The 576052-nt window shown below is 42.5% G+C and overlaps 1 protein-coding gene, 1 non-coding gene and 1 pseudogene across 4 annotated transcripts; 1 reads left to right on the forward strand and 2 right to left on the reverse strand.

Moving 5' to 3' along the window:
• Positions 1-39103: 39103 nt before the first annotated feature.
• On the reverse strand, positions 39104-461557 carry LOC126174778 (zinc transporter ZIP11). Of its 3 annotated transcripts, XM_049921122.1 has the most exons (8): positions 461363-461557; positions 428551-428785; positions 428325-428426; positions 391386-391574; positions 374681-374750; positions 160135-160233; positions 131571-131729; positions 39104-40313 (listed from the first exon to the last, which is right to left on the reverse strand). In XM_049921122.1, the coding sequence occupies exons 1-8, from the start codon at positions 461468-461470 to the stop codon at positions 40235-40237; spliced, it is 1041 nt and encodes a 346-aa protein (XP_049777079.1). In that variant the 5' UTR covers positions 461471-461557; the 3' UTR covers positions 39104-40234. The 3 variants fall into 3 exon arrangements, with proteins under 3 accessions (XP_049777079.1, XP_049777080.1, XP_049777081.1); XM_049921123.1 differs by lacking the exon at positions 428325-428426; XM_049921124.1 differs by lacking the exons at positions 428325-428426; positions 428551-428785 and having other exon boundaries at positions 461363-461492.
• On the reverse strand, positions 55450-55567 carry LOC126177634 (5S ribosomal RNA; annotated as a pseudogene).
• On the forward strand, positions 176194-176268 carry Trnat-ugu (transfer RNA threonine (anticodon UGU)). The gene has a single exon. It is a non-coding gene; the product is annotated as a tRNA-Thr (tRNA).
• Positions 461558-576052: the final 114495 nt, after the last annotated feature.

Here is a 576052-nt window from a genome sequence, read left to right on the forward strand (position 1 = left end):
TATATACATTTTATCTTTCAACATGTTGCTGGAACAAAGTTAATAGAACTTTTTCAATTTTACTCTTGCAGTTACTTAACTGTCATAAAATCGATAAACAAATGGCTCAAAACGCTGTTAGTCATGTACTAGAGAAAATTTTTGATCAAGGCATACAATCGTGAATCCTATTTAATCTCAATTTATTATTTCTGGGCCGGAACACTGAACCAATGCTCGATACATTCCTGACAAATCTGTATTTTATTTGCTTAACTGACTCATCTTCGATTCCCTTATTCTTAGAGATAGTATGAGTATATTTGATTAGTGGTTCTCTTCTCAGTTTCTTTGCACATGTGAGTAACTTGTGGTAATAGTACAGTTCTGAGTGTTCAAAACACACTACATTTAGTTGACTACTAAATCCACTTATTGGTCCTCTGCTGCTGTGTCAGTTCCACATCTGCAATTATGTACTTACATCATCGAAATGTATTTATGCTCAGCTATAAATAATGTTTCATGTCTGCCATTATGTTACTCAATTATGTTGCTAGTGTATGTACTTATTTAACATTCACTCTATTAACATTTAATGCATAGGATAGCACATTTATTTCATATCTATAGTGTATTGCAGCTGATCAGTTTGCTCACGTGGCAATCCATTTCCACTTGATTGGATGCTGAAACCACAGGTAGTCTCTCTCGACCTACCACTAAAGTGCATTAAGTAATTATGGACGAGCGTAATGCTAAATTCCTTAAACCTATAGGACACCATGAGCTTCTCTGTTTCATCTAACATAAGGGTAACTATGGTCGCATTCACGCCTCCAACTGATAACCTCAATACGTGTAGGTGTGTCCTGGCACACACTACACCAAATAACGGCCAGCTCCAACCTTATAAATATTTCAAGGACGTGTCCTTCACGTCTCAACCACAAACACTGTTCAATTCTATTACACTGTCATTCCTTGCTACACAAGGTGAGTTCATTTTTACAACTTATCTGCATATTTTTCATTACACTAAGCAATCTCTTTTACTATTAATTAGTTAGCTCTACAACATACAATAGGTTTCACTGCCACTTCAGATCCTGCTTGTACACGAATTTGTATATCTTTTTAAATTACTGTTGGTGGGCCATTTCCAATAAAACAACAACTTTGTACTTATAATATACCTGTTACTCAAATACCTTTGTATCTTAATAACATCATACTTCTCTATTGTTTATGTCACTGTTAGGTTTGTCACATTTGGTATTTTCTTCACTAATCGGTGGATAGAATGGTTACAGAACTCATGGCTTGATAGCCATGACGGAAAATTTTTGTATTGCAAAGAAGGAGTCGAAACTTTGGTGGATAGGAAAGATGAAGAATGAGTGAGACCTGAAAAGGAAAGAAGATCTCACACAGCTGGGACTGCACAGCTGCCACACTGTGTAGAGGTTACAGAACAACCTCCTCCCTACAGAATTCATTCATTATCTATGAACTTCTTTAGGTCGATCACGTTCCTGAGACCGAATAGCTTTTTACTCTTAGCGTACTCTAGCCTATATGCATTGGCATGTGGTTTTCCTATGATCCTGAAAGGTCCTTGGTATTTACTAAGATTAACACCTTCGTCCCAATATCTCCTATTTTTCAGAACTCGTATAGGCAGCTCCCAAATTTCATCACTAGTTACTACATGTTTATCAATAAAAGGTACCATAATTACTCCGGTTATCGGCAAGACCATTTTTAACTGGCTTCTTTCAAAGTCCACAACACTCTGATATTTTGACAAGAAATCTATGCCAATTAAAACCTCAATACTGAGATTGTTTACAATTAAGCATGGATGATCAATTAAATTACCATTAATATCAAAGGGCAGCAAAGCTTCTTGCTTTACCGTTTTTGACACCTTGCCAGTAGCACCACTTATTCTTAGTCCTGATACCCTCGTTACTGTAAGCTTGTCTTTACCAGGTAATGCATCAAAGAAGGGCTGAGACGCACTCACCTCACTTCCACTGTCTAAGAGACAACGTACATTGATACCCAACATATTCACTATTATTATAGGATGGCTTATTATAGTTTGTACAGGTGGTTCCTCAAACTCATCCAATAGTTCCTTTTGGATTTGTCTCAAACTAAAGTGATCGACATCTGTCTTCATTACATTTAGGTCAAAGTGTGTAGGGGTTTCCTGAATTACATTTTCAGCTGCCTTTTCAAGTCGGCCTATTAATTTTAAATCGAAACACCGCACGATTCCATTACATTTAGTTTGCTGAACATGACCCAAATTACTGTAGTCTGAGCGATTCTGCACCTCCAGACCGGGCATAACACTAGTTACAGCTAAACCACTTTCACTATTATCGTCGGGTTCCTTGTCAAGTGACAACTGGTCACAGCTACTGGGTTCATCGACCCCCAACAGGCTATCCTCTACATTCTCACTTACCTCCTTTCTTAAATCTATTAGTACAGTATCAATATCCTGCACAGGCACTTTAGATAAGAGCACATCATCCTCATCGTAAATATAAACATGATTTTCTTCTGCTTCTTCACCTGACAATTCAGTATTTTGTAGCTCTTCCCAGCATTACACTGCTGCGCCTTCTCTTCCTCTTCCCACTTAGAAAGCGTCTCTAACACGGTATCTATCAAATACTGTGAGTGATCTAATATTTCTACTGTATCCTTAGATGCTACCGACCCCTCATCCACATGTTCAGTCTGAGTATTCTGATCTGTCTTACCAATTACTGTAATTACTGGCTTAGGAAAAGTAACCGCCTGGTGAGCGCCAGTGTCCTCATAGACGGGAACTAGTTTTCCTGCCTCGGCCTACTATTGTTTCCTTTATTTCCATTATAGTTAACTGGCATAGCATTGCTTTCTACACTGTTGTTTACCAATTTTGTTCTGAACGAAATTACTATTATTTCGATGCCATTGTTGAATTATTTCTCCAATTCCTACCTCTCTTAGGATGGCGAACACCTACTGTTCTGATGTTTACATTGCCATTCTGCTCGTTCTTAAAATTACTACTAGTGTTATTACCATTTCTGTTATTACGTGCTTGCTCCTCATTGGCAGCAACACGCTCTACACGTTCCAAATACTCAATGAAACGATCAAGATTGTCTCTGGGGGCAGATATAATTCTAGTTTGCCAGTACCATGGGAGTTTGGCTTCAAGACCTAGTATTATCATTTCAGGTTTTAGCTTTTCGGCCAAATGTGACAAACGTGAGATCCATGACCTGGGAAACTCTTTACTAGATTCCTTGCCTACATTGAAGCGTTTTCCACTCCAAAATTCTCTCAACACTTCATTTTGCTTATTGCTAGACCAATACTCATTAATGAAAGCTGTTTTAAATTCCGCTAATGTTTTACACTTCAACATAACATCAGCTGACCAACGCATGGCGTCATCTGCGAAATGGCTTCTAATATATGAGATTTTCTCTCGTTCAGAAGAAGTTGGTGGAATCACATCTTCAAAATCGTTCCAGAAATCTAGCGGGTGGATATTTTTATCTGGATCGAACCGCAAGAACTGCCGACACCCGATAAAAGCGGCTTTTGCAGCTACAATTTGTTGCATACTACCATTACCAGAAGTTACTGAAGCTACTGTACTCTCAATGTTAGCAATGTTAGTACTAACATTTTCTATTCTCATTTCAACATTATCTACTCTTTGCACAATATGAGTAGTATCAGTTTTGATTGCGTCTACTTCTGCTTGACATATGTTTACTTTTATATTAACATCTTTAAACCTATCTGAGCACAGTTCAGATTCCGCCTCGATCTTTTCTGTTAACTTGTGCTCTAGCTTCGCATCTTCCATTTGGGAGTCTCTGCGAACCTCAGCAACTTCGGATTTTACTGTTTTATACATTTCAGAAAATTGTTGAGCAACCTTTTTCTTAATATCCTCATGGTTGTAATCAATTTTATAATTCAAACTGTCCAGATCCTCCTTCAACTTATTGCAACCAGCCTTGAAGGTATTGTCCATTACCTCCAATCGTTTATTAAAATTAGTTTGGCTGGCCACAGTGTCATACTTCAATTCAGCATTACTGGTAGCTATTGCTTGTAATATAACATTTAAATCAATAGCCCCAGTGTCTTTGGGTTGCTCACTAGCTGGTTTTTTTATCACACTCAGGTGACGAAAAACTAGCTCCAATACCAGAATCATCAGAACGAAATGAAACATGTGATTGATCAGTCATATCTAACTTATCCTTGTTAAACTCTACCACCTCTGATGACTGTTTCGTTTTTAACTCATCAGATAAACTATCATCCAATAAATTAAGAATTTATATTTTCTGCTTTTCTACAGGGGTCTCTATTATTGAATCATTGCCCCTTTTCACACTACTGTCAGGAGACAATACTTCATATTTCACTTTAACATTACTATTTTCATGCATATTTACACTTGAACCATTGTCTGGATTTACAGTTCCCTCAACAGACATAGGTTCTGATTTAAGTTTAACCTCAGTTTCTTCTGGCGGTTCCAAGGGCCGACAGTCTTTTAGTGCAGGTTAGTAAAAATTTTAACAGCTTTTCACTTAACTTAGTTCCTTCTGCACGACGTATGGCGTTTCCGGCGCGGCGTACCAGGATTACTGATGTGACGCGGCGCATTGAACTGCAGACTGCTGTGTGGCCCGCAACTGCAGGCGCGGCTCCGGTTGCTCCGGCCGACGACTGTGGTGAGGCGAAACGTGAACATTACTGTCGACAACCGCCAACCCTCACGCATGATGTTTTCCCCGACAGCGATGGCATCTTCCGTCGGGATAACTGTGTATCTCACAAGGACAAAATTAAGTTACAATTGTTTGAGCAACGTGATATGAACTGACGGTGATGTCTTGGCCACGAAATTCCTCTGGTCTGCAGCCAATTGTCCAAGTCCGGCACGCTATATGGCGCTAGCTCGGCGGCCACAAACCACCCGTGACCTGTGCTAAGGAAACTGGTGCCACGTAAGTCTCGAGACCTACTGAGGAATTGTCGAATCAATGCCAAACAGATTGACCGACGTGCTGCGTTCCGAAGGTGTACCAATACGCCCTTAAACGGTTATTGGTATTGTTCTGACTCTTCAGTGTTTTTTAAGGTGCTGCTCGAATGTTTGGCCTCCAACATCCTGTCAGTCTGAAAAAAGTAGCTCAGAACACTTTACTAGTATCGTAACAAATCTGACCCGTGTGGTGCTTCGATACGAAAACAAAAGCGTGATATCATTTGTTTGCCTGTGTTGCTAAGAAAAAGCCTCCTTCCCCTCCCCCAGGTGGCATGCGCGCTCTCTACCGGACCGACGTAACGACAGCGCGCATGAGCGCACACATCCTCGGTCATTTTGCACCGGTAACTGCACGATGGCCGTCCTCGAACAAGTGTTACGAGTCATGTGGCACATAAGGCTGTGAGCATCTGTCGAAGGGGAATATCACTTGGAACGGCCGTGTGAATCTCTATTCTACCAAATTACGTGCTCGGATTTGAAGAGACGGCCTTCTTGTGTTTACAGAATTCATGGGGGAAGTGGAATTACTGTTCAACTCGTTTGGTGAGCACTGTAGTGCGTAGACTGTACGAACAGTTAGTCGGAGTTCTTCGCCGTACTGCAGAATACTTTATACTATGTGTGTTATATTGTTTTAGGTTTGAGTAACGCCGATTTTATTTTAAGAGTTACCAATACGAATTTGGTTAAACTACACTGCAAAAACTGTTTATGCCACAGTTATTCCTTTTATTAGGTTGGAATGCTGATGATAACATATTTGTGCTGGTTTAGGGAACTTAATTTTGTATTCGGGATTAATACGCAACTACATCACACGCCGTAAGCCACCTAACGGTGTGTGACAGAAGGTAATTCCGGTACCACTGACTGATCCCTCCTTCCCTGTTCCACTCATGAATGGCGCGTGGGAAGAATGATTGTCGGTAAGCCTCTGTATTAGCTCTAATTTCTCGAATTTTCTTTTAGTGACTATTTCGCGAGATGTATATCGCGGGAAGTAATATGTTCTCTGACTCTACCCGTAAAGTGTTCTCTTGAAATTTCAGTAGCAACCCTCTCCACGATGCACAACGTTCCTCTTGTAACTTGTTTCGCTGGAGTTTGTTGAACATCTCTGAAGCGCTCTAGTCCCGACTAAACGATCACTGATGAAACGAGCCGCTCTTCGGTGGACCTTCTCTGTCTATTCTATCAATTCTACTTGGTGACAACCTAGAATAGATAGGAGACGAGGCGCTGGCAGAATTGAAGCTGTGAGGACGGGTCGTGAGTCGTGCTAGGATATCTCAGATGGTAGAGCACTTGCCCGCGAAAGGCAAAGGTCCCGAGTTTGAGTCTTGGTCTGACACTCAGCTTTAATCTGCCAGGAAGTTTCATATCAGACTACACTCCGCTGCAGAGTGAAAATTTCATTGTGGAACCCAGATAGATGAACAATACTCAAAATCGGCCGAACAAGCGCCTTGTAAGCCATGTCATTCAGGGATGGGTTAAATTCCCTTAAGATTCTTCCTGTGACTCTCAGTCTGACATATGGTTTTCCCATTATTTCCTTTATCTGGTCATTGCAATTAAGGTCGACACCGGTTCCAACAATTTGTCATCAACAGAGTAGTTGTACAGTGATGGATTTCTTTTCGTATGTATGTGCAATTTTTTTACATTTCTTTCAGGGTCAACTGTCAGAGCTTACATCATTCATCAATCCTCTGCGAATCGATACTGTTTTCTGCCGTTGTTAATTTCTTACGGGAAGCTGCATCATATGCGAAGAGTCTTGAGGAGCTTCCGACGCTTTCTACTAGATCATTATACACACTGTAAACAGTGAAGGTCCTGTTGCTTTAGAATTTCCCAACGGGCTTGTTGTAAATATGGTTCTCAGGAGAGATGTTGTATGTCAAAATTCCACTATATTTCGCTGGCGCAACTGATCGATATCTTCGGGTGCGGTGAACTCACTGCCCAGGCGGTGACGGAAGCCTCCTGTTTATGGAAATCAGCGCAGAAACGCACCAAATTTCAGTGATAAATAGCGCAGATACACCGATCGGCAGCGAGAGAGACAGCTACTCCACTTGTCGGACGATGAATACACGCGCAGAGGCTTTTCACTCATACTGCCCCCTGCCGTATGCCGCCCCAGCGCCCTCTGCGGAAGCTTCCTGCCGAAATACGTGTCCGCGTTGGCGCGTACTCGTCATCGCCGTTGTCAACCAAATATGCATGTCACACCAAATCGTCATCCCACGTATTACCAACGGTTCTCCTTTCTGTTCGCTGGAACATGGCAGCGCTGAATCCCATGGTGTGCTGAGTTGGCATCCTGTGTCCCTGTTAAGCAAATTAGTCGAGCTGTGAATTTCCACTGCTTCTTTAATAGTTCTGTCCCAGTACGAAGACTTCGACGACAGAATTTCTGTGTTTTTGTTTTCCACGCAAAGTTCTGTACTGAGGCAACGCTATGCCACTGCAGATTTCTCTACCTGGTCCAGACGTGTGTGTCGTCAATGTTCGACAAATCTGCCCTCCAAGATGCTACAAATTTATCCATTGTATGAATCCTGCAGCTACGGGGACTCTTAGACGCCTGACCTTCTTAAACCAAGTTTATCTTTCACTGAGCCTAAAAGAGCTCTGAGTTTCGTCGGCCGACAAAATACGACTTTAACTTTTTGTTTCTCCAATAATCTTCCAATTTTCGAAAAAACATCGCCGACGTATGGCAAAACGACCATTCCTCTTTGTTCATCTCTTTCTTCCAGCATCTCACTTTCTCTAGCTCAAGACGGCCATAAGGCACGTCGAATCTCCCGTTCACAATATCCTCATCCCCCTTCCCCCACCTTCTTTTTTTCCTGGAACACATCCACACCCTGTACATCACCCACCGACCCGACCCCCCTCCCCCCGAACACCCTTTCTCACCACCCCCAGCCAATTGCTACACCTTTACCGTTGTCCCGGCCTCTTTCCATCTCCACACCCTCCACCTCCTTTCCCAACACAACTTGCAGCACCTACCCCTCTGGATGATGAGCTTCGGCCTTACATCTACCACTCCCACCAACTCTAACCCTACCTTCCTCCCTCCCACCCCGCCTTACCCCTTTCCCTGAGCGTTTTTCCTCCCTTCTCCATTCCTCTCCCTTTCCAGTGCATCCCTTCTGTGTCTCTGCACTCCATCCTGACTTGCTTTCCCTCTCCATCTCCCACCCTCCCCATTTTCTGCCCCTTTGTGCAAACCCTGCCCCATTTTCTTTTCATCCCGCCCCCTCCCCCGCTGCACCTTGCTCACCCCTCTTTCTCCCTCCTCTAAGGCCTCTCTCTCGGCAGGTCCCTCCCGGAAGTTTTTATTCTTTATTGTGTGTGCTTCATCTCTTACAGTGGTTTTATAGTGACTTTGTTCTGAAGTGTTTTAATACTGTGGCCAACTTTTAACCTGTGCATTTGACTTCAGTGTATTTTATGTGCTCTACAAATCGCCAACTGTGTCTTTTAACCTCATGTCAACTTTTAAAACTGTCCCACAACGAACGTGTCAGTGTATATTTTAACTCCCATTATTTCCAATTATACTGTTTTTATGTCCCCCTTTTTATCGCCTTTATAAGTATAGTTTTTCCCTTGTATTGACTGTGATGTCTCTCGGCTGAAGAGCGACGGATTGTCCCACTACCAGCCCTCCCCTGCCCGTATGGGGCAGGGGAATGAAATAATAATTAAAAAAAGAGCTTGAGTATCATCGAGGCCCCCCGATGACTGGATCCAACAAAAACCAATACCTTTCGCAGGGCCACGGGCTACAAGCTCTCAAGGTAGTACTTCGGCTCACTTCAAACATACATAAACACACACACACACACAAAATACACACGCACGCACACAGGCACACAGTCTAAGCGGAGCCCTCGTCGCACCTGAAGATGGTCAGTTGCGCTGACGAAATATTGTGGAATTTTGACGGCGACATCCTACGTCCCGCTCAAGAACCATATTTACAGTAACGGTCCTATCACATTTTCCTAGAGGGTGCTCCGGAAATTACTCTTCCACCTGCCGATTTTGTTCCGTTAAGGCCTATGTGTCGAGTTTTGTTTGCGAGAAGTCTTGGCTCCAGCCGCAAATTTGGTCCGATATTCGGTAAGTCCGTATTTGTTTCATTAAACGGCGGTGCAGAAGTCAAAGAACAAGGCATCAACCGCAGCGACTTTGTCTATAGTGCTCCGAATCTCATGGAGGAAAAGAGCTAGTTGAATTTCGCAAAATCTCTGTTTTGCGGAATCGATGTTGATTTTCACAGAGGAGATTTTCGTTCTCCAAAAACGTCACGATTCTTTGACATAAAACATGTTCCATAATTCTGCAACAGGTTGACGTTAACGGCATAGTCCTATAATTATGGGAATCGATCCCGTGACCCTTCTTGGAAACGGGACTGACCTGCGCATTTTTCTAGTCGCTACGTACCATCCTAGAAGAGGAGAAAGTTCTTTTGCATAATCTTTGTCGAATCTTGTAACCATCTCATCTGGTCCTGATGCCTTTCCACCAATAGACAGTTGCAGTTGGTTTTCTATTCTGCGATCGGCTGTCTCAATATCTGCCATTTCGGTGTTCGTACGATGAAAGGTGGGACCGATACAATTTAAGAACTCCGAATTGAGTATTTCGACCTTCTCTCTATTATCTTCTGTTTCGGTGCCAGCTCAATTTTAGTACCCACATGGGTGTTGTTGTTTAAATTTCGTTTATAGATGTAGCCTGAGTTATCGCAACGTAACATCCTCTCTTGGCTGATATTTACATTCATCTTAATAACCTATTTGGCTATTTTAATGAAACAACCACTGTCTATTTTTGGGAGTTCAGATATTTCTCCTCTTACAAAATAGTTCAAATGGGTCTCAGCACTACAGGACTTAACATCTGAGGTCATTAGTCCCCTAGACTTAGAACTATTTAAACCTAACTAACCTAAGGACATCACACACATCCATGCCTGAGGCAGGATTTGAACCTGCAACCGTAGCAGCAGCGCGGTTCCGGACGGAAGCGCCTAGAACCGCTCGGCCACCGCAGCCGGCTTTTTCCGCTTTAACTAAAGTTATATTTCATATTGCCAATGGTTAGTCATTTCCTCTTCTGGTGTGCTGTGCTTACACCTGTTAATTGATGTGTTAACTAAACTTTCAGGTGATTGATGTAGTTGTCTTTTGAGCATGTGTTAACTGAACTGGACTAGTGGTAACTGAATCCACACTGCGCTTTATCCAATTTTTTCTGAGATGGAAGGTCTCTGGTCTGTTACGGTTTCAAATCTCAGCTGTAAATTGCTCAAATTTCAAATACTAAATCTTTATTGCTGAGTTTCTTGTATTCATCTGAGTCTGTCAGATTTCATTTGTTTAAAAAAATTACCTGCTAAATAAACTAATAAAGTCTTTCTGGGGAACGTGTTATGTTATAGTGCCGTTGCAACTTACCATTCCCACCTCCTCGGTTGCTTAAGTATTCAAAAATCGTTATTCGAAAAATTAACTAAGATACTAAGAAATTAAATGAGAAGCATTTAAAGAAAGGAACGTTCATCTCGCGAAATCCTGTTGAATAAATCCAGGAAACTGATATTAGAGCTACAACATTCTACTGCGTCGAACGTAGATTTCAGGTTGGGATGGTGGAAACAAGAGAGACTAGAGCGAGAACTTGGTAGTATAGTTAGTCACTTCTGTCTCGCTCCATCTACACCTACATCTACATTTATACTCCGCAAGCCACCCAACGGTGTGTGGCGGAGGGCACTTCACGTGCCACTGTCATTACCTCCCTTTCCTGTGCCATTCGCGTATGGTTCGCGGGAAGAACGACTGCCGGAAAGCCTCCGTGCGCGCTCGAATCTCTCTAATTTTACATTCGTGATCTCCTCGGGAGGTATAAGCAGGGGGAAGCGATATATTCGATACCTCATCCAGATACGCACCCTCTCGAAACCTGGACAGCAAGCTACACCGCGATTCAGAGCGCCTCTCTTGCAGAGTCTGCCACTTGAGTTTGCTATACATCTCCGTAACGCTATCACGCTTACCAAATAACCCTGTGACGAAACGCGCCGCTCTTCTTTGGATCCTCTCTATCTCCTGTCAACCCACCTGGTACGGATCCCACACTGTTGAGCAATACTTAAGTACAGGCCGAACGAGTGTTTTGTAAGTCACCTCGCTTGTTGATGGACTACATTTTCTAAGGACTCTCCCAATGAATCTCAACCTGGCACCCGCCTTACCAACAATTAATTTTATATGATCATTCCACTTCAGATCGTTCCGTACGCATACTCCCAGATATTTTACAGAAGTAACTGCTACCAGTGTTTGTTCCGATATCATATAATCATACAATAAAGGATCCTTCTTTCTATGTATTCGCAATACATTACATTTGTCTATGTTAAGGGTCAGTTGCCACTCCCTGCACCAAGTGTCTATCCGATGCAGATCTTCCTGCATTTCACTGCAATTTTCTAATGCTGCAACTTCTCTGTCTACTACCACATCATCCGAGAAAAGCCGCATGGAACTTCCGACACTATCTAGTAGGTCATTTATATGTATTGTGAAAAGCAATGGTCCCATAACACTCCCCTGTGGCACGCCAGAGGTTACTTTAACGTCTGTAGACGTCTCTCCATTGAGAACAAGATGCTGTGTTCTGTTTGCTAAAAACTCTTCAATCCAGCCACACAGCTGGTCTGATATTCCGTAGGCTCTTACTTTGTTTATCAGGCGACAGTGCGGAACTGTATCGAACGCCTTCCGGAAGTCAAGGAAAATGGCATCTACCTGGGAGCCTGTATCTAATATTTTCTGGGTCTCATGAACAAATAAAGCGAGTTGGGTCTCACACGATCGCTGTTTCCGGAATCCATGTTGATTCCCCCAGAGTAGATTCTGGGTTTCCAGAAATGACTGGACACGCGAGCAAAAAACATGTTCTAAAATTCTACAACAGCGAATGCGAGTGCAGAAGTATAGTACTTAGTATAGTACTTAGCCAATATCAGCCCGAAGTACGTTTCTCACGTAAGGTAATGTAGATGTATAGTTGGTTACCTGTGGAGTATACAAGCGGATCTATATCGGCAACCACCAGCGTTCACTCGCTGCTTTTCTAGATTGTTTTCGTTACATAGGGCAGTTTGGATAATCAGGGATGGAGCACGGAAAGGTCAGAAGACTTGGCGTAGGAAATTAGCAGATCTGAGACAAGATTGAGCGCCTAAGCAAACAGCTCGCTGCTTGTTTGGTTTTGTGCACGGCGTGCAGCGGTGCGTTGCGTAACGAGACTAGTCTGCGGTGTGCAGTTCCCAGGGCGCTGCAGCCCGCCGCGGGCGGTTCCTGCTCGCCGACTGCATTTCGCGTGCGATTTGCGCCACGCAGGTACACTCCTGGAAATGGAAAAAAGAACACATTGACACCGGTGTGTCAGACCCACCATACTTGCTCCGGACACTGCGAGAGGGCTGTACAAGCAATGATCACACGCACGGCACAGCGGACACACCAGGAACCGCGGTGTTGGCCGTCGAATGGCGCTAGCTGCGCAGCATTTGTGCACCGCCGCCGTCAGTGTCAGCCAGTTTGCCGTGGCATACGGAGCTCCATCGCAGTCTTTAACACTGGTAGCATGCCGCGACAGCGTGGACGTGAACCGTATGTGCAGTTGACGGACTTTGAGCGAAGGCGTATAGTGGGCATGCGGGAGGCCGGGTGGACGTACCGCCGAATTGCTCAACACGTGGGGCGTGAGGTCTCCACAGTACATCGATGTTGTCGCCAGTGGTCGGCGGAAGGTGCACGTGCCCGTCGACCTGGGACCGGACTGCAGCGACGCACGGATGCACGCCAAGACCGTAGGATCCTACGCAGTGCCGTAGGGGACCGCACCGCCACTTCCCAGCAAATTAGGGACACTGTTGCTCCTGGGGTATCGGCGAGGACCATTCGCAACCGTCTCCATGAAGCTGGGCTACGGTCCCGCACACCGTTAGGCCGTCTTCCGCTCACGCCCCAACATCGTGCAGCCCGCCTCCAGTGGTGTCGCGACAGGCGTGAATGGAGGGACGAATGGAGACGTGTCGTCTTCAGCGATGAGAGTCGCTTCTGTCTTGGTGCCAATGATGGTCGTATGCGTGTTTGGCGCCGTGCAGGTGAGCGCCACAATCAGGACTGCATACGACCGAGGCACACAGGGCCAACACCCGGCATCATGGTGTGGGGAGCGATCTCCTACACTGGCCGTACACCACTGGTGATCGTCGAGGGGACACTGAATAGTGCACGGTACATCCAAACCGTCATCGAACCCATTCCTAGACCGGCAAGGGAACTTGCTGTTCCAACAGGACAATGCACGTCCGCATGTATCCCGTGCCACCCAACGTGCTCTAGAAGGTGTAAGTCAACTACCCTGGCCAGCAAGATCTCCGGATCTGTCCCCCATTGAGCATGTTTGGGACTGGATGAAGCGTCGTCTCACGCGGTCTGCACGTCCAGCACGAACGCTGGTCCATGAGGCGCCAGGTGGAAATGGCATGGCAAGCCGTTCCACAGGACTACATCGAGCATCTCTACGATCGTCTCCATGGGATTACATTGCTGCAAAAGGTGGATATACACTGTACTAGTGCCGACATTGTGCATGCTCTGTTGCCTGTGTCTATGTGCCTGTGGTTCTGTCAGTGTGATCATGTAATGTATCTGACCCCAGGAATGTGTCAATAAAGTTTCCCCTTCCTGGGACAATGAATTCACGGTGTTCTTATTTCAATTTCCAGGAGTGTATTTCGATCGCACAGAGACGACGAAGATGAAGGTAGTCACACTGCGTAGAAACTAACTAAACTTTTGAGCTGGCCGAGTTTAAAAATCACTTGTGTGAGAACGTGTATTTTGCTTTTCGTGGCAGTAAAAAAGCACCTGAGATACATTCCCAAAAAAGGAACACTCTTCAGGACAGTGCGATGAAATCTGGCGTTAATGGACTGTAGCAGCAGACGACGGAAGCGAATGCCCTTTGCTAACTGCACGACAGCGCCTGCAGCGCTTCGCCTGGGCGCGTGACCATATCGCTTGAACCCTGGACGACTGGAAAACCGTGTCCTGGTCAATGAGTCCCGATTTCAGTTGGTAAGAGCTGATGTTACGGTTCGAGTATGGCGCAGACCCCACGAACCCATGGACCAAAGTCGTCAGCAAAGTACCGTGCAAGCTGGAGGTGACTCAATAATGGCGTCGGCTGTGTTTACATGGAATGGACTGGGTTCTCTGATCCAGCTGAACCGATCAGTGACTGGAAATGGTTATGTTCGGCTACTGGCATACCATATGTAGCCATTCATGGACTTCATGTTCGCAAGCACGAGGGTGAGTCAAATGAAAACCTTAAACATTTTTCTAAATATTATTTATTGTGCAGAAGTGCTACCAGGCTGTATCACTTTTCAACATAATCTCCACCACGCTCAATGCAAGTCCTCCAGCGTTTACAAAGTGCATAAATGCCTTTAGAAAAAATTCTTTTGGTAGTCCGCGCAACCACTCATGCACCACGTGGCGTACCTCTTCATCAGAATGGAACTTCTTTCCCCCCATTGCGTCTTTGAGTGGTCCAAACATATAGAAACCACTTGGGGCAAGGTCTGGTGAGTATGGTGGATAAGGAAGCCACTCAAAATGCAGGTCTGTGTTTGTTGCAACTGTTGTACGGGCAGTGTGAAGCCTTGCATTGTCATGTTGCAAAAGTACACCTGCTGACAGCAATCCACGATACTTTGATTTAATTGCAAGCCGCAGATGATTTTTTAGGAGATCTGTGTATGATGCACTGGTGACAGTGGTCCTTCTAGGCATGTAATGCTCCAAAATGACGCCTTTTTCGTCCCAAAAGAGAGTCAGCATAACCTTCCCTGCTGATGGTTCAAATGGCTCTGAGCACTATGGGACTTAACATCTGTGGTCATCAGTCCCCTAGAACTTAGAACTACTTAAACCTAACTAACCTAAGGACATCACACACATCCATGCCCGAGGCAGGATTCGAACCTGCGACTGTAGCAGTCCCGCGGTTCCGGACTGCAGCGCCAGAACCGCACGGCCACCGCGGCCGGCTAATTTCAATTGGTTTCACACCTTCACTACCCAAAAACCGAATAACAGACGCTGCTCTTCCCTGGTGCAAGTCGCAAGTGGGGCGGCCGTCTTCATAGTGGTACTGCAACGGGATGTGTGCATCTGCACTATGCTGCCACCTACAGGCCATTCTGCACGCTGTTTGTAGCACGCTTACCAACTTACAGGATAAAGGCGTGAAATTTCGATTTTTATTAGAAATTTAATGTTTTCATTTGACTCACCCTCGTATGTCACCGGACCACAGTTCTTCACCATTGGTTTGAAATGCTTTCTGGTCAATTCAAGCGAATGATTTGGCCACACAGATCGCCCGGCATGAAGTCAATCGAACACTTATGGAACTTAATGGACAGGTGAGTTCGTGCACAAAATGCTGCACCGGGAACACTTTCGCAATTATGGGCGGCTATAGAGACAGCATGACTCAAAATTCCTGCAGGGGACTTCCAACGATTTGTTGAGTCCATGCCACGCCTACTTTCTGCACGACACCGGGCAAAAGGAGGTCCGACACGACGTTATGAGGTATCCGACGAGTTTTGCCACCTTAGTCTACAAGCTGACTGGTCCTTGCGTGAACAACAAATCCGACACAGTCAGCGAGCGCAAAGGTACAGCAGCTAAACGACAAGAAGCTGAATAAGGCAAGACAGAAAGGAAAATACACTCCACCATGAAAAAAATGTAACAGAAATACTGAGTTCCCGCACTCAGGCAGAAACGACTGAAATAAACAACACTTTTTCATTGAAAAAGTACTACATATAGCTCAAACGTACTTTTTCACGACTGCATCTCGCTGAAGGGCAACCAAGTAACGTCGCAAGCAAATCGCACCTGAAAGTGGACCCACAGAGTAGGAAATAGTGTATGACAACAAAATGCAAATGTTTATGACCGACGACTGTCTTTCTAGAACGACTTTTCATTCTGTAGTGGAGTGTACTCTAGTCTAAAAGCTCTTGACAGATTATAACTGTTCTCCAGACAGGGACTCGAACGCCAGTCCTTACCTTTCGTGGACATGATCTTAGCAATAGAGCCATCCAAATACAACTTATAACCTGTCCTCAAAACTGCGCATCTGCCAATAACTTTCTCCTACCATTCATTTCGCCGCGATATCCTTTCTCCCAGAAATGCAGGTCCCGTAAGGCATGAAGAACTACAGTGAAGTTTGGAAGGTGGGAATGTAGGATAGAGGTGGGAACAGAAGTATAGCAGTGAGGTTGGGTCGTGATGACTATGTTTATTGTACCGGCCGTATACCTATACCGCTGTATGAAGATAAGTCGTTGTTTAACGTTGTTAACATACAAAAGGGAAACATTGTTACCAAAAATCTTGAAAAGTTCTTGATCGATTTCCTTCAAACTTTTGTACGATACTCGAATGAACAATCGTACGGACACATATTTTTTGTCGTATTTAGTACATAAATATTTATTTACCATAGAAAGAGGAGACGTTTTTAGGAACAAATCTCGGAAAGTTCTTTACTGATTTACTTCAGATTTTTACACGGTACTCTAATGAACATTCGGATGGACATACACTATGTATTTTTTTTAACTACAGTGACACATTTTCTATTACAACAGAGTGCGAGACGAAAAATGCTGTGAAAATTTGCGCTTTTGATTGATTTATCGCAGCCAGTTTCAACTACAATAGGAGGGCATGTAAATCATTAGATAAATTGTTTCTCCTGTATATGTTCTTTTTCCATCTATACATTTTCAAACTAGAATTGCATATACAACAATGTTCTGTTTTGTTTTTTTCCTCTCGGTTTTACAGACAACAGAAAAGTTGTATTTGTGGCTTATCGACTTACAAGTAGAATACTACTTCGGAACCTGAATCATCCGAAACTTTGTAGTCCTACCCATTCACAGATTAAAACTGTGCGAAATACCGTCATTGAAGCTGTTATCCTCACATATGCAGCAGGTGGAGAGATATTTCTCATACCCTGTGTACCAATGATCCCAACCAATTTACTCATTCATTTTAGCGACTCCTAATCCCAATCAAGTTTTCGTTTGCAATAAACAAAAAATAAGTCGCAAGGTCAGAGACAGTCTTAATAGTTCAAAGGAGGAGAGGGGGGAATAGCGTAAAGAGAGGGGGGAGGAGAAGGACATGGACAAAGAGAGGGAGGAGGAAGAGATATGCTGACAAAAGGTGGTAAGGAGTTTACGATGTATATCCTGTTACCATAGAAAATCGCAAGACCAAAAAATAGTTAATGTAGAGTAATGAAATTTTGGGAGTATATTTCTCTGCGTGACATATTTAAGTGATTAACATTACAAGAGCGGAGGTTAATGTAAGTCATTGCCAATGTGAAATGGTCCTACATTAATAATCGGTATAACCGTCAGAATGTTGAATGCAAACATATATGCATCGTGTTATTCAGGAGCCGAATGTCAGTTTGTGGGGTTAACGACCATGGCTCTTACAATTGGTCGGTCAATACACGAACGGTTAATGCTGTATGTGGATGACGCTTGAGGTGTCGTCCGATGATGTCCCACATGTGCGGCGACTGGTGACTGAGCAGGCTAAGGCAACATGTTGACACTCTGTAGAGCATATTGGGTTGCAACAGCGCTATGTAGACGAGAGATACCCTGTTGGAAAACGCCCTCTGTAATGCTGTTCATGAATGGCAGCACGAGTCGAATCACCAGACTGACGTATGAATTTCCAGTCAAGTTGAGCGGGATAACCAGGAGAGTGTTGCTGCTGCCATACGTAGTCGCATCCCAGACCATAACCCCAGGTGTAGGTCCAATGTATCTAGCACACAGACAGGTTGGTTGCAGGTCCTAAACTGCCCTCCTTCTAACCAACACACGGACATCACTGGGACCGAGGCAGAGCCAGATTTCATCACAAAACACAACAGACCTCCGTCCTGTCCTCCAATAAGCTCTCGCTCGACACCACTGAAATCACAAATGACGGTGGTTTGGGCTCAGTGGAGTGCACGCTACAGAGCGTCTGCATCGGAACTGTCTCTGAGGTAATCTACACTCCTGGAAATGGAAAAAAGAACACATTGACACCGGTGTGTCAGACCCACCATACTTGCTCCGGACACTGCGAGAGGGCTGTACAAGCAATGATCACACGCACGGCACAGCGGACACACCAGGAACCGCGGTGTTGGCCGTCGAATGGCGCTAGCTGCGCAGCATTTGTGCACCGCCGCCGTCAGTGTCAGCCAGTTTGCCGTGGCATACGGAGCTCCATCGCAGTCTTTAACACTGGTAGCATGCCGCGACAGCGTGGACGTGAACCGTATGTGCAGTTGACGGACTTTGAGCGAGGGCGTATAGTGGGCATGCGGGAGGCCGGGTGGACGTACCGCCGAATTGCTCAACACGTGGGGCGTGAGGTCTCCACAGTACATCGATGTTGTCGCCAGTGGTCGGCGGAAGGTGCACGTGCCCGTCGACCTGGGACCGGACCGCAGCGACGCACGGATGCACGCCAAGACCGTAGGATCCTACGCAGTGCCGTAGGGGGCTGCACCGCCACTTCCCAGCAAATTAGGGACACTGTTGCTCCTGGGGTATCGGCGAGGACCATTCGCAACCGTCTCCATGAAGCTGGGCTACGGTCCCGCACACCGTTAGGCCGTCTTCCGCTCACGCCCCAACATCGCGCAGCCCGCCTCCAGTGGTGTCGCGACAGGCGTGAATGGAGGGACGAATGGAGACGTGTCGTCTTCAGCGATGAGAGTCGCTTCTGCCTTGGTGCCAATGATGTTCGTATGCGTGTTTGGCGCCGTGCAGGTGAGCGCCACAATCAGGACTGCATACGACCGAGGCACACAGGGCCAACACCCGGCATCATGGTGTGGGGAGCGATCTCCTACACTGGCCGTACACCACTGGTGATCGTCGAGGGGACACTGAATAGTGCACGGTACATCCAAACCGTCATCGAACCCATCGCTCTGCCATTCCTAGACCGGCAAGGGAACTTGCTGTTCCAACAGGACAATGCACGTCCGCATGTATCCCGTGCCACCCAACGTGCTCTAGAAGGTGTAAGTCAACTACCCTGGCCAGCAAGATCTCCGGATCTGTCCCCCATTGAGCATGTTTGGGACTGGATGAAGCGTCGTCTCACGCGGTCTGCACGTCCAGCACGAACGCTGGTCCAACTGAGGCGCCAGGTGGAAATGGCATGGCAAGCCGTTCCACAGGACTACACCCAGCATCTCTACGATCGTCTCCATGGGAGAATAGCAGCCTGCATTGCTGCGAAAGGTGGATATACACTGTACTAGTGCCGACATTGTGCATGCTCTGTTGCCTGTGTCTATGTGCCTGTGGTTCTGTCAGTGTGATCATGTGATGTATCTGACCGCAGGAATGTGTCAATAAAGTTTCCCCTTCCTGGGACAATGAATTCACGGTGTTCTTATTTCAATTTCCAGGAGTGTATTTGTAACAGTTCGTCGTATCACTGTGGTGCCAAATGCAGCTCGAATTGCTGCTGCATATGCAGTACGATGCGCCAGAGCCGCATGCCAAACACGTTGGTCTTACCTCTCGGTAGTGCCACGTGGCCGTCCACAGCCCGGTCTTCTTGCGAACGTACATTCTCGTGACCGCCGCTGCCAGCGATCATGTACAGTGGGTACATTCCTGCCAAGTGTTTCCCAGGATCGCAGTAGGAACATCCAGCTTCTCGTAGCCCTATTACACGACCTAATTCATACTCAATGATGTGTTAACAACTGTGTCTTTGTCGTCTTAAAGATATTTTTGACTAACATCAACTAACCACATCCAATATCAAAGGTAACTAACGCTCACGACCGTTACAGAGTGTATTTAAAGCAAATGCGATTAGCATTCTCATAGAGGCGCCGCTAGTGCCACTCTTATGCGATTGGTGCGAAGTCTGAACAGAAATCATCTTTCACATGTAGAAACACGCCAACCATATTTTGTTTATGTCCCACAACTCCAGATTTTTTTCCGTCAGTGTACATCCAATCCCAATACATTTTTAGCAACTGAGAAGCACTGTTGTTAGTATTTAAGGGTCCATTCAAAAATGGTTCAAATGGCTCTGAGCGCTATGGGACTCAACTGCTGTGGTCATAAGTCCCCTAGAACTTAGAACTACTTAAACCTAACTAACCTAAGGACAGCACACAACACCCAGCCATCACGAGGCAGAGAAAATCCCTGACCCCGCCGGGAATCGAACCCGGGAATCCGGGCGTGGGAAGCGAGAACGCTACCGCACGACTACGAGATGCGAGCAAGGGTCCATTCCCCTCAGTCAGCTTCAAGAAATCGATTTTTCGTTCTATTACTTTTTTAAGCTTCAAATGAGTAGTATACAGGGACAAAGTTACGCATCATTGAGTTGCGGCGCGCAGGGGCTCTCTGCGGCGCCCCAGAGACCAGATGCGAATGTGAGGAACGGTCGGCACACTCGGCGAAATGTTTGACGGTGCACACGAATGCTAGTTGGTACGGGCTATCTGGCAGTTTGCTCGAAAACACATCAATTGTGGCTCGAGAACCATTGAAATATAGTGCTCTATGGCATTTTGAAAATGCTAGAAATCGTGGGTGTCGATATTGGACAGCACGCAGAAACATTTGTCCTCGATCACTACGGGATCGCCAACAGGAGACTCACCGTCGCGCGCTGCACAGCTCCCGCGGAACACTGGGCTCAGGAAACACGCAGGAACTGTGGATGGTTTCGAGTTCGTGGAAGGACTTGTGCGCGCTGCCGGGATAGAAGTTGGCTGTCAGTATGAAAATTTATACATAAATTCATTTTCAGTATCATGGAAATTACACTTTTATCTTCAAACGCATATTTCTCGATGTAGTGTTTCTCGAGCTAACGGCTTGGATTGCAAGCACACTACTTTAATGTTTCTGAAATTTGGCTGAATTAGTCCTCTGGCCTGTCCGCAAGGAGAAGTAAGCTATTTTTACGTATTTCAATTTATTCGTTAGTTACTGCAATACAAATGACCAAACACGACAAAAGTACATTTTTCTTTCAAATTTCCGCCATTTTATTATTTTTTTTTTCAACTTTCAAAAAAACTATACTATTACTTCGTGAGAAATATCCTATAGATTAAGAATATTGGTTGTCTTTTTAATTTCAGATAATATTTACAGACTGCAGAACATCCGTCACGAACACACACGTCATTTTGACACAGGAACTATAACTCCCCGATTGGGGGGGGGGGGGGGGGCTTAGTGATGATTGAATCTCTTATAAAAAATCAGGAAATTATGTCCAAGAATCAATAAAATAAAAGCAAAACGTAAAACTAGCTTATTGCATAAATTGACTGAGGAGAATGAACTGCATGGGGCTTGATATTGTACTCCTAGCCAACAATGTTCAAGAAACCTGGCAACAACTTAAATCACTACAAGAAATAACACAGAAAATTAGCCTCACAATGTCATTTGAAAAAAACAAAGATTATGCTAAAAGACCCTTCACTTGCAAAAAAAAATTACAATGCAAGAATAAGAAATCAAAATTCTTGATAAATTTATTTATTTAGATGAAACCATAACATACAATCTACATGAGAAACCATCATGGCAAAATAAAATAAAAAATTTAGCAAAGCAAATTACTTTTCCAAAAACACATAAAACAAAAAAGCCTAGCCATAGACGCAAATTTATGATAAAAGAGTTACACAAACAGAAATAACTTACGCAGCTGAAACCATCTTCAAAACAACTAAAGCAGCAGAAATTTGCAAAATGGTAAAGGTAGAAGCAAAAATAATTAGAATATGCATAAATAAACAATATCAAGTAAATGGCCATTGGAGAATAGCTTCAAATGAAACAGTTTACAAGAAAATAGAACCAGTAATGAGCACGATCAGGAAGAAATGTATCTCATTCTTTGGACATCTGATGAGAACACTAGAAAACAGAATTAATAAAGGAGTAACTGAAAAATTGTGGAACAGTAAGAGCGTCATTAAATGGATCACATACGTTCAGGAAGATATAAGAGAACTCCAAATTACAGCAGATGACCCAAAAAACCAAAACAGACGAAACAAATACACTGCAAAGACACACAATTGAGACTACAAAAGATAAAAAGAAAGACTGCAGGAAGAGTGATCTCAGACGAAAAAAGAAGGAAAACATCTGACAGAATGAAGAAGTATTGGGCACACAGAAGAACAAAACACCTTTCATATAATGATAAATTATAATAATCCTCGTATAACCACTGTAATATTGAATTGTCTTACTGAATTATTATTGAACTGTATTGCATTATTGAATAACAACAACTTGTGTAACTGACTAGAGTGGTACAATAATGTCCATGAAATAAAAAAATTGAATAAATAACATAACAGTTAAATTAGCAGCTATGAATTGTGGCCGAAATTAAATGAAGCTCTTGGCGTTTCTGTAACGGTATTGCTAATTTCGCGAACAGTACAGTGCAAGACTAGGATGATGCCAAGATGAGTCGGATTCTCTGTCTCGGAATATCCTCGGTTGTCCTCCGTGCGCAAGGTGAAACGCCTGATTTAGAAATGATGTGTGCGCCCTGCTGGGAACCGCGGAAACGCACGCAGGCGGCAGCAGCAGTGCGGCCTTTGCCGGCGGGCGCGCGTGAGTCTCACACGACACGCACAAGGCCCCGCTCATATCGGAGAGGCTCGCCATATCGGAATGCCGGGGAAAGCCCAAGGCGGCCGGCCGAATATCTTCCTGGTACGGGAAACCCGCGGCGAGCGAGCTGCAGCCGCGCGGCCTTGCAGCTGTTGCCGCGGTTCCTACTCCGCACGCCCAAAACACGCTCTCTCTCTCTACAGACGCCGAGGGGATCCACTAGTCAGCCCTCTAGGTATTCACATTTCAGTGTATTATCACGCGCGCGCGCGCCTCATTTTTCCGTCCGTTGAGTCCAAATGGAGCATACAGTAGCTTCGTCACGGTTGTAAAAATTGACTCGCTATCGTTTGGCATTTTTCCCGACGTTTCGCAACCTAAGTGGATCAGGTGACTTCATTCTGTACGGCCTTGTGTCAGGTCGGGTTGATGTTCCGGTCTCGTGGTCGTGCGGTAGCGTTCTCGCTTCCCACGCCCGGGTTCCCGGGTTCGATTCCCGGCGGGGTCAGGGATTTTCTCTGCCTCGTGATGGCTGGGTGTTGTGTGATGTCCTTAGGTTAGTTAGGTTCAAGTAGTTCTAAGTTCTAGGGGACTGATGACCTAAGATGTTAAGTCCCATAGTGCTCAGAGCCATCTGAACCATCTTGATGTTCCGGTTACAGTGTACTGCGTCTACCCAGCACTTGCCTTGCTCGACCCCTAGACGCCCCACCGACCTCTATCGTGCAACATCTTCTTGGGCTGTTTTGGTCAATAACATACTTCCCAAACTTGCACACTTTACGTAATAATCACCGTGTTTTTCATTATCAGATGTCAAACCACCAAAGAATAGAGGCTGCACCTTCCTTTATTGTCAGTACTGGACAAAACAGGTAACAAAACTGATTTTGTTCTATCAGGAACAAAAATAAAGAAGAGAAACACATTTCTGCTTGACAATAACACAAACAACAAAGAAAACCAAAACCTTACAAAAGAGTCCTCTGCAAACACTACAGTTGCTTCTCACTTTCACCTTGCACAACACGTTGTTTATGAAGCAATTGGCTCTCCTCGTAATTGGAGGCACTTTTGAACGCGATTACGCGTACTCCTTAGCAAAGCGTACAGACAGTCGTGTGGGTTATTGTCCCATTTGCCTACAACGACCTCTAAGACGCCCAGTAAAGTCTCTGGTGGATGCGGACGATTGCAAACTGCTCGTTTTAGCATGGCCCATGCATTCTCAATGCAGCTGAGATATGGAGAAAATGGCGACCAATCCATCCGACTGATTCTACGGTCCACCCTTTTTTCTTTTTTCAAAACCTTATTTGAAGGCGTTCACGAGATTGTGACGACGTGAGACGTGAATCCCGCTCCAATATGTTAGTCAAATAGAGCCACAATGTGTGCAAGTATGTCGCCCCGATGCTTCACACTAGTGTATTGGCACAAGGACTGTCCTCCGGTCGTACATGATTCCACCCCAAAACATGACTGAACCGCCTTGATAACGGCGGCGGTTTGCAGCAGAGTCAGGGTGTAAGCATTGTCCTCCTTGTCTCCACATACGAGTATTAGTATTGTCAGGGCGGAGACTGATATTGGTCTCATCAGAATAGAGCATACTAGTGGTTTCGTGCCAAAGCGACACGATCCCCTCCCAAACCAGCTGTAGAGGAGGCGTCTTGAGAGATCTTCTGGCGTGTAATCCCTGCTCATGGCGCCTATTTCGTATCGTCTGTGTTGACACTTGCACTTCTGTAGCTGTTTGGAATTGTCGCCGCAGCATGGCATTAAGGGTTTGTGCTTGCTGTTATACACAGATATCGCTCCTTCACACCTACAGCTTTTCTTCCGCAGTCACTACTGTGTCGATCCTGAACTAATCCTGTCTCTAGAAACTTATTTCATATTCTACAGACATCACTTTGACTCACAGAGATATAAGCTGCTAGGATCGTACATTACTGTTGTCCGAACCTTTCTGAAGCAACAGAACTGTCGTAATGTTTCAGGTGACACTATTGTCATAGACTGCACATACCGCCCCCTCACGGTAGCAACATTCACTGTTTCCTCTAGAATTACATTACAAAAACATATGTATTGTTACCATAACATATTTCTCGATCAGCCGGCCGAAGTGGCCGCGCGGTTCTGGCGCTGCAGTCCGGAACCGCGAGACCGCTACGGTCGCAGGTTCGAATCCTGCCTCGGGCATGGATGTGTGTGATGTCCTTAGGTTAGTTAGGTTTAACTAGTTCTAAGTTCTAGGGGACTAATGACCTCAGCAGTTGAGTCCCATAGTGCTCAGAGCCATTTGAACCATTTTTATTTCTCGATCACAAAAGTCAGTAGTAGATTTTCGGCAATATACTACATTTATTTTGACCATTGTATAAAAACTGTTTATTTGTGAAATTCGCATCACAACTCTTTTCTACACGACGGCAAGATAATACTATTTCGGGATGACAGTGACGGACTTTCATGGTTTAAGTAAAAAAAAATTTTTTTTGGCCTATAGACGTTACATACTTATAGATCTTTCTTGAAGACAAAACATTTCCATAGCCACAAATTTTTTTAGACTTCGGAACATGTGGACGTCAGAACGTTCACGTCCCTCAATTTTCTAATGCCAAAGTATCTTCGTTGTCTTGGTGCAACATAAAAATTCTTTCGTAACAAAGACTCTTTATGTATTTTCACCGATCTGGTTCGAAAAACTTGCGTAACATTTGATACAATTGTTGTATCCTTTGCATGGTAATCAGTAAGAATCGGTCCTAGCATTTCTAAAAAAATTGTTTTGACATTTCTTTCTGGTTATCGTTCGTCAAATAAGGTACCCATCTTCAACAGAGCATTGTCACAGCTAACAGTTCATGTAAAATCTAACGCAGTCTTTCTTCTTAAATGATCATCCACCATCATAACGCGCACCTTGTTCTTGTCTTAATCTGTGATACTCTCGAGACTTCATTAATAAGAATCATTTTTAACAATAGTACGGCAAGTTGAATTCAGCCATCCACTTCTTAATTGTTGAAGTAGCAGTCTCTTTGTAAACCATAGTCCGCAGCTCGTGGTCGTGCGGTAGCGTTCTCGCTTCCCGCACCCGGGTTCGATTCCCGGCGGGGTCAGGGATTTTCTCTGTCTCGTGATGACTGGGTGTTGTGTGATGTCCTTAGGTTAGTTATGTTTAAGTAGTTCTAAGTTCTAGGGGACTGATGACCATAGATGTTAAGTCCCATAGTGCTCAGAGCCATTTTTGTAAACCATAATTAATTTTGGACTAATTTCCTTTGAGGATCAAAGCAAGGAATTTTATGCCTGTCTGTTGCATCAAAGTACTTACGTGAACGAAGGATACACAACACGACTGCTTTAATAACACGTGTAAAAAAAGAAAAGAAGTTATTCCATTGACCACGTTGACACAAGGTGACAAGAGCTACATTGCTGCATAATGCGTAAGTCTGAGGCACCTCAGTGCAAGAACAAAAACTACGAGGGGTGTTCAATAAGTAAGGCAGCATTTATTTTCTAGGCCAATTAAAGTTGAAAAAAATTGGGAATTTGTTGTGGAACATTGTGGAATATTCTCGATCCAGCCCCTATAATTTCATAAAGTTTCGACAGGTGGGGGCGCAATACGTAGCCTGCGTAAAGGACATGCGTTCCAAGCAGAGCGCTGTCATTGAGTTCCAACCAGAGCATCACAAATATTCATTGGCGCTAGCACACCGTCTAGCAACAAGGTAGCGCTAACCTATACTGCCTCCCGCGTGCCGGCCGGCCGGCAGCACACCGCTGAGACCCCTGCAACACTGGAACGTGCAGACACTCTCATTCGAACTGATCGACGGGTCACAGCCAAAAAACTTGCTGCACAACATAACGTCTCTATTGGTAGTGCAATCACACTCGACCACCATATGCAATAAAGGGCCGTCAGTGCGGAGTTGCTTGCACGATACGAGGCTGCTCGTGACAGTTTTTTTGTCGAACATCGTCACAGGCGATTTAACATAACGGTAATCCATGGAGTGGCGCCAAACCATCTGTCGTTCGAAGGAAGTAGTTCGAAGAAGCACCCTCATCTGGCAAAGCCATGGCGGAGGTCTTCTGGAACGCTGGCGGGGTTGTTCTGTTTGTTGTTCTTCCACATGGCCCAATGATCACCTCTGTAATTTACTGTGCTACCCTTGGGAGATTGAGGAAACGATTTCAGAATGTTCGTCGTTACAAAAATGCAAACGAACTTCTCCATGACAACGCAAGGCCTCACTCAAGTCTGCACACCCGAGGGCAGCTCACAAAATTTCATTAGACAGTTCTTGGCTCAAATGGCTCTGAGCGCTATGAGACTTAACTTCTGCGGTCATCAGTCCCCTAGAACTTAGAACGGCTTAAACCTAACTAACCTAAGGACATCACACACATCCATGCCCGAGGCAGGATTCGAACCTGCGATTGTAGTGGTCGCGCGGTTCCAGACTGTAGCGCCTAGAACCGCTCGGCCACCCCAGCCGGCGTCAATGGTTCCTTCTGTCTCATGGTATTACAGTCTAGCCTTAGTTCTATTACCACTATTATTTATAAGGTTCCAGATCACCGTCATTCGATTTGATATATGTATATACACCCTCAGGTATGTATTAATTTAATTACGTATTGTTATCAGCAATAATTATTTAATACCTTCAGGTTTTTAATAAACGTTTACTAAGAGCTCTGAAATTCTTGGTGATTTACATGTTCTATGCATAATCTAAAGTTGCCTGTTTTTCAATTTCTATCATTGTGTATCCTTTATTGACTGCTACGTTTAATGAGAACTGCTTTCATTGTTGTATCTACCATGTATGGCCAGTTTACTGATTGAAACTGTCAAGTGCACAAGGCGGAGTGCATGTGCAGTCTTGGTGATAGACGCCAGCTCCTGATTGTAAATTGTCTGCACTAACATGCATTGTTATAAATTCTTAAGTGTCGCTTTGGTATGTGATTAATTCCTTGTATTTATCGTTAAGCCTCACACTAATAAGGCTGTGCATTTTTATTGTTCTAGTGCAGTACTGACTGCAAAAAATAGAAAATAAAATAAAATAATTTGTATGTTTAGAATGAATATTTTCTTGGCCTGACAATATTCACTTCCACCTCCTGATTAGCAGTTTTTCAGTGGTAACAGTGCACGATTGTCTGGATGTTGCCAGAAAGAGTTTTTAATAATTTGGATTTTGTGTATATTGTAAGATTTCTCTTTCTTTCGAGGGGGATGGTACTTTTATATTTGGGTTTTTGTTACGAGTAACGTTTGTCACTAGCTATAGAGACAAGGGCATACCCAGGACCTCGTGTCTTAAAGTAAAAGATTCATAATCAACCAACCGAGGGTAGTGCCCGCGATTTGTGAACACAACTCAGTGGTGCATTGGGATGCCCAGCGGAAGTAACAGCTGCGTACATTGGTAAAGTAGGTGCTGCCGTGTGTGCTCGTTCTGGCTTACTTGCTAGTGTGCAGGGAAACACTGAGTTCTTAGAATCGATGTGTTGGAGTGACAAGACATGTCACTTGATACTAGGGCGAATCTTTCCCAAGTGAGGTCAAAAGCAAAGCGTCAGTTGATGGCTTGATGAATGGTGATTGAACACAATTTAAGAAATTACATAATTCCATTTGGCCCATGATTCATCGCATTGGTAATTTATCTATTGAAACGGGACAAGAAATTGTGAAATTCTAGTGGTTCTCTGTTTGATTAGAGCAACATGCCGATATACACTGAAGAACTAAAGAAACTGGTATAGGCACGCGTATTCAAGTACAGAGATATGTAAGAAGGCCAAATACGACGCTGCGGTCGGGAACACCTATATAAGAAAACAAGTGTCTGGAGCAGTTGTTAGACCTGTTAATGCTGCTACAATAGCAGGTTACAAGGAGTTAAGTGTGTTACAGTCGGTGCACGATGGGACACAGCATCCCCGGGGTAGTGATGAAGTGAGGATTTTCCCGTACCACCATTTCACGAGTGTACCGTAAATATCAGGAAACCGGTAAAACTTCAAATCTCCGACATCCTACAAGAACAGGTCCAACGACGACTGAAGAGAATCGTTCAAAGTGACAGAAATGCAACCCTTCCGCAAATTGCTGTTGATTTCTATGCTGGGCTACCAACAAGTGTCAGAGTGCGAACCATTCAACGAAAAATCATCAACATGGGCTTTCGGAGCCGCAGGCCCATTCGTGTACTCTTGACTGCATGGCACAAAGCTTTACGCCTCGCCTGGGCCCGTCAGAACCGACATTGGACTGTTGATGACTGGAAACATGTCACCTGATCGGATGAGTCTCGTTTCAAATTGTATCGAGCGGATGGACGTGTACGGGTATGGACACAACATCATGAATCCATGGACCCTGAATATCAGCAGCAGTATGTTCAACCTAGTGGAGGCTCTGTAATGGTGAGGGGCGTATGCAGTTGGGAGTGACATGGGACTCCTGATAAGTCTCGATACAGGTGACACGTACGTAAACATCCTGTCTGATCACCTGCATCCACTCATGTCCATTGTGTGTTTCGACGGACTTGGGCAATTCCAGCAGGAGAATGCGACACCCCAGACGTCCAGAATTGCTACAGAGTGGCGCCAGGAACAGTCTTCTCAGTTTAAACACTTCCGCTGGCCACCAAAATCCCCTGACGTGAATATTATTGAGCATATCTGGGATGGCTTGCAACATGCTGTTCAGAAGAGATCTCCAACCCCTGATACTCTTACGGATTTGTGGATAACGCTGCAGGATTAACGGTGTCAGTTCCCTCCAGCACTACTTCAGACATTAGTCGAGTCCGTGCCACGTCGTGTAGCGGCTTTTCTGTGTGCTCGCGGAGGCCCTAAACGATATTACGCAGGTGCACCAGCTTCTTTGGCTCTTCAGTGTACTTTAAATTTCTCATTCAGTCATTTTTCAAGAAATACACTCCTGGAAATGGAAAAAAGAACACATTGACACCGGTGTGTCAGACCCACCATACTTGCTCCGGACACTGCGAGAGGGCTTACAAGCAATGATCACACGCACGGCACAGCGGACACACCAGGAACCGCGGTGTTGGCCGTCGAATGGCGCTAGCTGCGCAGCATTTGTGCACCGCCGCCGTCAGTATCAGCCAGTTTGCCGTGGCATACGGAGCTCCATCGCAGTCTTTAACACTGGTAGCATGCCGCGACAGCGTGGACGTGAACCGTGTGTGCAGTTGACGGACTTTGAGCGAGGGCGTATAGTGGGCATGCGGGAGGCCGGGTGGACGTACCGCCGAATTGCTCAACACGTGGGGCGTGAGGTCTCCACAGTACATCGATGTTGTCGCCAGTGGTCGGCGGAAGGTGCACGTGCCCGTCGACCTGGGACCGGACCGCAGCGACTCACGGATGCACGCCAAGACCGTAGGATCCTACGCAGTGCCGTAGGGGACCACACCGCCACTTCCCAGCAAATTAGGGACACTGTTGCTCCTGGGGTATCGGCGAGGACCATTCGCAACCGTCTCCATGAAGCTGGGCTACGGTCCCGCACACTGTTAGGCCGTCTTCCGCTCACGCCCCAACATCGTGCAGCCCGCCTCCAGTGGTGTCGCGACAGGCGTGAATGGAGGGACGAATGGAGACGTGTCGTCTTCAGCGATGAGAGTCGCTTCTGCCTTGGTGCCAATGATGGTCGTATGCGTGTTTGGCGCCGTGCAGGTGAGCGCCATAATCAGGACTGCATACGACCGAGGCACATAGGGCCAACACCCGGCATCATGGTGTGGGGAGCGATCTCCTACACTGGCCGTACACCACTGGTGATCGTCGAGGGGACACTGAATAGTGCACGGTACATCCAAACCGTCATCGAACCCATCGTTCTACCATTCCTAGACCGGCAAGGGAACCTGCTGTTCCAACAGGACAATGCACGTCCGCATGTATCCCGTGCCACCTAACGTGCTCTAGAAGGTGTAAGTCAACTACCCTGGCCAGCAAGATCTCCGGATCTGTCCCCCATTGAGCATGTTTGGGACTGGATGAAGCGTCGTCTCACACGGTCTGCACGTCCAGCACGAACGCTGGTCCAACTGAGGCGCCAGGTGGAAATGGCATGGCAAGCCGTTCCACAGGACTACATCCAGCATCTCTACGATCGTCTCCATGGGAGAATAGCAGCCTGCATTGCTGCGAAAGGTGGATATACACCGTACTAGTGCCGACATTGTGCATGCTCTATTGCCTGTGTCTATGTGCCTGTGGTTCTGTCAGTGTGATCATGTGATGTATCTGACCCCAGGAATGTGTCAATAAAGTTTCCCCTTCCTGCGACAATGAATTCACGGTGTTCTTATTTCAATTTCCAGGAGTGTATATCGGTTATCTACAGGTAGTTTTAGTAGAGCTGTTCCCGAGGATTCGCATAATGGTGGCACATTAAAAAAGACCTATGTGGAAATATTATTCAAGAGAGATTGTCCAGCAGGGTTAGGAACGAGCCGGCTAACCAGCCTTCTTTCCAGGTGCAGACTTGCAATGAGACACATAGAACAAATGAGAACAGCTACCTTTGCACTGTGTTTAAATGTCACTGAAGCACGTAGAACCTTGGCTGGACATACCTCTGAAGACGAGATCCTTCAGCGTTATGCAAAACTATGTACCAGTGTAATGGGTGATGATTTCATCCCACAAAGTGATTGAGCTCAATTACACACGAGGTACTACGGTATCATTAGCGCTCTCATACACCACTGTAGTTACATTAGTGATCAAAAGTATCCGGACACCTGGCTGAAAATTACTTACAAGATCGTGGCGCCCTCCATCGATAATGCTAGAATTCAGTATGGTGTTGGCCCACCCTTAGCCTTGATGACAGCTTCCACTCTCGCAGGCATACGTTCAATCAGGTGCTGGACAGTTTCTTGCAGCCCATTGTTCACGAAGTGCTGCACTGAGGGGAGGTATTGATGTCGGTCGTTGAGGACTGGCACGAAGGTCAGGATTCTTTGCAGGCCAGTCCATTACAGGGATGTTATTGTCGTGTAACCACTCCGCCACAGGCCGTGCATTGTAAACAGGTGCTCGATCGTGTTGAAAGATGCAATTGTCATCCCCGAATTGCTCTTCAACAGTGGGAAGTAAGAAGGTGCTTCAGACATCAATGTAGGCCTGTGCTGTGATAGAGCCACGCAAAAAAAACAAGGGGTGCAAGCACCCTCCTTGAGAAACATGAACACACCATAACACCACCGCCTCCGAATTTTACTGTTGGCGCTACACACGGTGGCAGATAATGTTCACTGGGCATTCGCCATACCTACGCGCTGCCACGGGATCACCACATTGTGTACCGTTATTCGTCACTCCATACAACGTTTTTCCACTGTTCAGTCGTCCAATGTTTACACTCCTTACAAAAAGTGAGGCGTCGTTTAGCATTTACCGTCGTGATATGTGGCTTATGAGCAGCTGCTCGAGCATGAAAGCCAAGTTTTCTCGCTTCCCGCCTGGCTGTCATAGTACTTGTAGTGGATCCTGATGCATTTTGGAATTCCTGTGTGATGGTCTGGATACATGTCTGCCTAGTACGCATTACTAGGCACAAGCTTTTACCGTACCGCCGTTGTTATCGACCCTCGGATCGTACAGGCTTTTGTTTGTTTGGTTAGTATAGCTCAGTGTCGGATAGACCGTCAGCGATAGAGCACCTCGTTTTCCTGCTCCTAAGAAGGCGAGTACGCCATTCGTTTGTTGTATATTTTTACGAGCTTCAAACGGGAGAGACTGCAGTAATGGATAGGAACTGTGATTGCTGTGTACAGATGCGAGCTGAGTTGGCGACTCTTCACTCACAGTTCCAGGCTGCATTGGCTTCCATCACACAGCTTGAGGCTGCTGCCAAGGGGCATCATTGAGGAGGACTGGACACAGGGATGCAAAAGACGTCGAGCACGACCCACGTGTCCCCCGATCGACCCACTGCTGTGGCCATCCCAGGTATTGCCTGCAGTGTGGTTGACCCCTCACCCATGGTCGAGTGGGAGATCATTACAAAGTCTGGCAGGCAGCGAAAAACTTTCCGAGGGGCCAATCGTAGGGCCACTCCAGTTCGTTTAACGAACAGGTTTCGGGCGTTATTTGTGGCTGTCGATGTCTCTGAGCCGCATGCAGTCGTCCACCCTGTTCCAGAGGAAGCTTCTCGGCCCGCAGGGTCTGGGCTTTCACAGAGGGTGGGTTTGCTGGTAGTTGGGCGCTCCATTGTTGGGCGTTTAATGGGACCCCTTAGGAACATAGATGCCAAGGAGGGAAGGTAGTGTGCACTCCGTGTGCATGCCGGGGGGGGGGGGGGGGGGGAAAGAGTCATTCCGGATGTGGAAAGGATGCTTCCAGATGCCATGAAGAGTACATGCTGCAGCCAACTGCAGGTGGTGGCTCATGTCGGTACCAATGACGTATGTCGCTTTGGATCGGAGGAGACTCACTCTGGTTTTGGGCAGCTAGCGGAAATGGTAAAGACTGCCAGTCTTGCTTGTGAGATTAAGGTGGAGCTCACCATCTGCAGCATCGTCGATAGAACCGACCCGACTGTGGCTCTGAGCACTATGGGACTCAACTGCTGTGGTCATAAGTCCCCTAGAACTTAGAACTACTTAAACCTAACTAACCTAAGGACAGCACACAACACCCAGCCATCACGAGGCAGAGAAAATCCCTGACCCCGCCGGGAATCGAACCCGGGAACCCGGGCGTGGGAAGCGAGAACGCTACCGCACGACCACGAGATGCGGGCAAACCCGACTGTGGTCCTTTGGTGCAGAGCCAAGTGGAGGCTCTGAATCAGAGGCTCAGGCGGTTCTGTGGCCATGTAGGCTGCAGATTACTTGAGTTGCGCCATCGGGTGGTGGGTTTCCGGGTTCTGCTTAATAGGTCAGGAGTCCACTACACATAGGAAGCGGCTACATGGGTAGCGGGGGATGTGTGAAAGGGACTGGACGGTTTTTTAGGTTAGAGGGTCTCAGGAAACCACAAAAAGAGCGTCTGTCTAAAATGGGGCAGGCAAAACACAGTAAGTTAGTTGTCGAAACGATCGTTATTGTAGTTGTATATAATCGTAGCTGTGTTGGGAAAGAACCAGAGCTCCAAACCCTAATACAAAGCACTAAATCTCAAATAGTTATAGGTGCAGAAAGCTGGAAATAAGTTCAGCAAAAATTTCTTCTAACGATCTAACAGTGCTCAGAAAGGATAGATTAAATAAAATTGGTGGTGGAGTGTTTATTGCTGTCTGAAGTAGTTGGCCTTGTAGTGAAATTGAAGTAGATAGTTCCTACGAAATAGTATGGGTAGAGGTTATACTTGACAATCGGACTAAACTATTAATTGAATAGTCTTACTGACGACCCCCCCCCCCCCCCCCCCCCGACTCAGAAGATATAGTTGCTGAACAGTTCAAAGAAAACTTGAGTCTCATTTCAAATAGGTACCCCACTCATACAATAATAGTCAGTGGTGACTTCAACCTACCCTCGATATGCTGGAAAAATTATACGTTTAAAGCCGGCAGTAGGCATAAAACGTCATCCGAAATTGTACTGAATGCTTTCTCAGAAAATTATTTTGAACAATTAGTTCATGAGCCCACTCGAAGCGTAAATGTTTGCGAAAGCATACTTGACCTCTTAGCAACAAATAATCCTGGACAAATAGTGAGTATCGTGACGAATACAGGGATTAGCGACCACAAGGCAGTAGCTGCTAGGCTGAATACAGTAACTCCTAGAACCATCAAAAAGAAACGCAAAGTATATCTATTTAAAAAAGATGATAAAAATGCTCTTAACGACTTTTTAAGAGACAGTCTTCACTCCTTCCGGTCTGACCATGTAAGTGTAGAAAAGTTGTGGAATGTTTTCAGAGAGATAGTATCAACGGCAATTGAGAGATATATACCACATAAATTAATAAGTGATGGGCTGATCCCCCATGGTACACAAAACGGGTCAAATTGCTGTTGCAGAAGCAACGAAAAAAAGCATGCTAAGTTTAAAAGAACACAAAATCCCGAAGATTGGCAAAGTTTTGCAGAAGTTCGAAATATAGCGCGTGCTTCAATGCGAGATGCTTTTAATAATTTCCACAACGAAAATCTGTCTCGGAATGTGGCAGAAAACCGAAAGAGATTCTGGTCATCATCAAGCACACCAGTGGCAACACGCAATCAATACCTTCACTGCGTGATAACAACGGTGAAGTCACTGATGACAGTGCCATTAAAGCAGAGTTAATAAACACGATTTTCCGAAACTCCTTCACCAAAGAAGACGAAGTAAATATTCCTGAATTCCAATCAAGAACAACTGTCAAGATGAGAAACATAGAAATAGATATCCCTGGTGTCGCAAAGCAGCTGAATTCACTTAATAAAGGTAAGACCTCCGGTCCAGACTGTATACCAGTCAGGTTCCTTTCAGAGTATGCTGATGCGATAGCTCCATATTTAGTAATTAATACAACTACTCGCTCACAGTAAGATCCGTGCCTAAAAACTGGAAAATTGCTCAAATCACACCAATAGCCAAAAAGTTGGAGTAATCCGTTGAATTACAGGCCCATATCACTAACGTCGATTTGCAGTAGGGTTTTGGAACATATACTGTATCCGAACATTATGAAGTACCTCGAAGAAAACGATTTATTGACACGTAGTCAGTACGGATTCAGAAAACGTCGTTCTTGGTTAACACAACTAGCTCTTTACATTCATGAAGTAATGAGCGCTATCGGCAGGGGATGTCAAATTGATTCCATATTTTTAGATTTCCAGAAGGCTTTCCACACCGTTCCTCACAAGCGTCTTCTAACCAAACTGCGTGCCTATGGAATATCGCCTCAGTTGAGCGACTGGATTCGTGATTTCCTATCAGAAAGGTCACAGTTCGAAGTAATAGACGGAAAGTCATCCGAGTAAAATAGAAATAATATCCGGCGTTCCACAAGGAAGTGTTATAGGCCCTATATTGTTCCTGATCTACACTCCTGGAAATGGAAATAAGAACACCGTGAATTCATTGTCCCAGGAAGGGGAAACTTTATTGACACATTCCTGGGGTCAGATACATCACATGATCACACTGACTGAACCACAGGCACATAGACACAGGCAACAGAGCATGCACAATGTCGGCACTAGTACAGTGTATATCCACCTTTCGCAGCAATGCAGGCTGCTATTATCCCATGGAGACGATCGTAGAGATGCTGGATGTAGTCCTGTGGAACGGCTTGCCATGCCATTTCCACCTGGCGCCTCAGTTGGACCAACGTTCGTGCTGGACGTACAGACCGCGTGAGACGACGCTTCATCCAGTCCCAAACATGCTCAATGGGGGACAGATCCGGAGATCTTGCTGGCCAGGGTAGTTGACTTACACCTTCTAGAGCACGTTGGGTGGCACGGGATACATGCGGACGTGCATTGTCCTGTTGGAACAGCAAGTTCCCTTGCCGGTCTAGGAATGGTAGAACGATGGGTTCGATGACGGTTTGGATGTACCGTGCACTATTCAGTGTCCCCTCGACGATCACCAGTGGTGTACGGCCAGTGTAGGAGATCGCTCCCCACACCATGATGCCGGGTGTTGGCCCTGTGTGCCTCGGTCGTATGCAGTCCTGATTGTGGCGCTCACCTGCACGGCGCCAAACACGCATACGACCATCATTGGCACCAAGGCAGAAGCGACTCTCATCGCTGAAGACGACACGTCTCCATTCGTCCCTCCATTCACGCCTGTCGCGTCACCACTGGAGGCGGGCTGCACGATGTTGGGGCGTGAGCGGAAGACGGCCTAACGGTGTGCGGGACCGTAGCCCAGCTTCATGGAGACGGTTGCGAATGGTCCTCGCCGATACCCCAGGAGCAACAGTGTCCCTAATTTGCTGGGAAGTGGCGGAGCGGTCTCCTACGGCACTGCGTAGGATCCTACGGTCTTGGCGTGCATCCGTGCGTCGCTGCGGTCCGGTCCCAGGTCGACGGGCACGTGCACCTTCCGCCGACCGCTGGCGACAACATCGATATACTGTGGAGACCTCACGCCCCACGTGTTGAGCAATTCGGCGGTACGTCCACCCGGCCTCCCGCATGCCCACTATACGCCCTCGCTCAAAGTCCGTCAACTGCACATACGGTTCACGTCCACGCTGTCGCGGCATGCTACCAGTGTTAAAGACTGCGATGGAGCTCCGTATGCCACGGCAAACTGGCTGACACTGACGGCGGCGGTGCACAAATGCTGCGCAGCTAGCGCCATTCGACGGCCAACACTGCGGTTCCTGGTGTGTCCGCTGTGCCGTGCGTGTGATCATTGCTTGTACAGCCCTCTCGCAGTGTCCGGAGCAAGTATGGTGGGTCTGACACACCGGTGTCAATGTGTTCTTTTTTCCATTTCCAGGAGTGTATATTAACGACATAGGAGACAATCTCAGTAGCCGTCTTAGATTGTTTGCAGATGATGCTGTCATTTATCGTCTTGTAAAGCCATCAGATGACCAAAACGAATTGCAAAATGATATAGCTATCTGTATGGTGTTAAAAGTGGCAACTGACCCTGAATAAAGAAAAGTGTGAAGTTATTCACATGAGTACTAAAAGAAATCCGCTAATTTCGATTACGCGATAAGTCACACAAATCTGAAGGATGTAAATTCAACTACATACTTAGGGATTACAGTTACAACTAACCTAAATCAGAATGATCACATAGGAAATGTTGTGGGTAGAGCCAACCAAGGACTGCGATTCATTGGCAGAACACTTAGAAGGTGCAACAAGTCTACTAAAGAGACTGCTTACACCACGCTTGTCCGCCCTATTCTGGAGCATTGCTGTGCGTTGTGGGATCCGCATCAGATGGGACTGACGGATGACATCGAAAAAGTACAAAGAAGGGCAGCTCGTTTTGTATTATCGCGAAGTAGGAGAGATAGTGCCACAGCCATGATACGTGAATTCGAGTGGCAATCATTAAAACAAAGGCGTTTTTCGTTGCGACGGGATGTTCTCATTAAATTTCAATCACCAGCTTTCTCCTCCGATTGCAAAAACATTCTGTTGGCACCCGCCTACACAGGGAGAAACGATCATCACGATAAAATAAGAGAAATCAGTAATCGCACAGAAAAATTTAAGTGCTCGTCATTTCCGCGCGCCGTTCGAGAGTGAAACGGTAGAGAGACAGCTTGAAGGTGGTTCATTGAACACTCTGACAGGCATTTTATTGTCAATAGCAGAGTAATCATGTAGATGTACGACTCTCTTCAGCTGTCGGCGGTCTCTGTCAGTCAATAGACGACGTCGGCCTGTACGCTTCACTTTCCCACTTCACTATCACATCGGAAACAGTGTACCTAGGAATGTTTAGGAGTGTGGAAATCTCAAGTACAGACGTATGACCCAGGTGACACGCAATCCCCTGACCACGTTCGAAATCCGTGAGTTCCGCGGAGCGCCCCATTCTGTTCTCTCACAGTGTCTAATGACTACTGAGGTTGCTGATGTGGAGTACCTGGCAACACAATGCACCTAATATGAAAAACGTATGTTTTTGGCTGTGTCCGGATACTTTTGACCACATAGTGTATGTGCTGCTATTGTTGCTTAGGACTATCATGTTCTGCCTTGAAGTGGGTTCTGCTATGATAAACTATTAAGACCATTACGTACATCTGAAACATGTTTTATGTTAGAACTTCTTTTTGTCTTTGGCTCTGTTTCTCCACTTTCGTATACATCGTGTCATGTTTTCTATATTTTGGCAACGTAATGTTTTCAGGTATCTTTCCTTGTGACGCGTGTCGCTTAATCTGAAGGTTACTTAAAAGTAAAGTGTATTTCACCCCCTCGTACTTACCACAATATTAAACTGGGCATAATTTCCTACAACGTAAGGACATTGCCCATTCTTTCATATCATTCGCTTTGCTGTCTGTAACTTTAGTGCTTTCTCAACCTTTTCTCATGCTTACTACTAAGAGCGTTCACAACAATAACTGTCATGTTTATAAAACTGCGAATATTTACGAGAGGAACAGGAAGAATTTGTGGCACAAAAAGAAAAATTCAGACATCAAACATGCACATACTTTTATTTCTAAAGTAACAATATTGCTCTCATATGATAAACCTGTGGGCACAGCTGCAAAAAATTTGTACCTTAACATTTAAGTTCTTACAAAAAAAACTGCCCACTCTACTTTTCATGCCAAGATATTTGGTTCGAATGCAGTAGGATATTTGTGCTGTTCCACAGTTTGCTACTGCACTGTGGTGTCCAGCTTACACGATTAAATGAAAAATATGTATTTTTGACGGAGATATAATCGAACATAATTTTTGAATTAATTACAGACTAAAATTCTTAGCTTTCTTACAGTTGGCAAACTTCACTTATTTCGCTCCTCCTTTCAATGGAGATTAAAAGTTACATTTTGAGTAAGTTGTCAAATCTTCTAGTAAAATTTGTTTGAAAAGTGAGCACAATATGAAATAAACTGGAGGAATTAAAAAAAACAGTTTCTATACGCTGCATACGTACCAAAACAGTAAGGCAGTTAATACGAGTTATATGAGCGTCAATAATAGACGCTGGTAAATGCTGCAGAGGGGCAGTGTAATATTACACTCGTGTATCACAGTTTCGACACAGTTAAAAAACAACTAATACTGACACTTAGATACAAAAATGAAATAGTTAGCACACCGAACTGACAACAACGAGGTGGATTTAATTACATGCTAACTGATTTGAGGAATATACGGAGTCAGAGATCTACTCATATTAACAAAATAACAGTAGGAACTAATTGTGTGTAGATCTTAGAACACGATACAAAATTCCAGTCATGGTAAGATAAAGGCATCAAACGCGGACAATGAGAAATACTTTTTGTATCAATAAAAACATCATAAGCGCACATATAATTATCAACTGACAAAATACTGTGAAACACCCACAGAAAAGTACAATACCACTGAAAAATAAGTACACGTGAAAGTTTAGAAGCAGCTATCGTTGGCCCAATTTTAAATCGCACTCTTTTTGTATTTTATTACTAAAAGTATTGGTAACGTTAGATATAAAAATAAATGCCACCCTGTGGGGTGACGTCAGCAGCACCCTTGGAGAACTTGGAACTGAGCATCGGCGGGCCGGCGTACGCCGGCACCTGGTCGGCAGAAGCGGCGGCGGCGGCGGCGACTAGCCGAGGCCCACGTCCAGCGACATCATCACCAGGAAGCCCGCCATGGCGCCCCACGACGCTAGCTTGCCGTTGCCACTGCAACACGGATCACCATTTCTGCTTACTCCAAAGGCTGCGTCCACTGTTATCTCAGATCAACATATTAAAAGCCGAACATAATAAATTTCCTTTGGAGAGACAGGCTTCCATCTACAAAACAATAAGGATTTAGAAATCATGACTCGTGCGAAATTCAACTTGTCCTTTTCTCGCATGTTATCCCGCGAATCCTGGACGAAAGGGAAGAAGCACACTCCATATTCTTAGGTTGCCAGAAAGTTGTGGACACAGTGCATCACTGTAGACTGTTAAAAAAGGTCCGAGTATACGACACAGGATCTCAGGTATACTGAGGTGATAAAAGTCATGTGATACCTCCTAATATCTTGTCTGCCCTCCTTTCGCCCAGCGTATTGCAGCAACTCGACGTAGCAGGTACTCAACAGCTCGTTGGAGCTGCAGAAATATTGAGCCATGCTGCCTGTAGAGCCTTCATAATTGCGAAATTGTTAACAGTGCAGGATTTTGTGCACGAACTGATCTCTCGATTATGTCCTATAAATCGGGATTCATGAAGGGCTATATGGGTGGCCAAACTATTCGCTCGAACTGTCCAGAATGTACTTAAAGCCAATCGTGATAGGTTCATTAAGTTCATGAATGGCTGCAAATGGTCTTCAACTAGCCGAAAACAACCATTTAGTCAATGGGTGTCACTGGACCAAAGAACATAGCCCACATCAGTATGGAGCCACCAACAGCATGCACAGTAACTTGTTGACAGTTTGCGTCAACGGCTTCGTGCGGTCTGCGCCACTTTCGTAGCCTACTATCAGTTGTTACCAACTGGAATCGGGGCTCACCTGACCAGACCACAGTTTTCCAGTCGTCTAGCGCCCAATCCATATGGTCACGAGCCCAGGACAGGCGTTGCAGGCGATGTCGTGCTGTTAGCAAAGGAACTAGCGTCGGTCGTCTGCTGCCGTAGCCTATTAACGCCAAATTTTGCCGCACTGTCCTCACGGGAACGTTCGTACTACGTCCCACACTCATTTTTAGGGTTATTTCACGCAGTGTTGCTTGTCGTTTAGCACTGACAACTCTACGCAACTGCCGCTGCCACTGCGTTGTCCGCGATGAGAGGTAATGTCTGTAATTTGGTATTTTCGGCACAATTTTGATACTGTGGATCTCGCAGTTCCCAAATATAATGTCCCGTGCGTCTAGCTCCACTTACTATTCCGCGTTCGAAGTCTGAATTCCCGTTTTGCGGCCATAATCACATCAGAAACCTTTTCACATAAATCACCTGAGTAAAAATGACAGCTTCGCCAATACTTGGCCCTTTTATAGCTTTTGTACGCGACACTACAGCCGTAAGTATACGCGCATTTCGCCATCCCATGACTTTTGTTACCTCACTGTATGTGAATGGGTTTAAGACTTCTTCAGCGATAGAACCCAACACGTTGCTCTGGACGGCGAGTGTTCAAAAATGTCTCAAATGGCTCTGAGCACCATGGGACTTAACATCTGAGGTCATCAGTCCCCTAGAACTTAGAGCTACTTAAACCTAACTAAACTAAGGACATCACACACATCCACGTCCGAGGCAGTATTCGAACCTGCGACCGCTCGGCCACTTCGGCCGGCGGCGAGTGTTCATCGGAGACACAGGTATTGTCAAGAATGTCCCAAGGAAGTGTGATACGACCGCTCTTGTTCTCTCTACACAAAACAATCTGACGGATAGCGTGAACAGAGACTGTTCGTTGACGTCTTTGTGTGCCTGAAGGAGATAACAGGATGCTGGACAGAAATTCTACTTGGTGTGATGAAAGGAGGTTTCCTCTAAATGTGGAAAAATTATAGTTAATTCAGGTGAATAGGAATAACAACACTGTAATTTTCGAACTCAATTTAGTGGTGTGCTGCGAAAACTGAGTTTCCACCAGCATACAGAATGTTCAAATAACTTAGGGGAATGCAGCTGGGCGACGTCTTCAAATGCACAAATGCAGCAAGAAGATTAATAAGCAACGGGAGACGTCGCATTACTTTTTTTTTGACAAGGGAGGGACCAAGATTCTATGTAGAATTTCAGCAAAAACCTCCATCTCTATTCACATTATCACTTGCTAATTTCAAATTTCAACAGCTTCCTTAGTAACACTATCGTAATAGCTCAAGTGCATACCACGAGCTCCATAGGACGACCGATGCTAAGGCAATGTTCTGCAGTAGCAGATCTGCTGAGCTGTTGCAAGCGCGTGTGACACTCCATACAGCGGTCCCCTTAGTTATAAATGGTCTGACTAATACATGACTTGCCAAAAATGCAAGGAAAGCGATAACACCCACCTTACGGAAACCAAGACCATTCTTTACGGATCCTAAATGGCCCTAACCTCAGATACTGGCTGAAAAACATAGTTTACATCATATTTACGCAAAATGTGACCAGTCCTGTTGGAAATGCTTCCTGCGTAAGACAAAAACGTACCAGACTTTGATGTCACCTCGCTATTATCATCACTCACCCGGTGTACGGTTGGTCGATGGAGCAACGCACAACACATGTCTGATCTATCTTTCGCTATATCCATTCTAACGAAGGGTGAGGGTAACTCATCTGACAAGTTTTCAGGACCTGAAATGACGTGTGATCCGTGAACCAAGGTACAAAGTACCCGGCTGAGCCGGATGGTGACAACTATCAGCCTACAGATATCAGTCAGTGTTTGCTGGCTTCGTATCACCGGCATGTCGTAAGGTGCTATGAAACTTCTTCCTGATCAACACATCAAGCAAGAGAAGGCAGCCATCCTTTTGCATCCCCATCGTGAAACGATTATTCGGATGGACTGAAATCAATTTAACCGTTTAAATACTTTCTACAATGAGGCCAAACAACAAAATTATCTTTAATGCCGACGACTCAAAGGCACGTTCCTCGTAGTCTTTCATAAACAAATTAGCAATAATAGGTGAAACCGGGCTTCCCATTGCAACCCTATCTGTCTGTCCAGAGTACTGGCCACTGAATTAAAAGTAAGTGGAAATCAACGATACGACGTCGTCCGGGTGTTTTTCCGTAAGTTACTTTAACACTTTATTCGCCATAAAAATTAGGTCTTCACACTGTTTACCTCTACGGGAAAGACATACATCGTTACTTTCGGAGACTGGATAAACACCGCAATGGTAGTGTAAGATTTCAATGTGAATTCGCGTTTTTGTTGAGTTGTCGTAATCAAAATGTACTTCAAAAGCTGTGCATCACTTTAATCTCCTGTCGCGAGTAGCATTAATCAACGCACTCGTTCAGCTCTTGTTCGAGGAAGGATCCGTTACACTCGCCGAGATTGTTTGAGTGCGTGTGCGCGCACGCGTGTGAGAAAGACAACGTAAAAGGTTCAGCAGTCTTCAACGCGAAGATACTGCAGTGCTGCACTACATACGGCTCTACTGCAAACGATTGCCCTTGTCTTCCTCTGACCCGGATCCACAATGCAACATTACTTTTTCACACTGATAAATGACTGTTCGGGATGAAAGAATCTGTAAGTGACAGACAATTCTAGTAGTAGTAGTAGCAGTAGTAGTATGACACTCATTTAGTAATCGTATGCTTGGTGTCTTCATTCTTTATCCTGTTACTACCACTGTTTTCCAACCTGTTCTTCAATACATTATTACCATTGTACGCAACGATTTTTCTTTTTTTTCTATTGTCTTCTGCATTCTCGTCTGCAATTTACTTGGTCGTCTGCAAACACTATGCTTCCTACTCCTACTTTGTCATTTCTTCCCATAACGTGAAAATAGGCGTCACCATAGCCCACTAACAAGAAATCAACACCGAATGTTCAACGTGCATGTCGGCGTGCTAACGACAGGGACGTAGAAATTATGTCACCGGCTGGTATGACACGTAACTCACTCCCTCTTGCTAATTCGCACCCATCACCTACATTCTAGTATCCGTAGGAAATAGAACCACGAAAGTGAAACTATACCCACTGAGGTATTATTCTATAAATAGAGGCAATGGAATGGAGAGCGGCGCTCACTGCACATTCCCTAGAGTCGCGTTGACATCTGAATTTAATTACTTTCTTTTGGAGTGTCCGTACTGTAATTTGGAATTCCGCATTCTGCGTGTCTCTACTTCACCAATTAACACTGCTGATTAATACCAGTCCTACGAAAAGTGATTACCCCCTCGCAGTTTTAATATGCCTCAATGTAAGGGTCTCGCGTTATTTTCAAAAATAAGTAAAATTATAATGAAGTAGTGGGATCCTTTGACGTCTACAGTGCTTTACTAGGCATAGGCATCTTGTAGGCGGTATGCTCTTAGCTTTCCTTGATTAGACAGTCACAGAACACAAGGGTTTGCGTGAAGTTCTGAACCATATTAAACTTAATTTTTTATATTGGTATTCACAAATTTATACGGGTGAACGTCACAAGTGCCAATAAAAAAATTTAGAACTAACGGGAGATCGAATCCCAGACGTTTTATTTTGTTATCTTACGCTTAAAATGCATAATCATCAAGACACGAAAGAAAAAGTTTTAAGGCGGAAATTTAACTTTTCAGAATTGATTGTCGATTTGAAAATCTTTAGAACTTATAATAAAAAAGTTTTACTACGAACTGCCTCGGTGGCTGAGTGGATGTACCCGAAAAAACGAACACCTATATCTTTCCGAGCCAGCTCTGACTTCCTTTATTTTATTATGGTGATCGTTTCTCCCAATTTTGGTCGGCGTCAATAAAATATTTTCGCTTTCGGAAGAGGAAGGTGGTGATTGAAATTTCGTGATAAAATTCCGCAGCAACGAAAACCGCCTTTGTTTAAAAATCCTGTATCATTTCAGTGACTCTCTCCTCTATTTCGCAACAATACAAAACTTTTTCGATGTACTCCGTCAATCCTATCTAGTAAGATTCCCACACCGTGCAGCAGTATTCTATAAGAGGACGGACAAGTGTAGTGTACGCAGTCTCTTTAGTAGATCTGTTACATTTTCCAAGTGTCCTGCGAATAAAATCAGTGTATTCTTTCCAATTTAAGATAATCGTAATTGTAATTCCTAGGTATTTAGTTGGACTTACGGCCTTTACATTTGACTGATTTATCGTGTAATCGAAGTTTAACGGATTCCTTTTAGCACTCATGAGGATGACCTCACACTTTTCGTTATTTAGGGTCAACTGCCAATTTTCACACCATTCAGATATATTTTCTAAAATGTTTTGATATTTCTTTTGATCTTCTCATGAGTTTACTAGACGATAAAAGACAGCATCATCTGCAAACACGCTAAGACGGCTGCTTAGATTGTCTCCCAAATCGCTTATATAGATAAGGAACTGCTTCTGTGTCTAGGTCTGGGTCAGAACCACAAGGATAAACACTTTAGTCAAAACAACTACTCATGAATCAAGAGCAATGTTGGCAAAGTTAATGAAAGTTTCCTTTCTTCTGGTTTGTGTTGACCACCTGCTTACCTTCTTTTCTACTAGAGTACTATCGTCAGCTGCTTAAAGACGAGAACTACCGCAAGTGTAATTCAGCGTGAGTAGCTTGATCAACATGATCCTTCGGTTTTGTTGAAATTTAGGTTGCAATCGGAATACCTTACCACCCAATTTGGGGAGCTTTTTTCATAAGCCATTTTCTCTAATTGCCCATACCTATGAGCAATTATAAATTGGTGGTGATCTTGGAATGGGTCACAAAATGGAATTAGACCGCGTAAAAGAAGCTCAAATAAAACAATTTTAGTGTGTTTATTAATAAACTAAATATAAATTATTCTTTTACGAAACCATGTGTAATATTCAAAAGCCAGTCTCCTGCCTAATAATGTTCGTTTTACCAGAGGCTCTTGATTAACATACAACACTTTTTCAATATTCTCAAAGGATTCATCATATCTTAGTCCAAATCTGTTACTCGAGAAATCGCAGCATGCATCTCTGTTACATACAGCATAAACAGATTAATTATCCTGATACGTTCTCACTGTACTCGCCTATCACTGTTATGCTTGAGCTCGTCTTCAGACTGGCACTCTTGACTGCCGCAGTCACCAGAGTGCGTAACCTCATGTAATGCTTCCACACTGCTGCTGGTTTTAGATTTCCACAGTCTTTTGACATTTTTAAACAAGGCTCTTTAGTTTCAATTCCAAGTACAAAATTAATTCAATAAACTAATAATTCAGGTAACCCAAGTTTTATACAACACGGGGTGCAGAGGGTATCTGTGTACAAGTTTGTCACAACACCCCATACACACACACACACACACACACACACACACACACACACACACACACACACCAGGAAAGTATGTGGATGTTGGAAATTTTTCATTACCGGTAATATAAGTAGAAAGAGTTACACAGATTCTGCAGAACTGACACGTCTTCGAAAAAAACTTATTTTAATCCGTCGTGGTGAGTGCTTTGTTTGCAGATGGGAATTCCAGACACACTTAAGGAACACTGTGGACGTGGACTCACGCCTCCCTCCCTCCCACCCACCTGCCCCCCCCCCCCCCCACACACACACACACACCTTCTGGCACAGATGGTCTAATCTGAAACGTGCCCGTGCCGCCTTGGTGATTTCTACGGGAAACATGGAACCCATAGATCTGCAACCAAGGCACCAGGCTTTGGCACCACAAAGCAAACTGAGTGTTCACATTAGGTGGCGAGTAGTTAGTTCTCCAAGGGGTAACATTACGTGTTTTCTTTATTAACTTTTAGTTACAGATAGACAGCAGTAAAGAAAACGAAGAAAAAAGGACTAGTGTAGTCCAAGTGTCTGAAGAAGCACCCCATAGGGCTTAGCCTCCTCAGGTGGACGGGATACAAGCATTCCGCAGGAGATAGCACATCTCGTGCCCGCTACGTGGGGAATGTGAGTCCTAATGCTGCGGAGAATCATAGGAACTGTCTGGTCTGCAGCCAACGAGAGAGAAATTTCCGAAGTGCTGAAGGCTACAGCGAAGAAGCGAATGTTTGATTCGCAGGCTTGCATGAGAAGTTCGTCGATAAACAACATGGTTTTATATTTTCTCTAGCTCGAGAAAGTCTGCTAAAAGTTGTGGAATGTAGGAGGAATGAGGGCTTCCCTGGTCTAAACTTGAAGGAAAAGGACACCCTAGGGCGAGAAGGGAGCCATCAACTACGAGAAATGTGTTAACGCAGTAGACCCTCGCAAGCGACTACCTATACCACCCAACAATCTACTTCCCAAGTAGCAACAGTTGACATGAGACCTGAAACCCAACCAGCGTGCCACTATAATTTCATCTCACCCTAGTAAGTCTCAGTTTTATATAGGTAATAAATCGCACAATTATAGCAATTCAGAAAGTTATGTTCGCTTTATACCTTTTTCCAAATTACAGCGATTCAAAAAGGTGTGTTTGCCTTTATAACTATTTAAAACTACGGTGTGTACCTCAAGCGCCTCCCAACCTTCATCTAGACTACATAATCGCAAATTAAGACTTGAACAAACTGGGTCGGTAGTCGAGCATCCTCGTTCAGGAAGACGAAAGTCTGGTATTACAGGAGAGAATATTAATGTTGTAGCGCAATGTTTTGTGCAATTATATACTGCATATCAAAGGAATGCGTCAAGGAACATGCCCACAAACGATTCAGAAAATGCTAAAACTGAGCTTATACAAGCCTACTTTACTTCAAGTGCTACATGAAAATGACCCAGACAGGCTTATGGAATACTGAGAGTTGTACACAATCCGACACGAAGCCTATCCCAAGTTTTACAAGAGCATTCTTCGAAGCAACTTCTAAGGCGAAGCGCAGAGTGTATTCTAGGATTGCCGGCCGGAGTGCCCGAGCGGTTCTAGGCGCTACAGTCTGGAAGCGCGCGACCGCAACGCTCGCAGGTTCGAATCCTGCCTCGGGCATGGATGTGTGTGATGTCCTCAGGTTAGTTAGGTTTAGGTAGTTCTAAGTTCTAAGGGACTGATGACATCAGAAGTTAAGTCCCATAGTGCTCAGTGCCATTTGAACCACCTTCTAGGATTCTACAATAGAGACAGAGTTTAACTCTGCTGGCGTGAGCGTATGGGCAGGTATTCTCAGCGGTGAGCTGACTGCGCTTTATTTTTTGAACGGTACTGTCCATTCCGTAAATTACTAAATATATCTGACGAAGTGTTGTTAGAACTAGAAAATAGTCCAATATTTGAACATCTGCAGCCAGCTAAGGAGAAACTGATATGGCAACAAGATGGAGTACCCTCACCTTGTGGAGTTATTATGGGAGAATTTCTAAATAAAAATTTTGATGAATGGAATGGCAGACGGAGTACTAATTAAACACGTCCACGGTTTCGATATATCACACCCAGTCTGGAGTTTAAAAAAAAAGGAGGTTTGTGTTAAGACTAAAAAAACTGAGCATATTTAGGGCAAATCCAATAGAAATTTGAAATCTACTGATCCGGAAGACTTGCGAATAATTTGTAAATCACTGTTCAAAATACGCAGTGCTTGCTTAGAACAGCATCCAAATCACCTTCTTCAGTATCTTCTGTATTTTCAATGAAAGTTATGTTGTTGTTGTTGTTGTTGTTGTTGTTGTCGTGGTCTTCCGTCCAGAGACTGGTTTGATGCAGCTCTCCATGCTACGCTATCCTGTGCAAGCTTCTTCATCTCCCAGTACCTACTGCAACTTACATCCTTCTGAATCTGTTTAGTGTATTCATCTCTTGGTCTCCCTCTACGATTTTTCCCTACACGCTGCCCTCCAATACTAAATTGGCGATCCTTTGATGTCTCAGAATATGCCCTACCAACTGATCCCTTCTTCTAGTCACGTTGTGCCACAAATTTCTCTTCTCCCCAATTCTATTCAGTACTTCCTCATTAGTTATGTGATCTACCCATCTAATCTTCAGCATTCTTCTGTAGCACCACTATTCGAAAGCTTCTATTCTCTTTTTGTCTAAACTATTTATCGTCCACGTTTCACTTCCATACATGGCTACACTCCATACAAATACTTTCAGAAACGACTTCCTGACATTTAAATCTATACTCGATGTTAACAAATTTTTCTTCTTCAGAAACACTTTCCTTGCCATTGCCAGTCTACATTTTATGTCCTCTCTACTTCGACCATCATCAGTTATTTTGCTCCCCAAATAGCAAAACTCCTTTACTACTTTCAGTGTCCCATTTGCTAATCTAATTCCCTCAGTACAACCGACTTAATTCGACTACATTCCATTATCCTGCTTTTGCTTTTGTTGATGTACATCTTATATCTTCCTTTCAAGTCACTGTCCATTCCGTTCAGCTGCTCTTCCAGGTCCTTTGCTGTCTCTGACAGAATTACAATTTCATCGGCTAACCTCAAAGTTTTTATTTCTTCTCCGTGGATTTTAATTCCTACTCCGAATTTTTCTTTTGTTTCTTTTACTGCTTGCTCAATATACAGACTGAATAACATCGGGGAAAGGCTACAACCCTGTCTCACTCCCTTCCCAACCACTGCTTCCCTTACAAGCCCGCATGCCATCTGGTTTCTGTACAATTTGTAAATAGCCTTTCGCTCCCTGTATTTTACCCCTGCCACCTTCAGAATTTGAAAGACAGTATTCCAATCCACATCGTCAAAAGCTTTCTCTAAGTCTACAAATGCTAGAAACGTAGGTTTGCCTTTCCTTAATCTATTTTCTAAGATAAGTCGTAGGGTCAGTATTGCCTCGCGTGTTCCATCATTTTTAAGGAATCCAAACTGATCTTACTCGAGGTCGGCTTCTACCAGTTTTTCCATTCGTCTGTAAAGAATTCATGTTAGTATTTTGCAGCCGTGGCTTATTAAACTGATAATTAGGTACTTTTCACATCTGATGAACGTTCTATGTTGAAAACAAATTTGCATTTTCATTTGTTTAGTACTATTTCAACAAAGGCATTTTTGACATCTGACTTACGGCCCACACTCTACACCTGCGCAATTTCATAAATAAATCATTAGTTTTTTCAAAAAAAAAAAAAAATAAAATGGTTCAAATGGCTCTGAGCACTATGGGACTTAACATCTATGGTCATCAGTCCCCTAGAACTTAGAACTACTTAAACCTAACTAACCTAAGGACAGCACACAACACCCAGCCATCATGAGGCAGAGAAAATCCCTGACCCCGCCGGGAATCGAACCCGGGAACCCGGGAGTTTTTTCCAAATCCGGGTTGGTAGTTTACGTGTTATTAAAGCCCACTGAATGATAAGTAAGAGTTTTGGTTTGTTACATTTGGATAGGCGCATCCCCTCGCTTGAAGACTGTCGCGAACAGTGGCTTCGCTCTCGAACCGCCAGCGACAAGTGGCCTACGGCAGAGCACAGTGCCAGATGAGCGGCTGCTGCGTGGGTCCCGTTAAAGCTGCGAGCATTACCGCGAATGGGAGCAGCCGGTGCGACGGTGCGTCGCGCACGCCTAACAAGTTGCGTGAGGCCGCCTCGGCACGCGGGCCGCCTCGCAACAACTGCATTAACCTGCGCGTACAGCGACCGCCGGCTTCTGGGAATCATCTGGGTGCGGCGCAGAGCGGGCACGCACTTTGGTGCGCGGGCATAGCCAGCGCAGCGCACTCACTTCCCGTTTCCTCGGCGCTCTGACGTACCGCCTACAGCGACGTCAATACAGATTCGGCACTGGTTCAGTGGCAGCAGCACATGGAAGCAGTTGACAACACAATGTGTTCCCTGATGAATGGTAAATACAGTCGGTTACAAAGTAACACACGTGGCACTGTAACTCCGCAATGGTAAGAAAGCGTTCTATGGAAATGAAACTGTCGAAGTAGAAACATAAATGTTTTGCCTTATAATGTAAACGTTATTTTTGCTCCTTGCTGTTTCAGGTACACCACCACGGATAATCACCGTGATACCCCATTACGAAAACAAAAATGGCTCTGAGCACTATGGGACTTAACATCTATGGTCATCAGTCCCCTAGAACTTAGAACTACTTAAACCTAACTAACCTAAGGACATCACACACATCCATGCCCGAGGAAGGATTCGAACCTGCGACCGTAGCAGTCGCGCGGTTCCGGACTGAGCGCCTAGAACCGCTAGACCACCGCGGCCGGCTTACGAAAACATATAGGACGCGAATTCACGTACAAATTAGGAGATAATTGACCAAATGTTGCTAATCTACGTCCACCACAATGAATGTAAATAATGTACTCCGATGCTCCGGAGACTTCGGCATGGGGCCTGCAGCATCGAAGATCACTGACGTTCACGGAGATGGTGCTGCCACCACAACAGAAGGGAACAGACATCTCACTGAGGAAATCACCCAGGTTGACATGTACAATTACATGCACAAAAATATCTGTGTGGTTCGAAACTAGTCAACTGACCCTAAATAATGGAAACTGTGAGATCATCCACATGAGTGCTAAAAGGACTCCATTAAACTTCGGTTACACTATAAATCAATCAAATACGAGGGCCGTAAAAATTCAACTATATAGCTAGCATTAAACTGGAACGAAAGCGCAGAAAATGTTGTGGAGAAGGCGAACCAAAGACTGCGTTTTATTGGCACAACACTTAGAAGATGCAACAGATCGACTGAAGAGACTGCCTACACTACATCTGTCTGTCCTCTTTAGGAGTACTCTTGTTCTCTTTTGGAGTTCAATCCAGGAAATTCAAAGAAGAGCAGCGCGCTTTGTACAATCGAGAAATGGGGAGATAGTGTAATGGACACTGTACAGGATTTGGGGGGTGGGGTGGGGGGGAATCATTAAAGCAAAGGCGTTTTTCGTCACGACGCTATCTTCTCACGAAATTTCAATCTTAATTTTCTGCTCCGAATGCGATAATATTTTGTTGACTACGGCCTGGATAGGGAGACACGATCATCATAATCAAAGATGGTAAATCAGAGCTCGCACGGAACGACATCGGTCTTCGTTTTTTCCACGCGCTGTTCAAGAGTGGAAGAACAGAGAATTATTGTGGTTCGACGAACCCTCTGCTTGGTACTTAAGTGTGACTTGCAGAGTAGTAATATAGTTGTCGATGTATAAGAATCCGTATTAACGATGATGCAATAATTAGGATAAAGACAAGAAAGCGCCACACGGTTCTTGATAAGGGAAGTAGTACAAGTCGGGAAAAGCCTATGCGATGAAACTTTGCTGTTTCATTTTGATTCGGTGAGCAAAAGATTATAGATTGATTGGATACATTCGCAGTCTCCATGTTGTAAGGACGACGATTTCCTAGGTGACGCCACAAATACAAAGCGACAGTTTTTTCTTTTCACTATTACAAAAAAATGACTTCCACGAATGTGGAACTATTATAATCCGAGAACATTGTTCGTGTGGTATCCGTAACGACACAAACCATCGCCTCACAGATGCTGCATTATGGCAGGGTGCACTGACATGTTGATACACATGAACATTGTTTCCAAACTGTTCCTTTACTGCACCCAGCACACAACGCTGTAAAATGCGTTCATACCCTTTTGTATTTAGCTTTTTCATAATGATAATAGTAACGAATCACGCCACACCCTTTGGCAATCGCACTCAGAAATTTAGAGAGAATGTTACTTATCACTACTATCTTACCTGATCGCAAGTATTCGAAAGCTATATTAAACTCTGAATCTAGTACTGGATCCCCTATGGCTTCAATATCGACTGATGTTTCTTCCTCAATCATTGGACAAATCCTCCCCATCGTCAAGGCCTTTAACGTACTCTTTTCACCTATCCGCTCTCTCCTCTGCGTTTAACAGAGAACAGTGCACTCTTAATGTTGACGCCCTTGCTTTTAATTTTACCGAAGGCTGTTTTAACTTTTTTATATATTGAATACGTACTTCCAGCAACGTTTTTTTCGGTTTCTAAACATTTATCCTGGAGACGTTTATCCTTGTCTTCCCCACACACTAACTATTTCCTTCATTAGTAAGTAACCTACATTTCTGTATTCTGGAATTTCCCTCAACATTTCTGCACTTTTGTCCATCAACTTAAACAGTATTTTCCTTACATGAGGTTTCTTCGCAGCTACCTTGCTTGTACCAATGTCTGTCCGTTCAATTTCTGTGATTGCCCTTTGGGAGTTGTCCAGTCCTCTTCAACTCAACAGCCTACTGTGTAATTCATTATCTTAGCATATCTCTCAGAAAATTTCAAACACATCTCATCATTCCTCACAAGGGAACATCCCCATTGCACCCCCCTCAGATTTAGTTATAAGTTGGCACAATGGATAGGCCTTGAAAAACTGAACACAGATCAATCGAGAAAACAGGAAGAAGTTGTGTGGAACTATGAAAAAATAAGCAAAATATACAAACTGGGTCGTCCATGCGTAAGATAGGCAATATTAAGGGCAATGTGAGGCGAGGAGCGCCCTGGTCCCGTGGTTAGCGTGAACAGCTGCGGAACGAGAGGTCGTTGGTTCAAATCTGCCCTCCACTGAAAATTTTGCTTTCTTTATTTCCGCAAAGTTATGATCTGTCCGTTCGTTCATTGACGTCTCTGTTCACTGTAATAAGTTTAGTGTCTGTGTTTTGCGACCGCACCGCAAAACCGTGTGATTAGTTGACGAAAGGACGTGCCTCTCCAATGGGAACCGAAAACATTTAATCGCAAGGTCATAGGTCAACCGATTCCTCCACAGGAAAACACGTCTGATATTTTGTATACGACACTGGTGACAGCATGTGCGTCACGTGACAGGAATATGTTGTCGACCCACCTAACTAGTACACTTGGCGAATGGGTGAAAAGTTTCTTCTACCTTGCCCGATTTAGGTTTTCTTGTGGATGTAATAATCACTCCAAAAAACGTGATGAAAACATAAGAGTTTTTCACATAAACTGAAAATAAAAAGTTAAAATTTTCGGTCGAGGGAAGATTTGAACCAAGGGCCTCTCGTTCCGCAGCTGTTCACGCTAACCACGGGACCACGGAGCTCCTCGCCTCACATGGCCCTTAATATTGCCTATCTTACGCATGGACGACCCAGTTTGTATATTTTGCTTATTTTTTCATAGTTCCACACAACTTCTTCCTGTTTTCTCGATTGATCTGTGTTCAGTTTTTCAAGGCCTATCCACTGTGCCAACTTATAACTAAATCTGAGGGGGGTGCGATGGGGATGTTCCCTTGTCAGTACTTCTGTATCCCACTTCCTTCCACACTGATTCTTCCGCACGATTCTCAAACATCATTCTACTTTTCATCGTCACCAAATAGTGATCTGCTCCTGTGTATGCCTTACAATCCGATATCTGACTTTCATACCTCTATCTGATCATGATGTACTCCAGCTGGACTCTTTCCATACATACAGACCTTTTCCAAGCATACGTCCTCCTCAGCTTACTCGGTATTACTAGATGAAATTTATGGGAGAACTTTCTACTCTCACACACGGAGCGAGATGGTGGAATGATCAGCACACTGGACTCGCATTCGGCAGGACGGCGGTTCAAATTTGCGTTCGGCCGTCCAAATTTTCGTTTTCCGTGAGTTCGCTAAAGCGCTCCTGGCAAATTCCGGAATGGTTGCTTTGAAAGGGAAAACCGGTTCCTTTCCCCAACGTTGAAACAAAAATCTGCAACTGCTATACGAAAGGATGCGTTGTTAAAAAGAAGTCTACGGATACTAGTCACCGTATGCTGTCTCGATTGTACAAGGGGTGGGATTCTTCCTACAAGTGGGTCATGGGACATGAAGAATGTGTAGTGTAGGGGAGAAAATGGCAGCAAAATGAAAATAAAATTGGAAATGTAGACAGCTCAAGGTGTTTTTGATTTGACTTTTATATTGAGCAGCCGAGGTCCCGCAACCATACTGTACAAAAATGGACTTACAGAAGACGCAAGATTTCGAGTTAAAAATTAAACTCCGCCCAAACAGGTTATGAAGGCCCAACGGTACCGACCGGCCGCCTTGTCTTCCTCCGCCCACAGGCGTCACTGGATGCGGATAGGGAGGGGCATGTGGTCGGGACACCGCTCTCCCGACGTGTGTCAGTTTACGACACTGGAGCCGCTGCTTCTCAATGAAGTACCTCCTCAGTTTGCCTCGCAAGGGCTGATTGCACCTAGCTTGCCAACAGCGCTCGGCAGACCGGATCGTCACCCATCCAAGTGCTAGCCCAGCCCGACAGCACTTAACTTCGGTGATCTGAAGGGAACCGGTGTTACCACTGCGGCAAGGCCGTTGGCAAAACTTCGTTTTCACGGCTTTAACCACACATAAAAACCACCTCCAGGTGGCAAACAGCTACGTTATTTCATTCGAGATCTTCTCCTCCCAGATACGTGAGCACGCATTACACCGTAATCCTCCCCCATAAAATCGGGAACACACTTGAGACTTCTTTTCAGTTTTCCATACTGGTAACGAACTGTACCCAACGCTGAGGATCGCTCATAGTAATTCCGTGTGGCTCAACGCTCTGGACATGACTTCGCAGAGTTGCATGTCCCTGACCTACCCTTCCCAGAAAAATGCTCGTGTCGGAGCACAAAAAAGGCGAAGGTGCTCCTCTTTAAAAGACTCTTGACAGAAAAGTGGGAATCAGATGCCTCTGTCCTCAATCCACCTTCCTCGCCAAACATTTTGGCATGCGAATATATTCGCACTCTTTTGACACATCCTTTTACACCGTGTCTCTTTGTAGCGAAGCCTTTATAAAAATCAGCATCTCCCTCTCACGTCACTGTCTATATATAAGTCTATCCCACTGTCTCGTTTTTCACCCACTGGTATTTTCTCCTGTCTGTCTCTCGCAGTGCCACTGTCTCCCCCTCTGCCACTTTCAATGTGTGTCTCTCCCACCAAGCGGGATAGCGCATTGGTTAGCACACATGATTTATATTCGTGAGGATGACGGTTCAAACCCACATTCGGCCATAATGATTTAGGTTTTCCGTCACTTCCCTACATCATTATGGCAAATGCCTCGATGGTTCCTTCGAAGGGCACGACCGCTTTCCTTCACCATCCGTCCGTAACCAAAGATTGTGCTCCGACCCTAATGTTCTCGTTGTCGACGGGACGTTAAACACTAATCTCCATCTCCTTCTTCTTCAATGTCCCACTGCCGTTGTCTTTGTCTCATTCTTCTTCTCTCCCATTACCACTGTTTCTTTCTTTCTCGCTTACAGTTGGCCGTCTTTTTCTTCAACCAAAACTGACTCCTCCCCACACATGTCCTTGGGGATAGTTTGCTCAGGGTTTTCCTCCAATCACAGAAAAAATTTAACACTTGGGTATAGGGGAATAAACAAATTGGGAAAATTTTTCCGTGTTTAAGATTCGCTGCTTTTGGGGCAGGGAGGGAGGGGTGGGGCGTCCAGATCCTCTACCCCAATGTATTGTCTTCACTCATCTCTCCTTTTTTATCTCTCTGTCTGTGTCCATTTGCTCCCACTGGCGTTTTCTCCTGACTCTCCCGTTGCCACCGTCTTCTTCTCTGAATGTTTCTCTGTCCCACTGCTATTTTCTATGTCCCATTCTTAATCTCTCCCATTACCAATGTCTCTTTCTTTTTCGCATAAAGTCTGCTATCTTTCTCTTCAACCACCATTGTCTGCCCTCCACACATGTCCCTGGGAATGGTTTGCTTAGAGTTTTCACCCACAGACCGAGAAACTTTAACATGTGGGTATAGGGGATGGGGGAAAGAGGGTAAATTTTCCCCCTTGGGAGGGAGTCCAGATCCTCTAAGCCTATAAATGGTCTCCACTCATCTCTCGTTTTTGTTTCGACTGTCTCCTCTCTCCTTTGCTCCCACTGTTACTACTTCCATCCATTTCTTTTTCTCTTTTACTGCCTCTATCTTTCACTGACCATCACTATCTCCTCTCTCTTTCGCTCCAATTGCTAAGTCTACGTCCATTTCCCCCTCTCTCAGCTCTCTCTCCAACTGTCACTTTCAATCTCCCACCATCACTGTCTCCTCTCCTATTCTCCCAATGGCACTGTCTCCTCTCTCTTCCACCATCACCGTGCTTCTGCTACTCTCTTTCAGTAGAAAAAGCGTGAATGTGTTCGCTAGCCAAATTTTTGGTGAGGAGGAAGGCGGAATGAGTTTTGAGGCCGCTGGTTCCCCACATTTCTGTCAGTGTCTTTTGAAGAGGAGCACATTGGCCTTTTTTGTTCTTCGACAAGAGCATTTTCAGCTGATTCCCTTCATTTCCCTCTTACAGCAGTGTGTGCTGCTTCCACACACATCAAGAAAAGTTTTGCATCACCTCAGTTCCGAGAGTTCCGGAACTTGTACAGAAAATTGGAATAGAGATCAACATAAACATTATTTCCAGCCTTTTTATTGCTCATGAAAGCCACACATTGCATGTTGTACCACCATTCGTCCTGGCATATTATCCACAAGTTAATCAAGGCACTGTTGGTTCATATTGTCCCACTCCTCAACAGCGATTCGACGTAGATCCCTCAGAGTGATTGGTGGGTCATGTCGACCATACACAGCCCTTTTCGATCTATCCCTGGCATGTTCGATAGGGTTCATGTCTGGAGAACATGCTGTCCACTTTAGTCGAGCGATGTCGTTATCCCGAAGGAATTCATTCACAAGATGTGCACGATGGGGGCGCGAATTTTCGTCCATGAAGACGAACGCCTCATCAATATGCTGCCGATATGGTTGCACTATCGGTCGGAGGATGGCATTCAAGTATCGTACATCCGTTACGGCGTCTGCCATGACCGCCAGCGGCGTACGTCGACCCCACATAATGCCACCCCAAAACAGCAGGGAACCTCCACCTTGCTGCACTCACTGGACAGTGTGTCTAAGGCGTTCAGCCTGACCGGGTTTCCTCCAAACACGACTCCGACGATTGTCTGGTTGAAGGCATATTCGATACTCATCGGTGAAGAGAACGTGATGCCAATCCTGAGCGGTCCATTCGGCATGTTGTTGGGCTCATCTGTACCGCGCTGCATGATGTCGTGGTTGCAAAGATGGACCTCGTCATGGATGTCGGGAGTGAAGTTGCGCATCATGCAGCCTATTGTGCACAGTTTGAGTCGTAATACAACGTCCTGTGGCTGCACGAAAAGCATTATTCAACATGGTGGCGATGCTGTCAGGGTTCCTCCGAGACCTAATCCGTAGGTAGCGATCATCCACTGCAGTAGTAGCCCTTTGGCGGCCTGAGCGAGGCATGTCATCGACAGTTCCTGTCTCTCTGTATCTCCTCCTTGTCCGAACAACATCGCTTTGGTTCACTCCGAGACGCCTGGACACTTACCTTGTTGAGAGCCCTTCCTGGCACAAAGTAACAATGCGGACGGAATCGAATCGTGGTATTGACCGTCTAGGCATGGTTGAACTACAGACCACACGAGTCATGGACCTCCTCCCTGGTGGAATGACTGGAACTGATCGGCTATGACCCCCTCAGTCTAATAGGCGCTGTTCATGCATGGTTGTTTACATCTTTGGGCGAGTTTAGTGACATCTCTGAACAATCAAAGGGACTGTGTCTGTGATACACTAACTCAATCTTCACGAGTTCTGGGAACCGGGTTGATGCAAAATTTGTTTTATAAATGTATAAGACGAATTCTGTACGTCAGTAAAGGTTTGACAGTTTATTTCTATACTTTGGCACATTTATGTACGTTGACGCTTATGAACAACCAGTAAGTAACCATAATATGAAGTAAAAAAAAAAAAAAAAAAAAATCACCTCCAATCCAATGCAAGTTTAATTTATACTTCTTGACATAAAAATGCACTTTTCTGAGCTACACCTACAGTGCATCTAATAAAGCTGTGTCTGATTTGCAAATAAGAAAAAATGTCATATGACAAAATAAATTATTTTGTAAGGCGCTTTTGCCGCCAAGTGGCAGCATCGATTAATTTCCAGGTCAAGACAGCCTGTATAGCAGTGAGGTGTACATTATACTGAGACGCTACTTTCATTAGCTCTGTAAGAAGAACTATCTATTGAAATGAAATTACATTACAGCGCGTCATGAAGTTTTATTGGTGAAAAAATAGCGACTAAAAACACAGTTTTGGTGACCTCAGAACCCTTGCCATGTACTCACTACGTCAGTTAAAACTGACCGCATATTACTGCGTAAGTACAGTAACTCTGAACCTCTAGATCCCAGTAACGATTAGGAAAAACTTTCGAAGTTTCCCGAGAACATCAACCTAAGAACATGCGATAATAATTTCGACGTAAATAGAAATTATAGAAGTGGCCACCCCAATAATGGTACTTTCGGTACCCAAAAACCATGTTTTGTTCGCGATTTTCTAAGGAACTGCTAATGAACTAATCATGCTTTGAGAAGCCGTATAAGGCTCAACCTAGACCACACCTAATGCAAAAGAACCATCCGGGTTGCTCAATTTGCCTGTGCTCTAGGAAGAGTGTAATGTTTAAATACGCCGGCCGGTGTGGCCGCGCGGTTCTAGGCGCTTCAGTCCGGAACCGCGCAGCTGCTACGGTCGCAGGTTCGAATCCTGCCTCGGACATGGCTGTGTGTGATGTCCTTAGGTTAGTTAGGTTGATGTAGTTCTAAGTCTAGTGGACTGATGACCTTTAAATTTTGACTGTGTACTATACGATAGCTACAGTATGAGGTGTGGATATAAAATAATGGAAGAATTGACGAAAAAATTTTTATTTTAAAAACACACATATTCATTGTCACACTCAATATACGAACCCCCCCACCGTCACAACAACGCTCCACGGGAATTCTTAGTGATGGAAACAGTGCTGGAAATGTTCCTCTGTGAGCTTCTTGAAGGCGCGTGTCGCTATTTCTTTCATTTCTTCAGCGAACTGAAATCCTTTTCCCTTTAATACAGATAGGGACCTTGGGCAATAGATGAAAGTCAGATGGTGCTAGGTCAGGTGAATAAGGTGGGTGGTGTAACACTAGGATACTGTAGTTCGCTAGAAACGTCTTAACATACAATTCGATATGGGCTGGTGTGTTGTCTTGATGCAGAACCCATGAGTTGCTATTCCACAATTCGGGTAGGTCTTTTTATTGCGTGGATAATTTTCAACACGTACTCGTACATCCCTTTATCAAAGAATGAGAATATCTCCTAGAAATGTGGCGAATGCCTGTGTTACATCTATACATATCGCAAGTCATTGTAGAGTGCCTGGCCAAGAGTAACTAGAACTCAAGTACACGATTTTTCTGTCCTCTTCCACTCGCACTCTCAGCGAGGAGAAAATGACAATACATATGTCTCTATATCTTTTATCTTCTTCTCATACTCCCTACAAGAAATATACGACGGAGCAAGTACAATTGTTGCGGTCCTCCTTTACAGGTTCTGCGGAGTTACCGAACACAGTATTGCGAGAAGAACGTCAGCTTTCTTCCAAAGATTCCCATTACGTCTCCCGAACGTCTACAGCTAATGGGCTAGCAGTAAGTCTCTGAATTTGCTCCACTTCTGCTATCGCACCTATTTCGAAGATTTTCAACCGCTCGAGAAGTACTCCAGAATTGTGTCTTGCGTCCGGCTTCCTTAACAGACATGATGCATCATTGAAAAAAAAAATTCCCAATACGTTCCACTTCACGATTTTATAACTTCGTTCCGTTTCATATAACTTCGTATAATTACCTCTAGATATTTAAACGATATAACGAGCTCTCAAAGTCCTCCGATAACCTTGTAATCGGGCTCTTTTTTCTTTGTTAGGGCAATGTTGATTCGTTGAAGGACTGGCGGAAAGGAACAGCCTCAACTACAGATTAATTCTGTGACTGAACTGAAAATGTGGAACTTTCCTCCCCATTTATATTCCCAGGTCGAAAACTATTTCCACCATCAGCATCGAGCGTCAGGATATCACCGGGGCAATTCTGTAACTTTGGCGATACACATTCTTCGACGAAGAACTTTTCGTACATTATAGTTCGAGTTCACTCATTCTACACTCGCAGCGCGAATAGTTTAAGTCAGACACATTCTTATTTTTAAATGGGAATTCTTCAAAAATATTCAACTAATAGGATAATTTCTCCGCTAATACAACCGTCTGTATGATCTTCCCTCAAATATTAACGCTGGAAGTGTCTGAACTGTTCCGAACCGCGGTATTGCTGTCACGAATTGCTCACTGACCTGCATTCATCCTCTGACGTCAAGCTCGGCACTTTTACTATAAACAACCGAATTTCAGAGGCGACAGAGACATTGAAAATCCTTAAAGTCAGCCGGCCGTTGGTGGCCGAGCGGTTCTAGGCGCTTCAGTCTGGAACCGCGCGACCGCTACAGTCGCAGGTTCGAATCCTTCCTCGGGCATGGATGTGTGTGATGCCCTTAGGTTAGTTAGGTTTAAGTAGTTCTAAGTTCTAGGGGACTGATGACCTTAGATGTTAAGTCCCATAGTTCTCAGAGCCTTAAAGTCAGTTGCGCCACAGTGTGACATTCTTTCCACAAGCCACGCTTTGGCTGCGTGAACTGCATTCCTTGAGTAAGTTCCACCTTCACCTTGGGCTGGTCGGATTTGACTTTATATTCGATAAGTTCTTTTCCTGACCAGTTCAACACTCGCGTCATACAACTTGCACGCTACGTGTAACAGCTGCACAAGTTTCATGTTTAGCTAAATGCTCGGAATTTCAGACCGCTAGGTATTACGCTTGAATTCTTAGTTTTGGTGAAGGCTTATAATCGTTGATATCTTATTGTACATTTATACAGCCAACGACTGTACGAGTGTTCCATCATCGGTTGTGTTGCTGCAGTCCTCCTTTATTTACTGATTCTGATCTTGATTCTACAATACTAAACCACTGCAAAATGATCTAGAGGATAATCAACAGGGAAGTTGTTATCATATTTAGAAATCTTTCCTACAGTAGCAGCTCTGTCTCAGTCTCAGTTCCCCCCCCCCCCCTCTCTCTCTCTCTCTTTTCCAGGCAAAATCACTGTGCGATTTGCATTCCTTTCTCGAAACTGTTACTTTTTAATGTCTTAAGTGCACAACAAATTCAAAAGTGGATATTGTTTTTTATCCTTGTTTATATATCGTAAACATTAGTGTGTGGAGTCAATTTGCACTGCACTTTGGCACACTAAGATCACATATCCGATAGACTTTAATTCCTTTTGTTCAATATTTAATACGAGCCTCTTATGTATTCTGAGAGTAACATTACGCTTCCTCTATAAGAGGAAGTGTGTAGCAGGAATCCAACTGAGTACGCTTGTGCACAGCGTTTCCCAAATCTGAGCCTTTGAGAAGGCCACTATATTTGCCGGCAATGTAAAATTAGTTTGCATCGGTCACCGTCGCCTCTTCTTTGTATACTGATTTTCTAAGTGACCAAACTACAAAAAATTCTTCGTGATTTGAACGGCTGCATAGGTAACGGACGAACCAAAAAAGATCGGCTCTGTGAGTTTATGTGACACAATAGGGTGTAAATACTGGAATGAGTTTATCAATTTTTTAAAGCAACGAGCATTAAATATTTCAGCAAGACGATTTCTGATAACTTTGAAGATTTCAAAATGACCTTGAGTCGCAAGACTCTTTAACGAGAGTTGGTTTTTGAGGTTCTACAGGCACTTACGAGAGAAACCTTGCTCTCTTTCAATTTTTTACAGTAGAAGTTGTTCGTTGTAGGTCGCTGGAACAACGAAGTGCAATTAGAAAAAAGTGGATGTCATTCCTGTTTTCAGAACGGGTCGGAGAGATTCACATAATTATAGGCCAATATCGCTGACGTAAGTCTCTTGTGAAATTATGAATCCTGTCTTCAGGTCACGCTTTATGACTTTTTGGAGAATGGAAATGTCCTATGCAAAACTCGGACCAAAGATACTGCGAAATTCATCTTCCTCCGCTCACATACGATATCAGCGCTAAAGACAAAGCCGCCCATGTTGATGCCGTATGGCTGGACTCCCAGAAGGCAGTCGATACAGTTCCGTACTATTGTTTAGTGAAAAAATACACGAGCTTATCGCGTCTCGGGCCAGATTTGTTATTGGACTTCCCTGCAGACAAAACTATTCTCGTCGTTCTTAAATGGGACAAAACTGGCATAAGTAAAGGGAGTACCCCAAGGAAGTGTGATAACAGCGCTATTGTTTAGATTTAATACTAATGATCTAGTGGATACCTTGGGAGGCTCCGTGAGTTACTCCGGGAAGACATTTTTGTCTATAGAATAGTTGCAACGCCAGAAGGCTGAAGCAGAGGTTAGACCACTGTTGCAGTGACTGGCAGTTGGCTTTGAACGCAGATACATGTAACGCACAGCGCATAAATAGGCGAAAATATCCATTGTTGTTTTATTGCACTATATTGCACTACTGACGACAAATCACTGGAACCATTAACTACCGTAAAATAACTAGGATTAGCCATTCAGGGTACACATAAAACTAACTGTGGGAAAAGCAGATGCCAAGCAGAGATTAATTGAAAGAATCTTAAGGAAATGTTATTAATGTCCGAAAGAAGTGACTTACAAACTATCTGCAAGCTCGAATCTTGCGAATTTCTCATAATAAAAGAGAGAAGATCCAACAAAGAGCGGTACGCTTTGTTACGGGATCGTTTGGTAAACGATGGACCGTTACGGCGATCCTCAACAAATTCCACTGGCAAACACTAAGATGGTGGGGTCATGTTACACGCATGGGAGAAGCAAGGTTACCCAAGAGACTCATGGGTTCAGCAGTAGAGGGTAGGAGGAGTCGGGGCAGACCAAGAAGAAGGTACCTGGATTCGATTAAGAATTATTTTGAAGTAATAGGTTTAACATCAGAAGAGGCACCAATGTTAGCATTGAATAGGGGATCACGGAGGAATTTTATAAGGGGGGCTATGCTCCAGACTGAAAGCTACAAGGCAAAATCAGTCTTAAATGATGATGATGATGAACACTAAGGGATGCGTTATGCATCACGTAGATGCCTACTGTTGGACGCTGAAGAGCACACCATCCAAGAAGAGTCGGACACCATATTACTATTTCGTGAAACGACTAGCACGAGACAAGAGAAATTAGAGCTGAGACGCAGGTTTATTGACAGTCGTTCTTCCCACGTAAAATTTGTGAATGGAACAAGAAAAAGACAGTGGTACCAGAAGTACCCTCGGCCATATGCCTAGAGGTGACTCACTGACTATACGTGTACGAGTAGTGTGGGAGTGCGGGCAGATATGAGGAGACGTTGACGTGATGAAGTGCCAGAACCATTGGTCCACATGCCGAAAGTCGGGCAGTGTGCGCTTCTCTGTCGCCGGAACTGTTCTACGCACTTTCATGGAGGCAGGAACATGAAGACCGAACCAGGAATGAATTAATGCATGTGTTCCTCAAAGATTAGTCCTAGCTCAGTTTACAGCATGAGTATCGTCCGAGGTACAGTGATAATTAGCACAACAGAGCTACAATGTGCAAAGAAATCAGGGCGCACGTACTTTCACATCGTCATTGGCGGTCAGAATAACGTTGTCAACGCACAGAGAAAGAAAAATGAGACGTTCAGTTGGTCCACACGTCCTGTTCAGGGATGTCATACCTGCCTTTCATAAAAATTGCTCTGAGGAATGAACTTCGGATCTCCATGTCAAATACAGCCCACGTAGTGTACATCCAGACCTTCCTGGTCTTTCGCAGAAATGGGATCGATTGCCAATAGACCTCTTGAACCATACCACTCAGAGACTTCCACGTCGCTGTATAACATATCAAAATAATATCACGATATAAGATAACTGAAGTATTTATGTAGTAGGAAGTTGCGGTAAGGTAAGTTTTCGCGCGAATTGTTATCGCTGTCGCCAATCTTTAGTCCTCCAACTTCTTAAGAAAAATGCGCGTACGTATAATATCTTTCCCGCTTTCCCGCTTTGATCTGTGAAGCAAAATAAAAGACTATCTGACTTTCACTGCTAAATCCAGGCATACTGAACACGAAAGTATTGAATTTAACTGCACGAATTCAATTAACGTGCTCTACTGAATGTTAACTGGACGTAGAAATCTCAATATACCACCACTGACGAGACCCACGCGCTTTATTGAATTACGGTTAGAATATAGAAATTTTTAATGTCCTCTGTTTTTGTTCCATGTAATTGCATCGCTGATCAGTACGGAATTTTTGCCGGCTCATGTTAAAGCATTGAGAGCTTGCGACTGTGGAATTTGTTTCTAATTTTCTACTATATTTTCAAAATTAAATAATACGCATTAACCATTAACTGGGCAACATTATCAAGCACTGCACAACTGTTCGATATTCAGCCAGACACGTCTATAAGGCAAGTTTAAAGGTAATCTAAGAAGTAGTAAACGAAACAGTATACAAAATCACTCTTCAATTCTTGTTGGGCACATTTATGTATACAACACAGTAAAATCGGATTTCTAGTATTTTCCAATTGGTAAATGTTAAAAATACTTGAATAAAAGACAGTGTAATTAGCATTCAGTTGTAGGTAGCAGGAATAATACTAGAACTGCCATTAACATCGAGCAGCTACGGAGTTAGGAGTCACCATTTGCCCTAATTCTCTTCCGATGGCCCTTTTTTTTCCTGGACGCGCCTTTGTGCTGTTTCTATTGTTACTGTCTTAACAGGGTCAGCTTCTGACGGAAGATAGCCTTCTTTTTGATGGTTGTGGCCTTTCCTTGATCCTTCGAAATGAATAGTGATTTAGGCATAAGAGGCGACTCAAGCTCGAGTGATTTCCTCAGAACAGCCGGAGCTTACATCACCCATTGCAGAGAGACTTGTACAAGTCTTCGCAGGAAACAGCATCTTGCAGAAGAAAATCAGTAAATGGCAGTAGGAAACGGCCAAAGAAAACGCCTACACTCTACTCTGGATCCTAATAGGGTTGAAAGGCCTAAATGTTAAATAATTTTTTAATATCTTTTTGTGTGGGATCTAAAATTTAAAAACCTCTCTCACACCGGCCTGATTTAGCTTCACTGATCAGGATAGTAAAAACATGTGTATATTAAGGGAATTTTCATTGACAAAGCAGGCTTATCACATTCACACAGTTCAATACTGTTCTATCCTGATTAAATTGAGCTTAACTTAAATTCCGTAAGGCAGTGAAGCAATTTCGAAGTCTCGGTGCGACGAAAATTGTCAGTCGATCTCCTGGAAACATTTGTAATAGTTATTAACTTTCGGTGACCACATGGGGAAGACCGGAGATCTGCTGGTAAGACCGTGTTAGCCTATTTATTTGAAGTGACTGGATATCTTGAGCATACAAAACGGCAGGTTCGTCCAGTGTAAATCAGACGTTCCCCACTGATCCCGTGCAACACAGCGCAGTAAGCAGACACAGTCAATAATAATCAGTTAAATAATACGCGAACACACTTACTTTAGTTTAGTTCATGTATTAAATTCCTTCTCATCCAGAATCTCATCAAGATGGCGACTAGCTCAACAATACATAAATATACATCCTTCTTTCACGACTAATCGGCAAGAAGTCCTCTATTCTTTTCATAAGAGAAAACATAGATAGCAGAGAAGCTATTCCATGGAGTAAATGGACGCTCCAAGCAATAATTGGGCTTGAAACTACTTTGCATTGATAATCGGTAAGATATTTCGAGATATGTACTGAGTTATATTATTTATAAAATTTCTGAAAATATCGCGGAGACCGCTGCAAGAGACATTACATTGCCCCTCGCAGCGAGGAAAGTTGATATGTATCCACTTTGCGAGCTAACTATTGGCTTAGCTAACTCGTTAGAATTTGTGGAACATACGTTCCTATAAACTTTAAGAAGTTAGTAAGATTTTTTTATTACAAGAATTGAAAGAGATTTTGTATCTTCGTTACTAGATACCTAGTTGTTGCTTTCACGTGTACTGGGGCATACCCGCATCCCACGTACACCACCACGGAAGATTGACTTATATAGTTGTTAATCAGGTCTACCTATTCAGAAACTGGCCTTCACAGGGAAACCCCGGAAAACCTGGAGGCTTAGACCCCAACTAGGTATCACAGATGATAGGAAAGACAGAATAATTTAGAAATATGAGAGATATTCTAGAATTCATAGGAAAGATAAAATCTGCCTCATAGCCAAAAAAAAAAAAAAATCTTTACACATGCAAATTTTTTACAATCTTCTGAAAAATTTTCTTCATCGATGTCTTCCTGAACTGCGGTGAAACTGATCGAACAGGAACATGGGACACTTGCTTTCTCCGTAATATTAATGAGAGCACTGCGAATTTTTTCTTCCCATGACATTTTGGTGTCCTCGAGTTTAGGCAAGTTATCTACCCAAAAGTTTCTTTCGTTATCTCTGAACATCAGTTCATTCGGGGTAAAGTTTGAAGGACTATGAGGTAAATTATTATAAATCTGCTCAAACTCTGTCAAATAGTTTATCCAGGTAGTTCGTTTATCATGACAGTACGTTCTCATGAATCTGTTTAGTTCTCGAAAAACCCGTTCAATTAAATTCCCTTGTGGATGATAGCAAGATGTAAGTATCTGTTTTATTCCTAGTTGTGATACTAATTTTCTCCATAAATATCCAGTAAATATCTTCGCATTGTCGGAGATTATAGATTTTGGAATCCCTCATGAGGAATGTAGTCATTTACAAACTTTACTGCGGCAGCTCTTGCAGTTGCTGATTTTATAGGATATAGTTTAACATATTTTGTAAACACATCACAGAATCCAATAATGTACTTAACACCACCTCTGGCTCTAGGAAGTTGTCCACAGATATCACATGATATAAGTGATCTTGGTGCTTCAGGTATTATTGAGTGAAGCGCAATTTTATTTCCCTTGTTGTCCGGCTTAGCCTTTTGACAGAGAATACATTTCTGTATGACTTGTGCACTTTTCGCCTTATATTTGGGAAGTAACAATAATATCTAATCTTATTAGCACACTTTACAACACCAACATGACCCCATGTCAAATGTGTAAACCAAATTAATCGTTCTTCATATTCTTCGGGTATGCAGACACACCACTTTGGATTCTCAGCCTTCCCAGATTTAAAAAATAAAATATTATTCACAAGCTGGTAGTATTCCAAATTGACCATAGGATTTTGATGATTGAATTGTCGTATTATAGCATTCCATCGTCGATCCTTCTTCTGAAGCTGAGCCATTGTCTTACATAAATGAATATTATATAACTTGTAATTATTTTCTTGAAGAAGAAGCACTGGAGGTGTTATTCCTTCTGGAGATCTTGACAACGCGTCAGCTATAATATTTTCTTTTCTGGCTACATGAATAATTTGAAACTGATATTCTTGCAGCGCCAGCGTCCACCTTGACAAGCGAGGATGCAGCAACTTACAAGTTTGTAAAAAGGGCTAGTGACTGGTGGTCACAATAAACGGCTATCCTTGAGCCATATACATAATAATTAAACCTTTTCAAAGACCAAATAACTGCTAAAGCTTCCAATTCCGTAGTGGTATATGCTCTTTCACAGGTGGATAAAACTCTGCTAGCAAATGCAATTGGACAAAAGGTTTTTACACCATCGATGTACCTAATTTGAAATAAACAAGATCCTAATCCCACATCTGATGAATCAGTGGCTAAACAGAATCCGACATTCATATCAGGGTGGTATAATAACATTCATATCAGGGTGGTATAATTACAATTTCTTGGAGAGGTTTGGAGCCCACTAAATCGTGGAGTCGGCCGGCAGCCCTCGTAGAGCGTAGAAGCCGTGTGCTCTCTGGGACGGAGTCCGGGTTTGTCTTACTGTACCTCACAAGTCGGGAGAAGGTGATCCTCCGTTGTCAGCCGTGTTATTTCTTGCAGTAAAAAGAACTGAGAGATTTCAAAGGTGCGTTCCTGTGCGCGGCTGAGAATTTCTGGTTTGTTCATACCGGTTTTGTAGGCGAGTGCTGCCGTTTACACGTGTTCTTCCGCTCAATAGGCAGAGACCTCAAACTAGGTTGTGGAACCCGGTGGTTAGCCCGGTGAACTGGAGTGACTTGGCCATATTTTCATTGAAGCCAATAAACTACATGCGATTCCATGAAAATCTGTGTTTGGTACCTTTAGTGGCAATCTTTCCCTTTTAAATCCGAACTTATTTCGGTGATGTGATGACTATCGGCGGGAAATGCTAGCAGCCACTAGAACTGTTGGCGGTGAACATATTCCAGTTGTGTGGTTGGACCTCTGAGTCATTCTGAAAGTAGTTAGATAGTTACATACTGTAGCTCTACATTATTGACTTTGGAGTTGTGAGAAGTTAAATCCAACCTTGCACATCAAAGTGAGGCTGGCGCCCATTATTTGAACTGATTTTAATTTCGCAGCAGAGCAGAGAATTAATCTGGGTCCGCCAATAAATGTTTCCGATTACATCTGCGGAGCAGTGCGTCGCTTAATTTATGTCGCGCGCCGCACATCAACAGTGCGAAGTTGAATGATTTCGCTCAACGTTACGGAACTTCCGACGTACGGAACAAAGCAGCATGATTTAGGCACTGCTGTATGCAGATTTCTTGTCATTAAGCTTTACCTAGTTTTGAATTTCCCCAGCTTCCTGTTGAGGAAACAACCTCTGATGCACCATAATTGACTTTGGGACACAGGTGTAGTAAGTAGTTTTTCCAGTCTAGTGGAAGCTTACGGAAGATGCGCGAGTGGCTGCTGCGAATTCAGAAATCGAGACACACACTCTCACTCTCTCTCTCTCTCTCTCTCTCTCTCTCTCTCTCTCTCTCTCTCTCTCTCTGTGTGTGTGTGTGTGTGTGTGTGTGTGTGTGTGTGTGTGGCCTGGTGCTTCTATTATATACGGATGACGCGATGTATCAGGAATTGCGAGATTTTGCGCATAGTAACGGCGCGGCGCTTGTCCAGAGGGTGGGTCCCGCGTGCTGCTCTCTGTGGCTGTGCAGGGAGCAGGCAGGCCAGTCTCTCTGGCGCTTCGCCACGACTGCGGCACGATGTCTTTATTTCTGGACAACTGCGGGTAGATTTGCCCACACAACACTCACTACCTACCCTCAACACCATTTCTCTGCAGAGCAAGCGAGGGGAAGCTCTCGGCATTCCTTGCACGAAAGCCGATAACCGACCATGTGCCAGTGAGTCTATGTGGTATGTTTTCTAGATTCATCGACACTGAATACGCGTACTGTTCCAAATTTCAGTTAACTGACTGCATTCGTCCGCATATGAGAGTCATATGTAGTCGATGTACCAGGGTATTCAGAAACGAATTTCCACTTGGCTACTAAGAAAAAGCTAACAATTTACTGGCACAATTATCGTAACAGTGGACGAGCTTCCGAAAGGCTCGTCGTCGAAATATGTCATTAGTTGGTCGGTACTCTAACCATGATTCCAAAGCCTCTTGAAGTAAGCACATCATCTGCGGAAATACGAACGGTACATTTTTTTATATATTGGGTGAGAGGTAGTCACGAATAGCACAATGAAATTTTTTTATTTTTCCTACGAAACTTTCAATTTTGGCCTTTTGCAACTCGAACAATACCAGTCATGCTAGTCATCTGCATTTTCTGTTTATTACAACGAAAGTCCTCACTTCAAAAAGGTCGTGATTTTACTGCTAGTCATCTGACTCTGGCTCAGCTGCATGTACACTAGATTTTCACGATCTAAAGCCCGCAATATTTCCAATGTAGATCTTATTGTTCTAAGAAAAACATCTACATGTACTAGATCTCATCATCAGTCAACCATGGACCTTAAGAGGGAACGGCTGGTGCACACATTTTAATTTGTTTGATTTTAAATGGGGGCGCTCGGTGCGGGTGAAGCTAATGTCCAGAAGAAGCATGTTTTGTGACAAGTGTCTACCCTTAATGTGAACAGGTCGTTTCCTTTCCTCAGAAGGAGTTGTAGGTAGCACTTGCGATGAACCGCTTCCTCATCCTGATGATATAATGATATAAATAAGCAATACCAATTGCCTCACTAATACACTAGTTCGTAGTTTGATAAAACATCTGTCGTCACTTTACAAATGAAACTGTTCAAAGAAGACTCTTTTTCATTCTAAAATTTTGTTAGGCGCCAATGTTGATGATGGTGATTGGAGAGAGTGCGCGGGGGGGGGGGGGGGGGGGGGGGGAGTACTAGCTACTCGTAATACTTGATTGCGCTCAGGGGTAATGGCCTCCGAAGGCTTGAGAACCGCTGCTCTACGGGCTACGTATGTTCACTTTCGTCTCAGACTTCCCGATGACGTCGGGAGGTGAGTTCACGGGGGAAAACACTGTCACAAGGGAGAACTTTCCACACGAGTACTATCAATGGGAGAAATGGAATAATCAATTAGGGAGTCCGTGTCTGAGACAAAAGCTAATCATTCTGTGCCTCAGAGCTGACTTGCTGAAAGGACTTCATGCTTATCGATTTCCAGAGTTGCTTCGAGATCGAGTGACAAGAGTCGATCGGGTAGCTCCTGGGCGTAGGAGGCGAATCAGGAACCCTTTTGACGCAGAGATGCCGTTTTGCAGTGTTACCTGTATTTGAAATCGGATGTTAGTCACCTATAGCGAAAGACTACGCTACTCGTCATGTGTGCAACGCTTAGAAGAATTTCTAAGTGCGTTGCTATGTGCAGGCGGTGAAATCTGCCGAGGCTCACTTTTTTCAAATTTTTGTTGGAGAATATTGACGCTTAGTGTGTGCCACGTGGTCCGTCAAGCGGCTTTTGCCTTGCGTTGTGAAGCTATTAGCTAGCTGTAGGATGACAGAAGCAACTGAGTTCCTACTGCCTGGTGTCATAATTTATCTTTACTCTATTCAGTTCATTTCATACATGTAGAATTAACTATTAATATTCCTTATGTACGTTTGCTATGTTGCAGATGACCAGTCTGTTTATTGCTCAATGTCCAGGATATTGTAGGATACATTAATAATTAATTATTGGTTATTTCCTACAATCAGCCTTTGTGTTGTGTTTATAAGTCATTTGATCAGACGCCCTTACCTCACACTTGAAGTTGAAACAGAAATTAGCAGTTTCAGGTACCTTCTTTACTTACAGCAGCTTCAACTAGCACGTATTTCCAAGTCAGGTGCAAGATTTGCTGTCGAACATTGCTTACTGCTCCCACAGACAGTATTTCCTTCTTTTGGAGCTCCCTGGTATATTGTAGGCATGTAAAGAAGTTGACTGATGCCGCAGTGTGCCCTTGATTTCTGAGTAGCACTTGAGATGAAGGACAATATACCAGTACGGCACGAATTATGTGATTCAGAATATAGTTTCTGATTGTAAGTAACTGCTCATCGACGGTTATATTTTTTCTCTGGCACTAACAATTATGATAATTTCGTATGAGTTTCATCTAATACGACGTAGGAATGAATTTATCATTTCTTTGGCCAGCCTGTTCGACAGGATTATTCATCAAAATGGGGTAATTTGGTAAGTTATTGTAAGCTGTCCTCACTATAGCGCTCTTCATTCATGTAGTATCCCAAATGGGCGACCCAAGACCTTCCAGAGAGGTACATTAGTACAAAGTGGAGAACGCAGTCCTAAATCTACATGGATACTTTGAAAATCACACTTAAGTGCTTGGCACAGGGTTCATCGAACCACCTTCACAATAATTCTGTATTATTCTAATCTCGAACAGCGCGCGGAAAAAACGAACACCAATATCATTCCGCACGAGCTCTGATTTCCCTTATTTTGATATGATTATCGTTTCTCCCTATGTACGTCGGCGTCAGTAAAATCTTTTCGCATTCGGAAGAGAAAGTTGGTGATTAAAATTTCGTGAGAAGATTTCGCCGCAACGAAAAACACATTTGTTTTAATAGCGTCCATCCCAAAACCTGCATTATGTCCGTGAAACACTCTCCCCTATTTCGCGATAATACAAAACAAGCTGCTCTTCTTTGAACTTTCAGTGTGTACTCTGGTAACCCTATCTGCTAAAGATCAGACACCGTGCAGCAGTACTCCAAAAGGGTTCGGACAAACGTAGTGTAGGCAGTCTCATTAGTAGATCTGTTACATTTTCTACGTTTTCTGCCAATACAAGAGAATCTTCGGTTTGCCTTCCCCACAACATTTTTATGTGCTCTTTCGAATTTAAATTGTACGTAATTGTAAGTCCTAGGTATTTAGTTGAATTTAGGGCATTTAATATGACAGATTTATCGTGTAACCGAAGTTTTTCGGATTACTTTTAGCACTCACGTGGATATCCTCACACTTCTCATTATTTAGGTTCAACTGCAAATTTACGCACAATTCAGATATATTTCTAAATCGTTTCGTAATTTGTTTTCATCTTCTGATGAGTTTACTGGACGATAAACGACAGCATCATCTGCTAACAACCCAAGCCGCTCTCCCCCTTTACTATTCCAGTCGTGAATAGTTCGCGGGAAGAACGATTGCCGGTAAGCCTGCGTGCGGGCTCGAATCTAATTTTGTCCTTCTGCCTTTACGCAAGACATTCGTAGAAGACTCATCTAGGAACGCACGCTCTCGGAAATAACAATAATCAACTACATGATAAACAACGCCTCTCTTGCAGCATCTGACGCTGGAACTGGTGGATCATCTCAGTGACACTTTCATGCTTACTAAATGAATCTGTAACGAAACACACTACTCTTCTCTGCATGCTCTCTATTTCCTCGATCAGTCAGATCTAGTTCGGATCTCATACTGCCGAGAAGTATTCAAGTACTGGTCGAACGAATGTTTTGTAATCTACTTCCTTTCTTGAGTGATTAAATTTTCTGAGGATTCTTGCAATGAATCTACCTAGCATCTTCCTTACTCGAGATTAATTTAATCTTGTCACTCCATTTCAAATCGCTCTGTACGTATACTCCTAGGTATTTCCTGAAAGTAACTGCTTCCAGTAATTGTTCTGAAATTGTGTGATCACCCAATAAAGGGTCTTTCTGTCTACGTATTCGTAATACTCTATATTTGCTTATGTTGAGGGACAATTGCCTCTCCTTGCACCCAAAGCGTGTTTGACTGTCAAGTAGGAGGTACATGGAACAAAAAAAAATATTGATTGGCTGTTTCGTGTTTAATGGTCGAGAAAATACAAACATCAAAAAAAGTTTTGTATCACCTCGGTTCCGAGAGTTCCCGGACCTGTACAGAAAATTGGAATAGAGATCAATATAAACATTAATTCAGCACTTTTTATTGCACATGGAAACCACACATTGCATGTTGTACAACCATACAGCGAGACCTTCAGACGTGATGGTCCAGATTGCTGTAGCCACCGGTACCTCTAATACCCAGTAGCACGTCCTCTTGCACTGATGCACGCCTGTATTCATCGTGGCATACTATCTACAAGTTCATCAAGGCACTGTTGGTCCAGACTGTCCCATTCCTCAACGTCAATCCGGCGTAGATCCCTCAGAGTGGTAGGTGGGTCCTGTCGTCCATAAACAGCCCTTTTCGATCAATCCCAGGCATGTTCGATAGGGTTCATGTCTGGAGAACATGCTGGCCACTGTACTCGAGCGATGTCGTTATTCTGAAGGAAGTCATTCACATAATGTGCACGATGGGGGAGGGGGGGGGCAAATTGTCGTCCATGAAGACGAATGCCTCGCCAATATGCTGCCGATATGGTTGCACTATAGGTCAGAGGTTGGCACTCACGCATCGTACAGCCGTCACGGCGCCTTCCATGAGCGCCAGCGGCGTACGTCGGCCCCACATAATGCCACCCCAAAACAGCAGGAAACCTTCACCTTGTTGCACTTGCTGGACAGTGGGTCTAAGGCGTTCAGCCTGATCGGGTTGCCTCCAAACACGTCTCCGACGATTGTCTGGTTGAAGGCATATGCGACACTCATCGGTGAAGAGAACGTGATATCAATCTTGAGCGGTCCATTCGGCATGTTGTTGGACCCATCTGTACCGCGCTGCTTGGTGTCGTGGTTGAAAGAAATGGACCTCGCCATGGACGTCGGGAGTGAAGTTGCGCATCATGCAGCCTACTGCGCACAGTTTTAGTCGAAACACGAAGTCCTGTGGCTGCACGAAAACTATTATTCAACATGATTGCGTTGCTGTCTGAGTTCCTCCGAGTCATAATCAGAGGGTAGTGGTCATCCACTGCAGTAGTAGCCCTGGGGCGGCCTGAGCGAGGCATGTCATCGACAGTTCCTGTCTCTCTGTGTCTCCTCCATGTCCGAACAATATCGCTTTAGTTCATTCCGAGACGGCTGGACACTTACCTTGTTGAGAGCCCTTCCTGGCACAAAGGAACAATGCGGACGTGATCGAACCGCGGTATTGACCGTCTAGGCATGGTTGAACTACAGACAACACCAACCGTGTACCTTCTTCCTGGTGGAATGACTGGAAATGATCAGCTGTCGGACCCCCTCCGTCTAACAGGCGCTGCTCATGTATGGTTGTTTACACCTTTGGGCGGGTTTAGTGACATCTCTGAACAAAGGGACTGTGTTTGTGATTCAATATCCACAGTCAACGCCTATCTTCAGGAGTTCTGGGAACCGGGGTGATGTAAAACTTTTTTTGACGTTTGTACAAGGTCATCATGACTGGGAGAGCATGCATATATATACTGCTCTCCAATGACCCTATATACATATGTGTGTGTATTTTGTAACGATGCAAGACTAAACATTATCTTTATTAACAGAATTACTAAACTTCGATCAGGTAATTTTTTCTGAAGCAGCGGTCCGCTGACATTTAAAACGGCGCTGTATGAGGAACGCCCTTATATAGACGCTCATGCCATTTACCGGTGCAATAACGCAATCTGGTTGTAAAAACCGGTTGGTTACGAATCACCGTAACATGCTGCCACCTCTTGGCGGAAATGGCAAATAACCTACGTTATACATTTAGTAAACTGTATTCAGCAACAATTAAACATATTATGTTCTGTTTATTTTGTTAAAAAGTTTAGTGTATTAAAACGACTTTAAAAGTACGTGTTGTGTATTACCAAGTAACGGCTTCAGAAATAAGTAATAAATATTAGGGGAATTCCCGCATATTAATCTGAGTGGCGGTAACCCGCCCTTTTTGAGAAGAGAGAGCTCTTGAACAAAGATTGTCGAAGTAGTCTGTAGTAATGTGACACAGTGCATGTGTGCGGTGTTAGCATGGTGAAAATAGAGCACTGATACGGTTAGCCTCGGATGACTGCTTAGTGACAATAGTGTTTAATAAAAAGTGCAACTAAACTGTGATACGGAAGAAGAGGTTTGCTCTGACTTATTGTGGAGTAAATAGCCAGTAATATTATAGATCAAGGGGCTCTCCACGCTGCAAGAGACGTATTGCTGGCTATACGAGGGTTGGAACTTAAATAGTGACAACTATTTATTCATAACCGATACGAAAGAGTTACATGTTTGTACCTTTTACTCTACCGCACCATCGCCGGCCGCAGTGGCCGTGCGGTTAAAGGCGCTGCGGTCTGGAACCGCAAGACCGCTACGGTCGCAGGTTCGAATCCTGCCTCGGGCATGGATGTTTATGATGTCCTTAGGTTAGTTAGGTTTAACTAGTTCTAAGTTCTAGGGGACTAATGACCTCAGAAGTTGAGTCCCATAGTGCTCAGAGCCATTTGAACCATTTTCTACCGCACCATCAACAGAACAGGCTCTGCTAACGGTATACTACGTCTTCCACATCGCTAGCAGCGGGTACTACACACCGCTGGTGACTACTTTGAAGGACAGTAACAGGTGCAAACATAGAACTCTTTTGTATCGGTTGTGAATAAATAGTTACCACTATTTAAGTTCCAACCCTGTGTAACTGAAGATCCTGTAGCATTCAGAGCCGCAAATACTCAGTTGTCACTTCAAATTTCAGTAGCATTTGTTAAAGAGGCCTGGACATAGCTAGTCATCAACTAAAATGCAACAGTTTCATTTGGTCTTTACTACAACATGTAAAGTCGTATTTTGTCTGAGCTACAAGTAAAAATTAGACTTGGAGTAGGAAAGCCATATTAGCAAAACGTGTAAAAGCCATGACTAAATGGAATTGCAAGTTGAGTAATACTTTTTAAAGCAATGCCTATCTAGTGTGTTTATTTATGTATTTAAAAATCAGCTTCCTTATAGTTCCAATGCATTAAACCAAAGATTTTTACAGTGATAGAAGCTGGTAATTATTTAAACATAAAATCTTTCGCCGACTTACACTGAGCTTTCATATAAAGATTATAAATCAGCCAAATTTCGTAATGGACGCTGTGTATCGCTGTTACTGTTGAGAAGAAGGCACCAGAAGTTAAACTGAAACTAATACTCCTTTTCGTCAGAAAACGGTGGTGGCTTTGGTACTTTGCAAGTCGAAACCAGTGGCGTCTGACGAAATCTGAGCTTGTGATAATAAAAGTGAGGTACAGTTAATAACTGAGCCTGACCGCATAATTTATGATTGCATTTTGCTAAGTGACTTAAGCTTTTTCATACCTTGTCTGAAATATTTTTATAATATGAACGTTAAATATTTTACAACCACAGTAGGTAAGTGTCTTCAAAGCGTGTCAGGCTACTCATAAACGTTTATTATGTTAATTTCAATGGCACGTGCTGTGCTGTTTAAAGTAATTGCATATGTGCGAATATAGGCACATTCATATTAGGTATTCCTGCGAATTTAAGTGCTCCACGTTGAGTTAACATCCTGTCCGATCGTCACCTCAAAGGCGTTAACATTATAATTACCAAGTTTCCTTTAAGATCCTTTACTGTTACCGTCGTTTTACTATCATTTAAACTAATTGGTGTGGTAGACTGCAAACTCTCACAGACAAATGAGAGTAATCAGCCATCACATGGCTGAGTATCTAATGCACGTGACTGTCTCCCGTAATTTACGAGTCCAACTGCCACACTCTGGTAAAAAAGCAATTGTTACACCCTACTTAGAATAAAATAAATTGAACCGAACGGGGACGTCGCAGAGTGTTGGATCTCCTTTCATATGTACAAGTTGACCCAGATAAACATATTCTGTAACCCTTCCCACTGATATACTACTGAGAATGCACACAACAGGCCTTCTTTCAAATAATTACTAGGGCCAGCTCTTGATCTCCCACTCCGTTCTGTCTCTACCCGTGGAACGTTGACCGGAGCTGCTGAGACAATTTCAGGAACTGCAGCAGCAACTGCATTTTCCTACCATCTACTGTACATCTTCATCATCATGTTTATCCATACTTGTCTCTGCCACAAAACTATTATTTTAATTACGTTAACTGCCGAATCAGTGTGGGTAATGAACTAAGATACGCACGATCCCTTTACAAGCAATCACACTGGCGGAACACAAAGGACGAGCGTACCTCATACAAAGAAAATAATAAGGATACGTAGTGCTGAAACGTAGCAAGTGGAAATATGCACTCGTCGTGATTACTACTTGCAAACACACCACTGTTCGATTATTCGGCACAACTTCCAATTCAGTATTTCGTTATTTACCGAAAAGCAATACTCTTTACTGATAATTCGCAGCACAAATTACAGAAGTGTTAATCTGACGCTTCATACTGGTCTTATGAGATTTTTCAGAACACGAAATATTTTATTAATTTCAATTATAATGACGAATATAATTATGTTTCATGTAAATTGGTTTAACTGTGCGAACGTGGACTAAAATGTCACATAAAAGCGTAGGCTAAGTGCAACTTTGGAACAGTCCACCATGGTAGCGTTAGAAGCAGCCTCGCTCACCTCCTCGACAGTGACCTGCATAAGCGGGACTCGAGACAAAGTGTGTCTGCAAGCAGCGCGTGGGAAAACGCGAAGCGCAGGCCAGCCAGCCGCGCGTGCCTCGGAAGTTTGGCAACCTTCCACGCCGGCATTTAAACTTTAAATGCCCGACCGAGGCTTTAAACAGCGCATTACTCATATGCAAACTGTGTCTGCTGTCCGTATCGTGACAGAGCATCGCGGCCCGTTGCCCAGGGGCTGTACAGGCGTGTCGCTCCCCCGTCTTCAGACCTCGCCTAAGCGGGTCTGAATCTGCAAGCTCTCGCATACTGTACTTTCTTCACTACACTAGTTCGTTCATCATATGAGAAAGAGATTTCTTCAGTTGACGAAAAACGTTTGCAGGTGCCCTTACGGTATTCAAGAGCAAACTTAAAAACTTCTACGACTGAAAGCCTTTAATGAGAAAAACGCCTAATGATAGGAAGCTTTTTTAAGCAATTTCACATTACGAAGCAACTATAAAGAAAATTTACACAAGAAAGGCGAGAATTTTGAACCTATGAGCCAACTGTTCAAACTGTGGACGATTTATAACAAAATAGTACAAAAATCATGTAATTCCCAAACGAATCGAGGCGAGGGTTCTGAAGAGCAGTTATAAAATTCGGATTTAAAATGAGACAGGGATTTTACGCTTTTCTTGAACCTGACTCGACAGACGGTAGAGTTATGGGTATTTGAACCTGCGTGTTAAATTTCTAGAGGTGGAATTTCTGTGAGTCTCTATAGCTGGACTTTATGGGTTGATTTTCCCCAAAAAGCTTATCCTGAATAGCTCAAGTGACCAACAAGCCGTCTTAACTGGTTTGAGTCTGCGAAGCTAGATAGCTTACGTGTTAGAGATTTCCCAATGAAGTCGAATATTCTCCTAGTATCATTACGTTAGAAAAGGTATTGTGAGACGTCCTGGCAATGGCTAGCAGTTGCCCAGTAAGTACAGTTACCGGGAAAGGATGCCCATGATAATCGACGCATTTGAGCGTAAGGTCAATCCTCCTGTACATCAACACTGGCTGGCTGAGAGGCCGCAACGTTAGAACAGTTTAGTCGGCTGTTGGGAGCTAGGGAAATAAGCAAGTCCACTGGTTGCCCTTCTGGCTGTAGAATATTGAATTGTGGGCCACATGAGACGGGGCGTCCTCTGTTAACGTTTATAACTCCTAATTTCATAAGTCTGTTACACACAGGTATTCTTCTAGTATAAAATGTTAGACGATATCTCAACTGAGTCCCCGTAAGCGGGCGTGGACTTATGAGCACCTTTTGTACCTTTCTTTACGCCACCGAGTCTCAACCTGTGGGGCGCGCATCCCCCTATGGTGCGGGGCGTGACACCATTAAATGGGGGGCGAGACATTATCGAAAAGAAAAAAAATATGAATTCAAAAAATGAACACTTTACAGAAAGAAATGCGGAGCAAAATATATTCTGACAAAATAAAAAATTAAAATTTACAAAAAAAAACCAACTTTATTAGTACTGCGCAATCCATTTAATAAGCGTACTGGCTTGCAGAGCAAAGTTTCTCGAAGAAGGGTTTACTATTGGAAATAGTCACTCTGGAGTACTTTGTACAAAATGTTCAAATGTGTGTGAAATCTTATGGGACTTAACTGTTAAGGTCATCAGCCCTAAGCTTACACACTACTTAACCTAAATTATCCTAAGGACAAACACACACACCCATGCCCGAGGGAGGACTCGAACCTCCGCCGGGACCAGCCGCACAGTCCATGACTGCAGCGCCTGAGACCGCTCGGCTAATCCCGCGCGGCTACTGCTCGCTCTCTCACAGTTAGCGCGCAAAAATACTCCTGAAGGTCATTCCATATCCAAAGTAGTAGTCTTCATGACTCCACGGCGAAGGGCGAAATAAAAAGACAGTTTAGTAACAAATCGCTCTTTGGATTCTGGTCAGGTTGGAATGATGAGTTTTCTACACTGGAAACAAGGGCATTTCGTATACTACTGCCATTTTCAACATCCTACCTTTGCGAAAAGTCTTCACAGACTTCATGGCAAGTGGATATATGTATCAGTGCACATATTTTTGTTAGTGACTGAGGACAGCGTACTGAACAACATTACAGCAGTATTTACTTCATTTGCAAACTACTGCTACAATAGTATCTCTTTAGGTTGGTTAATACTCCACTTACATGTTGGAAGAGCAAGTCACTGATGCGTATTTTCCCCTGGCCGGCAGGTCAGCTGCTTAAGTATGGAAAAGTGAAATAGTTAATCTACACTGACTGGCATAGTCCTTTCAGTGCTGCTGTTACGACCGTGCGCAAAAACATATGGTAATGACGTGTTTGCTAGAAGACTGTTAGACGCAGAAGAAAAAAAAAACACACACACACACACACACACACACACACACTGAACTTATACCCCTAAACTCTGTATATACAGGACGGTCAGAAACAGCCTGAAATGCTTGTAAGGGTGTTGCAGGGGAGGTTGCGCTGAGAAATAGTTGTTAGTAAAAAAAACTGATACGCTGCGACTTTTCCGAGTTATCTAGGATTGAAGTTAGTCTATCAGGTCACTATGCCCCAAATTTAAACACTTGCTCGCCATAAGAAATGCGGTAATGCACAGACATCTGTGGGTCCACGAATTACCTCTTATTCAAATGCTCATTACTAGTTAAAACGTGCCTTTTTCGGATTGGCTAGCCAGTGAATACGTTTAATCAAAAGTATCTAATAGACGACGTTTAATTGAAGTCAACAAATTGCACTGTTTCCATGGAATTTGTAAGTGTTTTGGTGTGGATCTCCACATATGCAGCTTTGATATGTTACCTTGTTGTGTCGGCGAGAAGATTTCTTCGCAAGGTACAAGGAACCAGATGAACGTGGTGTATTAACTTATCAGTTTACTTTCGCCTGTTTAGTAGTCCAATGTATGGGCATGAACCGCATCCACAACGATTGAAGCCAAGGAAGAGCTTCCTTAGGACATCAATGGAACTTAGAATCACTGTTGAAAAGGGTAGGTTACAACTGTGGAGGGCTGCGACCTACATTCTCCCTTCTTGGAAAAAGAGTTCAAAAAAAATGTGTGAATTCCTAAGGAACCAAACTGCTTAGGGTATCGGTCCCTAGACTTACGCACTACTTAAACAAACTTAAACTAACTTATACCAAGAGCAAACACACACCCATGCTCGAGGGAGGACTCGAACCTCCAGCGGGAGGGGCCGCGCAGTCCGTGACATGACGCCTCAAACCGTATGGCCACACCGCGCGGTGGAAAAGAGAATTGTTGAAGCTTTACCCCCAGACCATGACGGGGAATGGGCAACTTGAAAGTCCCTGAATAGACTGAGATCCGGAGTTGGAAGATCGAAAGTTAACTAGGCTAGATGGGGATACACTAATCCAAATGATATTCGGTGTGACTGTGAAGAACAGACAGTTCGGCATATGCTTCGGTGTCGATTGTGCCCAGTCTCCTGTACAGAAGATAATCTTCAACAAGCAACATGTTAATAATCAAAGAGTAGCAACTATACGATGCCCTGTAGTTCAACTACTTCAAGATCTTTGACCAGTGTTGCACGTGTGAAGTCCGTAGCGGTAGAGCTTTGGTGTCGCCGTAAATTATTTGTCTTGATACTAATTCCCTGTCTTAAGATAAAACAGCACAAATATAATTCTCAAAACACGTCTTATTTTTTGTGTGGTTTGTAAGTTTGTAATGTATGTCCACATGATAGCTGAGAAAGTCTGTCAGTGTCGGAGTTTTGTTCCATATTAGTAGTGCACCTACAGTCCAGCTATCGAAGTGTAGCTGTTATTTTTCGCGTTTAGGCATAGTTTCCAGTCTGACTGTAGCCCACCTGTAATGTTTATGGTTTACTTTGAGGTTCTATTTATGAGGCTAGTTCTCCTAGTATAATTCCAAACATGTGTGTGGTCTGTACATATGACAGGGTAAGGTAGTGGTCTGCACTAACTTATTCTGTTGGCAATATGGAGCCGTTCTTTGCTTTATTTTGTACAGCCTCTCTCCGTTGTGATCACTTCATTCACCACGCTTGATATTTAATCTAGACGAGGTTTTTCATGTGGTTTTTCATTATTGTTTTGTATATGTCTTTTTCTCAGCTTTGTTTCTATGTAACTCAGTTCGGTATAGTATTTGCAAACATCATGCAGCTCAGGATTAACACAGCCCACGTTAACTGGAGGAGACAACCCGTGGGGACTCAAGTTACAAAAAGTTCTGTCATGATTCCACTCTGATTACTCCGCAGTATAAGGGGCGTTCAAAAAGAAAGGCACAAGTAATAAAAATAGCTAAACACTGCGATTGAACTTCTTGGATTTCTAATCCCCTATCTATACGACATAGGGTAGCAGTTTTAAAACAAATTGTAAAAATGCTCTGTTTCCACAAACGCCAGATAGACAGGACTTCAATTTTATGTGTAGCATCTTTAGTTAGGGGTAAAACTGCTCCAACATGGTACAATTTTCTGAGCACATACTGTTATCAAATTCATTTCTTTAGATCCTATCAAAGACCCTTATATTATGGTCTTTCAGAGTCCCTCATAAGACGTATAGTATTATTTGCGGACTTATAACTATTAGTTCTACTTGATATGGCGTCAGGTGCATTCCACGATACTCAGCCTGAATCGTCTCCTCTAATCAGAGTATGTCCATGTAGTCACTATGGGGACCTAAGAACATTAGTTTAAATCTCTTCTTGATAATACTTGCTCCACTAGAGTATCGAATATTTTCAGTTCTTAAGCTTGTCTAAAATTTCAGGAGCAGTTTTTCCGTCGCAACTGCGAACAAGATTACTGACAGAGGGAAGCCTTGTCGCACACTTTGTTTTACTGGCATGGGTGTAATAGAAGTTGTCCACTTAGTTTTATTTTTGAAAGCGTTCCGTAGGTGCATTTACATGCTATAGCAATCTCGCGTTAAAATCCATCTTCTTCAATATTCTTAGTAAAAAGCCATGACTGGTCCTATTAAAATTTTCCCCAAGTCTAAAAACGCCACAAGTAATTTAAATTTACGTAACCAGGTTAAAAATATCCAGCCTCTGCAATTACATAAATATTCGTCATTTTTGTATGGTCTACTAGGTGGCTTGATACAGGACTACGATTTTCTTTAACAGTTTTTCAATCATTTATTTACTACCCTTGTCAGTAATTTAAAATCTTCGTTAAAGTACAATAATTAAACGGAAATCTACCATTTGGTTCTTTTGCGACAACTTCGAACGGCAAATTAAATATTCTGACACTTCTGAGGCCTACAACGACATAGATGATGAACACCTTGTTAATCTCACTATTAGAATGAACGAAATCACAGTCGCTTCTGTTTTTGTCATAATGTGAACACATATTCCTTCTCTCCTCTCTCCTTTTTTTACTAACTGGTTTGATGCGGCCCGCCACGAATTACTCATCTCAGAGTAGCACTTGCAACCTACGTTCTCAATTATTTGCTGGATGTATTCCAATTTCTGTCTTCCTCTACAGTTCTTGCCATTTAAGCTCCCTTTAGTACCATGGAAGTCATTCCCAGATGTCTTAACAGATGTCCGATCATCCTGTACCTCCTCCTCGTCAGTGTTTTCCATATATTTCTTCCCTCTCCGATTCTGCGCTGGACTTCCTCATTCCTTACCTTATCAGTCCCCCTAACTTTCAGCATTCGTCTGTTGCACCACATCTCCAATGCTTCGATTCTTTTCGGTTCCGATTTTCCCACAGTTCATGTTTCACTACCATACAATGCTGTACTCCAAACCTACATTCTCAAAAATTTCTTCCTCAAATTAAGGCCAATGTTTGATACCGGAAGACTTCTCTTGGTTAGGAGTGCTCTTTTTGCCAATGCTAGTCTGCTTTTGATGTCCTCCGTCTGTCGCTGCGTATTTTGCTGCCTAGCCAGTAGAATTCCGTAACTTCTCTCCTTACTTTCGTCTTTCTTCGAGTTACTCTCAATTCATAACCTGTATTGATTAGACCGTTCATTTCATTCAGCATTTCCTGCAATTCTTCCTTACTTTCACTCAGGATAGCAATGTCATCAGCGAATGGTATCATTGATATCCTTTCAGCTTGAATTTTAATTCCACTCCTGAACCTTACTTTTATTTCCGTCATTGTTTCTTCGATACACCGATTGAACAGTAGGGGCGAAAGACTACATTCCTGTCTTACACCCTTTTGAATCCGAGCACTTCGTTTTTGGTCGTCCGCTCTTATTATTCCCTTTTGACTCCTGTGCATATTTTATATTACCCTTGTCTCCCTATTGCTTACCCCTATTTTTCTCAGAATTTCGAACGTCTTGCACCATTTTAATCTGTAGAATGCTTTTTCCAGGTCGACAAATTCTATGAACGGGTCATGATTTTTCCTTAGCCTTGCTTCCATTATCAATCGCAACGTCACAATCGCTTCTCTGGTGCCTCTACGTTTCCTAAAGCCAAACTGACCGTCATCTAACACATCCTCAATTTTCTTTTCCATTCTTCCCTGTCAGCTCCTGCAGTCTTCGGAATTGTGTGAATGGTATTTTTCCGAAAGTCAGATGGTATGTCGCCAGAGTCATACATTCTAGATACCAACGCGAACAGTCGTTATGTTGCCACTTCCCCAATGATTTCAGGAATTCTGATAGAATGTTGTCTATCCATTCTGGCTGATTTGATTATAAGTCCTCCAAAGCTCTCTTAAATTCTGATTCTATTACTGGTTCCCAGAACTCTTCTATATCGACTCCCGTTTTTTCTTCTATCGATCAGACAAACCTTCCCCCACAAAGAACCCTTCAATGCACCCTTTCCATTTGTCTGTTCTCTCCTCTGCACTTAAAAGTGAAATTCCCGTTGTACTTTTAATGTTACCATCCTTGCTTTTAATATCACCGAAGGCTGTTTTGACTTTGCTGTATGCTGAATCAGTCCTTCCAACAATGATTTATTTTTCGATTTCTTCACATTTTTCATGCAGTCATTTCGTCTTAGCTTCCCGGCACTTCCTATTCATTTTAATCCTCAGCAACTTGTATTTCTGTATTCCTGAATTTCTCTGAACATTTTTGTACTTTCTTTTTTCATTGATCAATTGAAGTATTTCTTCTGTTATCTATGGTATCTTCGCAGTTACCTTCTTTGTACCTATGTTTTCCTTTCCTATTTCTGTGAGGGCCCCTTTTTGAGATGTCCATTGCTTGTCAACTGTACTGCCTACTGAGCTATTCCTTATTGCTGTATATAGCCTTAGAGAACTTCAAGCGTATCTCGTCATCCCTCAGTACTTCTGTATCCCATTTCTTCACGTACTTATTTTTCCTGACTAATTTCTTTAACTTCAGTCTACTCTTCATCACTACTACATTGTGACCTGAGTCTATATCTGCTCCTGGGTACACCTTACAATCCAATATCTGATTTCGGAATCTCTGCCTGACCATGATGTAATCTAACTGGAATCTTCCCTATCACCCAGCCTTTTCCAAGTATACCTCCTCCTCTTGTGATTCTTGAACAGTATATTCGATATTACTGGTTGAAATTTATTACAGAACTCAATAAGTTTTTCTCCTCTCACATTTCTTATCCCAAAACCGTATTCTCCTGTAACCTTTTTTTCCTTTTTTCTACTCCTTCGCCTACAATTGCATTCCAGCGCCCCATGACTATTAGATTTTCATCTCCCTTTACGTACTGTATTTTTACTCTTTGATATCTTCATATACTTTCTCTATCTTTTCATCTTCAGCTTGTAACATCGGCATGTATACGTGAACTATCGATGTCGGTGTTGGTTTGATGTCGATTGTGATAAGAACAACCTGTCACTAAACTGTTCACAGTAACTCACTCTCTGCCCTACCTTCCTTTTCATAACGCAACCTACTCCCTTTATACCATTTTCCCCTGCTGTTGATATTACCCTATATTCATGTGGCCAGAAATCCTTGTCTTCTTTCCATTTCACTTCACTGACCCCTACTATATCCAAACTGAGCCTTTGTATTTCCCTTTTCAGATTTTCTCCACGCTCCACGCGCCGACTTGTAGAGCGTTATCCTTTCGTTGGTTATTCAATCTTTTTCTCATTGGCACCTCCCCCTTGGCAGACCCCTTCTGGAGATGCGAATGGGGGCTATTCTCGATGCTTTTGCCAATGGAGAGATCATCATGACACCTTTTCAGTTACAGGCCACATGTCCTGTGGATACACGTTATGTGTCTTTAATGCAGCGGTTTCCATTGCCTTCTCCATCCTCATGCCGTTGATCATTGCTGATTCTTCCACTTTTAGGGCAGTTTCCCACCCACAGGGCGAGAGAGTACCCTAAACCTCTGTCCGCTCCTCCACCCCCTTTGGCAAGGCCGTTGGCGCAATGAGGGTGACTTCTTCTGCCGGAAGTCTTCGGTCGCCAATGCTCATTATTAATCAAAATTTAAGTCCAAACAACCAATCAAGCACTTCAGTAAGTTCAGGCCATTCAAATTCATAAATCCATAGGAGATAGTTATACAAGTCGGCGATCATTCAGAACACTTACAGACAGGATTTGTATAAGTCGCAAAGTGTTTATTATTCTTTATGGCGCGTTTAAGCCATAGCCTTCATCAGACGAAAATAAAAAAAAAGTTCAAATGTGTGTGAAATCTTATGGAACTTAACTGCTAAGGTCATCAGTCCCTAAGCTTACACACTACTTAACCTAAATTATCCTAAGGACAAACACACACACATCCATACCCGAGGGAGGACTCGAACCTCCGCCGGGACGAGCCGCACAGTCCATGACTGCAGCGCCTGAGACCGCTCGGCTAATCCCGCGCGGCACGAAAATAAAATCTGAACTTCAGGTACAATGTATCCCGGCAAGAACTATACATCACAGCACAATGACTGTGGTGCTTGTCACTGTAATTAGCAACACAGCTGCTGATGTGTTGGATTGCACCTATGCTTCAGGTTTTATTTTCATCTGATGATGGTTATGGCTGAAACGGGTTGCAAGGAATATTAAACAGATTGCAGACAAATTTTGCTTGTAAACGCCTTCAAATATTTTTGTGTAAATCAGCAGAGCAGTAAGTCGCGTACATTGTCTCGTGCAACAGACATCTCTTAAAGCCGTCCTCAGACGGGAGGAGGCAGCTAATGCTGACGTGCACGCAAACAAGACATCCAACCTCACGAGCTGGTTAAAGTGACGTTTGCGCTCTCAGAGCTCTCCAGCGGCCTTTGCCGGCTTTATTTGGCAAACCACATAGTTTCTTTATGTAAATGGACGCACGGAAAATAGCTTCGTTAACTGTTGGCGTTTTTCGAAGCAGAGCGGAGAAAATCACGAAGAAGATTCTGACTCATCGACAGCGAATTGCTGACAGAGGAACACTACATAATGCCGAACGACGATCTGCGATACATACTAGCAGAAGTTATTCGTTAAGTCAATTGACTTTTAACCCCATTTTCGGTTTTAAGTTGAATATAGTTCTAATGTCAGTTTATGAATGCATAATATCCATATTTTCGATGTCGCATTGACTACCATCACTCTGAAGTAACGTGCTTCACGACATAGATTCCAAGATCGAGATTCGTTTCGTAATTTAATTTTTTCGAAGCTGCTTACGATAACTGAAAAAGATATTTACCGGCAACATATCAACATGAGCCAGTTTAGAAACCCAAAGATTTATATTTTACAAATCCTTTCACCCCCCCCCCCCCCCCCCAATGAACCATGGACCTTGCCGTTGGTGGGGAGGCTTGCGTGCCTCAGCGATACAGATAGCCGTACCGTAGGTACAACCACAACGGAGGGGTATCTGTTGAGAGGCCAGACAAACGTGTGGTTCCTGAAGAGGGGCAGCAGCCTTTTCAGTAGTTGCAAGGGCAACAGTCTGGATGATTAACTGATCTGGCCTTGTAACAATAACCAAAACGGCCTTGCTGTGCTGGTACTGCGAACGGCTGAAAGCGATACCGATAGCCGTACCGTAGGTACAACCACAACGGAGGGGTATCTGTTGAGAGGCCAGACAAACGTGTGGTTCCTGAAGAGGGGCAGCAGCCTTTTCAGTAGTTGCAAGGGCAACAGTCTGGATGATTGACTGATCTGGCCTTGTAACAATAACCAAAACGGCCTTGCTGTGCTGGTACTGCGAACGGCTGAAAGCAAGGGGAAACTACGGCCATAATTTTTCCCGAGGGCATGCAGCTTTACTGTATGATTAAATGATGATGGCGTCCTCTTGGGTAAAATATTCCGGAGGTAAAATAGTCCCCCATTCGGTTCTCCGGGCGGGGACTACTCAAGAGGATGTCGATATCAGGAGAAAGAAAACTGGCGTTCTACAGATCGGAGCGTGGAATGTCAGATCCCTTAATCGCCCATTTAAAAAGGGAAATGGATAGGTTAAAGTTAGATATAGTGGGAATTAGTGAAGTTCGGTGGCAGGGGGAACAAGACTTCTGGTCAGGTGACTACAGGGTTATAAACACAAAGTCAAATAGGGGTAATGCAGGAGTAGGTTTAATAATGAATAGGAAAATAGGAATGCGGGTAAGCTACTACAAACAGTATAGTGAACGCATTACTGTGGCCAAGACAGATACGAAGCCCACGCCTACTACAGTAGTACAAGTTTATATGCCTACCAGCTCTGCAGATTACGAAGAAATTCATGAAATGTATGATGATATAAAAGAAATTATCCAGATAGTGAAGGGAGACGAAAATTTAATAGTCATGGGTGACTGGAATTCGAGTGTAGGAAAAGGGAGAGAAGGAAACGCAGTAGGTGAATATGGATTGGGGCTAAGAAATGAAAGAGGAAGCCACCTGGTAGAATTTTGCACAGAGCACAACTTAATCATAGCTAACACTTGGTCTAAGAACCATGATAGAAGGTTGTATACATGGAAGAACCCTGGAGATACTAAAAGGTATCAGATAGATTATGTAATGGTAAGACAGAGATTTAGGAACCAGTTTTTAAATTGTAAGACATTTCCAGGGGCAAATGTGGACTCTGACGACAATCTATTGGTTATGACCTGTAGATTAAAACTGAAGAAACTGCAAAAAGGTGGGAATTTAAGGAGATGGGACCTGGATAAACTGAAAGAACCAGGGGTTGTACAGAATTTCAGGGAGAGCATAAGGGAACAATTGACAGGAATGGGGGAAAGAAATACGGTAGAAGAAGAATGGGTAGCTTTGAGGGATGAAGTAGTGAAGGCAGCAGAGGATCAAGTAGGTAAAAACACGAGGGCTAGTAGAAATCCTTGGGTAACAGAAGAAATATTGAATTTAATTGATGAAAGGAGAAAATATAAAAATGCAGTAAATGAAGCAGGCAAAAAGCAATACAAACGTCTCAAAAATGAGATCAACAGGAAGTGCAAAATGGCTAAGAAGGGATGGCTAGAGGACAAATGTAAGGATGTAGAGGCTTATCTCACTAGGGGTAAGATAGATACTGCCTACAGGAAAATTAAAGAGACCTTTGGAGATAAGAGTACCACTTGTATGAACACCAAGAGCTCAGATGGAAACCCAGTTCTAAGCAAAGAAGGGAAAGCAGAAAGGTGGAAGGAGTATATAGAGGTTCTATACAAGGGCGATGTACTTGAGGACAATATTATGGAAATGGGAGAGGATGTAGATGAAGATGAAATGGGAGATACGATACTGCGTGAAGAGTTTGACAGAGCACTGAAAGACCTGAGTCGAAACAAGGCCACCGGAGTAGACAACATTCCATGGGAACTACTGACGGCCTTGGGAGAGCCAGTCCTGACAAAACTCTACCATGTGGTGAGCAAGATGTTTGAAACAGGCGAAATACCCTCAGACTTCAATAAGAATATAATAATTCCAATCCCAAAGAAAGCAGGTGTTGACAGATGTGAAAATTACCGAACAATCAGTTTAATAAGTCCCAGCTGCAAAATACACTCCTGGAAATGGAAAAAAGAACACATTGACACCGGTGTGTCAGACCCACCATACTTGCTCCGGACACTGCGAGACGGCTGTACAAGCAATGATCACACGCACGGCACAGCGGACACACCAGGAACCGCGGTGTTGGCCGTCGAATGGCGCTAGCTGCGCAGCATTTGTGCACCGCCGCCGTCAGTGTCAGCCAGTTTGCCGTGGCATACGGAGCTCCATCGCAGTCTTTAACACTGGTAGCATGCCGCGACAGCGTGGACGTGAACCGTATGTGCAGTTGACGGACTTTGAGCGAGGGCGTATAGTGGGCATGCGGGAGGCCGGGTGGACGTACCGCCGAATTGCTCAACACGTGGGGCGTGAGGTCTCCACAGTACATCGATGTTGTCGCCAGTGGTCAGCGGAAGGTGCACGTGCCCGTCGACCTGGGACCGGACCGCAGCGACGCACGGATGCACGCCAAGACTGTAGGATCTTACGCAGTGCCGTAGGGGACCGCACCGCCACTTCCCAGCAAATTAGGGACACTGTTGCTCCTGGGGTATCGGCGAGGACCATTCGCAACCGTCTCCATGAAGCTGGGCTACGGTCCCGCACACCGTTAGGCCGTCTTCCGTTCACGCCCCAACATCGTGCAGCCCGCCTCCAGTGGTGTCGCGACAGGCGTGAATGGAGGGACGAATGGAGACGTGTCGTCTTCAGCGATGAGAGTCGCTTCTGCCTTGGTGCCAATGATGGTCGTATGCGTGTTTGGCGCCGTGCAGGTGAGCGCCACAATCAGGACTGCATACGACCGAGGCACACAGGGCCAACACCCGGCATCATGGTGTGGGGAGCGATCTCCTACACTGGCCGTACACCACTGGTGATCGTCGAGGGGACACTGAATAGTGCACGGTACATCCAAACCGTCATCGAACACATCGTTCTACCATTCCTAGACCGGCAAGGGAACTTGCTGTTCCAACAGGACAACGCACGTCCGCATGTATCCCGTGCCACCCAACGTGCTCTAGAAGGTGTAAGTCAACTACCCTGGCCAGCAAGATCTCCGGATCTGTCCCCCATTGAGCATGTTTGGGACTGGATGAAGCGTCGTCTCACGCGGTCTGCACGTACAGCACGAACGCTGGTCCAACTGAGGCGCCAGGTGGAAATGGCATGGCAAGCCGTTCCACAGGACTACATCCAGCATCTCTACGATCGTCTCCATGGGAGAATAGCAGCCTGCATTGCTGCGAAAGGTGGATATACACTGTACTAGTGCCGACATTGAGCATGCTCTGTTGCCTGTGTCTATGTGCCTGTGGTTCTGTCAGTGTGATCATGTGATGTATCTGACCCCAGGAATGTGTCAATAAAGTTTCCCCTTCCTGGGACAATGAATTCACGGTGTTCTTATTTCAATTTCCAGGAGTGTACTAACACGAATTCTTTACAGACGAATGGAAAAACTAGTAGAAGCCGACCTCGGGGAAGATCAGTTTGGATTCCGTAGAAATACTGGAACACGTGAGGCAATATTGACCTTACGACTTATCTTAGAAGAAAGATTAAGGAAAGGCAAACTTACGTTTCTAGCATTTGTAGACTTAGAGAAAGCTTTTGACAATGTTGACTGGAATACTCTCTTTCAAATCCTAAAGGTGGCAGGGGTAAAATACAGGGAGCGAAAGGCTATTTACAATTTGTACAGAAACCAGATGGCAGTTATAAGAGTCGAGGGACATGAAAGGGAAGCAGTGGTTGGGAAGGGAGTAAGACAGGGTTGTAGCCTCTCCCCGATGTTATTTAATCTGTATATTGAGCAAGCAGTAAAGGAAACAAAAGAAAAATTCGGAGTAGGTATTAAAATCCATGGAGAAGAAATAAAAACTTTGAGGTTCGCCGATGACATTGTAAGGACTTGGAAGAGCAGTTGAACGGAATGGATGGTGTCTTGAAGGGAGGATATAAGATGAACATCAACAAAAGCAAAACGAGGATAATGGAATGTAGCCGAATTAAGTCGGGTGATGTTGAGGGTATTAGATTAGGAAATGAGACACTTAAAGTAGTAAAGGAGTTTTGCTATTTGGGGAGCAAAATAACTGATGATGGTCGAAGTAGAGAGGATATAAAATGTAGACTGGCAATGGCAAGGAAAGCGTTTCTGAAGAAGAGAAATTTGTTAACATCGAGTATAGATTTAAGCGTCAGGAAGTCATTTCTGAAAGTATTTGTATGGAGTGTAGCCATGTATGGAAGTGAAACATGGACGGTAAATAGTTTGGACAAGAAGAGAATAGAAGTTTTCGAAATGTGGTGCTACAGAAGAATGCTGAAGATTAGATGGGTAGATCACATAACTAATGAGGAAGTACTGAATAGGATTGGGGAGAAGAGAAGTTTGTGGCACAACTTGACCAGAAGAAGGGATTGGTTGGTAGGACATGTTCTGAGGCATCAAGGGATCACGAATTTAGTATTGGAGGGCAGCGTGGAGGGTAAAAATCGTAGAGGGAGACCAAGAGATGAATACACTAAGCAGATTCAGAAGGATGTAGGTTGCAGTAGGTACTGGGAGATGAAGAAGCCTGCACAGGATAGAGTAGCATGGAGAGCTGCATCAAACCAGTCTCAGGACTGAAGACCACAACAACAACAACAACAACAACAACAACAAATCCTTTCAGTGTATAACTTGTGTTTATGTTCAGACACAGACCGGCAACCACGTTAAGATTTCTGGCCACTTGGGAAACATTCCAGTGGAGTCGTTGGCCTTTGCAATAAGAATTGCAGCAAATACATTATTTATGATAAATAATATTGACTTTTGAGATAATACTTCTATTAAAAGAATATGAAAGACATAGACTCTTTCAGAAGACAAAAGGTGAAAAAGGAAAATAACTGGAAAGACGTGGACGCGTGCCCGCTACCTTTCTCTTCACAACCCACGTGCTCACAACGCTCCAACTGTGCTACAGTTTCGACATTGCAGCTGGATCTCCGTATATGGAGGAGGAGAGGAGGCGGAGGAGATTAGTGTTTATCGTCCTGTTGACAACCACAACGTGGTCATTAGAGACGGACAGAAGCTCGGATTAGGGAAGGATGGAGAAGGAAATCGGCCGTGCCCTTCTGAAGAAACCAACCTTGCATTTGCCTTAAGCGATTTAGGGAAATCTCGGAAGACCTAAATCAGGATGGCTGGACGCGGGATTGAACCGTCGTCCTCCCGAATCCGTATATGGCATACATTATCAAAAGTCTGTATCTACAAATGTCATTATTTTATATTTAATATGCAAACTGTACCAAAAGGACGGGTTTTTAGAGACCGTTATATTGCCGCAGCATTGAAACAGTACACTTTTGTAGCACAAAATGTATAACACTAAAAACATCAACTACAGGCAGCCTTTACGTGCGAATATGTAATTTCCTGTCATTTCATAATAACAAATCGTAGCTAAAATGACGCGTTTTCGGGCGATCCTTAATTTTCTGATGCTCTGAAACAGCTTATATTCATATAACGTTCTCTATGACAAAAAAGACGCACTAAATATGATGTTTAATGCCATACGATATGGCGGCTCGTATGTTCTGCTTGTGACGTAAAACTATGTCGCATCTCAGGGCCAAGTTTCTCTCCAAGAGGCAAAAATCTGACAAGCCAGATTCTTTATTTCACGCTCCGCAATGTAATAGAACATGGGAGTCGACGTTGATACTTCACCTTCTCCTCGTCCACGTGTTCTCACGCCTCGTGAGAGGACGGCTTAATGCCGTTCTTAGTGAAACGTTTCTGAACGAGAGCTGGTCGAGTCTTGTGCGATCTCAATGTGGAATTCAACGTTCGACAGCATTCCGAAGCGTGCAAGACTGAATAAGAAGTGTCAGGTTGTGATTTGTGAAGGGAACAGTCGGCAGTGGGATGCAAGATTGCCTTCTCCGTCACAAGCAGAACTTAAGACGCCTTATTGGATTATGTAGTTTGCAGCTGAAGCACATATTTTGTAGGTTTTATATTATAACTTACAACCTACGAATTTTACAAATGGTTCAAATGGCTCTGAGCACTATGGGACTTAACATCTGAGGTCATCAGTCCCCTAGAACTTAGAACTACTTAAACCTAACTAAACTAAGGACATCACACACATCCATGCTCGAGGCAGGATTCGAACCTGCGACCGTAGCAGTCCCACGGTTCCGGACTGCAGCGCCTAGAACCGCACGGCCACCGCGGCCGGCACGAATTTTACAGCTCGGGGCGAAAGACACCTTTGGTGGTAGTGGAGCTGAGCTGCTAGTGGTCAGGATGGCCTGCAGTTCACCAGCCTTGGTGCGGTTGCAGAACGTGCTAGGCTGGTATCGGTGGATAGTCGACGTCCCGTCGTGAAAACAGCATGTACAGATAACACTTTATTCCACATCAGAATACATCAGCTGCCGACAACGCCCCCAAGCCACAGCCGGACTCCGGCCAGCAAGCGGCCTCTCGTCACAGCCAGCGGCGGCGTGGCCCTAGGCAGGGGGCGGCGGCCGGGCGAGGCGACACAGCCGTCACTCCAGCAGTCTTTATGGGGTACTGAATCTGGCCCCACAGCATGCCGGTGCAGGCAGCCGAGCCGGCTGGTGCGAATACACAGCTCAGTGCGAGGAGCACCGTGGCCCGCAGAATCAGACTGTGGAAACCAGCACGGACAGAGGCGGCTGACTGCGGACAGCAAAAGAGTTGGCCTGCACAGGCGACGAACAGCAGCAGTTAGCCCATACAGGCGACAGCGGCTGGGCACCTAGGTGGTATCTCAAAGTGCGCGGCCAGTAATAGATGGAAGTTAGACAGAAGGTGGCCCGCCGGTTGTAGCGCACATCTGGACTTAGGGCGGGGTGCCACTGTTGGGCAACCACAAAATCAGTGCTTCAGTTTTTCAATTGTGTCAGCCACTTCACAGCCCTGGTTCTGTTGTTACGGAGTAGTAGTTGCTCCTTTCAGGACTGATGGTACTTCTGCAATGTCACTATAACCTGAATACGGCTTTTTTCGAATGAACAGCTTTTCACTCCTTGGCGCTGAGGTTCCTCGCATCACCCTTGGTATGACATCTCCTGTAAGTCGATCACAGAAGTCTGCTGCGAAAACATTTCGTTTTCGGAACGATGTGCTGTAACAAAAACATGGAAAACGTCGCACTGCTGGTTAAAGAATTTTCGTATTCGGCTGGTTTCATATTACAAATTCGCGTGAAACGAAAGGCAATGACGCATTGAAGATTTATCAAAAACGCTTCTTTCTGGTGCGATTTATTATAATTAAAATCACATATCAGCAGTTAGAGCCTTTAGGATTACGTAACGTCAACGATATAGACAAATCTGTGAACACGAGTACACTGCAGCGCAGTGGATAGAGGCGCGAATTTTTGATGTCGAATGTAGTTGGTTCGCATCCTTCTATTTCCAAAGGCCTTTTTATTCAGCTTCATGTTTTCTGAAATATTCCACGGCTTTCTTATTAATTTAATAGAAGTATAGTATGTAATACTCGGTGTTATTTGTACATAAGACCGCTCTCTCTCAGGAGTGAGTCTGCCCGATTGCATAAACATCCTAGTGAACACAGACCAACGAATTGCAAGTTGCTTCCTGCGCCACTGCCTTATGGATCGCAATTCAATATTCAATTTTTCATGGAAAAACTTTCCACATCATGGGATATGTAATTCATTTACAAATACTGTGTATGACTGTACATCGCGCTACTTGCAGCAGGAAATTTTGCACTTTCTCATTTAAACTCTTTTATTTCCAAAGTTCCTAAAATTCTGGTACTGAATAGAAGCAGTGATCTAATAAGAATACACTTAGTTTTACTAAAACGTGATAGTGATTAAATAATTTTTTCTTCTGGGCAAGATTGTTGTAAATTTGTATTGCACTATTTGTAGGGGAAGTTTTTAAATTTGATGTGCTTGCTGACTGGACGTGGAACCTCCCCTTTTACTTTGTAGCCTATGTAGGGACGTAACGTGCGTTTTAATAGAGTTTCAGTACCAATTTTACGCCTTCTATTTTCGTAAACAAACTGTATGATTTCCGAGTCCCAATTACTACGAGGGTAATCCCAAAAGTAAGGTATCCTATTTTTTTATAAGCACATAGACCTGTTTATTTCTACAATGATTTACATCAGCTTACAGCTCGAACATTTACCTATTTTTCGACATAATCATCATTTCTGTCGATGCACTTTTGTAGACATTGTGGCAATTTTTGTATGCCCATGTCATACCAGTTCGCCTCCATGCTGTTCAGAAAGTTATGAACCTCTTCTTTCGGAGCTGAATCGCTTTCCAGCCAAACGTTCTTTTAACCTAGGGAACAGGTGGTAGTCACTGGGCGCCAAGTCCGGGCTATAGGATGGGTGGGTGATTGTGTTCCACTGAAACTGTTGCAGAAGAGCAACGGTTTGCCGAGCGATGTGTGGGCGAGCGTCACGGAGAATGGGTACGCCGTTGCTCACCATTCCTCTTCTCCGGTTCCGAATTGCCCGTTTGAGTTTTTCAGAGTCTCACAGTACCTGTCAGTGTTAACTGTGGTCCCAGCGATTCAGCTACGACGAGGAGGTGAAAGAAGAGGTTCATAACTTTCTGAACGGCATGGCGGCGAGCTGGTATAACATGGGCATACAAAAACTGCCACAGCGTCTACAAAAATGCATTTACAGAAATGGCGATTATGTCAAAAAATATCTAAATGTTCAATCTGTAAACTGATGTAAACCATTGTAGAAATAAACAGGTCTATGTACTTATAAAAAAATAGGAGACCTTACTTTTGGGATTACCCTCGTATATACAGATCTTAAAAGAGATCTGCTTCCACTTCAATCATTTTATGATGTATATGTCAGAAAATAAGTTAGCTATCGGTACATACATATTTGTGAAAAATTAATCAAGAATAATTCTTGAGACTATGACCTGAAAACAGTATATCCTGGCGGCACTGGTAGAAGAGATTCAAGGCAATAATTTGAAGTACCGAGCTGTGCATGGAATAGCAACTACGTACACACATAAGAATGCTAACCTAATAAGATATTGTATACAGGTAAAGGAATGTGTGACCTGTTGTTTCGGGAGTAGTGGATCAATAACAATGTGACACGACCGCACTGCGTCCACAAGCACGTTTTGTGCAATTCACTGAACTTCAGTGAGGTCCTATTGTCGGCCTGCAGAAGACTGTACTGTCCTTGCGAAGAATTGTCAAACATTTTGAACGTAAAATCTATTAAAGACACTGCCTACATTACACTTGTCCGCCCTCTTTTGGAGTACAGCTGGGCGGTGTGGGATCCTTACCAGAAAGGATTAACGGAGTACATACAGAAAGTCCACAGAAGAGCAGCACGTTGTTTACTGTCGAGAAATAAGGGATAGAGTGTCACGGACATGGTACAGGATTTGGGATAGACATCATTAAAACAAAGGCGTTCCTCGTTGCGGCTGGATCTTCTCACGAAATTTCAGTCACCAACATTCTCCTCCGAATGCTAAAATATTTTGTAGACGCCGACTTACATTGGGAAAAACGATCATCACAATAACATAAGGGAAATCAGAGTTCGTACAAAAAGATACAGGTGTTCGTTTTTTCCGTGCGCTGTTCGAGAGTGGAATTATTGTGAAAGTGGTTCGATGAACCCTCTGCCAGGCACTTACGTGTGGTTTGCAGAGTATCGATGTAGATGAAGATGTCAGCTATGTATCCGAGTCGATAATGAACGTCCAAGCTCTAATAGCACATGTTCATCGACCTGGTGCCATTAATAAACATTCTTGGCTGCAGCCATGTGTTAAAATCGAGGGCATTCAAATTTTCAAAACATCAAAAGAGTTAAAATCAACCTCACGCATAACAGCTCACTTCAGTTGCCCATCAGGACTCGCTTACGTGTGTTCTGTTCTGAAAACTGCTGTGTAAACTAATGTACACTACTGGCCATTAAAAATTGCTACACCAAGAAAAAACGCAGATGATAAACGGGTATTCACAGGACAAATATATTATACTAGAACTGACACGTGGTTACATTTTCACACAATTTCGGTGCATAGATCCTGAGAAATCAGTACCCAGAACAACCACCTCTGACCGTAATAACGGCCTTGATACGCCTGGGCATTGAGTCAAACAGAGCTTGGATGGCGTATACAGGTACAGTTGGCCATGCAGCTTCAACACGATACCACAGTTCATCAAGAGTAGTGACAGGCGTATTGTGACGAGCCAGTTCCTCGGCCACCATTGACCAGACGTTTTCAATTGGTGAAAGATCTGGAGAATGTGCTGGCCAGGGCAGCAATCGAACGTTTTCTGTATCCAGAAAGGCCCGTACAGGACCTGCAACAAGCGGTCGTGCATTATCCTGCTAAAATGTAGCGTTTCGCAGGGATCGAATGAAGGGTAGAGCCACGGGTCGTAACACATCTGAAATGTAACGTCCACTGTCCAAAGTGCCATCAATGCGAACAAGAGGTGACCGAGACGTGTAACCAATGGCACCCCATACCGTCACGCCGGGTGATACGCCAGTATGGCGTGACGAATACACGCTTCCAATGTGCGTTCACCGCGATGTCGTCAAACACGGATGCGACCATCATGATGCTGTAAATAGAACCTGGATTCATCCGAAAACATGACGTTTTACCATTCGTGCACCCAGGTTCGTCGTTGAGCAGACCATCGCAGGCGCTCCTGTCTGTGATGCAGCGTCAAGGGTAACAGCAGACATGGTCTCCGAGCTGATAGTCCATGCTGTTGCAAACGTCGTCGTCGAACTGTTCGTGCAGATGGTTGTTGTCTTGCAAACGTCCCCATCTGTAGACTCACGGATCGAGACGTGGCTGCACGATCCGTTACAGCCATGTGGATAAGATGCCTGTCATCTCGACTGCTAGTCATACGAGGCCGTTGGGATCCAGCACGGCGTTCCGTATTACCCTCCTGAACCCACCGAGTCCATATTCTGCTAACAGTCATTGGATCTCGACCAACGTGAGCAGCAATGTTGCTATACGATAAACTGCAATCGCGATAGGCTACGATCCGACCGTTATCAAAGTCGGAAACGTGATGGTACGCATTTCTCCTCCTTACACGAGGCATCACAACAACGTTTCACCAGGCAAAGGCGGTCAACTGCTGTTTGTGTATGAGAAATCGGCTGGAAACTTTCCTCATGTCAGCACGTTGTAGGTGTCGCCACCTACGCCAACCTTGTGTGAATGCTCTGAAAAGGTAATCATTTGCATATCACAGCATCTTCTTCCTGTCGGTTAAATTTCGCGTCTGCAGCACGTCATCTTCGTGGTGTAGCAATTTTAATGGCCAGTAGTGTAGATTAAGAGAGGACCCAGGCAAGATACACATGCAATGGAAGAGACAGTGGCTTTCATTACAGATCAAAATTTCGTATCTAATAATTCAAGATGCACCTTCTGCAAGGCACAAGGACTACACACTGGCTGGTTCCCTCGCCCGAGCAGGAAGTTATGCATCAAGAGACGGTGCACTATTCGTAGGCACGCGAGAAGTACATCGTCTAGCACAACAGGCCGAAAGTAGGTACGCCTTGATCAAGTAGTTGGCTTCACCAACCGTCCCTCGTCGCCCGTACGTTGCAGTCAAACTTACTCCAATCAATAATTCAGTCTGCATCTCAACATGTACAATAACAGTGAGCTGAGCGACAAATGTTTTATATTAATCTTGCTACCTGTGCTACTTTGTTCTCTCAATTACCGTGTGTCCTGGTAGACAGCAGGGTGATAGCTACTTCCTCAACCTTTTAACACTGCTATGTTAATGCGACGTAGGACCCGAAGAGCACTCAGAGAGCTGGGACAGGTGAGAAATTTTAGTGAATGAATACGTGCTATGTGCTCCCCCCCCCCCCCCCATAACGAATACATGTTTTATTTTAAAAAATGAATCTCGATGACACCCTCATAAAAAGTCACAGAGCAACCAAAAGTATTTCATCCGTAAAAATTACTATGCAGTTCCATTGTTCATTTAAAATATCATAATACATCGAGTTAAATCATACCTAACTGTACATTCGTCTTGTAGTTCAGTAATTTACAAAAGCTGCGCGCTTCTTCTGTAGCCAAAGCGCTAATCGGTTTCAGTCCTCGGTTAGGTTGCAATTTCTTCAAGATCAAGTTACACTCATGGGCTCCACGCATAGCACAAATACCCTAATTGGTTGTGACGGAAAAAAGCAGACGTACTTGTATGTACTGAAGTTACCAGCGTGCACTCAACATTAAAACAAAACTGAATATGGTTCGTATAAATGCTAACCAAGGCATTATTCACTTTATAACCACCCTCGCAAGTATTTAAATATAACTGGTAAGCCACGTACAACAAGCCATAGTTGCGGGCGTTAAGAAATAAATATGTAGACACAAAGAATAAAGATGTAGCATGTTAAAAACGTCTGCTGTTAGGACGAAATATATTATGAAAACATGGAGTGGGGGGAAAGAAATGAAAGAGGAAGCCGCCTGGCAGAATTCTGCGCAGAGCATAGTTTAATCATCGCTAACATTCGGTTTAAGAATCATAAATGAAGATTACATGTGTGGAAGAGACCTGGATACAGTAGAAGGTTTCAGGCTGATTGATAATAGTAAGATAGAGATTTCGAAACCAGATTTTAAGCTGTAAGACATTTCCAGGAGCAGATGAGGACCATTACCATGATTTACTGATTATGAACTGCAGATTAAAACTTAATAAATTCCAAAACAATAGGAAATTCAGGAAATCATACCTGTATAAATTGGAAGAATTGAAGGCTGTCAAGTACCAAAGGGAGCATTTGGCAACGTTGGATTCAAATAGGGGTAGCTTTAGGAGATGAACTAATCTGTAGGAGATCAACTAGGGAAGCCAGCAGAGGATTACATAGGTAATAAAACAAGCCATAGTAGAAATGCCTGTAGCACACAAGACATATTGCATTTCATTAACGAAAGGAGAAAACATTAAAATGCAGAAAATGAAGAAGGCGAATTGGAATATAGGCAACTAAAAAATGAAACTGCCATACTGTGCAAAATAGTTAAGCAACAATGGCTAGATGATAAATGTAATGCTGTAGAAGCACGTATAACTAGCGGAAAAATAGATGTCGCCTACAGGAAACTTAAAGAGACCTTTGGAGAAAACAGAAGCAGTTGCATGATTATCAAGAGCTATGACAATAGGCCAGTGTTGAGCAAAAAAGGGAAAGCTGATACGAGGGTGGAATTTGTACTGAGTTTATATACGTGAAAAAAACTTGAAAGTACACTCCTGGAAATTGAAATAAGAACACCGTGAATTCATTGTCCCAGGAAGGGGAAACTTTATTGACACATTCCTGGGGTCAGATACATCACATGATCACACTGACAGAACCACAGGCACATAGACACAGGCAACAGAGCATGCACAATGTCGGCACTAGTACAGTGTATATCCACCTTTCGCAGCAATGCAGGCTGCTATTCTCCCATGGAGACGATCGTAGAGATGCTGGATGTAGTCCTGTGGAACGGCTTGCCATGCCATTTCCACCTGGCGCCTCAGTTGGACCAGCGTTCGTGCTGGACGTGCAGACCGCGTGAGACGACGCTTCATCCAGTCCCAAACATGCTCAATGGGGGACAGATCCGGAGATCTTGCTGGCCAGGGTAGTTGACTTACACCTTCTAGAGCACGTTGGGTGGCACGGGATACAGGCGGACGTGCATTGTCCTGTTGGAACAGCAAGTTCCCTTGCCGGTCTAGGAATGGTAGAACGATGGGTTCGATGACGGTTTGGATGTACCGTGCACTATTCAGTGTCCCCTCGACGATCACCAGTGGTGTACGGCCAGTGTAGGAGATCGCTCCCCACACCATGATGCCGGGTGTTGGCCCTGTGTGCCTCGGTCGTATGCAGTCCTGATTGTGGCGCTCACCTGCACGGCGCCAAACACGCATACGACCATCATTGGCACCAAGGCAGAAGCGACTCTCATCGCTGAAGACGACACGTCTCCATTCGTCCCTCCATTCACGCCTGTCGCGACACCACTGGAGGCGGGCTGCACGATGTTGGGGCGTGAGCGGAAGACGGCCTAACGGTGTGCGGGACCGTAGCCCAGCTTCATGGAGACGGTTGCGAATGGTCCTCGCCGATACCCCAGGAGCAACAGTGTCCCTAATTTGCTGGGAAGTGGCGGTGCGGTCCCCTACGGCACTGCGTAGGATCCTACGGTCTTGGCGTGCATCCGTGCGTCGCTGCGGTCCGGTCCCAGGTCGACGGGCACGTGCACCTTCCGCCGACCACTGGCGACAACATCGATGTACTGTGGAGACCTCACGCCCCACGTGTTGAGCAATTCGGCGGTACGTCCACCCGGCCTCCCGCATGCCCACTATACGCCCTCGCTCAAAGTCCGTCAACGGCACATACGGTTCACGTCCACGCTGTCGCGGTATGCTACCAGTGTTCAAGACTGCGATGGAGCTCCGTATGCCACGGCAAACTGGCTGACACTGACGGCGGCGGTGCACAAATGCTGCGCAGCTAGCGCCATTCGACGGCCAACACCGCGGTTCCTGGTGTGTCCGCTGTGCCGTGCGTGTGATCATTGCTTGTACAGCCCTCTCGCAGTGTCCGGAGCAAGTATGGTGGGTCTGACACACCGGTGTCAATGTGTTCTTTTTTCCATTTCCAGGAGTGTATTATAGAAAGAAGACATAAAGTGGAAGATGGTGAGACGACAGAAATGATACTGCCAAAAGCACTTGACAGAGCACTGGAAGACCGAAGTGAAAAAAGATCAGCTTGGGTTCCGGAGAAATGTAGGGAAACACACGCAAGGCAATACTGGCTTTACAACTCATATTAGGTGATAAGTTAAGGAAAAGCATCTGTAGACAGAGAAGGCTTTTAACAGTGTTGACTGGATTACACTCTTTAACATTCTGAAGATAACAAGGATAAACTAAAGGGAGCGAAAAGTTTCTTACAGCTTGTACTGGAACGAGACCGCAGTTACAGGCGTGGAAGGACATGAAAGAGAAGCAGTGGTTAAGATGGGCAGTGAGACTGGGTTGCATCCCATCCCAGATACTCGATGTGTACATTGAGCAAGCAGTAAAAGAAATCAAGGAGAAATTTGGAAAAGGAATTAAATATCTGGGAGAAGAAATCAAAAAAAATGATGTTTGCCAACAGCATTGTAATTCAGTACGAGAAGGCAGAGGTCATGGAAGAAAAGTTGAACGGAATAGATATTGTCTTGATAAGATGTTATACGATGAACATCATGAAAAGTAAAACAACGATACCGGAATATAGTTGAATTAAATCAGGCGATGCTGAGGGAATTAGATTAGTAAACGAGACACTAAAAGCGGTAGAAGAGATTTGTTATTTGGACAGAAAAATAACTGATGATGATCGAGGTAGAGGGGATATAAAATGCAAACTAGCAATGGCAAAAAATGCGTTCTGAAGAAGAGAAATTCGTTAACATTTAATACGAATTTAAGTCTTAGGAACTCTTCTCTGAAGTCATTTGCCTGGAGTGTCGTTCTGTAGCGAAGTTAAACGTGGACGATAAGCAGTTCAGGCAACAAGAAAATAGAAACTTTTAAAAAGTGGTGCTACAGAAGAATGCTGAAGATCAGATGGATAGATTGAGTAACTAAGGAGGGGTAAAGAATCAAATTTGGGGCAAAAGAAATTTATAGCACAACTTCACTAAAAGAGCTGTTCGATTGAGAGGACTCATTATGAGGCGTCAAGGAATCATCGACTTAGTAATGGAGGGAAATATGAAGGGTAAAAATTATGGAGGGAGATCAAAGCTTGAACGCAATTAGAAACTGATGTTGGTTGCACAAGTTAAGTACAGGTGCAGAGCCTCAGACGGGATTTACTAGCATGGAGGGTTGAATCCAACCAGTCTTCGGACTGAAGACGATGTCGACAAGAACAACATCATCATCCCGTTTTTGGGTTCAGTGAATGTAACGGAAGAGCGGCACAACGACAATACGCTAAACTGATGCCGCAACGATGGCAGCCACATCACAGTACGTTTGCATCTCAGGGTTGTTTCCTTTTTCTGTGTTTTCTCCTTTTTGGCGATTGCACATTACTTGCTTTTTCAGTCTTGTGAAGGTATTTTCACACAGATGAATGCGATTGCACATTACACACTTTTTCAGTCTTGTGAAGGTATTTCAGACACATGAATGTAATTGGAGTATCAAACCGTGAATATACAGGAATATACAGGAATAGTCATCGGTCATAATTTTAAAATGTTCTTCAGATCCCATATGTACCGCTCTTGTAGGGATTGCGAAGATTAAGTAAGAATAATTACAACGCACAGGGAGGCATTTAAGTAACCAATCTTCCCGCGCGCTCCATACGCTATTGGTACAGTAAGAAACTCTTAACGCGGATGTATGTGAATGTCAACGTGGTGCAAACTGCGCAAAATTCTACAATGGTCATCAACCACGCAAAATCTTTCCCATTAAATGTTTGCTTGTCTATATCCTGTCACTGAAGTCTCAGTTTTATAAACATTATATGGTGACATTTACAAGAGATTATGTCTGAAACAACGTGCGCGCTGTAGTGGACTTTGTAGAGTTTGTGAAACAACAGGGCGGAGCCGAATTCTGTGAGAAAGTCTTTCAGATTTCATGTTTGATACGGTTGGTATGCTGTCAGTTTCGACTCAAAGAACATCGGTCTTCAGCAGTTGCTTCTTTTGATTTGTTATCCCAATTACCTTTGTAACTAAACAGCACTGACTGTACTCGCATACTACTACAAATGCATTAAGTACGGACTCTATTCCATGCTTATGAAGAAAAATTTTTTCTTTGTTTCATGAGTGTCGATGTTGACAACGCAGTTAACAGTCCTGTAATGCCATATCATTCGTTTCGTTTATATGACTGTCCGTCCCCCACTGAGGGCGACATTCTAAAACTACAAGTTATCACCAGTCAAATTTATCACACACAATCTGATCAGCGTAGGAACAGTCATGCAAACACGCCATTTGATACTGTATATTTAACGTGATCAACGGCTAGCAACTGATTCTTAGTTTGTTCACTAAACATTCATACGAGGGTTAGGCGAAAAGTTTTTACCAGAACTTCAGAAAAAAATTATTTACAATATAACTGTAACAACTTTTTAAAATATTCTCCATTAGCACTTAAACATTTTTCCGTCCTTTGAAAATACGTCAAAAATGTCTCAGTCAAATTTTCTTTAGGAAACTCTCTTAGGGTACTGTCTTATGCTGCGACAGCCTCTTCATCGGATAAAAAATTCTGTCCAGGGAATAAGAAGAAGTTACGCGGGGCGAGGACAGGTGAATAAGGTGAGTGCGATAATACTGGCACTTTTTACTTTCTCCAAGAACCCCTTTGTTCTGGCAGGTGTGTATGCTGAGGCATCGTCATGATGCAGAAGAAGGCGCCCACTCATCGACAATGAGTGCTGTGACCTCCATGTGAAGATGGCTTTCGACAGACATTCAGTCACATGAGTATGCTACATGTGGCCGAGATCACAGATGTGAGATGAACCATCTTGGTGAAGAAAGTGAACATCTTCTTCCCAGAACTCCTACTTCTCCGAAATTTCGTGCGTACTTCCTCACCTGGGAAGCACCATACTAAAGACTATCTCTTCATTTCGGTGTGATCATGAACCATTATTTCGTCACCTGCGACTATTTTGTCTGTGTCCTTTGACGCCTTTCGTTGAGTTTCTCGAGCCTAAAATGAAACCAATCGCCTCTTGTGTGGTTTGGGCCTTCTGTCATGCGGCACCCAACAGGAAAAATGTTGGTTAGGCCTAAATTATCGTCAACGATGGTCTACACTACAGTCGACCCAACATTTACAATCTCTTCAGTTCTGAAAAAGTGAGAAGAGGATCATCTTCCATAATCTTCTGTAGAGGATCAATGATTTCTTGGATAACTGCCGTTGCTGGGCGACTGGGACGAAGTTCATCTCCAAGAGATTCCTGACCCTTTGGAATTTCACGAAACCAATTTCCAGTGGTGGTCCTAGAAGGGAGCAAACTCACCAAAACCGGAAGAATGGCAGAGAAGTCTGGCATTTCTCTGCATTGAACTTCTTTTTGTAGTCATAATATTTCACTGCATGAAAATCACGTATCTACCGTGCACTGTGTCTGACGAAGCGTCTTCATTCACCGTTCGCAGCAAAGTTGGAAATCTAGTGGTGGGGGAACCGCCATGCGCACGACCCAAAGTCGAAAAACAACGCTCTTTGAAACTGAATTAGTCCCATTGTCGTCAGACTTCCGGTAGAAGATTTGTTAAAAATCTTCGGCTTAGCCTTCGTATAATGAAACGCTATTTCCGGAAGAAACTTCCCGTATGGGATCGAATCTCACTTAGTGAATATCAAGCCTCCAAACAAATTTTTTGTCTAATTTTCTGCCTTTTCCTTCGTCAGTTTTCTGCAAAATCTACGCTGCACAACCGTAGGTGATCGTGGGGCGAAATAGAAATAGACAGCGTATATAATTCTACATTTAGTTAACTAATGACGTCAACTCTTAGTATCCTTTCCGAACCGATCACAGGTTTTCTATGCAGGGACCTAGTAAGCAGTAGTCCGTAATTTCAATATACTGAAGTGACAGAAGGCATGGGATAGCGATATGCACATACACAGATGACGGTAAAATCGCTTACACAAGGTATGAAAGGCCGGTGGATTGGCGGAGCTGTCGTTTGTACTCAGGTGATTACGGCCGCAAAACGAGAATTAACAGTCTCTGAATGCGGGTGGTAGTTGGGAGTTAGACGCATGGGACATTCTATTTCGAAAATAGTTAGGGAAGTCTATATTCCGAGATCCACAATGTCAAGAGTGTACAGAGAACACCAAATTTCAGGCATTACCTCTCACCACCGACAACGGAGTAGCAGACGACCTCCACTTAACGACCGAGAGCAGCGAAGTTTGCGCCAAGTTGTTAGCACTAACAGACAAGCCTGAAATAACCTAGGAAATCAATGCAGAACGTACGACGAATGTATCCGTTAGGACAGTGAAGTGAAATTTGACGTTAATAGGTCATGGCAGCAGACGAGCGGTGCGAGTGCCTTCGCTAACAACACGACATCGTCTGCAGCGCCTCTCCGGGGATCGTGACCATATCCGTTGGACGCTAGATGACTGGAAAACCGTGGCGTGGTGAGATGACAACCAAGTTTCAATTGGTAAGAGCTGATGGTAGGGTTTGAGTGTTGCGTAGACTCCACAAAGTCATGGACCCAAGTTGTCAAGCTGGCGGTGGCTCCATAATGGTGTGTGCTGTGTTCAAATGGGGCGGACTGGATCCTGTGGTCCAACTGAGCCGATCGTTGACTGGAAGTCGTTATGATCAGCTACTTGGAGACCATTTGCAGCCATTTATGGACTTCAAGTTCCCAAACAACAATGACCAATGCCACGGGGCCATAATTGTTCGCGACTGGTTTGGATGACATTCTCGACAATTCGAGTGAATAATGTGCCACTGAAATCGCCAGCTGCTGGCATCGAGCTCTTATGGTGCAATCGTGAGGTCAGCTCGCGCACAAAATCATGCACGTAACACTTATGCAGTTACGGAAGGCTACAGTGGCAGTATGGCAGTATGTCTCAATATTTCTGCAGGGGACTTCCAACGACCTGTTGAGTCCGTGCCACGTCCAGTTGCTGCACTACGCCGGGCAAAAGGTGATCGGACATGATATGGGAGGTATGCCATGACTTTTGTCACCTCAGTGTATTTTCTCTTTGCTTTCTAGAGTAAGTATGCAGATGTATCTGTTATGCTGTAAGAAGCGACGGAAGACGACGGGTCGCTTACGACAAAATGACAAAATAACAAAATAATCAGAAAAAACGACATCGAAAATTTCGTCGCTGCAGTTGGCGTCGAGCCTGTATGTGTGTGGCAGATGACAGGGCCTTGCACTTTTGCCGCCCCGAGGCGCGGCCGGCCCGCATGCAGCCGGGCGCGGGTGCGGGCAGAGCGCGGGCCGTGTCCTTGAGGACGGCCGCGCGTGGAGGCTGGGGCACGGCTCGCTGCCGGGACCCGGGAGGAGGCAAACAAACAGCGGCGAGCCGGGAGCGGAGCGCGCGGCGGCGGCGGCAGCGGGAGCGGGACGGGAGCGACATTCCAGGCTGGCCCGCGTTGCCAAGCCGGCCGCGGCGGCTAGGGCTGCCGGATTCCTGGCGGCTGCCTTCCTTATAGGGCGCACGCCCGCGTGCCTCGCCGCCGCCGCCGCTCTTCTACCTGCGATTCCGCCGCCGCCACCGCCGCAGGCGCGGCCCGTCCGTTCGCACCCGCACACGCGCTTCCCGAGGGGCGTGCGCGCTCTTCTCAAAGCGAGCGCGCGCCGCGCCTTGCCGTGTCGCCTAATTAACTGTGACGGCTGGCAGAGGCGTCGCGCAGCGTGCGATCTCGTGCGGCTGCCGTGCACCACCTACGGAGATTCCTTACTGTCGCCTCTTTTATTTCGTCCCTGTAAGCGCTGCAGGACGCCGCTTCCGTAATACACTTAACATATACCATTATCGACAAAAATACCATCATATGAAGTACCAAACAACATCTGAAACTGAATTCAGGATTTCTTCTTACGGAGGACGCAGATATTCTCTACAATGGAGATTCAGCAACAGGTGTACTAGTGGGTTATAATCAAAGTGCAGCTACTCACGGAGGTCCTGTGTGGGCTGTAATTATCGTTTGGCAGTGAAACTGCTTAGATATGCCATGCTTTATGCCGAGCCGATTTACGCTGGAAAACACATTAGTTCCAATAGTGCTCACGAGGTCCAAATCTGGTTCTATACACTGGTTGTATTACGGAATGGCATCCACGGTGTCATTTGATAAGCCATAAAGACAGTGAACAGTATGGCTATCGAGAAGAGAGAATGACCGCTGTCAGTGAAACCGTTTTACGTTCAAATGGGTCAAATGGCTCTGAGAACTATGGGACTTCACTTCTGAGGTCATCAGTCCCCTAGAACTTAGAACTACTTAAACCTAACTAACCTAAGGACATCACACACATCCATGCCCGACGCAGGATTCGAACCTGCGACCGTAGCGGTCGCTCGGTTACAGACTGAAGCGCCTAGAACCGCTCGGCCACACTGGCCGGCCAGTTCATGCAGTAAGACGTTTCACAAAGATCGGTGTGACACGGCAACGTGTCAGCAAGACAACGTGTCTGGTTCCAGACTGTAGCGCCTAGCCATTTTACGTGAACGGCAATAATTTCAGTGCTGCATTGAGAGAGTATCGTCGGCTGAGACGTCTGAGGAGAGGCCCGAAGTTATTAAATATAATGAAATTCCAAAACACGGCTGAGCTTGGTGTGGCACCTGGAAGAGGAAGGCGTCCTATCCCGGTGGAAGTTATTGACGAGGTTGCTGTCACTGTAACTGACCACGCAGCACGTGCACTGGGTAGTACTAGTGCTCGAGCAGTGTCATCCCATGGTCGAGACCACGGTACGCTTTGCGGTCTATTTTACACTGGCATCTGTACAAGAGCGGACGATGCAGCAACTGAAATCTCATTATCCTCAGCAACCTACTGATTTGTCTTTGGATTCTGGTACGGATCGAAGTTGATGACACGTGGCCTGTCAATATTCTGTGGAGTGACGAGGCATATTTCACACTACAGGATGCAGTGAATACAAAGAACTGCCGAATATGAATTGTGCACCAAGAGTCATTGCACTCGCCTTATGCGATTGTGTGGTATCGATTCACACCCACTTTTGCTCTCGGTCCGTTCTTCTTTGAGAGGGCTTGCGTCTGCACGTTATCGAGACCACCTTGTACAGCATGTGATTCCTGCTTTGAAAGAGCGCAACTGTGCGCAAACCATTGTTTTCATACACGACGAGGCAATACCTCGTGTCGCTCGCCAAATGAAAGATCTGCTTAATGAAACCTTCCAAGAACACGTTATCTCCAGAGGTTTTCCAGCTGCATAGCTGGCAATATTACCTAATCTAAATCCATGTGACTTTTGGCTCTGGGGACATCTACAACAACGAGTACACGTTCACTCTCTACCTGATCTGAACGCCAGTATACGGGAACTCGTCGCTCACATTCCACCCGAGCTGCTGCAACCAATTGCTGATCAAGTCGTATAACGAGTGCAGCATCTCGTCGGCGTCTCCAGTGCTCATACTGAACACAAACTTTATAACCGGCGATGTACAATAAAATCAACATTATATCTTTCTCAATTGTCTGATCTTTCCTGGCCACGTCCCGTTTCTAGCCCATTAAACATGGAAATATTTCTATACGTCCTTCTTCCATTCACAGCGCCAGATTTGCATGTAATGGCCAAAATTGTAACTAATTTTTTCCAGCGTATATCGGTTCCGCATCAACACATCATAATGGTTCAAATGGCTCTAAGCACTATGGGACTTAACATCTGAGGCCATCAGTCCCCTAGACTTACAACTACTTAAACCTAACTACCTAAGGCCATCACACACATCCATGCCCGAGGCAGGATTCGAACCTGCGACCGTAGCAGCAGCGCGGTTCCGGACTGAAGCGCCTAGAACCGCTCTACAACAGTGGCCGGCGGTAATTGCAGGCGCAAGAGTCTGGATGACTGACTGTTCTGACAATGTAACATTAGCAGACATTTCTTAAAACTGTATTGGATTGCGAACGGCTGGAAGCATGCAGCTCTACTTTATGGCTAAATGACTTTGATGGCATCAACAATATTCTGTTAGTAACACAATCTCGTATTTGGATCTCCGGGTGTGACTATTCTGGAGCTTGTCGTCGTCAGGGAAAAACAAAACTGGCCTCCTGTGGGTCGGAGCATGGAATGTTAGATACCTTAGACGGATATGTCGGTTAATGAATTTCAAATTGAGGTTAGATATACAGGCAATTAGTGGAGTGTGGTCGCTGGAAGAACAAGACTTTTAATACGGTCAGTATGAAGTAATCAACACAGAATCAGATAAGCGTAATAAAGGAATGTCCGTAATGATGCATAAGTAAACAGAAATGTAGTAAGAGGCTATGAATAGCAGAGGGAATGCATTATCATAGCAAGATAGCCACCATGCGAAAACCTGCAGCATTAGTACAAATGGTTCAAATGGCTCTGAGCACTATGCGACTTAACATCTGTAGTCATCAGTCCCCTAGAACTACTTAAACCTAACTAACCTAAGGACATCACACACATCCATGCCTGAGGCAAGATTCGAACCTGCGACAGTAGCGGTCACGCGGTTCCAGACTGAAGCGCCTAGAACCGCACGGCCACACCGGCCGACAGCATTAGTACAAGCTCATATGCATTCTGCCTCTGCAGATCATGAAGAGATTCAAAGAATGTATGATGACCTAAAAGAAATTATTCAGGTCGTTAAAGGAGACGAAAATTTGTGATGGATGACTGGAATTCGGTAGTACGAAATGAAAAATAACGAAAAATAGTACCAATTGGACTCGGGTATAAGAATGAAAGGGGGAGTCGCCTGATACGAGGACTGCACTGCGAATAATTTAGCAATTGCTAGTATCCGGGTTAAGAACCACGAAGAAAGATTGTATACATGGAAGTGCCTGTAGAAGCCGGAATGTTTCAGAGAGAATATGTATTGGCAACACAAAGATTCCGAAACCATTGACAGATGTGGAGTGTGACCGGAACTTAACGCTTACTAGCTGCCGAGTAAAAATGAAGAAATTGCAGAGAAGTAAGAAATTAAGAAGATGAGTCTTGTATAAACTGAAAGAACCAGAAGTTGTCAAGAGTTTCAAAATGAGCATTAGGCAACGTTGGACTGAAACACGGGAAAGAACTACATCAGCCGGCCGCGGTGGTCTAGCGGTTCTGGCGCTGCAGTCCGGAACCGCGGGACTGCTACGGTCGCAGGTTCGAATCCTGCCTCGGGCATGGGTGTGTGTGATGTCCTTCGGTTAGTTAGGTTTAAGTAGTTCTAAGTTCTAGGGGACTTATGACCTAAGATGTTGAGTCCCATAGTGCTCAGAGCCAGCCAACTACATCAGAAGACGAATAGGAAGATTAGAGATGTGAAAAAGTGAAGACAGAAAAGGTTCAACTAAGCAAAAACCCAAAACTCATTAGAACTCCGTGGATAACGCAAGAGACGACAGGAGAAAATATAAAAATGTAGCAAATGAAGCAAGCAACAGGAAATACAGATGCCTAAAAATGGCATCGGCAGTAAGCGCAAAATATCTCAGCACGTATGTCTAGACGACATACGCAAGGCATTGTAACATGCTTGTCTAGGAAACATAAAGGAGACTTTTCAAGGAAAAGAGAAACAGAAAATAAAACGAATGTATGGAAGGGCTATGCAAGGGAAATGAACTTGCAGACAATATTGTGGAAAGAAGTAGAGGAATTAGATGAGATTGGAGAGAACCTGCGAGAAGAATTTGACAGATCACTGAAGCACTTGAGTCGAAATAAGGCTCTTACAGCAGACTGCTTATTCCCAGAATTATTGAAATCCTTGGGTGAGCTAGCCACGACAAAATTGTTCCACGTGATATAGAAGATATCGAGGCAGCCGAAATACCCTCAGACTTCGAGATGAATGTAATAATTCAAATTCTGAAAAATTCAGGTACTGACTGGTGTGAATATTACAGAACTGTCAGTTTAATAGAAGTAAGTCATGGTTATAAAATACTAACACAAATAATTTACAAAAGAATGGAAAAACAAGTATTGCCAATCTCGGAGAAGTCACCCGGCAAGGTGGCGCAGCGGTTAGCATACTGGACTCGCATTCGGAAGGACGACGGTTCAAATCCGCGTCCAGCTATCTAGATTTACGTTTTCCGTGATTTGCAGAGATGATACCTTTCAAAGGGCACGGACAATTTCCTTTCCCATCCTTGAAACAATCCGAGCATCTGCTCCAATGACCTAATTGCCGACGGAACGATAAATACTAATTTTCCGTTCTTCCTTCCTTCGGAGAAGATCAGCTTCGGTTCCACAGAAATGTAAGAAAATACTAACTCTATGACTTATGTTGGGAGACAGGTTTAGAAAACCAAGTTCTAAGCTTAAAGTATATCCTTTGACAAAAAAAAAAGACGCATTACGAAGGAATTATGCGAATGGGACGGAAATCTGCAAATGTGACGTAGATGTACAATCGATTACAATTCCAGAAAAAATTATGTATTCACGAGAAAGAGCCTCACAAATTGAGCAAGTCAATAATGCGTTGGTGCACCTATGGCCCTTATGCAAGCGATTATTCGGCTTAGCATTGACCGGTAGGGTCTTTCTATGTCCTCTTGAGGCATATCGTGCCAAATTCTATCCAACTGACGCGTAAGATCCAGAGTTGATTGGAGGGCTCGGCCCAAAATGCTCCAAACAGATCTGCCGACCCAGCTGGCCAAGGTAGGTTTCGGCAAGCATCAAAACACGCAGCAGAAACTCTCATCGTGTGCAAGCGGGCATTATCTTGATTAAATGTAAGCCCAGGATGGCATGCCACGAAGGGCAACGAAACGGGACATAGAATATCGTCGACTTTCCTCTGAGCTGTAAGGTTGCTGCGGATGAAAACCAAAGCGATCTTTGGGACCTGGCATCTAACTGACTGGAGAAGAATTATCGTCAGTTGATGAGTCCCGCTTCAAACTGAGCCCCGCGGAAGGACGAAGGCGTATCTGGAGACGCCCCAGAGAGCGGTAGGGCATCTTGGTCAGCATGGTCACCGGACCTCTCTCCAACTGAGAACGTTTGGAGCATTATGGGCAGTGCCCTCCAACCAGCCCGGGGTTTTTAAGATCTAATGCGCCAGCTGGAGAGAATTTGGCACGATATCTCTCAGGAGGACATCCAACAACTCTGTCAATCAATGGCACGTCGAATAACTGCCTGCGTTAGGGCCAGAGTCGAACCAACACGTTATTGAATTGCTCAAATTGTGAAGCTCTTCGTCTTGAATAAATTCTCAATTTTTCTGAAACAGTAATCATTTGTTTGTCTGTATATGTATGTCACATCTACCGACTTCGTCACATTCGTATAATTCCTTCGTGTTGCGACTTTTCCTTCTCTTTTTTTTCTTTCTTTCTTAGAGTGTATTTACCGGTTGGTTCGTTTGTCGATTTAGAAAAAGCTTTTGGCAGTGCTGACTGAACTACCGATTTGAATTTCTCAAGGAAGTAGGGATAAAACATAGAATTTGAAGGAGTTCTTGTACTAAAACCTGACTGCAGCTATAAGAGTAAAGAACATGAAAGGGAACCAGTGGCTGAGAACAAAGTACGACGGGGTTATAGCTCATCCTCGATGTTATTCCATCAGTCCACTGACTAAGTAGTGAAGCGTGCGGTAGCGTTCTCGCTTCCCACGCCCGGGTTCCCGGGTTCGATTCCCGGCGGGGTCAGGGATTTTCTCTGCCTCGTGATGGCTGGGTGTTGTGTGCTGTCCTTAGGTTAGTTAGGTTTAAGTAGTTCTAAGTTCTAGGGGACTGATGACCGTAGCAGTTAAGTCCCATAGTGCTCAGAGCCATTTTGAACTAAGTAGTGAAGGAAACAAAGGAAAATTTTGCAATGGGATTTGTGGTTCAGTGATAATAAATTAATATTTTGTCGATGATAATGTAACTAGCAGAGACGGCACAGTACTTGGAAGGGCAGTTTGATGGATTGGGTACTGACGTAAAAAGAGGTGATGGGGTGAACATCAACCAAAATAAAACAAGGGTAATTGGAATGTAGTCCAATAAAATCAGGCGATTCTGAGAGTAAAAATTGTAGATGAGTTTTGTTACTTGGACAGCAAAATAGGTGATGATAGTCGAAGTAAGGAGGGCATAAAATGCGGACTGGCAACAGCAAGATGCACCCTTTCCGAAAAAAAGAGTATGAAAATTTAAGTGTTACAAGTCTCTTCGGGAGGTATTTATGTGGAATGTACCATTAAACGACAGTGAAACATGGATGATAAACAGTGGAAGAAAGAAGAGAATAGAAGCTTTTGCAACGTGGTGCTATCTAAGAATGTTGAAAATTAGACAATAGATCGAATAACTAATGAGGAGGCAATAAACCTAACTGAAGAGAAACGTATAGCATAACTTGACTAAAAGAAGGAATCTTTTGATAGAGCACATACTGAGGCATCAAGGATCCGTCAGTTTCGTAACGGAGGGAAGTTGGGTGAAGCGTACAAATTTTACAGGGAGACCAAGACTCGAATACAGCTACCTGGTTCAAATGGTTGGAAGTTGTAGCAGTTATTCGGAAACTAAGAAAGTTGCATAGCATAGACTACCATGGAGAGCTGCATGGAATCAGTGTTCGGACTGAACACCACAACAACCTGAAAAGAGCTGCACAAGCATCCAATCAGTTCTTGATAAAGATTCAACGCGCTAAGAAGACGGGACGGACAATTTGGCAAATTGCTTTAAACGTTGAGCAATGTAAAACTATGCACTTCACAAAACGCAGAACATGAGTATCCTATGACTACAACATCAAGGAGTCACCAATGGAATCAGTACCAACATAGAAATACTTGGATGTACACATTTGTAAAGATATGAAATGGAATGTTCACGCAGGCTCAGTCGTAGGTAAGGCAGATGGTAGACTTCGCTTTATTGACAGGATACTGGGAAAATACAGCCATTTTACAAAGGAGACTGTTTTCAGATCACTTGTGCTTCCCATCTTAGAATACTGCTTACATGTGCGGGACCTGTACCAAACAGGACTGTAGCAGGGGTATTACACATATATCAAGAAGGATGGCTCGAATGGCCACAGGCTTATTTGGCTCACGAGACAGCGTCATGAAAATACTGAAGAATCTGAATTGGCAGATTAGTTAATATGTGCACCGTGAATTTCAATTATTTGATCACGTAGCGGGACGATGTTTTTTGTAGGCGACGTGGCATATTCTTCATCTATTCCCGTAATACGTCGTTTACACACTCCTGCTTTTCTGGGCGATCTTGCAGGAGCTCCTCCAATGAAGCTGTTTGGATGTTGCCGCCCTGTCTCGAGGTATCGTCAAACCTTCTTTTATGCGGAGGTCAATGGATCGAGTGCGACGTGGGGGCAAGAGATCGGGCTTTAAATGTGGTCTTCATACCTATGTACACAACATAATGAAATTCGTAGAAAAAAGTATACTATAGTTTAATTTTATACGTATCCTCTTAAATATTTATAAAATATGACCAAGACTTCCCAAAACAATACAGTAGCGAGATCGCTGTGCCACAGAATTGGTTCAAATGGCTCTGAGCACTATGGGACTTAACATCTGAGGTCATCATTCCCCTAGAACTTAGAACTACTTAAACCTAACTAACCTAAAGACATCACACACATCCATACCCGAGGCAGGATTCGAACCTGCGGCAGTAGCAGCCGCTCGGTTCCGGACTGAAGCTCCTACAACCGCTCGGTCACGGCGGCCGGCGACAGAATTAGTAAACCTCAAAACTATACAAATGAAATGATATTCGGTTTCGATTTCTACTGCAAATTCTAAAAGGTCGACGTATTTGGACCAAATTTACTTTTCTTTTGGAACTATTGTTGACAGATCTTTATTAATTATAGTTCCGAAAGTGGCCATCAAATAATCGCTAAAATAAAGGGCACGGCTCACAAAGTTCCCTATTAGTCACGCCTCCGTGGTACTTTAGAACATGGCACTCTGTTTCGATCTGATGGTAAATAAGTGGGCGACTTCTTGTGACATAGACTCTAGAAGGGTTACTAATACACGATAGCTCAATGGTCGCCTATGGTACGTTGGGTTTGGGCACAACGGAATCCATTGTCTACAACTCCTTCTAGACAGCATTCCAAACAATAAGAAACGAGAGGCAGAATTCCACCTTCACGTCCCTATACTTTTCAATGAGCAACTTAAAATTTAGAAGCGATGAGATGGCGCAATGTTCTGCTGGAAACACACGTCACCAGCGCAGACAAACACGCCGGGGTTCAGATCCGCTGGTGTGTGGCTGCACAGTCCGCTGATGGAGAACAGCTGACATAGCATGGGTCCCATTTGATGTCACACAAGGTGCCCCTACGAGGACACTACTACCAGTCTGAGCTGCACCATTGCTCTTTATTCGATTGCGGCCTGCCGTCGGCATGTCTAAAAGCGTACTTTTGGTCATTACACCTCATCTGACGTATGCTGACAGCGTTCCTGATTTCCATGCTATGTCGCGTGGTGGTACAGTGATCTCTGTATTTCTTAGTAATGGCATGATTATGGTAGGTAAGGATGTTGTTTAGCAATGTCGTCTGCTGACCTGTAGCCCGTCTTCGTCTAAACGTTTTTGCAGTCTGCACTTTCCGATACGGCTCCAGTCATGCGAACGGTTTGGCCATAGCATCTCATACTGGTGGAGGTACTGTGGCCTGAACCGGAGTAATCACAGCGAATTCTTAATATTTAAGATGGCAAATGGTGAAAAACTTGGTATCTATACTACTTTGATGATGAAAGCCGAATAACTGTTGTTCTTGTGTTGCCGCTACCAAGTAATACGTGACAATATATACTTCTGTATTCCAATGAGGTACACGTAGTTGGCGCTTTCTGAATAATCTAGTGTTAATGTTGTGTGTTCTTTAAACTGCGTCTCGCAAGGTTTCAGAATCTGGCCTAAAAGGTTAGCTGGGAAACTATTACAGTCCAGTTTGTACATGCCACTATTTTCTAGTTTAATACATGGTATGAAATAATGGCGTGTGACGAGGGCTTCCAGTCGGGGAGACCGCTCGTCTTTCGATTTGACGCCACTTCGGCGACTTGCGCGTCGATGGGGATGAAATGATGATGATTAGGACAACACAACACCCAGTCCCCGAGCGGAGAAAATCTCCGACCCAGCCGGGAATCGAATCCGGGCCCTTAGGATTGACAGTCCGTCGCACTGACCAATCGGCTTCCGTGGGCGGACATGGTATGAAATGAGATACATGTAAACAACAGTATCAGAAGTTGCCTGTTGTATTTAAGGAAATTTTAAGGAAAGTAGATCTATATGAGTTATATACCTCAATACCGTCATTTGCGACAGTAATAAAAGTGTCATAAGACCAAAGGCGTTTCACTTTTTTTTAAAGCATTATTTGACCACTGAAGATGCTTTAAAATACGAAATAAGTCTGGTTTTATTGAGGATTTTTGGAATTTTAAGAGGGTAAATTTTTTTCAGCTTCCAATCGGTCGCGAAACGGAAACTACAGTGAAAATCAAAATTTTTTATTCGCAACGATTAGCTACACAGTGCACCTATTTCTCAACACAGTCGCGGCTTCGACTTAGACATTTGTCGCAGTGTGGTAGCAACTTCTCAATGGCCTCGTCACAGAAGCACGCCGTCTGTGATTTTTGCCGATTCCCTAAGCTGGTCTGCAGCTCGTTGTTCGTGGAAATGCTGTCCTCATAGCCAACGGCTCACGTGGGCGAAGAGATGAAAATCAGAGGAAGCGAAGTCCGGACTCTACGGTGGATGATCAAACATTTCCCATAGGAAACGCTGCAGGAGCGCCTTCGTTGGACCTGCGGTACGCGGCCAAGATTTGTTGTGGGGTAGGAAACGCATGACTGTTATCTTATGTGGGCTGCATGAGATCAGGTGAAACTTCTCAGCATGACTTAACACTTGGCGGAAAACTTCATTTTCTAGGTATCTTTACGTGCTCACTGTGCACTTAGAACTGAAAAGTGGCGTGTGACGCGACAGACCAGCATAACAGAGACACTTCGCAACAAATCTGCACAAAGCTTCCCTGGATTTTCACAGTGTTTTTAATTTCGCGAGCGATCAGAGGCTTTGAAGAAAAGAGTTCTCGTACAAAACATGATTCGCTGGCACAGATCTGTAACGTTTTTTTCGTTATTTTCCTGAACTGTTTACCTATCAATTCGCTATCACAAATAACCGTGTTTCCAACTACTGTTGCAATACATCACTTCCTGGCCACCCACGTGCGTTAACCTTGTTTCACTTTGTAGCCGCCTCGGCCATTTTCCCCTCGCAGGGGGGGGGAGGGGGTTTCTGTTCGCCTAAAGTTTCCCTAGTCCTGGTAAATGTGATGGCTGGAGTCTACATGACGCCTGCTGCAGAAAGAGTTCCAAATCTCCTGTCAGAGGGCAGACCTTTCAGGAACGCTGTAAGCAGGAGTAGGGAAATAGCCAATTACGTAGCTGAATGGAACGGGTTTAGTGAACAAGATTAGAGTTAATTCGGGTAAATAAATTTCACTGCTTTCTGTGGAAATCTGAGAGAGATGGTCTTTTGAGTGACCTTTTTCCTGTTGGCACTGCCGGCCGGAGTGGCCGAGCGGTTCTAGGCGCTTCAGTCTGGAACCGCGCGGCCGGTACGGTCGCAGGCTCGAATCCTGCCTCGGGCTTGGATGTGTGTGATGTCCATAAGTTAGTTAGGTTTAAGTAGTTCTAAGTTCTAGGGGACTGATGACCTCAGATGTTAAGTCCCATAGTGTTCAGAGCCTGTTGCCACTGAACTGTGTTCCCATCTGATTGTAATGGTAATTATCAACTGCAATTGCTATTAGCCAGTTGGTGATTTACCCAACTGTTAGCGGTGAAGCTTTCCAATCTAATGGTCGGATCTTATCCATTATGGATGAGGAACACTGCGACTGCCATAAAAAAGGTTTCTTGAAATAACTTCAACCAGTCGCCTTTTGCTTCGTTTGTCACTTTTTTGTTATACCATTACCGGTTTCGAACCGCCATGGGATTATCGTCAGATGGTATATATTTATTAATTGTCTGCAGCTGTGTGGGAGTCGCATAGGTGTGGCAAGTTGTATAAACGAAACATTTAAGAACAGAGTGTGGCAAGAATTACTCGCATTATAAGATAGATTCTGTTACTTTACTTAAAGTGATTAGTATCCGTTGGTTCGATGTTGGTGTACACAGTATTCTGGAAAGCATAATGAATGTTTTCCAGTGACGTTAACTGTACTGCACTTTACACACATAGCCACAGGTAACACGTTCCACATCAGACTGCTGCAGACAATTAATAAATATGTACCATCTGATGACGAATCGGTAGGCGGCCCGAGCCGGTAATGGAATAAAAGCTTTGAAGAACAAAACAAAAGGCGACTGGCTGCGGTAATTTCAAGAAACCTTTACCTGAAAGTACTTAGCAAGCAAGGAGTTTTTTAAATTATTGGCTCTGGAGATGTGGGTATTTAAGACTCTGGCGACCAAGCCCGAGCATCGCTAGGGCTACAATGCTGTGTTCGAAAGACTGTACCCGAGTATGGCTCGGGTCAGTTTTTCTCGGTGTGCGAGCCACCTATCGCTTGAAAACTAGACTAACAGTATACGGACGTCTCGCTACTTGTCCTTTGATAGGCGCTGCCTTCTGTTGTTGATTTCGAGAATTATTTCGAGAAAGATACTGCGAACGTAACAGCTGCTGTCGCGAATGACTGAGCCAATATGAAATAGCGTTGACATAATGTCGTGCGTGTACTCGTTGGATTTCGCAGTTTGCTGGAATTCTGCTGCAAATGCATCATGTTTGTTGAGTGAGCACGAAAGCCCAAGAAAACAAATTACTCAGTAATCACCTTGCAATTTTTAAGGATAATTATTATACTTTTTGTTATTATTTTAAAATCTGTGATCTATCAAAGAACTAAAGTAAACAAGAAATATAAATCTTGAAGTTTGATTTTGTTTTTAGTTTGTATTACTGTCGCAAGTTTATGAATTACATAACTGCCAATAACTCTGTGAATAATGGCATAAATGGCCATTTTCTAGGCCCGACATTCTTCTGAATGGCAGGTCTTCAAAGTGTTAACCCTGTCTCGCGGGCCAAAGTGAGGCTGGCGACCCTTATTTAATCTGACTGGGTAGTGTGGCGCGTAGATGATTAACCCGGATCCGCGAACGTTTCCTGTGAAATCCACAGAGCAGTACGTCGCGCCATTGGTCTTGCGCGCCGCACATTGCCAAGACGGCGAGGATTAAGGCCGCCACAACGAGCGCGACTTCGCGCGGTATCCCGAAAGCTTCGAGTACGGAGTAAAGGAACGTTTCGTGTTATTTCCTATTCGTGATTCACCTAAAAGTTGCAGGTTTCTGCTTGCAAGGAGACGACTTTACAATTACACATGAACCTTTTCTGTGTAAGTGAACAATCCATTCCGTTGCTAAATGGTGACGGTTTCTGGCGCATTGTGGTATGTCTAAGACCCATCACCGGTTTCAATAACAACGAAGATTTCGGCGAAGAAGAAACATATTCGTCTAGGGCACAAAATAAATGCAGATAATGAAATTTTGGGATAAACACTGTGGGGCAAATGGTCCACATTTTACATACGGTTACAGTTTTGATCTTTGACCATAGGACTTTCTTTTTGACACCATAAACAAATTCCAGGTTCGCCAACGCTTCAATTACGTCGAATGAGTGGCATTCTTTGTGCGCAGGTCTTTATTTAATTATTTATTAAATTTAAAAAGGAATTTGTTGAATAATGTATACAGAAGGAAAAATCAAGAATTCAGTGGTATTATCTCACACATTTTCTTGATACTTGGTGTCACAGGTTATTGATACTACCTCTGCAGTCCACATCTGGGCAAACCGACTTTAAAGAACGATTATGTAGGCGCCTCACGCTGAATTTCACACGAACGGTAAGTTACCCTGGAGCGTCCATTATTGCGGTGCAGGAAAAATGAACTGTGTGTGGTTCTGTATTAAAAGAGCCTATCCGCTGTCCTCAACCAGTAGACAAATTGGAACATTATAACACTATACTTGCACTAGTCTCCTACAGTTAAGCGTTACAGAGAAAAGAGGAAAATATAAGAATGAGCGGTGCTCAATCATCTAAAAGACTCTCGAGGTACTCTTACTAACAGAAACTGTGCTATTTGTATAGGAAAGAAGTCCTCCCTAGCGTACAACCACAGGATTCAAAGATAAGACACAGCCTCTAAAGAATCATTTCTGGACCGCGACGATCGGAGAGCCCGGTCGCTACTGTGAGTGATACTGCCAGTTTCCGTGTGTCCTTGGGATTGCGTCATTCACTCCGGCTAATGGATGTTTGTCTTGACCGATTAGGTGGTCTGCCAACACGAAGGTGTCTCTCACAGAATGGCTGGTGTTTCCTGGTACGCTTTGGGCACAAACTCCGGAAAGTGTCGGGAGGGAGCAGCACTTGACAGATGTACTTTGGGCGTTGGCAGAAAACGACCAATCGCAGTGACACCTTTCTGCTCTGGAGGCTGTTGGTCGAAATATTGGCATGTGAAAATAAATTTGTGGAGCTGTTGGGCAGCTCGCGAAATCGAGGGGTCGGTTGGTGGCACCAGGAGGTGACTTGAGCTCTCTGAGGCGGAGATAACCTGGAAGCGTATTTCGGAAGTGAGTTGTCAGGGAGCAGTAAGACTGTTCTCTAGATGTGGAAAGTTCCGAAGGTGCGCCCGAAGTGTGTTCCCTTTCGCTCGCGTCGGAAATGTCTTAATGCTGTGCTGGTTCTCGAGGTGTGTGTTGATGTTAGAGAGCGTACACGGACACTTAAGTAAGATACCGCCTAACAGAATGGGGCGCAACAGGCTAGCTGGATGCATTGTGTCACTAACGAAGCGTACTTGGCTAGGATTATTAGAAGAAGAATAAATTGCGTTTTGGTCCAACAGAAATTGGAAGCGTGGAGTATTCGTATAAGTGTTTACCGTCTTTGACATACACTGTGTGGTCTACAGAAGAAATGGGAGAAACTGTTTGGTGACGGTGTAGTCACTATTTGCGGTGTTTGTTGTACAAACCAGTGGTCGGGCTTGGAGGCTTTTGAAGGCAGTCAGATGGCTTCAGGACATTAAATAACGGTATATCGTAAGTAACTGTTTTAACCCTGACTCGCGGGTCTAAGCGAGGCTGCCACCCTTATCTGGCTTTACAGCGTAGGTGTAGCAGGGCCTAGGAATTATCCAGAACCGCCTACAAACGGCTGCGAGGAAGTCTACGGAGCAAAAAGTCGCGCGATTCGTGTCGCGCACCGCACTCTGCTAAGAGTGCGTGGACTCTGGCCGCGGCCGCGACAGGACTTCATTTACCAGAAGCTGCAGAAGCACCGAGACGACGGACGAGGAGGAAAGTTTCAAGTTGACCTTAGATAAATAATTTCTATGTCAAACTGTTGTGAATAGACAATATTCTCTTTGGTACAAACACGCCATTTAAACCATGTTTTCTAGGGCAGAATTCGTGGACGCCTTGAAGCAGTCGGGACATAGACCCGAGCTTCAGCAGTGTCACATGTGCCATAGTTACTTCAAGATTTCGCCAGAAGCTCAAAGAAAAAGAAAAATGGCGAAATTTAATAGATTCTAAAGACCTATTCTCTGAGAAGCGTGCATCTACTTAGGAGTCGCAGTTTCCTGACACATTATGTATAATAATATCAACGCATTTGGTATATTTATTAGATGTCTTGCAGTGTGTGTGTGTGTGTGTGTGTGTGTGTGTGTGTGTGTGTAAGAGAGAGAGAGAGAGAGAGAGAGAGAGAGAGAGAGAGAGAGAGAACCTTTCACAGCAGTACAGAGAACAGCCTGTTTATGGCGCAGTCGGAATTGTCCAAGCAGGACTACGAATGAACGAAGGAGTGATCTCTTTACAAACGAAAGAAGTTTCAGTTTCCAGAATAATTCTTGTCATAATATTTCTGGAGAGGGTGTGATTGCTGATAAAAATCTAGTGTGGTGGTGACTGCGCCAATAGGTGGGTGTTGGAGGTTTATCGTCTACTGGTCGCATGGAGCTCCATATCTTTGTTGATGGTTGGGGCAATAGTGTTGACGTTAAGAGATACAGCATCAGAAAACGTCTCGGTTGCATTCGGAATTTCGACACGCTAACCAATCACCTACAGATCTCCGTATACCGGTTACTTAGAAATAGCGTCGACTGCCAACAGAGTTCTTGAAGCACCTCATACAGAGCATGCCACGACGCTGGTGAACTTTTTAATCATAAATGAGTAACTTCGTTTTTGGAAATATGCTTACATGGTCTGGAGATTGTCGCGTCAGATGTCTTTGGTGGTTAAGCTTTAACTTGTTATGAAATAATAGCGCTGCACTGTTTAGGGAATCAACTTTTACTTCTTACGTATGCTTAGTTTTTAGAAACTTGTGGACATGATTATTGAAGCTGGTATGTGCTTGACTCCCTCTGACATCAGAAGCCGTTTACCCATCACTTACAAGAGGACAACAGGTTTATTTCTAATTCGAAACATATACCTCACAAATAGACAAATTTCCTCCACTCTCCATGTGTAGATTGCCAAATGGGAAGCACTTTAGGCATCTGCCACTTACGTACATGACGCAGGGAACTCACACACCTACGAAGACCACTCGAACTAATGACAAAAGCGGTCCATTTCAGGGTTTCTTTCCTTTCTACATTAGCTTCGGCAAAACTTGATCTCGTATCGTATTCCTATCTAGACAAACGCCAAAGATGTGAAGCAATGAGAAGCACGGAAAACGCCGGTTACATTGTAAATGCATGCTTTCCCAACAGCGAATCAAGGTGTATCGTATTCCTATCTAGACAAACGCCAAAGATGTGAAGCAATGAGAAGCACGGAAAACGCCGGTTACATTGTAAATGCATGCTTTCCCAACAGCGAATCAAGGTAGCCAAAGTTATGTTTGGGGCACAACAGATCGTACTGAAGTGCGAGTGGGCCACTGTTGCACGACTAATTCACAAGCGCACAAAGAAAGATGAATGCGACTTGTCGGACAGTAGAAAGAATGGTATCGTAGCACCTATTTAAATCTTCCTCTCTATCAGTCAATACGAGCATGATCTGGCAACTAGCTTAAGACCATTCCCAGAACTCGTAATGGCGATGTCTAGACGTCCAGACGGGATCGACCTCGATTTTGACTTGCATTAGGAACAATGAATTTCGGAAGTGCCTCACGTTTTACGTAGTGACGCCCAAGTTAACCAATTTTATATTAAAAATTAATAAAGTCTGCATCTTGTCGTCTTACTCTTCATATTACTCGTCATCTTCCCCATTAGCACCGCAGTTTTATTTACAGCATTTTAAAGGCAGGATAGCATTTAAACAGAAGTGCCCCTAGACATTCGCAAGGGAGTGGCCAGGGGAGGGAGGGGCAAGAGGCGGCAGTTGCCCCCTCCTGGAATCAGGATACAGGCTTTTTAGTCATTACAGAATTCTCACAAGTTTCTAGCAGTGATTATCAGCGACTCTACTGAACTGCAAGTTTAACACTGCTGAGCCCAACGGGAAATATACTCTGACTTCAGCACTCATTATACATCTTTGTTTTTTTGGTTGTCTCGCCGTTGACAGAAAATTACGCATATTCCTAGAGGTCTTCACCAGGGTCTGGGACCATCTTAAACTCTATGTGGTGCAACACAGAGCCAAGTGCAATCACAGTTCATTTGGTTCATCACGGTTCATTTGGCCTGAAAGCACAATAATATGACAAACTGAAGGAACGAGGATTTCCTTGGTTCAGTCCTAAGCTGTTAAAGTCGCCCGCATCTCGTGGTCGTGCGGTAGCGTTCTCGCTTCCCACGCCCGGGTTCCCGGGTTCGATTCCCGGCGGGGTCAGAGATTTTCTCTGCCTCGTGATGGCTGGGTGTTGTGTGCTGTCCTTAGGTTAGTTAGGTTTAAGTAGTTCTAAGTTCTAGGGGACTGATGACCATAGATGTTAAGTCCCATAGTGCTCAGAGCCATTTGAACCATTTTTTTTTGTTAAAGTCGGTTATACCAGCCAGTTTGAGAGTGGCTTTGTGAGACTTCCTACATTAATCCATTCGAATCCCGCTCCTTGGAAAAAAAGTAACTTTGAAAACACATTCTATACAACTTTAGTTATGGCAGTCAATACTAAAAATAACAAGCATGAAAGTAATGCAATTAATCCATTAAGATAATCAGATGTCAAGTTTCGTAAGCAAACAAACTGCTTGTGATGTTATCAAAGTTGAAGAAGTGTTTTTTTGTTTTTTATTTTTTTAAAGTTTATTTCCAGCTTCTTCACCTCACTTTAACTTTTGCTGATATCCAACACGGTTTTCTCAGTCATTCTGTATTTTTTATATTTCCGAATTTGGAATTTCAGTGCCAATCTAACACCGTTAGAATATAACAAATTTTTTTGAATATTTTCTACCACTATTTCGTATGTGATTAGCTACCGTGGATGTAATCATACGAGACATAATTTCAGACTACTGAATGTCAGAAGATATCACTTCTGCAAGCTGTAACATGTCACTCGTGGCTGCGACGTGAACATCTGAAGAAAAGTATCCATTTTTGTAGAACACAGAAGTTCAAAAGGCACTGCGCCCTGTTTCCCCACAAACGGTTCTTGAAGAGCTACAAGAAGAAACGCAAAAGGTTGCACATTTGCCGTATGTTGGTCCGATATCTGCCAAAATCAGCAGAATTCTCATCAAACATAACATTAAAAGCATGTTCCACGCACCCAACCAAGATTAAGGCTCTGCTAGGGAGTGTGCAGGATGACCTGCGTTTACGGAAACCGGGCGTTTACCACGTACCGTGTGAATGTGGTATGGCATACATCGGCCAGACGACCAGGACCGTTGACATCAGGCGCAAATAGCACCAAAGGCACACCAGACCGAGACAGGCTACCAAGTCAGCGATTGCCGACCATTGTTTAGAACTCGGTCATTCTATGAAGTATAATGATACCAAGATTTTAACACAAACACCGAGATACTGTGACAGCGTCATCAAAGAATGTATTGAGATTAAGGTCGCAGAGAATCTCATTAGCCGGGACACCGGTTTCCAGCTGAGCACGGCTTGGAACCCAGCATTCGATCTTCTGAAGACGCAACGTACGCAGCATCCAGACGACAAGAGAGACAAGTATAAAGATGAAATTAGAGATAACAGCCCAGTACATGTAACAAAGGACGTACGTGAAATGGTACCTCAGACAACAGACACAGTACCTGCAATAACATTGCAGCCACTCCTGGGGGGCAAGAACTTCGGACGGGACGCCTAACACGGCACACCACGTTAACAGAACGTCCTAACTGACAGAAGGACTCAAATGACGACAATCGGAAGATAAAACGTCTAGCACAGCTTGGACGCCATTCAGAACTTAATTCAGCTACACTGACAACGGATAATAACCACAAAGTATGCGCACAGCGTTCGGAACAGCCGCGACTAGAAGAAAACGCGACAGCCGTTGCTACTGGTCGGCACACACCGCGGACTGAGCGCCAGGCGCGGCGCAGACCGCAAAAGGGAACGCCTAGCACAACGTAGGCATAAATACCGGACTCCTTCCATACTGGAATGAGGACGCACGCACTTCGTTACCGTCGCTCGCCTACGCCACTAGCCGATCGCAATGTCCGGACGTAGGAAAGGAGGAAGAGGCAAGATTGCTGCCGCTGTCAAGCTCCTGCTAAAGGCAGTCGGGAGCAACGGTTGCGGCAACAAGAATAAGAAGCGGAAGCCCCTGGCACAATTACAATGTTATAAGTGTCAGAAGAGGGGACGGCGCGGTAGCGTGTGTGAAGTGCGGGAAGCCGCACGATACACGCAACTGCGACAAAGCGATGGGCACCGCCGCCGCGTGTGTGAATTGCGGCGGAAGTCATGGAAGCGGCAGAAAGGGGTCACCACACATGAAGAGGTGGCCCAAGAAGACAAAGTGGACACCCCGTCCTCCTATTCAAGCAGGGGAAGCGGGCCGCGGCCGGCGGAACTCGACGAGATGCGTCGCGAGGTGTCTCGCACGACACCTGAAGAGTCGCCGACCCCCGCCAGTATGGGGGTAGACGCGGAAACGCAAACGACCGTCTCCCTGGCCGACGCGGAAACGCAGTCTGCTAGGGAGGTGGACATGGAGTCGGGAACACCCGCCGACAGCAAGAAGACAGCCCCCGTTCGAAACGGAAGACGACGGAAGAGACGCCCATGGACACCGAGGGAGAAGAAGACGAGCCTTCGAGTGCCTGCCCCTTCCCAACAAGAATTGTTGGAGGAAGGTACTCACCAAGATTGCAGACTCCCTTCGAGATGGCAGCTATCCCCACCATGGAAATCCGTATCCCTTCACGGAAACCGATATCCCTCCCCTCCCACACAAGCCCTATTCATTCCACTGGGGTTGTGAACCCCTAAACCAGAAGATCAAAGGGAGGGAACTCGTCCGGCGTGCGGATCTGGAGCTAATAAACTGCTACCCTACCTTCACCGACGCGGATAGAGGTACATGACGGAACGAGCCGTCCTGTACATCAAACAGAGCTCGCCGCCAGTGGACCACTCCCGTATGACCAAAATAAGAGATCGGACAGCCAGAAAACAAGAAGAAGAAAAAGAACAAGAAGCCACAGACGTCTGGCCGTTAATTCTTTGTTCCACATAACCTAGAGGTCCAACCAGAACCAGAGGAAGAACAACCCAACCACTCAGGAATAGAGGAGGAACAGCTTCTCACAGCTTAAACTCATACGACTTGGGCCAGGGATAAGGTCCATCATTTTAGCGTCAGCATCACACTGGAATCAGTATCGGACAGCACCTGAAGAAGACTGCGAGTCAAGCATTTGAAATATCGTGCAAGAAAGACGCGAATTACAGGCAGAAACAACATGACAACCATGAATTTGTTTAAATTTCAAGAAGTCCACGAATTATGTTTTTCCTTTTCGGCCGGGCCTGGAGCATAGCATACGTCATAATATGACTATTAAATACATTGGTGTCGCTGTTACTTAGTGTGAGCACACATATCCATATGTCATAAAACAACATAGTCTGTAGACACTCATGTTCATTAGCCAGCACTAGTCACACATGCACTAAACTGCAGCGGCAGATTACTGTTTACAGGCTACTGATATCCGTTTTGGCGCGTAAACGGATTACATATATTGTAATGGTACTCCAAACAGAGCAAAACAATGCTCATCAATGTATTTAATAGTAATGACAACGACATATGAATGTGTCAGCTCATTTTAGGTTGTCATGGCCTAATGGCCATATCATGTAAGTAACATGCTTATGCAATTGCATTTTTCATTCTGTGTAATCGGCCGAATATCAAGATACACAACGATTTTGTTAAATAATTTAAGAACATTCTGTATATTTCAGCTTCACTTGATAATGGCCTAAGGGCGATATTGCAATCGTGAAATAAAGAAAGTGTTACAGTCACTGGCGTAAATATGTCTTTTATAAAGTTAATTCACTGATGCAGCGGGGGTGGGTGTCTATTGCGACTAGACGTTAGTATATATGTAAACCGACCTTTACGAACAACTTTTATAAACGTAGGAGGACTCACCAACTTTAATATCTACAGGTTTACTTGAGAATAGCGCTATAGCCGAAACAAGCTTGTAGAAAGGAAGAAGGATTACTAATTAAACTATATGCAGCTTGACTAGAATAATTCATTGCAAAATGTCATTAATTTTCTTCTTTTTTTCTAAGTCCACTCAGCAATTCTAGGCAGAAAACGCGGTTAAATTTCTAAATAGCTGAAATAAATTCGTACTGCGCATCGGCTTGGAAACAGAAACCGATGAACAACATCGATTTGAGTCTTGAGGCGGACAGCGACAGTCTGAGCATATTAATAAGCTTATTTGCTACGCGCTTACTTCATGATTAGCCACAAAACTGGCCTACAACTCTCTCTTGTCTCTCAATTATTTCGGCGCAATTGACTTATGATGTACCCAGGATATGAGCTAATGAGATTTCTCACATTAGTTTTGCAGTGAATAATGAAAGAGTTTTTAAGTTTCACGACAAATAGCTCTGGGCATACTTGTTACTATCAAATATGCATTGTGTGTTCCGGCATTCTTCAAACTGACATTTAACCGATTCGTATGTCTGTTTCGAGGGACAGATACACTCTTGAGTCCGTTCTCTATTATTTTTGTTTACTGCGAGCCATATGCATTTCTTAAGCCAGTCATTTTAAGTAAGTATTCGGCTATCGGCGAAAACCAGTTCTCCTTTTGCCATAAGTCGCTTTACTCATTGCGTCACTCATGCAAGATGAGTTTTTTTTGCCTCCGTTTGTCACTGGCAGTACGGAACAGCTGGCAAGAACTCGTGTAAGGTAGAAGCGGGGACGGCATAGAACAAGCGAGCCAGGGCAGGGCATACCTGGAGTGTGCCTCGGGCACTATGTCGTCCAGCACAACGTAGACCATGGCGCCGGCGGCGAAGGAGAGCGCGTACGGCAGCAGCGGCCGCGCGATGCCCACCGTGGCGGCGCCGACCACGCCGAAGATGGGCTCCACCACGCCGCTCAGCTGGCCGTACCTGCAGACACACACGGTCGCGGCCTGCGTGTACTCGCCGATCAGGCACCCCCAAACAGCAGCTCCCAAAAGCGGATCTTAATCACTGAGTGTCGAGAGAACGGTAATAAGTAATGACAACTACCAGTCCACACCCTACAGGCAAGCTACCTAATCCGATATACTGCACTGCAAAACGACTTGTCTCTAAAATATAATTAATGTGTCCACTGGTTTTATGTCAGCAGGTAGGCAGCACCATTTCAGGAGTGCTCTGCGCTTTTGCCATATTTCTACCTCCCATGACATCACGCACTGTTACCAGAGCTCCACCCCCTACGACATAGGACAATTGCCCAACGTATAAAATGGCGAAAAATTCAAAATAGCACAATTGTAGGGTCCTCTCCCCCTTCTACCTATGACGTTACTGTGAATGTAGGACTGTTGTCCGACATACAAATTGGTGGGAAATTAAAAGATCCGAGATGATGCTTTGTCCTGCTGAAATTCGAGGTGGCAACATAGTTGACACATTTTTTGGGTTTTTCCCTGGCGTCACTCACCTGACACAAAGGATGTTCATTACCTCTGAAGGTCCAAGCCTCTCTGTTAGACAAAGGATACTGCCCGTTAGACAAATCATACCAGCCTGGCACTGGATATGTAAAACTGTTTTTCATCTTACAGGTAGCAACTATTCTGCACTCCTACAATCAGTGACATGAAAAACCGCTTATCCTCAAGCTACTTTTCACTCAGACATCATGGATCTGCCACTCATTGTTGCAAGTCACTTATTCTAAGTAAAGAAATAAAGATGACCACCAGGTTTTCCCCTGACATCACATATCGCCTACCACAAGTTGAAGTCCAGCTGTATTAAGTTTAAGCAACTTCCGACCACCCAAATGATATCACAGCCTAAGCAACTGTCACCCTAAGTTTGTATATATATGGCTTGTCCTAATTTTAAATCCAAATTAGCTACGCTTAAGCAACTGCTGGGAACTGGGTAGTAGTAGCAATTGCATCTTCCTTTAAATGACAACCATGACAGGGAGAGGCCTCTTTCCACAATCGCAAAGTTCACAATCGCCGGACAGACCAAGAAATCCGCGCCGCCGCCTTGCCACTGTCCGTCGCCGCGGGATTAGCCGAGCGGTCTCCGGCGCTGCAGTCATGGACTGTGCGGCTGGTCCCGGCGGAGGTTCGAGTCCTCCCTCGGGCATGGGTGTGTGTGTTTGTCCTTAGGATAATTTAGGTTAAGTAGTGTGTAAGCTTAGGTACTGATGACCTTAGCAGTTAAGTCCCATAAGATTTCACACACGTTTGAACACTCCGTCAGCAGTAACAGGCTGATTGTAAGAACCAACGGGGACGCACCACTGTTAGCAGTCAGAGAGGGCCACCCGGCCATCAGACACCAAAGTATGCCCCTGTCCAGCGACTATGTGTCGACTGACGTAAGCCGTGTAACCACAGCACCTCGCCCGTCGCCCGCTGCTCGAACGATACCGGAGCTGGGCAACCTTGCGGAGACCATAGACTCAGGTGCCCCCACAGACACTGACTCTTTATTTAGATTCCGATACCGCAGGACTGTAAATGGCAGGGTATTCAAAATTCTATGAAGTAGTTCCAATCCCCACCACTACTAGCTTATTTTCGACAGCATTGCACACAAACCCATATTAAAATAGTGGGGAAATATAAAATGACCATCTGTTTACGAAATTACGTTACATTCCGGCTCAGTGATTGTGGGTTTTTCAATCATTCAGACAGAATTCATAACAGGCCTGAAAAAAAAAACAGAGAATAGACGTCAGTTAAATGTATTTCTTGGAGAGCAACATAGGTGGTAGAACAGTTACCATTTAAAATGTGTAGTTCGACATGTGACAGTACTATCCATTGAATTATTACGCTGAGTGTTCCCATTTCTGCTACAGACTCATAACCACAACAACTAGGAAACAAAGATCCACACTTAACAGTATTTCTAACGGATATTCGTGTCAGTATACACATCAGATGTTTCCACAGGATTTCTAAAAAAATTCAGGCGAATGCAGATGTGACTCCCTCAACAACAGCATGTGTGGAGTGAATAATCCCTGTAAAATCTGAAAGGAGTACTGTGATATATCACATACTCCTGTTTCCTAGCAATGCGGAATATACACACTGCATAGTGCATACATACAGCGGAAGAGTACAGTCCGTCTCCTCCTATGCTGTCCCGACAACACTGACTTTTGGGCCGAAACCAGCTAATATAGTACCGAAATCAATGAAATGAGTATCAACCATTAAGGAAAACACGCTATTTGCAAGGAACTCTTCAGTCCAATCATAAACCTTACATGATATTCCATATTTTGCTGCTGTGGTGACATATTGGAATTGCATTCTACCCTCACCAGAGATCGGGGAACATAACCATTACGTTCCAACACATACTTGACAACATCATCGAAGAACAGTTTAAAATATGTCTGCCAAAGATAGAGTCCCATCACAACACATACTGCACAGTACAAGACGTAGAGGTCAACGCCACTTGGATGCTTTAGAGTTACCTGGCAGAGAAGACCTAATGCATGAAGGGACATAATTGTTCTCCCACTGCTTCATTTGCGAGTGGAATAGGAAAGGGAACAACTAGCAGCGATATAAGATATACTTCACAATGTGTAGTGTGAAGGCTTGCAGAGTACATTTATTCATAGTCACTTCCCTATGATTTGTAGGTTAGCTGAAGCAGCTTGAAAGTTTTCACTTCGTGATATTCTTCAGCTTAGAATAATACGATAATTTTAGATTAGCTGTCCTTTAAATTCCAGTCATGTGTCCTACAAATAGAAAGCGATCTAGTATCAGGCGATCCTAAACTATTTCACATATAAATTATCATTGTTTTGCGTTGTACATTGGACATCGAACATATCCAGCGAATTTCTTATGGTACTGACTTCTGTGGCTTAACATCAAGTGAATCTATAACCTCAATGTTATCGCAAGGAAGATGAACATAGGTATGTCTCACAAAATATATCACTGAGTGATATATTTTGTTTTCGAAGAGAATCACCAAGAAAGTTACGCTGCAGTTCCTCTAGAAATGCTGCAAATAGTATGAGAATCTTTGATGATGTATCTTTCAAATTTCTGTAAGTCTCGAGGGTGGTACTTCATCTCAACTACATAGGTTTTTCAAACAGGCTTGTTAGCAGTTATATTTTTAAAAAAGGCTTATTTTGCTCGTTAAGTGTGTTTTTAGTTCAAATACCCAAATTTCGTGTGTGTTTGCATAACTGTCAGGCACAATCCTACATTTTAATAATTAACTAGTGTGTGTGTGTGTCCGCCGTCTTTAGTATGAATAGGGACTGTAACAGCTGCATTCAGATGCGAGCCGAGTTCGTGACCCTTCGCTCAAAGCTCCAGGTAATACAGGTTTTGGTCACACAGCTAGAAGCCTCTTGCCTGTTGCCAATGCGCATCACTTATGGGGACTGGATATGCGGATCCAAGGGACGTACATCACGTCATTTGTATCCCAGTACTGTGGCCGCCCTGATTACTGCCTGCACTGAAGTTAACCTGTCACGTGGTGGAGTGGGATCATTCCAAGCAGTGGCAGGGATCAAAATATATTCTGGTTGGACGATCGAAGGGCCCCGCCGGTTCGTCTGACAAACAGGTTTCAAGCGCTATCTGTACCTGACAAAGATCCTGAACCAAATGCAATCGCTTGCTCTGTTTCAGGGGAAGCCTCTTGGCCTGCAAGATCTGGGCAGAGAGTAGGATTACTGGTAGTTGCGAGATAAAAAGTTAGACATGAAACGGGGCGCCTTAGGGATATGGCTGCCAAGGAGGGGAAGCAGTCCAGTGCGTACTCTGTGTGCATACTTCACAGAGTCACCCCAGAGGCGGAACGCATGCTTCCGGATGTCATGAAGGGCACAGGGTGCAGCCAACCGCAGGGGGTGGCTCATTTCGTTACAACGATGTGTTTCTCTTTGGATTGGAAAAGATACTCTCTAGTTTCAGGTATCTCAAGAGGTAAAAACTGCAAGTCCTGCTTGCAAGATGAAGGCAGAGCTTACCAACAGTAGCACTGTCATCAGGACCAAATGTGGACCTTTGGTACAAAGCCGAGTGGAGGATCTGAAGCATAGGATCAGACAGTTCTGCGAGCACGAGGCTGTAGACTTCTCAATTTGCGCCACAGTGTCGTGGGTTTTCGGGTTCCGCTAAACAGGTCACGGACTCGTTAAACACAGAAAGTGGCCACGCTGGTAGCGGGAGCTGTGTAGAGAAAAAGGCAGTTTTTTTAGGTTAGAGGATCTCGGAAAATAACACAAAGGGCATCAGCCTAAAAGGGGTGTATGGCAACCACAGGACGAGGGTAGATCTCTAGCAAAAATCGGTACTGCAGTTGTAAATTGTCGAAGCTGTGTTGAGAAAAGCCATAGCTCCAAGTGTTATAGGCACTGAAAGCTGGCTAAAGTCGGCGATAAGCAGAGCCGAATTTTTGAAGGACCTAACGGCGTTCAAAAAGGCCAGAATAAATATAGTTGGTGGTCCAGTGTTTATTGCTGTTAGAAGTAGTTTACCTTGTAGTAAAATCGAAATTGATAGTTCCTTTGAGTTACTATAACATTTCTATTCACAAAAGCAGATAAAAATTCGCTTTACGTTTCGTAAGAGACAGTATAGGAGAGAGATATACCAAATAAATTAATAAGCAATGATTCTGGAAACCTATGGTACACAAAATAGTTCGGAACACTAATGCAGAAGCCACGAAAAAAGCATGTGAAATTTAAAAGAACGGAGGATCTCCAGCACTGACAATGCTTTACTGAAGCTCGAAATTTAGCGCGAAATTGAAAGTGAGAGGCTTTTAATAATTTGCACAATTAAAATCTTTCTCGACATCTGCATAAAATCCAATGAGATTCTGTTCTTATGTAAATTATACCAGCGACAAGACACACTCGGTAACTTCATGATAGCAACGGTAATGTTACTGATGACAATACCACTAAAGCAAAGTTACTACACACGGGTTACCGCAATGCGTTCACCACAGAACACCAAGCCACTGTTCCAGAAATCGAACCAAGAACAGCTGCAAACATGAGTTACTTACAAGTAGATATCCTCGGAGTTGTGAAGCAACTACAATCATAGAGTAAAGGCAAATCCTACGATCTTGACTGTATACCAATTAGCTTCCTTGCTCAGTATGCTGATATAATAGTTCCATCCTTAACAGTCACAAACAACCGCTCGGTCGACGAAAGATCCATACTTACAGACTGGAAAGTTGCACAGGTCACACCAAACTGAATACAGGACACAGGAGTAATTCGTTGAATTACAGAACCATACCACGAACGATTTGAAGTAGGATTTTGGAGCATATGCTGTGTTCGAACACTGTGAATTACCTCGAAGAAAACTATCTGTTGATAAATAGTAAGCACGGATCCAGAAAATATCGTTCTTATGAAACACAACTATCTCTTTATCAACATGAAGTAATGAGTACTATCGACAAGGGATCTCAAATTGGTTCCGCATCTCTAGATTTCCAAAATTCTTTTGAAACCGTGCCTCACAAGCAACTTCTAATAAAATTGTGTGCCTCTGGAGCAGCTGTACGACAGGATTTGTAATTTCCTGTCATAAATGTCTCAGTTCACAGAACTGACGGAAAATCACTGTGTAAAACAGAAGTGGTATCTGGTGTTCGAAGGAAGTGTTATTGGCCATCTGCTGTACACGATCTTTATAAAATGTTTAGGTGATAATTTTAGTAGCCCGCTTACATTGTTCGCAGATTTGCTGTTGAAGAGCAATTTGGGGATGGCGATTGCATTTTTCAATATTATCAAGCACCTGTTCGCAATGCACGGCCCGTGGCGGAGTTGTTACACAAAAATAACATCCCTGTAAAGGACTGGCCTGCACAGAGTCCTGACCTGAAACCTATAGAACATCTTTGGGATGTTTTGGAACGCCGACTTCGTGCCAGGCCTCACCGACCGACATCAATACCTCTCCTCAGTGCAGCACTCCGTGGAGAATAGGCTGTCATTCCCCTAGAAAACTTCCAGCGCCTGATTGAACGTATGACGTATGCCTGCGAGAGTGGGAGCTGTCATCAAGGATAAGAGTGGGCCAAGACCATACTGAATTCCAGCATTACCGATGAAGGGCACAACGAACTTGTACGCCTTTTTCAGCTAGGTATCCGGATACTTTTGATCACATAGTGTATGCCATCATTTGTTTTCTTGCGCGTAGTACCACAGTGTCTTAGGAAGAGAGACGTAATCGTCTTATAAGCGACCAGCTATTAAAAACAGGATCGTAACGATCATGTTACTGTCACCCTGCATAAAAATGTTCAAATGTGTATGAAATCTTATGGGACTTAACTGCTAAGGTCATCAGTTCCTAAGCTTACACACTACTTAACCTAAATTATCCTAAGGACAAACACACACACCCATGCCCGAGGGAGGACTCGAACCTCCGCCGGGACCAGCCGCACAGTCCATCACTGCAGCGCCATAGACCGCTCGGCTAATCCCGCGCGGCACCCTGCATAAAAAAGCGGTCTTGGTTCTACAGGAGCACACATACAATTATCGTTAATGATATCCATGTTAAGAACTAAACATCTTCTATAAAGAGGCGTATGGTATTGCTTCTGAATTAAGTGGTCTTCCACATAAATACTGCGATATTTAATGTAGACGGTGATCGCGGCTGACAGACTGGAAGTCTGCGTCGCCAGCGGTGTAAGGTCGGAATAAAATCATCCTCCTCAGCAAATTTAGAAAGTTATTCGGCTAAGGAATGTAGTATTAAGCCTATATTTGCATTTCTCTCATGCTGCTGCTAGATATTTCCCACGCTAACTAACAGTATTTGTAAAGCATTCTATCTTAATATCATGTAGACAGTGTAACAGAGGTTCTGCGATATATCCATGGGGTTACAAGCGTGTGAGGATGATGGCTGCTTCAGAATGATCACATACAACAGATGACGTGCTATGTGAGGAATTACTCAAAAAGTGCAGCGCTAGATTGAAGCCATAAGAATTGCACACAATCCTATGAGCAATAAACCAACTTTTCAAATTTATAGTGTTACGTTTTCTGGTAGAAATGCTGTCTGCGATTTGGAATCAAGGCTGTCCAATCAACCACATACTTGCGTTGGATGCTATGGAGATATCCTTTAACGAGGAATGCGAATCATATAATCGTAATGAGTCACCTTCTTCGACTCTATGTGCTAAGGACTGCATACAGCAAAACAACAATATTGTTTTAGAGAGTCCCTTCTTCTGTATCCCACCTGGACAGGCGGCGCGTGGGTCTGCTCCTGGGAACTGCTTCTGTAACATACGCCGAGAGTGAAGGAAGTGAGTAGGAGCAGGAGAGGTGAAGCACTTCGGAACTGCATGTTACTTCAACATTTTTAATAGAGTCAAGAACACAAGTAAATATCAAATGCATACGTAACTTTGGCTAGGATCGGCAAATAGGTGTGAAGCCGTAGTCAACGTCTAATCCTGTGAAGTTAGGATGACTGTTCTGTATAATCTCAAAGCTAACAAATACTCGTTGCTGTCCAAACTTTAACTGAACGTAACTAATACAAAAGTCTCAATAGGAAGCAAGCCCACTCGGTAGTAGAAGAGATATTTTCAGGCCGTCTGCTCTTGATGAAAATGGGCCAGAAATCAAGACGGCACTTGCTGAGCTCCACAATGTCGGCCAGAGGGCGCGGTGCTCGGCCTAGTTAGTCTTCTCTCGTAGTGCCAACTTACGAAAGCGTGCACCTACTTTGTGGCATCGTAACTATCGACGCCACACCTTCTGCATCTTGTAATTGTCCCTCAGTCTCTGTCGCGCTCTGCCTGTAGCTTTGTGCTTGTGATCATTCCAATCTAAGTCGGAAATGAGTGGAAATTGGAGAATGCTGTATGTACCACTTCCTGCATCCAGTGAAGAAACAAGGGGAGCTGAGTTAATGCGATAGCATAATGTTTTTACCACTTGTTGAAAATGGGAACATGTTGTTGCAGCTCTGCCAACTTTGTACAATATGTAAGGCCAGTGCCAAACGAATCTTTCTCCTGCACCACAAAGTAGTACAAAAGACAATACGAGCAGTTATAGTGGTGTTTCTCTTTGGGAAAATTAGTAAGACTCCACATCACAGAGGAACTGGAAGAAGGACGACTATTCTGCTACTGCATTGCGGTGTGTTTCCTAACTACATACAGGTACTGCTTGCTGTCTGAAGGAGATCTGCCTCCGCAGGGTGCATTCATGTCTGTCATCCAAACATTTTCTCTATCCTCATTATTATGTACCACCCTACAAAGAGCAGCTGCGAACTATAACATCTTCGCTAACGTTCCCCAGAAGAAAACTCAATAAGATATTCAAGTATCCCTCTTTTCAAGTATTTTGAAAACAAATACCATGTGTTTGCTGACGCTGAGCATATGTGGCGATGCTATTAAATATGCAGGTACTTGTCCACTGGATCAAGTGGGCAGCGATCCAAGTCGCTTGTGCAGACCGTTGTAAAGTTTTGTCGCCTGTACTGTAGAAGGAGCATATCCTACAGACTATCACAAGGAGAAGGTTCTTGTGTTGTTGTTTCATAAGCAGTTGGGTACATTGGTTTTTTACTGTAACACATCCAAGTTGTGTATTAATACAGCTTTGTACACCATCCGGATATTATTGCATGGTGTAAACTATAGTGCTTGCACAACACACTGGATGGTTGAAATAAAAGACAGAGGTGGTGTTTCTTATTGACTGGAAGGTGGATGACATCGCAACATATGTTAAGTAAAAGAGTTTGCAGCATTGTGGAGCATTTCCAAATACCTGTCCAAAGGTGATGACCTCTATATTTAATCTCATCTTTTACAATTAGAGGGTAGCAGATGAATCAATATGGCGAGTGCTCGCGCTGGCAGTACTGATAACATACAAATTCCAACAATTCCAGTAATCCTCGACACCCTCCACCACTGGGCGGTCCTCTCCATTGTGCAAAGTCCAGCTGCAGACCTGGTGCAATCGCTAAGACTCGTGTTACATGGCGGCAACTAGCAGTGTGTGACATTGGCCTGGGGCGCTGCTTGTGGACATTAGAACATACGCAAATGGGACATGCAAGCGTTTCAACGATTTCCGATATCTAGCCATGACTACTACTACTACTACTACTACTACTACTACAACTGTACTACTACTACCAACTTGATCGTGGTTTAAGTGTCATTTTAATTGCTTCTCAATACATCCCAGGCAACTCTGTCTTGCAGTGGTTCTGTCTTGCAGTGGTATTTGTTGTGGTTGTCTCTATACTGTCAAGCAGTAGGCCCTTCCTCCTCGTTCCAAATACAGTGTACAGAACAAATTTAGTGCTTTAAAAACCCAATCACAACGTCAAATTCCCGACTGATCACATTATTGTTTCCAATAGTGGTATTGCAAGCAGGCATTTGTCCAGCCCCTCCCAAAAATTGTTTGAGGACACAGCATGCAACTGAGCTGAAATTTGAAATTTTCAGCTACTTCCAATGTAATAGACTTCCTACCAAATAACATAACTATGCTAGTATCCACCAATAGGAGGTACGGGAAAAAAATTCCGGAAGGAGGAAGAGTAGGGTCTGGAAACCAGGCTGTTGTGGGACCGAATCCCACCAAATATACCAGTCGTATGGCTCAAATGGCTCTGAGCACTATGGGACTTAACATCTGAGGTCATCAGTCCCCTAGAACTTAGAACTACTTAAACCTGACTAACCGAAGGACATCACACAAATCCATGCCTGAGGCAGGATTCGAACCTGCGACCGTAGCAGCCGCGCGGTTCCGGACTGAAGCGTCTAGAACCGCTCGGCCACCGCGGCCGGCTCCATGTACTCTTCACGATGTGAATAGTGCGAGATAAATTACGCTACTTACTAACCCGCAGATTTAATCGGAAACATTTACTGGCGGACCCAGGTTAATTCTCTGCTCTGCTACGCCGTCAAAACGGTTTAAATAAAGGTTGCCAGGATGTGAGACTGGGGTAAACTTCTCACCCAGTCTCACAGCCTGGCAACACAATAAACTACAAAGCAATCCAACTGTTTTCAGTAACTTTCCGAGTTTCGACGTTAACACCTTACTCCATGTTTCCAAGCAAAGAAATTAATTTATTGGCTTACATTAATCTTTGACAAGTCTATCTCGTTCACTAAAACATGCCCGTCTATTTAGCTACTTGGCTGCACAACCTGATACGTCTTTCCCTATCGAGCATTTGATGCTCATTAAAAGGCAACAGCAGCCTTGAAAAACGGGAAATGGAATTCACGCCCACTCACGGGAACGCATTTTCGAATGTCTTCGGTACCGGAAAAGTAACATCGTGATCACGAAGGTTCACTAACTCTCAACTTCCGAGATGAAAACCGCTTCAGAGGAGAAGTCGACCCCCCCCCTCCCCCCGCCAGGGTCCACACCCATTAACTTGCCACGTCAGTCCTGCAAGGCGTTAGCGATTTAGAGAGCCGCTAATCCGCTCCTGAACATCCTTGTCTTTCAGTCTATGAGACTCAGAAGACAAATACAGGGAATTTTATCGGTCATTTTCTGCCAGCGCTAATAACTACAAATACATGCTCCTTGGTAAAATCACTCGCCTTTTTACCAGCCTGTTATAGTTTCCTCTAAATCCATTTAGTAAGACTAGGGAAACACTAGCCCTTTATCTACAGGATCCATCTCCAGAACACCGACGTGGCTTTGACAACAGGAAGAGCACACAGGTGCGGCTGGGAAATGATACTTTACAAGGTCAGGCGTTAGGGAAAGGTCCGGTAGTATCAGACAGTGGACTGTATCGGACAACAGTTATTTCTTAAGTGCTACTTCACTCTGAAACATGGAGGAACAAAGCCATTTATGTGATTACTAATCACACACCAATGCGTTTCGGAGTGTCAACAAATTATTTTGTTTCTAGAGAGTTTTTCGGTGGGTTTTGTTTGCAAGTAAATAATGTTAATTTTTTTCCAGGCGACTGCCAACAGCATCGATATACTTGGAGAAATGTATGTTAAACATTGTGCTACCTTACAATTACATTTATTCGCAATCGGTTTCGATCACTGGTCGTCATCACAGTGGAAACATACTGTGACAAAAAATGGTTCAAATGGCGCTGAGCACTATGGGACTTAACAGCTATGGTCATCAGTCCCCTAGAAGTTAGAACTACTTAAACCTAACTAACCTAAGGACAGCACACAACACCCAGCCATCACGAGGCAGAGAAAATCCCTGACCCCGCCGGGAATCGAACCCGGGAACCCGGGCGTGGGAAGCGAGAACGCTACCGCACGACCACGAGATGCGGGCATACTGTGAGAACTTCACATGTCATACATGCCGCTTAACAAGAAAAGATGCCATAGCTGACTTGCAAACGTCAGAAAAAGATACTTCGCGCAATAATACCGGCTTAAGAAAGCAGAAAACATGGTATATGGTTACAAGGCCAGAAGAGGCGATGCGTGCGATGTTGTACTGTTAGCAAAGGCACTCGCGTCGGCCATCTGCTGCCATAGCCCATTACCGTCACATTTTGCCGCACTGTCCTAGCGGTTACGTTCGTCGTACGTCCCACACTGATTTCTGCGGTTATTTTGCGCAATTTTGCTTGTCTGTTAGCACTGACAACTTTACGCAAACTTCGCTGCTCTCCGCGCGCGTTAAGTGAAGGCCGTCGTGACTGCGTTGGCCGTGGTGAGATGTAATGCCTAAAATTTAGTATTCTCGGCACACTCTTGACAAAGTGGATCTCGGAATATTGAATTCCCCAAGGATTTTGGAAATGGTGTGTCTCATGCGTCTAGCTCCAAGTGTCATTTCGCTTTCAAAGCCTCTTAATTCCCGTCGTGCGCCAATAATCACGTCGGAAACCTTCTGACACGAATTATCTAACAAGGGAACCTCCCCATCCATCACCCCCCCCCCCCCCCCTCAGATTTAGTTATAAGTTGGCACAGTGGATAGGCCTTGAAAAACTGAACACAGATCAATCGAGAAAACAGGAAGAAATTGTGTGGAACTATGAAAAAATAAGCAAAATATACAAACTTAGTAGTCCATGCACAAGATAGGCAACATCAAGGATAATGTGAGCTCAGGAGCGCCGTGGTCCCGCGGTTAGCGTGAGCAGCTGCGGAACTAGAGATCCTTGGTTCAAGTTTTCCCTCGAGTGAAAAGTTTAATTTTTTATTTTCAGACAATTATTATCTATCCGTCCGTCCGTCCGATGCGAGGTAACTGCGCCGTAGTATGGGGACGCTACACCTAAACAAACATCGAAACTGTTGCATTCATTTGTTGCAGTTTATGTGACAAACTCTTATGTTTTCATCACTATTTTGGGAGTGATTATCACATCCACAAGAAAACCTAAATCGGGCAAGGTAGAAGAATCTTTTTACCCATTCGCCAAGTGTACAAGTTAGGTTGGTCGACAACATATTCCTGTCATGTGACGCACGTGCCGTCACCAATGTCGTATAGAATATATAAGAAGTGTTTTCCTGTGAAGGAATCGGTTGACCTATGACCTTGCGATCAAATGTTTTCGGTTCCCATTGGAGAGGCACGTACTTTTGCCTACTAATCGCGCGGTTTTGCGGTGCGGTCGCAAAACACAGACACTAAACTTATTACAGTGAACAGAGACGTCAATGGGCGAACGGACAGATCATAACTTTGCGAAAATAAAGAAAGTAAACTTTTCATTCAAGGGAAGACTTGAACCATGGACCTCTCGTTCCACAGCTGCTCACGCTAACCACGGGACCACGGCGCTCCTGAGCCCACACTCTTCTTGATGTTGCATATCTTGCACATGGACTACTCATTTTGTATAGCCGGCCGGTGTGGCCGTGCGGTTCTAAGCGCTTCAGTTTGGAACCGCGTGACCGCTACGGTTGCAGGTTCGAATCCTGTCTCGGGCATGGATGTGTGTCATGTCCTTAGGTTAGTTAGGTTTAAGTAGTTCTAAGTTCTAGGGGACTGATGACCTTAGAAGTTAAGTCCCATAGTGCTCAGAGCCATTTGAACCATTTTGTATATTTTGCTTTTTTTTTTCATAGTTCCACACAACTTCTTCCTGTTTTCTCGATTGATCTGTGTTCAGTTTTTCAAGGCCTATCCACTGTGCCAACTTATAACTGAATCTGAGGGGGGTTGCGATGGGGAGGTTCCCTTGCAAGTACAAATGAAAGGTCCGCCATTTCACCGCCCTTACATACGTTGGGCGACACTAATGCCATTTGTATACGTGCATATAGCTGTCACCTCAGTTAATACAGGAACAATTTTAAATCTCCACGAGTTGGTAGATGGCGGAAGGCTGTTCCGGCGCGATACGGTAGAAATTAAGCCCGCATAAACTGTTCAGTGTACGGGATGTTGGAATACAACCTAACGATAAAATCCCGTTCCCGAGCAAAAGTGGCGGCGAACTGGCATGTCGAGGGGAGGGACGGACTGAGACGATAGTAAGTGAGAGGGCGCAGAGGCGAGTAAAAATAGCGAGCAGTGAGCGGGGAGCGGTAGGAAGCGGAAGAGGCGCCGGCCGCGCGGGAGGATGTGGCGATGCGTGGTATTTATAGCGAGCGGCCGGCTCATTCAGCGCTCGCCGGGCCGCTCCATTCATAGGCGGCCGCTTCCGCCACGGCGTGGCGCGCCGCTGTCACGCACCACACCGCACCGCACCGCACCAGCCGGCTGCGGGTAAAGTGTGATGGCACAGCTTCTGTTCACGATATAGGGTGTCTCCGTAAGAGTCGTCAGGCACATTTTCTCTGGTGTTTCGGCAGACATTTGCAGTTTGGTTTTTGCGTTGTGTAGCTGATCTCAGCCCGAACAAATAGTGCGACGCCCACTCTCGACGAAGAGCGTCGGTTTGTTTCCTGAAACTGACAAAATGAGTGTTAAAGCGGAATTTTATGTGCCCATCCGATAGCGGTCCCACATTAGTCTAGTGCGACATTCGTTTTGTCGATGTGTATTAACATGGACAGTAAAACACGAAGAGTAACAAGTACTCCATCAGCGACAGCACTGCCCTGGCCCGCGCTGTCTGCTACCGCCAAGCATACAGCGCTACTCAGTCGCTGCTGGATTGCTTTTTATTCTTCGTGCTTTATTGTCCCGGTTTATACCTAACGATAAAAGAAATATCGGACTAATTTGGGAGCGCTCTATCCAATGGACACGTAAAATTCCGATTCAACAATATTTTTTTCTGTAATGGAAAACAAACCTACGCTTTACTCTTGACAATGGCCGTCGCATAAAGGCCGTGAAGAGCACTAATTTTTGTGCTGAATCCAGCTACACAATGCAAAAATGAAACTGCAAATACACTATGTGATCAAAAGTATCCAGACACAGCCAAAACATACGTTTTTCATATTAAGTGCATTGTGCTTTCACCTACTGCCAGGTACTCCATATCAGCGACCTCAGTAGTCATTAGACATCGTGAAAGAACATAATGGGGCGCTCAGCGGAACTCACGGACTTCGAATGTGGTCAGGTGATTGGTGTCACTTGCGTCATAAGTCTGTATGCGAGATTTCCACACTCCAGAACATCCCTAGCTCCACTGTTTCCGATGTGATAGTGAAGTGCAAACGCGAAGGAACACGTACAGCACAAAAGCGTACAGGCTGACCTCGTCTATTGACTGACAGAGACCCCCGACTGTTTAAGAGGGTCGTAATGTGCAGTAGGCAGACATATATCCATACCATCACACAGGAATTCCAAACTGCATCAGGATCCACTGCAAGTACTATGACAGTTAGGCGGGAGCTGAGAAAACTTGGATTTCATGGTCGAGCGGCTGCTCATACGCCACATATCACATCGGTATACGCCAAACGACGCCTCGCTTGGTGTAAGGAGCATAAACATTTGACGATTGAACAGTGGAAAAATGTTGTGTGGAGTGACGAAACGCGGCACACAATGATGTGATACGATGGCAGGGTGTGGGTAAGGCGAATGCCCGGTGAACGTCATCTGCCAGCGTGTGTAGTGCCAACAGTAAAATTGGGGAGCGGTGATGTTATGGTGTGGTCGTGTTTCTCATGGAGGGTCCTTGCACCCCTTGTTGTTTTGCGTGGCACTATCACAGCACAGGCCTACATAGACGTTTTAAGTACCTTCTTGATTCCCACTGTTGAAGAGCAATTTTGGGATGCCGATTGCATCTTTCGACACGATCGAGCACCTGTTCGTAATGTACGGCCTGTGGCGGAGTGATTACACAACAATAACATGCCCGTAATGGATTGGCCTGCATAGAGTGCTGACCTGAATCCTACAGAACACCTTTCGGATGTTTTGGAACGCCGACTTCGTGCTAGGCCTCACCGACTGACATCGCTACCTCTCCTCAGTGTAGCACTCCGTGAGTAATGGGCTGCCATTCCCCAAGAAACCTTCCAGCCTCTGATTGAACGTATGCCTGCAAGAGTGGAAGTTGTCATCAAGGCTAAGGGTGGGCCAACACCATATTGAATTCCAGCATACTGATGGGGGGCGCCACGAACTTTTAAGTCATTTTCAGCCAGGTGTCCGGATACTTTTGATCACATAGTGTATCTGCCGAAACACCAGAGAAATGCACCTGATGAATCTTAGGGGAGGCAGCCGGTAAACGTAAACGACCTCGCAGATGCTGTGAGCTGCAATCTGCGACTGCTGGAGGTGCTGTAGTGACGCGAAAGTGATCTTTTTGAACCACTGTAGGAGCATAATGGACGACTTGGATACAATGTCTATTTGGTGTGAAGAAATGCAGCTTGCTCCAAATGTAGAAAAATGTAACTTAATGTAGATGAGTAGGAGAAACAATCCTGTAATTTTGGAATATAGCATTACCACTGCGCAGCTTAACACAGTGACGTCGATTAAATATCTACTCGTAACGTTGCAGAGAGAAAAATGGTATGAAACGAGCACGTCAGGTCTGCTGTAGAGAAGACGAATGGTTTACTTCGGTTTACTGGTAAAGTCCTAGAAAGCTGTAGCTCATCTACAAGGTGGTCAGAAACAGCCTGAAAAGCTTGCAAGGGTGCTGCTGGATAGGCTGTGCTGAGAAATAATTCTTATGAAAATTCGATACGAAGCGCCGTTTGCGAGTTGATTAGCTCTGAAGTTAGCGAATCAGGTCGTTACACGCGCTAATTTAAACGGCTCGCCAGGCACAAATAAGGGAATAGCAGACATTGGCTGCATGGGGTATTGATTTAAATCAGTGTGTAAAGTTCAAACTTTGTGGTGGACCGCGATTCGAGCCCGGGTCTCCTGCTTACTAGGCTGATGCACTGCCACTGTGCCATTCGGACACAATGGTCATCGAAACTGCAGAGACTACTCTAGCATGCCTCCCGTCAGACCCAAATTCTCAACTTCTACCACACACTACTGATGTAATAGCGCCAGTCCATTATACTCATTACTCGCGGCATTTCGCCCATTCCATTAAGAGATCAGCCTGGTGTGCACCCGCACTGAAGAGATCATTGGCCGTCCTCGCCTTAATTATATATATGTGGTGCCCGTTTGTTCGAACATGTCCTACAGAACAGACACCACAAACATACAACAATTAGTATCAGTTGTTCTCATAGCGCAGATGACACCGCACGTGACTGCTCAGGCTTTGGCTCGCATTCGATCCTTACTACCGTCCCATGTCCAAGTTTTGTATAGCTTTCTTGTTCAGTTTAAGAAACCAAACGAAACAAACGTTTGGCGACAGCCGCTCTAGCGAACCGCTTGCATTTGCGTGCGGAACAGTCTGATAGGCCAACTTCAATGCTAATTAACTCGGGAACGGCGAAACATATAGAATTTTCTTTAACAGTTATTTCTCAGTACAACCTTGCCTGCAACAACCTTACAAGGTTTTCAGACTGCTTCTGACCACCCTGTATAAACGAGACTGCGTACTGAACACTTGTGCGACACATTCTTTGGTCCTGAGTATTTGGGGTTTCCATCACGTCGGATTAAAAAAAAGACATCGAAGCAATTCACAAGCGCGCTGCTAGATTTGTTATAAGTAGGTTGAATCAAAACGCGAGTGTAACGGAAATACTACTTGAACTCTAAAGGGAATCCTCGCAGGACATAAAGACCTTGTTTTCGCTATACAATGCTGAGAAAGTTGACTGAAACGGTGTTTGCGGTAGACTGCAGAACGATCCTACTGCTACCAACATACAGGTACATTTAGCGTACGGATCGCGAGGGTAACGTAAATCGCGACTCGTACAGAAACATCTAGACAGTCGTTTTTATAACGAATGTATTAAAAATCCTAGGTCAAGATCGCAAAAATATCTTTACTGATAACTAGTTTCATCTCATTGACAAGCCATCTTCACATCAATATAAAATTATTATTTATCAGCCATCAGGCATTACACGTCGTCATAATCCCTTGAGCTGCATCGCTATTATTTAATTGTACGACCGTACATACTACAGTAAAATGTTGTCACTGGTTATACAAATGTTTACGACACTGGCCATTTATCATCCAGTGTTCACACTGCCAGGCTTCCGTGTTAATACAAACTGATTGACATGGGTAACGTTACATAGTCCATATGTAGATGTAAACAAGACGTACCAGTCGCAATGCCAGCTACAGGTAGTTCTTTGTTCCTGGTGTATGTTGACATGTGACAATAAGTCTCCCAACGCATCCCGCAAGTTCTCGATGGGATTTATGTCGGGAGAAGGGGTGGGCCAGTCTATTCGCCGAATACCCTCCCGTTCCTCCTACGCTCTTCGATGGGGTCGAGCATTATCATCCACAAGAATGACTGCAGCCCTGAAAAGACGCAGAAGAGGGAGGAGTCCATTGTCACAATAACGTTGAAAGGTGAATGTACCGTATTAAAAGATTTGGAGGCCTGTATGTTCATCCAACATTATGCCAACCCACCATAATATTTATTCCTCCAAAACGATCATACTGGACAATGTTCTTGGGTGCATTACGTATTCCCATCTCTCGCCATGGGACGGAAACTATTGCACCCAGCAACAGAACACGAGCGATTTAGTGTACCTGTGTTATGCTGTGGGGATGTATAAGGTTGCCTGTGCATTCGGCCCTGCTTTCATTTTTATGGACGACAAAGCGCGGCCGCTGCGAAATGCGCGGGCTGAGGGGCACTTGGAACGACAGGATATTCAGCGAATGGACTGGCCTTCTCGTACCCCGTATTAAATCCTACCGAGCACGTGTGGCATACCTTGGAAAGACGTATTGTAGCACGTCCACATGCACCAACGATCTTCCAGCAGTTGTCAACCGCGCTGTTGGAGGAATGGATCACGAAACTCCTTACCAAACTTGTGGTACGTTCCCTCCTACCATCGTTATCGTCGTGAAGTGCCGTTTCCTATATAAATTACTTTAGATACAACAACTGAACATAAGAGGCTCAGACTGTAAACATGTTGAAAATCTTCATTCCCATTATTAGCTATGTGATAACATTGCTAACATCTCGCCATAAAAACACTGTGCACTAATATTTTAAGAAGTAACCATAATGAATTCACCATGAGGCTATCTTGAATCGGAGAATAGAGTGTGTCGAAAAATCAAAACATTGTGCTCCTGGAGCGTTTTTCGATGACTTGATACGAGAGAGAGGCACTATGTTCTAGTGCAGTGGATTCCATCCTACGCAGCCTATTCCAATTTTTTGTGTACACTTGACCACAAGGGAGACGAAATATGGTGAGTCGTGAAATAAAAACATTTTTGCAGCCAGAAAGCTTGAACAGTATGTAAGGCTCGTGAGTATTTTCACAAATAATTACAAAACACAATCAGTTGAAAGCACCAGTTATCGGAAAAGAGCACTAAAGGAGCCTGTCCCAAAGAAGAGTCGGTCTACTACAGTGCGAGCAATAATGTAAAGGTCGATCAAATAGTTTCCGTTCGAAGACTGTACAGTCCAGAGTAGGTATGCCAATCAGGCAATATCGTCGTGAGTATTTGACGTACCAGGTTGGAGATACGAGTTAGGTAAGATACCGTATCCTGCTACGTGGAGAAATCCGTAACTGCCTACTGCATATCCTCGTCTGACAGGAATTGTCGAACCTTCCTGGCCTTTTTCAAGAGACCGAAGATGTGATGATCGTATGGGTTGAGATCAGGACTATAGAGCGGATGCTCGAGTTCTCCCACTTGAGTGGTCCGTAATGCACGAGGCTGGCCTGCCAGACTGACTTCCACGGTACTTACCACAGCAACCGACAACGGTGGTTTTCGACAGTCATGCTGTGCCGTACACATTCATCAATGTCCGACGGATGTTCACCGGCGTTTGTTCTTCGGCAGCCAAGAAAAGAAAAACAACACGTTAGTCCTGTTTGGAAGTGTTTGGTAATAACGTCACCATAGTTCGCGTTTCCGCATTTACAGCATGCATGTCAGAAAGACACGAATGCCGATCTAGTCCTTGCCTACATGTCAGAGCTTATATACACCCTTCGGAGGCAGGATAAGTTGCTTATACGCTGCGGCAAGGCCCTCAAACGAAAACCTTTTGATCGCCCCTTATATATCCCCAAGTGCTTCAAGAACCAAGCCTTCGATGCACGGTTGCTACTCTAAAGCAGTTGTCACCAGAAATAACGCTTCACGGTGATAACGATGGTAGATGGAGCAAAAAGCAAGAACCTCTGACAAGAAATTACCATACGGTACATCTATCATTCGGACTGAATCAGTCTTGGTATAGAGCCTGGAGCAGATCTGTGATGGCTAGGCTGGTAACGCCCTTAAAGGAAGACTCCAAGTGACGCACCTCTGTGAGAGTTTTTTTGCCTACCACCCAGCGCATCCTTCCGTATGAGGTAGGTGCAAGCGCATTGTAAGGGTACGTGCGCTACGGCAGGGCAGGATGTGTCCGCTGGTGGGAGAGGGGCGTGTGGGGACCGAGGGGAGGGCGACACTGCACCGGAAGTGGAGCCCCGCTGTTTCCTTCCTGGCTGCGCGGGCTGCGTTGCGGTGTACGCCAACTCACTACGAGTACATCGCTCTCCTGCCCGCTACGTCCAGCCGCGCACAAGTCAAAGTCAATACTTTTCTTACCGTAGCACCTTCAACACCACTGGTAATATGCGAAAAAAACGGTAGAGCTGACGTCGGGAAACATCTCCTTCATTTTTGTTTCTACATCTACACGATCACTCTGCAATTCACAATAAACTACCTGCAAGAGGGTTCGTCGAAACGCCTTCAAGCTAAAACTTCCTGGCAGATTAAAACTGTGTGCCGGACCGAGACTCGAACTTGGGACCATTGCCTTCGCAGCAGAGCTTCTGTGAAGTTTGGAAGATAGGAGACGAGATACTGGCAGAATTAAAGCTGTGAGGACGGGTCGTGACTCGTGCTTAGGTAGCTCAGCTGGTAGAGCACTTGCCCGCGTAAGGCAAAGGTCCCGAGTTCGAATCTCGGTCCCGCACACAGTTTTAATCTGACAGGAAGTTTCGTATCAGCGTACACACCACTGCTGAATGAAAATTTCATTCCGCCTTCAAGCTATTTCTCTACCGTTCCACTTTCGAACAGCGCGTTGCAAAAACGAACACTTAAACCTTCCGCGCGAGCTCTGATTTCTCTTATTTTATGATAATGTTCATAGTATCTACGCAGGTGCCAACAAAATATTATGGCAATTGGAGGAGAAAGTTGGTGACTGAAATTTCGTGAAAAGATGCTGCCGCAACGAAAATTGCCTTTGTTTCAATTACTGCCACCTCAACTCGCGTATCATATCAGTCGCACTCTCTCCCTTATTTCACTGTTATTCAAAAGAAGTTGATCTTCTTTGAAATTTTTCCATGTTTCCTGTGAATCCTACTGACGCGAATTCAACACCTGACAGCAATACTTCAGAACACGACGGACAGGCGTAATGTAAGCAGTCTCTTTAGTAGGCATGTTGCATTTTCTAACTGTTCTGCCAATAAGTCTCAGTGTTTGGTTCGCTTTCCCCACAACATTATGTACGTGATTATTTAAGTTATACGTAATTGCAGTCCCTAAGTATTTAGTTGAATTCACAGTCTTTAGATTGTGTGATTTATCGTGTAACCGAAATTTAGCGGAATCCTTTTAGTACTTATGTAGATGAGTTCACACCTTTCCTCCTTTCATTATTGAGAGTCACCTGCCACTTTTCACACGATCTTGACTAAATCATAGGTTTTGATAATCTGGTGACTTTGCAAGACGGTAAATGACATCATCTGCAAAAAATCTAAGAGGGCTGTTCAGATCGTCTCCTATGTCGCTGAAATAGCAGAGTGTCTATAACACTTTCTTGTGGAACACCAGATGTTATTTCTGTTTTACTCGAAGGTTTTCGGGCAATTACTACGAACTGTGGCTTTTCTGACAGGAAATCACGAATCCTGTCGCACAACTAATAATAATTTCACTTGTTTTGCAAATGAAACTGCCTTTTCCTGCTGCTAGTTATTTTATTTATCCCATACGCGTTTCGCCTTCTCCTGTTCTAAGGCATCATCAGTGGGATCCATAATGATACAGTTTTGTTAGTTATAGATTATCATTTTTTGTAAAAATGTAATTACTTACGATTTGCTGATATGCGTTTCCTCACATCTGGTCTGGAGGTCGCACTACCACTTTTATCACTGTTTTATATTCAAATCTTTGTGTTTTCGCCATCCACATACTGTTCACCATGTTTCTCACTCTTTTTTGTGGTGGACTATCGTTCTTCTGTCACTCGATTCAACTATATCGTCGTACACTGCTTTTCACAGGGTAATTATTGCGACTCCATTACGTGTTTCATCGTCTTTGGTATGTTTACCTATTTGTTGCCAACCTAACGAAGTATATGTTCGTTACTAACTTCTGTTTATGATTTTTATACCGTATGTGTGCGTATGAGTGAGAAAGAGGGGGGGGGATAGAGCCGAAATTATTTTTTTTGGGTGGGGGTGGCGGTTGTATTAGCTGTTTCAGGAGCCTTAGCAAATATTTTTGTAAACCACATTGAACAGATCATTTTCACGAAAATAGTAGCAAAAGAATACAATATATTATACTGGTTGAGGTATATGGATGACATCCTTTGCTTAATAGATGAACCACAAACAAAAATTGAAAAACTGCATACTGACATCAACAGGGTACATAAAAATATAAAATTCACAATTGAAAGAGAACAGAACAACCAAATTAACTTTCTGGATATAACAATCAAAAAAGAAGACATTAAGCATATGTTTGAAATTTACCGTAAACCCACAGCAACGGACATTATCATTCCCCAAACCTCGAACCACCCACACGCACAAAAGGAAGCAGCACTTCGACACATGCTCCATAGACTCAACACAGTACCACTCAGCAAAGAAAGCTATCAAAGAGAACTGGACATAATAATGCAGATAGCACAAAATAATGGTTATAATAATGACACAGTCACAAAGCTAAACAACAAAATTAAAAGTAAAATAAAAGCAGAAAGCTCCAAACGACAGATAACAACACAACAGAACCAAACACAAACACGCAGTCCCATTACAACTACACGGGATAGTCAGAAAAAGATGAAAGAAAACACAAGATGCTACACAATGACATACAAACACAAACTCTCCCATAAAATTACCAACATTTGTAAAAGACAGGGAATAAACATAGCATACACAACAGACAATTCATACAAAAATACACCCCAAAACTGACAAAAAAAGAGACATATACCAGAAAGCTGGTATATACCAGTTACAGTGTAACACTTGTGAAGGCACATACGTAGGGCAAACAGGGAGAACATTTGATGTCAGATATAAGGAACACATGAGAGAACGGAAATATGGGACAAACCACTCCACATTTGCAGAACACCTAAGAGAAAATGACCACAAACCAACCACTGGAGAAGATGACATGAGAATAACTAGAATCAACAATAAAAAGCACCTTCTGACCATTCAAGAAAATTACCTCATACATAAACCCAAAGCAGAGGGGAAAATCCTGTTGAATGACCAAGTACACATGCCAAACAATTCATTATTTACACTTATATATAAAATAATAGAATAACGTTCGCAGAATGGATAAATAAAATAATACTGTCCAATGTAATAATAATAGAACCCAACATCTTTACACTCACTCATCCATGACCCCTCACCAGAATACTGAAACGCAAAGTCAAAACAGCTGTCACCAAAGTTTTCAGCCACTCGCTAACAGCTAATACAACCCCCCCACCCCAACCACAAAAAAAAAAAATTCGGCCCTATTTCCCCCCCCCCCTCACACGTACGCACACACACGGTATAAACTTTATAAATAGAAGTTAGTAACGAACATATACTTCGTAAGGCTAGCAACAAATACGTAAACATACCAAAGACGATGAAACACGTAATGGAGTCGCATTAATTACGCTGTGAAAAGAAGTGTACGACGAAATAGTTGTATCGAGTGACAGAAGAACTATAGTCCACCACAAAAACGAGTGAGAAACATGGTGAACAGTGTGTGGATGGCGAAAACACAAAGATGTGAATATAGAACAGTGATAAAAGTGGTAGTGCGACCTCCAGACCAGATGTGAGGAAGCGCAGATCAGCAAATCGTAAGTAATTACATTTTTAAAAAAATCGCGAAGTGAACTGTTTCTACATCTACATCTACATTTATACTCCGCAAGCCACCCAACGGTGTGTGGCCGAGGGCACTTTACGTGCCACTGTCATTACCTCCCTTTCCTGTTCCAGTCGCGTATGGTTCGCGGGAAGAACGACTGTCTGAAAGCCCCCGTGCGCGCTATAATCTCTCTAATTTTACATTCGTGATCTCCTCGGGAGGTATAAGTAGGGGGAAGCAATATATTCGATACCTCATCCAGAAACGCACCCTCTCGAAACCTGGCGAGCAAGCTACATCGCGATGCAGAGCGCCTCTCTTGCAGAGTCTGCCACTTGAGTTTGTTAAACATCTCCGTAACGCTATCACGGTTACCAAATAATTCTGTGACGAAACGCGCCGCTCTCCTTTGGATCTTCTCTATCTCCTCCGTCAACCCGATCTGGTACGGATCCCACACTGATGAGCAATACTCAAGTATATGTCAAACGAGTGTTTTGTAAGCCACCTCCTTTGTTGATGGACTACATTTTCTAAGGACTCTCCCAATGAATCTCAACCTGGTACCGCCTTACCAACAATTAACTTTATATGATCATTCCACTTCAAATCGTTCCGCACGCATACTCCCAGATATTTTACAGAAGTAACTGCTACCAGTGTTTGTTCCGCTATCATATAATCATACAATAAAGGATCCTTCTTTCTATGTATTCGCAATACATTACATTTGTCTATGTTAAGGGTCAGTTGCCACTCCCTGCACCAAGTGCCTATCCGCTGCAGATCTTCCTGCATTTCGCTACAATTTTCTAATGCTGCAACTTCTCTGTATACTACAGCATCATCCGCGAAAAGCCGCATGGAACTTCCGACACTATCTACTAGGTCATTTATATATATTGTGAAAAGCAATGGTCCCATAACACTCCCTTGTGGCATGCCAGAGGTTACTTTAACGTCTGTAGACGTCTCTTCATTGAGAACAACATGCTCTGTTCTGTTTGCTGAAAACTCTTCTATCCAGCCACACAGCTGGTCTGATATTCCGTAGGCTCTTACTTTGTTTATCAGGCGACAGTGTGGAACTGTATCGAACGCCTTCCGGAAGTCAAGAAAAATAGCATCTACCTGGGAGCCTGTATCTAATATTTTCTGGGTCTCATGAACAAATAAAGCGAGTTGGGTCACACACGATCGCTGTTTCCGGAATCCATGTTGATTCCTACATAGTAGATTGTGGGTTTCCAAAAACGACATGACACTCGAGCAAAAAACATGTTCTAAAATTCTACAACAGATCGACGTCAGAGATATAGGTCTATAGTTTTGCGCATCTGATCGACGACCCTTTTTGAAGACTGGGACTACCTGTGCTCTTTTCCAATGATTTGGAACCTTCCGTTCCTCTAGAGACTTGAGGTACACGGCTGTTAGAAGGGGGGCAAGTTCTTTCGCGTACTCTGTGTAGAATCGAATTAGTATCCCGTCAGGTCCAGTGGACTTTCCTCTGTTGAGTGATTCCAGTTGCTTTTCTATTCCTTGGACACTTATTTCGATGTCAGCCATTTTTTCGTTTGTGCGAGGATTTAGAGAAGGAACTGCAGTGCGGTCTTCCTCTGTGAAACAGCTTTGGAAAAAGGTGTTTAGTATTTCAGCTTTACGCGTGTCATCCTCTGTTTCAATGCCTTCATCATCCCGGAGTGTCTGGATATGCTGTTTCGAGCCATTTACTGATTTAACGTAAGACCAGAACTTCCTAGGATTTTCTATCAAGTCGGTACATAGAATTTTACTTTCGAATTCATTGACCGCTTCACGCATAGCCCTCCTTACGCTAACTTTGACATCGTTTAGCTTCTGTTTGTCTGAGAGGTTTTGGCTGCGTTTAAACTTGGAGTGAAGCTCTCTTTGCTTTCTTAGTAGTTTCCTAACTTTGTTGGGCCGGCCAAAGTGGCCGCGCGGTTCTGGCGCTGCAGTCTGGAACCGCGAGACCGCTACGGTCGCAGGTTCGAATCCTGCCTCGGGCATGGATGTGTGTGATGTCCTTAGGTTAGTTAGGTTTAACTCGTTCTAAGTTCTAGGGGACTAATGACCTCAGCAGTTGAGTCCCATAGTGCTCAGAGCCATTTGAACCTAACTTTGTTGTTGTTCCACGGTGGGTTTTTCCCGTCCCTCACAGTTTTACTCGGCACGTACCTGTCTAAAACGCATTTTACGATTGCCTTGAACTTTTTCCATAAACACTCAACATTGTCAGTGTCGGAACAGAAATTTTCGTTCTGATCTGTTAGGTAGTCTGAAATCTGCCTTCTATTACTCTTGCTAAACAGATAAACCTTCCTCCGTTTTTTTATATTCCTATTAACTTCCATATTCAGGGATGCTGCAACGGCCTTATGATCACTGCTTCCCTGTTCTGCACATACAGAGTCGAAAAGTTCGGGTCTGTTTGTTATCAGTAGGTCCAAGATGTTATCTCCACGAGTCGGTTCTCTGTTTAATTGCTCGAGGTAATTTTCGGATAGTGCACTCAGTATAATGTCACTCGATGCTCTGTCCCTACCACCCGTCCTAAACATCTGAGTGTCCCAGTCTATATCTGGTAAATTGAAATCTCCACCTAAGACTATAACATGCTGAGAAAATTTATGTGAAATGTATTCCAAATTTTCTCTCAGTTGTTCTGCCACTAATGCTACTGAGTCGGGAGGTCGGTAAAAGGAGCCAATTATTAACCTAGCTCGGTTGTTGAGTGTAACCTCCACCCATAATAATTCACAGGAACTATCCACTTCTACTTCACTACAGGATAAACTACTACTAACAGCGACGAACACTCCACCACCGGTTGCATGGGATCTATCCTTTCTAAACACCGTCTGTACCTTTGTAAAAATTTCGGCAGAATTTATCTCTGGCTTCAGCCAGGTTTCTGTACCTATCTATAACTAACAAAATTGTATCATTATAGAGCCGGCCGTGTGGCCGTGCGGTTCTAGGCGCTACAGTCTGGAACCGCGTGACCGCTACGGTCGCAGGTTCGAACCCTGCCTCGGGCATGGATGTGTGTGATGTCCTTAGGTTAGTTAGGTTTAAGTAGTTCTAAGTGACTGATGACCACAGATGTTAAGTCCCATAGGGCTCAGAGCCATTTGAACCATTTTTTTTAAATAAACACTATGGAACAAAGACAGAACAATACATGAAAGTTCTACATACAGCACCTACAGGAAGATTGCTCGATGTACTACAGGAAACTGAAATCTTTAGTAGGTGCTTTAATTGAACAGTGTGAGTATAACCAGAATGAGTATTTTAACATTTTTCACGCTGCTCTGATTGTTTGATGTTGAGTGGTAAAAAGTGAAACATCGATATGCTTAAACAAGTGTGATTCTGACGTTTGGTGCTTCGTGTGAAGACGGGAAAACAGCGAGACTGTTTCCGTGTGGTCTCTTCTGCACTAGTCCAACGTACGTAGGCGACTGATATTAGCAAGACAGAGAGCCCCAGAAGGAAGCGACCTCTGGTGGCTGCCATGAACTCATCGGTGGCGCAACGTCCCCTCTCTGGCTTATGTGCATTATTCAGTTGCTGAATCCTCTCCTAACCTAAGTTAATCTGCCAATATTGATTTTCCAGAATATTTTGTTTAGCTTTGTTTTAATATTATAAATTTAATAACGTAATTGTGCATACATTGTTACCCCATAACAGACGTACATTTGTCTATCACAGAGAACACCAAAGTTTTACTGACGTGTTATATTCTGTGACGATATTTTATGATGTGTTCACTGCCACTTTTTTCTTTTTATATTGTGCGTGTTGTAAGCAGATAGAACTTTTTATGTACAATACTTTTTCTGTGTCCTCTTCTGTTTGTTTTAGATCTGAAACTGATTGCTAGCACAATTGAAACAAGTCATATCATTTATAAACTCGCTATCTACACGAAGTTTAAGATCTTTAAGTTAAAGATCTTTAAGAATGCTGGGTACCACCCGCGATAATTGCAGTGTAAAGCTGTTTCAGTTTATCTCAGAGTGCTACCATTCGCTTACTAACGTAAGCGTTAAATACGACACTGCGAGGCACTGCGTCCTTGGGTGGACTTCTGTATCGCTGCCTCCGGTTGGATGAGGTCATCAAGAGTTAAACGGGACATCCTTAATCCCCATTGGAAGGTGCTAGTGAGTATCTCATTTATAGGAATCCACACCGAAAAACTGTTCACCATTCGTTCCATGTAGTTCGTTAAAGCAGCAGTTAAATAATTATTTTGAGATGCAGAATCTTTCCTCGTAAAATGCTGGGACAGTTTCCTCCACGTCAGATTTTACTGAACACATCGAGCACCTTCTTCTTGGACCCTCAGTTAAGATAGGGAAACACGGCCCTTGTGTAGCGTCATTGGCGACTCATCCAGCGTATTCTAATTTCCACATGGTAAATGGACAGCTAAACGATTTCTATTTGGCGCAACCGAGGTCTCACACCCTACTTTTTGTACTGTTTCAAAAAGCAGGGGCTAGCACATCACTATATTCCTTGGACAAATCAGTACGAAGTGATATTTGACTTACCAGAAACTACGCAGAGTCGAGAAGCCAGTGGCCCTGAGGGGAAGACTAACAGCCAAGCCCTCTGGGAAGTTCTGAATGGCGATGCCGATGGCGAGGTTCCTGCACACAGAAGGTAACATTCAGTATTAATGGATGCTTGGCAGTTCATTCTTCAATTTTACCTCTTCTTCTATAAGGATTTTGCTTTTGTCTAACTTACACCCCATTCAAATGCAGTGCATGAGACAGGGTCGATGAAACGTAATGTATTAACTATTGCCGAGCAGTTGATACACTCAATCGAGGTGAACAATTAGAAATGCTGTAAATACCTGACTTTGTCAGAAGGATAGCGTTCTCTATGTAAAAAGAGCTTCCAAAATGGAAAATTTATTGCGCAGATCACAGCTGATACATATCCTGACTTTATAACTATGCTCTAACTAGTAATCAAGACATGTATCAACTGCCATCTGGGGTATTATAACTTTTATTTTGGAAGCTTTTTACACATTAAATTAGAAATGCATTTAAGGGAAATAATAAGGCGAGAAACATAGACAACTTTCCAGTTCATTTTAGTAATATATTTATACCTTCTGCATTTAGTGCAGATGGACTCCAACAGAAAACAGAACGGCTTAAATTCAGTTACAAGAATACTAAGGTAATTTATAATCAACTAATTGAGAAGAAAATATTATTAATGAACGATGAAATCAATAAATGTTAATGAGTGTTATGTTTTGGGCAAATCAAGACAACTGAATGGAAAGCAAAAGAAATAGAGTGAAAATGGGATGCAATGCTTTTGGTAAACTAAACATTGTTTATCAGCTGACGATACGTATTAAGTCGATGTTCAATACTGCTTTGTTACTTTTTGTAAAGATTGTGATTCGACGGATGGCCGCGAGCATTTTCCGGAATTCGGGGAGACGCGCCGGCTTCCTATCGAACCCGCCCTGGGGTTAACGACGACGCCATAGTGTTGGCCAGACCGGATGTGGTTTTCCACATCCAACTATGTGAATAACGGGATGGTGCCTACGGGACGCCTCAGTTACACAATTTGCAAACATTTCGAAAACTTTCTTACACTTACACATAGGATAACAGTAGACGTAGATACGTGGGGTACACAAATACCAACCCGAGTGGAATGTGGGGGGCGGGGCGTGGGGGCCGCTGAAGTGGGAGAGGGGGGGGGGAATTGGCGCTGGATTGGCATCCGGCACCCTCTACCGCGAAAATCGCCAAAACCAGATTAACAAACTGACTCCTATGGAGATACGGAATAAGCCATGGAAAACAAAGAAATAGAATAGTATTGACACCACCATGCGACATATAGTTTACATTATTACCGAATTTCGCATAAACCATCATTAAATTATGTTTAACAAAACGAAAAAAACCGCTCATGCGATTACGTCATTGTCACTGTGCACACAGGTATGTCGAACATGTGCTAACGACAGGCTGACAGCGTCCTATTTTTATGTGGGCACGAGGCACCGTCGTTGTTGTTGTTGTGGTCTTCAGTCCTGAGACTGGTTTGATGCAGCTCTCCATGCTACTCTATCCTGTGCAAGCTTCTTCATCTCCCAGTACCTACTGCAACCTACATCCTTCTGAATCTGCTTAGTGTATTCATCTCTTGGTCTCCCCCTACGATTTTTACCCTCCACGCTGCCCTCCAATACTAAATTCGTGATCCCTTGATGCCTCAGAACATGTCCTACCAACCGATCCCTTCTTCTGGTCAAGTTGTGCCACAAACTTCTCTTCTCCCCAATCCTATTCAATACTTCCTCATTAGTTATGTGATCTACCTATCTAATCTTCAACATTCTTCTTAGCACCACATTTCGAAAGCTTCTATTCTCTTCTTGTCCAAACCGTTAGCGGTAATGTACGTCGTACAAGTGTCGGCCCACAAATATTACAACGGTTGGGACACAGTGTCTCGGGCACTGGCCACCGATAACTTCGCAAGCTTTCAATCTCAAGTAGCGCCACAGGGGAACAGTCTGCAGAGATCATGGAACAGTATTAGCTTTATTATCTGCTAAATGGGCTACCATGATAAAAACGGATGTCTACATCTACATTCTACATCTACATTTATACTCCGCAAGCCACCCAACGGTGTGTGGCGGAGGGCACTTTACGTGCCACTGTCATTATCTCCCTTTCCTGTTCCAGTCGCGTATGGTTCGCGGGAAGAACGACTGTCTGAAAGCCTCTGTGCGCGCTCTAATCTCTCTAATTTTACATTCGTGATCTCCTCGGGAGATCTTTGTGTAATTATTATAAATTGACGAATTTGTAATATTCGACTTTTTCACCTGGTCAGTAGCGCTTTCCACCGGCGATAACTGGTGTCCACGCAAATATAGGATGTTCTCAGCATATCTTTTACACCTGTTCATGGTACCTATGAATACAGTGACACTGACGATACATGTTATCAGGACCATCCAGAATTACATTCTGTGGCCTTAAAAACAGCGATATGTATTGTTGCAGTCTCATTACTTTGTTCCTCATGTTGCTTAACAGCATCTAATGACGGCTTAGGCCAAAATGGGTAGTATTATTTACTGTATTTGACACGGTGAAATCTAGTCTAAAAATTAAAAATAAACCGAGTTTTCAAAATTAAGCTTGCAACTCAGCTAGGATAAATGCTTGACTTAGGTCGGTCAGACATTGACTTCCAATGCAAAAACTCTCTATAAACTAAAGCTTGCTCCTTAGCGGTCAATAAAAGGGTGGTTGGTAAAGTTAGAAAACACTTGGGAGCCCTATGGATGACTACATCGTTTCTTCGCGTGGCCAATAATACAGACTACGAAAAATTAGTACTACTTATTCGATCTCCTTTGGTATAAGTACCTGAATAGCTCCGAATCTCTCACAACACGGTACAGTGCAGCCCTCATAGCTTGACATTCACTTTCCTTGGCCAGAACCGTATCTATATGTGTATCATACATCACGTCTTACGTACATAACCTGACTGAGATTCAACCATTAGTGACTGAGAACAAGTTGAACCTCGCTACAACTATGTTTACTGATCTCTAGATGAAGTGTACGAGAATGGAGAAGTGGATAGGCGGCAAAACACACGAAGGAAACATACTGATATTCGCTTTAACTGTTCCGGGGAGAAACATGGAACTCTAGCGTCATCATGAAAGAAAAGCCTATAAATATCCTCCAAAACGGTTCGCTGAGCTTAAGTAAAGTGATTGGTACAGCATGAAATAAAGCTACTTTACACGAACAAAAAGGAAAAACGAAAAGCAAAAAGTCACGTCTATTTACTACACTATACAAGTCCAGTCACGTCAATGTGAGCACCTGTCAAAAGCCACGATAGCCTACTTTTGCGGCGCGGGCCGCTGCGAGATGTCCAGACATAGAGTCAATGAGGTTCTGGAAGGTACCGACAAGGTATGTGGAACCATACCGACTACAATTCCGCGGCTAGCTGCGTTAGGTTCCTCTGTTGAGGATATATTGCGTGAAGAGGCCGACGAGGTAGTCCAATAGACTCTCTATTGTATTTAAACCTAGGAAATTTGCTGGCCAGGGGAGTACTGTAAACTAAGCCTGATGGTGTTCGAACCAAGCACTTACACTGCGTGTTGTGTGACACGTTGCATTGTCCTGCTGGTAGATATCATCGTGCCGAGGAAAACAAAAACTGCATGCAGCGTTGGACATGGTCTTCTAGGATAGACGCCTACTTGTGTTGATCCACTGTGCCTTCCAGAATGACGAGATCACCCAGTAAGTGCCATGAAAACATTCGTCACAGCATAACGCTGCTTCTTTCGGCCTGCGTCCTTCCAACGGCCGTCTGTCAGATGGACCATAAAACATGATTCATCTGCAATGGCCACGTTCCGCCACACAGTGGTCGTCCAGTTGCGGTATTGGCGTGCCAATTCCAGCCTTCGTCGCTAAAGAACAGCAGTCAGCCAGGCACCTGCTGAGGAGGCCCATACGCAGCAACGGTCGCTGAGGAGACACTGTTGCTAGCTCTCTGGTTTACCTGTCGGGTCTGTTGCTCAACAGCTGCACATCTTCGCAGCCGTCGCTCACCCCTGTCATCTACGGCCCGCGGTGCACCACAGTTACATCGGCGTCGGTTTTGAATAGTGCGATTTTGCCATGCACGGTATACTTCAATCATGGCGGTATGCCAACAGTTTATAAGTTTACCCCATAACGGATGAATCTCAGGCAGGTTATGCATACTGGGTGAATCACTTAAATTTGCACCGCACATACTGCGGAAACTGAAAGTGCTATTTATGTGTGGTTTTCACAGAATAGATTGGTAGTCAGAGGCTCGTATTGTTACCCAATGAACAGATAGCAATAATACTTTGAAAGTGTATTTTTGTGCAAAAATATACTTTTTTAAATGGAACAATGACTATTGACAACAACAGACTACAAGAAGAGCAAATCAGAATGACAGTGGCGTTTGTTCCAGGATTCTAGTGAGAGTCATTTACGAGATACTGGTATTTGGAGAAGTTTACACGCCGACACTTGTTTGCACCACTCAACCTGCGAAATTGCTAGATATGATGTTGTCATATTTGCTTACAGTGTGCTAGTATGTGCTGCATTGCTACATGCTAGTCAGTTAGCGTGTGACAGTCCAAGCAGTAGATCGTGAGTGGACGATGGAACTTAGCAATGCAGAAAAAGCCTTCATGCCTATAGTGCTTGAAGAGTGTACGAAGAAAGCAGTTCGTTCTTGTACGGGGTATATGGAAGGATATCCCAATACATGTCGATCTTCTGGACTATTATTTATCGACCTCTTCTAACAGTTATGCGAAAGTGGTAGTGTAACACCTAGACAATATAACAACAAGGAACAAGTGACAACACAAGAGGGGGAAATTAATGTTCTTCTAGCTGTTGCAGTTGATCCCAACGTTAGCTCCCGAGCACGAGGTAGTGGCATGAGTCTGGCAAGGGTCCTAAGATTCTCCATCGACGTAAGTCCCAAGCCTATCACATCTCTCTCTAGCAAGGCCTGCATTGAAACGATTATTAGAATCGTGTTAACTTCTGTACATGGGAATTAAGACAGGATACTACAGACTTATCATGTATCTTGTTTCGTGATGAAGCCACATTCACCAATCGTGACCACGTAAATCGCCGGGCGAAACATGCACTACTGGTCGGTTGACAATTCTCGTTGGCGTCGTCAGGTAGAACGTCAGCATACGTGGAGTGTAAACGAGTCGTGTGGGGTTTTGAATCATCAGCTCACTGGCCCATTTTTCATAGATGCAACACTTAACCCGCACAAGTATCGCAGCCTCCTAACAGACCATTTTCCATGAATGCTAGAAGAGGTTCCCCTTCAGACCAGGAGGAACCTGTGGTACCAATACGATGTCTGTCCAGGCCGTAGTGCACGGAGTACTACAGCATGTCTTCACGAATTGTTTCCAAATCGTTGGATTGGACGCAGAGGACTTGTACCTTGCCAGCGCGTTCCCCCGATTTGACACCTGTAGGCTATTTTCTGTGGGGGAAACTGAGAGATGCTGTCTAGAAGGACATGCCAACTACATCCCATTATATCCAATGACGTACTACAGCAGCCTACTCGGGCGTCTCCACAGAAATGCTAGGAAGTGTGTAGCAGTCGTTCCATACCAGGCTGGAAGCGTGTATAGCTGCTCCCAGTGGTCACTTTGAACACAACAACAAATGGTCAGTTCTCTCGTTATTAGTCGGAATCCACATATCTAGTGTATACACTTGTTCTTTAGTGTGCGCTACCACAGATATTGTACAAGTGTTGGCGTGGGAACTTTTCAAAATACAGAATCTCGTAAACGACTCGCACTAGAATCCTGCAACAAACACCACTGATATTCTAATTTACCGTACTTTTAGTTTGTTGAAGTCAATCTGCACTGTTACATTTCAAGAAGTGTACGTTTGCACACAAAATACACTTCTAAGTAATATAACAATCTGTTTACTGGCACACAGTACGAGCCTCTGACTGTTACGACTTCCTTTGCCCGCTGTGTGATTCTTTAGTGGATACAGGAGCGAGGAACAGAGGCCGTTCATGAACGGAGAATTCAGATATTAATTTATTCCACATCTAATATCACATAGCTAAAATAATACATAACTTCGTTGCTGTATTTGCAGCGCCAGTTTCTAACAGAAGATTTGGAAGTAGAAATATATACGGATACAAAATATTTATAAATCTGTCACTCTTCAATACAATGTCTATTCCGAAGATGTCGAGGTCTGATCACTATTAAAGTCTCTCAATGTTATTCAATTTGCAGACGCACAAAATGGACATAGTGCATGAATATTCAAACTTAAGCACACACGCCACTAAAGCTCCGGAGACCGGATGCTTATATATCATTCGCAGCGTCGTAATCGTTCGTGGCAGCGTCGTCGTGCCGCGGTGGCGGCTGTAGGAAACGCGGCTGCGTTTGCTCTGAAATATGAATCGCGTATTTTAAAACGCGGCTCACTGGACTACAGCCGATACCGCGCTGACTACCAGTCCATTTTGTGAAAACCGTACATCAATAGCGCCTTCCATTACCGCAATATTTGCGGTGGAAGTTTTACGTACTCACCCTGTTTAAGAAGTGATATATGGTATATGAATAGGCATGATACTGCCAAGGAACTGAGTGTCCAGCGATAAGGGCTGCACTCTTGGCCCGAAAACAAATGAACATGCTCTTTCGAACGTTCTATAAATCGCTCCGTTTCCGCATTACGACAAACACTGCACTATTTTCCGCGTCCCACGGCATGCTTTATATTCCCTTCACTGCTAGTGATACCACCTGCTACCTGCGAGTAGTTATTGTACGTTGACGTCGTGCATAGGCGCTGGTCATACTAATGTGGGTGGACCGTGTAAACTGCTGAAAGCAGTTCTGTATGACCTTCATGACCTGCATAGGTTTTTCTTAATCGGTATACTATTACAGGACGACAAGAAATTTCGTCGTACAGCTAAAAATGGAGTTGGTGAAGTTACCCTACATTATCGGTGCAGGCAGTAAAGCGCGTTGGATTCCCACGAACGGAACAACACAGTTTGTATACATTGTTCAGTGTGTAAACGCGCCTCGAAAAGTCGCTTGCCGGTAGGTGAACCTAAAATAATGAAGCGCTCCCTGCGAGTGATCGCCGGCGGCCGACATCACTAGCTGATGACAGCTACCTATAAATGACGGCCCTTAGGTACCCCGGAGAGAAGGCAACAGAACTGTGATGCCGTTTCGGAGGCAACTGAGAGCGTTGCACACATGGACCAATTTAACTTCTAGGCGCTCATTATGAATACCAATATAGCTCCTCTCTATCCCCCCAGCGCCGTGGCACCCAAAGGAGGTAGTCGCAGAGGAGACGGGAGGCGGCTCGGAACCGATGCACACCTCAGTCACGCAGTCCCACGGGTTAACAGGGAGGTAAGACTTATCATGTAGGGACCATGGGCACGTTCCAGCAGACCCAAAGGTCTACGTCCAGAAGAAGTATCCTCTGGACCAATTCAGTCTTGCAAACAACGGCATGTACAACAAGAAAATAATCGTGGATATCTCGACTTGAGAATAACTCTGCCTCGCCTCTCACTTCGAAATCCCTCCCATCTTGACATGAATAGAATTGGATCAGGTGGAGGTTACTCAACCGTCTTTGCTCAACAGTCTTCATTCTGGAGTTGGAAGATCCAGAAATGGCACTTCCCTGTGAATACTATCAACTGTGACTGCAGAGAACCACTGACCACGGAGCACTTACTGGATTGTCAACTACACCCTCTGTCTTGCGCAGAACAACATCTGCTTGCGACGCCAGGAGGAACTGAACTTGCAAGATTTTGGTTAAGAGTACTGCAGCTTGGTAATTCTTTGTTTCATTTGTTTGCAATGGTAATTATTTCGGACTGTATTTGTTCTGTGACTCGAACAAATACAAAATGTATTTAAATCTTTTCGCCGCTACGGAGGACAAATCGAGGACTATGTAATATTACAAAAAGACTCTCCAAAACTAATATCCAGTCCTACATTCAACATGCGTTCATCTTTGGAGGCCATCATGTGACCATCATCTGAACGCTTTCCTCCTGGAAGCAATAATCTGCAGACTGAAATGACCTGCTGTATCCGCTCAAGTGACACCAACTGACAATGCTTGGGACCAGTCGAAAACTGCAGTGCCTCACCGCAGCGGCCTTCATAACACACTGGATGAACTCATAAAAGCCACTGCCGAAGAATGGGACAGGTTTCAGCAGCAATGTCCTAACCCGACGGCGTGGCAAGGAGGATCGAAGCATGTCATACTGCAAGGGATATAGCAACAAAGCACTGAATGTCAGCCAGCAGCAGATATTGCCTTCGTAGATGAGAAAAGATTTTCAGTTTCGAACAAACTGCATTTACGTTGCTTGTTATTTTGAGTAAAGTAATCCATATACACTCCTGGAAATTGAAATAAGAACACCGTGAATTCATTGTCCCAGGAAGGGGAAACTTTATTGACACATTCCTGGGGTCAGATACATCACATGATCCCACTGACAGAACCACAGGCACATAGACACAGGCAACAGAGCATGCACAATGTCGGCACTAGTACAGTGTATATCCACCTTTCGCAGCAATGCAGGCTGCTATTCTCCCATGGAGACGATCGTAGAGATGCTGGATGTAGTCCTGTGGAACGGTTTTCCATGCCATTTCCACCTGGCGCCTCAGTGGGACCAGCGTTCGTGCTGGACGTGCAGACCGCGTGAGACGACGCTTCATCCAGTCCCAAACATGCTCAATGGGGGACAGATCCGGAGATCTTGCTGGCCAGGGTAGTTGACTTACACCTTCTAGAGCACGTTGGGTGGCACGGGATACATGCGGACGTGCATTGTCCTGTTGGAACAGCAAGTTCCCTTGCCGGTCTAGGAATGGTAGAACGATGGGTTCGATGACGGTTTGGATGTACCGTGCACTATTCAGTGTCCCCTCGACGATCACCAGTGGTGTACGGCCAGTGTAGGAGATCGCTCCCCACACCATGATGCCGGGTGTTGGCGCTGTGTGCCTCGGTCGTATGCAGTCCTGATTGTGGCGCTCACCTGCACGGCGCCAAACACGCATACGACCATCATTGGCACCAAGGCAGAAGCGACTCTCATCGCTGAAGACGACACGTCTCCATTCGTCCCTCCATTCACGCCTGTCGCGACACCACTGGAGGCGGGCTGCACGATGTTGGGGCGTGAGCGGAAGACGGCCTAACGGTGTGCGGGACCGTAGCCCAGCTTCATGGAGACGGTTGCGAATGGTCCTCGCCGATACCCCAGGAGCAACAGTGTCCCTAATTTGCTGGGAAGTGGCGGTGCGGTCCCCTACGGCACTGCGTAGGATCCTACGGTCTTGGCGTGCATCCGTGCGTCGCTGCGGTCCGGTCCCAGGTCGACGGGCACGTGCACCTTCCGCCGACCACTGGCGACAACATCGATGTACTGTGGAGACCTCACGCCCCACGTGTTGAGCAATTCGGCGGTACGTCCACCCGGCCTCCCGCATGCCCACTATACGCCCTCGCTCAAAGTCCGTCAACTGCACATACGGTTCACGTCCACGCTGTCGCGGCGTGCTACCAGTGTTAAAGACTGCGATGAAGCTCCGTATGCCACGACAAACTGGCTGACACTGACGGCGGCGGTGCACAAATGCTGCGCAACTAGCGCCATTCGACGGCCAACACCGCGGTTCCTGGTGTGTCCGCTGTGCCGTGCGTGTGATCATTGCTTGTACAGCCCTCTCGCAGTGTCCGGAGCAAGTATGGTGGGTCTGACACACCGGTGTCAATGTGTTCTTTTTTCCATTTCCAGGAGTGTACGTACACAGGTATGCAGGGAGCGCAACCTTTTTTGATCAGCTTTTAATATTTCGTCTTTCGCGAGAGACGTGGTCGCTCGCTATAGCAGCAATGCCAAGGAGAACTAAAGATACTTGCTCTTGTTGTTGTGAAAAGCACATTTTCGCAAGAGATGACCATTCGTGTTAAGACAAAATGGAATTAATTTGTATAGAGCCAGTGCACCTGCTGTGTGAACAACTGGAAGTGGAAAACAGGAGTAATAGTGATTTTCTGTCAGAGTTCTGGGCGTCTCACTCAGAAAATGCACGAATATAGATCCTCAGGTGATGCCAACAATAGCGACACGAGCCTGCGCCCCTCGAACCGTTGCAGTACTCGAAGCTAGTAACAGGGAGACGGGCGGGGCCTCCTCCTGCTCCGGTCACCCGAAATTTGCGAATGCGCCAGACGCCAGACAGTTCCGGGAGAAAGTCACCCGCCGGTCCACGGCGCGCGCTCAGCGGCGGCCGCCGCGCCGCCACTCTGTCTGCTCTCGGTCTCCTCGCCGGGCATCCACTGTGCTGGGCTGTGACGACACAACATAACTATGCGATCAAGATCCAATTTCAGACTGGCGGCTGGCTCAGAGCGCTCACACCTTGGCAACCGAAGGACCCTACCAGCCCTTTGTCATTATTTCTACTTCCTTGTGCCAAACTCTAAACATTGTTTTCCTGCGGACTCTTACGTCCACGGTATTTGATTGTAAGGCTGATAGTCTCTTTCATTATCTTTCCCTCTGAACAATCGTATTTTGCAAAAATTGTCTTTAATCCTGAAGCTCTTATCAGGTTTTCAACAAGTTCTACATCAACGTGCTATAGCCGGCCCGTGTGGCCGAGCGGTTCTAGGCGCTTCAGTGTGGAACCGCGCGAGCGCTACGGTCGCAGGTTCGAATCCTGCCTCGGGCATGGATGTGTGTGATGTCCTTAGGTTACTTACATATAAGTAGTTCTAAGTTCTAGGGGCCTGACGACCTTCGATGTTAAGTCCCAGAGTGCTCAGAGCCATTTGAACCATCAACGTGCTATAAATACCATTCACTTTCCATATTGGGCATGAAACATGGTGTTAATATCAACGAAATTTTGTTTTTGTCACAGTGCGCAATTATGGAAGGCTAGAATCATTTTCACTCAGTAACAGTTTTGTTTATGTCTGGTTCAAAAACACCTGGGAGGACGACTGCTGTTCAAGCACGTTAACTTACTTCTGCAACAACCGGTTGGGAAAGGAATGTGGAAATCCCCTCACAACTCTGCCGTCTTACAGTTAACACACTGTACATGAATCGTCAGCGTTCACTGCAATGGTAGCAAACTTTGTGTAACGTTTCAGTTATGTGATTTATTGAAACAAGTTGCATTACACTTTACTGCTAGGATAGGTTCCCATCAGTGACACCATTATCTTGAAAATACCAATGAATAGGGACAAAGTGTGCAATCTCACGACTACGCAATTGAGTTCTAAGAACACTTATTATCTGGAGGAAATCAGGGAGTGCTCCACGAACACCGGCAGCCAGCACAGTCTGCCGGAACCGCCAACAGCTGCCACCTGCCTGAACCGAACATTGCAAACGGTATGAGGTCCACAACTATAGCAGTATTCTTCGTACAGGTCACCAAGAATACACAGGCCGTTAATTCACGATAACAGTAGACAAAAAACACTGAGGGAGATGCCACACTGAAAGGCGTCCACTATTGTCTTCAAATGTATCGAATCTGATAACACACAAACGAAGAGAACGCGATATGTGAAATTATCCCACTTTGTACGCTAAATGTCTCAATGTCGTCATAGAGGACTTAAAAGTGTACACAAAAATTGTCATCGGCAGACGTAAATACTAGAAATTTCTTTGGCGGGTACATGGTGCATGAATGGAGATACGTCGATCTCTATTTCTGTTATACTGTGGTACCTCCAAATGCAATTGGCAGGATGATATAATTCTCATTGCGGAAAGCATTTTTCAGTAGCAGAAGTCATACTAAATATTGTGGACTTGAAAGCAACCTTCGCATTACTACTTGTTTTGACGCTGGTGCCATTAAGGATTATTTCCTTTATGTGGAAGATAATTTCATAGTCATCATGGAGCTCAACTGGTGAACGACGTGCAAACAGCTGAGAGCGTCACTTCAACACAGTGCTGAATGTACACCATGAACCCTACTGAACATTCATTGATCTGATTCGCTTGGAAGACATGCACCCCAGAATACCCCAAGCAAGAGACTGCTCTCTTCGACAAGTGTTAAAAATTCCCAAGAAATCCCTCAACTATCTCAATGAATTCAGTCACACAACGCGAAGTAGTGATTGTTATCTGCGGTGAATATCTGATTGATTAGAAGACCTTAATTAGATACATAATAGCACTGAGATGCAAGTTGTTATAAACATTACTTTTGCGTTTTCGTAATTCAAACTCAAAAAATGGAATGGTAAGCACATTTACAAATTTACGAAGAAGCCATTTCGGTGGTTTGAATTTTTTTTAAAAAATCAAGATATTAGTCCTGAGGCGAACGTTAACATTAATAAGTTCCACAAAACTGTGGATACCCCAGATGATATTCAATTTGTATACAGAACAAGCAGTAAAAGAGACAAAACAGAAATTTGGAAAGGGCATCAAAGTCTACGAAGAAGATATCAAAAGTTTAAGATTTGTATTGATATTTCAACTCTCTCAGAAGCAGCAAAAGACTTGGCATATCGGCTGAAGGAAGTGGAAAAATCCTGAAAAGAGGTTCTAAGATGAACATCAATAACAGTAAAAAAAAGGGGGGATAATGGAATGCAGCAAGGGGTCTGATTCGGAAAGCACACTCTGACAATAATAGATGATATTTTGTTATTTGGGTAGCAGAATAACTAATAATGGCATGAGTGAAGTGAATATAAATTTTGGAGTAACAATATAAAGCTTTACCAGAAAAGAGAATTATGTTAATATCGAATACAAATTTAAGTGTCAGGAAGCTTCTTCCCAAGCTGTTTGTTTGGAGCCCAGCATTATATGGAAGTGAAACGTGGCCAGTTAATAGAACAGGCATCAAAAGAATAGAATATATAGTAAGGGGACGGTATATAAGACTGTTCAAGATTAGATGGGCAGGAAAATTTGGAAATTTGTGGTAAGTTATGTGGGACCAAACTACTGAGATCGTCAGCCCTAAGCTTGCACACTACTTAATCTAACTTAAACTAACTTACGCTAAGGACAACACAGAAAACCATACCCGAGGGAGGACTCGAACCTCCGACAGGGGCAGCCGCGCGAACCGTGACAAGGCGCCAGACCACGCGGCTACCCTGCGCGGCTGATGGGTAGACTGGGTGACGAATGGCGAGGTATAAAAACTCATAAGATCGGATCAATTAGAAGATCGGCTTGCACGCCACTGTGCTTTACTACGCGTCGTCCTATTTGAGATGACGTGCACTTTTTGTCACCGATGTCTGAACTGGCTAACCTAGCTAGTTGCAGAGGGATCCGAATCACGGTGCAACTCGACATTGGCAGAGATGAAAGAAGTGATTCGCGATAGACAAAAACCACAGGACTGGCCAGAGGCCAGACTCTGGAGCTTTTGTTCCGCAGTACAGGACAAAACGAACGAGCCACCGGCCACACAATGAAGAGTTTTATTATGATACAGGCTGTGCTGAACAATTTCTCTCGCTTACAACTTATATTTATTGAAGCGGGATTTCAAAGAAAGCTTAAAACCTTTATGCATTCATTGATTTATCAGCCGCCTGTGACACTGCCTGGCGAGCAGGCATGATCTATACATTACTTCGTGCGATCCTATGCAAACCAATTGCTCGTTTGCTAAATGACATGCTGAATGAAGAACATTTCAAGTTATCATGAGGTCCAACGTAAGCTCACTACGAAAACTCAAGAACGGCCAGCCACAAGGATCGTTACTTGCACCATTCCTATTCAGCCTAAATGTCGCAGACATGACAGAGACGAGATCTGAAAAGCACGGCTACGCTGATGACTGGGCACTAGCAACAAGATGTAGCTCATTTAAAGAATCAGGAGGTCCTTACAGCCGACATGGAAAAGTTAGGAAGGTACTGCCGAAAACGGCGCCTCCAACCAGACGCCAGCAAAACAGAGGTTACATGTTTTCATCTGACCAACAAACTTGCCAAAAGGAAGCTTCTAATATAGTTTGAGAACACATGGCTTACTCACAATAAAACACCAAAATATCTTTGTGTGACACTCGACAGAACTCTCACATTTAAAGAGCACACAACAAAATTAGCAGAGAAATTAAAATCGAGGAACAATATTATACAAAAACTCTTGTGAAACAACGCGGGAAGCATCAGCCTCTCTCTTACGCTCATCTGCTCTGAGCCTTGTCTTCTCAATTGCTGAATACTGTACGCCAGTGGGGCTATATAGTCCCCACACTCAAACAATTTAGGCTTAACTCAATAACACAGTGAGAATGATCGAAGGAATCATCAAACCTACCCCTACGGAATGGCTCCCAGTCCGGAACCATATACCACCGCCAAACTTGCGTCGTATGAACCGCACTCACGAGTGAGTATAAGAAGATCTTGAGCAACAAAAACCTACCAGCACATCAGGACATTGAATACGCCACCCATAGCCGTCTTCGATCCATAAAGCCACCTATCGGAACGGCAATTACAGCTACATAGGAAAATTTCAGGCCGCGCGGGATTAGCCGAGCGGTCAGGGGCGCTGCAGTCATGGACTGTGCGGCTGGTCCCGGCGGAGGTTCGAGTCCTCCCTCGGGCATGGATGTGCGTGCTTGTCCTTAGGATAATTTAGGTTAAGTAGTGTGTAAGCTTAGGGACTGATGACCTTAGAAGGTAAGTCCCATAAGATTTCACATACATTTGAACCTTTTTGAAAATTTCAGCTTGACTAAAGCCTGACGTCAACAATGGATCACAAAGCAGAGTAATGAATTTCATGTATTACCCAAAAGCCTCCGGGTTTTGAGTTACCACGTAAAACTGGTCAACTCTAAACAGAATACGGACCCAACATGATAGATGTGCCTATTTCCTGCATAAGTGGGGCAAGAAATCGGCGCCCTTCTGCGAATGTGGTGAAATCGAAAGTACAAAACACATCACAGAATAATTCTCTCGGACAGCTTTTGAAGGGAAACCTGAAAATTTCCTGATGGCGACTCCAGAACCAATGGCCTATATAAATATGTTAGATGTTTGTTCATAACTATAATTATTTCAATTTTAACTAACCGTATTGTCGTTTGTGTCTTACTGCCATCGCTAATTAAATAAGTAATAATGATACACGATCCAATGACGTTAATGTGACCATAATCTATGCTCTACGTCAACGAGCAATAACCACTCACAGACGGCAGGTCTGTTCGGCCGAAGGAGTGAGCATTACGGTCTGTGGAATGTTTTCGTTGCATTCACTGAGTGACTTCGTCATTCTGGAAGACACAATAAACACACGTATGCATCTATCACAAGCAGTGGAGGGTGTGTAAAGCATGTCGGGGGATGCGGAAAATAGTGCAGTCGTTGTAGCAACGCGGAAGTGGACCGATTTATCCGATGCACAAAAGAGCAAAATATGTAAATTGTTCCGTGATGCCATGGTTAAGGTGATGTGTATGAGCTTATACTCGTGCAAGTGTTGAACAACTAACCGCCCCGAAGAGCCAAGGCGCTACCAACAGCATCTCCTCAACGACCTTCAGCGAACGTTGCTGCGTATGGGCCTCTGCAGCAGGTACCAGGGTCATGCACCCATGCTGGCTGCTGTTTATCGGCGACAAAGGCTGGAATCATATGAAGACAGTATCTGTTCTTTCGGACATGTCCGAAAGAACAGATAGTTAAGGCTAACCGGCCATTGACCTTCCTCTTCTGTACTGGATGCACACGCATTTCCCGAACTCTTACGTGACTCGGTACGATTGTCTACCGCGAGTAATGAGTGTAATGGGCAGGAGCACTACGAATGTGGTGTGTGGACATTAAGTTGGGAATGTGGGTCTCACGGGGAGCGTGCAAGGGATAAGTCCCTGTAGTCGTACGATCCTCTGTGCCCTCGGTGGCTCAGATGGATAGAGCGTCTGCCATGTAAGCAGGAGATCCCGGGTTCGAGTCCCGGTCATGGCACACATTTTCAACTGTCCCCATTGATGTATATCAGCGCCTGTCGATAGCTTAGGGTCTTGATTTAATTATCATTTCAATGCTGGAATTTGCACGCTAATGCCGGAACTGGACTTCCACTGGGTGGCGACAGCTGGCCTTTTCAGACGAATCACGTTTTACGCTCCATCGGACACACACCCGTTGGCGTGTACGGTGTGAAACGTGTGGAATCAAACAACCTCCAACAACCGTCGGCCGAAGGAGTGAGCATTACGGTCTGTGGAATGTTTTCGTTGCATTCACCGAGTGACTTCGTCATTCTGGAAGACACAATGAACACATGTATGCATCTATCCTTGGGGACCATGTACACCATTACAAGCAGTTAGTTTCTTTTCGGCTTACAATACTCCCCTGTATAGATAATCTGTGGCATCACCTCTATCGGGTCGTACGCTCCATGGATCCCGAACCGAGAAACTTACGCAGCTCGCCATGGCATAGGAGTCGTCATGGCTTCACATCCGTCTCAGTTCCTTCCAGAACGTCACTCACCTCTCGCGGTGGTAGGTCCAGCAAAAGGTGATTATTCGGGGTTCTGACAGGTGGTCACTTTAATGCGACTAGACAGTGTATAATCTGATTAAATAAACGGATCGATCGATAAGACACATCCTGACGCTTGGATTAGTTGATTTCGTAATGAGGGAAGTGTGGCAAGTAACAAATGTGGAGGGTGAATAAAGTAAGCAGGCTGAAACAAACGCTGGTTGCACTTTTTGTGCAGAGATGAAGAGGCCTGCATGGACAGACTAGACTTGGTAGCTCCATCCAAGCAACACGAACAACAACAAGATGTTACTGTAACACCTGCATGGTGTGCAGTACCCAATTATGAACCATACTGACAGCAATTGCAGAGCTCTTAAACGCTATAATTCTGTATATTACTCTGAAAATTGTCTCCCTTGTACGACGAGAGGGAAAATTAAAAGCATGGGTTTTCGCGGTGGGTGATATCACGTGCGATCGGCTAACTGTTTTGATCGGTGTGTAAGTGATAGCGTGACCGGTGACGGCGCGCGTTATATAAAAGAAAGCCGAGCCGGCAAAGCGTGCCGCACAGCGAGCCGAGTACTTTCCCTCGCCAACGTGTTTGATTAAACGAAGCACAAATGCAGGAAAGTGACGGGGAGCGCGCAGGTACCAGATAACACGTCAGATCAACTGCGAATGTGTGCCGCCGCGGCAAGAGTGTCTGCAAAAAGACGACGTGTCGCAAGCGGGCGGCGGGCAGCGGGCGGAGCCGCAGACACCGTGCCGACACACACACACACACACACACACACACACACACACACACACACACACACTAAACTCCGCGCAATAAGACAGTACGGTAGACTTGACAGTGTTGTGATGATATAATTCGTATAAGCTTCTCAACCAATTACTAAACATATATATTGTTTTGCAAGCTAAGGTCAGCAGCACCAGTCTTCAACATGCAAGATATCCATGCGTACCAGTCACTGACACTCATACGCAGCAGTCATTGACTGTTATCTAAAACATATTTCAAGATTTCTAAATCATTTTATTGTAATTAGAATACCAAAAATATGTGTCGAGTTAGGAAAAACTGTAATAAGCACTCTGCCTTTATTGCGACAGAATACAGACGAGTGCAATGTCATATGAAATACATGACCATCATCAAAGAATGTAAGTCACTGGATTTCTTGTTCAATTATCCAAGGCAGGAACATATTTGGCATGAACTCATGGAATGTGGGACCACATAGCCAACCACTTTCAGACCGTCCAATCTCTCATGTTCTTGGTATGCTGTCAGCTATTGTGCCACGAATTCTCTTATATTAAAAAACAATCATACGAGTAACAAGCTTACCAACAGCATTTGCTGTTACAAATACAGTCAGATTATATTTCTCATCATTTGTAACAATGTATAAAGCTTTATTCCTCCTATAAGAGTATCTGATCGCTTTTACCTCTTCAGGTTGAAAATATTTTAGAAATGCAGTTTCATCTCAGCAGAAAACTCTAATAGGGTCATTTTTTAGAATTGTTTCTTTCAAACGCTGTTCTATTCCTGCAAACCTGTAACGAATTGGTTGTTCAGTGGCATTATCACGGGGATTTATCAAGTTTATTGTCATTCATTTAGAACAAGATGACTTTTCATCAACGATGTATGCTATTTTCTGATTGGTCTTTCATTATTAAATGGGTTTTGTCCTCTCATTTTACTTATTATTTGCTGCACACTGCCCGGCAAAATTGCTCAAGTTACTTGATAGTGCACTTTTACAGTTGTCAAACGCCACTGGACTAGAATATATTCTTCATCCACAGTCAGGGTAGTGGAGTGACGAGTTACATGATTTGATACTTCGGCCATTTACTTTGTAACGTAAAGGAACTCTTGGCTCACCGAACTCTTTGGCTGCAGTAGCCACTGGGTGTTCCCGCCACGATAGTTTCTATAGGCCTAGCTTTTGTTATTTGGTTAAGCTTGTAGTCTCACTTGGGCCCTATACATGGTAGAAGATGCTCCAGTTATTAGCATCCTGTTGTTTCAGCGTTTGACACAATGCCAAAACTGGAGCTACGACTCATAGAAACCAAGGCCGGCCGTTGTGGCCGAGAGGTTCTAGGCGCTTGTCTGGAACCGCGCGATCGCTACGGTCGCAGGTTCGAATCCTGCCTCGGGCATGGATGTGTGTGATGTCTTTAGGCTAGTTAGGTTTAAGTAGTTCTAAGTTGAGGGGACTGATGACCTCCGCTTTAAAGTCCCATAGTGATTAGAGCCATTTCAACCATTGGAATCCCGGTTCGACACAAAATTTCAACTTTCCCCGTCGATTTAAATGAATACCCACTTGTAACCAATGTCTGTAATTCCTTTCAATTTCTTTTATGTAAAACGCTTTAGGCGTTTTCACATAAAAACTTCAGAGGCATTACTTTTCAGCAAGCTGCCGTACAACAGCTTGTATCCGAGGATAAAAGGTCAATTTATCGAGAACTGACAGCACTGTATGTGAAACACAGTATTTCTTACGTTAGTATGTTCTATATCATAAAGTTCGCCAGATAAACGCATGAAAATATCTATTAACATTCAGAAACAGTTTCGTTGCTTGTAAGCTTACACATTTACGGCAGTCCCAGGTAAAATTCCAAAAAGCCCATCGGCGACTTTAATGGACTTTGCTGTTCTCAGAGAACTGTCTCTCTCCTATCTCAGTGCGTCTCTGCGTTTTTTTATGTGGCATATCATGCAAGCGCCTTTCTTTTGTACATTTCTGAATCCACCCATGAATGGAAGAATGTGGTGAGGCTTCATCACGGTGCAAGCACATTCCATTCCATGTGGCCAATGGAACGTCCTCTAGTTGTTCAACTACCGTAATTTCAAAAAGTTAGAAAAATTCAAGTGAAAGTTTTGTCATTCATTCTTTCAAATTTATACGAACGTCAACAGAAATTTCAAATTGTTTCTGCCGTTCCATGAAGGTTGTCCTACGACCTCCGATAGCCGGACTGTGTTTAATTCTATTCTGTGTAAGTGTAGCTTCGGCAATAAGCAATATTAACAGAAGGCGAGTAACTATTAATTATTCACTAGTGAAAAAATTTAAGTCCCCACAACGTGAATTGTAGGTCCCAAGATGATGGATACAAATATTTTACAATGGTCGCCAAATATTTTTTCGTGGAACTTCGAGATGTACAAAAAGCCGTAGCATGGCATGTTAAAGTGACCTTGACATAAACATGTAGGATTTTCACCCTACACTTTGATAATTCAGTACTCCTCATCTATAACATCGAAAACGTTGCGGTTTTATGTTAAAAATGCAAAAGTTACGTAAAGCTGCACTATAAATTGTATTTATCTACAACAGTTAATTATTGTATCAATTTGTCTACGAGGTGAATTTTTGATGCATCTTTAGTTTTTGGTACTGTCATTTGAGGCATCACACGTGAAATCGCTCGAACTGTAGCGAAGTTGTCTCAACAACCATAGAGTATAGTATGCCTCAAATGTTGTAGCTTGGAGTATAACTGATGAAATAATTACAATATATTTCACATACTCATTATACCACGTGAAATAAACTGTTGTTATCTAATCATTATATTACAGTTACAAGGCAGCAAAGATATTCTGAGCGCACACATTCGTCACAAAGGTGAGTGGTGAGCAAGATAGACTTCATCCCGCGCTAGTGGTAAAAGAAAAGTAAAGTACATGAATGTTTTCAGTCTTAGGAACCAAATTTTCTTCTTCAAACGACCACTTTTTGTTGCTCAGATTACGTTCCCGGCTCTTACACCGTTATTCATTTTAGCCGCAGAGTAGTTGCTCGCCCTTGTAACGTATTCGAGTAGTTGTGTTTGGCTTTCAATGTGTTCTATATTTATTTTGTAAGATCTACTAAGCATATTATACTTTTCTTGCTAATACAGCGTTCAAGAGCTTTTGCAAATATTTATAAGCGTGCTGTCGTTTACCATAACTATGGACCCACTGTCTGCTCTATTCGTGACTACGAAATCACGGTAGGCTACTTCATTCTCTCCTGTTTCTACTCGATGCTGGGATAGGTAGTGTTTATATGATTAAATGATTAACATGTTGTACATCGAGCATCCTTTTAATTTGAACCGTAAAACAGAGTTTAAAATCTCCTCCCAGTCATCCAGATTTAGGTTTTCGGTTAATTCTTTAAATAGGTTAACGCAAATGCCGGGATGGTTCATTTGGAAAGTACATGCAAGAATTCTTTCTCAATTCTGCCACAATTCCCGCTTCTATTTCGTCTATAACAACCTCATCGACGACAGACATTAAACCCAAATCATTATTCCTTCCTTTTTGATTTGATCGTTAACCAACGATCGAACGATCTTGCCGTATAAATTTACACACTTTTAAATACAAATTTTACTAACAGAGCTACAGTTTCCCCGTATCATTGACTGAAATATGTATTTTATTTCTTACGCAAGTATACTCCAACTTAGAGTGCAACACAAATCTACAGAATAATAATCGTTACCAGATAAACTTCTAAAAGAATATACTGCTAAATCTAATATGAAACTGGGTGAAATTGCATTCAAAAGGCCGACCACAAATCTAGAAACTAAAAAGACAATAAATACACAAATGAGGTGCGATCCTATTACGAACTGCACATTAAACTCTCTGTCACCACACGGTTTTATCAGTGCATGTCTCCCAGTTTTTGATCCTGTCGTTGATGGGAATGAAAATTCAGTAAAATGATGTAAAAACATTGTGTGTGTATAGTGGACAACCGGTAGTCCGACGTATGCTTTTTGCATCTGGTAAGAGCAAGACTTCATTCCTGAAGCAGCTGCTGGTTTCAACATTCTCTCGCCTGTCTAGATTTTCGACATAAAGTTATGAACAACATATTTTCGGAATAAACACTAACTCTGCTATGATTCTAAAACAAAATGTCCGTTTTATAGTTAAATTACTCAAAATGCATGCAATGGCAGTGCTTTGCAAGCAAAAGATAAGCTTGAGTGAAACAACACTGTGCGCGAGAACACACAAACCACACATGCAGAGCTTTACACCACACATGCAGAGCTTTACTCTATTGCGCTGATAGAATTGCAAAATCGATAGGTAGGAAGATATGAAAGCAGGAAGCACAACATAACACTTGCAGTAACCACCAGTAAACAGCGTTAGGAGCCCAAAATAAGAAAGCCTGACTGTATCGTTTTAGTAAAAACACCGATGAAGGCTGTAAATTATTAACGATTACGGATTATCCTTAACGCTTTGTGTGTGTGTGTGTGTGTGTGTGTGTGTGTGTGTGTGTGGCCGCGCGCGCGCACGTGTGTGTGAATTCCTAAGGGATGAAACTGCTGAGATCATCGGTCCCTACACTACACATTACTTAAACTAACTTATGCTAAGAACAACACACACACCCAAGCCCGAGGGAAGACTCGAACCTCCGGCAGGAGAGACCGCGCAATCCGTGACATGGCGCCTATAACCGCGAGGCAACGCTCATTGTATCTTACATTCAGAGAGACATTTATCAGAACGCGCGTATCATAGGGCACAGTTTCCTTTTTTTAGTAACACATATGTACGTAACCGAATTCGTTATTGTTAACAGAGAATGCCGTTATTTAACGATGCCAAATGGGCCTCGGAGCGTACATTTCGTAGTGTCATAATGAAGACCCGCAAAGTGACAAAGCGACCCCAAGACTGTGTGTTTTACCATGAATATCCTGAGTGGTGGACGCTGAGGCATAGCCATCGTCCACGAAATTCCGCCTCCCTACCTACTAGAGATGCGGACTGTTGCCCACAAGCAGCCACACAGCAAACTAACGGAATGTTCTGGGGAGAGACACATGCAGATTTACACGTTCACAATAAACTAACACCAATAGTCATTAAACTACAGGAAAATAGCTTTATAGAGAATGGAAGGCAGAAGAACCAAGTCTTCATGCAGCACTGTCAACATACCTTCGTGCTTAGTAGCGACATCCAATGGAGTTACCGTACCAGGTGGTGAGGACTTAACCTTCATTTTACGTATTTACATTAGACAAAACCGCCTAATTCGTTGTCCATAGTATTCTGAACCAGCCTGTATGCGAGGGCTATTCGGAAAGTAAGGAACGTTTGGTCGCGAAATGGAAACCATAATCAAACTCAGAACTGTTTCATCTGCAACAGGTAGCTACATCTTCCAGATACTTCTCTGCATAGTCGCCGCTCCCATTTAGACATCTGTCGTAGCTTTGTACCAACTTTCCAATACTCTCTCCCCACAGAAGGCAGCCTCCTGTGCTTTCCGACAATTTTCTACGCTGGAATGCAGTTCGTGGTCGGTGCCAAAATGTTATCTTCATAGCAAGTGGTTCATTTGAGCAGAGATGAAAATCAGAGGGAACGAAGACCGGGCTGTATGGTGGGTGACCAAACACTTCCCAAGGGAAACACTGCAGGAGCGTCCTCATTGCCCATGCATTGTGTGGCCAAAATTTGTCATGAAGAAGGAACTGCATGGCAGTTACGTTGTGTGGGGTTGCATGCCACCATGCGAAAGCTCTCGGCAGGCACACATTCTTTGGGGGGGGAGAGACTATTTACTAGGCATCTTCACGCACTCACAGTGCGCTCAGAGCTGAGAACAGCGATGTAGCGCTATCTACGGACAAACTAGACACTGCCCAACTCATATACGCAAAGTTTCATCAGATTTTCACTGTGGTTTCCATTTCGCGACCGATCACCTCTTATTTTCCGAATAGCCCTCTTACCTTCTGCCTTCGTATGATGCTTCATGAAATCTATTTTGTACTTCAGTTAACCGTGAGGAGGCTATTTTTGCATGTGTCGTTTCGCAGTCCAAAATAATGGTTGTATATGTGACTCACTTCAGATATTCTCATTTCTGATGTCCAGATCTCAACAGTTCTCATGAACTGCATTCCAGCTACTGTATTATCAACGCGTGACCAGCCTCTTCCGTAGTAGCTACCTCACTTATCAGTCCTAGTCTACTGTGAAATACACCGAAGCGCCCAGGAAACCGATGAAGGCACACGTATTCATAAACAGGCATATGTTAATTTCAAAATACAGAGGGGCGGTTGGCAACGCCTATATAAGACAACAAGTGTCTGGCGCAGTTGTTAGATCGGTTTCTGCTGCTACAATGGCAGGTTATCAAGATTTAAATGAGTTTCAACGTGTTGTTATAGCCGGCGCACGAACGATGGAACACAGCATCTCCGATGTAGCGATGAACTGGTGATTTTCCCTTACCACCATTTCACGAGTGTACCGTATCAGGAATCCGGTAAAACTTCAAATCTCCGACATCGCTGCGGCCGGAAAAAAAGATCCTGCAAGAACGGGACCAACGACGACTGAAGAGAATCGTTCAACGTTTCAGAAGTGCAACCCTTCCGCACACTGCTGCAGATTTGAGCAAGTATATGCGTGCGAACTATCCAACGAAACATCGTCGATATGGGCTTTCGGGGCCGAAGGCCCACTCTTGTACCCTTGATGACACGATACAAAGCTTTACGCCTCGTCTGGGCCCGTCAACACCGACACTGGACTGTTGATGACTTGAAATATGTTGTGTGGTCGGACGAGCCTCGTTTCTAATTGTATCGAGCGGATGGACGTGTACGGATATGGAGACAACCTCATGAATCCATGGACCCATGGGCCTTGCATGTCAGCAGGGGACTGTTCAAGCTGGTGGAAGGTCTGTAATGGTGTGGGGCGTGTGCAGCTGGGAGTGATATGGGACCCCTGATATGTGTCGATAAGGCTCTGTCAGGTGACACATACGTAAGCATCTGTCTGATCACCTGCATCCATTCATGTCCATTGTGCATTCCGACGGACTTGTGAAATTCCAGCAAGGCAATGCGACACCCGTACGTCCAGAAGTGCTACAGAGTGGCTCCAGGAACACTCTTCTGATTTTAAACACTTCCACTGGCCACCAAACTACCCAGACATAAACATTATTGAACATATCTGGGATGCCTTGCAACGTGCTGTTCAGAAGAGATCTCCACCCCTTCGTACTCTTGTGGATTTATGGACAGCCCTGCAGGATTCATGGTGTCGATTCCCTCCACCACTGCTTCAGACATCAGTCGAGTCCATACCACGTCGTCTTGCGGCACTACTGCTTGCTCACGGGGGACGTACGCGATATTAGGCAGGTGTAACAGTTTCTTTGGGTCTTCAGTATTATCTACACACACACACACACACACACACACACACACACACACACACAGGGTGTTACAAAAAGGTACGGCCAAACTTTCAGGAAACATTCCTCACACACAAATAAAGAAAAGATGTTATGTGGACATTTGTACGGAAACGCTTAATTTCCATGTTAGAGCTCATTTTAGTTTCGTTAGGATGTTCTTCCACCTACGCTCAATGGAGCATGTTATCATGATTTCGTACGGGATACTCTACCTGTGCTACTAGAACATGTGCCTTTACAAGCACGACACATGTGGTTCGTGCACGATGGAGCTCCTGCACATTTCAGTCGAAGTGTTCGTACGCTTCTCAACAACAGATTCGGTGACCGATGGATTGGTAGAAGCGGACCAATTCCATGGCCTCCACGCTCTCCTGACCTCAACCCTCTTGACTTTCATTTATGGGGGCATTTGAAAGCTCTTGTCTACGCAACCCCGGTACCAAATGTAGAGACTCTTCGTGCTCGTACTGTGGACGGCTGTGATACAATACGCCATTCTCCAGGGCTGCATCAGCGCATCAGGGATTCCATGCGACGGACGGTGGATGCATGTATCCTCGCTAACGGAGGACATTTGGAACATGTCCTGTAACAAAGTGTTTGAAGTCACGCTGGTACGTTCTGTCGCTGTGTGTTTCCATTCCATGATTAATGTGATTTGAAGAGAAGTAATAAAATGACCTCTAACATGGAAAGTAAGCGTTTCCGGACACATGTCCACATAACATATTTTCTTTCTTTGTGTGTGAAGAATGTTTCCTGAAAGTTTGGCCGTACCTTTTTGTAACACCCTGTGTATATATATACACTCCTGGAAATGGAAAAAAGAACACATTGACACCGGTGTGTCAGACCCACCATACTTGCTCCGGACACTGCGAGAGGGCTGTACAAGCAATGATCACACGCACGGCACAGCGGACACACCAGGAACCACGGTGTTGGCCGTCGAATGGCGCTAGCTGCGCAGCATTTGTGCACCGCCGCCGTCAGTGTCAGCCAGTTTGCCGTGGCATACGGAGCTCCATCGCAGTCTTTAACACTGGTAGCATGCCGCGACAGCATGGACGTGAACCGTATGTGCAGTTGACGGACTTTGAGCGAGGGCGTATAGTGGGCATGCGGGAGGCCGGGTGGACGTACCGCCGAATTGCTCAACACGTGGGGCGTGAGGTCTCCACAGTACATCAATGTTGTTGCCAGTGGTCGGCGGAAGGTGCACGTGCCCGTCGACCTGGGACCGGACCGCAGCGACGCACGGATGCACACCAACACCGTAGGATCCTACGCAGTGCCGTAGGGGACCGCACCGCCACTTCCCAGCAAATTAGGGACACTGTTGCTCCTGGGGTATCGGCGAGGACCATTCGCAACCGTCTCCATGAAGCTGGGCTACGGTCCCGCACACCGTTAGGCCGTCTTCCGCTCACGCCCCAACATCGTGCAGCCCGCCTCCAGTGGTGTCGCGACAGGCGTGAATGGAGGGACGAATGGAGACGTGTCGTCTTCAGCGATGAGAGTCGCTTCTGCCTTGGTGCCAATGATGGTCGTATGCGTGTTTGGCGCCGTGCAGGTGAGCGCCACAATCAGGACTGCATACGACCGAGGCACACAGGGCCAACACCCAGCATCATGGTGTGGGGAGCGATCTCCTACACTGGCCGTACACCACTGGTGATCGTTGAGGGGACACTTAATAGTGCACGGTACATCCAAACCGTCATCGAACCCATCGTTCTACCATTCCTAGACCGGCAAGGGAACTTGCTGTTCCAACAGGACAATGCACGTCCGCATGTATCCCGTGCCACCCAACGTGCTCTAGAAGGTGTAAGTCAACTACCCTGGCCAGCAAGATCTCCGGATCTGTCCCCCATTGAGCATGTTTGGGACTGGATGAAGCGTCGTCTCACACGGTCTGCACGTCCAGCACGAACGCTGGTCCAACTGAGGCGCCAGGTGGAAATGGCATGGCAAGCCGTTCCACAGGACTACATCCAGCATCTCTACGATCGTCTCCATGGGAGAATAGCAGCCTGCATTGCTGCGAAAGGTGGATATACACTGTACTAGTGCCGACATTGTGCATGCTCTGTTGCCTGTGTCTATGTGCCTGTGGTTCTGTCAGTGTGATCATGTGATGTATCTGACCCCAGGAATGTGTCAATAAAGTTTCCCCTTCCTGGGACAATGAATTCACGGTGTTCTTATTTCAATTTCCAGGAGTGTAGTACTGGAAAGTAATGTCTCCTTTGTCAAAACTCCAAAAGCTTTTAAAATAAAACATACGTTACTGACATTCTGCATGTTTAATCTTCATGGCTACACGATTTCAGCCCTTCGCCGCAAGACAGCGCCGAACTGTAGCGCATAACACGGTAGTGTGTAGCGTAACTACAGTATGGCGGTCCGAGTTTCGAATTCGAAGAGTTCATCCATACATAAACCATCCACTTCATCAGCATGACAAGACCGCACCACATACGAGCGCTGCGACATCTGCTATCACCACCGCCTTAGGTTCACTGTCATCGAAGATTGTCCCTACAGTCCCGACTCGGCCACATCTGATTTTCATCCGTTTCCAAAACTTACAGAACACCTTCGACGACTTCACTTTGACAGTGATGAAGTTTTGCGAGCAGAGGTGAGATAGATGGTGGCTCTGTCTACAAACATTCTACAGGTCTTTCGCTCTTTCGCTGAGAGAAATGTGTTCGTCGCTAGGGTGACTAGGTTGGGATATAAAAATGCGGACATGAAGTATAGAGATGTAGACTGTTAATAATGTTTATTGTATTTTAAAAAGCTCTAAGAGTTTTCATATAAAAAATTCGGAGGAGTTACATTTCAGTACGCCGTCGTACTTTCAGTGATGATAGATTATGACGCTATATCTGCTAAGGAAAGTAATGAGAAGACTGAGTCCAGTTCTTCTATGAACAAGAAATGCTTTCCTATTTGTTTTCGCACAGGACTTCTGAGGAATGGCAAATCGAATACAGCACAAGCCATGTGGCCGCCATTGCAGAATGGAATTGGTTACCTGCAACTCATTTGTCAGAAATGCCAGTTTTAGTCTATTTGAGCGACAGGAGGAGAAATGTAGAGAAGAAGGCGGCCGCAGCGAGAAACTGTTCGTGAAACCTGGTGACGGTGAGGATGAATGGGCGCCGCGGCGGCAGAGCTGGAGGCCAGCGCGGCCGGTCCGGCGAGCGGGGAGAAAGAAAGTCTGCTAATTGGCACACGGTGCCGACAAACAGCGGCGCGCGCAATGGAGGGGGGCATAACCGGAGCTACCAGTCAGCTGGGCAGGGGCCGCGCCGCCGCCGCGGCAGACTGCGAGGCTCCACTGGGATGTCAACCGCTGCCTCCGGCGCGGCCGCCGCCGCAGTGACGTCACGCACAGCACGGCACACTTGCGCGCGCCTCACATCCGGGCCGGGCCTGGCGAGCGAGGCGAGCCAGCATCGGGCCACTTGCCGGCCGCCTGGTCGCGTGAGGCGCTGCGCGCTACCAGCCTCGCCTCGTTTCAACAAACTGCCCACTGCTCCCAGAAGGGATATGACAGGAGCGATCATGTGAAGCCAAAAACTTCATATGGACATGCGCCCTGTTCTTGATAGTTTCCTAGACAGAACATATTTAATGTGTATTGTTATTTATTTTCTGTATCACTCAACACACTGTGAGGTTTACACACGTACAACAGTTGGTAAATATTACAACATGCTTTCTACAAAGTATTAATTGAAAAATACGTACTTTCAAGACCTGCACCTCTAAGCATTATCGTACGCGTCACATTGCAGCTGTTGTGCAGTTCTCAATAAACGTTCGAATAGGCCATCGTCAACTTCAGTGCGTTTGTGCACTCTTGGGAAAACATGATGTGTTATCTGTCTGCCTGCCTCTGCACGTTTCCTAACGAGGACAGCAGCGGCCATAATGCGACCAAGCGGTTCATCTCGCGTAATCACCTTTAGTTTGTACACATGTCGGACTTCATCCAACCTCATAAACAAAAATATAGTGATGTAAGGATGGCGATGTTGGTGACGGCCAGTTAACTGTACTACCACGACCAATCCAACGATTAGGGCAAACTGCGGTTGAGACGTTAGCTCACACGGGTAAAATGTGGAGGGGGCTCCGTCATGAGAGGAAGTACAAGTGTTCAACAAACGAATTTTCCAAAAAAAGCAAGAAATTCTGTCGTGACACTCCCTCTTATAAAATGACTGGACCTATCAACATGTTCCCTATCATACTGCACCAAACATTGATCGAAAAACGAGCTTGGAAATTGGTTTCCATTGTAGCGTGTGAATTTTCCTACGATCATTAACGATGATTACGTGGGTTGTTGATTCCATTCCGCGCAAACATAGCTTCATCAATGAATAGTGTTAATGACTGCAAATGAAGACTAAGAAGTGTGACACTGTCGCCAATGTGAAGATCGTGGTCACGCTGTATGTAAAATGTGTACAAGTTTTCCTTATCGGGTGTTGGCCATAAAGGGTTCATGGGACATTGTTATAGGCAACAAGTTACCGTGTACTGGTAGTAGAACTACGCTGCACCATTCCAACAATGCGTTCCTGTTCCTGCAAACGTTGTTCGCAAAAATGGGAACTTGAAAGAATACTTGTTTCACTCAATGTGCTGAAAACTCGGGTAAACACTTTACGACAAGTAATTCGATGTGTCAAGAAGTGCCGACTACCATCGCAGAAACCTTAAACATACACTATATCTGCACATTCTTCATTGTTGTAGATGTGTCGCATCTTAACCAGCGCACGTACAAACACAGTACAGCAATGCTTCTCTCTGATGCACTGTCAACCCCTCGCACTACTTCATTCACAACGCGTCATGGAGAAGCACGTTAAATGGGCCGGTTTAATGGCAGAAAGGCATGCAGGGAAAAGAGGTTGAAAGCGATGAGGTCGGTTGGGCTAGAATAAAACGTCAAAGTGGTTGGTTGGGTAAGACACATACGTTCGTGCCACTAGCCCAGTAACAAATGTATATTAAATGTATTCCATCTCGGAAACCATTCGGAATAGGGCAAATGTCCACATGAAGTTTTCCGCTTCAAAGGAGCGTCCCTGTCATAAACCCGAGTATTCTCCATTCCTCCTGAGACGTCCTGTGCAGAACTTGAACAAAATATCACCGCCTTCCAACAAACTCCTTTCAGTAATACGAGTCACCTGTTACACAATGGTGTCCGTTTGGTCTCTCTCCGTGCCACCCAAAACGGTGAACTGAATTCCCCGCCAGAACGGTAGTGGCAGCAACATCGTGTTTACCTCAGAACAAAAAGAGAAGAATGTGCTGTCACACACTACACGTTTAATAACAGTTATACGATGAATAGCACCTTTGTCCACAATGCTTCTAGTGAAGTGCTACTTCGGCACGGTAATTTGTGTGAATCCACGCGTCATGTAAATAAACCACTGCTCCAATAAACTACGACGCTCCATTGTTTTTATTGTCTTGTTTCTCCTTCTAACTGTGGTTTGTCACCTACACTCGACCGTCGGTTTATCTGGCACTTTTAGAAACCCAAAACACCTAGATACAGTATTTTTTGAGCGTTCCTTTGCTAATCCTGATGCTCAGTTCTGTACGGTAACAGCAGTGAAGTTTTCACGGAATTAGTCACTCCTCTCCTCTCATTGTTATTGGTATCGTTAATGTCATTTATTGCGTATTGTCAATGGGAAATTTCTAACATTAACTTTTCAACTTCTTTTTTGATTTAGTTATCCGAATTAAGACATCGTCGACTTTCGCATCTTAAACAGTTCGAAAGCACTTTCCGCCGCCTCCGGTGCGTGCACCTGGCGGCGATACACTTACCCTGCCTACCGGATACACTAACACACGGAAACCAACCAGAGATTCATTTTAGTATAACCTCGAAAAAACTGAACTCGATCCTACTTACAGGTGTGAATCTTTGATTTATCAAGGTGAATAATGGGGATGTGGATTAACAGGACTGGCAGAGCCACAGACGTAATACCAGGAAGAGACCAAATTTGGCGTGATACGTAAATATATAGATTTACAAGTACTTCAGCACAACTCTCAAATGCTGTTCACTGAAATCGGAGGAAAAACATTTGGATTTCACAGTATAAAAAGCACATCAATTTAGAAAAATGTACGAAATAAAATATCTTACGATGGAAGTACAGATATGAGGGACAAAGAGACAAGAGACAGAAAGACAAAGAGAGGGGGCGGGGGGGGGGGGCCTGTAGAAATGGGAAACGACGGCCAGATACCTAGTCCACAGTTGGTGGCATTCGTAGCATCACCAACTACTTGCCCACTGAGGACCGGCTTTTCATCTTACACTCCCGTGAATACAAATAAAATTCAAGACTCGTTAACGTTCAACATCACTACCTACATTAGAGGGTCTTACTATTCCTCTGAATGTGTGGGCTTCCACTATAAGTCTTTCGCCAACATGCCGCCTAGCACTAGGTGCACTGTGATGGACATCGACTACACGACAATGTATGACTGCACCAGAAAATTGGCGAAATACAGTCTCAAACTTCCTGCTGAGCCATATTTTCTGAATCGGTGCCAGAAAAAAGTACACAGCATCCTGTCGTTATTGACACTATTTTCCCAGCCAAAAGGGATGTTTCTGAAAGAAAGAGGTCCCTTCTACCAGCATGTTTTGAGGGAACTTTGCACCTTTATTAGGCTGTCATGTTCTAGCTGGTCCTACCTGTGGACAGCATCCCACCAGAAGTATTTTCGTTTTTGTGATGTCGTCCTTCATACACAGGAACCTTCCTAAAGATCAAATGGTTCAAATGGCTCTGAGCACTATGGGACTCAACAGCTGTGGGCATCAGTCCCCTAGAACTTAGAACTACTTAAACCTAACTAACCTAAGGACATCACACACATCCATGCCCGAGGCAGGATTCGAACCTGCGACCGTAGCAGTCGCACGGTTCCGGACTGCGCGCCTAGAACCGCGAGACCACCGCGGCCGGCTCCTAAAGATCACTGACATCTAGATGAAAATTAATTATTACGAACTGAAAGGAATTATATCACAATAAAATCATCCAAAAATATTTCCGAACCTAATAACATGATGTTTCCGTCTCTCTACCACGCTCTCGTCTCAGGATACATACAAAATCGTTATGCAATTTTTTGAGTTTGTTGATTAGCATTTTCGACGTATAAAAAACTGTAGATTTCTATTTAATCAAATGAATTTGAATTTTTCTCATAAGATACTGATATTTACAAGCACACTACACAGTGTCACTCCTTGTACCCTCACGCCATTAATAACTTCAGTGACGTTAATGGCAAGTAATCGCTTGTATTCCAGGAGACGTTTGCAGCCGTCGCTTTCCTGCTTACATTGCGAGGTAGCTACACCCTCTACTTTGAACCGAAACACGGTTGTACCTTTCCAAACGATTGTTGATTATTGATTAGTTAGTTTCGACTACTGCCAGGACCCAGTATGCGTTGTAAAAAAAAAGCATATGGCAAGGCCGGGAGAGCGTGGAGGCCATGACACAGTTTCCTGTTTCAGAATTCATGAACGTCATGATCGACCATCGTGTTGGTAGATTAAGTGCACATTGCCGATCTCCAGTTGTGACATTTGCCCATTTTCCATCCTATCCAGCCGCACGTGTTGTTTAACGGTCTTTCCGCAGAAGAAAGAAGAGACAGTAAAATTTCAACCGTGAGAACGCATTAACTTTTGGTGAATTTCGAATATGCTCCACGATAACGTGGGCTTCTCTGTCCCCCATATTCGCATATTGTGCCTTTCACTGTGCTGTTCAGAAAAAAAAATGTTGCTTCAGCACTGAATATGGGTATCTCGTACAATCCATCCATCTGCGTACGTTGTCACAGCTGTGCTGAAAATTCAAAGCATCTGATTTTGTCATCGGGAGTTTGGGTTTGTAGGAAGTGCAAGCAGTAAGGCTTCAGTTTCAATCGTTGCCGTAAGATCTTCCTAACTCTTGGTTGTGGTATGTTCAGCTCTCTGCTTGCTCTATTCGTCGAGCTCCGTGGGCTACATGCGAAACTCGCCCGCATGTGGTCAACCGTTCCTTCACTCACTGCAGGCCGACCCGTTCATTTCCTCTTGCAGAGGTGTCCTGAAGCTTTAAACTGCCATCGCCGAATGGTGCTGGCAGTTGCTGGATCTTTGTTGAACTTCGTTTTGAAGCGTTGTTGCATTGTTACTGGAGACTGAGTGAGTGCATTTCAAGCACAACATACGCTTTCTCGGCGCCTGTCACCATCTTGTCTGACAGAAATCTAAAAGTGCAGCTGCAACAATACAAAACTTTTTTAGATTTTTCTATATGAGTGTTGGATGTGGCGACCATGTGTCAGTTAATGTAGCTACAGTGGATTAATGAAATCGTTTCAATTATTTGTAATAATCTTGTACTTCTTTGCTGATTTTCATAAATGGATCTTTATTTTATCTCCTGTAATAAGAAAACTTGTTTTCGACGTTTGCAGTAGTCGACCGACTTTAATTAAATCTATAACTATTAAATCAGTATGTGTGAAATGTATGTGCACAGATGCATAGTAAATAAACTTGACATCGAATATTTTTCTATGAAACTTCTTTAAAAAGTATTGTCCAATTCCGACGTAATACTGCGTGAGCAGAATTTTTTCTTAGCAGATCCAATTTCAATACTAGATCTTTTTGCTAGTGACACATACACCATATTCTTTCACAATATTGGTATTTCGTTTCGTTTTCCAAACACTGTCATTTGCGAGAAACGTTGAATAGGATCCATACGGATTTTGCAAGGTGCGTTTGAACGGAAAACTAAAGTTTTGTGAAGAAGACAAGAACTACAAAGAGTTCTCTTTTTCATGATCAGACCTCGTTATCGAAATCAGATTAACAACATTTTAACACCTGCAACTAGCACGTTATTGAGTTATCACAGCATTAGGCAGATAGTCGCTATTTCTATGCGACGTAAATTTTATAATATTTAGTCGAGACAACGAAATGTGATACAGTGATTTTCCTTGAATTGGTTCCCAGTAGATGCAGCTATCGATCATAGTAGTTGGAGTACAGGCTCATGTAAGTTCTGCCTCAACCTTCCTTTAAATTGGTGAAAGTTAATTATTCGTTGAACAAATACTGGATAGTATCATATTTAAACGATAGATGAACTTAGCCTTGATCAACAAATTGAAGGTCACTATTGTTAGTTCTTTAAATAGTTCTACTGTTGTAACTGAACTTAGTTAGTGTAGGCTATAGTTTTTTCAGTAAATGTAAACATTTTACCATGAGAGAGAAGTGTTGGCTTTGTCGTAGGTTTGTGAGTAGTGGGTTACAGTGTGAGATTTGTTCAAAGTATTTCTTTTGGGGGGGGGGGGGGATGCGGTGGGGAAGCCAGAGGTCATTCTAGCGAGATCCTCTCATGGAAATGGAGAATTTGTAGCAGAAATAAGTTGATGGTGGAGTAGGAGCTTAAGATCTGTGCCATTCAGGTGCAGCGACAAAACGCAAAGGAGGAACTAGATAGGTTGAGGAGGGTGAAGAGCGCTGGGGAATGAGAATGGCAGATGGTAAGAAGGCAGCTAGGAGGAGAAGATATTCAGACAGTTGTACTTTGCGTATAACCAATAGATGTAACGAACTGTCAGAGTTTAGTGGAAAGGAGCCTCTTGTAGCTGTAGGTGTAGGAAACATGCAGTAGTCCTCAAAGTCAGTTGCAAATTCTAACAGAAAGAAGAAGGTTCTGCTGCTAGATAGCTCGCATGGAAGAGGTGTGGGCCAGCGGATGCAGGAAGTGTTCGGGAGTAGGTCACCAGCATTGTGAAGCCTAGTGCAGTGTTGGCTCGGGTAACTGTTAACATAGGGAAGTTATGTAGGAATTTACGAAAGAGGATCAGGTAGTAATTGTGGGTGGAGCTGGGAACAGTCTTGATAGGAACGGGGAGTATGATGTAGGTGATGACCTGACTGATGGCACTAATGAGCACTTCGTGCAACTGTTTTAGCGTCATGATCGGCCTCATCTTAATGGTGCTGTTAGGCGCGTTAACATGGGGCTGGGGACGGTGCTGAAGGAGGGCATGGCTCACACTCACTTGAGTCTTTCAATAGATCGGCCTTCACTAGGCATGGCCTGCACCTCAATAGGCATGGGAAAGGGAGGCTGGCAAAGCTTATAGTGTAGTTGGTGGTGGGATCACTCATGCCAAAATTCCTGTAGTAGTTAGTGTCAGAGCAGCAGCACCTTTCTTAGACAGAAGTCAGCTGATACGTATCCTTGCCGTCTAACAAAGGAATCACCTTCAAAGGAGATTAGGTATCCAAGTAGTGAAGGAATTAGCATATTTCATCGAAATACAAGAGGTATTAGCGATAAAGTTAGTGAACTGCTTACAGATGTTGACTCTGATAATACGGGTATATTGGAGCACCACTTAATAATTTGACAATTCAGAGGCTTCCTTTATCAGGACAGATATTAGCTGGCTGTTTTTCAAAAATGGTTCAAATGGCTCTGAGCACTATGGGACTTAACATTTGTGGTCATCAGTTCCCTAGAACTTAGAACTACTTAAACCTAACTAACCTAAGGAAATCACACACATCCATGCCCGAGACAGGATTCGAACCTGCGACCGTCGTGGTCACGCGGTTCCAGACTGAAGCGCCTAGAACCGCACGGCCACACCAGCCGGCGCTGTTTTTCAAGCAGTTCTTTGCGGAGTGGGAGAGTGGCCATGGTCGTACAAACAGTATACCATTTGGGTCTGTCGACACATCACAGAACTGCACTGAACAGGAATTTAAATGTTGTGCAGGAACTGTTGAATTTAGTGGAACTAAATTGTTGTTCTTTATAAGTCCCTTTAACTTCAGAGCATTTCTGCTCAAGCCAGACATAGTTCTTGGTTCACTTTACAGGAAGTACCAAAAATTAGTTATATAGTGACTTCAATATTAATTTTGTATGTGATTGTGCAAGAAAAAGGATGTTGGAAGATCTCTAAATTCATATGTTCTAATACAGACTGTGTTATTTCCAACCACGGTGCAGGAGAATAGTAGCACAGCCACTGACCATATTTTTATTCATTCTTCATTACTTGATGGACATTCTGTTAGTAAAAGGGTGAATGGCCTTCCAGACCATGATGCACAAATTTTAACCCTAGAAGGTTTCTGTACTCATACAAATGTTACATGTAACTGCAGACTGCGTAGAAAAGCTAATCCAATGGCACCAGAGGGTTTTTTTTAAAATCTCGCGAAGGAACAAGAGTGGCAGGATGTTTATAGTTCCGATAATATAGATGAAAAATATAATGCTTTCCTTAACACATTTCTCACGCTCTTTAAAAGTTGATTTCCATTACTACACTCTAACAGGGTACTAGCCGTAAAAGGCAACCTGAGTGGCTAACTAATGGGATAAGGGTACCACGTAGAACAAAGAGGGAATTATATCAAAATGTCATAAGCAGTCACAATCGAGCTACATTAGCCCATTACAAACAGTATCGTAAGGTGCTTAAAATGTTACTACGATGGCAAAGAGTACGTGGTACGCAAATAGAATAGCTAATTCACAGGATAAAATTAAAACCATATGGTCAGTCATGAAGGAAGTGTCTGGTCGGCAGCGCAAGGTCGACTATATAAAGTCAGTGCGTAGTAAAAATGTTTCTCTCATTGAAAAGTCACATATATGTACAGTATTTAACAATCACTTTCTGAGCATTGATGCCGAATCAAATAAAATTTAGTTTCTACAGGGAATCATGTAATTCTCTCGGAAAATGCTTTTCCGAGACTGATGACTGAAATACTCTTTTGAGATACTAACAAGTGGGAGATTGAGTCAATAATTAAATCACTAAAAATTAAGGACTCTCATGGATATCATGGAGTTCCTAGCAGAATATTAAAGTACAGTGTTTCACATGTTAACCCTGTACTTAGCCATATTTGTAATTGTTTCTTTAAGAATGGTCAGTTTCCTGAACGATTAAAATACTAAGTAGTATTTCTATGCTATCAGTATTTGCTAAAGTTATTGAAAAGGCTGTGTATATAAGGATAATTGATCATTTTATATCACACGATTTGCTATCAAATGTACAGTTCGGCTTTAGAAGTCGTTTAACAACTGAAAATGCTATATTCTCTTTTCTCTGTGATGTACTGGATGGATTAGACAAAAGGTTTCGAACGCTAGGCGTATTTTTTGATTTAACTAAGGCGTTTGTTGTGTTGATCACAAAATACTGCTCCAGAAGTTGGACCATTACGGTATACGGAAAGTAGCTCACAATTGGTTCACTTCTACTTTAACAACAGACAGCAAAAGGTCATTATTCACAGTGTTGAGAATCGCTGTGATGTGGGGTCTGAGTGCAGTACAGCCAAATGGGGATGCCCCAGTGATCAGTGTTGGGGTCACTCCTGTTCCTTATTTATATAAATGATATACCCTTTAGTATTACGGGTAATTCTAAAATATTTCTGTTTGTCGATGACACTACCTTGGTAGTAAAGGATGTTCTGTGCAACACTGGTTCTGTTTAAAATACTGCAGTTCATGGCCAAAGTTCATGGCTTGTAGAAAGTAAACTAACATTAAACTCACAGTAAGACTCAGTTTTTATGGTTTATAACACATAATTCAACAAAACACGGTATTTTAATTTCACAGAATGGCCATATGATTAGTGAAACTGAACACTTCAAATTTCTAGTCGGTCAAATAAATAGTAAACTGTCGTGGAATGCCCACGTTCAGTATCTTGTTCAAAGACTTAATGCTACCATTTTTATTATTCGAACAGTCTCTGAAGTGACAGATCGACAAGAAAAGTAGTCTACTTCGCTTATTTTAATTCGCTTATTTTGGGATCTCTCTACCAATTCTCAAAGGATATTCTTGGTTCAGAAACGGGCAGTTCGGTCATTCCGTGGTGTAAGTTCGCGAACCTCTTGCCAACCCCTGTTCACTAGTCTGGGTATTCTAACAGCAGCTTCTCAATATATATTCTCCTTGCAGTCGTTTCTTGTTAACAATATCGGCTTATTCCCAAGAATTAGCAGCTTTCACTCAGTTGATACTACGCACAAATCTAATCTGCATTTGGATCGCACTTCCTTGACACCTGTGCAAAAAGATGTGCAGTATGCTGGTGCATGCATTTTAAATAAGCTACCAAAAAACTTCGAAAATCTTGCCAGTAATCCACGTGCTTTCAAATAGACACTGAAGAGTTTCCTCATGGGTCACTGCTCCTATTCTGTCGAGGAGTTCCTTGAACTGCTAAGCTGATTGCTGAGTTATATTGTTGACTGCATTTACATAAACTTATGGCTTGCCTTTTTTTGGGTTCATAAACATTTTATTTTATCTGTTATTACTTTTATGTTACAATTTCATGTACTGATACGTTCCACGACCTTGGAGACTTGCTCCTCAATTTCGTACTACGGAATTAGAAGTGTAAAATAAAAAAATAAAACAAATTATAAGCTTTTTGTAACAATACACTCCCAGTGACGAAATAAACTGAAAAAAAAATCATTCATTCCATCTGCCTTTTTAAGTGTTACGCGTAGACTATATAACTCGACATCATGTTCCGTTTATCTTAGACATTTACGTATGATTGTTAACGTCCCAGAAAACGAAATCAGTAATACAATCCGACACACGTTGCTCTGTACATATTAGGATCAGTTGTTTACACATCGCCTTTTATTGCGTCACTGGCTGAACTGGATGAGCTCAAGTCTTGGGAGGTAATTAAGAAAAGGTATGTACTCTTGCTGCCCTATTGGGGCACTGTATTTCATTTCGTGACTTGGCGTGAATCCAATCGATCATCTTCAACGCTTTATGTGTTTCTATCCCCATAAGAATTCAGGATGTTTTTCAATGTCGAAAGATTGTCGTTCACAGTCGTTGATAGTTCTTACATAAACCCATTTGTCACAGCCCTTCCAAGTCGATAACTCTTCAAGATCGTCCAGTTAAGAATAATCGAGCAAGATTCAGCAAATCAGAAGATTAACAGGATTCGCTCTGAAGGTGTAGCATGTAAGTATGTGACGACGCTGTATATTTAGTGTTCACCTGAGAAAAACACAACCACGTGGATTTAAGCGCACAAAACTCAGCGTGAAAAAGCCAAGGCCAACTTGGAAAGATTTTCCGGCTTGACCGGTTCATGGCCTCGAGCCCTGATCAAAGCAGGTGAACACGATCGTAGCTGCACTTGTACAAGCATACATAATCTCATGAGTTCTTTAGTTACCAATACCTGACCACACAGACGTCTTCTAACACTGCGCGCTTCTACTGGAACAAGCTGGTATCCAGATCACTTGCACTGTTGTAGAAATGGCGTAGACGAAATGGAAAATTCCCACTTGCTCAGTGATAATGTTCATTTCAAAATTTGAACCCACCTGAACAAATTTTATGGTTCTTCTTAAAATTTTATATAACAGATAGGTGCAGTTAATTTTTTATGGCTGCTCTTCTGTTAAGAGTGTCACTTTTACTTAAATACCCATTGAATAATAAGAAACCAAAATATCTTCAGACGTTTTCCTTCTCTATTTCGACGGCAGAGGGGCGTCGGCTGATAGTGCTCAACATGCGACCAACTATGAATCACAATGTTTCGCTTAGGTAGAAGTATCTGCACTGACTGGTAATATTTTCTTGTTGAATGTACTCTCATCCTCACTACTGTGTCAATCAGTCAATACAATATAAGCAGCCATGTTAAACTCAGAAAAGGTCCTACACGGAAGCTAATAAAACCGGAAGTGTCGTCAGAGTCAGCTCGCATACCAAACAAACACATTTTTACCCCAAAATCTGATTTCTGCAGTTATCTTGGATGAATGCTACCGTGCTACCATTCTACCATGTGCACCCATCTGCAGGTGGTCGCTCATGTCGGCACCAATGATGTGTGTCGCTATGGATCGGAGGAAATCCTCTCTGGCTTCCGGCGGCTATCTGATTTGGTGAAGACTGCCAGTCTCGCTAGCGGGATGAAAGCAGAGCTCACCATCTGCAGCATCGTCGACAGGACTGACTGCGGACCTTTGGTACAGAGCCGAGTGGAGGGTCTGAATCAGAGGCTGAGACGGTTCTGCGACCATGTGGGCTGCAGATTCCTCGACTTGCGCCATAGGGTGGTGGGGTTTCGGGTTCCGCTGGATAGGTCAGGAGTCCACTACACGCAACAAGCGACTACACGGGTAGCAGGGGTTGTGTGGCGTGGGCTGGGCGGTTTTTTAGGTTAGATGGCCTCGGGCAAGTGCAGAAAGGGCAACAGCCTCAACGGGTGCGGGGCAAAGTCAGGACATGCGGGGACCAAGCAGCAATCGGTATTGTAATTGTAAACTGTCGAAGCTGCGATGGTAAAGTACCGGAACTTCAAGCGCTGATAGAAAGCACCGAAGCTGAAATCGTTATAGGTACAGAAAGCTGGCTGAAGCCAGAGATAAATTCTGCCGAAATTTTTACAAAGGCACAGACGGTGTTTAGAAAGGATAGATTGCATGCAACCGGTGGTGGAGTGTTCGTCGCTGTTAGTAGTAGTTTATCCTGTAGTGAAGTAGAAGTGGATAGTTCCTGTGAATTATTATGGGTGGAGGTTACACTCAACAACCGAGCTAGGTTAATAATTGGCTCCTTTTACCGACCCCCCGACTCAGCAGCATTAGTGGCAGAACAACTGAGAGAAAATTTGGAATACATTTCATATAAATTTTCTCAGCATGTTATAGTCTTAGGTGGAGATTTCAATTTACCAGATATAGACTGGGATACTCAGATGTTTAGGACGGGTGGTAGGGACAGAGCATCGAGTGACATTATACTGAGTGCACATCCGAAAATTACCTCGAGCAATTAAACAGAAAACCGACTCGTGGAGATAACATCTTGGACCTACTGATAACAAACAGACCCGAACTGTTCGACTCTGTATATGCAGAACAGGGAATCAGTGATCATAAGGCCGTTGCAGCATCCCTGAATATGGAAGTTAATAGGAATATAAAAAAAGGGAGGAAGGTTTATCTGTTTATCAAGAGTAATAGAAGGCAGATTTCAGACTACCTAACAGATCAGAACGAAAATTTCTGTTCCGACACTGACAATGTTGAGTGTTTATGGAAAAAGTTAAAAGCAATCGTAAAATGCGTTTTAGACAGGTACGTACCGAGTAAAACTGTGAGGGACGGGAAAAACCCACCGTGGAACAACAACAAAGTTAGGAAACTACTGCGAAAGCAAAGAGAGCTTCACTCCAAGTTTAAACGCAGCCAAAACCTCTCAGACAAACAGAAGCTAAACGATGTCAAAGTTAGCGTAAGGAGGGCTATGCGTGAAGCGTTCAGTGAATTCGAAAGTAAAATACTAGGTACCGACTTGACAGAAAATCCTAGGAAGTTCTGGTCTTACGTTAAATCAGTAAGTGGCTCGAAACATCATGTCCAGACACTCCGGGATGATGATGGCATTGAAACAGAGGATGACAAGCGTAAAGCTGAAATACTAAACACCTTTTTCCAAAGCTGTTTCACAGAGGAAGACCGCACTGCAGTTCCTTCTCTAAATCCTCGCACCAACGAAAAAATGGCTGACATCGAAATAAGTGTCCAAGGAATAGAAAAGCAACTGGAATCACTCAACAGAGGAAAGTCCACTGGACCTAACGGGATACCAATTCGATTCTACACAGAGTACGCGAAAGAACTTGCCCCCCTTCTAACAGCCGTGTACCGCAAGTCTCTAGAGGAACAGAAGGTTCCAAATGATTGGAAAAGAGCACAGGTAGTCCCAGTCTTCAAGAAGGGTCGTCGAGCAGATGCGCAAAACTATAGACCTATATCTCTGACGTCGAACTGTTGTAGAATTTTAGAACATGTCTTTTGCTCGAGTATCATGTCGTTTTTGGAAACTCAGAATCTGCTATGTAGGAATCAACATGGATTCCGGAAACAGCGATCGTGTGAAACCCAACTCGCTTTATTTGTTCATGAGACCCAGAAAATATTAGATACGGGCTCCCAGGTAGATGCTATTTTTCTTGACTTCCGGAAGGCGTTCGATACAGTTCCGCACTGTCGCCTGATAAACAAAGTAAGAGCCTACGGAATATCAGACCAGCTGTGTGGCTGGATTGAAGAGTTTTTAGCAAACAGAACACGGCATGTTGTTATCAACGGAGAGACGTCTACAGACGTTAAAGTAACCTCTGGCGTGCCACAGGGGAGTGTTATGGGACCATTGCTTTTCACAGTATATATAAATGACCTAGTAGATAGTGTCGGAAGTTCCATGCGGCGTTTCGCGGATGATGCTGTAGTATACAGAGAAGTTGCAGCATTAGAAAATTGTAGCGAAATGCAGGAAGATCTGCAGCGGATAGGCACTTGGTGCAGGGAGTGGTAACTGACCCTTAATATAGACAAATGTAATGTATTGCGAATACATAGAAAGAAGGATCCTTTATTGTATGATTATATGATAGCGGAACAAACACTGGTAGCAGTTACTTCTGTAAAATATCTGGGAGTATGCGTGCGGAACGATTTGAAGTGGAATGATCATATAAAATTAATTGTTGGTAAGGCGGTACCAGGTTGAGATTCATTGGGAGAGTCCTTAGAAAATGTAGTCCATCAACAAAGGAGGTGGCTTACAAAACACTCGTTCGACCTATACTTGAGTATTGCTCATCAGTGTGGGATCCGTACCAGTTCAGGTTGACGGAGGAGATAGAGAAGATCCAAAGAAGAGCGGCGCGTTTCGTCACAGGGTTATTTGGTAACCGTGATAGCGTTACGGAGATGTTTAACAAACTCAAGTGGCAGACTCTGCAAGAGAGGCGCTCTGCATCGCGGTGTAGCTTGCTCGCCAGGTTTCGAGAGGGTGCGTTTCTGGATGAGGTATCGAATATATTGCTTCCCCCTACTTATACCTCCCGAGGAGATCACGAATGTAAAATTAGAGAGATTAGAGCGCGCACAGAGGCTTTCAGACAGTCGTTCTTCCCGCGAACCATACGCGACTGGAACAGGAAAGGGAGGTAATGACAGTGGCACGTAAAGTGCCCTCCGCCACACACCGTTGGGTGGCTTGCGGAGTATAAATGTAGATGTAGATGTAGATGTAACGTCTTTTTTCCGCGTGTCTCGTGGGAAACTCAGTGTGGAGAAAACAGTGATGGAGTGACTAGGCAGCCCAAGCTGTACCTGTTGCGGCACACCGCTAACGCTCTCTCTTATTTCACTAGTGATATACACCGGACAACAAAAATTCTGCCTAAATAGGATATGAGGTAAACAAAACGACAAAAATGTAAGAAATCACGATAACTGAGCGTCAAGATTTAAGTGACTGACTGGAAATGTATTTGTTTAAGAAATACATGTGATTCATTGACAATGAAAATGATAGAGATACGGTAGATTCATAATGTTGTGCTCCCACTTAATTTGTGAGCTCTGGGTAGAATGTCGATGTTGAAAACATAACGCTTTTGAAGATGCCATTTGGACACTGCTGTCTACAGTTGAATCCTGCGAAGCCTCGGAGCACGCCAGACACTGATCGCTGTCTCAGAATAATAGACGGAAAACGAGGCCCCCAATCAACACTATGTCCGCACTTTTTTAAATGTATCTGTATTATTTTCTTCCATATCACACGTGAAGACCACGTTAAATAAAGTTTCACATCACTAACTTAATAACAGAGGCTACGCACTGCGATTTTTCAACTGTTGCCTGACAAATACCATAAACATCACTTAAGTCTCTACAGGCCAGAATTGACTCTTTAGCTCCGTTCACATTCCTAACTAGCTGTAGTAGCAGATTCATAACTATTGATTCTTAGCCAGCTGTACTACAGGGCCCACCCACTCTTTTGATGGGTGACGGTTTTTCTTTCTAAGTAACACTCATTTTCGCAGCAGGTACGCCTTGGTGTGATGGAAAGTTGATACCGATGTAGATGAAACGTTAAACTCCAATCATCGTTCCTATAAAGATAATTCGCTCTGTTGTCCCGATTAGCGCTGTATTTTCGAGCGATTGCTCACACAGATTGTGTCTTACGTTATACATAAGGCATCATTTCCTGTTCATTCCTAAATGGTGACAGATAGGGGGATCTGAAGATGTGAGCGATATGTGAAACATGCTCGTAATTGACTGATGGGGTAGTGGGTCTCTTATTAGCAAACATATATGCTGCCACAGGACTTCTAAATCATTTCCCAATGAATGTTTGTATGATTCCTCCGACAAGCTGGTCGTAACAGCAGGTGGCAATATGTACAACGTCCGTATGTGCAATCTTGGGGAAATGCTACAAGTCTGCTGGGCTGCAGGACATTGAAATATGTTCGACTGTAGTGAAATAGTTCTGATAATCGTCGAATTTAGAGTTATTCAAGATTATGAGGAGTTTGTTTTCATGAAGGATACTTTGAAATATTTCGGATGAAGTTTGGACTTATGAATATTCCATATAAAGTAGGAATTTGGTGGGGATTTGAACTATTTGTGTGCTCCAGAGTAGAGACTACATAACATTTCATCCTATAGATCTACATGTTTCAGCAAAAATAGCAACCAAGTACCCTCCAAAATTGTAACCAAGATGACTAACCCTAATGCAGTTTGCATGGTGAGCAATCCAAGAAAGCGACCCCGAGAGAAGTGGCACAGTCTCCATGGCTCTAAGTTTAGAATTCAATATGGCGATCGAAAATAGCGATCCATGATGCCACCAACTATGTAAGAATCCAATATGGCCATCCAAATGGTGTAATCTGGGGATACGGGTGCGGCCTGCAATGTTATCAGCCTAAAATAATTCCTCTACTTTCTGTAGTGCTGCAGTCGTCTACCTCATCACTCGTTCTAAGTGCCCAGGCTTACTAACCATCATGTGAACATGCCAATTGTACTCCGTACAGCTGGTCGTCATCAACACGAAGCGCCATTACGGATGCACCATCTCTCTAGACAGAAACAATGCGTCATACAGTCGATAGCAAGTATTAAATCATTACTCTCTCTCAATGTTCACTATTCGTTGTGTGTGTGTGTGTTTCTTATCGTTTTCTTTTATTTCACTCACAGCACAACAGCGTATCTGTCATACGACGCAATGCTTGATACATCTGAGCAGCAGCAGAAATCAAATCAGCACGCAGATTGACTACATGATCCAATTATATCAGAGCAGGACATAGAATTGATTCCACACTTTGAGTTTCGGATACATCCAACATAAACACCGATAGTCGAGCCATCAGCAGTGTGTATTGCACGTGGCACATCAGCCCAGAAGTAATTCAGCATGAGGAATTTTTTTCAGACTTTGATGTTTCACTATCACCAACGTCTGCACACCTTGCAGAGCAGCCTCCACGGTTTATTAAAACTATGAAAGTGGTGTTATTCGCTGCAACGTACAAGGTGAATGTGAGTGACAGCAAAGGCGTAGTTGTAGGTACCTCCTCAGATCGTGAGCAAAACGTAATGGTAATTTTTGAAAATCCACAAGTTAGTGATACGGCAGTAGTTCTTTCAGACTACGAATGCCGTCAGCTATGTCTGAATTCAGCACAAATACCTGCTACGTTCAACGCTCAGGCACCTTCAGTGTTACGTAAGGTCAAACGTCACATTGGCTGAGGAGGAAACAGGTGACACCAACATAAAAGGAACACAGAGGAAATGTGGCTTGTAAGTGTCGTTCACGAGTGACGAGTGCTGGTTAGTTTCAAAAATTAATGTCTTTCACAAACCAAGGGAAAATACGTATGCTGCTTCTTTATATGGATGGCAGAAGGTTTGTGGGGAGAACAGGTGAGCTGTATGTACAAAGGTTTGCCGACAGACGGTGTCCAACAAGAATGACAATTCAGCGAACGTGTAAAAACTGTTATTGAAAGGAAACTGGAATACTATTCAGAGGGAAAGGAGCAAGCCTGCAATGAGCGGAGCGAACGAAGTACATGTTCTGGCTACTGTTGCTCATTATCTGCCTTGTATCACTTCAGGAGCAAATTGCAGAAGACGTATAGAGTTTGGTCAGGCGGTACTGCTGCGACGACAGTACCACTGGTTCTTTCTTCAAAGAAATCTCTCTATCTCTGAAGCTACCTTTATAAATCATGGGAATCTGAAACCAAGATATCTGTATTCTTGGGAAGCTGGATGGGGCTGCAAGCAGCTGGGTGTGAACGCTTGGGCGGAATTATGGAAAGTACCACTTGAAATAGGTAGATGCATGTTGTATCAGCATGACGGGTGCCCGGTTCACTACTTGCTTGTGGCTAGGAAAGAGATCACTTAGCTCCGTCCTAGTTGCTGGATAAGACATGAAGGCATTATCAATCGGCACGTTCGCCCGATTTGACACCGCTGCACCTTTTTCTCTAGGGTAAACTCAAAGGCCAAGTCCATGCACAAGTTCTGACAATTCAAGACGATTTAAAACATCGCATGTTGCAGCATGTCTAATTGTATCGAAGGATTCTCTTCAGACTGTCGAATATCCTTGGACCAGCAGCTGCAAATGTGAATTGCAGTAGACAGTGGGCATTTCGAACACTTGATGACATGAATGGAGTTTTAAGGAAGTGTTTATGACCACGTTCTTTTAGGGTTTCCTTTTTGTTTCTTTTGTTTATTCGTTATCGCAATATGAATGTCTATTCCGGCACTAACCACATGACGCGAAGCTTTTATTTAACCATCTTTATAGCTTAATTTCCTGTTTTGCAAATTCATTCCATTCTTGACGTGCACCTTTCTTTCGGGCTCTGGCAGAAACAAAAGCAGAATTGTTATCGTAGTTAAGTGTGAATCATCCTTAGATACCTCATCCTTTGCCTGACAGTTGGTGTGTCGGTCCATTCCACATGTAGCCAAGTATGAATAGGATTAGAAATTGAACTTTTCCCCACTATTCCACATCTGTAATCAAACTCTATTAGATGCATCCAGCTGGAGCGTCCCATCAGCCTGGCACGTACTCCCGCATAAGATACCTGTTGGTTTCATGTTAAAATAAATAAAGCCTAAATCCTAAATATTGTAATACTTCCGAAACTACTGATCTAACTTTGAAAAGTTTAACTCTGTTGAATTTGTTTCTTTTAGAAGTACGATAATATCAGCGAAATTTACCGTAGTTCCATTTGAAAATGTGAACGCGATAACGATATCTGTATGATTATTATAGCTATAGAAAAATGAAACTATAAGTCATTTCGTCAAGACTTTCACAGTTCATTTGGGTGCAAATGGAATTACGATATCCTACACGGTTCAGGAAATATTTGAGAAGAACAGGTTGGCTGGTTCTCCCTGTGTGTTAACATAACTTACTTTCAAAGCTAATTTTGGTCATGAACCAGAACAGCGATCAAGAGCCATTATGGCCAAATTCACTGTCGTCTGCATGATAATGGTCTTCAGAGCCGCCTCAAGACGTTCAAGTGACTGATAAACTGTATACTGGAGGCCCGATCAGTTACGTAAACAAGAAGTCAGATAGAATATTAACGCTCATGACGATGCAGTTTCGGCCTGTTAGTTTCAGGGATTGACACTGAATCTAACATGACTGTAGCCATATTCTCTTCGCAAGCGAATCCTCCTTAAGATTGCAAAATGGTTTTTGTCACATGTTTGTCTGGAGGGCATGTCGTAACTGTTTCAGCGACACCAACGTTTTGGTAGGAGACCAGTTTGGTAATGGTGGTATCTTAGTGCACGGTCACAATATGTTGGATGGATCTAAATAATTTGTAGTTGGTGGGCTAAGTACTGATCTTAACGGCAGGGAGTACACAGATTACTGGCTTCCACTAGAGGTGAGACTTTACAGGGAGGCAGCAGTACAGTTTGTGGACAGCAACCCACATCCACCTGGTCAGGTGGATGAATTCTCGAGGTCAAGACAACCACCACAAGAACAGGTAAATGAGGTCGCAAGAAGAGAATAGGATAGAGAATATCTGGAATGCAGCCATTGCTGTTAACATTTCTAGTCCACCGTACAGTTTTTCTCCCCAGGAAAGGGAAAGGCTGCCGACAGAGCTCTTACATCAACGCAAAGAGAGCACGTCACGTTGTTGTTGAGCACGTGTAGCACTTACAAATAACTGTATTACATATTAACTGCTTTGTTTCTGTAGAAGAAACTTCTTCACTTTGAAGCAGGTATCATGCCTTCAAAATTTTTCTGTGCCCATGTTTTAATAAGTGTTATTTACGAAACGTTCATTAAGGATTAGTATCTTCTGTAACCCTTTCCTTCTTTATTTTCAGAAATGAGCTTTAATCTGTTGACTATGCGTAATGTTTGGACATTAAGACTAGTCTTCCTCGCATTCACAAGGTCTTCTAGCGGCTAACCTGAAGCGCCTTCGAGCACATGCGAATGACACGGACTTGGAGTCTGGCAGCCTGCAGTTTCCTCGTATCACTAACTCTATGGCTCGCCTTGCAACTTCTAAGAGTACTTACTCCGCTTTCCATATTCCAATTGCATGTTATCACAATCCGTCGATCACATATCTGCTAATTATGCATGGAGCTCTCATTCAGGAATTTAACACAGCAAACCGTGAAGCGGGATGTAACTGCCTTAACTTCTACGTGGGGCCATCGGAGTGAGTTCTTCAGTGCATACAAACATCTGCTTCTGCAGTACTTTGTACTTGACAACTGCTTTACAATTGCATGCATCGACTTCTAAATTTATTAAATTGTTAGAAAGAATTTTACGATAATGATAATAACTAACAAGGAACTAGTCACTTCAGAGATCAATCTGAAGTAGTTTCCTGATACATTTCCTCCTTTTTTGTGCAGTGTAAACATTGAGTGATCTAAGTGAGAACTCTTATAGGTGACGAGCAAGATCTTATACAAGTTTTTGGTATTTCCCATATAGTTTTAACGAGGTCAGAAATATTTAATATTCTATACCTCTGTGGTGAACAATAAAGATTCGTGAGAGAAAAATATTCGAAAAACATTTTACGCAGCTAGACAGGCGTCTAATATTTGGACAATTGGAACTAATTTGTATGACGTAATTGTACCATGATGAAATTTGAACGGAGGTAACAACCTCAGCTATGCTAAGTTGATATGGATTTTTCGTACTACAAAAGTTCTTTAGAAGAATTTTAAGTATGTATTAATATTTCGGGCTTTTGTAAACAATGAACAGAATATGTGCGTTTAGCACATTTAACAACTTAATAAATGTGTGTTTATCAAATCAGCAGAGACACAATGCGTCTGTAGTAAGTAACTGCTGTCAGCTGCAGTGTGCTAAACGACGTTTGTGTAGTTCTCAATGCAATTGCGCGGACTAGAGGCAGAAAAAAGACCATTCTGACTTTCAGCTAGCGCACATCCTTGATAACAGCGGGAGCAAGTGTATCAAATAACGATAGGATAGCAATGTCTCGAACACAGGAGCATCAATTATCGATAGTATGGTAATGACACGAGAAAACGTGTACAAGCTTTTACGGCAAGTACAACGTGTAACACGATTTAGTGTTTAACAACAATAGAAAAAAAAAACATTCGTCACTGATTAGTATCGCAGACCACTGGCAATGAATGTTACTAAAAACTGAGAAGTTAACCTTGCTCTCGTCACGTCAAAATTAAGCCAGGAACTCTGTCAACTCGTTTCTGTAACACCAGATTTATGCATCCTGCAGAGAATGGCCATCTGACCAGGTGGTAATTTCTGGCTATATAAACAAGAATGCGTTAGCACGAGGCAGAAGGTGCCGAAGCCATCCATTGTGTATTACTGACGCCTGCAAGAGAATATTATGCTACAATCAGTGACAATTCACCTGGATTACAGCGAAAACTGTGGTTTATATGTAGCGAGCACCCACAGAAATTTACACGTCGGACTGCAAACTTTGTAACGGTATAGTGAATACGTGCCATTTCATTAGCTTCAGTTTTATCTCACAACGGCGAAAATCAGTGGAAATTTCAGATGATAAATGTACAAATCATGCCAAGATGCCAACGGCCCAGACTGAAAAACGTCTATTTAACTACAACATATCGCTGGTCCGTCCTATCAGTCATCACTAGCTGTAATCACTTTCTTTCATTATGCTCTATGAACCGACGGATGAATACGGATGACAATTACTTACAAATCATGTTACTGTATGCCGTTACTACATGCTCATTTAATTAAAAAATGTAATATGGAGAAGGGATGGTTCGAACAGGAAACGAAATATACATGATTAGATGAGAGTGAATTTGCATAATTGACCTTGAGATTAGGGTTTAACTTCTCGTCGACGAAGAGGTCATTAGAGACGGGATGACCTGCGAAAGAGCCTATTAATGATTCTGAGCAGACTATGCAGAGTGCCGCTAGCGTCGGTAGCAGCGAACTGCTGGTTTCGTAGATCATGGATTAACGCTCCGTGCCAACGGCTCAAACACATTCACTATGTGTTAATTCTGGATGCATTCATTCATTTGCAAACCATTCTCTTTAAACTGAACAGTCGAGGATGAACACGACCAAAGACGATTGTGATGGCAGGACATTGTCCTTCGGACACATTTTATCATGTCAATGGTCAGCCAAGAGCTGCAGAGGTACGTACTACTTTAGCGTGGATTATGGAAGGAAAGGTAGTTGGCCGAGTCGTTGACCGATGACTTCCACTGCTAAGGACCTCTGTTACTCTAGAACAGAATTTGAAAGGGTTTTAGGTCAAAGCTACTTCGTTCAGCACACCGACTGATTATGATATATGCAAAAAGAACAAAAATTACCGGCATTATGCTCAGAGTCTTCACAGTGTACCAGGTTTCGCTTCTAGTCGCGACGTGTTAGTTCGCAAGTTACTTCGCCCATTGAACATAGAGGATAATAAAAATAAAACTGTCTAGCAACCTGTTTTCGGCATTTCGTGAAAACGTAATGTAAACAGCTAGACATTATTAGATACCGGGACAGATTCCAATTTCAATACCATTTGCAGACCAATTAGAATACATGAGAAGCGTATGTGAACGCACATAACAGCAATCTGTAACTGCCTGTTATTCAAGTCTGATACAAAAGCCGTCTAACCGAGAGAACATTAAGGACACAAAAGCAAATACGAAGAGTGCTACAGCCAAGCACAAGTTTCATATCATTTTATCAGCAGCGGGCAATTAAAACTCTACAATCGTAACTGGAAAGCTGTAGCAGTAGTGAGTGGTTTCCATGATTACTGTTTCAAAGCGATATGGTTTGAATACGGCTTTAGATTTACGCGCGAGGAGCGGGGTTACACTTCTAATATTCGTCGCCACTCCAGCGATGTGGAAACCGACTCAGAGAGATCGTTCCAACGGCGCTCGCGATTCCAGAAGTTGCGGTAAATACGTCACATGGAGCCCGCCGTCGATCCACTACACGGAACAAATACCCGGTACGGGAGCGAATCGGCAACAGAAGTAGGGAGATGGGCGGCACAAACGCAATTTTATTATCAAATTGATATACAAATTAATTAAATTGAACAATTAATTACCCCTTCCCAACCGCGCCCACCCCATCCCCAGATGACGTCATATGTTTTTTTTAGCCAGTATGTGGACTCTCGCACCCTCCCCTTCCCTCCCCCCTCCCCCCCACCTACTGTATTGGTGGGAACTTCGAATTGTGGCGGGAATTTCGAATTTTGGTGGGAATTTCATTGTCACAGGGCTGCGCTGACGTCCTACCCCACCTCCCACACGGGAACTGGCGTCGCATTAAAAAGGCGGTGCCCTTTCTGGGACTCGAACACTGGTCTTCTCGGAAGGAAAGGCCAAGTGCACGGATCCCCCCCCCCTCCCCCCCAACACAATTATACCACCAAAGGCACTTGAAATTGGCAGTATCCAATAGGAGCAGCATCCAATCACATCGTGGGTATAAAGCAGCCCCAACAGCTCTGCAGCCTCAATTGCAGTCAGTCAATCAGCATGAAGCGCCATCCGAGATCGTCCAGCGCCGCCCAGCCACAGCAGCAACATAATAGGAAGAAGCCGCGAAAGAGTGAGTACCCCCTGCTTAATGTCTGTGTTTACTGTTGTGTGAGGAAGGTGAGTCTTTGTGCTTCTATCATTGATTGTAACAGTTTTTCTTCTCTGCTCATTGGTGGATGCGACGCCCTCCAGCCTCAGTGACATGTTGCAGTCTGTCGGGACCTGCAGTGGCGGCAACATGCTGGGATCCTGTTGCGCACCTGGTCAGCTTGACGGAACAGGAGAATCAGCTGTTTTTGTTGGTTGAAGACACCCAGCCGGCCCTGACTCACTGAAGTGCACCGGGGGTCCTCATCAGCATGGCGCAAGTCGGTACTGAACATCATACAGGCCATCGCAGAGTATTCCAGTGATACTGCACGGAGAAAATGAAGAAGTAGTGGATAAGAAAACACCAATTAAGCCCTGCCCACCAATAGTGTTCACTTCAGTGTGTAACTTAACCGCTAGTGGTTCGAAGTACTTACATACTGGTACAGAAGCAACCATACAGAGCGGCGTGTTGTGATAGAGATCGAGAATGCAGCTAAAAGTGGTACAGTGAGGTTTACGGTTGTGGATTGGGATGAACTGTGTTGTGCAAAAGCTTACATCAAGCAGTAGTTGACCGTAGAGTATCATTCGAATCGTCCTCCTCCAGAGAGTTACTGTGCTGCTCTAACTCTGTCCATTACAACAGCGTACTATGACTCTGCACTCCATGTGAAAACAGGTTACACGTCCATTTATGTACAGTGGTGATGAGGACCCATACTTCGTCGAGCGTAGGGGACGATGCGGGAGACCCTACTGGGGGTGGATTGCCATTGCCTTCCTCCGACCTTAATGGGGATCAATGATGATGATGAACACGACACAACACCCATTCATCTCGAGGCAGGCAAATCTCTCACCCCGCCGGGAATCGAACCCGGGACCCCGTGCGCGGTAAGCGAGAACGCTACCGCAAGACCACGAGCTGCGGACTTATCTACACTCCACCGTTAAATATTGTTCAGTCTACAGACGGTGCTATCCACTGTGATGGAAAGAGTGAACAGATGGTTGCCTTTTGTTAAAGCTGTCTACAGAAACATTGCTGAATATCTGAGTACGATCAGTGTGCGTGTAGATGACTTCAAACAGTGGGTCAATACGGTCCCACGAAAACTAATGTATTGCCAATACGTTTGAGAGAAATACATGCTGAATTCTGCGCTTACAGGAAGACTTCATTTTCTATACTCTGTACTGGCGTTTAGATAAAGACAGAACCAGTTGGTGTAGTGAATTACTGAATAAAAATGTATACAACCATGTATGAGTTTTTTGTTTCTTACCTCTCATTATATTGCAAGTACTAAAACTACTGCCAGTATTTTGATTGCAAACATGCAACAGCAGAAAATTATATCATTTAACTAAATACTCTGTAAAAGCCCACTGCACGCCAGTATCTGACATAGTCGGTATCATGGAAGTGCATAGTGTTCATTATTTTCTATAAAAACCCATTCCAAGCCAGTACCTGATGTACTTGGTGTCATGGCAGCGTGGGTGAAGCATCAAGACTTGGTTGTAAGCGTCTGGAGCCGTGGCAGTGTGCAAGAAGAACGGAAAAAGAATGGCATAATCCTTCCCGACAACATACACGTAATAACTGTAGGTCCATCCAACTGTGCCAAGACAAATGTTCTCATGTCGCCTCTAACACATCCGGATGGAGTTCGCTTTGAGCATGTCTGTGTATTTTAAAAAACACTTTTCAGCCCAAATACCAACTACTACTGGAGATATAGCAGGGTGTAGATGGTGTGACATACATGACAGTCTGTGAGAGCTGTGATATCCCTCCACCGGAAAAAGTAAATCCAAAAACAGTGTTCATATTTGACAAAGTTGCTGTGGAAAACCAAGATCAAATTCGGCGATATTTCTGTTTCAGTCGCCTATGACTGTTGATATATTTTATCTAGGCTGTCATATTCCTGAGTCCCAAAACAGCTGGCAAACCTAATTATAGCACTCAAACAGGACGATCTCAATTTAAAACAGACTCATGTAGGAACCGATATGTCTTTCAATGATTTTGTAAAAGTATGTGCAGCTTGCTGGAAGCACTCACAGTATGGGTTTCTCGTTATTGATAAAACAAGAAAACTGAATGATGGCAGGTATAGACGGAACTTCCAGGAATTCCTATACATAAAGCCATACAAAGAGGTGAGTACATTGGTTCAAATGGCTCTGAGCACTATCCGACTTAACTTCTGAGGTCATCAGTCGCCTAGAACTTAGAACTAATTAAACCTAACTAACCCAAGGACATCACACTCATCCATGCCCGAGGCAGGACTCGAACCTGCGACCGTAGCGGTCGCTCGGTTACAGACTGTAGCGCCTAGAAACGCACGGCCACTCCGGCCGGCGAGTACATTGGTATATGCATCACCATGGATAAATTCGCACGCATGCCAGGAGCTCAGTTTGATAGAATGGGTGTGCATAGACAAAACATTCGCTTGTATATGGACGTGAAAATTCAAACTCTTGAACGTAAAACTGGAGACATACGCAAGGAATAGAGACGTATAGTCATAATCTTCCGAGACTGAACAATACACAGAATGATCGTGTTAATGTAATCGAGAAGAAAGTAAACAACTTAACTGACGGGGAAATAGCCGTTATTGAGAAGGTGACATTGTATGAACGGGTTATCGCAATTAAAAAGAAAGTAGGCGACTTAACTGAACGGAAAATAGCTGTTACCGAGAAGGGGGAGCAGCATAACAAGAAAAAGAGCGCATATATCAAACCTCACTGCACAGAAGTCCGATTAGTGATGTCTATTAGGCACGGAAAGCCATTGGCAAGAAGTTACAGTTGCTCAGGTTAGGGCATCTGAAGCAGGAACAGGCACTGCAAGAAACCTTTAAACCAGTTACTGGATCTCTCGATGAACTCTCAGCGAAATTCCACAATGACAATGGCGACGCTGTTGTCAATATCATTAACCATCACAGCGACGTTATGATAGACAAAACATTTGGCGTCAGTGGTGAAAAATCATACATGTTGCGCACACAGCCTATAACTTTAAATGAAAAAACAATACAGATCAGCGATAAACAGTTTCAAAGAACTCCCGGTCTACTGAACCTTATTTTCCTAAGACCCACAAATCTGAAAATTATTCGTGTAAAGATCTCGAAATGTATCGCGAAATATTGCTTTTGACTGATCTGCATAAGAATGCAAATAGCCACAGCTATGTGAAATGCAAATCCATTATAACACCTATAATGGATTGCGAAAAAAATAGCAGTGGTGATGCTATTGACATTCAGCATAAAACAGTGAGCAATCGACTCCCACAGTGTATATATTTATTATACAGGGTGTTACAAAAAGGTACGGCCAAACTTTCAGGAAACATTCCTCACACACAAAGAAAGAAAATATGTTATGTGGACATGTGTCCGGAAACGCTTACTTTCCATGTTAGAGCTCATTTCATTACTTCTCTTCAAATCACATTAATCATGGAATGGAAACACAGAGCGACAGAACGTACCAGCGTGACTTCAAACACTTTGTTACAGGTCATGTTCCAAATGTCCTCCGTTAGCGAAGATACATGCATCCACCCTCCGTCGCATGGAATCCCTGATGCGCTGATGCAAACCTGGAGAATGGCGTATTGTATCACAGCCGTCCACAATACGATCACGAAGAGTCTCTACATTTGGTACTGGGGTTGCGTAGACAAGAGCTTTCAAATACCCCCATAAATGAAAGTCAAGAGGGTTGAGGTCAGGAGAGCGTGGAGGCCATGGAATTGGTCCGCCTCTACCAAGCCATCGGTCACCGAATCTGTTGTTGAGAAGCGTACGAACACTTCGACTGAAATGTGCAGGAGCTCCATCGTGCATAAACCACATGTTGTGTCGTACTTGTAAAGGCACATGTTCTAGCAGCACAGGTAGAGTATCCCGTATGAAATCATGATAACGTGCTCCATTGAGCGTAGGTGGAAGAACTAAAATGAGCTCTACATGGAAATTAAGCGTTTCCGGACACATGTCCACATAACATCTTTTCTTTATTTGTGTGTGTGTGTGAGAGGGATGTTCCCTGAAAGTTTGGCCGTACCTTTTTATAACACCCTGTATATATATTACGACGACCCCAATGAGCTGCCGCTGGTGACACAGCCCATTCGAATGAAGTTGTTTCAACAATTTGTGAGCTTAGAGAGAGAGAGGTATCATCGAGTAAGTATGGAGAGTGTAGTTCTGGAACTGCCCAGACTAGCACGCAAAACATCCATCGAAGATATGTAATGATTGCCGGCCGCGGTGGTCTAGCGGTTCTGGCGCTGCAGTCCGGAACTGCGGGACTGCTACGGTCGCAGGTTCGAATCCTGCCTCGTGCATGGGTGTGTGTGATGTCCTTAGGTTAGTTAGGTTTAAGTAGTTCTAAGTTCTATGGGACTTATGACCTAAGATGTTGAGTCCCATAGTGCTCATAGCCATTTGAACCATATGTAATGATTAAAGGTTTGGACGACCTGCGGCAGACGGATCTTGTCGACATGAGAGAATATTCACGTGTGAATAACAGATTCAAATACATTTTAATGGTCATTGATACTTATTCTAAATATGCCTGGTCATTACCCGTGAAAGCGAAAACAGGTATGATGTCGCATATGTGTCTGAGGGATTGCTGCAGACGGGGGCAAATCGAAGCACAGGCAACCTTAAAACAGATCCTGTCAGCGAGTTTTACAATAGATATTTCAAGACTGTGATAGAGTGGTATGGAATACATGGCTACTTGATATTCGCCTAACTGCAGTAGAGTATTGTGGAATGTCTGAACAGAACAGCGAAAACACGAATGTGGATGCGATTCAATCTTCGTGGCTCACACAAACAGACAGATATTCAACCTGCAAGTAATTCCACAGAATAATAGAACCAAACACCGCACAATAAAAATGAGAACAATCGACTTTTGTGATAATAGACTTCTACATACAATATACAAATTTATAAAAATTTTACATCCGCGCAAACAGCAATTTAATGTAGATGATTTAGTAATTATTGCCGAACACAACATAACATTTGAGAAGTCATGAATGCCAAACTGGTCAACTGAGATATTCACAGTTTCCAAAAATCCTAAAACCTACCTCTTAAAGGACAGCAGTGGCGCTGAAATTGCAGGATGCTTTTACACATAAGAGTTATAGAAGAGTTCGGAACCAGATATGTATCTCATAGCAAAGGGGCATACAGCATCAAGGGAATTGAGCATTAGTTATATGGCTTCGTTTTCCCACTTCACAAAACAGATGGATCGGCATTGACGATGTGCAGACCACAACCATCTCAGTATTATAACATGCGTGATAGGAGATGCATTAAAGGAGGAGCTGGTATTCTCGACAAACTACCACTGAAATTACTCAATTCTGGATATAACTACTGTGGACCTGCAACAAAACTTCAAAACGACTGGCACGCGGTCGTAAGAGGATATGTCTGCCCGACAAAGCATGTATGGAACACAACAACGCATACACAGTATATAAAGGTCGTCATACGGCCGACTGAATTTTAGCTGATAAAGCTGAGGCAATAAGTGCAAGAAGAGACATTAGTAGAGGTCAATGCATTGCAGCATCTGCAGTTGAAAAAACTGAGTGTGGGAAAGATAAGTTGGGCTTGGGTGTGAAGAATTTCAGCCAAGCCATAAGCGCTGCACGTAGGGCGCCACAGGAGAAGATGACAATCACACGAGAAAAAAAGACCGAGTAAACCACCGAGGGTTCTACCAAAACCCAAGACATCGAGTGGACTTATGCCCTTCCTCATTCCTGCCTTAGCCAGTCTCTCAGCAGTGGGTCCACTGGCTGGGGATGGTGCGGCTCTTGCCGACACAGTCAACAACGCACAAAATTCTAAGAAGCAACTGCAGGAGGCACGAAGACGTAACCGCATTATGGTGGCAGCAGCCATCGGAAAAGGGCTGCACTTGAAACCATACAAGGAAACAAAAAAAAGGCCCCTAAATGTCTTACGAAACAGGACGCTTACAAATATAGATCTGCTTAAGTTTGTTATAAAGAAATTCAACATTCCGAGATTCCAAGGTGTGGTTATGTAGAATACATTACCAGAGACTTCGTGGAAATCAGGAGAATGCGGAATTGTGAATCTGCATGTAGCAGGAGGACCTGGAACTCACTGGGTAGCATATGTTAAAAAAGGAAATACAAAAACGTTTACTGTTTCATCTTGTTCGGTGACCTGCAACCCCCGAAGAATTATGATGATACTTCACAGGTAGAAGACATGTTTTCTACAATTTACGACGCTACCAAGAATTTAATACATTCCTGTATGGCCATCTATGCACCATGTTCCTACTGACGTTTACGATGACATATAAGGTCGGGTATTAAGCATCCATTCACCAGTTGATGTTTAGATGCAACGTCACACACTCTCACTTTAAAAAAACGATCGTCTGTATTCCGTGCGAATTACTTCCCACCAACTGATCGAAGCATTGGAGATTGGTATATCGCACTGATTAGACCGGAGACATGCAACAACATCCCAAATACCACAGAGGCTAACAATAATCTCCATCTGGAAATTAATGGTAAAAACAAAATTGTGGAAACTGAACCTTGCATACGATATTGACGACTAAGACGACGTTTTAAACAGTCAGGAAAAAGGATTGAGCTCCGAGCAAACATCAATACAGTTAAATCTGAAATGAGGACGGTGAATGCATCGATTGACTTTAAGCTGAAATGTTCAATAGGCCCACTACTGGGCTTCACAAACGGGCAGGATTCGATGATGGATCACAGTACATTTTACAAACCTGATCAAACATTGGATATTCTCACTGTCCGTACAATCCGTGCTCAGTGTAATATTGCAACAAACTCATACCTCAACGATAGATTGATTCATTCAATTTACGGATTCCTCCATCAGTTGGAAGAGGATATAAGATTGTTGAAACTCCTATCGACACTACATAATTTCCAGTGACAGTTCAGACACTGGACTATCTGGAGCTGCATACTGTGAATCATAATAACCAACTTGTTGATTTTCTTGGTGAGGAAATCATTGTATGACTACATCTAAGACAAGATGGGCTTAAAGTATAAAACCAGCGCACACAGTGCACTGCACACAGCACAGCACGTTGCAGCAGAACCGCAAGGTGATAACACATGCGAACTACAAGTTTCTTAAACCTGTAGGCTTGATACCTCGCATTGACATCGCCACTCAATATATGTCACCCAGTGGAATATAATGAGCGAATCATACGTCAGGAATACTTCTCGTATAAACCTTATGCTTCAACAACATTTAACAAGAACTATGACACTAGGATTGTCATCCAGCACAAAGACGCTTTAACACTTCCAAGCAAGAGTTTCATATATTTGTACGGATCATTTAAGACAAAGGATTGTAGTCATACAGTTGGATCAGAGCTTATATGTAATGCGTTGGCATTTCTGTTCCAGGAAATACGACATGAACTTCACGGGGTAGAGATTGATCATACACGTAATGCTGGCATAGCATCAACGCTTAAAACATAACACTCTTAGATCTGAATGGTTTAGGAAATGCAGGATGGTTCATAGACGAGCCCGTGGGCAGAAAGCAGAAGAGTACCACCGATTTACCGCATGCATATCTCTAAAAATGCTTATGGGGTACTTTGAGTGCATGCTCTGAATTATTATGAATGCTAAACAGGAGCTTACTCTGGTACTCATACGAGGTGCATTCAAGTTCTAAGGCCTCCGATTTTTTTTCTAATTAACTACTCACCCGAAATCGTTGAAACTGGCGTTACTTCTCGACGTAATCGCCCTGCAGACGTACACATTTTTCACAATGCTGACGCCATGATTCCATGGCAGCGGCCAAGGCTTCTTTAGGAGTCTGTTTTGACCACTGGAAAATCGCTGAGGCAATAGCAGCACGGCTGGTGAATGTGCAGCCACGGAGAGTGTCTTTCATTGTTGGAAAAAGCCAAAAGTCACTAGGAGCCAGGTCAGGTGAGTAGGGAGCATGAGGAATCACTTCAAAGTTGTTATCACGAAGAAACTGTTGCGTAACGTTAGCTCGATGTGCGGGTGCGTTGTCTTGGTGAAACAGCACATGCGCAACCCTTCCCGGACGTTTTTGTTGCAGTGCAGGAAGGAATTTGTTCTTCAAAACATTTTCGTAGGATGCACCTGTTACCGTAGTGCCCTTTGGAACGCAATGGGTAAGGATTACGCCCTCGCTGTCCCAGAACATGGACACCATCATTTTTTCAGTACTGGCGGTTACCCGAAATTTTTTTGGTGGCGGTGAATCTGTGTGCTTCTATTGAGCTGAGTGGCGCTTTGTTTCTGGATTGAAAAATGGCATCCACGTCTCATCCATTGTCACAACCGACGAAAAGAAAGTCCCATTCATGCTGTCGTTGCGCGTCAACATTGCTTGGCAACATGCCACACGGGCAGCCATGTGGTCGTCCGTCAGCATTCGTGGCACCCACCTGGATGACACTTTTCGCATTTTCAGGTCGTCATGCAGGATTGTGTGCACAGAACCCACAGAAATGCCAACTCTGGAGGCGATCTGTTCAACAGTCATTCGGCGATCCCCCAAAACAATTCTCTCCACTTTCTCGATCATGTCGTCAGACCGGCTTGTGCGAGCCCGTGGTTGTTTCGGATTGTTGTCACACGATGTTCTGCCTTCATTAAACTGTCGCACCCACGAACGCACTTTCGACACATCCATAACTCCATCACCACATGTCTCCTTCAACTGTCGATGAATTTCAGTTGGTTTTACACCACGCAAATTCAGAAAACGAATGATGGCACGCTGTTCAAGTAAGGAAAACGTCGCCATTTTATGTATTTAAAACAGTTCTCATTCTCGCCGCTGGCGGTAAAATTCCATCTTCCGTACGGTGCTGCCATCTCTGGGACGTATTGACGATGAACGCGTCCTCATTTTAAAACAATGCGCATGTTTCTATCTCTTTCCAGTCCGGAGAAAAAAATCGGAGGCCTTAGAACTTGAATGAACCTCGTACATTCATGGAGCTCTAGACGGGAATCAGACCATCATCAATAAAAGTATATGGAAAATACCACACATGACTGGCAAACGAGGAGCGTTTGAAGCTTTTATATGTTCTGAATACCGGTACATATCTGCCATTAACTTTCTACTCATGGAAGGTTTTGGGTACCCGGTTCTACTGACAGAAAGCAGACAAACATGGGCTATTAGAACCTCCGTGCAGCTGGAAATATCAAGATTCATTGTACTTGCATTCCAGACTAATAGGAAGGAGAATAAAGCAAATGATTCCACCATATTTGCCAAATGTAATTTAACTAATGTCAGAGCCTACTTGAATTCATAATTCTATCTGTATGACAATTTACTGCTATACAGTGGGATCCGAATGTACACAGTCTAGAATTTGACATGAATGCGGGGTTTCATGCTTCTTACTGCGAAGGTGTTGCAGAGGAAGGACGCGTACTCGGTCCGCGAAAATTCAAGGAGCTGGCACCAATCATTGTAATAGACTGTTCTATAAAGAATTGGATAATTAAATCAGGACCAAGAGACATAAGAATCGAATTTGAATCATCAACAAATTTCCCAGAACACAATGCAGCATAGGCTCTGGTTATACATAACCACGTGATTTACTGGTGTTGTGCAGCGTGCTGTATAAATGACCAAGTGCTGTGGTATACCCAGAGCATTTCACAAAGATTTGAACGTCACTGCCAACATTCCGGGTTTGTATGGTGATGAGTGTAAAAAATTCATATTTAAAGATGTTGCATTCATAGCATACACAAAATATGGAAGTATAGTAGAGACATTCTTAGCAAGTATTGCATCACAGACGTCTTTCAAAGATGTAAAATGTGCTAAAACAGGGAGGAGTGCAAATTGGCTAACACGTTCCTTTCGTGGACTCCACTGGGACGATCCTGGTATACTTTACAAGGAAATGCTGACGTCACTTGGCATATTTGATCATCCTCAGACCATCATCTAATTCAGAGGCTAAGAGTAGATCACATGGATGCAAAGAATCCTCAAGTTTACATGTATTCAAGACTTGAAATTCTATGTGTGCCCAACTATCCATCAGCTCAAGAAGAATAAAATGTGTGAAAATAGTGTCGTGTCTGCTTATGAAAATGTAAAATTACTATGAACTTGAATTAATGAAAATAAATGAATTTTTTACCTCACATTCTGTGTTTTTCTTTCTTTCTACCTACCTCCTATTTAGGTAGTATGGAGCGTTGTCCAGATCCTATGTCTGTAGGTTTGTTCACGCATAAGAGACATAATTTCAGCCATGTTTGCCGTATGTCTTTGGAAGCGGACACGGTCACGAGCCGCCTGTTCCCAAAAACCTACACATGAGACACGATAGGTGAAATCCCATCCAATCATTGCACATATTTTGTTTTCCTCCAGCTTAAATGTCACCTCCCTCATGTTTAAAACTAATATCTTGTAATCTTGCATAGTCTTACAAGGGTAGTAATTTGTGAAATAACGACGAAGTTATATGGTAACAAATAACAATTTTTATTCAGACATAAATATTCACAGTATAGTACAGGGTTACCATCCGCAAATCTTCTCGTTTTTACAAAACATGAAGTAATACTGCTTTTAAATTCACAGTTCTTGTTACTGTTTCAATTTTTTTTATTTACAGTTCTTGGTTTTACAAATAATAGAATTGGTTGAAAACTATTTTTACTTTACACTGTAATACTGATTACAGCCATTGCAGAGGTATAGTTTCTTTTATTCAAGAGCACGCACGCGCGCGCGCGCGCACACACACACATACACACGCCATACATCACAAAATACAATATTTACACTATGATAAAAAAGCCAACTATTAGGAACAAGCTCTCACTCAGCTAGTCTCTCTCTCTCTCTCATTCACACTGTCGGAGTCCCCCACACCCTGTCGCGCTTCACGTAAATAGTGCTAGTACAGGAGGGTTTCAATCCCGTCAGTACAAATGGCTCTTTTACCGTCATGAGGAGACAATATGACTTAAGATTGCAGCACAGCACCACAAACACCACCATACAGGCACTGCACCATGAGGTCTCAGGGCACAGCATGTCGCCCACCCTTAGCTCTCGTCTGGGTGGATCCATCTATTGTACGATAGGCATACATTTTGGATCTTAGACCTATCAACTCCACAATCAGTAATCCATGTGCCTCATCTTCCATTAACCCAATTAACCTTCTTGCTCTGAGGAATAGTAATGTAAGAATTATCGGCTGTGTATCCCAATGTGTCAGATTCATTACTGTGACACCTAATTACTTCATACGGATTGGTGTTCTTCATCCAATAGATGAAGCTATCTGTATCCGTATAAAGTTGAACTTCGTTTCAATGAAATAAGTTTTAGCAAACTCATAGTGGAAGTGGCACATGCGGAGTTGGGAAATGTCGTAAACTCTACTGAGACCTTTGACAATTCCACAGCAACAACGTTCACATTGAAAATAATGACCCTCTTAAAATTTGGTCTGGCGATGCTCTTTTTTACGCCCCACAGTTAATCCAATTCAGTCCTAATCAAAATATTGTGTTCATTTCTTACATTCTGCATTGTTTTACCAAAAATGGAATTATTCATCAATTTATAAAAATATTTTCCAAAATCACTAATTGTGCTCACCCTCTTTTCACTATTTAATTGAACACACTCTTTCAGCCAGGGTGACTGATCAAAGGAGATAGCCCGGGTGATTCTACCTAGTACAATCCAAAGCTGAGGCACTGCTGGAGATTACGATAATGAATTGCATATCTCTGCTTGTGTCCAACAGTGGTGATCAGCTTAGGGATAGTGCTTCCTCGTGAAACTTGTTGCTCTGGACATAACAGCAAGTCGCTTGTCTTTTCACACATACTAACAGGGTGTATGAGGTATACCTCCACCACATATCTTACATCAGAATCAGCCGCCAGACCCATCATTTTTCTGCCTAATCTCTCACATTAGTTTTAGGGCGTCCATTGAAACCCACCAACTGGCAGTAGCTGCATCGTGGCTTGCCCGTGTAAGTCATTCACATCCAAACATAGAATATAACTTGAATTGAGGGATGCACTCATCCCCACACCTAGACATGGATTATTTGCCCTGGCATGCCTATGGACACACTGGCAAAGTCTTTTACGGATCCCGCACTCAAAGAAAAGAGGCGTATCAGCATCAGTCAAAAGTTCGATGCTGCACTTCGTTTACTTGAGCATCGAGTCCCAGGACAACCCAGGTGCCGTGTAATAAAAGGCAGGGTCGAGAATGTATGTGGCCGTGCACACACCCTGGAACTTTTCAAAACACCTGCAAGCAAGTGCACATCAGCGTCCATGAATATGTTGAATATTCACCCAAATTTGGAATGAAAGTGACGTTACACATTCCCAGAGGTGAAGGAAATAGCCAGTTACTTTATGTAACTGATAAATAGTACATCCAGATAGCCTTCCATGAGGGCGCTATTCAGGTAAAACCCAACCAGACGCACTCTAACATAGTATGCGAAAACAGCAGCTGTTAAAGTGATGCAGTAAGCTAGTTAATAAATATACTGCTTCCGCTGAATGAAGAAGGCGGTCTGGCAGGAGAGCGCAGAACGAGCTGGTTGGGAAGCGTCGAACCAGAGACCCGGCGTCCCGTCAGCTAGCCGGTCGTAACGGGACCGTGCCGGGAGCGCGTGCCGCTGCCGGGGCGGATGGCCCGCGAGGAATGCGCCGCGGCGGCGGCAGCGGCGGGGCCCCTGGGAGCAGCAGCAGCAGCAGCAGCCGCCGCCACACGTGCCGCGCGGCGCGGCGAGGCGCGGGGAATCGCGGCCGCAATGTGACTTCCGGCCGGGAGCGCCGCCACGGCCGCCTCAATGAAGGGCTGACGTCACGGGCTGGGCCGCGGCATGAATGGCCCCGCCGTCTGCGACGCCCGGCCGCCGTCATCGACGCGGCGTAGGCGGCGCACGGCCGCTCGAGCCGAGCCGCGCCGCGCCACGGCAACGCTTCGGTATGCCTCCCTACAGTCATGAGCTCCCCTGCCCTCTAAACATCGCATTTATAGCCGACTGCTTGTGCCTCTTAACGGAAAATTAAGTCGTAAGTCGGTTTACATTGTTTCCTCGCTAAATAACATTGTTGCCAATGCTGATTTTTCTTCTCCGTACGACGCGTTTAGGTAAATAAGTCTAATTTTCAAGTGTTTTTCTCGGTACACTTCAGACAGGATGTTTGCGATGTGTGAACTGCTGCATTATTCCGGCGACCTTTTTGTACAGTAATATAATGTAATTTAATGTGACTGCCAGCAGCAAATGTTGTAACAAAGAAACAATCGTATTTACCACTGCAGAATACTAGAAGCATTCCATAATGGGTAAAATAAAAAGACTTGCTCAGTTGCGAGTAGGACTCGCGCACTGAGTCTCCCTACAAACTTTATATACGGTATATCTCGTCCATCCTGAGAATCGATAGTTAAAAGATTTTTTCCCGCTGACTATAAAGATACTGCAAGGTCGCATTAAATCTCTACAGTAGCTCCACAGACTAGTCCGGATAAACAAAACGAAGCGAGCAGGCGATTTCAGTTCATATAGGTAGAGAGAGAATATTTATTAAAACATTTTTTATTCACTAACTAAAACGTGATACAACTTACATTTTATGTTTGCATGCAGCAATGGTATGCTTTTGATGGATGATAAATGCAATGTACTTCAAATGGCGAACGACGTTTTTCTGTGACATAATTACAGTTTAACAAGTTTCTGATTTTTTTACTTTACTTGTACAGTGAAACCTTGCTTCTTGCCAAATTTCATGATTCTACGGCCAAATGGACGAGTTGTCAGTTTTCGAGTATCTAAATATGTGACACAAATGGTCGTATCTTTTCACTGAAGTGACTTCGAGCGCTTAAAATTTTTACACTTCAAACGGACCATAAACTTGAACTTGATATGTCCACCTGTTCCTGAGAAAAAGGGTTCTTAACAGTCAATCGGATAGAGAGAAAGGCGGACAATAAAGCGATCCTACAAAGGTTCCGTTCTTGCAGATTCTGGTACGGAACTCTAAAAAGTAGCATTTGAACCCTTTGAGCCCCTGAACCCTTTGAGCTCCAGTGGTTTTTGCCCCCAACCAGTGCCTATCGCGTGAAACCGCTGAAGCTATTGCAAGAAAGCGACTCCATGTGGTAGACTTAGGAACTTCTACGAATAGTGTAATGCAACAATCGCTCACAGCGTTCAAAGCAGCAATCGGCGCTGAGTGTTTACTACGTGATTGTATGAGATTTCTCTGCAAAATTTTGTTACATGATTTACTTGACGTGTGATTTTTGCAAAATAATCACACTGAGGACATCATTAACTGCGAAAGTGAGTACATGTTGAGTTATTGTAAGGTAAATTTGAGTTTGTACTACAGCTTTTATTAGTGTTTTCGACAGGAAACCACTGGGGCTGTATGTACTTTTATGATTGATTTTGTAATTGGATGTAGATTTATTAAGTTTTATGCCCATTTTTTGCTTGTTAGAACTATAATTAATTTTAGGCCTTACGTGTTTACGAAAATTTGAGAGGCGATACATCCGTCTGTTAGAAGAAGAAATTCCTAGTGATTTGGAGTCACAAACACCTGAGGCGGAAAAGTTACTTTGAAGATAGTTCTGTGAATGTTCTTCATCAACCAAGTATATCACTAACTTCAACTCCTTTCCTTCTCATTGACAACGCCGTTCATGATGAAGCTGATGACGACAGTGATGAGGGGCCTACCAACAAACTCATAAGTAAGACGGTTTACATCATACAAATTAGCTGCTGTGCATGACTTCTCTGCAGACGTCGGATGAAATGTCGATTCAAGCTATGTACCTCTCTGGATGTGTTTCTGAGCTTGTTTCCACAGGAAATAATGGCAGTTTCATAACTCTACGTCCCAGTGGTTGCAAAGTGAAAACTCAAACATAAAACAACCGTAAGTTTACTTTTTAAATTTCTTGTTGCATTCGTTGCTTACGAGGGCAATGAAGGTTAATCTTATGAAAAATTTCAAAATTGTATTTTTTTATGTTGATGGGACTCAACGCGTTAAGAAACCGATACCAGTCACAATCTGCTAATACTCTGCTTAAATATATTTTGCCATTTTTGTTTTAGAGGCATCTCTTCCGCAGGCACAGTTTTACATGTAACATAGACGTTCTTCCGTTAGTTGCAATTGTAGTAAAGTCTTATTTGAACTAGACGCGTATTGCTTTTATTTAAATCATCTTCATTGGTCTTTTTTTCGCTTCTACATTATTTCCATACGTGTGCGGTGCAATGTGCTCCAAATCGAACGTCTATGTAGAAGGAAGGAAGCTAAATTAGGGTCAAACATTCCGTCGACATCAACGTCATCAGGGAAGGCGCACAGCCTCGGATTGCGTCAAGGATGAATAAAGAAATCGGCCGTGCCCTCTCAGAGGAACCGTCCCAGCAGCTGCCTTGAAAGATTGAGGGAAATAACGGCAAACCTAAATCAGGATGGTCCGACGAGGAATTGAACCGTCGTCCTCCCGAATCCGAGTCCATTGTGCTAACTACTGCGCCACCTCGGCCGGTGTCGTGTAGGATGACAAATGAAAATGATGTAAGAGCCAAAAAGCAGACCACTACAGACGCTTTAAATAAAAGAAATACATTGTAAGTTCGTAGACTTCCATGGCAAGTGTGATTTTGAATAAAATAATTTTTGGTATTAGTGCGTGGCATTATAAAGCAGAAAGATGCGACGTAATACCCAAAATTATTTTATTCAAAACGAAATAATGCCTGGTCTAAATAAGACTTTATTGCACTCGTAAAAGGCGGAGTACCTCCCACATGCCTAGATTAACTGTTTCGAGGCCATTAAAGAGGCAGCATAAATTCACAATTTTTGTTCCCTTATCTAATTACAGTGTTTTCGCGTTAGCTGAGCAACGCCGGGAAACAAAAAGACGCACACTCTGCCATTCATAACGTTACTTTGTAACATACCAGTTCCGAACGGGGCCTGTTTGCTTTTTATGTGGCTATCGCGTACGCCAGATCCGGGTCTTGAACTAAAAGGCTTGTGGCCGGAGCCTACAACGCTGCTGATTGGGATTGGCTGCAAGGCCCTGTGAAATCAGGAAGTCAGCCGACAGTCCTCGTGGGAGCCAGGAGAGAGAGGAATGGGGGAGGAGGAGGGGGGAAAATTTTTGTTTTAAAGTGGTTATGATTTTAGGTAGTGATCTTTGGTGATCATCGAAGTTTCCGATACGGAAGTGTTTTCCCATGTGCGGACTTCGAATTTTGCTTATTTTTCTCCTGTTTTCGTCAGTGAGTGTTGCGGATTAGTGAGCGTGGACTTGCGCGGCAAAGAGAGGCCACAGGGAAGCAAGTGAAGCCAACAGCTAGCTGAGGTGGAGTTAGATAAAAGTAACAGACTTGGCTACAGTTGTTGTAGTAGTTGTTGTTGTGGTGGTGGTGGTCTTCAGTCCAGACATTGGTTTGATGCAGCTCTCCATGCTACTCTATCCTGTGCAAGCTTCTCCATCTCCCAGTACCTACTGCAACCTATATCCTTCTGAATCTGCTTAGTGTATTCATCTCTTGGTCTCCCTCTACGATTTTTACCCTCCACGCTGCCCTCCAATGCTAAATTTGTGATCCCTTGATGCCTCAGAACATGTCCTACCCGATCCCTTATTCTAGTCAAGTTGGGCCACAAATTTCTCTTCTCCCCAATTCTATTCATTACCTCTTCATTAGTTACGTGATATACCCATCTAATCTTCAGCTTTCTTCTGTAGCACCACATTTCGAAAGCTTCTATTCTCTTCTTGTCCAAACTATTTACCGTCCATGTTTCACTTCCATACATGGCTACACTCCATACAAATACTTTCAGAAACGACTTCCTGACACTATACTCGATGTTAACAAATTTCTCTTCTTCAGAAACGCTTTCCTTGCCATTGCCAGTCTACATTTTATATCCTCTCTACTTCGACCATCATGAGTTATTTTGCTTCCCAAATAGCAAAACTCATTTACTACTTTAAGTGTCTCATTACCTAATCTAATTCCCTCTGCATCACCCGACTTACTGTTACTACAGTTAACTGACACCACTCAAAATTTCGTTTAACACAGGCAGTTAAATGAAAACCTGACAGATGGAAAAAGTAAGTAAACTGTTTCTGATTTCAAAACTAGTCGCCGTAACTGTAATTACATTTATCCCACAGTGACACAAGATGGGCAATGCCTTCATGGAAACATTTTTGCGGTTGTCTATAGTACGATGACTGTACCCAGGAATGCACTTCTTCCTCCAAAGCAAATCGGCGGTCACGAATACCTTTCTCCTCGGCTCCAAAAATACGGAAATCGCATGGGGAGAGAGAGGAACTGTATGCAGGATGTGCAAGAGCTTCCCAGTGAAACTTCTGCAGTGTTGTCGAAATAACCTTTGCAACAAGTGAGTAGACTCACGTTGCAGAAGTTTCGCTGGGAAGTCCTCAAACGTGCTCCTTACAGTCCCTCCCTCTCCCCACGCGATTTCCATATTTTCGTGCGAGCCCCGAAACAAAACATTCGTGGCCGTCAATTCGCTGCGGACGAAGAGGGGTAACCGCAGACATTTTTCTATGAAGGCACTGACCGTCTTGTTCCACAGTGGGACAAATGCAGTAACAGTGGAATGCTTATCAAATGAGAAACAGTTTACTTACTTTTTCCCCCATCAGCCTCGTTTTCCTTTGACTGCGCCCTATATTTGAGGATAAATTTGAGAGTGATGTTTTAGTGTGACACACTACCTATTCCTATTTTATTGTTGTGGTGATTATCAGCTAGAGATGTGGATGTATGAACTTTGAGCGGTATACAAATTCTAGTTCAGTGGTCGAACCTCGGAATCTTTCCGAAAGTAGTTGGACTGTTAAGGGTTTTATTGGCATCGGAGTCGTGAGAACTTTAATGCTGACTCGTGGGTCAAAACGAGGCTGGTGACCTTATTTAAATTGATTTGATACTATAATAGAGCACAGGATTAACCTAGGACCGCCAATAAAGGTTTCCGATTAAATCCGTGTAGCAGAACGTTGCGAAATTTGTCTCGCGCGCAGCAATTCAGCAACAACGCATCTCATTGCACCATTTTTTTCTGTCCTGCAATACAATTAGGAACAGATTTCATTCTCTCAGCACAACTGATGAAATTAATCGTAACTGTTCATCTCCTCGGAAAGTCGTCATTCTGTTTTCCCGACAAATTCCACAGTCGACCGACTGTGCACAACACTTTACCACGAAATTTGTGTAACGAGCTCCATGATCCAATATTAGTGCACAGTGATGATAAGTGCACTGAATTACAGTGACGGAAAAAAATCGCAACACCAAGAAGGAGTTGTGAAACACAAGCGAAAGTTGGTAGGCGTGCTTATCCTTCTGAAAGATGATTATTCAGATATCGTGCCAATCGCATAACAGTAGTGCTAGTAATGTCACTTTGAGGATGCAATCAGGTTTGCGTTCAACACATGCTGTAAAGGTCGCGAGCGTTAGTAACATTCTAGAGTGGACGTGGTGAGTTGACGTTAGTCAAGAATGCCTTCAAGGCGACAAAGACTTCACACGTTATGTCACTGAGTTTCAACTCGAGCTTGTAATAGGCCTACGAGAAGCGGGACGTTCCTTTTGCGATATAGTAGAAAGACTTGGCCGGAATGTAGTCACTGTACACGATTGCTCGCAGCGGTGGTCACGAGAATGTACAGTCGCGAGAAGATCGGGCTCCAGTCAGCCACGTGGCACTAAAGAGAGGGAAGATCATCGTCTTCAGCATATGGCTCTGGCGCATCGTACGGCATCTGCAGCAGCAACTTGAGCAGCAATTGGAACCATAGTCACACAGCGCACCGTTAAAAATCGGTTACTTCAAGGAGAGCTCCAAGCCACACAACCTCTATCGTGCATTCCACTGACCCCAAAGCACCACCATTTGCGACTTCAGTGACGTCAAGCGAGAGTTCATGGGAGGGCAGGATGGAGATCTGTAGTGTTTGCTGACGAAAGCTTGTTCTGCCTTGGCGCCAGTGATGGTTGTGTGTTGGTTAGGAGGAGGCCGGTTTAGGGCCTGCAGCCAACCTGTCTGCGTGCTAGACACACTCGACTTATACGTGGAGTGCGATTTCGAAAGGCAGTAAGAACACTCTCGTCGTTATCCCACGCATCCTGACTGCAAATTTGTACGTCACTCTCTTGATTCGACCTGCTGTGCTGCCACTGACGAATAGCACGCCCAGGGTGTTTTCCAACGGTATGACGGTCACCCACATACCGCTGTTGTAACCCAACACGTTATATAATATCGAAAAGACCACCAGATCTGCTTCCAATCTAGCACATATAGGACGTCATCGGATTACGACTCCAGCGTCATCCAAAACCAGCATTCACAGTCCCTCTAATGACTCCATCCTGCACCTGCAAAATGCAATGCATGCACGTTTTGCATGCTTGCATTCAACATTCTTGCGGTTACACCGGTTTTTAAAGTATCAGCATTTCATATTTAAAATGCTTATCTCGCGCGTACATTAACCTGTGATCTTGCAATGTTAATCACTTAAATATGTACTTAGACAAAAGTATTCCCGAAATTTCATTAGTCAACACTGATTATTTTTGTGTTACGATTTTTCCGCCCTTGTACGAGGTGCATTCAAGTTCTAAGGCCTCCGATTTTTTTTCTAATTAACTACTCACCCGAAATCGTTGAAACTGGCGTTACTTCTCGACGTAATCGCCCTGCAGACGTACACTTTTTTCACAACGCTGACGCCATGATTCCATGGCAGCGGCGAAGGCTTCTTTAGGAGTCTGTTTTGACCACTGGAAAATCGCTGAGGCAATAGCAGCACGGCTGGTGAATGTGTGGCCACGGAGAGTGTCTTTCATTGTTGGAAAAAGCCAAAAGTCACTAGGAGCCAGGTCAGGTGAGTAGGGAGCATGAGGAATCACTTCAAAGTTGTTATCACGAAGAAACTGTTGCGTAACGTTAGCTCGATGTGCGGGTGCGCTGTCTTGGTGAAACAGCACATGCGCAGCCCTTCCCGGACGTTTTTGTTGCAGTGCAGGAAGGAATTTGTTCTTAAAAACATTTTCGTAGGATGCACCTGTTACCGTAGTGCCCTTTGGAACGCAATGGGTAAGGATTACGCCCTCGCTGTCCCAGAACATGGACACCATCATTTTTTCAGCACTGGCGGTTACCCGAAATTTTTTTGGTGGCGGTGAATCTGTGTGCTTCCATTGAGCTGACTGGCGCTTTGTTTCTGGATTGAAAAATGGCATCCACGTCTCATCCATTGTCACAACCGACGAAAAGAAAGTCCCATTCATGCTGTCGTTGCGCGTCAACATTGCTTGGCAACATGCCACACGGGCAGCCATGTGGTCGTCCGTCAGCATTTGTGGCACCCACCTGGATGACACTTTTCGCATTTTCAGGTCATCATGCAGGATTGTGTGCACAGAACCCACAGAAATGCCAACTCTGGAGACGATCTGTTCAACAGTCATTCGGCGATCCCCCAAAACAATTCTCTCCACTTTCTCGATCATGTCGTCAGACCGGCTTGTGTGAGCCCGAGGTTGTTTCGGTTTGTTGTCACACGATGTTCTGCCTTCATTAAACTGTCGAACCCACGAACGCACTTTCGACACATCCACAACTCCATCACCACATGTCTCCGTCAACTGTCGATGAATTTCAATTGGTTTCACACCACTCAAATTCAGAAAACGAATGATGGCACGCTGTTCAAGTAAGGAAAACGTCGCCATTTTATGTATTTAAAATAGTTCTCATTATCGCCGCTGGCGGTAAAATTCCATCTGCCGTACGGTGCTGCCATCTCTGAGACGTATTGACAATGAACGCGGCCTCATTTTAAAACAATGCAATGTTTCTATCTCTTTCCAGTCCGGAGAAAAAAAATTGGAGGCCATAGAACTTGAATGCACCTCGTATTTACTCACACGTTATTATAGGAAGGCAGAAATGCAGGTACATTAAACTGTGACGACTTGGTGGAGTAGAGTTTATTGGGACAGACACCTCTGACCGTGCTAGAATACGGAACGATACGGGCATATTCTCTCTCGCTCCTTCTTTCTTTCTTTTACGGAAACACTTCAACTACTCGAGATACGAGGGCGTGCTGAAAAGTAATGGCCCGAGAATTTTTTATTCTGTTCTCAATATCGGCTGACGTACGAGGGCAGTTCAATAAGTAATGCAACACATTTTTTTTCTGAAACAGGGGTTGTTTTTTTCAGCACTGAAATACACCAGGTTATTCCCCAATCTTTTAGCTACACAACACTATTTTTCAACGTAATCTCCATTCAATGCTACGGCCTTACGCCACCTTGAAATGAGGGCCTGTATGCCTGCACGGTACCATTCCACTGGTCGATGTCGGAGCCAACGTCGTACTGCATCAATAACTTCTTCATCATCCGTGTAGTGCCTCCCACGGATTGCGTCCTTGATTGGGCCAAACATATGGAAATCCGACGGTGCGAGATCAGGGCTGTAGGGTGCATGAGGAAGAACAGCCACTGAAGTTTTGTGAGCTCCTCTCGGGTGCGAAGACTTGTGTGAGGGCTTGCGTTGTCATGAAGAAGGAGAAGTTCGTTCAGATTTTTGTGCCTACGAACACGCTGAAGTCGTTTCTTCAATTTCTGAAGAGTAGCACAATACACTTCAGAGTTGATCGTTTGACCATGGGGAAGGACATCGAACAGAATAACCCCTTCAGCGTCCCAGAAGACTGTAACCATGACTTTACCGGCTGAGGGTATGGCTTTAAACTTTTTCTTGGTAGGGGAGTGGGTGTGGCGCCACTCCATTGATTGCCGTTTTGTTTCAGGTTCGAAGTGATGAACCCATGTTTCATCGCCTGTAACAATCTTTGACAAGAAATTGTCACCCTCAGCCACATGACGAGCAAGCAATTCCGCACAGATGGTTCTCCTTTGCTCTTTATGGTGTTCGGTTAGACAACGAGGGACCCAGCGGGAACAAACCTTTGAATATCCCAACTGGTGAACAATTGTGATAGCCCTACCAACAGAGATGTCAAGTTGAGCACTGAGTTGTTTGATGGTGATCCGTCGATCATCTCGAACGAGTGTGTTCGCACGCTCCGCCATTGCAGGAGTCACAGCTGTGCACGGCCGGCCCGCACGCGGGAGATCAGACAGTCTTGCTTGACCTTGCGGCGACGATGACACACGCTTTGCCCAACGACTCACCGTGCTTTTGTCCACTGCCAGATCACCGTAGACATTCTGCAAGCGCCTATGAATATCTGAGATGCCCTGGTTTTCCGCCAAAAGAAACTCGATCACTACCCGTTGTTTGCAACGCACATCCGTTACAGACGCCATTTTAACAGCTCCGTACAGCGCTGCCACCTGTCGGAAGTCAGTGAAACTATACGAGACGAAGCGGGAATGTTTGAAAATATTCCACAAGAAATTTCCGGTTTTTTCAACCAAAATTGGCCAAGAAAAAAAATGTGTTGCATTACTTATTGAACTGCCCTCGTATTACATGTGATGCAAATTACCCGGTCGTCTTTCCCGCTGACACACTAAAGCTGGGGCCTCCGAACTGTAGCGTGTAACGCGGCGGTGTGTAAAGTAACTATGTTGGAGCATGAGAAATAGCGTCTTCTAATAGAATTCGAAGAGTTGATCCATACTTGGAGCACACGCTCACTGTCCTTCAGTATGACAATGTCAAACGACATACGAGTGCTGCGACATCTGCAACACTCCGACGCCTTGGCTTTACTGTTACGGGTCATCCTGCATACAGTCCCGTCAGGGTAAAAAATCTAAAGAACACCTTCGAGGCCTTCACTTTGATCGTGACGAAGTGGTGCAAGCGATTTAAAAGGTGAATAACAAAATTACTGTCTGATCGACCTCTTCGTAGGAGGGAGCGCATTAGTTACGAGTGCAAGCTTTTTAATTCGCCAGTTAACCTGATCGGCAAACTACCTATACTCATCAATTGTGATCCGATTGATCGTCAACTCCTACGGCAGTATCCCAGATAACAAGAGGGAGCGTACTACTCGTAACTCTGATATTGTCGTCGGTTAATCGTGTCTGATGATTAGCTCTACCTAATTGCGTGGTTGTGTTTTTACATCACACGGGAAGTTACGTTTCAGTTTGCCGCTGCAGCCATGTATGGCTTCCATTGTTTCAAACAATGCACGATAGATTCTTATCCACTGTTCAATATATTCTGTTTACTCGTTTATTTATGTGGTTCCTAAGTAATGTTCTTTTCATCATCATATTAGCTGACAACGTAACCATACCACGTTCACACATGTATAGATGTATTTCGCGTAGATAAATCTCTAACGCTGAACTGCAAGCCTTTATTTGGGTGACAATTTACTTGTAGGGAACGTTGGCCGAAACATCCCAATCGAGGAGTTATACAGAGGTTAACAACACCCATTCCAACAAGCACAGCTAACGCGATCCGAATATCGCACGGCGACCTTTCAACTCGACCTGACCTATCCCGGCAGTAGTCGTGAGAACTAGATAAACATTTCCGCTCGAACAGTGCGTTCCTTGGAAGAAGGGTGGACGAAATCTGTCCCTCTCAGAGATATTTGATAGGATTTCTGTCTCCCCCTTCTCTCTCTCTCTCTCTCTCTCTCTCTCTCTCTCTCTCTCTCTCTCTCTCACACACACACACACACACACACACACACACACAGAGAGAGAGAGAGAGAGAGAGAGAGAGAGAGAGAGAGAGAGAGAGATCAGAGAGTGAAACAATTCATAAAACCGTTGCGTAATTTTCCTTGTAAAACATCGTTTCCAAGTTTTTCCGATAACTTGTAATTTAAGGTTGACGTGAAAGGGAACCGCACTGTTGAGTGGCATTTTCGAATTTTTGTGCTAATACACCGAGCGTTTCATTACAAGCAATTAACATTCTATGAGCATTGGGTGTAACGATACGTCTATAGTTTGTGAATTTTCTGCCACATAATGTACATACTGTATCACCGAGAAAGAAACTCTTTGAGATTGTTACAGTTTTGATATCGGTATCTTTGTATACATTTTCCCATGTGACAAAAACTGTTTGGTGCGTTTGTGGTGCTTTACACTATGTGGTTGCATATACGTAAAATAAGTGCTTCATATACTCTTCAGGATTTCGTAATCACGACCGAACAACATTGCAACACAATGACGCGCGATGTTCGTCGTTTGTGTTCAGTCGTTATTAGGAATAGCAATATTTAGATATGTCGTATTTAACATCGTGTTTGTTTTTTTGCTCCAGCGCACCACCACCCCAAGGAACTTTACCACAACGGTGAATGAAAACCGAAAACTAATGTACACATCGACAAACGTGTATCTAGACGTCAACAGCCGTTTGAAGACGAACATGGTGGTTCGGAACCGGTAACGGCGCTGTAAGCAAATAGCATTATCAATAGCGGTTGGTTGCTGTTTGCTTCTTTGCAATAATTAACCAGTGTTTCGTACTCGGGCGAGGTCTCAAAATGTCAGTTTTCGACAACATAACATTTAAAAAATACAGTATTTCTGTAATTCTTTGGTTCGTCGATTAGTTTCTTGCGCCTACGGTGATGTAATTACGTACTCGTGCCTGCCGCATTTCCTTTTGGTGGTCTCTAGTTCCTCATTTGCTTTAAAATGTTACCCTCCTGGCCATTTACTGCTGCGGCGACTCGTAAGACATTACAGGGTCATTCTGTGATGATGTTACTTTTAATAATTTTTCGTTGTTTTCAGGTAGCGGAACTCGGGGCAGAGAGAGATAGTGGAGCACAATGGGAATGTGCTGTTTTCTACACTGGAGAGTTCTACAATCTGTTGTAGTGACAGGTAAATACGTCTCCGAATGGAAGGGAAGATGCGACAGCCGTTTTGACTTTGTCTGGAGTGCGACTTGAAAGTGAACGGTTGTCCTTCACGTTTCCAGTTGCGTTTTTATAGCTTTTGATTAATTTCAACGCAACGTAAGCCGTTAGTTGTTAATTGAACGCCCTCAAATGTTTTGTAAACTCAACTCTCGACCGGGCGCGCCTGTGTATAAAGTGTGTCCACCCACAAATAACATTGTCTTACGCCGTTCCATTTTTGTTTTACATTTGTGGGCCCGCACCTATTCCATCATGACTGCTTCATCTAACGCAGTGCTATGATGTGTTGTCATATTCAACGTGAGCAGCAGTAATACGCAATAAATAGCGAGCTAGGTGAGAAAAAATTTACGAACCATTCAAGAAAATGATCCAGAATCCGAGCTCGCGGCACAATTCCACGATGAGGCAGTTGTCTACCAGATCATTGGCAACTGAATAAGCGGTTGGCTGCGACCTGCGCTGTTCAATGTTTCGAGTGGGTCGTTACTGTCGGTTAAGAACTATACGCGGCAACAGCGATATAATGAAAGTTTATTTTATTATTGTTTAATTAAACAATTATTTAGCTCACATAATGTAAGTTTACTGTATCACCTGAAGATGTGGCTTTTAGTGCTACGAAACCGGTAGTGATCCAATAATACAGAAGGAAATACAGCTGGAGCGGTTATTAATACCGCAGATATTTTATTATTGTTTAATTAAACTAAAAATAAACTGTGATTCTTCTCATACACATATTTACCTTGGTGACATAAAGACAGCTATTTTTTACATATGTACAAAGTACGCCGCGCGCCCGCTCGGTTACAAAAAACGGCTCGAGAGTCTAATTCATGCCATTCACTGCATTTCAATTACGTAACACGTTTAAACCTGTCCGTTATATGCTCCATAAAAATTGTTGATCTTAAATGTGTTCTTGGGGCGGAACGGGAGGCGGCAGAATGGGATAGCGTTGCGTTCTGTCCTTTCATTTTTTGACGGAAGTTGATTTCAAACTAAATATTTCTGTTTTTTCCTTACTTTTCCACATGGTGTGAACTTAAAATTGAACGGCTGAAAGACAGTGAGGGATATTTCAGCCCTTTTAGCTTCTGAAATGGGGGTTTTAGAAGCATCTACAGAATTTAACATACCCAAATCAACGTTGGACAGATACGTTCGTAAAGAATAATCCTACCTACAGAGTCGACAAATCGGCGTGGATATTTAACGTATTCACTGCAGAATAAGAAGACAACCTGAGAGCATAGATACCTGAAGCCAATGGCAGCTCTTCAGTCCAACGATGAAACAGCGCATTGTCAGATCATTAGTCTACCAACTAACACAAAGAATTGGCTTACCACACATATTTCACAAATAAAATTGTCTAGGTGTGTAGGACTATGTTACAGGATTTATTACTGGGCACCCCACGTTGTCTATCCGCAAGCCAGAAAATACATCTTATATACGAGTTATGGGATTCAATTAACAATAGTAACAGTAAAAGTAACTTGGTATTAAGCCCTAAAAATAATTGTACATTTTTCAAAATGACATGAAAATATTTTCCTGCTGTTAACGATTATTTGAAGATTCCATACTCCTTTAGTCTAAATTATTCAAGATGATGTTCCTAATAATTTCAACGGTTATACAATAATTTCACAAAAAATTGCCTTATACGTTTCTGCCTCGTGGATGAGGCAGAACGCGAATGTGCAAGCATTGCTTTGAACAAAAAATTGTAAAATATACATAACACACAGTTCTAAGTGATTTTCAAGTAAAGTACATCAGGTTATACTAAAAAGGTGACTTTTTATACCTGTAAGAAATGTCTTCTCGTGTTCCCTTAGTCTATAACAATTGTGAAGCATCAACTCGTTCCGCCCTGAGTTCCCCTCATGTATGCCGTCCTTGTATACATTGACATCCCCGTGGAACAGCGCCGTAGCATGGTAGCATGCTGCTGGAGGAACCAAAAAAATGGCGCAGACCACCGATAAAATGGGGTACGGTTGCGCCATTTTGCTGTGGGATATCTAGCGGCGTGCTGCGGCACTGTGATACCGAGATTTCGATGTATACAATGACTGCAGACATTTATTGAAACACAAACAAAAAATAATTACGTAACTGTATTTTTTCGATCTGATAATTAAAACTTTATGACTGTTTCTCATAAGGAACGGAAATTAAACTCTATAATGTCATTCACGTTAGTGAAGGAAAACCTACTCTTAAGTCTAATTTTACTTTACTAGCTTAATTTACTTTGCATTGTGTATGTGTTATTAAGTGTGAAAATACAAAATATTCAAAAGCGCTGGGATCTATATACCACCGCCGGCGACCATAGGATTTTTCGGAGAGTTAACGTGACATTCACCTCTGGTAAAGTTTTGTTTACATAAAAAATATTGTTACACCATGTAATTGTACAATGTCTGTGCTGACAAGTCACGTGAAACAATGTTTGGTGCGGTGTAAATTTTCATTTGTCGCCAATAAATAGTACAGCTGAACACGACTTAGATTAGCAAATAAAATTTCATAGTACTGTGACAGCGTTTGTTCGGTTTTCCGTTAAACGATGGCCCCTTACAGTTAATTTTGACAGCTGAATCAGAGCCCGCAAGAAGGGAGGGGCACCGCCAACAAGTAGTAAAGTTTGGAAAAGATTCACCAGATTTCAAAAGATAATATGCTCTACAACAATGAAGAGAAAAATTTGTTCCTGCCTAACTCAACGATGGATCGGCAAGAAGAGGCGTAGGGACATCGCATTGCACCGCTGGCCTCCAAGGTCTCCTGAGCCCACTGCGATTTTTCTATTTTTCTGTGACTGTTTGTGAGGGACTCCGTCATATGGTACTCATTCGAAAAACTGTGGGTGAAGTGCCACAACAACAGCGGTGATTGCAGTATCTGAAGACGAGCTCGCAGAACTGTGGAATGTTTTTGGTACGTCCGGTCTTGGCCACACTGAACATTTTTGAAAGGTAAACGAAGACTTCGATTCTAAACGTAATTGTAAGAAGTACCGCAAGGTTCTGTGTGTGTGTGTGTGTGTGTGTGTGTGTGTGTGTGTGTGTGTGTGTGTGTGCGTGTGTGCTTGTAGAAGATATACCTTTGTAAAATCCCTGTATTATTTTGTGATCTATGTTTGTGATAACGTCTTGGTCCTTTTCACATCGGTGGATGACGTCCAAGGTATCTTACGTTACATGTTATTTCTGACGCCATATCTGACACTTGCGTCATCGATGCTATGTGGTTACAAAGTTACGAAGTATATAGTCTATGAAGAGAGTTTATTAATCGTTAATTTTATCTTTGACTATTAAATGTGTACGTTTATCAATTATCGTAATTTAAAAATGGTTCAAATGGCTCTGAGCACTATGGGACTCAACATCTTAGGTCATAAGTCCCCTAGAACTTAGAACTACTTAAACCTAACTAACCTAAGGACATCACACACACCCATGCCCGAGGCAGGATTCGAACCTGCGACCGTAGCAGTCCCGCGGTTCCGGACTGCAGCGCCAGAACCGCTAGACCACCGCGGCCGGCTATCGTAATTTAAGAGTTTAGTTAAATTTTCTATATAGTTTAAAGTATGTTGGTCGTTTAGTACTTCTGTGGCTGCTTGATTGTGTGGATAAAAATATCTTCAGTCATATAGAAGACAAGGCCTTATGGAATGGGACGGATCTTTTTGAAACATGCAGTACTCCGATGCGCAAATCAGTCTTGGGGTGAAGGCGTTGAACACGACTGTCCTCGCCTCATCCAATACGTTTTGAACACGAGACCCCTGAACAAGTTACGAATATTGGCAGGAACGTCTCAGACCTGTACTGTGAAACAGCTATTGTGTTTCTTTCAAAACACAGACGGGAATGTGCTAAGACAGCGCCCACTGATCATTTTCGTCAGTGTTATCCAATGACGCAGCCCAGGAAGATGCGTCGGGCAATGTGATATTGGGTCACTTGTGAAAATGTCACGATCACAAGTTTCCAACGCCTCCGGTGCAGTTGCTGGGAAAAAAAGTGGGGCGCCAGTCGTCGCTAGAGGTTCCTCAGCCGACGGCGAAGTAGGTCAGAGAATCGCGACTGGCGCCTCGCGGCGTGCGCAGCTCACAGACACAATCTAGAACGGGCGCGGGTCTCCTCTTTTTTCGCCTTTTAATTAAAAAAGAAGAAAAAGAGAGGAAGTGGCGCCCGGTCGCGAGCAAAGTGGTATGCCACCGCGAGAGCGGTGCCGGGCCGATGGGAAAAGCGCGAGGCGCGGGGCTGCGCCGTGTCAGCGACCGCCACCCGCGCAGATACCGCAACAATGCGGCAGACGCAGACGAGGAATTCGGCGCGGCCGTCTGGGCGGCGCGCCGCAGACAGCGAGGGGCCCCAGCGGGGGCCGCAGGCGGCCGCGGCCGGCGCCCCTTTCCCACACTCCGCCGTCTGCGCGCCTCTCCCGGCTCCCTGCGCGCTCGCCGCTAAAATACTAACCACTGCACACATGCACATTGTTGTTGTTGTTGTTGTTGTTGTTGCTATTCTTATTATTACTGCGGTCTTCAACCCCAGGGCTGGTTTGTGCAGCTCTCCACGGTAATCCATCCTGCGAAGATCTCTTCATCTCCGAATAACTATTGCAATATGCATCCGTTTGCACTTTGTTACTCTACCAAACTTAGTCTCCCCACTGCAATTTTTGACCAACCCCCCTCTCCTCCTTTACCAAATGAACGATTCAGTGATGCCTCAGGTTACGTCTTTTCAACAGATCCCTCCTCTTAGTCAATTTGTGCCATAAATTTCTTTCCTCCCTAATTCGATTCAGTACCACTTCATTAGTCATCCGACCTCCCCCTCTAATCTTCAACATCCTTCTGTAGCACCGAATTTCAAATGCCTGTATTTGTTTCTTGTCTGAACTGTTTTTGATCGTACTCCACTTCCAGACAAACACTTCCAATAAAGACTTTAAATTCGATGTTAAAAAATATCCCTTTTTCCGAAAGGCCTTTTCTAGTTATTGCCAGTTTGCATTTTAAACCCACTTCTGCCATCGTCTGTAGTTTTTACTGCCTAAACAGGCAAATTACTTCTATTAGGAGATATCAAAAAGTTTCCCTTCAAAGACCGCATACTCCAGAATCGGAATTTCAACCAGCCAAAATCGCCGAGAGCACTGAGGCAATCATCCCGCCGACACACCAGGTTGAAGATACACGTTTGGTAAAACACCGTGTCCTGTTGCGTGAACACGTCCTTAACTGCCTGCTGGACATCCTCGTCCGACAGGAATCGTCGCCCTTCAAAGCCTTTTGAAAGGACCGAAGATGCGCTAATCGCGCGGGGGCAGATCTGGACTATGGGGCGGGTGCTCGAGTGTCTCCCATTTGAGTTGGCTCAATTTTTGCGTTATGGTGTTTTCGATATGGGGACGTGCGTTATCATGAAGCAGCAACATCTCTTGTCGCCCAGCACTCCACAGCGGTGGTTTTCGACAGACATGCTGCCCTATACATTCTTCGCTCTACGATGAATGGTCTACCGGTGTTCGGCAGCCAAGACAAAAATAACAGCACATTGTGCCTATTCGGACGCACTTGTTAATTACGCCGTCACAGTTTCATTTCCGCATTTACTGCAACCAAGTCGGAAAAGACGAATGTTACACTAACCCCTTAACTACATGTCGGTGCATATATACTCGCATAGGAGACACGCCACGTTGCATGTACGCTGTAGCAACGCCTTCAAACGGAAGCATTTTCATTGCCCTCTTTAAGTTTTCTTTTAGCGTGTTCCAAGCACCGACTAAATAACGTATGGAGTAAACCACAACAAAAGCTCATTCCATTCTCAACTACCCTCTCCTTTCATATCTTTCGACTGCTACAACTACAATAAGCTTTTCGTTCAAGCTGCTCATTTTATTACTGATCTGATGGAAAGTGTACTGCGGTCAACACAGTCAAAAGCTGTTTTTCAATCTACAAATGCCATAAAAGTGTTCTTGCGTTTTCTGAATCTATCTTCCAACGTACGTCGTCTGGGAGCATTGTCTCGCGTCTTCCTGGATCTCCCAGGAACCCAAATTGATCCTCTGTAAATTGCTCCAGTTAATAACTTGCAACAAACATTTCGGCAATTCTCACACCAGTCACCAGACGCCTTCTTTCTTATTGGGATTATTACGTTCTTCTTTGAGTCTGAGAATATTTTCCCTTGAAACATCCGTTCTCGGTACTCGCGTGTCGTCTCGCGAAATTACAATCGTAGCCTGGATCAGAATTCACAAACCCTGGGCAATCGGCCACATCCTAAATGTTTACGTGACGTACTGCGCTGCAGATTTAATCGGAGACGTCTACTGGTGGACACGGATCATTTTGTAAAATCAGTATAAGAGTTGCCAGCGTCGCTTTGGTCCGCGAGACATAGTTAAACCTCTCATTGCTCTAATATCAACAATCTAGCAATCCAACCAATTTCGAAACATTCCGAGATCTGACCACTGGAGTAGAGTATGTACACTTCTAGCAGTCCATACACCACCTCATAGCCGCTCCTAGCAACTTTCTCCGATAATCTCGACGACAACAACAATACAGGAATACAGTTCAAAGTCAAGAGGCTAAGAGTAACACAAAAACAACGTATTCAAATTTCCATCGAAAAGAATATAAATCACTGGCTTCGTCGAGCCAGTCTCGCTCATTAAACACCATCGCCCAGACAGTTATTTGGCTCTACCGTTTAATTTGAAGTCTCTGCCTACTGAGCGCTGCACACTCGCTAAACGAAACAGTCCCTGGGAAACCAGAATGCTTCAACCCGAGATCCACTTGTGGAATCCCACTGTTTTCTTTGCTGCAAGATGTAACTTGGCTGATCAGGAAGAACCATTTCACTCTCGACTTCACAAGCACACTACAAACACACCAACTCTGTCCTAGAGGGCACATGATGATAACACCACAGGAGGGCTTCCGGCTGGCTCCAAAGCAGTCCACGGAATTATTTAACATTTAGGCATTTTCAGGCAATCAGAATGAAGAGCAGAATGTCGACATTTTCACTGGGCGTTTTCTGCTACCGTGTCTACTCTTCTATAAGGTGCCGCTTTCTCTCAATCTTCGGGACTTTGTCTGCAACTAGTGTTGGAAAATACCTGCCGTCATGGGTACATTGTTCACCCTTGAAATTGGCCTAGCCGCCTCCGACCACCAACCTTTTACGAGTAGTAGGAAATGGCTGGCACATCATATTAAGGCGAACAAAAAACCCCTTCCCCGGAGCCCGAACCGAAACTGGCTGTAGGAACCACAATAGCAAACGCGACCAGCATATGGATGCTGACAAGAAATTGTGTTACATATGTGACGTGTATCTTCCATATCAGCTACAACATTTTCCTCCTGTATTTTTTTTTCTTTTTTTCAATGATCTTAATAATTCTGACGGAGTGTCGTCTACACCAGCTGCCTTGTTTCGATTAGGTCATTCTTCTCACTGTAACCTATCTCCCACTGTATCTTCAACCACTTTTCTATCCCCTTTCGATAATATTGTGTTCAACTTCCTTTCCTATATATAATTATCTTTCCACCTTTCTGCATTTTTCCGAGGCATTTTCATATTATCTCCTTTCATCATTTAAATATACCCGATGTTCTATCAAATGACTTCTACTGGGCCTTATAATTTTGCGTGGTTGTTTCCCGCTGTCTTCCCTATTTCATCTCTCGAAACTATCCATTCCTCTTCTGTTGTATTTCTTAGCCTTTTTTGTCAGTTGCTATTTAATGCTGCTTTTGAGACTATACACAACATATGGTTGTTACATCTCAGACAAGATTCATCTCCTTAACTATCCTTCTGCAGTTTCTTCAGCTTCAATCTGCATTTTCTAACCAAAAATTATTGACACAGACCACTCGTGAAAAAAGTTTTGCGTTTTAGACACTATTTTTTATGATCTTTCTGAAACCTTCCGATGTTCACAGGCCTATAATACTCAAACCAAGTGTTAGCAATAATAAAATTTAACTCTCAGCAAAATTCTACCTGACCGCTCTCCTCCGAGTCCAACGTTGTTCTACTATTTCACCTTCACTTCCTTTTCTTACAAATGAATTCCAGTCCTGCTATCACAATTAAATTTTCATACCATCTAACACTCTAGAAAACTTCTTTTCTCGTATAATAGATTTTTTACAATTTTTTCATCATCTGTGGAGCTAGTAGAAAAATATGCTTGTACCACTGGCTACGATGATCTGTTAGTATGTTATTCATACTAGTTTACTCGCATTCCTATTTTGATGCTGATGTTCTTTATTGGACCAACTCCTGCATTTCCCCTATGATTTTGTACTGATAACCCTGTACTCACCTGTTCACGCCCCTATTTATCGTACTTCACACATTCCTAATACACCTAACTTCAACGTATCCATTTCACTTTTCATGTTCTCTAACCTACCTACACTATTACGGGACTTAACAATTCACACTCCGACCCCTAGAACACCAGATTTTTATTTTTTATGACGCGAAAAGTTTTCTATACAGGTGTTGTGATAACAGCTCAATAACAAAACTGTTATATTAATGGGCACATTCCATTTTGGCGCTTGTCATTCTCCTCTGCGAGACATTATTTCATGAGATGCTTTAAACAGAAGCCCGTAATCCAAATTTTATGAATTATTTCAGATATTTTCTAATATATAACGCATGTGAAACATTTGGCTGAACTTTACTTCTGGCTATAAATCAATATGTAACAAAAATGAAAACATATTTCAGATTCTATTTGCAATAGCTCAAAAATGGTTCAAATGGCTCTGAGCACTATGGGACCCAACAGCTATGGTCATCAGTCCCCTAGAACTTAGAACTACTTAAACCTAACTAACCTAAGGACAGCACACAACACCCAGCCATCACGAGGCAGAGAAAATCCCTGACCCGCCGGGAATCGAACCCGGGAACCCGGGCGTGGGAAGCGAGAACGCTACCGCACGACCACGAGATGCGGGCTATTTGCAATAGCAGAAGGTCTTTAAATAACTGCTGTTATGGAGACGGTGCAAAGCAGTTTTACAACGAAAAAACAACGATACAGTTGCTTTGTTAAACTGATATATGTATGCAGCACGTGCCGTAACCGTAATATATTAAGAAGAATCATTTTACGCATCGGATGGTTCGCAAAGCACATATGCGTTCTACCGTTGAATGTGGCTCAGAATGAAAGCACGTGTGGCAGTGAAGCTTCTATCTTGCCTAACCACCACGTTGTGCAGTAATTGATAATGGTCTGTATCATTATTCGTGGTTGTGGGTCTTCCACCTGTGTGTTATCTGCGCTGGGATGTACTGTGATTGACGTCACACTGTCTATGCACCACTGCGGACATCAGTGGGATGATTCGTCTCAGAAGTTTTACATTTTCTTGTCGAGAAGATTCAAACGTAGCAACGAAACATGAACCATGACTCTAACGAAGCAGTCTTTTCTGAATTCTGGGATGCGACTGTTTCGACAGTATACTGTGAAAAGCCACAAATTTGTGGACTTTCAAGATACTCTTCGATCTTAAATACATGTAAAAATCGAAATATGGACAACTGATGGAAATTAATTGTTAAAATATGTATTACTCACTCTCACAATAACGGATAGTTGCTAAGATATTGTCCAGCTTAGTTAATTCCCAGTGGCGTAGGCTATTTTCTTTTTGAAACTCATTTCTCATGTCTTATTGGTTGTGTTTGTCCCTGTACTTCGTCCTGCGACTGCGATATTGCTGTCAGATATAGCACTTCTTACGTCAGCTATTCCGTACGTTTTGTTTCGAATTCGTGCTGGCATCAGAACACGATTAGTTGTCTTCAACGACGCACTGCGTCTGAAAAAAGTATCCAACAGATTTTCCAGCGACTTGCAGCCACGAAAATATTCGCAACACGGACAAGTGATCGCTGTAGAGCTCTCACTGTTAACATGTCAGATACGGAGAAGCGATTGTTGCCATGAGCAAGAGATGATTATGAAACAAGTGGTGGAAGATTGGAGCTGCTGAAGCCATGATGTGCATTCTTGCGTCGTCACTTCTGCACGAGAAATTACGTTATTCTCATTACTTTCAGCGTGTGCAAGCTTCCAGGCCTCAAAATAACCATGCCAGATCGTAGTTTAGCCAATAGATTCTAAGAGGGAGCGCCGAAGATTCGCAGTTCATAGTTAATATTTTATTTATGGATAAGGCAGGATTCACGCATATTGGGATAACAAATTACCATACCGACAATGTGTGGGCATATGCGAATCACAGAGCGTTAATGGATGCAGTGCATCAGGTTCGCTTTATTATGGGCATGAACTGTGGCTGAAAGACTCATAGGACCACCATTTTAGTGGAAAAATTAACAGGTATTGTTTATCATCAACTTATACGCGACAAAGTACCTCCGCTACTGGAGAACTTTACCGTTCTTGGAACACGTCGTATGTGGTTCATGCATGACAGGTCACAACTCCATTTTCTACGCGTCGTACGACACTTCCTAACCCAAACGTTTAATGAGCGATGGTCTAATAGATGAGGCCTTAATAATTACATTTACGACTTTGGGGAACTTTAAATGCATTGGTGTATCCTAGAGCTATCGACAAAGAGCACACATTACAGGATCGTGTGTCCTACAAATGTGAAGTAGACAGCCAGGAGTGTTCACACGAGTTCGTGGTTACTTGAAAAGGAGGGCTGAAGGATATTTAAGAATAAGTGATAATGACATCGAGCATCTCCAGTTCGCCCACTGCTTGAATACTGCTCAGCAGTGTGGGATCCGTACCAGATAGGGTTGATAGAAGATATAGAGAAGATCCAACGGAGAGCAGCGGGCTTCGTTACAGGATCATTTAGTAATCGCGAAAGCGTTACGGAGATGATAGATAAACTCCAGTGGAAGACTCTGCACGAGAGACGCTCAGTAGCTCGGTACGGGCTTTTGTCAAAGTTTCGAGAACATACCTTCACCGAAGAGTCAAGCAATATATTGCTCCCTCCTACGTGTATCTCGCGAAGAGACCATGAGGATAAAATCAGAGAGATTAGAGCCCACACAGAGGCATACCGACAATCCTTCTTTCCACGAACAATACGAGACTGGAATAGAAGGGAGAACCGATAGAGGTACTCAAGGTACCCTCCGCCACACACCGTCAGGTGGCTTGCGGAGTATGGATGTAGATGTAGAGTATCAAAGGGCAGAATTAACAACTACTGCTTCCACAATTTGTGTTTATACGACCTTACCGTCTATTTATAACCAGTCCAATTTCTTGTAAGAATAAGGCACACTTTTTTTTAACACCCTGTAGATCCATCCTCTTAAGTGTTAGACACAATTTACCTGACTCAAAGAAGGTATTTCTGTCAGGGATCACGGGAAGAAGGTTGTCTTATACAATCATGTCTCAAGATAGGGCGTTCCCTCACAAATATTTCTCATGTACACATATTTCTCATGTACGTGCCCCGTTCACGATTTTAATGTCAAGTGAAGACGATAGGTGAGCATCATACAGAATCATCGCTCTGCTAGGAAATCAACTTGTCAGAAAAGTCTAACTAAAAAGCGCAATGTGCCAGCCGCCACACATTCTTCTTAATTATGACAGTAGACTTCTTGCTACAACTAAGTTACAGATGTACAGAGTTAGGGTTCTCGATGGAGAGGCGATATGATTCGGCTTTCATTGGTGTGCTACCCTCCGAAACTCAATAATCACAGCAACGAATGCTCGATGTAAATAATACTGCCATGAGTCTATGAGACAGTGAGAGTGTGTTTCACAGAATTCAGCGAATATGATATTATGGTCTGATGGAATTTCTGCTGATTTGAACGCGGAAACATAAGATTTTGATCGATGACTAAATTACTGCAAGTATTTAGGAAAAACATTTTCAGCGATAACATGAATCCAACACTACGATAACAGTTTGAAACCGTACATTTCCTGTACCAGAATAATAACGGCGGTGACCACAAAGAAAGCGCTACATTGTGCAACACTGCTGCTTCTGGCCAGTGACAGAACGACTGCAGCCAACAGTGACCGCAGGAGAGCCAAGTACACAGTATAACATCAGGGGAACAATTTGTCCTGTATGCGTGAGTAACAGTTAAATTTGGGTAGGAGATGATTAAAACCAACAGATAATAATTCTGTCCAACGGCGGCGTCTTCCTTGAAGAACAGGTTGATTAGCAATGTTCCCACTAATAATAATTATATTCATGGGTTAACAAAACTTCGACCCTCCAGGTTCTTTCGTGGAGTTATTTTCAGCTCTTGCCAAATCCCTGCTGGCCCTACTCCGTGCTCGCCACAGGGGCGCCTACAGGGTAGGCACCCCGCACTGCATTCCGCGGCGGCCTCAAAGGAGCTGCCGGCACATCCATCGTGGTAACTGCTCCTCTGCATATTGGCCGGCGCCCCAGGCGTTCTCTAATTTACTGTGACCGTCCTTCTCAGCGAAGATAAACGACGCCTGAAACTTCCACAAAATTCGAAAACTACCGTCACATACATTGCAGGACAGAACGAAACGCAGCTTAGAATGCGGTGATCCAACCACGAATACACTGCTTGCTCACAGCAGTTGTGTTCACAGCAGCTGTGTTCACTTTTTTTTGTCGTCAATGCTTGATCAGTACAAATTAGCTTCCAGTAGAGACGAGGACGCAGTAGTCACTGCGTTTTATCCATTATAGAAATTTTGTACACAGGTCAGAGTGAGTAAAATGTAAATCTGTCATCAACCCGAAAATTAGTTTGAACAGCACAGTGCTTTACTGGGCACTGTTCTGTTGGGGGCCGTATGACATTGCCTTCCTCCGACCTCTGAAATAACTTACCCAGCCGGGTATACAGGGACCTACTGTTAAACGCGGACTCCAAAGCATGGTGTGACAGGTGATTTTTCACATTAACGAACTATGCTGGGCATAAAAGAAATGATAAGTCATGGTAAAATTCCTTGTACTGACCACGGATCGAACCTGAGATATTACTAGGAGACACAGACCAACAGATAAACGTAACAGGAACAGGTTGCTGTGGAAAATTTAATTCTGGCTAATCGAAATGCAGCTGGCTCTGAGCACTATGGGACTTAACATCTGAGGTCATCAGTCCCCTAGAACGTAGAACTACTTGAACCTAACTTACCTAAGGACATCACACACATCCATACCAGAGGCAGGATTCGAACATGCGACCGTAGCAGTCGCGCAGTTCCGGACTGAAGCGCCTAGAACCGATCGGCCACCGTGGCCGGCGAAATGCAGCTGGGCGTGAACTATGGCAGAGCGAATGGATAGTGGATGGACCAAGGAGGTCCACTGCTGGATTCCAAGAGTTAAGAAGAGAGTGACACGACAGTTTGATAATAAGTTTGCGCAAACGGTAAAGCTTTTCAATGGCAGTTATTCAACGCAATAAATAAAATTCCATGACGAAATTAAATAAATTCGGATAGCGGTCGCAACTGGGCACTGAAATGGATTCAATGGCGACAAGTGAAAATTTGTGCCAGATCGGGACTCGAACTCTGATTTATCGGTTTACGCGAGCGGTAGCCTTAACCTCTTCGGCTATTCGAACACCCTTTCGGTTTGACCCATATGTAAGCTTGTTGCTCACCTGACTCAGTCCGAAAGGACAACACACACACTATATATATATATATATATATATATATATATATATATATATATATATATATATATATATATATATATATATATACGGTTTGACGGCCAATAAGTTCACTTCGGTGCGGACGCATTCTCTCTCCTGAGCCCTTGTGGAAATCCAGCGTGATTTGGCAGGCGATTAGTATGGTGGGCAGGGGACGCTTAAGTAGTGTGTAACAAGTTGGGAATTTGGGTCGGACGTAAAGAGTGCTGGGACAGTCGAAGTGGTTAGGGCGGCCGCTAGCGTAAAGCGGAAAATCCGTGTTCGAGTCCCGCTCCGGCACAAATATTTGCTTGTTGCGATTGAATTCATTTCAGTGCCCAGTTGTGGCCGATGTCAGAATGTATTTAGTTTCGTCATGTATCTGTACAGCTGCGGGATAAAGAGTGGTGTCTGTTCTTGCAGACATGTCGAAAAGTACAAGCACCACGCGTATGTAAATAAGATTCCGAACTGTCACAATGTCTTCTACTAAAAGGTACCAGTTTCGGAGGATTAATGCTCCAGACAGATCTCAAAAGAATTACATAGCTGAAACATGAATTGCGGAAAGTCTGAATCAGTATGGGCGACTCGAGACTTAAACCGGCTTCTTCTGAATAAAAGAAAGTCTGCAGATCACTACTCCATCTACCAATGTAACAGACAGAAATCACATAAATTTGGAACACATTGGGCTTACATACGGTAAATTTCTTCTCTTGGTCATACTTTACATCCAGTTGAGAGTATCTAGACACAGCCATGTCTCACTAATGTCTCAATGTTAACAAAGTTTAGGCAGACGTCGTAGAGGAAAATGGTAAAAAATTTTGTTGGAAACGACAGTCGTTAGGAGTGAGTTTGATTCCTATGAGTAGAATAAGAAGTCCAACACCCGCCGTAACTTTAGACGTGGACTTCAACAATATGCATGAAACTTGACCCTCTGTCAGCTATGAATGACGGAGGAAAAAAATGAGTCGCAATGAATTATTTTTTCCTTCCCAAGATTTCAGAATCTCATCAGGTGAGTCACAGTTACACAGACAAATCTCTACAGCAGAATTTAATGCAACCAGTATAGGTTTTGCATGCCATAGCTTCTGTACCACTCGAAACACTACGTGAAAAAAATAAAAAGAAATTCCCACCATATATTCGGACAAAGAACGTTCATACTTCCTTCACTAACACTAAAGTGGAGAGTATTAGTTAACGTCTGAATTCTATAGCTGTCTGTAATGTCCATCAATATGTAAGTGGCTCTTTGTTCTCAACACTGATGGACTGCAGCCAAATAATGTCGTCCCTGGTTGCATTTATCCTGGTTCGCCTTGTTCTAACCTTCTTTGGTTACTTCCCTTCATAATAGAGTAGTTAGAAATACTAATGGCGTATATCAGCTCCCGATGCGAGTCTATGACAGACCGCTTCTTACCACGCTATCACACTTTTCAGGTGTTACGTGGACTAGCATAGCTGAATTCTGAAGTTGGTGTTGCGTGAAGTATTCTTTGTTATCAACGGTGAGTGTCTAAAGCAGGGGTTCCCAACAAAATTTTCTCGAGGACCCCCTCATCGAGCTAGATTGGTACTTTGTCATATTACAGTACCAAGTACCTAAAAAAGCCAAATTAAGAGTCTTTTTATACGTTTTCTATTTGTGGTATATAGAAAAAAATTGACATATTTGAAAAAATATTGAGCTTAAAACTTTTTCAATTTAGCCATCATTGTTAAATTTTTGATTTTTGCTCAAAATCTTTGTCTTCAAACCTGGATGTTTAGTATAACAGACTCCTTAAAAAATAACAATTGAGTATCATGCGAAATGTATTTAATATATTTTTTTATTCTAATAGCGTCTTGCGGACCCCTCTGGCATAGCTCGCGGACCCCTGGGGGTCCGCGGACCACCTGTTGGGAACCACTGGTCTAAAGGAATGGAAAGTATTACTGCAGAATGAGCGAAAGAAGACACTGCTCATACTCTCTGTTGATTTACTAATATTTATAAGTGCAGCTTCACGAGACTGTATTGTCGCAGAGATTCTGATTTTCGCTGTACATATTTTTACATAGTACTTCCAAATTTTCTATAAGGTGAAACAACCGTTTTGCAGCCATAAACATAATCTTGTATTACAGTGTCGCCTGTGAGAGACGTTCCCCACATATCTTGCGTGACCCGTTTCCGCAAGTGCCGTCCAGAAGCGTGGGAACGCGTGGCGCTTCATTCTTAATCCTGGCCCGGGAACGAGAACGGGGGGAGGGGGGGGGGGACAAACGGAGCGCGCGGCCGGCCGGATATCTACAGCGGGCCATTCCGACGTGACTCGAGTTCCTGGGCCACGTGGTGCAGTGGCAGGCATGCGGCGCTGACGTAATCCCTGGTTTCGCAAGAGTGATGAACGGACGGACGGCGCTCCACGTGGATGTCCTCTCCTGGAAGCAAGCCCCTTTCTGCCCAAAAAAGCCCATCCGTTCCGCTGGCGAGGCACGCTTCTGCACTTCCGTACCTTCTCTGCACATATTGTCACAGCTCTCTACAGTCTCCTCTTCTGCCTGCCACTTTATCGCTACAGTCACGTCAGGTTCGTGTAAATGGTAACTGCTTGCACGTTAATTTTCCTAACACGTATTCTAGTGTTGGGATGAAGAATCTTATGTGGGGACGGTTCTCGCAATCTTAAATGGGATTATTTGTCCGGCTGGCCGGAGTGGCCGAGCGGTTCTAGGCGCTACAATCTGGAACCGCGCGACCGCTACGGTAGCAGGTTCGAATCCTGCCTCGGGCATGGATGTGTGTGATGTCCTTAGGTTAGTTAGGTTTAAGTAGTTCTAAGTTCTAAGGGGACTGGTGGCCTCAGAAGTGAAGTTCCATAGTGCTCAGAGCCATTTGAACCATTATTTGTCCTTATATTCTATGCTTCCCTTTTTACTTAAAATTGAATTTAATGACAATCTCTGTAACCCTTTTGAACAGATTTTTTAAAAGAAGAGCTATGACTCATGTAGGTTTTCTTCTACTTTCTCTGCGTTATCAAGCAGCTGGCTCATTTTCAGATAGAGCCGGTTAAGAAATAAAAACATTAGTTTTTCTGCATACGTATCGTGTATCTATTAGAAATTGTTAGAGTGTCTCTTCCGAAAGTATTTGATTGCAGCATAGCCTTAAGGGCAGTAAAATATGTACGATGAACAGTACAGACGACAAAAGAATTGAAGTCACGGAATAATGCTGAATGTTGGATGAGTATATCGGATAACCTATGAAGAGCGCTGAATCGAAATGGGGAGGAAGAGAATTTTATGGCAAGACTAGAGTAAACGAAGGGATACGTTGGCAGGACACATGCTGAGACTTCAAGGAAAATGTCAGTTTGGGAGAGGGGGGAGGGGGGGGGGGAATTATAGGACCAAGGCTTGAATACAGGTAGCAAGCTCAAACTGCTGTGTCGTGCAGTAGTTATGCAGATATAAAAAAAAAGTTCCTTACGATAAATTAAAGGGCAGGGCTGTCTCAGAGCAGACTTCGAACTGATGACTACAACAGCAACGCAAGAGAACAGTGATTCACTTCAAAGAAGGTCGTATAATGATGCAAATTTACGTATAGCTCTGGTTGCTGTCAATAGCTACACCATTATCATCTGCGCTCTGTAGTGGCCTGAAGTAAAAAAAACTTTTACTTCAATCGGAAGTAAACGGTTACAGTAACAGGTTATTGCACCTAGGTACGAATTACACTGTGACAGCTTTTTGTCAAATTTCTTGTATCAACACGTGTTATAAAATTGTTGACGATGTAGTAGGGTACTTTTATCACAGCTTTTATAAAGGTTAGAGTTTGATAACGAGATGATATTACTTTTAAGATATTACGAAACATAGTTTTAGTTTAACCCTTAGCACTCCCTCTGCTTTGTCACTATTTGTATTGTCCAATACTTACACACGGAAAACTAAAGTATGAATTTAACCTGTGTTTACAGCATTTAGATATCCAACTTATATCATTTATCTCAAGCTAAAATGAACACGAAAGAACAGGTTCCAGACGCTAAATAAAAATCATGAGATGACTGGTGAGGTTTTATTTGCACACTAAATCATTACGTGGCTCTACCCGGTAACTGAATCAGTCCAATCTCTTAGAACACACAAGCCAGAGAAAATGAGCTCTGCTATCTTTAGTTCATTCTAAAAGTAGTGTTCTAATAGTTCTTTTCCATTACATTTGAATTGAAACGTCACCAGTCTAGCGACATGGGTATCTGTATTTTCGTGAATAATATCGGACGTTAGTTACTTTTAAATGTCGACACCGTGAAATCCTTACCGCCACACCTAGCAGCGACATGTCACGACTTATCAGTCACCATAGGGACTGGGAGAAGTTATTAATTAGGCACTAATATAGTTCCTTTTGATTACTGTTGCATTTAACCCTTCTCAACCCTCAGCATGGTTGAAATACTTTCACTCATTCCACAGTTTAGGTAATTTTAAAGTTTCACCTTCTTGCCATTGCTAAAACCTTTCTTAGCGATGCTCGGGCGAGACACGCCCCATTTTCTAAATGGTAAGTAATGCCCGGTTGAAATTGCTGCCCGTTGGTTAGGTTTAAGTAGTTCTATGTTCTAGGGGACTGATGACCTTAGAAGTTAAGTCCCATAGTGCTCAGAGCCATTTGAACCAACACACACACACACACACACACACACACATTTTGTATTATTATTATTTGCGCTGAGGCACTGCAGTCACGCACGGTATTCGGCCTCTCTGAGCAATCCTTCCGAGATTCCACAATTTATTTTTTCTCCGTCGTGTCTCTATCTTCAGCAGTTTACCCGTACTTTCTTTGTGACTTCCTTCTCTGACCTAGCAGTCTGGTTGTGTATCTTGTCTCACAAGGAACACATTGAGTGCGAGGTCGCCAAATACCAATGATGTTTACGGCATTAGACGCCCGACATACTGTCTACCATTCAACCACAATATTGGCTGCCTGCGGCAGTAAGGAGCGGGACTGCAGGTATCCAATGGTGAGCACAGCTTGAGGCTACGGAGTTTAGCTCAACTGCTTAGTCGACGAGTAACTCAAAATAGTGCTATAGTGTTAGTGGTGTTGATACAAAGCACAGCAATGGCAACGATAAATAAAGCAAACATTCCAGAATGAGATTTTACTCTGCAGCGGAGTGCGCGCTGATATGAAACTTTCTGGAAGATTAAAACTGTGTGCCGGACCGAGACTCGAACTCGGGACCTTTGCCTTTCGCGGGCAAGTGCTCTACCAACTGAGCTACCCAAGCACGACTCACGCCCCGTCCTCTCAGCTTTACTTCTGCCAGTACCTCGTCTCCTACCTTCCAAACTTTACAAAAGCTATTCTTCGAACCTTGCAGAACTAGCACTCACGGAAGAAAGGATATTGCGGAGACTTGGCTTAGCCACAGATGGGGGATTCGCAGAAGAGCTTCTGCCAAGTTTCTAAGATAGGAGACGCGGTACTGGCAGAAATGAAGCTGTGAGGTGTCGTGAGTCGCGCTTGTGTAGCTCAGTCTGTAGAACACTTGCCCGCGAAATGCAAAGGTCCCGAGTTCGAGTCTCAACCGGCACACAGTTTTAATCTGGCAGTAAGTTTCAAAGCAAATATTGCATTATATTTGTTTTGCAAATAAAAACCGCCTTTTCTTGCTGCACTGTATTTTATTTTTTCCAGACGCGTTTCGCCTTTTTTTATTTTCAAGATATCTTCAATGGGGTCTAGAACGACAGAGTTTTATTTTGATATGTGTATCATTCTACATTCCACTGACGTTGTCTTAAAAATCCCGTCTCCAGTGAAACACTATCCTTTACAATCTTTGTTCAAGGAAAGGGTATTAAACATAATAACTTGCGTGGGAGATCGTCTGCAGCACAGTAAAAATTAATAATTATGAACACATTTCGAATAAGTCCGCAGCAACATGAACGTGTAGCGTATAAGAAAAATTGCGGGTATTCAATGGCGGACAATGCACACTTGTTACAAAAACAAATGTCTGTGCGTTTCAAGGAAGCTCGATACACTTTACGGGATATGCATGACAGCGACGTTAAGCACATCGAACTGCGCGCGACATGGATTACAGTGATTCAAAGCGAAGCAGTGGATGATTGCATAACTTCAAGCAGTGCTACAGAATTGGAAGAAACAAGATAAAAAAATTCCAAACAAAGTGTCAACTTGACGACGCACAGAAAACTGGAATCAGCCTCAAAATTTGCAGTTCAGATAAACAAACTTATCCCATCAGGATGGCAAAGTGTCTGGAAAGTTATTTATTGTGCTGCGTGAAGTTAGAGATGCTCTGCGTCCTTCTTGTGTGCGTGATCTTGCAAGGGCAGTAGGGAATGTTTACGTCACAGCAAGGAAGAGTGGGGAAAATGGGCGTAAAAGAACTACAACTATGGTATGAGCACTGCTTTTGGCCAATAGCTGGTCAAAATAACTTGCTTTTGTTTGATTCCTGGTTTGATTTATACAAAAATCATACTCCTTTAGAGCAAAATATCCCTCCTGAAAGGTATTTCGCATTGAAGTTCATATCACCTGGAACCACCGAACAAATTCAGCCTCTGGAAGTTTGTTTTTTTCCGTGCCTATAAAACATATTACCGCACAATCTGCAGCTACGCCTTAAAGGAAAGCCAGTTTCACCTTAAGCTCCAAGACAGACTTCCTCACATTCGGTTGCATGTCGTCACATTCCATTAGTTCTCATAACCCCGTTACACTAATATGATTCTATATGTATTCTTTAAGGGTGGATATCCAGCTGAACGTCCTGCACGGTTTGTAACTACCAAAAAGTTCGCCTTAGATCTAGATAGTGCGAACCTTTCTGATCCCTGTAGCGCGCATTTTTCACTCGGTGTTCATGAAGCAAGCTAATGATTTGTTCTGAACATTCCTTGAGTGTGAAGTGTGATAAACACATCCCATAGAAAGCTGATTCCTGCACCTCCCGGACACTCATTTTCTGTCACCCTCCTGGAGCACATCGTGAATCTTTAGCAGCTAATATTTTCCTGTGACAGCAGTTAGCACAACACTTTCAAATGAGCCTTACTGAAGGCTGAACTTGCGACCTAAAATTCAAGGGGTTCCTTGTCAGTATATGATTGTTTTCAATTACTACTGGATCGATTTATGCTTTTTCTAAATCAAGTTTGACTTCTGTGATATATTGCGTTTTTGACTTGACCCCTCGTATGTATGTCAGAATTACGTTGGTGGGTCTTGTTGGTAATACGCTGCCGATTTGTCCACAGAAATATAACCGTTTTATTGCATTTGCTGCTAGGTCTGACATTATCTCTATGACTTTCCTCGAAACCAATCCGTATCTTTCTTCTGTCAGCTATGAACTGAGAATTTTTCTCATAAAATTTCTTTCACCCTTTGCTTTCCATACCGCCAATCACCGAGTCTCACCATGGCAAACAAACGTTTCTAAACATCCAAATGGCACAAATGATAATCGAGAACTAATTGAACAACATTTCAATAACTGCAGTCTATTGTAGATAAGCAGCAGTGTTTCTCGACTGTGCGAGACCGGGTCAAACATCAAACTGCAGGGGGAGCGTCTGTTAAAACTCAGTTTTTGAAAATAGCCAAAGTCGCAATGACCGTTTTCAAAAACTTAACTGACTAAATTCCAGAACAACATTTGTCTAGCAGATATTAAAATGTATCCAAACAACACCATTTTAAGACAGCCTGAATAGACCAATACTTCGCGCAACATGTATAAATTTTCTAATGTTTTCTTTCTCACTTTTTTGTTATCTATCTAACAAAGTTGTCGTCGTTTATTCCGCGCCAGGCAGCGTCCCCTTTTTAAGCTTTTTACTGCAGTATCATATGTGCCAATTACACTGGCACTGATACGCAGATCTGCAGCCTACATCAAAGTGAAGTAGTTTTCACGTTTTGTGAGAATTCAAATGAGACTCATCTTTTTAAAAATTACAAACAGAAACATTATCTGTTGTACGCCCACTGTTGAGGAATAAATATCGGTAAATACTGGCTAGAGCTGCGTAAAAAGCATGGTTCCTGACCGTGTATAATTCACGGTAAGAGTTAACGCAACACGAGGAAAACGAAGCGCGAACGGAATAAGCAGACTCCCATTTTCCTTGAGACAATAGCGGGGCGTAATGGCTTTATTCGCAGAGATGAAGAGGTACGGCTGGTCAAGCAAACGGTGTGCTGGCTATTTTACGCGTTGTTCACGGACCATAGTGGGGCGAGTGGGCGTGCCCGCTTGGTGCCGCAGGCTGACGAGGGCTCGCCCGCCGCTGTTATACATGCCACGTTTGTGGATGTCTTCACTGAGTCCTGGGACCGTCCTGCCTGGGTTGCAGTTCTTACGCAAGCACAAAATTGTGTAGCAAATACAGAACATTACATTCAGGGCGCTAAATTAGCTTCTCTATACTTGCTTCTTGGTGGCAAATTAAGCCGAAAATTGAAAGCAGACCTACCGATCAAAAATTAGTGACCACACTCAAGTATTGGTGGTGTTCGAGCAGGGTTCTCCAATGCCTAACTGTGCCTACTAAGATATGAGTAATCAGGGCGGTGACTAGAGCGTTAGATAAGAAGGCTCCGTAGTTACGTGGTGGTAGTGGTGGTGGTGGTGGTTGAAGGAGTAGTGGTGGTAGTGGTAGTAGTAGTAACAGTAGTGGTTATGGTGGTGGTGGTGGTGGTGGTGGTAGTAGTGATAATAATTATAAAAAATAAGAAACTAGAACAGCGGTTCTCAACCTTTCTTTGACCACTAACCCTGAGTGCAATCATACATTAAATAGTACCTCCGCCCGCCCCCTCCCCCTCCAACATTCTCACCAACTTTAGCACCAAACTATACTGTAGATTGAAAGACCTTTCTTGAAAAACTTTTATTTTTAAAATGATGAAAGATGAATGATATTTAGTTTCTGTGTGTGTGGGGGGGGGGGGGTTAGTTTTTATCTCTCGGAAAATTTCATTTTACCCGTTAGGGTAAAATGAAAGATGAATGATATTTAGTTTCTGTGTGTGTGGGGGGGGGTTAGTTTTTATCTCTCGGAAAATTTCATTTTACCCGTTAGGGGTGTTTACCCCCAGGTTGGGAACCACTGAAGTAGGAGAAATGTTATGCTCTAACATAGGCTGCGTGCAGCGGGAAAACTCTCAAATGCATTGAGGAAATCTTGGATTATTAGCTGAGTAACAGCGTCATTCTGATGCGACGTTTGGACAAGATTCCCAGCCGTTATTTTTCACAATTCGTTCGCCAGTTCTATATTGTCACACACGCGTAACGGAAATTTGAATGCACCACTATCTCACAACATCCAATTTTGGATGAACACTGTGGCAATATTTCAAATCCCTGTCTTCTTTCTGGTTCTATTTTTCACTGAGGATAAGATCGATGTATACAAGATAACTCATATTCAAGACGTATTTTGCACCTAGGGATTTTTTGCTCCGAACAACACTTAATGGCGGTCGTTCTGGGGTGAACCGCATCGTGTGGAATGCGTGAATAGTTGTATTCAGATGGTCAGTTACTTTTTTTGTGAACGTGTTACAAATGACTGGCCTACACCAGTTGACCCTAGATGATGATATCTCCTGCGTATACTGTTCCAATGAGTCTGTCAGCAATTGCTACCAGAAAGTAATCGGGTACAAGGCAGTCAGTGTTAACGGAATCGCGAATTTTTTTCTCTAGGGTATTATTACTCCACTCTTGCTCATTCCGTCAACTGTAACCAATATTTATCTTGACATTACGAGAAATAGGAAACGATGTTTGGTCTGGTTCAGCACCGTGGACGTAAACAAGATTCATTCAAAGTTGGTTGTGCCAGTATTTAACCTAAACTACTGACCAGGCCTTCACTCCATGATATAATTTACACAGGTGGCTGAAATTCTACAGAGACTCCTCTTCACTCATCTCTCTTTGCAGCACCTAAATCTGTACTCATCAGTTCACTGTGGAGGGAGTTGACCGCTTTCGCCGTTATCGAATGTTCCACAGAAGACGCCAATCAGAGCTTTGTTACATACTGTTCTGATGTTTGTAAGAGTTAAAATCAAAGCAACATTGTTATATCTACAATCATTATCTCCAAATACAAGAAAAGTGGAGTACGTGGTAACCATAAGTAAAGCTCCAGTTTCAAAATGCGCACCATTGCTCCGAATGACGCCAAATTTCAACAGTATATTATTGACGCAGGGGGAAACGTCATGGAACAAAAACATTTTTTTAACGAAATTGTGACCAATAGATTGCACCGTAAGCGTCAGAATATGCACACCATTAGACGTGCAGCACACGGTTGTTCCTCAGTTTGCGAACGAGACACCCGATACGACTATCTCCATGTAGGATCGCGCACTACTCGTACAGCTCTTTACAAGAGCGGTGACTGAGCGCCAGTAGCCCAGCATAAGTTCCGTACAATCAAGGGTATGAAAAAAGCCTTTGGTCCGACGTGTGCTACGGGTCTGGAGAAAATGATAACAAAATTTGAAAAGAAAGGGTCTTTTGAAGTGCAATGTGGTGGACGCAGGAAAGCAGCTGATTCGATGTCTGTCGAAGATGTGGCCACGGCATTGAAGGAGGGGTCACGCGGTGGTGCGCAAACACGTGGAAATACCCGAACGTTGGACATGTCTGCAAGCACGGTGGATAAAACCCTACGAAACATCCTGCACTGCTATCCATATCAAATCGCACCTGTTCAGGAGCTGCTTCCTGCTGACCTACTAGCAAGACAAACGTTCGCTCTGGAATTTCTTGCTCGCACGGACGTGGGCAACGAACGGCCATGGAACGTTCTGTGGACAGACGGAGGTCTCTTCCATCTCCAAGGACACATCAATACGCAGACTTGCAAAATATGAGCAACGCAAAACCCACACGCACATCAATCAATCGGTACCACTTCATTCTGCAAGAGTCACTGTGCGATGCGGGTCGACAGCGCCGTTTATCGTAGGGCCGTACATTTCCGAGGAGATGAATCCTGCGGGTTCTGTTACCTGCACCGTCATCCGAAAACGCTGAGAGTCTTTTGCGTACGAACATCATTCAAACCCTTCAACAGCGTGGATGTGTGGGTAGCATCATTATCACGCAAGATGGCGCTCCCGCGCACATTGCGCAGCCAGTGCAGCTGCTGCTGTAGAGACATTTCGGAAATGCTATAATTAACCGTCGTCATTTCCCTACAGCCACGCCTCCAGATTACCTGATCTTAACCTATGTGATTTCTGGCTGTGGTGTTATCTGAAAACCGTTTGAGTGCTCCAACTTCGAAAGTTGCTGAATTGAAGGCATGCATTGCGCAACGCATTCTGAACGTGACCCTCAGGACACTTCGATTTGTTGTAGACCATGCTGTTTTTCGGTGAAACGAAATGATCGGGTGGCAATAATGGTCAGGAGTTCCCATCCGGGTAAGTTTGGCCCCCAGGTGCAAGTCTTACTTCAGGCGACGGCACATTGGGCGTCGGTGATGATGAGAAGATGATGATGACAGCACAACACCCAGTCCACGAGCGGAGAAAATTTCCAACCTGATAGGCAGTCGAACACGGGGCCACTGCATGATAGGCAAACACATCACTACTCAACTAAGCAGGCGGACGCTGTTCTCGATTGCAACTTGTGGCAGGAAAAGGTGGACAGCACGTTGTACATGTCTTGCGCCAGTCTCACGACAGTTAGAAACCGATGTCATTTTGGTTTTTAATGCGTTTTTGGCCTCAGGGCAATGAAAAACCTGTTATTCCCATCCGATGCGGTACGACCTTGCTGTGATGGTGGGCTTACCTTTTTAATAGTGCCACAACTGTTGACTGTCAAACTTGTGCAGTGATGCACACTGAACAGTACGGATGGTGTAATGTGCAACTCAAAGCATAGCCGTGGTAATGTGATTCATCTGTCATTTACTTAAAGTAGTAAAGAAGTTTTGCTATTTGGGGAGCAAAATAACTAATGATGGTCGAAGTAGAGGGGATATAAAATGTAGACTGGCAATGGCAAGGAAAGCGTTTCTGAAGGAGAGAAATTTGTTAACATCGAGTATAGATTTAAGTGTCAGGAAGTCGTTTCTGAAAGTATCTGTATGGAACGTAGCCATGTATGGAAGTCAAACATGGACGATAACTAGTTTGGACAAGAAGAGAATAGAAGCTTTCGAAATGTGGTGCTACAGAAGAATGCTGAAGATTAGATGGGTAGATCACATAACTAATGAGGAGATATTGAACAGAATTGGGGAGAAGAGGAGTTTGTGGCACAACTTTACTAGACGAAGGGATCGGTTGGTAGGACATGTTCTGAGGCATCAAGGGATCACCAATTTAGTATTGGAGGGCAGCGTGGAGGGTAATAATCGTAGAGGGAGACCAAGAGATGAACACACTAAGCACCTTCAGAAGGGTGTAGGTTGCAGTAGGTACTGGGAGATGCAGCAGCTTGCACAGGATAGAGTAGCTGGGAGAGCTGCATCAAACCAGTCTCAGGACTGAAGACCACAACAACAACAACAACAACAACTGTCATTTGTAGCCGCCCCCATTTATGTAAGATTTTCGTTGAACTTGTTTTGTTCCATAACGTTGCCCCCGGCGTCAATAATGTGCTGTTAAAATTTGACGTCATTCTGAGCAGTGTTTCTCTGTCTACAGCGTTTTGATCCTAGAACTGTAATTATGGATACCCTACACAGCAATTACTCGTTGAAGTAACTGCATGTAATGACACTGGTAAAAATAAAAACATACAACACTCGTTAGTTGCATGCATTTGAACCGCCTACGTTTTACTCACGTCAGCGCACTGCTTCCTTCTTTACAAATATTTAAGCCATAAATGGAATAATGTAGTTAGCAAGTACTGAAAATAAATTATATTAAGGCTAATCGAAAAATTTAACAATAAACCCACGAACCAACTGACGAGTTTTCGATGTAGACCAGCTGAAGGAAAAACTGTAAGGAAAGCATAAGAAATAAAAAGAAAAGTAGAAATGGCCTGGGCTGCTTATTGTGAACTTGTCTTTCAAAACCAAGCTTCTCATATGTGTTAAAACGAAAGTTTAGAATCAGTGCGCGTTACCACATTCGACTTACGGCAAAGACACGTGGACTTTCAATGCGAAAATCTTTCAAACATTGAGGGTTGCTCACAGAGAAATATAATTATGCGTAAATCAGAGAGCAGACTAGGACGGATGACATAAAGGAGATAATCGGGTACGAAGCCAGGCGAATAAGACAGTAAACAAATCGAGGAAATAATTTGCTGGATTGCAAAAGATAAGAAAGTAAGACGGCGACCTAATGGAAGGTAGATAGCTGATGTTAGAAAACGTGCTGAGCAAAATGAATGCGTACAGATGAAGAAGCTAATGCCTCGAGAAGTCTGGAGGAAGGCTTTATTCAGGAGTGGATGTCATATACCTGGGTGGCGGTGATGTTAATGAAGACTGCAACCACTCGGATACGTCGTCCGTATCTTACATTATTTGATTAAGAGATCCATACAAGTAACATATCCTTCACTTTCATTTTGGCATATTTACTTAAGACTGTCTGACACAGCTTGCACAGGCTATTAACTTTACAAAGTATTTTTATGTTTCAGTGCTATAAATAATAGAGGTTGAAAGGAGAAATACTAAATCTGCACATTTGTAACACTGATCGTTGGCCGAAATAAATTGTTACTGGCAACAAGCAATTTTTGGTGTTGTCCATACGTTATTCACGAACACATTTCATCGCTACTGTGGTCAGTAAACATAATAATCATACGTTTATCTCCGCTAAGAAGCACGAAGTTGGCTGATTAGTTTGAACCGTTCTCGATATAAAAATACACACTCTGTGATACACATGGAACAGACAAAAAATCAGAAGCATTAGTTGGAGTATTACAAACGCAGTCTTCGTTTTTCGGTTCCGTTGTCTTTGTCATACCATACTAAGTATTTTTAACATTAACTTTTCATAGCGGTTGTCCATTGTCATCGAGGAGTAGCCAGTCGTTGGCCATTTCTGCGGACGTCTTCTTGCCTCAAGCGTCTTAGAACATACATATGACAAGGAGGTACCAACGTTTTATGAAGAATCCTGTCAATGTATATTCGTCGCCAGACAACCACCAAAGAAACAGTGGATCGTCTTGAAGCAGTTATGCTACAAAATTCACCACACTCCTTCTCATGTTCGCTAATTCGGACAGAATACTTTCCCATCGGCATACATAAACCCAATGTGCTGCAGAGAGGTTGGATGGTCTGCCTACGATCTTGCAGAATCAGATCTCTCACATTCCACACATTTTCTGTTGTGAAGCCAGTTGGTGCCGACCAGAACTGTCGTCATAATCATTAGATGTTTGGCTTATACCAATAGTACGTCTATGTCTGTCCTAAAGCGTTGTCAACATTTGATGAGTTTCCGCAGCGGTTTTAAAAACAGAATTTTATTCAGAGAAGCTGCTCTTTCGTATCGGCCACTGCAAACCGCTGCTCATGGGAAAAACAACAATATAAATATGCTCTCTAACAACCAACCAAAGCATTCATATGGTAGTCACCACACTAATTGAAGAAAGATTGATGGGGAGACACCTAGCCTTATTTCAGCGTTATCGTAACAATTGGAGCGCAAAATTCAAATTTTGGAAATGTTTGATACCATCTCTTACATTCCAACCGTCACACACCGTTCCGTTCTTGCGAAATACTGATACATCTGTCATGTAACTCACTGTGAATTATGACGGAAAAAACGAGTCTCAGCTGACTTGATTGTATGGCCTTGTAATCATCAGCCCACTGTCAGTATGATGCATTATTCCCACGCCCACTCCAGTCGTCTACATTTAAGTCCACAGTATTGTCATTTTCAGTCCGAGGATTGGATTTTTGCTGTCCATGCTAGTATATTCTGTGTATGCCTCTTCATCTCTTGAGCAACTACTGCAAGTTACATTCATTTGAACCTGCTTACTGTGCTCGAGCTGGGTGTCGATCTTTTTTACTTACTTACGTATCGAATGATTACCTGTCCTGTACACCAAGCGCTGCATCAACAATTAGCGTCCACTCCATTCTCTCTACTGTTTCATCACAAATAACTACATTCCGAGATTCCGCATCTTTGTTTACGTCGAGTTTCCATCTGTTTCTTGGCCTATTTAAGGGTCTTTTTGTTGTAATGTGGATAACGAAAGCTTGCTTAGGAAATCGGGTCTCTGGTATTCTGATTACGCGACCAGCTGTTGCTCTTCTGTTATTGTAAAACATTCAGCTGGTTCATGATCTAATAAATTTCATTATTCTTTCTTGCTCTCCATACGTTTCTTCTCTCACTGGGTCCGAAATTCTTCTCGTCACCTTTCTTTCAAATGTTAGAAGCTTTTGTGTCTCTCTTTCAGTTAAGTGTCCAGCTTTCAGAACCATAGAGGACAACGGGGCTTATGATGACACTGCGGATCTTCATCTTCCCCATATGTGATACAGCTTTAGACTTGAATGTATCTCTAGGGCAAACAGATATCTGGTGCCAGCAAAATTCTTTGTTTACGTATATAGGTACCTGATTACAACAATTGTACCAACTTCCTAGGTACCTGAACTGATCAAAAGACTTGAAGGCGTGTCCGTCAATTGTGAACTCTCGTAAATATACGAGTGTTGTCGAGAAAGTAAGTTTCGATCTGTGACAAAATGGAAACCACAGCGAAAATCGGAAATGTTTTATTAGCAACAGTTAGCTACACCTTCCAGCTAATTCTCTACACAGTCGCCACTCCGGCTTAAGATATTTGTTGTAACGTTGTACCAACTTTCCAGTGCTTTCGTCATAGACGACAGCCGCCTGTGCTTTCCACCAATTCTCTACGCTTGTCTGCTGCTCACTGTCTGTGCCGAAATGTCGTCATAGCCAGCGGCTCTTATGAGCTGAGATGAACATCAGAAGGAAACAAGTCCGGGCTGTACGGTGGGTCATTAAACACTTCCCTTCGAAAACGCTGCAGGAACATCCTCATTGGCCCTCTCGTGTGCGTTCGAAATTATCATGAAGAAGAAAATGCATGACAGTTACGCTATGTGATGTTGCATGAAATCAGGCGAAATCTATCGGCAGCAACCCATACTCATACGTAGCGGGGGACACTATCTTCACGTGCTCACTGTGCGCTCAGAACTGCGAAGTACAACGTGACGAGATCGACGGCGGTCATCCTAGACACAATGCGCAAGATCTGTACTAAGCTCCATCGAATTTTCACTGGGACTCCCATTTTGCGACCTCGTAGTTCTGCCTACTAGCATATGTTCTTTGTTTTTATTGGTGGGTAGCTCTGTTTTACTTGCAGCTATGACGATCCTTTTGCACATCTCCGCAAGATAATGTTCATTCTCGCTCAGCAACATTATGTCGTCTGCGTAAGCAAGTACCTGAAATCTGCCACCTTCCATTCGTAGCCTATTACAGTCTTTGACTTTGCTCTCTCTTGGTGTCATCTAAGTTGTTAATCCTCCCAGTTCCCTAACCTACCAAACCGATGATTCCTTGCCGCCTCGGGATGTTTTCTGTTATTCGATTCCGTTTTTTCGTCAAGTTGTACCAAGCATTTTTCCGGAGTTCCACTCTGTACCTCCTCATTCGTAATCATCTTTAGTGTTCTTTCGAACACTATATTTCAAAATCTTTTATTCTCGTCTTCTCTGAACTGTTTATTGTCCACGTTTCACTGCTGCAAAAGGCTGCACTCTAGATAAAACATCGAGAAATGACTTCCAAACATTTAAATTTATGTTTCGTGGCAATAATTTTGTATTTTTCTGAAATACATTTCTTGCTACAGTCAGTCTACATTTTACAAAGGGCGTTCAATAACTAAAGCAACTCATTTTTTCTGAAAACAAGTTGGTTTTAGTCAGGTTTCCAATACACGATATCCCCACTCTTTGGACTACAAAACCCAATTTTTCAACGTAAGTCCGTTCATTGCGGCGGCCTTACGCCATATTACTGGGAAGGTCCGTATGCCCGCTTTGTACCATTCCACTTGTCGACGTCGGAGCTAACGTCTGCTGCATCAGTAACTTCCCCATCATCCATGTACTGCTGCGCATGGAGTACATCCTTAATTGAGTCAAATACATGGAAATCGGATGGTACAACATTCAGGCTGTAGGCTGGGTGAGGGCAGGTTTGCGCGACCCTATTGCGACGACGATAGACGCCTCGCTCATCGACTCACCGTGCTTTTGTTCACCGCCAGGTCTCCGTAGACATTCTGCAATTGCCTATGAATATCTACGATGCTCTTGCTTTCCGCCAAAAGAAAATTAATGACAGCTCTCTGGTCCGAACTCACCTCCGTTACAGATGTCAACTGATGGCTACCTACTCTCCGCCAACTATTGGAACTTCATAAAACTATAGGGGCTGAAGTGGGAATATTCCACGATGTCCCAAAACAAATTCCGCATTTTTTCAACAGAAATTGGCCGACGAAAAAAAATCTGTTGCATTACTTACTGTTGAATGCCCCTCGTCTATCAAATGGTTCAAATGGCGCTGAGCACTATGGGACTTAACATCTGAGGCCATTAGACCCCTAGAACTTAGAACTACTTAAACCTAACTAACCTAATGACATCACACACATCCATGCCCGAGGCAGGATTCGAACCTGCGACCGTAGCAGTCGCGCGGTTCCGGACTGAAGCGCCTAGAATCGCTTGGCCACCGCGGCCGGCCCCTAGTCTATCCTCTGTACTTGGCCATCACCAGTTATTTCGCTGCGAAATTGGGGAAGACATCTACTGGTTTTAGCGTCTCACAGCTTTTCCCCCAACATCATCTCTTTAAATTGTCCCCACATGTCTATCAGCTGCTGTTTCATAGAGTGTGTACGCCTACTGTTAGACTGCTTTACGGGTGTTTCACTTTTAGTGCCCGGTGGGGTATTTAAAGTGACCCTCCAGGGTAGGCGCCTAGGGCAGTGCCCCTAGCCCAAGACAGCGTGTGGGCGGCGCGAGACGTCGGAAGCGCCGGCCCGGGGTGGGAGCCGGCGGCTGGCGAGCGCAAGGTCAGTGGCCCCTGGAATGTGGACTGTGCAGCAGCAGCGGCAGCAGCCGGGGAAATATGCAGCGCGTGTCCTTGGCCCCAGCTCGGCTCCACGCCGGCCGCGCCACGCCGCGCCGCTCTTGCAGTCAGCCGCCCCTACGCCCTCGCCTCTGCCGCCGTGCAAGTGGGCCACCAGGCAGCCGCAGCCGCGTCAGCCTCCAGAGCACCGCTTCCCGCACGGCCTAATCTAGCTGTCGCCGACAACGTCAAAGCCTGCGGGCGCATCCCGAAAATACGACACCGGAAGAAAGGAAGAACAGGATTTAAAGTCCCGTTGACTAGGTCACTGAAGACGGCGCACGATGACTGGGGAAGGAAGCAGACTGCGTACTTTTCAAACAACTATCCACGCATCTTGATTGATAGATTTACGGAAAAAGTAAGAAATGTATACCAGGGGCATTCAGTAAGTAATCAACACACTTTTTTCTGCAAGCAGATTGGTTTTACTCAAGATTCCAGTTCACCATATTCTTCTCCACTCCTTTGGCTACATAATCCTATTTTTCAACATAATCCTCGTCAATGCGACGAGCTTACGCCACGTTACTGGGAGGGCCTGTATTCCCGCACGGTAGCACTCTACTGGTCGATGTCGGAACCAACGTCTTGCTGCACAAATAACCTCCCCATCATCCACGTAATGCTTCCCGCGGAATGCATCCTTCATTGGGCCAAACAGATGGAAGTCTGAAGATGCGAGATCCGGGCTGTAGTAGGGTGGATAAGGAAGAAAGTCCAATGAAGCTCATCCCGCGTGCCCAGACTCGTGTTAGGCCTCGCATTGTCATGGAGAAGGAGAAGTCGTCCGCATTTCTGTGGCGACGAACACCCTGAAGTCGTTTCTTCAAAATCCTGAGGATAGCACAACACAAATCGGAGTTGATCGTTGCACCATGAGGGATGACATCAAACAGAACAATCCCTTCAGAGTCCCAGAAGACCGTCACCGTGATTTTGCCAGCTGAGAGTGTGGCATTGATCTTTTTCTTAGGAGGAAAGGTAGTGTGGAGCCACTCCATGGATTGACGTTTTGTTTCCAGTTCGAAATGATGAACCCATGTTTCATCGCCTGTGATGACGTTTGACAAAAAACTTGCCACGATCAGCCTCGTAATGCTTCTGTAACTCCCCACAGATGGTCCTTCGTAGCTCTTTATGGTCTCCTGTTAGGCGGTGAGGACCCACACAATTTTGAGTACCTCAACTGGTGGGCGAGTGTCAGCACTACCAACAGAGGTGTCCAGTTATGCACCGAAGTGTCTGATTGTGATCCGTCGATCACTTCGAATGAGAGTGTCCGCGCGTTCCAACACTGCAGGAGTCACAGCTGTATGCGGACGCTCGGTACGCGGGAGACCGGACAGATTTGCGCGACATTCTTGTGATAATGACAGACGCCTCGCCCAACGACGTACCGTCTTTTTGTTCATTGCCAGGTCTCCGTAGACATTCTGCAAGCGCCTATGAGTATCTGCGATTCTGTGGTTTCCCACTAAAACAAACTCAATGACAGATTTCTGCTTCGAACGCACCTCCGTTACAGACGCCGTGTTGACAGCTACATGTAGCTCCGCCACCTGTCGGAACCGAAGCGGGAACACTCCACTAATTCCCACAACAAATTCCGCATTTTTTCAAGCGAAACTGGCCGAGAAAAAATGTGTTGCATTACTTGTTGATGATGTTTGGTTTGTGGGAAGTTCAACTACGTGGTCAGCTGCACCCGTAAAAAGTCCCAACTTTTACACAGTCCAGTTTGTTTTACAGTCCAATCTAGCCACTGTAACGAATGATGATGATGAAATGACGACGGCAACACAAACACCCAGTCCCCGGGCAGAGAAAATCCCCAATCCCGGCCGGAAATCGAACCCGGGACCCCGTGATCCAGAGACAGCAAAGCTAGCCACTAGATCACGAGCTGCTGACTAGTGGCATTCCTTGAACTCCTCTCGTATTTGGTTAGCAACAAGAACAAGGATTTGAAACTCGCTCCTCCCGAAAGCGTGTCCATGCTGTGTTTCCTCCGCACAGAAATCGACTACCACATGAGTACTACGATCAAACTTCTACGTGAGCAAAGTAACAGCATTCCACTATGTCTAGTGAACTCACTTCTTGTTCAGAATACACAGAGGTTGTCCCGCAGGCCAAGCTGGATGATGACCTGAACTTGGCACCGGTGTCGTAATCATTAGAGAAAGAATGAATGAAGGAAGGAAGGAAGGAAGGAAGGAAGACAACGTGGTTATTAAAGACGAAGCACAAGTTCGGATCAGGGAAGGATGAGCAAGTAAATCGGTCACGATCTTTCACAGGAACCATTGCGGCATTTGCCTTAAGCGACTTAGGAAAATCACCGAAAATCTAAATCTGGACAACCGGACGTTAATTGGAACATCGTTATCCGAATGAGTCCAGTATGCTAACCACTGAGAACCAAGGTGCGATTTGACAGCATCCTCACTGAAGAGTCCTGCCAATCGCTTGAAATCGTTCAAGAAAATCACAAGAAATCTCTTCTATTTTTGAAAGCTCCTTATTTATCCACTGTTTACTTGCTGGGCCTATCACAGGTTCATCAGAATCCCGGTTTGCCGGCACTTTTCAGGGTTCCCGTTCCATACAGACCGACATTCCTGGCAAGCTATGCAAGGTGGTGATGGTGGTGGCGGTGATAAGAAATATAAGTCATTTTGACCAGACGGATCTCACGCCTTACTTCAAATGTATGCGAGTCCAGTTCTAATATATCATTTACAATTCTCGCGGCAATGAACCTCCAAAGTAGTGACACATCCGATTTGGATTTTAATTCACCGAGTGATCTGAGAATTACTGAGAGTGACACGTGAGATAATCATGTTTTGACGTCGAAATCGCGTCACTCGTTCCCTGAAGATACGTTGCAAAGAGTATCCACAGCTCGCTGGCAGGCTTTCTTTGTCAAGAGAGGGTAGAGATACTTCATCCAGAGTGTAGCTGGCTTTCAAAAAGGTCTCCACAGGGCACTGAATGATTCAAAGAGGTATTTGGGCTGGTCCAAGTGCTACAATATTTCGCATGACATCATGGTGCAGATAACGGAAACAAGAGGTCCTGCAAGGATGCATCACCAAGCAAAAATCTGTAATTATTGAAAGAGAGGGCAGCGTTAGAATATTTTTTTCTGAGCAAAAGTGAATTGGTCTCTTTGTTGGAAGGTTAAATGTTGACCAATTTTGCAGGGGCTGTTCTGGACTCGTGACATGTAGGAGTAGACAGAGATATGCGAAGGAGCAAAATTGGCCGATCTGAGCGTCCTGCACAGCGCGGAACACAGGTGACTTTTCTTAGTTTGGCTAGGTGTGCGACTTTGTCCGGCTGCAGCACTGTGTGTGGTTGTGGAGCTATTAGTAATCAGCAGAAAGTTTTGCTCGGCAAGAGATTTAGGTGTTTCAGTGTAAAATCTAGTGTCTGAACTTGTGGGGTTTTGAAATCGCCAAAGATGTGAAGACATCTGAAACACATAAGCATGCAAAAATTTCGGTCTGCTAGCGGTGTCATCAGTTTTCTGAAATCAATCTGTAAACGACAGGTTTCCAATCGGCAGCGCAAGAGCATGAGTGAAAGGGAAGCTGTTGACTGTAACTAAATAATTCTATGGGCGGTAAGTAAGTAAGGTAGCGGAATAGCACATATCGCACGTAGTCTGAAGGACGGTAGCATGTCACCCTCGTGTATGATTTACAGAAAGAAACATTTTAGTGTCTTAACTATTGTGTGACCTTTTTTAACCAGTCAGAAATGTGTATCAGCAAACGAATTTTTTAAGGTTGTATTTTATTTATTTTCAGATGGTTACTTCCACGTAGCGCTACTCTAATTACGTTGATAAGCAACCAAATTAGACGCAAAGCTATGTTGTAACGAGTAGCACAACGAGATGTCACAAACTTTGGAGACCCAACGTGATCCATGACCAATCAATCAACCGCGACCCGTGTTTCACGAAGATTAGTCGGAGCGGTATTCAAGTGTGTACTTCTTGCTTGATGTACTCCCAGATTTTCTCAATAGAAATATTTTCACAAGCAAGGTCACAAGCACAAACATTTTACTGAAATTATACATTTCCAGCAAGGTGTTGTAGGCGAATAAATGGACGCAAAACATTGGACAATATGTTCTTGTTTTGTCCACTGATGCGAGGGATGGTATATATATCAGGGTGTCATTTCATTCCTTACACGAGATACCTTTACCAAACAGCGAACCGCTTCCAGTTGATAAGTGTAGTGCATCGCATCATGTTAGTTTTGAGTGACAGATACCTCACCATCGGCGTGTACCACAATGCCTAAGCAGGGATGGCTAGAGGACAAATGTAAGGATGTCGAGGCTTATCTCACCAGGAGTAAGATAGAGACTGCCTACAGGAAAATTAAAGAGACCTTTGGAGAAAAGAGAACCACTTGTATGAATATCAAGAGCTCAGATGGAAACCCAGTTCTAAGCAAAGAAGGGAAAGCAGAAAGGTGGAAGAAGTATATAGATGGTCTATACAAGCGCGATGTTCTTGAGGACAATATTATGGAAAAGGAAGAGGATGTAGATGAAGATGACATGGGAGATACGATACCGCGTGAAGAGTTTGACAGAGCACTGAAAGACCTGACTAGAAACAAGGCCCCGGGAGTAGACAACATTCCATTAGAACTACTGACAGCCTTGGGAGAGCCAGTCCTGACTAAACTCTACCATCTGGTGAGCAAGATGTACGAGACAGGCGAAATACCCTCAGACTTCAAGAAGAATATAATAATTCCAATCCCAAAGAAAGCAGGTGTTGACAGAATTACCGAACTATCAGTTTAATAAGTCACGGCTGCAAAATACTAACGCGAATTCTTTACAGACGAATGGAAAAACTAGTAGAAACCGACCTCGGGGAAGATCAGTTTGGATTCCGTAGAAATATTGGAACACGTGAGGCAATACTGACCCTACGACTTATCTTAGAAGAAAGATTAAGGAAAGGCAAACCTACGTTTCTAGCATTTGTAGACTTAGAGAAAGCTTTTAACAGTGTTGACTGGAATACTCAAATTCTGAAGGTGGCAGGGGTAAAATACAGGGAGCGAAAGGCTATTTACAATTTGTACAGAAACCAGATGGCAGTTATAAGAGTCGAGGGACACGAAAGGGAAGCAGTGGTTGGGAAGGGAGTGAGACAGGGTTGTAGCCTCTCCCCGGTATTATTCAATCTGTATATTGAACAAGCAGTGAAGGAAACAAAAGAAAAATTCGGAGTAAGTATTAAAATCCATTTAGAAGAAATAAAAACTTTGAGGTTTGCCGATGACATTGCAATTCTGTCAGAGACAGCAAAGGACTTGGAACAGCAGTTGAACGGAATGGATAGTGTCTGGAAAGGAGGATATAAGATTAACATCAACAAAAGCAAAACGAGGATAATCGATTGTAGTCGAGTTAACTCGGGTGATGCTGAGGGAATTAGATTTGGAAATGTGACACTTAAGGTAGTAAAGGAGTTTTGCTATTTGGGGAGAAAAATAACTGATGATGGTCGAAGTAGAGGGGACATAAAATGTAGACTGGCAATGGCAAGGAAAGCGTTTCTGAAGGAGAGAAATTTGTTAACATCGAGTATAGATTTAAGTGTCAGGAAGTCGTTTCTGAAAGTATTTGTATGGAGTGTAGCCATGTATGGAAGTGAAACATGGACGATAAATAGTTTAGACAAGAAGAGAATAGAAGCTTTCGAAATGTGGTGCTACAGAAGAATGCTGAAGATTATATGGGTAGATCACGTAACTAATGAGGAGGTATTGAATAGGATTGGGGAGAAGAGGAGTTTGTGGCACAACTTGACTAGAAGAAGGGATCGGTTGGTAGGACATGTTCTGAGGCATCAAGGGATCACCAATTTAGTATTGGAGGGCAGCGTGGAGGGTAAAAATCGTGGAGGGAGACCAAGAGATGAATACACTAAGCAGATTCAGAAGTATGTAGGTTGCAGTAGTTACTGGGAGATGAAGAAGCTTGCACAGGATAGAGTAGCATGGAGAGCTGCATCAAACCAATCTCAGGACTGAAGACCACAACAACAACAACAATGTGGGAGGAAGCAATAGGCTGCCCGACTCTTCTTGGAACGTATGCTATCGAAATATCAACAGTAGAATGTTCCATGATGCAGAACACCTCTCTTGTCGTGTCTGCCACTAGTTTGTTGAGCTTCTTCGTAAAACTCTCTTCCCAAATAGACCCCACCTCGTGACGAATCGCGCAGCTCTTCGTGAATGTTCCTCTATTTTGTCTATTAATTCCATTTGGTAGGGGTCCCAGATTGATGAACATTATTCAAGAATCACTCGATAATGTGTTTTTTAGGCCACTTTTTTCATGTATGAATCCTATTTCCGTAAGATTACCCCAATGTACTGTATATCAGCCCGGAGTCTACTTCTCTTACTATTTGTTTTTTGTGGTGACTCTACCTTCGACTGTTTCAGATGGTTACACGAAGGCATCTTACGGTAGATAGTGTTCCGGCGACACAAAATCGAACAGTAGTGCATTTCTTCGCCTACTTATACGAAGTATGTTCCATTTACTTATTTATTTGTGATAGCATTTGGGTCTTTCGGAAAGACTCGACCGAATAGTCGAGAGTGTTAATGCGATCGCTTCCGGGACACGAGGCGGCGCGTCGATCGAACGCGCCCGGTGAATTAACGACCAGAGCCAACCTGAGTGTGTTTTCCGTCATCCGATTAGGTAAATAACGGGCTGGTATCCACGTCCCCCCTCAGGTACACGGTTCTTAAACATGTAGAACACGTCCTCACATTTGCAGATGGGATAACACTAGATGCTGACAGATGGGACAGTTCTGGACAATTCGAGCGAATGATCAAGCCATCCAGATCGCCCGACATGAATCCATCGAACGTTTATGGAACGTAATCGAGATTAGTTCGTGCACAAAATCTGGCAACACTTTCGCAATTATGGACGGCTACAGTGGCAATATGGCTCAGTATTTCTTTAGGAACTTCCAATGACTTGTTGAGTCCATGCCTCGTCGAGCCCCTGCACTAATCCAGGCAAAAGGAGGTCTGACACGATATTAGGAAGTATCCTATGAATTTGTTACCTCTGTGAACTAACAGCGCACAATGTAGATTCTGTCATACGCTTTAAGGTGGAATACGGTGTACAAATGTATGCGCAGTTACTAACATTAACCTTTTTGAAAATTACTCGAACTTCGTGTACTATCGTACGTCGAACTTATCGGTTCGGAATTTGATGCCTTTATCAAATGTTAAGAGTGTCCAGGTTACACGAGGTCTATTACATAGACGCTGTAGGCATCCAAGTGCGTCGGTCTCGTCTCTCTGCCAAAGATGCAGCAAGGGTGTCGAGTAATGTTGGGTGAAAATCAATGTGCTTGCAATTCCGTCAGTTAACTGCGAGGCCGTTAAACTCCTGTTTCGGGCAGACATGACTGACCAGGCGGGCGTCTAAAAAAGGGGCTGCTAAACGTCGGCGACTTTCTTCGGGCGAATAAAAACGAGAAAGGGGTCGGGCGGGTTCCCGGAAGGCGGGAGCGCCGCGTGGGAACGCCGTGGCGCAGCGCGGCGCGGCGCGGCGCGGCGCGGCGCGGCGGCGGGCGCGAAGCGACGAAAGTGTCCCGGGCTGCCGCGGCCGCTGCCGGGCCTCGCCGAGCCGCGCCGCGCCGTGGCCGGGGCCGCATTCCGCGCTCGGCCGCCGTATTTGGTCAGCGTCTTCCCCGGCCACGACTGCGAGGCAAGAAAGCACGCAGAACTGCCGCGCCGGCAAGCGCAGCGCCGCTCGCTGTCGCACTGCGCGCGCCACCTCCGCTCCAACACGCCTTCCACCTACACTGACGAGCAGGAACATCAGACCACTGCCTACCGCGAGACTCAATACCACGTGGTGGCGCCGCTAGCACATGATTCTAGACTCCGTATAGGCCGCAAATCGTGAAATCCCTTTATCCTCGACTTTGACCAAGAGCAGATTGTTGTGGCCCGGCGCCTGCGAACGAGCATCTCGGGAATGGCAAAGCTAGTCGGATGTACGCGTGCTGCTGTCGTGAGCATCTGTGTGAGGTGGTCGAAGGACGGCGAACCCATGAGTAGACTACAAGATAATGGGCGTCCTCGCCTCATTACAGAATGTGGTGGTTAGAGGCTTATCCGGCTCTGTAAAGCAGCATAAGCAGCGATCTGTAGCAGATCTGACGACAGAATATAATGATGGTGCAGGCACAAGTGTTTCGGAGCACACAGTTGATCATGCGGATCCATAACAGATGATCGCTACGTGATCTCATGTTGACCCGATGACATGGTCAATTATGACTGCAGTGGGCATGGGATCAGCGCAACCAGACCGCGGATCAATTGATACTCGAAACATGCAACCTGTGGTGGCAGTATTATGCTCTGTGGAACGTACAAATAGGCTTCCATGGCATCTGTTACAGCAACCGAAAGAGCATGATAGCTGTGCACTGCGTGAACATTATTGCAGACCACCTGCACCCCTTATGCTTCTCGTCTTCCCCGACGGCGAAAGCACCTCCCAGCAACAGAACTGTCCGTGTCACAAGGCCAGAATCGTGCTACAATCGGACTCCAGCTCCGCACCCACAAACATCTGGCCCGCAACTAACGAGAACTGCGTACTCTGTGCGTAGTTGGCTCGTGTCACACATTTCCGGAAACCTCCCAAGGACTTGTTGAATTCATGCCACACAATTCCCGTCGTACTGCTTTCCAAAGGTGAGCCAACACGTTTTAAACATATAGTCATTATGTTTTCGCTCATCCGTGGAACATCAACATCGCCTAACTGCCTCTTTGGCACTAAAATCAGGTTAAATCCTACAGATCCAGGCACATATAAGGGCCCGCCATAATTCCGTTCTCAAATGGTTGGTTGGGTGATTCGGAAGAAAGGGATCAAACAGCGAGGTCATCGGTCCCATCGGATGAGGGAAGGAAATCGGCCGTGCCCTCTCGAAGGAACCATCCCGGCGTTTGCCTGAAGCGATTTAGGGAAATCACGGATAACCTAAATCAGGGTGGCCGGGCGCGGGTTTGAACCGTCGTCCTCCCGAATGCGAGTTCAGTGTGCTAACCACTGCGCCATCTCGCTCGATGTCCTCACATGGGACGTGCTCCTCACCGTAAAGCACGCCAAACAGAATGATATTGTGAATACGTCGATGGACTGTACAAAGAATTTTTATGCTTATTAGAAAGTTCGTTATGGCATTCCTTTAGGGTATGAACTCCAGCCTAGCGCATTTTACCTTTTCGAACAGGCGAGAATGGACTTCGACTCGGCAACTGAGGTAAATGTAATTTTTAACAATATAGGAAAACTGCTCCTTTAATACTACGTCTTTTAAAATGCACATTTACTCTATATCTATCTATAGTGAATACTGTACTGAACAGCGAGGGATCAGCCAGTGACAAAGACAGGAATCTTGAAATTAATTGGTCCACGTTCCCTGGCACGTTCATAAAAATCAGCAATAAATTACACAGACATTTGAAGTATAAATCTACTGTCGACGAAGAGGTCCTAGAGACGAAGCACAACTTCTAAGGGTGCAAGAATGAGGATTGAACCATCCAACCATTCTCCGTAAGCCCTTGTGGAAACCATGGCAAATCTGAACGTACAGTGTCACAAGGGTATTTAAACGTTGCTCTTCCAGAAAGCTAGTTTATTGCTTTAACTGCAGCGTCAACTTTCTCAGTCTGAAACAGTCTGTAACAAATTATTCTAAGCGCAGTCGATTCCCAGTAATCTTCAGGCTGCTGGAAGACAAGCAGTGAAAATCAAGGATGAGTGTGGTTCATCCCTAGGACGTAAATCCGTGCGCAGTAGGCGACTTCCTGTTCTCGCAGGTCTTGTGTTGACGTACGAAAATCGACACCACCATTCAGGTTTAACAGATCCCTGTTTATTGCAGGCATTGCGGTAGGAAGTGTTCAGCCATCCTACATTCTTGATTAGGTACGCGCTCTCTCATCAACATTTTCACCTTTCCTTGCTCCTCCTGATATTCTTGTCCAGTCAACATTATCACAGCGACGAAGACATGCAGACACCTGTACACGTTAATTTCCATCCAACTTCACACTGACTGCTATAAATCACTTGTGCACGGAAGTGTATCCTGTGGTTGACAGGTATTTCAGTTCCGATTGTGAATAGTATGAGGGTTAACTTCATGACTGCCGCAATAGACCCCAGGTCTAATAAATATTTCCGGGTGACTATGATTCCTTTCACTTTTCACCTCTTTTGCCGTTTCGAACAAACCACATAATGCCGACTGTGGAGTCAGAGAACTCATGAAATCAGTCTCAATCACTTCCAACTATGTACATCGAATACCACCTTAAAGATAAAACTAGTGGGTGTAATGTAGATGACACTGAACTAACATACCTGAAATGGTGTAGTAGCCTTTCCTTTCAGTGACATCACAGAACCCACAGGAAATCATAAGAGTACCTCCCCCCCCCCCCCCCAAAAAAAAAAAATATCCACGATATTTTCACAATCAGAGAAATACAGTCTGGAATCCCTTTGATTTTACGTTCGTGGTTTTTTCGCTAGATATATGTGGGAGGAATCAATATGATGGTTGACTCTCCTAGGAAGTTCCGGTGCGCTCTCGGTATGTTAACATAAAATCATATAGTGATGCACAAAGCCTCCCCCGTAGCGTTGGACTTGTTGGGCGCTTTCATTCTTAGTAAACGAATACGAGTAAGTGACGAAACGCGCTGCTGTTCTTTGGATTTTCTCTCTTTCGTCGACCAGTCCTGTCCTGTAGGAGTGCCAGGCCGAGGAGGAATATTAAAGTACCGGTCGAACGAGGTTCTCGTAAGCTGCTCCCTTTGTGGGTCGACTACACTTCATGAGGATTCTTTCAACCAATCTCGGTCAAGCATCTTTCTTTCCTATTATTTGATGTTTTATGTGGTCATTCTTCTTTAAATCACCCCGTACGCATACTCCTATATATTTAATGAATGTGATTGTTCGCAGTAATTGTTGGACAATGGCGTGAGCAAATAATGACAGAATTTTTCAAGCAAGACGTTATAGTCGGTTATGCTGAGGATCGACTTCCAATTGCAGCGTCAAGTGACGACGCATAGCAGTTTTTCCTACATTTCGCTACGATTTTCTGGTGTTGCGTGTGCTCTGTATCCAACAGTTTCACCAGCGAACAGCTACCCCGAGCATCTGACAATATCCACTAGGTAATTTATGCACACTTTGAACAGTTATGGTCTTGCAACAGTCCCTTGGCGAACGATCAGAGCTACTTATACATCAGAAGATTTCCCTCCACAAGAACTGCTGTTTTCCACGTTCTAGGAACGCCTCAATCCATTCACAAAACTGATTTCATATTCTGCGTGTCCGTATTTTGTTCCTTAGGCGACGACACAGAACTGTATCGAATGCTTCCGGAAAACAAGGAACACAGACGAACCTGGTTTCCCGCAGTGTCACGTGGACGAACAGAACGAGTTTGGATTCACATCATCATTGTTGGCGAAATCCATGTTGATTCCTATAGAGGAGATTTTCAGTATCCAGAAAGATCGTTCCCTTGGCGTCCTGTGTGAGGATACAATGTAAACGTAGGATTCAAATCACAGTGCCTATTTCAACTGGTAAACAGCCCGTGTTTACGCACACTGCTTCAGGGAGACCTCTTCTTTGCACTCACTTGGTTTAAAATAGTCTGACGGAGTGTTACCATTACTATTTTATTTACGTTGTTGCCAGTCTTTTTTTGACACTGTTTGCTCTAGACGTACGACTGTGAGCTGACAAGTAATAACTCCGAACTTTTTATGTGACAATTCTTGCGTTTTTTTTTAAATAACACAGACGTGATTAACATGCTACATCTTTGTTTTTCATATCTACATATTCGTATTTGCAGCGATCTGCCTCTAGAGGACTTAGAGGGTTCCGAATTCTAGCATGTAACATGGCGGCGTATAACGTAACTACGAGTAAGACGGTGCGTGAGAAATAGCGTGCTGTAATCGAGTTTCGAATTTGAAGAGTTCGTCCACACATGGAGCACGCTGTAATTCAGCATGAAAATGCCAGACCACATACGAGCGCTGCGACATTTGCAACAATCTGTCGTCTTGGGTTCACTGTCCTCGATCATCTTCCATACAGTCCTGACTTGGCCCCATCCGGCTTTCACCTGTTTCCAAAACTTGAAGAACACCTTCGAGGACTTCACTTTGATCATGATGAAGCTGTGCAAGCAGAAGTGAGGTTGTGAATCCAACTAAGTCAAACATTCTAGTGACAATATCAAGAAACTAGTATTTCGTTGGGAGAAATGTTTTCGTGGCCAGGGTGACGATGTTGAGAAATAAATGTGTAGACACGAATGATAAAGATGTAGATTGTTAATAACGTTTGTTTTATGTAAAAAGGTCTCAGTGTCCACATAAAACTTTCGGAAACATTATTTTTCAGCACGCCCGCGTATATTTCAGTCAGTTATCAATTCTTGGCAGCATCATCCTCAAGCACTCACCTGCCGCCATCGGTAAAAGCTCACCTTGAACTATTATTTTTAGAAAATTAGCTTTTATCGTCGCCGATGTACTCCATTTGGACGTTAGATACAGTAAATCTACATATTTATTGTAGACTTCCGTCTGGTATGACAGATGTCATAGTGGGTACTACAGAATCACAGAGCGCTTGGAGGACGCAGAGAGATATTGCAAATAGAAAAAAAAACAGAAGATAACGTTAGTGTGTTGCAGGTAAGTCACAAAAATATTCTGCAAACGACATTTTTATACAAAACTGTTCATGTAACATCGAACAATTTATCTCCACATTTCAGCCGCTCCCCTCCCCAAGCGCGCACATCCACCCACACAAATATAGTACATTATACTAACTGCAGTCTTTTAAGGAGTCTTAATTAGGTTACCTGTTGTTATGTCGCTACGGTGCTTATTAAATTTTGATAAGCCATGTTAATCTTGTCTCTTCAATAACCCCCCCCCCTCTTTCATATTACACTTCACGGAGGAATCATATCCATATTAAATAAGGACAACAGTGGACCATATTTCTCACATACTTTAGTTTCCATTAACAGAGTGCAATAATTTTACGTGAAATATTAGCACTGTTTAACTGTGTTTCTGATACAGATCTCGTACTTACAGTCCAATAAGTATAGTTTAATACCTGTACCACTAAATTAATTGCAAATTACATAAGAAATTTTTGCCAGTGCTACAACTATTTAATGACCTGAAGATAAGAGGCATGCTAACCGGGGTTTCCCTCAAAAACTGATACCTGACAGAAGTTGTTGAGATACCTAGTTAGTTCTTGACAAAAAATCGATCTGGAGCAGAGATTACCAACTATTCATTAACGTAAAAAATGTTTAATTGTGCATTTCACAAAAACTAACCATACAATAGCCTGCCAATGCAATTAAGACTCACAATTGAACACAGTCAAAAAATAAAAATTACAGGAAATTATAATGCGTGCGCATTCCAAGTGGAACGTTCAAAGAGGCTTAATTATAAGTAACGCAAATAAGAGAGAGAGTGCAGCTCTTCTTCAAAAGAGATTCAGTACCATATCAGACTAACGGGGGACAGCAAGCGTAAATAACGGGGGGTTTCGAGAACTGCGAGAACTGTACAGACTAGCTAGCTTCACACGAAACAGAAATGACGAAAAAATTCCAAATGGTAGAGGCTCAGCTAATACTCCTAAAGCCAAGAACTGATTTTCTATGCGAAATCTATGAACGCTACACAGCCTTCTTCATAGTGTATCCACTTGAATCATACGAAAAAAATTTTAGTAATAAAAGCTAACAAAGAGATATACAATTATTCGCTTTCCCGCGCTCTATCTTTGAATGGAAAGGGGAAAAAATCGTAACATTCGGTATACGAAAGAATACAGTCCACCATGGACACTGATGTAGGTCGCAGGGCTTACACGCCGATCTTTCATGGATCCGAACACCGCTTCAGAACAATTTCAACGATGCAAGAGGCAAAAAATTTAAGGAAGACCACATAACCTTCTAGCGGTGAAAGTCACATGCATGGAATAGCACCCTAGCCTTATATATCCGTATAAGACGTCATCTCTTCAGTACGATGGTTTTAACTTTGTACAACCGAAAGCAGGGTAGTTCGGACACACTGCACGGGTTTTACACACAGCCGGATACTAATTCTATCGCCTACTCGACTTTGCTCGTTTAGCATCTATGTTACGAAGAGCGAGAAGAGGTAAAATTGAACGTGCTAAACAATTCTTTTCACACTCGTAACGGAAACATCTTGCGCCAAACTTTGAGAAACTTATATCAGCAGCTACCGTACAATGAGATATACGAGGGTGAGTCAAATGAAAATCTTAAATATTTTTTTAAATATTATTTATTGTGCAGAAGTGGTACAAAGCTGTATCACTTTTCAACATAATCTCCCCCACGCTCAATGCAAGTCCTCCAGCCCTTACAAAGTGTATATATTCCTTTAGAAAAAAATTCTTTTGGTAGTCCGCGCAACCACTCATGCACCGCGTGGCGTACCTCTTCATCAAAACGGAACTTCTTTCCTCCCATTGCGTCTTTGAGTGGTCCAAACATATGGAAGTCACTTGGTTCAAGGTCTGGTGAGTATGGTGGATAAGGAAGACACTCAAAATGCAGGTCTGTGATTGTTGCAACTGTTGTACGGGCAGTGTGGGGCCTTGCATTGTCATATTGCAAAAGGACACCTGCTGACAGCAATCCACGTCGCTCTAACTTGATTGCAGGCCGCAGATGATTTTTTTAGGAGATCTGTGTATGATGCACTGGTGGCAGCGGTTCCTCTAAGAATGTAATGCTCCAAAATGACGCCATTCCTTGCTCGCTCTCTTCGTTTCCGGTTGGTGGAAGTTTCGTCCCCAGTAACGGTTCTTGCAAGGAAGCCATCACCTTCTCGTTCAAAGCGCCGAAGAAGTTCCCTTCATAAGCTTCGACACGTCGTTCTCTCAATTCAGGAGTCATCTGCCGTGCCACCCATCTTGCAAACACTTTGGGAAGCTGTAGCACATCATGCACAATGTGGTGTGCTGACCCATGACTAATCTGTAAACATGCCGCAGTGTCATTCAGTGTTACTGGCGGTCTCCTTCACTATGGCTTCAACTGCTGCAATGTTCTGTGGAGTCACAACTCGTTGTGCCTGACCTGGACGAAGAGCATCTTCCACTGAAGTCACACCATTTGCGAACTTCCTACTCCACTCGTAGAGTTGCTGCTGTGACAAACATGCATCACCGTACTGAACCTTCCTTCATTCGTCGATGAATTTCAATCGGTTTCACACCTTCACTACGCAAAAACCGAATAACAGAACGCTGTTCTCCCCTGGTGCGAGTCACAAGTGGGGCGGCCATCTTTATACTGATATTGCGACGGTATGTGTGCATCTGCACTATGCTGCCACCTACAGGCCATTCTGCACGCTGTTTGTAGCACGCTTACCAACTTACAGGATAACGGCGCGAAATTTCGATTTGTTATTACAGATTTAAGGTTTTCATTTGACTTACTCTCGTGTTTATAACGTCTAATGGACATGATGACAGTGTGCTGAAGAGGTGCTACGATACTATGATAGTGTGGACTACGCTTTATTCCGATAAATTGAATTTCTCTAAAAAAATGTGTGTGAAATCTTATGGGACTTAACTGCTAAGGTCATCAGTCCCTAAGCTTACACACTACTTAACCTAAATCATCCTAAGTACAAACACACACACCCATGCCCGAGGGAGGACTCGAACCTCCGCCGGGACCAGCCGCACAGTCCATGACTGCAGCGCCTTACACCGCTCGGCTAATCCCGCGCGGCCTGAATTTCTCTCTGGAAATTATAAAATACAAATAAGAATGTAACACCCGTACCTGAAAGGAGCCTTAATACTTCTCTTTCAAAAACTTTCCGAATTAGAAAAACTACAAGGTTGGTAATGAGTTCTTGTGGTAAGGCGTTCCCTTCCTCCACCAGCTCGGTTCACGACTGCTGGATGGTCGTTGGTGGATGCGGACGTGCTGCTATATCCCTCCCCACCTCGTCCCACATATGATCGTTGGGATTTAAGTCGGGGGAACGGGCAGGCCAGTCCGTTCGCCGAAAATTCCACTCGTTCCAAGAGCTATTCTACCTGCGCTGTTCAATGCCGTCGCGCATTGTCTTCCATAAAAATGAATGCACCCCTGAGAAAACGTACATGGGGAAGAAGAACAGCGTCACAATAATGTTGACTGGTTAGCGTACCGTGTTGAAAGATTTGTAGGTCAGTACGTCCGTTACTAGGGACTTTGTGATAACTTGTTTAATACTTGTTTACGTTTTAGTCTTGCACTCATATTTAGGTAAATTTATGTATCGTATCATCTATCAGAAGAAAATTTTCAAAACGCTTCTCGTAGCGAAAACTATTATTCGTTTCATCTTTTAAATGTATACGTATTTGTTTATAAGTATTTAATTTATCAATTATTATTGAGAACTTTTTTAATGTGTGCGTTAGACAATACCGCCGGTTCGTTCTTGTTCTATCAGTAAACATTCCGAGAACAACATAGTCGTAAAGTTATACATTATACTCTACATCTGTCCGCACAAGTGGTTGAATGATTATGCAGAATCAAGGCATGTCGTGAAAAGATACAGTCTGTGATACAATGTTTCTGAACAACTAGTGACATCAAAATACTGACACGTGATGGACTGTGTTGCGAATACCAAAGTGTCCAAGTGCCCAGGTTCTCGATGTGTTCAATAGTGTGCTTCGTAGCGTGATTTTCCAAAAGTGGAGTGAAAGGTAGAGGTTATCGTTTATAGTTCCGTCCACAAATCTGGAAACTAATTGTTCAGAAGTGGTTAAGGATTTTCAACAAAACCACCTCTTCAAGTAATGTAGAACACGAAAGGAAACTAATGATATCGCACTGTCGACGCAATACAAGGAACCTGAAGTAAAAGTTTACATCTTCTGAAAGTGGATCTGCCGGAATTAAACCGGTAACAGCTCTGTATTCAAGAAGTACAAAAATTATCACTGACTGATTTTTATTTTCATTTCAGTAAGAAATCATCTGTAATTTCATAACGCTAAGGTGTCTACATACATATCTATACTCTGTAAACCACGTTCTGGTGAGTGGTAGAGGGTACATGTCACGTGGGAACAACGACTGCTGATAAACCTCCTTCCGAGTCATAAGTTATCTAATTATCTCGTCATGGTCGTTACATGAGACGTAATCATGAGCAAGTACTATACTGCCGGACACCTCTTAGAATACGCGCTCTCAAAATTTCACTCTAAGGTCCAACGTCTCGGTCCGCAGCTCGTGGTCGTGCGGTAGCGTTCTCGCTTCCCACGCCCGGGTTCCCGGGTTCGATTCCCGGCAGGGTCATGGATTTTCTCTACCTCGTGATGACTGGGTGTTGTGTGATGTCCTTAGGTTAGTTAGGTTTAAGTAGTTCTAAGTTCTAGGGGACTGATGACCATAGATGTTAAGTCCCATAGTGCTCAGAGCCTCTAACGTCTCTCCTGTAGCGTCTGCCAATGGAGTTTGTTGAGCATCTTCCTTATTGCAATCGCGCCGACTAATAGAACGCGTGACGAAACGTGACGCTCTTCGTTTAGTACTGCCTGTCTCTTCTATCAGAATGAAAAATGCTTTGTCATAGCACAAAAAAGGCGAATATATCCTGGGCAGAGTTAGGGATGAAAAAGAATGTTACTACCTTTTCGACATATCTGGCAGCCTCAAAGATATTTAAATCAAAACATGTTGACATATTCGTGCTTTTAGTCCATCACCAGAAATTGTATCCGCTTCAGAAATACATTTTTGCTATTATACAAATACTCTTCAGCCATGTATTATATACTACTTATTAGGGATAGTGTATCACCTGAATTTTGCGAACAGGATCAGGGACCTTAGTCTATAAACTGCAAGATGCAGGCGTGCCAACACCTTGCAGCTAAGAGATCAATGCGCTGGGGAAGTAGGGTTAACTCGTAAAAATGCGCGAATATGTCGAGAGGTTTTGATTTAAATATATTTGAAGTTGCCAGATAAGTCGAAAAGCTAGTTCTCTTCTTTTACATCCCTAACTCTTCCCTGACATATATACGTCTTTTGTTGTGCTTTGACACGAGCACTTTTCATTCTGGTTCTCAACTTTCACTTTACCATATTTTTGACATTAGACCGGAACATCTTGGCAACCGACGCAGATCTTTGCTGACTCGCGCGGTGACTGATCCAGTTAGGTTTTTTTTTAATTGCCTTTCGAACCATGTTGCTTAAATTGTTGCAATGTATAAAGCTTTCACAAAACAACAAGACGATCATTAATCAAAGGTATTTGTCTACCTTCTTACAAAATTTTAACCGATTCACACAAGTTTAAACACAGAAGTGGCGCGCGTAAAAGAACTCACAAAATACGTGTTTTCTGCACGTAAAATTCGAATAAAGCCAGATTTTTGAAAGCGAGTTTTCAATTTTATCGTAAGAACGCTTTTTTAAATTTAATTCACTTTAAACAGCTTCCACACATTCAACTACATACAACTAATTATACGCGCTACATTTTGTTCGACTTTAAACCATCGTATCTCGAAACGGATGAAATTATTCGATAGAAAAATTTCATTTTGACTTTTTCCATTCCCCTACCTTCGTGCAAATTTGAACGGATTTGTAGAAGTTTAAAGCATACACATGACGTGCTTAAAAACCTCTCAGGAAAACGTGTGCTGCGGTTTGAGGCGCCATGTCACGGATTGCGCGGCCCCTCCCGCTGGAGGTTCGAGTCCTCCCTCGGTCATGGATGTCTGTGTTGTTCTTAGCATGAGTTATTTTAAGTTAGCTTAAGTAGTGTGTAAGTCTAGGGACAGATGACCTCAGCAGTCTGGTCCCTTAAGTAGTCACACACATCTGAACATTTGAAAAACGCGTTTTTTTTCACGCAAAACCCAAAAGAAGAAAGTTTTTTTTTAAACGGTTAAAAATTATCTTAGACCAAGGTCCGATGCACAAGTGGATCAAATTTGGAACAGCAGTCTCGCACTAATTCGGAGTTATTTAGGGTGATTGTTTTTGCACCTAAAATCCGAAAGATGCACTTACAAATGGTGTCATTAGGTGAGCATTTATTTCGGCCAAATTAAAATATTTTTTTGAAAAACGACTAATCGATTCGCACAATTTGGCTTGGCGCCAGTTACGATACGTCATTCGAACCTTGCTTAATATACTGTAACATAGTTGCAACAAGATGTTCGAAGGTCTATATACAAATGGCCGCTGGTCTGAGCTACACCTAAAACTTTTTACCCCAATTTCCTACCACCAATAGGCACCAAGCCCACCACCCTGCGAATCCCTCTACCCTCCTTCCGAAGCGATTCTGCGCTGTAACGATTAGTACAAAGTGGTCAGGTTCCTGGACTAATGAACAATAGTTAGAAATGATCGAACACATGGTCTGTAAGCGACTTCTTTCCAGGATACATTAAATTTCCCTACAATTCTCCCAATGAATCTCAACCTCGCATCTGTTTTTCCCAACTGATTTTCTGTTGCCATTCCATTTCTGGTCGCTCTGCGTGTTTACTCCTAAGCATTTGACTCCAGATACTGTTTCAGCTGATATATCGTAAACAGTTTAATTGAATAGTGGTGGTTATTTTCCTATACTTATGCGGAATACGTTATATTTCTTTATACTCACAGCCAACTGCCGGTCCTTGTACCAGCCCTCAACCGTCTGTCGGTCTTCCTCCATTTCGCTACAATCTTCTGGCATTGCTACCTTCTTACAGACATCATCATCTTCTGAAAAAACCCTCATGACACCTACAACGTTGGCCACTACATCATTTATACAAGGTGCGTAAAGAAAAGTCTACGAACTGACACGGTACATCGGGCACACAATAAGGATGAGTAATTACGTAGGAACCGGAGATCGCAAAGGCGGATCGCAAAGGCCATCTGGGGCTACTAAGTGCGATGCAGTTATTTATTTAGTCACATGCTACAAATGGACGCCCTCTACAGGAGACGCTCAAAGTTTTGTGCAGATGCATTGAGACACGTCTGACATCGACGCTGCACTGAACGGCGCATCTTCTCAAAGATACTTTGTGTATATGATGACATTCCGCTGCCGCCGTAATCCTGGCCATTACCTACTCCGGCGATATAACAGGTGTTTCATACACACGACACTTCAGATACCCCCACAGGAAAATATCAATTTTGGACAGATCGGGTGGTCTTGATGGCCGTGCGAATTGGCCCACCGTGAAGAATCCAGCGACTGGGAGAGGTTGCCTGCAGATGTGCCCTAACTTGCCTGCTGAATTGCGCGGGGGCTGCGTCGAGCTGAAATCGAATGCGGCGACGAATAGGCATGGGAACAACGTTCAGCATATCCGGCAGAATCTCTCGCAGGAATGTGAGATACGCGCGACCATTAAGTCGATCCGGGAGAATGTACGGCCCAATTAAAGTCTCCGATGATGCCAGCCTACATGTGACCGTAGCGCCCTCTCGTGGCTTTGCGACCCCCGGTTCCTATATGATTACTGATCACTGTTGTGTGCCCGATGTGCCACGCCAGTTAGTAAACGCTTTTTTGAGTCACCCTGTATGCAACAGTCGAAAAAAGTGACGTACCCAAGAGAGGAGGAGGAGGAAACGAAATGAAACTGCACAGGTCGAAAGGCTAATTCAGTAACTACAAAATGAGGTAAATTTACAAAGAAATTGGTAGTATGAGACCACTTATCAGCATGACGTTGTACTCCCTCTAATTTGGATGCATGCACTGATTCAGTTGGGAAGAACGTCATAAAGCAGTTGTATCCTCACCCGAGGAAAAGTGGTGTACAACTGTTTTGACTGTTTCTTGATGTTCTGGATACTGGTACTCGGACGGAGTGGACGACCGAGATGGTCCCACACATGTTGCATCAGCGACAAATCTGAGTGTCTTTCTGGCCACGGGAGTTTCTTAGCGTCACACTGACAGTTCATATACACATGTGACGTGTGTTGATGAGCACTGTTCTGCTGAAAAACTGCACCACAATACGATCGCCTGAGACGTAACACATGAGGACGCAAGATGTCTGTGACGCATCACTGTGCTCCCAAGATTTCCCTCAGTCACTAGCAGCCGTGACCTGACATTATACCCGATGGCTCTTCACATCATGACGCCAATAGGTCGTCGTCATTGGTCATCCGGTGTAGTGCAGAAGCCCCATTCACCGGTGACTACATTGTGACGCCATTCAGTAGCAGCCTACGCTTAACGATCACGGCACCACTCAAAACGCAGCAGTTTGTGTTTGGCGTTAACAGCAGCCAACGCATGGGACGGTAATTCCCTAGTTTGGCTGTTAGTTTCCGACCAGTGTCGGAGGGTGACACAGAATGTTGCAGAATATCCGTTACTTGTTCTCGGATGTCAGCAGCCAGTGAAAAGATGTTACAATGTATTGATGCACAATACCGCGATCCTCCCTTCTAATGGTGACACAAAGTCGACTGGAACCTTGGCGATGATTACAGTAAAAATATGGTTCAAATGGCTCTGAGCACTATGGGACTTAACATCTGAGGTCATCAGTCTCCTAGAACTTAGAACTAGTTAAACCTAACTAACCTACGGACATCACACACATCCATGCCCGAGGCAGGATTCGAACCTACGACCGTAGCGGTCGCGCGGTTCCAGACTGAAGCGCCTAGAACCGCTCGGCCACATGGTCTGGCGATTACAGCAGCCATCACGTTGCCAAGCAGTACGACGTAAGCCCACTGTCACATCCGAATGCTCCACAATTCTAGTTACTGCACGATTCGAGCAGCAGGCCAAATGTTGACCCACAATGATTACCCTTTTAAATTCTTTTAGGTGCTGATAACGTTGTCTAACTACTTTGACAGTGTTAACTCCCCATCTGATGCTGCTCACGCCCCCTATACATCCTATGGGACCTAACACGAACAACGCTAATGCACTCTGGTGACCGTCCAACCTGTCACAGAAAATTGAAATTCTACTCATTTACTCACCCGCCGAGACTGTGAAGGTGTACCAAGTTACACTGACATCTGGAAATATATTGTGGGTATTTACTTTGTTTTGTTTTTGTATCGCAGTGTACATTATCTGATCAAAAAGTACCCGGACACCCCGAGGTAATACTGACCTGAACACTATATGTCAAGAGAAGTGGACAAACTAGTATTAAATAAGGAGGAGATTATCGAGTTTTTTGTAGAGAAGCAGTAAGAGAATCGGTCGATATGGAGAGATCAGTTACTTCGAACGTGGACTAGTCATTGGATGTCACCAGAGTATTAAATCCATCAAGGACATTTCAACCCTTCGACGTCGAAACGCGAAAAACTACAGCCAAATCACGACCAGGCAGACCTCATGTCCTGACAGACGGGGACCGTCGAGTACTGGACAGGGTGGTTTCTAAAAATCGCTTGAAATCAGCAGGAGGAATTACTCCTGCGTTCCAAAAATCTACCAGCAAACCAGCTAGCCGAATGTCTGTGCGTAGAGAATTAAAAAGAATGGAGTACAAATGGTCTAGCATCTCCTCATAAGCCACACATTTCTTCAGTTAATGCTAAGCGACGCTTGTGGTGGAGTAAACGGCGACGCCACTGGACAGTGGATACCTGGAAAGAAGGATCTGATGTTATGTATCACGCTATACTCTGTGGCAATCCGATCGAAGAATTTGGGTTTTACAGCATAGTGGAATTGACAATGCACCCTGTCATGTAGTGAGGCAATGGTTTGTGGACAGTAACATTCCTGAAATGAACTGACCTGCACAGAGCACCTTTGGGATGAGTTAGAACGTTGACTTTACTCCAGACCAACCACACATCCCTACCTTCTCTGGTTTCGGCTCTTGAGAAACAATGGGCTGCCGTTCCTTCACAAACTTTCAGGCACCTCACTACAGTACCCCCAGCAGAGTTCAAGCCGCCAGAAAGGCGAAGGATGATCACATCCCTTACCAATGTCCACCAACAGGTGTCTGGATACATGTGATCAGGTCGTGTACGATATACTCTCACTTGCGGTACTTCCTTATTACGTTTACATCTGTCGATTTCGTTCCATAAAGAACGACGTGCCATGATGTTAGTTTTCGACAAGATAGCATTGATCAATGTGATCGTTTCATTACATATTTCAACTCATTGTTATCATCAGGCATGGATGAATTAAGTGGTTCTAGTTCTTACTCAGTCTTCAAGCTCTTCTAAGCAGGCTAGTTTCGATAGAGGGCTAGAGATGTAAGACGTACGCTTTGGGAGGATAAAGAGTTTCGCAAGCTTGAGGCCGGTAAGGAAGGAACGAATGCCAGTGGCAGGCGGTGGCGGTGGCGGCGCCGCATTCCGGCGGGAGCCTGTTGCTGGAATGTTCGACTTCCGCTATAGCCCGCAGCACGCCTGCCAACATCACAGCGCAGCGCCGCGCCGCACCAGCACCGACAACACGCGCGCGCCGTGGGCTGCGCGCATTCCTGCGCCACAGCGACCAGCTCCGAAGCCACAGCATATTCTCGCGTCCTTCCCATAAACTGGCTTATTCTCACTGTTCTACAAAGGTGTGTTCTTGTTAACAGTGTATCCTTGTCGGTGGAGTACAATCTGAGAATTGTTCCAATGAATCTGACATGTGCCTTTCCTAAGATTTGTTTTATGTGGTCATTCCACTTTAAACATCTCTTTACGCATACACCCAAACATTTAACAGATGCGACCGCTTCCAGCAACTTTTCAGAAATTGTGTAGTCACACAATAACTGGTCTCTCTACCTGTTTATTAGCACTACGCCACATTTGTTTATGTTGAGGATCAACAGCCAATCTCCGCATTTCGCTATCAATTCTTGCGCAGAGACTTGCACTTCTGAATGAACTTTGTTAATGACGTACGAATAACACTATTTGAGAACATGATATCCCTAATATACGGCAAAGGTGTTCCTTCCCTCTTTATGGAGGGAAAAAACTGCTTGAAAACATCTGCACTGTGTAACCTTCAATTTCTACCGACCGTATTATTCGTATGTAAACGAACAATTGCTGTATTTTTGCACTTTAAGATATATTCGTTCATTTGCATGGTCACACAATCTCAGTGACAAAAGGAAAGGAGCTCGCGTATTCTCGTAAAAATTAACTTTCAAATTTTTTCACAATCCTGTTCACAACGTGAAATGGAGGATATGGTTCAAATGGCTCTGAGCACTATGGGGCTTAACATCTGAGGTCATCAGTCGCCTAGAACTTAGAACTACTTAAACCTAACTAACCTCAGGACATCACACACATCCATGCCCGAGGCAGGATTCGAACCTGCGACCGTAGCGGTCGCGCGCTTCCAGACTGAAACGCCTAGAACCGCTCGACCACACCGGCCGGCGAAATGGAGGATAATCTGCAGCTTCGTACATACCGCCAATGCAAACATTTTGCAGAGAACAACCTGCAACTGCAGCTGGCAGAAGTCAATGACTCAGCAACAGTACTGCAGTCTGGTAAACATCTTTTCGTTTCCAGAGAGAATGCATACCTGCGAAAGGGACATTTCTCTATATGGAACGAATCCATCGCTTTAAATCACGTTCTACTATCGATGCTGACTGTCATTCCGAGACAGAAAGCATATTTCAGAAAAAAGGTCGAACTGTCATGAATATCCCATGCTGCTCGCAAGAACACGACCATGAATTCGAATTATTCCCCTGATCCTCCAATTCTGAATATTTGACGAGCAGCGTTCTAAAGTTTCCCCGCTTCCATTTAGCACCATCTGTCGGACGCACTGCATGCAGAAATTCCTATAGGCACGGCAGGAGCCTCCCACTCTCAGGCATTGGGTTCGGTGGCTGCACGTTAACATACACCGTTTGTCCAAAAAGTGCCGACAGTGATTTTATTCCTGGCATGCAAAGCGACGTCAGCGCAGTAACTACGGTGACAGCTTGAACTAACAGCTGGAAACAACAGATACGCACACGACCAGTCACTTGCGAGCAGGCAGTGTTAAGTACTGGACGTGAGACCTTATGTGTAAAGTTGTTGTCTCATAATCAGAATGGAGCAAAGTCACTAAATGAAGTAGTCAAGACATTAACCAGAATCTTTCGAAGAAAAGAAAACTACGATCCAAGTTTGTCCTGCACACTTTGGGTCCCGCGTAGACGCCAGTCACAACTCGACTGATATGAAAGACGCGCACAATTCTTACTGGAAAAATTCATCCGTGTGATGAGACTTACACGAACCTACCACAAAACGATAAAGTTTACATAAATTCACTTGAAGAGTCAACGCTTTCACGATTTAATCGACATTTAAGTCAGGATGGCGCGCGAGTTGAATGACATCCCTAACAATAGTTTTTGTGACCGTTTCATATGGTTGTATGAACGCCTTTCTGCGTTCTGCTCAAGTGGGAAGAACACCTGAAGCATTAACATCAACATCTTAACTTTTGCACATCATGAATAAAAACACACAGCACTTGTGTAATATACTACAATATTACACCAGTATTGCACCTGAAGCATTAACATCAACATCTTAACTTTTGCACATCATGAATAAAAACACACAGCACTGGTGTAATATACTACAATATTACACCAGTATTGTTTGTTTTCATTCATAACGTACGAAATATTCTAGCAAGACGCAATGTAACAGTCAATCAATGCAATCTTAACTTTTATCTATTTTTATTAACCGAGTTTCGAAACTTATAAGCAATTGTATTAGACGCAGGTACGTTACAACCGTCATTAGGAGTTGCTCCATTCACCGATTCATTCATTCATCCTGCCCAAATAAAGGGCATCTCTTATACCTAACACATTGTTTTTCATACTTAACCTGTTTGTTCGTGATTATAATACGTAGCAAGACGTCTTATTCCTAGTACGTAATCTAAAATTTAAAAATAATGACGATGTAACGTACATAACCAGTAATACCAAAAGCAGAAAAAATCTTTTTATACTTGTTTGTGAAGAGTAAAAATTAGATAATTAATAGATTAGTTGGAACTTAACGTATGGTCGTGGCAGCTAAGGACGTGACAGAGGAGTTAGGAGAGGCAGACACAGTGCAGTAGCGTATCGACCTGTGGATGGAGCGATGGACAGTAAGTTCGGGTGGGCGGACAGTAGCAGCGTAGTAGTTTGCAACCCTTTTCGTTTCATGGGCGGGTAGAGATAAGAGATAACTGTCTTCAGAATGACGAGATGATGTGTACTTGGTGTGCGATACTGGGGGACGTAGACATTGAGAAATGGGTGAAAAAGACAGTGTGTGGTAGTTACGTAGTTTGTCTAACAGCAACCTTCCGAACTGAGCATCGAGAGTGAATTAATAAAAAAATGTACAAAATTAAGATGGTGGTTCAAAAAATGGTTCAAATGGCTCTGAGCACTATGGGACTTAACTTCTAAGGTCATCAGTCCCCTAGAACGTAGAACTACTTAAACCTAACTAACCTAAGGACATCACACACATCCATGCCCGAGGCAGGATTCGAACCTGCGACCGTAGCGGTCGCGCGGTTCCAGACTGTAGCGCCCAGAACCACTCGGCCACTTTGGCCGGCTAAGATGGTGGTTCTAATTTTTCAGATGTTCTACATAGTCTCTCCACATTTGAGCACTATGCGGAGAACGTTCATACAACCATGTGAAACTGTCAAAAAAGTCCTCCACTAACTAGTTTCCCACATCATCTCCACATCATGGCCCGGTTAAATACTTCCCTCCAGGCTGCCAACGGGCTGGCAAGATCCACCAGCTATCGAGGCTACTTCGTCTACGTTCGCCTGAAGGACCCCAAAATCTGTCCGAGTTGTAAGCCTGTAGGGAAGCAGTATAGTGAAACTGCATCCGAACTCCCAATATTTGCCAAGAACATGATGCAGGAAACCCTAGAGTAACCCCTTGACACGGAGGCACGTGACAGACCAGTGCCTCCACTCCCCGAAAAACGCGAGCCGGGTACCCGAGAACTACCATGGAACGCGCCTTCTGCACATACGCTAGACTATTATCCGACGGTCAGAACTGTCTGAAGACCTCTCAGTCACGAAACAGACTGAATTGTCACATTCGTCATGGCGACCACTGTTGCCTCTCTCTTCATCACACCAACTACCTGTAATTCAGTTGTTTTTCATAAGGGTATACTGTCCACAAGTCGCGGTCCAGTATACGGCGGAAGGTTATTATATATACTAACTGCCCGTCAGAATTCGGAGGCCCATGTGTAAAAGTACCTGAACGCAAACTTTTCACAGAGTATTATTATTAATCTGATTATACGTTTTGCCACAGCTGTACATTAAGCTTATCCATTACGGATGTTATAACCTGTAATTGTTTATTCAATGCAGATACATAAACTGCAACCAGTCACTTTTTTGAAATAGTTATTTATTCCATGAACTGGTTTTAAAACTTTTTCAGGCTTATCTTCAAATGATGTACAGGAAGTTACATAGCTATATCAAAGCATAATACTGGTTGCTGGTTCTGTGACAAGAAGATGGAACATGAAACTTCCTGGCAGATTGAAACTGTGTGCCGGACCGAGACTCGAACTAGGGACCTTTGCCTTTCGTGGGAAAGTGCTCTACCATCAGCGCTACCCAAGCACGACTCACGCCCTGTCCTCACAGCTCTACTTCCGCCAGTACCTCGTCTCCTACTTTCCAAACTTTACAGAAGCTCTCCTGCGAACCTTGCAGGACTAGCACTCCTGAAAGAAAGGATACTGCGGCGATATGGCTAAGCCACAGCCTGGGGGATGTTTCCAGAACGAGATCTTCACTCTGCAGTGGAGTGTGTGCTGATATGAATCTTCCTGGCAGATTAAAACTGTGTGCCGGATCGAGGCTCGAACTCGGAGCCTTTGCCTTTCGCGGCCAAGTGCTCTACCATCAGAGCTACCCAAGCACGACTCACGAGTAGGAGACAAGGTACTGGCGGAAGTAAAGCTGTGAGGACGGGGCGTGAGTCGTGCGTGGGTAGCTCTGATGGTAGAGCACATGCCCGCTAAAGGCAAAGGTCCCGAGTTCGAGTCTCGGTCCGGCACACAGTTTAATCTGCCAGGAAGTTTCATATCGGCGCACACTCCGCTGTAGAGTGAAAATCTCATTCTAGATGGAACATGCTTTAATGCATTGCCATGAGTATTGTTTATATGTCAACTTGGATCCAAAATTTATTTTTGTACTTACTGCGACAGTATGGGCGGCTTTTGTTGTTGATATTCATCTGTCTCCTTCCTTTGTGATGGCCAGTTGGTAACACACTCACTTTTACAGAATGTGTATGCATATACCCTGTGATGACGAAACTTTGCAAGCACCCAGCAGATGCTACATAACTGTCACTTGTTACAAATATCTTCACACAAAGATGACGTGGGCCTATTATGCGCAGAGATATTATTTAGGTTTTCATGTTAACGCCAGTTTTGAATAATTATTCCCATTCATCGACTTTAATACATGCAAACAAAAACAAATAATATCTCTTAGCAAAGGTCTACGTCGTATCTTTGCGTGAAAATCTTTGTAACAAGTGACAGTTGTATGGCATATGGTGGATGCTGGCAATGTTTCGTTATCACAGTGTATATGGATACACATTCTGTAAAAGTGAGTATGTACCAACTGGCCATCACAATGGAAGCAGATTGATGTATATTAATAACAAGAGCCGCCATTACTGTCACAGCAAGTATAAAACTAAATTTTGGATCCAAATCAGCATGTAAACAATACTCATGGCGATGCAATAAAGCATGTTCCGACTTTCTGTCACAGAGCCAGTAACCAGTTTATGCTTTGAAATAATTATGTAACTTCCTGTACACCATCTGAAGATGAGCTTGGAAATGGTTCGAAAACCGGTTCATGAAATAAATAACTATTTTAAAAAAGTCACTGGTTGCAGTTTTATGCATTCTCAGCAGTACATGTTTACCACATCATTTTTATATTTCGCTGTTACATATCGTCCATTCTGGTGAAAAATTTGTATTTTCTTTCATTACAGATACAGGCATCTACAGAGCGTCATTTCAACATCTCCATGGCCCAAACATTCCGTACCAACTTTTGCCAAAGGCGCCTTTAACTATAGTGCTGATAAAGTACATCATAGTACAACTATCTGTAGCCTGTGAAAACTTAGCCGTAACGCTACTGAAATCTCTCACTATCCAAGTAATCAATAATTCCTAACAAGGACGAATTAACATATCGATAGCATTGTTCGGTCTGCGATACAACTCCTTGAAGACGAGGATGTAGCTCAACAAGGAGGGTAATGCCTTAATATTTTAGCTACACATAAACGACTGGGGTTCGATAACCATGCGGTCCTAGGATTTTTTTTCTGTCACTTGGACTCTTTTCATCAGTGGAAATGATTTATTAATGTAAACAATACCTAGCCGCATCGTAGTGTGTAGTCCATGTTAAACTGTGTGACCCAAATAACGGGCTGGACTTCACAGGTCGGAGGAAGCCCAGGCATGCCATCTCCAATAGCATCGTATCTAGTAAATCATTGCCGTGTTCAACACAACATTCTAGTTGATGACAGATTTACTTTTGTGTGTGTGAAATCTTATGGGACTTAACTGCTAAAGTCATCAGTCCCTAAGCTTACACACTACTTAACCTAAATTACCCTAAGGACAAAAACACACACACACACACACACACACACACACACACACACACACACACACACCCTTGCCCGTGGGTGGACTCGAACCTCCGCCGGGGCAAGCCGCACAGTTCATGACTGCAGCGTCCTAGACCACTCGGCTAATCCCGCGCGGCAGATTTACTTTTACGTTAACACACATATTAACCAGTTTACATCTTGATCTGAATATTAAATTTTACTAAGTCATTTGGAAGCACTATTTACTTGGGTTTACGGAAAGTTTCTTCCAGTAACCACTCAGCTTGGCTCCTTGAACAAATTCTAAATGATAACTTCAGTAAAAAGAACAATGCTTAATTTAAGTTTTCGTTAAAACTGCATAACTCTGTAAAGTCGGAGAGTAAACATACTATACAACTGCTGCCTATCAGTATAGATAACATATTCCTATGTGAGTCCGCTCTGGCGCTGTGATTGTTTCGTAAAGTTGGTGAATTAAAGCTTAAGTAGCCGTCACAGAGTGGTACGAGTCGAACGAAAAATCACGTGGGCGTCGAAGGCACGCATTTCCGCATAGGGCGGAACTATACTGAGTGGAAACTGACGTCTAAGACACATTAGCACTGGGTTAACGTCATACAGAAGCAGAGTGAAGGATGAGTTGCAAGTGATGTGTAACTTCGTTCGACTTAAGGGGAAACTACAGCATGGTACCCTAATGAGGTACTGTTACGATAGCGTCAAAATTGATATAGCAATATACGGTATTATACTATAAGCCGAATTTCACAGAGCATATAGCATCGTCAACTAAAGGAAATTCTACGAAAAAGGGGCGGCAGACTCGTAGTACCTGAATGTATCCTGCGAAAGAACTTTTAGTCCAAATAGTGATGCTAGAATAGTGTTAGTTGTTTGCCAGAGTATAAGTACAATATTTGCCACGATTACTGTGATTAGTGTACTGGATTTCGGTAATTTGCCTGCAGTGGTTGGAGAGAATATAGCGGGATAACATCGCGCGCGCAGCTAGTCTGCGTGGAATATGAGGAGCACGTTATGTGAACGGTAAAGTGGCAGGAAGTAGTAATAATTCGTCTTCTTATATCGTGTGTGTGTGTGTGTGTGTGTGTGTGTGTGTGTGTGTGTGTGTGTGTGTGCGCGCGCGCGCGCGCATGAGTGAAAATAATTTCCAGAAATTATCAGCTTCGTAGCCTAGGTCACTTCTCAAATGCACGCTTGTGCGTAGACGCTCAACTTCGAGGTAGTAAGTTAAAAATCTTGAGATGGTGAACGGATCTTTCATCGCCAGTATTTCGCCAGCAAGACGATGATATGTGGTGGCGCAAACCACTGGGTCAGAATAATTAGAGACAACTACCAAGACGAAATTCGATAACCCTCCCCAATTGGCTGGTTGGTTGATTTGGGGGGAGGGGTTCCATCGGATAAGGGAAGGATGGGAAGAAAATGGGCCGTGCCCTTTCAAAGGAACCACCCCGGCACTTGCCTGAAGCGATTTAGGAAAATCACGGATAACCTAAATCAGGCTGGCCGCACGCGGTTTTGAATCATCGTCCTCCCGAATGCGAGTGCAGTGTGCTAACCACTGCGCCACCTCGCTCGGTACTCTCCGCAGTAATTCGTGAAATGAGAACTTTTAATACTATTGGTGCTGATTCGGCCATCAGATGGGAACAATACGCTCACAAGCTTTGAGCGAAGTGGGGTATGTCCACGCACCTCGTCTCATTTCTGCCATCCAAGCAACTAGAATCCAACACTAAACTGCACTGCACAAGCACCAAACACATTTACCCGCACGCAAGCACACCTGACACTTCATAATATTAAGAACATGGCAACGGCAGTCCTTCCCCAACACGTCTAGCGCAGGAAGGGTGGACGGATCCCACATCTGGCTCCAGAGCGCTTTTTCTGAGTATGGCGCTGACTTTGTACAAGTACTATTTGAATTCCGTAAAGTATAGCTCAGGCCTTATTGTGAAGAACCTTAAAATCTTGCATAATGCACCAAAGAGCAATACGCTTAATACTTCGTACGGGTTAGGGATATTTTTGCACAAGAAAAGATAGAATGGGTGTTAAAGGTATATACTGAATTCAGCAGGAATTGGTTGTTCGACATCTTTTACAACTTGAAAAGATGCCTAACTGGTCCATCATAGCCTCCCCCCTCCCAACCTTTTCTTATCGTCTTTTGGTTCCCACATCAAGTTTAGGCATCCTGGTTTCCATCCACATCAAGTTTAGGCATCCTTCCCTACCTGAGTAACTGTAATGTTGGTGCTGCCTATAACATGTTTGTTTTCCTGTTAACTTTTATCCACATTTTACGAGTTCTCTCACGTTAATTGTCAATCACTTGCCATATTATGCAATTTTCTCCTGTATGCTGGTTTTTTATTTCATTTTTATATGAACGATATTTTTCTTTTATGTCCATGCCTTCCTTATATGTAAAACCCTGTGTCGTATATTGGTGAAAGTTCATTTAAGTTATTTGAAATTTGTAATTCTTATAGGTTGCATACTTATTTCATTATGAACATTTTTACTCGCAAAATTCAGTCATTTATTGTATATTCCTTATTTTAATTCACGTTGATACAGTTTTCATGACAGTTGTATTCAGTTCTATAAATTATGTATTGAAGACTGACGCATGGAAACACGAACGTAAAAAATATTTGTACAGTGACAATTGTTTTTATTTAATTTTGAGCCTGTCATATTTCTATTACAGAAGAGCGCGCTTATCTCTTGGTATGAACGCTACCTGTTGGCAGATGTATAATTTACTTTTTCATTTGAGAGTATGTAAATCGTCAATATGTATCTATAAATGGTACGAATAAGTACTATTCTCAACGTGACACACTATATTGATTTTCCGCTTGCGTTTTGTTGTGTATTTTTTCTATCTTTTCCCCCGTCTACTGGTATCACATTTTCTGTTTGGTAATATGACAAAATATGTATCCTGTGTTTATTCCTTTTTTGCCTTACGATAGATACGATGACGGCAGTCTGCCAAAACAGGTAGTTTATAAGGATAAATAACGTTCAATTCAAATAGTTAATTTTGTATAAGTACACCGACTTTCTGCACAGGTTTTCACTTTTCATAAAACCGCGTCAGGTGAAATGTGGCTTATACAGGGTGATCGGACTTGTAGAGGGGAGTGAGTACATCGTATTTTGAATAGGAACCCATGTCCGGAAACGTCACCCAACGAGACTACAGAGCGTCAAAGTTACAGGCGCGGGCGTCTGTAAATGTACGTATACACGAGGTCATTCCGTAATGATGTTACAGACTTTCTAGGATGATGGAGAATGATAAATGTATTAATTTGAAGTAAGGATCCCTGTACCGGAAACGAACGAGTCGAAAGTCATAAACGAAAACCGTTCTGATACCTCTGACAGTTGAATACATGTACCGGTTCTTGTGTTGCGAAGAGTGTACGGATGGTAGCTTTCAGAGGTGGTAGGATGGACAAAAACAAGAAAAAATGTCCAATAAATGTGGGCTCTAAAGTGCGTACCTTAACAGCTATGAACATTTGCTCAACAGAGGATATGTGTTTCACGTTAGTTAGGATGAACGAATGGTCATAGCTCCTCAGGTATGCAATTTGAGTGCAGCGCACGAGGTTTTGGTTTCACAGACGATTTCCAATAACCTGCGACACTTACGTTCCATCGAAAAGGTTGTTAGAGTCGTAGCACAAACTCCATCGGTAATGTTATATTCTACGGAACTATCCTGGAATTTTTCTAATGCGCCACTTCACTCGGTGTCCACGAAAATCTGAATCTGCCTTTGGGGGTCAACGTGCGTCATTAGAATTCTAACAAAATGAAACTTCCGCCTGAACAGTCGGCTAGTTTTATAATCTTCAGTGTATATCAGAATCTTAAAAATTATGTTGATAGAGGTCTAATAATGTATCTTCTTTAAAATTCAAAACATAAACTATTTTTATTCTTATTACTGTCATTTATTAAACCTGTATGAAAGAGGGGGCGTTAGAAAAGGGATAAAAAAGACCACTGTTAACTTCAGAATGAGACAGAGAGTAGGTATGCGACTGTAGGTGCGCAACATCGGGTCTGTAATGTGCAACTGAGTACTGGACATTGCCTGTTGTTTTAGAAGCTGTCATAGAGTTCATTGCTCGTGGCTGCAATCAGTATTGTTCACGATTACCTCGGCTAAAATGAAATCTACAGAAGGTGGATCTTAGAGCTGTTGTCAGGTGGAGATTGGTGTTCACCGCACACGATCGTCTCTACTACTGATCTACTGGGACTCTGATGAATCCTGGGTACTCCAATATGAAATATGAGTTATACACACACATGAGTACCTGAAATGGAGATAGCTGCTGGTTCGGAGACAGAGAGAGTGTGCTCCTGTCGCCGTAGCAAACTGACAAGCCTGGTGTCTCGCGTGACACTGATGTCGGCAGCCTTGCACTAGTCGTAAGCATAAAAGTGACGCAAAGAATGGGCAGGTTGTAGGTGGCCGATCTATCGAAGACTCAGCCCAGGTCATGAAGGCAATGGAATTACCACGAACCATGGGTACATCGTAATATCCTTAATTCGGGGAAAATCGCCGCTGCCATAATCAACTGCCGTGGGGAATAAGATGATGTTGACAAGGGACGCCGTCAACTATAGCGGATTCGCACTTCAATTCAGGACAATAATTTCTATAGAATCCAAAACCACCATCTAGCTACTGTGCAGGCAAAGTGCCTCAACACATGGGTATTAATGCGAACCTCGCATCACAAAGCTCAGAGTTTAGCTTAGGAACGGAGCAACGAAATTTGGTATCCAAAGCACGCAACAAAAACCCTAGACAGATACGTTATGGTTCAACTCTGAGGTGATGAACATATTTTCGTGTGGAGAATGTTTACGCGGTATGAAATGGGACCTCTTAGAAGTATGTCTTCGTCTCTCACTGCGAACGATAGAGTAACCTACTGCTTGATGATATGATTCCGTTTGTTCGACTACGGCACCTCGAAGGCGACCTTAACTTCAGCAAGACAATAAATCATCCCATCTCTCTCGATTTGCGTCAGAATTGTCTGGAAACATTCCACGGGCATGGGGGAGGGGGGGGGGCGTAACTCTTCAGATCACGTGACAGCAGCCGTGTTGATTATATCTTGGGACGTCAACTATCGGGATGCTCGCACCTTACTAATCTACCTGAGTTACGGGCGGCAGTTCAGCTGTCAATGGATAAGGATGCCTCTCCAGTCATGGGGTCCATGCCAAGAGGCGTTACCGCTCCCATCAAGGAGTGTTACACGCAACTACGAAGGGAACGATTATATATACTGAATCACTGAGTACATCACTGAGTACAGCACACACAAGACGGTCTTCTCTGTCTTGTGATATTGCGGAAGCAATGGCTTATCAAGCGTCATATGGCGATGGTCTTTGTTTCGTGGTACGTGGACTACTCTTTCTCAACCACTGTACAGCTGGAGAGACGTCTTGGACGAGAAGCGTATAATGTCATCACTGAAGCAAATGGTTCGCCAAACAAAATGGAAACGACGCGAGTATGAAGCTGTATTTCGGCACTAAACGACTTCTCTGCAGAAATCAAAATGAATTCCGAAAGCACCTTTCGTGTGAAGCCAAGATCGTTGTACTCATTCACAAGATAAGCTCACAGGAAAAAAAAAATTAGTTACCACCCAGTGAATACCGTGTTAACATTGCCTGTAGGCTAGATAACGGTGTCAATTCGGCAAGGAAGAGAGTCCACAGGTTTCTTCAGGTACGACATACCCAGCTGAAGCCACTCACAGATGGTTACATCTCATAGAGCTTTCAAACTGCGGGGAGGTAGACTGCTACCATTTGCCCATTGTTCCAAATACACCCATAATTTTTTAGAAGATTACGATCTGATCATGCAGCTGGCCGGTCGAGGTACGATGGGGTGTCAGAGTATTCGTCAAACTTAGGAACGTAAGCATTCCCTGTAGCACGGCTGTTATCTTGGAATAACAGTGTCTCCACGGCATATTCATCATTAAGGTGCAGAGACAAAGGGCAACAATTTATCACCGAAGATGTTGAAACACACATCCTGATTCACATCCACGGTAAAATGAGTGAGCACACCCCAGTCACTGTACCAAAAACACCCCCAAAACGTCACATAGCCATCTCTGGTTTGAACTACAATCTCCACACACCATGAATTACAGGTCTAACTCGGCCGTCAATGAACTTGAAGGCTAGCACTATATGCCAAAAGGCGACGTCGAGCTCATAAGACCACATTACATGCTTCCCAGTTACTGTCCAGTTTTGCCCATTCAAGAAGGAAAATGTATCGTTGTGAGCGAAGACCGTTTGCGAGGTCTCTTTACTCCAAATGTCCATTGTAATCTGTTCCCTTTGCAATGTTCGCTCGGAAACTGGTTGAGACAGGCGTGCATTCACTGACAGCAGTAATTCATGTCTTGTTTTTAATCGTTTGCACTGACAAGGAGTGTCACTTTTCTGCGGTCCCTGTGGATAGGAACCTTCTTACGACACTTTTTTTTACGTCTTATTATCTGGCTGGGAGTGGTACATCACTCCTTGTAGACACGCTGGACAATGTTTATTGATACACCAACGAATGCGGCAACTTCATTCACGCTATGGACATGAACACATACGAACATCACGGTTCCTTTCCGGTATTTTGTCACATCTTGTAGTCCACCCATCTTACTGCGCTGATTCCATACAACTGACTGCCACATACACCCACTTCCTGCCATTACTTACGTAAGCGGTGGAGGATTACGTGAGCGCATGATACCCGTTCTACATGATTTACAGCGCTCAGAAGCGACCACTGCCTTTTCTAATAGGATGACTAATACTGTGTTCAGTGAGGTTACAAATAACTGTAAACAGGAGCCCAGATTGATGCTATGTTTCTCGACCTCCAGAAAGCTTCTAACAGTTTCGCACCAACACCAGACACACACACAATAAATACTTACGGAATACTGGAACAGTTATGTGATCATATTGAAAACTTTGCAGAATGCAGATCGCAGTATACCGTTCTTAACGGAAACATATCGTCAGAAGCAAAAGTAGCTTCAAAATGGTTCAAATGGCTCTGAGCACTATGCGACTTAACTTCTGAGGTCATTAGTCGCCTAGAACTTAGAACTAATTAAACCTAACTAACCTAAGGACATCACACACATCCATGCCCGAGGCAGGATTCGAACCTGCGACCGTAACGGTCGCTCGGCTCCAGACTGTAGCGCCTACAACCTCACGGCCACTCCGGCCGGCGAAGCAAAAGTAGCATTCGGTGTAACTCTAGGAAGTATGACAGGACCGTTACTGTTGAATATACGTGGCAGACAACCTCTTCAGTCCTCTGATGCTGCACGCAGATGACGCAGTAATCTACAGAAAAACTGAGTTAAAAACTGAAGATAATCAGCAAAGATTGCAGGTGACCCTCATCACAAAGTTAATATGATGTCCATGGATAACTGATCACTGTGCCCTCAGACGTAAGTCGAACGTTATCAGATTTACTCACTTTTAATATAATGAAGAAAAACATCTACATCACATTCCGCAAGCCACCTAATGGTATGTGGTGGAGGGTACCTCCTGCACCACTAACTGAGCCTTCCAACCCTGTTCCACTCACGAATAGCACGTGGGAAGAATGTTTGTCGGTAAGCCTCTGTATTGGCTCTAATTTCTCAAATTTTCTCCTCGTGGTCATTATGCGAGACGTATGTCGGAGGAAATAATATGTTGAACGACTCTTCCCGGAAAATGCTCTCCCGAAATTTCAATAGTAAATCTCTCCGTGATGCTCAACGCCTCTCTTGTAACGTCTGCCAATGAAGTTTGTTGAGCATCTCCGTAACGCTCTCGCACCGGCTAAACGACACCGTGACGAAACGCGCCGCTCTTCATTGGCTCCTCTATCTGTCCTACCTACTAGGGATTCCAGATATATGAAGAATACTCAAGAATCGGTCAACAAGCGCCTTATAAGCCACTTACTTTGTGGATGAGTTATATTTCCTTAAGATTCTTCCTATTAATCTGCGCCTGGCATCTTCTTTTCCCACTATTTGTTTTATGTGGTCATTCCATTTAAGGTCGCTCTGGTTAGTTACTCCCAGATATTTTACGGTACATACTGTTTCTACCAGTTTGCCATCAACAGTGCAGAAACCGTCTGCAACGGTTATTTGGGTTACCAATTTTTATCTTTGTTACAGATGCTCCCAAAATCCAACATCTCATTAAAGTGAAGTTCAGCAGAGCGAAGAGTCAGAACTGCGCTTTGTAGTAATTAGATACTAGCTCGATGACCTGTAGCGAAGACCAAAATCGGCTGTCGATATAAATAAAGCGATTTACAGTAGAACGACCACGTAAGTCGCCCTGGGAAGGTACATGTTAGGTTAAATTACAGGGAGCTTAATTTATCCGCGAAAGAGGTCGCTTAAAAAACCGTTCTGGGGCTCGAGTGATTGCAGAGTGAAGGACGACTGGCCAGTTCAGCTATTGTTTCATTTTCTGGTGGTTGTTTGCGTACACGAGGACATGCTGTCTAGCCACCAGCATATGACATGTAATCATGCGGACACAATTGATATAAAAACAAATAATGGCCAGACCATCAAACAGGGTATGAAAATAGTTTGTAGTAATAGCAGAAACGAGAATACTTTCCAGTGCCAGTCAACTGTCATCGTACCGGCTATAATCAAACAGTTAATATCAAAAACACACTGCGTTGTTCTCGTTCGTGTCAACACAAAGGGTGTCGTTAGAAATGCGGGTCATATGGTGGTATCTGGACAGCTTGTTTGCTTGTCCTCATGCACTTCGACTATCACTTACGATGGCATACTACGCAAAACTGGCCAATATTGGAAAATAAACAACAATTACAATCGAAAGAGGTAAGGTTCTCATTGAGAGAGACTGTACCGGCACGTCACGCTTCCGGTGTACGGATGACGTTGGCTGACTACAGGAGTGGCTGTTTGGTGCAGCCCTACGAGGGGACAGAGTTTGGGAGCGGCCCTGATAAGCCGGTGGCGCGCCGCAGAAGCCCGGCAGACAGTGAATGCCCTGGCCGCGTCCGGGGGCCCGGCTTGGGAGGCTCGCGCTGCGGGTTGCGGTCCACCAGGCGCCCGGACCACCCTCAACGAGCGCCCACCCAGCGCGTCGGCGACGCCGCCTCACAACCGCAGTGGCGGCGGCGGCTGCTTCTGCCGTTGCCGTCGCCATTGAAGCCCTCAGCGATAGCTAACAAGCGTTGAGTGTCTCCCAAACTCGCATACTTATCCTCTATTTTAGAGCCACTCACTAAAATTGAGGTAAGTGCCCGCAAAGTAGAAAATCAACCAAAATCACTTAACGCTATTTTGTCGAAAACTGATATTTTGGGAACCGTGGCTGTAATACTATAAGGTCTATAACTAAAACAGCACCCAGCCGCAAGTTTGATTTACAAAAGTTTATTTGAATCAAACCATGGCCGTTTTCGGATTTCTTACAAGTCTATCTACTGACGGTTCTTATGAGTGCCCTTGTTTTCATGCTGGGGCCTCGTGTATTTTTTATTGGTTGCTGCAGTAGGATAGACAAAGTTTTTGTTCACTCTTTAGTAACATTTGTTGGGGATTTAGTTCTTTTGATCTCTATAAAAACATTTATGAAGATATTTTATCACAGTAAAACGGGAAATGTGCTGAACACTTGTGCTCTCTATGATTCTGTGTGAAACAATCGCCATGTGTTTTTGTTACGAATTTTAAAATCAATACGTTTGTGGACGTGCGCTATTCACTAAAGAACACGTAACACAACACTATTCTCTGGTTAATGGCAGCACTCAGGCTACCAATGTTATGAGCGTGTCTGGACGTACAAAAATATGCCTTTGGTAGCATAAAGGAATTAACTTAAAAATAGAAAAAAGAAGTAAAATTATGTACAATAATTTCTAATAAGCTGAATGATTAGGATTACACACAGAAAGATCATACAAACAACTAGCTGAGTATCCAGTGTTGCCCAGGTACGTACTTATTCCAATCTTTTGTTAGTCCATCTCCTCCTTTCCCCCTCTCACTGTCCATCTCCTTCACCCTCTCTATCCACCACCACCACCACCACCACCACCACCTCCTCCTCCTCCTCCGATCTCTGGCCACGTCTTTCTCCTCCCTCTCTCTGTCGATCTCCTCTTCTTTCCTTTCTCTGTCGATCTCCTCTCTCTGTCGATCTCCTCTCTCTGTCGATCTCCTCTCTCTGTCGATCTCCTCTCTCTGTCGATCTCCTCTCTCTGTCGATCTCCTCTCTCTGTCGATCTCCTCTCTCTGTCGATCTCCTCTCTCTGTCGATCTCTTCTTACCCCTTTCTCTCTCCACGTAATCATCCCTACCCCAATAGGGGCTTGCTGGTTCCTTCACCCACGGCCCTTCTTTCCCAGTAAGTAGTATATGTACCAAATGTGGTTGAAATCGATCGAGGGGTTTACAAGCAGCTTTTTATCCGTGGGTTCCTCCACGAACGCACATGTCATATATACTTCACATGTCTGCAACATATTTCACACATATTTGTACACATTGTTCCCCCTCATCTTAGCGATTTTCGCTCTGCGGTTTCGCTTTCACACAGCTCAGAGTTTATGATGTCATGTCTCCTGAATTCTGTATCGTACGATGTTTTAATTTCGTAGTTACTTTCAATAGCGTACCTGGATACCGTCTGCGAAATGTACTGCGAATAGAATTAGTAGTACGGAAGTAATGAAATGAAATGTCATGCATGACGCGTTAGTTCTTCATACAACTCATTGTTTATGACTTATCTCCTGAACTGTGTGTCGTAGAATGGTATAATTTTGCAGGTACTTTCAGTGACGTATGTGAATACTTCGCAAAATGTGTAGCGAGTACAGTTAGTAGTAAACAAGAACAAGCTAAAGCGTCATGCCCGATTAGGCAGTTTGAATGCATAAACAGCGAAAATGTAATAATTTTTTTTCCTTTCATTCTGTGAGCGTTGTCAGCGAGAAACAGTATCGTAAAGGCTTGAAATTATGTGTAACCTTTGTCGCAAGACACTAAAGGCCCCCATTTTCAAATAATGGATGAATAAAGTCTGGGCTACACTTCCTTTTCACCGCCAACGCCTTCCCTTTGATAGGTAAATGCTTCTTAACCCCCCCCCCCCACCACCCTCTTACCAGGCAATTCTTTCCAGACGGCATGGGGTATGTTTACCACGTTCGGTTGAAATCTGTCCAGTGGTTTAGGAGGCGAAGTGGAACATACACACATATGTACACCCATTTTTATAATACGTATGGATACCAAACACTGTGTACAGTACAAAGTGCAACAAGAAAGTTTTCTGCTATAGTGAAAAAGATACGTTTGAACATTCAGTCTATGTATGCATTTTACATTTTAAAAATATTAATGTTTTAATACATTTGACTATGAATATAATTTAAATGTGAATTTTACAATAAAGGTATAAGTAGTTTATGCCACATTCAAACAATATGGGTATATATTTTTTATATTGTATGAATGCAGTATAAACTACTTATATCTTTGTTGAAAAATTTACATTTAAACGTTATTCATTGCCTGATGTATTAATATATTACTATTATAATATAAAATGCAATGATAAGAACAAAAAAGACGAAGCATGAACTGAACACTTTGGATAAGGTAGTGATAGATGTGGACAAAACAGGTGTCGCTATTTTACTAGGAGATTTTAATGCGCAAAGAAAAGGAAAGGAAGTTTAGAGGTCCTGTGGGAGATTATCCAGCCCACAAGGGGACAAACAAGAATGGTGAGTGATTAGTGGACCTGTTTAGGAGACAGAAGATGAGAATAATGACCACCCATTACAAAGCTAAGGCAAGCAAGAAAACAACGTGAGTCATCCCTGGAAACAGGATTGGGGAAAAACAGATAGACCATGTAGCAATCTGTGACAAGAATCACAGACAGATTATCAACACGAAACTAAGGAAAACTACAAGGCTGGGATCAGATCACTACCTTTTCGAAATAAAATGCAAATGTACCCAACAGAGCACGGAAACGTAGGACTATAAACACTCACAGAACTGACCTAGATCTTTTGAAAAAACACAGAGCATAGTATATAAATAGAATGGTAGTTCAGAGTGATTGGAAGAGAGTGGGAGAAATGATGGAAGAAGAGGCAGTGCGACTGGCTACTAACAACAAGAAAAGGAAGCATGAGTGGTCGACGGATGAATGTGAGAATGCAGTCGAGACCAGGAGGAAAGCATGGATGCAATGGCAATCCTGTAAAAAGCAAGAAGACTGGTCGAATTTCCAGAATGTGAGAAAAATTGCTACCAAAACGATCAGAAATGCAAAGAGAAGTATATGGAATGAGAAACTTGAAGAAGCTAACACAGCCTTCAAGAAACACAAATCACGAATCTTTGTCAGAGAAATGAAGAGCAGAATTAAAGGCTTCGAGGCAAAAGAACCCTTCGAAACAGGGCAAGATGGCACAATAAAAAGTGGCGAGAAAGAGGTGTGCGACGAAATGGCTAGATATTTTAGGGATTTGCTGAATGCAGAAGCATCAACAGTAAAGTGGACACACTTATGCTCTAGGGATGAAAGTCAGGATAGTCTAGACAATGCCCCCACCAGGGCAGAAGTAGCAGAGGCAATTAACCCAAGAAAGAAGACAAGAAAGTACTGGATACCTACAGGGGCATATCTCTCTTAAACATGGGTACAAGGTTTTGTCGAGAATCTTGTTGAACGGAGTTGAAGAACAACTGGGGCCGACAATAGGAGAGTACCAATGTAGCTTCAAAAAAGGGAGGAAATGTACAGAAAAATATTTGGAATAAGAAGGATAATAGAACACAGACACATGAAAGGTAAAAAGATAATAGTAACATTTGTGGACTTGCAAAAGGCCTACGATTCGGCTGACAGAAGTACTCTGCTTGATGTGCTAGAAGACAGAGGACTGGTTGCTACAACACATGCAATAACAAAGGAAACGTTAAGCGACACTACTGCCAGGATCAGGGAACGCGGTGCACTATCAGACAGCTTTGAAATTAAAACAGGAGTCCTGCAAGGGGATGGGCTGTCACCAGTTTTATTTAACCTGGTTTTGGACGAAGTAGTGAGACAGTGGAGACAACTAAATATTACGATGAAGATCAAGTGCGTGCAAACAGAGTACAAGGTCATACATAATGCAACAGTGAACTGCCTGGCATTCGCAAATGACATGGCACTCTTAAATGAGACAGAAGAAGAGGCAAAGACAGCACTAAAAAATGCAGCCGAAGCAGCAGAAAAGGTCGGACAGAAGATTGCATAACCGAGACATTGAACACTGAGTCTGACTGGAAGATAGATGGCCAAGTGGTTCAGAAAGTCAACAGTTTTCGTTATTTGGGGGAGAAGATAACAGGTGGTGTATACAGAGCAACAGTAGCGCAGTAGACAGGGCACAGCTTTTGCAGAAGCTTCGGTATGCGGTGAAAACAACATATGGCAAGAAAAATCTGTCACGGAATGCCAAATTACATTACACAGCAACTGTAAGAAATGCTGCTCTGTATGCATCAGAAACGATCACACTCGGCAAGAGAGCTTGCATACAGTTGATGGAGCACCAAAAACATGGGGATATTTGGATACACAGAACATGTCAGGAACTGTATGAAAATATTGTACCCATATCGGGCGAGATATGGAAGAGGAAGTTACGATTTGTTGGGAACATCATGAGGATGAACGACGAGAGGTTGACTAAGAAGATATGGAATGCAACATGTCGTATAGGAAACAACTGGGTGAAGGAAGTCAGAAATGACTGGAAGGCCGTAAGAGTAAAAGAAAGGAATCTGCAGGCAGTAATACAGGACAGGGAGCAGTATAAAGTGTTGGTGGATGGTCACAGGTGGCCGGACACCAAAAGCCGTCTTAACAGAAGAAGAAAGAAAAAGAAGAAGCGAGAGAATAAAGAGGTATTGGGAAGAAAGAAGACGTGCAAAACAAGCCACACGCGATCCTGAAGGATCCTGAAGAAGAAGAAGAAATTGCAGTTATTGACTGAATGTTCAAACCTACTGTCACTATACACGAAACTTTCTTATTGTGCTTATGTACTGTATCAGCGTTTGGTATTGTTTATCTATCATATTTGTATGTGTAATCCTTACCATTCAGCATATTAGAAATTACTGTACATAATTTTACTTCTTTTTTTTAAATTTATTTTCATTGCAGTAGCAAAGCATATTTTACTACAACCATACACTCTCACATCAGTAACTGCCATCTTTGAAAATACTGTTTATGTTACTCATGTGAAGCTAGATCACACTGCCCTTAAACAAACAGAGAATGATGTGGTGTAAAGTGTTCTCCAGTGAATTGAACACTAAGTTTTTACCACATTTCATGTTTTAATATTTTTAAAACCTCTTCACAAATGTTTTGTTGGCACTAAGAAAAATAAAGCTCTAATAAATTTTACCAAATAGTGAACAAAAAACTTTGGGTATCCTAGTGCAGCAAACGCGTAACGAATAAAAAACGAGGCCCTAGCAAGGAAACAAGGGAATCCGAAACAGCCATCTGGAGATGCATTTGTACTAAATCCGAAACTGGTCATGGTCTGACTCAAATAAATCTTTTTAAAGCATACCTGTCGCTGTATCTGTATCAGTTATAAACAATAAAATCACTTAATAGAGGAAATGCGTCTGGACGAGATACTTGTGACATTCAATACTGACTATGCGTCTGGACGAGATTTGCAGAGTATTCATGTAGATGTAAAGAAAGAACTTGGACCTCTTCCACAGCAGCTAATGGTAGATCGCGGGAGCAACAAACGGTACCAATCGACTTGAAAAAAGCGCTGGTCACTTCCATTTACAAGGAAGACTAATGCACGTAATGGTAGACAAGTATCGCTGACTTCAATCTGTTGTAGAATTCTGGAACCTTTTCATCATGTTCATGTATTATAACGTTTTTGGAGAACGGATAAATCATCCACAGATTTCGACACTGATTCCACAAACAGAGGCCTTGCAAATTTCTGTTGGCTCTGTTCGTCTATGAGATCCGGAACACTGTATGCTACGTGCCCAGATTGGTGCTGTGGTTCCTTGACTTCATAGAGGCAGTTAGTACGGTTCTTAAAATATTTATGTCATCTAGTGGATAACGTCAGAACCTCCATGAGGTTGTTCGCAACGATTCAATTAGCTACAACAAGGTAGGAACGCCACAAGCCTATAGCGAATTGCAGGGAGACGTGCAGAAGATCAATGATTTGTGCAGCGGGTAGCAGTTGACCCCGAACGTAAATAAATGTATTATATTGCACATAAATAGACGAAGAGATAAACGACTGTTTGATTACACTACTGACGCCAAATCACTGAAAACTGTAACTACAGTAAGATACATAACAGTAACCATGAAGAACGACCTAAAATAGAATGACAACGTAAAACAAATAGTAGGAAATGTTATTTATTCACTAAAGAATTGGATTAAAAAACACTTTATTAACAGATTCTTGAGTACTGTTCACTAGACAGCAGCCCTTACCAGATTGGATTGATTGCTGAGGTCATGAAGATAAAACAAAAGGAGGCACATTTCATGATGAAATCGCTTGGACAGAGTGTTATGGGGATGTTAGACAAACTCCAGTGCCAGCCGCTATAACAGGGGTGTTGTGCGTCACGGAGAGATATATTATGGAAATTCCGAGATCGTACGTTCTAGGAAGAGTCGGGCAACATATTGGTTCCTCCCACATACGTTTCGTAAAATGACCATAATGAGAAAATTTGAGAAATCGGAATTAATACGAAGGTTACCAAACAAACATTCTTCTCACACGGCATTCGCGAATGGGGTAGCTTGTGTATAGATGTGGATGTAACATGACTTCGTAGTTTCTTTCCAACTGTCTGAACAGAAGTTTAATCGAAGACAGGCAGTTTGTGACACTCAACCGATTGGTAATACGGTGACTGAAAACACCCGTTTCACATGAAAACGCATAAATACGATTTTATCCATGAATGATGTCGACTACCTTAGCGGGTTTTGTTCAGTTAAAGATTTCTGTGAGAAACAGCAAACAACTATAAATCCCAACAGTTTTCACTTTATTCGAGAGTCACATCGCCATTTAAAAAAAATAGAGAATGATTGTTTAAATTAATAAGTACATTTTTGAGTAATTGCCATCAGACACAATTTACTTGTACCCTGATTAAATTTTGGTTCTATGCAGCGTTACGAAGTATAAACCACATTTTTATGCAATGATTTGTTGCTAAATACGAGTATTTAACATGTCATTCACTGTGTTCGTTAACCCTCAATTTCTCGCGGTACACTGCCTTTCTTTACCTACTTTAGTTGGTTCAGTTTCAGCGAACAAAGAGTGCAATCACGCGTAACTTAACAATACCACCATATTTATTTTAACGATCGTCACGACAACGTAGAAGATATTCATAGTGACAGATACTGGCAAAATCAAAATGTCTATAGCATGACCAGACGAAAAATGTTTTGGTTCACCTATTGATATAGACTGCCTGACAAGAAAAAGTGAAGCACGCAGAAGGAGATGAGTAAGTGAATTGTAACTTCACGAGTCGACACGGCATGAAACGTTATTCCAACGATTACAAAATCGAGCCAAAATTACTAATTACTCACCTGTCCTGGATATATACACTGATTCGGCTGGAAGGGCGTCATAAACCGTTGTATCCTCTTCTGAGGCCAGCTGGTCCACAACCGTTTTATTGGTCCTTGATATCCTGAATACTGCTAATGGGATGGAGTGAATATCCAAATTGGTCCCACACGTTCAATCAAGTACAGATCTCAGGATCCTGTTGGCCGTGGATGGGAGTATCTCAACACCACACAGACAGTTCGTAGACACACATGCCATGTGTGGGTAAGCACTGCCCTGATGAAAAACAGCATCATCATGAAACTGTCATATGAGAGGTAACACATGAGGTCGCACATCATCAGTGATGTACGTTGTGGCTTTAGAGGTCTTTCAATCACTGCCGGTGATCTGACGTCATACCCCATGGCTCCCCATATCATGACGTACGGAGTAACACCCATGTGCCTCACTGAAACACTGGAAGAAAGCGACTTCTTCCAAAGTTACCACAGTACTCGCCGACGATGGTCATCCAGCGTACTGCACAACTATTCATTGCTGAACACAATGCGACGCCATTCCATCAGCAATCCATGTTTCCCGTTACAGCATAACTCCAAATGCAGGCGTTTCTGTCGTGATGTTAACGGCAGCCTACGCACAGGATAATAATTCCTTAGTCCTGCTGATGTCTGTCTCCGACAAATAGTCTAGGATGACACAAAATGTTGCAGGGAGTCTGTCACTTGTACTCAGACAGCGAACACAGATGTGGAGTAGTTACAATGTCCTTGGTCACATTATCCCTTGTGTTCAGATGTGGTCGACAGGAACCTTGATGACAAGGATGCCTATCCTCACATTCCCATACAGTCCAACATCAACTCAATGTCACACCCCAATGCCCCACAATTCTGGATATTCCATGATTCAACAAGTTGGCCATATGGGGATCCATAATGAGGTTTCTTTCAATCTCTGTCAGGTGTTGATGACGATGCCTCACACAAGGAAATGGTATCTCAAGTCCTTGACTGCAGTCACTCAACATCTGACGTTGTTCACACACCTTATATACCCTACCCGGCACAGTAACAACACTGCAGCATTGCCACATTTTTTAGTGCTGCTGAGTTAAATAGCAACACTGCCACGGCTGTTACAAAAGGCCATGGAAGTACGTAAGCGCAGGGCGGACCAAACCACCATGACATCAGATGGAGCAAATGTCACCGGTCGATTTCCACATAGCCTGCAGCATCAGCGGGCCAGTTACTACACTTTTGAGCTACTGGCTTGTTTTGGGGTACATAGCTGGAGCAATACTTCCACAAAACAAGGAGGCACCACACCAGTCTAAATATCCATACCTTTTAGCGAAAAGCTGGCAGAACCATCTATCAGGAGATGTCTACACTGGTTGACGAGGTGACATGTTCTTCAAGCAATCATCGCGAGGCTTGGCATCCACCAACCACAGGCCCACTGCTGGCACTAAGTCCACTGCTGTAGACTTGGCACCTTCCAGCCAGTAGGCCACCTTCGAGCTCACTACAGCCGCAGCCAGGCTTCTGTCCCGGAGGGCAGCGGCTCGAGACCAGTGCAGTCCAGCCACTGAGCCACCGTGCATGGGTGGGTACAATGATACTGTACGCCTCTGCTCACAAGGACAGACATCATTACTGAGGGCCGTCTTCCTCTGAAAGAATTGCGGTAGTTTTCTGCAGCTATTGACGCCTCCTGCCTTGGGCTGCAGATCCGTGACCAGACAGCACACATCCTGCTGTGCCCTCTGCACGTAAGCATTCCTGCCCAGCCACTGCTGTCCTGAAGGGCGACTGACTGTCTTTTGCATCGGTGCTGCTGCACTTGCTGTTGTCAGCGCACAACTGCATAATATCGCTAAGAGTGTTGTAGTTCAATAAAATATATGACTAATAATTATGTTTCTACAATCAGCCATCGGTCATCATCCTGAAAACCTACCAACTCAACTCAGCCTTGGCAATGTAGAGGTCAGCACCCTTGGGTTTCTACATTTTGGTGTCAGAAGCATCAGCCACCAACGAGATGGACGTCTGCAGCCAGATACAGCATCACATCTCAGTCACAGCTGTTAGCACCAAGAGTTACATTGGCCTGAGTGGAGAAACATCTCCTACTTCCATTCGAAGGGGATGTGGGTTCAAGGTGTGACCATCATCGGAACCTGAGAGTAACATTTGCCAAACGAGAGGAATCACCTGATTTGTCACACTTTTGTGTCAACACTAGAGAGCGCTATTTGCAGTCAGTAAAATGCATACAGTTCAACCTATTAGATTACAATGCACCATGTGCTGATTCAGTATCAGCAGAGAGTTTCATGTGCCACCATTATGGCTAAATTAATAGGGAATGTACTGAGCTGAAGCGGCTGAGATCCGGCATAAAATGGAAAGCGTAAGATAGTGTTCTACGAGGATTGGAACTTAAATAGTGGCAACTATTTATGTAGTCACCAGCGTTGTGTACAACCCATTTCCACGATGCGGGAGGCGTAGTATACCGTTAGCAGAACCAGTTCTGTTGATGGTGCGAATGGAGCCATCTACTGCCTGTCGAATCTCTGGAACAGTTCTGAAGCGAATGCCACAACTGGTACCTTCACCTTCTGAATCAAATCAAAGTCACAAGGACTTAAGTACGTGGAGTATGGTGGATGGTACAGTACTTCCCAGTCCCATCGACTGAACAGAGCAGCCACAGCTTGCACTGTATGCGCCGGCGCATTGTCGTGCAAAATAATGGGTGGGCTGCGCAGAAAGTGTTGCCGCTTCTTTCGCAAAGTTGGTTTCAGGTGATGGCCCAAAAACGAACAGTAATACGACTTAAGTCCTTGTGACTTTGATTTGATTCCGCAGATGAAGGAACCACTTTGTGGCATTCGCTTCAGAACGGTTCCAGAGATTCGACATGCCGTAAACCGCTCCATTCGCACCATCAACAGAACAGGCTCTGGTAACGGTATACTACGCCTTCCACATCGTGGCAATGGGTTCTACACAACGCTGGTGACTACTTTGAAGGACAGTAACAGGTGCAAACATGTAACTCTTTTGTATCGGTTGTGAATAAATAGTTGCCACTATTTAAATTCCAACCCTAGTATAATTGTGAGTGTTCAAGCTATTATTTTGTCCTACTGTTGTAGTTTCTTGTGTATCTGGTTATGTATTGTGGATAAAAGTTCCACACTGACGGAGTCCAGGACGCAGGGCATGGTGTTTCCAATCCACTCATTCATAAATCATGAAGCGTAACTGACAGCACATAAGGCAGAGAATCATAGGTAAATGGTTGCTATGGAAGAGGGTAGGGCATCATCCACTTTGGCTACTCCACTGTTAGATTCATCCACCACTAATTACACTACTCTGTTTTCTGGCAAACCGACTGAGGATGTATTGTCTTTCCTGACTGCTCTGGAAGCAGCAGCAAATATTTCATTTTAGACAAACGTTCAGCTATTGCAAATGATTAAGTTGCAATTGACAGGGTAAGCGAAAGGGTTAGTTAAATATCATGAAGGTTTGAAGATCCCCTAACATTTGGGCTGTTAAAGTTTCCAGCAACGCTATAAGAAACAGAATAGCACAAATTTTTTTCATGTGCAGTTGAGAGGAATCTAATAGAAACACAATGAATCAGTGGAAAGTTTTACTGACTGGATAAGGAAAATCAATGCGCATACTTACGAACTGACGGAAAGAGATTAAGTGTATAATACGAACATCCAACAGGAAACTGAGCATAGGGTATCTGACGCCTTCCACGGGGGTGCTGCACCCACATGTCTAGGGGGTTCGAGCAGGTACACTGAAAGACCCGAATGCTGCTCTCAGTACAGCTACGGAGCTGGAGGAAATAGATACAGTTACAGAGGTGCACAATAGGCACGTAGTTTCACTGCTGACATATGGTGCTATAGGTGAGGACGTTTAGGGTACTACCAGACTAGACAAATGGCATTTGGGTTAAAAAGTGCACTAACCGTATTTCAGCTGTTGTTGCATGGAGTACTTAGGAATTTGAAACCTCAACGATGTATGATGTACTTCGATTGTATAATTGTGTTTGCAAGGGATATGACGGAATATATACCGCAATTAAGGAAGGTTTTCTGGGGATTATGTTCCATGAATCTTACGTTAAGTACGGCAAAGTGTCATTTTCACCTGAAAGAAGTGATTTATTTGGGACATTCAATTAGTAGAAAGGGGTTAAAGATGGACCCCTGATTAATACAGGCAATATGAAATATTCGGGCTGCTCAGACAAGCAAGGAGTTGCAATCATTCTTGGGGTTGGCCAATTAATACAGAAAATTCGTGAAGAGTTTTTATGCTCCTTTGTGAAGGGGTTTTTGGCTGCTTAACGTAATCACTGAGGAAGGATGTAAAAGTTCAAAAATGGTTCACATGGCTCTGAGGACTATGGGACTTAACATCTGAGGTCATCAGTCCCCTAGAACGTAGAACTACTTAAACCTAACTAACCTAAGGACATCACACACATCCATGCCCGAGGCAGGATTCGAACCTGCGACCCTAGCAGTCGCGCGGTTCCGGACTGAAGCGCCTAGAACCGCTCGGCCACAGCGGGCGGCAGGATGTAAAATTCCTGTGGACTATAGAATGTCAAGCTGAATTTGAGAGGCTGAAAGATCCTTCGACACCAAATCCAGTGTTGATGTTTCTAGATTAGGAGAAGGCGTTTGTACTATCACGTGACACTTCCAACAAAGCATTGGGGTGTGTTCTGAATCAAGTTATATATGGTGGGTTTACACCTCATGGCATTTAAACAAAGTCAAGAGAAATTACCCCACAAACGAGGAGGAGGTATTGAGCTTGAAATATGGGGTTATGTATTTCGTATGCTACCTGTATGGTAAAAAATTCAAGGGAATAACTGATCACACAGTGTTGAAGTAGTTGTTGAGGTTAAAGAATTCTTCAAGCTGACCCGTGAAGTAGGCACTGAGACTGAATGAGTTTGACTCTACAGTAATTCATACGCCAAACAAGAAGCAAGGGAACGCAGATGGTCTGAGCAGGGAAGTTACAGTAGTGCAAGCACTAGGTCACAGCTTGCACAATGGAAGACAGTGCAAGCTGCTGATGCGTACTGCAAGCTGTTTACTATGCAGTTGCTGTTCATTGTGCAAAGTGATTTCTTATGTAGGTCAGTTAAGCTAGGACTGCATATAGCTGACTTACAGGAAGAGATACTGAAGTAAGTACACATGAAGTGATGTTTGGGCACAGAGGTTGTAGGGCACCGGTCAAAAGAAGATAACCGTTACTGGTGGAAGAAAAGGAAAAAGACAGAGCAGTACATAAGGAATTGTGTACCACATGCACAGCGAGCAAGTTTGATTACAGAGGTTACTGGTGGCAACCAAATTTTTTGAGACGATAAGAATGGATATTTTAGGACCTTCAGACAGATGCCAGTGGAAACTATTACATTCTATCATTGATCATTTCTCCTGATATGTAACAATGGTTGCCATTCCAAACCAAGCAGCAAGTACAGTAGCACAGACCCTGGTGAATAACTAAAAACTAAACTCCGCCCAAACATGCCAAGAAGGCCCCAATGGTACCGACTGGCCACTGCGTCATCCTCAAGCTCACAGGCATCACTGGACGCAGATATGGAGGGGCATGCACACCATTCCCTCAGTCCTATATCAGTTTATAAGACTGGATCTTCTCAATCAAGTAGCTCCTCAGTTTAGCTCATAAGGGCTGAGTGCACCCTGCTTGCCAACAGCGCTCGGCTGACTGGCTGGTCACCCATCCAAGTGCGAGCCTTGACCATCTGCACTTAACTTCGGTGATGAGATGGGAAATGGTGCTACCACAGCGGCAAGGCCGTCGGCCCATGGTGAATAATTGGTTGCTGAAATTTGGCGTCCCTGAAATGGTAATCATGGACTAAAGTCCTAACTTCATGTCTGATTTCATGAAGCAGCTATGTCACTTGTTACGGGTTCAGACACTAAGGACTACCCTAATGCACCCAAAATCTAATGGCAGAACAGAACATGTAAAGGTTCTACTGGTAGGATTTTAAGTCACTATGTCAACAGCTGCCATAATGATTAGGATGCTTACCATTTGTAGTAAAAGCATATCACCGCAAAGTGCACACCACCACTAGGCTTTCTCTGTATGAGGCAGTGCAAGAGAGGAAGATGCCTTCACTGTTTGATGCAATCAAACTAAAAATCGGGAGAAACGCTGAGCCATTTTGAGATTTTGCAAAGACATTGAAAGAAGTAGGAAAACGTGTACGGAGGCAATCTTCAGAGCCCTGTGGCATCAGGAAGAGGAAGCGTATGGGAAAGTTGCCATAATATACAGTTGGAAATGAGTGTGATGCTATCTAGTCTGTATATCTCAAAGGATCCGTAAATCTCAAATGATAAGACGAAGAAGTTTATTACATGGTACCAGGGGCCGTACCAGGTGATGGGGATAAGGCCACCAGTAAATATGAAGCTACAATTGCCAACTCGAACGACTATAGTTCATGTTGGCTGCCTGTGACCATTTTCAAGGCACTCCAGATTTATTGCCACAACTGTCGGCACTGACGACTAAGAAAACGATGGGGATATTAGGAACAGTGGAATGGCTGGGCAGTGGGTTGCTAATCAATGGGACAACTTGTAGGGGCCAACATTTCACATCCAAGTCATTCCTGTACTGGCCAGATAACTCCTTAGGGGTACTCTGAGCACTTACCTCAATAATACTATATAACCCATCACCATCCTCTCCCTGAACCAATTCACAGCAACCCAGAAGGGGCATATTTCTGCAGAACAGATGATTAACCCTCCCCCTCCAGTACACCAACTACCAGTAGACAGGACTGCTTGTCGAGTGCGAGATACAACTAAATCAAAAACAATGTGTCAAGAGTGTTTGTTAAGACGTGAAAAAAATTTTCAGTACTATTTTTATTTTCTTCTCTATTTGTTAGCGCTTGTATTATACAGTTTATTTCACATGGACATTTGTTGTGATTAATGGTAGGAATATGTTTTTCAATAACTGAGATATTAAACGAATAACATTGCAGATTCTTTCCTTGTGCTGTAATGTGCTAATGAGATAACGTAATGCCCTTGGGTGATTTTTTGTGTAATGATTAATGAGGAATGTAACCCATTTAAAACACACTTGGCCTACTACTGAGGGGGGGTATGTAGCGAGCGCTATCGATATTTTTAGCACTACTGAGTAAAACAGTGATGCTGTCACAGCTGTTGCACGAGGCCATTGAGCAGGCTACGTGGGCTTGCGTGACTCGGTGTTAACTGTTGTATTCTTGCGTGACTCGGTGTTAACAGTTGTATTCTGATTTTTGTAATTTTGCACGGAATTTATTAAGCCAATTTACTGTCAAGCAGTTCCTAGGGGATGGTAAACAGAGGTGAAGAGTTGAGTAACATTACTGTCAGTTTGTAAGTGGACTTTCAAAGAAGTTATTGGTCACGAAAATACCTGTATATAAAAAGACAGTATGCGAATACAGTCAATTTAAACTGACTAGTCTTAAGAAAAAAAACTATCATCAGTTCGGAAATGTATGTCGAGTCTTTGCAGAATACCCTGAGCTATTATCTGAAACTGGGTCTGCTAGTGAGGGGAGGCATGTAGCGCCATCATATTTTTAGCATTACTGAGTAAAACAGTGACCCCGTCACAGTTGTTGCAAAAGGCCATGAGCAGACTAGTGGGGAGTTGACCAAAACACCACTATGTGAGATGTAGCAATGCCACCGGTCGATTTGCACAAGGCGGGCCAAACTAGGGGCAAGCAACGCAATAACGGTTATACATCAGAAAGCCTAGGCAACTGCCAGGTACTATGCCTCTGAGCTATAGGCTTGTTTTGGTGTATGGGGTGGAACTGGTTCTTTGGCAACAACAGTAGGCACCACACCAATTAATACCCTTTATTTTTTGGCACAGGGATCACAGTATGACAGCACCAACTACAGAGGCGGCCTACACTTGGCAACAGAGTGACGTTGTCCTGAAACCAGTCACCACAAGACTTAGCATTGACCAAATGCAGGCCTACTGCTGGCACTAAGCTCACGGTTGTGAACTTAGTACATTCCATCCGGTTGGTTATCTTCTGCCCATTACAGCCACAACCTGCCGTAGAGGGCAGTGCGACCACTTAGCCCCTATGCCTAGGTGTGCATACTAATCCTGTATTCTTTCACTCAAAAGGATAGGCACCAATGCTGAGGTCTGTCACCCTCTACTCTTGCAGAGGGACACAGCTACTAGTGTGTCCTGCTTGGAGCTGCAAAGCTGTGTGTAGATGGTACCTGTGCTGTCATGGCCTTTGCACATCATCATTCCTGCCCAACCACTGGCTTCATAACAGGCCGTTGGCCACCTGTTGCGTCAACATCATCATACTTGCTGTCATCAGCATATGCTCAGGGAGCTTTGCCACTGTAGAGCACCGCTGCTAATAATGATTGTTTCTAAGAACATCTATCAGTCATCATCCTGACAACAGCCCACCACCTCAACTCAACCCTGGCGCTGTAGAGATCGACACAGAGAATTTCAACTCTAATCATGTTCATACCCACCGATTGTATGTATGTGTACAGAGTTACACTGAATCCAATAATGTCTTCCGAGTGCATCACTTTTTTAGTCAGGCAGTGAATGTGCAGTGAGATGATCTCTGCAGTGAACAGTTTTTTGCCAGTGAGGCATTTTACAACTCTTTTTACACTTCAGGCTAAATGTATTTGTACAGTCATGATTGCCTCCTGATGAGGCTTATATATCGAAACATGTGCAGAAATTTAAATGGAGTGTCAACAAATTGTGAACAGTGGTGGTTATCATGAAACGTATTTACTAGCTAATACTCATACCTGTTTCCATGTGTGTTTACTAGCATGCCTGTTGAGCCTTAGTGCTGTATCCTTCTTCTGTAGATTTTTTCCATGATTTGGACATTGTTCTGCTTTACTGGTTTAGCTTGTTTTATTTTTAAATCTTTCTGGATGTTCTTACTTAATTTTGTAACAAGAGATTCTTGTTATGCACTGTTTTTCTGATAGCTGAGTTGCTTTATCTAGCTCCTTTATATAGTTGTTTTTGCCAAAAGGTACCGTGTCTAATCTGTGAAGCATATATCAGTGAACTTCATGTTTTTTCGACTAAAGGTGATTTCGATAATGGTGTAATAATGTGTCCTTTATGGTGGTTTTACTCTACATACTGAATGAGTGTTGATTATTTTTCCTTGTGGTGGGTATACCTAGTAAGTGTATTTGTCCTCCTTGTTCTTTCTCTACATTGAACATTTTTTGTTAGTCTTTATCTGTTTGTAGTTCTTTTATCTTTGTTTCCGTTTCATCTATCAAGCAGAGGATGTCACCCATAAATCTCCACTGGTAAAGCAGATAGTATTTTCCTGGTACTATTTTCTGAAATATTTTCCCCTATTTTGTTCATAGAGATATCAGCAATCATTCCTGAAATGAGGGATCACAGTGGCAATCCTTCCTTTAGTAAACAGAATGTTTTTATTAAATTCAAAGGAGTTTACGTCGGTAACAAGATGTAGGGATGTGCTTATTTCTGAGGTGTGTTCCTCAGGTTTTACAATATTCATGTCTTGTACCTACGATGTTTTTCGCTTGTTTGCCTATCAATTCCCTTGTTACACCTATGTTCATTGTGATTGTGTCCTTACTCTGTTCTTGAGACAGTATGTTCTCAGACTCTATGATAAAGTTTTCTACATAATGTTCACTACCTTTTGTTTTCTAAACTCCCTTTGGTATTTGTGTTTCTTCATAATTAAGTTTGGTGCCTGTGAGGCTTATGAGGCTTGGGTAGAGTTGATGTATGGGCTTCTGCTTGTTTCAGGTGGTTAAGTGTCTCTGTTGATTTGTAAGTATTTTTATTTTCTTTTTCTTTCTTTGAACTGTTCTATGGTATTACATGTGTGTTCATCGACTTTGTCCAGGATATAGGAGAACATGACACTGTTTTTTTTTTCACAATTTACATTTCAGTTCGTGTTTTGTAGTTTGCCATGATCTAATTTTATTTGGATGCCACCACTTTTTGTGCAATAGGTGAATTCTTTCTGCTTGTTAAATTGACTTACTTGAGTACTAGGTTATTAGGTTTACAATATGTCTTAACACTGATGAGTTAAATGCTCTGATGTGGCTATGGGGTGGATACCTGCTCTCTGATTTGTAAGAAATGCCACAATGTTACTGTGACCAATGAATATGCTTCAAATAAAGCACAATTCATATGGTTCAGATGAGACTTTTATGATAGTTGCAGAAGATGGCGTATATTCTGTATTACTTGTATTAACTGTGACTGTGGAAGAGAGGCATAAAAACAAAAGTGACAACAAATACCTTACCTTCCTTTCTTGTCAAGAAGTAGCAATTGAGCAATAAAATTTAGAAACCGGTTTTCCACTGAACTATGCTTATTATGCTGATCTGTAATTTGTCAGGGATTGATAGTATTCGAATGCCCATCCCTGAACACCTTAAACCATTGCAACAATATGATATATTAACTGTGTGGTAGCATTTCGATGGTTGGAAGGGAGCACATATGCTGAAAAACCAGATTATCTTAACACCAAATGTGGACAGTGGACAGTTAAGGAAGTGCGTGGAACAGATAATATGATTGTGATGTAGATATTCGTCCTTGATGTTAACAGGACTGTTCATCGAGCTTCTCTTCACTGACACTGTCAATATCAAAAAGAAAGATCCATCTTTCACTAACGTTACGCATTAGCACACTTTTCGTGTTACATTCATAACGCAACTACATGAAAGTAGTGCACACTTTTCCCAGCAACACAGCAGAAAATGAAGAACGTATCAATAACAGGAACTCTGCCATTCATGGGGAAGCTGGTCAGGCATGACTAACGACCCACCTTCACAGATCCAATAGTGCTAGTGCCTCTCGTTCTTACTTTTCAAACTGCTACCAGGGTTCAGGTCGCTATCCAGAACACAGTGCTATGAAAGATTCATTCACGAATTCATGAAATATACTGATATTTAGACAGCGAGAGAGGGAGAAGGGGGGAGGGAGGGAGGGAGAGAGAGAGAGAGAGAGAGAGAGAGAGAGAGAGAGAGCGAGAGAGAGCGAGAGAGAGAGAGAGAGAGAGAGAGAGAGCGAGAGAGAGAGAGAGAGAGAGCGAGAGAGAGAGAGAGAGAGAGAGAGCTCTAGCCTCTAAGTATGTAGACGAAAATAAGAAGAAACTTTAGCAGAGAAAAGAACTGCTGGCGTAATATTTTCTTTGTAATTTTCTACAGTACTAGTAAGTTAATCTCGTTAGGACAGTGACAGAAGAATTTTGTTTTATTTAAAAACATTAAATAAATAATAGCATTGTTAATAAGTACTAGGTATGAACACTATAACGATCTTCCTGTCTTTTATCTTCGAACTGGGTCTTTCGTTACTTGCTTTCACACATTTTGCTCAACGAACTAAGGATATGTTTACCAACCTTTGCACAAAGCTCGACATCAATTGCTCTTTTGTCTGTTCCATCTAGGATGTACACAGTACGCTGTTCCACATATTTTACTGCACGGAGAGTATTACCAATCCAAAACGATTCATTTTTAAAATCATCAGTGATGTCAATCGATTGAAAATTGTAAACTCTTCTTAGGGAGCGATATCTGCGTATTTGAAACATTGTTTTGGGATTCTGGTCCTGCCTGCTCTTTAAATATAGCTGGTAATTATTTTAAACTACGTAGAAACAATGCTGTTTTCTTTTTTCTTCATTTTTGAAGTACATTAGGGCACCATTTCCGTTCAGATATAAAGAGTGAATCACCTAAAACTTGCACTGCAAATCCTGTGGAAACGGAAAGAGCCACTGAAGTGCGGGTTTTCATGGAATGGATTAGTAGTCATGGTCTCGTATTGTTAGCCAATAAACAGATTGGAACTATACTGACAAAGTCTATTTTCTGTGAAAACATATACTTTTTTGAATGGAACAATGCCTATTGACATAACAAACTAAAATCAGAGTAAATTAGAATGCCAGCGGTGTGCGTTGCAGGATTCTAGTGCAAGTCATCTACGAGATATCGTATTTTGAAAAGTTTCCACACTAATACTTGTTTGTGCCATTCAACCTCCATAGTTGCTTAGGTATCATGTTATGTTTGCTTACGGTGTGCTTCTTGAGTGCAGTGCGACATGCTAGCCAGTTAGCGTGTGACAGTCCAAACAGTAGATCACGAGTGGAAGATGGAATTTACCAGTGCGGAAAAGCTGACACGCTCATGGTGTATGGTGAGTGTAGGAAGAATCTACATCGTTTCTGTACGGTGTACGTGGCAAGGTGTCCCAACAGATGTCAACCACTTCGGCTATTTTTTATAAACCTCTTCAACCAGTTTCCCGGAAGTGGTAATGTAACACGAAGACAATATAACAGAAGGAAACAAGTGACGACAGAAGAGGGGGAAATTAATGTTCTTGCTGCTGTTGCAGTTGATCCGTGCATCAGCTTCAACGCAATCGCACGAGGAACTTGCACGACTGTGGCAAGTGTTCTACGCATTCTCCATCAACAAAGATTCTATCCCTATCACCTCTCTCTCTAAAAAGTGCCGCAGGGAAACTATTATGAGAATCTTGTTAACTTCGGTACATGGACATTAAGACAGGATACGCCAGACGTATCATGTATCTTGTTTAGTGATGAAGCCACGTTTACCAACCATGGCCAGGTAAAACGCCGAAACATGCAATATTGGTCTGTTGACAATCCCCGTCGCCTTCGTCAGGTGGTATGTCAATGTCCACGGAGCGTAAACGTGTGATGTGGGATAGTGAACCATCAGCTCAAAGGCCTGTTTATCACAGACGAATCACTGAACGTGCACAAGTATTGCAGCCTTCTAACAGACCATCTACCACGGACTCTAGAAGGTGTTCCTCTGCGGACTAGGAGAAAACTGTGGTACCAACATTTTGGCTGTCCAGCTCATGGTGAACGAAGTACCACAGCATGTCTTCACTAATTGTTTCCAAATCGTTGTACTGGACTCAGAGGACTTGTACCTTAGCTGCCTTGTCCCCCAGATTTGGCGGCCGTAGGCTTCTTTCTGAGGAAAAAGCTGAAAGACACAGTCTAGAAGGGAACATCAACTACGCCCGATGATATGCAATGACGATTACTGCAGCCTGCTTGGACATCTCCACTGAAATGCTAGCACGTGTGCAGTAGTAGTTCCATACGAGACTGGAAGTGTACATTGCCGCTGCCGGTGGGAATTTTGAACACAACCTGTGATGGTCAATTGTTCCGTTACTGGTCAGAAACTGCATAACTTTTGTATGCACTTACGTTATTCTTTAGTGCGCCCTACCACATGTATTGTACAAGTGTCGGTGTAGGAACTTTTCAAAATACAGTATCTCGTAAGCGACTCGTACTACAATCCTGAAACAAACATCCCTGTCATTCTAATTTACCCTAATTTTAGTCTTTTAACGTCAATAGACATTGTTCCATTTAAAAATGTGTATGTCTGCACAAAAAACACACTTTCTAAGTATTATTACAATCTGTTGATTGGTTAACAATACGAGCCCCTGACTACCAATCTGTTCTGTGAAAACCTCACAGCAGTAGCACTTTGTATTTCCGCAATATTTGCGGTGCAAGTTTTAAATAATTCACTCTGTACAAAAAACATAACGTAACCTTAAGAATTTAAATTTATATGTTTATAAGATTTAATTTGTACAATATACCCAAGGGGAATAATTATCTGTGGAACTATTTCGCTAACTTACCAAACAGATGAACATAAATCATCACAAGTTGAGTGTAATTCACAAAAATGCTCATCTGTCACCTGTCTCTCTCACCACATTTTCTTCAGGTAGCTTGGTGTGCTGGGATAGGTGGCTGCCATACATTCACACATTTTCGCACATAGACGATAAGGAAGGGGGGGGGGGGGGAGGGGTGGAGTGCACCTGTTGCTTCAAACCACCGCTGCCATCTCACTATGAAACTGACACTGTAAGAACGTTCATAATAGTGCCATGAAAATAATTCTCACCACGCCAAATTCATTTTTTCATCTTGGTAACGTATCATTCCTGGCAATGTGGCGGAGGCCTTCGACTTGGCCGTTAGAGCAATAAGAGACAGGCTGCGGCATTTGGAGGATTGGGGTTTGTCCACCTTGAACCTGACTGGTTCGTCTTCCCACTAATCCATGTATATGGGTTGTAGTGGGACCTAATGGCCAGCGATTTTTCTATGACTGCAGCTGTTTTCCAGTACCTGTTCGAAATAAACAAAAAGTCGAGGTAGGAAGCAGCACTTTCCGAAGGAGTGCTGTTAAGTGGGGAAAACAGCCAATGAGAATACTTGCAATCTGCTCCTCAGACTTATTCGCTCCACCCTCCAAACGTTTAAAATAATTTTATAGAGCTGTATGGAGTTTGTAGAATCGAGAAGTCAAACGGCAGCCTTTCTGAGTTTCGGAGTCGAGAGCGTTTTATAGATGAGGTCCTGATTCTGTGTGTCGATAGTTTAGTGATCCACGGAGGTTTTACAGTAAAGAAAACTAGCGGATATGCAAGTGCGTTATGCATATGCAGTTGACTTCTGTTGTTTGAACACAAGGTTTGCGGTTTAGGCTGCGCATATGAGGATTGTAGGAAGAGAGAGCGGTTACTTATCATGGAGTCATCAGGTAGCAGGAGGTTGGATTTTATGGAAGAAAGAGACTTGGCTAGATCTAACTGAAGCCACCGAATTACATTTATACTCGTAGAGATTTGAAGTATGGTGTTTTTCTGTGACTTCTGATCAACTAACGTTTTATTATTGTTATTATTACTATTATCATCATCATCATCATCATCATCGGCAGACATTGCTAGGAGACAGCTGGAGAAGGTGCAAGGACTATTAGTGGTGTATATTTTCCAGTCCAGTGGTCACACCACGGTAACTTTCTGATTACAGTCACATAAATAAAAAGAAATAATTACAGTTTTTGAAGAGGTGACAGTTTAACCTGTCTCGCGAGTCACAGAGAAGATGGAGACCAGATTGTAGACTGGTTTTAATAGTGCAGAGAATTAGTTCCATTCCGGTGATACATGGTTCCTAGTAAATCTTCCGAACAATACTTCGTTATTTGTCTCGCGAGTAACGCGGCCGCGAGCGAGACTTCGTGCGATGTTACGACCTCTCCTGAGATTTTTCCTGGCACATTCGTCAAGGCAATATATCCACAACCTCAAGTTGTACCCTGGTTCGTATTCCAGGTTAAGCTCTACATCCCCTTACAATTGGCTATATGAGTTGTTGGTCATGTCGATAAAAGACGAAGACACGGCACATGATTATTTCTGTTGTGGAGAATGAAGATTACAGTTTAACGTCGTATCGTCGAAGAGGTCCGTAGAGACAGGCGCAAGCTCCGAATGGGCAAAGAAACTGCTGTGCCCGTACAAAGGGATCATTCCGGAATTCATCTTACGAAATTTATGAAATCACGGAAAAAGTGTCCTAGATGCCCGAATGGGGATTTTAACTGCCGTCGACCCGAATGAAAGTCCTGTGAAAGGCCACTTCAACTTTACATTTTACTTCTGAACGCCGTATTAATACACATGTTTCATCCCCTGGAAACAGTGTTATTCACACGTTGAGAGGAACTACTTTCGACTTTATTAACATTTACATGTATTAAGAGCATAATGTGCCTTCCGCTCCAGCCAAGAAGTTCAGAAAGGGCATTACGTTCTCATATGAATATGATTAACAGAATGGTGTGAAACCGAAATACAGACATGTCCAAGAATTCATCTCTCTGACAATATTACACAAACCACTCTCCCACCCTTAATTCACAAAATGCAAGAAAACTCTATTTGTAAACGCTGTTGGCCACGTTTGTTACAGTAATACAACCAAACACAACGATAATCATTCTTTCGTTCAATAACAATTGAAGTCAGGTATGCCACCGGGGATGACGCAGGCACTCTGCTACATCCCACCCGAATATGGTACAGCAATGAGCACAGTGTCAGTCAAGCATTTAAGACGACGTGAACATTAATCTACTGACAGTATTCGAGAATAATATGTCTGTAAGCTGTTCACACCCTTCTCTTCGACTGCAGTAGTTAAGTATGTTAGTTAATAAATGAGTATGGTCGTACAGATAAGAGCTCAGCTCTTCCTACAGTGCATTTACGGAAGAAGAGGAATATGCTCACATGCAAATAGTTACATATTCATCTAGTCTCACACCGCAAAATTTTCTAGTAACCAGGTGGTAAATACAGCACACCTTTGACAAATAGTGCGCAACATTCTCAGGACCGATTCATCATCAGGCAGTTGTACAATGGCTTCACAACAGATTTCTAGCAACAATTATTTTACTGTTACTGGCGCCTAAAAAATAGCTTTCTGTGAGACTCACTCCTCACGTCTGCGTTATAGCAGAGTAAATTAACATTATAATATGGTCAATTTTATACTATAGCATTTCTTTTCCTAGCCGACAGGGACTTGAGAAATAGTTCATGCTTGGTGAACAAATTGCTGGTGTTTTGGGGATACTTTTCGCCTAAGAACTTCCACAGTGTTTCCCGTGACATCAAAAACATTTCTGGTCATTAGTTGACAAAATTTGCGAAAATTCTGCAAGTCTATAGCATAAACGGTGGATTTTTGCTTAGCAGGGGTGAAGCAATAGGATTCGGTAACAAAAAAGTAAATTATTCTGCATCGACAGCGCCAAGTGGCTGACAGGCCTGATATGCCGACGAAATTTTGAGTAATCTTACATAACGTTTATCTGTAGGTATCACGTCCCAGGGCACCATGATCACACTGAATATAATGGAAACTCCTGTAACCGAAGCGTCAGCCAGTAGCCTTCTGGTTGTAGGACACGAGTCCCGAGCCTTATCGGGCGCAGGAGCTGTTTGGTAGTGTTTCTGATTTCTGATGTCAGAACTTAATGTTCCATAGTGATCAACGACCTTCATACTGCAATGTGGAATGCTCACAGGTATTTGAAAGTGAGTTCCCGTGTGCTTAATATCGATACTTTTCTTTTCGGCGTTTGAAAATGCATTCTAGTGCAGTTAGATTGGTAAAAGTCATTCTTCATGCATGTTTATGTAATGCCAATTTTAAACATGTTTAGCGGGTTAAAGAAAGCCTTTATTAAGACAGTTATATACGTGTAGCAGCGTCAAAAATTGACATGAATCTGCCAATAAACGTTTCCTTCTTAATCAATGATTTGTCTCGGGTGTTAATTTTAGCCATAAGTGGAACTTCGCGCACAGTCCAGGTCACACCTTGAACAAAGTAAAGAGCATTTCAGCAAGTAAAGAGCAAGTTAGATCGAAACGCTGAAACTACTTCCATGAACTCCATTACCATATTCCGCGGAAGCCCACATGTCCAAAAATGCGTTAAGGGTGGTGGCATTATTAAAGTCACATAAGAAACCTATATGTCGTAAATTCCTTATTATGGATCTTGAATGGGACCCTAGGCAGCCTACTCACAAACACTACTGATTGGGCAAAATAACATTATTAAGTCCACCATCACAGGAAGATAAAGATCATCGGAGTAGCGCTTTAAAACAAGTGTATTAACTTTTACAGTACTGTCTTGAAACAAATATACGAAAAAAAGTTTGTCGCACGTGATGCTAACAAGTAACTTTTACTACAAACCAAATTACCACTACCTTCTGTTCATCAGAACAAAGGATATTGCCAGGAGTGTCCCATGAAGTGTGATAGGGTCGGCCTTATTCTCTACAAACATAAACGATCTGACAGACAGGGTGGGCAGCGAATTGCGGCAGTTTGCTGATGACGCCGTGGTGGACAGGAAAGTGTCGCCATTGAGCTACTTTAGGAGGATACAGGATGACTTAGAAAAAATTCCTAGTTGGTGTGATGAATGGTAGCTTGCTCTAAATATATAAAAATGTAAGTTAATGGAGGGCGAGTAGTCAACTTCTTTTTATTGGAAGAATTTGGAGAAGTGTAGCTCACCTATAAAAGAGACAGCATATCGAACACTCGTGGGACACATTACTGAATACTGCTCGAATGTTTGGGACTCTCACCAGGTCGGATTAAAGAAAGGCATCGAAGCAGTTCAGAGGCATGCTGCCAAATTTGATACCGGTAGGTTCAATCAGCACGAAGTATTATGGAAATGCTTCAGTGACTCAAATGGGATTCCATGGAGAGACAACGACGTTCTTTTTGCAAGACATTATCAAGGAAATTTAGAGAACCGGCATCTGAGGACGACTGCGGAATGATTCTGCTGCCGCCAGTGTATATTTTCGCTTAAAACCATGAAGATGTGATAGGAGAAATTAGAGCTCTTACGGAGGCATATAGTCAGTCATTTTTCCCTCACTCTACTTGCGACTGGAACAGGAAAGGAAATGACTTGTAGTCATACGTGGTACCCTCCGCCATGCACTGTAAAATGGCTTGCGGAGTATGTATGTTGATGTAGGTACTGCAACTAAATAGCAGATTGGAGTGGATTTGTAGAACACTGCAACATGAATCCCGCTTTCTCATAGTCTCGGCGTCCGCAGAGACGCCACCGTAATGGAGATCGCTAAGGCACAGCGGTAAGCTGGTACTGCGCCTGCATGTGGCCGGTCGGAATGCTGATGGCGGAAAGTAACTTCTCTTTAGCAGTTCTCCATCAGCACGAGGAAGCTAGCTGCACTCGATCCGTCAGTCAGACGACTTGAAGCTCGATGGCCTCACTCTGAGAAATACGTGATGACCGCACTTCAACCTCCGCAGACACTTTATTTCCACCTCTGCGCACAGTAACAAAAACAGAACGCTACAGCGCAGTATCCACGTGGTACAGACATACATTTATCCTTCCATCGGTACGTCAGAGGAAAGCAACCGGGGTTACAAATACAACTACTTCGGATGCTCCACACAGCTAGGCAAAAGTGATCATACGGATGCAGTTACTCAAATAAGTACTCATACAAACTAAGATATACCGGCCATCTGAGAGTTGGTGTGAATGCCATAGTTCTCTGAGGCGCATGGCCGAATATGCTCTTGTCTTGTAACAAAATGAAAACTGACAAACCGGACAGTTACAGTTGGGTCTATGGTCAATATAAACGCGAATTGCGGTATAATTTGGAATTTTTCGCATACATGGAACATTGCCAAAAATAATTTGACATTAATAGGGCAAGGGGAATTTTCTTAATCCACACCTTCGGTTCAAATGGCTCTGAGCACTATGGGACTTAACTTCTTATGTCATCAGTCCCCTAAACTTAGAACTACTTAAACCTAACTAACCTAAGGACATCACACACATCCATGCCCGTGGCAGGATTCGAACCTGCGACCGTAGCGGACACCTTCGGTTCCTCCGTACTTCTACTGTTAGAGCAATTTCAGGAAAGTGCCAGAAATAGTTACATGCTTCTAACAATTTGGAAAGAAGAACAGTAAAGCTGGTTATCTACATTTATACCACAGATATGTCCGCTAAACTCAAGGCGAGTTAAGACAATGTTGTGCATTTGCTGTATATGTCCACCTGCGACAAACAAGCCCCAGTGATGACCCTATCTGATAAAAATGCGAGTCGTTAGATGCTGTTGCTTTTATGTGATTTTATTTCATACTGAACTACGTTTTAGAGTAGTTTGGACGGTTTTAATTCTTACGGAGGACAGTAAACCATTTGAGAGGTACCGTCGCTGCGACGCGAAAACTACCATCGAAAGCCACACAGAGAGCAGAAATGGGAATTTCATAACAGCGCATACAATAATTCTGAGGATGTACTGAGACATGGCCACCCGTCAGTAGTCTAACAACTGTTTCCCATCCTTCTTTTATTTCTAACATAGGTTTTTTTGCCTGCTTCGTTTGCTTACTGTGAGATAGGAATTGCTTCGCTTTCGCTGGACACACTGCCCAAGTTTGTATTTTACATAAAATGCTATCACTGTCTAACTGTCCAACGAAACAGTATATTTGCGTATGTGAAATATTATCAGGCTGCAGTGAAAAAGGTTCAACGTTCGGTCTCATTCGGGTGATCAGTAAGACGTGTAAATACACTTCCAGTGGTCGACCAGGCTGATGTGAAATTACATCCGGAACGTCCAACAACTATTAGTCCTGCTACCTAGAACAAGACAAGCATCAGAGGACCAGGTATTCGTGAAACGTCAAATTGCTCAACAAAGTGACGACGACGCTGGCGCTATGAGATAATAGTGATTTCCGCCAAACAATTGCCGCAATGGACGTCTCATATATCTTTCTTCATTGGAGACAACTTGCCGTTACAGAGGGAACGTACGGGACAAGCGTCGTAGACTTGGCTCTGTTGATTACCGTTGTCTAAGGAGTCGCCGTATTCCTAGGTCAAAGCACTATACTGTATGTTGGAGCACTTATACATAAATACTATGTATCTAGCTGATATTCATGGTTCCATTAAGTCTTACATAAATATCAATGCGTTTCCACGTTGTAATGTTTCTTTATTTACGTGACCATTACGGCACTCCAAACCCAGTTCTCGATACCAGTAATATCTTACTACTTTTCTGCGAAGTAACAGACATATTTTTGTGACAATATTCACATTTGGTTTTATTAATGTATAGGTACTCCGATGTATCGATGTATTACAGTGACATGGTTCTTGTGTGTATTCATTTCTGCGAGACTGTCATAATCTTTGACTTACTTGTAACCGTTTTGGAGAGAATGCGCACAGAACAGTCTTTGTTTCACTTTGCAGAAGTTAAGTTGTTATTTCGCTTTGTAAAAGAACAGTCAAGTCTTGTGTTTGGTTAAAGTGGAAATTAAATATATGAAGATTGATACAAAACTGTTTTCTTGATGATGTAACAATTAAGAAGTATATGTGAATTTACAAGAAGTTTAATAAAAATGTGGACCGTGAACACAAAGTCAAAAATTATTTCTACCATACCATTGTTCTGATCTAGGATTGTTTGATCATTAAGAATTTCCTGAAAAACGCATTTGTTAGGTCTTCAAATATTGCTAAAATACAGATCTGGACCTTCTAGCAGTCAAAGTGGAATCACCCTAGAATCAACAAGATGAGCCCTAACAACTTCGACGAAATCTACGTGGGAATCCGTTCAAGATAAGTGCCAAAATTAATGACATTTTTACAGTGACTTCATTACTTCCATTCTGACGATACCATCCACAGTCAATAACTTTGTTGTTGCCCGACGAAGCTAACATTTGCTGCGTGCTTAACATTATTAATCCGATTTCTAACCTACTTTGCAAGTGGTGGTGTTGTTAGAACGTCCTTCTTGATATCTTGCGGAGCATCTCGGAACGTTATGCTTCTAAGAAAGTTATGCTTCTTCGAAAGGTTCCTCAACATTTTTGTACAATTCTTCATTTGTCTTGTACCCACAATGGGCCACATGGGACTTGATTATTCCTCATAATAAGTTGTTTGCTGTGGCAGGTTCCGGGATTCATTATGGCTATTTCAAGGCAGGGGGTGGGGGAGGGGAGGCTGGAGGAGTAGGAGAAGATGATGATGATGAACCACGCCCAATATAGCGGCCTCGAAATTGTTCATCACGAAACTTAAGCATCTGGATAACAAAGTGTGTTGGATCTCCGTCATGTTGCACCTACATATGATCCACGATTCCCTTGTCTTCGAGCTTAAAGTATTAACCACGTTTGCAGCACATCAAAACAAGGGCAACATTCACGTAGCCTTCCAAAAATATCGTCCCAACATGTATCATGATGACACCCCGGCCTGTAACACTCGTTTCTATCTCTAGCACAGAATGGGGATTTTTCTTAGACCAGAAAACGACATTCCTCCTGTGTGAAATGCTGTATATAGTACATTGATCAGAAAATAACGTTCTTGAGAGAGACATAAATTTTTGCAACAAAGCACAGTAGGCTGAGAATCGCTGCTCCATGTCGTCGTCAAGTAATTCATTCACAAACATCGGTCTGAAATCTTTCAATTTAAATCTTTTCTAATCTGGTCGTGCATTATTGTGTGAAGTCCTCGAAACTCAACTGCTGTTTTGCGAATGGATTTCATTGGAGGCCGCTCAGTTGATTGAGCGACGGTGATAATGTCAACAGGGGAAGGGGGGGGGGGGGGGGTTCCATGGGCACCATGAATAAGCAGCAGCTCAGACATGTAAGCGGCAAAATCGAACGGCACAATCCTTGGCTGATCGCAAGTAGTAGTCGAGCGAAGCGGCGACAGCCCAGTTGTTGGGTAGGGTGTTGTGTTCTTTGTGTGGAGCGTGGGCGGCGGCGGCGGGCGGTGCGTGACCTGAGCAAACTGTGGCGGCGGCGGCAGCACGTGGGGCCCGGCCCAGCGCCGCGTAGCCGCCAAAACAAGCGCACGCGCACACACACGCGGCAGAGATAAGCGCACGGATTGTTTTGCGGCAGTCTGCAGCCGCACTTCGCCACACGCCAGCCAGCTGTCCGGTCATTGACTCGGCAAGGCTGCAAGGTTGCTCGGTCGGCTGCTGCTCGCCACTCGCCGTTCCACTGTTGACCAACTTTGCACTTCCGCCGCAACAGCAAGGCAGCCACAAAAACTCGCGTAATAACGCACAGCGCCCCGGTAGCCCTGCGTGCCATCCCCTCCTCGTCTTCCACGACCTAATCGCTGCATTCCGCGCGCAGACATGCATTTCCTGCTTGCGTCTCCTCTCTGTTACTGCCTTGCCGCTCCGACTACAATGGCCCACTAAAAACACGCTTCTTCCACTACATACAGCCATTGTCCTGCTTGCTCAAGCAGCGCTAATACAAGCACTGTAAATTTAATCAGTGTGGAATGTAGAATGCTTCTTTAGGAGTAGGTGTCTACGACGGTCAGAGTTGATGACGGTCACATAACCGCAAGATCTCAGAAACCTGAGGATCTAGTCGGGTGGATACTATACAGTATGCAGAAAAACCACTAGATCAGAGGTCAGGGCGGGATAGGGGACGTTGAATCGAGCATTTTTTTTTTCTAGTATTCATTTGTCGGATATGTACCGTTGTGTAACTATGGCCGTAAAATAACAGCCAATCCGCGACGACATCGCGGAAGTTAGTCCGGTAAGCGAACATCTTTCGGTGTGTCTAGCAGTACAGTTTCTTATCTTAACAAAGTAATTGCATTACGTACTTGTAGGGAAGCTGATTTAAGTAAAGCTTTTCCCCTATAAACATTACAAAACAATCGCGTCTAATGTAACCAGCCACAGATAGGAATTTAAAGTTTACCTAGCTTTGAAACCAGTATATTCAGCTATTTACTAATTGCGCTCTTTAGCATAACAGGTATTAGCTGCGGCAAGTTACTTTAAGCGTACACACATCCGCTCGCTCGTTGCTGATTGGCTGTCGTTTAATGCCAGTAGTTCCACAACGATGCATTTCCGACCTGTAGTCATTTGGAAAATTTTCCTCGATTCGACGTACCCTACCCTGCTCCGACCTCATCGTCAGACTACTTTTTTCCATCTCATACCTACAACATTGTTCACCGTAGCTTTGACAGTTGTACGCAAAGACCTGGGTTGCGGCAGAAGAGACGTTAAATCGACTGCCAATACCTAAACGACATACGGGTGCTTCTCGTGAACACCTGAAACTGATGAAAGTTTCCTTTGAAGCAGTTGGTTTGCAGATGGGCAAGGAAAACTTATGATCTCGCTCCAGACACCAAACAAGGTAGAACTGACAGGACACACATTGGTCACAATATTCAGTACCTATAAGCCAAATGCAAAAAGCTGATTTAGATAACATTTCAAACAGCTTCATTTTATTGTGGCCGACAAGGATGTTCCTAAGAACCCGAACGGAAGAGTATTATACTAGCGTCTCACTGGAGACTAGTTACGCTCTAAAAATAATGTCTGCAACAAAGCCATGGGTTAATAAACTGGAGTGTACAAGAAGGGCACATGAGAGGCGGTAGCTAGGGATCGGTCTCATGGCAAGACTAGGGTAGAGGTGATCAGACAAAAAATACTGTTGGTAGACATCACTGAGTGAGCTACCAGACTGAGATAGTAATGAGGTGGATACTTTGTGAGGCAAGAAACCAACGGGAAGATCCAGACGATTAGAAACTTTGTGGGACACAATAAGGCACCAAAAGACCCGACAAGATAGGGTTTGAGCAGCAAAGCCTCCGTCTCAATAGATAATCAATAGTGCACTGCACTCAAACCACGTTAATCACAGTTTTGATTGTTTATTCACTGTATCACGCTGGTTGATGTTTTCGAATGTTACAGGTCTGACCTAGGAAAGTTACTCCATTCCACAACCACTCCTCTTTTAGAGGAACAATTTACCCGCAAGTACCCACGGTGCTAGTAACGAGGAAACTACGTACAGTGATTATTTAAGACATTGTACTTTTGGGAATAATCTTACACACCACATTTCAAGTCCGCTTGATTGACATCGATCTACAAGATGGCACTATCTTCTTTCAATTAGACGGCGCCGCTGCTTTTCAAGTCAGAAAACCCATTTTTGATGTATATTACAGGATGAATTAAAAAGAATCATCCGATTTTTAAAAAATCATAACTAAAATGTTATGTGAGATATGTGCGTGAACAACACACTGCTGGAAAGAGCAAACTCTCGAGTTTTACATGGTTGCCGCTAGGTAGCGGCAGTGCGCGCCCACTTCAGTTTTAGTAAACATGGTGTCGAAACAACAGAAAGCGTTTTGTTTTCTACGTTTTGCGCAGTGCGGGTCAGTAACAACTGTTCAGCGTGACTTTCATACTAGGTATGGTGTGGTGTGGATCCTCCTACAGCACAGAGCATTAGACGATGGTATGAACAACTCCGAAAAAGAGGTTGTTTGTGTAAAGGCAAATCGCCGGGTCGTCCCTGAGAGTCTGACACAAACGTCGAACGCATTCGCCATAGTTTCACAAGGAGTCCGCAGAAATCCGCCCTGCAGCTCGGAGCTCGACAGCTCAACAGGCCCCCGATATCCGTCTGCCGTGTGTTGCGTCGACATTTACTCATGAAACCATACAAAATTAGGCTACTGCAAGCTCTTCGTGAATGCGACAAACAACAACTTGTAGAGTTCTGTAATTCCGTTCTTCGCAAGGTGGAGGATGACAGTTTTCTTCCACGCTTGGTGTTTAGTGACAAGGCAACATTCCATTAAAATGGAAAGGTGAACCGTCATAATGTCAGAATGTGGGGCACGGAACAACCAACCACATTAAGTTCTACAATATGAGAGGGGCTCTCCAAAATTTAATGTGTTTTGTGCAGTTTCACGGAAAATGGAGTATGGTCCATTTTTCTTTGCTGAAAATACTGTTGCAGGAAGCACATATCTCGATATATTTGAGAACTTTCTTTTCCTACAGTTGGAGACTGTTTCGAACGACTTCATTTACCAACAGGATGGGTCACCGTCACACTGTCATATGGAAGTGCGGGAATTTTTAAATCAAAGGATTATTGGCCTCCAAGGTCACCGGACCTGACTGTATGTGATTATTTCTTGTTGCGGTTTATAAAAGACTCTGTTTAAGTGCCTCCGTTACCAACAACAATGAATGAACTGAGACATCGTATAACATCAGCTGTGAAAGCTGTAACTCACGACGTGCTGGATGCAGTGGGGGAACATTTTGAATACCACATTGACATATGCTGTGCATCTTAACGGACGCATACTGAGCATCTATGAAAAGTTATGAAAAAAGATTTTTTATTTTCCTATTCATCAAAAACCAAAATTCATTTTATATGTTTATTAGTTTCAGAAAAATATACGTGCCAAATCGGATGATTCTTTTTCATACACCCTGTAGTATTCTGGGAGAAAAACTAATGGCTTTGTACCGAAATATGTTTTAATTTACATCACTTGAAAGTATATTTTAGAAGATCTGGAATAAATGTTCAAACAGCAAATATTGCAGAGTATGTTCTTCCTTACGCTTATTGCTCTGTCTTGGGTAAGATTACTGACAAAACAATGCCATTTCTGTGTGAATATCTCTGCAAGCATTTGAAAATAAGGTAAATCATATACACACAAATCTTTCCGTAAGCCATGCGCGCTAACGCACCGCTTCCGGGATTCGGGGTGGCGAGCCTGCCCCGGATCCAATCTGCATCGCGACTTAACGACGAGCGCTGGTGAGCGGGCCAGCCTGGATATGGTTTTTAGCCGGTTACTCACATCCAACCAAGTGAATACTAGGCTGGTACCCATGTTCCGCCTCAGATGTACCCTCCGCAGACATTTAGAAAACTTTCTCACGCTTGAGCATGAGATTTCCTCTATATCCAGACAGATGGAATACACAAATTCCGTTCAAGGGTCGGGGAAGAGGAGGCTTCAGCAAGGGCGCCCGGTCATGAATTGTCACCACCAATATTGCCAAAATCCATATTAAAGTTGCCAACCCCGACGGGACGATGTGCAGAAGAAGAAAATCTTATTTGCACAAGCTGATGGTATGTCTTGGTACACTTTCTTTTTTAATAAACTCCAGAGAAAGAAATACGGAGATGGAACTTATAGTAATATAACTGGCCACTTCCTTCTTGTACATCTTTCTACACAGTAACTATTTTAATTGCGATATGTACATTCCGTGAGTAATGTACTGTACAAGCATCAAGCTGGAATCACACTGATTTGATGTTCTTGAAGACAAAGCTCTTCGAGGAATAACGGTAATTCGTTGTCCAGAACATTTGCATATTATTATCCATTCAAAGATCCCCGAAATATACAAGAACCAATGAGTTGGCCACTTATTATTCATCGTCAGATGTAAACAGGAGAAGGAAGCTGGGGTTCAAACTCACGCATACGCATGCTATACAAGTTTATGGGGCTCGAATAGTGCACGACGTGTCTCCACAATTCTTGACGGTTGACTCATCTAATAACAATATATGGCAAAAAAATCTGGGTTCACTTTTGTTTGCTTGTAACTCCATTTACAAAACATGAGATTACGCAATTCGTGGCCATGAAGTTGGTCCTGATACATTTAAATATGATAGGAGTTAAACTTGTGAAGCTTTAATATTCTGAAAACACTAATCTGTGATATTCCAGATCAAGGGCAACATCTCGAGAAGTTACGGCCAGAGTTACATTAACAGCAGCTAACGACGTAACGTCATTATTTTCAACGTTAAAGTTCTTCTACATTTCTTTTCTTCGTGTTAATGTGGTAAAACGAGACAGAAGACTGTACTATGACCGGAAATTTACAGGCCCGAATTATAACAGCATTTGTTACGCATCTTCCGGATCCATCATAAACTAAAATAATCTCACTTTGTTCTTCTACAGAAAACATTTTTTTAACTGCTTTCAGCTAGCTATATACCTGCCAAAAATAACCCGTATAATGAAAAACCGCAGGAAGGACTAATGAAAGTCTGCGTACGATAGTGACTACGGCAAAGGTTGAAGATAAACGTAGAATAACGCTCTTGACTTCTAGGTATTTACAACAGGAGGGACTGTAATGAAGGTATATCTACAACATGAAAATGTTACACAAGACAAAGCGACATCAATAGGAGTTACACTCTATTAGGTAACTGTATTTACATGAACACAACCCTTTCCTCCTGGCTAGTGGCGTACAGCTGGCATGATATTCCACTTAAACTCGGTGTGCACACTCGTGTTTCAAGTGGCATAAATAAGTTTCAGTGCAAAGTTATTAACTTTTATATTTTTAATATAGTTGTATTGTTTATACTGAATCGGAGCGCAGTTAAAATTTTTTAAAAATGGAGTTGTTCCCAGTTTCACCAAAAGTGCCATCTTGTACGCACCTGTCATTCTTACAAATTTGGTCTTGATCTTATTTAATGACTAAATCTGTTTACACAAAGCAACCACTTAAAAGTGGAGCGACGTCTTCTTGGCTCCTTGCCTAGCATGAGAATATCGTTTTACTGATTTTTCCCTACACAGGCATCTTTTAGTCCCCATACAATGTCGAACCCAGATTAATGTAAACTATGCAATAACTTGAAAGTAGGTCAGAAAGACTTCAGATATATGTGCAAACAGCTTGCAAATTTGACAATAAACTAGACTTGGAAGGAGAATAACCGCAGAGCTCTTTTGAGAAAACTGACGAAGGAAGGAAGGAAGGAAGGAAGGAGAGCACTTTGTATATCATTCGCATTTCCCCTTTTCCTCTTCCATTTCAAAACTGTGCGCGGGAAAAACAGCTGTCCGAAAGCCTTCGTATAAATTCTAATTACTCTGAGTTTATCGCTTCCCGAGATGTATGTTGGAGGGAGTAACACATAACTTCACCCTTCTTGGAATTTCAGCAGTAAACTACTACGACACGCACAACGCCTCTTCTATAGCGTTTTTCAGTGGAGATGGGTAACTATTTCCACTAACCTCTCCCGTTTACTATGATTTGTCCTCGTAAAGAACGAACTGGGTGCAGTTAGTTAAGAAATATACAATAACAAAGTTTATCCAGTATTCTGTAAGTTTGTATTTTTTCCGCTAGGCGAAAGCCCAGAAATGAGAAGAACATCGAATGGACATCACCGAACAGGACAGCAACCTGGGCACCGCTATTTACTACCTTCACAGTGTGAAATGAGTTTCACAGGCTCGCTTTTCGCGGAACCCATACTGATTACTGCACACAAGACCTTCAGTTTCCAAAAAGGTTATAATACGATAGCGTAAAATGTGTTCCACAACTCTATAGCCGATTGACACCAACGATGTAGACCTACAGTTACACGTACAGATCCCGACGGCCCTTTTCGAAAGGGAGAATGATAAGCGTCTAGTTTTTCGGCGACCAACGATAAACTGGTATTAAAAGAGGATAAACTTCTTTCACTTAATCTATACAGAATCGTACTGGTGCTTCATCAGATTTGTCGCATTCCTTCTGCAGGGCGGTTTTAATTGATTTTGTATTCCTGTTTCATATGTGGCAATTCGACGTTCTTGATACATTTGAAAGCTGCAGACGCTGCACTGTCTTCCTCAGTGAAACAAATTCGGAATGTAGCAAACATCATTTCAGCATTCTCTGGGTCACAGCTAAGGTGCCAGTGTGATCCCTAAGCGACTGCACAGATGATTTTGTTCCGTTTAATGACTCAGCGTAAGACCAGACAGAGACTGAGTACAGGCTAGAATAGAACGAGGAAAACAGAAATCCCCTTTTCAAAGGAACCTGTCTGGCACTCCTAGGAATTAGTAAATATTGAGAATCCAAAAGAGAGAGAGAGAGTAGTTTGCAGAAGGCAACACTGTAGACTAGTGGGGAGAGTAGTAAACACGCTGCACGAGTAGGCCTACAATAAGCACCTGTTCTGTTCGATGGGACCAAGGAGTAGTTTAATGCAACTCAGACGAAAATAAATCAAAATTTAACACTGAAAGCGAAAAGTAGACTCCAGTTGGAGCTCTTATACTTCTTGACTTCTTCGCCGATAACAAATTAACCTGGACAGGGCACACTGCACACACATATGTGACAACATTTCACTAGTCCTACCTATCGTCTGTCGAAACAAGAAAACATTAGAGCAGTACCTACTAACAGTCTACTTTGTCTTATTTCACATCTACATCAGCTGTGGACTACTGCTAGGGGACCACTCTGAAGAATGAAGAATGTGCTGCTGAAGAAGAGAGCACTGAGAATCGTTACAGATAGTTAAAAATATGTACCGCTGTAAGCCACCTTTGCAAAACTAAGAGTTATGACTGTTTACAGTTTGTATGTTTTTCAGTTTCCTCAAGCATGTGCCCTTGAACGGTAACACATACATCAAGAGACATCAAACCCATCATTACAACACCCGGATAAGAACTGTCTAGACAGGTCAAGACACGAAACAGTTTACCAATGGCGGCCATTAAAATGTTTAGTGCACAATTGAAAAGTGTTCAGTCCGTGCCAGTACTGGTGTTTAAAACAACAAGGTTGAGTGACTTATACCCTCAATCGATTTTTTTTCTAACCAATGACTACCTGACTCGCAAACAGAGCTACGACGTTAACAACACTGATACTAACACGTGCGAACCATTCAACTAAACAACATCGATATGGGCTTTCGGGGCCGAAAGTCCACTCGTGTACCCTTGATGACTGCACGACACACAGCTTTACGCCTCGCCTGAGCCCGTCAACACCCACACTGGACTGTTGATGGCTGGAAACATGTTGCCTGGTCGGACGAGTCTCGTTTCAAATTGTATCGAACGGACCCTGCATATCAGCTGGGGACGTTTCAAGATGGTGGAGGCTCTGTAATGGTGTGGGGCGTGTGCAGATGGGACTGATATGGGACTCCTGATACGTCTAGATACGACTCTGACAGGTGACACGTACGTAACCGTCCTGTCTGATAACCTGCATCCATTCAAGTCCATTATGCATTCCGATGGACTTGTGCAATTCCAGCAGGACAATGCGACACCCCACACGTCCAGAATTGCTACAGAGTGGCTCCAGGAACACTCTTCTGAGTTTAAACACTTCCGCTGGCCACCAGGCTCCCAAGACATGAACATTATTGAGCATATCTGGGATGCCTTACAACGTGTTGTTCAGAAGAGATCTCCAAGGATTTATGGGCAGACCTGCAGGATTCATGGTGTCAATTCCCTCCAGCACTACTTCCGACGTTAGCCGAGTCCACACCACGTCGTGTTGCGGCACTTCTGCGTTCTCGCGGGAGCCCTACGCGATATTAGACAGGTGTACCAGTTTCTTTGGCTCTTCAGGGTATAGTTGACGGTAATGTACTTCAATTCCAAATGGAATTATGTGTTAAACAAACCCACAAAATATAGTTGTACCATATTTCTAGATTCCTTATTGAGTACTAGTTCTCTTGATTAAATTTGGTTGTACTGTACACAAAGGTGACAAAAATCATGGAATACCTCCTAATATCGTGACGGAATACCTTTTGTGTGGCGTAGTGCAGCAGCTCGACGTAGAATAGACTCAACAAGTCGTTGGAAGTCCCCTGAAGAAATAATGAGCCATGCTGCCTCTATAGCCGTCCATAATTGGGAAAGTGTTACGGTGCAGGACTTCTTGATTACGTCCCATAAAAGTTCGATGGGATTCATGTCGGACAACTGGGTGGCCAAATCATTCCCTCGAACTGTCCAGAATATTCTTCAAACCAATCGTGAACAACTGTGGCCTGGATTCTTCAAACCAATCGTGAACAACTGTGGCCTGGTGACACGCCGCATTTTCATCCATAAAAATTCCATCGTTGTTTGAGAACATGAAGTCCATGAATGGCTGCAAATGGTCTCTAAGTAGTCGAACATAACCATTTCCGGTCAATTATCGGTTCAATTGGACCAGAGAACCCAGTCTAGTCATTTAAACACATCCCACACCCTTATGGACCCACCGACAGCTTGCACAGTGCCGTATTGACGACCTGGGTCCGTGGCTTCGTGGGGTCTGCGCCAATCTCTAACCCCACCATCAGCCCTTACCAAGGACTCATCTCACCAGGTCACAGTTTTCCAGTCGTGTTGAGTCCAAGCAATATGGGGACAAGCCCTTGAAAGGAGCTGCAGGCGATGTCGTGCTGTTAGCAAAGGCATTCGCGTCGCTAGTCTGCTGCCATGACCCATTAAAGCAACATTCAGCCGCACTGCCCTAATGAATACTTTCGTCGTACGTTCCACATTGATTTCTGGGGTTATTTCACGCAGTGTTGCTTGTCTATTGGATGTGACAACTCTACACAAATGTCGTCGCTCTCTGTCGTTAAGTGAAGGTCGTCGCCCACTGCGTCGTCCGTGGCGCGAGTGAATGCCCGAAATTTTACATCCTCGGCACGTTCTTGAAATTACGGATTTCGGAATACTGAATTCCCCGACGATTTCCGAAATGGAATATCCCATGCGCCTACTTCCAACTACCACTCCGCGTTCAACGACTGTTAATTTCCGTCGTGCGGTCATAACCGCGTCGGAAACCTTTTCATATGAATCACCTGGGTACAAATGACAGCTGCGTCAAAGACTGCCCTTTTATACCCTGTGTACCTGACATACCGCCATCTGTATATGGGCATATCGCTATCCTATGAGTTTTGTCACCTCAGTGTATTTGTATATTACTGACTGCATGCTGGTTCTTTAAATTCGTATTTAGGATTCGCGAGATAGTTGGCGTCTATCTTCAACTCTCTCCCCGTTAAATTCTTCAGCTTGTCCGCGACGCCCTCTCACGAGTTAAACAAACCTGTTCCATTTGTGCTGCCCTTTTAGTCCAGTTTTCCTTTTAGTCTTATTTGGTATAAGTCCCACACATCTGAGAAATGTTCTAAGAATGGAGCGCGCGAGTATTGCGTCAGTGTCGATATCTGAATGTGTTCTAAACAATGAGTCACTTTCGATACAATGCTTCATCGATAATTTCGAGATCTCGGCTCGGTTCAGGGAAGGAAGCGTACAAACGAATCGGCTCGTCGGGCAGAGTCTTCCGCGATTGTATTCCCGTTAATTGCCAGCCACTGTTCTGGAATGCGAGGGGTCCCGGCGTGCGGCGGTCGTGACGGCGGCGGCTCTTTAAAGAGCAGCAGCGCAGCGCGCCGATTGGACGCCCGCGCCTGTGGCTGCCGCTGCGCCTGCGCGGTCGCTGCTCCGGGGCCGTTAGCCGGCACACGTGGGAGCGCGCGCATATTTTGGTAGGTGTCTGCCGGAATGCGGCGCCAGGAATGGGGTCACCGGCTATCAAGGTCACTTACCATTCGGGACGGGACGGGACGCCGCCGCTCTGTGTACACTCAGCGGCGCGCGTCCCGCTGGGCCCCACACAGTGAACACGTCTCCGGCGTTAAATCGCTGTAAAGTCTAGCTCCTGTGGCAGTTATCGACATCTACGGAAGCGTTCAATAAGTAATGCAACACTTTTTTCTGAAAGCATGTTGGTTTTACTCGGGATTTCAATACACCACAATGTTCCCACTCTTCCGGCTACAAAATCCTATTTTTCAATATCATCTCTGTTCAAGGCGACGGCCTCACGTCACCTTACTGGGGGAGAGGGGGGGGGGGGGGGCTGTATACCCGCTTGCTAACATTACCGGTCGACGTCGGACCCAATGTCTAACCTCCCCATCATCTACGAACTGCTTCCAGCGGTGTGCATCCTTCATTGGGCCAAACAAATGGAAGTCGGAAGGTGCGAGATTTGAGCTGTAGGGTGGATGAGGGAGAACAGTCCATTGAAACTGGGTTGCTTTCGGGTGCGCAAACTTGTGTGAGGCCTTTCGTTGTCATGGAGAAGGCGAAATTAGTTTGCAATTTTGTGGCGACGAACGCGCTGAAGTCGTTCCTTCAATTTCCTGAGGCAGTATGCGGCCGTCTGCACGTGGGAGATCGGAAAGGTTTGAGCGACGTACAGCTTGCTCAACGACTCAACGTGCTTTTGTTCCCTGTCAGATCTTCGTAGACATTCTGCAAGCGCCTATGACTCTGGTATCCCGCCAAAAGAACTCTGTGACAGCTCACTGCTTGTAACGCACCTCCATTACAGAAGCCATTTTTGAAGGCTACGTATAGTTCCGCCACCCGTCGCAACTTCACGAATCTATAGCGGCTGAAATGGGAATCTTCCACGATGTCCCACAAACAATTCCTCAATTTTTCAGCCGAAATTGGTCGAGGAAAAAATGTGTTGCCTTACTTAATGATTAATGAAGGCCCCCCCCCCCAAAAACCCCCAACGTATTGGCCGGGATACCCGGTCTGAGGTTGTAGGGCCACCTAATGGGAGGCTTTCTATTTGACGCCAATCCGGCGACTTGCGCGACGATGAAGATGAGATGAAATGATTAGGGCAATACAAACACCCAGTCCCCAGGGAAGAAAATCACCGACCCGGCCGGAAATCAAACCCGTGACACCACGATCTAGAGGCAGCAACGCTAACCACTACACCACGAGCTGCGGACTATATTATGCAAATCTCTGTTAAGAGCATGGCAGAGGATACGTACCCTTGTACCGCTTATTAGGGCTCTTCCTGTTCCATCCGCGTATGGAGAGCGGGGCGAATGATTGCTTAAATGATTATGAGCGCACTGTAGTTACTATAATCTTGTCTTCGCTATTTTGGTAAATTGCTAGATTCCTCGCTTAACAATGGTACTCGAAACTTCTTAGGTACGCTTTCGTGGGATATTCTGCACTTATCTCAAGCGTCTGTAAGCCCAAGTTTTTGAGCATTTCCGTAATGCTCTCCAATGAGTCCAACAAACCTGTGAGAATTCGTCCTACCATTCTCTGTGTACACGCAATATCAGCCGTTACTCTTATTTGGTATGAGTTCAACACACTATAGCAAAATTCTAGGATGCCCCGGATGATAGTTTTGTCACCAACCTCCTTTGCAGACTGAAACCTCCTAGGAGACTGATACTGTGTTCCAGACCGAGACTCGAACTCCGGACCTTTACCTTTTGCGGCCAGGTTCTCTACCGATTGAGCTACCAACGACCGACTCACGACCCGTCCTCACAGCTTTACTTCAGCCAGTACCTCATTTCCTACGTTAGCGACTGTTGCGCACATTCCCGGGAGGGGCTTGGGGAGGGAGGAGGGGGGTGGTTCCACTGGGTGCCGAACCGCTCAACAACCCTGGCTTCGGTGTGGGGCGGCGGTGGGGTGAGTGGACTACTGTAGCCTGTAGTGGAGTTGTGAACCACTGAGGCTGCAGCAAGGACGAAGCCTCTCCGTCGTTTCTAGGTCCCCGGCTCAGTACACACATACACACACCTCATTTCCTACCATCCAAACTTCGCAGAAGGACGGGTCCTGAGTCGTGGTTTGGTAGTTTAGTAGGTAGAGCTCTTCCGAAAGGCAAAAGTCCCGAGTTCGAGTCTCGGTCTGGCACACAATTTTCATCTCCAAGGATGTTCATATCAGTCCATATTCCGCAATGAACTTAAGTCTGCCACCTGCTTCACCCACGAATGAGCCTATGCGATCATGTCTTTTTATACCACTCACTGACATTGTAATAAATCTTCGTTTTTATGTTTAGTGAAGAGTAGAAGTTTACATTTATAAACATTTATAGCAAATTACCAATCTTTGAACCGCGTTAAAATCTCATCAATATCTAACCGAATACTTGGACATTTTTCCCCAGAAAGTACTTCATTATAGTAACTAATAATCTGCAAAAAGCTGAGGTGACTACTGATATTGTCTGACAGGTCATTAACATACAACATGAACACTCCCAACACACTTCCCCGCGGCATGCCTGACATTATTTCTACAACTGTCAACTCTCGACATAAGATAACATATTGCATCCTTCCCACCAAGAAATCCTCAGTCAAGTCACAAATTTCACTTTACATTCTATACTACTGTGGCCGTGGTGGTCTAGTGGGTAGAGCACTAGACTTCAATCCTGGAGATCCTCGGTCCAATCCTGGATACGGCCAGAGATTTTTCCTCGTCGCAGTTCTTTCAGGACGGATCCGGTCCACTCAGTCTGCTATCAAGTGAGTACCGAGGATCTATCCCGGTGGTAAAAGGCGGCCGGCACTCTGGGTTCGTCGCCCGCCCCCTCCTATTGGCGGGGTGATGAAAGGTCGTATTCTACATACACTCAGACCAATAGACCGACCACGGGCTTGCGCCACCCACTCAGCCCCTAGTCTACCTAATTCCATGTGATAGTGCTTTCGATGATAAAAGGGGATGCGGTACTGCTGGGAGGAATACGGCAAGTGTCATCCGATTTCCGAGAAACTTCGCTCACTGGAAAACGAGCCGTCCGTAGGAGGTTTCTCCACGAATGTTTCTTAATCAAGTTGGGGAATACAAGGGCGTTATATTAATTCTGAAATTATAACTAGTTTCCACAACAACTGTCATACATTTATTATATATACGAGTAGTATTTTCAGGGTTACATTTTTTTAAAATTCTCACATTCGTATATTCCATTCTTATATCAATTCTTGTATTTTATTCTTAGGTTTATTTTTCAGGAAAATTTGGTACACTCCCGTGGATTATACTGATCGTAGAAAGACTTGAAACATAGAAATTTCGAACAGCACGAACAATGCGCGACGGCAGGTTTGAAACAGCGAAATTCTTCGCATGAATCGCAAACGGGCAAGAAACGTCGTTAAGACTGCTGAAGATCTCACCCTCTGCGGCAAACCACGCAAAACGTATCATTTTCCGAAAACTGGCCCTTGCGATTGACTATGAATCAAGATACAGTACAGAACTTTCAACGAAAACAATTTCAAATAATTTTTCCTTTTTTTTCATTTCTCTCACAAGATATACAATTAGTAGACGAATAAGGACAACGTTATTTCAATATACATTGGAAATCAATCGTGTGGTTATCTTCCATGGACAAGGGCAAACACCCGTAAATGGAAAACAAAAATATTCGCGTTTGGCACACGGGAGCAACCGTGAAGCAGCGAAGCTAGCCACTGTGTCATCGCTTCGGTTGGACAGTTTAGTAATACGCATATAAATTACATCGAAAATATAGCCGTTGTTTTCTCAGAAAGGGCCAAATAGTTGCGGATAAGCCGAGACACGTGTTCACTTATTTTGAACCCACTTCCACTGAGCGAAGTTTTTGGGAAATCAGTTATGGCACTTGCCGTGTTCTCCTCGGGAGTCAAACGCAGGTTAGAAATACCGCATGTCATATGAATACAGATCCGTAGATCGCACCAGATTTTCACAGTGTGGGTCGATCTTCCCTTGACACTGTCCGCCTTCTGCCGTGGAAGTTTCCTTTGAGTGGCTGCTTGTGATACCGTTATGGTACATACATTATAAACGACATGTCTTTTAGTTTAATTTATATTTTATATAATCTTAAGCTGAAGTCAATTTTCTACATGAATTAGCACATTATCAGAACAAAAAAGAGTGTCAGGCTGCATGCAAACCACTGTTACAATTTGTTGATTGAACAGGGTTGAAAAAGAGGACGAAGAGCTAAAACGCACAAGTCTGCCTAAATAAAAAGTTAACAGAATGTTACTACGTGCATTAAACAATAGTATTTGATTTATGAAGGAAAAATCTGTAAGGAAACTTTGTCAAGGCATTATATTTTGAAAATTATAGTTGTGTTCTTATTGATGTTTTACTTCATTAACATCAATTAAAACATCATCTTATGCGAAAGTAGTTGCCTGAATCGATGTGTTGTGATCTCCTGCTTCATCTGAGATACCTACATCGATAGGCTGTTTACAGAAAAAGGTCTATAAATATGTTGGTGAGATTAGCTCATGGATGATGTTTCCCATGAAATCTATTATATCCAGACTTTCAATAAATGTTAGCAGTATTAGGCATAATTTATAATAAGGAAACGAAAGGCGAAAAGTAAATCACACGATGGCACCTGACAGGGTAAATCTAAGCAAAATGCTGTGAAAAAGTCGGGTAAATTCAAGAAATTTTATGTTGTCACTCTAACGTCTACATGGTTACTCTGCAATTCACACTTAAGTGTCTGGCAGAAGGTTCAGCGAACCATTTTCATACTACTTCTCCACCATTTCACTCTCGAATGCCGCGTGCGAAAAATGACACCTTAATCTTTGCGTTCGAGCTCTGATTTCTCTATTTTATTATGAAGATCATTTCTCCCCACGTACGTAGGTGTCAACAAAATATTTACGCATTCGGAAGAGAAAGTTGGTGATTGAAATTTCGTAAAAAGATCTCGCCGCAAAGAAAACCGCCTTTGTTTCACTGACTGCCACCCCAACTCGCGTATCATATCAGTGACACTCTCACCCCTACTGCGCGATAACACGAAACGAGCTGCCCTTCTTTGCACTTTTTTGATGTCCTCCGTCAATCCTACCTGGTAAGAATCCCACACCGCGCAGCAATATTCCAGCAGAGGACGGACAAGTGTAATGTAGGCTGTCTCTTTAGTGGGTTTGTCGCATCTTCTAACTGTTCTGCCAAAAAAGCGCAGGCTTTGTTTCGCCCTCCCCACAATTTTATCTATGTGGTCTTTCCAATTTAAGTTGCTCGTAATTGTAATTCCTAGGTATTTAGTCGAATTGACAGCCCTTAGATTTGTGCGATTTATCTTATACCCAAAATTTCTCGGATTTCTTTTAGTACCCATGTAGATGACCTTGCACTTTACTTTGTTTAGTGCAAATTGCCACTTTTCGCACCATACAGAAATTCCCTCTAGATCATTTTGTAATTGGAACATCTGATGATTTTACTAGACTGTAAATTACAGTGTCATCTGCAAACAATATAAGGGGGCTGCTCAGATTATCGTCTAGATCATTTATATAAATCAGGAATAGCAGAGGGTCTATGACACTACCTTGCGGAAAACTAGAGATCACTTCTGTTCTACTCTCTATCACAACCAATTGTGACCTCTCTGAGAGGAAATCACGAATCCAGTCACACAACTGAGACGATACTCCATATGCACGCAATTTGATTAATAGTCGCTTGTGAGGAACGGTATCAAAAGCCTTCTGGAAATCTAGGAATATGGAATCGATCTGAGATTCCTTGTCGACAGCACTCTCTCATTACTTCATGGGAGTAAAGAGCTAGCTGTGTTGCACAAGAACGATATTTTCTGAATCCGTGTTGGTTATGTATCAATAAGTCATTTTCTTCTAGGTGATTCATAATGTTCGAGTACAGTATATGCTCCAAAATCCTACTGCAAATTGACGTCAGTGATATAGGTCTGTAATTCAATGGGTTACTCATTTTTCCTTTCTTGAATATTGGTGTGACCTGTGCTGCTTTCCAGTCTTTAGGAACAGACCTTTCGTCAAGTAAGGGGTTGTATATGATTGCTAAGAAAGACGCTATTGTGTCTGCATACTCTGAAAGGAACCTGATTGGTATACCATCTGGACCCGAAGACTTGCCTTTCTTACGTGATTTGAGTGTTTCACAACATCTAAGGTATCTACTTTTATATCACTCATGCTAACAGCTGTTCTGGTTTCGACTTCTGGAATATTTACTTCGTCTTCTTTCGCGAAGGAATTACGGAAAACTGTATTTAGTAACTCCGGTTTAGTGGCACCATCATCGGTAACATTTCCATCGCTATCGCGCAGTGACGGTATTGACTGTTTTTTGCCACTGGTGTACTCAAAGTGCATTATGATACACGAGAACCAATTTTTATTTGGCGAACATTTATTGCAAGGAACAGGACTTTGACTCGGAAGCAATCAGTCTTCGACTTATAAAGAGAAACGAATTTAACAGAACTGTATCACAAAAAAAAATGGCTCTGAGCACTATGGGACTCAACATCTTAGGTCATAAGTCCCCTAGAACTTAGAACTACTTAAACCTACTAACCTAAGGACATCACACACACCCATGCCCGAGGCAGGATTCGAACCTGCGACCGTAGCAGTCCCGCGGTTCCGGACTGCAGCGCCAGAACCGCTAGACCACCGCGGCCGGCGAACTGTATCACAGCCTGATACTACTTCTACAGTATCAAGTAGTGATGTTGGTATGACCTTGTTTATGGACTTCACTGTATTCGGTTAGTCTGTACTAAAGCGTGGTTGGCGACAGCTTACGGGCGAGACACAGGCCAGATTACAGTTTCTACATGGGCTTAAAACACTGCCTTTACTCTACAGTACGGCGATCACAAAAAATTTGCCAAGAATGCGTGCAATACATACCCCTAGAGATATCCAGATCGGCAACATAGTTCGTGACTACTGTTGACCAATTTTTTTGCGAGAGGAAACGGCACAAATGCCAAATGTACCACAATCATAAATTCAATGGACTCTGAGACCGGGTTTACTGACGGGAACTTTTACTAAGCACGGCCACAATAACACTAATGAGCGGTAAACACATAGGTTTCATGAAATGGAATGTGAAATAATGTGTAAATATAGAGTGTGAATAGCGGGCGATAATCTCGAAGAACAGATTGATATAAGCATATGTCAGCATACTACCAAAGCCGTTTTATAGCCAAATTACAGAACATTCTGCTGCATACGAGAATGCCGAGCCGATGGCGCAGTTCTTTTTACAGTAGGGTTTGCACAAATGTTTTCCCAGCACGGGATTAGGTCCGACTATGCCACCAGACGATACGAAACGCCTGATTGGAGCAGCCTGTACAGGCCTTATATCTCAAATGCTGTGTAATGTTCGGCACTCACAGTGTGCAAGAATGAAAGCAAATATTACAGTTAATCATCATTTCACGCTCTACTGATAAAAAGAGCAGTAAGACGGTTGCGGAAGACAGACGTACTAGGACTGCCTTTGAAATTTTTATAAAAACAATGAAATACTAACCTTTTTTAGTACAAATCGTTATATTGTTTTTCAATCGCCTTTATAATTTACACACGTCTGCAGAGGTTGGAATCAATCCTGGAAACATTTTCTTCCCAATCTGATGTTGGTTCCCTCAAAACCATGGCTCTGGAAGGATTCGGTAACTTATTCAGGGGATGAAAATGGTTGGTAATGGATTTCTGTTTGGTATAAGGGTACAAATTTTTACCATCGATTCTCCCTAGCGATATTTGCCTCTGCCAGCGTTTATCGCACAGTGGTGCTGCATTTACAAACACCATCATCAGAAGTCAGCACTGTTGCATATCTGGGCAGAAGGAGGAGGCGTTTTTGATGCATTAAAATTGCAGCAAGATATACGAGCACTACAGTGTTGCATCTGATATAGGCGGCCAAGGGACATCTGAAATATCACGTTTAGTTGAACGCAGGATCCGGTGATAAATGAATTATTATCCAGACATGAAATATATCGTCATATTTCCAGTATGTCCCTCTCATCACCACCCCTCCCCCACCAACTGATAGTACCGGCTTATTAAATATTCGTAGTAACAGAATTTTTTTGCTGGCACTTAAGGTGAGTTCCGCTTCTGACAATACTCTCTGTTTGTGAAAAATAACAAGCTGCACTGTGGTTCAGACAACAGATACCCATATTAGCGGCCATTTATCGTGTCAAAAGAGGAAAAAATTTACCCCCTCCAATGGGATCATGCATAAGAAAGCACTACTGTTTTCTTGTCAACATTACAGATTATGCTTTCTTTTGTTGATTATGTCCAAGAAACTGAATGGATGCGTTATCCAAAATGCTGTACGTAGCCATCCATGTGACTAGTAAACGCGCTACTGTCTGCGAAATAACAAAACATACATATTAAAATAAAGGACACAGTACATTTTGCAAAAAGAATTAACCATGTGAAACATTTGTGCAAGATGGGTGCCACATTTAACGAATGCGGATGAAAGGAAATGCGAAAATCCTTTTATCAGCAGAACTAGACCTGTGAAACATTTGTGCAAGATGGGTGCCACATTTAATGAATGCGGATGATAGGAAATGCGAAAATCCTTTTATCAGCAGAACTAGACCTAATCACTTTAGTACGTGGCGGAGATGCTTTTCATTGTATATCATTAAATGCTTTTCCTATTTAATTTACGGACTGTGTAAGGAAGAACCACACCATACTGTATGTGCTGTAACCAGTCACATATATTACTGACCACGAGTATAAAAAATGTCCTTAAAATCCACAAATATTATAAAATTGTGAACCACTGAACCGATTTCAACCAAACTTGATACACACATACCTTACTGTCGGGCGACAATCGCTGTGGGGGTAAGAACCACCTACCTAACAAAGGAGTCGGGATGAAAAAGAAACGTAACCCGCGGCGGATTAATTCCAAGAATTAATTCATCCAGTACTTGAAAGTGACAGCACTTAGCAACTTGCAACAAACTTTACACATAATTTAAAAAACTTTAAACATAATTTAAAATCTTCACGAATTTTTTTCTCGTTGAAAACCCTATAAAATGATGAAAGGAAAAATGTTTATCGCTTATTATTTTTCCGTTGTTCATGCAGTACAAATACAAGGGCCGCGACGTTATAATGTATTACTTCTTACTACTGACAGTTGTCGCATTATACACGCAGCAAGCACATATACCACTCAATACAAGTGCAGAATTATATCATTGAACGACACATAGTTCAGGAGATATGACGGCAGAAACATAAAGACAGATGCTACGTCGTGCAGGCGTGGACGCGCAGCTATAAACAAATACCTGGGCAACACCGTCATGGAGACGGAGCCCAAGTGCCGATTAAGGAAGGAAACCGGCCGTATCCTTCCAAAGGCACCACCCCGCCACTAGCCTTACGCAATTTATGGAAATCACTGTAAAGCTAAGGCTGGGTGGCCGGAAGAGGATTTGAAGTGCCGTCCTCTCGAATACGAGTCCACTGCGCTCATCACTGCAGCACCTCGTTGTGACAAGTCTGTGATTTTACTAGTATCTCCTATGAGGTTAGCTACAGTATTATTTCTTCACTAGAAAATATCGGAAGATAACATACGCTTCCATTGTTAACTTGCTGCCCTGGACAATCTGCTGCATCCTGTCAACAAAGCTTCAGTACAAGCACAATCCTGAACAGGTGTTCCACATCATCGTAGTATTTTCTTCTGCAGTTGCAAATGTTCCCTTTTTGAAGTTCTGACATCATTAGATTAGGAGTAACGATTCACCAGCTCTTTTAGGGCCATCCATTCGTGGTAAGGGTTCCGTTAAGGTGGATGCCTGATAAAGCGCGTGAATCAGCATGCCAGCAAAGTTTGAAAAATTATCAGTCATTGGTTACTGCACTCTTTGCTTGTAAGATATGTGGATGCAAAGTAGATTATGTTTCACTTAGGTTATTAAGACAGGTGGTAAGAACACGGATTCGTGTTATATTGTTTTAAATTTAAAAGCCTTATCCTAATACCTTGACAAGTTAATTATAAACCCTTAGATCTCCTTGTTATAGGACCGAAGTTTTCGATTTAATTAACGTAGAGCAGAAAACCAATGATCATATAGCAGAAAACCAGTGATCATAAGGCCGATGTAACATCGCTGAACACATCTGTAAATAAGAGCATAAAGAAAGGTAGGAAGATTTTCCTGCTTAGCAAGTGCGACAACAAACAGCTTTCAGACTACTCCTGAAGTCAACACCAAACATTCATCTCTGAAGGTGCAATTGATGAATATAATATAAATGGACAAAATTCAAGAGTATTGAAAAATTCGCCTTAGGCATTAGGCATTACATTATAGAGGCTCTTTGACGAATCTTTTATAAAAGGTAGGACCATGCTCTTATTTTTATAAGAGATGATAAAAGCAACCCAGTTCATCGTCAAAGATTTTACAGAATGTCTTTTAAAAAAGATATTACACAACGATCTTCTACAGAGTAATACAAGCCTGGGGAGTATGTGGCGAGCGATGCGAAAGACGCGACGGGGTTCAACAGCCGCGTTAGCAATTGGCTCCGAAAGCAGAGAGAACGTCACTACAAATTTAGCCCACCCGGCTAGCGGCGCGGTCTAACGCGCCGCTTCCCGAGCGGGAAGGCGTGCCGGTCCCCGGCACGAATCCGCCCGGCGAATTAGTGTCGACGTCCCGTGTGCCGGCCAGCCTGTGGATGGTTTTTAAAGCGGTTTTCCATTTACCTCGGTGAATGCGGGCTGGTTCCCCTTATTCCGCCTCAGTTACACTATGTCGGCGATTGCTGCGCAAACACTCTCTCCACGTACGCATACACCATAATTACTCTACCACGCAAACATTTAGGGTTACACTCGTTTGGTATGAGACGTTCCGGTGGCGGGGGGTCCACTGGGGGCCAAACCGCACCACTGGGTTCGGTATGTGGGGCGGCGGCGGCGGCGGCGGCGGCAGTGGACTGCTGTGGCCTGTTGTGAGGTTGTGAACCACTGAGGGCTACGGCAGGACGAAGCCTCTCCGTCGTTTCTAGGTCCCCGGTTTAGTACACACACATACATACATACATACACACACACTATAGATTTAAACGTTGCCAAATTCTTGAATACAAACAAAAACGGAACGAATTAAAAATTAGCGTAAAGAAAGTCCTGCTTGAAGCGTTCAATGAAATCTGAAGTAAAATTCTATCAATCGGAGTGACGAAACTCCTAAGGTATTTTGTTCTTGTGTTTAGTCGGTATACGCACCTAAGCCATTTATCAATTCAGTCAGTGACAACACTGGAATCGAAACGGAGGAAGGATCAAATACCAAATTCCGCTTTCCGAAATTGTCTCACTCGGAAGATAGAACTACGATTCCGTCTTCCAATCGTCGTAAGAACGCCAAAATAATACGATATCGAAATAAGTGACCGCAAGATAGAAAATCAATTAAAATCTTTCAGCAGAGGGAAGGTGTCTGGACATAATGAGATCACTGTTCTATGTACATAGGATATGCGAAAGAACCTGCTACTCTTCTGGCAGCAGTGAACCATATGGCCGTTGGAAGAGCGAAACATTCCCAGCGATTGGAAAAATGCGGAGGTTACTCCGTTCTGAAGAAAGGTCGTCGAACAGACGTACGAAACTCTCGTTCTTCAAATGGTTCAAATGGCTCTGAGTACTATGGGACTCAACATCTTAGGTCATAAGTCCCCTAGAACTTAGAACTACTTAAACCTAACTAACCTAAGGACATCACACACACCCATGCCCGAGGCAGGATTCGAACCTGCGACCGTAGCAGTCCCGCGGTTCCGGACTGCAGCGCCAGAACCGCTAGACCACCGCGGCCGGCTAAACTCTCGTTCTGATCGTCCCGAAACAAAGTGTAGTATTTACTGGCGCTCAAGTTGCTGCTGTGTTGATTAAATTGCTGAAGGTATTCGCTGTAGTTCCCCACTGGATCCCAGTGAACAAAATGGATTGAATTAAAACGTTTCGAGCAAATATAACACTATCTTTCTTTTGGAGTATATCCCTTTACAGAAGAGATACGTGGACAGTAAGCAGTTCAGACAGAAAGGAAATATAAGCTTTTGATGTAGGAAGCTAAAGAAGAATGTTGAAGGTTACATGAGCATATCGCGTAAGTAATAAGAGAGGTACTGAATAGAACTGGGGAACAAATAAATAAATGTCACGACTTGACTACAAGAAGGGATCGGTTATGGGACACATGTTACGGCGTCACTGAACTGACAATTTGGTAATGGAAGGAAGTGTAGGGGGCAAAAATTGTAGAGTGAGAGCAAGGGACGAATACAGTACGCAGGTTCAAACGGATGTAGGTTACAGTCGCTATTCAGAGATGAATAGGCTTGCACAGAATAAAGTAGCGTGGAGAGCTGCATCAAACAAGCCTTCGCATTGAAGATCACAAGAAGTCATTCTTAAAGAAAAGAAACATTTAGATGTAAAAGTAGCTTCGGGCGTACGCCATGGGAGTGCTATCGCACAAACAGTGTTCATAGGATAAATAAATAATCTAGTGGACAGCATCGGAAAACCCATAAGGCTGTCTGAGTATGACGCTGTTGTAAAGGGAGAAGTCACAATGGCAGGAAATGGTAGCGAAATACAGGAAGATCCGCAAAGGATAGAAGTTTAGTACAGGAATTGGCAGTTGACACTCAGGATTAATAAAATGTAACGTACAGCGCATGAACAGATGGGAAGTGGTTTTTTTACTTCGCCAATTCCGAACAAAGAGCTGCAAGCAATCATATGCATTAAATATCTGGGAGTATGTATACAGAGCGATTTAAAGTGGAACGACCATATACAACTAATAACTAATCGTAGCACAGACGATATTCTTTGGAAGAATCGACAAGAAGTGTATTTCAATAACGAAGGAGGTGGATTAGTTAAACTCTCATTCGACTGACACTGCAGTCCTGCTTGTCGTATGGGACCCCACCCCAGATAGGACTGGCAAAAGAAACAGAGAGGACCCAAAGAAGAACAGTGCGTTTCGTCAAAGGTTCGTGTACGCGCGAAGGCGTCACGGAGATCCTCAGCCATCCCCAGTGGCAGATGCTACGTGAGAGGCGCTGTGCATTACGATGTGGTTTACTGTTACAGATCCTCCTAGGTATATCTTGCGAAAAGACTAAAAAAGTAAGATCAGAAAGGTTCGAGCTCCTACGGAAGCTCACCAACAGTCATTTCCACGTACTATTTGCTACTGGATCAGCAGATGCAGATGTAACGCTGACTGTAATGATGAAAACTACTCATTTTGCGACAGGTAGTTATTTTATAACTAAAAAAAAATGGTTCAAATGGCTCTGAGCACTATGGGACTTAACATCTATGGTCATCAGTCCCCTAGAACTTAGAACTACTTAAACCTAACTAACCTAAGGACATCACACAACACCCAGTCATCACGAGGCAGAGGAAATCCCTGACCCCGCCGGGAATCGAACCCGGGAACCCGGGCGTGGGAAGCGAGAACGCTACCGCACGACCACGAGCTGCGGACTATGACTCAAATTACATCGGTAACAAGAACTGGCAGCTCCCTGATTCTTGTAATGTGGTGGGACTCGTGCACTTTTAAAATCGCTTTTCTCTCTTCGAGGAGTCTGCGATAAATTATGGTGAATAAGAAACAGAATGTATTTACATACTATGCACAAAATAATTAACACCAAAACTATTTAACATTGGACCTAATGAAAACACTTATTTGAGATGTAGCTCGAATTCACTACAAATCATTTCAGCATTGTTGACTGATGCTGAGTATCATCGGAATACCATCGTAATGAGACTCACAAACTGCTACATTCCTGCCGATGGGTCTACGCTCAGATGTTTTTGCGACGTAAAATGACACGAGAAATAAGGCAGTGTGTAATGCCAATATTAAGATTCTGATCGTTAACTTTGCTTTATAGAATTTAATATTTTTACGCATTAACTAGTGTTGTTTCATATATGTAAAACGTTGTAATGAAATCTAACATAATATCTGGAGCAGAATCGACATCTTTGGTTTAAATATAATTTCGAAGAAACAGTGAAAACTGAGATTGTCCACCTATTGTAGGTCGCTGTGCATAATCAGCCCACGATTAAAATTTGTAACAAAACTTTCACCATTAATACCAAAAGGAAATTTTAATAGAAGAGAAAAATATTGTTGCCAGAAGTGGCAGCTGGCTTCTAAAACTAAATGTAAAACGCCGACGAGGACTTGCACACATGTACACAAAACGCACAGGCGAAAACTCATTCCTTCGTGACTTTGACGTAAGAACTTAATTCTGATAAGCAATTAACTGCTGTGTTTCCCATGAGGCAATAACACTTATTAGCAGTGGTACTGCAACTTTTTGGTGCCCGTTTCTCTGAACTGCGAATCTGTTAACTGCGCAAGAAATCCGATATGGTGGAAGTCATATTTAGCACTTCAAAGGCATTGCAATCAATCACACACTACATCAACGCCAAACAAGAGATAACATTTTTTCTTGTGAAATTATTAAATAAATTCTTTCTAACAGTCAAGTATTCTACGTTTTGTAGATAAGACCTTTCAAGACTCTTACACTAATTTCTGTCTATTTAACAGATGTACAATTAATTTGTTTCCAGGACGACTTTCCTGGCATTTATTTGAACGTATATGAACTGCGCTTTAATGGAGTAACAGTGCTTGCTTGAACAGCATAATCAATAGATCCAATATTTGACATTGTGGAGCTTCGCACAAATAATTAACAGTCGCACTGCACAAAAGCTGGATTGATCGCTGATCAAAGGACCATGCTTCAAAACAGAATGACTTTATTGCTCGTCATATGACGCATATAACGCATTTGAGCCGTCTTCAGATATGTGGGAGCAACATGCTGCACGTAGATATAAAGGTTTCAAAATGCTCACGTAACAATCATAAACAGACTGTGTGTTTCGCACATTTAGTTTTCACACAATAATTAAATTTAATGTTAATATGTTACTTTTATTGATTATTAACAACTAATTACGGTCGAAAGGCAGTAAGAAGCTTAATACTGTATATGCGCTATTTGAGATTGAGATTCTTCCTGTCTTTCGACCGCGCGCTACACACATATAGTCGCCTGGCTATCTCCAAGAATTAGTCTGATAGCCATTTAGCATAGGTGTCCTGATACATTTATTTTAAAACCAAAAAAAGTGTTGTATAATTAGCAGTCGGATCTGGACAGAATAAATAAATTAATGTCCAGCTACCAGTTGAGCCGAAATTCTTCCGGCGTCACTTCGGCGGCTTCCGCATAAATTTGCCTATTCAGTTTTTCAAACAACTTCTCGCTTGCATCACGAGGTTGGGTGGAAAGATCATTCGCCCCCCCCCCCCCCCCCACACACACACACACATAGAAAGCTCTTCCCCGATTATTGGAAATCGAACTGCGGTCCTCTACCTCAGAGGCCGGTAGCTCCTCTCACTACACAAGGAGGCGGTCCAAAGACTATAAGACCGAAGAGTAAATAGTAACAGCGCTGCTGTCTAAACTCGCCGAAAACAAAAGCAACCGCAGGGAAGCTGTAGGTTAATGAATTCATGGAATTGGGCAGGTACGGGAAAACGAAAAACACAGAGCAGACTGGGAGGGTGGCGCTCTCGTGGTGGAGCGACACAGCACGTGCGCCATGGACTGACGAAACCCGAGGCGGCGCATGCGCAATACAACGGATGGCCGTCATTATGGGAACATCCGCGAGGCTAGGCGAGTGCGACAGGGCCCAGAGCTCGCGCCGCCAGCAGGCCTGCCCTTGGCGCTAAGCTCACCCTTCCCTTAGCGCCACATGCGGCAGCTGCGCCCTTCTCAATATACAGCTGCCGTTTCTCCTTCCTTTTGTTCCCTTCTAGAAAGGTGGTCATCGCAAATCCGAGGGCACCTCTGTTGCAACGGTCGCGCAAACGACGATAAACCAGGTGCGTCAGGGCAACGACCCTACCGAAAAGGCGCCTTGGAATTATTCACTTACGGGGCGACACGAGAATTCAAAATCTATTTCTTTTTACATTCAAAATCTCCTTTTCCTCACAAGTTACATGCAATGCTGCATTTTCCAAGAAGAAAAATGAAAGGCTGCAACTTACTGTATAATCATCATCGACAACATTACAGATTGAAACACCACATAAAACATTGATACGGAAGAAATTGACCTGGTCTCATTGAAGGAAATAGCCCAGCATCTGCTTGAAACATATCGAAACTCTGGAAAACTTAAATCAGGAAGTTCAGATCCGGATGGACTGACTTCCACTCCTTCTGGGGGAGGAGTCCAGTACCTTTACACACGTACTTCACTTGGTACTATAAATGAATGGCGAAGTGTGAAAAAAAAAAATCCAGATGTATAGGAACCAACCACATTAGATCCGAATCATGCCTTACAATTATTAGTATTCATAGAATAACAATCCTGATGGAATAAATATAGATGGCCTGCTCATTAAAACGAACTGCAGACACTGCATAACAACTGAGGATCTGGACTACATATATCACAAGTCACAAAAAGCTGACTAAAAACTAAATGACAGTTTCGAAAGGAGGTCCCTGCAATTACGTGGCCAGCAAGCAAACTGGTCATACTGATCCCTAGATACAAGATTAGAACAACACAAGCCCATGCTGTGATTGCTATTCACATGTCTTATAGATCTCTTTGGGCACAATACCATAGAGAGAGTTGCCAGAGGCTCTATTGTCCACCCAAGTTCCTGGTACAACGGAAATCTGGACCAGATGAACACTGGGAGTAGTAGACTACGAAGAACTCACACAATGGCATCACGCCTTGCGGCGAGTTCAGGCATCTCTGTGCTGGACCTTACTACACAAAAATTGGCAATACAAACACCAAGACTGATCTCAGAAATCCAACTAATTCTTTTTATTTAGGAACAATAAATACAAAAATCTTAGCATTTAAAGCTAGGTTAGTGGAGTTGGGAGAACAGTTCAATAACATAAAATGCAAGGTAGCAGGCTGATGTCAAATATGAAATTTTCTCTGTTTTGCTTATAACTTTTGACTTGGAGAACCATAGTCTGGGAATGATTATCTCAAATTGATACAACTGCCACTCTCTATAACTTCATAAAGATTGTAACATCATTAAAGAACTATCCTGTACCCATTTGTGGTATGGTTTCCATTAAGACTTCAGGATAGAGGGAGATTCAGAATTGAAAGATGAATCAGACAAGAAGGTTCCATGTCACAAAAAGTATTACTAACAGTCCTGGAGGAAAGTTGCTGATAAACTAGGAATACAAAGGTGAATATGTGTTAATGAAAGATATTTGATCCACCTTCGCTTTCCTGATGTCTTTGTATTGTTTGTCTGCAGTCAACAGTGTCAGTTTTTAACTATCCCCAGACCCTCATACCATGATGGTAGGCAGTACTTGTGAATGTAGCAGGTATTGTAAAACCACAATGTTGGTGGAGTTGCAACAACCAAAACTGGTTACCATCAAAATAAATGTTATTGTGGTAGAGAGTGCTTGTGTCAATTTTTAAAGTAGTTTTTTCCAGACTGCTGTTCCCATGAGAAATGTTCTCAAAAATTATTGAAACTGATATGGGTGGAGCATACAGAAAGGCAAAAAGATAGTAGATTGACAAAAAAGTTTGTTTGCTGGATTCCAAGAGTTATGAAAAGACATATTTTTACCTAATGGAAATTGAGTAATTGTCACTAAAACCTTCATAAAGGCATTAGACAACCAGATGAAAAGCAGTAGAGTCATATCTCAATGAGGAACAGGAAATTTTCAGTACAGGGCAGAAGCATGCAAATGAATTATGGCTCAAGTTTAAAAGAATAATTACCATGCACTGGATATGTGTGTACCCAGTACAGCAGTTCATAATGGGAGGGACCTCCCCTCCATAACACACAGTCACTATGAAGAAGCTTCTGAAGAAACAGAGACTACTGCATAATAGGTGTAAAACAAAGTTTGGGGTTACAGATAGAGAGATACTGAAAGAAACACATTTGGCTGTCAAGAGGGCAATGTGTGAAGCCTTCAATGACTACTGTGGCAGAATACTGTCAAATGAGCTTCCACAAAACTCAAAGAAATTCTGGTCACGTGTAAAGGTTGTTAGTGGCACCACAGTTAGCATTCAGTCACTTGCAAATGAGGCAGGAATATTGCTCAAGTGCGTAGGAGCTGCACCAAATACAACTAACAGGGATATTGAAAATGCATATATAGGCAGTACAAATGGTCATGTGTTCATTTGACTTATGGGAGACTGTCACAGAGATGCTGAAGAAACTGAACAGGCAGACTCTTGAAGACATATGTAAACTATCCCAAGAAAACCCGCTTACTAAATTTCAAGAACCGGCTCTATGGAACATATTACAACAACCCCCTTTATATCACTCTCATAGGGATCATGAGGATACAATTAGATTAATTATAGCAAGAGTGGAGGCATTTAAACACTCTTTTTTTTCATGTTCCATACAATAGTGAAACGAGAAGAACTATGTACTCTCTGCCATCCACTTCACAGTGGTTGCCAGAGTACATATGTAGACGTAGAAGTAAGAAACAATCTGGAGTTACATGGTTGCATGGAGTCTAAGGACATATGTCATAATTCACTGAAACTAGAAGGGCGTCATATAGCTAAAGTAGGTGTCAAGTAAGCTGAGGAGGATGATACATGTATCATTCTGCAAGCCACTGTGCAGTCTGTTGCAGAGTGTACTCCATACCAATATTAGCTATTCCCTTTCTGCTCCATTCACTAATGCGGCGACTAAAAAATATATACCTCTGCATGTGCTTCAATCTCTCTTCAACTTATTCTAAGTGACATATATAGTGGTGGATGGAAGAATTGTTGGTCAATCTTGTTCCAAAACAAGTTCTCTCAATTTATTCAACATAGTTTAGCTGTAACAATGTCCCTATTTTTCACATATTCCCATTAAATTTCCCTTTAAAAGTCTGTTATACCTTAATACAGGATATACTGATCTGTTACAATGCTAGCAGTGTGTCTACAAATTCTTCCGATGTACACTTGTCAAGCTGACTTGGTAAGGCTCCAAAACAAAGCACTCTACAGCATATGACATTTGAATCTTGTATAAGCTGTTTTCTTAACAAATGCACCACACTTTCACAAAATTATATCAACAAATCAGTGTCTTCCTCCTGCTTTCTCTATCACTGATTTCACAAATTCTTTCCATTTGATGTTGCTTCCTAATGTTAGTCATACAAATTTAAACTATATTACAGGTCCAAGAAATTTAATGCTAGTGCTGTAATCTGATTATTCATTTCTCATTCTGCATTTCCTCATAATCTTTCAATGATTTTCCTTTCCTGTATGTAAGTGGAATTTGCTCTATGTTCCTGTAACTTGTGCATTAGGGAAATTAGTCTGTAGCTCTGTATACCCACTCTTTTTTTATCCATCTGGTGATCTCCTCTCCATCCATATAAGGTGTAGGTTCCTGAAGTTGTAATTTCTCCTTTAGCCCCCCCCAACTTGTTCCTCTTTGGTTCATTTTGTGCAATTTTTTACTGTATTACTGCTTTTCTTATGTAATATTGCCTAGTATTTTCTTTTAATTCCTTTTTCTATTAAGGTCAGCATCACTCTACTGGTATGGTGGTACAAATTAAGTCAGTCTGTTATACTAATATCCATACTGAGTATTTCAAAGAGCATTTTTATGTATCATTCATTGATGGTTGTTTTGCTAGTGGCCCATCAGTGGTTGGTGGATCTTTATATTTCAATTAAACATCCAAACTTTTCGTACTTGTCACCAACCTTTGTTTTGAATTTCTTGAGTGTGTTAATCGTTTGGAACCCCTGATTTTGGAGAAACTTGCGCCATTCACTTTCTTTCAAACAAATAATTTTTTGTAGGCAGGAACTGTATATTCCAAATATTAGCATCAATGGTTTTATGTCTAGGTTTTACATTTGTGAGTCACAGACTCTATACTGACCTAGTGATACGATTCCTCGTTTATTTTATTATTGTTCTCATTTCACTTCAGTCATAAGTTCACATCAAGTTGTAAATTCATTTTCCATGATTATGTTTGCAAAGTCATTGTTTACCATTCTACTTCCAGGTCCCGTCTAAGATACGATTAACAGATAAGATATTATTAACTGCTGCTCATATGCCATGGTTAATTCTTTAGCTTTGGTAAGAACACCATAGGATTGTCCCTTGAATATTTCTAAAGTGCAGTCAAAGAAGGATGAGTTGTTATTTATTTCTGGTCAATGACATTCTATCTTACCAAATTTCAGTCTTATATTCTTGAACATTTTCAGTTGCTCTTTCTAGCAGTTGAAACTGACATTTGTATCTGCAGTGTTCACGAGTGAGTTGTATTCAGCCCCTGTCCCCAAGCAGAGCTTTATGTCTAACACTGTGTGCTCACCGGCACCCCACAGCAGATCAGCACATCTGACACCCTGGCCTGGCCTGGCCATGAAACAATCATCATTACAGGTGTGGCAGTCACTGTGTTAACCATGAGCATGATTTATTCTGATATCTGATTATCTGTCGTCTACATCTTGTATTAGAACTACATATTCTAAATTCACTCACTTGCGTGCGCGCGCACGCGCGCGGAAAATGATTAAGTTATGCATCTACACAGAATAAATGAAAAGCTGAATGTTAACTATAACCCTTCACTTTGTTCGGTTGACATATCTATTAATTTTGTGGAAGAAAATCTGATGTCAATAATATTTTCACAGTCTTATAAGCCGTAAGTTTCAAATCTTTGAATTTTCTGAAAAATTTTACATCTTTGTCAAAGTGATGAGTTGCCTAGTTAACTGGGAAAAATACAATAAATACTCAAAACAAAACATTTTAATCAATGTATATGTGGCTTGTAAATAAAAATCTTCAGAAGTAAATGCTGCATTCTTAATGCAGATGAAACTGCAAACAGGTTCAAATTATGCATCTGGCTAGTGATGTAAACTGATAGAGTCTACAATGCATTCAACTTCAGAAACTTTGAACCATGACCACTGAAGACACGTTTTGCTTTTTAAATTTCAAATTATATTTTTTTCTCTAATTCATTCTCACTAAAATGGATTTTTCATTGACTGTTAAATAAATAACAACAATACAAAATTAGTGGACAAGGAAAACAGGACAGGAAATGACAGCAGAAAGTCAACAAGCTAGTTTGCTCATACTCCTCTTCCACTGCATAAGCAGAGATTCCAAACTGGGTATATGTCACACTTTGTTTGGATATAACAGCATCTACCTTAAGGGATACACAAACTGGAAGTGCAATTACAATATAATTGCAAGGTATATTCAACATCCATAATGTACGATACTTTTAAACTTTCTATAAAACAGCAAATTCAACTGAGAAAATCGTTAACATTAAAAGAAACAAAGGATGGCTGGTACTTACCTCCAAGGTGCCCAACTCCCATTACTGATGATAAAATGCATAAACTAAGAAATTAAAACTAATATTTCTACTTTTGAAACTATATGTTCCTCTATGAAAAGTGGAGGAGAGGAGCAGGTCACTCAGACCCTAGGTTTAAGGGGATTCACCAAAATTATCTTTTAATACTAATTCAATCGTAAGTGCATTCCTACTTAACTTTCATATGATATGCAAAATCAACAGGACGCATTTTTTCATTTCAGTACGCCTCAGTGGCGCACATATATTGCTACAATTTGATAGTGTAATTCTATAGCATCAGTAACTTCATCTGGCACTAAGAACTACACAGTACACAGAATTCCATAGCATATCTTCTGAGCCAAATGCAATATATCTTCTAGTAACCAGGAAATACATCCTCAGACATTCATGATAAATAAAAATCAGTGAAGATACTGCACATAGAGTGGAGTTCAGCTGAACCAATCTCTTTGTTTTTGCTTTATATTTGCTCGGAGTGAAGCATTAACTGCGTGAAATTCATATTATCAGGCAGAATATACATTTATAGTTGAATTGGTTTAACAGCTGCCTTCAGTATCAGAACATCTAATGTAACAATATATTGCTCAATATCCTCTTGTTTGAGCAGTGCATGATTATTGATTAAATCTGTATGCATAGCCAAGGAAAAATGTCTGAATAGAGTATCACGAGCTCAAAATGCTCCATCGTGCGATCACAGGATCAACAGTGAAAGCACTTACTTGGCAACAAGTGTTGTGAGTAGGGTATCCATGCTATGGTTACAACCAAATACTTCTTCGTGTTTCAAGTGGTATGAATACTGAGGAGACCACTGGGTGATTCACAACTAGTAACTGAAGGGGTAAATTTGAGGCATGAGTAATCAACAGGCAAAGAAATTAAATTGAAAATATTGTCAATCTTTTAGACAGTATCCTTCACAATCAACTAACCATAAAACACACACATCTACAGTTTCCCCTCTTTTCACCCCAGTTAGGGCCCCAGCTGCCTTAAAGCAGTGCAGGGACAATTGCTCCCCCCCCCCCCCTCTCTCTCTCTCTCTCTCTCTCTCTCTCTCTCTCTCTCTGAAGCAATCAAACCTCCTATACAGTGAGCACTCATCTTCACTACTTCCAATATTTAAGATTCAAATCATTTTTTTCCTTTTTTTCCAGTACAGCTGGGACAGAACCAGACAGGAATGAAACTCCTCAAATTATTGTCTGCCATTATATTCTTACTACAGCAAAAACTACTGAATTTGTGACAACAATCCCAAGTAACTATTTACATCCAGTTGTCACTTATAATCATCTGGCTGCTGTCAGCATTAACTATCACAGCATCAAGGCATACATATTTCTCAGACTTACATCTGCATGAAAATTGACCAGAGCTTCATTTGTAGAACGGTTGCTAAGTATCTATTATTATGAAGTCAAATCAGAACTAAACCACAGAATTTCGCATGTCATCCATTGACTCATTAAGAAACCACATTGGTGATGATGTAAGAGGATTTATTTATAACCATTCTAACTATAAATAATACTAAACTTTCAGATACAAGTGCTGCCCCTGGAGTTAACACATGAGCTTTAAGAAACAACTGTCAGAATTCTTATTACTTTCATTCCTATTGTTATTTGGCAAATTCTTATCCTCTCCATAACATTTGAACACCCATTCTAAACAATATTTCTGTTAGATGCATAACTTTCAGGCAAGAACATAAACAATCACCTACTGTCATGTATACAAATTCGATATTCTTGTTTCTATACTGAGAATGAGGAAATGATACACAAGGTTTGTCCTTGTGAGTATAGGAGATCTTTAGATCCTGACACAACAGTGTTACACAGGAATAAGATTATGTCTGCTTGGCATCTCCAGGATTGCTATACCAAAAATTTAGCAATAGGAATTTCCCATTAAGATGGAAGCAGTTTTTCAATGATTCCAAATAACATTTTTCAATGGAAACAGTGAATTTTTGTGTTATGAACTAATTTCATTCCACTGACACAGTTGCAATTTATTTATATAAATATTATTAGTTGATAAGAATATGCTTGAGATAATATCTTCTTTAACTCACTTCCACTTGAAAGTCTTACTGCACGCTCTAAGACACATTAGGGCTGCCGAAAACCTCAAAATACATGTACACTTGACAGCACACAAAATGGCTATGGCTGAAATTTGAATTATCCTCCATATTACACAGGAGTCAACCACATTATTGGTTGTATAGATCTGCTCATAAATGTAAAGAACACTAATGAGTGAGTGACAAAACAAGCTGGGATGTTTTTTTACTTCCTCTCTTGTTTTGCCATTTGCCTCCTTAAAATTCATTTTTTCACTTTTAACTAATTACTATTAACATACGTGAGCATAATCTACATTTTCATAAAAGAGAAAGGTTGGCCCTCAGTTTTAGAGAATATAACGCCAGATCTAATTTTGTGCCAAGATCTATGCATGTAATTGATTTTCTAATTTATTTCCACTACTCCTAGTTAATACTTTTGTAACAGGATGAAATCAGTAATTGCTTCATAACTTAAATTCTATTGTTGACTTATAAACAAATATAAATTCTCTACTAACTGTAAACATTTGGAGGAACAACTAATAATATTCTTCAAGGATCTATTTGGCTCTATTCGAAAACATGTTAGGAAATCCAGCTCTTCATTAATTCCAAAGTAATTAACAGTTTTGTCAAAACATATCTGTCAAAACAATATCTGTTAATTTAATCAAACAAATAATTCGGCCTAACTCTTGCAGTAGAAGAAACTGTTAAAAAGACACAATTTTTCGATTATTCAGTTAATTTGATGAATTAAGTTTTAATGATAATTTCTGTACATTAAACATCAATCATTGTATAGTTTCAGTGCCTATTATTGTGAGGATATATACGGGCCCAATTTTTGGTACCGAGCCGGTCAGTCCACGGCCGAGTTTCAGACAAGAAACTTGTGTTGGTTAGATCAATAACAATGCATCAACTTAACTGTGAAATAAGTGTAACACAATTAGCTGTGTGTTAAAACAATTACAGTGTCTGTTCCATATGTACCTTTTTATTCTTCAAGAACTGTGAACTATGTGGCTAGACTTTTACTGCTCATAGATGTTCCACAGTAAACTACTGTAGCAGTATGTGGATGGTTGCCTGCAACCTATTAATGAGGCTTATTGAAAGTTAATGAATAGTGCACTGGGCATATAACTGTGTATTAATGGGGGGTTGTGAACAGTGATAGTAAAGAACTGTGAAACGCAAATGTGCACATGTTGGCTACATCATTTAAAGTAGTCAGTGTTGAACTTCCAACACCCATTTTTCAGCCAGTGTAGCAATGCAGTACATTGACACTGAGGACAATCAATGAGAAAATAAAGTAGACAAATGTCACAAGTGTAGTTACAAGAGTAATGCCTTTTTGGCACTTAACCACAGGACACTCCATCTAAAAACACACAAGAAAACTGCACCTTGTCATTTATAGCATTTCAGAGACAGTAAACAGAAAAATATGGCATGTCGCATTTCATTCACATCAGTGCTGTACCAGGCTTTAATTTAGGCTGTGATTCCCACAAGTCAATCTCTTTGTTGAGTGTACAAGCCATTAACAGCTAAATGAGTAACGTCTACATGTGATACGAAAAGAGACGTCAGTGAAAGTAAGAAAATACAAAAAAAATATGGCACATACCTTGCATTTTCAAATGTTGCAGATGGAGAACTGCCAATGGCACCAAAGCCTACACCCACAGCAAGACCCTCTGTAAACACATGGGTATAGACGTAAGTATAAATTATACATTGGAAATGTTTCTTACATATATTACCACACCTGAATTTGTCAAGAGGACAATACCTGTGTGTTTTTATAATAAGAGTTATGTTTCAGGTTTTTCAACATCTGCCATCACAATCATCATCATCATCATCATCATCATCATCTATTCCCAACTTCACAATGTTTGGAACACGTATGTATAAACCACTTCCAGGTCATTCTATCCTTGCATAGTTCTTGCCAATGTCTCTGACGACATTTCTCACAAATATTATGAGGTCTTACTCTAGGTCCTTGGCATGAAGCACATCTTCCAAAATGTTGTTTCAGGTTCTTAGATGAGGGGTTGGTCTTCAGAAGACTTCAATTATGCTGCCCATATTCTCTCTATTTGCTTCTCCCAGTATATTTATACTGTAGATCAAATATTTCATTTCGGTTTGAGGGTGATTTCAAATTTATTTTTATCTTTATTACAATAATTTGAAATTGCTATCACCTGTCCTGTTGGTCAGAATTATCACTACCGGAAGTACATCTTCCAAAGCTATGTGCAATGTTTAAGAAGATTATTGCAGTGCAACATATAACTTTGTTAAAGTGATGTGTTGTGCAACATCTATAGCACCGATGAATGATGATTGCCACTTAGCCATGTGGGCTCAATAGTCAATTGATTTCCTCCCTCTGGGATTGTCCTTGCCTCTTAACTTTGGACCTCGTGAGTGGCGCACTTGTTAGCAATAAAAGCGCGAGGCGGGAAGCCTTTGTCATCAGTGAGGTCGGTGGGGAACTGGAATTTGTTTTGGAAGTGCAAGTGGCTCGAGGCTTTTGATGGTGTGGGAACCAGTGGTCAAGCATGATGATGGTGAAGCATCTGGTTCACAAGCGGTCACTGTCTGTGCTGCCAAGTATTTTCTGTTAGTGGCCATACTAGCACAGTTTGGAGCCAATGGCTATGAGCAGTTACTTTTGCCTGTATCTGTACTTTTGATTTCAATGCAATGACAAGTGGTTTTTATAATTAATGGTAACTGTATATGAGAAGTTCTTCTGAACTTCAGTAAGTTCTTCTAAACTTCAGTGCATTTGGTCGATTGTATCTGTGCGTTAAATGATCACCGATTTTAATAACTGCCTGTTGAAAGCTGTTGTCTTAGCTGCTTCCCTTTAAATATTACTGTTTGCTGCTGGAAAAAAAAGTGCTGTTCTTGGTTTTAGTGCAATAACAGGTGTTCTGAGACATTCAACTAACTTCTCTGTTAACTTACCTCTGCAGCTGACTATTCAGTCAGTGTTGTTTGTTTGTTGAAGGTCTGTACCATGATATCTATTTGACGGTAATTAATTAAAAGCCTGGTAACTGTTTGAATAGAATTTGTTTGGTACTGGACTTCATAATTTTTCTTTTCCTTTCCTCTAAACCTGCTGAACACTGTAGCAACCACACATCACAGTTTCATCTATCAGCCACTAAGCGTGTACTGCCCCTTTGACATCGAGATCATCAGAATGAGAGAACAAGCTTGGTCTATTTCAAGGATGGGGAAGGAAATTTGCCATACCATTTCAAAAGAATGATTCTGTAATTTGCCTGAAGCAATTTAGAGTAATCACAGAAAACCTAAATCTGGCTGCCTAATTGAAGATTTCAATGGGTGTCCTCCTGAATGTGAGTCCAATGTTCGCCATCGTATAAACACTTTTTTTCTTTTTTTTTAATTTGAATAGTGAATCCATAATTGTGTTCCGTTTGGGAGTTTTATCTTGTTTGCGAATGAAATCTGTTGTAGCTGAACAGTAACATAAAAAATATGTGGTGTGACAATATTCACAGTTCACACATTCCTATGTAAGAAAACGTATTTCTTCCATTCAAGATAAATTTAAAGTGTAGTGTGGTTTCAAATACAAGTTATCAAAGATAGAAATTTGTGAAACAAATTTGGTGGCCTCAGCACCCCACATCTCTGCACAGTGTACTGGCCACACCACTGCAGGAATTTACAAGCAGCACAACAACACAATACCTGCAGAAGATTACAAATGTGTTCTTAGACTGGTTCAACAATAGAATCAGAGTACTTGGACAATAGTTGCTAAGCATTTAATTGTATAAAGTAAATCAGTGTTTTGACCACACCAGTCATGATTATTCACTACATGTACTTCATGTTTCATGCTGAAGTGAAATATTGTGGGAATATCAGGAAGTTACAATTAGGTGATTACTTTAAAAAATCTAGTAGTGTAAAATTTTTCGGTTCTGTTGCTGAATTAAAAACAAAAACAAAAATAGAATGATAATTAAAGAAAGAAAAGAAGCAAAGAAGACATTGCATCTGAGGGAGTTAGCACATGAAAGTAATTAAGTTTTCTTCATTACTGATAGGACATCAAACTTGCAATTGGTGTCTGCAGATTGAGCTTTGGCCCAGTCACCATGGAAAAACCATAATAATAATAATAATAATAATAATAATAATAACAATAATAATAATGATAATGGTGGTAGTGATGACTCTGCAGCCTAAAATAAACAAATATAAATGTTTTTAAAAACTGTTACAATTTAATATTTTCTGTCAAAATTCGTAAAATATGTGTATGTGAATTATTGTACTGAACCACGCATATAGTACCTGATCAAAAGTATCCAAACACCAAGTATCGGCCAAGAGAGCTCATTGACTTTTAATACAGACTAGTAATTGGATGTCACATGAGTAAAAAATCTCCATCAGGGGCATTTCAACCCTTCTAAAGCTGCCCAAGTCACTTTTTGGTGAAATGTAATGGAACAACCACAGCTAATCCAAGACCAGGCAGATATCACTCCTGTACTCACGGGCATGGACTGTCAAGCACTGTGAAGGGTGCTTGCAAAAAAATGCATGAAATCAGTGGAAAGGACCACTTGCTGTACCCAGACGTATCTTCGACCTGGAGTCTCACTGACTGGAATAGAATTGTCTTCAGGTCTGAGTCCAGCTTTGAACTGAGCCTCAATGACCAGTGAAGATATGTCTGGAGGCACCCCGGACAGTGGTACAATATCAATCAGAGTACCACCCACCACATAGCCCTACACAACCGGGAGTGAAGGTCTGAGGTACCATTTCTTTTCATAGCAGGACCCCTTTGGTTGTCATCCTCAACACCCTTACAGCATAGCAGTCTGTCGACAATTTTCTACACTTCATTTTGTTGTCTTTCTTGGGAAGCCATCCTGGACTTACACTTCAGAAAAATAATGCCTGCAGCATGTACTGCCTGTCTCCATGCTTGCCAAACGCTACCTTGGCCAGCAAGGTCACCAGGTCTCTCGCCAACTGAGAATGTTCGGAGTATTATGAGCAGGGCCCTCCACTCAGTTCGGGATTTTGATGCGCTAACTTACCAATTGGACAGAATTTGCCACAATATCCTTCAGGAGGACATTCAACAACTCTATCAATCAATGCCAAGCCAAATAACTGTTTGCATTAGGGTTGGTGGTGGACCAATGCATTACTGACTTGCTCAATTTGTGAAGCTCTTTCTTTGAGAGAGAGAGAGAGAGAGAGAGAGAGAGAGAGAGAGAAGAAAAGAAAGAGTGCAATTGCACTGGATGTTATGGAGACGAAGAAGCATGAAGGACTGGATGACGACTGTCTTGGGCTTTGTGGGTCAACTAATACTTCACACAAAAGATAAAGAACTTTTCTTTTCTTTTGCTACATGTGTCTAGAAGTGAGAATACACTATGTGTAGGCACTCATCTAAAATACTGACAGACAACACTTGGCAACAGGAAGGATAACATTACATTTATCCCCTTATGAAGTTTGTCATGAAGAACCAGATGCAATTTGAACATAACAGTAGATTCATATTATAATACTAGGAAGAAAAATGGCCTGAACTATCACCAGTTAAACTTCCTTTTTCACAACATAAAAGTAAAGACCCATAAAAATATTTATCAGCTTGATTTGAGTAAATATGCTTGGGATTAATGAAACCAGTTTTGAAAGCACATTTTGAAAACATTTGTGCTTGACAGCTTATTCTGTTCCAAAGATGAACATATGAAAAGTTAATATCAATGTGTAGTTTGGTAACATTTATTGAATATCACTGTGGATTAAGGTTACAAACAAGTTTTATAATTAATGTTCAGTCACATTCAAAACACCTTGCTAAATAATTATGAAATGTAGTAGTCTAAGCTTGCTAAGCTTGTGAAAAATGTGCCAAAGGCGTTTTGTCTGCAGCAAAGTATGGACATAAATGGATTTAGTGTGTCCAGCTGCTTGGTGCCTGAATTGCACAATTACTAAAGCCCACAGTGTTAGTACTTTTATGTCAACATGCAACATCATGTAGATATTCATACACTCCACTTACATGTTTCTATACAGTGATGGCTTGTAAAGCCAGTCCAAAGACTGGTTTGATGCAATTCTCCATGCTACCCTATCCTGTGCAAGCCTCTTCATCTTCAAATAATTTCTGCTTATTGCATTTATCACTTGGGCTCCTAATGATGATCCCTTGATGTTCCAGAATGTGCCATATCAAATAATCCCTTCTTTCAGTCACGTTATGCCACAAATTTCTTTTCTCCCCAGTTTTATTCTGTTCCTTCTCTTTGGTTACATGATCTACCCATCAAACTTCAGCATTCTTCCGTAGCAAACACCACGTTTCAAAAGCTTCTGTTTTCTTCTTGTCTGACATGTTTATCACCCACATTTCACTTCCGTGTGTGCCTGTAATCCTGACAAATAACTTCAGAAAAGATTTCCTAACACACAAAAAAAACTACATCTGATGTTAACAAACTTTTATATCCTCTCTGTTTTTGCCATCGTAAGTTATTTTACGGCCCAGATATCAAAACTCAACAACTACTTTTGGTGTCCCATTTCCTAATTTAATTCCTTCAGCATCGCCTGGTTTAATTCGACTATGTTCCATTATCCTTGTTTTGCTTTTGTTGATATTCATCTTATATTCTTATTTCAAAACACTGTCCATTCCATTCAACTGTTCTTCAAAGTCCTTTACTGTCTCTGATAGAATTACAATGCCATCAGCAAACTTTACAGTTTTTCTCTCTTCTCCCTGAACTTCTATTCCTTCTCTGAGATATTCTTTGGTTTCCTTCACTGGTTACTCATTGTACAGATTGAGTAACACTGGAAATTTGCTACAGCCCTGTCTCACAACATTCTCAACCGTTGCTTCCCTTTCATGCCCCTCCACTCACATAACTGCTGTCTGGAATTTGTACATGTTTTAAATAGCCTTTGTTTCCTGTATTTAACCAATACTACCTTCAGTATTTCAAATAGTGTACTCCTGTGAACACTGTCAAAAGCTTTCTCCAACCCTACAAAAGCTATGAACATACGTTAGTCTTTTCTTATATTTCTCCTGAATCTAAACTGATCCTCCCTGAGGTCGGCATCTGCCAATCTTTTACTGTTGTGTAAATAATTTGTGTTAGTATTTTGCAACCATAACTTAGTACATTGATACTTCGGTAATATTTACACCTGTCAGCACATGCTTTCTTTGAATTGGAATTGTCTCTCTCTTACATCTTCCATAACAGGGAGAACTGTTTTGTTACGGATGGGTGTCCCAAGGATATTGGTAGTTCTGATGGAATGTCATCCACTCTAGGTGCCTTATTTTGACTTAGGTCTTTCAGTTGTCTGTCAAATTCTTCTCACAGTATTGTATCTCCCATTTCATCTTCACCTATGTCCTCTTTCTTTTCAATAATATCAACTTCAAGTACATCTCCCTTGGGTAGTCGCTCCATAAAGTCCTTCACAACCTTTCAGCTTTCCGTTCTTAGCACCAAGTGAGCTGTCCATATTCATACAACTGCATCTCTTTTGTAGAAAGACCTCTTTAATTTTCCTACAGATGATATCTACCTTGCCTCCATTGATGTGTACTTCTATATTCTTATATCTATCATTTAGTCATTCCTGTTTAGCCATTTGACACTTCATGTCGATATCATTCTTTAGAGGTTTATGTTCTCTTTTGCCTGCTTCATTAGCTGCATTTTTATATTTTCTCCTTTAATCCATTAAATTCAATATAACCAGTGATACTCAAGGCTTTCTATTAGACTTTATCTTTTTACCTATTTAATCCTCTGCTTCCTTCACTATTTCATCTCTCAAAGGAACCCATTCAACTTCTGCTATATGCCTTTCCCTTGCTGTAGTAGATGCAGGTAGAAGGGTTGAGGGGATAGGTGACTAGTGGCTCAGAGGGAGGCAGTTGGTTTGCCAGATAGGAATGTGGGAAGAAGAGGTGGGGCACAGTTGTTGGAGCTAGCGGGGAATGGTGCACAATGAAGATAATGTGGGGACATGAATTGGGAGAGGTGACGGGACAGGGGAAAGGGAAAGTGTTGGGTGGAGTGTGCAGAGATGGTGTGTTACTGGAGATTGAGTCCAAGATAACTACAGAAGTGATGGATGTGTAACAAGGATAACTGCCATCTGCGTAGTTCAGAGAAACTGGTGGTTTAGCAAAGGATCCAAATGGTACAGGTTGTGCACAATCACTGAAACTGAGTATGTTGTGCTAAGCTGCATGTTGTGCCGCTGCATGGTCAACTTTTTTCTTGGCAACATTTTGGCAGTCGCCATTCATATTGGTGCATATATGGTTGTTAGTGATATCAGAATAAAAACTGTGCAGAATTTGCAACAGAGTTGGTATGTGAAATGGCTGCTTTCACAGATGGGCTGCCTTTTGATGGGGTAGGATAGGCCTGTGATAGGACTGGATTAGAAAGTGCTGGATGGGTGTCTGCGTAAGTCTTGCACCTAGATGTTCTACATGTGGCAAGGGGTTAGGACTGGGAGTGGGAGTGGGAATGACATAGGGATTAACTAGGGTGTTGTGTGGGTTGGGAGGGCGATGGAACACCACTTTGGGAAGAGTGGTGGTGGGGTGATCTTGGGTAAGATGTCTCTCATTTCAGAGCATGATGAGAGATAATCTGTCCTGATGAAGGATATGGTTCAGTTCTTCCAGTTCTCTTTCATACGACGGAGGCACTCCTTTTTAGCTGATTCTTGGGAGGGGTGGAGATGCATGGGGAGATGTTATGGGAAATCTGATTATGGACTCAGTCTGGAGGTTAGTGCCTGCCTGTGAAGGCCTTGCTGAGACATTCAACACACTGGGTAAGGCAGTTCTCGTCACTGCAGATACAGCGTCCATGAGTGGCTATGCTGCATGGGAGGAACTTTTGAGTGTGGAGCAGTTGTCAAAATGCAGGTACTGTTGGTGGTTAGTTGGTTAAATGTGTATGTGTGAATGGAGCCATCAGAGAGCTGAAGGTCAGCATCCAAGAAGGTAGCACATTGAGTTAAGGAGGAGCAGGTGTTGAGGTTGTGAAGGAATGGCGGTAGGGTGTCTTGTCCCTGAGTTTGGAGCATGAACATATCATCAATGAACCTGAACCAAAGTAGGGGTGGGAGTTTTGGGAGGTTAGAAAGGTTTCCTCTGGATGGTCCCACATACAGATTAGCATTGGAATGTGCCATGTGGGAGTCCAAGGCTGTGCCACAGATTTTTTTGTATACCTTCACATAGCTGAGATGATATTCCATAAGCGCACAATTTCACTGCAAGCTGCTTGTGTGGTACAGTGTCAAAAGCCTTCTGGAAATCTAGAAATACAGAATCCATTTGAAATCCTTTGTCAATAGCACTCACCACTTTATGTGAGTAAAGTGCTAGTTGTGTTTCACAAGAACGATGTTTTCTAAATCCGTGTTCACTGTGTGTCAATAGACTGTTCTTGTCGAGGTAAATCATAATGTTTGAATAGTATGTGTGTTCCAAACTCCTGCTGCATATCAACATTAATGATATAGGCCTGTAATTTAGTGGATTACTCCTCTCTGCTTTTCTTGAATATTGGTGTGACCTTTGCAACTTTCCAGTCTTTGGGTACGGATCTTTCGTCGAGCGAACTGTTGTATATGATTGTTACATATGGAGCTACTTTATCAGCATACTCTGAAAGGAACCTAACTGGTATACAGTCTGGACTGAAAGACTTGCTTTTGTTAAATAATTTAAGTTGCTCCACTACTCCGAGGATATCTACTTCCGCGTTACTCATGTTGGCAGCTGTTCTTGATTTGAATTCTGGAATATGTACTTCGTCTTCTTTGGTGAAGGAATTTCAGAAGGCTGTGTTTTGTACTCTGCTTCAGCTGCACTGTCATCAATAGTATTTCCATTACTACCACATAGAGAAGGCATTGCTTGTGTCTTGCGGCTAGCATACCTCACATATGACCAGAATCTCTTTGGATTTTCTGCCAGGTTTCGAGACAAAGTTTCATTGTGGAAACTATTATAAGCATTTTGCAGTGAAGTCTGCACTAAATTTTGAGATTCTGTGCCAATCTCGGAGATTTTGCGTCCATTTAAATTTGCCATGTGTCTTTTTTTTCTTTTTCTGCAACAGTGTTCTGACCCATTTTGTGTACCAAGGAGGATCTGCTCAGTCATTTGTTAATTTATTTGGTACAAATCTCTCAATTGTTGCTGACAGTATTTCTTTGAATTCAAGCCACATCTGGTCTACATGTAGACTGTTAATTTGGAAGACTGGGAGATTGTCTCTCAGGAAGGCATCAAGTGAATTTTTATTTGCTTTTCCGAGTAGGTACATTTTAAATTTATTATTGTAGGAGTTGGGTGTTATAATATTCAATCTCGCTACGACAAGCTTGTGTTCACTAATCCCTGTATCCATTTTGATGCCTGTTATTAGTTCAGGATTATTTGTTGCTAAGAGATCAAGTGTGATTTCACAACCATTTACTATTTGCGTGAGCTCATGAACTAACTGCTCGAAACAATTTTCAGAGAATGTATTTAGCACAGTTTCAGATGATGTTTTATGCATATTTCTCAATTTAAACATGTATTTTTGCCAGCATATCGAGAGTAAATTAAAGTCACCACCAACTATAATTGTATGAGTCGGATACGTGTTTCAAATTAAAATCAAGTTTTCTTTGAATCTTCAACAATTGTATCATCTGTATTGGAAAGTTGATAAAAGGATCCAATTATTATTTTATTCCAGTTGCCAAGAGTGACCTCTGCCCATACCAGCTCACCGGAGCTATCTACTTCAATTTCGTGACAAGATAAACTACTTCTAACACCAACGCACATGCCACCACCAACTGTACTTAGCCTATCCTTTCAGAACATCATTAGGTTCTACGTAAAAATATCAGCTGAACGTATCTCCAGCTTCAGCCAGCTTCCAGTGCCTGTAACGATTTGAGCATCTACATTCTTCCTGTGTTCGGGCTGCAACCTTTGAGACTGTGTGTGTGTGTGTGTGTGTGTGTGTGTGTGTGTGTGTGTGTGTGTGCTGCTTTTCAGTGAGTGGTCCCCTTTACCCTAAAAATATATAAAAAAAATTAGTTTAATGGTGTCTATTTGGAGTGGATGTTTCCAAATATACTATGCCATGTGATTCACCTTCAAGTCAATCGTCATGATGAATAAGGTCCTGTAGTATGCAAAAACAAATAATGCAGTTCAATATGTATGTATGTTCAAGAAAGTACTATGTAAGGAGCAGACATTGTAGGTTTGCTTCCGAGTTGCCTCTTCCTTCAATACTTTTTAGAGAACTGCTGTTTACTTCCAGGTTGTCGGTTGCCATAGTTTATACACCCAGTTCTTATTTGAGTCATTCCCTGTCTGAAAACACTAACCATAAGTATCAAACAATGGTAAATTCAGATTAAATGTAACAATATTATGAAAAGGAAAGTTGCTACTCACCACATAGTGGAGATGCTGAGTCACAGATAGGCGCAACAAAAAGACTGTTACAAATAAAGCTTTTGGTCAGTAAGGCATTCGTCAACAATAGATGACATGCACACACACGTGCTCGCACCCGCCCACACACACAAATACAACTCGACACGACTGCAATCTCAGGCAACTGAAACCACACTGCAAGCAGCAGCACCAGTGCATGATGAGAGTGGTGACTGGGTGGGGATACGGAGGAGGCTGGGTTGGGGAAGAGAAGGGATAGTGTGGTACGGGTGGCGGACAGTGAAGTTCTGCAGGTTAGATGGAGGGCTGGGGAGTGGTGGTGAGCAGGTGGGGGAAGTAGTGGAAAAGGAGAGAAATAAAAAGACTGTGTGTGTTGGTGGAATGCAGCTGTGTAATGCTGGAATGGGAACAGGGAAGGGGCTGGATGGATGAGGACAGTGACTAATGAAGGTTGAGGTCGGGATGGTTATGGGAATATAGGATGTATTGCATGGAAAGTTCCCACCTGGGCAGTTCAGAAAAGCTGGTGTTGGTGGAAAGGATCCATAGTACACAGTCTATGAAGCAGTCACTGAAATGAAGGATGTCATTCTTGGCAGCATGCTCAACAACATGATGGTCCACTTATTTCTTGGTGACAGTTTGTCGGTGGCCACTCATGCAGACAGATAGCTTGTTAGTTGTCATGCCCAAATAGAATGCAGCACAGTGGTTGCAGCTTAGCTTGTAGATCACATGACTGGTTTCATAGGTAGCCCTGCCTTTGATGGGATAAGTGATGTTTGTGACCGTACTGGAGTAGGTGGTGGTGGGAGGATGTATGGGGCAGGTCTTGCATCTTGGTCTATTACAGGAGTATGAGCCATGACGTAAGGGGCTGGGAGCAGGGTTTGTGTAAGGATGGACAAGTATATTGTGTAGGTTTTGTGGACGGCGGAATACCACTGTGGGATGGGTGGGAAGAATAATGGGCAGGACATTTCTCATTTCATGGCACGGCGAGCAGTAGTCAAAACCCTGGCGGAGAATGTAGTTCAGTTGCTCCAGTCTTGAGTGGTACTGAGTTACGAGGAGAATGCTCTTCTGTGGCTGGATAGTGGGTCTTTAGGAGGTAGTGGGAGACTGGAAAGATAAGGCACAAGAGATTTGTTTTTGTACAAGGTTGGGAGGATAATTTCTTATAATAATAATAATAATAATAATAATAATAATAATAATAATAATAATATTGAAGCCTTCACAGACTGTAATTAGTCTTTTTACTTCTCTTCTTTTCCACTACCCCTCGCCCCCCCCTCACCACCACTCCCCTCTCTTCCGTCTAACCTGCAGCACTTCCTGGCTGGGATACTACTCCTGGCTGGAATTTATTTCTAAGGCATTTGATTTTAAGTTCATTTTTTACTATTATTATTATTATTATTATTATTATTATTATTATTATCATTTTGGATGTGGGGTGCTCAACATCATGATCATCAATTCCCTGGCAAAAAGTCAAAATGCTGTTTTCATGAGGAGAGGCTGAAGGCTGTCCCTACAAGCAGAATGGTTTAGAATGCTTTAAAGTCTGCCTCCTCTCTCCAGTGCTCCAGGGAACCTGTGTAACATTGGTGGCAGTGACTGTTGGGGTTGGTGGATATATTTCCAGCCAAACCAAGCACTACCCTGATGTCACTATATAAGACACACACAGCCAGAATATACTGGACTAAGTGACACCACACACTTATAGTGATGGTTCCTCCTGCCGGAGGAAGAAACCAAGTGTTAAAGGACTATGTCCCATGCACAGTCTGGTGAGCTGCAATTCCTTCCATTAATGAGGTTGGCACAACGTTTGACATGGCTGGGGTGTTGATTTAAGTCACAACAGTTTGTTTTCCACTGCCTCCAACCATTGTTTCCCACTGAGATATTATTTATCTGTAAGATAACGAGACGATGGAATGCAAAGTGTTGGTACATACATACACCACCATCTTTGGCAACTTTGTTGACTATGTCATTTCCCCTTATCCCAACATGCCCAGGTACCTAGCAAAAGATCACATCCTTGCCACTACATTAGAGCTGCTGTGAGCAGTATTGGATGGGCTACATTGACTTGTCTGCCATACTTATTTGGTGGACTGCTTATAGTGCACAGAGACAATCAGAACACACAATAAACTTTGTACTGCAATGCCTGTGAATCCACTTCAATGTCATCATAATGCCATATAACTTTTCACCATAATTTGTAATTTGTTCCAGAAGGTGCACTTTGAAAACCCTATCCATGAAAACAGCTGAACATCTGAGGACATTCTCTTGCTGGTAACTGTTAGGGTTGGGATACTCCTCCTTCCAAGTTGTGGGGTACTGTCCATCAAACAAGATCTTACTGAAACAAGACAGAAGCTTGACCTTGGGTGTGGACACAGATGACAGGTACTGGAACAGTGTCTGTGGCTGTGGAACAGTTGACTGCAATTTCCACAAGGGGAATGGAAGATTGTAGATCTGTTTACATGAAAAGAAGTGGAGTTTCCTCATTTCCATAGACCACCAGAATACCTCGAACACAGGAATTTGTCTGGATGATGCAGCGACAGTAAGAAAGTGTTCAGCTAAAATCTCAACCACGTCTTTAGGTAGGTCCCATTTCTCAACAAAGCCATAAGGTGAGGTGTACTGCTCTTGCCTGAATTTCACCTTATTTGGGCCCAATCTTGCACTGTGGAAGCTGCAAATTTCTTCTGGAAGTTTGTCTTTCATTCATTTATCGCTTGTCTCACTTGTGCCTTCACAGATCTGAAAGCACAAAGGTTTTCTATATTAGATGGTATTTGAACTTCTGCAAAGCTGATGCCTGGCTCTGAGTGCCAAGCAACATTTGTCCATTCCAAGGGACAGGCTGTTAAACTGAGGAATGGAATTTGAGGCAGCTCAGCATGGGTGATATTGTCCACTATCACAATTGGGCTGTTCAAAGGAGATCTGCTGACTGTATTGCAACCACTTTCCCATTTGAACTATCCACCTTCGCAGTCTCCTGTCAACCATTGTCCGAGTCAGCAGACATATCAACACTGGAAAGTGGTCACTGAAATGCAAGTCTGTGGCCACTCCCCACTGAAATTAGTCTGCAATAGCTGGAGCGCAAAGAAAGATCAATGGATGAAAAGTGTGCCATCTCACCATAGTTCAAAATGCAGATATTCTCCAACGTGCTACAGAGTTGGACTACTGGAGCAAGTGATAGCCAAGCCTTACAGCACATTGTGTGCACTGAAAACCCACATGAGCAGGAATGGGCACAAGGAGTGCCTGGAAGAGTTCTGTCAGTGCATCTGGATCCAACGGATTGTAAGATCATTCACTTTTTTTCCCCATGATCATGCATGCATTATCTTGGTATGTTACACCATAAACTATAAACGGAATATAAATAGAAATTTTTGTGCAATTCTTATTTCTTCTCATCCCGTGCGACAGTAAGTCTCCCTTGACCCACGGTTCTGGGTGACTTTCCTGAAATAGACCTCTCAAGTCCTTTTCCTTCACCACTCTTCCTTCTCCTTATGTCTGAAGGAGGAGCCACTGGCTCCAAAAGCTTGCCAATTACAACTATCTTTTATGTAAGTGTGCTGCACACCACTTGGTGAGAAGATTTTTTATCTATCCAATTAACTAATTTTGTCAATAATTGATTGTTTTCATTGTCATCTTATTTTAAACTCTAACACATCAAGACAACACACGTGCAATCCTTGAAAAAAAAAGTTACCTTTAAAGCAAACACTACAGGAATAAACTCCCTAATCATACATTTGATTAGTGTTTTCACCAGGGCAAGAATTAAATAGGAACTATGGCAACCCTCAACATAATGTAAGCGCCTTTTACCTAAAGTAGTGGAGGAAGATGAAATGCAGAAGCAAACCTGCAAGAAAGATCTGTAAAGTAAACATTGAAATGTTGAGTGATCAGGTAACGAAAGAATTTAAAAAGTTAGAAAAGAGGAAGAAAAATACAGAAAACAATGTAAGCAAAAAATAAGAGGCACACACAATTGAAACAAGCACACATAAATTGGACACCTGCAGGATGTCAGTTATATGTTCCACAGAGTATAACTGTGGCCTCTCTAAATGATGAGGAACAAGTCAATCTGTTTATAAATATAACACAATAACTTAGTGAAAACTATGGCCTCAAGTTGAGCATTTGTATGAGTGTTTTTCACACTAACCTTAATGTACATTTTAAATTAGATTTAGCTCCAAGTGTGAACACACACACACACTTATTATATCATCATGAATTATTCTATGGAGTAGAAGATGAATTAGTGTGTTCACATCATTGAGGTAAAACAAAGATTTATACGACTGAATACTTCACTGTTTTCTGTGCCATTCTACAGATGAATGGTATGGAACAGTCGAACAGTGTGGTCATTCATTCATTTAAGTAATTCATTTTTGAAAACACAAGGGATTATATGTATTATGAGGCAGTAAATCTGTATAACTTTTATATGAACTACAAGAGGTGCTGCAGTAGACAACACCTATTACCCTTAGTACATTCTTCCATAATATCAACACTTTCTTCCTCAATGAAAGATTGCCTCAGAATTTTATGTCATAATACCTACGCAACTGAAAACAGTAATAGGAACTCAACTTTTTAACATTTTCATTTACAAAATTTGCTGTTACTTGTCATGTAAAAATTGCTAAGTTTGAATAGTTAAGTTTGTAATATGTGACCTGCACTTTTGGTAACCAATAAAAACATCCAAGAATTTAGAAACTTATGTTTACTGTACTGATTTTTATCACACACTACTTTGATGGAGGTCGGAAATTGTTAAGGCCTCATGCAGTACACACAAGAAAATTTTATTTACCAGTTTTAGTGTTCAAATGTGTCCTTAATGCTTCATTACAAATACATCATCCACAAGGAGAATTACTTCAGCTTCTTGGGTGTACAATGACAGGTCATAGCAAAACAACCAATGTTAATCGCAGTAGTACATCTGAAGATGCTGATTCTTTACAGTTACAAAATTACCCGAAGTTACCTAATGTGGCGCTTTGCATTCTTTTCGTCAGATGGGATTTAAATCGATAACCAACGAAACCAATAATTTGTAATAACTTATTTTCTGGAACACAATACTGCCTTCTTCTTCTTTTTCCTGGCCTTATTCCATGTCTACATGTGGTCAGCATGTTAACTCAGGTTTGGCAACATTAGTGGTTGAGAGTGGCTGAATGCCCTTCCTGTCGCCATTCCTCCCCCTGAAACACAGTAGTGCACACCATCTGTCTGCATCTAGTGTTATCCCATGTGAAAGTGAGAGAACATTTTTGAAGTGTTTGCAAGCAATGTAAGGTCTAGTTTGGAATATCAACAATATGAAAAGGATAGATTGCTACTCACCGTAAAAAATGACACACCGAGAAGCAGACAGGTACTATTACAAGACTATTTCATTGTACCTATCTGCAACTCAGTGTGTCAACTTTATGGTGAGTAGCAATCTGTCCTTTTTGAAGTGCTAGTGAAATGCGTAATTGAGATGGGATGTGGAGACCAACCCAGTATTCACCTAGGTAGATGTGGGAAACCACCTAAAAACCACATCCAGGCTGGTCGGCTCAGTGGCCCTAGCCGTTAACCCACTGGGCAAATTCAATCTGGACCCACTGTCTCCGTGAATCCCAGAAGCACCGTGCTAACACACATGGCTTTCCTGATGGATCTCGAAGATAATATTGCAAATTACGCAATTGAATTTGTTCTACACGTGACAGAATATACCAACCGGCAATAAGAATGGCTGACAGGTCACACTTACAAGATGGAAACCATTTTACAAGATGGAAAAAAGGCTATAATTTGTAGCACCATTGTGTGTACACTGTGTTTCAGAAGAATAATACATGTTCTGGTAGGTGGTAGTATAGATTAATTCAAATGAAATATTCCATATAACATGTGTCCCATTTTTATTGATAGCAGAGGCACAGCTGTTAGAATGTAACGAATACTCACAGAAGGTGCTAAGTAAATGCAAATGATTCAGTTCAAAGCTGATTTTTCATGAGCACTTTTCAACATCAATGTACTTTTGAATTCTCTTGACAACACATGTAATTCTTATGATGTCATCTTGGCATTCTTTTATGAGTGCAGCAGTGTTCATAATCACAATGATCAAACTGTTCCTTGTGTGTCATTCTTCTTTGTAGACTACGCCTTTCAACCATTTCTACAGGTAAAAATCTGAGGACCTCAATGGGCAAGAAATGTGGTAATTTCTGCTGATCCATTACATCATACTAGAAGAATATACCCATCCCTGCCACCACAGAAACCTCTTCTAATAATGCTGGAAGCTCATTTTCAAGAAAGTCTAGATAACAGGGCTTTGTGAGATGACGCTGTAACACAAAAGGCCTGATCAACTGATTGCCTATTATACCATACTACATATTTAAACGGAAATGAAAATTTCTCTCTTTAATCAGCTATACCTCTGTCATCAAAAAATATTTGATACACTGCATGAAATGTTTTATTCAAATTCCACTATAATATCACCACCTATAATAGTTACTATTCCTCCTAAGACACCCTGTACAGTTTGTGTGGGGGGGGAGGGGGGGAGGGGGGAGGGGGGGAGGGGGGGAGGTGGGAAGGGGGAGGGGGAGGGGGGAAGGGGGGAGGGAGATTGAAAGTCATCAAATACAATCAATATCATACAGACCTGGAATATTATGAACTGTAATGGCAACAATCAACAAGAGTATTCTCTTCCACTGCTTATTTTTTGTTTCTTCCACAATATCTAGTGTTGAACCAGCAGTGAAGGAACTATACGGGTCTTGTGCAGGAACTGTAGCTGCTATCCTTCTCCGTGAAACAGCAGCTGGACTTGTAGTTGCATCTCCAAAACCTATGTTACAGAAGAATCACTACATCAGGCTTCATATCAATATATCTTCAAACCTTCTCACTGTTATATAATTACTTCAAACAAAAATGTTCCGTATAAGAACATGTATTTACTTCAAATCAGATGTAGAGCTATTTGTGCAGTTGATGTCTTTTTTTTTTTAATTTTATTTTTGATTTAGCTGAACATATTTTAGTAATGTTGAGTGGTCTCTCTTTTTCACATGGAACACAGCTGCCTGCTTTCAAAAACTAGAAATGGTGAAATTTAAAATTTTAAGTTCTTTATGCTACATGAAATTGTTCCACAAAAAAGAGAGGAATTACAACAAGTACATGACTGCCTGGTAGTGCACAAATTCAGAATTTATGCAGCAAACTGGCATAAATCAAACTGCTTTCATATTACTTCATCATACACATGAAATTAATCACAGATAGCAAGATGGCAGTTTTTGGCGGCGAAGTGCTGTATCAGTGATCCACATGGTTCACAGCTTTATTTCGTTTTACCTAATCCATCCCTGGAAACACTGTAAGTTATATTGCTGGTATTAAAGATTGCTGAAAGAGATCCAACATTTACAATATAATAGACCATATCTTGAAATCCCATAGAACATAAAGAGGAGTCAAATTGGATTTTGTGTAACTGATGCAGTCTGAAAGACTGAAACAACAGCAAATATTGTTATCCTGGAAGAAATATGAGATATTAACCATAATACATACACAAAAAACCTTCCATGGTTTAGAGTAATTTATCTGCCTGACACAGTTGATTAAATCTCAAATGCTCCAGTCTATAAAAGTGCTATGAAAAATGGAACATTTATGTATATGAGTTTCAAGTGTCATACTTAGTTAAAAAGAAGGTACAATGTGTATCACAGTTAAAGGCAAAAACTGATGTAAAATATTTAGTCAGGAGAAGTAAAGAAAACAGAATCATAAATATGATGATAGTAATTGCTGCTAAAAGGACTACTACCATATTTCCACTTACTGTCACATAGCACAGTCTTTCGAGAGCAATGCACCAACAGTCAAAACAATATTTATTCGACAGAAGTGTGCAGTAAGAATATTACACAATGTTAACTGAATATCTTGCAGAAACATCTTCAGAGGCATAAGTATGCTCCATTACATACTAATATAGTCATTCACAAATTATTTCCTTGCAGAGTAAATTTGGGATGAACAACAAAATTAACCTAACTAAAGTTGGAAGTAAATTTAATTTCTACATAGACTATGCATCCATTTCCACGGTTCAGCATGGTGTTTTCTATTCTGGTGTGAGAGTCCATAACAGGTTACCAACATATATGCAAAAAGTTGATTTTTCCATGTATTCAAAATCAAAGTAAAAGGGTATGTAACTAACCATACCTATAATAATTTATCAGAATATATGGACTCAACATCTAAATCCTATTAAACAGGTTTTGAATTTGCCAGTATGTTGACAACTGATAGTATTCTTTATAAAGCTATGAACAACCTTATTTTGAAGTATTAGATAAAAACAGCAGCTAAATAGCATAAGAGGAAGAACAGTGGATTTTCTTCTTATATACATATATAAAATAATCGAGGAGTAAATTCCTATAATAATTTGTGTTGGAAAATTAGGATGAATCATAATTAGTTCTTAGTATCATTCACAAAAGTTTCCTGCAGTAGCTGCTTCAGCTTGTTAATGTATGACATGACTACATGTCTAAACACTTTCCTTATGAAGGAACTTATAGAACATGATGTTTGGATGAGCAAATGAATTTTCCCATTCGTTACCACTAATACTCATCCTGCCCCCATGGTCTCATTGTCAAGTTTCTACTTATTTCCTATTTCTGAGCTTTAGAAATGAAATAACTTAGCACAAACAGCACTACGAGGCTTCATTATATGAGACTGATTATCCTCTATCCTATTACTTAACTCCACCCTGGCAGCTGTTGCCATGTGCTAATTAAAATGAAACACTTTGGTATTGGATCAATCATTATAATCATTATTAGCGCAAATGATAAAATTTTGAGTTTATCATTGTTCTGGTGTAAGCAACAATAATTCCACATACACATTTTTTCTAGCTATTTTATTTATCTTCTCAACCTACATCATAACGTGCTATTCAAAACAGTTGCTCAATATGGTATTCTCCACATCCTATGCAACCATGACACTGTCTCAAAGTTGTTTTGCAGCTGTTTAACAAACTCAGTGTTGTTTGATTAACCCTGTGGTGCACATGTCCACTGCAGCAAACAGCTGTCAATGTCACTTCTTCGATGTTTTCAATCAACTCTGAGGCTGCAAATGCACACAGTGCATTCCAGTGTACACTCTCTACTGGTGCTATGCCCTGTGTGCATTTGCAAGCTCAAGACTGATTGAAAACACCAAAGAAGTGTCCACTGCAATGGACATGTGCACCACAACTCTTGCCACGGGGGCTTCTTCAGTTTTGACAGGTGTCTCGTACACAATGCCTTTCACATGAGCTCGCTAGAAACAAATCAAATTGGGTCAGATCTGATGAACAATCTGGACAATGAATAATTCTTCTTCTTTATCATCCACATAAGCAAGCATATTTTTTTCCTAATCAGGAGTCTATACAGTTTGTGATTCTCACTGTTGGGATGTGATATCAATTTCTCTCAAGTGTCTGAAAACTTTTGGAAACTGTGCGTGTATCGAGTGCCCTCTTTGTGGGTGCTTAGTCCAATATGATCTATCAGTATTCCCACAGTTTCTACCTGCTTGTCCATAAAAAAACTCATTATGGTAATTCCTTAACCAGGTACAATTTCATTTCACTAGGGATGATTATCTTACCACAGACTTTTACATCAAGTAGTGACAACACTACCATACCTGTCAGATCATCCGCAGTGTATTAATGGGGTCCCCACACCTCATGATGTATGCCAACACATCAAATGGACTATCTTGCACTTCTATTTTAGAAACTATGTACAAAGTAAATCAGTTTATTACATCAGAAAAAGGTTAACAGTTTCCCATATTTCAATGGCAGAGTTATTCTACAACATGTTTGGTTTCATAACTTTTTACTTAGTTATTTCCACACCAGGGATCCTCATCTCAAATTGCTCTTGTCCATCGTTGCTGAAAGTTTGTGTCATTGTCACAAAAAAATCACTGCTGAACCAATTGTGTACATGCTAGATTGTGCATGTATAATAAAATCTTATATGTAATAAAATCTCTAGTCTACCGTCATCAACCTGATGTGAACATTCAAAGAAACTAGTCATTTTATGGCTCTTCTCTATTCTTTGTCCACTAGCAAATTTTGTCTATCCTTTTATTAACAGTATTACCAGCAGACACCAAGAGTAAGACACTGAACTGCCTGCCTCCATAGGTTACAGGTTAACATTAGTGTTTGCACATTCAAAAATCAAAGGTTCAATTGCTGAATACCACATAATATTTTTATGCCATGAGAAGATGTACTCGCCACCCTCATCAGACCAAATCAGGAAAGTATGTGGTGAAACTGACATGCATGCAGCTGAAGAAGTGTCAAATAGAAAGACTGAGCATTATACATTTATTTATAATAATAGCATAGAGCACTTTTAACACATATTGACAGTCACCAAGATAGCCTCATAGAATGTATCGGAAAACGGGTGCAGTGTTGTAGCAAAGGAAAATTTATTCTTCTTGTTGCACAGAAAACTTCAAAGAGTAATGTTGGCACTGGATTCATTATAAGCACAACTGTATTATGAGGACACTTTAAAATTGCAGTTTTAAGTTGGGGGTAGGAGGTGAGGAAGGAGCATTTTAAATAGTTTAAGATACCAGCGTCAGTTGGACCTGAACTACCTCATTTACGACGTAACCAGACTCAGCAAGCAGCTGTAAGGTAGTTACCGAATGCTTTGTGTACTCCGCTTTGCTATGCACTGTGCAATGCTCATTGTTTTCTTTTCTTATTTTGAAATGAATGAAGAGGCTAATCCTGGTCACTCACAGGGATCAAGTATGACTCTCATAACACCAGAAGGAATTAGCGATCTCTATGACCAAGCATCGGTTCTGCTTTTGCATAAGCATATAATGTGGGTTTATGCTGCCAGATTTGTGAGAGGGAGGTAGTGACTGTTCCCATGCAATGCTCCTCTCCCCTCGAGTTCTTGGTTGTTTATCCTCAAGGGCATTTTCCATTTTATAGTGTCCACACTATCGTGTAAACAAGGCTATGTATTTTTCTTCTTTTTATCAACAAAGTATCTACATTTGTAAATACATGGATTGGAATAAAGAAGAAATCAAATGTAAGATAATTCAAAAGGAGAGCAACATACAGCTTTATTTCATGAAAACCTTACACTGCATTAGTCCCTGAATATTATATGAACTAGAACTGATGGTTTATTATGTTATTCTAAATGTACAGTTTCGTTGGCATTAACTCGGATAGATAGTGAAAGCAGAGGTACCTCATGTGTCAGTATACCAATGGAATAACTATTTATTTGAAACACTACAAATTCTGTATTAGTAATCACTTTCTCACAAGATGCTTTTTGAGATTTTCATGAATTTGTCATCTTTTTCTCTGTACACTCTTAAGCAAAAGAAATTCCAGTCCCTACTACATAAAATGACTCTCAATTATCTGACAACAAATTAAAAGGGTTGGACCATCCTATTTACTTGTATTTATTGGATGAACATCGGAATAAGGTATGAAGTATATTCCACTAATTCTGTTAGAGGCCACTTGGTTGTCAGCATTTTTGTGGTTCTTAGCACCCTGAAACTATCAAAGAAGTAATTGATATGTGAAGTGTTTTATTTTAATATGAACTGCTTTGCCTCATGCCATTAACAACGTTGATATTTGTAGCTGCCGTCCTTTTTGGAGAAGCTAATTGAATCTCTCTTTTGCAACTAATTATTTTATTGTTTCACTTTACACTAAATATGTTTCAGCAGATTTATGATCTCAAAACAAATCAATGAATAAATGTTTGTTGTTGTTGTTGTTTTTTAACTATTTGGTCGATGTGTCACTATGATATTTGGTACTCACTGAAGCCATTCAGATTACCAACCATCAACATGAAATACAGAGGTAACAGCAGATTGATCTATAGGAGTGCATACTGAATACTACTTATATATTTATCTGAGACATACCACATCAAACAGTTGCAAAGCTAGCTAATATTAAACACAGAAGTTCTCTTTCTACACTAAGGAACATAATTAATAATAATTACATGAAATATATGATTCATAGAATCTCAACAAAAGAGGACATCAACTGTCATAGACCCATTCCACATCAAGAAAAAAACTTCTTGTAGCCATTCCTAATGTTCTTAAATATTTCATCTTTTGCCTGTTACATGATTTTCTTACTAAAAGGATTCATTGAAAAAAACTGAAATGAGTGTTTGGCGTCATTGGCTGGGAGGCCCCTTATGGGGCAGGTCCGGCCGCCTTGGTGCTGGTCTTATTACATTTGATGCCACATTGGGCGACCTGCATGCTGGATGGGCATATGATGAAGAAGACAACACAACACCCAGTCCCTGAGTGGAGAAAATCCCTGACCCCACCGGGAATCTAACTTGGGCCCGTAGGACGGCAATCCGTCACGCTGACCACTCAGCTATCAGGGCAGACAAGGATTCACTGAGTGACAGTATCTGCTCTTCCTTTTTAGATGTTATTCCTGTGCAGTTTTCTTTACTTAATAATAAGTTTGCTTGTTATGAATGAACTGATTATTTTGGGTGTGGTCTCTGCTATTCAAAATCTACCGGACTAAGGTGTTCTTCATTTAGTAGGAAATACTGTACTTGCAGGATTTCAGTGTTTAGACCACACTCCAATACCTGTCCTAGGTACGTGATAGTACATCACTTTTGCTATTTTTTGCACACATTACAAGGAATAGCAGAGGGAACATAGAGGATGGAGTATAACTTTCAGTTTTTGTCCCTTATGTAAGATGTGGTCGGCCAAAACTCGGTTACAGCAACTGGAAGAGGCAATAGATTTTATTTTCTGTAACGCATCACTCAAATCTTCTATGGACACTGCAGCAGACAAGAGTACCATGGAGTGGAAAGCTGCAGGTTTTTGTGCTCTTGCATGCTGTGACTAAAGAAGTTATTACTGTGTCTGTTGTCATAGCTATTGTCAATGGTAAGATCTAGGAAGTTTATAAATTTATAATCAATTTCCACTGTGAACTGATTTTATGTTGACTGTTTAGCATAGAAACTAGCTTGGCTCAGCATGAACAGAATTCCAACTCCACATTTGCTGCATATGTACTGACTGAGGACAACTATCAACCACAGTCTCTTGTTCTTCACTTAGCAGACAAGATCCTAAAATTTAACTGTTGGAAGGCCTAGTAATCAATTAACATCTGGCCCACAGTCCTGATTTAATACTTAATGATCAAGCACAGCTCAATATTTGCCCTCCTTCTGAACTTCACTTACTCCTCACATTTCTCTAATTCTTCCCACACTGACTGTTCCACTCTATTCCTTTTTCCTATACTTAACTTGTTTTATTGTGGTAATCAGTACATTTTATATATTCTGTTGTTTTATAATACGTACATCCTCCATACAGTAAGAGAAACATTTTTCATGTCGCTAACATACAAAATATACACATTGGTGGTACCATCTGCAATGGTGCAAACAGCACAGGGACTGGACCAGTCAGCAGTAGGGTAACATCCTCTTCTCAGATGAGAGCAGATTCAGTCTGAATAGTGATTCTCAATGTAGCTTCATATGGCAAGAGATGGAAACGCATAATGCAACCAGGAACATGATTGATTTGGTGGTCCAGGTGTTAGGGTGAACGGGGCATAATGTTGCATGAGCATAATCACCCACAAATCTTTTAACACAATACACTCATTGGTCAACGTTTACTGTGAATTATACTCCTTCCCCATGTGCGCCTTTCCAGGGCTGTATTCGAGCCTGACTACCTTTTTACGGATGACAATGCATGAATGCATCAAACGGTGCAGGTGGAACAGCTCTTCGAATGAGAGGATATTCGGCGAATGAACTAGCCTGTCTGGTCCCGATTAAATCCCATCACACACACGTGGGATGCATTGGCGAGACACAATACAGCAAACTCACATGCACCAATGACAAACTAACAGTTGTCAACTGATATGGTGGAAGAATACATTGCCCTGCTATAAGAACTCCTTGCCAACCTTGTGGGCAGCATGGAAGAACATTGCTGAGCATGTACTGCTAACCATATAGATCACACACCCCATTAAGAACCATGTCACAACCACTTTCTATGTCCAGGAGACCAAAACGAATTGCAGTAGCTTCAGTGTAATTACTGTCTTTCAATAAGGGAGTCATTTCTGTTAGTCTCACTACATTTTTCTTTCAGTTACCTTCTGTACTAACTGTAGCAGTTCTTGCAATGTAAGGTCCAAGTTTCATTGAGCTACACTCCTTGTCAGTGGCACATCACACGAAAGTTACTTTTGGCCTCAAGTTTTGCACACCAGTGTAGTTAGCTGGTTCAAACGAATGTAGGTTGCAGTAGGGTAAGCAGAAATGAAGAGGCTTGCACAGGATAGTGTCCAAATGGACACTTTGCAACAACTGAAGCATGTCATCAAGTCCAAATGTTCAGGGTGTTGATGGACGTCATCACTCTGTTGCAGGGTAATGCCCATCCATGTGTTGTCATGGTTGTTTCAAATACGCTGTAGAAGTTTTGCTGGAAAGCCCTTACACATACTCCATACAGTCTCGATCACTCCCATGTGATATCCATATTTTTGAGTCCTCAACAAAGACATTCCAGGCCATTAATTTGCTTCAGATGAAGTGCATATCTGGGTATCATGGTTCCATAGGCAGCCCCAAGTATTTTTCCATGAAGGCTCTGACTGCCTTATTTCTCAGTGGGATAAATTTATTACCATTATTGTTAAAACAGTTTACTCACTTTTTCTCCATCTGCCTCACTTTCATTTGATTGTCAGTTACACTCAAGCCACATGTAAATTCCCTCTTGCAGTGGGCACTACATAATCAAGAGTGGAAAGCTCTACTCACATATCATTGCATCCAGTCTACTCAATCGCTAAATTTAGACACACAGAGCATCAGAGACTTTAAGAACATTTATTGAAGGTAATAGTACAATCTTGCCACTCTTTATTACCCTTCATTTCATTCTTTACCAATGGCACCTAACTTGGGGCATCTCCCCTGTAAGTACACTGCATAAAAGAACTAAAGAATACTTTTTTTGAAACCCTGTAACTGTCTCCCACTGTGAGGCAGAAGTTGGAAGTATGGCACAAAGTTGCCTACAACCTTCCTCTGTAATGATGCAAAAGTGTGGCACCCTGCAATGGCACACTTGGGCTCACCAATGCTTCAAACAACAAGGTGTCAATACATGTGAGAAAAAGGGCAGAGCTCAGAAGTTCACGTGAAAGGTTGGTTAATGATGTCACACTGGCACAAAATCTAGCATAATTCTGCCCAATGCCACCATGCACATATCACAAAAAGGAAAGGTTGTCATACATCTTCTTTCCCACATCTCATCCTTTGTCTTGACATCACTGTGATAGAGTTCAGAAGCATGATGCCCAGAATTGAAATCATGTGTTTCTCTTATGGGTAGCCAAGGAAATAATTTCAGACCCACTGCTACTCAGAAATGACATTTAAAAGGCCTCAGGAAGTGGCATAAGTGGTGTCAATGAAACCACCCCTTCGATTGGGGCACTCATTTCCACACATTTTGCAGTCGAAAACAACAGTTTGCAGTGAGAAAAGCAACAGGGAGATCTTCCTGACAACATTTCACACTGCTGATGCTCCCTAGATGATTCAGTCCTTCTCTAGGCCTGCAGCCCCATTGAACTTGTGAATCAGTGCAGAGGAAGGTTTAAGCCAAATTTCAAACTTGTGTGTTGTAATGGGAGACAATTACAGTGTTTCAAAAGAGTGACCCTTTCATTGTTTTGTGTGATGTATCTGAACTTGGGGGGAGGGGGGGGGACTAATGTGAAATTAATCAAGATATACACTTATGTATTAAAAATTTTAAATACTTTCAAGTGTGCACATTCTTGTTCATTTTAAAATCTGTCCATATGGTATGCAAGCTTTGACAGAAACATTAGTTATCTTAGTTCTCATAGAGGTACAACCCAGTACTTTAAAATTAAGAGGAAGTTGTACAATTTCTTTCAGAAAATTTATGTGAAGAGGAGGAGGAGGAGGAGGAGGAGGAGGAGGAGGAAAGGAAGGTAAACTTAAAATCCCTCAAATACTGTTGTAATTGTTGTTGTCACTTGTTAGTATAGTATGAAAATATCATTTCATGAAATCAAACTCTGTTTTTCTTCTGAATGATTCTCTTCACTATAACAAGAAAGACAATCTTGTAAGTGTAGCCCACCCAACTTTACACTTCTACATACCAAACAGTAGCTGACATACCTCTGAACACAAAACACATTTTACCAGCTGAACAACATGTGTACGAGGACACACCATTAGGCTCCAATTACATTTTGGATCCTTGAGTAACATGTAGAAAAGGCAGAAAACTGCTCAACTTTGGACAATGTGTTTCTTAGCACTAACAAACACAACTCTCATTATATCTGCCTCCATGTCTTCATGTCATTGCCACATGACTAAGGTAAACAGATATCTTGGCAAGTGTGGGATATTATATGAGTGTGTAGTGGAGATTTTGGAGGAAGAGGACAGGAGGGACTTGAGGAAGGCAAACAGGAACAGGAAGAGGAAGAAGAAGATGATTAGATTGCGTTTTTAAGGGACTCAAACTTCTGATAGTTATTAGCCATTTTATCCTCATAATCTACAAGCCAACAGCAGAGTTTTGTAAGTAATATAAGAGAGAGTAAAGCAGACAGCTGTGACATGCCCACATGAAATGACTTGTGGAAAAAAGTCAGCTGTGATTATTGGTAAAAGGAATACAGGACATAAACAGGGCAGGTACAGCAGTGGGAAAAATTGTGCAGGTAAAGGCTGTCCTGGGACAAGAACTGAGACAGAAGATGTACACACACAACTCCCAAACCCATTCTGTATCAACACTAGGAAAATATGCTAACAAAATGGAAATTTGATCCAATGTATTACAAGTAATATGGACAAATAACATACACTACACGAAATAATTAGGGGAAGACTTTGGGCCTCTGCCATGTTCCACTGAGCAATAATTGACGACTGTCCATGTTACCAAATCACATTTTAAGTGCGCATCAGGATATCCTCAATCATTTACATGAAAAGAACTGAAATGTCCAACAGGTGTCGAACACAATGTGGAAATCATCATTCATCCCATCATCCTGGGTGCTTGACATTGGGCTTTGAGAGCTTCAATAATGTGTAAGCCCTCCATGAGTGTTTATCATTGCTGGACACCAACACGAAAAGCTCCATGTAAGTCTACAGAGGTCATCCTGTGGTATCAGTTCCCATTCTTCAATGAGAGCACATGAGAGATCTCTGAGAGTCTGTGGTGGAACAGAATGATCCTGAAACCATCTGTCAAGCATGTCCCATATATGCACAATGGAATTAAGGTCAGGGCTCACTGTCAGCCATTCCATTACTTCAGTGTCCAGTGACCTTCACAAGACATACCGCCACACATATGCCCTGGCATTAGAAGGAATTCAGAGCCACCACCATATGCAGCAGCCACTACATGGTCCAACAGGATCTGTTCAGAACGCAGCCTGGCAGTAAGGCAACCATGGACAACACATGTCCCATATGGCTGGACAACATTTGGCAGATACCGCTCACCACAGGTCTCTGCAAACGAACATGGCCATGAATGTGTCAGAGGATATCTCTACTCATCTGTGAATAACATCTTTCACCAGTAATAAGTTACTGGTTGACATGGGAATGGCAGAACTGAAGGTGAGCTGCAAGATGATGAAGTGTAAAGCAGGGTACTCAAGCAAGACGTTTGAGTCATAAGGTACTTTCTTCAACCTTTTCCTAACAGTCTGACAGGACACAGTGGCTCCAGAAGCCCTTCTGAGATCATCTTGCCATGCTCTGGCAGTAGCCGTCTGATGCAGCAATGCAGAATGGCCACATATCAGTCTTCAAGTGGCAATGTAATGCGTTGGCAACCTTGTCCAACTCACCCTGTGTGCTGACATGACTCTCTGTAGTGTTTCTACAACCCATTGATACACATACAGAGGCACTGGTATCTGTAGCAACACAAACAAAAGTCCATCCTTTTTGGATCAAACAGATTGCCCTTGCAACTTGCACTGCATTAAGATGTCAAACTGCATGCGCTTGGCTGAACACAACAGCCACAAATGACAACTGCCATCTGTGAACCTCACTAGAAAACACTGAGACACTGCTAATTTACATGGTACCATGTACCAAGGTCTTTAAATTTTTCCACTTTAGCAAATTTCCATATCCCTACCTGTAATGGGATGTCATTAGGGGCTTCTCTTGATACCTCTATTACATCGGTCTTTTCCGCATTAATCCGTAACCTGATCTTACTTGCATTTTGCGCTATGTCCTCTACAGTTTCTGCCGTCTCTTCCTCTGATTCTGCTAGAACTGCGATGTCGTCTGCATAACCCAATAAATCTGTCCTACCATTTAGCGTCACCCCTTTGTTTTCTCTTTTCATTTCTTGGATTGCTTTCTCTAGGACCAGAATATATAACAGTGGTGAAATAACATCACTTTGTCTTACACCCGTTCTGATATGGAATTCCTCAGACAGCTCCCCTTGATATTTGACTTTGGCTATTTTACTGGAAAAGTTATTTCTATCTGCACTCTTTGAGTTTTGGATGTGTGACCATAATCAAATGGTTTAACTGCTTTAGCATATCAAAAACTAAAAATCTTCTGAAAACACATACACAAGTGAAAATTTTTTTACATTTTGATATGTGCTGAAGCACCATTCACTTGATAATAGGCACAAGGCCAAAATCACACTTTTACTGTCAAAAGTGACTATGATGTCACTTAAAAAATATATGGATGAACTGGTGTTTACATCCAAGTAAGGGTGGAGTCAGGACTGGTGACCACTGAAGCAAAACCTTCACAACTTCAGCTGTAAGTCAATTACTAAAATGAGTATTTTATATCATATGATAATATAAACTTTCCTGTAGAAAGGTTCAAATATGGACAGAATCTACATCCTAGGTCAAGTGTGTTGGGGCAGGTCCGAGTAATGTGACAACCGCTCAAAGTCAGTCAGCAGCTATGCTGAGGAGGGTTCCGCATGTAACATGTAGTCATGTGTGAGGTAGGTATGACCAATCTGGATGCAATGCAAGATTACAGTTTTTCTTCAAGGAGTGAAGGGACATTCTCCACTTACTGATGGGGCTTTTATCATTCGGCATTTGTTGGGATGAGTGATGGTCGTCCAATCTTCTTCCCAATTTTCTAAGATAATGTGACCGAATTGTGCTCATAAGTCAGCTTCCAAGATCTGAATTGGCAACAGGTCCATTGTGGTTAATATTAATGTCATGAGATCTTTCATGTCACACTGGAGGTTCATTCAACAACAGGTTCAGGAATAAACCATGGGGGCAAGCTCAGTCTGTGGGGCAGATGAGTAATCTCTTATGAGGAGAAAGACCTCCTGATGCATGTACTCTAGCAGAACTGTTGGCCGTTCTCTCTGTTTTTAAATGGTTCATAAGGAGATAGATCTTGGAGTTCTGCAAAAGTATTGTGCAACAGGGATGTTCTGCCCCATAATGCATAGGGTGCAGACCAGAATGGACATAGCAAAATAAAGAGAGACAGAGAGAGAGAAGTGACTTCATTGAACTTCAGACATATTCTTTGTATAAGGCATTCAGAAAGGACTCACCCTGGGGGCAGAAATGGGCAGTTTACATTTGTATGGCTGGTGGCCATTCCTGGGTGAGCAGGGTCAGAGGCAGACAGTGGGTTGAAGTTGAAATTACAAAAGGGCATCTGCTCTGTCTCAATGCTGGAAATAAAGAGAGTGGACAACTGTGCTCTGCTCTCCATGCCCCCCCAGCAACTACACATGACACACTTCCCACATTCCCTACTAGTCAACACAGTGTCTTGTATATGCAAGTTTTCTCCAAGGAGGGCTGGAGGCAACCCTTGTCAGCAGCTTTTATTGGAATGAACTGCTTCTATCCTCCAGAACAGGCCAATTTGGCATATAGGTGTTGGTGGCATTGTACTGGGAGGGTATTTGAAAAACCCAATGAGAAATGAAGTTTGAAATAAAATTTTGCATAAAAATCTTAAATATTCCCAGACTGGCTGACCTCTCTGTAAACCAACCACATAATTAACTATGAGTTGTTGGTGATGTATCTTCAAAACCAGAATACATGCTCCCGCAATGAGACTACCGACTGAGCTGGTTTGGAAAGCTCCAGTCGCAAGGTGGACGCCACTGTAATGCTCAAGATCTAGTAGGTACTGATGACCAATAAGTTTCACTGCTAGAGAACTTATCAATTTGCTGCTGAAAAACTTTTCCTGAGGAAGCGTAGGGAGTTTAATTTCCACATATAGTTCGTCACGAGCTTTTTTTATATATGGCAATCCTGTCAGTGGCCTAACAACAGTCCTGAGAAATCTCCACTTCTAGCAGTTGATTATTAAGATATAATTCAGACTGCAGGTGAGCTGATTGAATTTTTCCAAAATGCATGCCCTGATATTTTTGCAGGTAAAAGCAATGCTCATAATTTTAAGATCATACCTGTTTTTCAAATGGCCATTTGTAGAATATTCTGTTTGTGTGTTCATTTAGAATTATAGTACAGACAGGAAAATTCACATACAACATCAACTATACATTTGGTCCCACAATGGCAGCATTTCGTTTTATATCATTTATGAAGAGGGTAGTACTCAAGACAGAACCCTGCAGAACTCTGTTTTCCTGTATACATTGATTAGTACAGACTGTAACATCTCTAACCCAAAAATGGTGACAGAATGATAAATTGTTAATATAAGTTTGTAGTCTGCCTCAAAAGCCCAAATTCTGTAACATAACTGACATGTTATGTTGCCTTGTTTTGTATGTCTTCTGTAAATCAAGAAGCAGGTTTCAATGAAGGCCTCTTGACTTCAAATAAAACTGCAAAAGATGGTCAGCTGTGAATCTAGACCTTTGAAATGCACACTGAAATGGTGAAAACATATTATTTGTTTCCAGACACAAAAAAGCCTGTGATGACCAGTGATCTAAACTTATGGATATTCCTGCTGTGAAAGAACATCCATTGATAATGCCACAGTTTTGCCAGCACATAGGCATATTTCTAATGGTCTTAGCTATTTCTTGAGGCCACAATGGAACAGATTTGCATCACAATGATCTGGACAAGTGGGAGTTCACCTTATGTGCTGCTTAAGTAAGTGCATTGTTTCTTACACTACCTCACCAATTTCCATTCTTGGCATATAATGACACGCTTTTCAAAGAAGTACGCATCCCATTCACTTTCTCTTTTGAGACCATTGTGCTAGACTGTCAGTGGGACTCAAACATGGTATCAATAAAATGATTACTTAGGATCTGCCACTGTAATATAGGTGTGAGACTAGGACTGCACAGTGCTAAGATAGTGCTAAGATGTCATAGATGAAGCAAAGATGTACTGAGGTCCCTGTATTCATCAAATCTTAAAATCTAGGAGGAGCCTCCAAACTAGTTCACCTCCACTATCTGTATTCTCGCTGCCCTACAGATAAATGTGGATGCTGAAATCACTCTGCACAATAAAATGGAAGGATAATTGACATAATAGTCCTCCTAACTTCAGGTAGGATATATAAAGGAGACACATAACTTGCAAATAATTACAAATTCTGATATACTTCAACAGTAAAGCGCTTACTCATATTCAGTTTCTTAAGTACCTTGGCATCATACTAAGCTGCAACCTGTTTTTCAGGAAACACCTAGAAGCAAAGGCAGCTAAAGTCAACACACACAACAATATCCTGTACAAACTGTGTGTCAGCAGTTGGGGAACATAGGCTCTCACATTGAGAGGCTCTGCTCTAGGACATCACGGAATATTGTGCCTCTGTGTGGTTGAATAACAGCCATGAAAGGAAACTACATGTCAAACTACACAATGTGATGCTTATCATCAGTGGATACTTCGAAAATATGTCCCTGCAACAGTTACATGTGCTGAGCCTGCAACAGTTACATGTGCTGAGCCACAATGCCCTATCTTTGCTCTGCCGAAAGCACTTCTTGGTCCATCAGTTGAAGATAGTTCAAATTGACCCTGAATTGCCAGTGCACAAGGACATTCCCCATACATCATAAAGAAAGTTAGGATCAGGAAACTGCTACTAGTCTTAGTACAGCAATAACATGACACACACTTCAACATGAATGCACTGTGGCAGATAAGACTGGAGAACTGATAATCTGACGATTCGGTGGCCCACTTTCGATTCAACATAAAGACCTCCTGAGTTTGAATTTCTCCAGTGACAACTGGAAGCTCTTAACAAGATTCAAACGTCACATGGAGTTTGCCAGGACCTTCTATACAAATGGGGCAAAATACCAAGTCCCAAGCATGTCTGTGGTGCTCTGCACCAGACATGGGCCATGTCGTGAATCACTGCGACATCACAGCATAATCAGGACCAAAAGCTGATCTGTCTAAAGCGAAGAATGTTGCAATTTCCTGGCTGCAAGGCTTACACATCAATGTTTAAGAATTATGCTTGCTGCCCATCTCCTTTAATACGCTGACAACTTTTCAGCAGCTTCCTTTCATTAGTTGTTTTATTGTTCATTTTAATATTCTTTTTGTTGTCTATTTCAATGTTCATTCAACTGCCCACATTACTGTTCACTTCATTGTTCCTTTTAATTGAAAATTCTTATAGCTTATTTTTAGTGGTCATTTAATAGTCTATTGCAACGGTCATAATCACTCATCTGCCGAATGTGTGTTGTAAATTGTGAAATAAAATCTAGGTGGTTGATTTGTGCTGTGGGATAGTTATTTCATGGTTGCAAAAACACGAAAGTCTGTGGCCAATGGTCTGTGTATTTCGTGAAAGCATGACTTTCCCCCATGAATCTGAAATATCTAACTGCTTCATAGGCTGCTAACATTTCCATGTAAAATGGTGGCCAAGAGTGCTGCTTCTCCGTGATCCTATTGGAGAAGAAACCCAAAGGCACCAGTGCCCATTTACACTCTGCGTTGCATGGCATCGACAGCACGGATGAGGCATCTGACAAGGGAACCTCCCCATCGCACCCCCCTCAGATTTAGTTATAAGTTGGCACAGTGGATAGGCCTTGAAAAACTGAACACAGATCAATCGAGAAAACAGGAAGAAGTTGTGTGGAACTATGAAAAAAATAAGCAAAATATACAAACTGAGTAGTCCATGCACAAGACAGGCAATATCAAGGAGAATGTGAGCTGAGGAGCGCGGTGGACCCGTGGTTAGCGTGAGCCGCTGTGGAACGAGAGGTTCTTGGTTCAAGCCTTCCCTCGAGTGAAAATTTTAATTTATTATTTTCGGTTTACATGACAAACTCTTATGTTTTCATCACTTTTTTGGGAGTGATTATCACATCCACAAGAAAACCTAAATCTGGCAAGGTAGAAGAATCTTTTTACCCATTCGCCAAGTGTACAAGTTAGGTGGGTCGACAACATATTCCTGTCATGTGACGCACGTGTCGTCACCAGTGTCGTATAGAATATATCAGACGTTTTCCTGTGGAGGAATCGATCAAATGTTTTTGGTTCCCATTGGAGAGGCACGTCCTTTCGTCTACTAATCGCACGGTTTTGCGGTGCGGTCGCAAAACACAGACACTAAACTTATTACAGTGAACAGACGTCAATGAACGAACGGACAGATCATAACTTTGCAAAAATAAAGAAAGTAAACTTTTCACTCTAGGGAAGACTTGAACCAAGGACCTTTAGTTCCGCAGCTGCTCACGCTACCCACGGGACCACGGCGCTCCTCAGTTCACACTATCTTTGAAGTTGCCTATCTTGCGCATGGGCTATTCAGTTTGTATATTTTGCTTATTGTTTCATAGATCCACACAACTTCTTCCTGTTTGCTCGATTGATCTATATTCAGTTTTTCAAGGCCCCTCCACTGTGCCAACTTATAACTAAATCTGAGGGGGGTGCGATGGGGAGGTTCTCTTGTGAGAAAATCACTAGTGGGGGACCAGGGATTGAATGTGCAAGCAGGTTTGCTTGCTTGAGGTTTATCTGGCAGAATTCAAATGATACCTGCAGTTCATGAGTGCAAGTGATAGGTGTAGAACCACATACTTTGAAGTTGGTAGGACAGCATGGAATGATGTCTGGGCTTCAGCAGCTTGGGGTAAAAATGCTGATAAAAGTTTATCATTCCCTGGTAGATCACACTTTGCACACTGTTTTCGGGGCCAAATAAGTTGTCGTAAGTGCAGAGATGCTCTCAGCTGATGTATACATACTGGTTGGAGAGACCTGAAATCCAAAGCATGTCACTTCATTAGTTACATTTAGCAGCTGCGAATAGTTTGCTGACAGCTACAACAGGACTCATGATTAAATTTGAACATTGGTTTAGGAAGGTCATTTGAGTGATTGTTTATACTCACAGACATGACCCACACTATAGTTGGGCTGGATTTCCTTTAGTCATATTTGTTTATCGTGGATTTGGATTTAACTCGATTTATGAGGATTCCAAAGTCATCAAACCCTTGGAAAACTATGTGTAGGTATGTTTCATGTTGTTCTGAGGATGATGCCACCACCATGTCACAGATGTATGCAAAGCCAAAGTTCAATCCCCAGTAAACTTCAGCAATAAAGTGCTTAAGAGTCTGTGTTGCATTCCATAAGCCATACAACATGTAAATGAATTCAAACAGCCCAAAGAGCATACTTATTGCAGTTTTATGGATGTCCTCTGTTGCTACTGGTTTTTGGTTGTATGCTTTCACTAGCTCCATCATCGAGAAAACGATGTGCTCCACCAGTTGGCAAGCAAAATCTCTGATACGGCACACAGAGTACAAGTCAGCATTTGTCTGGGCGTTGAGCCCTCTACAGTTGCCACAGGGCCACCAGCTATTCAGATTCTTTAGCACCACATGAAAGGGAGAACCCAGTTGGTTTCCAATGGCTGTGCCCTGCTTGTTTGAATCACTGCATCCAATTATGCTTTTGCCATGTGCAGTTTATTGGGAGTCAGAAATCTGGGTCTTGAGAAAACAGCAGGATCGGACATGGTCCTGATGTGATGCACTGTTGAGTGTCGAGGTGATGACAGCACTCCAGTTGGTTGCGTGACCGATGCGAACTCGTTTAGCAGGCACACAACATACAATGACGTAACCTGGTTCAAAATGGAAGTTTCCTTACATCCATGAGGAAATAGGTGGACAGGAAATCCAGCCCAATTATTGTGTGGGTCATGTCCGTGATTATAAACTGTCACTAAAAAGGCCTTCGTAAACCAATGTTCAAATATAAAGTCATGAGCCCATGTGTAGCTGTGAGCGAACCATTAGCAGTTGCTAAGTCATAATTTATGTGCACTCGCGGTTGGCACAACAGGCGCTTTAGAAACAGACAGACATCTGTGCCAGTATCAACAAGAAATTGCACGTTAATGATCGCGTCCACTGCAGCTTAATGTCACAATAGTTTCCCACACCAGTACCACTGGCAGACTTGCCCACCAGGGTGTGGGAAGCTGCTATTCAGCATTTACCGCCCAAGAACATGGCAATCTGCACCTACATGCCTTGTCACCAAAATGACAGTGGTATAAACATTGGTTCCAGTCTGGCAATGGCAAGGTGGGCACACTACATCATCATCCATGAGATGGCGTGTGGTCTCATCATTTGTATAACCAAGGACTGTTGCCTGCATTGTCAACTTCTCGAGATGCGAGGTGATGTCATCCAGTCTGTCTCTGGTGGATGATGTAGTATGCACCTGTGGAGTGGCAGCCTCAGTTATAGCATCCACAATCTCTGCCAGATTGCTCAGGTTCATCTCTTGTGTTACCGCAGGTAGGGTGCTATTCATTTCTGGCAAGCAAGACATCTATACAGATTGTAAGAGCGGGTCCAAGATATCTGGTCCGGCAAAGGTGTGGAGGTTTCACAGGAACTGTGATGGCTTCCTATCAACAATTTCCTCTCTGTGCAACAATTCTCCTCAGCACAGTGTGTTAGAGAGGAAAATCCACCAAAGGAGCTCCTGTTTCAGTAACTTGTACTTTCCAGAAGCAGCAGGTTTTTGATGCCATTGCTAACCTCACTGGTGGACTGTCTGTTGAGTAGTGCCACCACATGTGCATATTTGGTGGATTCTTGCACATCCCAGTGCTGACAAAATGGCTTTCAATGAGTGCAAACCAAAGTTATGGATGATCCATCCAGAGAGCTGGTGATTCAAATGCCACACTATTCACCTGTGCTGCTGGGAGAGCTGCATGGGGTGGTGGCAGGTAATAGAACTCATTGACCTTGGATCTGTAGACAGGTACAGGCTGGGCTGTGCTCAAGGCACAGCTAGAACTGGTGCTGACCACCAGGAGGCAAGTGGGTGTGGGTGGCAGGGGATGCCAGTGTGCCTGGATACATGGTTTCCTGGCTGCATGACTGCAATGACTCTTGTAATTACACTGTAGGTGGTCCTTCTGCTTCTGGCCGTGTTCAAAGCTCCTCCTCTTGTCACAGTTGCAGTGTGGCCATCTCATCCATATGCTTCTACTGCTTATCGCACAGTATCAGCTGCTGGTGGCGAAGTAATTGGTGCTGTAATTGTTCTATTTCTGCTTGTTCCTGCTGTACTGCTTCATAATACTCATGTCAGTGTCACCACTTTGTAAGTCTTTAATAAACGATACATTTCACTTCATGATAATGGCATTTTATTAGTCAGCACAACAAGAAGATAAGCAACTGATATCCCACAACTGATGTCTCATATACTGTTACAGTTCTGCTTGTTATTTTACATAATGTGCATCCGATAACTGCATACACATCATGCCATGGCAGCTACAGATGTACTGACTGCTGGAGAGTGTGGTCTGCCAATGTTGGTCATTTGTGATGCTGCCAAAACATAAGCGTTGAATGACCTATGAGCTGAGGATGCTACAGAGCATATGTGGAAGCAAAAAGGTCATGATATCGAATCCCAGTCAGACTATGAAATAATTCGGACTGTCTTTCACCTAGGTTCACCTCTAAATGATGTGAATATTCAACAAGAATGAAATGTGGTTCAGATTCCACATTAAACCGAAAGTCCACTTTTCCCGGTAGGATTACTGGGGTTGGTTAGACACACACAAATAACTAGTGTGTTATCCATTAGAAAGACTTCCACTACACCACTGGGCTACAAGGAATTATTAATTATTAATTTGGGAACTGCATTGGCTAGCCCGAGTGTGGTTTTTAGGTAGCTTCCCACACTTTTTAGGCACATACTGGGCTGGACCCCAAATTCCCCCTCAGAGAATATGATGTGAAAGCAGTTAATATAATATAACACACAGAACAATGTTTACAGGATTTGTAGACAGAGGGCACACAGGACTTCCCTCCTTTAGATTATCTTGATGACTGTAGCATCAGGAGGGGAACCCAGCCAAACAGTAAAATAAAATAAAATTTACCAAATTACGAAAAAGTGGATCCTGTACTAGACAAGGTAAAGACTAGGAAAAAGAAGAAAAATTGTAAGGATAGGATTACAATATACACTTGAGCAATTACGCTCTTTTCCTGGTTTTTAAAGAGGAATTAGGGTGGCTCCCTTCCACATTTCAGGGTTCCATATTGTTTTGTTTCTCTGATTCAGCTGAATAATTGAGGTAAGGTGCTTGATATGGTTCAATATACCTTATCAAAATCTATCGTGACATCACAAGCAGCGCACACTGTCAGGTCCAGACCCCTGAGTCAAGAATGGAAAGTTGTTGGAATATAAGTCCCTACTAAAATAAGGAATGAGGTGGCTCTCCAAAGAATCAGTGAAGAAAGGAACACATGGAGAACACTGACGAGCGGAAGAGACTGGATGATAGGACTTGTCTTTAGACGTCAGGGAATAATGTCCGCTGTACTAGAGGGAGCTGTTGAGGTTAAAAATTGTAGCAGGACACAGAGATATCCAACAAACACTGGGTGCAAGTGTTACTATGAGGTGAAGAGGTTGGCACACAAGAAAAATTCATTGCAGCAGGCAAATGACTAAATAAGGGGATCCCTACTATCCCTCCCAGCTATGGGCCTGTGCTAAATGTAGGATGGTGTTGTTATCTTTTCAGTGGAATGTTACACCACTGCCTTATGTCTTTCAGACTGGTCTTGATAGTTCCATTGTGCATTACACCATTCACTGGTAACTTCCAACTTTGTCCACGAATTTACATCTACATAAATATTTGGCAAACCACCATATGGAGCATGACGGAGAACACCTTTTACCATTATTAGTCATTTCCTCTCCTGTTCCACTCACAAACAGAGCAAGGGAAAAACAACTGTCTCTGTGCTTCCACACAAGGCCTGATTTCTGTTATCTTGTCTTTGAGATTCTTACACAATAAGTATGTCAGTGGCAGCTGGATTGTTTCAGAGTCTGTCCCAAACATGGGTTCTCTAGACTTTCTCAATGGCATTTCACAAAAAGAATATTTTCTTCCATTCGAGGATTCTCATTTGAGTTTCATGAAGCATTTCCGTAATACTCACATACTGACAACCTATTGCTAACAGATCTATCAGCATGCCTCTGAATTGCTTCAATGTTTTCCTTTAATCAGACCTCGAAGGAATACCAAGCACTCAAGCAGTACTCAAGAATAAGTCGCACTAGTATCATAGTTTCAGTTTCCTTTATATATGAGCTACATTTTGCTAGAGTTCCCCCAATAAACCAAAGTTGACCAATAGCATTCCTTACTACTGTCCTTACATGGTCATTCCCTTTCGTATCACTTTGCAATACACTACATCATCATCAGCAGAGCGTAACAGTTTGCTGCTCGCCCTATACATCAAATACTCACAGAAGTCACACTTCCCTTGGACATCTTGGAAGTACCTTTGTCACCAGTGAACACTAGCCATCCAGAGCAACACACTGTGTTCTATTACTTGAAACATCTTGAAGCCATTCACACATCTAAGAAGCTATAAAATATCCTTGGATCTTTGTTAATAGACTGCAGTGTGGCACTGTGGCACATGATTCCCAGAAATCTAGGTGTATGGAGTTTGTCTGTTGTCCATCCATGATTTGCAAGACATCTGAGAAAAATGTAAGCTGAGTTTTGCACAAAAAGGACAAGATGTTAGCACAAGCAATGCTTTCTAAATCCATGTTAATTTGTAGATAGAACCTTTTCTCTCTCAAGGAAGTTTATTAGATTTGAACTTGTACTTTGCTCAGCAACACTGCGGCCAACCGATGCTAAAGCTATTTGCCTATTATTTTTTGGATCCATTCCTTTACCCCTCTTATATACAGGATCACCTGTGCTTTCTTCCAGTCAATTGGAACCTTCCCCTGAGGGAGAGACTCATGATGAATGCAAGCTAAGTATGGAGCCAATCCTGTTTCCACATGCAAGAGGACTACTGAAATTTGGAGTCTTACATGAGGGTAATTGTCATGGGATACACCCCAAACGTTTATATAGGCTGATATTTGGCGAGACACCAATGTATCCACAACTAGAGTTCCCACTGCACAGATCCTTAACATCATTAAGTGAGACATTAGTTGACTACTTTCAGTGCACGAGTAGGATAGAGATCTTGGGCGCTCTTAAAAATAAAGAAGCCCTTTTCACATACTGCCTGAGATCTGTCACTAATTTCCTTTGTTAAATTTGATTAATTTTGATCAGAACTTAACAATGTATCGTATTTCAGCATGATGGGTATCAGTTCTCATCAATGATCTATTCAATCTACTGACAGTGGTTTTAGAGAATTTGAGATTCCTTTGGTTTCACAAGAAGTGAAGGAAATGCAGACAATTCCAGCTAGAGCCCCACTATTGGACAAGTTCTACTAAAACAGGATGTGTCACATGTCCCAGAAGTTCCCCCACAAATTGCCATTTCACATAAACTGCCATCCCCATTGGCAAAATGTAGACTTTGAGGTTGAATTTGTTTGTGCAGATGGTCCTCCAACCCCTATGATTGGAATCCTGATCTCTATACTACGATTATCTCCATCATGCCCAACTGGGGACCCTAAAGAACGTCTAAAGTGTGCAGTACTGTGGGAATGGCAGCACTGGCCAGTGCAGTCCACAAATGTCACCTATACCCAGCCAGGCTGACCGAGTTTCCTGACAAGATTGCCATTTAGAAACATCCAGAGCCATTAGTGGCTCTATTGAAATACCATAACTGTGGCAAGCATTGCACCACAGGGACTGATAGGACTAACACTGAGAGGGACAGAAAGACTGTAAGGGGAAGGTAGAGAGAAAGCTTGAAGGTGGTTCATTGAACCCTCTGCCAGGCACTTAAATTGTGAATAGCAGAGTAATCACGTACATTTAGATGAATAAGTTTTCGCAAGTCATTTGGAATAATAAAATTCAAACTATATAACGTCAAATACTGTTGTTCCCACGAAGAAAGCAAAGTACAACTACTATGATTCAAGAGAAAGACAAATTACACAATTGGCAAACTGTTAGTGTCCACCGTTCTAAGGCATACGTCATCACATGGCAGTAACACCAGCAGAAATTTGAAATAAGGAAAGATCTATTTTGCAGAAATTAGAAATATTTTCAAAACATGTGAGAACAATATATAAACACTTCATTTTTTGAAGTTGAATATAAGTAAAGAAAAATATTTTTAAATTGAAAGACTATTACTCTGGAAATTTTCTGCAACAAAATTATGACTGTTAAGTCCAAAAATCAAAGTACATGTGGTGCTATCACACAGTAATTTCTCCATGCTCCATTTATAAATGGGATGGAAGTCTTAGCTAGCAATTTTATTACATACAGCCCATCATACACACATCCATCTTGACATAATGTGTTAGCTGTCAAAAAAATTGTTTGAAAGAAGCATCTCCTTTGCACTATGTGATAATATATCAATACATATAATAGAGGGAAACACTCCACGTGGGAAAAATATATCCAAAAACAAAGATGCTGTAACTTACCAAATGAAAGCATTGGTATGTTGATAGAGACAATAAACACACAAATTTCAAGCTTTTGCAACCCAAGGTTGCTTCATCAGGAAAGAGGGAAGGAGAGGGAAAGACGATAAGATGTGGGTTTTAAGGGAGAGGGTAAGGAGTTATTCCAATCCCGGGAGCGGAAAGACTTACCTTAGGGGGTAAAAAGGACAGGTGTACACACACACACACACACACACACACACACACACACACACACACACAGGCAGACATGTAAAACATAAGACATATGTATGATTTACATATGTCTGTGTGTGTGTGTATATGTGCGGATGGATATGTGTGTGTGTGTGTGTGTGTGTGTGTGTGTGTGTGTGTATACCTGTCCCTTTTTCCCCCTAAGGTAAGTCTTTCCGCTCCCGGGATTGGAATGACTCCTTACCCGCTCCCTTAAAACCCACATCCTTTAGTCTTTCCCTCTCCTTCCCTCTTTCCTGATGAAGCAACCTTGGGTTGCGAAAGCTTGAAATTTGTGTGTGTGTTTGTGTGTTTATTGTCTCTATCCACATACCAACGCTTTCGTTTGGTAAGTTACAGCATCTTTGTTTTTAGATATATATCAATACATAATGTTACATGGTGATTTGGAGCCCAAGGATGATCAAGATTATGTTACTTATCATTGCAAACATTATCACATTTTTTCAAAACAACAGCTATGGAAGGAACACATCCAAGCACTGAACAATTAACACCAAAGGCAGCAACCTGTAAATTACATTTTGAAGCCAAGAACAACAGAGGAAACTATAACAGAATTCTGCCAAATGCATTTCACACAAAACAAAACACACTAATAACAACAACAACAATAATAATAATAATAACGCAGAATCAAGCAACAGCAGAAAAATAAAATATCAATGAAGGTGCAATTGTTATTAGTATCAGAAGTTGATCAAAGAACATTTAATTTCTTTTTGAAAAAGCTATTACTATTGCATTTTAACTGCAAAACTGTATTCAAAACAATATGAGATTTCACATACATCAAAGCAGATCTGTCAACATTCCCTCAAGGCAGAATTATTTCTAAGTGTTTTTGAGAGACAGAAGCACGACATGAGAAGAAGTGAAATAAGTGAAAATACACAGCCCATTTGATTCACTCAATTTTTTGTGTGTTTAATACTGGTGAGGTATTGCACTGTCATTTGTAAGAGTTGTAATGGGATGGAGATTATCTGTTTGCCTTACTTTTGTTTCTTTATATTTATTGTTACTGTTCAGTGTTTTCTTCTTCATTTCTCTCTTCACCCTTGAAAATAATAGTTGGTTATGTTATCAAGCTCCTTCCTGCAGCAGTGTCCTATTAGATCACAAATCTTTATTTTTCTCAGCTGCAGAATAGGGTTTCATATTAAAGAGACCAGCCCACATTTTATACTATTCATACATAATCAAATGCTTACCATACAACAGAAGAAGACACATACACAACTAAGAAGTGACGTGAACATCAGCTTTAGCAATAAATATTTCTTCATCCAGCACAAAAGGGATGAAGTTGGAAAAATCAGTCCCTTGCGAAGGTTGATAAGGTTATTTAGTTTGAACTCTGTTTATCACTTGTAACTATGAAGATAATTTTCCAAACATTCATCTTCTCTTCCCATTAGACTCCACAGTGGGCTCCATTCCTTGCTGTAGTGGGCTCCATACAAGCTGTGTGTTTTCACTTGTTTCTTCTACACTGTACTTCTGTATTTTATTCCCAGCAGTCAGTAGGTTACACCATAATTTTTTTCCCAATTCAGCTTCTAACTTCCTGTTTCTTTTACCTAAATGCACCTTCCAATCAATGGTCTTAAGCCTAATTGGCATCTCCTTTTTGGAACAACTCAAACCATTTCAAGCCTTTACCATGAAAGCTTAAAGAATTATCAAGCATAAAATAATGTACATACACCAGCGATATGTGTTTTCATGAGTATGTTTTATTATGTAAACACTTATATTATTGGAAGAGTAAACATTGGTGTAAACTGCAGGCTAGGATAAGGACGGTACGTCAAAGACTGCAACTTCCATATCAAAGAAATGATGAGCAATTACAGAGAAATGATGAGCAATTAAAAAAAGAATGCAATGAATAAATTTACTTGCATATCTACCATAAAAAGTTACTGATCTTTCTTGACAGTAGAGACAGGGAAGTTTTTCAATAGTTGAAAAATATGTAATTCAGAAATTGGTGCTGGCCAGAGATATGGAATGGACAAGGGTAAATACAAGCATACAAACCCACCTGTCTTTTCCCACATGTACATCCATCCAAATGGCAGTGTTACGTTAAGGCAATGTCCACTATGTGGTGCGAGAAGAGGTAGAGGGGAAGAGAAATTTGAAGAAATGGAAAGGAGACCAGAAGATGTAACCTCAAAAAATGCATTAAATACAGAAGGTCAAAAATTATAAAGAAATGAAACTAACACACTAATAAAGACATGCTGATCAAAACCATGAGAGCAAAATTTTGAAATGTCTCCCACAAAACTGTAGTAGAAAGAGACCTCAGAGAAGTAAATGATCTGTTTTAATTGCTGTTTCTTGTGACGTTCCTTAGGTTGGGTTGCTTTGTCTTTTGATTTTTTACACATCACAGCACAAGATCACTAACTGCATCATCACTCATTTACAAAGATGGATGAGGTATGCCTTTTCTACGGACATGTATACTTTTGAGGAAAACGACAAACCAGCCTGTTTACTGTATTTAATGCACAACTAGTGATTTAACCAGTAAAATGAGTAGCAAGCACTGTTCTGCAGTTGTATTTACAGCAATTTCACACGCAATAAGTTGCAGTGAAGTATGAATTTTCAAGCAAAAAAAAACTTAATAAGCACCACATATTAAAAATACTTAGCTTCTAACAGCGAACAAGCAAGGCAATGCAATTAATCATGTAAGAAAGCATCACAGTCTGACACAGATTGCTACACGAGAATAAATCTACAGAAAGCTTTATGATCTGCAGGAAAATCATTTTAGGCTACAAGGCAGTTTCATCATTTTATTTCACTTTGCCTCTTGTCAGTAAGTATCACACTACAAATTCAAAAGTTTGTGTTTACACTCTCAGCCCTTCTGTCAGTTAACATGTTTTACACCTCTGGTAGTCTTCACCTACACGAAAAATTTCAAAGTAGATTCCTCTCTAATAGGTCATAGGTCCCAAAATGCAAGGACACACATCCTCAACAGGATCATGCCTAGTAAAGTTCTCTAACGATAGAAACAATTTTCAGTTTAAATTCCACATCATTTCAAGAGAGTTTAACATGATTACTGACTAAATGAGGCATGCAGCAATATCAACTGCTACCAATCAATAAACTTGCCTCCCTCACTTCCATCCGTCAATGCACACATATTTGTGTGTGTGTGGGGGGGGGGGGGGGGGGGGGGGGAGGATCCTGTACCAGTTTATTTTAGAACTAATACAGGGTAATTCAGGTAAGTCAGAACAGTAACTGTTTTTACAATTTGTTTTAAAAATAATATAAATTTCTCTATGTTGTTGACTATTAGTGTGTTGTTCAAAGCATTGACGTCGGGAAATATTTTGGAGTAAGGCATCACTCCCCCACACTATACATATGCTCTAGTGCCACTAGTATTAGGTGACAGCTATTCAGTCTGCTACGATGCTCAAGCCAGAGCAGAAGGTCACATTATTGGAAGCTTACTTTGCAGTAAAATCTTACAAGAGGCGCATTCAGTTGTTGCACGAGAAATTCCCTGACGTCCCTCTTCCAGAAAAAAAAACAACAGTTTATGACTCTGAAATGTTTTTGCAAAACATCTTCAAGCCATCACCTGATGTCTTAACAACGGTATTTACAGATCGTGTTCAGAAGTCTCTCCTGCGATTTCCTGATAAATAATTTTGGTGGTTGTCTCAACAGTTTGGAGCATTTTATTCAACCTGCCACAGAGCCGCTACATATATCTGAGGTTGTGGCCATACTGAGTTTGAGTAGTTCAAGAACTGCATCCTTTGGATTCAGGAAAAGGTGTCGCCAATATCAGTGACTCAAGAGGGACATTCTTAATGATGTAAATAAGAAGATGAACAAAATGTTTTGCAGTGCGGAAGTATGGTTCCATTTAAATGGATATGTAAACACACTGAACACTTGCTTCTGTGCTGTCAATAATCCTCACACACTGCTTGAGACCCAACTTCACTCACAAAAAATTAAAGTGTGATGTACTATATCTGGGCAGTAAATTGTTGGACCCATACTTTTTTTTTAACACAACTGTTACTTCACTTGTTTATGCAGACATCATCATAAATCAGTTTACACCTTCGTAAAGCAGTTTACAGCCACACTTAAAGCGAATGAACATTAGTCCTGGTTTCACACTCTCAATGAAACAATGGTGACGCTTCGTGAGTTCTTGGATGATCAATTAATCTCTAAAAATCTGTGGGCCCCACAATCACCAGACCTGACTTATCAGATTTCTTTTTATGGGGCCATTTTCAGGAAAATGTGTACTGCAACAATCCAAGAATGCTACAGAATTTAAAGAAAAACGTTTCTGCTGCAGTATGGGAAGTCACAATCGATGTCTGAGACAAATATCTGCAAAACTTGTGTTGTTGAGTCAATATGCACAATTTCACCATCTTCTACATAAGAATCTAAATGTATTAAATGATAGTGATAAAGAATTTGGTACATAAGTGTGAGTTCTGTCTTATCTGAATCATGCTGTATAAAATATGTAATGATACTGTGGGATGGCTGACCATTTAATCACCACCTTTTTGTGATTGTAATGCAGCCAGTGAATTGGCATCCCAATTTTTTCTCAGCAGTTCTCAAGCAGTCAAAGGAAGTACATGTAAACAGACAGTATAATTAAGAATAGTTCCAGTAATCACACAGAAGGTGTAACACCTTTTCACATAAAATACTGACCTCTTCAATTACACCTTACAGAGAAACAGATAATACATGAAATATGAAAAACCATGACATCATATTAAAAATAAAAGGATGATAACTGTTTGTAATGTTTAATCAAATGTGCAACAACCTCACATATATTACTGTATATGGCATCCTGCAATTGTTGCTTATACTGACATTTGTTGAGAACAAATGAATATAAGGCAAAGTAAAAGTATATGTCATTAACATTAATGATGTGACCTACACATAAACATTTGCTTGAGAAGTTTTGGTTGATGATAAAAAAGTTGTAGTATTCAACAAAGTAGCTGTAGAAGCAAACACATTTTATGTAACCAAACAAATCACCTTATCATAAAATCTGACCAATATGATGCAAGAAACAACACTTATCCGTCTATATATTGTAAGTTCACTTCACTTGAGCACATATGCCGAAATCTAGGTGATGCGTACAACACCGTGGCATAGAATCTAATTATTGATAATCCAACCAAATCCCTTTGAACACTTCAGTACTATACTGGGTGCAAGTGGATATGGTACACTCTCATTGTCCTCTGACAAGTTAAATGGCTCACACAGCAAGTTATTGGGGTTTGGAGGTTCTACAGTTCAATGTGGACTGTAATTCAAACTGACTTGACATTCTCCACATAACATGAAGTTCTGGCAGAGATTAAAGCCACATTATATGTCAGAAATAAGTCAAAGTACGAACAAGTGATTAACCACTGATCTTGTGGATTACAAGTCTGACAATTTATCACTTTTACTCAACTCTGAGCATTATGACAGTAGAATCAAGGATTCTGTTAATTGCATGGTGATTACTGGAAGCAAATGTGTTGTAACAAAGTATGCAATGTGGAAAATTTAGTAAGTGCATCAGCTACCATCAAGCAAAAAGTGAATCAAGAAATGTTAGCATGTTGGATGTTCTGAATAAATCTAATGTTAAATGAAAAGTTCCATTGACTGCCTATACAATTAGCATTTTCATTATTCACCAATGCATATTTACAAGCACAGTATCATCAAAACTGCAGCCCAAGAGATCACTATGACTAGCAGCAAAATAAGAAAATGTGACTTTTTTCCACACTGAAACTCACTCTCAAACTTACCACATATTTACACTATCCATTGGTGTTTACACACATTAAATGCAAAATTAATATCACAACTCATGGACTTTTAAATCTTCCCCATATTGGCTATTTGATATAAAAAAATACTAAAAACGAAACCTAATTTGTGTCAGAGAACAGTCTGTATGTAATGAATAGAACATTTATGGTTTTAATGAATAATAAATCACATACTTTAAACAATGGAAAATCCAGGATGGCAGGTAACAATATCATGAAAAGGATAGTTGCTAATAACCATATACCAGAGGTGCTGAGTCACAGATAGCCACAATAGGCACAACAAAAAGACTGTCAGAAAGTGAGCTTTTGGCCAAGAAGGCCTTCGTGGAAAATAGACCACCCACCCACCCAGAGACTTTGGTCATGTGTGTGTGAGTTGCGTTTGCGGGTGCACGTACTTGTGTGTGTGTGTGTGTGTGTGTGTGTGTGTGTGTGTGTGTGTTTTGTCTTTTTTTCGATGAAGGCCTTGTTGGCCAAAAGCTCACTTTCTGACAGTCTTTTTGTGACTCAGTACCTCCGTTACATACTGAGTAGCAGCCATCCTTATCATAATATTGTTACAAATCACATACTTTGTTCTTTTAAGAAATAAGATTCCTTAAAAATGTTGTAAGCTGAGAAACAATGTTTTACGTAAAAGTCACAAAGGAGGGAGAGGGGAGAGGGGGGTGGAAGGAGGGGAAAAGGAGGGAGGTACTTTGCACTGTGTGTCCACCAATACAAATGAAAGTAAGATAATATGCCCTGGCACATTACGTCACAGCGTATTAAGAGAGGATGAAGTCATGGATGGTGACAATGAAATAAGAAGATGTAGGAGTCCATACATGCAATTCGTATTTCCTCTTCCTCAAACGTACTGAAGAGAAAGCAAGAATATTTTACTTATCTTTACATACTATTTTGATCAACTTCTGCACCAAGGATATGCACATTTAGAGCGAGAGGAAAGCTGGCAATGATACATTAACAACAGTCAAGACTGGAAAATTTCTTATAGTCAAAGTTGCAGAGGGAGGATTTAGTTAAAAAATGTTTTTGTTGAAAAAAATCAGGAACCAGCTGCACAAAAGAAATTTTACTTCTTTACCAGTTTCAGGCACTTCGGTGCATGAGTTGTTAAGCAGCCATTGAAACGAGCACATTGTGCTCAGTAGCATTTTCTGCCATTGTGTGGTCACCTCTTTTCTTCATCACAGCTTGGCTGCAGCCTTTCATTCAGGTGGGCAATTGGTTGGAGGTCATGTCTACATAAAGTGTTGTGTGGATATTGCACAGAGTGGGTGTTATACATCATGTGACACATGGGTCATATCCCTGGGGAAAACCCAAGTGCAAAACCTGTCCAATATACGAGGGCTATCCACAAAGTACATTATGTTTTGGAATTAAAAATAAATAAAGTATTGGAATTTTTTTTATTACATACAGATGAAAGCCACACTTAAATACTACTTTTCTACATAGTTGCCATTTTAATTAAGGCACTTATCGTAGTGATGGACAAGCTTGGAAATTCCTTCGTCGTAAAATTCGGCCCCCTGCGCCTTCAACCATGTGGTTCATCAGTAACCCGGTAGAAATACGATTTTTGTGGATTTCCTGGAAAGAGGCACTACAATAAACTCTCAAAGGTATTGCCGAACTCTGCACAACCTCAGAAGAGCAATACAAAACAAGCTCAGGGGAAAGTTGGGCTCAAAGATATTGCCGATTCACGACAACGCCCAGGCCCACACGGCAAATGCTACTCGTGAAGTTCTCGAATCTTTTAAGTGGGAGTTGTTTCTTCATCCGCCGTACAGTCCCGACCTGGCACCGAGCGACTTCCACTTACTCCCAGCAATGAAGAAGTGGTTGGCTATGCAGCGTTTTGATAACGACGCACAGCTTCAAGAAGAGGCAACCACGTGGTTGAAGGTGCAGGCGACCGAATTTTACGACGAAGGAATTTCCAAGCTCGTCCATCGCTACGATAAGTGCCTTAATTTAAATGGTAACTCTGTAGAAAAGTAGTATTTAAGTGTGGCTTTCATCTGTATATAATAAAAAAAATTTCCAATGCTTTATTTATTTTTAATTCCAAAACGTAATGTACTTTGTGGATAGCCCTCGTATCAACCCAGCACAACCTTACTCCAGTCTCATCTCAGTCCACCCTACTTTCATAGTGCCACCTGTGAGAGAAGTCATACCACATGCCACCTCCACTGTGATTTTTCCTCAATATTTTATGATGGAAAGACTACCAACCAGCTGTCCACCTGAATAAATAACCACTGAGAAACAACACAAGAACTGACCACCCAGTGGCAGAAGATGATGCTCAGCACAATATGCTCAATTTCAATGGTTGTTTCACAATCCTTATCACCCGGGTCTTTTCCTGTCCCCAGCACCAGCCTTTCTGAATTAAGTAGATAGGAGTTATCCTTGCAACATATCCTTCATTCACATAATCCTAATCTCTCCACTAAATCCTACCCTATTGGAACAATGGTGGATCACATAAGGCCCACAGTATGTGCATCCCTGGGCTAGACAGTTTTTACCTCCAGATGACACAATACTTCTAGGTTTTTATTTGTTGTAACCCATACATTAATACACCCCTACCACCACTACTGCAGCATGCATCACGCACCTTCAGTAACATGCCTTTCAACTGCTCCAGGCCACTGATCATGATCAGGCAGTTCAATCACCTGCAACCAGGTGTCAGCAGCCCCTGGTGGGCAAATGCTTCTTATATTGATGTGGACTGGATCCGGCCAGCAGTCTGTACACATCAGTAAGTCTGTACCAGTCTTGTACATGTCATTAAACTGTACTGTCTTAATATGTTTATGCTGTCATGTCATGACAAAAAATAGATGATGGTTTCTCTTGACCATGTCTTTTACCATATTCCGAGTTACAACACAAGTAGCGGAAAGTGAAACTTTTGTGAGAACTTTTGTGTGCTCCCTTTCAGAAACTTCATGTGAGCAACTTCAGTGATTGTTTCTCTTGTGTACTTTTTATGGATGCCATACTTTGATCACTTCTGCAGCAACAGAAACCTCTTTAGGCTGTCTTTGACCACCTCGTGGCTATGTTGACAGTACAGACTCAACCGTTCTTTGGTGTACCGTGACTGTTTACCTTCATCCAACGACTTTGCTGCAGTTTGGTGAACTTCTGCTCACGGCTCTGCCAACCCTTCATCGTACTTTGAGTAACAGACATGGACACCTATCAAGCTTCATTTGTGTCTTCGATTCCTCCTCGCATGTTCTTATTGCTATACCAGTTGGCTTCCTTTTCAAGAAAGGCCTCCCTCTCTCAGTTGTTCTGTTAAGTGATCCCTTTTTCACGATATGGCCTGCCTCTCTTAGTAGTTGTGTCAATTATCCCCTGGTTCAGGACCGTCTTCACTCTCTTTTGCTGTATTTTTATCATCAATCACGCACCCGTGCATTAGCCGCCAATGTTGAATTTTTTCCCTGCGCCACACGCAGCCATGTCCGTCTCCGAGTTGTTTTGGCGTACAACCTCTCCCACAACCTTTGCAGCCTTTGCATTTAGGGATGTGATCCTGTGCCTAGCACCTAACAAAGTTATTCGGTAGTGCATCCTTTACTACTGGGATCCGTCCATTTTTTTCCCCTTGGCCAGCATCTATGCTATCTTGGGACAGAATCAATGTCAACATTGCTCAACCCTTTTTAGATATTTATTGACAGCTGGTCATTAATGCCCTTTCCATATTTCCTTATGATATTTGTGGCTTATCTACTGCAGCATATACAATTCTTGCAGCAATGTTCTCAGTTCCTTCTGTTGAATGCTTCCCTCATGAACTGGCTTTTCAGCTCACCTCTTTTTAGAATTTTCGCGTCTGCAATGGCATCCACTGGCATAGCAGTTCACTGTGGCAACACACTGCCCCAGCCATGTCCACCCATCTTCCCACAAGGGGACCACCCCCATGCAGATGATGCAGTTTGGCCATTTGATGCATTCTGCACCAACACAGGCACCTCCAGATGCCTCTTTCACTCCTCCCGTGTTCACAAGGGCACCTGTACCTTCCTGTTGGTGCCGCCTACCCTCCCACTGGACGTGGCTCCTCAGCTTACGGCACCTAGCAGCAATTCTGATGTCACCCAGGCTCTGCCTCTGGGGTGCTGGGGCAGTCCATCGGCCTTTCCTGAAGGTGGAGGAAGGCGTCGGGCAACATTCCCACTACTGCCACATAAGGTTGAGGACCAGCACAGACCTGGAATTGTGCACGTCCAGGACAACTCTTCCAACACTAAGGATGTGTCACCCACCAGCACATCACAGAGGAACAAGCATTTGGTCACTCCTCCCTCCTTGGAGGAGGGATGTAATAACCTGCATATTACTACATCTCATTCGCCCCTATTGCTGCGTGTGTCGTGCATTTTGAGTTGCATGCTGTTCAGCTGCTTTATGCCCCCACCAGAAGTCACTGATCATGGTCTGGCATCTCAATTGCCTGCAGAAGAGAGCCAGTGGCTCCTGGTGGGCGTATGCTCTTTATATTGCCACGCACTGGCTCCAACCAGCAGTCTGTATGCGTTAACAATCTGTACCATTCATTTCTACACAATTAAATTGTATGTCTTACTTAAGTTTATGCTGTCATGTCATGATATAATATTTAAATAGTTGTTTGTTTCTCGTGCCTCTGTCTTTTACCAGGTTACAACAGAACTCATAGATGCTTTCTTTAGGAGATAAAAGTGTATATAGTTAAGGGTAGCTGGAGAGGGAGAGCATGTCACACAGATCTTAGGTTAACAGGGACTTGGTGCAAGGAGGTTCCACCTGGTATGAGGAGGTAGGAAGTCCAAAATATCCAAACTTCCCTAACAGCAATCCCAAATGAAGGAGTACACCTTCACATGTTTCTGTCACTAGTACTGAGAGCTCCTCCTCCTCCTCATCCTGAGGGTACATACCAACCAGACCATGACTCTTTTTACCAGATGCCATTAGTGTAGATTTTAATACTGAAATATTACATGATAAAATCTCAGCTACAGACAACAAATACATTGAGACTAATACAGTAGCACTGGGAACCAAACTCAAGCCAGCAAATTGTCAGTCAGTGCACTTCACCACTGTAACAAGCCACTTACTTGATGATTGTTGCTAAAAAGATCCTTCACACTCGAAAAACTTTAGAGTGCATTTTACCTTTCCTATGGCTCACTCAGGTGGGACAATCTAGAAACCTGTAAGGCACATCTACCTATTTCTACTCACACAGTTTGAGCCTAATCAATAAGCCTCGTCTCACACCCTCTGCTTTTCACTTAAATTGATGGTTTAGTAATGTTTGGGTTTTCAGGTGGGTTGTCTATTAACAGTGACCCACCTGGTATGTGGAAATAGAAATGCAAAGCTCTCTCCACCCTTCCCTAACAGTGACTCCATTAGTTAGGAGTACTGTTATTTACCTTCATGTGTTTATCAGCTGTAACACGAGTTCTTCCTCCTGAACGTAAGTACAGACAGACCATTATTTATTTACTTTTTTACTATAGTAGTTTCTAATATTGAAACATTACAGGATCAAATCTTAGCACACCCAGATGATTTACAGTAAATAACAAATATATGAAAACTCGGCCACAACCCCAAAAACTTGTAAACCATTATTATTATTATTATTATTATTATTAGGGCAAAATATACAGATCAAATAATGCTGCAAGGGTCTGCAGAATGTGTAATACTGGTCAGCAATGATTCAGTTGTTGGTATTGGTTAGGCTACATACACTGTCAACTCCAATGGAAAATGAAAAAAACATGCATTGTAGTACAATAAAGGTCCATGCATAAAATTAAAAACATTTTATTAATTATAACAGAGAAGAGCATTATTTATCATGTTTGCGTGAATCATGCGGAACATGCAACATATACCATAAAACCATCTACTTTATAAGCAATAAGGTAAACGCAGAGTGATGATGCCAGTTTGCTACAATTATAAATGCACTATACGTTTCCCCAACAGAACTATGAGCTATGTGCAGTAAGAATTATTACACAGGCAACTACACAGTAATATACAAATCGAAAAGCTGCTTTCCTACAACAATTCAATGCCTTCAAGTACTGAAATTGTTTTAAAAGAATTTCCATAGTTTTTCTTTAAAAAGAGTTAATATACCTTCTGCCCTGATGTAGGAGAAAAAAATTTCTTACACGAATGAAAACTAAAGCTCAATTAAAATGTTTTAAGTCTAATAACATAAGCACCTTCAATTAATGTGTGACTGTTGACAAACTGTCTTTCATCGTTGGAAATTGTTGGATGATCCACAGTTTCCTCTTTTGGATATTTCCCAGATGATGCAAATGCTGAACAGAAAATAGTTTACACAAAGTAAAGTATCTACAGTTTGTTATATATATTAGATAATTATATCATGCAAGTCACCACTAATAAAACAAACTGACATTTCCATGACAGTCGAACACGTACCTAACATAATGTTTGGTGAATGTACACCCAGATATGAAATGAGGGCATCGGTTCCAAAAACAAATAACGCTCCCAATAAAAATCCAGCTGCCACAGGAGCAAACGCAAATCGACCATCTTTACCATACAAATCAGATTCTTCAGCCATTTCAATAGCTGGGGCAAGCAAAGACCAGTAAGATGCTGCAATCATTACCCCACCTGCAAACCCTAGGCTTAAGTCAAGCAATTTCCGCTGAAATTTAGAAAAGGAAAGACATGTCAATTTATTGGTGTAACTATGTGACAGTAAATATGCAAGTCAAGTACAAAATGATATTACTAAGAGGGTCATACATGTTAATTAAATTATGTACAAAATAAATATTATACAAGCTATTAGATAAACAAAATATCATAAGATTTAAATCAAAATGATGGGGAATTATGAATAGCAAAAAAAAAAAAAAAAAAAAGAGGAGCCCTTGCATCAAATATAGATTGGCTGCCGAGGAACATTTTTCCATTTGCTTATCTGCCAAATGAATTCAAAAAATGGCTTCCATCATCATCAGGATTGGGAAAAAGCAGTGACTGGTTGATGATCATGATTTTCTTTCTGCACAATTCATCTAAAATTATTGCAGAGTATAATACCATACTTTCTAAACCCCCCCCCCCCACACACACACACACATTTAAATTTGTATATCAGGGTAACTTTCCCTTCTAAGGGAATATTCTGCAAGGAAATTGCACATTACGTTGCATTGTGAGTCTCACAAGCCACGATCACAATACCTGCTTGCTCATTTCTCCAAATTTCTGTGTTCCCTGAATGATGCACAACGTCATTCTGTATGTTTTTATCATTATATCTGTCAGGTAAATTACTTGAAGGGCATTAAATGAAACTGACCACATAGTTTTTTTTCCAATAACACATTTGTTCCATTGCCTTCCAGATTGCCTATGGTTCTGCACTAAACACAGTAATTTTGTCAGACAGTCAAAATGTGGAAACATGGGACCAATATTAAAAACCATGATAGCCAGCTTAATTCCTTAATTGTACACAACATCTAATCATTTTTAAATATGATGGTCCTGCATACCACACACAACGGACAAATATCAAGTGCATCCATACGAAGGTTTAATAAAAATGGACTACACAAGTTATATCTGCTTCCCATTGCCAACACATTTCAAAATATTACATGCTTATGATAGCTTGCCTTCGGGTCTGTCAGGAAAAGCAGCCAGAGCTTTGTCTCAATAGCAGCTCACGAAATTATATTCTGTCCCTTGTAGATGTGCTTTGGTTCACTTTACTGATGGTATTACTAAGTGGAAAATGATCATTTATACTAATTTTCTTTTGATGCTCTTTCACTGAATACTATAAGGATATTGAACTTTAATTTTATAGAATTATAATGATAAATCTAAAATAGCAACTACTGTGACAGAGTCTGCATGTATCACTCCACCTGCATCCAAATACAGTGCTATGGGAAGAATAAGCTTATTACCACTTCGATCTTGAGATACTTCTACCCGTAGAATGTAATGACATTTATAAAATGGTTTACAACCATCAGTCTATATTACAATAAAATCCCTTCCTGGTAATATTGATATCCCTACAGCTACTTCTACACAGAACTGTTTTGCCCTGCTTCCAAAGGATTTCACTGATGATAGATGGTGAGAAAACGAACAGTTAGAGCCTGTGCTGCAATGTTAACAAATATACAATACTGTGTCACAGAGAAAGGGTGAGAGGCAACTGACCAACTTCATTGCACAAACTGGTCAAAAATCTGGTACAGTAGGTACCTAAAGCCAGCCTACATACCATGACAGAGAACATTGGATATATTCTTCTTATACATATTTTCATGATTTGAGTATATTATGCCGAGATGACAGATGAGGTTGTCAGGTCATAGTGTTAAGCCAATACAAAGTAAGGTGATAAAATATTTCCTTGTAGGATTTTATTTACGAAGTAAATGGGCCTGAAATGTATATTTCCCACAATATACTGGAGAAGTATGTAGCACAGCAGGCTTAAAGATATAATTGCAGCCGCCCAACTGAGACACACATACATACAGCAATATAGTTAATGAAGTGGAGGTATGTGGCTACCTGCTATCTAATGGCAGCAAAGGGTTAATTGAGCAGATAGGTAGACTAATTGTGCACAATACCCATGTTGTGCTGAAATGCATTAATCTGCTAGCAAGCCATATGTCCTGTGATACAACAAAGCTATGATTGAACTTCTATGCCAGGTTTAAGAACAGCAGGATGCATCATGCGGACTGAAATCTTTTTATCAAGTAAATTGCATGGAGGTGTTTCTTGATCAGTTCCATGGGAGCCTCTCTCAGTTTTTCATTGTTTGGTAAATAAGTGGAGCACGGTTTAATACTATTAAAGAGGCACTCCACAGCATCTGCTCAGAGTTCATTGCTGGGAAACGAGTCTAGAGTAGCAACAGTCCCTGACAATGATTGCCACTCCATTATCAGCCCTCTCACTAGGGTTATCTTTACTACAAAAATTGTAGTCTCTCAACACAGATTTATTACTTTCTCTAAAGTCATCTGTTTCCCGAGTTGAAACTTTAATTCCTCCATGTGATCCCTGGGTCCATTTCTTATTTCACTGGAATATGAACACCTCACACTGAGGTTCCCCTTTTTATTTAACTTGAAGGTTTTACGCAGGAAAGGGTGGGCTGAAGGGACAGTTACTTTGGTTAACAAGTGAATTTCCATACTGGTATTACAACCATCTGAATGATGCTACAGTTTTATGATATAACTTCTCAAAATGTTTTCTCTCCATTTGTTATTCTTTCTTGTCCTCTGCACCCTAGGGGGTGAGGATACTCTTGACTGAGTGATGGTATTGTGCTTTATGTTTATTATTTTGCAGCTATTACTATGAACTTTACTATGAATCAAAGTTTTAATCATCAACTCAAAAAACTTTTTTGTTTGTTTTGGATACCTGGCTACCCCTACCAGATACATCCCTTCCTACAAGCTGCATTCCAAGTTTCCAGCACTGCAGGCAACACAGTGAGCAGTGCCAGTCTGATAGCTGCTCAACAGAGGTCACCTTCAATGGAGGAACTACTCTGCCATATATCCCGCAGGCACCAATCCAAGATTCAGTGACATCATCTGCCCAGGAAAACCAACCAGGAATGAGCTCTCTGTCTCTAACAGCAGCAGCCAATCATGTGACTTCACTGCAGTTATTCACTTGGTATTATAACTTGTGACTGAAGGCTGCAGTTGAGGTCTAAACATGGAGTCTCATCCCACAGTCATATCACTGAGTTGCAACAGTGGCTTAATTAGGGCACCATCCAGGAATAAGGCGAAGTAGTGATGAATCTATAACTGTACAACCTGCACAGACAATTACTGTATTGCTACTTGGACTTAACCTGAGGCAGAGATTATAGTATTACAAGTTTGGTACACTTGTGTTCAGAGCTCTCATCGAAGTTTCTGTAAGATGTTATGAATTACTGTTTCTGGACTCTGACTAATTTATTATGTATTGGTCTCAGAACACTACACTGGTGCATTCATTCAGAGGGACATAACTCATCAGCATAGACCAAGCCACAACAGTTTGCCAGTACATGTCTGAAGTCGTGGTGCATACTGATATCCATGTGTCACAGTACTGTAGCACATCAATAGAGAAGCCAAAGTAAAATGGTGTAGCCCATTAATAGTGTTCTATCGTGACATAATTCATTTTCTGCATTTGAAGGGGAAAACGCTACAACAAGCAATGCTAAGTTGTTGCAAATTTATAGCATCAATGCACCATCAAGTGACAGACAGTTAGGTGTAGTTAAAAAAGTCTGAACGCTGAAGAACAAATGGCAGACAATCTTTCTGTGAAGAATTGGGAATCACAAGGACAAGGGGAGGCCCTAGTTTTCCAAAAGTAGCATATCACAATTGAAGCAATCAGCTGTCTACATCTTGCACATTTTGAACATGACAAAGGTCACCACCTACTAGCTTCGGTGACAATAGTTTTCTTCAAAGTTGTGGCAAATGTTGCAAATGAACGAAGCCGTATATCCTTACATCAGCAAAGAAAATTCACGCCATTACCTTCATCTCAAGAATTTGTTTTTCATTTGTGCAAACAATCAAGTCCCTCCTCCATTTCGTATAATACCTGAGTAATTTACGAGATCTGTTCAAAAAATTCGGTAACTTTGTCCACAACATTTTTCTGCACTTACCTTTTACTTATTGTGCATGGTCTCCTTCCAAATACTCTCGTCCACAATTGATACACTGCTCCCAATGTGGTGTCCACTTCCGGAAGCAGTCTTGGTACGTCTCTTGCTGGATCGCACAAAGCAGCGTCCGCGAATTTTCTTTTACCTCATTTATTGTTGCAAATCTTCATCTTTTCAATGGGATTTTCAACTTTGGAAATAAGAAAAAAGTCCACAGGGGACAGGTCTGGAGAGTATAGAAGATGAGGCAGCACGGCGATTTCATTTTTTGTGCAATAGGCATGCACCAACAGGGATTATCATGATGCAAGAGCCATGAATTGTCTCATCACATTTCAGACCATTTCATTCTCAAATTTTCTCGCAGGCATCACAGCACATCCCAACAGTACCATCGATTAACAGTTTGTCCTTGGGGCACGAATTCATGATGACTTAATTTTTCAAAGCCAAAAGAAACTATAAGCATGGCTATGACATTTGAACTGACCTGATAAGATTTTTTTGGTCTTGAAGAATCTTTTCTGACCCACTGTGAAGAAGGGACCCACATCTCATCATCAGTTGCATAACATATCATCCTAATTTGTGCGATCCAAAAGCTCTTCACAGATTACGAGACAAATGTCTTTCTTGTCTTGACTGAAAGAGATGTGGGATGAACTTGACAGCAACACAATGCATTCCAAGATACTGTGTCGGGATTTCATGATATGATCCAACTGAAATGTTACATTCTTCTGCAAACTCTTGGACAGTCCTGCAATCTCTTGGACAGTCAGTCGTCAACTGGCATGCACAATTTCATTGACATCACTGATATAAGTGTTGTCGGTAAACACTGAAGAGCATCCTGAACGAGTGTCATCTTTAACTTCACTCTGGCCATTTTTAAACCACGTGAACCATTTGGAACACCAAGTATGGCTTGAGCAATCACCATCATAGACGTCCTGCATCATTTGGTGTGTGTCTGTAAATGTTTTCTTGAGTTTCATGCAAACATTTAATACAGATGCATTGCTCCTCTAACTCTTCCATCTTGAAATTCACAAACTGTGTGGCATAATGGTCTACTCAACATAACAATAATTAACAGACATACAACAATGAAACTTCCGGCAATTAGGTATTAAACACAGGTGTATGCAGGGATGCCAACAGCATTTCACTCCAACACACCACTAGTGTGATATTACAAATGTTCTGGAAATTTTTGAAGAGACATTGTATGTGCACTAGTGGTTCCAAATATTTAGTTACTCAATTTGCTCCATTATCAATTTATAAGCTTGACAAATTTGGAAACTTATTATTATTATTATTATTATTATTATGGGCAAATTCTCCCCAGAAATGAAAGACATTAAGCAAATAACTCTATCACTTTTTCTTTGAGTTCTTCTTGTTCTTCCAATAGGCTTTCATTCTTTCTGAAAATGCTGGTTTACGCTCATCCAGCCACTTTGGTCTGTCTGTTTTTCTTTAGGTTGCTCTGATATAACTTCCCATTTGAAAACTTTTTGTTATTATTATTATTATATCTGCAAACAGATGATTGGTTGAAGTTACTACAATAATATCTCAAACTTCACAATTGATTTATGTGTATCTGAACCACAACACCCTATCCACATGTTGTCAACTTTTCTTTTTTTTTGTGGGTGGGATGTTTTTCTCTATTTTTATCTACAGTGAGCGTGACGGTTGAGTTTGAAAATGTGATGGAAGGAAAAATGACGAGGACAGGATTTTTGTAAGTTTCCACTACAGTAAGCAAACATCATTGTAGAACTACACCAGTTCTTACAACGTTACCTAAAAGTAAGTACAACAAGTGGATGAAGAAGCTAAATTAAACTTAAAACAAATAGCCCAGTCACTCTGTGACACAGTAAAACTTTCAACATAAAAGTTTAGGCTGGAATCTAGGAAAGACTTTGAAGTTTAAAACAAGCACCACAGTCACATAATTATAAGCTTAAACAGAAGACATATCCCATTTAAATGTATAGCTGCTTTCTCGTAATAGTAAAAAACAGTATATAAATTTGCAAACTGGAATACACTCATCACATACGTCCAAAACAAGTGAATCCCTCACGACGGTACACTGCCATGGGCAGGCAGAGGACAATGTCCTACACAGAAATACATCAATGTCTCTTTGTTGAAGGTGTGCTACAGCCAGACAGCTGATTTTACTGGGCCTGTACAGTGTGCAGGACTTTGTTTATTTTTGCAAGTTGCTATTTTTGTAAGTTGCTAATGGAGTGCATGATAGAGTAATCAATGATTCGGACATATAAATTTTTCGGCATGTGTGACATAGTAATTTCGTTCTGTGCACTCGTGCTTACAACTCTATACTTAGAAATTTACCTGTACTGTTTTTTGTGAACTTTATGCAATTTTTGTTAATAATGTGTCTTGTGGACATATAAGTTGTGAGTGCTTGCGGCTGCCAATCCCAATGTTGACTATTTCACAGAGTATTTAGTGAAAAAACTTAGAAAGTGTTCTAAGGAAAGTCACTGCTCTGCTAGTGGGCCTGGAGAAGGCTAGCTGATGCCCACTCCCTTCCACAGTACTAACTACATATGTGACATATTTTAAAACACTAGACATCCAGTATATACCATTTTGAACTCTTAAGTCTGCCAGAGCATCACATAGATTGTCAAAACTAGTTGCAGCATAATAAAAATTTTAGCAGCATTGAGATGGTACACACTAAAATTACAACTTTCTTTATGTTTGGAAGTCACTGATACTTTGCAACTGTGTACAGGATTATTGAATACCACTCCGGTTGGTAAAATATTCTTTATTTTAGTGTATGGCCAATTAAATATTTAATTGTTTGACACTGCGTCAGCACACCACAATTTTAAGACCCACCTGAAAATGGCTTCAGTACAAATGTTGAGACCAATCATAGACTAAAAGAAGTTTTACCACTGGGGTGGCTACTGATGAACATATAAAAATCTCTTTGATAAAAAGGAATGGAGCACAACCAAAAGACAATTTTATAAAATACAATCTCAAGATGTGTTGTGTACCTATGTGGTAGATGGCTGTTATGGAGAAATAATCATTAGCAAGAAATCTCTGGGGCTTTTACTGCACCTCAGCTGCATTAGACTTGTTGAAGTCTGTGGAGTTCTGTCTGAATCATCTTCTGAAAACCATGGCTACTTGTAGAAACATAACTGTTTCCAACTCTTCATTTAAAAACACTACCAACAAGGTGCATATACCATCTGGAAGCAACAACAGTAAATGAATACAGAAAACTTTATATGGCCCGCAAAGAGTAGATCAAAATAAAATGCTAATTAGTCACAGGAGCACACAATGTCTTTTATAATAAAGAGAGGAGAGATCTATGACAAAGTTTTCATCATTATATATTGCTAAAGGTATGCAATGTATAATAGATTTTCTGCAATCTCAAGTGCTTGAGGAATGGTTCTGATGGCAACACTATATTTTGTGCAGCAGAACAGGTGTAAAAATTTGCAGAGTTTTAGTTGAAATAGACAATACAGTAAATTTTAAGGAGGATTTTGTCTGGTGTAGAGTGGCTGAACTTCAATGCTTCTCGAGTATATGGATGGTTCAGTAAGATGTTTACTTCAAATATTCTCAGAACATTTAAGATATCATTATTCTGTTTTCTGTCAGATACTTCTAAGAAAGTTCTCACAATACAATGTACAGTCTCCTTTCAGAGCTATATTAATCACAGAGGTATCAGTATTAACTTAGCTTTTTCTAATGGAGTCTTAGTAATTGCTGCTGTTAGTATTTTAGTTATTTTTGTACCTGCACAGGTGTGACAATGCATGAAAGCATCACTGTCAGCACAAAATATGACTACACCAGCTGATGGTAGCTCGACTACAAGCCAGGAAGCTGAATGCGGAAAAAGGGAATGAAACAATATCTGAGTCAATCTACAGGGGAGCAGAGTGTGTGAACATCACACAGGAACAAGCACATAGCATAACACAACACGGCAATCTGTGGACAATAGAACAAAACGAGCATATTGAAAACATTGCATAGTGAGAGGGGAAGGTCAGATCCAAGGTAGTTTATGTCTGTGTAACAATCGCCGGGGCAGGCCTACTGCCACAGGCAAGTAAACATCTAAGTTGAAGTCTCTCCCCATACCACCATTCACATACACCCTCCGTAACAGCATTCTGCACTATTCCATTGCAAACTTAGACACCTCAACTGCATCTACTCGACATTTGGTGGCAGGGATAATAAATCCCTCTCCCCCCTCCCCCATCGAAAAGGTCACGTAGGACCAAGAATGGCCTGGTTTCTGCAGCAGCCTCCATTGCGCAACAAGAGAGGAGGTGAGATTCTACAACAGTGGATCAACCACCAGCAACACTGCTGCAGCTGGCTCCGATGGTGTGGTGGAAGATTATGGAGGATGGGGTAACAGTTGCTCCTAGGGCACTGACGAGCATAAGGAACGATCCACTGGCAAGTGGGGGAAGGAGGACACTGACTGAAATACCACGGGCTCTCTATCAGTAGTGGTGGGAGGTATCCAATTGGCACCCTACCCTGCAGTTGAAGATAGGACAGTAGATGGTGTTGTAGCTGAGACAGCAGGTGAGCACACTGCTGCAAGTGGGAACCTCCCACTGGAACAACATTGCGTCCAATCCTATCTCCTAGTTGGCTCAGAGATGATGGCACTGAGAGTCCAACAAGTCATGGATGCAACTGACTGGAATGATGCTTCAACTGGTCACGGCTGATACCCACCACAAACAAATGCTGATCTTTGTCACTCAGCACTAGACCCAGCAACCACCCCTGCTGCCGGCAAAACAACTGAGTCCAAAAGACAGCCCTGTGAGGAAAACATAGTAGGCCATGACAGCCCAAGGCATGCGACTCAGGTTGCAACAACTTGAAAACACCCTGAAAATGGTGCTGGTGCAACTGATCCGCCGGACTGCACATGGTAACCACCATCATCCAGTATGAGCCAAAAAAACTAGACAGGCAGTTATGAACATTCACATGGTTCACTCCACCTATGGGTTAGACGCTGGGTGAAATGGCGTGGTAGCCAGGTGCTGGACACCATTATGGATGCAAAAACTTGTAAACTCCCATGACACAAATTGCCAACCATTATTGGAGATGAGGGTCTGGGGAGAGCCCTTGATAGCAAAAATGATCAATAACATGCAAATAGTTGCTGTTGGTATGGAAGAAAGTTTGCAACATACAGGAAACTTGACACTGCATCGATCACCAACAACCACATGCTTCCCAAAAAGGAGCCAGGAAATTTCGACACGCTCACTACCTTCAGGGTTCTTCGGAACTGGTGACAGCACAACCTCGTTCTGTGCACAAGTCACCCAAGCCTGCACAAGATTTTTAATATTCTGGTCAATCATATAGATGTGGAGCCATGCTAAAGCTTTCATATGGGAATTACTGCCAGTTAAACACATGCAGCAAATGAAGTATGCGAGTACACAATGCCACAGGGACCACCCACAACTTTACCCTTGTGTGGCAAGCACATCACTGAGCAGATTCCAAGGCAGTCAAAACATAAGCCACACTGCATCTGCTAATGAAGGAGCACACTTGAGCTATCCCATTTGGACTGGTGAAACTATTTGCCAGAAAAGCAGGTTCACAGCTGTGGTCCCCCGAGCCATCAAATTAAAATCCAGCAATGTCCGCTGTAAGATATTGTCCAATGTGAAAAATGATAGCCTCCTGTTGATTGATCTCTGGATTGGATCCTGCTGGCAACTGTGATAGTGCATCTGCATTAGTATACTGGGTGGTAAACCATTGTTGAAAGTCATGGCAGTAATTACTGAGAAACATAGGCCATCTCTGCATCCGGTGGGCAGTCCGACTCCACAGCTGAAAGCGAGGTCCCAGTAAGGAAATCAGGGGTTTGTAGTCAGAGATGAGCAAGAACTTTGCTCCATACAAAAAAGGTCATCACACATTTTAATTCCAAAAATTAAGCATTAAGTGAAGGACTGCTCGATGTCATGTGCAGTCTGATGTGATAGAAGTGTACCACTGCCAAACTGGAAGGCATCGACAGCCAGGGTTAAAACTTTGGAGACCAAGCCTCAGCAATACCTTGAGCCATATTCCTGCATTCAAAGAACCATGTCCAAGTACAGCTCGGGCCAAGATTTTTTTGACGTATGAGCCATCTATAGCTCAAAAACTGGACTTATTTCATATGAGAGTAATGTGTGGATGTCTTGCCACTTGTCCCTTGGCAGGTGCTGGCTTAACGGGACGGTCCTCTTGCCCCGATATTCTTCTAAGTGGTCAGTCTGTGAAGTGTTAAGAGTTTACCCAATGTAAAGGAAACCAAAAAGGAAGTGGAACACAAACACTGCTCGAAGGATGAAAGTCTGCTGACAGTCTGCAGATCACGAGTTTGGCGAAGCTGGTTAAGAGGATAACAGATGTTCATGGCCTGCAGAATGAACTTAACATAATAAGAAATCTTTACCAAAGAGAACTGGAGATAATTTAGGTTCATGCGCACGAACAGGTTGATGATGGCTTTGACGTGCTCGTCTATCTTTGCTAAGAACGTGTTTAAAAAAAGTGCACATTTGAGGAAAAAACTACATTTTCACAATTTACAACATAGGCCATTCTCCATAAAGAGTTGGAAAATCTCCTACAGATTACAAAAATGCTCCTTTCACATGGAGCCCATGACCCAAATTATGTCATCGAGGTAGTTGACAGAAGAAGTAGTATCCTGAGTCAACTGGTACAAATATTGTTGATAAACCACTGGCACAGACAAAATTCCAAATTGCAAGTGATTGAACTGATAAAACCCAGAGGGGGTGTTAAGCACTAAGAAATTACAAGAGGTGGCACCCAATGGCAACTGTAGGTATACGTTGCTCAGGTAGATGCACAAAAATTACTGACTGCCTAAAAACTTTGGCTGCAACTCCTCTGTCGGCGGAACTGAATATGAGTCTATGACATACTGCATCGACCACCTATTTAAAACTGCTGCAAAGGAATACAGCACCATCTGACTTCTGAATCACCATAATAGGGGTGGCCTACTAACTCAACAAAATAAGAGAAATGACATGGATGTACTACCAACTACGGAGGGGTATCTGTTGAGAGGCCAGACAAACATGTGGTTCCTGAAGAGGGGCAGCAGCCTTTTCAGTAGTTGCAGGGGCAACAGTCTGGATGATTGACTGATCTGGCCTTGTAACATTAACCAAAACGGCCTTGCTGTGCTGGTACTGCGAACGGCTGAAAGCAATGGGAAACTACAGCCGTAATTTTTCCCGAGGACATGCAGCTCTACTGTATGATTAAATGATGATGGCGTCCTCTTGGGTAAAATATTCCGGAGGTAAAATAGTCCCCCATTCGGATCTCCGGGCGGGGACTACTCAGGAGGACGTCGTTATCAGGAGAAAGAAAACTGGCGTTCTACGGATCGGAGCGTGGAATGTCAGATCCCTTAATCGGGCAGGTAGGTTAGAGAATTTAAAAAGGGAAATGGATAGGTTAAAGTTAGATATAGTGGGAATTAGTGAAGTTCGGTGGCAGGAGGAACAAGACTTTTGGTCAGATGATTACAGGGTTATAAATACAAAATCAAATAGGGGTAATGCAGGAGTAGGTTTAATAATGAATAAAAAAATAGGAGTGCGGGTTAGCTACTACAAACAGCATAGTGAACGCATTATTGTGGCCAAGATAGACACAAAGCCCATGCCTACTACAGTAGTACAAGTTTATATGCCAACTACCTCTGCAGATGATGAAGAAATAGACGAAATGTATGACGAGATAAAAGAAATTATTCAGGTAGTGAAGGGAGACGAAAATTTAATAGTCATGGGTGACTGGAATTCGTCAGTAGGAAAAGGGAGAGAAGGAAACATAGTAGGTGAATATGGATTGGGGGGAAGGAATGAAAGAGGAAGCCGCCTTGTAGAATTTTGCACAGAGCATAACTTAATCATAGCCAACACTTGGTTCAAGAATCATAAAAGAAGGTTGTATACCTGGAAGAATCCTGGAGATACTAATAGGTATCAGATAGATTATATAATGGTAAGACAGAGATTTAGGAACCAGGTTTTAAATTGTAAGACATTTCCTGGGGCAGATGTGGATTCTGACCACAATCTGTTGGTTATGAACTGCAGATTGAAACTGAAGAAAATGCAAAAAGGTGGGAATTTAAGGAGATGGGACCTGGATAAACTGAAAGAACCAGAGGTTGTAGAGAGTTTCAGGGAGAGCATTAGGGAACAATTGACAGGAATGGGGGAAAGAAATACAGTAGAAGAAGAATGGGTAGCTCTGAGGGATGAAGTAGTGAAGGCAGCAGAGGATCAAGTAGGTAAAAAGACGAGGGCTAATAGAAATCCTTGGGTAACAGAAGAAATATTGAATTTAATTGATGAAAGGAGAAAATATAAAAATGCAGTAAATGAAGCAGGCAAAAAGGAATACAAACGTCTCAAAAATGATATCGACAGGAAGTGCAAAATGGCTAAGCAGGAATGGCTAGAGGACAAATGTAAGGATGTAGAGGCTTGTCTCACTAGGGGTAAGATAGATACCGCCTACAGGAAAATTAAAGAGACCTTTGGAGAGAAGAGAACCACTTGTATGAATATCAAGAGCTCAGATGGCAACCCAGTTCTAAGCAAAGAAGGGAAGGCAGAAAGGTGGAAGGAGTATATAGAGGGTTTATACAAGGGCGATGTACTTGAGGATAATATTATGGAAATGGAAGAGGATGTAGATGAAGACGAAATGGGAGATAAGATACTGCGTGAAGAGTTTGAAAGAGCACTGAAAGACCTGAGTCGAAACAAGGCCCCGGGAGTAGACAACATTCCATTTGAACTACTGATGGCCTCGGGAGAGCCAGTCATGACAAAACTCTACCATCTGGTGAGCACGATGTATGAGACAGGCGAAATACCCTCAGACTTCAAGAAGAATATAATAATTCCAATCCCAAAGAAAGCAGGTGTTGACAGATGTGAAAATTACCGAACTATCAGTTTAATAAGTCACAGCTGCAAAATACTAACGCGAATTCTTTACAGACGAATGGAAAAACTGGTAGAAGCCGACCTCGGGGAAGATCAGTTTGGATTCCGTAGAAATGTTGGAACACGTGAGGCAATACTGACCTTACGACTTATCTTAGAAAAAAGATTAAGAAAAGGCAAACCTACGTTTCTAGCATTTGTAGACTTAGAGAAAGCTTTTGACAATGTTAACTGGAATACCCTCTTTCAAATTCTGAAGGTGGCAGGGGTAAAATACAGGGAGCGAAAGGCTATTTACAGTTTGTACAGAAACCAGATGGCAGTTATAAGAGTCGAGGGGCATGAAAGAGAAGCAGTGGTTGGGAAAGGAGTAAGACAGGGTTGTAGCCTCTCCCCGATGTTATTCAATCTGTATATTGAGCAAGCAGTAAAGGAAACAAAAGAAAAATTCGGAGTAGGTATTAAAATTCATGGAGAAGAAGTAAAAACTTTGAGGTTCGCCGATGACATTGTAATTCTGTCAGAGACAGCAAAGGACTTGGAAGAGCAGTTGAACGGAATGGACAGTGTCTTGAAAGGAGGATATAAGATGAACATCAACAAAAGCAAAACGAGGATAATGGAATGTAGTCGAATTAAGTCGGGTGATGCTGAGGGAATTAGATTAGGAAATGAGACACTTAAAGTAGTAAAGGAGTTTTGCTATTTAGGGAGTAAAATAACCGATGATGGTCGAAGTAGAGAGGATATAAAATGTAGACTGGCAATGGCAAGGAAAGCGTTTCTCAAGAAGAGGAATTTGTTAACATCGAGTATAGATTTAAGTGTCAGGAAGTCGTTTCTGAAAGTATTTGTATGGAGTGTAGCCATGTATGGAAGTGAAACATGGACGATAACTAGTTTGGACAAGAAGAGAATAGAAGCTTTCGAAATGTGGTGCTACAGAAGAATGCTGAAGATAAGGTGGGTAGATCACGTAACTAATGAGGAGGTACTGAATAGGATTGGGGAGAAGAGAAGTTTGTGGCACAACTTGACTAGAAGAAGGGATCGGTTGGTAGGACATGTTTTGAGGCATCAAGGGATCACAAATTTAGCATTGGAGGGCAGTGTGGAGGGTAAAAATCGTAGAGGGAGACCAAGAGATGAATACACTAAGCAGATTCAGAAGGATGTAGGTTGCAGTAGATACTGGGAGATGAAGGAGCTTGCACAGGATAGAGTAGCATGGAGAGCTGCATCAAACCAGTCTCAGGACTGAAGACCACAACAACAACAACAGTACTACCAATGCTGCAACTCATCATTGAACTTGTCATGCATGGCTGCTACAAACACAGAGTAACCACAAATACACGAACAACCACATAATGTGTATATCATCTGTATAACAGTGCTTACACTTTGCAAACATATGACATCATAGCTTCACACCGTAAAATTAATGTCTTAAAAAATTAATTACTACCTTAATTCAACAAATATAGAACAACAGTCAAAATACAGTTGGCAATTATGTTATGTGTGGTGGTAAGTTCCTACAAGGCGAAACTGCTGAGGTCATTGGTTCCTAGACTTACACAATACTTACACTAACTTACGCTAAGGGCAAAACAAACAAACACACACACACACACACACACACACACACACACACACACACACACACACACAGGGGAGGACTTCAACCTACAAAGGGGGGAGTTGCACGAATAGTGGCAAGGCGCCTCACACACACAGGGGAGGACTTCAACCTACAAAGGGGGGAGTTGCACGAATAGTGGCAAGGCGCCTCAGACCACGCGGGTACCCCATGCAGCCATGTTATATATATGTCAGTCCATCTAGATAATATATACATAAGTCCCAATCGATGCTCAATGTTCTAATATAACATAAACATGTACAATGAAAATAATGACAACCACATGGTACCACGCGTAACTCAATAATGGCAATTTAGCAGAAACAGATCGGTAGTAAAAGTGAAAGAAATAAAAATTAATATCACATAGCAGCAAGTCTGGACACTCCTTATAAATATGTCAATTGCTGACATACTATACTGCACTACACTAAACTAGGAACCTAAATAGTTGTATGGTGTTCATAAAGAAATGTAATATCACAAAAATTTCAATCAGAAGTTACTTCATGTGCTGTAATAGTCTTGTAACTGAATACTGAGTAAGACCCCATAAAAGAATTATTAATGGCATACACTTGTCACATTAAATTATATCTCCTTCTTTTTCTTGTGCCTTTGTCCAATGTCAGTGCAGAGTCGGATGCCCTTCGTGTCTGTCTTTGTGCCATGTCAGCACAGGGTCGGATGCCATTACTGTCGCCACCCCGTTACAGGGGTTGCTTGCGTTTTAGTCATGTGACAGTAAGTGAAAGTTTTCGAAAATTTTTCAAATCTTGTAATTGGGGTAGGACTTGGTTACCAGCCTATTATTTACCTAGTGGGATGTGGGAAACTACCTAAAAACTAAACCCAGGCACGCTGGCGCACCAACCCTCATCGCTAATTCACCGGGTGGACTCAACCCAAGGCTGGTGCATCTCTCCAAACTGGAAGACGTACTTTAACATGCACAGCTATCTGGTCAGTTATATTTATCTCGAATGTTACGTGTGTGAATTGTACTGACTCTATTGCAAAATTTTCTGGACCACAAGAGATGGCTATGCAAAACTCGGTTAATGGTCATTCTAAAAGCTACATTATTTGTTCTGCAATGTGGTGAGCCCTACAGGTCACTACTTCATCACATCTAAAGGCAGGGAAAAATATCAAAGAGCAAATGCAAATCCATCTTTTTAACCACCAAGAAATGGAATGTAGAGTTGAAGAGAAAAATCTTGGATAAGATTGGATTAAACTGAGTGAGTTTGGCAAGCAAGTCATAATGTTCTTACAAAGCACATTTTTCTGTCATATGTATTCAAAGGACTTCAAACGTCTTCCATGTTCAACGGACATCGCTTCTACAAGGAGAGTGCACTTCTTGTGATGTAGTGATAGAAGCCCTGTGAACCACAGCATTCTGGCATGCAACTGCACAGGATTTCTTGGGATCTGTCAACAATGTCAAGTGATATCCAAAAAAAGCATCATATAGAATTATATATACAGTGAGTAGAAATCTGATGATGCAGGAAATCAGTCAGTTACTATATAATGAACACAAATGAACTATATTGTGCAAGTAGTTAATTCCTTTTTACATCAAAAATAGATAAGAGTGTTTCGTTTTTTAATGGAACTGAGCACTGCAGGAAATGAAGATCATGTTTGTGGTTTTACAGACTTAATGGGAGATCACACTACAAGTAAGTGACAATCATGATCATATGGAAAGAACCTGCAACACCCCAAAATTGTTATTTTGGAGTTGGCAGTTTAATGGGTTTCGAAACATTTAATGAAGACAAAGACTTGAAGGTTACCTATATTGCCTTTTTCATTAAATTTTAAATACAGTTATTTTACAAAAAAAACTGCAATTAAATCATCAATATTCCAATTAAAGTATTCTTTTGATGCCAGTATCATCCACACGCTCTCTGCAAACTGATTTGTCACTCTGATCAACTACAATGACAGTAATTTCTTCCTGTTATGAAATTTAAGATTTTTCTGGTATAGGCAGATGAACCACGGACCTTGCCATTGGAGGGTAGGCTTGCATGCCTCAGCGATACAGATAGCCATACCGTAGGTACAACCACAACGGAGGGGTATCTTTTGAGAGGCCAGACAAATGTGTGGTTCCTGAAGAGGGTCAGCAGCCTTTTCAGCAGTTGCAAGGGCAACAGTCTGGATGATTGACTGATCTGGCCTTGTAACAATAACAAAAACGGCCTTGCTGTGCTGGTACTGCAAACGGCTGAAAGCAAGGGGAAACTATGGCCGTAATTTTTCCCGAGGGCATGCAGCTTTACTGTATGATTAAATGATGATGCCGTCCTCTTGGGGAAAATATTCCGGAGGTAAAATAGTACCCCATTCGGATCTCCAGGCAGGGACTACTCAAGAGGATGTCGTTATCAGGAGAAAGAAAACTGGCGTTCTACGGATCGGAGCGTGGAATGTCAGATCCCTTAATCGGCCAGGTAGGTTAGAAAATTTAAAAAGGGAAATGGATAGGTTAAAGTTAGATATAGTGGGAATTAGTGAAGTTTGGTGGCAGGAGGAACAAGACTTCTGGTCAGGTGACTACAGGGTTATAAATACAAAATCAAATAGGGGTAATGCAGGAGTAGGTTTAATAATGAATAGGAAAATAGGAATGCGGGTAAGCTACTACAAACAGCATAGTGAATGCATTATTGTGGCCAAGATAGATACGAAGCCCACACCTACTACAGTAGTACAAGTTTAAATGCCAACTAGCTCTGCAGATGACGAAGAAATTGAAGAAATGTATGATGAAATAAAAGAAATTATTCAGATAGTGAAGGGAGACGAAAATTTAATAGTCATGCGTGACAGGAATTCGAGTGTAGGAAAAGGGAGAGAAGGAAACGTAGTAGGTGAATATGGATTGGGGGTAAGAAATGAAAGAGGAAGCCGGCTGGTAGAATTTTGCACAGAGCACAACTTAATCATAGCTAACACTTGGTTTAAGAATCATGATAGAAGGTTGTATACATGGAAGAACCCTGGAGATACTAAAAGGTATCAGATAGATTATATAATGCTAGGACAGAGATTTAGAAACCAGGTTTTAAATTGTAAGACATTTCCAGGGGCAGATGTGGACTCTGACCACAATCTACTGTGTTATGACCTGTAGATTAAAACTGAAGAAACTGCAAAAAGGTGGGAATTTAAGGAGATGGGATAAACTGAAAGAACCAGAGGTTCTACAGAGTTTCAGGGAGAGCATTAGGGAACAATTGACAGGAATGGGGGAAAGAAATACAGTAGAAGAAGAATGGGTAGCTTTGAGGGATGAAGTAGTGAAGGCAGCAGAGGATCAAGTAGGTAAAAAGACGAGGGCTAGTAGAAATCCTTGGGTAACAGAAGAAATATTGAATTTAATTGATGAAAGGAGAAAATATAAAAATGCAGTAAATGAAGCAGGCAAAAAGGAATACAAACGTCTCAAAAATGAGATCAACAGGAAGTGCAAAATGGCTAAGCAGAATGGCTAGAGGACAAATGTAAGGATGTAGAGGCTTATCTCACTAGGGGTAAGATAGATACTGCCTGCAGGAAAATTAGAGAGACCTTTGGAGATAAGAGAACCACTTGTATGAACATCAAGAGCTCAGATGGAAACCCAATTCTAAGCAAAGAAGAGAAAGCAGAAAGGTGGAAGGAGTATATAGAGGGTCTATACAAGTGCGATGTACTTGAGGACAATATTATGGAAATGGAAGAGGATGTAGATGAAGATGAAATGGGAGATACGATACTGCGTGAAGAGTTTGACAGAGCACTGAAAGACCTGAGTCGAAACAAGGCCCCCGGAGTAGACAACATTCCATTGGAACTACTGACAGCCTTGGGAGAGCCAATCCTGACTAAACTCTACCATCTGGTGAGCAAGATGTATGAAACAGGCGGAATACCCTCAGACTTCAAGAAGAATATAATAATTCCAATCCCAAAGAAATCAAGTGTTGACAGATGTGAAAATTACCGAACAATCAGTTTAATAAGCCACAGCTGCAAAATACTAACACGAATTCTTTACAGACGAATGGAAAAACTAGTAGAAGCCGACCTCGGGGAATATCAGTTTGGATTCCGTAGAAATACTGGAACACGTGAGGCAATACTGACCTTATGACTTACCTTAGAAGAAAGATTAACGTATGTTTCTACCATTTGTAGACTTAGAGAAAGCTTTTGACAATGTTGACTGGAATACTCTCTTTCAAATTCTAAAGGTGGCAGGGGTAAAATACAGGGAGCGAAAGGCTATTTACAATTTGTACAGAAACCAGATGGCAGTTATAAGAGTCGAGGGACATGAAAGGGAAGCAGTGGTTGGGAAGGGAGTAAGACAGGGTTGTAGCCTCTCCCCAATGTTATTCAATCTGTATATTGAGCAAGCAGTAAAGGAAACAAAAGAAAAATTCAGAGTAGGTATTAAAATCCATGGAGAAGAAATAAAAACTTTGAGGTTCGCCGATGACATTGTAATTCTGTCAGAGACAGCGAAGGACCTGGAAGAGCAGTTGAATGGAATGGACAGTGTCTTGAAAGGAGGATATAAGATGAACATCATCAAAAGCAAAACGAGGATAATGAAATGTAGTCGAATTAAGTCGGGTGATTCTGAGGGAATTAGATTAGGAAATGAGACACTTAAAGCAGTAAAGGAGTTTTGCTATTTGGGGAGCAAAATAACTGATGATGGTCGAAGTAGAGAGGATATAAAATGTAGACTGGCAATGGCAAGGAAAGCGTTTCTGAAGAAGAGAAATTTGTTAACATCGAGTATAGATTTAAGTGTCAGGAAGTCATTTCTGAAAGTATTTGTATGGAGTGTAGCCATGTATGGAAGTGAAACATGGACGATGAATAGTTTAGACAAGAAGAGAACAGAAGCTTTCGAAATGTGGTGCTACAGAAGAATGCTGAAGATTAGATGGGTAGATCACATAACTAATGAGGAAGTATTGAATAGGATTGGAGAGAAGTTTGTGGCACAACTTGGCCAGAAGAAGGGATCTGTTGGTAGGACATGTTCTGAGGCATCAAGGGATCACCAATTTAGTATTGGAGGGCAGCGTGGAGGGTAAAAATCGTAGAGGGAGACCAAGAGATGAATACACTAAGCAGATTCAAAAGGATGTAGGTTGCAGTAGGTACTGGGAGATGAAGCAGCTTGCACAGGATAGAGTAGCATGGAGAGCTGCATCAAACCAGTCTCAGGACTGAAGACAACAACAACAACAACAACAACAACAGGCAGATTTTGAATATTTCTCAGTTAATCGGCCAGGTGGTGTTGTCCAAAAGGCGCAAAATTCTGCCAAGCTGACATCCTCCATCTTCAGGTGCTCCTGATGACTTCTGCTAGATGCTGCCTTTATATGCCATCCCCCCTCCGCCTGCGGCCCCTAGCCAAGCCATCCACAGGTGGGGACTTAGGACAGCGAAGGATTAAGTGTACTGGGTCCTCAGGTTAGAGAATGTGGCCGTGGGCCAGCCAAGTGTGGCCAATGCGTAGCCCACAATGGACAGGGGATTCCCTGTGACGAGTGCGAAGGGAAGCCTGCCACATGGTTGTGGTCGCCTTTATTGCCCTCAATATTATAATAATTATTTTTTTTTTTTTTTGGGAAGGGGGGGGGGGGGGGTCCAGGGTGGACCATTTTGAGTTCCAAGCCTCCAACAGTTGATAGCACAGAGTTGACTGAAGGTCCAGTTCTGGGTCTCCCATTTTCAAAATTAGGTTTCTGGTAGCCAACTTTGCCAAGCAATTGGCATGTTCATTCCCTGAGATCCCAACTTGTCCAGAGGTCGAAACGAAGATGACTGGCCATCCAGCTTGATGGAGATCAGAAAGAAAAGTGTAGACAGTCATGAGTAATGTGTGACGAGGGTAGCACTTTTCTTTAGCCTGAAGGCTACTCAGGGAGTCGCTGCAGATTAGAAGCATATTGTCAGTGCATGAATGATCATGGCTAAGGGCTCATTTGATGGCCACCAATTCAGCAGTGAAGATAATGCATCCATCCAGCAAGGAGCATAGTTCACTGCATCTTGCCTATGCGTATGCAAAACCGCTTTGTCCATCGATCATTGAGCCATCAGTTTATACCACTTTGGAACCCATAAATGCAACGAAAACAGCCAGGAACAGATGGTGAACCACCATGGGGTCAACTAAATCTTTTGGTCCAAAGGACAAACTGACACAGATCCGAGGTCAGGGAACACATCATGATGGCATACACAATTGCTCATTGACAAGAGATGACAGTGGGGAAGTTGGGGTTCAGAGCAGAGACACTGCAGTCAAACTGCAATGGTGACCACAGCTCTAGGCCTCTGTTGTGGGAGGTGGACCTCCCTATTAGGAAAGAGAATGCTTAGGGGAGCTGTGAACAAACATAGCATAACTGAGTAGCTGTTGCTGGCATCTGATCCATAATGGAAGTACCCCAGCATCCATGAGTAGACTATTCACAGGACTAGTTCGAGAGGCTCCTGTTGCAGGCTAGACTCAACACTGGTATATCGGGTCAAGTGATCACAATGCTGAGGGTGACGCCAAACTATATGTCAGAGTCCCATAATCATGACAGGACAGGATCAGGACTTTGCAAAGCTGCAGTAGGGTAGTACGGTCTGCAACTCAGTTGGTGCTACTGAGGCAGTGAGGTGTATTACAATATAGCTGACACCTTTGCTTAAGTTGACAAAGATGGGGAAGCCACATCAGCCGGGCATCAAAGATCAGTCCCAAAAGCAATAAGTCTCCACCACATTAGTAACTGGTCATCATTGTGAAGTTCTGGTTGCGGATGAATAGCACGATGGCAACAGAAGTATATAACGGGACTCTTGGCAGCAGAAAACTGAAAGCCATGACTGTGTCTTTCAAATGGTGTCCTGCAGTCAGCAATAGTAAAAGCAAAAATCGTTGGCATACAAGGAGGGTGGTACTGAAGGCCCCCACAGCTGCTGCTAGACCACTGATAGTGACTAAGAAGACAGAGATACTTACTACAGAGCCCTGTGGGGTACTATTGCCTTTGATATGGGGGGGGGGGGGGGGGGGGGGGGGAATATGGGAAACACCAACTCGAAACTGGAAACTACAGTGCAACAAGAAGATCTGGACAAAAAAGACCCCACTCATGTAAGGTGAAAATGATGTGATGTTGTCATGTGATTTCATAAGCATTTAGTAGCTCAAAGAAAACAGTAATAAGGTGTTTATGTAGGTCAAAAGCTGTCTGGATGGCAGACTCCAGGCAAAGCAAATTATCAACACTGAAACAGACTTGGCGAAAACCACCCTGGGATGGAGCCAGAAGCCCCCAAGGCTCCAGCAACCAACACAGGCATCAGCTCACCATGCATTCAAACAACTTACAAATAACATGGGCGATAGCTGTCCATATATAGGGGATGCTTACCCGGTCTCAGTACCGGGACAATGATACTTTCCCGCCATTGAGTGGGAACTCACCCTCAATCCAGATATGGTTGAAGATGGTAAGGAGATAAAGCTGACAATCCACTGGTCGATGTTTGAGCACTTGGTTGTAGATCCAGTCTGGCTATGGAGCTGTATCAGGGCCTCTGTCTAGAGCACTGAAGAATTCCTACTCACTGAATGGAGCATTATAGGGCTCCAGATGGCATGCAGGGAGAGAAGTGCAACTGTTCAATCCACTTACTAAGGACACGAAAGGTAGGTTTATTATTCTCAGCCCCTGAGGTTTGAGTATAATGCAGAGCACAATTTTCAGCTACAGCATCTGGTTTGCCAAAAACAGCACCATCCAAGGAAATAGCAACCACACCTGCAGAATATTGGTATTCACAAAGGAGGCACAAGTGGTCCAATGGATGAAATGTACCATTCCCACCATTCGTGTTTCCATCACTTTGGTAAGTTGCAGACCTGAGCACACAGCCACTTACAGGCAATGAAGTACTCATCTGATGGATGCCACTTATGGTTTTGGAGAGCCCACCTATGATCTCTAATGGCCTCACGATTACTGGGGTCCATCAAAGAACTACCTTCCGATGGGGAGCTGCCACAGAATAGGGGACTGCTAAGTCGGCTGCCAATGGAATGGCTGCTGTTGCATTCTAGACAGCCTCGTCAGTGCCTCCATTTAGCAGGGAGCTCAGAAAGCATCCTAGTCAGCATTTTGGAGAGCCCATCTAGACAGGCACACATGGGAGTGACAATAATGGAAGGACAGGAAGATTGGGATGCAATCGCTACCACACAGGTCATTGTGGACCCTCCAGTGGACAGATGGGAGAAAATCAGGGCTGCAAATACGAGAGATCAATGCCCGAGTAAGTTCCATGTTTCCAGAATGAAATCTCCACTCTGCAGCAGAGTGTGCACTGATATGAAACTTCCTGGCAGATTAAAACTGATATCAGTGCACACTCTGCTGCAAAGTGGAAATTTCATTCTGGAAATATCTCCCAGGCTGACGGTAAGCCCTGTCTCTGCAGTATCCTTTCTTCCAGGTATGCTAGTTCTGTAAGGTTTGCAGAAGAGCTTCTGTGAAGTTTGGAAGGTAGGAGACAAGGTACTGATGGAATTATAGCTGTGACAATGGGTCGTGAAGCTTGCATGGGTAGCTCAGATGGTAGAGCACTTGCCCATGAAAGGCAAAGGTCCCAAGTTCGAGACTCAGTCTGGCACACAGTTTTGATCTGCCAAGAAGTTTAAGTTCCATGTGTTGCAATGAAGTGTGTTGAGGCACCAGTATTCAAGAGACAGAGGTCAATATCTGCCATGTTTGTGACGTCTTTACCAAGGCCAGTGACCTGGTTCCACCCCATAAGGGGTTACAACTATTGAAGTTGCCCAAGATTAGGAGATGCAGCGGGGGGGGGGGGGGGGGCTGAAAAACCAAGGTAGACTATGTGTTCTGAGGCACTCTGTCATAAGGAGGGAGATATATATCACATATGGTAAAATACTGAAATGCCCTTTTCCAAACAGCCATAGCCACCAAAGTTGTATCAAAAGACAAAGGTTAACTATATACAGAGTCCAGAACATATGTGCAAATTCCTCCTGAAACCCTATCATAATCAGCACGATTCTTAAAAACACTATCACAATCAGCACCATTCTTAAAATATCCACAGCAGCCACAAAGGGTAGGGGGTCCATGTTGTTGGAAACCAAGCCCCCTGAAGGGCAATGCAGAAATCAGGGGAGGAGCTTAAGAGAAACTGCTGCAATTCCAGTGGAGAATCGGGCTGTCGGTATATTGTGTGGGCCTGAAGAGGCCAAGGAGGCAGGTTATGTCCCAGGTTCACTTGGTGGGTGTGAGAATATGGTATCATGACACACAGGTTCTGAGACACGTTGTGTGATGCGATCTGGAGCCTTGGGCTATCAGGATCACTGCCATGGCCGCAGAAGGAGAACATGTGGGACCTGCTAACACGGAGCCCTCCGGAATTTCCTTCATCTTGGAAGATTCCTTATTGTCTTTCTTTTCTTTAGGGGTTTTGGATGACTGTGAGGGCTTCCCAGAATTAGTTTCAGGGGCTGAAGAAGATTGTGAAGCCCTACGACTAGCAGGCTGTGGCTCCTTCAGCCGCTGGCTGATATCCAGTCGAAAACTGGCAGAAAACATGGAGGAGAGTGTCCCGAGGGACCCCTTCCTAACGTGAAACACGAGATGAGGGTGATGTGTGTATGGTTGGGGGATGGGGATTGGCGTTCCTGGTGGGTGCGGAGCCACTGTTCCCACAGTGGATGTGGGAAAGCAACAGGAAGAGAGACCCTAATCATCAGGGGAGCAGGAATGGTCAAGCAACCCTGAGGGTTCACTGTAAGATGCATACCATGGCAGAGAGGGTGACATCATCATAGCTGTAGCTTTTGACACTGCCATGCATGTAGCATGTAGATACTCATACTTTTTATTGGCCTCTTGGTATGTCAATCTGTCCAGAGTCTTATATTACCACATTTTTTTCCTCTCTCTGAAAGACTGTGTAGTCTGGCGAGCAGGGAGAGTGGTGCTCCCCACACTCGGTGCAGACAGGGGAGAGGAGCACAAGGAACATTAGTGTGCAATGGTCATCAACATTCCCTACAGACTGGGCTGGTGTTTCAACACAAAGAGATGTGCGCAGATTTCATACACTCGAAGCACTGCATTGGGGGAGGGGAGAACATAAGGTTTCATGTTACATTGATACACCACCACCTTGCCCTTTTCAGGCACTGACTTGCCCTCAAAGGCCAAGATGAAGGGCCCGGTAGCAACCCTATTGTCTTTCGGCCCTCTGTGAACATGATGGACAGAGTTGCCCCAAGGTGGTGCATAGCTCACCATCAGATTGCAAGAGGTGGTCAGAGGGGGCCACAATGCAAAATTACACCTTGAACCACGTTCAGACTATTATGGGGAGTGATAGTCATAGGATGTTATCCAGCTTGTCACAAGCCACAAGCAATGCTCATGACTGGGCAGAGGATGCTGTTTTAATTAAAACTGACCTGTTTTCCATTTTGTAGATGGATGCTACTTTCCCAATCTTTCCCTCTATAGACTCCACAAAGAATAAAGGCTTTGTGGCAAAAAAAGAATCCCCATATGTTCTTTTACAAACTAGGTATTGGAGGGGGAGGGGGGGGGGGATGGGGGAAGGATTTCTCTACTTGTCACTTAGCTCTACATTCCTCCCATGAAGGAAGGAAACATTTTGGGGTCATATGCCTCTGCATTGAATGAGTTCTTTTCTTCTGAAGAGATTGCTGGGGTCTTGTGACCACCAGCAGGAGAAAGCTTCAACTGCTTCATAAGCAAGTAATCCGCTATGGTGCCAACCACTCGAGATTCTCCCCATGGGTGACACCCAACCTCACCAATGGCTAGCTGACCAGTAACCCATTGCTCAGACTCCCAATGACTGTCATGACGGGCACATATTCCTTGGCATATACAAGGGGAGGTTTCACCTCAGACACCAACAGTGAGATTCTGCGTGGTCAGGCTACTGTCATCCACATACTCGACAACCCCCCCCCCCCCCCCCCCCACACACACACACACACAAAAAACGGGTTTGCTACCTTGCTGGGTTTTGGGTATACTACCTTACTGGAAAGGAAGGGTGTTTAGCTGGAAGGGCACAAAGGTGGAACAGACACACAATGAGTGACCTTCCCTGAACAATACACACTTCTGATTAATTTGGAAAGAAAGGTGGCAAACCCACCAATGGGGACCATGTATTTATTAAAGAAAAAGTGTAGAGAATACCATTAATGAAATGGAAAACTTGGGTCCTAAATCATGTACCCAGTCCAAGCACGGTGTACACCCAAAAGGCCATCCAATGGAAAGGCAGAGGGGGAAACAGATTGTGGAAGTATAGGTTTGCAGCACAGCATGGGAAGTAGTATTGCAAAGGCTGCGGCCTCATGGTAGCCAAGCACAAGCTCACAAAAAGAGTTGTGAGCCCCTTGACAGGTGCTAGAAAGAGACACTGGGAGGATTATAAGGACAGTTAATCACTGGGATGAGCCATATAAACTTTGACCAAGAGAATAAAAATGCCATTAGTATTATCAACACTGAGGCAGGATAGTGGTGAAATGATACTGGGACAGAGGCACAAGATAGAACTTCTTTTATATAAGCTCTTATCTGATGACAATCCACACACTGACGATCCTAAACACGTGCAATTATAAACAAAGAAGGAAATGCATTACATGATGGGCACCATTTCCATCCTTTCATACAAGAGGAAGCTACTTCAGCCATTAGGAGGTTACTTCAGCCATTAAGAGGTTACAGGGAAATCTCCCAGCCCTTATGAAATTCACTAACAAGTACCACAGCAGGTCACTGTGCATATCACCCCATACCTGAAAAAACGTCTTAGCAACACCCCTTGACTTGGACAAGTGCCTGAGGACTAGAAATTAGCAAATACAGTAATTACTTAAAAATCTGTGGGCAAGATTACTTCAGAACCCAAATCTTATTGACCAAGTTGCCTTCCAAACTCAATGTCTAAGGTAGAGGAGTCACTTCTTTGTTTTTAGATACAAAGGGCACTCAGGGGCCTGGTCCCCGATCAACTCAAATTCACACCAGGAAAATCGAAAGACATTCCAGTTCGTCAGGTTATTTGAATAGTAAAAGAATATGAAAGAAATATGCAATAGCTTTACTAATAGATGTAAAGCAAGAGCATTCAGCAATTTTGGTGCCCAGCAATGTTTTCACATCTTTGAGACCTGCAGCTCCCAGCGGCTATATACAACAGCCTTGACTACTGCAGAAAGAGTTGCTGATCAGCAAGCAGAGAACCAAGGTCAGCAAAAAATTTACCAATAGGAGCTTGAAGAGATCTACCTGCATTGGACTATTCAGATAAATGGAATGGGATGATTGCAAAGAGGGAGCAGTCACATTTGCTGAAAACCTCCCTCCTGTGATAATGGCTAACTGAAGAGAGCAGCCTGGAGTGAAAATGTCAGCAGTACTTCAAACCATGAGCAATTGGTGTTCTCCAAGCCGACACCATTGTGGCTAATAGACCATTTACAGCATGCTGAAAAGAAAATTTACAAAGGAATTCTACAGTTAAACTAGACGAAAATATAAAATAAAACATGGTTACAAGCTACTGTTTTGTCATTATTGTCTTAAACTTTAATTAACATAAGAAACCAGATACAGAAAGGGCATGCACATAACAGCAAACACTTGGCACGATCAACACAGTGAATTACAGATTACCCACGACTATAATAATAAATCAACAATTTGTTTTGCTACCAGCATGTGGACACAGGTGCTCCCATGGCTACCAGGGGCTTTCAGCACCATATCAGTGGTGGCATTGTGCATGGTGGTCAGGACATACTCGATACACAAAACTATTAAGTGTCATGTGGCAAAATATTTGCTGAAAAGAGACAGACTTGGAGATCTCCTTGGAAGAGAAATACAGATCTGGAGAGAGCTCAAAGACTGAAAAGTAAATCCACGGTAAATGGAGTGGGATAACTGGGAAACAGCTTGTAGAGTAGATGCACTCTTCCTCAACATCTGGGAGTGACTCAAGACAATACGTGTCAACACCAGGAGTGGGATAACTGGGAAACAGCTTGTAGAGTAGATGCACTCTTCCTCAACATCTGGGAGTGACTCAAGACAATATGTGTCAACACCAGACACAGTATGGTTCATTTCTTAACCAGCACTACCATACCCCACTTATTTCCTGCATGTAAATCCCCATCAGAAAGCTGATTGCATCTGTGGAGAAAGAGGGACTACTACTCCACTGTGACCATTGATCACAGGAAAGACAACTAGCAAGTTCCATCTCAGTAACATGATAGACAGACACTTACACAAAAAACATCTGTCTCGATATTAACACAAGTACAGACACACATTTCAACATGTTAGACCACCTTTGGAGACAACCTTGAGTTACATCATCCACATTTTTGCATTTCAAGTGTTGTAAAAAGTTGTGATGTTTGGAATTCATAAACATATTTTGTTTGTTTATACAGCTTAAATGGAAATAAATAACACTGAAAGTGATTATGATACAGCAGTAAAACAATAAAGCCTTAACTAAGAGATAAATAGCCCGCCCGGCTAGCTGTGTGGTCTAACGCCATGCTTCCCAAGCGGGAAGGCATGCCGGTCCCTGGCACGAATACGCCAGCAGATTAGTGTCGAGGTCCGGTGTGCAGGTCAGCCTGTGGATGGTTTTTAAGGAAGTTTTCCCTCTACCTCAGCGAATGCAGGCTGGTTCCCCTTATTCCGCCTCAGTTACATTGTGTCAGTGATTGCAGCGTAAACACCGTTTACACATACATGGACACCATAATTACTCTACCGCGCAAACATTTAGGGTTACACTTGTTTGGTATGATATGTTCCCTGGGACCATAACCCTGAGTTCGGTGTAGGGTGGCGGTGGGGTGGATGGACTGTTGTGGGGTTGTGAACCACTAAGAGCTATGGCGGGGCAAAGCCTCTCCATCATTTCTAGGTCCCCGGTTTAATACATACATACAAGAGATAAATATAAATAGTAGTGGGAGGAACAATAAGCTATGACTGGATAAAAAAAATAATTCTCAACATAAATTCAATGTCGTGTGTATGCAATCTGCAGTAATGACCCATATTATGAAACTATATTGACTAAGAAAATTCAAAGAAAATTAAGAAATGATAAATATTTTTCGTAAAAAACACTTCTGGCATTTGCCACTACAAGCTTAAACAGCAAGTGATTAAGTCACCATTTAAAACCGGGATAGTTGCTACTCACCATACAGTGGAGATGCTGAGTCACAGAAAGGCACAACAAAAAGATTGTTGGAAAGTTAGCTTTTGGCCAACAAGGCATTCGTCAAAAATACACACCACACACACAAATGCAATTCACACGCACATGATCACAGTCTCTGGCAGCTGGAGCCAGGAGACAGGCTCCAGCTGCCAGAGACTCTGTGTGTGTGTTGACAAAGGCCTTGTTGGACAAAAGCTAACTTTCTAACAGCCTTTTGTTGTGCTTTTCTGTGGCTCACCATCTCCACTACATGGTGAGTAGCAACTAATCCTTTTCATTATATTGCTAAAGTCTACCCTGGATTTCCCATTGTTTGAAATTGTATTGTTCACAGTTTCTAATCACATCAATTTATCATTTACCAAAAGAGAATTATTGCAGGTGCAGGGGAGGAACAGGGGGAGTGGGTTGCGCAACTGGCAGGAGGAGAAAGACAGGCTCAATAAATTTAAATTAAAAACATAACTTCATTTATCTAAACAAATTAAATTTACAATGTAGCACCACGTATTGAACTCTTAAAACCAATCAAAAATTGATAAGCCTACTTATACCAGCAGTATGAAACATTCATATTTAACTTTACGAATATGTAAATAAACTTGCAAATACATTATACTGTTTATTTACCCCTCTTTGAAAGAAGGTAAATTATTACTCGCTAAAAAAAAAGTTAGGAGCCCTGGTTATCATTTAGTTTTAACTGAAAAGGCTAACAATAATTAAGTGAAAACGCTCCTGCCTGGAGACATGAGTGACATTATCCATACAACCGATGACATAGTAAGACTTTTCTCAGTCAGTTGTCTCACATTAACAGAAAAAACTCAGACCTAAAGAGTGAGTGAAGAACATTCATATAACTGACTTGAAAGCAGTTACTAGTTTCATTTGACTGAAAACATATACAGAATGAAGAAACAGCTGACTAGTCAATCTGTTGTTAAAACCTGTCAGCTGACCCTTCACTAAGTATAGGCCAGTAACTTCTTCTTCTTCTTTTATCAACCTTCAATTTTGGTCCTTTACCACATTAGCAGAAAAGGCCACTAGTACAACACATTCTTGAGAAGCGCTCAACTGTTTGGGATCTGCGTCACATTGGTTTACAGGAAGACATCAAAGCAATTCAGAGACGAGCCACTACATTTGTGACTGATGATGGTCGAAGTAGAGAGGATATAAAATGTAGACTGGCAATGGCAATAAAAGCATTTCTGAAGAAGAGAAATTTTTAACATCGAGTATAGATTTAAGTGTCAGGAAGTCGTTTCTGAAAGTATTTGTATGGAGTGTAGCCATGTATGGAAGTGAAACATGGACAGATAAATAGTTTGGACAAAAAGAGAATAGAAGCTTTCGAAATGTGGTGCTACAGAAGAATGCTGAAGATTGGATGGGTAGATCACATAACTAATGAGGAGGTATTGAATGGAATTGGGGAGGAGTTTGTGGCACAACTTGACAAGAAGAAGAGACCAGTTGGTAGGACATGTTCTGAGGCATCAGGGGATCACAAATTTAGCATTGGAGGGCAGCATGGAGGGTAAAAAACGTAGAGGGAGACCAAGAGATGAATACACTAAGCAGATTCAGAAGGATGTAGGTTGCAGTAAGTACTGGGAGATGATGAAGCTTGCACAGGATAGAGTAGGATGGAGAGCTGCATCAAACCAGTCTCAGGAGAAGACCACAACAACAACAGGTTTGAACAACAAACAAGTATTACAAAGGTCTCTCATAAATTCAGATGGTGGTCCTTGGATGGACAGTCATTGTATTTTCAAGGAAGAATTGAGAAAATTTAGAGAGCTGGCGTTTGACGCTCACTGCAGAATGATTCTACTGCCACCAACACACATGAAGCACATGCACCAAGAATATAACACAAATTAGAGCTCGTATAGAGGCATGTAGACACCCTTTTCTCCCCCTCACTCTATAGACAAGTGGAACTGAAAAAGGAAATGACTAGTAATGGTACTGAGATGACTAGTTGTGAGACAGACCCACCAGGACTGTAACGTGTCCCACTGAGTGTGTGTGTGTCAATGTATATAAACTAATATGCACCGGAGATGCACCAAAGCAGTTTTCAGACAGGAGGCCAGGAGACTACCATACTTCTATGGAATGTCAGAAGCAGGATACAACAATCTGCAAGTTCTAAAGTCAGATAACCCACCTATGATGAGCAACTTTTTTTAAAAATCACTTTGGCAATAACAGTCCAAGGTCAAAACAGAAACACAGCATTAGTTACCATAATTATTAATGCTTGAACAACGCAGGTTGATACTTGGAAACATGAAAATGATTTTCAATACATCATCCTTCCAGAGTTGTAACATAGGCATGTTTTATAATTTGTTTGTAAATCCACGTGACACCTGCTAAGTGAATCTCTTTATTACGCCACTAGTTTTGATCAACAAGATCTGGCTGGCACACATCACCTAAGCAATGAATATATAGAACCCATTACAATTTCAGTAATAATGGGCCTCTCCAAAATTTAAAACAGGTAAGTAGAAGCATTCTAAGTACCAAAAGTGAACAAAAGAACAGGTACAAGTTTTGTGGTAGTTATTGATAAACAGCCTGATTAGAAAAACCAATAGCTGCTCAAACACTTACTATTTCATCAAATACCAGATACTATCAAAAAGCATGACTGACATGTCACTTTTGTCCTTCATTCGGAATGTCTTACATTCAAATTTTATTACGAAGGTACAGTTTTACCCTAAAGAGCATCACTACTGTAAAAAAACGAAAGGCAATCCCAAACATTCAGCTGAAATAGCAATAATGATACTCCTTGCACCTTTAGTTTACACAACACGAGTGTGGTAAATTATACAAAAACTACACTGGCTCATTACTGATACTTAATTATGGACGCTCATAAACTTCAAAAAATACGTAGCAATAACCACTCAAACAAAGAATCTGCACACGAGTATTCGTCAATTTTTTTTATTCATTTTGCCAAGAAAAAATATTCACGTGCACAATTTTTTTTTTTATACTTTGCTTCCGACTTTGGCAACATGAGTTTAAGTTACCAAAGCTTCACAAACAGTTTTGTCAGAAATTTGAATGGCATCTATTAGAACAGAATCAAAACATTCTACGGTCGCGATATGTTCAACAAATGTCTTCCTCTAACATTTCCGTGCAACTACTGACACTTTGCTGCTATCGAACGACGCCAGAACTCTTCTGCTACTCCTGGAAACATCTGACGTGGATCGTGACAAATACAGCTTGATCATTAATTAACGCTGCTTATACGATCTGACTTGGCACATGAGTTTGTTGGCTATACAGGAACACTTTTTATTCCTGAAAATGTTATGACAAGGAATAAATATTATCTAGAAGCTACACTGAGGTTAGGATTAAAGCACGTACCTGTGTACCTCTGACAATTATCACCATTCCCGAGCCGGCTGCAGTGATTCCCCATGTTAAAAGTGTGCCTAATAATGCTTGGGTGATTGGGCCCCATGTGCGAATCATAATTTGTTTTTTCTACAAATTTACTAATAATAATAAACATCTACCCTATCAAAACATTTAAACATATGGCAAAGACGTTGTAGAAGAAGAATGTTTTAAGCGGCTTCAAAGATAATCATAAGACAATCCTTAACGCCAATCTGTCACTCTATGCCAAGCCACAGACATTGCGACGCTTCTCTCGACTGAATTTCACTGTAAGCTTTAACTTCATATTTTCTGTTCTATTATGTTGTTCATCTTCGTATTTTATCATTCTTGTACAAGCGAATGCAGCATATCTTCTAGTAATTACAACGTAACACATACAGACACCAACACAAAACGGGCGCGTCTACATCTACATCTGAAATCTGTTAACCACTGTGAAGTCCATAGTGGAGGATACGGCCCATTGTATCAGTTTTTAAGGTTTCTTTCTGTTCCATTCACTTATAGACCACAGAAAAAATGATTGTTTAAATGCCTCTGTGAGTGCTGTAATTAATCTTATCTTATTCTCGCGATAACTTCGTGAACGACATGCAGGGGAATACCTTACATCTTAAGTGTCATCATTTAAAGGTGGTTCTTAAAACTTTGCAAGCTTCCTCTGGATTGTTTACGTCTATCTTCAACAGTCTGCCAGTTCAGTTTCTTCAGCACCTCTGTAACACTCTCCCAAGAGTCAAACAAAACTGTGACCATTTGGTGCTACCGTTTCCAGTGTGCGTTCAGTACCCCATGTTAGTCTTGTTTAGTACTGGACCCATGCATATGAGCATTAGTCTAGAATGAGTCGCATGAGTGATTTGTAAGCAATTTCCTCTGTAGACCGATTACATTTCCCCAGTGTTCTACCAGTAAACCTAACTTTACCACCTGCCTTGCTTATGACTAAGCTTATGACATCATTTCATTTCATATCCCTACAAAGCGCTATAACTGGGTATTTGCATGAGCTGGCCGATTCCACTGGTGACCCACTGATATTATAGTTACAAGATATAACTTTTTTTAGTTTTGTGAAGTGTATACTTTTATATTTCAGAACATTTAAAGCACGTTGCCAATCTTTGCACCACTTTGAAATCTTATGAAGACCTGACCCAATATTCATGCAGCTTCTTTCAGACAGTACTTCGTTATAGATAAATAAAGCATCTGCAAACAGTCTGAGCAAGGGTTCCAACACACTTCCCTGGGGCACACCTTTAGTTATTTCTACATTTGACGATAACTCTCCACCCAAGATAACATAATGTATCTACCCTACCGAAGAATACTCAGTCTAGTCATAAATTTCAGTGTTTACTTCCTTTTTTGGTAATAAGTGTAGATGTGGATTTGAGTAAAATGCTTTTCGGAAATCAAAAAATACTGCATCCATCTGACTGCCTTGATCCAAAGTTTCCAATATTTCAACTAGAAATGTGTGAGTTGGGTTTTGCATAATCGATGTTTTCGGAATCCATGCTGCCTAACATGAAGCAGGTCATTCTATTCACGATACCTCGTAATTGTCAATGTCAATGAAATTCACCAACAGCTGTGTATCTTGAGATGTTATTTGATTTTATTTTGAAGGCTATCAGTTTCAGCATTCCACTATGCCATCTTAGGGCCCCATATGCATCTCTTCAAATAAACGAAAATATCATGTAGAACCATAAATCTCTGGATGTCGTGAATCCAATCGTTACACTAGTGCTTCATTTGAAGACTTGGTAGCAACTGAGTCTTCAAATGCAGCACCAGTGTAATGATCGAATTCACGACATCCAGAGATTTATGGCTCTTTGTGACATTTTCTTTTATTTGGAGAGATGTATATAGGGCCTGGAGATAGCATAGTGAAATGCTGAAACTGGTAGCCTTCAAAATAAAATAACATATTAAGATAACATAGCTTCTGGTCAATTTCATTGACATTGACAGTTACTTAATCAACCAATGTCCTGTGTCCATGATGGAGCAACAGGTACTTCATAATGTTTGAGTTCAGAATATGTTCTAAGATTGTAGTTTTGTGGATCACTTCTGCTGCCCTTCTTGTAAACAGGAGTGACATATGCTTTCTTTGAACTTTTGGGTGTGGCGTTTTGTTTGGGGGATCTTGATAGATTATAATTAAAAGAGGGGTTAGTTCAACCGCAAATTCGGCATAAAATCTGATAGGAATTCCCCTGGGCCCTAGAACTATGTCCGGTTTTAATTTAATACTTATTTCACTAATATATTCAGTGGTACATGGATAAAAGTCGCAGCCATATTGCTACACACCGCTGCTAGCCAGCCAGGGATCTAAACTGCACACATAAATGGCATGCAAGCCATCAGATTTCCTGGGATTTCCATGTTATCAGCAATCAGTAACCGATAGCTGTAATTTGCCTACATATGTGCAGTCTATGAAACGAGTGGTCGCCTATGTGATGGATTGCTGTGATGCATTTCTCATGTGTGGGGCTTTCTAAACCCAAATGGCCATCACAGCACCATGACTTCATTATGCATTCACACTATCCATCACAAGTCAAGTCAGTTCAAGTCACATGATCTCAAGTCACATGGCTGTCCTCAACTATTTTCAATCTAACGAACGACAAAAAACAAAAAGTAACGAATAATAAAGATAAATAAGAAAGATGTAGAGTAACTACCGAAGTCAGCCATGAAAACCACGACCTAATGGAAGCACAACGAAATGGAGTTTGGAGGATGAGTGCATGGCTGTGTATAAAGAAGAAATGAGCATGAGTCACGTGATCGACAACGGTCAATGACACCAACCACTCCCTAGAAACCTTGAAGTGCCTTGACATGACGTGAAATGATTGGCAGTGTGAATGCTGCCATTTGAATTGCGTTGTGGAATGTTTTGGCATGCCATGACATGACAGCCAGTGTGAACTGACCTTTAGTGATTACCCCTCCATTTATTTGTTACTGTATCAGGCACGCAAATCATAATTTTATTAAATCTGAAAACATAGCAATTCCAATGAGATAATTGGGTGAACAATGAACTGAATAGTTGCTTTACCAGACAGTTATTGAAATACATTGGTCTAATTTTACAAAGTACAAATATATACTCAATAAGCACATATGGCAGAAAACCGCAAAAAAGAAGCTAGTAACACCTATTTAGTAGCTGTAGATGTGTAGGGTAGACATCTATATCAAGGACATGTAACAGCTTTTAAGTCTTCTCATAGGTTTTGAAGCATAAGAATCATTACTCTAATTGCAGATTAGTTCCAGTCAATCTGTATATCTTGTTTTATTCATTCCTACTTCTTCATACCTGTGATTGGTATGTCAGAACAATGTAAGTGATAGTGTACCATTCATAAAATGTGCTGATGTAATCATAGTCTACAGTTTACAATTTCTAATTTACAATTAGAAAATGATCCAGGTGAGGATGCTCAGAGCCGAATGATTGAGACAGAAAATGTGAAATATATACACTTTGTTGCTCAGTAGCAATTCATAGAAAAGATGTGTGTTCACTCAGTGAAAGCTCACACTGAACTGCTGCAAAGGTAGTCCTGCAGCAGGAAAATGTGCTTCTAGAGCAAAAAATTTTGCCTTATTAGCAAACATAATCGCTGTTGAGTCACCACAAAGCCCACTGGCAGTGGAGAGCAATTGGGAGGAGGAGGGGTGGAAGACACTGTTGTTGACCTCCTCTTTGTGCATTTAGTGGTTCCCTGTAACTGATTTCCATGTGGAGGTCTTTCTTATATGCTGAATACTCACCTAAAAGTACCCACAGTAGGTCGTCTGCCTACTCCCCTCCATGGCACATAAGGGCTTATTTGAGTGTGTGGTGCCAGCTCTCTAGCTCTCCAGGAGGCCATTACTTTGAGGGTGCTATGTTGTGGTTCAAAAGTGCTGAACACTACCCAAGTGACAAAATTGGGTAAAATGTGCTGATTCAAACTGTCTACCTTTATTATCATTATGGAAACAGGGCAGTCGAACAGAAAATCCATAAATGGACAAATGCCTTTTTGTTGTGGAACTGCTCTAATGATGGAATAGCTCACATAGAAGTGGTCAATAGGTGTATGGTGGGCAGTGGGTGTGTTACCATTGTAGCCTGAGAAAAATAGTCTTTAATTTGCTCAAATACCTGTTGCATTTCTGAGGTCCGTACAATATCCCACTTGCCCATTGTGTGCTCGCATGCTAAAACATTCATTAGAGGTACCTGGATGATAGCTGCATGAGGTAAGAGTCTGTGATAAAAATTTAGCTTGCTGAGAAGTCAGGGTAGTTCTTAAAAGCCTCATGGCCAGGGTAGTTGACTAATGAGCTAGTGTATTGTGTTGTAGGGCAAACGCTGTCGCTGCTAATCAAATGGCAAAGGAATGTAACTTCTGATTGTCGTAGCCAACGTTTATCATCATTGACTACGACACTGAGCTCGTTTAGGGCATCGATAAACTAGTTTGAGATGCTCTTCATGTTTGTGTTGAGAAGTAGAAAAGACTAAAATATCATCTAAGTAAGCACAGAAAAAAGAAAACTCGAAAAGAATATTTTCTACCTCTGCCAAGCCTATACTGCACTTTGAGTCTATAAGGCATGTAAAGGAAGACATAAAGTCCTAAAAGGATTATAGTAACTGCCTCTGGTATATCATCTCGATTCATGGAAATCTGTAAATATGCCTTTAGACAGGTCAACACACTGAACATGGAAGGACCTGCTAAATTATGAGTAAAGCCCTCAATATTTGGGATTGGGTAACAGTCCAGAATTGTGCAGGTCCAAAGTGCATGAGAATCGCTACACAGTCTATGTGTACTATCCTTTTTGGGTATGAAACGAATGGGCGATGCCCAAGAACTATCGGACTCCCTGATGATGCTATCTTGTAATTACTTATCTATAGCCAACTTGGTTACATGTGATTTATCTGCGGCTAATCTGCATACCTTGTGCTGGACTGGAGGGCCTGGTGTGATGTTAGTTTTATGCACAGTTCTGTTGTGGATAGCATTCTGTCTGCACAGCACACTCGAATTAAGGGGAGGGGGGTAAGCGAAACACACACAGTAGGTTCACAGGCACTGGGGGATGGATACACTATATTAAACTATGGCAGTGATGGTACAGATGGTGCAGGCTACCCTATTGGAGTGTGTGTGTGTGTGTGTGTGTGTGTGTGTGTGTGTGTGTGTAGCTGGATGCTCCATAGCCACTGCCTCTTTCATGGTGTTAATGCTGGAATGATGAGACTGTTCATGAACTGCTCTTCATGTAGGCGAAGTGTTCCTTGTTTGATGTTGAAGTATCGCTCTGTAAGCTGCTGCAATTCGAGCACTGATGACATATAGTTTTAGGGGACCTGTTGGCCATGGTTGCATGGATGGCAGTGGAGCACTGATGATTCAAGTCACAGCATGTCTGCTGCTGTGATATAAAAGAGTTCCACATGCCAAATTGGGGGTGAGGCTAAAATGTCTGTGGAAATCAGTACACAGTTCAGGTTCCTTGATGTCAGAACGGTAGTAATATATGGAAAAATTGCATGCATGAACAGCAGAAGCTTGGACCGAACAGCAGCAAAGATACTCCCACAGAAGAGAGCTGACTCCTGATCAAAGAGTTTTGCTATATTAGTTAACACAGTCTCTACTACGTCACCACAACAGTCATGGGTTTCAGTTTTCGGATGATGTCAAATCAGATGCAGTCTAGGTCCAAACGTATATCCATAAAATGTTCTTGGGTCACTTATTGCATCCCATTTGGATGGAACTCAAAGCTTTTGATGATATTGATGATACCCTCCATCATTGTGAAGTGGCAAGGTTCCCTCTTTTTTACCCACAGCACAGCAACCAGTTGGCTGGATTTCATCATGATATTATGTACAGGTGTGGCGTCCTCTATGTTCATAGATTTTGGGCCAGCTCTGTATGCGTCATCATGACGTAATGCAGCCAACTGGATGCTGTCCTGTGGGTATAAAACAGGGAACCTTGCCGGTTCACGACAGTCAGTTTTAGTTCCTGACGACGATGTGGAGGGCATCATCGAAAGTTTGGAATTTTAGTCGAATTTGACTTGCCAAGTGAACTGAGAACTCCACTGCAAAAAGCTTCATAGCCTTAATGGTCCAGCACATGCCTTAAGCTGGGTTCACACTCATGTCTAATGTGATGCCACAGCTGGTGGCTTGCTGTAGTGGCATCGTGAGCTACCATTCACACAGGACGCCACAAATTCTATGTAACTGCACAGCTTTCAATATGGCGTCAGTTGAAATCATAGGGGCGGATATGAATGATATAGTGCTTATAGGGCTTAGAGCTGTCTCATGAGCTAAATACAAGGAAGATGAAAGTCAAATGCTGGATCCGAAAATAAATGTTGCACAGTGCTAAATCAAGGGAAATAACACATTTATAAAAGAAATAACACTTAGAGACAAAAATGCTGTCTGCAATGGCAAACTAACCAACAGGTAGCATGTAAATATCATCTACAGACACGCCACTTTTCCAAGATTTTAGAATCTTATTGTATTCGTTGATACAGGCATTTTGAATAACTAGTTTTTACTTTAAAGCTGCTACATCATGCTCTGAAGCTATTTCCTGCATAATAATCCATAATTTATACCATTCTTGTAACTATACGGCAATGCAAACATGTCGTGCCGATGGCAAAGAAACACCTTCTGTGGGTAGGCAAGGTCATTCAACTGGAACCCCGTAAAACTGTTTGCTTTTGTTAACAGCAGACGAGCACCATGTGTTAGGCCAATAAAGGGTGAAGAGACATTTCACGTGAAGGCCTCCTACATATTAGAAGATAAAATGATTTGCAGGGAAGAATATGTACAGTGGAGGAGGTTCATTGTAGATTCACACCAACTCCTCAACTTCATCATGGTACAATGATGATGAACAGTATAGTTCAGGGCAGGTTATATATTTCATATATAAAAATTGATTGAGCTGTTAAGATTGTAATTGCACTTTACTTTTACCTTCAAGGAACTTAAGACAGTGTAACCATTGCGATTAGGTGCAATACTCCTGGTACTTATAAAATAAATAAAATAAAAAACATTATTTAAATATTAATTTTTCTATCTGTATGATGGTGATTGTAATTGTAATTGATATTTGCTTATCTGGAACGTGGACGTTTAATTATTCGGTATCAGACGCTTGACAATGGCTTTTTCGTAAAGGCAATGTTACTCGTAGTTGACCGTGAAATAAAACTGAAATAATCGGACTTCGTAATTAAATCGTTTCCAAAGACTGCTGCGGTAGGTGCGGACTCATAATCTAAATCTCAATATTACAATAATTTGCCAGCCATGCCAAAACGTCGTACAGAGGTGATTGTCTACTAAACATAAAAAAGTTACACAGTTAGTTAAATCAGATATATTCAATGAATAAACCTACAGTTCATAATCCTACTTACTTTTATAAATATAAATTCTTTACAGGATCGAGTGCCTAGTCTGGTTGCAACTCGCAGTATTCTTCTATAACATGAAATATGGCGGTGTGCCAGACAGTAGAATAAAATACGTGCTTCTCGCACCACTTCTACCAGAGCTCTCCCTTTCTAATCAAACATAAGAGTAACGTAATTGTGCTTTTGTTTTATCAGCGACACAGCGCTGCAGTTGTGTGCCATAGGCTTTATTTATTTGTCACTGATTATTTATTTAATTAATATTTCGAGTTTCCGAGGAAGCTCACGCTCGGCATGCAAATGTGCCTTTATATTGCCCCCTGAATTGCGAGGCGAAAGGACACACCTGCAGGCGAGCAATTCACCTAAAGGCACAAGAAAATCTAAATTATCTACAACTATTTACATGACCTACATTATACACATTATATACAAAATTTGAATGACGCGGGTGCGCCGTAAAAGTTCTTATGTTGGCAGATAGAGTGCGCGCATGCGCAGAAGCGTCTGTATGACTCCGGCACTGCCGTTATATCGTACAGTTAGATCACGCGGCACAGTATTGCAGTTCATATTGTTCGTGTGCGCGCGTTTCTCAGTCATTGCACAAAGAAAATATTCAACCAAGATTTCATATGAAGACTACATTCTATGACAGGTAACTTAGTTTTAAATTTACAATATTTGTTATAACACAATACAACTTAGATTGTTGAATGTTCTTAGTATTGTTTTGAAATACTTCAAAGAAAAATGACCGTATGTTTCAGGTGCGTTGACCTATACACATCGTGTCGTTATTACAGTTCATATTCATGTGCTGCACAATAATTTTTTACAGGTTAGTATCGTCGTGGTAAAGTTTTTTTTTTGATCACAGTAACATCGTTGTATAACAACGTGATTAATACATAAGCGTGTCCATTTCCCATTTCCATTATAGTCGTTGTAATGCAGTTCGTTGTGACTAAAGGCATTGCTCATTACAGATCAGACGTGACCCGTCGAGTAATTGGTCCACGTGCAGTTCGTTTTTTTTTTTTTTTTTTTTTTTCATTCCGTGGAAGCTTGGTTGCAGAACCTCGGACGGCACATAGCTGGCGTCGATCCTTGGACAGTCCAGGTAAGAGTGTCTGTCACATTTCGAGAACATTTCATTCCCTGAAGTTCCAACCAAAATTCTTCCACCCGTCGTGTTGTTTTCTGGACAGGCACTTTGTGTCCATTTAATCCAGTTAACATCTTGAAGTTAGGTACTGTAGTAATGTCACTAGACGATGCACGAATTATGCCCTTCACATTTTCAGTTTTTTTTTTTTTTTTTGAATATAGCTCACCTAAATGTTCGTAGTTATTAATCAAGGAAATCGTTCATCGCGTTTACATAGGTACGATGCATAATGAATGGCATTAACCGTTTCCTTCACATAGGTTTCTGCGTAGTTGCAGAGTTAGTAATGTTCGTTAATGTCCGTGAACAGAGGTTCACTATGCAATGTCTTTTTGGCACTCGTTTTGTTCAAATTTTTACATAGTAACAGTTACATGATACATCAGTTAAAAAAATAAGTAATTATACATACACACGTCACATATTTTCTTAGCATAAACATAATATAGTTGCACATAAACATGTTTACATCATCATTACATAGCTATAGGTTATTACATTGTGTCACGTTTGATTACATGAATTGTCGATATTTACATCCTCTTTAGCGGTTTTGCTGGGATATTATCGATGTTTTTTGTGATGTCATCTGAAATTAAGATAGATTAGACACAACATTCATTACATCAGTAGGCAAGACCAGGCGTTTTCACTACTCAATAGATATTCAAAATAGTAAGAGAGAAAAAATGTTCGATTCCTCGCGTTTTGTGCGTGTGTGTAGAGTGTCTGTGTGGCCTTGACTACTGATAGATGCTTTTCGTGTTGAGAGATGTGCGTCTAATCTATTTCTCAAAGTAAAAGATCGCTTCACAGATGACGTCTGTCGGTTCGTCAGGTGTCATACCAAGTCAGTGGTACCTACAATAACAAATGTTCCGTGAAAAATTAATATATCATTCACTGCTACGTAATCATAAATTTCATTTTGATATTCCGTTTTCCAGGTGGTGGCGCGCGCTGAAAGAAGAGTTCTTCTGCCTTCAACTGCGACTCTGGAACCGCTAAAATGAAAATTTCTACACTACTTATTATCTGTGTTGTAACAACAGAGTTTTTCGAGTTGCTTAGCAATATTTTGATGGGTATGACTTTGACATTATTCAGCATGAAATGCTCTAAGATCTCGGTGTGCGTATAGCCCAATAATTTTGTTAGTTCTACGATGTTGTAACAGATACGCACCAGGATGCGGTATGTTAACAATTATATAAGGTCCTTCATATAGCAGACGCCACTTAGCGTTGCGTCGTTTGAGTGCTACAGATTTATGATGAGTACGAAGTAGTACAAGCATTCCTACCTCGAATTTTTCTTTTCTTTTTATTATGTTTCTGTGATGTTTGTTTCGTATCTGTGCATGATGTGTCAGCGTAGTCAATACTTCTTTTATTTTCTGTTCAGGTGTGATTTCCTTGTCTGACAACTTAGGTAATGGTTCTATCCACTGATCGTTCTGTTTGCAATTGAACATGATCTCGTTAGGTGTGTAATTTGTATCATAAATATTTAAGTTATTGTGTACGTCTTCGAAAAGACTTAGGTAGGACACCCAATTAGTATGTTTTGATGAAATATAGGTCCTCATGAATCGATTTAATTCTCGGAAAAGTCTCTCAGTCGCGTTACATTGTGGACTAAACCTCGAAATAAATATACTTTTAATGTTATTGTCCTTCAAGAAATTTCTCCATTTGTACCCAGAGTAGTATGCTGCATTATCTGACAGAATTGCTTTAGGTTTTCCCACGTGCATCAGGTAATCACTTGAGAATCTTCGTATTATAGCACTTGCAGTGGCGGATTTTAAAGCATAAAGTTTGACATGTTTAGAAAATATATCGTAAAAAGCTAAGATATATTTGACGCCTCCAGAGCTTGCTGGATGCGGTCCACTGATGTCAGTACACAGAATTTCCAGGGGTTTACTAGGTAAAATAGAATGTAAATCTGTTTTTGTGGATAAATTCTGAGGTTTTGATTTTTGACATATGACACATGTTTTCAGTTCCCTGTAAATTTTTCTTCTCATATTGCTAAAATAACAGTATGTGCTGAGCTTTGCCAAACACTTTTTCGTCCCATAATGACCCCAAACTAAGTGTGTGTGCCAAATTAGATTACGTTCAGACTCTTTGGGAATGCATACACACCAGTTAGTAGCATTTGGATGTCGGCGGTAAAATAACACATCATTGTGTAACTTGTAATACTTAGTCGAAGGATGATTGTGTTTTTCTACCAGTAATGTTATTATCTTATACCAGTGAGGGTCAGATTTTTGTAATTTAGCCATGTTTCTGCACATATCAATATAATATTGGTGATACTGCTTGTCTTGCATTAAGAGAATCCTGTAGTCATTTATATTTTCTAAGTCACTGTTGGTATCATTCATACCTTGTGGAAGTCTAGACAAAGCGTCTGCAATGGTGTTGTCCTTACCTTTTATGTACTTAATTTCAAAAGAGTAGTTCTGAAGTGTAACTGCCCATCGTGATAGTCTAGGATGTACAAGTTTACAAGTTAAGAAAAATGTCAGGGCCTGGTGATCGGTGTAAATTACTGTATGTTTTCCAAATAAATAATAATTGAATTTCTTGAATGCCCATACTATGGAAAGTGTTTCTAACTCAGTAGTGGAGTATGTACGCTCACATTCAGTTAGAGTACGACTTGCAAACCCAATAATTCTTATCTGTTCCTTTTCTTTATTCTTTACAACTTGAAATAAGCAACATCCCAAGCCAGTTCGTGAAGCGTCACAAGTCATACAAAAATCTAAATTGAAATCTGGATGGCTCAATAAGTTTGCACCCACTAAAGCATGTTTAATTGTATTAAAGTCATTCTGGCACTGTTCCGACCAGATCCAAACTTGATTCTTTCTGAGTAGATTTAGCAGATGTTTACTGTTCAAAAGTGGTTGTGGCAAAAAACGTCTGAAAAATGAACATAGCCCAAGGAATGATTTTAACTGCTTTTTAGTTCGAGGGCTAGGAAAGTTTCTGATAGCATCTAATTTACTGGGATCCGGACGTATGCCCCGCGAATTAATGATATGTCCTAAATATTTTATCTCACTGCAACCAAATTTTGATTTTCTAAGATTGGCTGTGACTCCAGCTTGTGCAAATTTTTCTAAAATTCTTTGAAGTGTGTCAACGTGTTCCTTCCAAGACTGTGTAGCTATCAGTATATCATCTACATAGTGTGTGACTGTCTCAACTAAATCGTCGCCAAGCACGGTATCCAGGGCTGTAATGAATACCCCAGAGCTGACATTCAGTCCGAAGGGTAGAACACAAAACTGATAGGTTCGCCCCCCGAACATAAATGCAGTATATTTCCGTGAATCAGGAGTGATACCCACCTGCCAAAACGAATTAGCGAGATCTATTGTGGAAAAATATTTTGCATCTAGAAATTTCTGTAATTGCTCTTCTAAATTTTCGGGTTTTGTGTGAACCGGTAAAATTATTTCATTAATTGCTCGTGCGTCTAACACTAACCTAATGCTTCCATTTGATTTTTTGACAACAAGTAGAGGACTACAATAAGGTGAGGTGGATGGTTCAATGACCTTCCTGTCTAACATTTGTTTTAATTCTTGCCACACAGCAGGTCGTTGAGATAACGGTACGTTATATGTCTTGTGGTAGAATATCTTGTGAGGCTTAACTTCAATCTTGTATACATACGTGTTGATAACACCTAATCGTTTGGCAAAAAACTTGTAAATATTTGGATAACACTTCCTGTAGTTTTATACGTTCATGTACACTGAGAGCTGTAGCTTCACTTATCTTATAATCAAGCAATGTTTTCAAGTCCATTATCTCTGTGTCAGATGAGTGTGTTTGCATATCTTGAATGTCATTGTCAAGTACTAACTGAACCTTGTACCCTGTACAGTGTTTGTCATGCTTTAGAGTTCTCCTGTCCAAATCAATAATAATTACACTGCCTTTATCATTTAAAATACATTTACCTTTGGAGAAGTCTATAATAGAGTCCTTCTCGCTCATAATATCTATTCCTAATATGCAATTTGTCACAAGGTTTTGTACAACCAGGAATGGCCATTGTACGGTTCCATTACCTATTTTAATGTTTACAAAAACTTGCTTCGTAACCCTACATGACTTATTACCTAGTGCAGTAGTTATTTTACAGTTTTGGGCAGGAAACTCAGCCACAGGTTCCAATTCACACATCTTTTTATAGAAATTAAAAGACAAAACGCTCACAGCTGCACCTGTATCTAGGATAATAGTAGTTGGAATCCCACCTACTACACCAGTAGTAGATGCTAAAACAATTTCATTTGTGTTTGAACGACATTGTGTACTGTCTTGTAAAAGTTCATCTGATATATTCTCATTGTGGTTGTATCTTATAAACAAAACAGGTAGTTTTTGTTTAGAATTATTAGGCCAATCAATATTTTGTTGTTCAATGGTGGTGTCAAATAACTGATTAACATTGAAGTCGCCCCCCAAGAATTCTTCAGCCACGACCTGGGGCATAGAAGTGACTGTTTCTAGTTTGTTGGATTAGCATTTGTACTAGGTACTGACACAGATTGAGGTTGTGCATCAGGTGTCATTTCTATTATATTCACATTCGGATATTGCCTATTATGATCTCCAAACTTTTGCGGTTGTTGTTGCTGTTGCGCATTATAACTTACCTGTCGGTCGTAAGGTATGCTCCAATTTTGTCCTGGTGGCTGCTGTGGTAAAGCAGAGTTTGAATGAAAGTACTGATCGTTACGAGTCCAACCTTGATGCTGTCTTGGCTCGTAGTTATTATTATTTCTATTTCTGTTTGTGTTTTTGTTGTTGCCTTTGTATCCGTTGTTACCGTTGTAGTTATTACCGCGGTGCCTTTTGTATGGATTGCCCCATGAAGTGTTATTACTGTTGTAACTATTGTTTGTATTGGAATACGCGTGTTGATTTTGATTTTCGTATTGAGACGGCATGTGAGTTTGCTGTTTTTGCTGTACCGCGTATCCAACTGTGGGCGCGCCAGAATTGAGTTGGCAAGCCTGCATGTTTTGCATACCACTAGTGTAAACATTGTGGCTGCTGTTTTGCCGCGCGAAGCGCTGATCTTCAAGTAACATGTCAACCGAATCTAAGGCTGTTAAAAAATAATCTGAATCGTCATCCGGGATATGTAGGAGTTTTTCTTTAATGTTGAAAGGCAATTTGGCCTTCAACGCACGGAGTATATCACGCGTTGCGACTGGTTCGTCTAAAAAGTGTCCCATGTTCAAGTATTTTTCAAAATATCTGCGTAAGTTGCCATTTTTACTGTTAAAAGTTTCAGGTTCTAAAATTTGTCTTCTGAGTCGCTCCTGGATGGATTGCGACCAGAATTTGTTCAGAAAAGCACGCTCAAACTCACTGTACGTGGTACATACGTCAGCTTGACTGTATGCCCAGACAGCTGCATCGCCTTGGATGTAACCGACAATATATGAAATCTTTTTCCGGTCACTCCAAGTGCGTGGAAATGCGTTACTAAAAGATTTAAGAAAAATCACCGGATGAATGGTTCGTTTTTCTGGGATAAAAATCTGAAATTGCCTGTGTTTCATTAAGCTTTCTTCTTCCTTCGTATTGTGATATGGATTTATTCCACTGTAATTACTGGTATGTTCAGCTGGCGAGTAATTACGATAATGTTGCTGTGGTTTACCATGATAATAGCTTGTGTTTGTGTTTGCACATCGTGGTATGTGTTGTAGTCGTGGTGTGTTTTGTTCTTGTGTGTTTGTCGTGTGCGGTATGTGTGTGTCATACTCGAATGTATATTGGTTCCTGAACTGTGCGTTTTGACTGATATTTTCGTTACATTCAGACTGTGGTCGATCGGTGAATTGTCTCATGGGTGCAGTGACGGATTGTACTGCGTCATTGATCAGCTGTTTGTTATTAGTAATGTATTGCGCTACGGAGTCGTGCACAATTGTTGGTAAATTTTCACGTGAGCATCTATCAAAATGTTTGTCTTTGTTCACTACCCAATCATGAAATTCTTTATTAATATTTTGAAAATGAGCTGTGGGATCAGAGTGTAAGATGTCAGTCAGGTGTTGTTCAACATTGTCAAATTTATTCTGTACGTCAGTAATTCGTTTTTCAAGGTTGTCATGTACTGAAGGATATGTTTGAATTTGTTCAGTACGAACTTCACACGTGACATTAAGGTTTTTTACTTGTGTCTGTAAAAGTGCTACGTCAGTTGTAGTCTTTTCTTGTCTCGTATTAAGCTGGGAAAATTTAGTACTGAGTTCAGTCATCTGTTTGGTCAGTGTGGCGTCTATAAGTTCCACACGTTTACATAAAGTGTCATTACCTGTCTTGAGTGCTATGAGGTCAGATTTAATTGCGTCATTTTGTGTCTGTAAGGTTGCCATGTTTTCGGCGTTCTGTTTCCTTATGTATGCCATATTTTCTGCGTTTTGTTTCATTAGCATTTGTAACATGTCGGCAATGTTTACTGTTTGCAAGGTCTGTGCCCCCGTCGCGTCATTAGACGTGACGTCATGCATCAACATGGGCTCTGACTGAGACTTTGAAATTTTTGTAGTGGACGGCCTATTGCCAAAATTTCCGTCAACACTTGCGTCAATATTTGATGAATCGTCACTACCGGTTGCTGTCGTAAAGTCATTTTCTAACATTTGTCTCTCGTCCGAGTCGGATTGTGTCTGAATAGTACGTCTTTGCTGTTCCATTTTTGCGTATTGATTTCTAGTTATTACCATGCCACACGTGATATATGTTTCAAGAAAATAAAGTTTGACACTGGTTTTAAAATAAAATGCTGTTGAATATGAATCGCTCGTAGCAACAAAGGCTGTTTGTTAATTTAAAAATGTAAACTGAATATCGGATTATTCTTAATGGCTGCTGGCCATGTTACAACGTATCGTACAGAAGTCGGCCATATTGTACAATCGTGTATTCGTATTGTTGCATACGTTATTGTTTAAGGAAAAGTACTGAGAATGAAATTTATCACTGAAAACTGTTATGCGCGAAAGAAACACTACAGAATCTACTGAAAAGCTAATACACTGAATTATACGTCTGGTCAAGCCTGCTAATGCAAAGATGCTGCGTCTTACTTTATTTTGCTGGAAGTTTCATTGCGTCTTCCCGCAAAATTTTAGAATTGGAAAATATCTTCAGATTTTTTTTTGTTATCTCTCATACATTCACGTCCAGGTCCAGAAAGTTGATTTTTCACATGAAACAAAGAGAACAATGTAACAAATGACAAAATAACAAGTCCGACACGCAGTCGCCAATATAAAATAAATAAAATAAAAATATTGTTTAAATATTAATTTTTCTATCTGTATGATGGTGATTGTAATTGTAATTGATATTTGCTTATCTGGAACATGGACGTTTAATTATTCGGTATCAGACGCTTGACAATGGCTTTTTCGTAAAGGCAATGTTACTCGTAGTTGACCGTGAAATAAAACTGAAATAATCGGACTTCGTAATTAAATCGTTTCCAAAGACTGCTGCGGTAGGTGCGGACTCATAATCTAAATCTCAATATTACAATAATTTGCCAGCCATGCCAAAACGTCGTACAGAGGTGATTGTCTACTAAACATAAAAAAGTTACACAGTTAGTTAAATCAGATATATTCAATGAATAAACCTACAGTTCATAATCCTACTTACTTTTATAAATATAAATTCTTTACAGAATCGAGTGCCTAGTCTGGTTGCAACTCGCAGTATTCTTCTATAACATGAAATATGGCGGTGTGCCAGACAATAGAATAAAATACGTGCTTCTCGCACCACTTCTACCAGAGCTCTCCCCTTTCTAATCAAACATAAGAGTAACGTAATTGTGCTTTTGTTTTATCAGCGACACAGCGCTGCAGTTGTGTGCCATAGGCTTTATTTATTTGTCACTGATTATTTATTTAATTAATATTTCGAGTTTCCAAGGAAGCTCACGCTCGGCATGCAAATGTGCCTTTATATACTCTGAAGCAAAAGGAATAATTGTTTTTCAAAATGCGATTTGAGGACAAAGTGGACAGTCCAACAAACTCAACACGACTGTTAATTAGATGATGTCTTCATCTGACACGTACTACTGGAAGAAAAGCACAAAATATTACTAGCAAAAGAGATTTAATGTGCTACTCTTGGAAAAATTTCAGAATAATTATTATTTGAGGTATCAGAATATATCCCACAGCATAGAAAGAACAGTCATAGGAGTTGAATCTTGTATGGAATGTATATGCAGTCGACAGACTGACCGACATCCCACATCAATACTATCGAATGTATCTAGTTCTGACCTGGCAAATATATGACCATACATTCACAGAAATTGGACTTATCATATTTACTCTTAATTTATTATACTGTGTCTCAATAAAATTGACTCTCACTAACATGGTAACTGTAATTAGACCTTTGCATCAATTACATGTGAAAATTAGCTTTTCCTTCTCTCACGTATTTCAATTCCCATCCACAGCAACAACAATTATTTACCATTACTTTTACTAATAGATAGGCCTAAGTATATAAAAACAGGGAAACCACAGTGATATTAAATTTCGATCTTTGCCCAAAATGGAAATATAAAGTGTTAAACCAAAATTATGTACTAATTCCCTTTTGATGCTCATACCCTAAATATTTCTACTATGTTAAAAACCATCTCATAAACATTCTGTTCAAGTGATTCAAATAAAAGCCATGTCTTCATAACATTCTTTGTATTGGGCAGTTTAACCTCAACGAAATTTCATCAGAATGTAATGAAATTTTATAAGGAGATTACTCTTTAATTTTCAGCACTTAAAAAAACTTAGCAGGCTAATTGAGATCTGACTATTCCTCTCTTGAAATGGTCCACATGAAGAACATTCCTCCAAGTAACTACAGAAGAAAAAGCCGAGACCATGTACAGTATGATATTTGCAGATAGGCAATTCAAGATTTAGGAAATAGATGATGCTATAGATATGGCTGAAGACAAGCATTGTACATATGACGTAGAGAAATAAATGTGAAAAGCTTTGCAGATATATTTTAGTTGAATACTAACAAAAAGCGGTATGTAAACAGACATTTCGATCATTAAAAGAATCTACCTGATTTTGTACTCCAATTTGTCCTTATGTATTATATGTGGTGATTCCATTTTACAACAGAGGGCTAATAGCAGCGAGTGTACAGGGTGAAATTAGGCAACCTTATGCCAAAAAACCGATTTAATATGCAGGAAAGATTATAAATATTGTTTTCTGCAGTTCATAAGGAATTACCATATTGGCCCAATCATGTGCTGCATCTTAAGTTGAAGGAAAAAAAGAGATGGAAAGTCGGTGGATAAAAATTTATCTAATTACCAATTTACAAAAACTGTTCACTATTTGTTCACTGTTAACTGCGTGATTGTAGATTGCAATGTAGATAAATCACACAGAAATAGCAGACCTCTAATCACTGTCTACACTGCTATCACTGCTAACTTACTACTGGTATTTGTTGCATCATGGTCAATATTTTTGTGAGTCTCACCACCCTCCATGGCAGTGGGCACACAGCACTTCTTAAACTCTTTTACAACAGAACCTGATGATATTGCTTGCCACGAAGTGAGAGTCTACATACACAAGAATCTGATTGTTGGTTTTTTTAATATTGCCAGTGTATGATCAACTTCTAAAAAGACAACCGAAATAGAGTAAACAGTCCTTCATGCATTGTTTGCAGTGACATCAAGCTCCTGTAGTTTTTAAATCATGCCTCTAGATATTATAATATGGTCTATTTCAAATGCATTTTATTCTGTATTTCAGGTTGTGAAGATACCGTACAGTACAACATAATTCTTTCTGCGTTTTCTTTGCATTTTGTTTTTCTGCATTCTTTTGTTGATATGTTGCAGGATTTATTATAGTATGGGTTTTGTAACTTTGTTTCTTTGTGGAACTATGTTTCTGTAGAAGTCATGGAGTTGCTATACTTGGGATTGCTATTTTTTTTTTTCCTAATTATGTGTGTTTCAGATTTGTTAACATGTTTTTAAGTTATTATCAATAAATGTGCTAATATAACATATGACTTTCATGAAATTTTAACTCACTGCACTCAATATAATGCTAAGGAAAGTGCGCTGAGCGGTAGTCATATATCGACAGGTACACCAACAAAGAAGACTGGAGTGAGAACAAAGGTCATCATCACACCCCACAAGTACAGGAGAGCTATGGCTTGGCCAATGTTAAAAAAACTGATTTACCAGTGATACACGTTTTAGTTTCACTGTGTACCACAGACAAGGAAACTAATAACCAACTGTGTCCCACTGCTTTCGATTCTTAACTGATAACCTTGACATTAATTAATTAATTAACTAATTTATTCGTCATCCTTGGGTTATTTCTGGTAGTTATACTGTGGATACATCAGGATATATGTGTATTAGTTACAAAGTATTTGTTATTTATGTGAAAGCATGGATATATGCAATTTCTTGAGACATTTTTAAAAGAGAATAAGATTTACTCTACAAATAAAATTATATGCATCAGACAGAAATAAAAAGAATATAAACAACTGTGCTTACATACAGTGATGCAGTGGTAATGCCGGTTCCTGTTAGATCACCGAAGTTATGCACTGTCAGCACTTGGATGGGTGACCATCTGGTCTGCCGAGTGCTGTTGGCAAGTGGCATGCACTCAGCTCTTTTGAGGCAAACTGAGGAGCTACTGGACTGAGACATAGCAGCTCCAGTCTTGTAACATGACATACAGCTGGGAGAACGGTGTGATGACCACATGCTGGTCCATATCTGCATCCAGTGATGCCTATGGGTTGAGGATGACATGGCGGCCAGTCGGAACTGTAGGTCCTTCATGCCTGTCCGTGTGGAGTTTAGCAGCTTACATACAGTGACAGAGCAATATCTTTATATTATTTATATAGAATTGGCAGAAGAATCTCTTATTTAAGAATTTGTATACTTGTATCTGAGAAACTCCTTTACACTGTTGCACTTGCATCTAAGAACTCCTTTACACTAATGACAAGCTGAGACCAGATGAGCTTTCAGTTTTTGTTTTAAAGCAGACAGTGTTTTTAAGTTCTTAACACTACCTGCACGTTTGTTACATAATGTACATCCAACTATTTTAGATTCTTTTTCACTTAAGTCTGTTTGGATACATATGATAATTATCTTTACTCCTAGAACTGTAGTTATGTATATTTTTGTTCATCAAAGCTGTACAGTTTATTTCTAGATACATAATTGTTTCATAAATAAACAGAGCAGGCACTGTCAGTATTTGTAATTCTTTGAATTTATTTCTGTAGTACTGGCTTGGTGACATGTTTCCAATGCACCTAATCACTTTCTTTTGCAGTTTAAGTAATCTGCTTATGTGTATACTGATGCACGACCCCATAAGGTATACAATAAGAGATATGTGGATAAATTAGAGCATAATAGATTTTAGCAAAGTGTTGTGTTCTACAGTTTGTGACATTTTTTCTCATGAGAAAAGCATTTGTACTAATTTTTAAGAATATTTTATCTGTATGAGTCTCCTATGTCATGAGACTGTCCACCATTAATCCTAGAAACTTGCTGCAATGAACTTCATAAACACTGGATTTCCCAAGCATGATATCATGATCATTAGCTTTGATTGCCCTATTCACTTGTATTCTAAAGTAAGTTGTTTTATTTCCATTTCTGAACTACAGATGGCAAAGCTACATGGATGTTGCGCAAGTACAGTATCTAGCGTGACCAGCATGGACTGTATAGTACACACTTCAGTCTTTTAGATTAAACAAGAAATGTGTTGATGCACTTTCTCATCATGAATGGCTATCCAAAACATTGATTTTGAATGTACTCTGTACTAATCACTGCATGATTGCTGTGATTGTTCAGTATGCATTGTGAACAGTACAGACTGTTTGGCATGTTCCACATACTGTTAAATCAAATTTTAAATATGTTAATGTACTTACTTACTACAGACTGAGGTATATCGAAATGTTCCACGTCATGATCGAATGGAAAAGAGCAATTTAAAAACTGTTACTAAAAACAACTAACAAACAATATGACTTGGGGGGATATCATACATTAATTGAGTTGAGTGTTTATTAACTACATCGCCAATTGTAGATATACTAATCACAAGGACTCTATAAACATTGTGCATTCCTGATACATCCACAAATGGGCAGTTGTGGTCATGAGGATAGGATGATGGCGATAACTATTGGACTACAAACTCATGGATTTTGTACCAACAACTCAGATGATGTTGACATACTGACAGTACCAGTTAAGTGAAGACTGTTTAATACATGCCAAAAAGCTGAAACCTTGTGAACTGTTTCTGGAAGGAATTTTGTAATTATCATTTTCATTAAAGATGTGCTAGTTTCTCATTGTCACTATCTTTCAAGTAATTAAAATTTCCCTCAATTTTAAACCACATTTTTCAGTAATTTTCAGAAATAAAATTAAAATTTATTTCGTTTATTAAATAACTCTCTACGCAAGATGTTACATTTTTGCAAGCCTATTATCTTCCAACATTTTCCTCATTGTTGCAAATGAGTACTATTATTATCAGTAATAATACGGTCCACAGTCTTTATTCTTCATTCGATTTTGTTGTATATATATGTATATTTAGTATTGTCTGCAGGTGTTATTTTCTGCATTTGCATGTTACCTTGGTTTTGTGTGTTTTTTTTTTTTTTTTTTTTGTCTTTGCCGTATGCTGAGAAAATTCGCACAAGGTGCAGTGTCCACGATTAAGTTGGCAGACAGCACTCACTCAGAATTAGCCAGTGTGTTCCTATTGGTGAAGTGCATAGGAAGTGGTAAAGTTTTGATTTTGGTAGATTTATGATTATTTTCATTTATTTGAATACCAGCAATCTTCACATGGTTTCTGAGCCTTGCTTGTGTGTATATTAGTAAAGTTTAGTATTCATTTCAGCCTGTTTGCAATTAATATTAAATTAATCCTGGAAAAAATTAAATATTGTTGATTCTAGTTACCTCCAAACTTACACACATGAGATATTGGTTACACATTTCAGGGGAGAAATATCAGGGATCCTCTTTTGCTGCTTGACTCAGTCATTTCTAATAAGATTAATACATCAGGGGTTTCTTGTTGCAATGCATATCACACTGTGGCACGACAGGACACTTGTTTCAATGCTGTCTTGATGAACACAATCCGCTTTTCAGCAGAATTTCAAAGTTTAGTGGGTATTTCATTTTGCTTTGTTTTTTTGTTCCTGAGTCTACAAAATGACAATTACAAAAGAGTAACAGTCCAGACATGGGGGAAGTGGAAGAGGAAGAAACATAACTTGCTATTGAGAGTGCACGAGAAAAGTCAGTCACCAAATTAGAACCAGGTGATGGGGTACAAGAAAATGCAAAAGATGGGACAGAAAGAATGTTACAGTTAATATTAGGAAATGTAGAAACTATTAGGGAGTCATGCAAGAAAATGGAAGAGGAAATAGAACTAGGGCAGAAAGAAATGAGCTAAAAGATAGAAAAGCTAGAAACAAAATTCGAACAAAACTTGAAAGAGTTTAAACACGAGCTGGAAGCTGAGTTAGAAAAGAAACTTTCTGGTGTTATGTTAGTGGCAAATAAAGAGTATGAGAAATTCAAACGTCTAGTTAAGGAGACGTTCAAAGATGGAGAATTCGAAATAAATTAAAACAATGGCAATTTGAGAATTTGTAAAGGAAAGGCTAGAACGCTTGGATAAATACGTTAAAGCCCATGCTGTTGAGTGTAAACAAGGGATGACTGAAAACAAGAACTATTGCAACCAGATTTTCCAGGAATGTAGCAAAAATAATAAGGCAAAAGTGGATAAAATTAACGAGACCACTTCTAAGATTGAGAACAGAATAGATAATTTAGAAAAAAACAGCACAAAATGAAAATTTTACAGTGTTGCCAGTGGAACTGCAGGAAGATAATCTGAGAAGAGCAAGTGGTTGATTGAAGGGAGAAAGTTTGGATTGGTGAATACAATCACGAGACAAATATGAGTCTGTTGAGGATTTGTTACTAGCATTTCTGGGAGATTATTGATCGAGACAAAAACAAAGTGATGTTATAAAAACTTTTAAGAAGTCTCCATGGTTGATAGGAGAAATAGAGCGAGTATGACAGAGTACAAGGAGAAGTCATGTCATGTGACTTTGGCCTCCCGTCGGGTTGACCGTTTGCCTCATGCAAGTCTTTCGATTTGACGCCACTTCGGCGTCTTGCGCGTTGATGGGGATGAAATGATGATGATTAGAACAACACAACAGTCCCTGAGTGGAGAAAATCTCCGACCCAGCTGGGAACCGAACGCACTGCCTAGCCATGGCGGACTAGTAGACTGACACTAGAAGACGGACAGTAGAAAATGCCACTAGAAGAGCCACAGTGACTTTAACGATAGCAGACTTATGAACTTGTGTGATTAGCCTGCATGGAAATTGTATCTATCAAAAGGATATTGATTATTTGCATGTCGCCAACTGCTAGCAACCTATCGTGTAGAAATGAAAGTTAAGTATTGTCAATTCAATTATTGTAATAAACTTCATTAATATGATTTGCTTGTATGTTGTGTAGATATTCGAGAAAAACAGCTTCCTAGGCACCTTATAAGACACAGATGGGCAGGATTCCACAAAGAATAGTGTTCAAACAAATAAGAGTGAACAAAATAAACATAAGAGATAGAGTAGGACCAAGTCAGATGAATTTTAGGGGTAATAATGGAGGTTGTTAAAAAATAAGAAAAGAATCCCCACAGTAGTGAGGGCTTATGATGAGGTGGGTCAAACTTTGGTCCTACGAATGTTACAAATTGTGATGAGGGCACAGTAAACTTAGAACTTTGTCATAATAATACCAACTTTGGTGATAGAATGTGTGGAAGTCAGAACCTAGTAAATGAAGAGAATGTACACTCTTTGATGTAAAACTTGGCTGGCGGCCAGCCGCCTCGGAGTCTCCGGCCGCGTCGATCACAAGCTCATATAAATAACATGGACACGCTGACAATGCTCTTAAGTCTGGCTGTCCACATGAACGGAAAACATCATAGGCTGCGCCAGTTCCTGGAGAAAGTCTTGCCTTCTGTTCGAGCTATTTTGGTACTTCAATACACGTAACCCAGCGGTGAACTGCGCATTTTCTGAATGTAACGTTTCGCGAACTAAACTGCTCGTTACTTAAATTTTTATAGCACTTTTCGTCTGAATGCTGAAGTCCTGAGTGTAATGGTAGCATAGTTACAATATATTTCACTTTCTAACACAGTGGTAATAGCAGTTCCATTCAATAACATTTTTACCAAAGACTTCTCGGCGGACTATCTGGCTTTGAACGCCGCATGTGTCAGACCTGTTCACAATTCATTTGCTGGCAACCGACAGAGGCTGCAGAGGCAGCACAGCCCTCCCTTGCCCTCGTCGAAAGCGCTAACTGCCGATCATCATCTTGGAGAGCATAAAATGCTTTACTGTTATTAAGTGATACTCCACAAAAATGTCTATGATTTGCATTTCATGCTCTATAGCAACGGTGGATGACCACCCGTTTTAATATGATGATTACTGTATTACATTAATACGCAAGACTTGAGTATGTCTTAAAAGTAATTTTATAAACTGACGGAAAAAACACAACACAAAAAAATTAATGTAGAGTAATGAAATTTCGGGAATACATTTGTCTAGCTAACATATCTAAGTGATTAACTATTGCAAGATCACAGTTTAATGCAAGTGGGAGAGAAACGTTTGCAAATGTGAAACGCCGGTAAATTAATAACTGGTGCAACCACCAGAATATTGCATGCAAGCACGCAAAAATGATGCATGCACTGTGTTGTACATGTGCCAGATGTCAGATTGTGGGACTGAGTTCCATGCCACTTCCACTTGGTTGATCAATTTGGGGACGCTTAAAGCTGTTTGTGGATGATGCTGGAGTTGTTGTCCGATGATGTCCCATACATGCTCAGTTCGAGACAGATGTGGTGATCGAGCAGGCCCTAGGCAACATATCAGCAATCTGTAGAGCATTCTGGGTTACAGTAGCGGTATGCGGCCGACCATTATATTGTTGGAAAACACCCCTCGAATACTGTTCATGAATGGCAGCACAACAGGTCGAATCACCAGACTGACCTACAAATTCACTTGATATATAAGTGATAGACGGTGTGGATAACTTGCAGTGAATGCTCTGCAGCACCACAGGCACAATGCTTATTTTGATGTTCTGTACAGATTCATAGGGAACTTAACACCGATCGAAAGTGATTTTCGAGGTATTCAGTTATCAACTGCAGTTTGCACGAAAATGCTACGAGACGTAACGTACCTTTTGATGCACTTCAGTAAATTTGTGATGTTTTAACCACATGGAGAATGACATCGAGAAGGAATTGAATATATTAGAACAGATAGCAAGGTCGAGTGGCTATAATAGTAAAGAAGTTAGGTTACTGTACAGTAAGCTTATAAATAACAGATGCACTAAAACAGAGAGGGGATGAGAGTGACATATAAAGGAACGATCACTGAATTGTGTAGTAAACAGATTCATGAGGCTCATAATATCACCTGGTGACTAAAAATTAACATTAAATTAGTGAACAAATTGTGACACTCGATTGAGACCAGGTGTGGTACGTATGAGGGCATGGGAATAGACAGGATTGGTGTGGTGACTGAAAAATTTTATATAGGACAAACTGGTAGGAACTTCAAAAACAGTTTTAGAGAGCACCAGATGACAGCAATCGAGGCTGTATAACTTCTGCATCTACATCTACATACATACTCCGCAATCCACTATACGGCGCGTGGCGGAGGGTACCTTGTACCACAACTAGCATCTTCTCTCCCTGTTTCACTCCCAAACCGAACGAGGGAAAAATGACTATATATATGCCTCTGTACGAGCCCTAATCTCTCTTATTTTTGTGGTCTTTCCGCGAAATGTAAGTTGGCTGCAGTAAAATTGTACTGCAGTCAGCCTCAAATGCTGGTTCTCTAAATTTCCTCAGTAGCGATTCACGAAAAGAACGCCTCCTTTCCTCTAGAGACTCCCACCCAAATTCCTGAACCATTTCCATAACACTCGCGTGATGATCAAAGCTACCAGTAACAAGTCTAGCGGCCTGCCTCTATATTGCTTCTATGTCTTCCCTCAATCCGACCTGATAGGGATCCCAATCGCTCGAGCAGTACTCAAGAATAGGTTGTACTAGTGTTTTATAAGCGGTCTCCTTTACAGATGAACCACATCTTCCCAAAATTCTACCAATGAACCAAAGACGACTATCCGCCTTCCCCACAACTGCCATTACATGCTTTTCCCACTTCATATCGCTCTGCAATGTTACGCCCAAATATTTAATCGACGTGACTGTGACGCTACGCTACTAATGGGGTATTCAAACATTGCAGGATTCTTTTTCCTATTCATCTGCATTAATTTACATTTATCTATATTTAGAGTTAGCTGCCATTCTTTACACCAATCACAAATTCTATCCAAGTCATCTTGTATCCTCCTACAGTCACTCAACGACGACACCTTCCCGTACACCACAGCGTCATCAGCAAACAGCCGCACATTACTATCCACCCTATCCAAAAGATCATTTATAAAGATAGAAAACAACAGCGGACCTACCACACTTCCCTGGGGCACTCCAGATGATACCTGCACCTCCGATGAACACTCACCATCGAGGACAATGTACTAGGTTCTATTACTTAAGAAGTCTTCGAGCCACTCATCTACTTGGTAACCAATCCCATATGCTTGTACCTCAGTTAGGAGTCTGCAGTGGGGCACCGAGTCAAACGCTTTCCGGAAGTCAAGGAATATGGCATCCGTCTGATACCCTTCATCCATGGTTCACAAGATATCATGAGAAAAAAGGGCGAGTTGCGTTTCGCAGGAGTGATGCTTGCTAAAGCCGTGCTGATGCATGGACAGCAACTTCTCTATCCCAAGGAAATTCGTTATATTCGAACTGAGAATATGTTCGAGAATCCTGCAAGAAACTGATGTTAAGGATTTTGGTCTGTAATTATGAGGATCCATCCTTCTACCCTTCTTATATACAGGCATCACCTGCACTTTTTTCCAGTCGCTCAGGACTTTACGTTGGGCAAGAGATTCGCGATAAATGCAAGCTAAGTAAGGAGCCTATGCAGTAGAGTACTCTCTTTAAAACCGAATTGGAATCCCATCAGGACCTGGCGATTTATTTATTTTCAACCCATTCAGCTGCTTCACAATCCCAGGGATGTCTATCACTATGTTTTACGAAACAACCACACGGTAGGCGAAATTGAAACTAAGCTTAAAATTCTACATAACTCCCTTAAGGGGCTGCCATTGAATACTTTTGAGGAATTGGTGATTTTTCAGAGTAAAATGAAATTTTCGTCAGAAACAGTAAACGAACAAATAGATCTCACCAATAACTCGTATTCAAGTTTATTTATGGGGCACTTATAGTTCTGTCACCATCCTATGGCCTCAATAGATGGCAATGCAATACAGTTCGCTTCTACACAGTATTCCTTTTGTGATAAATGCTGTACCATTCTGTATTTACCCCAAGACTGTGCATCTTTCTATGGCCTCTACCTGTGTTGTTTTACACAAGATGTGTAAAAGTATAATTATTCAATACAGATATTGCGTCATTCGCTTATAGTGTATTCATACGCTGTTACTCAACACCTGATGCTTTATGGCAGAAATTGTAAAATGTCAACAGTGGGTTATTTTATTTAAAGTTGTCGTTTTATAAAACATTTATAGTCATGGGGTCACAAAGAGTTTTAAAGAAATTTTTAATGTGTTAAGATTAATCTTGTTTACCCCTCACTCTCCTCCACCTCCTCCTTAATTGCGTCATGGCATTTTGCATTGTTTGTAAAACACTTTTATGGTCATAGAACCACAGAAGATCTTATGTATGTTATTTTAAGTGCACCAGTTCTAAACGTATTCCCTTCCCACTCTCTATTAATCTCCACAATTTTTAATTTTTATTAATTTTTCATGTCATATATACAATTACAGCTTATGGTTTGATATATCCTTATACCTATTTCTGTAAGAGTTTGCTTTGAGCCTGGATAAAAAATAAATTATGACATGTAACATAAGAAAAGGGAACAAGTTATGTAAGGTAGCACCATTGCCAGTGTACCATTAGCAGTGATACTGTACTGGTATTTACATGATTGTATTTTGGATGAAGCTTTAGTTAAACTGATGTTTGGGGATCAGGTAGTTTCAATTAGATAAGGCAGTCTGGGATGTTTGCCTTATACTACTGAATGAACTGATGTATGGGGTTCCAATATTACACCTTCTCAGATTGTATGAATTTCCTGTATACATGCATTTTCTCCCATTAGTGGAAATAGCATTGCATGGGCGCCACTTGTTCCTCATAAGTGAATGATACATGCTCCAGTTGGTATTTCTAGACTATGTAAATTTTAATGAAATGGTATTTATGATCTTTTACTGATGAAAATAATTTATACACAGTAAATTGTGAAAAAGATTGTTTGTTAACAGACAGTTGGCTTCGCGTACTCTAGTGCGACTCAGTGTGCTCTTCTAATATATTATTTTCGAGCACACAAAAGATCTGTTATACACTGTTTTGCAAAGAAATAGCTTTTTGCAAAACACTGAAAGTGATTTCCATGACTTGTTTACTGATGAAATTGTTTTATACGATGTAACTATGAGAATTCAGTTGTAAACAATCAAATGCAATATGTACCACTTATCTGACGCCACCTAGTCGTTTAGTCCTCTTGCCTTCCAATTTGTCCCTTTGGTAGCAGTTTGCACTTGTCTTGTGATTGAGAATGTTGGTGAGATACAATGTATCTAATGAACAATTTTATATGACTGACATAACACTGGTAAGTAAGAAACCCATATTCTATTCATTATACTATGTCTCTGATCAATGGTGAAATGTAGGATATTTTCATATTTTACAGCCTCGAAAATAGCAGAATGTCGAAACACTTGAGGTGATTGTAGAAATAATGAAAAGTGTGGTCAAGACATCAGAAAAGTTATGAAAGTATATTCACTTATTGTTGACGGTCGAGTCGAATCTCTTCAGAGACGTATGTACAACGAAGAATCTTGGTATTCGCAAAGTAGACATCTATGACCATTACCACAGATTACTAGCACAAGTTTCTGAGGAGACTTAAAGTGTTAAGGCTTTCTTCAGATTTTGTTGAGGAATTCCTTCTAGCAATTTGCAGCTGCATTGAATAAAATGGAAAACAATAACCTCAAGTGCACTCGTCTGCACAGTGACTAGAACTGAGAACTCACTTCGCCACTGTACAACAAACAGAAGTGGTACAACCATGTATGTATGTGTGTGTGTGTGTGTGTATTCCACATCTTCTCCTAAACCACTGGATTTGAACAAATTGGGTACACATATACTTTACTGTCTGGCAACAGTCGCTGTGGGGTAAGACCGACCTACCTATTATAGTTCAGGAAATGAAATGATTGTGTGGCATTTATTGGCCGGAATATCTCCTTAGGGGTTCGGTCGCCGTATTGCAAGACATTTTTAGTTGACAGCACTTCGGCGACTTGAGTGTCAGTGATGATGAAAATGATGATAAAGGACACACAACACGCAGTCCCCTGCAGGGAATCGAACCCGCGCCCCCTTGCGTGATGGGCGGTAACGCTACCGCTGCGTTACGGAGGCGGACTATAGTTCAGGAGATATGATGTCACATCCGTTAAGCGCAAGGTCAGATGCTACGTGGTAAGCGTGTGGATACACAGCTGTAAATAAATATCTGGGTTTCTCCGCTAGTAGACTAATACACTCCTGGAAATGGAAAAAAGAACACACTGACACCGGTGTGTCAGACCCACCATACTTGCTCCAGACACTGCGAGAGGGCTGTACAAGCAATGATCACACGCACGGCACAGCGGACACACCAGGAACCGCGGTGTTGGCCGTCGAATGGCGCTAGCTGCGCAGCATTTGTGCACCGCCGCCGTCAGTGTCAGCCAGTTTGCCGTGGCATACGGAGCTCCATCGCAGTCTTTAACACTGGTAGCATGCCGCGACACCGTGGATGTGAACCGTCTTCAGCGATGAGAGTCGCTTCTGCCTTGGTGCCAATGATGGTCGTATGCGTGTTTGGCGCCGTGCAGGTGAGCGCCACAATCAGGACTGCATACGACCGAGGCACACAGGGCCAACACCCGGCATCATGGTGTGGGGAGCGATCTCCTACACTGGCCGTACACCACTGGTGATTGTCGAGGGGACACTGAATAGTGCACGGTACATCCAAACCGTCATCGAACCCATCGTTCTACCATTCCTAGACCGGCAAGGGAACTTGCTGTTCCAACAGGACAATGCATGTCCGCATGTATCCCGTGCCACCCAACGTGCTCTAGAAGGTGTAAGTCAACTACCCTGGCCAGCAAGATCTCCGGATCTGTCCCCCATTGAGCATGTTTGGGACTGGATGAAGCGTCGTCTCACGCGGTCTGCACATCCAGCACGAACGCTGGTCCAACTGAGGCGCCAGGTGGAAATGGCATGGCAAGCCGTTCCACAGGACTACATCCAGCATCTCTACGATCGTCTCCATGGGAGAATAGCAGCCTGCATTGCTGCGAAAGGTGGATATACACTGTACTAGTGCCGACATTGTGCATGCTCTGTTGCCTGTGTCTATGTGCCTGTGGTTCTGTCAGTGTGATCATGTGATGTATCTGACCCCAGGAATGTGTCAATAAAGTTTCCCCTTCCTGGGACAATGAATTCACGGTGTTCTTATTTCAATTTCCAAGAGTGTATATTAATGCTACGAAGTACTAAATCAAATTATGGACTCATGAGAAAAACTTAAACGTACGACTATTGAAGTAAAGAAAAGAAGAAATAGGCAAATGTACAGTAGTGCACTTTCATACATTTTTCACCTCCAGATCTACAGGTAATGCATACTGACATGTTTGTGCACTGCTTCAGTAATTTTTTTTCCGTTTGATACCGATATGATGAACAAAATACATATTTGTGTCATTGAAAATTGCTTCGAATCTTTTCGGTGACATTCTCTTGTTTTTTTAGTGATGTAACTTGGTATTTGCAAATCAGACGACTGTGGCTATTCCTGTGAAGTTGCCTGGAGACGTATGTCATGGAGGGTTAAGATTTGTCACTTACTTGTCACAGATAGCAGCTGTATTAAAATAGTAATGAAAGGAAGTGATATGATACAATTTTTTCAGCAAAACTGGAACTGATATCGAAAGCAACTACCGTTTTAGAAAGTGAGCAACTAATAACTATGTGGACAAGGCACTGCTACAGTAAACACTCTCCCACTGACATAATCATAGCTGACCGCTCGCAACGTGAAATAGGGAATCTAAAAAGCTTACTTTACTATATCACTATGATAGCTTGAACGGGAATTATTCAGACTATTTCATCGAGATATCAGGAAAAAGTCAAGCAAATTTAGCCGGATAAATCAGTTACACATCTTCTAATCCTTATTATGACAACAGACATTGCAGTCTTCACTACGCAGATTCCAGGAAGAATGCGTTTTTGTAGCTGGAATCCCTCATGATCAGATCCAGATATCCAGTCTAGTGCGAGACACTGTGCTCTCCCTATTTCATATATGTGGTTTGGTCAGTTATCTAAAAGAGTAGACCTGAATAATACTCCAACAAATGTCATCCTCATTTCTGTGACTCTGACTTAACTTAGGATAACGCTTATGTGTACAGACAACAACCTACCCATTAAATAACAGCTGGAAGGATGACAAATACTTTCAGTACAGGCTTTCTAACATTGAAAATATTTTTGATATTAACAAGTTTATCTTCTAAGAAAAGCTGTTCTTGCTTTTGCCACTTTACATTTTATACCCATTTTACTTCTGCCACCCTCACGTACCTTGCTACCTACATAGAAAAACTCCCTCTGCATCGCCTGACTTAAGTCGACTACAGTTTATTGCCCTTCTACAGGGTGGGGCAAATAAAAGTGAGAGAGACGAGGGCCAGCATTAACGGAGGAGGAAAAGACATACAGTTACTTTCAACAGGTTGGAGCAACTGCCCATTCAGCCGGCGGAACATTGGAGCACATTTACACAATATTCACACCTGACAGTGTTGCTAGCAGAGGTCAGTCTGGTCGTGGCCTTAGCTAGCCTCGAAAGTCACCTGATCTGTCAGTGTGTTATTACTTTGTGTGGGGAGCCCTCAAGTCTGAAGTGTGTTGCAACAACCCTCACAATTTTCAATAACTGCATCGGAACGTTTCGGATAAGACTGCAGCAGTTGCAGCAGTCCAGCTTCAATTTACCTTCAGCAGCTTGCTGACCAGGGCCCAAAAGTGACAAGGGATGGATAGTGGACACTTTCAACATCTGCTAAATCAGGTTTGCATGTATTTCCTTTCCTCTGCTCTGTTTCTTTGTACCCTGCAACTCTTTTCTCTGGGTCACTCATATTTGCCCCGCCCTGTATTTAAGTCTATAAATCAAAAGAACGAAAGTGTCATCTACATGTAATGTGTGCTGGGTGATCACTCAGGAAGCTTTGCTAATAAACGAGAATAGCATGTGCTGATCCAGCTTTTCAATTTGCAGCACACTTCAGACCAAAATAATAAAAATAATGATAAGAGGAGAAGGTTTACCATCTTGACCGTGGGCAACTTTGATGCTCTGACCTGAAGTTGGTGCAGTTTCTCCCAGTTTACTATCTAATTGCTCCTAAAGGCGTTGTAATTACAAAAATATTGGCATATTCATATGGGAATTAGTAAGCATTCAATTTCTGGCTAATTATTATTTCAGCCCATCTCTTGATGACATACTGAATGGATTCCAGTCTTCTCTCACAGTTGCCTCCCTTGTTGATTTCGTAAGGCTGTACATCATCTGGCAGTCACAACATAATGCAGATGTGCAGAAAGGTCTTCGTTGTTACATAGCATCAAATAGTTTTGCCTCCAAGTTGCTCCATACAACGATTCGAAAATAAGGAATATCCGAAATTTAGGCTAATGCCCAACTAGGCGATTTTCCCCTCTCGATAATAATCGTGGCTCAAATAGTCGTCTAGGGTGCCACACTTCAAACGATTATAATCGCGGCGGATGAAGTCGCGCCGACGAAACTTGGTGCTGCACTAGCGACAAAAATCGGTGGCTCCTGCAGTTGTGTTGCAACCAGCCACGAGAGACACCATGCATGATGACCTGTCATACGAAACTGAAATATTTAGCTGCATTATATGTAGTTAGACGTCGCAGAAGGCGTAACAGCTAACGAAAATGGTGGATTAATCCTATTATTATGAATCGTCCACGTGAAGGAAAGTTTGTGTTGTTGCGCAAGAAACTTAGAAGTTATCTGGAGAAATTCTTTGATTAATACTACATGTCCCTAGCATTCTTTGACTTACTGCTCTCGAATATAGAAACTAACTTACAAAAGAAGGATACCAAGTTACGTGACTGTGCTGGTGCAGAAGAAAAACAGTAACACTCAGGTTTTTATTGTTGTTGTTCTTGCTGTGGTCTTCAGTCCAGAGACGGGTTTGATGCAGCTCTCCATGCAACTCTATCATGAGCAAGATTCTTCATCTCCCAGTACCTACTACAACCTACATCCTTCTGAATCTGCTCAGTGTATTCATCTCTTGGTCGCCCTCTACGATTTTTTACCCTCCACGCTGCCCTCTAACACTAAATTAGTGATCTCTTGATGTTTCAGAACATGTCCTACCAACCGATACCTTCCAAGTTGTGCCACAAATTTCTCTCCTCCCCAATTCTATTCAGTACCTCCTCATTAGTTATGTGATCTACCCATCTAATCTTCAGCATTCTTATGTAGCACCACATTTCGAAAGCTTCTATTCTCTTCTTGTCCAAACTATTTATCGTGCATATTTCACTTTCATACATGGCTACACTCCATACAAATACTTTCAGAAATGACTTCCTGACACTTAAGTCTATACTCGATGTTAACAAATTTCTCTTCTTCAGAAACGCTTTCCTTGCCATTGCCAGGCTGCATTTTGTATCCTCTCTACTTCGACCATCATCAGCTATTTTGCTCGCCAAATAGCAAAACTCCTTTACTACTTTAAGTGTCTCATTACCTAATCTAATCCCCTCAGCATCACCAGACTTAATTCGACTACATTCCATTATCTTCGTTTTGCTTTTGTTGATGTTCATCTTATATCCTCATTTCAAGACACTGTCCATTCCGTTCAAATGCTCTTCCAGGTCCTTTATTGTCTCTGACAGAATTACAATGTCATCGGTGAACCTCAAAGATTTTATTTTTTCTCCATGGATCTTAATTCCTACATCGAATTTTTCTTTTGTTTCCTTTACTGCTTGCTCAATGTACAGATTGAATAACATCAGGGATAGGCTACAACGCTGTCTCACTCCCTTCCCAACCACTGCTTCCATTTCATGCCCTTCGTCTCTTATAATGGCCATCTAGTTTCTGTACAAATTGTAAATAGCATTTTGCTCCCTGTATTTTACCGCTGCCACCTTCAGAATTTGAGAGTATTCCAGTCAACATTGTCAAAAGCTTTCTCTGAGGTACATTTTTTAATTAAATACAGTAAGTAATTTATGGGCATGAACACACGCTTAACATATCGTTAACATAAACTTGGTTACAATGAAAGAGTTTACATTACAAGTTCATGCCAGCTGTCTAATCACTTGTAATATTCTTCAAATGACAAGATCGAGTCTTCATCCAACAGTGCAGTAACTGGAGAAAAATAAGTGTGACTCTCAGTTGTAGGGCTTTGTGTGCCTGTCGATGTCGACGTACCTGACAGCGCAGTATTTACTGAGGAGACACTAGTAGTGCTGCTCTCTACAGTCTTTTGGCTGTAACATTTTATTATTTGTAATTTCTTTTTCTGGTCTCGGAACCTGACATATGGCTGGGAGAATGGTGTGCTGACCACATGCCCCTCCATATCCACATCCACTGATGCCTTTGGGCTGAGGATGACATGGCGATCGGTCGGTACTGTTGGGCCTTCATGGGCTGTTCAGGAGGAGTTTAGTTTTTATAGTTTAACGTTTTTAGTCGAAAGTCTAGTTCATCATCGGTAGTCATGTCTTTTAAGTAATGCAAAAGAGATGTTGAAAACAACTCGATCCTTTTGTGGTACAGCAGAAGTTGAACTATGTGTCAAAACTATTATCAACTCTCTTTCAAATGGCTCCTGAAGTTTCCTTTTATTTTTTTTAGCAGTGAAAGGCTTAGCAGAAGTGTTAGGTGGCGCTGCACTGTTTTTATGATGCTTTTCCACTTCATCATCCTCAAGAATAGAGGCATCATTCATATCTCTTGAGGTCCTGAAATTAAAAGAAACATTTTGGAGAACCCACATGTCACTTTGTACTGTGCAGATCTGTGTGAGCTGGAATGCTCATAACTGGTTTTTTTTACCTTATATTAGATTGGATTAACATATTAGAAAGAAAAATTTGTACAAATTCAGAATATTTTTTCTGACTTTTTTAAAATATTGAAAATAGTCGGAAAAATCTCTAAAAACAATGTATTAAATCATGCAAAGTTTCAACACAATTAATTAATTTGTTTTGGAGCAACACGGTTGCATGCATGTCAAACTATTAGAGGAAAAAGGAAAAATAAAAATTAAATTACTGTTTTCGTAAATGTCTAGACGAAAGTTACGCTGATTGTCATGCATGAAACTTTGCATCCACCTATATAGAAGTATGTACATACATCATCTTACCTATTGAATTTTGTGCTACCAATGATAATGAGTTCCACTTCTCAGCCCGACAACATCTGCACACACCTTCTTCCATGTTTCTGTCTTCAGCAGATGATCTTTACAATCTTGCGATTTTATTTTGTAGAGACAGTGATATTTCTCCACTTTCCGTTCACTGTCCAAATGATCCATTGGAATGACATTTACAGAGTTTTCGGATATTGCCACTCACAGACAAAACAGAACTGAGTTCAGTATCCTTGTGGCTGCTGTGCGACTGGCTATAATAACGGTCCAGTGTGGCAGGGATGCCGACGACTATTGCCGCGCCAAAAATAGGCGCGGGCCATTCGACAGCGACAATAGCGTGCGGAAACTTAACAGAGCGACAATACAGCCCAGTGTGGCACCTAACGTTTGCTACATGGAGTTCCATTTCCAGCGCGACAAAAATCGTTGACCTTCAGCAGAGAAAATCGCCTAGTGTGGCAGTAGCTTTAGAGAGAACATCGTCTTGCACTAGACTAGATGTCTGGATCTGATCACGCAGGATTCCAGCTGCAAAAATGCATTCTGCTTGGCACTAGCATAGTAAAGATTTTGCAAAGCTCTAGGCGTTGTTTTGTGACTCTGTTGTCATAACAGTGATTTGCGGGTGTCGAGTTAAAGTCTGTAAAATTTGCTTGACTTTTCTTATCATCTCGATGAAATATTCTGAATAATTCCCTGTTAAGGTGTCATATTGAGTTAGTAAAGCAATCTTCTTTTATTCCAAGAAGGTCGTTTCATGTTTGGTAGATTTCCCTAGATGGTATTAGATGTACTATAAATATGTTTGAGTCAATACGGAGTAACAGTTCTTTATTAGCCCAGAGAGCTGTACAATACAGCTGCACCACATAAGGTTGTAAACCAAACTGTCTTACTTGCACTGCTCAACAGATGCTCCACTCTGCTGCAGGAACTCCGCCTATAGTGCGGAACACTGAGGGGCACTGAAGAATGGTAAGTGCCGTCGGTCATGGAGACAATGCGCAGATGCATGTGACCAGTCTTGTCAAGGCTACTTGCAATGTGGGATGCAACTGAACCATTTCTTGGCGTCTGGTGCCTAGCAGTCGTGATGTAGAGATGATATAATGCCAAGTGAGCAGAGGCTGCTTGTGGAAAGGGGGGGGGGGGGGGAGGGCGGCCGAAGCGAGACACACTGGTTGCAGACTGGTGCGGTGCCTTGGGTAGTGCTGGAGGAAGAGTCGATGGTGTAGCATGAGGTAACAGATGGTAGGCAGCCTGTGCTAAGGCAGTGAAAGTGAGCACACTATCTGCCATAAGATGAGAGGATAAGGCTGCGTAGTCAAGGTGTGGTGGTAATTGGTTATCATGGGTGATAAGATAGGTGGCTGGAGCAATGAGCCTCTCGGAAGTATCGTGGTGTGCGTCTGTGATGAAGTTGTAGTCAACATGTTTGACACATATCTTTGGGATCGAAGTCATGGACGTCGAGCATGATGAGTGCTGGATCACTGGGCTGTTTTGGTTGCGCTTTAGTGGTAATACATTCAATTTTTTCTCTTGAATCACAATTCCATTTATTACTCAGTGGCACCAATGTTTTAGTCTTTTATCCATAAAATCTCCATACGCTGATGGTATTCCTGACGTTCTAGTTGTGTCTAACACAAAGACTCGATGTAGATAACAGTATGTTTGAGGTCAACAGTGTAATAGTGTCTTACTGATTCTTGACATTTTGTACAAAGTTGTTTTGCACACATGTTCAGTTTTGTTAAAATAAGCCTTCGCCACAAGCCAAACAGGAGAAGTGTGAAACTCATTTATATTTTCAAATGATGTAATCTGCTGTCAGTCTGAAGCCATCTCTTAGATCAGCATCTGGTAGTGAAGCTCCAGTGAGGTCTGGATGGTGTAGGCTGTCAATAGCAGTGAGGACACTGTGAGCTGTCATGAAGTTCTTTATGCTGCTAGCGCAGTTGAGACTTCATGGTGTTGCTGACGATGTTTGGCACCTTGTGATATTTAGTTACACTCGCGACTGGTGTTGAGAGATCTTGCTAAATTCTTGTAAAATTCTCTTTTCATACTGATGAAGTAGTTTGAATAGCAATCGCATCTATACGACATCAAGCTCTTTCCAGGCTTAAATTTCGATTGATTTCGTATTTCATGTTATGAAATGTCTGGATTAACTACAACGAGAGCAACAGCACAGAGCTAATGGAAGCATTGTCATGTTTGCTCCATAGCTCCATGCTCTTGTCTGATAATCAAAGTCAAGTGTGATTGTTGGCTCAAATCTCGCTGGACTGGAATTGTCAGAACTGAGGTTCGACTTGAGCTGTTTTTGTGTGTGTGTGTGTGTGTGTGTGTGTGTGTGCAGCTCTTTCCAGGCTCTGGCACAAGTTAGATGTCCGCCTGTGGCATGGATAGTGTCGTATTTACAGCCAGATGAAGACTCAATTGTATAGTGAATAAATGTAGTCGCACTGTGTGAGTTTGACTACATAAATTTACACAAAGTTTATGGGACTGGTTTCGACCAGGGGCCTTAAGCTGGTTTGTAGATTTACGTAACAGAGCTTGGTTAATTAAATTGTCCATCACGTACATGCCAGAGTAAAAGTCTGATCAACATATCTCAGGCATAGTGGTAATTCTGATTAATCTGCAATGTATAATTCACCAGGGCCGCAGGCTGATACCGAATTTGCAGTGGTTTCTATTGGCTAATTTATTTTGTTCTCTGTTTCCACTTCCTTTCACTGTAACAGTGTAAATTTATTTTCTGTTTCTAATATTGTAATTATTACTGAGTGTTGCAGATTTCGTACAGCAGTGTGCGGTTTGTCTTTCTGTTTTTTTAGGGTTCTGTACGTCAGTCAGTAAATACAGAACCTTTATAGGATAACGTGGGCTGTCTGCCTGTCTGTGTGCCTTCTAAGTCCATTTTTTCTGAGGAAAGTGCGGAGGTATAAAGCTGAAATTTGTCATATACTAAGGTCTACAGGCTCCTGACAATGCAATAAATTTAAGCTTCTGAGTCAATGCAATCAGAATATATGGAAGTTTCAGTCACATATTGATAGTAGCATTCTGACTCATCAAAACTTATTGGGAACTTCCCCATAGACTTAGACTCATGAAACCTGCCAACAAGCAAGGTTTAACAGTACAAGTAAAGGAAAACAGCTGGAAATTGTTATTTCTAATTCACTCACATAAAGCATATTTTTTGTCATTTGCTGTCGATCTGTCTGCCTGTTAAGACCCCTTTTTCGCTGGAAAGGGTGGAGATATCAATTTGAAATTTATGTGAAATATTAATACTAATACCTGTCTGTATAAAAAAAAGTAAGCTCTACACCAATGTACTCAAAAGATATGGACATTTATGACACATGTTTTGATGGTCGCAAACTCACTCATCAGAATCTACAAATCAGTTATCTATATACATAATTAAGTTCATCTGGAACCCTAAGAGTACAAGTCCTTGTCAGTTTTGTTTTAAATAGTGTAAATTTGTTACCTTATTTCAACATTTTTGTTTGGGGTTGCACAATCACAGTGAATTTAAATTACTCGCTATTGTGCCTTGCATCTTGCCTCTATTGAGGAAGCTATATCTTCCCAATAAATACTTGTTATTATTTGGGTTGTCTAGATGATTTATTTAAAATTAAAAATGTTTTTAATAAAATTTTGTAAGCTGAGATTTTATGTGGTTAGTAAATAATAGGTCAAATGTGTACATTCACTCACAACTCAGCTCAGCCATACCACTCCCCCTGCCACCTCTGCACAGTGGTAGCAGAGATTGGATGAGGGTTTGGGGAGCTGTGAGAGATATGTAGAATAAGTTTCTGATTATTGTTTTGTGTAATAGTTTGGATGCCTTAACATGGCTAATACTACTCTCTATGGTGTTGCATATCAGAATGTAGAGAAGGGAGGCGATGGGGGTGATGGATCGGCTCAAGAACAAACTAAAATATTAGTTAGTAATTCGAAATGCAGGTATCACAGGAATTGCAGCTGATATGGCAAAGTGCCTAAGGCACTCAATCGCCCATTGGTCCCGCTGGGCATGCAGCTGGTAGACATCTGTCTTATTTTCTCCTTAGTCATTGTTAGCTTTGGTAGTTGCTGTGATAGAAGTCAGTAAACCATTGCATTCTTGGTTTAGAAGCGTTTCGTCATGAGTGTTACATTCTATAAATAGTCTCAAACAATTGGAGCAGTGTCAAGTATATGAGAAAATATGAGGAATTTACCGCTTCATTATAAAATCAAGTGATGGATTTGTAAGACTATGAGAAAAAATTGTGTTGGGTAAGATTTCAGAATATATTACAGAGAGTAAAAGATATTGTGGGTGCAAGTTAGGGAATAGTGAAGGAGTGCAATCTGGATATATTGAGCATTGATCTAAACTATTTATTAAATTCACTGATCCTTTAAGAATATTAGTACAGGAAGGAATTGTCCCATCAGTTAAAACTAGTTAGCATATCGACTGTAGGCAGAAGTTTTTGTCGAACTACAGGATAAAGGAGAGGTATTAAAATTAAGGGACTTCCAATTTTAGTAGTTGTTGGTACCAAAGATCTCAGGCTAGTTAGAGAAACACCACAGGGGCTACAGACGAATGGTAAGACCTGATGCATAAATGTACATTTATTTTCTGAATCTGTTTGATGGATCAAAGAGGGAAACCACATTGCCCTGGTTTGTGTGTGCATTTGATTGGTTAATCCCAACTAGGAGCGTTAAAGTGCCAGTGAATATCAAATGTTTGAGGGCAGTTTTTGATCCTGTTGGGCTGCATGGGTGCATGTACAATTGGGGAAGGGGGTTGAGGGTGCTGATTCATGCTGAATTGCATGGAGACGGTTTTTGTTGGTAAACCCCATTAGGGGAATTTGGGTATTTTTGGCTCCTGTTGCTGGGAACAGATTCCTGCTAGTTTGTGTGGATACATGGCTGAGGTTCAGTCAGGTAACCCCACTAGAAAGCTGAATGCGACGATAATTTTCAAGTGCCTGAAGGTAATATTTGGTGCTTGTGGTCTGTGCACAAATGGGACACATTCTTATGTTGGTTGAGCTATGCATTTAACAATGCTGTCAGGAAGCCAACTAGGTTACCCTGCCCAATTTGACGTTTTCATTCAGACTTAACTTCATTCAAACTTAATTTGCACCTCTACAGCATGTGGGCTTTCAGTGATTTGTTGGAGGAGAAGATTGGCACTGCACAAATCCAAGAGAGTTGAAAACGATTTATGAAAAATGGGAAAATGAACTACAAAAGGAGTGCTCAACACTATAGTGTGAGGAGGAGATCCATATCAATGATGCCCACAGGTGTCATTGATATATTTTGTTAAAATTTTTGTTACAGTGAGTAAGGGAACCGATTAGTTCATGGGCAAGCTTTTGACCGCTTTAGTCATCCTGTCCAAACAATTCGGTTCATCACTCCCGTTATGTTATTGCTAAGGAATCTAGAAAATAAACATTTTTTAAGGTCTGTATCTCTTAAATTAAGCCATATGTGAGGTTTTTCTTAATGTAACAAACATTTTACCCATGTGTTCTTATTGTATGTTTTGTGTAGTGTACCACAATGTTCCTTGGTATTTATTGCTAGAATCCTTTATGTAGTCATATCTCTCCTCTTTTACTCTCAAGGTTGCAAGAAAATATGTGAATAAATATAATTTGTATGTTATGGTGCAGTTTCCAAGAAGATGAAAAAATCATGAAATCTCAAGCAAATGCAGTAGAAAATGTTAAGTTATGATTAAAATCACATTTCGTCCCAAAATATCAGAAAACCACAATAAAACAATGTTTGTCAGGGGTCATCACATAAAATTACCCGTATATTCACCCAATGTCATCAAATTTCCACCATTTTTCTCCAATGATTTAATAATTTTTAGAATATTTCACTATTTTTCAAGATATTATCAGTTTTTCCAAAGTATTTTTAATGACCAATCATTTCCCTACCAATTCATCAAATTTTCAATCAGTTTCCGGGATATCTACTTCAACTTTTGTGACGTTTTCATCTTCTTGGAAATTGTGCCAGAACATGCAAACTATATAAATAACTTTATAATTAATAATCATTCAATAAATAATTAATTAAAACATAAACATTGGCGATTTCTTAAGAGTAAAATCAGATATAAAAGTTTCGAATCACCTGCCAGTCTCATCAATTTTTCTTTGAAAATGTGGGTAAGAAAATTAGGAACCTCTGTAAAACAAGTAACAATTTTATCACTTCCATCACTCATTCATTTCCTTAAAATTTTATTAGGATATTTTTCAATATAAATAGGTTTCTTCAACATTTTGGGAGTGCTGGAAAGTTTTGATGTCAAATATACCTTAAAAGGAACATCAAAAGTTTGGTGTTTTTCACAGATACACTCTACATTGAGAATTATGATAAGAGAATTTTTCAAATTTTAGTGATGTTTCGAGTTTAAAAGATGATTATGATGCCTAGGAACATATCTTAGGAATCAAAGAACGTTTAACTAATCTCTTTTTCAATGGAAACCACAAATACTCATATGTCAAATGCATATTTAAAAAAATTAAAAATGTTGTAAATGTAAATTTTATCAAAAAATTATTTTATGATATCCATATGTTAATACATATATTTTATGTGCAAAACACAACACATCTTTCATCATCATGAGGACATTATATTTTTATTAACCTCTGTGGAATCAATTTCATATTTATTACTTTATATTAATTTCATTGTTCGATATTGCGCAGTTTTATGAAACAAACAAATGGAACAGATTATCCAACATATGATGGAAAATCTAACAGAAAGTAATTGATAACAACATATCAAAATTATTTGATTTTGTCACCATAAAGAAAGGATGTAATATTTTATCTAGAACTGAACATCCATCTGCTTCTACATCAGTTTTATTACATTTAGCTTCGAGTGCTGGGTGGAGAACTGTAGGGCCCCCCTAGACAGGTCAGGCGTGCACTACACACCAGAAGCAGCTACTAGGGTAGCAGAGTACGTGTGGCGTGCACACGGGGGTTTTTTAGGTTAGAGGGACCCCCCCTTGGGCGAAACGATAAATTACCTGACGGCTTACCAGAGAGGACATTATCATCGTTGATAAAGAACGTCCGTCCTCAGAGACCAAAAACAGGAAAAGTTAACGTAATATTGGTAAACTGCAGGAGTATCCAGGGCAAGGTTCCTGGATTAGTATCTCTTATTGAAGGAAATAGTGCGCATATAGTATTAGGAACGGAAAGATGGTTAAAACCGGAAGTGAACAGTAACGAAATCCTAGACACAGAATGGAATATATACCGCAAGGATAGGATAAACGCCAATGGTGGAGGAGTATTTACAGCAGTAAAGAATTCAATATATCCAGTGAAGTTATTAGCGAATGCGAATGTGAAATAATCTGGGTTAAGCTAAGTATCAAAGGTGGGTCAGATATGATAGTCGGATGCTTCTATAGACCACCTGCATCAGCAACCGTAGTAGTTGAGCGCCTCAGAGAGAACCTGCAGAACGTCGTGAAGAAGTTTCGTGATCATACTATTGTAATAGGGGGAGACTTCAATCTACCAGGTATAGAATGGGATAGTCACACAATCAGAACTGGAGCCAGGGACAGAGACTCTTGTGACATTATCCTGACTGCCTTGTCCGAGAATTACTTCGAGCAGATAGTTAGAGAACCAACTCGTGAAGCTAACGTTTTAGACCTCATAGCAACAAATAGACCGGAACTTTTCGACTCCGTGAATGTAGAAGAGGGTATCAGAGATCATAAGTCAGTGGTTGCATCAATGACTACAAGTGTAATAAGAAATGCCAAGAAAGGAAGGAAAATATATTTGCTTAACAAGAGTGATAGGGCACAAATCGCAGAATATCTGAGTGACCACCATCAAACGTTCATTTCTGAGGAAGAGGATGTGGAACAAAAATGGAAAAAATTCAGAAACATCGTCCAGTACGCCTTAGATAAGTTCGTACCGACTAAGGTCCAAAGCGAGGGGAAAGATCCACCGTGGTATAACAATCATGTACGAAAGGTACTACGGAAACAAAGAAAGCTTCATCATAGGTTTAAGAGTAGTCGAATCATAGCTGATAAGGAAAAGCTGAACGAAGCGAAAAAGAGCGTAAAGAGAGCAATGAGAGAAGCATTCAACGAATTCGAACATAAAACATTGGCAAACAATCTAAGCAAGAACCCTAAAAAGTTTTGGTCATATGTAAAATCGGTAAGCGGATCTAAATCCCCTATTCAGTCACTCGTTGACCACGATGGCACCGAAACAGAGGACGACCGAAGAAAGGCAGAAATACTGAATTCAGTGTTCCGAAACTGTTTCACTGCGGAAAATCGTAACACGGTCCCTGACTTCAGCCGTCGCATGGACGCCAAAATGGAAAATATTGAAATAAACGATATCGGAATTGAAAAACAACTGCTATCACTTAGTAGCGGAAAAGCATCCGGACCAGACGAGATACCCTTAAGATTCTACAGTGATTATGCTAAAGAACTTGCCCCCTTTCTATCAGCAATTTATCGTAGATCGCTGGAAGAACGTAAAGTACCTAGCGACTGGAAGAAAGCGCAGGTCGTTCCCATTTTCAAGAAGGGTCATAAATCAGATGCGAATAATTATAGGCCTATTTCGCTTACGTCAATCTGTTGTAGAATAATGGAACATGTTTTGTGTTCTCGTATTATGACGTTCTTAGATAATACAAATCTCCTTCATCATAACCAACATGGATTCCGCAAACAGAGATCATGTGAAACTCAGCTCGCCCTATTTGCCCAAGAAATTCACAGTGCCGTAGACACTGGCGAGCAGATTGATGCCGTATTCCTGGACTTCAGGAAGGCATTTGATACGGTTCCGCACTTACGTTTAGTGAAAAAAATACGAGCTTACGGAATATCGGACCAGGTTTGTGATTGGATTCAGGATTTCCTAGAAGAAATAACACAACATGTCATTCTTAACGGCTCAAATCTGCAGATGTAGAGGTAATTTCGGGAGTACCGCAAGGAAGCGTGATAGGACCTTTATTGTTTACAATATACATAAATGACTTAGTTGACAACATCGGTAGCTCCGTGAGGCTATTTGCAGATGACACGGTTGTCTACAAGAAAGTAGCAACATCAGAAGACTCGTACGTACTCCAGGAAGACCTGCAGAGGATTAATGCATGGTGCGACAGCTGGCAGCTTTCCCTAAACGTAGATAAATGTAATATAATGCGCATACATAGGGGCAGAAATCCATTCCAGTACGATTATGCCATAGGTGGTAAATCATTGGAAGCGGTAACGACCGTAAAATACTTAGGAGTTACTATCCGGAGCGATCTGAAGTGGAATGATCACATAAAACAAATAGTGGGAAAAGCAGGCGCCAGGTTGAGATTCATAGGAAGAATTCTAAGAAAATGTGACTCATCGACGAAAGAAGTAGCTTACAAAACGCCTGTTCGTCCGATTCTTGAGTATTGCTCATCAGTATGGGACCCTTACCAGGTTGGATTAATAGAAGAGATAGACATGATCCAGCGAAAAGCAGCGCGATTCGTCATGGGGACATTTAGTCAGCGCGAGAGCGTTACAGAGATGCTGAACAAGCTCCAGTGGCGGACACTTCAAGAAAGGCGTTACGCAATACGGAGAGGTTTATTATCGAAATTACGAAAGAGCACATTCCGGGAAGAGATGGGCAACATATTACTACCGCTCACATATATCTCGCGTAATGATCACAACGAAAAGATCCGAGAAATTAGAGCAAATACGGAGACTTACAAGCAGTCGTTCTTCCCACGCACAATTCGTGAATGGAACAGGGAAGGGGGGATCAGATAGTGGTACAATAAGTACCCTCCGCCACACACCGTAAGGTGGCTCGCGGAGTATAGATGTAGATGTAGAGTCTTGCTGATTAAATATGTAAGGGGGGACATATAATTAACAATGGAGAAATAAGAGCAAAAAATAAAGTACTATATGCAATTGATTCTTTTTACTTTTTTTAAAGATTATAAAGAAGTAATGGGGGAGGGAGCCATTCCGTAATGTTTACTTGTGGTTTGTGTTAAAATGATATCATTTTCTGATGGGCCCATTATCATGATTCTAGAGTTGGAATAAAGTATACTTTATGAAAAGAAGGTAAAATTGTAGTTGAGAATATGAAAATCCGAGTGTCAGCTGTTAAACAAAAAACCAAATTATGAGCTTGGGCAATCAGAAGTTATATTAAAAAATCCTAAGATACCGATTCCTTTTAATTAATTACGAACTACTGAGGTAGCAGGAATTAGTGGTAAGACAAATTTTGAGATAAATATGACAATTTATTATAATTCAATAGAGTTTATTTTCTACTTGTTGTGTTTCAGACTAAATGTAAAACTAATCAGTTGATGATTTTATCGTTGTATGTGCATGTTAAACTAAATACTTTTTAAGATTGGAAGAAATGAAATATTTCTGCAAAAATGTGGGCTTTAGTCACCAGACAATCATCTTAAACCATATGATTGTTTTGATATTTTAAATGAGTTACACAGTCAAAAGAAAATGTTAATATAAAACCATATAATTTCATAACAAGTTATTTTATCTATGTCACAAAAATGACACTCAGGAAAATATTGTTGTGATACAAGACCAAGAAATAATTATGTGATAGTTTAAATGATAATATACCACCTGATACACTTATGTTCCTAATTATATGTGGAAAAAGAATTTACTATATGATGCTTGATGTAGAATACTTAGCAAGAATTTTTAAATCAATAGAAAACTTGCATGTGTCAAATTTTTTGGTTGTTGAGTGAGAAACATTTAAAAATAATATACAAACACCAATTAAATCTTTTAACTATTTGGTAAACTATTTATTGGTAAATTATAATATCAATATGACAGTTTTACAGCCATAAAAAGAGAGAATTTGATAATTCAATTTCTTCCCAAATATCTATAACATTTTCATTGCAACTAAAAAATTCAAGTTCATATACATCATCATCTCCATAAATACTTTAATATAATCAGTATTATTGTTATGTTTTATGCTTCTGAAACGCTCTATTATTAAAAATGTTTAAAATAATATCTGCAAATATTATATTGACTTTGTTTCTTTTTTGTTTCATTATTTCTCTCAACAAAAATATTTTATTAAATTTAAATTCATGTTATATATTATTCATACACGATTTTATTTGATGTTGTAGAAAACTTGCCTCTTTTTATTTGTCCCAACTGATTAGATAAACTTTGATAATAAGAAAATGAACTAACATTTTTATATTAAACATTATTTCCGGATTTCCACAATGAATAAATTTAAATTTTGCTAATTAATAATTTCTTCTATATAAATGAAGTCTCTACTCAAAATGGTCAACAATGTAAACAAAGCAAAATTATTTAAGAAAATTACTCAGCTAGAAGTAGATGTCTTATATCATATCACAGATAAAATATACAGAAAAAGTTTGTCTGGAATTCTACAACATTTAAAATTGTTTTGCAAAACAAATATTTCAAAATATTCAGTGCATTTGGTTTTAAGTTTTTTGAAGACCGAAATATTAAACTGACATTGAAAGGAAGGAAAAAAACAAGATGATTTTAATGAATGTCACGATACTGAGATTGCAGTTTGAAAATTATTTTTGTCGAAATATCTTCGGTGTTTCTTTTTATTTTAATTAATTATTTTGAGTAGAGATAGTTTTTATGTTCTGGTGTAATTTCCAATAAAAATGAAACAAATCATGAAATTTCACGAAATTAAACGGAAAATTATTGAAAAATTGATGCAGTGATAGGGAACAATTTCGAAAAAAAAATAGGGAAAATCCTGAAAAATAGGGAAATATTCTAAGAAATGAAAAATGTTGGATAAAAATGACATAAATGTCATGAAAATGGGTGAAAAATGGTTAATTTTGTGTGATGACCCTTTTTGTTGTGATTTTCTAACATTTTTCAAATAATCTTATTTTTCTGGATAATTTCAATTAATTTCCAAGATATTTAGTTGAATTTACATTATTTTTTCGTCTTCTTATAAACTGCACTAGAATATATAAACTATATCTACTTGAAACGTACCCTTAGAAAAATTATACATGACTGTGCTTACACTGACACACAATATTTTTTTAGCGCAATGCAATTTGACTTTCAATAATCCCTACAAAAGAATGGCCCTGACTAACATTAACCTGTACCTTTCACAAATCACTTACCTCACAAAAATCTTTGTTACTCGAACTACTGCAATACAGTGAGTGCCACTGCTGCCAGCTAAATAAATGATTCAAACTATGGAAGGCACTAACTACTGATAGGCATAGTTAGCAAATGAAAGATTTTAATAGAGAACAATCAATGTATTTACCTTAATAGTCATAATATATATAGCAGTTCATGACATCCATTCTTACAAATGTACTGTTACTGATGGACACACCTCCAGATTATCCATTCTCAAAAATCCGCCATCTCACTTCCCCACATCCACCACTGCTGGCGGCTCACCTCCAACTGCGCAACGCTACATGCTGTTAACAGCCAACTGCCCAACACTACAATGGCGAATATTACAACAATGCTAACCAGTCACAGACTGCACACAGCACATCCAGTGATTTTCATACAGAACGCTATGTGGCATTACCAATAAGAAAATCTAAACAGCCTACTTACATACTTTTAGGCCTGATGAAAACCTTTCCATGTTGGGTTAATGGGCATATATGTGTTTCCAGCTGCATTCCCTCCCAGAGACCTGCAGTTTTGTGGTGGGGAGATATGTCATCACTATATGACACATTTGTAGCAGTTTTAAGATCATCCCAAGTAGAGTTGCAGCCTAGACAGCGCTGCAACATGAGAGTGCTTCCAGCTAGAGTGAAGCTACACCACCACTGTCCAGAGATGATGTGGGAGGCTTCTGTGTACTACACACAGGAAGTGAATTACCACTAAGAGCAGAAAGTTGACTATCAGAAGTATAGAGGGCCAGTCCTAACCCTAGACATTGAGTGTCAGTCAGTGACAGTGGTGAGCAAAATTCATTAATTTCTCAGGGATGGGGGGAGGGAAAGCCACACTTAGTCAGCATTGGAATGGACTCTTCTCTTGGCTCAGTGGGCGAGGTGTGAGTGAAATATTGGTGATTCCAGTATCAGTCATTTATTGATACATAAGACCCTTTAAACAAACAGAGCAATACATTGTGTTATAACTCGCACTATTCCTCACGGTAGCGGTGTAGCATGGAGTCATAGCGTGCAGATTTCAGTGACCGGCAACGGCTCTTGTTGCAGGGGAGCGCCAGGCGGCGTATTCTTCCATTTATTACCGTGCCTGTGACCCTCTGCGGCGGCAGCGCGGTCTTCTCGTTGTGAATTCGCTCGTTGCGTTTTGAATAAGCAGCTACGGCACAGTGCGGAGTGCTCGATCCAGGAATCGAACCAGTGACCCTCAGGTTTGGCTTCTTCTGGCGGAGTTCATCAACCTCTAGTTTAACAGGTGACCCACTTGGCGAGACCACAGTCCCTTTGTCCTCACCAGCCACCTGGGTAAGTACCACACGAACTTCTTTCTGGTACCATCTGGGATGGCCACATTGATCTATTGGCTTGGTGCTGACATCTTCTTCTGACGAGCAGTGTGGCAGCTATGTCGCTGCAGGGAAGTATGGCATCCGCTGATTAACCATCAGTTCGTCCGTCCAGGCGACGTTTCTTAGTCTGTTCTTCCTCCCCTCAAACGACCCCCTCATGCCCATAGGCCCAGTTGACGGAGGTATTTATTCGGTGTTTTCGCCGAGGTCGCGAAGCTTCTAGGGCGGCACTTGTAACGCCGGAAATGCATATCCTCCTACACTCCTGGAAATTGAAATAAAAACACCGTGAATTCATTGTCCCAGGAAGGGGAAACTTTATTGACACATTCCTGGGGTCAGATACATCACATGATCACACTGACAGAACCACAGGCACATAGACACAGGCAACAGAGCATGCACAATGTCGGCACTAGTACAGTGTATATCCACCTTTCGCAGCAATGCAGGCTGCTATTCTCCCATGGAGACGATCGTAGAGATGCTGGATGTAGTCCTGTGGAACGGCTTGCCATGCCATTTCCACCTGGCGCCTCAGTTGGACCAGCGTTCGTGCTGGACGTGCAGACCGCGTGAGACGACGCTTCATCCAGTCCCAAACATGCTCAATGGGGGACAGATCCGGAGATCTTGCTGGCCAGGGTAGTTGACTTACACCTTCTAGAGCACGTTGGGTGGCACGGGATACATGCGGACGTGCATTGTCCTGTTGGAACAGCAAGTTCCCTTGCCGGTCTAGGAATGGTAGAACGATGGGTTCGATGACGGTTTGGATGTACCGTGCACTATTCAGTGTCCCCTCGACGATCACCAGTGGTGTACGGCCAGTGTAGGAGATCGCTCCCCACACCATGATGCCGGGTGTTGGCCCTGTGTGCCTCGGTCGTATGCAGTCCTCATTGTGGCGCTCACCTGCACGGCGCCAAACACGCATACGACCATCATTGGCACCAAGGCAGAAGCAACTCTCATCGCTGAAGACGACACGTCTCCATTCGTCCCTCCATTCACGCCTGTCGCGACACCACTGGAGGCGGGCTGCACGATGTTGGGGCGTGAGCGGAAGACGGCCTAACGGTGTGCGGGACCGTAGCCCAGCTTCATGGAGACGGTTGCGAATGGTCCTCGCCGATACCCTAGGAGCAACAGTGTCCCTAATTTGCTGGGAAGTGGCGGTGCGGTCCCCTACGGCACTGCGTAGGATCCTACGGTCTTGGCGTGCATCCGTGCGTCGCTGCGGTCCGGTCCCAGGTTGACGGGCACGTGCACCTTCCGCCGACCACTGGCGACAACATCGATGTACTGTGGAGACCTCACGCCCCACATGTTGAGCAATTCGGCGGTACGTCCACCCGGCCTCCCGCATGCCCACTATACGCCCTCGCTCAAAGTCCGTCAACTGCACATACGGTTCACGTCCACGCTGTCGCGGCATGCTACCAGTGTTAAAGACTGCGATGGAGCTCCGTATGCCACGGCAAACTGGCTGACACTGACGGCGGCGGTGCACAAATGCTGCGCAGCTAGCGCCATTCGACGACCAACACCGCGGTTCCTGGTGTGTCCGCTGTGCCGTGCGTGTGATCATTGCTTGTACAGCCCTCTCGCAGTGTCCGGAGCAAGTATGGTGGGTCTGACACACCGGTGTCAATGTGTTCTTTTTTCCATTTCCAGGAGTGTATTTCCATTGTACTATAATTATTTTCCCTTGTTTTGTTACCTCAAGATATGACATTTCTGTCTCTTTATATATTGTAATTGTTTTAATGTTTGTATATATATATTTACGCATTTATGTCAATGTATAATTGGTTGTTTTGAAAATTTTATTTGTATTTTTACGCTGGGTCTTGCCTAGGGGAAACTATGCTATCGAACGAATACGTCGATAGGTCGTGTGGAGAACCAGAGTGTTTAGGAACTTTGGTAGTGTTAACTCTGTCGCGTGGAGCGCGGCAGGGAGAGTCTGGCTGGAGTAGCGAGTGGAGCAGGTGTGTTGTGTGACGCTCCCGCGAGTTGCCGCGCCTTCGGGGTTTGGCAGCATGTAATTGCGCTCGACTTGCTATGATAGTTTCTGACACGGTGTCGCGGACGGGAAGCAGTAGCTGGCGCACATCAAGAGCCCGTTTCGTCTGGTGACCGTGTCGAGAAGAAGGCGCGCCAACATCCAGCTTCTGCAACAGCGACGGCCGACAATGAGTGACTGTCGCCACCTCCTCGATCGACGGCTTCAAACCTTCAATCAACCAACAAGGAAGACTGGAAGCACGTAAAGTTTTAGAACTGTATGGCAGACATCAGCTTTTAAAACTGTCCAAATCACAAAATTACAGCAACGTAGCATGAACCTTTGTTGCTCATTGTCCCAATTGCATTACCAAGCAGGGTCCCTTCCTTTTCCGGAATGAACCCGAGTGTCATTCAAATCCAAACGCCAGCATTAAAGCAATACTATTCTATTTCACTGCTTTAATTTCAAAGTTCAGTTAAAGTATTCATAGCTGGCTACAATATTTAGATTACACAAGCACAAATTATGAGTGCGAGTTTTGTTACCATATTTTAGCTTACCTGTGACTACAGCTCAGCTTGGTATGTACTAAATTTTACTATTGTTAATTGTTCAGAATCAAGTTCAAAGTTAAATCTCTTGTTTCTAAATTGCGTAGATTCAAGTAGCTTTTGGAATGATTGTTGAGGTAGTCCAAGACTAACCGTATTTTACTGAATTTCGATGTGCTTCAGAAAGAAAGCTCACTATTAACTTCAGTCACTAAATTAACTTTCGATTTTCCGGTTTTATTAATTCTTTTGCTAAATTAAGTCAGAGTGTAGCGAAATTTATTACTTCTGACAAACTTTAAGTTTTCACACTACACGTGTCAACCTTCAGTTGCCACGCTTCTAATGCTAATTATAGGTGTAATAACCTTTCTTTTTCAGTTACTATAGTAATTGTCCTTAGGACTGGCGACCGTAATTTCCCCCAAATCTCAAATATCTAATTACCGCTAGTTAATTGTTAACGTAGCGGCCGCACATTTACTTTCTTTATTAACTTTACCCCTTTTCAAAATTAATTTCCACCAGTTTCATTTGCATTTTTCCTTTCGTTTAGATGTAACCCTTTCCTCCCTCCCTCTTTACCGACAAATTAACTTCGGTGACGATTGCTTTTCCCAAATTTCCATTAGGTACACGCGGTTTAATTTTTTACTGTCATTAAGGTCGATAAGTGAGGGGGAGGTTACACACTGACTCTCTGGTCGTTGATCTATGCTTCTCACGTTGGGCAGAAAAGTGACCAATGTCGACACATGTGCTGGCTTTCCTTCTTAAAACACTGGCATGGTCGGGCATTGCTCCGTCACCCTCCATTGCATCGCCAGATGTCAGGCAGACGACTTCAGTACGCTTAGAGTTCTTGGAGCATTGGCCACTGATGTGCGAGCTGCGCTGGTTGTTGTTCTCCTTGGAAGCACTGCCTGTCTGCTCGCACATTGATCTGTCGAAGTGCTGACTGCTGCTGTACAAACTCCACTGGCTGCCATTCCGATTGTTATGGCTTAACATGCCAAAGTCTCTAAAATGTTTACTTAACCTTTAATAAGTCTTTACGTATTTTTGTGCTGGATCCCTGATTTAAACGACCGTAAATAACACGTAAGTATTATAGATAATTATTATACACCCTACAGAAGGCAAAGCAGAATAGACAAAATGGGGGCATTCATAGGTACACTTTGGTAACCATTGGCAAGCAGAGACGAATGTGTTGTTCGATGGAAACAAGTGTGGCACATCCAACATGTTTTCCATTAAGCAATCTAAGCTGTGTTCTTACCATAGTGAGAGAACTATCGTTAGACTTGAGCTGTGTGTGTGTGTGTGTGTGTGTGTGCCTGTTTTGCATGCAGCTATGCATTTCTCTCCAGTCTCTGGTGCACATTGGAAGTCTGCCTGTGGCACAGACAATGTTGTATTTATGGGAAGCTGTGGGTAGAATAGTATAGTGGCTAAATGCATTCGCTTTATGTGAGATTGCCTACATTGATTTACATGACTGTTATATGTTTATTGGACTGATTTTGAATCCTAGATTTACATAATGCTGTTCAGTTACTTAAACTGCCTGTTGTGTACATATGAGAATAATGGACTGTTCAACATGTGCCAGATGTAGTGATAATTCTGATGAATTCACAGTGCATAAATCATTAGGGCTGTAAGCTCCATTAACTGACAATCAGTTCCCAGTGTTTTCTATTGGCTAACCAGTTTGGTTCTCTGTTTTCATTTGAATTCACTGTAACAGTGTAAATTTGCACTAATCAGCTTGAACATTATGATCACCTACCCAATAGCCAGTACCTCCACCTTTGGCACGGATAACTGTGGTAATGTGTTGTGGCATGGAAGCAATGTGGCTTTGTTAGGTTGGCACCACATCTGCACACAGAATTCACCAAACTCCCTTAGTTTCCAGGGAGGGGGACGATGAGCTCTGATCATATGATTCAATCACATCCCAGATGGGTTTGACAGGGTTCAGATTGGGCGAATTGGGGGCCAGCACATCAGTTTGAACTCATCATTGTTTTCCTCTTGGCCTTGTGACATGGCGCATTATCTTGTTGAAAAATGCCATTGCTGTGTGGAAACACAACTGTCATGAAGGGATGTACATGGTCTGAATCCGGTGTATGATGCTGCTCTTTGACCGTCATGGTGTCTTGCGCGACCTCCACTGGCCTCATGGATGCCCACCTGAATGTTCCCCAGAGCATAATGAAGTCGCCGCCAACTTGTCTCCAACCTGCAGTACAGGGGTCAGGAAGCTGTTCCCCTGGAAGACGATGGATTTGCGTCCTTCCATCGTATGATGAAGAAGGTATTGCGATTAACCAGACCATGCAACACTCGGCCACTGCGCCAACGTCCAGTGCCGATAGTCACATGCCCATTTCAGTCGTAGTTGCCGATGTCATGGTGTTATCATTGGCACATGCAAGGGTCGTCAGCTGTTGAGGCCTATCGTTAGGAGCTTTCGGTGTACTGTCTGTTCAGACACACTTTAACTCTGCCCAGCATTAAAGTCTAATGTTATTTCCGCCACAGTTCGCGTCTGTCCTGTTGACCAGTCTGCCCAGCCTACGACATCCAACACCTGTTCTGAGGGGTGGCCACCCAACCGCACGACGTCTGGACATGATTTCACCTTGGTTTCGCCACTTGTTGAAAACACTCACCACAGCACTCCTCAAGTACCCAGCAAGTCTTGCAGTTTCCGAAATTCTCCTACCGAGCCTCAAGGCCATCACAATCTGGCGTCGTCAAACCCGGGTAGATCGCGAACCTTTCTCGTTCTATACACACACATCATGTTCTCTAAAGCTACATGCACCTTGTATGTGTCTGACTAGCAGTCATTTCTCGCCAGGTGATATTGCTATCACCTGCATGGATTTATATCGACAGCAGGTCGGTGGTCATAATGTTCTTGACGATCAGCGTATTTTCTGCTTGTACACTACCGGCCATTAAAATTGCTACACCAAGAAGAAATCAGTGGACAAATATATTATACTAGAACTGACATGTGATTACATTTTCAGACAATTTGGGTGCATAGATCCTGAGAAATCAGTACCCAGAACAACCACCTGTGGCCGTAATAACGGCCTTTATACGCCTGGGCATTGAGTCAAACAGAGCTTGGATGACTTGTACAGGTACAGCTGCCCATGCAGCTTCAACACGATACCACAGTTCATCAAGAGTAGTGACTGGCGTGTTGTGACGAGCCAGTTGCTCGTCCACTATTGACCAGACGCTTTCAATTGATGAGAGATCTGGAGAATGTGCTGGCCAGGGCAGCAGTGGAACATTTTCTATATCCAGAAAGGCCCGTACAGGACCTGCAACACGCGGTCGTGCATTACCCTGCTGAAATGTAGGGTTTCGCAGGGATCGAATGAAGGGTAGAGCCACGGGTCGTAACACATCTGAAATGTAACGTCCACTGTTCAAAGTGCCGTCAATGCGAACAAGAGGTGACCGAGACGTGTAACCAATGACACCCCATACCGTCACGCCGGGTAATACGCCAGTATGGCGATAACGAATACACGCTTTCAATGTGGGTTCACCGAGATGTCGCCAAACACGATTGCGATCATCATGATGCTGTAAATACAACCTGGATTCATTCGAAAAAATGACGTTTTACCATTCGTGCACCCAGGTTCGTCGTTGAGTAGATCATCACAGGCGCTCCTGTCTGTGATGCAACGTCAAGGGTAACCGCAGCCATGGTCTCTGAGCTGATAGTCCATGCCGCTGCAAACGTCGTCGAACTGTTCGTGCAGATGGTTGTTGTCTTGCAAACGTCCCCATCTGCTGACTCAGGGATCGATACGTGGCTGCACGATCCGTTACAGCCGTGCGGATAAGATGCCTGTCATCTCGACTGCTAGTGATACGAGGCCGTTGGGATCCAGCACGGCGTTCCATATTACCCTCCTGAACCAACCGATTCCATATTCTGCTAACAGTCATCGGATCTCGACCAACGCGAGCAGCAATGTCGCGATACGATAAACCGCAATCGCGATAGGTTACAATCCGACCTTTATCAAAGTCGTAAACGTGATGTTACGCATTTCTCCTCCTTACACGAGGCATCACAACAACGTTTCACCAGGCAACGCCGGTCAACTGCTGTTTGTGTATGAGAAGTCGATTGGAAACTTTCCTCATGTCAGCACGTTGTAGGTGTCGCCACCGGCGTCAACCTTGTGTGAATGCTCTGAAAAGGTATTCATTTGCATATCATAGCATCTTTTTCCTGTCGGTTAAATTTCGCGTCTGTAGCACGTCATCTTCGTGGTGTAGCAATTTTAATGGCCAGTAGTGTAATATCTGAATTATTACTGAGTATTTCATATTTCGTACAGTGTAGTCCATGTGGCTTTCTTTTATTTAAATGATGTAAACTCAGTACCTGATTTTATTGTTTTCGCTTATTACTGCTTTCTTTCTGTGGTGTTGCAAAATCAACGTAACTTTAAAATACTCATTATTCTCTCGTTCATTTGGTTTGTATTGAGGAAGTATTATCTTGTCGTTGTTTACGCATAATTAAAAACGCTTTAATGAAATTACGTAAACTGTGATTGCATGTGGTTAGTAAATAAAAATACACATCCCAAAATCGCAAAGAGCTGCCATTAGAGAAGTAGAGAATGATCCTCAAATAGCCATTTTACCTGCAGACAAAAGAAATGTCATTGTACTACTTCCACTGTCAGACAAAAAACGTCTGCTATCCAGTTAATGACAGTAATTATTACTTGTGATGAGTAATAAATTTTAATAGCATCTGTTGTTCTGATTTGGAAAACTGACAAATGAATATCAGGATTCCAAAGCCATTTTTTGTGAATGAAGCATTGTTTTCAGATAGTGTAAATCCAGAGAGATACAGTTTCTTTAGCCTCGCAAAAGCAACACACTATAAACAGATTTTCATGAAAAAGAACTGATACTATTTTATCGAACGTCAGTGTTTATTAGTTATCATTATAGGTGGAACTCTTATTATTCCGATTCCGTTAGCCACACTTTGCAGATGTGAAAGTAGACTTTCGATTATGATACCAATGAAGACAAAAGTGAAGAATTGAATGAACATGGCATATGACTTGTGATGTGCATCGGCGGACACCACCAAATACGAAAAATGTTATAGAAGTAAGCAGAAACTAACACCCTATCTGCTTGTCATTTCTTTATTTAGTGAAAACAAAAACAGCGTGAGCTTTAGTTGCCCAGCCTTTAGCTAAGTATTATAAATCATTTGCCACTTTTAAAATGCGAGTGTTAATTGTTTTAACCTAATGTTACTTAGGATTCAAATTTTGGTCAAGATAAATGACATCTGATCTTATTTAGGGCTAATTGTCTCAGAAAGGTTGGAAAAGCCTGCTCTATGAACTAGTAGTACTTGTGCTCCCTGTGTCGCACATGCACCTCCTATAGGTGCAGCTCGGAGTAAGGACCTTTGACGTCCAGACGCAGGAATGGGTTTCCACCATAGGAACACCGCAGTAGGGGGTGCCACAGGGGTCGGTCTAGAACACCAGACACTGCATGCAGACGACACAGCACTGTACACCCGTAGCATAAATGACATGATGCTGCAGCGACACCTGCGGGCTGTATTTGACGTTCTTGCTCGGTGAGTCGCGAAATGGCGCCTACCCTTTAACCCCAGTAAGACTTAGGTGCTGGCAGATTTTAGGAGTCCTCTGCCAAATATTTGTGCCACAAATACACATCCAGTGTGAAGCTGTAGCATTGAGCGAACGAGTCAAGTGGCTGGGAGTGACGTGAGACTGCAGACTAGGCTGTGTGCTACACACATCGACGAAAGTACTGCATCGCGCTGATACGTTGTACAGGTGTGTTGCTATTTCGATTTTTCCTGTACCGATGGAAAGTTCACCACTGATGTTGTCTGTAAACGTACATACAGTTACCAAGAGGACGACCTACAGGAACGCCACATACAAATGCATTGCAGCATTTTATTTGAAAGCAATGCAGAAGTAGAGAAGCATTATGCACACGTTAGGGACGTTTGTGGAACAGTATGGTGAACATCGATCATGGATAGAATCGGTTCCAATATTGACAGGAGGTGCTGCGGATTTATATTGCACAGGCAGTCCTCATCCGACATGTGCACGGAATGATTGATATCTACGACTATCGCGTCACTGTCGGATGTGCGCACCAGAACTGATTTTGGCCATCAAAGAAGCCACAGGGCGTCATGTACCGCATCAAGTTGTTAGGAGACGACTGCATGATGTGAATCTCCATTCCAGAAGCACAGAGAGGACCACGTCCTACAACAAAACAGCACGGACTCCGTTACAGATGAGGAAGAAATCATGTAAAAAGGGCACGGAGTTAGGGGTTGTTCACGAACAAAACTTGGATGTGTTTGAACGTGATTACAGACGACCCAGTAATGTTATTATTTTATTTATAGCTGTTATTTTATCAGAAACTGTAGTATATAATACAGTATAAAATTCAGTTGTCATTTACACAGATATTTTTATTTCGCTTTACCGTTTTGTCAAATTTAACCGACAGGAAGAAGATGCTATGATATGCAAATGAATAACTTTTCAGAGCATTCACACAAGGTTGACGCCGGTGGCGACACCTACAACGTGCTGACATGAGGAGAGTTTCCAATCGACTTCTCATACACAAACAGCAGTGACCGGCGTTGCCTGGTGAAACGTTGTTGTGATGCCTCGTGTAAGGAGGAGAAATGCGTAACATCACGTTTCCGACTTTGATAAAGGTCGGATTGTAGCCTATCGCGATTGCGGTTTATCGTATCGCGACATTGCTGCTCGCGTTGGTCGAGATCCGATGACTGTTAGCAGAATATGGAATCGGTTGGTTCAGGAGGGTAATACGGAACGCCGTGCTGGATCCCAACGGCCTCGTATCACTAGCAGTCGAGATGACAGGCATCTTATCTGCACGGCTGTAATGGATCGTGCAGCCACGTATCGATCCCTGAGTCAGCAGATGGGGACGTTTGCAAGACAACAACCATCTGCACGAACAGTTCAACGACGTTTGCAGCAGCATGGACTATCAGCTCGGAGACCATGGCTGCGGTTACCCTTGACGCTGCATCACAGACAGGAGCGCCTGCGATAGTGTACTCAACGACGAACCCGGGTGCACAAATAGCAAAACGTCATTTTTTTCGGATGAATCCAGGTTCTATTTACAGCATCATGATGGTCGCATCCGTGTTTGGCGACATCTCGGTGAACCCACATTGGAAGCGTGTATTCGTTATCGCTATACTGGCGTACCACCTGGCGTGATGGTATGGGGTGCCATTGGTTACACGTCTCGGTCACCTCTTGTTCGCATTGACGGCACTTTGAACAGTGGACGTTACATTTCAGATGTGTTACGACCCGTGGCTCTACCCTTCATTCGATCCCTGCGAAACCCTACATTTCAGCAGGGTAATGCACGACCGCATGTTGCTGGTCCTGTACGGGCCTTTCTGGATATAGAAAATGTTCGACTGCTGCCCTAGCCAGCACATTCTCCAGATCTCTCATTATTTGGAAACGTCTGGTCAATGGTGACCGAGCAACTGGCTCGTCACAGTACACCAGTCACTACTCTTGATGTACTGTGGTATCGTCTTGAAGCTGCAGGGGCAGCTGTACCTGTACACGCCAAGCTCTGTTTGACTCAATGCTCAGGTGCATCAAAGCCGTTATTAAGGCCAGAGATGGTTGCTCTGGATACTGATTTCTCAGGATCTATGCACCTAAATTGCGTGAAAATGTAATCACATGTCAGTTCTAGTATAATATATTTGTCCAATGAATACCCGTTTATCATCTGCATTTCTTCTTGGAGTAGCATTTTAATGGCCAGTAGTGTATTTATTAATTTTATGCACACAATTCCATTTCTGGAGGCCTTCATATAAATAGTATTTAGTCTATAAATTAAGGAAGAGAAACTTTTCCTAAAGAAGTGTAATGTATACAACTTCTCTCTCTCTCTCTCTCTCTCTCTCTCTCTCTCTCTCTATATATATATATATATATATATATATATATATATATATATATATATATATATATATAGAGAGAGAGAGAGAGAGAGAGAGAGGGGGGGGGGGGGGAGAGAATATATACCCAAATGTGGTGCAGTTAAATATTTCTTTATTCTGCAATATCATAATTTCACCCTATTTCAAACAATTCGAATATAATGTATTGTCTCTTTGCTAATATAATGTTCACTATCACAGAACAGAAAAAGCCTAATGTTGGGTTAAATAACTTGTAAAGTTAAAAGAGTTCAAATCTCTTTTGACAATAGCTATTTTCTTCCTACTGCAATCTCGTATTTATATTTATAATTTATCTGAAATCAAGTCAGAATTTCTTCAGCACATCAAAGCATCACAAGTTCCTCAATTCTGACTCAAATTTTATTACAGGCTCCTCCATTTCATTAAAATTCTTCCATACGGAATTCACTAATACTATGGGCTACGGTTTTGGTATCTTAACATTGGTTCACACCTTAATTTCAACTAGACGTTTAATGCATGCAACCTCATAAATGCATTTGTCTTTATCCATGAGAATATGGTCGTACTGCCTTTGACGCCAATAAATTCCTATATGATGGATAATGTGTGTTGACATTTGTATGATGTCTGTTTACAAGTATATTAGAGTTGTGATAGTTGAACTCACTGTTTCAATAGTATTATGAGTAAGACATTTCACAGTAGAGCTTCGTTCTTGTAGTACAACTTGAAGACAACATATATCGCCGTTCGACAAGTGAGTCAACTTTATGCACAGATGATGATCGCCTTCCAATATAAATATGGCTTTTAGCGTCTTGAGTCTCCAAAGAAAATTCGGCTCGTGTTCGACACAGCCCTTTTCATTTAAGTAGGGGAGCCACATCTTTAAGGGGAGTATAGTCTGTAAGGAAAAAAACGAATTCAGAATTAATTGGCTATTGCCTACAGGAAGAGAACAACACCAGCATTTACATAAACTGAAAACAATTTCCAATTCTCAATGTTGCCAGTAAATGGGTTCGGGCTATCTTGCCTCCTGAATACAGGGATTGCTAGCTCAGTGCCTCAAGGCGCAGGTCCAACCAGCGGTGGAGACTTTGGAAAAACTGGTTGCTGTACACTGTTTCCAAATAAAATAAATTGCATCAAAACAAAAGCTGGAATTCTGATGTTGCACACTTTTCCTTTAATTGTGCACTTTTCGTCATTTGATAGTGCATGATATTTAACTGTGCAGGGAATTTGTGGGTTAAGTTATTATAGCATTACAAAAGCTTAAATACATTTTGGACGAAAGGGGGGGGGGGAGGGAGAAGAGGAAGGAGGAGGAGGAGGAGATTAGTGTTTAGCGTCCCGTCGACAACGAGGTCATTAGAGACGGAGCGCAAGCTCGGGTTAGGGAAGGACGGGGAAGGAAATCGGCAGTGCCCTTTCAGAGGAACCATACCGGCATTTGCCCGAAAGGATTTAGGGAAATCACGGAAAACCTAAATCAGGATGGCAGGAGACGGAATTGAACCGTCGTCCTCCCGAATGCGAGTCCAGTGTGCTAACCAATGCGCCACCTCGCTCGGGAAGGAGGAAGAGAAGCAGGGTGCAATCAGCTTGGCCGAATTCAAGCAGCCCTCTGAAAAAGTGTTTTAGGAAAGAACGAATTATAGAGTGTGCTGTCATCACATACCGCTTCTGCTCTCTACAAACCTCTCTCCATCGTTTCGTATCAGAATCGGTTTACATAAGTGAGAACTGCCCAGATGACCAAACTGGGCGTTTTTTTGCCATTTGGGCTAATAGTGACAGGATTTTGAGCAAATTTTTAAGGAAAGGCAACCATAGTTCTTTGGGCAATATTTTTGGGTGACACTGGCAAATCCAAGCGTATTTTTACGTACTGATTATGATTTAAAGTTATTTGTAACGATGTTCAGCGCTCTGCTGCCTTGTGAAAAAATGAAATATGGCAACCGCAAAGATGTATAAACGACTTCAGCGTAGTTAACATTACGCTGCTATACATAAGCAGTTAGGCTATTACAGTAGTGTGTACATATTTTTTCCTTATGATAACGCTAGTGGACGAAACAAAATCGATTTTCCTCTTCTTTGTTATTATAAACTTATCCATAAATAGAAACTGCCAGAAAAGCACACAAATAAAAACAGCTAACAGCAGTACTTACATTACATTCATGAACTGATTAGCAAAAGAACTGAACTCAGGAAAGGCCAACAATATACAGTGGTTGGTCTTGGCTAAAGTGGAGATAGGCGATAGCCGATAGTGCTATTGTTATATAGATAGTTTAATCCAATCGATTGCCTTGTTGACTATCAATAGAGCGTATCCCTTTTTCGTCGTATGATTGAATAACAAAATATAAAGAAAGAAAACTGGCGTTCTACGGATCGGAGCGTGGAATGTCAGATCCCTTAATCGAGCAGGTAGGTTAGAAAATTTAAAAAGGGAAATGGATAGGTTAAAGTTAGATATAGTGGGAATTAGTGAAGTTCGGTGGCAGGAGGAACAAGACTTTTGGTCAGGTGAATACAGAGTTATAAATACAAAATCAAATAGGGGTAATGCAGGAGTAGGTTTAATAATGAATAAAAAAATAGAGTGCGGGTAAGCTACTACAAACAGCATAGTGAACGCATTATTGTGGCCAAGATAGACACGAAGCCCACGCCTACTACAGTAGTACAAGTTTATATGCCAACTAGCTCTGCAGATGATGAAGCAATTGGTGAAATGTATGATGAGATAAAAGAAATTATTCAGGTAGTGAAGGGAGACGAAAATTTAATAGTCATGGGTGACTGGAATTCGAGTGTAGGAAAAGGGAGAGAAGGAAACATAGTATGTGAATATGGATTGGGGCTAAGAAATGAAAGAGGAAGCCGCCTCGTGGAATTTTGCACAGAGCACAACTTAATCATAGCTAACACTTGGTTTAAGAATCATAAAAGAAGGTTGTATACATGGAAGAACCCTGGAGATACTAAAAGGTATCAGATAGATTATATAATGGTAAGACAGAGATTTAGGAACCAGGTTTTAAATTGTAAGACATTTCCAGGGACACATGTGGACTCTGACCACAATCTATTGGTTATAAACTGCAGGTTAAAATTGAAGAAACTGCAAAAAGGTGGGAATTTAAGGAGATGGGACCTGGATAAACTGACTAAACCAGAGGTTGTGCAGAGTTTCAGGGAGAGCATAAGGGAACAATTGACAGCAATGGGGGAAAGCAGTACAGTAGAAGAAGAATGGGTAGCTCTGAGAGATGAAGTAGTGAAGGCAGCAGAGGATCAAGTAGGTAAAAAGACGAGGGCTAGTAGAAATCATTGGGTAACAGAAGAAATATTGAAGTTAATTGATGAAAGGAGGAAACATAAAAACGCAGTAAATGAAGCAAGCAAAAAGGAATACAAACGTCTCAAAAATGAGATCGACAGGAAATGCAAAATGGCTAAGCAGGGATGGCTAGAGGACAAATGTAAGGATGTAGAGGCTTATCTCACTAGGGGTAAGATAGATACTGCCTACAGGAAAATTAAATACACCTTTGGAGAAAAGAGAAACACTTGTATGAATATCAAGAGCTCAGATGGAAACCCAGTCCTAACCAAAGAAGGGAAAGCAGAAAGGTGGAAGGAGTATATAGAGGATCTATACAAGGGCAATGTACTTGAGGGCAATATTATAGAAATGGAAGAGAATGTAGATGAAGATGAAATGGGAGATACGATACTGCGTGAAGAGTTTGACAGAGCACTGAAAGACCTTAGCCGAAACAAGGCCCTGGTCAGTAAGATGTATGAGACAGGTGAAGTACCCTCAGACTTCAAGAAGAATATAATAATTCCAATCCCAAAGAAAGCAGGTGTTGACAGTTGTGAAAATTACCGAACTATCAGTTTAATAAGTCACAGCTGCAAAATACTAATGCGAATTATTTACAGACGAATGGAAAAACTGGTAGAAGCCGACCTCGGGGAAGATTAGTTTGGATTTCGTAGAAATGTTGGAATACGTGAGGCAATACTGACGCTACGACTTATCTTAGAAGAAAGATTAAGGAAAGGCAAACCTACATTTATAGCATTTGTAGACTTAGAGAAAGCTTTTGACAATGTTGACTGGAATACCCTCTTTCAAATTCTAAAAGTGGCAGGGGTAAGATACAGGGAGCGAAAGGCTATTTACAACTTGTACAGAAACCAGATGGCAGTTATAAGAGTCGAGGGGCATGAAAAGAAAGCAGTGGTTGGGAAGGGAGTGAGACAGGGTTGTAGCCTCTCCCCAATGTTATTCAATCTGTATATTGAGCAAGCAGTAAAGGAAACAAAAGAAAACTTTGGCGTAGGTATTAAAATCCATGGAGAAGAAATAAAAATTTTGAGGTTCACTGATGACATTGTAATTCTGTCAGAGACAGCAAAGGTTTTGGAAGAGCAGTTGAACAGAATGGATGGTGTCTTGAAGGGAGGATATAAGATGAACATCAACAAAACCAAAACGAGGATAATGGAATGTGGTCGAATTAAGTCGGGTGATGTCGAGGGTATTAGATTAGGAAATGAGACACTTAAAATAGTAAAGGAGTTTTGCTATTTGGGGAGCAAAATAACTGATGATGGTCGAAGTAGAGAGGATATAAAATGTAGACTGTCAATGGCAAGGAAAGCGTTTCTGAAGAAGAGATATTTGTTGACATCGAGTATAGATTTAAGTGTCAGGAAGTCATTTCTGAAAGTATTTGTATGGAGTGTAGCCATGTATGGAAGTGAGACATGGACAATAAATAGTTTGGACAGGAAGAGAATAGAAGCTTTCGAAATGTGGTGCTACAGAAGAAGGCTGAAGATTAGATGGGTAATCACATAACTAATGAGGAGGTATTAAATAGAATTGGGGAGAAGAGAGGTTTGTGGCACAACGTGACCAGAAGAAGGGATCGGTTGGTAGGACATGTTCTGAGGCATCAAGGGATCACAAATTTAGCATTGGAAGCAGTGTGGAGGGTAAAAATCGTAGAGGGAGGCCAAGAGATGAATACACTAAGCAGATTCAGAAGGATGTAGGTTGCAGTAGGTACTGGGAGATGAAGAAACTTGCACAGGATAGGGTAGCATGGAGAGCTGCATCAAACCAGTCTCACGACTGAAGACGACAACAAGAACAAAGGGAGATCGAAAACTCCCGTTCGAAGGCTGTGCAGTCGGCGTTGAAAATATCATCCCACCGACACCAGGTTGAAAATATCATGTTCTGATGAGTGAAGAAATCTGTAACTAGCTGCTGCACTTCTTCGACCGACAGGAAATGTCTACATCTGAATACCCTGTTTTAGGGACCGTGGGCGTAATATCACATAGGGGGATCAGGACCATAGGGCAGGCGGTAGAGTGTTTCCCATTTGAGTTTGAGTAACTTATGCGTTATGACATTTGCGATGTGGGGACGTGGGTTATCATGAAACAGAAGCACTCCTCGTCGATCGCGCCATTCCACAACGATGGTTTTCGGCAAACATGTTGCCCCATAAAATTCTTAACTGTCCAGTGGATATCTACCAATGTTTATTCTTCCGCAGCCAAGAAAAGAATTACAGCACGTTGGTCCTGTTAGGACGCAACTGGTAATAACGTCGCCATAGCTTATGTTTCCGCATTTGCTCCATGCACGTCGGAAAGACACGAATTCCACGCCAATCCCTTGCTCACATGTCGGTGCTTACACACCTACATCGGAGCCCCGCTACGTTACATATACGCCGCAGCAACGCCCCGAAAACAGAAACTGTTTCATCGTTCTTTTTGTATTTCAGTTTCGTTACACGGCGACTAGGTAGTGTGTACTTTCATTTGGGTGATTTGGGTGCGGGGAGGGGGGGGGGGGTGGCAGGGGGTCCAGACCCGCTGGATCCCCACCTCCTCCTTGGCTACGTCCTTGCTGCAAGCAGTAGTGGGACTGTATCCCCAAAATATTCGTGACAATTTCATCTTGATGGCTAAAAATTCTCGTGCTCATCATTGTGTTCTAGTGTGCTTGTTCCTACATCATGCTGGACCACCAGAATGGAGTGGCCTGCCTATTCTCCGGGCATGGACCAATGGAAAATGAGTAGGATCTATTGAAATCAGCTGTTTTTGGACATGGACAACTACCACGTACTCTGCGCGACTTAAGCATAATCGCCTTTGAAGAATGGGACAATTTGGATCTGAGTTGGCTTGATAATATCTTCGATTGTATGCCACGATTAATTCAAGCCTGCATCCGAGCAAGGCGACGTTTCACCACATACTGACGTTGCCCTGGAGTGCTGTGAAAAATCCCCATTTGGAAGCAGACGATATCGACGTTATACAAATTCTCTTTCTTTATTTGGTGATCTGGACACATTTCAGATGAATATTCACTCATACTTCATAGTCAGTCTCTCTTTTTTGTGCCATGAATTTCGAAATAAAGCGGTGACTCAAAACATTTGTTGATTCGTGTGTATACCCTCTATTGAACCTGTCTTCTTCACTCCCTCCGCAAGCGGGGCTCACATTCTTCAAGACTGTGATCCATCCGCTGCTGGATTTTGCGGCGCTGGTACGGGACAACGCCGCCGCCACACACACACCCCCCGCCATATCGCATTTGGTGCACAACCAGGCGCTACACAGGTCGCTGCTGTCCTTGTCAGCGAGAGCACATCGAGTACGCAGACAACAAATTTGACTCAAGTAATGGAAAAATCAGAGTACCAGGCGCATGACTGCACCAGCTGCAGCTGACAAGATGGCCCGATCTTGCGTATCCAATATACCGTTATGCAGTAAGTTCTAGTACAGTTACCTTAAGTAAAAGCTATCCTAGGGCTTTATTCAACTTGTTCACATTTTGGTTTTCTTGTAACAAGTTTTACTTCTTGTTATTTTTAGTGGGGCTATAGGGTATCATATTCCTGTGGGTTTCATTATATTTCCTTGCGCTGTTCAATGTACTGTATTTCGGGAGGTCGTGGCGATTTGTTTAAACAGATTGTAAGTAGGCTGTTTAGGTTTTTATGTTGGTAACGCCACATAGCGCTCTGTATCAAAATCACTGACTGTGCTGTGTGCAGTCTGCGGCTGGTTTGCATTGTTGGAATATTTGCTATTGTAGTGTTGGGCAGTTAGATGTGAACAACGTGTAACGTTGTGCAGTTGGAGGTGAGCCGCCAGCAGTGGTGGATGTGGGGGGAGAGATGGCAGAATTTTAAGAGCAGACGATCTGGACGTGTGTCCGTCAGAAAAAGGAAATTTGTAAGACTGGATAAATGAACTGAACTTTTGAACACTATTAAGGTAAATACATTGTTTATTCTCTACCAAAATCTTTCATTTGCTAACTATGCCTATCAGTAGTTAGTGCCTTCAGTAGTTAGAATCTTTTATTTAGCTGGCAGTACTGGCGCTCGCTGTATTGCAGTAGTTCGAGTAACGAAGATTTTTGTGAGGTAAGCGATTCATGAAAGGTAAAGGTTATTGTTAGTCAGGGCCATTCTTTTGTGGGGATTACTGAAAGTCACATTGCGTTGTGCTAAAAATATTGTGTGTCAGTTTAGTGTTGATCAGAATAAGTAAAGAGAGAAATGTCTGAGTACGCTCAGTTTTGCTCAGCTGTTTGAAAATCAATTAACTTAAGAGGTTTACCAGCACTGTCATTCTTAGTTTTTCTAAGGGGATGTTTCAAGATATGTTTAAACTTACATATCCTTGCCATGATTGTAATGACTCTTCGGCGAGGGTGACAACACAGGCTGCCGTTGGACGGCAACACAAGCCTGTTTATTGTCTTTTAGTGGGCTCTGATGGATGTGGGTTATTTTTTCTTTTTGGGGTTTGTAATAGTGGGTTGTATCTACGGCAGTATTTGAACCAGGTGAAAAATGCACATCTCGGAGCTCATAAAGTAGAATATACTCCTCTTTAAAAGATTCTGATAGAAAAGCAGGTAAACAGCTACCTCAGTCCTCGTTACGTCTCACTCACCAAAAATTTTGACTTGCAAACATATTTGCACTCTTTTAGCACATTCTAAATCATTTTACCCAGTCTCCATTTGTAGTGAAGCCTTCGCACCCAAAATTTCCTCCTCATTCCCACTGTATATTACGTTCCTCTCCTAATGTCTCCTTTTCCTCCCATTAGCACTTTTTTGTTGCCTGTCTCTGCTACTGTCAATGTCTTTGTCTCCTTCTCTCGCTCTTTCTTATCATTTTCACTGTGTCTCTGTCCCCTTGCTGTTCTCTTTGTCCCACTCGTATTCTCGTCTGGCACAGTACCTTTCTTTCACGCTTACAGTCTGCTGCTCTTAAGCCACCATTGTCTCCTATTCCCACGTGGCCTTGGGGAGTGTTTGCTCAGAGTTCTGACCCCCAAAACCGGGAAACTTTAACGTTGGGTATTCTCTTTTACTGCCAGTATCTGTCACTGACCATCATTATCTTCTCTCTCTTTGGCTCCCGCTGCTATTGTCTTCATCCATCTCCCTTTGTCTTTCACTGCCACTTTCTCCCTGCCACCATCATTTTTGCCTCCCTCTTTCTCGCCCATTGTTACCGTCTCCGCTCTCTTGCACTGCTACTGTCTGTCTGCTACTCTCTTTCGGCACAAAAAATTGCGAGATGTTCGCAAGCCAAAATTTTTGCTGAGGAAGCCGGAATTAGGACAGTGTCAGGGTGGTTCCCCACATTCCTGTCGGACTCTTTAAAAGAGGAGCATATTCGCCTGTTCTGTGCTCTGACAGGACCATTTTTGCGCTGGCGCTCTTCTTTTCCCCATTACAGCAGGGTGTGCTGATTATACAAATCTAATTCTGTAGATCAGTAGAGTTTTAGCAGTTTCTTTACATAATTCGACACATTTACATACTTCGTAGCATACAAAAAACACATAAGTACGCATGATATAAAGTTAACACAAAATCGTCTCCCAAACAATTCAAGTTCACTTTAACTGCTTTACACAAAAACGCTCGACATTTTTACACTACACGCACAGTAAACAAAAAAAGTTATGTTTGACTAGCAAGTACAAAGAAATTTTTGGGACAAAATAATTTTTATAAGTTGCTTACGCCACCAGTTGGCACACTCGAATAACTTCCCAGTCAAGACAGCCTGTACAAGAGTTCAAATGTGTGTGAATTCCTAAGGGACCAAACTACCGAGGTCATCGGTCTCTAGACTTACACACTACTTAAACTAGCTTACGCTGAGGACAACACACACACAGATGCCTGAGGGAGGACTCGAACCTCCGGCGGGAGGGGCCGCACAATCTATGACATGGGGCCTCTGACCGCTAGGCCACTCCGCTCTGCGTGTACAAGAGAGATGTGCCAATCATACAGACAGCGCGTCATAACGTTCTGTTGGTGAAAAACTGACAACTAAAAACTAAGTTTAGTGATCTCAGGGCCCTTGTGATGACTCTAAAATCCTTCTCATATGTTCACTGTATCAGTCAGAACTACATTTACACCTCAAACTGGATATTACATGCATATTTTACGTGGCTAAGTGCGGAAACTTAGAGCCTCTGGAGCTTGTTCAATGTTCCCCGAGAAGATCATCTTAAGGCAAAACAATAAAAATTTCGACGATTTTCATGTACAGAAATTATAAAAGTGACCATATTCACAATTGGTACGGTTCGTACCCAAAAATTATGGTTTTTCAGGGTGTTCTTAGGAACCGCCCACAAACAAATGATACCTTTATAAGCCACCTAAGATCCACCCTAGACCATACCTATTGAAGAAGAACCAACCGATTTGCTCAATTTGCTTGGGCTGGAGGACCTGTGTATGTTTAAATGTTGTCCCTGTATGATAGGATGGTTACCGTATGCCCGTTCTTCCCATGGACGCTAGGCCAAGCGCTATAGAAAACACTTGATCACTTCCCTCTGCGATCAAAATAACTAGAGATATAACGGCCTGAAGAATAGCATTTTCGCGCGCGGGGTTCTGTAACATACTGACGGACCTATGTCGGAAGTTCTTTGGTATAAATTTATCGTGCATTCGGAAAAATCTACCTTCCAAAACTGCACAGTCGTTTGTTTTTGCTTTGTTAACAGTAGACCAACAGACATCCAAAAGAACTGGTGGTAAAAACAAGCCCTGTTAGAGGCACAGCCCTATAAGCTTATATCCCAAAACTGTCGGAGGTAAGAACCACAGATTGAGCTGCGAGCGAAAGATACTTATTCTACAAGCATCATCTGAAGACGACGACGAGGTACACTGTAGAAAAGTCGTGTTTCATGAAGGACTGCACCCGGCTGGACACCCGAGAGCAATGCAAACATGGAAGTTTTCCTCTTGACATAGGCATCCATAAGGGGGACAAGACGGGTCCCTCACTTCCGCACATTTCTAGCAATGGTTGCCAGCAATTATTATTAAGTCACAGACTTACAATTGCCGATCTCTATGGAAATTATTGTGATTTTTAAAGTTTAATTCTGTTGCTATACTTTGAGAAAACCGAACTGTGACTTTTTAACTCAAGTCGATAGCTGTCAGAATTTTGAAGTAAAATAAGGGATTAATAATTTGGCATTTTCCCTGATTATTTTTATTGCTATCCAACAGGCTTTCATCAAAAGTTACGACTTATTTTCCGTTTGAGACTTCTAATTTTCAATGAAAATTTGACATTATTGGCACATGAACAAAAGGAGAAAATTGTGGATAACTTGTTGAATACAAGGGATTTAATCATAAGCGGAATTTAATTTTAGAGAATGAAATCAAAACTTTGACATTCATATTGATACCAATAGTTCAAAAATATACACATAGCTTATGAAATATGGTCGCCGGTAACCAAAAGTCGATACCTGTTGTGACGTCCCCTTTCCGCTTTTGTTGTCGCTGTTGATGTTGAGCCGCTACTGCTACAGCTCGGTCGGTGGAATGGAGACGCGACGCGCAGTGATGGTTGTCCCCGTCGGATAAGTGAAACAGCATCTGAAAATCTCCAAGGAAAATTGTTCCTCTCGTAATGCATGAAAGTCCGTTTGCGAGTCCGCACAGTCTTCTCAGCGATGCGAATTGCTGATTTTAATTGTCTGTTATGGTTTTATGATGTTTTGCTATGCCCGGTTAGTTAGTTATCGCAGTATTGAGTGAATCATTTATCACCGGCGTCGTTTCACACCACTGAAGCGAAGAAAAATTCGTTTGCGGTTCAGTATCAGTAATTGTTGTTACGTTGCTAGGCAGAATTGTTCACTACGGCATGTCGCAAATCCAGAGATAATCTATAATGCTATCTTGCTTTCGTGCGTCGTAATATTATTTCGGCAAAACACTCCTTCCAATGGTCAATGTTCATCAAGTCAAGCTTTCAATTAAAATATTCACAGTTAATTAATTTTGATCATCAACTATTACACAGTTCAATTAATGATGGCGCCAACACGTGAGATTTCCATTACTGACGAACAATTTTTATTGTTCCTTCTTAGCAGTTAGTTTATAATCATCAGCCGATGGATCAGATCAATCACGATTCTTTTCAGTTGGGTGATCGTGACAATTACGACAACTTTTACAATCGGCGTATTTGTATTATCTTCGTGTGGTCGCATTAATTTTTCCTACTCAAGGCTAATCAGGTATTGCAGTCTTCGACAGTATGTCCATTCTTCGTTGTAACTGTTCACTTTGATGAAGGTTGAGTCCAACAATAGTATCTCCAATAATTAAAGTTCATTAACTCGTCGTACACTATCAGAATATCACTTCAGTTCAAGTTCTCAAGTCAGAATAACTGAGAACAAAGTCCGCGCATCTCTATCCTGCAACAGTACTTTTCTTGAACAGAAACTGTCTCGTAGCGTTCCGTCTGTAGTACTATAACAAACGGTGCTCTCTCACGACTTGATAGCAAGCAAGCTAACAAGCGACTAACATTCCGTGATCGAGCGTTGTAGACGCACTGAATTTCCTTCTCGCCGCGTTTACAACTCTCTTCCACAATAAATGTTATCTCTGACCGACATATTACTTTGGACTTAACTTTCGTCGTACTGGTTTGCAGTTATTACTGAGATGTTTGATAGCTAATTAAAAATAACCTTTCTTTCTTTCTACCTTTATATCATGACATACTCAGTAATTATTGAAACTGGTGTTCATCAAAACTTTAAGGTGTTATATTATTGTCAAGGTTGTCGTACCTGTCAGGGTAACACTGCTCCCTACTTTAAATTATCATGACATTCTTATTTGGGTTTTCGGGTTTCTTGGGTTGTTACACTGTCGGCCATTTGAAATAAATAAGTTTTTTTAATTCCTATCCAATTTAGCTTCTGGGGCAGTATTCGTCCTGAAACTTAATGATCAGTTATAACAAGACGTGCTGAAAAGTAAAGCTTCCGAATTTCTTACGTGAAAACTGGAAAATTTCCTCGCACGCCCATGCTTCTTAGACTCGCAAATCTGCCTGGTAGGTAAACCAATAACAAAGCACAAAGCGTGACTTTTCTGTCTGAGAGGTACATTGTCGTTCGTTTGAGACCTGCTTTAAACTAGGTTAATGCCACCTTATGACCTCATTCATCTGACGTTAACGACAGTCGGCAGCCTCTCGTGCTTCGTAATAGCTGTTGCTCTATTTGTTCGGCATTGCTTGGCACCTGCAGCCATACACGCCAGGTCCAGAGTGCGTGAATCGCAGTCAGCAGTCGGGCGAACGCCTAACGTTGTTTTCAATCCGTCCCATTCTCATTTACACTAACGTACTTGCTTATAGACCGAGTATAAAGTTGAATGTGTAAAGGCGAAACTGAATATGATCACCCGAAGATGGACATAAGCCCGCAGCGAGTCATGTTTTAAATAAACTGCTTTCATTTAGTTTATCTTCCTCAAGATTCTCAGAAAAAGAACCTGTAGCAGTCACTCAGCAAGGTCTCTTTTGTTTCTGTTAGTGTGGCATTTCGATTTCAGTAATGTAAAAGATATCACAGGATATATACATTTTTTCTTCGTTTCATCTGTAAGCAATACCTCAATTAGGGAAAGTACAATACATTCTGGACAGAGCTTCCTTTGGACTCTGTTCTCACATTAAGGCTTAGATGTTTGCGTTAATGATTTTAAAAATTTGGTAAATCGTTTACCTTTACAATTTTCTTCGTTACCTCTTGATAACTGTCACAATGTTCACAACAGCAGTCTCCCAAGTATATCCATTTCCGACTTCAGTGCTTAAGATGGAAGGTTAGAGTTCAGTGGCTTGTCGACAAAGTGGAATTTCGAGACTGAGCACTACGTGAGTTACATTAGGATAGAGAAGTAAATTAACTACGGGTTTATGCAAAGATTTTCACCCGCCACGCCGTTTCCTTATAAGAAAGAAATTCTATACTTCGTTTATTTTTTATGTCTTTTCGGGTATCAGATATTCCATATTTATGATGAAGCGTCATTTAGGGTCTAACGTCTCAGACCTAATATCACCTAAAGCATAAAAAGAAGGGATGCCTATTACGTCTTTTATTGATGCGACAAGACTGAGAATGGATCTGAAGCTTCATTTAATAAAAGGTGAATGGAAATTTGAGACTGAGGTTTAGCTGCCGTTGGTTGTGGGTAGCTGTGGAATTCAGCTCAGGTTGGATTGCTGCCAAATTTCCTGACGGCGTCATGCAACATCCACAGATTTCTCCCCCTTTCTCCTCTCCCCCCATTCTGGCGTTACAATCCAGGATGGCGAACATAGGCCACTTTCCCTCTGTATAAAATGGCATCGAATTCACAAAAATCACGGGAAATTCAAAACAGATCAGTTATCCTACAAACAAAATCCATTGTGATGAACGTAGGCTCCTTGTTCTACTGGATTTTCCCCAGCCGTTTGACATCAGAATCCACGACAAAACAAATAAGTGCAATGTTCAACGCCCAACCGCCAGCAGCGTTACTGGACTGCCATACAGTATGTGTTGAGGACTACCCAAGAACAATGAAAATATACTGTACATCAGGACTACTACTCAGTGCACTCATTGTCTGAAATCTACACTCCTGGAAATTGAAATAAGAAATCCGTGAATTCATTGTCCCAGGAAGGGGAAACTTTATTGACACATTCCTGGGGTCAGATACATCACATGATCACACTGACAGAACCACAGGCACATAGACACAGACAACAGAGCTTGCACAATGTCGGCACTAGTACAGTGTATATTCACCTTTCGCAGCAATGCAGGCTGCTATTCTCCCATGGAGACGATCGTAGAGATGCTCGATGTAGTCCTGTGGAACGGCTTGCCATGCCATTTCCACCTGGCGCTTCAGTTGGACCAGCGTTCGTGCTGGACGTGCAGACCGCGTGAGACGACGCTTCATCCAGTCCCAAACATGCTCAATGGGGGACAGATCCGGAGATCTTGCTGGCCAGGGTAGTTGACTTACACCTTCTAGAGCACGTTGGGTGGCACGGGATACATGCGGACGTGCATTGTCCTGTTGGAACAGCAAGTTCCCTTGCCGGTCTAGGAATGGTAGAACGATGGGTTCGATGACGGTTTGGATGTACCGTGCACATTTGATAGTGAGAAAGACCTTATTTCCTGTGACAAGCGATGGTGTGAAAGTCAATCCCCAGAATTTTACCAAACTGCGTTTACGTCATGGAAATAATGTTGGGCCAGAAGTGTCACAGCTGTTGGAGCCTACATTGAGTAGGCTCAGTGTATACCTAAATGTTCCAAGTATTTTCACAAACAATTTCACTCTCTTTCCACAAAAAATAAAAAAAGTGTGCAAAACTTTTTGAACGCCCTTTTCTACTATAGTAAGCCAAATTAACATATGATTATCTATATCTTTAAAACTGTGTTTCATTGCATCATAAAAATCTACAGCATGTTTCATATGCATACTAATATTAAAAATGAGAAAGTAACACTGTCTGTTACATTTCCACGATAAACTGCTGAACCGATTTTGATGAAATTAGCTATTGCGATAGCTTGAAACCTTAGGAAGTCCAATGGATAGTTTCGAAATTGTGTAATATACGATATTTATTGATTTAAAGCACAGTACGTGAATTAAGGAAAATATTCACTCTGGGAAAAAGCTATTCACTCTTCGACTTTCGTACTTTATCATATTCCTCAAAATGTTTTTATTGGTTCATATGTTCTACATAATATGATTCAATATTGTGAAATCAATGCTTATACAATCCTCATTATGTTTAATCTTTATTTCAATATTTATGTTTTTAACTTTCGAAAGTAACTCTGTCAGTTACATTTTTACTACTAAACCACTGAACCCATTTCGACGAAATTTGGTATGGAGTTAGCTTGAAAATACACACACACACACACACACACACACACACACACGTCTACAGGCTATATGTGCCACTGTGGTTGCACATACAACAACGATGTTATTCACCACCACTCATCATAACAAAACTACTGATATGTGATGTAACAGTGGGTAAAATGTAGGCTGATGCAGAAAGAAGATGAGTCACCACAGTTTAATAAAGTAGAGTTATTTCAAAGTTGCATTATTTTTTTCAAAACAGATTTTATACTTAGCAAAACAGCTGAATATATTTTACTTACAACACTTGTTTCCAAAAAAGGTAAATCACATTTAACAGTTCACCTATATTACTACATTTTTACACTTAACTGTTCAGTAAATAAGCTTTCACAGATAACAAGATACAAAATCATGTACAATATTTTCACGATATGTATAATAATAGTTTACCAGAGCACAGTATTTAAAAACTTGGCTTACAGATTGGAGTATTTCACGGTTTAATGCGTTTTCAAATAGGACTCACAGATTGAAGCACAATTTTAAACTTGCAAGCTTTCAAAATAAATCCCACAGCTTGGAACAGTTATTGTTGTAACGCAGGACATGAACCTTTTACACTTTACAGCTCGCCTTTGAGACATAACATAAAAGAATACAATCTTGGTTTATGTGACCAGCTGCAGGAAACTAACTACGCTATAATACATTTGCATTTTAAAAAATCTTCACAGTAGGTGTACAGTCTAACTAGCATGCAAACATACATCGTATGCAGCCACTCTAATTTGCAAACATACATCCCAAACCAAAACAAAGCACCACAAAGGAATTATCTGAGTTGGATGGAAATCAGTAGATGTGATAGATATGTACAGACAAACAAGTGCTTACAATTTCAGAAAAAATTGCGTGATTTATTGAAGAGAAACAGCTTCACAAATTGAACAAGTCAATAATGCATTGGTCCACCTCTGATCCTAATGCAAGCAGTTATTCGACTGTTAGATGTCCCACTGAGCGTTATCGTGGCAAATTCTGTTCAACATGGGCCTTAAAACCTCAAAATTCCGAGCTAGCTGGAGAGCCTTGCCCTTAGTACTCGAAATTTTCTCAGTTAGGTGGAGGTTGGTGACCTTGGGAGCCAAAGTATGGTTTAGTAAACACGAACACAGGCAGTAGAAACTCTCACCATGTGGGAGCGGGCATTATCTTGACGAAATGTAAGCGCAGGATGGCTTGCCATGAAGGGCAACAAAATGAGGTATAGAGTATCGTCGACGTACCGCTGTACTTTAAGGATGTTAGGGATGGCAATTAAAGGGGTTCCGTTATGAAAAAAAAATGGTAATGCAGACCATCGCTTCTGGTTGTTGGGCCATAGGGCGCTCGACGGTCAAACTGGTATCCCACTGCAGTGTGAGGCGTCTACAGACACGTCTTCGACGGTCATCGGGTCTCAGATCGAAGAGGGACTCAACACTGAAGATAATTCTACACCAGTCAATTAGATTACAGGCCGAAGACATTTCTGGAGACACCACAACGCCACTCAAGCGAATCGTCTGAATAAATATTGTGCTGGTTTGTAACATTCTGTATGGTTTCCCTGAAAACCGCTTTATTGAATAACTTACAAAATCTTTTCCAAACAAAACATAACTATAGTCCTTTTTTCAATATTTTTTCAATGTATAGTTTCAATGAGTTGTGCTGCTTGAATTCAGTAATGTAGGTGAGTCTACTGAGCTGCAATCCCAACTTGAGACATTGCTGCAGGTTTGGATAATGTCTGAAGCTTTTTTGCCCTCCAGCATTGTCAGCACGTTGGGGTGGGAACTATTTCATGGAACTTGGAGCTTGATGTTCGATGCTGTGTGTGTCATTAAAACTACTAGGATACATTGAGTCTCCCTCCGAAACCTATTTTATAAAAGAATCTGCTGTCACAGCTCAGAAATTATCTAATCTGTCGACTTCCACACTAGACAGACACTGAAGTCTTCCAGTAGGTTCAAATGGCTCTGAGCACTATGGGACTTAATATCTCAGGTCATCAGTCCGCTAGAACTTTGAACTACTTAAACCTAACTAACCTAAGGACATCACACACATCTATGCCAGAGGCAGGATTCGAACATGCGACCGTCAGACTGAAGCGCCTAGAACCGCTCGGCCACACCGATCGGCTCTTCCAGTAGACACAGATAGTTACATGATGTGTCATACACATCAAGTACAGGATATAGATAGAAATGTCTGATATTTTTAATGAATTGTTGACCCACTTGAGCATTATTTGCCTCAGCATGCCTATGGGCATGAGTTTGCTAAACATCTCCGAAACTCTATCACGCTTACCAAATAACCCTGTGACGAAACGCGCCGCTCTTCTTTGGATCTTCTCTATCTCCTCTGTCAACCCGACCTGGTACGGATCCCACACTGATGAGCAATACTCAAGTATAGGTCGAACGAGTGTTTTGTAAGCCACCTCCTTTGTTGATGGACTACATTTTCTAAGGACTCTCCCAATGAATCTCAACCTGGCACCTGCCTTACCAACAATTAATTTTATATGATCATTCCACTTCAGATCATTCCGCACTTATACTCCCAGATATTTTACAGAAGTAACTGCTACCAGTGTTTGTTCTACTATCACATAATCATACAATAAGAGATCCTTCTTTCTATGTATTCACAATACATTACATTTGCCTACGTTAAGGGTCAGTTGCCACTCCCTGCACCTTTGGCACGCCAGAGGTTACTTTAACGTCTGTAGACGTCTCTCCATTGAGAACAACATGCTGTATTCTGTTTGCTAAAAACTCATCAATCCAGCCACAGAGCTGGTCTAATATTCCGTAGGCTCTTACTTTGTTTATCAGGCGACAGTGCGGAACTGTATCGAACGCCATCCGGAAGTCAAGGAAAATGGCATCTACCTGGGAGCCTGTATCTAATATTTTCTGGGTCTCATGAACAAATAAAGTGAGCTGGGTCTCACACGATCGCTGTTTCCAGAATCCATGTTGATTCCTACAGAGTAGATTCTAGGTTTCCAGAAATGACATGATACGCGAGCAAAATACATGTTCTAAAATTCTACAACAGATCGATGTCAGAGATATAGGCCTATGGTTTTGCGCATCTGCTCGACAACCCTTCTTGAAAACTGGAACTACCTGTGCTCTTTTCCAATCATTTGAAACCTTCCATTCCTCTAGAGACCTGCGGTACACGGCTGTTAGAAGGGGGACAAGTTCTTTCGCGTACTCTGTGTAGAATCGAATTGGTATCCCGTCAGGTCCAGTGGACTTTCCTCTGTTGAGTGATTTCAGTTGCTTTTCTATTCCTTGGACACTTATTTCGATGTCAGCCATTTTTTCGTTCATCATTTGGAACCTTCCATTCCTCTAGAGACTTGCGGTACATGGCTGTTAGAAGGGGGACAAGTTCTTTCGCGTACTCTGTGTAGAATCGAATTGGTATCCCGTCAGGTCCAGTGGACTTTCCTCTGTTGAGTGATTTCAGTTGCTTTTCTATTCCTTGGACACTTATTTCGATGTCAGCTATTTTTTCGTTCGTGCGAGGATTTAGAGAAGGAACTGCAGTGCGGTCTTCCTCTGTGAAACAGCTTTGGAAAAAGGTGTTTAGTATTTCAGCTTTATGTGTGTCATCCTCTGTTTCAATGCCATTATCATCCCAGAGTGTCTTGATATGCTGTTTCGATCCACTTACTGATTTAACGTAAGATCAGAACTTTCTAGGATTTTCTGTCAAGTCGGTACATAGAATATTACTTTCGGATTCACTGAACGCTTCACGCATAGCCCTCCTTACGCTAACTTTGACATCGTTTAGCTTCTGTTTGTCTGAGAGGTTTTGGCTGCGTTTAAATTTGCAGTGAAGCTGTCTTTGCTTTTGCAGTGGTTTCCTAACTTTGTTGTTGTACCACGGTGGGTTTTTCCAGTCCCTCACAGTTTTACTCGGCACGTACCTGTCTAAAACGCATTTTACGATTGCATTAAATTTTTTTCATAAACACTCAACATTGTCAGTGTCGGAACAGAAATTTTCGTTTTGATCTGTTGTTGTTGTTGTTGTTGTCTCCAGTCCTGAGACTGGTTTGATGCAGCTCTCCATGCTACTCTATCCTATGCAAGCTTCTTCATCTCCCAGTATTTACTCTACGATTTTTACCCTCCACGCTGCCCTCCAATGCTAAATTTGTGATCCCTTGATGCCTCAGAACATGTCCTACCAACTGGCCCGTTCTTCTTGTCAAGTTGTGCCACAAACTCCTCTTCTCCCCAATTCTATTCAATACCTCCTCATTAGTTATGTGATCTACCCATCTAATCTTGAGCATTCTTCTGTAGCATCACATTTCGAAAGCTTCTATTCCAAACCATTTATCGTCCATGTTTCACTTCCATACATGGCTACACTCCAGACAAATACTTTCAGAAATGACTTCCTGACACTTAAATCTATACTCGATGTTAACAAATTTCTCTTCCTCAGAAACGCTTTCCTTGCCATTGCCAGTCTACATTTTATATCCTCTCTACTTCGACCATCATCAGTTATTTTGCTCCCCAAATAGCAAAACTCCTTTACAAAGTTTTTATTTCTTCTCCATGGATTTTAATACCTACTCCGAATTTTTCTTTTGTTTCCTTTACTGCTTGCTCAATATACAGATTGAATAACATCGGGGAGAGGCTACAGCCCTGTCTTACTCCATTCCCAACCACTGTTTCCCTTTCATGTCCCTCGACTCTTATAACTGCCATCTGGTTTCTGTACAAATTGTAAATAGCCTTTCGCTCCCTGTATTTTGCCCCTGCCAGCTTTAGAATTTGAAAGAGAGTATTCCAGTCAACATTGTCAAAAGCTTTCTCTCAGTCTACAAATGGTAGAAACGTAGGTTTGCCTTTCCTTAATCTTTCTTCTAAGATAAGTCGTAAGGTCAGTATTGCCTCACGTGTTCCAGTATTTCTACGGAATCCAAACTGATCTTCCCCGAGGTCGGCTTCTACTAGTTTTTCCATTCGTCTGCAAAGAGTTCGTGTTAGTATTTTGCAGCTGTGGCTTATTAAACTGATTGTTCGGTAATTTTCACATCTGTCAACACCTGCTTTCTTTGGGATTGGAATTATTATATTCTTTTTGAAGTCTGAGGGTATTTCGCCTGTTTCATACATCTTGCTCACCAGATGGTAGAGTTTTGTCAGGACTGGCTCTCCCAAGGCCGTCAGTAGTTCCAATGGAATGTTGTCTACTCCCAGGGCCTTGTTTCGACTCAGGTCTTTCAGTGCTCTGTCAAACTCTTCACGCAGTATCGTATCTCCCATTTCATCTTCATCTACATCCTCTTCCATTTCCATAATATTGTCTTCAAGTACATCGCCCTTGTGTAGACCCTCTATATACTCCTTCCATCTTTCTGCTTTCCCTTCTTTGCTTAGAACTGGGTTTCCATCTGAGCTCTTGATGTTCATACAAGTGGTTCTCTTATCTCCAAAGGTCTCTTTAATTTTCCTGCAGGCAGTATCTATCTTACCCCTAGTGAGATAAGCCTCTACATCCTTACATTTGTCCTCTAGCCATCCCTGCTTAGCCATTTTGCACTTCCTGTCTACCTCATTTTCGAGACGTTTGTATTCCTTTTTGCCTGCTTCATTTACTGCATTTTTATGTTTTCTCCTTTCATCAATTAAATTCAATATTTCTTCTGTTACCCAAGGATTTCTACTAGCCCTCGTCTTTTTACCTACTTGATCCTCTGCTGCCTTCACTACTTTATCCCTCAGAGCTTCCCATTCTTCTTCTACTGTATTTCTTTCCCCCATTCCTGTCAATTGTTCCCTTATGCTCTCCCTGAAACTCTGTACAACCTCTGGTTCTTTCAGTTTATCCAGGTCCCATCTCCTTAAATTCCCACCATTTTGCAGTTTCTTCAGTTTTAATCTACAGGTCATAAACAATAGATTGTGGTCAGAGTCCACATCTGCCCCTGAAAATGTCTTACAATTTAAAACCTGGTTCCTAAATCTCTGTCTTACCATTATATAATCTATCTGATACCTTTTAGTATCTCCAGGGTTCTTCCATGTATACAACCTTCTATCATGATTCTTAAACCAAGTGTTAGCTATGATTAAGTTGTGCTCTGTGCAAAATTCTAGCAGCCGGCTTCCTCTTTCATTTCTTAACCCCAATCCATATTCACCTACTACGTTTCCTTCTCTCCCTTTTCCTACACTCGAATTCCAGTCACCCATGACTATTAAATTTTCGTCTCCCTTCACTATCTGAATAATTTCTTTTATTTCATCATACATTTCTTCAATTTCTTCGTCATCTGCAGAGCTAGTTGGCACATAAACTTGTACTACTGTAGTAGGTGTGGGCTTCGTATCTATCTTGGCCACAATAATGCGTTCACTATGCTGTTTGTAGTAGCTTACCCGCATTCCTATTTTCCTATTCATTATTAAAGCTACTCCTGCATTACCCCTATATGATTTTGTATTTATAACCCTGTAGTCACCTGACCAGAAGTCTTGTTCCTCCTGCCACCGAACTTCACTAATTCCCACTATATCTAACTTTAACCTATCCATTTCCCTTTTTAAATTTTCTAACCTACCTGCTCGATTAAGGGATCTGACATCCCACACTCCAATCCGTAGAGCGCCAGTTTTCTTTCTCCTGACAACGACATCCTCTTGAGTAGTCCCTGCCCGGAGATCCGAATGGGGGACTATTTTACCTCTGGAATATTTTACCCAAGAGGACGCCATCATCATTTAATCATACAGTAAAGCTGCATGCCCCCGGGAAAAATTACGGCCGTAGTTTCCCCTTGCTTTCAGCCGTTCGCAGTATCAGCACAGCAAGGCCGATTTGGTTATTGTTACAAAGCCAGATCAGTCAATCATCCAGACTGTTGATCTTGCAACTACTGAAAAGGCTGCTGCCCCTCTTCAGGAACCACACGTTTGTCTGGCCTCTCAACAGATACCCCTCCATTGTGGTTGTACCTACGGTACGGCTATCTGTATCGCTGAGGTACGCAAGCCTCCCCACCAACGGCATGGTCTATGGCACGTGAGAAATTCCGCCCATTGGGCATGGCTTTACATTGGTGAATCTCTATCTTATGGTCTCGTAATTATTTAACGCTACAGTGCACTTTCTGGATAGGATGGTGGATCTTTTGCTATATCTCACACTTCGACTCTCACAACCGTCATCACGATACTTTCCTCCAGATCGAGCGGTACAAAAGGAACATGCATACCCATTACCTCTGAAACTACCTTGCTACTCTCCCATGCAAACCACACATACTTACATTACATGACATACACCACACTGCAACATGAAATACAAGACAGGGAATAGTCACAACATTATCACTTTCCGCTTTCCCACTTCAATTAATATTTATCCCAGTTTCACACGACACTGCCCCACTTCGTAATTCTACTTTCCTACTATGAACTCTGGAGATATATGCACATCTTCCTGTGCAATGCAAGCCAAGTGGCATTGCTGGATAGACAGCCGACTCACCTTGCTTCTCTCTCAGAGTTTGAATCTAGCGTCACACGGAATCATATCACGCAAAGTAATATTAAGAACATATTCATCACACACACGAGTCCTCAACTGATACCATGGACGAGTGCTTCTCTTTATCCTTATCTCATACACAGTTTGAGACTCACACAGTACTCACCACGTGGAAGTACTCGCCTCTAATTTCAAGTCCTGCACACGCTATTTCTTAAATATTTCAACTTATAGTACACACGATAGTAATTCAGTTTAACTTAAGCACACGGAAGTATTTCAACTTATTGCTACACATGGTTTCATTGTGACCGTTGGTCACTTCCGAAGTTTACTATGATCCCATTAATATTACCTGCCTGACATTTAGTTCTCCCCACAAAAGTTCCTGAAATAGAGAAATTATTATTTCAAACTACTCTTAAATATTCCACATGCATACCATGTCTCCACTCTTTTGTCTTTACGGAGCACAACTAAGACAGGTCTTAACAGCACGAGATCCAGCGGCAGAGTGCTGAAACATGGCCGTTCTTCAGGTCCTCTCGCAACTCTGCTGAAGTGGGGGAGCACCTTGCTACCGTATTGGTCAGCCACATTTCAGGCGCTCAGAGCTCAGGTAAATTTCATCTCTTTGATCCCACCAAAGGTGGCCAAAGGATCGCCTCAAAGATGATCATATACACTCCTGGAAATTGAAATAAGAACACCGTGAATTCATTGTCCCAGGAAGGGGAAACTTTATTGACACATTCCTTGGGTCAGATACATCACATGATCACACTGACAGAACCACAGGCACATAGACACAGGCAACAGAGCATGCACAATGTCGGCACTAGTACAGTGTATATCCACCTTTCGCAGCAATGCAGGCTGCTATTCTCCCATGGAGACGATCGTAGAGATGCTGGATGTAGTCCTGTGGAACGGCTTGCCATGCCATTTCCACCTGGCGCCTCAGTTGGACCAGCGTTCGTGCTGGACGTGCAGACCGCGTGAGACGACGCTTCATCCAGTCCCAAACATGCTCAATGGGGGACAGATCCGGAGATCTTGCTGGCCAGGGTAGTTGACTTACACCTTCTAGAGCACGTTGGGTGGCACGGGATACATGCGGACGTGCATTGTCCTGTTGGAACAGCGAGTTCCCTTGCCGGTCTAGGAATAGTAGAACGATGGGTTCGATGACGGTTTGGATGTACCGTGCAGTATTCAGTGTCCCCTCGACGATCACCAGTGGTGTACGGCCAGTGTAGAAGATCGCTCCCCACACCATGATGCCGGGTGTTGGCCCTGTGTGCCTCGGTCGTATGCAGTCCTGATTGTGGCGCTCACCTGCACGGTGCCAAACACGCATACGACCATCACTGGCACCAAGGCAGAAGCGACTCTCATCGCTGAAGACGACACGTCCCCATTCGTCCCTCCATTCACGCCTGTCGCGACACCACTGGAGGCGGGCTGCACGATGTTGGGGCGTGAGCGGCTGATGGCCTAACGGTGTGCGGGACCGTAGCCCAGCTTCATGGAGACGGTTGCGAATGGTCCTCGCCGATACCCCAGGAGCAACAGTGTCCCTAATTTGCTGGGAAGTGGCGGTGCGGTCCCCTACGGCACTGCGTAGGATCCTACAGTCTTGGCGTGCATCCGTGCGTCGCTGCGGTCCGGTCCCAGGTCGACGGGCACGTGCACCTTCCGCCGACCACTGGTGACAACATCGATGTACTGTGGAGACCTCACGCCCCACGTGTTGAGCAATTCGGCGGTACGTCCACCCGGCCTCCCGCATGCCCACTATACGCCCTCGCTCAAAGTCCGTCAACTGCACATACGGTTCACGTCCACGCTGTCGCGGCATGCTACCAGTGTTAAAGACTGCGATGGAGCTCCGTATGCCACGGCAAACTGGCTGACACTGACGGCGGCGGTGCACAAATGCTGCGCAGCTAGCGCCATTCGACGGCCAACACCGCGGTTCCTGGTATGTCCGCTGTGCCGTGCGTGTGATCATTGCTTGTACAGCCCTCTCGCAGTGTCCGGAGCAAGTATGGTGGGTCTGACACACCGGTGTCAATGCGTTCTTTTTTCCATTTCCAGGAGTGTATTCACATTCACTATCCGCTGTTAGCAGAGGACCATACATTCATTCATTTCACAAATCTCACTAAACTGGATGTAGGGATTTATTTTGTGGGAGTGCACATGTGATCAATTAAATAAATAAATTGTCATTCTTTCCTACACTGGTATCCAGCTTCGCTGTATTAATTGAAATTGAGTTATTTTACAAAAAAATGTGTTGTTCTGACAAAAATAATGAAGTATGTTGTACCTATTTTCAATGTCGGGCGGTACTGTACCCTTTCAACTTTATAAGCCTGCTGATCACATTTTATCTGCCACACATCCCCTGCTGAGATAATACATCGCCAATAAGAGAATGCTGTTAGCATCAAACCATACAGAGCGAGAATTCCGGAGTGGATGGACATGCTCCATTTGTTTATCTTGCGAGTGATACTAGTGTGTCTTAGGTTGGGGGTTGTTTGGGGAAGGAGACCGGACAGCGAGGTCATCGGTCTCATCGGATTAGGGAAGGACGGGGAAGGAAGTCGGCCGTGCCCTTTGAAAGGAACCATCCCGGAATTTGCCTGGAGCGATTTAGGGAAATCACGGAAAACCTAAATCAGGAAGGCCGGACGCGGGATTGAACCGTCGTCCTCCCGAATGCGAGTCCAGTATGTCTTAGGAAGAAACACGTAATCGCCTTATAAGCGACTAGCTATAAACACACTATTGCAGCAACTGTGTTACTGTCACCCTACATAACAAGCGGTCTTAGTTCTACAGGGATACACATATCGCTAACGATATCCATGTTGAAAACTGTACATGCTTCATAAATCAATGTGTGGTATTGCTTCCGAAAGAAGTGGTCTTCCACACGAATACCACGACATTGAATATAGACAGTGATCCCTGGGGGTGTGTATTAACAGACTGAAAGTGAGAGTGCACGTCACCAACGGTGTAAGCTCGTAATAAAATTACCCTTCTCACCGAATTTAGAAAGTGAGGTTCTGCAATATTCCACTGGGTTATAGGTGAGGGAGGATGAGGACTGATTGAGAATGATCACATACAGTAAATGACGTGCTACGTGATGAATGACTTAACAAATACAACGCTAGGAGTCAAAAGAAATGTGCAAAATCCTATGACCGATTTATTGTCTTTTTCAGATATATAGTGTTACACTTCGTGGTAGAAATGCTGTCTGCGGTTTGGAATCAAGTCTCTCCACTCTATCACACACTAGCTATGGATCCTATATTCTATAGAGATGTCTTTTAATGATTACAGCCACTGGTGAATCATATTCGTAGCACTCTCATATCTCGAAACGAATCATCTTCTTCGAACCTATTGCTAAGGACCTTATACAGCAAAACTCCAGCGTGGCTTTAGTTAATCTCTCTTGTAACTGTTCCACAGTCTCTGCCCTGCCGTCCCTGCATCTTTGTCCATGTTCTCTTTCTGGTTGACGTCGGAACTGAGCGGAAGTCGGAGAGCGCTATATCTACCACCTTCTGCATCCTGTTGCGAAATAAGTTGAGGCGAGTTAATACGACAGGAATGTTTTTGACCACTCGTTGGAAATGAGAACATGTTATCGTTGGTCCGCCAACTGTGCACAATACGTAAGGCCAGCGCCAAACGAATCTTCCACCTACAACACGAGACAGTAGAAAAGACAGAGCGAGCAGTTACGGTGGAGCTTATTCTCGGAAAAATTGGAGATACTTCACATCATACAGGAAGTGGAGGAAGAACGAGTATTTTGCTACTGAATTGCAGAGCGTTTCAAATTACATTCAGCTACTGCAGTCTGAAAGACATCTGCGCATCTTAATATGTATTCATGTCTGTCTGCTAAACATCTCTCTCTCTCTTCCTCTCCCCTCGTTATTTTGTACCATCCAACAGAGAAAAATTATAACCTACATACCGCCAAATTTTTAAGCTCCATACCATGAACTGTAATAGCTCTTCGCTAACATTGCCTGGTAAAGAACTCGATAAGGTATTACCGTGGCTCTTTCTTCCGATGTATCGAAAACAAATACAGTCTGCATGTAGGCATTGAGCATATGTTGTGATCGCATTAAATATACATGTATTAACTCACTGGAGCAGGTGGCGAGTGATAAAAGTCGCTCCCACAGAGCTGTGTAAAGTTTCATCGCCTGTATTGGAAGAAGACCATGTCCCAAAAATTATCATACGCAATAGAGGTTTCTTGCGTAATATCTTTGTAAGTAGTTTAGCATATGGAAACTGGAAGAGGTAATCAATACACTCTAATATTATGCTTTCAAAAGAGCGTAATACGTGTTGCACACTGGTACAATCTACTGGTGCCCTTGGTGCAAACTGACAGTTTCATCCCAGTATTGTAACTACCACTCAGCGAAGACTTGCCGTTGCAGTCTTAATCATGGCACCCATACAAGTACACATGATCTCTCTAGACGTGTGCTTACAAGGAGGTTATCACTCCCTATTGGTGTGTAACAGATATGAACCCGAAACATTTGACAGTGTTGTGGTGATACAACTGATGGGTAAGAAGAAGAAACGTGTGGTTTATGCATTTTGGGGCTCCAGATGGACGGTGTTTGAAATACTATCTTATCAATCACTGAGTGTTTTTCTAGTGTCTGGAGTTCGCACGAAGAAGGTTTTGGGAAGAGAGAAATGATGTTAGAACATGAACACACGTTCCTAAGGTTACAGTGTTCAGCATTCGAACACGCTATTATGTTACACCAGTGCGGTTTATCTATATATTACTCATGCGAAAATATACAGGTTGAGTCACTAACTACTGCCACCTAGAATAACAACCAAAGTATGGTAGTAACTGAAAAATTTGTGGGAAAATGTTGCATGGCACAATGGGGGCCATAATATGACGTTTGTTTTTGGTTTCTATGTGAGATCGCGTCAGAGATATGAAGTGATGTGAAGGTCGATGGCAGCATGTCATGACGTTACACAAATGCAGGATGCTTTTCGATCGGTACCCCTGGGAGTTGCACTGGGGTGATAGAGGCTAGGACGAGTAGGGTGGTTGTAGGAATCTGGAACATTCTATAGTAATTAGTACCGGCATACTTTAGTAAATAACTTTTACTTAACTTCGTCCTGCTACTGCACTTCAGGAACATAACTAACACCAACTATCTTTCTTGAATACGAATGACTCATTAACAAACATTAACTGGATTATGCAACAAGCAAGATAACATAATTCTGGTATTACGTGCGTAATACATGCGCGAACTGGAGGCTGCAAACCTAGTGAGCTGAGGGCTATTCTAATCTGACTCCGACGATGCGATCTGCAAGTCTGTCTGAGCCATACGGCGGTGCTGCAAGCGACAGCGAGTCCAGAGAGGTTGCAAGTGCTGGACGGCTATCGATTATCGCAACCTCTAGCGTGGTGTCTAACGGTGACACCACATGAAAGTCAACTTTTTTTTTAAATGGGATGCTATATGTTGGTAATTATTTTCTGATATCGGCTGTCGAGACGAATCCAATGATGTGTCACAGTGAGGTCTTTGAAGGTCACCGAAGGTCAAAAAGGTGGCATCAGTAGTATTCCTTATCACTTTGGCACTTATCGAAGCACATGCTCTGACAATTCTCTCTCGTATATCGGGCAAATAGTAAAAATTCGCCATATACAGCATATCCATCTAACGTGTCACTGACATATGAACACCATTCAATGGTTTCGCAATACAACACTAATAGGAAAGGTAAGACTAGTATCTCATTTACGAAGAATGCCAACAAAATTCAGTGAGAGCTAGAGACTTATACGCCGAAAGATATCCTCAACATACTTACCCTACACGTCGTACATTTAAATATATGTATGATAAATTGAGAACAACTGGATCTTTAACGCATCTGAAATATATCCGGCAAAGGAAAGTTACTAACGAGGAAATGGAAACTGGTACTCTTGCCACTGTGGTTCGAGATCATTGTGTTAGTTCGTGTCAAATCGCAAGGAAATCTGGCATGGGCCAGAGTCATGTTCGTGTTCTGCATCGCCATAAGTATCATCCTTACCCTATCAGTCTCCACCAAGAATTAAATGGTACGGATTGTATGCATTGCATTGAAGTCTGCCGATGGGCTCAACTTCAGATTCAGACAGATGACACATTTATTAATTTGATTTTGTTTACTGATGAGGCTACAATCATGAACCATGGAAATGTTAATTTTCATAAGATGCATTATTGGACAACTGAAAATCCATGGTGGCTACTGCAAGTTGCACACCAAAAACCGTGGTCAGTGAATGTATGGTGTGGGATGACAGAATTATAGGCCACTATTTCATCGAAGGAAATCTTAATGGTAGGAAATACACCACATTCCTGCATGAAACATTAGGTCTTATTGGAAGAAATACCTTTAGGAACAAGGAACAGAATGTGGTATCAACACGACAGGTGTCCGGCACATTTTTCGCTGATGCCTAAAAATGAATTGCAGAGACAATCCCCAAAACGTTGGATTGGCCGCGGAGGAGATATGTTGTGGCCGGCTCATTCGCCTGACTTGACGATTCTGGATGTTTTCTTGTGGGGCTTCATAAAAGCCAATGTATATAAAGACATTCCAACTACACCTGAAGATATGCGAGAGAGAATTTTCAGAGTATGTGCTTCGATAAGTGCCAATTGGATAAGGAATACCACTCAATCGATGATAAGAAGATTGCAGCACTACATTGATACCAATGGTCATAACTTTGAACACCTTCTGTAAATGGATTCCTATCATACTTTCGGAGTTATTCTTGATGGCAATAGTTAGTGAATAACCCTGTATTTCCAATACCTCATACACATCCTCACCGCAAGTTTTGTACATCACTTACTATGACGACAAACTTCAAGATGATAAAGCTACTACCTACTACGAAAGAAAAAGAAGGATTCTTTGCGATACACACACTATATAGCTTTCTGGAGATGTATAGCACCCACCCTTCACACCAGATTACTGTTCGTAAATTATGTTGTGCTCTCATCAGTCCTATAAAACGATCATAATCAACGGAAAATGCATGGAACAGCTACACTACTGGCCATTAAAATTGCTACACCAAGAAGAAATTCGTCTGTAGCACATCATCTTCGTGGTGTAGCAATTTTAATAGCCAGTAGTGTATGAAACTATCCATGCCACAGGCGGACTTCTAACTTGTGCCAGAGCCTGGAAAAAGCTGCACACACACACACACACACACACACACACACACACACACACACACACACACACAGATACACACACACATACACACACACATGCCAGCTTTGTTCATGGTGCAGATAGTTATATGTGATGATGTGCAGTCTAAAGGTAACTTGTTGAGAATATCACTACCTCTACTGGTGCACTTCCAATCATGTATGTTATGCTACCACACATTTTGAGGTTTGTGCACTTAGCAGTATATGAAATGATTGGTATTCACCCAACTGCTGTGCTATGAAGGGACCCCCTGCCATTGCTCCCTGTATGCCTTGTGATGCTGTCTATGAGAAAAACATTTGGTTCAGTGTTCCTCTGTAATTCTTCCTATTAAAACTACTAGTTGTTTCACTACCAGTTGCTGTCCTTTATAATGTATGTTCTAGAGTGCGCTCATTGCACTTTGGAAATTGTAAATATCTCCACTGACCAGTTTGACAGGAATGATTTCTTGAATGTAGTGCTGTATTTTAAAATATGTACTAAATCACTTGCTTTATATTTCTGTTTGTATAGATCCTACATTTTAATACGACTGTATATTGTGTTTAGAAGCTTATTTTCATGAACGTCACTTGGTCTCATTTGTATTATTCAATGTACAGTTTGGCTTTACTAATTAGTCTTTTACTTGAGAATATCAGCCCATTTATAAGTCCCACAAAGATTAAAATGCAGCCACATTCCTGCTTTTCTAGTTCAGCTAAGACATCCCACAATAATTGACTTCATTTGGGAAAACTTTTTTAGTAGTGGAGTATTCCATACCACTCCATTGTCATCTTCAAATATTTGTTACAAAACTCTCCACCATGATCGGTATGAAAGTTGTCTGGGACGTGATTGATTCCCTTCTGCAACAGTCGATGAATCACCTGTACACCTGCTTCCCTGTCTTTGTTTTCAAAGGTAAGGCCCAAGAAAATGTTGAGTTCATAACAGTGACCATTAATTAAACTATATTTGAAACGTTTATTCTCCCATGAACATTTCTCGTATCTACAAGATCTACCAGCAATAAGCCACCCAAACTTCCAATTATAATGTATGTGCACAGGAATGTCCTGTGTGCTGATTTGTGGAGCTCTTGGCTTACTGTGTATATAATCATTGTTTAATAATACCGCACATATTTCTCGAAGCTATGAAATGACTGAAGTGATTTCATTTCAATGATCCTTATTCCCAGCTGTGATAGATGTGGGAGCATTTATAATCATTCTAGTATTTTGTTGGTATTGTTGTAATATATTCGTTGCGGAGACTGATTGTTAATATTTTACTGTGAATACTGATAATGCCTTTGCCAATTATTTCCTGTAATGCTGGTTTAATAACATGGTTGTGTTTTGAAGTCTTTGAGCTTTTTGTTCTCATTCCACTTGGTTTCTTATATACTTCAGTCGTAAGAAATATTTGACTATACATTCCTATACATTTCAGTGAATACTTGTAGAATTTCCAAGTTCTTTTAGGAATATTGGGTTTAATAACCCTGCAATGCTTTCAAATTCTCTATCACCAACCAGTATTGCGTTCTTGTTTAAACCTATAGAGCATTTACCCATCACATACTCTTTTTCGCTGCTGACTCTGTATATTCTATCTATGCTGATACCACTGTGATATTTAACAAAATCGCCAATAACGTTTTACTCTGAGTAATTTGCTTTTGAGAGTCATTTGAGAGATTCAGTAACAGGTCTAAACGCTTTTCTGAGAGATTGGTCTCTTTTCAAATGCCCTAACCTTCACTATCCAAGTTCTTCTTGGATAGCTTCGCGAGATCCAATGACTTTAATTTTACATTAAGCATCACAAATGACATATCTCTGTGTGACAGAACGTTCTCACGATGCATTCATCATCACATATGATCCCAGCGTCTTTCTTGAGGGTATGGAGTACCAAACACGATCGATTATGCTTCAGACAACTGTAATACTGACAGTGTGCATTACATTTCAGATGTGTTAAGTCCAGAGGCTGTGTACGTAGGTCTCTGTGACCTTATGTTTGAATAAGATAGCATAAGATCACTTGTTGGCTGTGCTGTTTTGTCTTACCGCATTACAAACGATGTTCTCACCTACTAATTGAAAAACATTTACTCATGGGTTGCTAAGAGACTGGTGTGGCACCACTCGCAAATCATTACGATTGATGAACTCTGGAAGAGAATTAAGTCCAAGTTCAGTTTGGTTCAAAACCCAGTCAAGTTAGAGATTTCGTTGATGCTATAGGTGATAGTTTTGTGTACTATATTTCGCATCCTCTGCATCCCCAAATCACCTTAAAATTTAACCATGTACATTATTAGGTAAAGAAACTTTCAAGATTAAAGTACTCATTGTGTGCATTGTTACCTCACAGCGCAGGCATCGAAAGTGATCGCCCTAAAAGCCTTCACGGGCAGTGTGGCAGCTTGCTATTAATGTTATTTCATTTATTGGCAATAACAAGAAAACATAAGTGACACTGGAGATAGAATTGTGATAGAACGAGCAAATAAAGTGTTAAAAGTTGCTTACATGGATGATACGCAAACTGCAGCAAGAGGAACACGATGCAGAGATGAGCGAAATTGAAGCATCTACCCAAAAGATGGGGACAAATAGGTCCATATGCAATAGATATCTCATTGATGGTATGGATAGATGTGTTATTAGATAGCAGATTCTGCAACATCATGAACTACGAGAGAAAACACGAAACTGCGAAAACTAGAGTCATCATTTAAATCCGATTCTTGAAAATTTGTAAGCAGGCTTTCATAGTGTGGTATTCTGCCCACTGGTCTGATATTGGATCCCTAGGGAGCTGTTTTCTCGGATAGCTAGACAACAATTCAAGCAATCGTATTAATGGCTTTTAGCACAGTAAAATAAATTGGCAATACTTAACTTTGCCTTTTTACAATGAGGTGCTGCAAGCAATTGGTGACATGCAAATAATCAATGTTCTTCGTTGTATACAATTTACATGCAAGCCATTAATATAAATCACAAGTCATGGCTAAATCGATTGGCTCATGGCTCATCTTCTAGTGTGGCCGATTCTTGGCGGAGCGGCCCTTAAGCGGGTATTCCACGATGATCCGCCGCGAACGGTACTGGTCTAGCGCGACAGCCATCTAGCGGTAGAAGGGGTGAAACTACGAAAATTAGCATAGACATTATCCATGCGCCAGAATACAGAGCAGTTCTAAACTGCTGTCAGTCCACAGATGCACACTAGATAGCGAAAACTCGCGCATGTGCAGAAGGGGGTACCTCAGTGCTTTCTGCTTGTTATTCGCTTATTTTTGGGTGGCTAGTAACTAATTTCAGATTTTCGTGTTGGCGATTTTCCGCATTTTTTTCAGTAAGGGGGTTTCCAAAAATAAACATTTTTTTGCCAGTAGACTTCCTTTTATACTAGCTGTTTGTGACAGCAGTTTTCTTTTGATTACTTCGTTTTATAGAGATGAAATAGAGCAAAGGGGCGTTAAGCGTCTAAAGTCAGGCATACAGTGGAGGAAAGGTGTATGTATGTACCCGCTGTATCGCAGTAAGTTACGTTGGCAATCGTTTCTTTCTGAGTAATATGCATATAACATTACATGGTGATTTTCGACTTGTATCGTAATGCCTTAGCTTACGAAAGTTCATATTTGATTTGATTGCATCTCTAGCTTACGAAAGTTCATATTTGATTTGATTGCATCTCTTGCTTTATTTCAGCGCGCCAGAAAAGAGGGGGTTGGGTGTTTGGGAGAGGAGACCAGACAGCAAGGTCATCAGTCTGATTGGAGGATGGGGAAGGATATCGAACATGCCCTTTCAAAGGAACCATCCTGGCATTTGCCTGGAGCGACTTGGGGAAATCACAGAAAACCTAAACTGGGATGGCCGGACCTGGGATTGGGCCGTCGTCCTCCCGAATGCGAGCCCAGTGTGCTAGCCACTGAGCCACCTCACGCGGTACCAGAAAAGAAAAACGGGCAGTGATGGCGACAAAGTCTGTGCAGTTTCGCCCACTGCGACAGACGAGGACTGCAAAATGGAGTAGCATATTGCACATTGCATTTCATTTTCCAAACTTGGAAAAACAACACAAGTGCACTTTTAAGTGTTGGTCCTTTAAAGTGTTGCAAATTGCAGTGCATACACCCACAACAACTTTTGAAATGGTGGGCTGTGCTATTATGTAGTTAAAAGCCAGACTTGTAAAAGTTCCCCAGTCACCAGGAAACATAATGTTACAACCAGCCTGCAACTTAACAGGGAGTGTGCTAATATTTTATCAATGATTTAGGCTGATATAATCACAAAACATATAAACATATGATTTAAATCTCACTTTCGAGAAGGTGAGAGTCTCCCTCATGACTGTATCACACTTGAAAATTCTATGTTATATCATAGATAGCAGCTTCTCGAAAAAGGTCATGTCCATCCTCACGAAGTTCCGAAATTCTTGTGGATCTTTGGACCTCACTTCTTTCATAAGCAATCTAATCCTCTGTCTTCGCTTCTTGCTTTCAGCCAGGGACGAACTCAACAACGTCTGGCTTTTCGTTTTCGTCCTCGTTCTGCCCTAATCTGAAGGTTTATTGTCACTGCCAGGGCAATAGCTCCAAAAACTAGTGGGTCCTCCGTGTGCAGAATGTAAATTTAGGTATACATGTACCTGTGTAACCAAGTGTCGTAATACAAAATTGATTGTCGAGTCTGTAATTTAGAATAGTAGTAACCTACATAATAGAATAACAATTACTTCATAAATAATAATGAAAAACATTTTTATTAAATAGGAGCCTTGGGCTCACATAAATAATTTGAAGGAATGACGTTTCAATATGTCACACGGTCACCCTTGTGTTTCCACGGTACAACGAACGACTTTACAAGAGAGCAGACAGTTCTATTTGCGTTTCGCGCGTTATTACCGTCTACTGCGCATGTGCGCCAGGTATATCCCGCGTGGATGGTGTAATAGGTCTACATGAATCAGTATGTAGTTACTGATATGCACGCTTGGGGCGCTGGTGCAAAGGTGTGCGATTTACACGCATCCTATGACAGGGGCTTTGTATTCTCTTCGTGTAGGGGCTGCTCCTGTCGTAGTGCGGTCCTAGTCAGTGTACTATTGGCTGACGTTGTCTCACAGCCTTCTCTGCTGCAACGTTTCAGGCCGACATGCCAGCGCTTGATGTTACACCGGAACACATAAAATACTTTAAGTCTATGTTCAAGAGTCTGTGAGTTCAATTTCTTCAGCATATCCGTGACACTCTCCCACGGACCAAACAAACCTGTGACATTTCATAGTGCCCTCCTCTGTGTACATTCAATATCCTCTTTACTCCTATTTGCTACAGGTCCCACACACTTGAGCAATATTGTAGAATGTACCACATGAATTATCTGTAAGCAAACTCCTTTGTAGATTGATTGCATTTCCCCAGTATTCTGCTAACAAACAGAAATCTACCACTTGCTTCAGCCATGACAGCCTATATAATCATTCCATTTCATATCCCTACTAAGTATTACATCCAGGTACTTGCTTCACTGTGTAAGTGGAGAAAAATGGAGACCTCCTGTTCTTAGATGTCTTGGCCTGCAGAAAAGAAGACAGTTCCCTGAGTCATAGTGGGTTTCGTAAACCAACTCACACTGGCCTATATCAATGAGCTACGATCTGTCATCAGCCATCTCAATGCAGTAGTGTATTATAAACTTTCGTTCATAGAGCTGCAGTTATCTGAGATGCAGGGAGCTTATCAGTAGAGCTTAGCCATCTTCGTTCTGTGTTTGCACAAAAAACAGATTCCTTATCCATTTCGACCTGCATGCAACAAACCTCAACAACAGCCACAAGAAACAGAGAACTCCATGTGGATGGTTTTTGAACCCTATGTTGGTGGTGTGTCCTTTAAAATCAGCAGCTTGTTGAAGAAACATCAAATAAAATGTGTCTTCTACCTTCCATCGTGAGTCAAACGACGCCGGTTTCTGTTAAAGACAACCTTGGTCTAAAGTGATCAGGCATATATAAAATCACGTGCCAGAGAGGGGAATCTTACATTGACCAGATGTGTCGCGCTGTTAAGGATAGATGCACTGCACAAGATGTCACACCATGCAGGGTCAACCAGAAAAGTCTGCAGTTGCTGAACACTGTCTTGGCACCGGATATAGCATGATATAAGGAGAGACAAAGATCATTTCGTCTGCTATCATCTACTCGGACCCTATCGTTACAGAAGCAGTCGAAATACGTATAAGTAATGGCCTGGTTGACAGAGACATGGGATTTCACCTCAGCAAGGCATGGGAACCAGCGCTGACGTTACTAAGGCATCGTCGGCAGCAGACGAACGCATCCGAGTCAACACAGACCAGGAATCGGAGTCCACACACTTAAGCCTAGTTTACATGACGACACTAGGTTGCAGGCAACTGTGCTACCGGCCACTGCGCATGCGTGCAGCGCATTTGTGCAACTCGTCCGTGAAACTAAACACTTTCAGCGTGTTACAACTTTGGCGACACTAGTTGCTTGAGTTTTGAGGTTATGTGTGTTCGTATAGTGTATACAAACTGAAATATGAAGTCGGGAACGGAGAATTGTGTTGGCTTTTTGGATATCTATGCTTTGCATAGGTGTCTGTGGGATTTCGGTGACGCTGATTACAAAAATAAGCAACATATTGCTTCTTCTGAGACCATCACGTGCGATTAGAACGTAGATAGTTTGACAATATCTGAACTGCAGGGCAATATTTATTGAATTAGGAGCACATATACAACTGAGTTAAGAAAAAACAAGCAAATGTAATTCTAGCTGTAGAAATGCTCTTGTTTAAAAGACTAAAATCCCACCATTCGAGTTGGCCGACTCTATTTCTTATGGAATATTGTTGACATAATGGAAGGCTACACAAATCAAGAACATACATTCTTTATTCAATATTCATCTATTTAAAACGTCGCAGAAGAGCGCCCCATTCACATATGTTTGAATTTTGAAATATTGCCACTGTACAGATCTATCTTCAAGAGAGTAGTTTGCAAAACATTCTCTTCTTAATGCGGCCTGCTTCGAATAATTACCGCAATTAATGTTAATAATTATTACTGTTAATGGCTACTGGTGTTAATGAAAAAGCGTCATCACCAACTAAAACCGCATCTTATAGCATACTGAGTGTTCTCGATTGTAATGCATGCAATGTGATATGTAAATTCAGTTCTGGCGACAGTGCTTCGCGCATTAGAATATCTTTATTCCTTATCGCATAATTAACTCTATTTAAAAGAAATGTTAACAGTTCTGGTAACATTCTAGGATAATTAAAAGAATTTCTTCGGTCTTCCATTATAAATTACACTCCTGGAAATTGAAATAAGAACACCGTGAATTCATTGTCCCAGGAAGGGGAAACTTTATTGACACATTCCTGGGGTCAGATACATCACATGATCACACTGACAGAACCACAGACACATAGACACAGGCAACAGAGCATGCACAATGTCGGCACTAGTACAGTGTATATCCACCTTTCGCAGCAATGCAGGCTGCTATTCTCCCATGGAGACGATCGTAGAGATGCTGGATGTAGTCCTGTGGAACGGCTTGCCATGCCATTTCCACCTGGCGCCTCAGTTGGACCAGCGTTCGTGCTGGACGTGCAGACCGCGTGAGACGACGCTTCATCCAGTCCCAAACATGCTCAATGGGGGACAGATCCGGAGATCTTGCTGGCCAGGGTAGTTGACTTACACCTTCTAGAGCACGTTGGGTGGCATGGGATACATGCGGACGTGCATTGTCCTGTTGGAACAGCAAGTTCCCTTGCCGGTATAGGAATGGTAGAACGATGGGTTCGATGGCGGTTTGGATGTACCGTGCACTATTCAGTGTCCCCTCGACGATCACCAGTGGTGTACGGCCAGTGTAGGAGATCGCTCCCCACACCATGATGCCGGGTGTTGGCCCTGTGTGCCTCGGTCATATGCAGTCCTGATTGTGGCGCTCACCTGCACGGCGCCAAACACGCATACGACCATCATTGGCACCAAGGCAGAAGCGACTCTCATCGCTGAAGACGACACGTCTCCATTCGTCCCTCCATTCACGCCTGTCGCGACACCACTGGAGGCGGGCTGCACGATGTTGGGGCGTGAGCGGAAGACGGCCTAACGGTGTGCGGGACCGTAGCCCAGCTTCATGGAGACGGTTGCGAATGGTCCTCGCCGATACCCCAGGAGCAACAGTGTCCCTAATTTGCTGGGAAGTGACGGTGCGGTCCCCTACGGCACTGCGTAGGATCCTACGGTCTTGGCGTGCATCCGTGCGTCGCTGCGGTCCGGTCCCAGGTCGACGGGCACGTGCACCTTCCGCCGACCACTGGCGACAACATCGATGTACTGTGGAGACCTCACGCCCCACGTGTTGAGCAATTCTGCGGTACGTCCACCCGGCCTCCCGCATGCGCACTATACGCCCTCGCTCAAAGTCCGTCAACTGCACATACGGTTCACGTCCACGCTGTCGCGGCATGCTACCAGTGTTAAAGACTGCGATGGAGCTCCGTATGCCACGGCAAACTGGCTGACACTGACGGCGGCGGTGCACAAACGCTGCGCAGCTAGCGCCATTCGACGGCCAACACCGCGGTTCCTGGTGTGTCCGCTGTGCCGTGCGTGTGATCATTGCTTGTACAGCCCTCTCGCAGTGTCCGGAGCAAGTATTGTGGGTCTGACACACCGGTGTCAATGTGTTCTTTTTTCCATTTCCAGGAGTGTATTTCAGCAAGGGTGCTGAGCATTCGATCTGAGGTCTTTTCTTCATAAAGTCACGAATCGAAACACATTTCTTATTTTTTTTTCTTATGCAGCGATTCCACGCAACAAGATTTAACTCCATCACAACTCGTGCGACGTGCAGCTGCCAAAACTTCCATTTCAGACACGATTCAGGAACCCACAAAACGACAAAACTGAAGTGTATACTGGTTTCGCCGCATCTACAGTCAAATATGAAACCATTTGCGTGCAACTCGTTCCACACAACGAGTGGCGCAACCCAATATCGTCGTGTAAACTAGGCTTTAAACTCGCTACCAACAAACTGATCGCGTGGTGCGCGCTGCACCGTGGTATGCGGCCACGCTTTTCCCATGTCGCGCATATGAAGACCCTGGCCTATTTCTCCTGCAGGGTGCGCTGTATCCGCCTTGCTCCATGATTCGTCTACAGTGACGTTATAGCCCTACCCTTTGGCGCCTGTACTTTTCTAGCGAGCCAGCGTATATATTGGCGAGTCACTGTAGCAACACGTCAGTAAGCACACGAAGATGACGAGCAGTTGAAATATTGTGCGGTTTCCACTACATTATCCGATGCGACGCCCTTGAACCAAAAATTGAAGCAAAATTATAGTGATGCCAACTGATTGTTGGATGATTAAAGTCTCCTCCAACGATTACAGTATGATTAGGGAACTTATGTACAACCGAACTGAAATCTCTAAAATTTTTGGTTACATCAGGAGGTGAGTCTGGTTGTCAGTAGGACTCAGTTATAATGTTATGCCCACACCTGGTATTGAATCTTATCAAAATGGTCTCTCGTGTAGCTTCAGTTTCTATATCAGTGGATTTGAGTTTCTTGTCTACTATGACAAATGCATCACCTTCATTATTCATTTCCCTATCCTTTCGGTATTTGCTTAATTTTTCCCCAACGATCTCATTGTTGTCAACTTAATGATGTGCCTAGTGTTATGTGAGCTTCAGTGCTTTTTAGGAGCGTTTTAAACTCTCGCAGTTTCTTGTGAATGCATCGGCAGTTAATCAATAGGATTTTAATTGTCTCACCCGCAGAAGGTATTTATATGGAACTTACACTGATATTTATAGGGTTTCTTACAGGTATCGTTATCTGGATTGGGTGGAGAGTAGCCTGTCCTTAAAAAAAATAAAAAATAAAAAAAAACCAGCTACTTGACATGCAGCGCACACTTGAATCATTTAGGTGGATCCTAAAACTGTCAAACCTATGGTGCAACTCTAGGAAGTCACAGTCCAGTTTGTCACTGAACTTTTAGATGCTCTGGTTGAAGCCTTCCATTCGACTCAGCCCCAGAAGCCCACGATCTCGTCTGAGGACAATGCTGCAGATTGTGAGCTTCGTTTGAACTCCTTGAGAATGGCTGCCATATTCTCATCCCTCTCTGTTAATCGCTGGATTGATCCAAGTTATGACCCCAGAGCCCTGACGACAGGTATTGTTTGTTCCAACGTCCGCCAAAATCTGTAGCTGGTTGTACGCTGTTCCCTCAATGGCTGCCAGAATAGCATCTTCAATAAGCTGAATGGGTTTGTTTTCTAGACACACAAATTGAGTGCATTTGGTGTTCCTTCCCATCCCTGCTGACATTCTCTCGACGCTTAATAGACCCATATCCTTTTGTCTTCACTAGCTATTGACACAGCACACAGCAGGTTTCCCAACAGATGAAGCGAGTCTCACTGGCTCAATTTCGGTTGTAGTGAAAGACAGCACTTCTAACGTGATGGTTAGTTGCGCGAGTGCAATATTTTGAGTTCTATCTGATCTCTGTCTCTCCTGTGCAGGACATCCAGACCCACCACTGAGACGCCACTCACAGTAAGGTGGACGGTTAATATGGGGCCTTTATTTCCTGAAGGAGAGACTGTGGTCACAGGATAGGATTGTACTTGACATACCTTTGATACCTCTTGTACACAACTCTTGGTAGCCCTCCCAACACACCCATTCACAGCAACTTCTAATCTTTTGACAGGAGTCACGGCGAATAGTAACTGCCTCATACCTTGTCAGAGATCAGCAGATGCAGTGGGGGCTACATTTACACCTGCTGCAACATTTTACAGAAAATTAAACAAATAACTTATGCCTACTACAGTACTTTACAGAATAATAAACAAATAACTTTATACTAAACTTGCTGATTCTCCTTTAATTTATAATTTTGATATGCTACAAATCAGCAGCTCTTTGGAACTACAGTGAATCGTAGCCAGAAAGGGATATCTGTTACGACAATAGACTAAACATGGATTCATATGTGTTATGCTGTGAATGAAAAATGCTGTGTGTGGTAATGTCTGAGGAGTATTGTCACATGCTTGTGTGTGCATGATCTATATTCGATTCGATCTGTCTTCTGCTTCTGAGAAAAGCAGCATAGTGTTTGTAGTTTGTTGAGAAATACTTTACAGTATGTTCTAACAAAATGTTTTATGAGTTCGCAAGGCATTATAGCTGTAGGTAAATTACAGTAGCCACACATAAGATATCATGACTTTATGATCAACAGAAAGCAACTCAGAACAACAACACAATCAAAGAACAATTATAATTCACTTTTTGCACATTCCAAAGAGTATCTATTGCACTTCACTTGGGGAGATACTTATTCCCACACATACCTCCCTCTAAAGTGGAGAGCACCAGGATTATAGAGGTACTAGAAATTGACAACTCTGCCAGCTCTTGTGCAAACCATCTTCGGCTGTGATGACTTGGCAAGTGGAGTGATCACCTCTGAGACAGGTGTGAGTTGCTGAGGGCTAGGTCTGTCGTCTGCTGGCTGCGTCATTGTGGAAGCATTGTCCTCATGGACCCCTGTGTTGCTCACCTCGTCATCTGAATCTGGAGGCGGTATCACCCACGCTGGTTTTAGTCTTTCTACTGATACATTGCTATCCTTCCTATTTTTCAGAATCTCAAGTGTGTGTTCACTTCGCTGCAGAACCCTATAGGATCCCATACATAGGGACTGAAGAGGCGTCCACACGAAATCAGTGAGGAGCATGATGTGCCAACGATCTGCTAGCACCTTGTGCAAGGATACAGTTTGTGAACCATGATGCACAGCTGGTGCTTGTCTAATCTTTGCCATGTGACCCCAGATCCTCTGTACTAGCAATGGTGCAGAGGTGAGAGGCTCCTCAGGGATCCTTCTCAGCTCTCTGTATACTATCTCAGCCACTGAGGTGCCGCTATAAGCGTCGTAAACTGTCCATAACTGCAACAGTACCAGATGGAGCTCTTCAGTCCAACGTTCTTGGAGGCATGTAAGGGCTACTTTCAGCATGTGGTGCCACCTCTCCAGCGTACCAGCAATGGTATGCTGGCTGGGTGGTAACTGGTGGTCTGGTGGTGCTGGAATCGGCACAGTTCAACCAGCTCTCTGGACACGCTAAATGTATACTTCCTGTCCTAGATTTTGTAGTATGCAGGGGACAGGCAAAGCACGCCAACCAATGTGTGATGGTGCCTTTGCAACTGGCTTCGCTGATGTGCCCACTAGTGGTGTTACCTCCGCCCTTCTTGAGCACCTATCTACCGAAGTGAGCAATTATCTGTACCTGTCAGAAGGTGGTAGGGGACCCACTGTGTCGAGGTGGATATGTCCAAATTTAGCTCGTAGACGTGAAAAATGCCCAACCTCAGCATAGACATGACATCCCACTTTACACCGTTGATAGTGATGGCAGGTTTGGGCGTCTTTCTTAACTGATATCCACGCAAAACATCCCATTATCATCTTAACAATGGTGGTCGCCCCTGGGTGTGCAAGATTGTGCACGCTGTCAAACAATATCTTGTAAAGTTGTGGTGTGATATAGGGACACAGTGCCTGCCAAGAGACATCACACGATAACTTGTCAACGCAAGTTGGTAGCTCGACCTGCTGGAATCAAAAACTTGAAGACTGATCCGTCAGTAAGTCATGTAGCTGATGATCTGCCATTAGCGTCTTGATGAGGTCTTTGTACTTCAGGTTTGCAACTGCACCACCCACATGGGAGAGGTAGTCAGCCACTATGTTTTCAGCACCTCGAATATGTCGAACATCTGTTGTGAACTGGCTAGCAAAATCGATGTACCTGAACTGTCAAGGTTAGCACTTACCGCTTGTTTTCTGGACTGTGGGTACAATCTGCTTGTGGTCTGTGTAAATCGTCATTGAACAAGCTTCGACATGAGGATGAAAGTGCTTCACGTTCTCATAAATTACCAACAGTTCCCTATTGTAGGCTCTCCACTTTGTCTGCCATTGAAGTAGCTTTTTTGGGAAAAAACGTTATGTCTGCAAACAACTGGTGTAGTGCAGTCCGACTGGCGTCAACCACCTAGCTAATGATGTGGCTGGTAAAAGGTGGGCGAGCGACAGTACTTCCTCAAGACTGTTCTGCAAAGTGCAGAAGAACTGGTTCATCTCCATTGTCCACTTCAGTAAATGCTTGCCTTTATTGTAACAGCCAGCAAGCATGATCATAAAGCGTGCCTGAATAGCCACTATTGCTGGTAAATGGCGGCTATAAAAATTCACCATGCCTAACAGCTCTCGTAACTCTCGGTAATTCCTGGGTGGGGGAATTCTCGTAACAAGCCCAACTTTCCCAGGAACTGGGCGATTCCATCGCGTGAAACTCTGTAACTGAGAAGGGTCACTTCACTTTTACCTACCATGCATTAGCCTTTGTCCAGTATCGCACCATAGTCTTGTAACTTTTTTTAAATTTCATCCAAATGCCTACATGTGATTGTGCAGCAGCAGAGTGCATCAAAACGTCGTTCAGATTCGAAAAAAATGGCAGTCCGAACAGCACTTTGTCAATGGGCCTTTACCAGGTATGAGCCGCATTTTTATGCCTGAAAGGCAAGCACAAGAACTCGAAAAGGCTGAAAACCGTTATCGCCGCTATCTTGGAGTATCCAAATGTGCTGCAGGAATCTGGTTATAGGTCTTGCGACAATCCAGAATTGTAAACACTGTTGTGCTGCCCAAAGCATAAGCGAATTTTTGAATAGGTGGAATAGGATATTTGTCTGGAATGGTCTTGGCATTTAATCCCTAGTAATCCCTGCAAGGACTCCATTCACCATCTTTCCTTCTGACAAAATGTTGTGGAGTAGCCCAGGAACTGTCTGAATGCCGCATGACACCACAATGCAATATCTCTTCATAAACTGTTTTAATTTCCATAACTTTATCTGGTGCAATTCTACAGACGCGCTACGCAACCGGTGGCCCTGGGATTGTGTGCCTGTAATGTAACTTCTTGTGGTTTATGCTGTGCTGCGGTGTTGATATCTGTAGAATAGGCTGTTGATGTATATTGCTGGCACGACATATCCTACCATCTGTAAAATTGTTTAAAACCTCACTTACTTTGTTGTTGCTGGATCCACTTATGGGCTGGGCCTTAGACAAAAACACTGACAGTGCAACTTTTCAAGGAAATCTGCTCCTAAGATAGGTGGGGAAACGTTTGCCACTACAAATGTCCCCTTTAAAGGAGGAGCAAAACTGATGTTAATTACCAGCTCCTTTCGACCCAGCATCCTGATACTAGAATTATCGATTTCTAATAGGACTAATAGGTGGAGTGGCTTCAGCGCTGCCATATTCGGTGCATATGAGGACGTGGTCGACAGACTGCTGACTTCCAAACCAGTGTCCACCAGAAATACTAACCCAGATTGTCTATCGGCAATGTGCATGGCAGTGCAATGTTCCGACGCCTTTCTTGTCGAGCCACTGATTGATTTTGCAAGGACAGCTGGTTCTGCAGTCAACAAATGAACATTAATATTGCACTGTGGTATGCGAACTACTGCTAGTTGGCGTGACATATTCCGTTGGCGCTGCCTGGAAGTGCCACACTGTATGGTGCCTATTGTGGACTACACTTGCCATTTGGGTAATCACACAGCCTCATGCAATTCGTAGCCTGTGGCCCAAACTGTCTATGATACCAACAGATGATCAGTGTGGCATGTTGAATTTGTGTGATTCTGAGCTGACAGATAAGTAGAACATTGTGTCCACGCCCATCTATCTGAACCCATCTAAAGCTCTGTTGCCTGCAATCTGTCGGCCATCTTTTCCAGTGTGATTTGTAAATCTTGATGAGATCCGACCCTATTCAGCAATCGCCAAAATAATTCTGCTGCGCAACAATTTATCTGTACTTCTCATGCCTCTGATGCTTGACTATAATATTCAACAATAGTCTCCGCCACTGCTACAGCTGCTAGAACTGCTGAGTTTAATGTGCTATGTGCATGAGCAGCTGCTGGCAACGATTTATCAAAGGATTGCCCCTCATGTGTTATCAGGGTGAACTTCACCTGCGGAGGCAGTTGCTGTTGCCAGATGTGTTGTAGCAACTCTTCAGAGACCACACTAATTTCCACTATAGCTCGTAAGTGTCTCTGGACTCCTGTGCGATTCTGTCACAACTTCGCTCATGATACATCGTTTCTTAAGGTTTTGCCTGGGTGACTTGGTGCAACGAATGATTAACACTGTCTTAAGTATGTGGCGAGTTAGTCAGTGTGGAGGCTGCAGAATAATATCTGTAACTATGGAGTGTCCTTTCTGGTGCAAATTACAAATGCCAATGTAAATTGCTCCTGGTCTTCTGTGATCTCCTGCTGGGCGAAAATACTATCTAAACTCGTGAACCAAATCTCAGGTTGCACAGACGAAAACGGCAGGGCTCTTAACTGTAACCACAGCGCAGGCAACACTGATGAGATGGCTGGCAAACAGCAGCAAAGTGTGGATGCATTCGTGGCACTGAAGATATCGCCAGAGCAGCTAACTTCACTGTACCTGAGCTGTCGTCACTCCTTGGCATAGAAACTTCCACAACTTTAATCTCTTATTGTAACTGTTGGATCTCATCGCCAATCGTAAGTGACAATTTCGCTGTGTCTTCCCTGACTCTGAAAAATAACACAAAAAGCGACTGTACTTTCTGTTCGTGAAGTATTTTAGACTCAAGGCCAATGTACGCTGGCAGTTACTCACATTACATCATGTCCCATGAAAACCTCCTGAAATGCATTTCAAATGGCGGCATTCACACCAGCTGTTTGTTCCATCATCTCACAGCAAGGCACCATCAAGGTTTCTAAGGAAGAAAGTTTTGATGGCGGACATCATCTGTCCATTGTTGATCGCATGAGTGCAAGCTCATTTCCTCCCAATACACGGCCATGTACACATCTCCATATTTCGTTTTGTTGTGGTTGATATCAGCTGTCTGATATTCCGTATTTTTCTTATTAGTTATAAATAGTTTTGTTTCGTTATTTCTTTTGTTAAAATTTATAATTTTATAATCAATGATAAAAGATTAATTGAAGCAGTGAGGCAGCAGTCTCAGTTGTATGACAAAAGTGTACTGAATTATTTGCTACATCTAATACATTTGCAAAGTGGATATTTATACATACCAATACCATTTTCAATATTTTACAATGAAATCGATTGTAATGTGACTGCAACTTGAAATGAGAAATGTGCTGTGGGTAGAATCAGATTGATTATTTGTATATTGTCAGGCATTTGTAATGTTTCATGAAGAAACAGACTGAAACCTTTAGACACTGTGACAGTGACAAAATGCTGTCTCATGAAGTATGCATCAAGTCATGTATTACAGTTACTTGCTTAAATCTGTATTTGTGGCAGGCTTACTAATTGTTGAGTAGCTCTCTGTTTTGCAAGCGTCACTGGTCAATATTGATGTGCTTTCTCTGGCTAGCCCCAGTAAAAATAAGCCACTTTAACTCTCAAAAGCCAAATACAAGATGTCAAGAAAACCTACAAATTTTGAAGGAAAATGTATTGAGAGATATGACTATTACACAAAAACTTGCACAGAACAGGCAACTACACATAACCTTAAACAGACCAATTTTTCACAGACTGTGATGGCAGCTCATAACAATGTTTAATTGGGAATAGATCTTTAGTACTGTCTTAGCTACACCACCAAAACCAGATGAGCTATTATTTTTGACGGAACGTACAATTTTCCTAATTTCAGAAGAATAGTTTGTGATACGTTCATATGATTGAATTTTATGGGAGGTTACATTTTTAATATACTGCTGTGATTTCGCCCCTGAACTGTTTGTCCCTATGCTTTCTACTGTATTTAAGAAATGATATGCATCTCCTGCCTGTAACTCATCATCTACAGCATTTCCATCCAGTTCGATAGTGATGATGTCTTGTTCTGTGGCTGATTGTCTGTCATTTGTTTAACTACATTCCATATAGCCTTAAGTTTGTTGTCAGAAGTACTGATTTCTAACATTATGTGCATGTTCCTTGATTTTTAGTAATCTTTCTTAGTAATTTTGAGTAGTTTCTGTAGTACGCAACTACTGCAGGATCCCTATTTGTTCATGCCAAAAGATACACTTCCTCTTTTCTTTCATGAGACATATTAATCCCTCTAGCGATCCGTGGTTTTTTACATGATTGTTTAGTGTCTTTTCTGATTAGTTTATGCAGAAAAATGTTTTTAAAAATGACACAAACTTATCACAGAACGGATTAAATTTTGTGTTAGGATTTGTTTCCTTATAAATTACATCCCAGGTCATCCTGTAATGTATTCTTAAAAACATTTGTCCTGGAGTCTGTAACGACAACTGTACATATAATAATTTTTTTCTTTATGAATTTAGATAAATTTTTCTTTCTGAATTTATGTAAAGTAATGTAAGCAATGTTTTGGATGTCTTTTTCTTTTCGTATCGTTATGTTAAAGAAACTGTGAGCAACTTTTGAAATGAATATTACTATTATGTTAGATTTCAAGCAATGTGATAATCAAAAGGAAGTGTACTTAATGTTAAAACTATTGTAAGATGTGAAAATTGTAATTTATACACTTGGTCCATACGTAGGTAATGCATTAGGATATGTGTAGTAGAAAACCTGTGGTGAATTCCCTACCTGAAGGGGAGAGGGAAAAGGTGGAGATAGGCGAGCGCGGGAAAACGCACACTGGCGCGGTTCGGCACAACGGGCTCAGTAGAACAGTCGGAGTTGGGCATCGGTCAGAGGAACATGTACCGTACCTAGGAGGCTATCCAGGAAAAGTGGATTCCATTGAGCCTCGGATGTGCCGATTCCGACGACTACATGGCATGGCTATATTCTTAGGCACAAAATTGGAAAGATTACGACGCTAAGAAGAAGGAAAGTGCCGATGCAGTGAGAGCCTTAGCCGTGCTTGCATGTGTGCTGTGCTTTTCGCTATCTCGCTGCCCGCCAACCGTCGCACCGACTTGCACAGGTCAAACCTTTATTTCATCTTTAGAATTGTATCTGTGTGGACCAGTGTCGAAACTGTTTTAACTGTTCAATAATAACGTGACTTTTACCAGAATTGCCTTAGCCATTACTTATCCTTATCATTGACCTAAACAGGGTCCTTACCACATATTGTGCAACCCGAGTATCCAGAACTGAAAGTTTAAAGATAGTATTAACGAGAATTATCAGCAGACAAAGCTATGCTATAAAGAAGTTTAAATTTCTGTGTGTTATTGCAAATGTTGATAAAGAACAAAAGTATGACTATATTGGAAGAGAGTTTTTTTGAAATGAGTTAGCAATGTTATTTAATTAATGTGAGACAGAAATAATGACAATTAAATAATTCAGAAATAAGAGAAAAGAGTAGTTATCCATAGATTGATAATTTTGAGTGTTAATTTACCTTCAGGACTTAATAGTTTCAGTATAACGACCATAACAGTTTCAGGGCCCCCCCTTTCTCTTGTCCATTCTTTCACATCTTGAAGTGTACTGATCAGATTTGAACAGCAAAGTTAATTTCTATATTAAACCTAAGTGTATTAGTGTTTTTTTTTTAATTTTGATAGTGACATTGTATGTGTGTTTTCAAAATTGCTAATTCTAGGGTAATCTATGCCCGATCTCAGTCTGATCAATATACAAAATGCAGTCAGTAGTAATCATTGCTGTGTGGTGTTGTATAAATTTAGCTCGTCCAAATTAGTACAAAAGGAGAAAACTTTAGTTCAGTGGATTTTTCCGGTTTCAAACTTTGCCATATAACGCAACATTACTATGTGTTGTTATGCTTGCACATGCACTCACTTGTACAAGGAAAAACTCACTCAATGCCTAATTAGGCTGGCGACCGAATTATTAATCATTGGTAGTATCTACTGTGTGTACTTCTTGTCCATGCGAACGAGTAATTATACTTTACATTTGCTTGACGCATCGCTGTAGTTACTGACTGGATATAAGTCCGAATTGCTTCCAATTAGGTACACGCGGTCAACTTATGTACTAAAATCCTTGTTTATAAGGTGAAGCCCGTGAACTTATTACAGTACAGGCTTTATAGAGCTAACGTACGTCCGAGCGGGCGGTAGCGTTACAAGTGGCTTCCCGGTGACAGGACATCCAGTTGTTGTCGGTCATAAATTAAGTTAAATACCGAACAGTGGATGTTCAGTGGCACGAAAAGCAATAATATTTAGCAAAGTAAATTGCAGGGTGCGTCAAGTATAGTAGTGTGGTACAATTGGCATTTAGTATGGACAGGAACGTAGAAAGGGTGGATGTGCCGAGCGAAATGGAGAATGCGGCTAGCAGTAGCAGGAGTTTACGCGGCCAGATAACAGATGGCGTTAGCGGAAGACAATTGGCGTACATACAATACCATGAACACGTCAACGAACAGATTGAAATGTCGAGATCGTCTCGAACACAGCAAGGGACAAAACAGGAAGAAGAGGGTGACTTTGTAGATGATAGTGGGTACGTGAACGAATCCACTGACATGTTTGATTCACCACAGATAAAGAAAGAACCGAAAGAAACTTATGAAGTAGGACCGGAACACACGGATTCCTTAGAACAAAACAGTGTAAAAATTTTAAGCATGAACGACTTATTTGAACAATTAACCAAACAAATTGCAGGACAGAATGAGCAACTTCAAAAACAAGTCGGTAATCAGGTTAATCAGCTCAAAACACAGAATGAGCAACTTCAAAAACAAGTCAGTAATCAGGTTAATCAGCTTAAAACACACGTTGACGAGCAGCTCAAAACCCAAAGTGATCAGATTAAAGCACAGGTCGAAGGACAGGGAATTTAAATTAGTAAACAAATAGAACAAGTAGAACAAAAAATGGGTAATTTAAGTTCTGTGGTAAATAATATGAAATTTGAAATTGACACCATTAACAAAAATATGGATACTATGCAGGAGGAAATTAGTAACATTAACAGTAGATTCGATGTTGAAATTCTCAACATCCAAGAGAAAGTAGAACCTCTGGTTGAAACTAAGGTAGACGAAAAAGTTTTCGGTCTTAAAACTGAGATCGTAAACGAATGTCAACACGGGATATCGCAATTGAAAAGGGTAGTTTCGGACACTGAAAGAGATTTAGGTGAAAAAGTAACCGGATGTGTTCAAAATTGTACGAAAATTCAAGGCAAAATTTTCGATCTGGAGAATAAAATTAAAGATAGGCCTGGTGTTGTCTGTAATGGCACACCAATTACGAAGCTATTAGAAGGTGAGGAACGCTTCGATCCCGCCAAGAAACATAACGGGTGGCATCCGTTAGATTTCATCAAAAATTGCGAGAGAGTATTTCCTGAGCACTTATCTGATCAGGAAAAGATAAACGTTGTAATTAGCGCCTTAGCAGGTGATGCTAAGCGCTGGGGAATAAATTTAAATACCGAACGAATGACGTTCGAAGAATTTAGGCAAAGATTTACAGAAGAATATTGGTCTGAACAAAAGCAGGACCATTTATGGCGCGAGTTTATCATGGCCAAACAGCATGATAACAGGGGCAGGAATTCTTTGAAAGATTTCTGCGAGTATTGGTACCAGAAATTGACGCATTTAAGAGGCCGAAGATCAGATTCGGAAATTATCTGGGAGCTATATAAAAAGCTTCCAGAAGATTCAAAGAGGTATGTAGGAAGCAATCATCGTAGCTTCCAAGCGTTTCTAGAAAGGGTCGAAGACGAAGATCATTGGCGCGCAAGTCGTGCCAATTATCAAAACTTTGGTAACCATAATAACCGAAACCATGACGAACGAAATGACGGCGATGGATTTCGCGTCACTATGATACAGAGAGGAAGAGGCAGAGGAAGAGGCAGAGGAAGTTATCCAGGTCGCGGTAGAGGGTACACCGCGCAAAATAATAACGACGCGGGAAACTAATTTCCGCGAACGTTGCGGGCCAAACGGAAGCGGACAATACATACCGGCCCCGATTTAAGAAAAGATACCGGACCAACCGTAATGTAATGAAACAGGTTAGAGACAGGCATGAAACAACGCAACGTGTTGTGGCGAAACAAGCGTCAGGTGCGGGCCAGAATGAGTCATCTCAGCCGCACAGAGCGCTACAGGTTAACAGGCGAGTGGAGCATCAGAGGGTAACGACCCAGCCTAGCAGAACATCTGTTCAGAGAGAAGCCGCTAGCAATACGGCAGCAGTAGGTACGAACGTAGCCGTAAGAGATAATGAAAATTTTACGAGTGATAATTCCGTGGCAAAGGAAGTAATAAATGAGACTGTGAGTACACAGAGAGGTGTGGTTAGCAGTGTTTGCAATGAGGTGAAAGGCAATAATGAATTAGCAGAAGTAACTGATTGGCGTGTGGAGATCGACGATCTGTACAAGGGCCTAAAGCAATGTGAGTGGGAGGATTTTAAAAGGGAGTATAAGGCGAGGAAATTAGTTGGTGGAAAGAGAGATAGTAGGGACGTCAATAAAGTGACGTGGCCCAAATTGGAAGAGGAGAGAATAAATAGCGCCGCGCAAAGTACGTGTGCCGCCAATAGGACGCAGATTAATGATAGGAAGGATTTGGAGGATGAAATCCTCAGCATTGACGAAGAAATAACTTCTGCTAACAATCCGCCAACAATACAAGCTGCTACCGAGAGGCACCATGGAGAAGGGGCAGATGATTACCTGAAAGTAATTAAAGTCCACAAGGATTACACCGAATATGAAGTCACAGTGGATGTGAATAAAGCTGAGGATGAGGTCGTTTTGCCAAAAGAGGAGATTGAATTAAAATCCAAGCCTGACGACAAGACAGAGGAAGAACTTAATGCCTGTCTCAGAAAAGCTTTTATGTTAGAACCTGAAAGCGATCCGGAATGGTCGGATTCCGACGATAGTTCAGATGATGAATGGTACGCAAATCCAGACAAAATTGAATATACTAACTTTCCCTATTGTGCAAAAGTAGCATACGTAAGTGAATTTGGTGGTGAGGAAGAGAGTAGAGATGACTCTAGTGAAGATGAATTTTCAGGTGTAAAAGAAAGTGAATATACTTTTACTGAAATCAGTGAAAATAATAGGGATGCAGTTAATTGCGATAGTGTACCTAACGATGATGAAGTATCAAAACAAAATCCAGACGTTGAGACTGAACAAAGAAAGAAAGAGCCACCTGACGACTCTGTGTTTATTTTGCGAAGAGTTCAAGTAAGCAAAGACTTTGAACTCCAGAGGCCTAAGAAGCCACCAGACTTAAGTGACTGTTTTATGAACTATAAAATACTGCTTTGTCAATAAAGAGATTAGGGGGCAGGATGCTGTATTTGTATATATTATTAATATTGTGCATAACTTTATTGTTACTGTAACTCAGTGTTATCTGAAATTGAATTATTGTTTTGTTGAATTAGAGCCTGGGGCAGATTTATATCGGATTTTGAGAATATCATGAACACATTACATCATGAAACTACAGGATTCCCACCGGAAGAAATTTTGTTAGGCAGAAGTAGTAAAAGTTTAATTGAAGAGAAACTAGAGTTTCCACCTTGTACAAGTTTGGGGTTGAATCAAAAGAAAGAATTGGAAAAAAAGGGCAAAGCAAAAAGCTGAATCTAGATCTAAAAGACACAATACAAATCTAAAAGTTTCAAAATTTAAATTGGAGATTACGTTCTTTTAAAAACCTACGAAAAGTCTTGTGAACTAAACCATGAAATTTCCAAATTTAAATATATTTATAATGGACCATATATAATACAGAACATTCCACACGATAATGCTTACTACCTAATCTACCCAAAATCCAAAAGACCTTTAGGTGTAAGAAATATTGTGGACCTGAAACTGTATGTTCCTAGGAATGAGTAATTGTGCTGTATCTTATGCTGAACCCAAGTTATTCTAAATGTAACTAGTCTTTGTAAATGTCTGTATACCCTTGAAAGTGTACTAATGTAGTTATGTGAGTTTCAGATTACCAATTGTACTGTAACTGTAAAAATGTATGGAGAAAAGGACTGAAAAGAAATGATAAATGCTATCAGCCAGATAAGAGATGGGACTGTCAAAATGAAAATGGGCAGTGTATGAACCATAAAACGAAGGACCGCCAAATACCAATGAGGGCAGATAAATAGTCGATGGAAAATTGTAAATGTGGTCCAGGAGATGTGACAATATGAAGTGAAAAGGACTGCCCAAATCCGCATAATAGGCAGCAAATATGTGTAGTTAATTTTCCGAAAATTTTGTGTGTGTGTTTTGTTTAGTAAGTAAGGAAATGGACTGCTATTCAAAGCAAGCAGCAACAAATTATAGTGTATACGAAATATGCATTTGTTTTTGTAGTTAAATATTTGTATTCCATAATCTGAAATTATTTCTTGGAGAAGTTAGAAAAAATGATTAAATTGCTATTTTAATAATGTTATGATGGGAAGTTGGACTGTGCAAAAGGCACTTAAGTAAATAACGAGAAATTGGTCTTGGTGTGTTGAGAAAGTATGAACCTATATACAGTGAGTGAAAAGGTAATATGTAGTGTAAATCTTCTTGGACATTTACGTAAAGATTCAGAACCACTGTATAATTGTAAAATTTAGTGTTCCCATAAAATTTGGACTTAAGAAAATTTTCTGGAAACAGGGGCATGTGTAACGACAACTGTACATATAATAATTTTTTTTCTTTATGAATTTAGATAAATTTTTCTTTCTGAATTTATGTAAAGTAATGTAAGCAATGTTTTGGATGTCTTTTTCTTTTCGTATCGTTATGTTAAAGAAACTGTGAGCAACTTTTGAAATGAATATTATTATTATGTTAGATTTCAAGCAATGTGATAATCAAAAGGAAGTGTACTTAATGTTAAAACTATTGTAAGATGTGAAAATTGTAATTTATACACTTGGTCCATACGTAGGTAATGCATTAGGATATGTGTAGTAGAAAACCTGTGGTGAATACCCTACCTGTAGGGGAGAGGGAAAAGGTGGAGATAGGCGAGCGCGGGAAAACGCACACTGGCGCGGTTCGGCACAACGGGCTCAGTAGAACAGTCGGAGTTGGGCATCGGTCAGAGGAACATGTACCGTACCTAGGAGGCTAT

The sequence above is a fragment of the Schistocerca cancellata genome, chromosome 3 (genome assembly GCF_023864275.1).
Source record: "Schistocerca cancellata isolate TAMUIC-IGC-003103 chromosome 3, iqSchCanc2.1, whole genome shotgun sequence".
Classification (NCBI taxonomy): Eukaryota; Metazoa; Arthropoda; class Insecta; order Orthoptera; family Acrididae; genus Schistocerca; species Schistocerca cancellata.

Coding starts and splice junctions, on each gene's coding strand:
- LOC126174778 (XM_049921122.1), bottom strand. CDS start 461,470: ATGATTCGCACATGGGGCCCAATCACCCAAGCATTATTAGGCACACTT. Junction 428,427..428,550: donor TTCACCAAACATTATGTTAG/GTACGTGTTCGA, acceptor TTTTCTGTTCAG/CATTTGCATCATCTGGGAAA. Junction 160,234..374,680: donor GCAACATTTGAAAATGCAAG/GTATGTGCCATA, acceptor TTCTGTGTGCAG/GAACCTCGCCATCGGCATCG.